The sequence below is a fragment of the Dama dama genome, chromosome 21 (genome assembly GCF_033118175.1).
Source record: "Dama dama isolate Ldn47 chromosome 21, ASM3311817v1, whole genome shotgun sequence".
Taxonomy (NCBI): Eukaryota; Metazoa; Chordata; class Mammalia; order Artiodactyla; family Cervidae; genus Dama; species Dama dama.
In genome coordinates, this window is record NC_083701.1 from 33583634 (window position 1) to 34140580 (window position 556947).

General features: G+C 40.5%; 5 protein-coding genes and 3 non-coding genes across 18 annotated transcripts; 2 read left to right on the forward strand and 6 right to left on the reverse strand.

Moving 5' to 3' along the window:
* Window positions 1–27483: 27483 nt before the first annotated feature.
* On the forward strand, window positions 27484–28183 carry LOC133042314 (large ribosomal subunit protein uL6-like). Its single transcript, XM_061122832.1, has one exon. It carries the CDS (start codon window positions 27496–27498, stop codon window positions 28072–28074), a length of 579 nt encoding a protein of 192 aa, XP_060978815.1. The 5' UTR covers window positions 27484–27495; the 3' UTR covers window positions 28075–28183.
* A 9476-nt stretch (window positions 28184–37659) lies between these two features.
* On the reverse strand, window positions 37660–56474 carry PRDM14 (PR/SET domain 14). The gene is made up of 7 exons (XM_061122754.1): window positions 55775–56474; window positions 54941–54994; window positions 54678–54835; window positions 53448–53718; window positions 48417–48619; window positions 43526–43627; window positions 37660–37887 (listed from the first exon to the last, which is right to left on the reverse strand). Exons 1-7 carry the CDS (start codon window positions 56472–56474, stop codon window positions 37660–37662), a joined length of 1716 nt encoding a protein of 571 aa, XP_060978737.1.
* A 9179-nt stretch (window positions 56475–65653) lies between these two features.
* Window positions 65654–66188, reverse strand: LOC133042315 (large ribosomal subunit protein uL24-like). Its single transcript, XM_061122833.1, has one exon. It carries the CDS (start codon window positions 66136–66138, stop codon window positions 65701–65703), a length of 438 nt encoding a protein of 145 aa, XP_060978816.1. The 5' UTR covers window positions 66139–66188; the 3' UTR covers window positions 65654–65700.
* Window positions 66189–86264: 20076 nt separating this feature from the next.
* Window positions 86265–370129, reverse strand: NCOA2 (nuclear receptor coactivator 2). Of its 11 annotated transcripts, none has more exons than XM_061123458.1 (24): window positions 369905–370055; window positions 266067–266123; window positions 206333–206508; window positions 182648–182752; window positions 179925–180097; window positions 145691–145794; window positions 141153–141330; window positions 138611–138799; window positions 136191–136292; window positions 135751–135894; window positions 132105–132252; window positions 128824–130093; window positions 121805–122015; window positions 119060–119266; window positions 115889–116104; window positions 112680–112809; window positions 104632–104797; window positions 101621–101899; window positions 100673–100750; window positions 98720–98957; window positions 96382–96559; window positions 95376–95574; window positions 91166–91255; window positions 86265–90124 (listed from the first exon to the last, which is right to left on the reverse strand). In XM_061123458.1, the coding sequence occupies exons 4-24, from the start codon at window positions 182731–182733 to the stop codon at window positions 90113–90115; spliced, it is 4398 nt and encodes a 1465-aa protein (XP_060979441.1). In that variant the 5' UTR covers window positions 182734–182752; window positions 206333–206508; window positions 266067–266123; window positions 369905–370055; the 3' UTR covers window positions 86265–90112. The 11 variants fall into 11 exon arrangements, with proteins under 11 accessions (XP_060979441.1, XP_060979440.1, XP_060979444.1 ...); XM_061123457.1 differs by lacking the exon at window positions 206333–206508 and adding an exon at window positions 249439–249488; XM_061123461.1 differs by lacking the exons at window positions 206333–206508; window positions 369905–370055 and adding exons at window positions 249439–249488; window positions 369499–369597.
* Window positions 370130–377211: 7082 nt separating this feature from the next.
* On the forward strand, window positions 377212–377318 carry LOC133042935 (U6 spliceosomal RNA). Its single transcript, XR_009689631.1, has one exon. It is a non-coding gene; the product is annotated as a U6 spliceosomal RNA (small nuclear RNA).
* A 3879-nt stretch (window positions 377319–381197) lies between these two features.
* LOC133042967 (U6 spliceosomal RNA) lies at window positions 381198–381303 on the reverse strand. The gene has a single exon (XR_009689660.1). It is a non-coding gene; the product is annotated as a U6 spliceosomal RNA (small nuclear RNA).
* Window positions 381304–460529: 79226 nt separating this feature from the next.
* On the reverse strand, window positions 460530–460601 carry TRNAC-GCA (transfer RNA cysteine (anticodon GCA)). The gene has a single exon. It is a non-coding gene; the product is annotated as a tRNA-Cys (tRNA).
* A 54773-nt stretch (window positions 460602–515374) lies between these two features.
* TRAM1 (translocation associated membrane protein 1) lies at window positions 515375–547402 on the reverse strand. The gene is made up of 11 exons (XM_061123467.1): window positions 547102–547402; window positions 537555–537618; window positions 535963–536084; window positions 535733–535849; window positions 534405–534463; window positions 532371–532455; window positions 526111–526181; window positions 525900–526004; window positions 524950–525093; window positions 523879–524039; window positions 515375–516967 (listed from the first exon to the last, which is right to left on the reverse strand). The coding sequence occupies exons 1-11, from the start codon at window positions 547222–547224 to the stop codon at window positions 516894–516896; spliced, it is 1125 nt and encodes a 374-aa protein (XP_060979450.1). The 5' UTR covers window positions 547225–547402; the 3' UTR covers window positions 515375–516893.
* Window positions 547403–556947: the final 9545 nt, after the last annotated feature.

Below are 556947 nucleotides of genomic sequence, written 5' to 3' on the forward strand. Positions count from 1 at the left end.
TTAACCCTTGTTATACAAGACAGCAGGTGTGAAAGACCTAATAATTTCCATTTGATCATGAAAAGATTTTTAGCTTTTTTTTTTTTTTTCTTGCTGTATTATTCTATAAAGCCTGCTTAAAGGAAAGAAGCTAATTACTGGTGATAAACTCATCTTTAATGAAAAGAAATGTCATTAAGGAGAAAAAAAAAATGCCAGTTTTCTCTCAGTACTCATTCATCCTCCCTGAAAGGACACAGAACACTTCCAAACTGTGATGATTAGATCCAAAATTTATATGCTCTGCTTTATATACTCTTTGATTAATCCATAACAACCAATTACCATTGCTTACCTTTATTATTAGATTTTCCCAGCACCATTACACTCCTGACTAATGAAAATGCTAAGAGTCTATTAAGAACATGCACAATATCATTCTAGCTAATGCCAAATGGTTAATTGTCTTCAAATTTGAAGGCATGGTCTTACGATATATGTAATCAGACTATATATGAGTCTATATAAAGCACTTAGAAGAACACTGAACACAAAGTATGTGTTCAATGAGGAGAGTGATCATATCATCTAGAAACCAGGACGCTTTTGAGAGTGAAAGGGGCTGTGCAATTTAATTAGCTCTGATTATTATATACTATCTATTTTGCATAATTCAAATGGTAATACAAACAAATGGCTGTTCTTCATAATATTAATTTATAATTAAATTTTGGAAAGAAATTGCACATAGACTTTTTAAGATTTTCCATTACAATGAAGGTGTGTGTGTGTGTGTGCTCAGTCACTCACTTGTGTCTGAGTCTTTGCAACCCAGTGAACTGCAGCCCACCAGGTTCCTCTGTCCATGGAATTTTCCAGGCAAGAATACTGGAGTGGGTTGCCATTTCTTCCTCCAGGGGATTTTCCCCACCTCGGGATCAAACCCGAGTCTCCTACATTCACAGGCAGATTCTCTACCACTGAGACACCTAGGAAGCCAGAATGAAGGTAGATATAGATAAACAAAACAAACTGTCCTCTTTGGCTACCACTTTTGAGTCACACTGTTCCCCTCATCAAGTCCACAATGGTCACAATACACATTAGTTATCAAACAGCCAATGGATATATGTGTAGAAGCCTCATCAGTTCCCCTTGAGCCAAATGTGCAGATCACTTGGTCTGCAGATGCCAAGCTCTTAAACATTTGGATTTCTTGGGCAATTAATCTGTCACTTTTCGACATGTGATCAATTTTCTAATAATTGAACTTTAAGAGAAATGGGTAGACAATGACTCTTTGTACTCGAGCTGTAAGGAAGCAAAAAGCAAATGAATTTTCCAGGTCATAGGAGCTTCCACCATCAGCACTTCCAGTCATTTTAGGTAGAAATCTTACCAGATGTGTGAGCCTCTTAATAATGGTTTCCAAGACAGCCCAGGTCCTTCTTTTAGGAAATCTCATTTCATGACCAGAAAATATACAGCTACTAGTCAGCCCCGTGCTTTGTACATTCAAGGAAGAAAGAATATGAGTGCTGTGTTTACTCTCCATGCCAGAATGAGCATCAGGCAGAATCACCTCCTTATGAATCCTTGACATGGCTGCCTCTGTATAGTCAGGGAAGAAGCCTCTGGAGTTAACATCTCACAAGTTGCTTCTTTATGATTTTCTAGCCTAGAAGTTATGTCCTTTTTTCCTGCTGTGACTCCTAATAGAAGCTGTTCATCTTCACAGCACGTGTCCAAGAAACCCCAGAGTGAGGCACCCATCTTGGCTGGCCACTTATAATTTCACCCTTTTCCCTCACACTCAAGAAAGCACATGAGAGGGACTTCCTTGGCAGTCCAGTGGCTAAGAATTCAGCTTCCAATGTCAGGGACGTGGGTTTGATCCCTGGTCAGAGAACTAAGATCATATGTGCCAAGGAACAACTGAGCCCACAAGCTACAAGTAGAGAGCCCGCACATCACAACTAGAGAAAGCCAGTGATCACAATGAAGATCCAGCACAGCCCCCCCAAAAAAACACACACACGAAAGAAACCATATTGGAAAGCAAGATAGTAAGAGACATATTTAGCACTTCCCTGGTAGCTCAGAAATGCTAGGCTGGATGAAGCACAAGCTGGAATCAAGATTGCCAGGAGAAATATCAACAACCTCAGACATACAGATGACACCACCCTTATGGCAGAAAGTGAAGAAGAACTAAAGAGCCTCTTGATCAAAGTGAAAGAGGAGAGTGAAAAAGTTGGTTTAAAGCTCAGCATTCAGAAAACTAAGATCATGGCATCTAGTTCCATCACTTCATGGTAAATAGATGGGGAAACAGTGGAAACTGTGGCAGACTTTATTTTTGGGGTTTTCAAAATCTCTGCAGATGGTGACTGCAGCCATGAAATTAAAAGACACTTACTCCTTGGAAGAAAAGTTATGACCAACCTAGACAGCATATTAAAAAGCAGAGACATTACTTTGCCAACAAAGGTCCGTCTAGTCAAGGCTATGGTTTTTCCAGTAGTCATGTATGGATGTGAGAGTTGGACTATAAAGAAAGCTGAGCGCTGAAGAATTAATGTTTTTGAACTGTGTTGGAGAAGACTCTTGAGAGTCCCTTGGACTGCAAGGAAATCCAGCCAGTCCTTCCTAAAGGAGATCAGTCCTGAGTGTTCATTGGAAGGACTGATGTTGAAGCCAAAGTTCCAATACTTTGGCCACCTGATGCGAAGAACTGACTCATTGGAAAAGACCCTGATGCTGGAAAAGATTGAAGGTGGGAGGAAAAGGGGACGACAGAGGATGAGATGGTTGGATGGCATCACCGACTCAATGGACATGAATTTGAGTAAACTCTGGGCATTGGTGATGGACAGGGAGGCCTGGTATGCTGCAGTTCATGGGGTCTCAAAGAGTCGGACATGACTAAGTGACTGAACTGAACTGAACTGGTGGCTCAGGTAGTAAAGAATCTGCCTGCAATGCAGGAGACCCAGGGTCGATCCCTGGGTCAGGAAGATCCCCTGGAGAAGGGAATGGCTACCCACTCCAGTATTCTTGCCTTGAGAATCCCCATAGACAGAGGAGCCTGGCGGGTTACAGTCCATGGGATCGCAAAGAGGGAACAACGCTTCCACTTTTTTTATTTCAAGAGAGATATTATCGTATAGATAATCTCAATTCTCTGATTTTCTTTTTTCTTTTTTTTTTTTAGTTCTACCACTTTATTGCTACCAACCCATTTCCCTCCACCCTCGTGCACACATGCTCAGTCATGTAATCCCATGGACTTCAGCCCGCCAGACTCCTCTGTCCATGGACTTTTCCAGGCAAGAATACTGGAGTGGGTTGCCATTTCCTTCTCCACAAATCTCTGATTTTCTTTTTAGGCTAAACAACTTGGGTATATTTGCAAACTCTGATAAGTTGTTGAAGAAAGACAAATATTTGTGAATTACCTTACAACTTATTATGACCCATTAGTGTGTGTGCTCTCTTTTCCTCAATGGGTCTGCAATGAGGCCACTTTTCCGTTTTCTTTCTAAAATAGTCATTCATTACTTGTTGATTCATTTGTTGTTCTTTCCACGAGCATTTAATGAATATTTACTGTGCTACATACTAGACTTACCAGGTGGCACCAGTGGTAAAGAACCTGCCTGCCAATGCAGGAGATGCAAGAGACATGGGTTTGATCCCTCGGTCAGGAAGATACCCTGGAGGAGGACACAGCAACCCACTCCAGTGTTCCTGCCTGGAGAATCTCATGGACAGAGGAGCCTGGTGGGCTACAACAGTCCATGGAGTTGCAAAGAGTTGGACACAACTGAAGCGACTTAGCACCCATACTGAGGAACATGATGTATGAGACCAAAAATCCTGTGCTGCCAACGAGCTCCTATCTAACAAGAGAAATTAGATATGTCAGCAAAAGAAACAGAGATGAAAGTATGAACACATAGACTTGGGTACTGTATCTGATGGATGGATAGATGGCTGACAGCTGAGGATGACTGCTAGGTAGATACATATGAGACATCCGAAGGGTCTCTGACTCTCCTGCAGTAGAGAGGTGGTCAGGGAGCTGAGTGTGGGTGAAATGGACCACTCTGCCAGCCAGGCAAGGGCAGGCAGGCCTTCCAGGCAGCACCACAGCCGCGGTCTGTAACCAGCCCTCAGGCCTGGAGCTTCAGTGTCAGTAAATTGACTTACGCCTCAGTGTAATCTGAAGAGGTAAGAAAGTTTTGATAAATCTGGTGGGATAAGGGTTATAAATTGGATTTCTTTTTTTTTTTTAAGAGTGAAGCCAGGAGACTGTGATAATCTAGAGGAGTGGGATGGGCTGGGAGGTGGGATGGAGACTTAAGAGGGAGAGGACATATGTATACCTGTGGCTGATTCATGTTAATGTATGGCAGAAACCAACACAATACTGTAAAGCAATTATCCTTCAATTAAAAATAAATATATTTTTTTAAAAAGAAAAAAAAGGAGTAATAAAGGCATCTGAAGAGATATGGAAAAAAAGAGTGAAGCCAAGAGAAGATAGAGACTTGGGAGGATTATGAGGGAAAGTGGAAGGGTGTTAGAGATTAGAGGTTCCCCTACTCTGAGTCCTCACTGTCTCATCCCCTGTTCACTTACATACTGCTTCTCCCAGCCCCTTAGCTCCTAGAAGCAGCCAGCTTAATTAAATCTTATTAGTTTTGATCTAAAACCATGGTGATTATTGAATTCCCTAAAATTTCAGGGTTGCAAAAGTACTTCCTTTGCCAAAAGGCTTGTATGTGAATATTCTGACTAGCATTGTTCATGATAGCCAAAAACTTAACTCGTGATATATCTATACCATTGAATATTCTCCATCATAAAAAGGAACAAACCACTGATAGTTGCAATAATATGGGTGAACCTCAAAAACATTTACTCAGGAAACGAAATCAGATACGTATTGTATGATATATGTATCTACCTATTTTTATGGAATTTCTAAAAAAGGAAAATCTGTAGAGAAACAAAGCATTTTAGTGATCATCTGTGTCTGAAGGTAAGAGTGGGGATCGATTGCAGATGAGTCAGTGGGGACTTTTGGGGTGATGGGAATATTCTAAAACTGAATTATCGGATTGGTTGCACAATCTAAATGTATTAGAAATAATTTAACTATGCACTTACCACAGGTAAATTTTATAGTAGGTAATAAATTATACCTCATTTTTAAAATGTACTATCCACTTCCCTATTCTTTTAAGAAAATATATCAAACATTATTAAACTCTTGTCTTCAGAGTCATTGCATAAATATATAGTTATCGGTATAGTGGAATGGTTAGGTGCTAACCTGTGTGATCCTTAGCTAGTTACAAAATCTCCAAAGCCGTCAGATTCCTCACGTGTAAAATGAGAACAGGGACTTCCCTGGTGGTCCAGAGGCTAAGACTCCCAAGTTCTCAGTGCAGGGGGCCAGAGTTCGGTCCCCGGTCAGGGTACTAGATTCCACATGCCACAACTAAGACCTGTCACAGCCAAATAAATAAATAAATAAATTTTTTTTAAAAATGAGGAATCACTTCACATCATTCAAATGGCTGTCACCAAAAGGCACACAAATAACAAATGCTGGCGAGGATGTAGAAAAAAGGGAACCATGATACACTGTTGGTGGGAATATAAATTGGTGCAAATAGTATGGAGGTTTCTCAAAAAACTAAAAATAGAACCACCATCTGACCCAGAAATTCCACTCCTGGGCATATATCTGAAAAAAATAAGAACACTTATTCCAAAAGAAACATGTACCCCATTGTTCACAGCAGCATTATTTACAATTGTCAAGATATGGAAGCAACCTAAGAGGTCATCAATAAATGAATGAATAAAAAAAATGTGATATTTATCTACAATGGTAACTACTCAGCCATAACAAAGAAAGAAATTTTGCCACGTACAGCAACATGGATGGATTTAGAGGGCAGTATGCTAAGTGAAATAAGTCAGACAGAGAAAGATAACTACTGTATGACATGACTTACATGTGGAATCTAAAAACACAATATAACATAAAAGGAGCAGACTCACATATGCAGAGAACAATTACCAGTGGGGAGGGAGGAGTATTACAGGCCTGGGGAAGTGGATGGTACCCACTATTGGGCATCAAGATATGTTATAAGAATGCATTGTACAACACTGGGAATATAGCCAATCTTTTGTAAGAATTATAAATGGACTGTAACCTTTAAAAACTGTCTAAAAACGTAAACATAAAAAAGTAAATTAACATTAAAAAGTTTAAAATAATCACCATATAATTTTATTTTTTGATTATCAATTCAAAACAGACTTAAATTAGGTTGAATCTAAATGGGAACCATATCAATAAAACTTGGAAATTAGGAAAGCTCTCCACAAGGCAAGAGACCAGACCAGAATATAAAAGAAAGACTTGTATTTAATGTTTACAGCCCAGCTATTTTCTCCTACATAAGAGCTTTCAACATAGTGGACTCATGACTTCTTGGCTACACTAGCCCAACCAACTCAACTGCACAGAGAATTGTTTGGGGAGAAAAACAAAATGGAGGCTACTGAGCTAATTATTGTTTATTCTTATGCTATAAGATCAGCTTAAGTTTGGGCCGGTGAGATACAAGAAGTTTGCTAAGAAAACTCCCACAGAAATCCAGCCAACCGTTTAGTCAATAATATTGATTTGTGGTGCCATCTACATAATAGAGCGTCGTGGTTAAGAACATGGGTTTGGGAGGCAGACAGAACAGGGTAAGATCCTGGCCCTGCCTTCTTCACTCTGCAGCCATCATGAGCAAATGACTTCACTTTGCTTCCTCACCTATAAAATGGGACAACTGCAGTGGCTACGTTGTGATGATACAGGTGTTGTGTGCAGCGCTTAGAAAACCTGTTCAGTTAGTGTTATGCTCTGAGCTAAGTACAACAGGTAAATAACAACAGTGGACTAGACAGACATGGCCCCAGCCTGGAAGAAACCTTTGCCCTCACAGTATGGAACTAAGATCCTACATGCCGAGTGGCAGGGCCAAGAAAACAGTAAAATAAAACACACACATGCACACAAAACAAAAAATCCATAGGATTATGAAAAGGAGGGCAGAGTTGGTGTCGATAGGCAGAAAAGGGAGAGATTTGTGGTATAGAGGGAGGGTTTGGAGTTGTTGATAGTGAGGTTAATGATAAAAATGGTGATAATTTTATTGTCCTTGTTGTTGTTTGAGATAGGGAGACTAGAGAATGTTTTAAGTGAAAGAAGGAGGGAGAAGCCACTGATTCTGAGGAGGGAGGAATACACAGAAGTAGAACCCGAAGCATGAGACTCCCTCTGATAGAACAAAGGGCAAATATTCCCTTTTCCTAGAGGGCAGGAGGACAGATGAGAGCAGAGTGTAATTTAAGCATAGAGCGGGCAAGAAGGTGAAGGTCTTCTCTTCTTTTTTCTTGCAGTTTTATATTCTATTTTATTTAATGTTACTTCTTGAGATTACGATTTTTTCATCATGATAATTTTGATGACTGAATGATATTCTGTAGCATGAATATATCATAATCTTTTAAAGACTGCAGCATAATTTACAATGTTCTTAGTTTCAAATGTACTGAAAACAGATTCAGCTATACATATATATATTAATATATCCTTTTTCAGATTCTTTCCCATTAGAGGTTATCTCAAGATATTGAGTAGAGTTCCCTGTGCTATACAGTAGGTCCTCGTTGTTGAACTATTTTATATATAGCAGTGAAAGTGGAAAAGTTAATCAATAAGTCATGTCCGACTCTGCAACCCCATGGACTGTAGCCTGCCAGACAACTCTGTCCATGGAATGCTCTAGGCAAGAATACTGGAATGGATTGCCATTCGCTCCTCCAGGGGAATCTTCCCAACCCAGGGATTAAACCTGGGTCTCCTGCACTGCAGGCAAATTCTTTACCATCTGAGCCACCAGGGAAGCCCAATATATAATAGCCTGTATATGTTAATAAAAAACTCCTAATTTACACCCCCCCCAACTCTATCCCTCAAGGCTCTCTCTTCTGATGGCTCTATTTTCTCTACGAAATTGTAGATCAGGCAAAATTGCTGATGGCATTAGAAAGATAGGAAGGCTCTTCAGAAGCTTGGAGGTTTGAAATAATCCTTCTGATGAGTGAGAAAGCAAGCTCACCAGGCCAGGGAAGGGGTGGCCAGGCAGAGCTGAGGGTTCACGCGAGGCTGGACATAGCAAGCTCTGAGTAGTATTCAAGAACTTTCTCTCCAGCAGCCCAGGGAAAGGTTGTAGAAGGCAGAATCGGAAGGACCCAATGTTTGGGTTTTTCCTGGTGAATGTGACGAAAGGACAAAGGGGAAAGGGATCTGGCAGGAGAGTGGTTAGAGTTTAGAGGAAATTCAAACCAGACCAGGGAAAAGCAAAAACAGAAGTAGAGATTGAGAAAAAGTGATTTGGGGAGGGTCTAGAGACTCTGGTATTTTACTTTCTGATTTCAGAGGGTAGAGTTCACAACCTGTCAGCAAGAACTCTCTGAAACTGGATGAGAGGGTGGTAGGCCCCTGAGATAAAGAGTTGTTTGAAACGGAGGGGCTTTGCTCTCAAATGAGCACATGTTAAATGTCAGGCATTATGCTATGAATTGTACACATGGACATAGAACGGTACTTCACCTTCAGAATAAACCTAAAAGGGATTATTATTCCCATTAAACAAAAACTGTGCTCAGGAAGGCTATTTGCCCATAAGCTACATAGTTTGCCAAAGAGTCCTTCGGGTTCAAACTCTGTTCTTACCCTCACCCCCAAATCTTAGCATTATTCCCAAACTGTTCCAGAAGTCATTTGTTAGAAATAATTCAGGAGAAGGAAATGGCAACCCACTCCAGTATTCTTGCCTGGAAAAGTCCATGGACAGAGGAGCCTGGCGGGCTGCAGTCCATGGGGTTACATGACTGAGCATGTGTGCACGAGGGTGGAGGGAGATGGGTTGGTAGCAATAAAGTGGCAGAACTAAAAAAAAAAAAAAGAAAGAATTCAACTCCTTCACATATTTTTTAAACTAGCTTTTAAAAAGTTATTTAAAAATTCAAGTCCTAAAAATGGGTATGTTTAAAAAGAAAAATAAATCTCCACTACTCGAAGTTTCTTAAATTATCCTTCTAGAAATTTCCCTGCATAGATAGGCATATGTGTGTTGTATATACATACATTTACATAAGATGTGCCAGATACAGTTCTTCACCCTCTTTTTCAAATGTAGCAATATTTCTTGGGAATATTTGCTATAGCACACCTTTTCCCTTTCAGACAAGCCTAATATTCCTGAAAAATTAGTTGCTCAGTCTTGACCGACTCTTTTCGATGCTATGAACTGTAGTCCGCCAGGCTCCTCTGTCCATGGAATTCTCTAGGCAAGAATACTGGAGTGGGTAGCCATTCCCTTCTCCAGAGGCTCTTCCTGACCCCAGGATCAAATCTGGGTCTCCCACATTGCAGGCAGATTCTTTTCACTGTCTGAGCCACCAGGGAAGCCCAATATTCCTGAGGAAGCATAAATTATTTAACCCTACAACAGATTTTAGGTTACTTCCCTTATTTTTCAATTACAAGTAAAGTAGCAATGATTACCCTCCTATACATGCTTTTTTCCATCTGGAATTGAATTTGGGAGTAAGAATGCTAATTACCTTAACACTAATATTGCCGTTATTTTTGAACTTGACAATGCCACATGGCATGTGGGATCTTAGTTCCCCAACCAGGGATAGAACCTGCACCCCCTGCATTAGAAGCCTGGAGTCTTAACCACTGACTGCCATGGAAGTACCTCTTCAACATTATTTAATGACTAAATTGTATTCTACCTCAGTGATTTGAAATGCCCCCTTTTCTCCTATACTGTTCTAAATTCCGAAATTAATTTTGCTCTATTTCTGTATGCCCTGTTCTCTTTGATCTATATATTCATGCATCATTACTAAATAAACTGTTACACTTTGTAGTTTTATAAAACATTTTGATATGTTATGTCTAGGACTCCCTCATTCCTTTATTTATTTTCAAAATTTCCCCAGGGAAATTCCATTTCATTGAATAGATGGACTAATTTAGAGATAGGTCTCCTTCACACTTTAGCAAGACAGTAAGAACTAGAGGGGCTCAAGGAATCAGATTTGAGACAGCGAGAGGGGTGGGGCTCAGGAAAAAGAGGAAACATTCAGATGTTAATTAGCTCAATGAGCCCACACAGATGCTAGAGGTCCTGAAAGAGGAGAGGGAAGAGTTTTGAGAGAGAAAGAGCAAGACAGGGAAGAAGAGGCTTTCACTCCCTGTCCCAGAGATCTGGCTTCTGTTCTCCCCGTTCCCCTGTCTGGGTCTTGACAAAGACACTGGAATTCTGGTTCCTAAACACAATGGACTCTCAGGGCCCTGGGCTAGTCCCCAACATGTACTATAGCAGTGCTTTTGCTGAACCCTCATTAAGTTGTAAGACCAGAACCAGTTTGAATGACTGCAAACCTCAGCTCCTTTTTGAGTTTAGTTCATCTCCCCAGGCCAAAAGAGTCCATCCAGTCTGCAGGTGGGTCATGTCTAGACCACACAGGAGAATCTCTGCCTTGGCCTTCAAGCATCCTCCACTCCTTTACATGTTCTCCCTCTCCTTAACATCCTCCCCACATTGTCTCTCTTCCTTTCCCATTTGAGTTTCAGAATGGTACACTGAAGTATTGGGGGGAAGGAGGGGTGTGGGGGACAGGCTGAGGGAGACCCAAAGGGAAGAAAAGATTCCCTGAGAATTACCAAGTTGCCATACTACATAATCTCCTTGAGTAAATAGCTCTCTACACTTTGTAAGGTCCACGGTACAGTGGTTCACGGTACGCAATGTCTGGAAGCAGAGGTCTCAGTACCTGATGGATAATCAACTACTGAATGGTTTGTTGCTTCTAAATCAAAATTGTGGTAGCCATTAATGACAGCCGTAAGTTATCCTAAGGAATTCATTTCTGCAGAACTTGGCAAAGACAAAGTTTGCTATAAATAAGTATAGTTTCATTGACATTTGGTCGAGGGCAAGTAAATTACCCAATGAGGTGATTTATACATTCATTCAACTTAACTCTGATAGGAAGCTGAGCAGCGGTGCTCTGGTCATTGGGTCTGATTTATGTCAAGAAAGTGTACAAAAGAAAATGGAGGTTCTCTATCTCACTCTTGCTCTCTCCTGATCTCCTGTTACTATATAACAGGCATCCTTTTCCTTTAATTACCTTCTTCATGGCTTGAGAGCTTTGATGACTTGATTAAGCCTTGCAGTGCAGTTCCAGTCCCTACCCAGCTGATTAATTAGCCCAAACCTTATTAACTTCCTAATTCTGATCAATAAGGCACTGATGCTAAACTGTGCAAGGGCAAACTAAGGAGGCAATTTTATTGCAAGACACAGAGTCCCTATTGGTTTTTTTAATCATCTTTTTTTTTTTTGTTTAATCTTACTTTTTAATGCCAACCAGGTTGGAATATGGTAATTCAATAATAGTCCTATGCAGACTACCCACTTTCCAATCATAACCACTTTGCTTGCTGCACCAGCACTATTTGATGGCACAACTGGGGGAACTTTGCTTAAAAATGCAGGGTCTCTGTTATTCACGATATTGGATAAGAGTTGCTTATGGAAAAAAAAAAAAAAGAGTTGCTTACGGCCAGAGAAAGAATATGATGATAACTGATGCAGTCATTTCTTTTCTGCAGGAAAATGACAAACTACGTAGCAAATCTTCCAATATCCTACACCAACACTATTCAATAGAAATATTTTGAATTTTCTAGAAGGCATATTGAAAAAATTAAAAATTAACTAGTGAAATGAACTTCCCTCCCTACTTGTGCTGCTGCCCCTGGTAACCACTATTTTATTGTTTCTTTGAGTTCAGCTTATTAAATTATGCATATAAGTAAGATCATACAACATTTGTCTTTTTCTGTCTGACTTATTTCACTTAACATAATGTGTCCTCAAGGTCCATCCACGCTGTTACAAATGGCTCGATTTCCTTCTTATTATGGCCAAATGATATCCCATTGTATGTATGTGTATACGGTTGGTTGGTCAGTTGGTTTAGTCGCTAAGTCGTGTCTGGTTGCTCTTACGAACCCATGGACTGTCGCCCGCCAGGCTTCTCTGTCTTTGAGATTCTCCAGGATCTTGCCTGGAGTGGGCTGCCATTTCCTTCTCCAGGGGATCTTCCCGACCCAGGGATCGAACTCGGATCTCCTGCATTGCAGGCAGATTCTTTACCAACTGAGTTACAAGGGAAGCCCATATGTGTATATATACCACATTTTTAAAACCCATTGGTTCATCAGTGGGAGATATAGGTCAAAGGAGACAAGTTTCCAGTTAAAAGATGAATAAATTCAGAGGTTCTAAAATGTACAGCATGATCCAGGGAACTCCACTTTGAGAACCGCTGTGGAACTCGGACTGATTTCAACCCATCTCCTTCAGGATATAGAGATCTGTGCAGATGTGACATCCCCTGCCACCAAGGCAGGCTTGTGACTTCGCATCAGTTCTATTTCCCACAGTCACTTTTAGAGCCTGGTCTAGCTTCAACCTTCCAGTTGTCCCCCAAATCACATGAAATTCTGAAGTTTAAAAAAAAGACTACAGACTTCACTGGTAATCCAGTGGTAAAGAATCCACCTTCCAAAAAAAAAAAAGAATCCGCCTTCCAATTTGATCCCTGGTCAGAGAACTAAGATCCCACATGCCACTGGGCAGCTAAGCCTGCATGCCACAACTGGAGAAGACTCCCAACCACAATGAAGACCCAGCATAGCCAAAAATATTTTGAAAGAAACTAATAAAGAATAAAATAGATTTTACTTTGAACTTTGAAATCATTTCAGCTCTTTGCATGAGCTGATATGTTGAACTACTTAGCTTGGTGGTGGTCTGTCTCTTTCCACTTTGAAGGGCAGGGTTACAACCTCCTGAAACCTCTGAGAAAGGCTTTACTCACTCCCCTGCTCCTATCCCTCCTCTATCATTTCGGGTGACTGTTGCCTCTCTCCCCTCATGCCCTCCTCACCTTCCCCCCCCCTCCCCCGCCCGCAGCCTCGCAGCAGTTCTCTCAGGGTTATTTGAGATGCTGTATCTCAGGACTTGAAGTCCTAAAATTTCCCACTGCATAAAACATAACTGTCGGGACTTACCTCATGGTCCAGTGGCTGAGACTCCACACTCCCAATGCAGGGGGCCAAGGTTTCATCCCTGGTCAGGGAACTAAGATCCTACATGCAACAACTAAATGTTCACATGGGTCAACTAAAGATCCTGCATGCTGCAATTAAGACTCAGCAAAATCAAATAAATATAAATATGTACAAAGACATAACTCTCAATTTTTAGGTTGTGACTATTTTTTAAGTTGACAGGCCCTTCCTTCCTATTCTGAAGATTGGGAAAAAAATGATATATTCAAAAACATAATCTTTCTGGGATTTCCCTGGCAGTCCAGTGGTTAAGACTTCACCTTCCAATCAGGGGATGTGGGTTTGAACCCTGGTCAGGGAGCTAAGATTCCACATACATTGTGGCCAAAAAAGCCAAACATGAAACAGAAGCACTATCGTAAAAAAAAAATTCAATAAAGACTTTAAAAATGGCCTACATCAAAAAAACAAAACAAAACAAAACAAAAAACCACATAATCTTTCCACTTTGAAAAAGCAACAGAAAAGCTCTTCGTAAAAGACGGGTGATGCTGAGACAGGTCATTAGGGTTTATCAACAGCTATGCATTGCTCTCTCCCAGGTGCAAAGCACTAAGCAAAACTGCTTCAGGTAAAGATGACCATCCTTAGAATAACTCAGAAATATGTTTGGCCCACCAACTCCCATCCTCCTTCCAAATGTTCTCCCCACTTTCCAGCCTGATAGTCACCTCAGGACCTTTGTCAACAAGGCCAGAGGGGCAATCAAAAGTGCCACTCTGGAGTCATGCTTTAAAACTCTTCACTGGTCTTCACAGCTTACAAACCCCTGTCTAATTCTTTTTTTACATTTAATTTATTTTTAAATACTTATTTTTTATTTATTTGGTTGCACCCAGCTCTTTGTTGCAGTATGTGGGATCTAGCTCCCTGACCAGGGATCAAACCCCCGACCCCCTGCATTGGGAGCTCAAAGTCTTAGCCACGGGACCACTAAGGAAGACCCTCCCCTCCTTAATTCCTGTTTTTTGTCTTTCCCATTCCCAACCATCTATTTTTGGAACTGCTAATACTTTTAGACTTTATCAAGGCAAACCCAAACTCTGTCATTAGCAAATGTGTGACCTCAGGCAAGTTGCAGAACTTCTCTCAGCACCTTGGTTGTTAACAGCTTTAAAATGAGAGTCAGCATCTTTCTTGGCACCCAAGCAAATGGAGATGAACATTCCCAGAGGTGCTGAAAATTCTGCCTCCCATGGACCCGTCCCACAGCCAAGTCTTCAAACTGGCACCCCAGAGACTTTTCAGACATCCTGTGACCTTGGATGGTCTTAAAGTAATTAAGTCCCACATCCTTTACTTCCATGGTTACGGAGCTTCCCAATAGCCTGACAAAGGAAAATGCTACTCTTGCTCAATCCAAACTAAACTCTGATCATTGCTCCAGGACATAAAGCTTTCCTGGGGCCCCAGAAAGGGAGCTTTTTAAAAGACTACTCCAGTCACCTATCTTGCATTTCCTTATATGCTCCTATCTAGTCACACTTCTATTAAAAGAAAAGCATAGCCTTAGGGCTTCCCTAGTAGTTCAGATGGTAAAGAATCTGTCTGCAAGACAGGAGACCCTGGTTTGATTCCTGGGTCATGAAGATCCCCTGGAGAAGGGATAGGCTACCCACTCCAGTATTCTTGCCTGCAGAATTCTATGCACGGAGGAGCCTGGCAGGCTGCAGTCCATGGGATCGCAGAGTCAGTGAGCGACTTTCATTTCACTTCACTTCATAGCCTTAGAAATATGGTGTTTTGGTCTGCTTTGGGTACTTTGATTTTAAATCTAGGTAGACTAAATGGTGGGATAAAGAAAATGTTTGTTTGACTTTGCTTCTTCCAGATCATTTGTCACAGAATGCTTCACTCCTGACAGACAGTCCAAGAGAGTAAGGAAAGGAAGCATTAAAAGGGATGTTAAATGCTAAAAAAAAAACCTCTGATCATTTAAATACAAGCAATTCTTAGATAGTGCATGTGTGCTCAGTTGCTCAGTCATGTCCAACTCTTTGTGACCCCATGGGCTATAGCCTGACAGGCTCCTCTATCCATGGAATTTTCCAGGCAAGAATACTGGAGTGGGTTGCCATTTCCCTCTCCAGGAGATCTTCCCCACCCAGGGGTCGAACCGACATCTCCTGCAATGCAGACAGATTCTTTACCGCTGAGCCACCAGGGAAGCCCTCTTAGATACTGTGCAGAAGTTAAAACTAATGATAGTTCTCCAGAAACTGACAAGAAAGGTACATCCAGACTTACGGTAAAAATGAAAAACCCAACCGCTACACAGTTATGTGCAGCGTGATCCAATAAGTTTTTTAATGACTCTGCAAAATAAAAGCATATGTTGCCAATAGGGTCTCTATATGCATGTAAATGCATTGACAGATTTCCTGAGAAAACACACTAACCTGTTAAGGAGAAGGGAGCTGGTAATGATGTGAGGACAAAGGAGACTATTGCTTTACCTGTACTGAGTAATTCTCAGTGAGAATGTATATAAGAATTATTTGTGTAAATAAAGCAATATTTAGAACAGAAAAATAAATAAATACAAGCAATTCTTTTTCAGTTATTCTCCATACTCATTCCTGGACTCAACACTGTGGGAACACATTTAGATATCAAGTTTAAAATGTGAACACTCTAGAGAAGGAAATGGCAACCTACTCCTGTTTTCTTGCCTGAAAAATTCCATGGACAGAGGAACCTGGCAGGTTGCAGTCCATGGGGTTGCAGAGTCAGACACAACTGAAGTGACTGAGCAAAGCACTTCAGCAAACATATACTGGGCTTGGTCACTGTGGATATGAAATACTAGGGATATAAAACAAAACGCTGTCATACCTCGGGAAAAAAATGTGAACAGAATACCCGTGGTTTTCCAAGATTAATTTATGGAAAGCGTTAGTCTCTTAGTCCTCAGTCATACCTGACTCTTTGTGTCCCTATGGACTGTAGCCTGCCAGGCTCCTTTGTCTATGAGATTCTGCACGCAAGAATACTGGAGTGTGTTGTCATGCCCTCCTCCGGGGCATCTTCCCAACTCAGGGATCGAACCCAAGACTCCTGCATCTTCTGCACTGCAGGTAGATTCTTTACCCACTGAGTCACCTGGGATTTCAAAAGAGCAAAACTCCATAAATTGGGTAACAAGCTTGGCAGGGCTGTGAGGGTACCCTCTTATATTGCCGAGGGAGAGTAAACTGGCATAGCCCCCTCCGGACCACAATTCGGCAATATCTGTCAGTGTTACACATATTTAACCACATCTGGCATGCATCCAGCTGTCCTTGCACACAAGCGAACGGAGGATGGGCAAGACCATTCACCTGTCTTTTGCTGCCTTAATTATGTTAGCAAACACTGGAAAAAAACAATCCATCGGTGGGAGATAAATGAAATAAACTATGTCATATCCATACATTGGAGTACTACGCAGCTCCAAAAAAGAACAAGAAACCTCTGTGTTCTGATTGGAAAAGATTTTGAAGACATGTTGATAAACAAGAAAAGTTCACATAGAAGAAAATGTTGAGGAAATAAGACATACATCTGTATTTGTAGAAAGAAACTCTGGAAAGACATCTCAGCAGCTGGTAAAAATGGCTGCTCATGAGAAGTGAAAAGATACTTCACCATCTATATTTACCGTATATGTACTTTGTTTTATTTTTAAGTTATGTGAATGTCTTACCTAGTCAAAAAATTTAAAAATTAAAAGGACTCTGCAGTGGGATGCCTGTGTGGAGTTGCAGCTCTAACTTAGGCAGATTACTCTTCTCTCTGTGTTTCAGTTTCCTCACCTGTACAAGAAGTTGAGACGATAACAAAAGCCACCATGAAGTATTTAGAACAGGGCCTGGCACATCAAATTTTTTGAAGGTAAAATTTTAGTCAGGGTGTTTCAAGTTTTAGAAATAAAATATAATCCTATTTTCAGAAAGGGCTTGATATCCATCAGTGAGTGAAAAAAAGTACTACTATATTTGAACTAGTAGTGTTCTAAGTATTTAGAAAATACTGAATTCACATTAAAAGCCTGTGTGATAGGAATTATTATCTCAGAAGTTTGTTGCCCCAAATCATACAATTAATTATATCTGTTTCTAACGCCATGCTCTTAATTACTACACCACTTGCCTGTCAGAAAAGAGGTAGGTTCTTCAATTTGTAAAAGCAAGTAGAATTTCAAATACAACAGCTTAAAAATCTCCAAGCCTAATTACCATATTGGGCAGCATTGTAAGGCTAATGCTCTGCTTACAAAGCAATTATGACTGAATGGGGGTGGGGTAGGGTGGGAAGTAGAAAATGTGGGCTTTGCTTTTCATGTAGTGAGTGCTGTCTTTAAAAACAGCAGAGCAACTGTCAATAGCAAGGGAAAAATTGACGTGGAAAATAACAGAAAAACTATTAAATACCTTAAAGAGAATCTCAGCCAGAAAAATACTTTCAAACTTCAAATGAACTCCTAGTAGTAAATGTAAAATGAAAATGTTATACTGTTCCTGCTTTGATAATCAGGTACCCTCAAGTGGAACATAGAAAATTCCAGTTCTTCTGTTTTAAAATTTGCAGCTATAAGAACTCACAAGAATTGTATTAACAGTTTCACTTACGGGATGCTTTTAGCGAATAGGCATTGTCCTCTTTTCTTCTACTACTCTGCATGAAGTGTAACCTGAAATTAAAGATTTCACAATGAGAGCTTCCTGAAGACTGAGCTCTTACTTAGATTATGTTCATGTTCCTCTTGATTGCTCTTCGTGGCCTAGTCAAATAAACCAAAAAAAAACTCATGTGACAATATCTGAAATTAAGGCAGTGATTTTTTTATCCAAAGGATATGCAGCCCTCATCCTATCCAGTTGCTCGGGCTTTCACCTCGTTTGGTCTGGCACAGAAATTAAGTTCATTTTACAGCTCATCACACTCAGCATATGCTCCAACAAATGGATTCCTGTGTCCAGAGACCAGTAAAATCCCTGTCTCCCTTGGGGATTCTGCTATAGCATTTGTTCGAGGACATTAATGGATGTCCTAACCAGTCCATGGTTTCTAAAGCAATGACAACTCAAGGTCATACTCTCAAAATGAGACGTGTTCAATATAAAGACTACAAAAAAATTGTATGTGAGTAGCACATATAGACATTTTTGGTGATGTCAATCAAACATATTGCTTCTTTTTCCAATATGAAATTTAATGGGAACTCTTATTTTAAGAGGCATTTTAAAAATTGACAAATCAATCTCTTATAAGAAGCCTTTTGCATAAGAACCCAATGTTTGCTCAGAGGCATTGAAGGGAAACCTAACTAGAAATGTGTACCCAGTGAGTGATGAAAAAATGGCCAAGATGATAAACTCTCAAAACTTATGCCCCAAGCTCCCCAAAAGGTTCCATTATGATCTCCATCAAACTATTTCAAATGGAAGTTCAGCAACTCTGTCTTTTAGGCAAAATATTTTTAATAACCTGGAGTTTATTGTTCCATAAACTAAATTGCAGACAGAAGAATGGATGTATTTCAGCACAGGAGTTGGGATTTTAAAATGGAAAATGTTTAGAATAAAGGGACACTTCCCAAGACAAATGGGAAAGAAAAATACAACTTGGAATTTGAGAGAGTGAGCCAAAAAGTCTGCATGGCAAATCATAGAACATATTATAAAACCAAAACACCACACTTGTCTCGTGGAAAGGTAGGCCAGTGGATTAAGGCAATGCTGAGGATGAAAGATACACTAACAGAAATATACGAAAAGCAAAAAGAAATGTTCATTTGACTGAACTGGAAGGAAGTAGATGATTTTACCCTATTTATAGCTTGAGCTAATAAGTATGAATAGAGTTTTTTTACCCAGTTTATGGACACACTTCTAATCAACTTAATTATTACTGTCTAGATTTAACTCAATGTCCATGTTGTATATTATAAAACCATAAAAGGGCACCCGCATGTGGATTTTTCATGTATGATTTTCAATTATTACAAATCAAACCAGCATGGGATTCAAAGTTAAAAATAGTTACAAATATAGGACTGCCCTGGTGGTCCAGTGGCTAAGACTTCTTGCTTCCAACTCAGGAAGCCTGGGTTCAATTCCTGGTCAGGGAACTGGGTCCCACGTGCCGCAGCTAAGACCTGACACAACCAAATAAATTAAGGAAAAAGTGTAACAAACATGTGATAGTGAGCTTATCAAAACACCATCACTCAGTCCAGTTGAACTGTCTTAGATTTCTGGGTGTCCAAGCTCTCCTGTCCTCTGGAGAAACAGTAGCAGCCACCAGTACATTGTCCTGCATCTCAGATCCCCTCACTACCCCCTCCCTTGGTGGATGGAGGTTCCTAGTAAAATTCCAAACAGGGTTATCTGAACAGAAAGGGACAAAAATTATATATATATACATATATGTATACATACACACACACACACACATAATTTGGGAACTACTGAAATGGCAACAATTATCAGACTCACTGTTTTCTCCATCTCTCATTAAGAGTGTAATAAAAGACAAAAAAAAGGAAAGGAAAGAATGAAAAAAAGTAGATTTATCAGGTAAATGCTAATAAAAAGAAAGCAGATATAATAAATATTATCAGACAAATTAGGACAATCAAGGCTTAAAGTACTAAAAGGGCTAAGGGGAATATTCTATATTCATAAAAGGTATGATCCACCAAGAATAAATAACAGCCAGGCAACTTTACATACCTAGTAACACATATTTAAAATAAGTAAAGTAAAACCCGATAGCAAGACAAAGTTATTGACAAACCCACAATGGAATGGGAGATTTTAACCTATCACTCAAAAATCAACAGATCAAATGCATACAAAAAATATGCATGCAGATGATTAAGTAACACAATCCAATTAACAGACTTCAATTCATAAACATGCATTTTTTTACCCAACAAAAAATTACACATCCTTTTCGGACACTCACAGTATATTTTGCAACTATTAGCTATGTATTAATTAGGCAGGTAAAAATTTCAATGAATTCCTCAGATTAGAAGTTTACATAGGCCACATTCATTGACTATAATGTACTGAAATTTGAAATTAGAAGTTAACCAAAAAGAGCATCCTTTCCAGAAAACTTTTTTAGTATGTCTTGGGAGGTCTGAGATTTTTGCGAAGTTTTCCTCCGCTCCACACCTTGTTTCCGCCCAGGTTTTGTTTGTTTGATTTACTATTTTCTTATTTTGAACTCTGACACTGTCCATGTCCGTGATCTTTGTTCAGGGCGCTGGATAACTTCCTATGCTGAGCAGTCACCGCTGCTAAAGCCCCCACTTCTGCGGGGCAGGGAGCCGTGAGGCATGTGGGATGAGAGTTCCTGAGCTGAGAGGGGGGCAAAAACTCTGTGCACACCCACGTGTCCAGGAGCCAGTGGCTGCAACGAGTCGCAGCGACCTCACCCCAAGAGGCGGATGCTACGGACCACACAGTCCAGTGGAGCCAGAACCAGCCGGGAGATTCCAGCACCCACGGAGGTGAACAGAGATGCCATCAGATCGCGGCCGAGAGCCAGGCGGTCCCCGTAAGATGCTGGAAACTCAGGCCTCGTACAGGATGGAACCCGGGAAAGAAAGAAAGAAAACCCGAGCTTTACATCCGGCCCGGCCCATAGCGCCGTTTTGACGATGCCCTTGCCTGGAGCACCAAACACCCCAGGAGGACCCTCATTCAGCCTGTGCAGACTTCTCCCAGGGTCGGCCCTGCACCGGGATGAGCCTGGGGTCCCTGCGGTGCTCACGTTTCTTTTTTCTTTTTTTTGGTGCTCACGTTTCTTATTGTTCTTCCTTTCCTGAATTACTTACAATTACATCATGCGATCAATCAGAACGTAAGGAACTTTCCTTCTAGGTCTGCTTATTGTCCTGCAGGAATTGTCCTGCTTATCTTACTCGAATTGTACACTATGATTAAAAAAGAAAAAAAGAAACCGGTCGCCCCATCTCCGTGTGCAGGTAGAGAGCCCCGAGTTAGACCTTTCCTCAAAAGGCGGGTCTCTAGCTGCCGCCTGGGTGGCTCCCCAAAGTTAGGAGACAGGCGGCCCAGCCTCCAGGGTTAGGGCGGTGAGGGGGTGGGGGGCGGGCCGGGTGCAGCCTGGAAGCGGGTGTAGGCGCTCGGACGCCCGGGGCTGCGCGCGGAGCGGGGAGAGGATCCGCGCCCCGCCCCCTCCCCGGTTCGCACTGCAGGCTGCGCGCTGACCCCGGCCTCGCTTGCTCGCCCGCCCGGTCTCTGGCCCCAGACGGGCGGCTGGGCTTCCCACTCACCCGGGCTTGGCGGCTCCGGCAGCCGCGGGTGGAGGGGAGGGGGAAGAAGTACGGTGTGGGGTTGGGGAGGGAGAGGAGAAAGGAAGAAGGGGGAGGTTGCGGCTCCCCATGGCCAGAGGCTCAGTTGAGGGTCACCTGTCGTCAAGGCCATTGTCACGACCCCCCGCCACCCCCCGCCACGCCCAAGCAGGGGAGGGGGAGGGGCCGGTCACCTGGGACGGACATCCATCCATAAATTCGGTCTGGAGCCCCGCCTGCCCCTGATCCCTTCCAGAACTCCCAGCCTCACTCTAGATTCCTGGTCTCTTGGCCGGGTTAGTCCTCCCTGATGAGGAGACCTCTGGTAGTCCAGGTGAAACCAGGGCCACGCTTTACCCAGGAGGGCTCAGAATAATAATTATTGGTGGAGGAGACGGGGGAAGAGAGGGGGCAGCTAGAGAAAAAAATTGGGAAAGTATTAACAATAGCTGCTGTTGCAGTCTCCACCACTGCAGCACACCTGGGCCCACCTGAACCTTACCATTTTCTTACCTGTGTTTGGTCCATTTGTTCCCCTCTAGAAACTGATTCGAATGTAAAACAATCCGGCATGTAGGCAAATCCCTACACGGATGCTCAGCGCAGCTATTTTTAATATTGAGAAATTAGAAGCTACTTAAACGATCAACACTGATTCTAAATCATGGCTCATCCTTTCAGTGGGATTTAACGTGCCCGTTTAAAGTCATTTTTACGGACGGATACTTTTGGTAAGCAGTGTTCATTATATAGTAAGTGGAGAAGGCGCAGTTTACAAAACAGTTTCTGTTGAATAACGACGTACAGACGTAACCTGGATGGACGGAGACTGGAAAACGGTTACCTGTAAGTGGCTGGATGCGGAGTATCAATTTCCCCCAAAGATGAGAGAAAACAATTACTTCAAAAATCTCGATTCTGCTCTTCAGATCCTCTCCCGGTCTTCCTCGCTCGAGGCCGTGGAGTTCTAAGAAGTGGCGGCGGCTGAGGCGGCTGCAGAACATCTCCGGCGCCCCCGGGCAGCCCTTTCCAGCAGGGAACTTAGGCTTCCAAAATACGCCCCCGGAAGACCCGGGAGGGGTGGAGCCGGCTGGCCAGGGGTCCGGCTGCCTCCGCTCCCGTCTCGCCCCTGGCGCCTTTCCTCCCAGTTTGCTGAATTTGGAACGTGATGGGAAATGACAAGGCCAACGAAACGTCCTCCAATTTGGTGTTTCGGTAGAGCCCGAGAACAAATTTTCCCCCATTCCCTAGGAGATCTCCACCTCGTTGATCTTTGGCGTTCCCACACCTAGAAATCACCCCGAAGGTGATCATTTGCTGGTGGGAGGGACCACGGCAGGCGGGAAAGAAGGGTCTCCGAGATTCGGAGCAACTCCCACCCAAGTCCAGAAAACCAGGGAGAGGTGGAACCCAGAGTGGCCACTGGCCACTCCTGGAGACCCAGACAGGAGACGGTGCCCTGGCCATCTGTCCTCAGGTCTCTGGGAACAGTGATGTGTTCCTCATAATCTACCACGTGCCCCCACCCCCAAAAATAAACAATTAGTCTCTCTTTCCACCTCCATTGCCCCACCGGAGGCTGCTGTTTCTTGAGTTTTCAAATTCTTACCAGCTTTGCACAGCAATTTGGCCTCTCCAAAGAGGGCCCGAAAAGGAAGGGCTGACAATAGCCAATGTTAAGGGAGATTGCACCTTCCTTGCATGTTTGTTTATCTTATCCATGATAAAAATAGTTCAACTGCTTCATTTAATAGACAAGGAAACTGAAGCCCAGTGGACTGAGGAGCCAGTCCTGGGGGGCAGGATAGCTTCAGCAAATAAAGACAACCCTGAAAGAATTTAAATAAGGCCTGCTAGAAGGGCTTCCGGGCTAATCCCCCCTGCCTAGTTACTAACTTCTGGCAAATGGTAGTTTCTACTCATCTGTAAGCTCTGTACAGATACATACCTGCTATACAGAGTTTGGGTTCTTTTTTGGCTTCACATTGTGAGTTTTGCCCAATATCATACAGTAGGTTTATAGAAAGAATGTTAAACATCCTTTGAAAAAAGTTAAATTTTATTGAACCACCCAACACTCCATTGTATCCACATGCCACCAGCCCTGTTACTGGACATTTATGTTATCATGGTTTTCATTGTCAAAAAACAGTGCTGCAAAGAACACACTGGTTCATAAATCTTTGCATTTCTAACTCTCTACAGAATGGATTTGTAGAATTACAGACATTTTTTAAAAGGCTTGAGACTTCCCTGGTGGTCCAGTAGTTAAAACTCTGCGCTCCCAATGTAGGTGGCACAAGTTTGATTCCTGGTCAGGGAATTAAAATCTCACATCCTTCAAGGTGTGGCCAATTTAAAAAAAAACAAACACTTTCAGTGCCCAGTGCCTAATTATCTTCTAAGCGCCAGATTATACACTGTATGTAGCAGAATGGGTATGCATTGGCTCTGATCACTGGCAAACATGTGAATTTGCTGTGAGTGTATAAAAGTGACAAGGTCGTAGAAGCAGCCTGCTGGTGGCCATATGAGATCTTGCAGAAGCATCCCAGGATAGTGTAACTTCTTCAAGCTTACCTTGAACACGTCTTATGTTCCCACCACGACTGCCATCCTTCGCCCAACCCCTCCCCCTCCCCCACAGATTTCACCTGGCACATCTGGGCTGTCACCTCTCCACCTCCCATCACAGGGCAAAAGTTCATCATGACTCTTCCCTCCTCGTGTTCACACCCGCTGTGCTTTCCCACTTGTTTTTTTGGTTCTGTGTCCTTGTCCTCCCCTCTCCATACCCTGGAGAGGCGGTCACATACCCTGGGTGTCTGCTCTCACTCTTTGGTTCCACATGCACATGGTAAGTCACTTCAGTCTTTGCAACCCTATGGATAGTAGCCCACCAGACTCCTAAGTCCATGGGATTCTCTAGGCAAGTACTGGAGTGGGTTGCCATGCCCTCCTCCAGGGGATCTTCCCCACCCAGGGATCAAACCTGTGTCTCTTAACATCTCCTGAATTGGCAGGCAGGTTCTTTACCACTAGCACCACCTGGGAAGCCACAGTAATGACAATAAAGGGATGGTCAGATCTCATCTTTCCTGTGCTCATCCATTCATTCAATAAATATTGAACCGCCCTGGAACTATGTTTCCAAACACACTTCTTCCAAACACAGAAGAAAATAACAATGATGCTTATCTCTAGCATTTATTGAACACATACTAACTGCCTTAGACATTAAGGATAAGGTTCAGTTCAGTTCAGTTCAGTCACTCAGCCGTGTCCGACTCTTTGCAACCCCATGAACCGTAGCACGCCAGGCCTCCCTGTTCATCACCAACTCCCACGATTTACCCAAACTCATGTCCACTGAGTCGGTGATGCCATCCAACCATCTCATCGTCTGTTGTCCCCTTCTCCTCCCGCCTTCAATCTTTCCCAGCATCAGGGTCTTTCCCAATGAATCAGCTCTTCCCATCAGGTGGCCGAAGTATTGGAGCTTCAGTTTCAGCATCAGTCCTTCCAATGAATATTCAGGACTGATCTCCTTTAAGATGGACTGGTTGGATCTCCTTGCAGTCCAAGGGACTTTCAAGAGTCTTCTCCAACACCACAGTTCAAAAGCATCAACTCTTTGGCACTCAGCTTTCTTTATAGTCCAACTCTCACATCCATACATGACTATTAGAAAGGATAAGGTTAGGTACATGATTTTACTTAATCCTTATATAATTCAATCAGGTAAGTGCTATTATTTCCTGTATTTCACAGATAGTCTACAGAAACTAAAGGTCACATAACTGGTTAAATGGTGGTGTTTAGATCCAAATCTAGGTGGCCAGCACTCAAAGCTAGATTCAAGATGGGTGGGCAGTGCTCCAGGCAGAAGGCAGACAATCAGTGAAGGCCCTGAGGCAGAATGTAATCTGACTTGTTAAAGAGACTTTCTGAAAGCTAGTGGCTGAAGCAGAGTCCTAAGGGAGATTGTGTTTCAGATAGAGGCTGGAGACCTTGTAGGTTAAGGTTAAAATTTTTGGACTGTAACTTGGAAGCTATTAAAAGGCCTCTAGCAAAGAAGTGATTTATATTTTGAAAAGATGCCTCTGGCTAGGAAGGAAGGGATTTGGAGGGGCAGGAATAGATGTTAGAGCTATTGTGTCAGTTGGGGTGGAGATGATGGGCCTCAGGCTTCTGAAATGCAATGTATGAACTGGAGGTGAGGTGTGACTGCCAGGTAGGAACCTGGATAGGAGGTAGTGGGGCCATTCCTAAAATAGGGATCTGGTGGGCTGTCAGACTTGTAGGAAAATCTTTAGTTTAGTTGGACATTTGGCAAAATCAGTTGCCTCCAGGGCACACGGCACACAGTAGTAGTAAGTCAGGTCAAAATGTAGGATGGAGATGTCTATTTAAAGAATCTGCCTGCCAATGCAGGAGCCACCGGGGGCAAGGGTTCGATCTCTGTGTCGGGAAGATCCCCTGGAAGAGGAAATGGCAACCCACTCCAGTATTCTTGCGTGGGAAATCTCAGAGACAGAGGAGCCTGGTGGGCTATAAATACTCAGCACCTAATTTGGATATCTCAGCATCTGTGTGTCTTAGGGACTCGATGGTTGGCGACAGTTTTTCTGGAGTAAAAGTACTGCCCCAATGAGACTCATCTTTGAGGGATCTAGGAAAAGAGCTGGGACTTTTCACACTGGGGTTTTGGGAAGATTAGGGCCCAGAACTTAACAATTAAACAACCACTGGGAGTTCAGGACACTGCAGAGACAGTGTGTAGTGAGAAGAGAAGGCAGGTCTCAGAGGAAACAGAAGTGTCCAGGATCAGAGAGGCACCCGGGTTTCACATGCAGATTCACATCCAGTGGAGGTTAGAATAGCCCCGGGGGTCAGGCTTGTAAATTGGGAATGGAAGTAACTATACCCCTCTCTCGGCTCTCCCAATCTGTGGGCTGACTGGCCATCCACCTCTTGCCCCTGTTTAGTTTCAGCAGAACACAATTCTGAAGTGACTTTAAGGGCTCTCTTTGTCGTTTCTCTCAAATTTTTACATTTATGTCTCACATAACAAAAGAAAAGGGAGGAGGGCAGAATTTAATGAAAGAACACTTACATGTCATTGTATCCCCTTCCATTACTCCCATTTCTTTCCATGTGCACAGAATAGCCGTGCAATTGAACATTTAAAAATGTCTCTCAGGAAATTCCCTGGTGGTCCAGTGGTTAAGACTTCATCTTCTAATGTAGGGGGTGCAGGTTCGGTCCCTGGTCAGGGAACTAAGACCCCACATGCCTCAGGTCCAGAAAGAAAACCAAAAACATAAAACAGAAGCAACGTTGTAACAAATTCAATAAAGACTTTAAAAATGGTCCATGTCCAGAAAAATCTTTAAGAAAACGTTCATCGAACTGCACTAACAGAAACAGTGAATCCAGTTCTGGTCCCTAATCTTCCCAAAACCCCAGTGTGCAAAGTCCCAGCTCTTTTCCTAGATCCCTCAAAGATGAGTCTCATTGGGGCAGTACTTTTTCTCCCAAAAAACCTGTCCCCAACCATCGAGTCCCTAAGACACACAGGTGCTGAGATACCCAAATTAGGTGCTGAGATACCCAAATTAGGTGCTGAGTATTTATTTCATGAAGGAAGGATGGAAGGAAGGAAAGGAAAGTGGGAAAGAGGGAGATGAGTCTTGCATAAAAGAGCTCACAGTTTGGTGGTGAAGATCTTTCAATGACTGAAGGATATTTGGTTAAAGGTGATGGTGTACTTATTTCCTACAAACATGGTTGAAAATGGATCTTGATGAGCTTTGGATCACATAGGTGTGCAAATATGAAATGTTTTATATGAGGCGAATAACAGAATATAAGGGCAGGGGGTGCCGCATCTACTGCAAGAATGAAGACCATTCTCAGCAATCAGACTGTCGACATCCCAGAAAATGTCGACATTACCTTGAAGGGACTGACAGTTATTGTGAAGGGCCCCAGAGGCACCCTGCGGAGGGACTTCAATCACATCAATGTAGAACTCAGTCTCCTTGGAAAGAAAAAGAAGAGGCTCCGTGTTGACAAATGGTGGGGAAACAGAAAGGAACTGGCCACTGTTTGCACAATCTGTAGCCACGTACAGAACATGATCAAGGGTGTTACACTGGGCTTCCGTTACAAGATGAGGTCGGTGTATGCCCACTTCCCCATCAACGTTGTTATTCAGGAGAATGGTTCTCTTGTGGAAATCCGAAATTTTTTGGGTGAAAAATACATACGCAGGGTTCGAATGAGGCCAGGGGTTGCCTGTTCAGTATCTCAAGCCCAGAAAGATGAGTTGATTCTTGAAGGAAATGACATTGAACTTGTGTCAAATTCAGCTGCTTTGATTCAGCAAGCCACCACAGTTAAAAACAAGGATATCAGAAAATTTGTGGATGGTATCTATGTTTCTGAAAAAGGAACAGTTCAGCAGGCTGATGAATAAGATCTCAGTGATCCTGCTGCAGAAACAAGATAGCAGATGGTTCTGTGGACTCAGTTGTGATATTTTAAAGAGACAATAAAAACTCTTGATTTGAAAAAAAAAAAAAAAAGGGCAGGGGGTTTGTGTTTGAAATGAAAAAATACACTTCACTTATCCTGTATGCTATCAAAATAGTGTGCGCTGCATGGTAGCAATTCAAGGCAATTTCAGCATGTCTGGTTTTTAGCAGGCTTATCAACCAATCATTAAGGGAGTGAACGTTACACCCAGGGAATGCTGATGGCAGTATTAGCTATAAATAAATAAGCTAGCCATAAATAGATAAGCTAATATGTATAATACCTAAATGAATAGACTTTCCTCTGTTGTTTCATGGCCTGAAAAGAGCGCAGCTTTTCATTAGACAAATCATTTGAAAATGTGGAAGCTGATACTGCCGCAGCTCAGCGCTCTCTGCCCATTGATAATGGCCTCTGGACCAGCAGTGGGGGTGGGAGACCGATGTCCATTTACTTTTGCCAAGATTGTTATTGAATGAAACCTTTAATGAGGACATTTACGAGCCCACTCAGCTAAGAGCTCAGGGCGGCCTTAGAATAGTCTTTCCCTCCACCTTGACAGCTCTTAGAGAATCAATACAGGTAATATGTCAGTCGGTGGTCGGCTGTCCCATAAATAGAAAGGTAGAGCTGAAATGGAAACTGACAGGTAGCCACTTAGAGAGAGGGTCTGGGGTAAACACTCCGAAAGTGAAGCTCCTCTCGGGAGTAGAGGAGTGTCCAGCCCTGCATCACAGTCAAGCCTGCGATCAGATAGGCAGAGATTGGGAACAAAGGCTTAGCTAGCAGGAAAAGCCACTTACAGCTTAGGAAAGGCCTTCTATCAAGGTAATCCCTTTAGAGCCCCAGAACTCATGTTGGGTTGTCTATTTGTAGTAGCTATAGTTGGTCTCATCTGAAAAAAAAAAAAAAAAAAACTGTGGTAAAATACACAGAACAAAATTTCCCATTGTAACCTTGTTTTTTTTTGGCCAGGCCACTCATATTTTGTGAGATGTTAGTTCCCCAGCCAGGGGTGGAAACTGTGCCCTCTGCAGTGGAATTGCAAAGTTCTAACCAGTGGAATTGCAAAGTTCTAACCGCTGGATTGCCAGGTAATTTCCCCATCTTAACCATTTTTAACTGTACAGTTCAGGGACATTAAGTACATTCACACTGTTGTACAGCCCTTACCACCCACTTCTAAAGCACTGCATCTGGCAAAACTGAAACTCTGTACCCATGACACATTCATTCTCTGTTCCTTACCACCCCAAAACCACGATTCTACTTTCAGTTTGTTTCATTCAGCATCATGTCCTCGGGATTCACCCACATTGTAGCAAGTTGGAATTTCTTCCTTTTTAAGGTGGAATCTTGTTCCATTAGATATTAGATATACAGACCAACTTTATTTATCTGCCCATCAGTTCACAGACACGGGTTGCTTCCACCTTTTGGCTACTGTGTGGTCTCACTTTTGACCCCAAATTCACACAGTCATTTTCTTTCCTAAAATGAAGTGGAAGTCGTTCAGTTGCATCCAATTCTTTGTAACCCCATGGACTGTACATGGAATTCTCCAGGCCAGAATATGGAAGTGGGTAGCCATTCCCTTCTCCAGGATATCTGCCCAACTCAGGGATCAAACCCAGGTCTCCCACATTGCAGGCAGATTCTTTACCAGCTGAACCACCAGGGAAGCCCAAGAATACTGGAGTGGGTAGCCTATCCCTTCTCCATCGGATCTTCTGAACCCAGGAATTGAACCGGGGTCTCCTGCATTGCAGGAGGCCTCTACCAGCTGAGCTACCAGGTAAGCCCATCTTCTTTCCAGGATAGCAATTAAAAAACAAAAACAGGGCACTTCTCTGGTGATCCAGTGGTTAAGACTCCATGCTGTCTATGCAGGGGGCATGGGTTTGATCCCTGGTCAAGGAACTAAGATCCTTGCAGTATGGCCAAAATATTAAAAATAAACAAACAAAAAAAAAACACTCAGAAAACCTTCCTGGAATTTGTAGAAAAATAATGTTTAGTTTGGAGTACCCCAAGCCTCCTCTCCTTCCACCCTCCACACTGAGGGTACATAGGCAAGAGGGTGATTCTTATCTTCAGGTAGGTTTGAGAAACTTGGACTTCCACTCAATAGGAACCCCTTTGCTACTAATCAACCCCTTTTATTTTGAGTTAGAACATTGCAAGCTCAATGAATGGATGGCTGGTTGTATTAGTATTTCTTTCAAAATATGAATTCTCAGTCTTGCAGTTTGTCATCTATTATGAGAAACTTAGAGACCAGGCACTATCTCGGATTGAATTAAGTATACAGTTGTAACCACAAACCTACTCTTCTCATTTGACACCTGAAATCAGTTTGAAAACCTGGACTGATAGACCAATTGATGGATGACAGATGGGTTGTAAGATTAGGTGTCCCAGAGAAAATTTCTCATTCTGCATTTAAGCATTTCTGTAATTAAGATAATTCACATGTAGACTTCCAATTTTTAATGTCTCTTGATATTGTGTATTTGCTATTTGTAATGTGCTGCAGTCCATGGAATCACAAAGAGTTGGACATGACTTAGCAAGTGAACAACAACAAATTTAGATTAAACACACCCAGTTCTTCCTTTGTATTTCCTCTCCCTCAAATCCTGCCACTCCTTGAAAACAGCAATGGCATATACATCCCCAGGTAACTAGTGGAAGACTTTTCAATTTGTAAGTTGACCAAAGTTGCCAAATTTGGCTCTTTGTAAGTTGACAAAGTTCCTGACTGGCCCTGTTCAAGGTTCTTCTCCCTGGAAATGCCCCTGGGCATTTGTGAGTCATCAGACTCAGGACCCCCAGGGTGCCCAGATCTGTGGACAGCCTACGGGGACCTATATTCCAGCACTAGCCTTTCCAGGCCCTTCCTCTTTGGCAAATGGAAAAGGCTGGAATCCTAAATCATGCCTGCCTTGCAGACTACCCAGCCCTGGGCTTCTAGTCACCACTGAAGGTTTCAGGCCCTCCAGTTACAGGAATGGGCTTTCCTACTGGTGCAGTGGTAAAGAACCGGGAGGATCCCCTGGAGATGGAAATGGCAACCCACTTCAGTATTCTTGCTTGGGAAACCCCATGGACAGAGGAGCCTGGAGGGCTACAGCCCATGGGGTTGCAAAAGAGTTGGACTTGACTTAGCAACTAAACAACAAGCTATGTATTACATTATCCACTAAAAATGGGCAGGGTGTCTTCCAAGGTTCTTGCTTAGAGGGAGGCTGCTCTGTTTCCCTTAAACATCAAATCTCTTCAGTCCCAAAGCCCCCTGGGGGCAAGCCCAGGGCAGTCTATTCCTGTAACTTTATGTGCATTCGTGCTCAGTCGTGTCTGACTATTTGCGACTCTGTGGACTATGAGCCACGAGGCTCCTCTGTCCATGGGATTTCCCAGGCAAGAATACTGGAGTGGGTTGCCGTTTCCTTCTCCAGGGATCTTTCTGACCCAGCGACTGAACCTGCATCTCCTTCCTTGCAGATGGATCCTGTACCAGTAAGCCACCTGGGCTCTCCTAGTGGAAGAGAATTTTTAATGGAAGGAGTTTCCAAATCAAATGGAAGAGAATTTGGCTCCGGCATCTTTAAGTCAGATAACTAGGGAGAGGGGAATTCACCAGCATGGCTCGGCCTCCTTTCCCTGCTTCAGGCCTTCACAGTCCTGTGGCCATTGGAGGTTGAGAAAATCTTTCCAAAAGAAAAGAGAAGAAAAATCCTTCTGTCGTGAAAAACAAGCTGTCTTCTGCCTCAGTCACCTTGCTACGTCAAATTGGTTAAGAGTGGGGGGAAAAATCACATATTTGGCCATAAAATTGTACCTGGTATTTTTACTAGCATTTAAAAAATAATCAATAGATGTCAAATAAAACACAGCGTGGAAGCAAATGGAAAAACACTTGGCATTTTAAAACAGTTTGTAAAATCAAGAATGGAATTCCAGTCCTTTTGGTATATATTGTTAGCAAACAGATTTCAACGAAAACTGCTGTGCTGTGCTTAGTCGCTCAGCTGGGTCCAACTCTTGCAAACCCATACACTGTAGCCTGCCAGACTCCTCTGTCCAAGGGATTCTCCAGGCAAGAATACTGGAGTGGGTTGCCATTCCCTTCTCCATTCAATGCAAACTAGTATGCTATAAATAAATCCAGAACAAATTACACAAATTGACAGATGGAATCCAGAACAAATTATACAAATTGATAGACAGAATTTACACAATGTGAAAACAATTTATCCCACATTTTGAGATAATGAAAAAGATGAAAAAGAATGATAGTGAAAGAATACTTTATCCTGAGACAACCTTCTCCATAGACATTTTTCACTCTAGTTGTAATTAGGGCTAAGTATCATTTCAAAATATTATAATTCAAGGAGTTCCCAGGCAGTCCCAGTGTTTAAAACTCTGCATTTCTACTGCAGGGGGCCCAGGTTTGAACCCTGATCAGGGAACTAAGATCTCACATGCTGAGTGGCATGGCCACACACACACACACACAAATTATAATTTATTCTTGTTAAAGTTACTTTAAGCCCACAAAACAATAAAGTTTAAATTCTTTTCAGCACTAAAAGGAAGCATCATGTACTTTATTTCCTGAATACAGAACTTCTTTTAAAAATGGAGAAGAGGTGGGAGGGGGGTTCAGGGTGGGGAACGCATGTAAATCCCTGGCTGATTCATGTCAATGTATGGCAAAAACCACTACAATATTGTAAAGTAATTAGCCTCCAACTAATAAAAGTAAGTGGAAAAAAAATAGAGAAGACTATTTGTTTCTGATTCCCATACGTTATATAGGGATTATCAATGAGGAAAAAGTTTATTTCTATTTTATAGTATTTTTAACACTTTTTCTTTCAAAGTAAATTTGGCCATTCTATTTTGATACACATTTAATGTATGGCTGTGAGAGTTGGACTGTAAATGTACATCACATGTATGGATGTGAGAGTTGGACTATACTATAAAGAAAGCTGAGCACTGAAGAAGTGATGCTTTTGAACTGTGGTGTTGGAGAAGACTCTTGAGAGTCCCTTGGACTGCAAGGAGATCCAACCTGTCAATCCTAAAGGAAATCAGTCCTGAATATTCATTGGAAGGACTGATGCTGAAGCTGAAACTCCAATACATTGGCCAGCTGATGCGAAGCACTGACTCATTGGAAAAGACCCTGATGCTGGGAAAGAATGAAGACAGGAGGAGAAGGGGATGACAGAGGATGAGATCATTGAATGGCATCATTGACTCAAAGGACATGAGTCTGAAGTAAGCTTCAGGAGTTGGTGATGGACAGGGAAGCCTGGTGTGCTGAAGTCCACGGGGTTGCAAAGAGTCAGACAAAACTGAGTGACTGAACTGAACTGATTTTGATACATATCAATCAACAAAAAAGTCCTGTGATATATTTGAGTTACATGTTTCTATGGAAAGAATTCAAAATATGAATTTGTTCTCCTTAATTTTGGATCTAGTCCATAAAGTAGCAGCATAAGGCATTCTGAAAACACATAGAACTACTGGGTCTTAGTTGCTGTATGTAGGATCTAGTTCCCCAACCAGGGTTCAAACCCAGGCCCCCTGCATTGGGAGTGCCTAGAGTCTTAGTCACTTGACCACTAGGGAAGTCCCAGTATTTGTGATTTTATCTCTATCATACTGTGAATGGTAGTTTCTTTCTTTCTTTTTTTTTGAATGGTAGTTTCTTGAAACCCCAATCTGCCTTGTTCTCTGTGGGTACAAACCAAGCTATGACTTTACGGCCATAACCCTATGAGCCTACCTACTGCAGGCCCTATAGAGTCCCAAACATCTGTCCACTTTGATAGCACTGTTCATTGCAGCCTCCGACTTCTCAAGTCCTAGAAGAGCACCCCGAGGGCCCATTAAGAGCTCCATCAATATCATGGATACCACTTTGAGCCTTATTGTTTTCCCAGGGTTCAGATGTCCCTTTTTATACACTTTTTCCTATAATAAATTAACAGATAATATTTATCATCAAATAAAGACTCAGATAGGAAAACGAATATAAGCACAGAGATTATCTCATAAGGTCTCTGAATTCCATCAATCAGGTTCATAGCTGTAGAAAAGGTTCCATGTTTCCAACAGTAAAATGACAACTGTGTTCTATGGGTTTCCATTATTCTCAGGAAGAGCACTATTTTGCCTGCCATCTGCATTCTAATGGTTCCTCTTAATGAACCACTTTGTGATTTTACCAAGTCACTAAGCTACTCGGTTTTACCCATTGCTATGTTGCAGGGACTGTGAAGATAGATCATATAAAGCAATGGTTTCTGAACTTTAATATGATAACTGGGTGCCACCCTCAGAATTTCTGATTTAGTAGATATTCAGCAGGGGTAGAGAATTTGCTTTTATAACAAATTTCCAGGCAATTCTGATGCAGCTCGTCCATGAACCACTGAAAGAAAGCATATTTATCTATAATAGAATTTGCATAGTTCTTTCCCCCTTTTGCCTTCATTGACAGGTTAAGAAAAAAGAAATAGATTTAATAAGTATTATACAGAAGGCAGGTTGTTTCATTTTACTTAATTCTCACAACATCCTACAACATAATTATTACCTTATTTTATGGATAAGTCTGTTAAACCTTAAGCATTAAATGGCCTGCCCAGGATTATACAGTGGGGACATGGTGCGCAAATCTAAGTTTGGCCAACTCCAAAATCTAGTCTATGCTCTGAGTTCCAACAATGTCTGGCCAACACAATTATGTTAGCTGAAAGTTTTAATACTTTCTACAGAGTGGTTTGTCTTCTACTTTAATTCTTAGTCCATTTAAAAAAAAATTCTTATTGCTTTAAGCTAATCTAAATTATCTTTAGAAATCTGAGTGTACTTTTAAACACAAGAGGGCTTAAGGTAATTACTAATAGGAAGATGTTATGAATTGACTGTATTTTCCAAACAGTGATATAGGTAACGTGATCAATATGACCAAAATTTGTAGAAAAAAGCTTGGATTAATTAAAAAAGGTCCAAAGCATTCCAGTTAGTGTAAGCATGCATGATCCGTATACTAAGGCATTACTTAACATGCATGCATTTTGGAATTAGTGCTAGAAAATAGGAATTTTTTTTTTTAACCTTTCTCTGCTACTCTTCCAGTTCAAAGAACAGAGTAGTTAATTTGAATTATTCAACTAGTGAAACATTGGCATCACACCAGTTCCTGATGTCTTGCTTTACTACTTGGTTTTAAAATAATGTTCAAATCCATACGGACCGAGAAATATATTTTGAACTAGCAGGCAAAGAAAGGCTGCCTAATTACAGGCTGAGCCCCCTGATCTTTTCAAATGATCATTGTTCTGACTTAATTAACACGAACTAAAACAGTCCTGAAACAACAGGGCACACTCCCATTAGGATAAATTACTCAGAGACCTACTCACCGCAGCCAAGCATTCCCCAGAGAAAAATCTGTCACTGCTTTTTCCACCTGCACTACATCTCTTTTCAAAGGGCTCCGCTTCAGCTGGGAGACCCTCTGAAGGGACATCTGCTCTGTATTGAAATCTCTACGTTTGGAAGAGATGTGGACCATGAATAAAGGGTGGAGAAAAACCCATGGTCGATACAGCCATGACCTAGAGGCTGAGTAGCATGCTTGCCTACGATACAGTTTTATTCTGGTCTCCATTTTCCATGTGAATATTTAAAAGTTTGCTGTTGCTGGCCCCAAAAGAGGGAAGAATGGATATAGTCAGCAGAAAAATGCTATTTCCTTAGCAGGGTTCATAAGCTGAGCATCACTAGTTCATTAAGAGCCTGGGTTTTGGAGTCAGGCCAACCTAGTTTTGCCCCTTAAGAGGCAAATGCTGGACCACTTCCTTCTTCCTTCAGCCTTGATTTCCTTATCCATCAGGTGGTAAACTCAGTGCTGCCATGTCATAGGCTTCATGATCCACAGATGTTGGCCATTTGGACCCATGTCAGTCAGTAAATAAAATAAAAGATTATTCTCAGGACTGCCCTGGTGGTCCAGTGGTTAAGAATCCATCTTGCAATGCAGGAGACATAGGTTTGATTCCCTGGTCAAGAGAGGGAGCCCACATGCGACAGAGCAACTCAGCCCACACACAACTGAGGCCTGACACAGCCAAGTAAACAAATAATTATTTACAAAGAAAGCAAGAAAAGATTATTCTCCACAAGCTTGCATTAGTCTTGTGACAATGTCTGCAAAGGAGCTACAGTTGTCTCTTCATCAGGAATGAAATCATGTTTAAACCTAGAGCAATATAAATACACTTATTTCTTAGCCTATTGCAATTTTTAGCCATTCTTCACTTGGTAATAACATTTCTCTTGAAAGTCCCTTGGCTAGCAAGGAGATCAAACCAGTCAATCCTAAAGGAAATCAACCCTAAATATTCACAGGAAGGACTGATGCTGAAGCTTCATTACTTTGGCCACCTGACGCAAAGAGCAGACTCGTTGGAAAAGACTGTGATGCTGGGAAAGATTGAGGGCGGGAGGAGAAGTGGGTGACAGAGGATGAGATGGCTGAATGGCATCTCTGACTCAATGGACATGAGTTTGAGCAGACTGTGGGAGATAATGAAGGACAGGGAAGCCTGGCGCACAGCAGTCCATGGGGCTGCAAAGACTGGGACGTGACTTAGCGACTGAGCAGCAACAATAACTTTTCTTCCCCAATTGTTAAAGGTCACAGATGGTGAATGAGTACTTTCTGTGTCCTCCAAGTAATTCTGTTTGGTGCTAAACAAACTATTAACAGACATTTGTCAGTTGACAAGGGAGTGGTAGAAACTAAGGGTTTAAAAAATGAATTCAGGGGACTTTCCTGCTGGTTCAGTGGTTAAGAATCCACCTTCCAATGCAGGGGACACGAGTCCCATACTTGGTGGAGGAACTAAGATCCCACGTGCCACAGGGCAACTAAGTCCAAGAGCTGCAATGAAGACTCAGTGCAGCAAAAAAAGAGTTCAAATAAAACGGGAGCTTAGTTCATGTCTGAACACATACTAATGAAGCTCTGGCTTGAATGGATTTTTAAAAGAATTTATTCTGTTAAGAAACATAACAGGGGATGGCCACAGACATATTACAATCAGGAGCTGAGACAAATAGTAGAGAAAAATCCTTTTTTTTTTTTTTTTCAATCAAGAAACCAAAGACTCTGCTTCCTAGTCCCTGAAATGAAATAGTCCCTTTCAGGGCTGATGTTGTGTTTCCAGACCTTTAAGCACTGTTAAACATCAGCCTTTCACTCCTTCTAGGTGAATTCACCCAAACTCCATTCTTGTTAGAAACCGTGAAAAATCATTCCTGCCAAAGCTGTTAAAACTACAGACTTAATAAATCTGGTAAATTCTACTGCTTGGTCAGTTCCATTATTCTGTTTCTCATCTCAATATAACTACCACTGGTTTGTGAGATATACCCATGAACACGAGAAACATCAAGACACATCTAGAGGCCTTGTCCTCAGATATTCTGAGGGTTAGCAGTCTTCATGAGACTTCAAGTGGGACTGGAAGGCTTCTTGATCTGAGAAGGTTTTTCCACAGGTGTTACAGGGAGAGCCGTCATCCTCCTTGTGCGAGCGCCGGACATGGCTGTCGTGAGCAGCGTGCGATGCAAAAGATTTACCACAATACTTGCATTTGAAGGGTTTCTCCCCGGAGTGCTGCCTGATATGCGTGCGGAGTATACTAGAGGCAGTGAATTTCTGCAGAGAACAGAAAGCAGAGGAAAAAATAAAATACCATCCACCTGTGAAACAAAGGAGTTAATTTCATTGTGACCGATCCTTGGTGTTGTTTAGTTGCAAAGTTGTGTCCTACTCTTTTGCAACGCCATGGACTGTAGCCTACCAGGCTCCTCTGTCCCTGGGATTCTCCAGGCAGGAATACTAGAATGGGTTACCATTTCCTCTTCCAGGGGATCTTCATGACCCAGGGGTTGAATCCACATTTCCTACACTGGCAGGCGGATCCTTTACCCCTGAGCCACCTCAGAAGCCCCTACTGATCCTGAAATCACCCTTTAGTTCTCCAGTCAACAAATCCTGGGCTTTAATGCTATAAGGCACTCTTGGTCACCAGGAGTAGCCTTAATAAGGACATGATGGACATGCCACTGGTTACGACAGTGGTCCTTCAATGGCTAAGATCACCTGGGTATCTAGTAAAAAATGCAGGTTGACCTGATAAGCATGCTCTTTTGGGTAAGAAGGCAGCTGCATTTAAGCAGGTGGTACTGAGATCACACTCCAGGATGATCTGCATTATGGAAGGAACTGCTAACATTGGCCACTGTCTTTGCATACATGGGTACCTTATTGGTTTCTTTCTTCTTCTTTTTTTTTTTTTTAGTTAAACCTTTAGAGTAATAGTGATTCATATGCAGGTAGAAGAAACAATAGAGACTCTGGGTACCCTTTACCCAGTTTCCCCAATGGTTGCATCTTACAACTACGGGATAATATCGCAGCCAGGATGTAGTCATTGAAAGAGTCAAGAAAATTAGAGATACCACGGGAACATTTCATGCAAAGAAGGGCACAATAAAGGACAGAAATGGTATGGACCTAGCAGAAGAAGAGGTGGCAAGAATACACAGAAGAACTAAACAAAAAAGATCTTCATGACCCAGATAACCACAATGATATGATCACTCACCTAGAGCTAGACATCCTGGGATGCGAAGTCAAGTGGGCCCTAGGAAGCATCACTACGAACAAAGCTAGTGGAGCTGAGAGAATTCCAGTTGAGTTATTTCAAATCCTATAAGATGATGCTGTGAAAGTGCTGCACTCAAAATGCCAGCAAATTTGGAAAACTCAGCAGTGGCCACAGGACTGGAAAAGGTCAGTTTTCATTCCGATCCCAAAGAAAGGCAATGCCAAAGAATGCTCAAACTATCACACAATTGCACTCATTTCACACGTTAGTAAAAGTAATGCTCAAAATTCTCCAAGCCAGGCTTCAACAGTACGTGAACCCAGAACTTCCAGATATTCAAGCTGGATTTAGAAAAGGCAGAAGAACCAGAGATCAATTGCCAACATCCACTGGGTCATCGAAAAAGCACGAGAATTCCAGAAAAATATATATTTCTGCTTTACTGATTATGCCAAAGTCTTTGACTGTGTAGATCACAACAAACTGTGGAAAATTCTTCAAGAGATGGGAATACCAGAACACCTGACCTTCCTCCTGAGAAATCTGTATGCAGGTCAAGAAGCAACAGTTAGAACTGGACATGGAACATCAGACTGGTTCCAAATTGGGACAGGAGTACATCAAGGCTGTATATTGTCACCCTGCTTATTCAACTTCTATGCAGAGTACATCATGTGAAATGTTGGGCTGGATGAAGCACAAGCCCGAAACAAGATTCCTGGGAGAAATATCAATAACCTCAGATACGCAGATGATGCCACCCTTATGGCAGAAAGTAAAGAGGAACTAAAGAGCCCCTTGATAAAAGTGAAAGAGGAGAGTGAAAAAGCTGGCTTAAAACTCAACATTCAGAAAACTAAGATCATGGCATCTGTTCCCATCACTTGATGGCAAATAGATGGGGAAATAATGAAAACAGTGAGAGACTTCATTTCGGGGGGCTCCAAAAATCACTTCAAATGGTGACTGCAGCCATGAAATTAAAAGATGCTTCCTCCTTGGAAGAAAAGTTATGACCAGACTAGACAGCATATTAAAAAGCAGAGACATTACTTCATTACTTTGCCAACAAAGGTCCATCTAGTCAAAGCTATGGTTTTTCCAGTTGTCATGTATGGATGTGAGAGTTGGACTATAAAGAAAGCTGAGCACTGAAGAATTGATGCTTTTGAACTGTGGTGTTGGAGAAGACTCTTGAGTCCTTTGGACTGCAAGGAGATCCAACCAGTCCATCCTAAAGGAAATCAGTTCTGAATATTCATTGGAAGGACTGATGCTGAAGCTGAAACTCCAATACTTTGGCCACCTGATGCGAAGCAGTGACTCACTGCAAAGACCCTGATGCTGGGAAAGATTGAAGGTGGGCGGAGAAGGGAACAACAGAAGATGAGATGGCTGGATGTCATCACCGACTCAATGGACATGAGTTTGAGTAAGCTCCAGGAGTTGGTGATGGACAGGGAAGCATGGCATGCTGCAGCCCATGAGGTTGCAAAGGGTCAGATGTGACTGAGTGACTGGACTGAACTGAACTGAACAGAATATTTCCATCACAAGGACCCTCATGTTGCCCTGTGACAGGCACATATAGTTCCCTTCCACTCCTACTTTTAAGCCATTGCAACCACTAATCTGTTCTCCATTTCTGTAATTTTATTATTTTGAGTATGTTATGTACATGGAAGCATAGAGTATAACCTTTTGGGATCGGCGGTTCTCCACAGAATTTTTTTTGCAGATTCACACAAGTTGTCTCATGTACAACAGCTCATCCTTTATTTGAAAACTATTTATTTATTTATTTTTGGCTGTGCTGGGTCTTTGTTGCTGCTAGGCCCTTTTCTGTCGTTGTGGAGAGTGGGGGCTACTCTCTAGTTGCGGTGCTCAGGCTTTCCACTGCAGTCTAATCTGGTTGTGAAGCACAGGCTTTAGGTGCATGGGTTTCAGTAGTTGTGGTATGTAGGCTCGCTAGTTGCAGCTTCTCGGCTGTATAGCACAGACTCAATATTTCGGGCACACAGGCTTAGTTGCTCCGCAACATATGGGATCTTCCTGGATCACGGATCGTTCCCGTGTCTCCTACACTGGCAGGTGGATTTTTTTTACCACTGGACCACCAGAGAAGTCCCAGCTCACCCATTCTGATTGCTGAGAATTCCATGGTGTGGATGTTCCAGTCTGTTTAATCACCTACCCATGGAATGGTATCGGAGTTATTTCCAGTTTGAGGTTTCTATGAATAAAGCTGCTATTAATATTTGTGTACAGGTTTTGGCATTGAACACACAAACTTTCACTGCTCTGGGATAAATGCCCAGGAGAGCAATTGCGGGGTTGAATGGTTGTTACAAGTTTAGTTCTTAAACTGCCAAACAGTTTTCCAGAGTAGTTCTACTATTTTAGGTTCACAAGTGCTTTGCTGTTTTTACATGGCCATTTTGTTTCTTTCCCTTACTTATAACCTTTCCTCTAATTCATTTCAATACTCTGCTCTGATCTTTGTCACTTTCAAAGTGACATCTCTCTATTTATTAGAGATGTAATGACCCCAATTTGGGAGCCTGCTGACAGTGATACAAAACACCAGGTTAAACCAGCGACCTTGGAGTTTCAGGACTGGGTCCATGTGGGGCTGGACCACTGCTCAGTAAGAAGCACAAGGTGTAGGTGCCTAGGACACCCAGATAAGAACAGTGTCCTTCAGCTTAGGTGACAGGAGTCTAACTAGAAGCCAGAACCTCAGGGCTTCCTTCTGGCTCAATGGTAAAGAGTTCTATCTGCCAAATGCAGGAGACGTAGGTGTGATTGCTGGTCTGGGAAGATCCCACATGCCTAGGAGTAACTAAGCCTGTGTGCCACAATTATTGAGCCTGTTCTCTAGAGCCTGGAAGTTGCAATTACTGAGCCCCTGGGCTGCGACTACTGAACATTGTGAGCCCTAGAGCCTGTGCTCTGCAACAAGAGAAGCCACTGAAAGGAGAAGCCTGTGCTCCACAGCTAGAGAGTAGGTCCTGCTTGCCACAACTAGAGAAAAGCCTGTGCAGCCACGAAGACCCAGCAGAGCCAAAAGTAACTAACTAGCTAAAAAAAAAAAAAAAAAAAAATTGGAACATCAAACAGCTCATTTATGACCCAAGTGCATTGAGTCACCCCTTTGGGCATCTCTCATTTCCAGATTAGCCAGAAATTCAAGGTGAGGATCAGAATTAGAACGCCAGGAAGAGGAGGGGTGGTGGGATATTTTGAGCCTGCTCTGGAAATCTGGCAGGAGAACATTGATCCCTCAGGATAGAGTCCTTGTCCAGACAAATCCAGAGCTGCCCTCTTTAGGTCTGTGCTAGCTGCACATTGTCTAGTTATGTCTTAGCCCCAATTTGCTACACTGATTATTTCCATTCTATTGACATAGTTTCTTTGGTGGTATCCATTTCCCTAAGCCAGGCAGTTTTATTCCTGTTTTATTCCTCTTTGGGAAGTTTAAAAGTCACCCTGCTGCTGCTAAGTCGCTTCAGTCGTGTCTGACTCTGTGCGACCCCATAGACGGCAGCCCACCAAGCTCCCCCATCCCTGGGATTCTCCAGGCAAGAACACTGGAGTGGGTTGCCATTTCCTTCTCCAATGCATGAAAGTGAAAAGTGAAAGTGAAGTTACTCAGTCGTGTCTGACTCTTAGTGACCCCATGGACTACAGCCTACAGGGCTCCTCCATCCATGGGATTTTCCAGGCAAGAGTAGTGGAGTGGGGTGCCATTGCCTTCTCCGAAAAGTCACCCTAATAGAGACTATATTTCTTTCATGGCCACATTATTTTAAAAAAATAAATGGCTTGATGACAGAAATAGCAGATTCCAGTGTATCCAATAAGAATTTCTAAAATGATGGAAATGTTATGTCTGTGCCAATGTGGTGGTCGCCAGCCATCAATGGTGGGACTGTTGAGCACTTGAAATGTGGCTAGTGCCACCGCATTACTAAATTTTATTTCATTTTTAGTAAATTAAATAGCCATATATGGTTAATGGGTCACTACACGTTGGACAGCTCAGATGTACCTCATCGAAATAGGACATGAGATGTTTTGGTATAATATTTTTAAAGCGTGGTCAAACTTTTGTTCCTAACCCAGCAACCCCTAACCACGATATATTTGTCTCTTCCATTTTATAAATTAGTATTCTGTTTAACAAGATTAGATGCTACTTCAGCAAAAGTGCTCTGGAAACCAAGATCAGCAAAATTTAAGAATCTGTACTTAAAAAAAAAAAAAAAGGCAGTCTGTACTTCATGTCTGTTATCCTTGTAATTCTATAAATTTAGGGTCCATTTCATAACAAATGCCTTAAGTGCCAATTTGGCAACAGTAGGTTGTATCCGATCATTGTAAGCAAACATGAATATAATCTGGAGTGGAAACTGGGGATGGGCTAATGAATTAATTTACCAGGGACTCATTATAAGCCAGGGTTTGTTCTATAAGTTCTTATCCATGGACACCCAAACAGGTCTCAAGGCAGATTCCTTAAAAGAAGGTTCCACTGAGACTTCCCCGGCAGTTTAGCAGTTAAGACTCTGCCCTTCCACTGCAGGGAGGTGAGATTGACCCCTGGTCAGGGAACTAAGATCCCACATGCTGTGTGCGGTGCACTGTGTGGAGTGGAGCAAAAAAAGAGAAGGTTCCATTTACCTTAGTGCAATACACACAGTGGTAGGGTCTGTCTCCAGAGTGGACTCTCATGTGTTTGTTTAGACTGGAAGATTGGGAGAAACACTTCCCGCATGTAGAACACTAAGACAGAAAAGAAAAACAGAGTTGAAACCAGTTTCCCCCTAAGAAGTTAACTTCGCCATTATGTTTATCTCGGGCGGTGGTGACGGTGGGGGAGAGCTACTATATTTATCCTGTGCACATCTGTAGGCAGAGGATCTAGCAGACGCAGGCTGAGGGTCTAGTTGAGACAGGTGAGGGCATCATAGGATTGTAGGGAAGAATCCGACACCACATTCTGGTCCAGAGCCTACTCAACACTGTTGCTCCAAGCAATTACTTGAAAGGCTTTGGGTGTCAGCTGCCTAGATATATAACCCTGGTGTGTAACAGAGGCCTGAGTCTGTCCTGCTCTGCCAACAGGTAGCTGGGTGACCAGAACAAATCAGTTAAACTTGGAGTCTTTGCTCAATTTTCCTCATGGGTAAAATACTTGCCCTGCCTTTCTCACAAGGCTGGGAGGAAATTGCAAGCCCTCAGCCATGAATTCACCAAGTATTTATGGAGAACCTCTCCACACTCTGCAAGAAGACAAGGAGTAACAATCTCGTGGGAGTGGGGACAGATATGTAGACCAAAGTGGCTACAGGTGACAGATGACGCAAAACACGTACCTACCGGAAAAAAGGGCAATTTTGGGTGAGAGCATACAGTATAGCCAGCCTCCTGCTATAGGAATGAACTGCTATAGGAATGACAGGCAGGAACAGTTCCTGTCATTTCTCTGTGTTCTTGACTCTGATGACTCCTGTCCAATCTTCTCAGGAATTCTGAACCAGGTAAAAGAAACTACTGGGTTTCTGGACTCTCTTCCACAGGTGTCCTGATGGGCACACATGGGAGCCTGGGTATTTTTATTATTTTTATTTACTTATTTATTTTAAAAATTTTTATTGGAGTAGAGTTGCTTTACACTGTTGTGTTAGTTTCTGATGCACAGCAATATGAATCAGTCACATGTGTGTGTGTGTGTATATGTGTATATACACACACACTCTCTTTTTTGGATTTCTTTCCCATTTAGGGCACCCCAGAGCACTGAGTTCCCTGTGCTACACAGTAGGTTTTCATGAGTATCTATTTTATACATAGTAGTGTATAGTGTTAATCCCAATCTCCCAGTCCACCCCCCTTCTACCTTTGGTATCCATGTCTGCTTTGCAAAAATAGGTTTATCTGAACCACTTTTCTAGATTCCACATATAAGTGATATTATGTTTGTTTTTCTCTTTCTGACTTGCTTCACTCTATTTGACTGTCTCTAGGTCTATCCACGTCTCTGCAAATGAACCTAGGTATTTTTAGATGGTGGGATTTGGGGGTGGATTTTAAAAATCTTCTCTAGTTTTTCTTTACTACTTGAAGTTTTAATAAGGAGCATGTATTGACATTGAAAGTGAAGGTCGCTCAGTCATGTCCAAATCTGTGACCCCATGAACTACACAGTCCAGGGAATTCTCCAAGACTATAATACTGGAGTGGGTAGCCTTTTCCTTCTCCAGGAGATCTTCCCAACCCAGGGATGGAACCCAGATCTCCCACAAAGGCGGATTCTTTACCAGCTGAGCCACAAGGGAAGCCCATGTTGTCATTACTAAAGCAAAAATAGTCAGATGTTAAAGTTAACATTGCAAAAAGAACAGATCAATTTTAAATGAAAGAGAAGCAATTAGAACATGAACCTATTCTTGGAAATTAAAAATAAACAATGAAAATGTACAGAATAGAAATGCTGTATTCAGTAGGCTCAGCTGACTGCTAAAGACTAAAACATGACATAAAAATGAAGGCTGAGAACTCTCAGAGAATGATGATGAAAAAAATTAAAGGTTAATAAGTACAAAGAAGTAGATTCAACCTAACATTTGGCTAAAAGAAGAGAACAAAAATGGAAGATAGATAATAGCCAAGGAAAGTACAAGAGAGGGCCTTCCTTGGTGGTCCAGTGGTTAGGACGTCAAGCTTCCACAGCAGGGGCGAGGGTTCAGTCCCTATTTGGGGAACTAAGATTCTGTAGGCTGAAAAACAAACCAAATGAAAAAGAAACCTGGAAAGTGGAGGAGAATTCCTCTGAGCTTAGGATCTGTGCCTTCAGATGGAAAGAATACTTTGTCTTTTACTGACTACAAAGTAGGCAGGGGTGAAAAAAAAAAAAAAAGGAAGGAAAGAAGAAAGAAACATTTAACACATTCTGTTAAAATTTCAGACATAAACTGACAAACCACAAGACAAATACAAACTAGTCAAGAAAATATATCTTATTTTTTCCATTACTGTTTATCTGAATCACTGAACCACCAGGGAAGGTCTTAGAAAATATATTTTAAAATGTAAACCTCATAAATAACAAAGATGCAAAGCCAAGCAAGATACCACTTTCCATCTACAAAAATGTGAACATAAGAAGGATAATATTATTGTGGGAGAGCTGGGGTTACTGACTACATATACTATAAGCCCAGCTGGTTGGACTGTCTGGAAAGGTGTGTGGTACCTTAATTCAAGTGCCTTAAAATTGTACCTTTGACTCAATCCTTTTACTTTTAGGACTTTACCACAAAGAAATACAGAAATGAAAAACAGAGTGATTTATATATAATATTGTTCACCGCAGCCATATTGTAGGAAATGCACAAAACAGTGGATTTGTTAAGTGCATAAAATCAGTATGACCCCAAGTGTATTAAAAATACATACACATATAGAAAAAAAAAATTAGATGTAAAATAACTTTGAGCCATAGCATATCTAGTGGTCTTTGTTTTCTTTTTATCTCCAGCGTATATTATTTGCTCATGTTAAAAAATAAAAACTGCAGATAAAATATAAAATTTTAAGTTTACCAAGTGAAGACATAAAAATCATGCTTGGCGTTATTCTCTATCACACTCCCAGAGAGACTGCAGTTTAATGGTTTCTTTCCAATTGTGCTTCCATTTCTATGTAAACATTATATACAGTGTACATGATATTCTGAGTGACATCATTCCATACATATCTTGCAACTTGTTTGTGCTTAATAAGCCAAAATTTATATAACCAATTCCCTATTGATTTACATGTAGAATATTGGATAGTATAACTTTTTACTCTGCCAATCTATAGCTGAGAATAACGGCTGAATTCCAAAGAACTGATGCTTTTGAATTGTGGTGCTGGAGAAGACTCTCGAGAGTCGCTTGGACTGCAAGGAGATCAAACCAGTCAATCCTAAAGGAAATCAACCCTGAATATTCACTGGATGGACTAATGCCGAAGCTGAAGCTCCAATACTTTGGCCACCTGATGCAAAGAGTAGACTCATTGGGAAAGACCCTGATGCTGATGCTGGGAAAGCCTGAGGGCAGGAGGAGAAGGGGGCGACAGAGGATGAGATGGTTGGATGGTATCATTGAGTCAATGGACATGAATTTGAGCAAACTCCAGGAGATAGTGAGGACAGGGAAGCCTGGTATGCTGCAATCTATGGGGTTGCAAAGAGTTGGACATGACTGAGCAACTGAGCAACAATAGGTAGGAAATGATTTCACTGTCTTAATAATTTAAAATATTCTTAGATTTACAAAAACAATTTGAGATAATTGTAAAACTACTCAGATTTCACAGCTGTATATAACACAGTGATTGTAATATTTCCAGAAGCTTCGCTGTGAAGAGAACAGCAGTTTTATTTCTTCAAATGAAGTAAAGTGGGGCTGGTAGGAGTCCTGATAGCACTGAAGTCTGATCTGAATCTGTCGGTCTGTACCCAAGCCCCATCCTCTTTATCCTAATTAAGACCAGTGGTAGTCAGCACTCTCTTGCACCAAGGCTGGCAGAGCCACCACGCACCCAGAATGGTAGACAATGGCTCCCTAATGCATTAGTGTTTTTTTCTTCCTTACAAAGTCCCTGGCATGGGACAGAAGCCATCCATCCTTTGGACCATGCCTGTAATTATCAATATAATATGCCTGCACATTGGACCTAGAGATGATCATACTAAGCAAAGTAAGTCAGAAAGTGGAAGACAAACACCATATGATATCACTACTAGGTGGAATCTAAAATATGACACAAATGAAGTTATCTACAAGACAGAAACAGGCTCACAGACATAAGATTGCCAATGGAGAAGAGGGTGGGGGAGGGAAGGATTGGGAGTTTGGGAATAGCAGAGGCAACCTAGTATATATAGGATGGATAGACAACACAGTCCTACTGTATGGCAAGGGGAACTATATTCAATATCCTGTGATAAACGATAATGGAAAATAATATGAAAACGAATGTATACATGTGTATAACTGAGTCACTTTGCTGTATGGCAGAAATTAATACAACATTGTAAATCAACTATGCTTCAATAAAACATTTAAAAAAAAAATGCCTGAACACATTATGGAACAAGGTGTAGTTACCTAAAACCACACGCCAAGGTCTTTCTCAACTGGGATGTCTCAACCCCCGCCCCAACCCCCAATCAACCCCACCTGGAAATAAACCAGATACTTCCACAGTCCTAGGTTCTGCTCACAGCCACCTGTCTACAAGGCCTTTAATGGCCCACATGTAGGACACCCTTCTTCTGCCCCTGTCTACCATGCATCCGCCAGCTTGAATACCCAGACATCGTATCTTGGTCCATGGACCATCACATTTGGTCCATGTCTGCCCTTTCACAGCACTGTCACCTCCTTCAGAGACCCTGTCCCATCCTCCCATCCCAGTAACTTGCACCCAGGAGGCCCTCGGGGTGCAATCAGGGGTTTGGGGAAGAAGCGTGAAGGCAGAGTGCTGGAGAGAGATGGGTCACTGCCCTAACTCTTACCTTGTGAGGCCGATGCTTCTCATGAACGTGAAGGATGTGGATCCGGAGCCGGTCTCTCTTCTCAAAGGATCGTTTGCATAAAGAACAGGGAAATTTCCTGTCACCCTTGTCCACACAGGGCGTGTACTTTAGATGCTTGTCTCTGTAGTATTTGTAGGTAAATACTTTGCCACATCTTTCACACCTGTACCCTTCTGCAGACTCTGTCAAACACAGGGGAAAAAATTTTAAACTAATACCTAAGTCAAAATAATAGAATAAACTCTCTTGGGCCCAAACATCAGGCTTTGACAGTGACTGACTCACATCACTTCCCCCCACAATGGATTATTTTTAATACCGATTTCTCATTTGTTTCATAAACACCTCAGCCCACAACCTTTAATAGATGATGACTTTCGTGGGGGCAAGGCGGCATGTGGGATCTTAGTTCCCCGACCAGGGATCGAACTCTCGTCCCCTGCAGTGGAAGTGCAGTCTCAACCACTGGACTGCCAGGCAGGTCTCTGATAACAACTTTTTGAAAAGCATAACCATAAAGCCACTGTCATACCTAATTGTCAAAACCTTATTCCTTAATAGATAGAAACACATATATATTTATAATACATATACACGCACTTATGTTTGTTTATTTTTCAGTCAGTTGGTTCAGTGTAGGATTCAAAGTCTACATGTTGTCCACAGTTACTATGTCCCTTCAATATCTTAATCTATAGGTTCCTTTTCCTTTTTGTTCCTGAAATATATTTATTGAAGACGCCCTTCACTCCAACCCTATTTATGAGCAGGTCAGTCCTATAGTTACTTCCTAACTGGCCTGTGTTACAAGGTTCATGTACCAAATACCTACTGTATTTGTGATTTTCAGATCAGACTGAGCTACAAGTTCAAGCAGTTCACCCTTTTTGGGCCTTGATGGGCACCCAGAGCTTCTTCCCAGGCTTCATTGAGTGCTGCTCCATTGGACCCCATTTACAAAGACTTAGGTACCCTGTTAGCTAACAATTCATTTCTCTGAGCTTTTGGGGAAGATTCCAGAACTGACATGGGGTTATTTTGATGACTAATTTAACCCTAACACTTACCGAGTTCAAACCAACAAGTGACACTATCACTGCGTGACAGATAAGACTGAGAAAGGTAAATCCGTTTTCATCAGAGGAGGAGAAAGTGGGGGAGAGGTTAGAGAAGGTGCAGCCAAATCTACCAAAGGAGATGCCAGGCTCAGGGGTGTCTATGTGTTGGGGTGGGGAGGGGGAGGACTGGGGCCACCTACAAAAGCGTTCCTGCTGAGGACACTCTGGATTCCAGAGGATCAAGTGGTTTTGACTATGAATGCATCAATGAAACCTCATTGCCTCTGCCCCAGGGAGGCAGAGAGCAGCCAGGACTGAGTATATGCAAGAGTGTGTAGGTGGAAATTTTTTAGTTAGTTTGGGGACAGCAGGAAAGCTATCCACTGGGGGCTTTGTTAGTCAATAACTGTGTCCTAGGCACATTTAACAGGTGGCTAAGGAAAGAAATCATTTTATTAAGTAAACAAGCAGGAAGGCAGCCACCAGCCCCAGGATGATCCATAGCTCAGTCCCGTCTATCGCTTTCATTGAGGTGCTAATACTCTCAGAACGTCCCTGCTGGGACGGTTTTTGCTCGGAGCTAGAATTTTCATTGGTTAGAAATACCTGGCCTTCCTGCTTCCGGGGTGGGAAAGGGGTTGTATAAAAGACAGGGTCAGCGGGTCTTTACAAATTAAAGCCCGAAGGCACACCAAAATTCAGAATAGGGGCTCAATAGTCAATTTGCATAAGAACCACCACTTAGGCAGAAAAGACACAGCACCCTTACTAATTAGGCTTCAGCCGCCTATGTTTTCGGCTCAGGTTCTTGGAAATTTTATCTTAACCTAATTTTGTCCTGTTTCCTTTCCTTCCTCTTCCCTCCCATCTCAATTTTTTTAAGCCAAATGGTTTCCTAAAACTGAAATTGATGCTTTCTGCTCCACCTAGACAACTCTTTAGATAGAGTTTGCTAGTGATTAAGAACTGTCTACACATTCCACACCCAACCCCCAAAACACACACTGGGAGGGTCTGCAAACGCAAGATAACCCGCCCACATAGGGCCCAGACCCTTACCTCCCATTCAAGACCTTAAATGGGAAGGCTCCCACCAAGTCTCAAGGAAAGGCTTGGATAAAACAAAAACAAAAAGTTTCTTTTAAGAGGATAGAAGAATGTTGACTTTTCTTTCCTTCTAATTCTATTCCCAACCATTCTCATTAACAGAAAACCATAAATTTATCCATTAGTCTTCCCAACCAACTGAGTTGTTTACAAGTTCTCTGTCACAAGTTATCGTAAATACATATGATCGTATGTAATAAGCATCAGATATAATTTGGTTCAGAAGTGTAATACAGGGACTTCTCTGATGGTCCAGTGGCTAGGACTCTACGCTCCCAATGCCTGGGACCTGGGTTCGGTCCCTAGGTGAGGGCACTAGATCCCAAGTTCTGCTAAAGAACCTGCATGCCACAACTATGATCCAGTGAAGCCAAATAAATATTTAAAAAAAGAAAGAAGTGTAGTACAGGTGGAGTTACTATACCAGGTACTACACCTGCTGGGGTTTCTCCCCACCCCACTGACCATTGTAAGCCCTTAGCCCTGTTGCTTATGATTGTGATCTCTGATGTCATGCTAATATACCATCATTTACTTAATAATTATTGGGCACACAAAAAAAATAATAATTATTGGGCACTTGTTTGTGACTTTTCACAAATAAGAATGATGCTGTATTAAAAATCCCTGTGGACAAAGCTTTTCCTATTGGAGTATTTCCTAAAGATAAATTTCCAGAAGAGTATTACTGATACATCAAACGATGTGAACGTTTGAACGTTTTAATAGCTCTGACACATAGTGCTGAATAATTTTTCAAAAGGATAATGATTCTATTTTGTGAGTTGTCAAGCATGTATCTTTCTCAAATTCATTTTGCACTTCTGTTTCAACAGTGCTTGGGACCTTTTGGGAAGTGACTAAAAAGGCTTGGTTTGGTGCCAAGTATGGGGCAACTGTGAAGTTCAGGCCCCAGAGAATTCTGCCAGCTCACCCCTCACCCTCATCCCCACACCATCCATAAGCTGGGGTACTGAAAAGACAGTTCAACAGCCCCTCATTATTTGGGCTCTAGAAAGAGATTGTTCATCGTTCACCTCTTAATCCTTGGTGAACATATTCTTGCCCTTGCCTTCACTATTCCCCAAGCCTGGATTGTCTTGCCTCTCCCTGACTAAACTGTGGTGAGCATGCGTGCATGCTTAATCATATCTCTCTGCTATCCCATGGACTGTAGTCCTCCAGGCTCCTCTGTCCCTGGAATTTCCCAGGCAGGAATACTACAGTGAGTTGCCATTTCCTACTCCGGGGGATCTTCCTGACCTGGGGATGAAACTTGAGTCTCCTGCATTGGCAGGCAAATTCTTTACCACTGTGCCACCTGGGAAGCCCAAAACTCATCCCTTATTTCACCACATCCCTAAGCAGTTTTCCCCAATCTAGTCTAGTCTTCCACCTTCCTTCAATACAGGTGGGAATTCAGAGCAGGAGCTATTAAGGTGTTTACGGTTGTCTCCTGCCCTGAAGGGTCTTAGTCTAGCAGGGAGACATGCATGCAGGCCATCAATGCAGTGTAATGAATGCAATTCACATTCTCTTTTCTCTGCTACTTATGACATCTGTCCTAACAGAACAGGATGATGGTCTTCTACCTGGTAACACATATTAATTTGCATTTGTCTGGTCCCACCTATGAGATCACTGGTTCCCAGGCTTTTGTGGTTATAAAAATCAACGGCCCAGAAAGCTTTTTTAAAATGCAAATCCCTAGCGAGTGGGTTGATGGTACTCCAGCTCCCTGCTACTGCAATCTGGTCCAGGGAACAGCAGCAGCAGCATCCCCTAGTAGCTTGATAGAAATGCAAAATCTCCCAGCCTGGAATGAGAATCTGCACCTTCAGAAAGGGCCCCACATGTTAACACAATGCTAAAACTGGAGAGCAAGAGTCTAGCTCCATGCTCCTCTAAGTGGACTGAGACCCAGGAAGAAAAACATTTTATATTTGAGACCCAGTTCACACACATCCATGTGAAACAAAAGCCTCACCAAATAATGCTTAAGTGAGATTCATATCAATATTTTCTATTCTATTTTATTCTTATTCTTTTTTCCTTCTTTAATGCTGATCTCTACCACCAAATTGATTTCCCACCCTATTAACATTGCAAGCCACCATTTAAAAAACAGTCCTCTCTGTATGGCTGAGACCCTTTGCTGTCCACCTGAAACTCACAACATTGTTAATCAGCTATGCTATTGCTGTTTAGTCACTGAGTTGTGTCCAGCTCTTTTCAACCCCATGGACTGTAGCTCGTCAAGCTTCTCTGTCAAGGGGATTTTTCAGGCAAGAATACTGAAGTGGGCTGCCATTTCCTTCTCCTGGGGATCTTTCCCACTCAGGGATTGAACCTGTGTCTCCTACATTGCAGGCAGATTCTTTACCACTCAGATTTCCTGAGCCACCAGGGAAGATCTAACCAGTCATACTCCAATACAAAATAAAAAGCTTAATTAAAAAAAAAAATTTAATGAAAAAAACAGTGAGTTCCTGAGTTGTGTGAGCCTCTGCAGAGACGAATCAGAAGCTGGCTCATCTAAGGCAGGGGTTGCACCCATTTATTTCACTTTTATTTTACTCTCTGGGAGCGGGTGAAAGGGTAGAAGAAAAGGTATCCTGTTGAATAGAAGTAGCGTCAGCAGCTTTGGAAAAAGGAGGGCATCTTCCTTCAGCTGGGCAAGACTCATGTGGCTAGAGACGCCCTTGAGTTTGGGGTTGTACGTTAGAGCTGGGAGGCAGATTTCCACAAGCAAGTGGAGAAGCTGCAGGAAGGTGCTGGTCTGGGCAAAGAGCCCAGTCCTTTGACTAAGAGAACCTCACTGGATGAGGCAAAGGTGTGCACTCACCTTCGGAGGACCCAGACACCTGCTTCCCCTGCTTGAGGACCTGCAGGCTCACAGGAATGTCCAGAAACTTCTCATAGCAATCTCCATACCACACGAGGAGCTCCTGGTTCTGGTAGATCTCCTTGCAGCTCTCGTAGAAGATCTGCCCTTGACATTGTACTGCCACCAGGTTCTGCTCCGATGGGAAACGGGCACAGTTGACATAGGACATCCAGTTCCCTGCACCTCCTTTCCCATCAATAAAGTGGCTTAACTGACCATCTTCGAAGATCTAAATGGAATCAAACAAACTTTAGAAATGTACCTTTTATTTTTCTTTTGGTTTGACATAGAAAATAAATTTACTTATTAAAAATGTATAATTCAAATCTCACACTTGATCTATTTGAATATATTTATTATCCATATTATTAAGCCTAAATGGGTTTATTAGCTGAAAGATATCTGTCTAGGTGGTGTGACATTTTTAAAAGGTTTTTACTTTTCTCATCTCTTGATTCCCAAGTTTCTAGGGTGAGCATATATTAATTTCATAAACAGAAGCAAAGGGAACAGGAGGTTACATTTAATTGTATCAGTTCAAGACAACCAATTCGTTTGGTATTTTATTTCAAATGAGTTTTCGTGTGTATTGATGGAGATATAATTTAATTCTTTCTCTCCAGTGGGTAATTCTGCAGTCTTCAATGCTTTGGTATTACAAACAGATCCTGGGAAGTCTGGATTTCAGATTATTTTCCTAAAGTATATTCCTCAAAATTCAGGGCAAGGGAGGATAATCTGATACAGTCTGACAAACTGCAATCCTACCATCATGCCTCATACAGAGTTAAGAGTAGCTGTTTTTAAAATTCCCCATTAGACAAATGATAGCAAAAATTTCAAATCTGGTCTTTGTCCTTTTGGGCATAGTCTTAGCATCAGGCGGTAACATTTAAAGTATTTGTTTTATCTATAAATATAACCTAGGGTATTGGGCTCTTTGTATTCCGAGGCTAATCTTCAGATGAAAATGCCTTAAGGCACTGAAAAGATACACAGACTCCATGTGGAGGTGCTATCCCTAGCAGCTCCGCAGTTGCATTCTCTTCTCTTTATGTTGCAAAACAGACAGCACAGGACAGCTGATGACTGCGGAGAGGGTCCCCTCTCCCAGAGGGGCAGAGGCCAGGCTTTATCCCCAGCGACCCTCCTCCCCACTTTCCGACAACCCATCAGAAACAAATTTACCTCCCACATCAGGGAATTGTCTCCGTGTGTCTTGACTTCGCTGGTGTTGACCACTTTACCCTGGAAGGGCCCAAACCTGACTCCTTTGGCCACAAGACTACTGCAGAACACCCCAAAATGTGCGACTTCACCAAACTTCGTCTGCCGGAGGCAGAGACCTAGCAGGAGACCCAGGGTAGGAAAGAAAGCCAGTGAAGAAACCGACTGTTTTTGCTGCTGGTAAAAAAAAAAAAAAAAAAATCCAAGCCAGGAGCCCTGCCTACCTTCTGGTAGCTGAAGGGAGTCCTTATCCAGAGTCTGAGGAAGAGAATCAGCCCCTAGAAAAAGACAGGATTAAATTCTTATTTTTTTTAATTCTTATTTTTTAAATAAAAGGAGTTATAAAATGCCTTCATAAGGCGTCTTCCTCCCCACTCTCTAGAGCTTACCATTTGACCCTTCGAGGCTTCTGGCTCCTTTTACATATGCAGTGTCTCATTTTAGACTCAAAAGGACCCTAGTTGGTTAGGTGGTAATTGACCCCCGTTAGCAAATTCAAGGAACTTGAGAATCAGAGGTAATGCTGATTTTGACTAAGGTCAGATGGCTGGAGGGAGACTCCCAGAGTGAATGGCAGCTGGCTTTCACTGAGACAACTTGGGCATCCTGGTAGAATCTGACCCCATCTGATCAGCCCACACACAGCATGAGCCATTTCTCTTAAGACAACCTTGTTGTTTAATCGTTAAGTCGTGTCTGACTCTGCGACCCCATGGACTGTAGCCCGCCAGGCTCCTCCGTCCATGGGATTCTCCAGGCAAGAACACTGGAGTGGGTTGTCATTGCCTTCTCCAAAGGATCTTCCCCATTCAGGGATGGAACCCGCGTTTCCTGCATTGGCACCGGGGAAGCAAAACAACCTTAAGAGTCATGCAGGTAGGGTTTCGGAGGTAAGCCTGGCCTCCGCAGTTCTATCTTCTGATGGAAGCACACCCCCCCGCCCCCCGACCTTTGGCACTCGCACACCCTCGGATCCACCGCGAAGCGCCCCTTCCGCCTCCTGCTCCCAACTCTCTTCCCGTTGTCCCCGGCTCCCGCATCATGGGGCCCGCCTTTACCGGAGCTGTCGGTGGGGATCAGGAGGCCCGAGATCGCGTGGTGCAGGTGGGCTGAGTGCTGCGGGCTGGGGATGACCCCGTACAGAACCAAGTGCAGATCTTCCTGGGTGAAGTGGTAGCGGCGAGAAGCCTTCTCCTCTCGGTTCACGAGTTTGGGGCCATCCTCAGAGGGCTCGCTGGGGGACCCCGATAACAGCTGCGAGGGCTTCGGCCTCTCAGGCAACAACGAAGTATCCACGGGGGGCGGCGGAACGAAAGTCTCAGGTCCCCAGCACTGGCCACCGTCGCTCCGGCCGGCGGTGTGTACCAAGCCCTCGCTGGCGGCGCCGGTAAACTCGCGACTGCCGTTCTGGAAGTGCGGCCCCTCCCTGGGGAGGTGGGGAACTGGGTACCAGGTCGGCAGCTTGCTGTACCAGGGCAGGTCGCACAGAGGTTCCCTCGGCAGGGCCAGGCCCGGGCTCAGCAAGGGAGGCGCGGTCCGGAAGCCGAAGGTGGGCAGAGCCGGGGGCGCAGCCAGGGCCTCCAGCGGCCGGAAAGGCTGGAAGCCCTCCTCCGCGGCGGTCAGGGTGTTCCCGTAGAGGCCGTAAGCCGGGAAAGGCGTGTAGTAGGCAGCCAGGTGTTGGGGGCTGCCCTGGAGCCAGTCGGGCGGGTAGTATTCCTTGTCCTGGGGTCCGGTCTCCCCCGGCGGCCGCAGGGCCATCCCCGGGCCACGGCGCTCGGCGGGTCTGCGGAAAAGCAAGCGCGGCCGGGTGAGGGGCGCGGGGCGCTGCAAGCCGGCTCCTGCGCGCCCAGCCTCCCCCGCCCGAGTCCAAGGAAACTGGATAAACTTCCCACTTCGGTTCCTCAAGACCTACCCCGCACAAAAACAGCAATTAAAAACACCGCCCCCCTCCCAAACAAAATAAAAACGAAAATCTGCCGGGATTCTGTCCGACACCCGAGTTCCGGGTAAGTGTCGCCTTCGCGCTCCCTCTACAGACACACCTTGACCGGGCAGCGCTCGTTTCCAACACCCACGCTCGACGCCCGCCCCAAACCCGGCTCCTGCAAAATGTGCTTCAAGTTCCCTCCTCCGCCCTCTTCCCTGTCCTCCACACTCTCTTTTCCAGGATGGGTCGGAGCCGCAGGACCTCCCCTCTCACCCGGGCGGGGGCCGAGTGCTAGACCGCGCCTGGGGGCAGGCGGCAGCTCCGGGCGCTCCCGGGTCTCTAGCAGAAAGTGCAGGGCCGAGAGCCCAATCGGATCGCGTAGGAGTCGCGCTCCCCTAGCCCGGCTGCAGGTCTCGGGAGGCCGCTCCGCTGCGAGGCCAGGGTCTGACCCCGAGGACCCCGGCGGTGCGGGCTGCGAAGAGGAGGAGGTGGAAGAAGTGAGTGCCACTTTTGGCTCCCCTCTCAACTCCGGAGCCAGCGCGGGCTCCCCACGTGCGCCGAGTCCCGCCACATCCCTCAGGTCCCTTGGGAAACTCGCCACCTCGCCCGGGGACTTAGGGATCCTGGGGTGGCCTCTCGGGAGCAGGCGACGAAAACAAGCCCCAGGTCAGGTGGGAGAGAACTGGCTCCAGCCCCCGCGCCGCTGCCGCCCCCCACCCGAAAAGGACAGCTTTTTAATGGGCAGAAGTTCACCAAGCCTGGAGGCCGGAGCCGCTTCAGGGCAGGCGGGTCTCGAGGGCAAGATCAATGAGCCCAGTAAGGAAACCAAGCGAGGTCGTGACTCAGAAATTAAAGAACACGGGGTCAGGAGAAGAGGTCAGCCACGACGAAGGCATTTACGCGTCCCCTTCTGAGACTCCCCAAAGGCGCTCGGCTCACCCCGAGGGCCTGCGACTTGGGGTTGAAAGCCGCTTAAGCCAGTTAAAAAAAACAACTCCGAGAGAGCAGAACGACCTGCGCCAGAGACTACTGCCTGCGCTTCCCGACCACCCCGGCGGGCGACAGCCCCGGGCCACAGCTGCACGCGGGGCTCCACACCCACCTTGGAGAGCGCGCAGCCGGGCTAGCGGACGCCCCAGGTCCGCGGAGGGGCGGCGCGGGTTCAGGATCCGTAGGCTTCGGGCTACGGGCGGGCCCGCAGGGCTGAGCCGGGTTTAAGAGGGCGGCGGGCGGGCGGGGCAGCGAGACCCGGAGAGCGCTAGGGTGGGGAAGGGACGCGGCCCTCGCGGGTCCCCGGGGCGCGGCTCCTCCCCGCCCACAACGGCCATTGGCCGGCGCTGGGCGCGCCCCGCTCCCAGGGGGTCGCGCGCTTAACTCTTCACTTCTCCAAACCTCCCCGGGACCCCGGCGGAGAGCGCTCGCCGCCCGCTTTCTGGGGCGGGCACCGGTGCGGCTCCAGGCTGACTGTTGTTAAGTCGCTTAGTCGTGTCCGACTCTGCGACCCCAAGGGCTGCAGCACGCCAGGCTTCCTGTCCATCACTATCTCCTGGAGTTTGCTCAAACTCAACTCCATTGAGTAGGTTATACCGTCCAACCATCTCTTCCTCTGTTGCCTCCTTCTCCTCCTGCCCTCAATCTTTCCAGCATCAGGGAAAGATAAGTCGGCTCTTCACATCAGGTGGAAGTATTGGAGCTTCAGCTTCAGCATCAGTCCTTCCAGTGATTATTCAGGGTTGATTTCCTTTAGGATCGACTGGTCTGATCTCCCTGCAATCCAAGGGACTGTAAAGAGTCTTCTCCTAGGAGCCCAATAACCGTGGGCAAGTGTGGCCGGGGTCCCCAGACAGGCCCCTGTGCGCTTACATCCACCTGCACCCGCGCCAGTAAGGCTGGGACTCGAGTCCGGGGGTTGCGCCCATGCCTCTCGGCTTCCAGTTCCCAAAAGCCGAGCCTGGCCGAAAGCGGCGTCCAACCCCTAGGACCCGATGGACATTTGTCCCTGACACCTCGTGGGGAGCGGGCATCGCCCCCTCAGGGCTCAGATCCGGATGGTCTCGGCGCCTGTGCCGCTCCCGCGGTTTGGAGGGCGGGGGAGATTACTGAACCGTCTCGGGGGCTTTTTACTTCTCCAGCATCTTTCACTGTCCCTACCCCCGGGGAAGGCACGCCACCTCCGACGCGCGGGGCTTTTCAGACCCAAACCCGGCGCTCAAAGACCGCATTTTTATTCTTCTCGCCGGCTGTTGAGGGAGAGAAAGGAACACTTAGACCCATTCACATTCACAAGGGGAAGCATCTAGGGTGGGGGAAACCTTGGTCAGTCCCGGTGACCTTGGGTCAGGTTCCTCGCCGCCCCAGCCGCGGCTTCCTCTTGGCAAAATGGGGCGAGCTTCTAGGCGCAGCGGTGCGGGCTGGAAGGAGAGACGGAGACCCTAATGCCCGGCTTGGCCTCGACTGTCACTAAACCTGGAGGGAAGGAAAGGAGGCGGCATCCATCCGGCCGAGAGAGGCCACCAGAGGTCCTAAAGTCGGTGGAGAGAGGAGGCCTGCGGTGGAGCAGGGCTTCCTCCGTGACCCACCCCACTTACCAGAGCAGCAGCGATGCGGCTGGCGCCCTCTCCTCGAGCCCCGGGGACCTGACCCTGTAGCCTTCGCCGCCCGCGGGGCAGTGCGGGGGGCGGGAGGGCGGGGAGGAAGGCTAGCTCGGGGCCCCGGGTCTTTGAGGGCGCAGGCTGTGCGCGCCCGGCTACTTCTCCAAGCCGCCTGCCACGCCCACGTGAGGGGCCAGGTCACCTCGCCAGCGCGATGCGGTCGGTGTCGCCCGCGCAGCCCCGGGTCCAGACCCGTTTCCCAGTCGCCAGGACGATCTGAGAGGCGGGCAGCGTGGGGTTTTCTCAACAGGGCTGGGGTGACAAGGAGCCCAGGATTTCCTTCTCTCCTGGTTCTAAACTCTCTGCCTCACCTGAGTTCTTAAGATCTTGGCTGATAGGTGAAAGACATCTGTCAGATCTTGTCCGAGGAGCCTCTGGGGAGGATATTGTACTTGGAAAGGCAGAATAAATTCTGCCGTCTTCCTTCCGGAGGCAAGCACATCCCAGGACCCCCACGACCTCCCTCCATTTACTGTGTCTTCCTTCCTCCCAGACCTCACTCTAGGATTTAAAGACTGATGAGCGTGTACTTGGGTGGTCCCTGGATGTTAGGTCCTCAAGGGACCATTTTTTTAGTGCAGTTGCTCACCGGTGGTAGCTTTAATTTAACCTTGGCAACGTGAACCTTACCTTATAAGTGAACCTTATAAGTCTTGTTCTGCAAAGATTCTAGATTTTTAAATATTTTTAAAATGTATTTTAAATTATAAGCTTGCCTGTTTACATAGTTTAGAGATATTGATAAAAATAAAAAAAATCCCCACCCACCCCTCATCCCTATTCTGCAGAGGTAAAACTGACCAGTGGTTTGATTTAGTCCCTACCTCCGTTATTTTTTTAAAAGACACCAGACTTTTATTTGTGTTTATATATGGAGGATTAAAAAAAAACAAACCTGGGATTAACTTTTCTCATTAACCGTTAGTTTTTGTTACTAACAGTATATTTGTGTTGTTGTTAGTTAGTCCCTAAGTCATGTCTGACTCTTTTGCGACCCCATAGACTGTAGCCAGCCAGGCTCCTCTGTCCATGGGATTTCCCAGGCAAGGATCCTAGAGTGGATTGTCATTTCTTCCTCCTGGGGATCTTGCTGATGCAGGAATCAAACCAAGTTTCCTGCATTAGGAGGCAAATTCTTTTATCACTGAGCCCCCAGGGAACCTTATAATAGTTGCATGGTGCAGAAGTTCATTTTATGAGTACACCCTTAATTTTTCAGTATCCTCTTACAAAGGTACTTAAGTTGTGACCAGTTTTTCAACGCTTCGAGCTGTTACTTCTGGGAACGTTGCTATAGAGATACGTATTTGTACTACTGCCTGCAGAATAAATACCCAGGTGCTAAATCCTTGGATCAACAGGTATCAACAGTGAACATTTTTATAGGTACATGAAGCCATTACCAATTTATGCCTCCATCAACAATGGGTGTGAGTGCCCTGTGTCTCCACACCCTCAACCTAACACTGAATATTGCCAGTCCATTAAAGCAGGGGTCCCCAGCCTCTGGGATCTAATGCCTGATGATCTGAGGTGGAGATGATGTAATAATAGAAATAAAGTGCACAATAAATGTAATGTGTTTGAGTCATCCAGAACTGTTCCCCCGCACCTTCCCCCCGCCAGTGGAAAGATTTTCTTTCAGGGAACTGGTCCGTGGTGCCAAAAAGGTTGGGGACCAATGTGTTTAAAGCTGCCATCTCTCACATGGAAAAGTCTATCTTATTCGAATTTGCTTTTTAGTCATTTACCCAACAAAATCCCTGAACACCTTGCTGTCGATGTGCTGGTCACAGAGAATACAATTGTGAGTAAACCAGCTCTGTCCAACCCTGGTCCCCTAAGGGGTCTTATGATGATGATACATATTTGTGTGAATACTTGATGAATGTATAACTATGAGCTGTGATCCAACGAGAGCAAAGAAGAAAGTATAAAGAAGCAATGTAAGAGAAGAGGAGCATGTCCTGACTTGGGCTGAGAGGACAGGGATGGTTCCCCTGCTCCAGAAAGTGCGAAAGATCTGAAATTAACTGGGTGATGAGAGCAAGTGGTCATCACATGTGATTCCAGGTCAGTGGAACACTTGGTGCCAAGGCTCTGACACCTGGAAGGCATGTGACTCACAAACGTTCTTGCTAATCCTGAGAGTTTTAAGGCAAGAATTGCAAGTTGGCTGTTCCCTCCTCCTTGGAATTCCTCTTATTATCTGTTAGAGTTTTCCCTGTCCACAGTGGGGCAGTTGGTCTTCCAGCATCTCCTTTGTTCAAAATGACAGCAAGTATTCTTTCTGGGGGGACCCTTTTTATGGAAAGGCATAGAGAACATCTGGGGCTATCTGGGTGTTTAATTTGAAAACTCACTAACTTGATTAGAGTCTAACTGTTTTTCTTCTCTAACCTCCAATGCTATACATCTATCCCACTCTAGCCATGAAGTATCAATTCTCTGACTTTTGGCTTAAGGCTGTTCATTAAAAAATGAGGATGATGTGACAAGAGTGTCTATTGATCTACCCCCAAATTGTTGCCTGGAGGCAATTTCTAAAATCCTCAGTGAATTTGCTTAAAAAAAAAAAATTGAATTGATGTCCAGTCAGTCTTCACTCAAAATAAAACAGGTGTTGCCTTCAGTAAGGACTGTACCATGTTTTGTGCTTTCTTTAGTCCCTGTTCCAGGAATACATAGACTGATTTCAAGGTCCTTTCAATCGACTCTTCCTATTCAGCCATGAACATCTGAAGGAACTGTTAATACATGTGCTGGATGACAGAGTGCCTGAAGAACTATGGACGGAGGTTCATGACATTGTACAAGAGACAGAGATCAAGACCATCCCCAAGAAAAAGAAATGCAAAAAAGCAAAATGGCTGTCTGAGGAAGCCTTACAAATAGCTATGAAAAGAAGAGAAAGGAAAAGCAAAGGAGAAAAGGAAAGATATGCCCATTTGAATGTAGAGTTCAAAAGAATAGCAAGGAAAGATAAGAAAGGCTTCCTCAGTGATCAGTGCAAAGAAATAGAGGAAAACAATAGAATGGGAAAGACTAGAGATCTCTTCAAGAAAATTAGAGATAGCAAGGGAACATTTCATGCTAAGATGGGCACAATATAGGACAGAAATGGTAGGGACCTAACAGAAGCAGAAGATATTAAGAAGAGGTGGCAAGAATATACAGAAGAACTAAACAAAAAAGATCTTCATGTCCCAGATAACCACAATGGTATGATCACTCACCTAGGGCCAGACATCCTGGAATGTGAAATCACGTGGGCCTCAGGAAGCATCACTACGAACAAAGCTAGTGGAGGTGATAGAATTCCAGCTGAGCTATTTCATATCCTACAAGATGATGCTATGAAAGTGCTGCACTCAATATGCCAGCAAACTTAGAAAACTCAGCAGTGGCCACAGGACTGGGAAAGGTCAGTTTTCATTCCAATCCCAAAGAAAGGCAATGCCAAAGAATGCTCAAACTACCGCACAATTGCACTCATTTCACACGTTAGTAAAGTAATACTCAAAATTCTCCAAGCCAGGCTTCAACAGTACGTGAACCCAGAACTTCCAGATGTTCAAGCTGGATTTAGAAAAGGCAGAGGAACCAGAAATCAAATTGCCAACATCCACTGGGTCATCAAAAAAGCAAGAGAATTCCAGAAAAACATCTATTTCTGCTTTACTGATTATGCCAAAGTCTTTGACTATGTAGATCACAACAAACTGTGGAAAATTCTTTAAGAGATGGGAATAACAGACCACCTGACCTGCCTCCTAAGAAATCTCTATGCACGTCAAGAAGCAACAGTTAGAACTGGACATGTAACAACAGACTGGTTCCAAATCGAGAAAGGAGTACGTCAAGGCTGTATATTGTCACCCTGCTTATTTAACTTATGTGCAGAGTACAACATGAGAAATGCCTTGTTGGGTGAAGCACAAGCTGGAATCAAGATTGCCAGGAGAAATATCAATAACCTCAGATATGCAGATGACACTTCCCTTATGGCAGAAAGTGAAGAAGAACTAAAGAGCCTCTTGTTGAAAGTGAAAGAGGAGAGTGAAAAAAGCTGGCTTAAAACTCAGCATTCAGAAAACTAAGATCATGGCATCTGGTCCCATCACATCATGGCAAATATATGGGGAAACAGTGGAAACAATGACAGACTTTATTTTGGGGGGCTCCAAAATTACTGCAGATGGTGACTGCAGCCATGAAGTTAAAAGATGCTTGTTCCTTGGAAGAAAAGCTATGACCAACCTAGACTGCATATTAAAAAGCAGAGACATTACTTTGTCAACAAAGGTCCATTTAGTCAAAGCTATGGTTAAAACAACAACAACAACAAAGCTATGGTTTTTCCAGTAGCCTTGTATGGATGTGAGTTGGACATAAAGAAAGATGAGCATGGAAGAATTTATGCTTTGAACTGTGGTGTTGGAGAAGACTCTTGAGCATCCCTTGGACTGCAAGGAGATCCAACCAGTCCATCCTAAAGGAAATCAGTCCTGAATATTCCCTGGAAGGACTGATGCTGAAGCTGAAGCTCCAATACTTTGGCCATCTGTTGTGAAGAACTGACTCATTGGAAAAGACCCTAATGCTGGGAAAGATTGAAAGCAGGAGGAGAAGGGGATGACAAAAGATGAGATGGTTGGATGGCATCACCGACTCCATGGACATGAGTTTGAGTAAACTCCGGGATTTGGTGATGGACAGGTGGGTCTGGAGTGCTGCAGTCCATGGGGTCGCAAAGAGTCAGACATGACTGAGTGACTGAACTGACTGACTGAGATGATGGAAGTCAAGGAGACTGGGATTATGGCTTCCTTGTACCAGCTTAAATTCTGAAGTTCTTCATATTAGTCATAAAAGACTGACCACAAAAAAAAAAAAAAAAAAGACTGACCACTGAATATGAAATTAAAGATTTAATTACATTTGCTACCTCTCCCGCTTTCCCTCTTTGTTTTTTTTCTTTCTTTCTTTCTTTTTTTTTAATTTTGACCACATCCTGAGGCATGTTGGATTTTAGTTCCCTCTCCAGGAATGAAATCCATGTCCCCTGCCTTTGAAGGCAGAGTCTTAACCACTGGACCACCAGAGAATTCTTGCTCCTTTGTTTTAAGTTGCTTCAAGGATGAACAATTTTGGTCCTATTGGAAGCTCCTCAAAGAGGTCACTTGGTAAACTGTATCACTTTTGTAAGATATGCACAAGAATTTAGATTGTACCGAGAATAGAATATATTGGTACGTAAGGAACAAGTTTTGATCTTGCTGGACCTGTGGTCTTGGACCCAGCAAGACAACCCCATGCAAATTGATAATGATCTGGCAGAAGTTTTGCTTGTGCACAGCCCCCAGCTGTCTCTGATCACAGACCTAACAACTGCAGCCCCTGAAGACTGAAGCATTGGAGAGTTTTTTTTTCCCTCATAAACCAATTCTCAGGGACACAAAGCTGAGTTGAAAGGATATCAGACTTCAAAGGGTTTTTAGATGATTAGACAAGGCAAATTTCATCTACTGAGGGACATTGGCAGGACAAGATTTTAAGCTGGCCAGTCCTCTGGACCTGGTGGGCTTTTGTTCATTGTATATTCTTTGCTCTTTACCCCCTTTTAGTTAACAACATCTTGTAAGACAGGAAAAGCTAACTTTAGATCAAGAGTATCGTTTCACCAAGAGTTTTTAGAAACATAGATCTAATCAGAAAATGGAAATTGCAGTGGGTGATACCTGGTTTTCCTGATAGATTGAGGAACATCAATGACATTGGCCTTCAGACCTACTGTGTGATTTGCCTCTCTTTTTTTGGGCCAGGAACCTCAGGTGGAGAGACGCAGGATGAGTCATTATGTGCCTAAATTCAGGGTCTGGGTGTGTGGTCAGGAGTTGCAGCTAAATCTCCGTGGGGCTTCCAAATTGTGGAAGGCTTCTTCCTCAAATAAAGCAACTTGTGAGAACGCCCCACATGTAATCCTAAAATAGCTTCTCATTAGGGGAAATGAGTGAACAATTTTTTTTTTTTTTGTATTTTGGGTTTGGAAGTTTGTAGGATGGGATATCAGAAGTGGAATGACTTTGATTAATTGATTTCTCAAGGCCATGGTTGATATAAGTGAGGTGAGGTTCTAACTGAAGAAAGAAGTGATACTCAAAACACAAAACTTTGCACACAGTTGTACGCAAGTAACTAAAAGGGTTGTTCAGATTCAGTATTGTACAACTAATGAGGGTTGGGATTCACAATCACAGTAGTCAAAGCTATAAGTCAAAAAAGTTATAGTCATAAATGCTTTATATATATATACATATATATGTGTGTATATATATATAAACTTGAGGCTATTTTTTTTTTTTCATTTTAACAGTTTTTAATGAAAGCTGTAGACAAGATGACTTTATTCCTGCATCTTCTCAATTGTTTCTTCCTTATATTTGCCCTTTTCCTTTCCTACTTGGCGAGATTTGGCTTTACGTTCGAGGATCTTTTTGCGGTCTTTGTCCAGTTTCAGTCTGGTGATAACCACCTTGCTGGGGTGAATGCCCACATGGACAGTTGTGCCATTGGCCTTCTCCCGCTGCACTCGTTCAGTGTAGATGCCGTATTTCTTCCTGTAAGCCTGGGCTACTTTGCCAATTTGCTGCCCTTTGTAGTGCCCTCGTACAACCTGAACTTCATCATCCTTTTGGATGGGCATGGATCGAACGTTGTACTTCTGTCTTAGCTCTTTAGAAAGAGGAGAAGACATAATTTTCCTGCGAATGTGGGAAGGCGCATTGAAATGTCTCTTTCGATTCTTGCTTCGGTCAGAAGTCACAAAGGGATTGAACTTCATTTTGGCCGCCGGCGCTTCAGCGATGGCCACAGAAGGGAAGAGATCTGCAGGCTGCCTATTTTTTTAAAAATTATTTACTTATTTATTCATGGCTGTGCTGGGTCTTCATTCCTTTCAGTGGGCTTTCTCTAGTTTCGGCAAGCAGAGTCTGCTCTCTAGTTGCGGTGCACGGGCTTCTCATTGCATTGGCTGCGTTTGTCGTGGATCACAGGCTCTAGGTGCTTGGGCTCAGTAGTTGCTGCTCGTGGGTTCTAGAGCGCAAGCTCAGTAGTTGTGGCTCACAAGTTTAGTTGCTCCGTGGCATGTGGAATCTTCTTGGACCAGGGATTGAACTCTCGAGTCCGCTGCATTGGCAGAAGGATTCTTATTCACTGCACCACCAGGGAATTCCATAAATGCTTTTAATATTCAAATAGAGAAAATAAAATAAGAATTCAAGATAAGAATCTAGAAAAAGAACAATTAAATACCCTTAATGAAATCAGGAAGAAAGAATTCATAAAAAATAAAAACCAACTTCACAGATTGAAAAACTAAAAATAATTGAATTGATATATAAATCTGAGAGTTGCTTCTTTGAAAAGATCATTAGAATAGACAAATTTCTGGCAAGAATGATGAAGGGGAAAGGGGGGGGAAATATACAGGAATGGGAATGAGAAAGAAAATATAACCATAGATAAAGATAAGACTGAAATAACTATTAGAGGAGTCCATGTTAATCATTATGTCAGGGGAAGGCAGATAAAGATAGAGAACTTTCAGAGCCTGCTCTCACATTTGTAGGGATAAAGATGGCCAATAAATGGGACACCAAAATCCAACCATATATTAAAAATTTATCATAGAGGACTCTCCTCACATCCTTGAAGGGTTAATTGCCACCGGAATTGCCCTTCTACTGTGAACAATAGAAACAGGACAAAGTATTTAAATCAACTGCTTTGAGATGTTAAGCTACAGGCGACAGCAGACCTTGATTCCTAAGGAGTTGAGTGCTTGAGCTCACTACCTTACTGAGGAGCTTCCAGGATGCAGATCCAGGAAGGAGAACCCCAGACCAAGCCCGACAGTCTTGCTGAGCTGAAGATACGGAGATCAGCAAGGTAGTTAGAATTGTGGGGCCGGATACCACGGGGGGAACTGCATAGAAAGAGAGTTCCAGAGATCTGCAGAGGGATCTCCTTGCCTCTGGGACTGAGTAGTGGCCTGTGCAGATACAAGAAGAAACTATGAGGCAAGGGAAAGAACCCTAGAAAGTGGTAGGACAGATGATTCCAGGGTTACACAGAGCCGAGTATACATCACATCCCAACCAGTCAGAGAAGAGAGACCATACACCCGGGCATTAGCTGAGTACACAGAGCATTGGTTGAATCCTTAGAAGACCTGAATAGTAGGGGAAAATTAACTCTAAATTAAAAGCTTCTCTGGACTTCCCAGGTGACACTAGTGGTAATTTGGGGACTTCCCAGGTGGTCCAGCGGTGAAGATTCCACACTCCCAATGCATGGGGCATGGGTTTGATCCCTAGTCAGGGGACTAAGATCCCAAAACTGAGTAGTGTGCCCTCTCTCTCTCTCTCTCTCTCTCTCTCTATATATATATATATATATATATATATATATATATATATTTTCCCCCCTTAGATAAAGTATATAAGGAACCAGCAATTAAAGCCATTTCTCTGGTTTTCATTAGTTTTAGAGTTTGTTCTTGTTATAATATGTGACAATTTGTTACATATACAACAGATTTCTCCTTTGTACAAAATGCTTGCCTTCAAAGTGCAGGATTTCTTCTGCTATATTACAGCCACAAAAGGGAGCCAGCTTTGTTTAAAATTCTGTGTCAGCCTGGGACCCATCAGAAGAGAAAAATCAAACAGTAATTTGAACAGGGAAAGCTTAATATAAAGAATTATTATCAATACCAAGGGAGTGGAGTGACTAGGGATTTGCTAGGAAGAAGTTAGGAATATAGGAATAGTAAATACAATATATAATAGCAGACATAATTTTATTTAATACTGGATCTAACAGGGCTTCTCAGGTCGTGATAGTGGTAAAGAACCTGCCAGCCAATGCAGGAGACATGAGATGTGGGTTCCATCCCTGGGTCTGGAAGATCCCCTGGAGGAGGAAATGGCGACGCATTCCAATGTTCTCGCCTGGAGAATCCCACGGACAAAGGAGCCTGGTGGGCTAATAGGATTTAGTAGGCACCTCTCACCCCATGAACTGAGACGCAGACCTGTTGGAAAAGGCTCAGCCATTGCTACTGAAAGGCAGACATGTTGCTGTGGTCCACGCCTTGGAGGTTGCTGGACACCCGACCTCCGGCGCTGGCTGGAAATCAGTCCGACAAGCGTGCTGGGGAAGGTTGTTCACAGAGATGTCTCACTGCAGGCACTCTGCTACAAGACCACCCGAGGGAGGTGCTAGGAGGAGCTTCTGGCCACCGAGTGTTGCTGGCTGCTGCGTAGGGGTAGGTGGCCCTAGGAGAAGCCAAGCAACTCGTCCGCCCAGATGGCCTCAGAATTAGAAAACGAAGCTTTCTTCCTGCAGTGCCTCTCCAGCGCCCTCTGCTGACAAAACGTCAGGGCCTGCGGCAACTTATTTAAAGGGCTCAGATTCCTTTTCCTTAAAACACTCAAGTAGGGTGACTTTGGGGCTGAGAGGAAATTAGGCGGGGAAAAAGGTAGAATACAGATGTTTAATGAGCTATAAATTCAATTTTTAAAAATCATTCATTTATTTTTATAATTTTATTTATTTATTTATTTATTGGTTGTTCTGGGTCTTCATTGCTGCTTGGGTTTTTCTCTAGCTGTGGCGAGCAGTGGTTACTCTCTAGTTGCAGGACGCTGGCTTCTCATTGCCGGGGCTTCTCTTGTTGCTGAGCAGGCTCTCTATGGCTTCAGTAGCTGCCACGCCCGGGATCTAGAGCACAGGCTCAGTAGTGCACAGGCTTGGTTTTCCCATGGCTCGTGGAATCGTCCTGGACCAGGGATTAGACCCGTGTCTCCTGCATTGGCAGATGGATTCTTCACCAGTGAGTCACCAGGGAAGCCCCCAGTTTTGTTTTACTTTTTATTTTATTTATTTTTTAATTTTTAAAATATTTATTTATTTGGCTGCACGGGTCTTAGTTGAGACACCAGGGCTCTTTGATCTTCATTGCAGCCTGTGGGATCTAGTTCCCTGACCAGGGACTGAACCCAGGCCACCTACACTGGGATCACAGAGTCCCAGCCACTGGGCCACCAGGGAAGTCCCTTAGTTTTGTTTCTAAATTGCACATGTGGGGAAGAACTAGTCGTGACAAGAACAAGTAAGTTGCTGAGAGGTAGCTCTACTTGCCAACGACCAGTTGGGGGTTAGACTGTCACTGCTTGGATTGAAGAGCCCGAGTGCGGCTGTGTGTCTGTCCTCCTCCAAGTCTGCGTATCTGTTGGAGGAGGTGGGAAGGAGGTCCTTCTAGCTTAGCAGGGTATTCACACATCTCTGCAAACTTGGTCCCAGAGGGTTTCCCTTGGGAGGCTGGTAGCTCTTGATTTCTTCCCCAGGATGTACCTCCTTCAATGCCCTAAGTCTCATCCCTGCCCCTTTGAAACATTAAATGCCACCATTTCCATGAAATGTTCTAATGGAAATTAGTTGCTCTGATTTCCTCTAACTTTTTAAATTTGCTTCCTTTGAGGAGCACTATGACTTTGAATCCTACTTTGATTGCTGTGTATAGACTACGAGCGGCTTCCCTGGTGGCTCAGACGGTAAAGAATCCTGCAATGCGAGGGATCTGGGTTTGATCCCTGGGTTGGGAAGATCGCCTGAAGGAGAGCATGGCAACCCACTCCAGTATTCTTGCCTGGAGAATCCCCGTGGAGAGAGGAACCTGGCAACAGTCCATGCAGTCACAAAAAGTCAGACACAACTGTGTGACTAAGCACAGCACACAGCACATAGACTCTGAGCAGGGCTTCCCAGGTGGTTCAATGGCAAACAATCCACCTGCCAATGCAGGAGACACGGGTTCAATCCCTGATCCAGGAAGATTCCCCTCAAGGAGGAAATGGCAACTGGCTCCAGTATTCTTGCCTGGGAAATCCCTTAGACAGAGGAGCCTGGTGGGCTATAGTCCGTGGGGTCACAAAGAGTCGGCCACGACTTAGTGATTCAACAACAGACTATGAGCACATTCATTTTGGTGTCTACCTGCTAAGTGACTTGTTAAATACTTCTGTGACTCAAGGAAGGAATGAATTACACTGGTTCCCGTCACTTCTTCCCTTCCATCATCCTTTGCACTGCCCCCTTGCCCTTTCTTCCTTCCACCTCTCAGCCAGAAAGGCTCCTGCTCTATCCTGGCTACTGGCTGCAGCCAAGCTGCCCAACTAGACAGAAATGCCACTTTCACTGTCATGCCCACATAGTTCCATTCTCTAAAGGCGTGTCCCCAGCTGCCTGGGATGGAGTGATGCACACACCTGTCAGGGAGCAGAAACGGAAGAAAGGGCTTTAAGTCACTGACTTGCACAGAATGCCACACTGATGCCCAGCAGTGTGCTGACGCACACACCAGTGAGCGGGGCTGACACGACTCTCCAGACTTCGAGGTGCACGGGGGGCTCATCCACGCCCAGAGCAGCTCCTTGGGGCCAGGCCACATGGCGGGTTGCTTTGTGACAGAGCGCCAGGCTACAAGCTGGCAAATCTGGAGGGATGTTTAGACTCCCATCACTCACCAGTTGTGAGTCTTGGGGGCTTCTGGAAGAATCAGGGGAGCCAGTGAAGGAGGATAAACAGAGGCGGACTCTGTTCAGCACAGCAGATTGTAACAACAGAACCGAGCATGATAGGGGGCTGTCAGCCGAGAGGTCTGGGCTTTTCCCATCTCCTGGCCCCCATCCCACACTGCTAGATCCTGTTACTGTGTGTGTGTGTTGTTGTTGTTTAGTCGCTAAGTTGTATCTGACTCTTTGTGACCCCATGGACTGTAGTCCACCAGGCTTCTCTGTCTGTGGGATTCTCCAGGCAAGAATACTGGAGCAGGTTGCCATTTCTTCCTCTAGTGGATCTTCCCGACCCAGGGATCGAACTTGCATCTCTTGCACTGGCAGGCAGATTTTTTTTTTTTTTTACCACTGAGCCACCAGGGAAGCCTGTTACACTGCGTACACTTTGTAAATATACACGCTCAGAAGTGAAATGAGTAATCTGTGGGGCAATTTGGAAAAGGATGAAATCAGAGAAAACACTTTTTAGTTAGTATCATTTTCTGTTTCTGTGTTTTGTTTTTAAATTCTTCTTGATTCTTCAAAGAGAGCCCAAGAGAGCTTCCCTCTCCTAGAGAAACGAGTGGCACGAGGATGTCAGTCTGAGGGTGGAGGCAGGTGTGTCTCTTTGGAAAAAGCAAATAAATAGTTCAGGACGGGAAAAAATGGCCCGATTCTGGGAACGAAAATAAGGGATTGAGAAGAATTCCCTGGCGGTCTAGTGGTTAGGACTCTGCCCTTTCACTGCTGAGAGGGGATTGAATACTGAAGAGCTAATATTCATAAAAATCTGTGATCTGTAGAGATGCTCCCAGAGGCGATAAGTGACTGCAGTGTCTCCTCTCTCTTCTGGGTGCTGCGTCAGACAGCTGGCTTAGGGTTTGGGGCCCCCCAGTGGGGAAGTTCTGTGCTTTCTCTGCACAAGGCTTGTGTGTGTGTTTTCCTGGTTATAAAAGCAGTTAATCGCCATTACAAAGTATTTACAAAGGATAGAAATGAGTTGAAGGAAAAAAGTAACATAATCTTACCTGCTTTTTTAAAATATCTATCACATTAGAAAAAATAAAGAAAAGTTCTGTAGCAACATTGGTAGTGAAAGAACCAGAGAATACCTCCATTCCAGCTTATTCTTTTTTTTGCGTGAATGACTCTCCGCACATCCCTTGTAAACTAGTTTTCTTATTCAACTTATTCCTTATTCAGTTCACATCCAAGCTGGTAGCACTCCATTTTATCCCCGATACTGTCATGGCAGCTTCTCGTTATTTTAGGATCAAAATTTCAGAACTTCACCATTTGAAGATATAACCAAGATGCTTGTTTGCCAATTTCTTCATTTAGGCCTCTTTTCATCTGATATGTGAAATATAATATAGCTGTTTTGTGCATCTGAAAAAAAAACTTCACTACTATCCAAATAACTAATTAGCATTGATTCACAAATGAATGGCTTCCCAGGTAGCTCAGAGGTAAAGAATCTGCCTGCTGATGCAGGAGACGCAGGAGATGTGGGTTCAATCCCTGGTCAGGAAGATCCCCTGGAGGAGAAAATGGCAACGCACTCCAGTATTCTTGCCTGGAGACTCCCATGGACAGAGGAGCTTGGCAGGCTACAGTCCATGAGGTTGCAAAGAGTTGGACAAGCCTGAAGCAACTGAACACACACACGACCTTAAATTGGTTAAGGTATTCTTGTATTCTTTATGGTAAAACAAATGATAGTATATGCTTTCCAAAAATAAGATTTGGCGATATGTATTGGGAACCTTTTCATTCCATTTAGAGATGCTTTCCTAAGGCAAATAATCTGCAATACAAAAATCTATAAGCATACAACTTTTTGTGTTATTTATGTTATTGAAAATTTGGAAATTACTTAAGTCAATGGGATATTATGTAGGATATTAACATTAGTAAACTCATTTTTCACTAATATAAGAACATGCTTAATCAAAATAAGAAAAAAAGTAGACTGCAGAAGTTTAATGAACTATAAACTCAGCTTGTTTTTAAATTTCATATGTATATTAGAGGGAAATACGTCCAAAAAGTGGTGACTCAAAGTCTATTAGAAGTAGCACTCCCCCCCCCCCAAAAAAAGGAAGTAACACTCCTCTACTTTTTAAGTTATTACTCCTTTTTTTTCCCCTGGGCCTTGTGGCTGTGGGATCCTACCTCCCTGACCAGGGATAGAACCCAAGGCCCTAGGTGGTAAAAGCATGGAGTTCTAACTACTTGACCACCAGAGGATTCCCATAACTCCCCACACTTTTCATTCCTCTTCTTTTTTAAATAGTTTACTGTAGGTATTTGGAGAGAACAGAATACCTAGCAAGAAGAAAAAAATCATCATCCCTTCTCTCTCTCTGCAGAGAAACTACTGTTCTTATTCAGGGCTATTTCATATTCAATATTTATGTATTTACATTAAATCTCATTGGTTTCAAAGCTATTCAAAGTTATCTGAAATATCTGAAGCTATTTGAAAACTTTTTTTGCATCTGATTCTTCTTGTGGATAAAATTTAGACAATTTTAGCAAAAATTTAAAAATCCCATTAAAATATGAATGAAATTAAGCCTGTAAATTAGCTGTGAAAATCCAGCATTCTTGGGTTCATCTACTTAAGTCTTTTTTATTACTCTTTTGTAGATTTTTTTATACAATTATCCTTAGGAACTTGATAATTTAATAAAACTGATATTGTGAATGGGAATGTTATACGCAATTATTCACCTCACTTATTTGTATGGATGATAGTGATCATTCTGAGCTGTCTTATGAATTCTCATGTATTTCTATTGTTTCTGTGGGATTTTCTAGATAAACAAATGATCTGCATGATGGTAGTGTCGTTACCTCCTTTTCATGAATTGTGCAGTCCCATGGTCCTCACTTGTGATCTATCACTGGGTGAAAATGCGTCAGAGGTTTTGGGGTGACCAATCATGCCCCCATGATTCAGCAACATCCCCATTTGTGCTAAGTGATCCTGCTCTTTAACCATCACTCGTTAGAGACCTGATCTAAGGTAGTTCCACCATATTGAATATTTTTCTCCCTGGGACAAGGGATTTAGAATCTGGGACACTGCAGCTGAAGCACCATAATTGCAGCTCCAGAGAGAAAGTCACTGGCTTCTTGCTAGGGTTGCCCCGGGAGCACTGGCTTCTTCTCCTCAGCTGCTTTTTGCTTGTTTCATTTTGTTGGTAGAAGGAAAGTTGTTTAAAAACCTTTTCTTTTTATTGTAGTATAGTTGTTTTACCATGTTGTGTTCGTTTCAGGTGTACAACAGAATGAATCTGTTACACATATACATGTATCCACTCTTTTAGATTCTTTTCTCGTATAGGTCACTACAGAGTATTGGGTAGAATTCCCTGTGTCATGCAGTAGGTCCTTATTGTCTATCATCTCCTCAACTTCTATATCCTTTTGTGAAAACTCTTTTCTTTTTCTTTTCTCTGTGTGTGTCTCTCTTATGTTAAGCTGGAATTAGTTCTAACAGGTTGCCACCAGAAGCAGCTCTAATGTTAAAGTCACCTGAAGTGTGGTGGGTTTTCATGTAGTGTAACACATCTCCATTTCAGTATTCCTTTCCCTCAGACCCCAGAAGTCTGAGGCACTGTTTCAGCCCCATCACTGAGAACGTGCACAGCCCCAGGCTCCCCACCTGTGTTCTCTTCTCAGCGTAGCCCCGACCCTACGTTCAGTCATTGCCCCACCCACCCAGATACTTTGCCTTCCCCAAACTTCAGTTTGTCCCAGAACCCGTCCAGGGCAGTGTAAATTTCCTCCAGTGGCCTTTGATCTCTTAACTGTCCATTTGACTCAGGCAAGGATCTACAGGCTTTATCCACAGGTGACACATGTAGGGCTGAAACCATTCAATATCCCCCTACTTATGGTAATTCTGTTACCCTTCACACTATGCTCCTTTTTTTTAAAATTGGAGTGTAATTGCTTTACAATGTTGTGTTAGTCTCTGCTGCAAAACAACATGAATCAGCTATATGTATACACAAGCCCCTCCGTCCTGTGCCTCCCTCCCACTCCCCCATCCCACCCCTCTAGGTCATCAGGGAGCACTGAGATGAGCTCCCTGTGTTACGCAGCTGCTTCTCACTTGCTGTTTATTTTATACGATACTGTTTATGTCAGTGTCACTCTCCCTGTTCGTCCTATTCTCTCCTCCTCCCCTTCACTCTGTCCACGAGTCTGCCCTCTACATTTGCATCTCCACTCCTGTCCTGCAAATAGGCTCTTCAGAGAACTAAGCCCATATACCACACCATCTTTCTAGATTCCATATATATGTATTATATACGACATTTGTTTTTCTCTTTCTGACTTACTTCACTCTGTATTATAGACTCTGGGTTCATCCACATCATTACAGATGACCCAATTTCATTCCTTTTTATGGCTGAGTAATATTCTATTGTATCTATGTACCACATCTTCTTTATCCGTTCATCTGTCAATGGACATTTAGGTTGCTTACATGTCCTGGCTATTGTAAATAGTGCTGCAATGAACATTGGAGTATATGTGTCTTTTAAAAAAAGTGTATATATGTATTTACTTGGCTGTGTGGGGTCTTAGTTGTGGCCTGTGAGCTCCAGAGCACATGAGCTCAGTAGTTGCAGTGGTTGGGCTTAATTGCTCCATGGCATGTGGGACCTTAATTTTCTAACCAGGAATCAAACCCACATCCCCTGCATTGCAAGGATTCTTAAACACAGGGAAGTCCCTGCCTTTTTGAATTATGTTTTTTTCAGGGTATATGCCCAGTAGTGGGAATACTGGGTCATATGGTAGATTTATTTTTCGTTTTTTAAGGAACCTTCATACTGTTCTCTGTACTGCGTTCCCACCAACAGTACAAGAGCATTCCCTTTCCTCTGCATCATCTCCAGCATGTATTATTTGTAGACTTTTTTTATGTTGGCCATTCCTACTTGTGTGAGCTGATACCACATTAATTTTCATTGAACTATCATTGATTTGGGGCTTCCCAGGTGACTCAGTGGTAAAAAATTCACCTTCCAGTACCAGAGAAACAAGAAACGTGGGTTCTATCCCTGAGTGGAGAAGATCCCCTGGAGTAGGAAATGGCAACCTGCCATTCTTACCTGAGAAATTCTATGGACAGAGGAGCCTGGAGGGGTGCGTATACTGAGCATAGCGTATAGTTGGTTTACAATGTTGTATTAGTTTCAAGTGTACAACAAAATGATTCATATATATATATATGTATATATATTCTTTTCAGATCTTTTTCTATTTAGATTATCATGAGATATTGAGTATAGTTCCCTGTGCTATATAGTAGGTCCTGTTGGTTATGCTCTGCTCCTTGAAAGACTGCTTTCATGAACTCCAAACTCAGCAAGGGTCCTGAGTTTCTAAGTTCTCTCCTCTAAGACGTTCTATTCTCTCCATCCTGCCACATCAGTAATCTCGTCTAAGCCCTAGTAGATCCCCTACACCTGTGCATAAATGTCTTCACCATTCAAACTCTTAGGTTACATGAAGAATTCAGCAAATTTCTACTTCCACATAAAGAAAACTGGAAAGGGTATTGCTCTCACCATAACAACAAGAAAAGCTTGGTTAATTATTAATACAAACTCATAACTTGCCATGAATCCCTCAGAGAGTTGAGGTGGCAGGGCAGCCAAGTGGCCTGAAATCTAATGATGATAGGTCTCCTACCTGGGGAGCACAGGCGGGAGAAGTACCAAGAAGTGAGCTGAACCTTTTTTTTTTAGGATTTTCCATATTTTAATTTTTTAAATTCATGTTTCAATTGGAGCGTCGTTGCTTTACAATGTTGTGTTAGCCTGTGCTGTACAATCAAGTGGGTCAGCTATGTGAATACACAGAGCCCCTCGCTCATGGACCTCCCTCCTAACCCTCCCACCCCACCCCTCTAAGTCGAGAAGGTCCCCTGGAGGAGGGCATGGCAACCCACTCTGGTATTTTTTTGCCTGGAGAATCCCATGGACAGAGGAGCCTGGTGGACTACAGTCCATGAGGTTGAAAAGAGTTGGACACGACTGAGTGACTAACATTTAAGGTCATCACGGAGCATCCAACTGTGCTCCCTGAACTATACAGCGGCTTCTCACTAGCTAGCTATTTTACACATAGTAGTGTATATATGTCCATGCTACTCTCTCAACTCATTCCACCCTCTTTGAGCTAAACTTCTGGACAAATTGCCGTAGGCTGGTGTAGGCTGGTGTAAAAGAATAAGGCTCTTGGGAACCAAGGCTAAAGGCAGGCTTCAGCTTCACCCCACTTGAAGGCTCTTCTCTGAGGATCTCTGCTGGGCTCTTTGAGAAAGCTTTGCTTGGGGTGCAGACCTGGAAGAGAGAAGCAGATGGTACTATAGACACCCTGCCTGCCTCTTCTCCCTGGCAGAAAAACACAGGAGAAGGGAGGAGGGCAGCAAATGCTTTTGCCCCCATGGCAGAGGCCAAGACCCACCAGGGCTGGGAGAAGGATCAGAGGAAAACCTTTGTGTCCTGCGAGAGTGAAGAAACAGTCCCAGGGTCGGGTCAATAGAAGTTTCCAACTGCTGGGGGAAGGGCAGGAATCTCTTCCCCAGGAGACCTGTTTAAAAATTAAGGCAAAGTTCAGCTGTGCCGGAGGGAAAGATCACTGAGAAAGGCTTGTCTTCAAGTGCCAGGGCCACAGGGCTTTGCCTAAGACTGAGCCCGAACCAAGGCGATAACTGCCGTCTTCCTTTTCAGCAGGTTGGCAAACACCATGTATCAGGAACAATCCATCTACCATGGAAAGAAGGTAAAAGCATGGGCAGGGACCCCCTTTGCAGTTGGTGTAGGGAAACAAGGTCTGATGAAACCCGAGGGTGCAGGCCCTAAGCCCTGCCTTACCATTACCACCAAAGGAGTTTGAAGTCTGTGGTCCATTGCACATAACTATAGACAGAGCCACACCCAAACGCAGCTCCATACCTGATGAGACTGATTCAAACTTCTACATGAATGGCCTGACAGAAGAAGAGTTATGTCCACTTCTCGTATAAAAGGGGGGACTTCCCTGGTGGCTCAGATGGTAAAGAAATGCCTGCAATGTGGGAGACCTGGGTTCGATCCTTGGGTCGGGAAGATACCTTAGAGAAGGAAATGGCAACCCACTCCAGTAAGTATTCTTGCTTGGAGAATCCCATGGACAGAGGAGCCTGGTGGGCTACAGTCCATGGGGTCACAAAGAGTTAGACACAACTGAGCAACTAACACACACACACTGGTATAAATACAGACATCCCTTAATTTTTGCTTTAGGGCACCTTGCTTTTACAAAAAAAGAAATTACCTCCAGGTACTAAGTACCTGTTTTTGCTAACTGAAATAAAGACGAACAGTATTTTTGCTTTTACGAAAAAATGTGAAAGGTGACAATAGTAGGCAGGGTCTGTTTTGCTTTTTTATTTTTTGTTTTGCTCTTTTAGAGGCAACACACCCCTCCCCGCTCAGCAGTGAGAGTGGTGCCACCAAGCTCCTACCCCAGGGATTGCATCCAGCTTTTTGGCATCTGGCCACCAGAGCTTGGAACTGTGTCTACAAGCATCTGGGTTTTATCTGGATTTATTTTGTGCCTCCCTTAGCAAGATGTGTCGTGTAGGGTCAGGCCACTCAAGATGGCTGTTCTCTTGCTCTCTGTCCATCGGCTGCCCAAACAGGGCCTGTGTCACCCACGCCCTACTCACAGGACTGACCTTCCTATTGCTTACCCCCAGGAACCAGCTGGTGATTGTTTTTATCAAAGGAGCCATGAGGGCCTGTGCCCCTCTACTGGTTTCCCTGGTAACTAATGAGTACATATGATATCAATTCCCTAAAACTGGTAATCCCTTCTCCTCCCCGCCCCCGGAAGTGAAAAGAAGCCCCCCCCCCCCCCCCCCCCCCATATCCTGCCTGCGGTCAGTTGCACACGGTTAGGTATTGTTCCGGGACCTTGCTTCAGACAGGTAAGCTACCCCATCTTTTAAACCACTAAGGTCTCTATTACTGACTCTGGGCTCTTTCTTTGGTCTTTTCTTTTCTTTTTCTTTTTTTTTTTTAAAGTTTTTATTTATTTGGCTGTGATGGATCTTAGCTGCGGGCATGCAGGATCTTAGATCTTAGTAGTGGCACATGGGATCTAGTTCTCTGACCAGGGATCGAACCCAGGTCCCTTGCATTGGGAGCGTGGAGTCCCAGCCACTGGACAACCAGGGAAGTCCCTCAATATTGTTTTTGATTTACTGTCTTGACTGGGGTTCAGTTTTAAAGTTTCCACTTAAAACACTTGGGGATTAGGGAATTGCTCTTGGGAGGTCCAGGGGAACCAGTGAGCCCACATGAGTGGGACTTCAGCCAGGGCTCCATTGATTACCTGGCCCCCTGTGCCCCCACTCTAACAGGGGTTCAGGACAATGCTTCTTTTCATGTGGCAGTGTCAACTGAGACCTTGTGTCCATGATCCTCCAAGTGTTGTTTCTTCCCCTTCCCCAGCATACAGTTACCCAAAGGAATAACTGTAGCTCCCTTAGAGGAAGCCTGGGGAATGCTCAGATGTTGTGGATACTTGTCATGGTACAGCAGGGTTCTTACTGCTAAGGACCAGGCCACCTCTTCAGTCAATGGGCTGGAATTTGAAAATCATCTCAGGCCTGAGAACTGAACAAGGAACTGAGACTTCTTAAGGAGGAGGCTGCCTTCAGCGTACTGCTCTCCTTTCTGTCCTGTTCCTTCGTCTTGTCCTCTTAAGGACATGTTTATCTACTTATAATAATAAATCATACCAACATGAATAGCGCTGATAACAAATGATAGATCAAATCATTCTTTCCTTTTTGACGACAGATGTTAAGTCTAGAGCTCTTAGTAGAGAAGGGTGGGCCACCTCGATAAGCTCAGAGGTTTTGTAGGCTTCAAAATCAGCAGCAACCATCTATTAATAGATTGACAGTCCCCAACCTTTTTGGTAACAGGGACTGGTTTCATGGAAAACAGTGTTTTCACAGACAGAGAGAGGGGGATGGTTTCAGGATGATTCGAGCATGTTACCTTTATTGTGCACTTTATTTCTAATCTAATGCTGCCTCTGACCTGAAAGGAGGTACTAGTCCAAGGCCCAGAGGCGGGGGACCTGTAATCTTGATGTCTCTACCCATGATTCACCCACTCCAGTATTCTCGCCTGGAGAATCCCGTGGGCAGAGGAGCCTGGTGGGCTCCAGTTCACAGGGTTGCACAAGAGTAGAACACAACTGAAGCAACTTAGCATGCACGCACCCATGTGTCAGGGGCCCAGGTTTTCCCTATCAGGGCCCTGCCTTCTGCATAACAAACCTGCCTCCATCAAGCATTCTAAAACTGTAATAAGGAGTGCTTCAGCCTGCTGCTCAGCAGTGTCTGCTCTTGTGCTGCAGGAGAGTCTTGGGTGCTGGCTCTGTTGTCCTATTTAGAGTTGTGTGCATGCATGCTCGGTTGCTTTAGTTGTGTCCAACTCTTTGTGACCCTATGGACCATAGCGCGCCAGGCTCTTCTGTCTGACGGATTCTCCAGGCAAGATCACTGGAGTGTGTTGCCATGCCCTCCTCCAAGGGATCTTCCTGACCCAGGGATCAAACCAATGTTTTTAATGTCTCCTGCATTGGCAGTCCCATTCTTTACCACTAGCACCATCTGGGAAGCCCATTATTTAGTGTTGCTGCTGCTGCTAAGTCACTTCAATCGTGTCTGACTGTGCGACCCCATTGACGGCAGCCCATCGGGCTCTCCCGTCCCTGGGATTCTCCAGGCAAGAACACTGGAGTGGGTTGCCATTTCCTTCTCCAATTATTTAGTGTTAATTGTCCCTTAATGCTCCTCATCAGCATTATCCCTCTCCAGTTCAGTTCAGTCGCTCAGTTGTGTCTGACTCTGCGACCCTATGGACTGCAGCATGCCAGGCCTCCCTGTCCACCAGCTTCCAGGGTTTATTCAAACTCATGTCTATCGAGTCGGTGATGCCATCCAACCATCTCATCCTCTGTCGTCCCCTTCTCTTCCCACCTTCAATCTTTCCCAGCATTAGGGTCTTTTCAAATGAGTCAGTTCTTCCCATCAGGTGGCCAAAGTATTGGAATGTCAGCTTCAGCATCCCTCTGCCAGGCAGCAATTCAATTAGGCAGTAACCAGCCTTCTCCACAGTCTTTGTGGCATCCTTTTTGCCCCAATTTTTTTTTCTCTCAATTATTGAGAGAGAGCTATTGACATCTCAGACTCTTAACTATAGATTTTAAAAATATTTATTTATTTGACTGCACTGGGTCTTAGTCGTGGCATGTGGGGTCTAGTTTCCTGACCAGGGATTGAACCCAGGCCCCCTGCATTGGGACCGTGGAGTCTGGACCATTGGGAAATCTATCCCCAGATCTTCTCAACGCCTTGCTTTGCCCCATCTCCCGTAGCCTTCCTCTCCGCTGGTGTACTTTCTGGGATTCCCACCAGTCAAATCTTCAGGATTTGAGCCACCACCTTATACCAAGGACTGTCTGTGTCATACTTGCTGACCACAATGATGTCTCTCCAACTGACTTTGAGTGAGCCTGTCCCAAGTCCCCTTCTTACTGCCTACTTCCTTTTTAAAAAAATATTTGGCTGTGCCAGGTCTTAGTTGTGGCGTGTGGGATCTAGTTCCCTGACCAGGGATTGAACCTGGCTCCCCTGCATTGGAAGCTCAGAGTCTCAGCCCCTGGACCACCAGGGAAGTCCCACTGTCTACTTTCTTAGATCACTTAACGTTAGTCTGCACCATCCAAGAAGCAGTCATCGAGATGGCATTAGAAGTGCAAGCGATTTATTAGGTGCAGTGCTTGTGAGGGAAAGTAAGGAGGAATCCAGGGCAAATCAGAGAAAGGAAGATTCCTTAGGGTGGAGCATGCATCTAAAAAAGCTTGGCAAGTCTGCTTGGAGTCCTTGAGGCAAAGCTGCTCATGGAAGCAGTTCCGTCTCCTGGAAGCGCCTCTGCTGGCTGTTCCTGCTGCGCCCAGTCATGGGCTCGGGGCTGCCAGCGGGAAGTGTGCTGTAGCTGGGCGCTGGGTTGACCGCATTCCCCCCGCACAGCACATCTGGGGTGTGCGTTCATGGCTGCTGTAGTGGCTTTCATTTCCAGGCTTTCCTTGAAACTATGGTTGAACCTCTTCCCTTGTGTTTTAGACAAAGGCACTGAAAGATGTTTGGAAGCTTAGTGTACATGGGGAGGATCATCAGTTGTGGGCTTCACTGTAATGTCACCTGGGTTTTGTCATGAGCAACCAGGATGTTCATCTCTGTGCGTCTTGCCTTTGCAGCTGCTCAGGTTCCCTTGTGAAGACATTTAGGCAACCAGGCAGGAAAATGTGTCTGGGTAGCTGATCTTAGGAAGAGGGATCATCATTCAGACTAGAATTCATCTTATTCGGTATGGCACCATCCCCTGGGTTTCCCTGGTGGCTCAGATGGTAAAGAATCTACCTGCAATGCAGGAGACCCGGGCTCAGTCCCTGGGTTGGGAAGATCCCCTGGAGGAGGGAATGGCCACCCACTCTAGTATTCTAGCCTAGAGACTCTCATGGACAGAGGAGCCTGGTGGGCTATGAGTCCATGGAGTGGCAGGGAGTCAGACACAACTGAGCTACTTTCACCATCCCCTAATCACTGTTCAACTTTTCTGGAGAATACACTTCCATTCTGCTGCCCAGGAGGAAGGTTGCCTGTTTGGAGCGATCGGCCAGCTTCTTATCTCGGCTTCTCATGCCCACATCCAGAGGTACCTGCTCATTCCCGAGCCTTTGAGAAATTCCACGGTGAAACTTTTGTTTGCTTCTTGCCGTTACTCTCTCACTTCTGGCTCAGCGTTTAGCTTTGTCGTTAGGTCTACAAGTGAGTGACCACTCTTCCATCTGCTTTCAACTGCCAGACTTTGTTGGTTTCTGTTCCTATTACCTTTATCCTTGTGGGTTTATGCTTTTGTAAAAAGGACTTTACTGTCTTAGTGGGATGTGGGAGGGATCTGGATTGAAGTCATCCAGTGCTCCATTTTTTTTTTTTTTTTCTTTCTGTGAAACAGGACCATGCAAGATCATAGTTCTCCAATCAGGGATGGAATCCTTGCCCCCTGCAGTATAACCACTGGACCATCAGGGAACTTACAATCCTTTATTTTTTAATTATTTTTTAATAACTGGTGTCTTCAGTAGCCTATTAGCTGGCTTCCATAGAGATGTTTCTCCACAGAGTGAAAGTGAAGTCACTCAGTCATGTCTGATTCTTTGCGACCCTGTGGACCCACCAGGCTCCTCCGTCCATGGGATCCTCCAGGCAAGAATACTGGAGTGGGCTGCCATTTCCTTCTCCAGGGGATCTTCCCGACCCAGGGATCGAACCCAGGTCACCCACGTTGCAGGCAGATGCTTTAACCTCTGAGCCACCAGGGAAACTCAGTTATTTTCTTGCTGAAAATTCTTTTCCAAAGGTTTCTCATTACACAGACTAAAACCTACATCGCTTGCCTTGGGGGCTGGCCTATGTGACCTCACGTGGTCTGGCCCTGGCTGCTGCTTGGTGCTTATCTCCTACCTCTCACCCCATCAGTTATCTTCTCCAGTCACACTGGCTTTCTTGCTGTCTTCCAGACAAAAAATGTTCTTAATGTTAGTTTGACTTCCCAGGTGGTGCAGAAGTAAAGAATCTGCCTGCAATGTAGGAGACTCATGTCTGGTCCCTGGGTCGGGAAGATCCCCTGGAAAAGGGAATGACAACCCACTCCAGTATTCTTGCCTGGGAAATCCCATGGACAGAGGAGCCCGGCAGGCTTACAGTTCATGGGGGTCCCAAAGAGTCAGACATGACTGAGTATGCATGCACACATGTTAGATTATGCTAACACTAGTTTGTTTCCTATTACATTTGCTATGTCTTGACTTTTTTTGACAGAATATTAATTTTTATAAATTTATTTTTAATAATTTTTGTATTTTGTCCTTAAGAATGACTTCACTTTTCCAACAATGTAAACATGTATTTTTCTAGTTTTATATTTCATTATGTTTACACCCTGGATCCATGTTAATATTGTGAAGAAGGGGTTTAACTTCGTATTTTCTCCAAACGTGGCCAATTGTCTCAACACCTTCCTTTTGGGGGGGAACAGATTCCCACTGATTAGAAATGGCATCTCTATCATATACTTACCTATATACAGCGACCTGTCTCTGGGCTCTATAATCTTCTTCTGAGTTATTTAGCCAGTTCTGTGTAAGTACTCTGCAATACTCACCGGTATGTTTCTTTTAAAATAATTTTTCTCATTTGTTTATTCACTTTTGGTTGTGCCGGGTCTTTGTTGCTGGCAGGCTCCTCTCTAGTTGTGGCGAGGGGTGGAGGGGAGGGTGGCTACTCTCTAGTTGTGGTGCGAGGGCTTCTCATTAATTGGCTTCTCCTGTTGCAGTGCACAGGCTTCAGCAGTTGTGGCACATGGGCTCAGTAGATGCAGCTCCCAGACTCTAGAGCACTGGCTCAGTTGCTTCTCGGCATGTGGGATCTTCCTGGACAAGGGATCGAACCTGTATCTCCTGCCTTGGTAGGAAGATTCTTTACCACTGAGCCACCAGGGAAGCCCCCTCACCAGTGTTTTAAAATGTTTCTGGAAGTTGTTTTTCTTTTATAACATTTCCATTATTGTGCATCTTATCTTCTAAATGTACACTACTTTTCTGATGTGCACTTGAATTGCAATGATGTAGGGGCAGGAATTGATGTTTTTTTTTTTTTTTTTTTTTTTAATCCTGGGCTTTCCTTTTCTAGGTTCATGGCATGCCTCCCTTGTTCAAGTCTTTTCCATCTTTTAGTAGAACTTCATAGTTTTCTTCATAAATGTCTTTCACACTTTATGTTAGGTGTAATGTAATCCTATTTTATGTTTGTTATTGTAAATGGTGGTTTAAAAAACTAGTTATTAGTGTGAGTGGAAGTTAGGGATTTTTTTATGTTCCAGACACCTGATTGAACTTTTCTACTCGTTCTAAGAGCTGGTGCTCAGCTGTGTCCAACTCTTTATGGCCCCATGGACTGTAGACATTGCACCTCTGTCCATGGACTTTTCCAGGCAAGAATGCTGGAGTGGCCTGTCATTCCCTACTCCAGGGGATCTTCTGGATCCAGGGATAGAACCTGCAAACCTGCATCTCCTGCAAGTCTCCTGTCCTTGGCAGGATTCTTTACCATTAGTGCCACCTGGGTACCCCTAGAGTGGGTAGGTAGATTTATTTTGGCTTTCCCATAGATGGTTAAATGTGCTGAAAATGTTTTCCCTCCTCTATTCCACCAGCGATACCCATTTCTTTTAAATATTTTATTTGACTTTACCGGGTCTTAGTTGTTGTGGCACACAGATCTTTGATTTTGTCATGGCATGCAAGATCTTTAGTTAAGGCATGTGGAATCTAGTTCCCTGCCAGGGATCGAACCTGGGCCTTCTGTATTGGGAGCTCAGAATCTTAGCCACTGGACCACCAGGGAAGTCCTGACAACCTAATTTCTTAGCATGGGTAGTGGGCTACTTATTTTGTTCTGATTTCAATTCTTAGTATTTCATCATGAAGTCACAGTGGGATTGTATCAAATAACTTTAAACAACTTTAGGACATTCACTTTGCTGAGTGACTTGACTTTTCCTTGAGATTTTGTCATGTATGGGGGCTGAAATTTATCCTATGCAAATTTATTCAACAGTGTCTATTAAGTTCATCTTTTTTTTTTTTTTTTAATTCTTCTTTTACTTTGCTAATATGGTGAATAGCATAGATTTTTCTCATCATTCATTTCAGTTTTGGTATATTTTAAAAAATAATTCCAGATTTACTATTTCATGTAGTTTATGACCTGGGTTTTAAATATTGTACTTGCATTGCTTATTGACTATTAATAAGCCAATCTATTAAAACCATCATGATTATTCTAATGTGTAAAGTATAACCTTAATAAGCTGGTAAGAAGCCCACATTATTCTCATAAATGTTTTTTGAGAAATGGGAAGGAGAGGTGATAGCATCATTTAGGATTCATTTAGATTCCACCTCTACTTGCCATTAAGTTGTCAGATAATCTTAAGCAAGACACACCGCTCTTGGCTTCAGACTGAAAATCTAGAAAATGGGACATTGAGAGAATAAATGTTAATATGCTGAGAACAGTGCCAACTACTGTATAAGTCTAAGAAATTATTAAACGGCAAGTCAGGTAATTTATGTTTAACTGCAATTGTGAATGAGAATACAATATAAACTCAAGAAAATCTTCAAAGCCATGTAAAACCCGAAGGCATTAAAATTTATTAAATGATGCAATAACAACAGAATTCTTTATTTACAATAGCATTATTTAACATCAAATAAGCAAATAGCATCAGCAAAGCAATATTAACTTGCATAAATGTATTTAAAATTTCTCTTGAATATATCTACCTTTTGCATAAACTGCTCACACTAGAAATACAAACATCAATGCAGGTGAACAAAGTGATGTTTGGAGTCAACTCCATTTTGAAAATAAATCACAACCTGAAACACTGTAAGCTTTCTCCTGAAGAACCATAGTTAATATATTGCTTAATTTTACCCTTGTATAATCTTTTCATATACACACATCTCAGATGCAACTTCATGAGGAACTGTACAAATAAAACCACAAATGGCATAAGAAAAAAAAAAAGACAGTTAAATGTTTGAAGAAATGTATCATCATCACCATTCAACAACATAAAGGTTAAGTGATGATGCACTTATTCAAAAAATTGTACACAGTTCACTATACAAATATAATACATCGGACAGCTATGTAGGAATATACAAGACTTAAAAACAGATCTAAGGCATTATGCTAGATTTTAGCATTTTGAGGTTCTTGCACATAGCTTTTACCTGTAGTAAGAAACTTAAAAGGTTTCGTTTTAGTCTATAAAGAAACACCAGGGAGAAAATTCTAATTAAAATCGAAGCCACTACAGTAATTTTCTTTTGTGCAGAGAATGCTTTGCTCGGAGGCAGCATACTACCATACAAATACTAGAAAATTTTAAATTCACACCAACAATTAATGGCTTAAGTTGCATTTCAAAATTGATTGTGTATCTTTGGGTTCTGCAAGGGGATCTGTGCCACCCATTTCATGTGTTAAGCCCATAGGAACTCCGTTTTTAAACACAGATTAAAAACTGCATTATATAAACTGCAAAAACATTGCTTTCAATGGTTACAGGCCATAAGAGATACACGTGGGAGGGGGCATCTTCATCTTTTGAGTCCAACGAATTCATTGCAGGAAAACAGCTCACTTCACTTTTTCAACTTACCACGTTACATGAACACGTAGATGAGCTTTACAACCAAGTTAATGTATGTATACTTTTCACATTATGTGTTTTTCACATTTAGTAATATAAGTAAAACACTGATTATTTGTTCTATTAAACGAAAACCGAGTACTCGGTCTAACAAGTTTATTGTGTACACCATGAGAAATACTGATCATGGAGGGACTGGTTTGGCCTTTGCTTCTATCACGATCAATGTGATCAGAGGATTCCTTCACTGACTTTTCTTAATTAGATGTAAAAACCCATGACCTGATCTAAGCCGTAAGAGAACTGATCATTTCTCTTCCTTCAAAATGGCAATGATTATGAATTATTCCCAATGACCGGAATGGGAGGTTTGCAGATCAGATCTGTCTGAACTGGGACTGATAGGAGAACACAGTGGGCAGAGGGTTAAACAAGAAAAGGTACACAGGGATTTTTGGACAGTGTTCTAGTGGAAAGGGACTTCCAACCCAAAACAAACAAATCCAGCTTAAACTCCATTTTCTCTTCTGTGCTGTGTGAAGTTCAAGTCATTCTAATTCACATGTTTCTAAACATCAACTGGAAACTGGTCATGTGACACCGAGAGTGACGTAAGCCTCATGGTGCCAGTGAGGACTGTGAGCTCGGGCCGATGTCTGCCCGTGTTTCTCCATCACAGTTGGGTGACCCAATGGTTTGGTTGAGAAAAGCAGAGCCTTTTGAGGGGGGGACTGTGAATTGGTGGCCCCCAAGAAGTGCTGTTCCTGGGCCACCTTCCTGTAGTGAGACCCCCTAAGTGGGGAAAAAAAGTAGCGAAATGCAGATTTCCCAGGACATTTCTTTAGCACGGAGCCACGCTTTCAGACTGTCTACTTAACCATTTATCTTTGGGCTATATCTCTTTCTATACTTCCGGTATCTGTCCATATAGACAGAGATACACATAGAAGTAGGGGTAGTTTGTGTATTTTTCACCCTGCCACAAATAAACAATCAAATTTCAAGGAAAAAAGACTTCTCTGCTCCTAAAAGGCCTGGCTAACGAGATATAAAATGCTTTGCTTTTTAGACATCAAAAAGACATCATTCTGAAATTTAGGTAAGAAAGTAGGTGTCTTAGGAGTTGGGGAGAAATAGCTCAAAAAAGGTCACCAGTTTCTTGGTATTACAGTTGTCTGAAACTGATGCCAATTAAGAAAAGATTATTCCCCTACCAGAGTGGGCAAGAAAAACAACCAGAAAAGTGGCCTGCTTAGTAACATGTAGTCTTCCTAAGGTTCATTAAGAAAGAATATAAACATATAAAAATCAAGAATTGGTTTCTACAGCGGCTGCATATCAGATAGATTAGATAAATGACTTATGAGCAGAATCACAAGATTTAGAAAATAAAAAGTCTTAAGTCTACAAATTAGGTCTAATCGAGGGCTTGAGAGCCTTTACAAAACACTTTCAGGAGACACTGCTATGAAGATATCTAATTGTAACACTGAAGTACCTCATTTTGGATTCGATTCCACAATATGTATACCTCACAAAAATTACACAATTAAAACACTTAAGTCCTCAACTTAAATTATTGCTTGTTTACATATAAATTGGATTTTATGTACCTTACAAAACTTCGGCTTATTAAGTCAGCACTGCTAAAAAAACAAAATAAAAAACACATGGCGGAGGTGAACTCTGTCCTGATGCCTGCGGTCAATTTTAAGCACACTATGGTTTTCTCCCGTGTGGGGGGGCCAGTGTCGCTGGGGAACAGAATGAACACACTTCCCCGGCAGGTGTCCAAAGTCTGATGGGTTTCGAGTCCTAACTTTGCTCCTCTCCTTCCAGTCAATGCATTTTTTCTGGAATTTCAGAGTTAGCGGTTGGTAAGTGGCTGGCAAAACATGGAAGGAAATAATAAAGGGCTTACCTGGTTTCTGTTGCGTTTATTAAAAAAAAAAAAAAAAAGAAGGAGGGAGGCAGAGGGGGAAGGGAAGGATCAGATGGAAGAAGAGGCGCTGATTCAAGCTTCTGATGGATCTAAAGCACATTGAATTTGGAAATCAATTTCTTTTTAATTCATGATTTGGGCGAACTAGTTTGGTTTGAATCAAAGAAATTAAAAAAAAAGAGGAAGAAGGACTTGTTAATGTTAACAGCCCTCCCACAGGCTCTTTTTCATCTGTTGAGGAACTGGAAATGCTTTTCAACACCGTCTTGAGAGCTTTCTACAAAGATACAACTACGATGTCTTGGTCTTCACTTCTTGGGCATGTCTGTACATACGGCACGGTCCATGGTGTCTGTCCTGCTTATCCCAGAGGCAGGCTTAGCTTAAAACATCTTTAGTTTGATTTTTTTTTTTTTTAAATCTTTTCTTTCCCCCAGATGAAATCTTAATCTTTTGGACTGGTTAGCCAGGGAAAACAAAGCAAGAAACCAGTGTCTGGAGCCAGACAGGAAGAGAACAAGAGCATGGGTTGTTTTCCTTAAATACATACATTTAGATACATTCAATCTGACATGGGTGTGAAGTCTGCCTGTCAACATTTACTCTGCAGGAGAGATCTAAGTTGCACTAAGGTGAATGCAGTGAACAGACTGACAACTGTCCGGACGCGAGCTGCAGGCCATCTGTCAACGTGACAGGCGGCTCCTCCAGGAGCAGCCAAGGGACTCGGCCCGTCAGCTCATCTTGCTCGGGCAGGGCTGGATGGCAGGTCGGTTGGGTCGAAACGAAGAGACGCAGCTCTCCAGATTGGTAAGTGTCTTGAGCAAGTGAGCCCAGTCAGCTGAAGAAAGAAGCAACCAGCTACCTTCAGTGTCAGCAGTATTTCTGTGGGAAAATAAGGAGAAAGTTGTGATGGCTCAGAATTTTTGGTAAAACCAGCATGAGGCCCAGCATGAAAACATCAGACTACTTGGTCATTTTAAATAACGCCAATAACAAAGGTTGCATCCACTTTTTTTTGTTTGTTTTGTAGGAAATTCAACATCAATTCTACATTTTCTCACTTAAGAGAGAACTTGAAAATAGAGTTATCCACTGCTAGGGACAACATTTTCTACCTTAAGAGGCCCCCTCACCTGTGCCAAATTGTTGAGAGCCCTTCCCTTTGTTAACAGGCCTGCCACCAGGCTCCCAACTCAGGTGGGTTCTCAGTACTGTTTCAAGATTTAGTTGGACACAGTAAGATCACTCTTCTTAGAAAAAGTGTTCAAGGTGATAAATAATATAGGTAAGATTTTAAGATTATTGCTTAAATAAAATGAAATCTAGAACACTTAGAATAAACTTAGGCTTAATTAAGGGAGAGTGGAGTCTTAGCCACTGAACCAGCAGGGAGGTCCACTCCTAGATCTTCTGAATGCCCTGCACCATATGACCTGCAGGAGCCTTCCCCTTAGAATGAACTTAGACTTAATTAAGGGAGAGAGAACAATTAGAAGCTAGTTCCTCTTCATCCTTCTGAAAATCAAATGTTACAATTCAGAAACAAATCAAAGTTTGTGCTAACATGACTAATTCTCTGCTATTTCATTTTTTGCTTTGCTATTCCATTCCAGGGCAAAATGGGTGTTTTTAAATCATATGCCACCATCAGCTCAATTAAAATGAGCTTAAATAAATAAATAAATTACACAAACATCATTATATATCCAATAAAATTAGATTCCCCGCCCCCCCCCCCCCCTTTTTTGGAGGCATTGTACAGCATGTAGCTCCTGCATTGGAAGGGCAGGTCTTAGCCACTGGACCGCTAGGGAAGTCCATGTTACACATTTCTCCTCAGTCTACTGGCTGACAACGTGTCTGTGCCAATTCTAGTCTATGGAATATTCACAGCCATGGGTTTTTTTCTCTGTTGTTTCTTACCCGTGATGCGTCTCCCTCCTGCTTAATCATGTCCATTCCAGGCAGCTGGCTAGGGAAAAGGCCGCCTCCCCTCAGAGCAGGGTCATTCACCTGAGGGCGACAGGACAGGACAGGATGTGGCTTTATCTGGAGAGACATCCATATGCCTACTGGGGAGCAGCCACCCACCAACCTTCTGCTTTGTTTCTAGGAGCAGAATTAGCAGGAGAAAGGACGACAGACAGAAGGCCACCTCCCTTATCTAGTCTCCCACATGCGAGTTCTGGGGGAGTGTGGAGGGACGTGAAAATGTGCTGCGCTCAGACTCTCAGTCGTGTCCGACTCTCTTCGACCCCATGGACTGTAGCCTGACAGGCTCCTCTGTCCATGTGATTGTCCAGGCAAGAATACTAGAGTGGGTTGCCATTTTCTTCTCTACAGGATTTTCTTGACCCAGGGATCAAACCCACATCTCTCAGGTCTCCTGCACTGGCAGGTGGGTTCTTTACCGCTAGCATCACCTGAGAAGCCCCTGTAAATACACTGGCTGCCTTCACAATTTTTATTTGCATTCTATATAGAAATTCAACAGAGATAATAATATTAGAAACATTCTTATGTCTTTCAGTTCAGGTCAGTCACTCAGTCTTGTCCGACTCTTTGCGACACCATGGACTGCAGCACGCCAGGCTTTCCTGTCCATCACCAACTCCTGGAGCTTGCTCAAACTCAACGTTCATCATGTCGGTGATGCCATCCAACCATCTCATCCTCTGTTGTCCACTTCTCCTCCTGTCTTCAATCTTTCCCAGCATTAGGGTTTTTCTAGTGAGTTGGTTCTTCGCATCAGGTGGCCAAAGTATTGGAGTTTCAGCTTCAGTATCAGTTCTTCTAATGAATATTCAGGACTGATTTCCTTTAGGATTGACTGGCTGGATCTCCCTGCAGTCCAAGGGACTCTCAAGTCTTCTCCAACACCACAGTGCAAAAGCATCAATTCTTCTGCGCTCAGCTTTCTTTATAGTCCAATGCTCACATCCATACATGACTACTGGAAAAACCATAGCTTTGACTAGATAGACCTTTGTTGGTAAAGTATGCAGTCTAGGTTGGTCATAGCTCCTCTTCCAAGGAGCAAGCGTCTTTTAATTTCATGGCTGCAGTCACCATCTGCAGTGATTTTGGAGCCCAAAAAGAATAAAGTCTGTCACTGTTTCCCCATCTATTTGCCATGAAATGATGGGACTGGATGCCATGATCTTAGTTTCCTGAATGTTGAGTTTTAAGCCAACTTTTCCACTCTCCTCTTTCACTTTCATCAAGAGGCTCTTTAGTTCTTCTTTGCTTTCTGCCATAGGTTGGTGTCATCTGAGTATCTGAGGTTATTTATATTTCTCCTAGCAATCTTGATTTTAGCTTGTGTTTCATCCAGCCTGGCATTTCAAATGATGTACTCTTCATATAAGTTAAGTAAGCAGGGTGACAATATATAGCCTTGATGTACTCCTTTTCTTATTTGGAACCAGTCTGTTGTTCCATGTTGAGTTCTAACTGTTGCTTCTTGACCTGCATATAGATTTCTCTGAAGGCAGGTCAGGTGGTCTGGTATTCCCATCTCTTGAAGAATTTTCCACAGTTTGTTGTGATCTACACAGTCAAAGACTTTGGCGTAGTCAATATAGCAGAAATAGACATTTTCCTGGAATTCTCTTGCTTTTTTGATGATCCAGCGGATGTTGGCAATTTGATCTCTGGTTCCTCTGCCTTTTCTAAATCCAGCTTGAACATCTGGAAGTTCACGGTTCACGTACTGTTGAAGCTGGCTTGGAGAATTTTGGGCATTACTTTGCTAGTGTGTGATATGAGTGCAATTGTGTGGTAGTTTGAGCATTCTTTGGCATTGCCTTTCTTTGGGACTGGAATGAAAACTGACCTTTTCTAGTCCTGTGGCCACTGCTGAGTTTTCCATATTTGCTGACATATTGAGTGCAGCACTTTCACAGCATCATCTTTCAGGATTTGAAGCAGTTCAACTGGCATTCCATCATCTCCACTAGCTTTGTTCATAGTGATGCTATGGCCTAAGGCCTAAGGCCCACTTGACTTCACATTCCAAGATGTCTGGCTCTGAGTGAGTAATCACACCATCGTGATTATCTGGGTCATGAAGGTCTTTTTTGTTTAGTTCTTCTGTGTATTCTTGCCACCTCTTCTTAATATCTTCTGCTTCTGTTAGGTCCATACCATTTCTGTCCTTTATTGTGCCCATCTTTGCATGAAATGTTCCCTCGGTATCTCTAATTTTCTTGAAGAGATCTCTAGTCTTTCCCATTCTGTTGTTTTCCTCTATTTCTTTGCATTGATTGCTGAGGAAGGCTTTCTCATCTCTCCTTGCTATTCTTTGGAACTCTGCATTCAAATGTTATATTTTCCTTTTTTCCTTTGCCTTTAGTTTTTCTTCTTTTCTCGGCTATTTGTAAGGCCTTGTCAGACAACCATTTTGCCTTTTTGCATTTCTTTTTCTTGGGGATGGTCTTGATCACTGCCTCCTGTACAATATTCCTCTGTCCATAGTTCTTCAGGTATGTCTATCAGATCTAATCCCTTGAATCCATTTGTCACTTCCACCGTATAACCATAAGGGATTTGACTTAGAGGTCATTGCTGAATGGCCTAGTGGTTTTCCAAACTTTCTCCAATTTCAGTCTGAATTTGGCAATAAGGAGTTCATGATCTGAGCCACAGTCAGCTCCCGGTTTTGTTTTTGCTGACTGTATAGAGCTTCTCCATCTTTTGCCACAAAGAATATAATCAATCTGATTTCGGTATTGACAATCTGGTGATGTCCATGTGTAGAGTCTTCTCTTGTGTTGTTGGAAAAGGGTGTTTGCTATGACCAGTGTGTTCTTGGCAAAACTCTGTTAGCCTTTGACCTGCTCCACTTTGTACTCCGAGGTCAAATTTGTCTGTTGCTCCAGGTAGCTCTTGAGTTCCTACTATTGCATTCCAGTCCCCTGTAATGAAGAGGACATCTCTTTTTGGTGTTAGTTCTAGAAGGTCTTGTAAGTCCTCATAGAATCGTTCAACTTCAGCTTCTTCAGCATTACTGGTCGGGGCATAGACTTGGAATACTGTGATATTGAATAGTTAGACTTCGAAATGAACAGAGATCAATTATTCTGTTGTTTTTGAGACTGCATCCAAGTACTGCATTTCAGACTCTTTTGTTGACTATGACGGCTACTCCACTTCTTCCAAAGAAGAGCAATATTTCTAGGAACCTGGAATGTTAGGTCCATCCATGAATCAAGGCAAATTGTAACTGGTTAAACAGGAGATTGGGGTCGCAAAGAGTCAGACACGACTGAGCGACTGAACTGAACTGAACTGAAACAGGAGATGGCAAGAGTGAACATCGACATTTTAGGAATCAGTGAACTAAAATGGACTGGAATGGATGAATTTAACTCAGATGACCATTGTATCTTATGTCTTTACATGTTTACTTTTTTGAGTGCAAATTAGAACAACGATCGTTTCCCACCCCCTGTCCATCTTTGGCCATGCTGCGTGACTTGTGGAATCTTAGTTCCCTGACCAGGGACTGAATCTGCACCCTCAGCAGTGAAAGCAGAGTCCTAACCACTGGACTGCCAAGGAGCTCCCTTCATCTGGTTTTATATTTAGGAGAAAAAAACATCAGTTCTTGAAAATCCCCAAATATGAATTGAATTACTTATAAAACACAGATGATGCATATGGATATAATGATATATTATTACATATTATTTAATACATATAAATATACACATATATTCAATACATACAAAACACCAAATATAATAAATGTTGGTATCATCCTTAAAAAAAAAAAGAAAAGAAAAATCCCCACTATTTAAGAAAGCACATTTCATCACTCCATTTTTTGACATTCATTTTTGATACTGCAAAATCCTTCAAATAAGAGAAAAACTTAGAAGACAAGAAAGTTAAGAAATATTTTAAAAGATTTTTGAGCTGTCAGGGATCCTTTTTGTGTTTATTTCATCATCAACAAGTATTTCTGTTAATTGTACTAACACTAGTGATGGTAAGGTGAAAAAATACTCTTCAAAATAAATGTGGGAGTTAATGGCAGATGTTAAGCACATGGAAAGACTCACTTAATAGCAGAAACAGACAGGAAGTTGCAATCAGGAAACTGAGGGTGGTTTCTCCTTGGGGTGCTCACCTGCTCGGGACCCATGGAGGACAGCCCTGACGTAGGCACGGAGGTCACTGAGGTCATGCTGATCTGTCCGGTCATCTGGTTCATGTTGCTCATCCCGCCTGTGTTGGTCGCCATGGATACATTGATGTTCATATTGTTATTGTACATGCTGGTGTTCGCCTGCTGTGCGAAGTGTGGAGGGGACTGTTGCGAGAACATGCTAGAAACACAGTGAAAAATTAAAATGTTAGAGCCCTTGGGCAAACAGGGAGGCAGGATGCATAAAGCTAGGCTGAGAGAACCCGGGGAGTGCAGCATGGGGTGATGGCCAGGAGATGGTGAGATCAGAGACGGCAGGGGAAGGGCTCAGCCAAGCTGCAGCGGTCACTGCGTTCTGAGCTGTCCCCAGCATCACCATGCTGGGGTGCTGGACAAAGTCTGGAGGGACACTTTGCACTCTCATGTCTGCACCAGACAAGGTTTCTGTTTGCCTTTATTACCTGCACTGATAGGGGGGTGGGCTTCCGAGGTGGTGCTAGTGGTAAAGAACGTGCCTGCCAATGCAGGAGACGTAAGAGATGTGGGTTCAATCCCTGGGTCAGGAAGACCCCTGGAGGAGGGCATGGCAACCCACTCCAGTATTCCTGCCTGGAGAAGCCCACGGACAGAGGAGCCTGCTGTGCTGCAGTGCTGCAAAGAGCTGGACATGACGGGAGCAACTGAATACGCACACAGGATAGTGGCCTCCAGGCCACTGCCTTCCCCGGCACTTGCTCTCATACACTGGGGGTTCTACCTTCTTGCGGGGGGGTGGGGGGTGGGGTGGGGGCGGGGTTCCTTTTACTCCCAAGGCAAAAATATTAAGCTAGGGTTTGGTAAATTCTGGTACCTTCTGCCCTAGGAAAAGCAGATGTTTACTTGGTATTGTTTGCTTGAACAAAGAAGAACTCTCCAGAAGAGAGGCAGGTGGGCTACAGAAAGATTGCCTGGTGATTGTTTCTATCAAAAAGACAGACACGTGGCATACCTGTTTGCACCCATGCTCCCCTGTGCCCACCCGTTCATGTCCGAGGAGGCCTGGTAGGCTGGGTTTGCCTGGGACTGCTGCAGCATGGGGCTCTGGGTGTGCGCCAGCCGGGGTGATATCAGAGGGCTCTGGGGTGCGGTGGCCCCAGTGAAGCCGGGGTCAGGCTGCTGACTTATTCCTTAAAAGACAGAAAAGAAATCCCAAGGAGACTGTTAGTTCTATCTTCGAGGCAGGGGACAAAAGAGAACATTCAAATCAAATACACAAAGAAAATTACTTTCATGAGGGAGGGGACACATGTACATCTATGGCTGATTCATGTTGAGGTATGGCAGAAATCAAAACAACATTGTAAAGCAATTATCCTTCAAATAAAAACAAATATCTTATAAAAAGAAAACTACTTTCAAATACCCTATCCTGTGCTGGTAAGTTATACACATTTAAAAAAGATTCCAAGTTGGGATAAAATGCATGAAGAAAAACTCTCCATACCTTGGTTTTCTATGGTAATTAGAGGCGTGCCCAGGAGACATATTAACCATCGAGACTAAAGATAAAGAAAATACCATTCTTGCACCATATCCCTTGCAATTCAAGAATGGGTCAAATGTATATATTTCTCTTTGACTGGAAACAGTCTTTCAATGTTTATTTGTCACTACAATTGGATTAAATTGGATTAAAGTTTGGCTCTTTATAAAAAGTCAACACGCTTGAATACTTTTTTATTAAATTAAGTTATTGTATGATGGGATAGCTATGTTTTTAAAAATAAGTGACCATGAGAATTCCCTGGCAGTCCAGTGGTTAGGAGTCTCCACTTTCCCTGTTAAGGGCCTGGGTTCGATCCCCAGTCAGGGAACTGGGATTCTACAAGTCACACGGTATGGCTAAAAAATACAAAATTTAAAAAAGTAAGTGCATTCATGATGAGCTTGCTGTGTATTCATAAAGGATACTTGTATAGTATACAAGATTACGTGTATACTACACGAGATTACTTGTACACTATATAAGATTATTTGTACACTATACAAGTATCTGGGATACTTTTGCACTATACAAGATTAACAAGAATAAGAAAAACAAACTCCATGTAAACTTCTTGTTCAGTTTAGAGGCAAATGGTGTTTACATTAAAAGGAAAGAAAGAACTGTGAGCAGACTTTCTTAAATCATCAAAAAAGAAAGAGAGGAAGAGTTGGGAAACAAAGGAGGCAGCTTTTTAGAAAATTTCAGGGATGACATTAAGGTAATCCCATTTTTGCCTAGAAGATTTGTAAAACATGTATATTTAATGACTACTTTAATAAGCTCTGAAAGAAAAACTTAAGAACACACAGGAAAAAGCTGCACATTATCCTTCTGTGTCTTTAAAGAAATAGGAGATGTGAGGTTTCAAGCACCACAAAGACTGGGTAGTTGTTTTTAGAGAACTCTGGTGGGAGATGGAGAGAGTCACTTTGAATGTTAACCTTGATGTAGGCACTTGACTTTTATCAATAATTCAACTATTAACCAAATATGACATGCACACAAATATTAATGTTTATGATACAGCATGCTTGTTTCTTAAGATTGACATTAAACAACAAATTAATACAAAGAAAATGAAGAGCTAGTCCACTGTGGTTTCTGTAAGGCACTTCTGAAGAATTATCAATTCATTAAAGATTTGGTGTAATATTCAAAGTGGAAGTGTTAGTCGCTTAGTCGTGTCCAACTCTCTGCGACCCCATGGACTGTAGCCTGCCAGGTTCCTCTGTCCATGAGATTTCCCAGGCAAGAATACTGGAGTGGGTAGCCATTCCCTTCTCCAGGGGATCTTCCCCACCCTGGCATCAAACCCGGGTCCTCCTGTATTGCAGGCAGATTCTTTGCCATCTGAGCCGTCAGGGAAGCCTTTGTTTTTCTAAAGTCATAGAAGGTCTGTAACACTTAAAAGGATATACATCTTGCAGCGTTTTGTATCTATCAGTTTGTTTAAGCAGACTCAGAGGTTTTCAAGTACAAGTATACGCACATGCACCTGTGTTTACAGACATGCTAATGTGCTCATGCACATGACTGGCACTCTACACATGCCCACCTAGTCCGGTTATTCTTAAAGTAAGACCTGTGCTCAGAGACAGGGTAGTGGCTGAGCTGAGAGACGGAAGATACTGCACTGGACCTGGGGACTCCTGATGAGCCCCAGCTGCCCTTTCAGGTTTCCTAGCATCCCCTGGTTAGCCAGGTTCATCTGGGACCCACACAAAGAGCTGTGACCCCGGACAGTGGGGGAACCCTGGGAAGAAAGGAGTAGTGAAAGGTGGTGGGGGTCTAGGTCCTGTACCGTAATTTGGAGGGAATGGAAACTGCTGCGCATTTGCCTGGGGGATCCGGGGGTTGCTCATGGTTGCCGGCACGCCACTGGGAGCGACCACGCTGGGAGTCATGTTCAGCCCCTGCCCTCTCATCATCAGAGTTCGCTGCTGAACCTGCTGCTGCTGATGATGCATCTGTCTTTGTCGAAGATGTTGGTTCAGGATTTCCCTCTGTCTCTGGGCCAGCATCTGGGCGTTAATAGGTGCCTGGAATGGGGGTGGGCAATACACAGAGGAAGACGTGGGGGTGGGCACAGATCGAAAAAGACACTGCATGTTAGAAGCAGGATAACAGAGGGTATAGGCTCACGCAACATTATTTGGAAAATAAAGAGAGAACATTTTAGAGTTGAACAACTGGCAGTGGAGAATGTGAGCCCTGAGTTCTATACACACAGTGAGCAATCGGAACCCTTGCAATCACTGATGTGGGTTAAGTTCAGTGTTACTATCAATAAACTGGAGACTCATTGTGAGAGGACAGCATTAACTACGGGACCCCAAGGTAACATCAGTCCTGTCTGTTAGGCGAACGTGATAACCACTACACTATGGAAACCCCATCAGTCCTGTCTGTAAGAAGACTGTGCAGAAACCTTGAAGATGGCAGTTTAGAGGCTCATTAAGGGACATTCAAGTCTAAAGGGACACCAAGTCACTTTGCCGAAAGGTGGCTTTGAAGCACTTGAGAAAAGGCTGAACGGAGGCAGGAAGAATGGGGGTTACGTAGGGAGAGGAGGGTGACAGAGGCCAGAATGGAGGGTGGATGGGAAGGAGGGATGAGGGAAGGGGTACCATGCTTGCTGTCAGCGAGCAGGACAGGCTGGTTATGGATCCTGGCCGTACACAGCCGACTTCATTATTCGTGGATTCCGTACTGGCGAGCTGGCCTACCCGCTAACATGTACTTGTCACCCCAGAACCAATACACACAGCACCATCGTCATTTATGGATATGTGTGGAACAGCAAAAAATGTGAGAAGCCCAACATGCACATCCCTACCCACGGCTGAAACGAGGTGACATGAGTTCTTGTTTCAGCTCTCACGCTACAGACAAGTGCTCTTCTTGTGGACGACTTAGTTCCACGGTTTTCACACTGCTGTGCTTTTCATCAGGGACTCTGCTGTTTAAAATGGTTCCTGAGACTAGTGCTGAAGGACTATCTAGTGTCCTAAAAAAGTCCAGGAGGCGGATGTGCCTTGTGGGGGAAACTGTGTGAGTGAGATGAGCTTCATTCAGGCGGGAGTTATGGTGCTGTTGGCTTTGAGTTTGATGTTAATGAATCAACAATATACATTACAAAAGGTGTCCTCAAACAGAAAAACACATGGACTGACTGATGAAAATGTGACCAGAGGCTCAAACAAACTGAACACTTTATTTCTCCTAGGAGCAACGGTTCAATATTTGCCAATTCAGTGTTGGCAGTAACTTTGCTTGCTTGCTTAGTCAGTCCAACTGATTTGCTTGCTCAGTCCTGTCCAACTCGTTGTGACTCTGTGGACCGTAGCCCAGGTTCCTTTGTCCATGTGATTCTCCAGGCAAGAATACTGGAGTGGCTTGCCATTTCCTCCTCCAGGGGATCTTCCTGACTCAGGAACTGAACCTGCATCCCCTGTGGTCTCCTGCATTGCAGGCAGATTCTTTACCCACTGAGCCATCAGGGAAACCCAGGACTGAACACAATCAGTGTGAATAATGATAACTGACCATATGGAGCAACAGAAGTGGCAGTGATGGGGAGGGAACCACAAAGGCAAAAGACTAGACCGATAAGCAAATAGCATGACCTCCATCATGTGTATCTAGATCTATGTTATGGCCTTCTAAGTTAGTTTACATGGGATATCAAGGGGGAAGAAATGATGAGACAGATTAAGTGGATACAGTGAAAGCTGACAGCTTGTTTGCCCCTTACCTGTGTGGGTACTCCAGGCCTCAGAGTCAAGTTCACGTTTGAAACGTTGCTGATTTGATTCATAAGTGGCTGGCGATTCTAAATGCATATACATGGCAATCAATACACTTTTAAACAGATATATTTTACTTCAAATTCCCACCTCAAGAAACCTCCCCCAGCCCCCAAAACCAACATACACATGCTGCTGGATATTGAAACCACACGGTGTGTAGCTGGATACCCTTGTAAAGCTAGTTATCAAGGGATGCTCCACACTGCTTGTAGCCGAGAAGTTATTTTGGACAGTTTGGAAAGTACACTGTTTGTAAGGGAGAAAAAGAGTAGAATGATCAGAAGAAGAGCCAAAAGGAAGATTAGGGAAAAAAGCGGAGGGAAAGAAAGAGGGGAGATTTTTAAAGTCTAAATACTGTTATTTACTATATGACAGAAATCTGTCCAGGCTTGCTTCAGTGAGAGCATACTTTCTTGAGCAAAATAACTACTCCACAATGCACCACCCCTCTGCCACCATTCTGCTAAAAGCCACGATTTTGACCACAAGATAGGACTCAGAGCAGGAGCTCCCGGTGTCCTGGGTACTCACTTGGGGCCAGAAACTGTGCTGGGTCCTGTCAACCCATACATATAGCCCTAGACTGTTAACAGCCCCATTTTATAGATGGAAACACTGAGGCTTAGAGAACTCAAGGTCAGTCCCTCAGTAAATCACCAAGCTAGGAAATCAGAGGAGAGCTGCTCTAGCTGGAGTGGAGTCAGCAGAGAAGCAAGAAAGAAGGGAAGGAAGAAAATGAGCATGAAAGCTGTACGATCATGGCAACATCTTCACTGTCTTAGGACAGAATGAGACTTAAGGCCCCAAAAGGACCCCCCATTCTTGTGCCATCTCACATCCACCTTCACCATGTCCCCCTACCCCGACTTTCTGGGTAGTGGCCAGGAACACACCTGCTGTGCTTGGAGGCGATGCTGCAGTTGAAGCCTCAGCTGGTTGGGCTGGCTCTGCACAAGGCCCGTGGGCCTGAGGCCAGGCCGGGGCTGCATGCGGAGGGTGGCGTAACTGGGCCGCTGTCCCATGGTGTGGAAGTTTGGATCCTGCATGGGTGTGTAGCTGCCCTGGGCCATCTGCGCCTGAGACGCATACTGCTGCGGGAACACAGGGGTCTTCTGCTCTAGCATGAGGCTGGAATCCTGATTGGAGAACTGCTCTGGGTCCACACCTTGGCTCTGAAGAGAAAGCCCCCAGATGACCAACACATAAATAAAACCAGCAGAAACTGCAGAGTGAACATAAGACTTTCCTCTCACTGCCCGGTCTCTGAAGCTTCTGCTGTTGTACTTACGGCACAAAAGTACTTCGACCCTGACTCCACTTGTCTTCCAAGAAAAATGCCTCTTTGTTCAAAAGAGCCAGTTACTTGAGGCAAGAAGCAGGGTTCAGGCCTGACTCCCAGCAACCCTTCTTCCCAGGGAAGGGGGAAGTGGTCATGAGTATAGAAAGCCTCCTACTCACACCACCAATCTGACTGACCTGAACCTGAAAATGCAAATGTCCCCCAGGTGTGTTCAGTGTTCCGACTGCTATTCACAGCTGTATAAATCACTTCAAGTAGACAACTGCCTTGATACCTGGCTGGGGTCAGCAGTGTTGGGGTGCCCACCGCTATTATTCCCATTTTGCAGACAGTTAAAGTGAGACTTGGAGATGTGTGGTAAACTGCAGCAAGCCTGCCCGGCAGGTAAGGAGTAGGTTCCAGTTGAGTCTGTGATTTACCCCAGTGTGACACGCTGCCTGTATCTGACTGTTTTCTGTGGTTGTCAGAATTCCCTACACGGTCCATGTTCTGCCACCATCTTCTTTCCGTTTTTTTTTTTTTTTTGGCTGTGCTGGGTCTTTGTTGTAGTGCAGGGGCTTCTCTAGGTGTGGCACAAAGGGTTAGCTGCCCTGTGGCATGTGAGATCTTAGGTTCCTGACCTGGGATCAAATCCACGTCCCCCTGCCTTGGAAGGTGAATTCTTAACCGCTTGACCCCCAGGGAAGTCCCACCATCTTATTTCCTACTAGATGTGTCTAATGTGTTCGTCCTTCTTGACTTCTTAGAGCTACCCCATCTATCTGCCTCAGAATGGAGTGGGTACAGAAAATCCAGAATTTCCCAGGGGCGACACCTTCAGCCCAGGTGGCCCTAAAATGACTGCAAATCCAGAGGGTGCACTTGGCTCATTCTTCCTTCTGCTACGAACCTCCCAACAGATAGGAGGGAAGGACCCAACTGCAAAATCATCTCTCAGGTGTGCTTTAAGCACAGTAACATCCTAGGTTTTCCTTAAGCTAGTCTACTAATGTGAAAGCAGGCCTGGGGACACCCAGAATCCCGCCCTTAGATCAAGTTTAACCGTGAGAACTGGGCCTATCCTCTTGTGCATAATAGTTTTTAAAATGTGGAGCCCACTCATGGGAACCATCCACTGTTGAATTACTGCTCTAAGTATATCCACAAAACCATCTCAGATCTTGAAGTTTTGGCCCATCTTTAAAAGAGAGAAAGTTTAAGTAATTTCCATTTTTAAAGAAAACACACAACTCTGATGACTACAAATAAAGCCCATTTGTGTTCTACATTTCCCCAACTTTACCTAATAATCATTATTACTATAATTCAGGTAATATAAGGATGGATTTGATGAGACAACATAGAAACACAAATAAAAAAAAAAGAAGACTGAAGATATTAAATGATGAAATGACACCAGTTTTGATAAAAACAATGCCTGAGTCACGCAGCAACCCCAAGAATCACATCTTTAAATGTCACTTAGACGAAACTCAGGGATAACAATGCTGAATGCTAAATTCTCACCAGCACTAAAAGGCAAAGCAAACCAGCCACACAGGAAATACTTCAACTCCATTTTCCTCTCTTGATTTATTCAGGTTATATCATGCAACCTCAAGTCATTTCTTTCCATTCTGCTGTTCTCAGTATGAATTGACAAGTCTTAACTCCCACTTCTGTCTGCTGAATGTGGGGATTATGACAAGACTAGTTTTAATGCTTCAGAGAAAGTCTCCCATGACTCGGCACCACCCTTCTCACAGACCCTCACAACATGTCATACGTCCAGGAAGCAGATCAAATTCTGGAAGGTACTTCTTAGCAGTAAGAAATAAAGATGATTCATGATGAGAAAAGAAGAAGATGGCAGCGAGCCTGTGATCTTTCTACGGGAAAACAGGATGCCTGCTTCACACCAATTGGGCTGCGTAGCCAGACTGAAAAAAGTCCTCCAAGTTATTTCATGAGACTCTGTTAGGTTATTATGTTGTTGCTATAAAGTACTCTTAAATGACTTTATGTCATCAACTAAATCAACTATACAGGCTTCCCTGGTGGCTCAGACGATAAAAGAATCTGCAGTGCAGGAGTGGGTTCGATCCCTGGGTTGGGAAGATCCCCTGGAGAAGGGACGGGGGCAGGGGAGTGGGGGAAGCAATATGAGCCCACGAAGACTGGCTAACTTCACCTTTAAAGTGACTTCTGCTAACTTATGTGCAACCTGTTTTAGCCCAAGTAGCTTCCTATCACTAGCTTACAGATATAAGATGAAGGATATGGTTTTGAGATGGAAGGTTCTAGACCGCTGAGACAGCAGTGGTCTGTTCCTGGCCTCTGCTCCTTGTGTGTTCCTCTCTGCCATAGTCAAGTGACCTGGACTTGAGTTACGCCTTTTGGCCCAATAAATCCAAATTACAGGTAAAATTCATTCTTGGTCATTGCCATTCTGGGGCAAAAGTTGATGTGGGAGAAAAAGGAGAGGGGGAGACAGGTAACAGAGCTCCTGGTTACAGGGGAGAGCATGTTCTAAAAAGCCGCCTGCCGTTTACATGCAAGCAGAAGAGAATAGACATCTGTGTGTCCCTGCGAGCTTGGCCTCCACCAGCCTCGCGGTGCACCCACCTGGCTGACGAGCTCGGGTATCCCCAGGGCTCTGTCGATCTCCTCCAGGCCATCGAAGTTCCTTAAGGCCAGGTACAGCTGGTCCAAGAGAGCGCCTTCATCACTTGGAGACTCCGCTGCGGGATGTGGACACAGCAAGTCGTCGGGAGAGCTGCCGAACGGCTGTCTGTAAAGAGACAAATTTTGTCTCATGCCCACGGAAAACTGAGTTGATTAGAGAACACTTTTTTCCCTCCTTCATAATAAAAGTAGTAAAATACGTTACCCCTCAGACACAAACAACAACCCCACATAATAAATATGTGTTATTTAGTGCCTAACAGAGACAGGGGGCTTCCCTGGTGGCTCGGTGACTAAGAATCCACCTGAGCCAATGCAGGAGGAGATCTGGGTTTGATCCCTAGGTGGGGAAGATCCCCTGGAGGAGGAAATGGCAACCCACTCCAGTATTCTTGCTTGGAGAATCCCCACGGACATAACTCACCAGGAACCTGGTGAGTTATAGTTCATGGGGTTGTAAGAGAGTCAGATACAGCTGAGCAACTAAACAACAACAGAGATAGGTGAGACACACATTAAGGCATTGGATGTTAAGATCGTCGTTTTTATTGCTCCTGCTCTAAAGCTGGCAAAGCTGAGGTTTGGAGAGCTTGTCAGACTCTGTGGTGGAGAACAGACAGGCAACACTACAAAGCAGGGATTCACCACTGGCCGGGGTGACCACTGTGTTCCCACAAATCCACGATGACTTTTCAGGCATATATACTCATATGTTTACTTTGCCCTGAAGTAGTCCAAGGAGTTTCCTGGATTTTAGCAGGAAAGACTAATTGATTACATAGTTTTATTTCTCATGAGGCTTGAATGACCCAACTGAGGGACACAGTGAGCATGAAAGCTCCATTAATTTTTTTGAACTCAGCTGCCGTTAGACAGCACTTGGCTGGACTAACAGGATATTTCTCCGTCGTGCATAAGTGGGATTTGTAAATATTTATGAAAATCCTCAAGAAGTGTGGCTCTCAGGCTACCAAATTAGTCACGAAAAGTCGACCATGAACATGCAGATTATGTCTGTTACATATTTTAGGCGATAAAACTGTAACACTACACTCCAAATTCAATGGTATAATAAAGTCCTGTGATTTAAATTAACTGACAACCTTGGGGAGTTAAAAAGAGATTCTGAGTGACTCGAATATTGAAAGGGGAGATGATCCTCTAATTTGTCCTCTTAGAAGTACTACATGATGTTTTGTAGACAGTGAAGTTTACAAGTAAGCACCCTCATTCTTAGGTCTTCCCTGGTAGCTCAGCTGGTAAATGTAGGAGACCCCAGTTCGATTCCTGGGTAGGGAAGATCCCCTGGAGAAGGAATAGGCTACCCACTCCAGTATTCATGGCCTTCCCTGGTGGCTCAGATGGTAAAGAATCCACATGCAATATGGGAGACCTGGGTTCGATCCCTGGGAAGATCCCCTGGAGGAGGGAATGGCTACCCATTCCAGTATTCTTGCTTTGAGAATCCCCATGGACAGGGGAGCCTGGCAGGCCATGGTCCATTGGGTTGCAGAGTGGGACATGACTGAATGAATAAGCACAGCACCCTCATTCTTACGTGATGATAGATTCACATGGGGATGACAGGCCATGTTTTCTAAAGCTAGCTCTAGTGCCATTTTGGCCTAGAATCCTGAAATGCTGAGGATTTATGCCAACAGTCAAACAGTTCTAACCCAGTGCACTTAGAAATAATCTACCCTCTTCATTAGCCCCGGTCACCTGTGAAGAAAATCACCCAGTAGGTGTGCCCCTCATGACACTGTGTGCCCGTAGTCTTTGGCTCTCCGAGCTCACATCCCATGATCTGAGAGATACCATGAGAGGCCTTGCAGCCAGGGCCTCAGTTCTCAGGAAGACATCAAGCACCAGAATAGACCGACCCCCCAGAGGCCCTTCCTGCTTCCATGTGCTCCCAGAACTAACTTTCTAAACACAACTGTGATCAGATTACACTTAGGGGGTGGGAGGAGGGAGCAGATGCAGAACAGTGGCAACAAGGAGGAAAAAAACCACAGCCCTGCATGTCACGGAAGCAAAGGGCAGAGGAAATTCCCCAGAGAGGAAAGACCAACCTTCAGATGCACATTTCATGAAAAAAGAGCTCAAGTCAGCCGAGAGTGGATGCTATTTACCACCTTCTCTTAGGCCTGAGACCTCATTCCCCAAAGATGCTAGTTAATATTTTCTTTCTCGAGCTTTACTTCATAATTTCCAACTTCTGTTTCTTCACAAGCTTTAAATCCCCACACAGCCAGAGCCCCCACCCCAGATCTCTACTATGAAATTGAGTCCCTCTTAAGTGGAGTGAGGCTGCAGGAGCTCTGTGGGAAGGCAGGTGCCCTGTATGCATCTGCCGGCGTCAGCTGGAAGAGGAGACCCTGTCTGGTACTGTGAAAGACCACTCCACTCCAGGGAGGGCACATCCCAACGCTTACAGAGGAAAAAAAAACTACTGCAAACGTTCATTGGCATCTAAGTGATTTCCTACATAATAAAATAACCTATTTTTTGGTTACATGATTTCCTTTCTTTTTCTAATTAAAAAAGTTAAGCTAATGCATGACCTAGATTCCGACTTTGGTCAAAGCCCTCTTCAACTTGAGCTGGGGCCTTGGGGATACTGTCCTGCTTACAGCCTCTCTCTGATTCTCCTGATACGATGCTGCCAGGTTCCTTTTCCCGTTACTGAGCTGACTCACAAATTCCCAGGCCCTGGGACAGGGCGCTGGTGGTGGTGGACACACACACTTCAGTAAAGCCTAACCTGTCCCAGTGTAGAGTAGAGCCTATGGCTTCCCTGTGGGTCCCAGGTGCCCTGGGCAACCGGCCTTTTCCTAGAAGATGCTGTATACCCACCATAATGCCAAGACTTCCCATTCTACGTTTCCCACCCTCTTCTCCATCCGCGATCCCGCCCCTGCAGGCTCGGCGAGTCTCCTCCAGTCGCCCCCAGCCGTGCCCACCCTGCACTCGACTGCAGGACTGCGCTGTGCCGACGTGATGCTGGCCTTTACTCACAAGCCTCAGCTGTGCCTGGCGAGCGCCTTTGGTCTCTGCGTTGGCTTGCTATCTGAACTGTGTAAGTTCAGCAAGTTGCCAGTTGGTGAAAATAAAAGGTTCTTGATCTAGCCAGGTTATCATACCTTATGCTCAGAAAAATACGTTTTTATGTTCATAAAAATATATTGCATTGTGGCTTGGTATCATAAATTTGGGCATACCATGAGTTAAACACTTCTTTGAGAAACATCATAATACGTTTGGGTTACAGAAAAGATAGTGATCTGGACTTTCAATTCCACCTTTATAAATGACCGCCAAAATGATGGAGAAAATTTTTTCTTAAATTTTGGGCAATTATAAATATAGTTACAATCTAGATGGTGGCTGACAAATATAGTATTAAGACAAAGATGAAATTCAGAGGAATAAATGGAAGAACACACAGAAGCCCCAGGTTGGCGAAGTAGTAAGGAATGAACTGGCAGAAGATAGGTCCATCATCAATAAAAATCTTTCTTTTTAAAAAAATTAAAAGAAAATGTTATATTCTATTTGAGTATAGCCTATTAATGATGTTGTGATAATTTCAGGTGGACAGCAAAGAGACTCATCTCCTTCAAACCCCTCTCCCATCTAGGATGCCACATAACATTGAGCAGAGTTCCCTGTGTAGGTACTTGTTGGTTATCCATTTTAAATAGATACACGTCCATCCCAAACTCCCTAACTACCCTTCCCTCCCAGCAACCGTAAGTTTGTTCTCTAAGTCTGTGAGTCTCTTTCTGTTTTGTAAATAAATTTATTTGTATAATGTCTTTTTAGATTCCACATACAAGGGATGTCATATGATAAAAAATCTTATTTCTTGAAATCTATACTTTTATTTATAGACTACTAGGACATTAAAGATGGTGATAAGGGGAATAAGATAAATTCTGAGCTATTGTTTGAGAAATTGGAACATTTACCATCACTTTTTACTTGTATTTTCAAAATTTTGCAAAAAAGTAGCAGCTACTATATGATGAGAAATTAATAGTCAACCAAGGAAACTTTACTCTTAGACACATCACAAACAAAAGAACACCAAATTAACTCAGAAATTCTGAACTTAATGTGAAAGAAAGTCTTTCATGAAAGGCAGCTACTGTTCACTTTTACATACATTCAAGAGAAATCATCAAAAAATCACCTATACATTTGGGGCTATATTTTAAACATCTCTTTTACCTACCAGATGAATAAAAGGAAAAAAAAAAACCCCACAATGAAATGACAGCCAATGGAAATAAAATTATAAACAAATGAGGATGTGAATATGTTAGAAAGTTAAGGGCTAAACTACTCTCTTTTTGAAATGTGTATATATAAACTAATGCTGGGTTCATGAAACATTAAAAAATCTATTCCTAAATAGGTAGGCAGTAAAAATATAAAATATTAACGGTGATATTAATACTTACAAAGGGGATTAAAAAAAAACACTGCTTTTCTTTTATTTAAAAAGAGAGATGTGGTTAGAACCCTTGTTGTCCATCATCTCTGAATTTCTATGACAATAAGACTGCTGTAAATTTCGTCATAAATTTCTTCCAACTGAATTATTTAAAATAAAAGAAGAGGAGTTAAGTGGCCAGAAAAGCTGAAATAACTTTAAAAATGGTAAAAACGTTCTGTTCTGTCCACAGAGTTCTTATGCAAAGAAAACCAACAGTACCACCAACAACATGAGAACAGGGTCAGAGCAGAGTCACAGAAATGCCCCCAGCAAACTGAACAGTGGACTCTGTAACTGGCTTCAGCGTGTACTCTGGATTTTTCCCATTTTGCTTTTTAGTTGTCGCTATTGTTTGGCCTCTCTGTGTGGTCTGTGGGATCTTAGGTCCCTGTCCAGGGATCGAACCCATGCCCCCCTGCCATGGAAACGCAGAGTCCTCCTAATCACTTGACTGCCAGGAAGTCCCCATTTTTGTTTTAACAGAACCCTCCTCGACTTGGGCATCAGGGAAAATCCCAACTTTGGGCCTAGTTTTCCCCTAGAAACTAATCTTAGATATTTCATCCAAAACCAGCTCTCAGGGGTTGGGTTTACTTTTTCTACTATGTGCAAGTTTTCATGGACATGGGTATGTTTTTAACAAACCAAATAAACATATTTAGAAAATGCACATACTCACTGACACCATGAAATCAGACTTAAAGAGCTGGAAGGACCCTGAGAAAGTACCACCTCTAAGGATGACTACAGAGGTTATTTATACGATGCTTTATTCCCAAGCAAACCCAGTGATGCAGGCCACACTCCGTCCTTGGTACCCAGTCCAGTAAGAGCCACTCTGACTACTGTGGTTCTTCTGGTGTTCGCCCCTACGAAGTATAGTGGAGGAACAGCGGTGCTAGCATCACCTGGGGCTTGTCAGAGACGTAGAATCCTGGACTCCACTCAGAACTGCCATCCAATGAGACCCCGGAAGTGGTGCACAGGCACCCGGGGTCTGAATACACTAGCTTCTCCCACTAAGTGGATGGAATACAGCTGGTGAGCACCTTCTCTTCTTTATCTCCATAGACAGCTGTTAAGCAGTTGCCCTGGTCTTTTCTTTCAGTGAAATAACTAGTTTCCAGCTTTTTCTCACCCAGCCTATTGCTGAGCTCATATTCATCTTATGCTATTTTTATTTTTTTAAAACTTCACTGAGTACCCTGAATCCTGCATCATTCTCTTAAGATACAGAAAGGAAAACAGGCTCCACAACACAATTCTGAGCTATGCAAAAGCATTTCATCCCAGGGTAGGAGTCACTTTAAAACCTGTTTATTTTTTAAAAAGCAACAAGCTCTGGAAATATTGTACCCTTGTGAAATTTCATAAACTCTGCTTTTATCATTAGTGAATTTGATAAAAGTACTTTATAATTTTAGATTTGAATAACCTCCAAAGGACAAAATAGTTCAGTCTGCAGTGAGGTCCTCACTAGCCTCCAACCTCAACTCTTTACACACAAGCCTCAAGACCAAATTCCTCCAGTTTGTTTCCTAATGTTTACTTCCCAGAACACCCTGCCTGCATCCTTTATGTGCCCACCTGACTCCTGCTTAGTACACAAATTATCTCCCTGCCTCGGGGCTGTGTGCCCACCCAACTGGCTGAGCAGCACCATCACACTGGCCTCAGGGTCACCTGTGAGACACCTGCTTCCAGGGCTTTGCTAACCCTGAGATTAGCATATGACACAACTGTGATGTCGCCTTTCCAGGGAATAATGGAACAACCACCTTCGAGCTAGAACTTGAGCAACACCTAAGCCCCCGGGGACAGGTGGATTTTATCTTGAAGAGTCAGGGCTTGCTGGGCCACAGCCACAAGAAAAAGCTGATTGTGTGTGTGTAGGGGGGAGCTGGGCTGCTCTGAGCATGAGCGGAAACCCTCACCCCTGCAGAGACCAACGCAAATTCTCTCCTAAGAAAAAGTATCCTCGGTTTTAACCCCAGATGTTTCATTGACCAAGAGTAACTAGAACTCCCAATGAAAGACTGCCATAATACTCAGGGAAATGGGCCACCAGAAACAAGAGTCAGTCACTGATTTACAACCGCAAGGAATCCAGATACTGAAACTCCCAAATCAAGAAATGTAACAACAAAGGATGAATGTCATGTTTAAAGACATAATGGTGGAATCAAAAATAAGCAAACCACAAGAGACCATAAAAAATAATAAGGCAAATAGAACTTTTAGGAATGAAGGATGTAATTGGATCAAACATAGCTAAAGGGATAATGAAATATACACATGAATAAATTATCCTCAGTGTAGTACAGAGAGACAAGGAGATGGAAAATGGAAGATGGATAAAGAAATAAGGAGGGTATGAGTTCTAAAAAAATCTAATGTAGAAAGTTAACGTGTCTTGTCAGAATCCCAGAAAGAAACAATAAAGAAAATGGAGGAGTGGCAGTATATAGAGATAATGGCTAAAATTTCTAGAACTGATGAAACACATGAATTGACAGATTTAAAAAACAAGCACAAGATATACCAAACACCAAGCAGTATAATCAAATCAATTCACACCTAGACACACTATAGTAAAACTACAGAATAGTGGTTACAGAAATAGCTCAAAAGCAATTAGAAAAGATTGCCTACACAGAAACAAAATGATCAGACTGATAATCAGAATTAAAAAAACTCAATCAAACTTGATCATATATACCACTTTCTTTTTCAAAAAACTTCAACAGCTTAAAGAAAAAAGGCTGAATTCGTCAGAGTTTGGAATTTAAGACACTCTATAAATCTGTTCCATTATTAATCTACTCTCCAGTCAAATCTTCTGATACTTTTTTTTTTAAATGTGGTAAAGTATATGAAGCATAAAACTAGCCTATTCTGTTACCCTAAACATATTGTGTTGCTTTTGTAACCTCTAGGCCTCTGATTATACTGCTTTTGCCAGATGAACTGGCTTCCTGCCATCTCTGCCTACTGAAATGATACCTTTCTTTTACATTTTTAAAAGTCTCTTGGTCACACTGCCTGTCATGTGGGATCTTAGTTCCCTGACCAGGGATTAAACTTTTGCCCTCTGCATTGGAAGTATGGAGTCTTAACCACTGGACCTCCAGGGAAATCCCAATGATACCACTTCTCAAGAACTCTGAAGTTTTCCCCAATCACCCCAATTGAATGATCACCCCATTTATAGTACATGCTAGCTCATATTAGTTATTAGTCTACATATTTTATTTTCCAACTAAACTGCAGCATCTTTAAAGGCATATGCTCAGTCAGACTGATTTTTGGATTCTCTTCCCTCCCTTACCTCCTATACTCCCAGACCAGTTAGTGATATAGTTTGAATACATGAAAACTGGTCAGGCACCAAGTGTTTAAACGGATAAGATTAACTTCTGGCCTAGGGCCGAGATAACTCCTGGAACTCATGAACTCTGCTCTCTGGGACCTTCTGAGTGCTCACCTGTTCTGGTTGGCAAACGGTGCCTGGTCTATTGGCAGAATGCTCTCAGGCCAGGGGGCGGTCTGATTTGGAGGTGCTTGTTGTTGGCTATACTGAGGTCCCCCCATGTTCATCTCCAGTTCAGATGGCCCTGAAAAAGGAGAAGAAAACAACCCCTGAATCTTACAACTTGTAATTAGCGAAGTGTCTGTTTCGGCTATGGAATAGAAAGAAATACCTGGCTGATAGAAAAGAAAGAAATAATAATAATTAGGTGGAAATAAAAAGACAGAATTTTTGTTCTGAAATAGAACAAAAGGGCAATAAATATCAAAGCTAATCACCCACTTTGAGACTCTAGATGAGCAGTTCCAAACCCCTTGGAATTTTTACGCTAAGTCACTTCAGTCGTGTCTGACTCTATGCAACCCTATGGACTGTAGCCTGCCAGGCTCTTCTGTCTATGGGACTCTCCAAGCAAGAATACTGGAGTGGATTGCCATGGCCTTCTCCAAGGAGTCTTTATACTCTTATTAATGTACAGGCTTTTGCGTAAGTGGGATGCATCTTACTGCTTTATACTATACTGAAAATTAAAACTGGAAAATAGAAAAAAATGATTCTTAATTCATTTAAAAATCATCATAATAAATCCACTATGTTATAAACAAGACTTTTCTTCCAGTAGTATTGAGATATAATTGATACACAGCACTGAGTTTAAGGTGTACAGTACCATGATTTGACTTATATACATCATGAAATAATTATCACATTAAATTTAGTGAACATCCATCATCTCAAACAGATACAAATGAAAAAAAAGAAAAAAAAAATTCTTTTCCTTGTGATGAGAACTCTCAAGAGGATTTACTCTAACTTTCATACATACAGCAGTGTTAGTTATATTGATCATGTTGTACACTACATCCCTAGAACTTATCTTATAATGGAAGTTTGTGCCTTTAGACCACCTCCAACCGGCTTGCCTTTCCCTCCCCTCCGGTAACCACAAATCTGACCTGTTTTTCTATGAGTTGTTTGTTTGCAACAGAGATAAGATTTTGTTTAAAGCCAACTCTATTGTGAGTCCATGAGAGAATAATAATATCTTTATATTATTATGAGAATAGTTTTGGCCTTGCAGATCCGCTAAAAGGGCATCAAGGTCCCAGACATAATTTTTCGAAGTGCTGGTCTGAGTAAGACAGGAGTAGAAAGGGCTCAGACAACTCAGACATGCTCTTTCTTAGGAATTCTTTGTAGAGGTTTAAAGCTAATGCATGATATGAGCTCTTTAATGATTTTATTATCACTGTCTGTGGACCTGTCTTCCATTACAATAGATACTTTTCTGTTGAGTTCACAGCTTTTATGAGTTTATTAAAAATCAGAGCAATTCAGCTATACAATGAAGCTCATAGAGCCATTTTTCAAGCTCAAAAGCTATGTGTCATTCATGAAGAAAGACTGAGGATAAATGAAATTTCTGGACAGAAAGGATTTACTATGATGATTTTTAAATGAATGAATTAAGTATTTTAGAAATTTCCCAGTGTATTTTCTGCATGGAAATCTGGCCATTTTTAGTATTTTTCATGCAAGTCTCAAATTATGTGAATTTACACTTGGGAATCGTGCATTATTAATTGGAAGTACACTCTCTATAGAAAGGTAACATGAATGTCATCTCAGAAACAATAAGCCAAAATGTGCTGAGCAATTAAATAACTAGAAAAGAAAACCGATGCCAGGGTGGGATGACCATTCTGCATTATTATGTCAAAACCATTCTGGCATCTTTCTGGTAATGACTTAGCGCTTACTCATCCTACACTGGGCTTCCCCAGTTGCTCAGTGGTAAAGAATCCGCCTGCCAATAATGCAAGAGGTGCAGGTTCCATCCCTGGGTCGGGAAGATCCCCTGGAGGAGGAACTGGCAACCCACTCCAGTATGCTTGCCTGGGAAATCCCATGGATGAGGAGCCTGGCTGGCTATAGTCCATGGGGTGGCAAAGAGTTGGACACAACTTAGTGACTAAATAATAACAACATCCTGTACTATCTAAGTATATGAAAAAGTACACAAACATCACCTTATCTGAATTATGGTAATGGACAAGTGGAAGGTTAGTATGTCAATATTAAGAAACAAGAATGAGCTACATTAAGTTTTTTAAAAAAAATAATCGTTTATTGAGATAGAATTGACATACTATATACTTAGCTCACTTAAAGTGTATGATTCAGTATCTATTAGTGTAGTTGCAGAGCTGTACAACCATCACAATGATCAATTTTAGGACGTTTTCATCCCCCCACCCCCAAAAAACCTCATGATGTAATTAGGAGTCACTCCCCATTCTCCCCACAAAGCCCCAGCCCTAGGAACCCACTAATCTTACTTTATTTACAGATTTGCCTGTTTTGGACATTTCATATAAATGGTATCAAACAATGTGTCTGATCATTAATTTTAATAACGTGAACTGTATCGAAACAGAATTCTAGTGATCCTTATATTTTCTGAGTTGCTCTATAAGACCCTGCTCTTTCCGTGAAGACCTGGGAGAGTCTTGTTTAGGGTGTCTAGTCTTTCTAGGGTGAAATGTGCTGTGCTTAGTCATGTCCGATTCTTTGTGACCCCATGGACTATAGCCCGCCAGGCTCCTCTGTCAGTGGGATTTTCCAGGCAAGAATACTGGAGTGGATTGCCATTTCCTTCTCCAGGGGATCTTCCTGACCCAGGGATTGAACCCGCTTCTCTTACATCTCCTGCACTGGCAGTGGATTCTTTACCACTGTGCCCCACCTAGTCTAGGGCAGTGCCCAGAAGTCTGCATTTTAAGGTCCTGATGACCATGTAGAGTTCGGGACACTGCTGTACTGTTGAAATGCTTCTTTAAAATATCATCTATATGATATTTCTAGTGTCACACTGCAATCCACTCCCTGCAAAAGTTGAAATCAGATAGTTTCAAACAAAAACGAAACATCATAAAGGTAGTGAGTTCTCTTATTTTACTGGAAAACCTGCAATTCTATGGCCCTGTGCAGAGATTTTCAGCAAGATCCCACTTATGATAGCTTGCCACGGGCTGGGTGGGGTGGGGGGGTGGGGGGATTCCCTAAACCGCAAATGACAACCCTGACAGAACTTAAGGAGCTATTCCTCTCCCCTTCTAAGAATGCATAAAAATGAAAAGCAAAGAGTACAGGAACCACCTTACCCATATTCATGACCTGAGGCTGAAGCATCTGTCTCTGGCCAGGCTGGCTGCTGGGTCTCATGGGGATGCTGGCTGTTGGGTTCCGAATCATACCTCCTTGGATCGGCCGGTTCATGGCATTGCTGGTAGCAGCACAGGTGACCCTCACGGCAGGACTCTGGGGTGCCCACTCCCCAGGCGGCATAGTGGGCCGGGCAGCATTGCTGCCAATCATGCCTACAGGCAAGGCAGAGAAGACAGAGATGCGGTGACTGGAAACATAGTCAACATGTAGGAACACTAGACGCTCTTACTCTATACGAGACAGACAGTTGTTCTCAATACACAGTTAACCCGACAGCTCACGCCCTCGCTGGGCCAGATGTGGGCCCTTGGGTAAGAAATACAAGTTGGCAATTACTATGAAGTTTTTCACAACACAGACTTGCCACCCTTTACAGTTCGGAAAAGCTGTTGAAGTTGTTCCCATATGTACTTAGAGACAGGTGCTGTGGCGTGTGGATAACCCCAACTTCCTTCCTCAGGAAGTGAATCACATTAGCTGATATACACGTCAATGCTTTACTTTCCAAAAGGGAGGTGAGGCCAAGAGAAACAAGGTAAGAACTGATAATCGATATTCTAATTCTAAACCCAAATCACAGAGAATATCCCGTGAAGCCTTGGCCGGACTTTAAATCCTCCAATCCCTTTCTAAGCATTACAATTTGTTAAGCTTCAAAGCTGACTGAGACAGCCTTGGAAGCCGGGGGAATGAGAGCATCTTTCTACTCTGGTTCTTTGTGGTCACGGCAAGGAAGTGCCGGCTGCCTCGGTGTGCCTGGACCTTGTTCCTGGTGATGCAGATCTAGACTGGGTAGGGACAGATTTGTAAAAACCCTCTTACGCTTGAGATGGTAACAGCTGCGTGACCACACACGCCAGCGAGAGGCGCGCTCGCCGGCAGGTCACGTGCTTGCTCTCTCTGGCCCCGGGATGCTGGCGATGGCCAGATGTGGGCTAAAACTCGGTGTCCTAAAGGGGCAGAACCCCAAGGGAGGACCCTTCACTCTGAAATGTTTAGTAAAGGATGTGCAACAGTTCCGCTTTCAAAGATGTGGCTTGCGTTGACTTTAAGTATGAGAACTAAAAACAGGGTATATTTCAGAAATGGGGAGAGTGTGTATTGTGGGTAGTTTTCCACTGGTGAAATAAGAATGTACCTCATCAGGGCGATGAAGAGTTAAGTGTAATTAGACTGAACAAGTTAGGACAATATTATATTAGTACATATTTTAAAAACCATTTGAAGACTAGACTTGAATGATATAAAGATATGGGCGAAAGGACATTTTCTTTTTCAAAAAATCTATTATCTAATCAATATAACAAGATTATATAAAGTCTAGAAAGCAGAAGGGAAAATAATCCATAATTTGAAATATTAATGTAATTATAACCAGGGTAGTCTCTTTCACGTTTTTTTTCTTTTTTTTTTTTAAAGCAAAGCACAGACACTGCTTGATCTTTATAGTCTGGATGCCAGTCATCTCCAGGCTGCCTAGATTTGAATATAGGTATGTCCGACAGAGGATGAGATGGCTGGATGGCATCACCGACTCGATGGGCATGAGTTTTGAGTAAGCTCTGGGAGTTGGTGATGGACAGGGGGGCCTGGCGTGCTGCGATTCATGGGGTCGCAAAGAGTCGGACACGACTGAGCGACTGAACTGAACTGAACTGAATGTCCCCAAATTCCTAATGTTTCTCCTAGAAGCCAGATGTTGCATTTCACTGATAAGGAGCCACCTTTAATAAACTATTGGCTCCTTTTCTCTGATAGAATTTCATGTGAGTCAACATTTTACTTATATAAATCAATACTTTATCTTAAAAATAATATAAGATTAATATGGCATTGTTTTTGCAAATAAGTAAGTTAGTGATGTAGTCAGTGTCTGGCACATCTAGTAGGCACCCAGTAAATATTTGCTGACTGAATAAACTATTTTAACACAACATAGCTCACATTTCCCATGTGAACTGCTTACCAACAACAGAAAGTGAAAAAAAAAAAATCCATCTTTTTTCTTTCAACTGAACCCTTATTTTCACTTATCTGAATGGAAATGTGATTATAGGGATGACACACTAAACTAAAAAAAATGCCAAAAATTAAAACCTATGAATATAAGTTCTTTTTAAAACATGTTTCTTTCAATGGCTTTGTCTCCAGTTATAAACGGGGAGCAGGCCTTCATTAGAAAGCTCAGCATGCTACGGGTGCAGGGTACCCAGAGGGTACAGGACGTGGCGGTTTTAGCCATCAGTGCTGCTGCAACGACTCCCAGCCTGAATCGGAAGGAGGTCTGGGAGTATGGCAGCTGCTATGGGGATGACTACCACTTAGGAATACGCACGGGAAACCTGGCAGACACCTTAAGCCACAGCAGGTCAAGGGTCAAACTAGATCACAGGCAACCTTAAACATTTTTAAAAATGGAGTTCTTGGATCAGCTACTATTAGGTTAAGCACACTACCATTTAAAATTCATATTCTTAATATTTTTCAGAATGAGAATTGCTATTGTTACAAGTATAAAAGGTTGGTGGAATTTTACACTTTCATTCTGAAATTCATGAAACACAAATCATCAATTAATAGGAAGTTTTGGGGTTATCCTGGGTTGGAAAGATCTCCTAGAGAAGGGAATGTGTACCCTCTCCAGTATTCTTGTCTGGAGAATTCCATAGACAGAGGAGCCTGGAAAGCTATAGTCCATGGGGTCGCAAAGAGTCAGACATGACTGAGTGATTAACACTAATACACTTTTGGCGTTATCAGCAGGATCATCACAAAAAGCTAGCAAATTATTCTACATAAACCACTACAAGGTCTAGAATAGTAACTGGAATAGTAGTGAAATAAGTCTTTACTGTAGGATTAGCGAGCGACTAGAACCCTTATTAAAACAATGATCACAGCATTAAAAAGGGTCAGCCTACTGGGATGCTTTCCAATTCTTCATATACCATGCTCACAGTGAAAATCTGCAGAATTTTCTTACATTCAAATGTGTTTCTAGCATAAAAAATTTCACACGAAAAATTCTACTACTTGGATGTGGAGGAATACATCATTAAGTTGAATAACCCACCAATAAAAAGTTAACAGCGCATATGAGCCCTTACCTGTGCTACTGTTCCCTAAATTTCCTTGGTTTCCTATCATCCCTTGATTACCCATCATTCCTGGCTGAGGTATCACTGAGTAGGGACTACTGTTTCTGATTGGTGGGAAAGGTCCAGCACCCGTTGGGCTTTGCAATGTGATGTCAAGTGGGAAATTCTGGTTTGGCAATAACCTGCCCAGTTGCCCTGGTCGTGGGTTATTAAAAGCTAAGGAGAAAACAAATGAAAATTGAAGGTTAATAGAGGATAATGGAAAATAGTAACAGAAGCAGTGTTCAGGGGAAATGTCGTTTGTAAAATCACAAAGGTATGCATGTCTGGGACCAGCTGCTTAGTAAAGACAAATTCACAGACAAAAAAAACATGGGGCGTCCAAACACAGACTTGCAATCTAATCAACACGTCTCTAATTTACTTCTTGACAACCTCACAGAGCAATAAAGCAAAGGAAAAAAAAGAAGGAGAACATGTCTGTTATTTACTGTATATTTTTCTCCCCAATATCAACTTCTAATATTCAACTGTGTTTGCTAAGTAAACTACAAATATGTTTTTCATATATTATTTGAATTTAGAAATACTGTTTTATCACAGCTGTGAAGCCATAAATATCTCAAATGCACCAAACTTGGACACATGTGGTTTGGACTGAGACTGTCATATTTTAACTGGATTTTCCTAGGAAGAGAATTAGGCTAAAAATGTCTATTCTCACTGAAAGTTGGAAGTCTTTAAGTGTGAACTCTGGTACCGAAAGTCAGTATTAAAGCTTTAAGGTCCTGTTAAATCTTCTAAATACATATTCTTTAAATTCCAGATTTATTTATATTTGAAATGGCTTCTATGATTAGTTTATAAGAGCTTATTGTGTAGTAAGCACTACATCAATGCACTATACTATCACACAGACAACCAGTTATTTGGTAAGTGTTTTTACAAGAACGAAGATATTGTAGATTGCAATTCATAGAGCAAATATATAAAATAATATCAAGCAGTTTATTTTCTCTGAATTATATAAACACAGCATGAAACAGAACATTTAAAACATATTAACGTCCTTAACAATCAGTAAGAGAAATAAAATATTTAGAAGAATTATTATTTGGAATGAAAATTATGGATATGCTTAATCTGACTTTCTCAGGTTTAGCTACCTGGATGTTATTCAATAGTCTGAGCAACACCAGGAGGTACAGAAAGGAGAGAACCCATGAGTTTCCACACACCCTTTCAGTAACTCCTCTGGGCCTTAAGCATAAGCTCGGTAGAGTGTTTCTTACTCACGTCTCAATTCTCTGACTTTGTGATCTCTCATGGGCCATAAGCAACCTTCCATTCCCAAACAAATTGGCAGGTCTGACACATAACCAGCATAAACTCTATTTTGTTTTACCCTTTTCAGAAAGATCAGGAATCACTTTAAGAAAAAATCTATTAATCAAAGATACATTGTAATTTGGTTGATGGTTGCCATTTCTCATTTGAGAACAGATGCTAATAAGCTTTGCGGAGAAGGCAATGGCAACTCACTCCAGTACTCTTGCCTGGAAAATCCCATGGACGGAGGAGCCTGGTAGGCTGCAGTCCATGGGGTCGCGAAGAGTCGGACACGACTGTGCGACTTCACTTTTACTTCTTAATTTCATGCATTGGAGAAGGAAATGGCAACCCACTCCAGTGTTCTTGCCTGGAGAATCCCAGGGATGGCGGAGCCTGGTGGGCTGCCGTCTATGGGGCTGCACAGAGTCGGACACGACTGAAGTGACTTAGCAGCAGCAGCTAAGCTTTGGGTCAAACTGTATTTGAAGAGAGAAAAATCATTATGCTCATCAACCAAGCACTAAAGAGATTCTCTATCTTTCTACAAGTTATGTCCCTCGTTCAGGAAAGATATTTTCTTCTCTTAAAAGCTATTGGATAACTTTAGGGAATTATGAAGTCTGTAAACCAAGTAAGTGTTCTTCACTAAATGAAGAAAGACTTTATCTTAAACCTACAAAAACATAAAATAAAAGGGAATTCCCTGGTGGCCTGGTGTTTAGGAAAGGGGCTTTCACTGCTATGGCCTGGATTCAACCTCTGCTTGGGAAACTGAGATCCTGCAAGCTGTGAAGGATGGAAAAAAAGAAAAAGCGATACAAATTGTATCTTATAATCTAAGGTCTTCTAGCTTTATATCACACTAATTAAACTCAAGATGCATTTAGAAACCATTTCTGTGATAAATTTCCATGTAAAACTGATATTTACATGAGGATTCCAAAGAGACAGGACAAGATATTTTTAATGTGTATAGCCCTTTCATATATAAAGATTTATAATTCTGGTTAAGAAATTTTCACTAGTGAGTGTATTATTCCTTTTTAGTCAGCATAACTTTCTAAGTTTCTATCTTTTAAGTGTTTAGTCATGTATTAAGACACATAAAATCTATTTTGAACTCCATTTCTGAAGGCAGTAACTGAAATGAAGAGAAGTATGACAATCATCCAAAGAACTTTTATCTGTGCAGGTCAGTCTCCCTCTGTGTTGACTCTATCAACCACAAGCGCCTGCAGAAAGGCCACACTGACTAGAACCCACTCTGACTACTGTTTTGAAGGGCTGGGACAGTAGATGGTGCTATTTGACCATAGAAACTGTGAAGTGACTAAGCTGTTTGCATCAGATTTCAGTAATCCCTGTTTCTGATGGTGATTACATGGGAATTTCTTGGCATAACCGTCAACACCCCATACTCACTGCTCTGTGGGATTCGCATCGCTGTTTTCTGGGCTCCGACAGGTGTCACGGGGCTGCTTTCGGCCGTGAGTTGCATGAGGTCATTGATGATGGCTTGCTTGTCAACTGATCCAGCAGGGGCGCCTGGCCTCGTGTCCGGGAAAAGCTGCGGTAATTGACTATTCTGCAAATCATCCAAAATCTCCTCCAAGTTGTCCAGCTCACTGCCAGGCTGTGGTTAACAAACAGAAGAGTTTATCCAGTCCTACACAGGCCCATGTGCAATTACAGACCTAATGGGTACAAGGAACCAGAGCCAAATGAGATGTGGACACATATGAACCTCGGGCCTCACTGTTTATTGATCATCTTTAAAAACAACAACAAAAAATTAAATTGACAAAGGACAAATAATTTAATTTCTTGCTCCTCAATTTCCTCCTTGGTAAAAAGATATGACTGAATTAGAAAGAAAGCCCTCTTCCAGCACTGGGATTCACTGTCGATTTATAAATTCCCCTTCATTTTATGCTAATAATTCAATTAATCATGAGTATGAGTATTTCTAATTAACCATGGGTGTACTAGGATTTACAGTCTAGGCCCAGGTTTAGTGGTTAACTCACTTGAAGAAATAACAACAACAAAAAAGGGTGGAAAATATGATCCAAGTTTACACGAAATCAGTATTTAGTAAATGGTCATTTCCCTTTATAACTTTGTTTTTCTTTCCTTTTTCTTTCTTTTTTTTTTTTTAAGACCAAGAGGTAAAATGCACAATGAGCTTGAAGTAACCCTGAACAACTCAGCCCTGTCTTTTCCATTTGAGTGGTGTTATTTTTTTTTTTTTACTGCTTACACTTTCAGTTTCAAATGACACTGGTTTTCTCAGTCCTCATCAGCTTAGGGGACAAATGCAGGGAGGCAGGAGGTCGTTTCCAATCACTGCATCTATCAAATGACTTTACAGAAGCTGTAAACATGTTTCTTATGGCTTTTCCCTTTATTAAAATAATTTCCTTTCAATTATCAATATTAAAATAATACGGCATGCAGCACCACTATTTCACAGCTAGCGCTTTTCTTCCCGAGACCTCAACTGAATTTATATTCTTTCAAGTAGAACCTATCTGGGTGCCAAGTATTTAAAATCAGACGGTGCCAACCATGCAAGAAAATGGCTAAGTTAAACCCCAAGATTATTTCCTAGTGAAGAGAGTGGTAAGAATGATTTTCCTGATGTGTAGGTGGAAAAACACGTTAGGTAACTTCCCCAAAGTCACTGATGGACTTTCAATCCTTGACCATGACTAACCCTTTTGTCTACACTAGCAATTCAAATGATATAATTTACTTAAAGCAGAATGGCTTATAGTTTTATTCTACACACAAGAAGTTGGACTAAGTTTTTTTTTGCAATTTATGGCAAATGTAATATCATATCTATCTAGAAAGTCTTTTTACTGGACACAATTTCTCACGTAAGAGAGGATACGATGAAGTGATATTTTATTGGACTCTTTGTTTCAGAGTCAACTAGCTTAGCAAGAACTTGGCGATCCATTTTCCAGGAAATTCCTAATGTACTGTTAGAGCAATTATAAGACCATTTTCTAGTTAGTTTAGCCATCTGTTTCTTACAAAAGAGGCAGGGATCAAATTTGGGAGAGCTACATCTTAGGTAAGGATTAGGTTCTGAAGTTAGAATGCTGAAGTATGGACAGACATAGACAAAGTGATCCTCAGAGCTGCTCGGGAAGGAAACATACTGTATGTCCCCCACCCGTGGGCAACACGGCCAGTGGGTGAAAGCACACCACGGCCTCTCTGGCTTGACTCCCAACTGATGAAGTCCACGAGGGAGCCATTCTGCACTGGAAAAGCCTGTAGCTACATTTTCACACTATCGGCGCTTCAAGGGAACCAAAACCAAACCAAACCAAGACAGATCAAATCTGTTGAACGGTGGGCAAAACTGCTCACACAACTTAACCGTTTAATACATACCTATTCTTTTTTTTTTCCTGAATCTGTATGGACAATTTTGTGAAAGTTAAACGTATGTATAAAGTGACTCTGTTGGAAAGCCATCTTTATCATGTTTTGCTGAACATGTAAGGTACAAACAGGAGTACAGTATCAACACCTAACACCCTCCGAGGACAGTGCCCGGGACACGGCAATGGACACTCAGCCAACACGGTTCCTTCAACCATTTAAACCTGTAATTTAAAAAACTTCCCACAATCAACTCAGTTTCTCATAAAATTCCTATAATTTCTCAGAAAAAAAGTCTTATAAAAATTGACAAATATCCTTATAGTTGGGTCTTGAAAATAGCTATGGATGTAAGAAAGAGGTTCTAATAAACTGAAGTTTATTAGAGAGTTTCCCTACTACAGTCTGACTTGTGTGGAGTGTTTTAAAATTGTGTGTGGAGCAGTGAGAGGGTAGGTCATTGGAAGTAATAAGTAATTTCTTGAGAAAGCTTTGCAGATGCCTTGAATGAGAAACACTCAATACAGATTTATACAAATGATGATAAAAATACAGTATATTAATTTCCTCAATGAATGCCCTTATATTTGCTCCCAATCCCAGATGTGTGTAAAAGGAAGCTTTTACAATACAGATTGATAGTCTGGATCTAGACTCCTACCTTTCTTTTTTACCTTTAACTCTTTTCACTCAAATAAAATGACACTTTAAACCATCTTGAATAGAAAAATAACTATCATAGTTTCAAAGAGCTCTGATGACAGGACTCGTGGTTTTTCATTGTGATTTACTCTTGTGTTTAATATATATAAAGAGTAGAAAATAAGGCTAAAATTAATCTCTTTCTCCACATACACGCATTAAAATACATTTGGATGGTTTCAACCAAGTTTTTGGTTCTTTATTTCAAATAATCTGCTAAGTTTCATTCAGTTCACCATCAGAAAAATGCATTATGAAAATTTTTCCACTAGAGTTAATATTGCTTTGCTTGTGTTTATTTCCTGTCAATTTTTGGAGTATACATTTAAATTAATCTAACTGTTTTAAATTTACTTCAAGAAATTTTCTTCTTCAAGTAGAGTATCTATATGCCTTTGGCTGCCTAGCAATAAACTTTGACAACTATAGGCATTTTCTTCTGCAGTCATGGAAGTTCTAGAAGGGGTAGATTTGATCACACTAAGTTTCTGATCAAACATTTCTTCCCTCAAGTTTTTGTAAGCTTTAATTCTCATCAAAAGTTCCTCTAGTTCCTTTCTTAGGCATGATTTCTTCACAAGACAAAAAGATTAATGCGTTCCTTTAAAACGCTTTGCCAAGATACTTCAAAGTTTTGCTTAGGCATCTCTTCGAACGCTCAAATTAGCCACATCAATTTGAAGAGTTGGTTTAAACTATTTCAGGCAGAAAATGAGTCAGGAAGATTTTTGTAAAAGTTCTACAAAATGAAAATTGGACTTGATTTCTGTAATTTTTCATTTTCCTGGTTTTATGAATTTTTCACATGTCAAATCAATTTGTTCCCTGACGGAAATATAAAGAACATATGTATTTTAATGACATGTATTCCAATAAACTACAAAACAATGTTTCAAAAAATTTTTTAAAAACTGGTAATTTTACCACATTTGCCTAACAGAAAATTGCTTTAAAAAATGGTAACACAGTTCTACCATGTTTGGAGGGAAATTTTCAGGCCACTACCAGTTTAAAATATGGTTTGCTCTTCTAATGGGGCCAAATAGCAAGAAGGAATTCTCTACAGACTATTTCTAAACCCTCATCATAAGTGGCCCAGTAGCATTAAGAAAGCCTAAGAGTACCATTTAGTTAGTATCCTTTACACATGCTCCCTTGTGTAAATAAGTATATAACTTAAGTCAGTGAACATATTGGAAATTTTTCTGTCATTGTTTCCTGTTGGTTATGAAACACTGTAGAAACAAACGTTGTTTAAATACTCTACCCAGTGAAGAATGCTATTTTCGGTATAACAGCGCCATTGAAGTACTTCCTGCCCTTAATAAGTTAGTGATAGGTTAAACACACACTCGATAATAGTTCTTTTCTGAGTCAAAATAACAAGAAAGTTAACTGTGCAGTTCAGGCTCGCTAGCAGTTTATCTTACTAAATAAAAATGTGTTGTGTTCCCTTGAAATGAAAGAAAAGTCTTAGATAAATGTGCCTAGAAGTCAACAGGAGATAGAATCAATCTGTATTTGGGAAAAGTGAAGGAGGGAGGGGAGTGAAAAAATCCTTTTTTTTTTTTTTTCCCTTAAAGTAAGTCATTCTGACTTTGATCTAAATTTAGGTAATGCATATTTCCTGTGGTAACCTTTCTTTTCAAGCTGCAACGTTTTTGATGTTAAAATTGCTCTGAAGCAGTATTTTTGGGGTGGGGTTTTAAATGGGAATGGATAGAAGGTAAAACCAGGAACTGGGTTTCATTAAGAAAAAAATACTGTGTGTGTGTCTGTGTGTATGTCTGTATGTGTCCATTCAAAATGACAGATTAGTGCAGATAATACTCTGTGCTTTAAGTTCCCAAAGTGAGACAGTTTTGATTTAAAAAATGTTCTTATAAATACCAATTAGAAACTGCAAGTGACTCAAGGACTTAAAAAAACCTTCACCTTTGTTAGTTTCTTGTATGAAGTTAATGTAATCATATAGCTAAATATAAAAATGCCAAACAGCACCCCCCTTCCCAGGGCCCTGGGTCCCTAGGGCCTCAGTCCAGGGATAGAAATAAATTCTGTTCCTGGAGGGAGGGCCCAACCACTTAGCCAAGGTGGACCTCGTGAGTCACCATCTTGCCCTCTAGCGTGTGTCAAGAAACCTGAGTGACAGTATCTGTGCCTGCCACTCAGAACTGCCACTAGCCCTGTGTATTCTAATCTAGTAGACCTCGAAAGATTAAAACGTCTGTAGCTGTCAGTATGGTTTGACACAACACTGTATTCAAGATATGGTTGTTCAGTTTCTGCTGAGTCCCCACGTAATGATCTCATTGCATCACAGAGTAGCCGGTGTTGAGAACTCTGCACCAACAGCTAAGTTTAAGGAGTCATCACCAAAGGGGTTTACACGACGATGCAGTTTCCCTCCTGAAGGGCACGAAGCCCTCACGGAATGGTAGTGGTGGGCCAGACATGAGAGTGGAAGACGGACAGAAAGCTCCGTGCTCAGGACCCAGAAGGAGCCCGCTGTCAGAGCAAGTGTGGCCTCAGCCCCGTGCGGGGGCCCATCAAGCCTCTCCACCCTAGAGCCGCCCCCCGGCTCAGCCTCCACCTACGAGGTCCCCAGGTGACAGCCAGGGGTGCTAACCTCTCCTCTCCCCACGCACACCTGAATCAGCGACACCTAAAATGTCCACTTGCAAAACAAGTTTCAAGGCCAAGTCAGTGAACCATTTTAAGTCAAGAGGTTTGGGCAGCTTCCTCACTTCGAACCCACCACGACTGAAGGCAGTGCTCCTGACATCGTTAACCCAGCCAGTTGCTGGTTCCCCAGAAAGCCCCTTAAGCCAAGCCATTATTGTCAGTAAGGACTCTTTTTTTTTTTTTTCATTTTTTTTTAACATAAACAAAAATATTAGACTGTCGGCGTTTTCCCTGTGATGTCACTACTTCAGCGTGTCATCAAGGATGACTCTGAATATTATTTTAGCTAGCCTGGATTTTTTCCCCAGGGAATTCGTTTTTCAAGTAAGAACAACAGATAGCACCACCTAGTATTTCAGTTTTGCACTTATGTTTGATATTTGGTGGCTCAGTTACACTAAGACCCAGGACAATTCTACCTCTCCTCTCCTCTTTATTTCCCCTTAAATAAGTTTTTACCGATGGCCTAAGAAATTCTTCAGCATCAAGCCTAAGTCCTGGCCAAGAATAAAGAGAGGTAGAATGACTTTCACTAAGTTTGAAATCCAGCCAGACTCTGATCTTAAAAAGAGAGAAAGGTAAGTAAGAAATCATTTACTTAAGTCTACCCTGACCAAACCCAGTTTCAAGGAAGTGATTGTTTCCAAGTGAGGTGTCTTCTGATACCAGGAGTTGGTAAACCCCAGCTGACCTATGTGCGAAACGCTACCTATTTCTGTATGGCCCATGAACTAAGAAGGGATTGACAGTTATTAATAATTGAAAAAATTTTCAAAAGAAGAGTATCTTGTGACACATGAAAATTGTGTAAAATTCAAGCATCAGTGCCTGTCGATAAAGTTTGACTGGAACACAGCACACTCACTTGTTCCCCTAACATCTAGGATTGCTTTTGTAGCCCTCCAGTGGCAGAGCTGAATAGCTGTGTTACAGAGTGTGTGGCCAGAAATATTACCATTTGGCCCTTCACAAAATAAAAGTCAGCATCTGCTCTATTCTCTGCCAGCAAAGGTCCATATAGTCAAAGGTATGGGTTTTCCAGTAGTCATGTATGGATGTGAGAGGTGGACCATAAAGAGGGACCACCAAAGAATTGATGCTTCTATATTATGGTGCTGGAGAAGACTCTTGAAGAGTCCCCTGGACTGCAAGGAGATCAAACCAGTCAATCCTAAGGGAAATCAACTCCAAATAGTCACTGGAAGGACTGATGCTGAAGCTAAAGCTCCAAGACTTTGGCCGCCTGATGCAAAGAGCTGACTCACTGGAAAGACTCTGATGCTGGGAAAGACTGAGGGCAGGAGGAGAAGAGGGCAGCAGAGGATGAGATGGTTGGATGGCATCATGACTCAATGGACATGAGTTTGAGCAAACTCTGGGAAATAGTGAAGGACAGGGAAGCCTGGCGTGCTGCAGTCTGTGGGGTCTCAAAGCATTGGAGACGACTTAGCGACTGAACGACAACTCCATTTTTTGCTAAGTAAGAGTGTTTGGAACTCGTGGCCTCAGTGAGAATTACCTCTGTTTCAAAGCAAGAACCACCAAAGAGGAGGCTTATTTTCATCTAGTCCCCTGAGGCCTCAGCAGGCCCCTTGTGGAGAAATCCTTGATGGCTATGAATCAGTACCCTTGGGAGAACACCCGACAAACCTTACCTGGTCACTGGGCTCGAAGCTCATGTCCTCCTTCTCAGTTTTCATAGCTATTAATTTCGTGTTGCTGGCAGGGTCCGTCTTACTGTCCAGTCGCTCAAGTTTGGGGGTGATTTCTGGTAAACCGATATCTTTAGTATCGTCTTTATCGAGCAGATAGCGAAGTAGTGCATTCTCTTTCTTCTTGGGGCTCACTGGCTCCTGCTTGATGGTCGCCTCGGACCCAGGAGCTGTGCTGCTGGTCTCCTGGCTCAGCTCCTTGCCCGTGGCTTCCGCTGTCAGCTTTGCCAAGTCCACAGGGGAGCTGCTGTCCTGCAGGAGTCTGTGCAAAATCTTATGCTTCTCCTTGAGCGAAGTCCCATGTGTCGACCCGGGGCCTGGCAAGCTGCCTGTGGAGTCCTTGTTGGTGTCCGACAGAGAGCTGGGCAGCGGCGAGGGCTCTATCTGGTCGGATTTGGTGGTCAGCAGCTGCAGGAGTTTGGTCTGCCCCTTGCTGTCGAGGAGTCGGCTCTGCCCGTCGGGTCTCTCACTGCTCCCAGTCGGAGGCAGGCTGGCCTCGCTGGGATCCTTCGGCTCCCCGGGGTGGCAGCTGCTCTCTGCTGGCCCGGTTGGCCCTTCTGGGGGCTCCCCGTAAAGTCCGAAACAGTCTTTGGAGTCTAAGCTCCCCATCTTGCTGAGCTGGGGGGGATTCATATTCACTGGGGAGTTTTGCAGATTGCCCATTTTGAGGTCCGGGGAGGCCAACGACGACCCCAGTGAGACCCCGTGCCCCTCGCTGAGGGCCTGCAGCGCGTTGAGGGAACTGTTGGTGTAGCTATGGCTATTTCCTGTGCTGCTGCAAACTCCCACGGGGGAATGCAAGCTTCCTGCGGGGGAGAACTGACTGGGAGGGATTCGAGGGCTTCCGGCCACCCCGGGGCTCATGCGATGCCTTGGCGAGAGCATGGAGCTGGGCTGTCCTGGATTCAGGCCCGGGCTGCTTTGTGAGGGGCTGTTCATTTTGAGTGCATAGTTACTACCCTGAGGAGTGGTTGCTTGCATGCTCGACACGTGGTTCATTCCCCCGGAACCACCGAACCTGCCCATGGGCATGCCCATCTGTTCTTTTGGGCCGTTCATGGGGAAGTTTATATTGCTACTGAGGGTCATGTCCTGACCAGGGTTCCCGCTGCACATGGCCGGGTGGGCAGGGCTGCTAGAGCTAATTGGATTCAATGGCTTCCCCATCGCTTGTCCAGTCAGATCCGGATTCATTACACATACATTCTGCTCTCTGTAAGATGAGGAAAGACATATAAGATAAAAGGGAAGATACTGAGCAAGTTGTTATTAATTTTCAAAGATGAGATTGCTTCATTTCTTTAAAAGAATGGACAACATGGAAGGAAAAGAAAGATAATACTTTGATGAAACCATCTGCAATTACGGGCAAGATTGAACATGCAGCATTCAGGACCAAGAGGAATGTTTTCCAGTCCATTCATTAAGACGTCTGTGGTTTTACAGAGGGAGTTTGTGTTTAAATTTGACTACTACCATATTGACATCGTAGTTGCTAGACAAGACATTAGCAGGGTTCCAATTATATACTATACCTTGCTCATTAACCGGTATATTATCATGAATAACTGAGAGCTTGTACTGTCTAAAAGAAATGACCCAAGCAAGCATAGCTGTCTTCAATTATTTGCCAGAGATTACAATTCCTAACAAGAGACCCATCTGTGAGCCTGGAGCTTGATGTGGGCTACTTGGCTCAAGATGAATAGTAAACCTTAAGAGGGAAAAAAAAAAAAAAACCCCGCCCAAACTATTCGAAACTCTCCAAGTTTTCAAGCCAACAAAGTTACCCAAAGTGTTGGGAATTCGGTTACCTGTTTAACAGGCCCCCCGCCTGGGTTCCCCTAGAAGGCCAAGTGAGCGCCTCTCAGACCACATGCGAGGAGCTGCAGATCATCCTTACTCTGGGACCTTAGTCCCTAACTCGCAGGCCACCCCACTCCACGCCTGCACTCAGGGCAGCTTTCTAAGCTAGACGATTTTCCAAGCCCTGTGAGCTTCAATTTACAGCTTGGCAGTCACTCGTGAGTTACCAAATGCGTTCACAAATCCAAACAAAACAGGTTTCACAAATTGTCAAACATCAGCTTTCAGTTAGGGAGGAGCAATCTGGCCCATCTGTAATCACTTTCAGATTGTTTCAGTTTGAGGTCGGATTTATTAAGAGTTGGCAAACAGGGCCGCTTGATTTTAATTTCTAAATAACAAAGTACATAATTGAGAAGTGTAGTAAAAGGGAACTCTAGAACAACTTTATATATCTGCTGATAGTACCTCATAAAGTTTTATACGGCACACACATAAATATTTACATAACTTGAAATGCAATCATTTCCCTATATTTGTGCTCTAAAACAAGATGGTTTATGATAGTTACTTTAAAAATCAACATTCAATTTTCCTCACTTTTATTTTTTGGGAAAATGTTTACTACCTTTCAATTTAAAGTCTAATGCAAAAGGTTAATTTAAAGCTGAGAATAACAATCTAAAATACTCCTTTCTAAGTATATGTATATTTGAAAGTTTCGTATCTAAACACATGGGAGCAGAAGTCATTCTGTATTCCTGCCCTCCATGTGTCACTGCTGGGGACGGATCTGTTTTCCTTAAAGTTATTGTGAGCTTGTGTTCTAGTTAGGTTTTAAAATTCACTAGTATTGGAAATTCCTCGGTGGTCCAGTGGTTAGGACTCCCAAGTTTTCACTGGCGAGGGCCTGGGTTCCATCCCTGGTCAGGGAACTAAGATCCCACAAGATGCATGGCTCGGCCAAGAAAATTAAATAAATAAATAAATAAAATAAAATATATTAGTCTTAAGGCTAAAGTTCAAAGTGTAGCCTTAATTTGAATTTCAGTATCAGAAGTTGTCTTTTAGCCAACAGTTTACTTATTTTTCTCTTTTTTTTGATGTGGACCATTTTAAAAGTCGTTATTGGATTTGCTACAACATTACTTCTGTTTCTGTTTTGGTTCTTCAGCCATGAGGCATGTGGGATCTTAGTTTCCTAAACAGGGACCGAACCAACCCCACCCCCTGCACTGGAAGTCTTAAACCACTGGACCACCAAGGAAGTCCCAATAGCAAATCAATTTATATTTACATGACTGGGGCTGGTCAACAGAAATGTCTACCCAAGCTGACAAGCTCTGGGATAAAATCTGCTTTTAGACCTTGGCCTCCTGAGCTGGGCAGGGGAGATGGTGTGTCAGAATGAGGCTTACCTGTGCAGCACATGCAAAGATATCACAAGCTGAGGTTCGTTAGTAGTCTGAGATCGGATGAGCTTGCTCTTCGTTTGGGCAGCCACGAGGGTGCCGTCAGACAAGGAAAAACGGTAGATCTGACTGAATGCCAATCCCTGTCTCAGCACTGCAGGCGAGCAAGGAAGCAGATGCATGGTTAGAAATAAAACTGGGGGTGGGGGCGGGACCAGACATAATAACAGTAATCAGCTTGGTTAAGTTTAATATTTTCCTCCCAGCAGGTTGAAGAGAGTTGTAAGTAATACTTTATGACAGAACATTATCCATTATCCATTTTTAAAAGCATATTTATTTTTCTCTCATGATGCCAATAATTTCAGTATACTGGGTTTTCTTCCCCCCAAATGAAGTTTTGATCCCCCAGCTATGTTCTTTTAAAAATCTTCAGTATCATGGTAAGATAGAGTATAAATAATTTATTAGCTCAAAACAAGTTTTGCAATGATTTGTCTGAAACATTAGGAAATAATATGGTGTTATAAACAGGATTACCTCTAAATGGTACAATGTGCCTTTAATTTCTCTTTAAATCAATACAATAGTAAATATTATGTAAAACTTATGACACTGAATATATCCTCTGAATATTCATCTTGAAGTTACAAACTATTTAATCCATTATATCATATTACCATTCCCCAATTTTGTTTCTCAGTGTGTAAGACATATTATTTCTGTGGTCAGGACAACAGGAAGTAAAACATAAACAACCAGAGGGATCTTTTTCGGAGAAAAAAGAAGGCTAAATGGAAAACGGAAATAATAAAAGCACAACTCTGAGTGACGTGGAATTAGTTTAACATCTGGATAATGACATCAGTTATTTCCATTTTCAGGACTACAGCAGAAAATATAACACTAGGTTAAAATAATTTCTCTCAAAATTTCAGATTTTTCTTTAAAACAACTGTATTTTAAAGCTGTCAAATACTGCATATTAAAAAAAAGAACACTTGATTCGGCCACATGGTTTAGTTATCTTACCTCCTAAACCATTTTAAGACGACTGCCATTTTTTACCACATAATCCTCAGCACAAATTTTGTGGGTGGAATAGTCAGTCCAAAAGTGACCAAGTACATTCATCATTCCACAAAATTACCGAAAGACACACACACACACACACACACAAAACAGAGGCAGGTGCTGACATACAATGAGGATTCAGACTTTTTGGTAAAATTTCACTTTGAGCAATTTCCCTGGTAAACCCCCTCCGCAGTTCCAGGTAGGGACACACAGCATTTAGGTATCACTTTCTGCCACCAACTGTTGCATGATTCCTCTGAAGTGGCAGTACTGGAAACAAATTATTGTACACATGTGCATCTGGCTTTCCATACTCAGATGCCAGCCAACGGCAGCAGGAATACCATTTTTATAATAGGACTCGTATTTCCAGTGGCTTATAATTTCAGAATTTTATCCGAACTTGGCAGTGATCCTTTGAGATTTTCCATTACCGTTTGTCTACATCAAGAACTTTCGCTGAGCAGATTTATGTCAGCAAGCTCCTAAATGCATTTAGGACGCGCCTCCATGTAAACAAAGTCTTCTGGTAGATTTTTATTCAATACTAATGATTACCTGCAATCCGACTTATTTCATACACTTGGATGAAATGTATTTTATACGTGGCAGAGTCTCCTTTCAGTGGGTCCCCTCTGTTTAAACCTAGTGCTGTGCCTAGGACATATGTGCAAACCCTTGTGTAAGGAATCAGGAAGCCACAGGATTAAACATGGGGCATCGCTATTCAGAGCCCCAGGACACTGAACACGGTTGCTGGGGGATTTCTTATTCTTCATTACTGTTTTTTTTATTTTAAACCAGATCTAGTGAAATGACAGGTAAGTTATTTATTTCTGTCAAATGTGGCATCTTTACTTCCTCTTTTTCTTTCCCACTTAAAGAAAAATGCTGGAAGACACAAATGGTTGGATTTAGTGCTTATTTCTAAGAAATGTGGATGAAGAAGATAAAAAGGATAAACAGGATGAGAAAAAATAAGGGTTATTTACCATGACTTATATTTTTTCATAAGCAATCTTAAAAGCATCAACTTTTTAACATACAAACACTATTGATAAATGCCAGAGTTTCAAACTGTGGTGCTGGAGAAGACTCTTGAGAGTCCCTTGGACTGCAAGGGGATCCAACCAGTCAATCCTAAAGGAAATCAGTCCTGAATATTCACTGGAAGGACTGATGCTGAAGCTCCAAGACTTTTTGGCTACCTGATGCACAGAGCCGACTCATTAGAAAAGACCCTGATGCTGGGAAAGACTGAGGGCAGGAGGAGAAGGGGACAACAGAGGGTGAGATGGCTGGATGGCATCACTGACTCAACAGACAAGAGTTTGAGCAAACTCCAGGAGACAGTGTAGGACAGGGAAGGCCAGTGTCCTGTTGTTCACGAGGTCTCAAAGAGTCGGACATGACTTAGCAACTGAACAGCAACAAGAGAGTCATGGATGCGCCTTAAATGGCAGATGACAAACTAAAACTGCATTTTCAATACTGAGTTATAAATTTTTTCTGCAAATACGGAGACAATTTGCCAAATCCAGTTACAAAGCACAGGGCCCCATCCCTCAAAGGCAGCGTGGCTCCGATGGAATCCATGCTGGTAACCAAGTTGCCCCCACCAGGACACGCGGGACCCACGAGAGAAGGGTCAGAAGACCGGAAGTGAAAAGTATCTCCCTCCACGATGGAGTCCGCAGTAAGCGCTAAAGAAAGGATTTTTTTCCCCTTTGTTCTTGCCAATTCAGCAAAAGACCAGAATGCACTTGAGAAAAAGTGATGCTGCAGAACAGCAGTGGGAGCAGTCGGTGGAGCGACGGCAAGACGACCCTCAGGTCCCTCCAGGGCTCACACTTCCTAATTGAAGGCTCCCAGGTCCATGTCACCTGTGTCAGTTCCCCATCGACAGCATGGGGGGCAAACATCCACGTCCCTGGGTGGACTGTGGGGATCGAGCGGCCCACAGAAAGGGGGGCTGATGCCAGGCAGAGGCCAGGTGCTCAGAGAGGGCTGCTATTATTACTGAAAGACGACTCTGACACTGTGGGCTTAGCTCCAGGTGTCCTATTAACCAACTGTATGACCCCAGACAAGTCACTTCATCTCTTTCTAGAAGTGATGTCTCTTTCTAGACTTCATCTGGAAGGTGGTGGTAGGCCTCAGGATCCCACTGTCACCTCTACCAGGAATTCACCTGTTCTTGCAAATTTCCTTTCATTCTTATTTTCACAGTATCCTTATGATTCAGGTGGTTTTTTTTTTTTTTTTGCTATTAGAGGGGACCTGAGAGCACCGTCTCACATGTTTAGAAGCCGGAGCACTGAAGAAAATGATCTCGTTCCCTTTCATCTGCCTTTGTGAGAGGTTATCATCCTCAATTTGACTTCCCTCATCACACTCTTAGCCCTATAGTTCCGCCTATTCAGTTTCCCTTCAGATAGCGACAGTCCTGGGCAAGAGTCACCAGATCTAAGCCCCCAGGGTGGGTTCAGGAATCACTGCTGCAGACGGCGCGCTTATGAGAAGGGCTAAGTCAGCAAGACGAACTTCAAGAAGAGCATCACTGAGAGACCACTACCTTCGTGATGATGCCTCTTTGCGTAAGACACAGCCTCGCCTTCGTGCTGCGCGTGGAACTTCTGGATGCACCTCCTCACCAGGTCCTCCCAGCCTGGCTTCATGGCTGCCCGCATGGTGCTGGTGTCCAGGGACGTGATCTTGCCTAGTAAACAACAGCGAGCATTTGACCTACGCACTCATCTATTCTTTAGAGAAATAGTTAGATCTTAAAAAGATAAAAATTGATTTCTTTAGGAATAGGTAGTGTAAGTGTGTGGACCAGGAGCGTAGAAGGTGAGAAGAGGTGTCCCCCCACTCCCCTCCCCACCTCCAGCTTCTGCCCCAGCAGCAGCTGCTATGCTCAGCTCCTTTATCAGCTTCTAGACGCATTCCTTGCGCTGACAAACACGTAAGTATTCTAGAATGATTTCTTTGCCCTTCTCTGCTGAGAAAATTTACCTTGGAGATCTTGGCGAGTAGTGAAACTTTCTGATGAGGGAAGAGCTGGTCTCTCCTTCATGGGAACTCTTCTAGCCACACAAATCAAGCAGGACTGCAAATCTTCAATCACATACATTGATGGTTATCATAGGAGCCTTTCGTAGTGTTTCAAACAAAATCAAATGCACTTATGACAGCACAACCTTGTAGGTCAGTAAGGGAGAGAGCAAGGAGACGCTATGTACCTCTGGTCCTCACCTGGAGTGGGAAGCAGCTGAGGGAGGTTGAGCTATGGGGAGCTGAGGATAAACTGCTGAAGCCACAAGACACGTGATGCAAGCTCATCTGCCATACTACAGTTGACCATCTGAAACCATCTCCCCAGTGGTGCAAATGAATGGAACCCTTATTAACTGGCTGATAGTAACAACCTGCTGAATTCTTAATAAAGCCTACAAATGGTGACAACTGAAACTGTCAAGGGTTTTCTCTTTGAGTTTTAGGTTCATTAAGATATCGGAAAACTAGATATACCTTATCCTGAACTATGCTGATGCTCCTACAATGGCAATATGCAATTTAAAGCAAAGTATATAAACAGAGTCTAGACTCTGATTCAGAGAACAAATCCTAGAAAATGCAGTGTGTCTCAAGTTTAGTTTCTTGGCCATGGCTAGGATTTCACACAACTGATGCTAAGCATTTATTCCTTACCCTACTTCAACTGTTTTATGTGTCTGTGTTCACTTCTGGAGATCAGAGAGGACGTGTTTTATCTTGTAACATGCAGAGCACACTGCAAGCCTTTTCAATTTCAAAAGTGCTGGATAAAAGGTTGATTAAAAAAAAGTTTCTTCATATCTTATATCACTGATTTATGATTTTAAATTTGGGAAAGAATGTCTTTAAACATATCCAATAGTAGTGCGTATCACAAAAATAAATGAAATCCTCATTTTCAACATAATAAAAGCTAAATTTTTGAGCACTTACTGTGAGATAGACATCTTTCTAGCTGCTTTATAGGCTACTGATTCATTTAATTCTCTTAACAACTCTACGAGGCAGGCACTAGCATTATCTCCACTTAACAGAGGAGAAGCCAAAGCATGAAGTTTCGGTAACTTGCCCAACATCACATAAAATTTTGGGGAAGCGAGGACTTGAACGTGAGTGCACCATGGCTCAGAAACCCTACTCTTATTGCTATACTATGTAAACATTCGGAATCAGATTTTAAATGGACAAACATGTTGACATATACAGCACAAAACCATAAATTAGCTCAGCTATAGAATATGGCTTTAGAATATTACAGATGAATTAGCAGCACTTACTCTGTTGCATACAGGAGAATAAAACAGCTTGACATTCCATCTCTACGTAAAAATTTAATTTTGAAAACTATGTATCATCTGTGACAGCTCAATTACTTCCTTTCCAATAAAATTTAAATTAAAAATTACTTACATATTTTTTGAAAAGGGCATTAAATATCTATGCCAATCATGGTCCAGGCATGCTCATTTAATCCTTATTACACTGTGATACTGGAATTGTTGATTTCATGGGTTAAGAGAATACGTGGGTGTTCAGAGAGGTTGAGAAGCTTGCCCACAGGCAGTACTGGTTCGCAGCTGATGCAGGAGCTGGCCTGTCTGATTACAAGGCCTGCAGTGTTTCCACTGACTGATGGGCCTCAGCTCTTTCCCTTCAGCTACACACACAGGAGGCCATATTCAGCACTGTCCCATATCATAGAGAGCGACAGTCTCAGAGGTGTAGAGCAAGCTCCTCAGAAGGCATAGGCGTGGACACTATATCAGTATCTCTTTAAAGGGAAGCACCTAAGAGCTTATGGTTTGGAACTCTTCTCCCTCTCCCACTCCCATCTCCATCCTCTCTTATTCTGGATGCAGTATCCATAGACAAACCACACAAAATTCATTAATCCCTTGCAAGTATACAACAGATATTCTTTGTATCCTGGGTATTTTCCAAGGTGTGGCTTGGACCTTGCTGCAGATGTTCAGAGATGCATAGGATCCCTGAGAGGTTCAATACTAGTGGAATTGCTCTGGCAGGGTAGCTACTAGCCACACGGAGGGGTATTTAAATGAAGACTTAACAAAACAGACAATTTGGTCCCCAGTTGCATTATTGACATTTCAGATTCTCAACAGCTACCTGTGGCTAGTGGTGGTTGTGCTGGACATTGAAGATACATAACACTGCCATCATCACAGAAAATTCTATTGGATAGTGCTGTTTTAAAGACTTGATAATTAAATTGATCACAAGAATTGTTAAGTAGGTGAAAAGAACAAAGGAACTGCCTCTAAATTTTCCTTTGTGTGGCCTCTAGTTTCAGATTTAAGTGTGAAAGAAGTAGCACAGGAATGCATGATATTAACATATCTTAGAGAAGTGGCCCCTACCTTCTCCTTCTTCTTTGATGGACTTTGGTTGAGAGACAGCAAAGCACTGCATAGTTTCATATTTCTGATGTGCTTCCTGGTTATCATGACCTTCCTCTTCTGACTCAGGTAAAGGTTTTACCAGCATCCGACAGTTGAAAGTATGGCTGTTCCGCCTGGGAGGTTCGCCGGACCAAGCTCCCCCGTTCACTGAGCAAAAGGCAAGAGCAACCCAACAGGGTAAACAAACTAGTATTAGACTGGCTTCTGCCAAGTTATCAAAACGGTGTAGGAAACACGCAGTGATTTTACTTTTATATAGTGTTTACACTTTTCTAAGTAACTTCAAAATCTATAGGGGAAGAATGACTGGGTGAATTCTTGGGAAACTTCGTGGGAATCTCAAATGTCTTTCATACTGGTTACTCTTCATCCAGACTCTTTCCCTTCAAGTTCAGGCCCTGATTTCTAACCAGCTCCCTCTTACTCATCCAGCTGGACCTTTCATGTTGCTGAGCACAAGATCTGCCCCCACCACTGTCCATACCCAGTCCCACATGGACCTGTCTCTGCACCTGCTACCTCATCTAAAAGGTCAGGACTTCTCCATGTCTCCTACCCACATGTACTCCTGCTCCAAGGCTTGAGGTCCGCTAGTTACGTAACCAGCAACTCTAGGCATCTCACACTGCTGCTTCTTACTGATCCCTCTTCCCTAAAACTTCACCAAAATTTTAAGAGTATCATCTGTAATTGGGTTGTATCTTTTTTTCCTTCATGTATATTTCTTCATTAAGACTGAAATAATCTTGAGAATACACTGCTAATGTCATTTATTCCTTTTCAATGAAATACTACTATACTATATCTTCTATTTTCTTATCAATACTTAAGAATTTAATACCAATATATTAAACATATATATTAATTCAAGACAAAGATGATGGAAGAGAAGAAAGACATCTCTTTTTTTTTAATTTTTGAGATGCATTAGAGAAACCAAAAAGAGAAATAAAAAAGGGCCAGTTGTAAGATAAGCAAAGCACTCTCAAAAGTCACTAGCTAGAAAACATCTGAAAGACCAGTTAGGTCCCACAATGCTAACCCCACAGACACTGGGCTGCAGAGGCTGAAAGAAGGAAACAAATCCTGGAGAGAAAAAGGAAATATCAAGTTAACTCAAGAAACTGCTTTACTGAAGGAACCACAGCTAGCTTTATATAGACATCTGAAAAGTTTATTTTACCATCAGTATTCTTAAAAGCTTATTTACATAAAGGAGACTACATAGAATAAGCAAAGAAAAAAAGACCTCTTATTAACTCAGGTTAATAAGTAATTTGAAAGTATAAAAAAATACAATATAAAGTAAGGCAGAGAGCTCTTTAGACAAGTGAATAATAATAGTGAATTAACAAGTACAGGTCCTTTGATGAAGTCACAACATTACTGAAGAGATTTGAAAATACTAGCTATTTGAAATAAGAAATCCCATTTTCTTATTCATTTACTAGAGAATATAATAAAAGGATCTCACATTTTGTATTACTGTTGCAGTCACTTTAAACAAAGGGTTATCCTATTAAAAGAAAAGCTAGCCATAATGGAATGTGAAAGGACCTTTTCCTATTTACTGTGGTGACAATGAGACCAGCTAGTATAAACAGTTTTAAGAAAAGGAACAAAAATATTTGCTAACTCAGGACTTGACTTTATCCTCTACTAAAATATGCACCTCTTTTTAGCCATGAAGATGTTCTTAGCATCATCAGCTTAAGTGAGAATATTAAAAAAGAGCACTTAGTGAGTGGGAACAGTTATGCTCCCCAAGCAGCCATTGAGGTGGGCCCATGCAGTGAATCACCCACTTTAAAATATGGCCCTTTGTGATCACGGACACTTTTGGGCAGCATCTCTAGGTCAAGATGAGGAGGGCAGGAAGGGGCAGCAGTGGGTGGGGAAGAAGGCAGTGCACGGCCATGTCCCCTGCAGAGCCACTGAAGGGTCTGTGAAGCCAAAGAGCCCATTTCGGGCTCCCAGGCTGAGAGCATCCGAACCGCGACACGCCACTTGTTCCTTCACATTTTATTTTTAGAACGTCGTATACACCCACATCATACTCTTCACAAGCCTGGACTCAAAATAAACTCAATCTCAAGCTTCTCCTGACCTTCTACTTCTTAAGTGGTCATGGAGAAAAAGGACAAAACAGAGTCGGCTGGCACTGGATAGGGTGGGAGGCAATTGGGCACTGTCTTGAAAAAACCCACCAAACAAACCCCATGAAAATAGTTGCCATATGACTGCTTTCCATATGAAGTCCTTTCACCTACTTTAAATATAGGGTCAAAACGATCATTCATAGACCAATATCTACAGATGGCCTTTTCTCCATGACTTCTAAGCGTAAAACATTTAACATAAGCATCTCTTAAAACAGTTACTGTTATCCCCGACAGACGTAAGAGAGTTTGGTTTCACCTCCCGCTGGCCAAGACGATGCGTGTGTGGGGGCGGGGGTGGTGTGGGGTGGTGAGGAGAGACCCGGAGGACATTCATTTACCTATGGACTTTGGCAGCAGGTTTTTGACGAATTCAGTGTGGTCCCCAACGTGCAGAACGCTATAGACACTTTTGTTCATCAGCTCTTCCTGGTTATACCTTAGGTACTGTGTCACATTCTCTGAAACAAACACAACGTTGCCTTCCAGGTTCACTACAAAGAAGAACCCATCAAGGGCCTACGGGAAGAGGCACAAACTATGTTAGAAAGACTGCAGCGGAAGGCCACGTGCAACTGTTAAGAAGGGAACGGTCCTTTTAAGAGAAACATGATTCACTCATGGAGAAGTAAAGAGATCTCTCTCCCCCCTCTCCTCGCATTCAGAAACAACGAACACATTTTTCTTGGTGAGATGATTCCATCTTAGAAAGTGGGACAGAGCCTACATCAGGGTTTCTTGTCATAAACTAAATGACAAACACTCACCCTGTTACTTTATCAGGAGATAATTACTGCCACGTTAAGAGTATGCAGGCATTTATCTGTATTTTCTGAATGAGATGGATGTACTCCACAAGGCGGAGAACAACTCGTATGTTACTGATCCAGTTCAGAGCTATTACTTTACTTTGGTATAATTACTCGTGGAATACAATGTGAGGGAGAAGTTACTGATAATTTCCCACAGTTTAAGGATAAATGTCAAGGGAAAAAAAATCAGAAAATTTTTCTAAGCTGCCAAGTCTTAAATGAAAATAATTGAAAATGATCTCAGACCTTTTAAAGCAACATCAATCCCTTATTGTCTGGTGTCAGTGGGGGAAGGTTCTGGGAAGTGTGTCTCTGATGTGACAAACCTGTCTTCCTGGGGACCTCAGGCTGAGACTACACAGGGCCTTGCGGTTTAAGTTTCTAACACTGAGGGAAAGAAAGTTAACTAATTGTGCCTGGCTGTATTTCTTTACTCTCCAAGTTGTTAAGACATAGGTTCCTAAATCACTGGAGAGCAGGAGCATTTTTCCTGTGATGGGTGCATGGTTCACTTTGCTATCATTCCGAAACAGATCAGGGAAGGAGACAAAGGGTGGAGGATCATTTCAGGACATGATAGTAGATATCGACACATTTACTGAGCCTTAAACACACTGTGTCATTTTTACTTTTTTATTTTCTTGGCCGTGCTGTGCAGCTTGTGGAATTTTAGTTCCCTGACCAGTGATCAAACCTGGGGCCCTTTGCAGTGAGAGCGCAGGGTCCTAACCATTGGATTGCGAGGGAATTTACCACTGTGTCATTTTAACATTCACAATCCTGTAAGGAATGTTCTCCCTTTGCCAATTTACAGAAGAAGGAAAAACTGAGACTCAAAGAGGGTAAGTGATTTGCCCAAGCTCTTGCAACCAGAGCTGGGATACAAATCCGGGTGGACTGACTCCAAAGCTTGTGCTTTGATTCCCAGGTGGCACAGAGCTCTCCCCCAGCGTTGACCCAGAGCGCCTTCTTGTCACGGTCGCCTGGACAATGCAAAGTCTGGGCACTCAGTGAGTTTCTCTTCGTTTTGCCTCCTTTCCCTTTTTGATCCGCATTTGTCAGAGCTGTTTTATGGATCAGGGAGCGATTAGGGCTGGATGAGGCTTGATAGCGACCAGGCATTCCTTGGATCAGGGCCAAGGGGTCCACCCAGTTCATGCCAGTTTCTTCAGGCTGTGTATTTACTAGTTTTTCACATGGATGTTTCATGGACACACCAATATAACAATGTGCATGAATGGGGCATAGTGTTTTACTTTTTCCTCTAGTTTGCTTTTTCCTTAAGTTATTATTTAACAGGCTCTTATTCTGTGAGCTTTCTTTGAAATATTTCATCTTTAATTCTATTTTCATGACAAAACTATGCACTGTCTCAAATTAGAACTGACCATACGGCAACAATGAAAAGTTCTTAAAATATATACATATATGTATGTATGTGTATATATATACATATATATGTATACACACACACACGTATATACATATATACAGACACCATTTTGTTTTAAGCTCTTCTTAAATGTTCGCTGTGATGTTCCCACTGGTGTGCAAGCCAAAGCAAGATTGTGTAAATAGCTTTCTATGATAGGTTGGCACCAACTGTTGGAAACCTTGTGTAAGTGTGTGCGCATGTGTATATGGGGTATGTAGGGAGGGAGGTCAGGAAGTAAATCAGTTGATTAGTTATGTACTAAGTGTTCTTTTAAACTCACAGCTTTAAACATACCTTGAACAGGGATTGTCATGATAATATTATCTACGGGTCACTTTTGGATGTGCATGTGGCTTCCTACTGCTTTATACAATGGTAAAGATATAGTGGAAAGATGAAATTAATTCACCTTATAAAACTATTTGTTTTCTTAAAGCTCACTATGATATGCTCTGATGAAAAAAAAAACTGACATTTAGTTTTGTTGCCTAGCAACTACTATGCTATGATGTAAGTATGAGTGTGCATCAATGCCTAGAATGGCTCAATGAGAGCAAGTTTTCTCTGTTTAAATTATTATATGTTAACAGGGAAAAGATGCAAATTCAAACCTTAAGTCTCTAGATTCAAAGCATTACCTCTCACATATTTAGCACTGAAGTCCTGCTATACAGGTGTTTGCTCAATGCACTGAATTCTCAGAAGACTATTTTGCAGCAGTGAAAATGTGGATTTGATCTTATGAGATAAGATCCGTTGACATCTAGCAATCTGATTTCTGCAATTAATGACCTTGCTCTCAAAGAGTTTGAGTCATAGCCTTGTGATTATTGCCAGCATCTCTTTTTAGAAGCCTTGAAAATCTTCCCAAGAGCTTCCACCCTACTTTAAGTCACCCCCAATGTAAGTAATAAACACAGGTATATGGGATTTTCCTAACTGTAATAATTACAATTCCCCATCATTTCCAAATGAATTTTGTTTCCAGTTCTTTCATCGAATTCTAAGAGTCCGCCTAGTTAAGGGTTTTCTCAGCTGCTTCTAAGAACCAAGTAGGAAGCAGCACTCTCTGGCCTTCCAGTGCCTTGTCAGCTCTGGAAAATCAGGTTAAGTGTGTTTTTGCTTCTTCTCTAAAAATTGTCATTACATGTTTTCAAGCCAGTGATAAAAGAGAAATAAGCAGGGCCCAACATAGGGTCCTTTAAAGTCTTTTGGCCAGCAGGCTAGCCCCAAGGGTTGAATTTTGTCATCTCTAAAAATAAAGACTGGGTCAGACAATCTTTACATTTTTTTCTGTGTCTCCCTAGCCCCATTATACAGTAGATTTTCACAGAATTAGACTTTCTAAAAATAAAAATCATCTTATGCGCCAACTGGTTATCTTTGCTTTAAAAATCCTAATTTCTTCTATATGTGCGGTGGCTGCCAGTGAAGCAATTCTACAACGGCAATGCTGCAGACCTTCTGGCCATGTGATAATTTTCAATCTCATCATATCATCAGTAGAGTAAATTATCCTGAGAACTGACATAATTTATGTCTCAGGGCTCCTCTGCTTCTTGTTATATATTCACTGACATTTTTTTCCCCTCATCTTACCATAGCCTACATCCAGAATTTTAATTTTGGAATAGGTAGAGCAAAGAATTTGATGCTTAATACTGTACTGGGTTAATAAAGTAAGAAAGTGGGACTTAACAAATTCTAGATAGTAGTCTGGGCAGGAAGATTCCTAAAGTTAATAAAGAAATGGCAGTTAATCAAGAAGGAGGAGATATATGCAATCTCACAGCTGATTCACACTGTTGTACAGCAGAAATGAACACAACACTGTAAAATAATTACATATTATACTCCAATTAAAAAAAGGTTGGCCCCCCTCAAAAAGAAATGGCAGTTAAGACCACCCATTGCAGTGATGCTTATCTTAAAAGTTCTGAATATTACTTCAATTTTTGCCTTTATGAAACCAATAATCTAGATTCATGTAGCATAAATAAAAAGTGTAAACCTCCATTTGGTCCTCAAATTTTAGCCTGTACACATAAGTATCTGTACTTGCACAGGTGAAAATCTAAGAATTCTGGCAACATTTCAAAACACAATTTATCACAGAATTTAACAGGACTTGTGAACATGAGTGCTTGTGAAATGAATGCTCAACTAGCACTTAAAGTTGGTCAAATTTATATTCTAATCTAGTTATAATTTAATTCTATATGATCAGTTTGAAAGGTATGTAAGCTGGAACCAGGAGTAAATTTTAGATACATATTAGTAAGCTCAAGAGGTCAGTAGTACTTCCATCTTAAGAGTGAAAAGTAAATGTGAATTAGCCTTAAATTATATTCACTTAAAAATGAATTTTTTTTTAACTTTTTATTTGAGATTGGAGTTTAGCTAATTAACAATGCTGTGATAATTTCAGGTGGACAGCCAAGGGACTCAGCCATACATATACCTGTGTCCGTTCTCTCCCTCAAATTTCCCTCCCATGCAGGCTGTCACATAACACTGAGTAGAGTTTCCTGTGCTATATAGTAGGACCTTCTTGGTGGTCCATTTTAAATAGAGCAGCATTCACTGAAAGATTAAACGGAATACTGGGAAGATCAACAGCAGGGTGAAATACCTCCAGCATCATTGGCCCCAGCGCATCCTTGTCGATGACCCCCTGCCCGGTGGACGATATGTCTGACTTCTGCACTTCATCGATGTTGGCAGCTGCTGCTTTCTCTGCAACAAACACGAGTGTGAATTAACTGGTGTGCTATTTCAAGGACAGAGTGACACAAGAACATTTTTACTGTTATGACTTAAAAAAAAAAAATCTTCAGCAGGATCAGATCAGACTGTAAAGAGTTAGAGAACATCCCTGCTGCCATGGCACAGGAGAAACTGCTGGAAGCTGGAGCTAGAACATTAACTTTTCACCTCCAGGACCTGTGGCTCAGAGCCCCTTTCAGGCTGCCGATAAAATGAGTTTAGAGGTTTCATGTCAGTCCCCAACAAGCATTTTTTTTTTTTAAAAGACTGCAAAACCGTTATATGCTGCAGCACAATAAGGGCTTTCTGCAGACTCCCCAGGCAGGTATGACTGACCGGCAGCCCGTAGTTCAGGCTTCAGGAGAGAAATCAGAGATATGTCTCAAGGAATAAAAACGAATCCTGACCACTGCTGCTGCTTCCACGGGACACTCCTGTGGCTATTGGACTGTCCCACCTCTTGTCACCTTCACATTTAGAATAACCAGAAAACTGGCCCCTGTCTGGAGGAAGGTGCTTAACGACATGAGGCAGAGAGCAAGACACCCTATCAGGCACTCGGAGAATTTCGATGGCAGCCCTTTCATCTAGTTCAGAGATGCGTAGCCTGGGCTCCTGGACTCAAATGGGCAAAGCAACTTCCCACCAAGCCTGGGAAGACATTCCGTCATGGAAAAGGCTCGTGGAAGAAACAGATGCACAGTCATCAATGTATATGCAAATGGATTATTTCGAGAACACCAAGAAAAGTTTAAAGCATAACAAGATACATCTCAACAATTTGCTAGAAAACAACACAACACAATGTGCCAATTATTTGTCCTGGAATAAATTATAGCCTTGTTTACACTGCATGTTATCACTGTAATTAAATGCAAGTCAAGAAAACTGTGAGGATGAGATGGTTGGATGGCATCACCGACTCAATGCACATGAGTTTGAGCAGACTCTGGGACATAGTGAAGGACATGTGCTGCAGTCCACGGGGTCACAAAGAGTCGGACACGACTGAGAGACTGAACGACAAAGAAAACTGTAAATCAATTCAGTACTCAGAATCAACTTGCTTTCATGAACTTAGCAGACCCTGCTTCTTTTTTTTTTTTTTTGTAACAGAAGATTTTACACAGTATTTGTGAAAGTGTGTAAAGCTTAATTTGTACCTGGGAGCCTATAGAAAATAATTAGGAATTATGCAAGCCCTCCAAATCTTGATGAAAATCTTCCACATGCATATGTATCAGTGGAAAAGGGAAGAGGGCCTGTGTAGTTCAAGTCTCAGCTCAGCCACTAGTACAAGTCAGAACATGTCACTTCAACTTTTGGAGGCCTTAGTTCCTGCCTTCTTGCTTCATGGGCTGTGACAGGAGTAAATGGGATATGTAAAACACACTTTAAAAACCAGAAAGTAAGGGCCTTCCCTAGTGTTCCAGTGTTTAAGACCTCCCATGCAGGGGGTATGGGTTCAATCCCTGGCTGGGGAATTAAGATCCCATCTGTCGTGCAGCACAGCAAAAAACAAGGAAAAACAAAATAAAAAACCCATAAAGTAGCTTACAAATATAACTTACTACTAGCATATCTGTCTTTATTAGCTGCTCCTGACTGAGTTCCAGAAGCAGAGGTCAGAAGCAGGGAGTATCTGTTTTCTCAGTGACTCTGTGACATTCCTGATTCACCTGCTTAGATCTGAATAATTGTGACCGGCTATAAATAGAGCTGTGACTTGTCTAATAGCCTTTATAACTCAGCATGTGAGGATGTGCTAGTCCTCCCTTCATCTTCCCTTGCTGCCCTCCCCAGCTGTCGACTGTAGGTCCTTCGCCCTAGCTGCTGGTTTGGTCTCAGCCCAGCGCTTCAGTCATTCTCACCTGGGGCAGGTGGGATCTCAGGCACTCCTCTGCCCCCTTCCCCATTTTTCCCAGAAATTTTTTAATTGCCAAATAACCCCCAAGTAAATACATATTGGGGCATACTCTCCCCACCCCGAGTTCACTCTGAGAAGCTGTATATTTCTCTTCAGTTTCTGCTCCCTTCCCCACATCAGTCCAGGGACAGGACAGGCACCGTCAGCTGCTGCTTCACCTACTTTTCCTCTGATTTAACAGCCCTGCCCTGTGATGTCTCTGCAGGTTTAGGCCTAAAGGATCCCTGAGTTTCATGACTACTGAATCGCAAAAGTCATGTAATAGATATTATAAATGTCTGTGCCTTCCCTTTTATTTACTTTTTGTCTTCAGCGTGGTGGCATTCGGGTGTAGGAGTGTTAAAACTGTGCAGACTGAGTAATCCTCAGCCTCATTTTAGGGCAAAATAATACAAAATGACAATGTTTCTGATAATCCATTTCCAAGTCCTTTGGTAAAAAAACCTGAGGAACAGTTGATATACAATATTAAATCAGTTTCTGGTGTGCAATAAAGTGATTCAACATTTTTATACATCACAGTCCACTTCAAGTTGTTATAAAACATTGCCAATAAGCCTTGAATTATATATTACCTCTGTGTATCTTATTTCTCAAGTCTTTCAGAGACAATCAATATACTTTGTGAGATATTTACATTTTGAGGATCTGATTATCATGCTGAAGACCCCAAAGTTTCCTGAATCCATTCAGTATTTTGTGGAATTAAAAAATTCAAACTTGGAAAAACTCAATCATGCAGGTTCCTAAACAGTGACAGACTTTTAGACTGGAGTATTCCAAATGTTCTAGCAATGTGTTCAGGCACTGAATTTTTGATGCTTATCAGAAAATACAGAGCATGAGATTATCATTTTCTTTCATCTTTAGGAATCTACAGATCATAATTTAGGTTAAGGGCCTAAAATTTAATGTAAGAGATGATTCAGAGGGGGCAAAACATGTGTTTGGGCTCTACTGGAAAGCCTGGATATAAAATAATTATCACCCTGAAAAACTGCAATCATTAACCATGTCATTCTTTCCCTCTTTCTAACATTCACCTGATACATTTCTGGAAGGAGAAAAGCAGCAGTGAACAGGCGCTCACAGAGAATGCAGGGCTGGCATGAGGAAAACCGGCTAGGAATGCTGTCCATGTGTCTCGGTGTCCTGCTATGTGTTCAGCCATGCTCGCGGTCCAGGTGGGATGAAGGGTCCTTGTGGGATGAGAGGGTATATCTTGCTGGGGGCAGGGGGTAGGGGGCATCTACTGAGTCAAATGAGAACTTAGGGCTGTACAGTGAGGAACTAACTTTAAATTCAAAAAAGAGATTTAAAAAAAAAAAAAAAAGGCTGGACAGAGCTGAAAATACTTCACATCCCCGGTAGTGGTGTTGGATTCTGTGGGTTATGTGAGTGCATGGCAAAAGCAACGGATGTGTGGCGTCTGTTCCGGGGGAAATCTCAGCCTGGCCTCTGAAACCAGTGTTCAGGAATGATGGCCAACAATTTGTCTAAGCTGGAATTTTAGGAATCCCGGACTCAGGATGAAAACAACAAAAATTTTCCCAAGGCCAATCTGAAATTATGTTAGTGTGCAGGCAAAGAAAATTCCAGATGAGGCCACTGAGTATCTGCAAGAGAACTTTTAAAATGTTCAATGTTCACACAATGCCATTCATATATTTACTCAGAGAATGGGAACTGTTCACTACTCATAGAATAAGTAAATAAGAAAAATAAGTAAAGAATGTAGGGTCCTTTATGCCTGTCCTCATTGAAGATCTATACATATTTATTTTTATTTATTTTGTGTTAACTTGTCATCTATTCAATGCTGTATTAGATTTGTGCTCTGGCAACTTCTCAATATTAAAATCTCAATAGTATGAAGTGATAGAAAATACACAGAACTATGGCTTTACCAAGGTAATCTGAATCTAACTTAAACTGGCCATGAATTTATATTATTTGGGTAATTTTCATGAAGTAATTACCACCTCTGTACAAAGTTCATTTGGGCTTTAGAGTCAAATAGGAGGAAGAAAAAAACTCCTTTGAGGTATCTTGTCATGTTACCCGGACATACATTGGTATTTTGTGGGAGCATTTCAAGAATGAGTATGCTATTTTTATGTCCCAGATATAAATAAGCTTAAATCCTTAGATATATTTATACTTCTGTAAGGACAGCCATTACTATACTAAAACATACTATTTAATATTTTTAAATTAGGCAGTTTTCTCAGTGGTCACAAATTATATTTACTTTTCTATATTTTGCATCCATTAACCATAAAAATATATTGTTACAAAAATATCCTTCAGTAAACTCCACAGTTTACTAAAAGATCATCCCAGATCGTTTCAAATGATCAAAACCTTACGAAATCTCATTATTATAGGTGGAACTCTTACACTGAAAAAAGAGATGATAAAACTGAATTTTCAGAGCCTACAGAAAGCTTTCTCCTCTGTGCCCTGCTCTCCAGTTCTTCTGCACTTTGACTATTAAGGTTGTTCTTTTTAGGTAAAGAATATGACCTGAGAGAGTGACAATGAAAACAGTAAGTCTGTCATTTCCTTCCTCACCACGCTAAAGACAAAAATGCCATGAAATAGCTTTAGGTCTTTGTAGTAGCCCCGTGTTACAAATGCAAAGCTCTGATTAAAGAGACTGTCCAAGGCTGCGGCTGTCATCTTTCTGCTACTGACCCTCCCTCCTGGGGGGGCTGCTCCAAGAGCGAGCCCATCCTTCTTCCCTTCACCGGCACTCTAGAAATCCAATACCAATTAATTAGATTTCCAGTTTCAAAGCAAAGAACAAACCCCATCTCTTTAGGGACTGTGTTAAGATGAGTCATACCACAAACTGGGAGAAAATCATTAATATTATATTCCATACGCTTTTCTTCATAAGTAATTATTACTTGTGCTTTCTCTCAGAACAAAAGGAAAGGTGAGTAGGGAAGCGTTTAATCTCTAGATATTTAAATGATTTGCAAATACAAAGTAAAATTTAAATTTCCTGGTGAGAACAGAAACACACAGAAACTGTGATTCTAGCAAAAAGTTTATTTATCCTTGGGAAAAAAAAGCATATATAGCCATTTTTAAAGTACGAAGTGATGTGTGTATGTTTCTTAAAGACCTTTACATATTCTTAGAGAACATCATTCATTGATTTTGGGTAACTTAGTGAATCTTATAACATTAGAAGGTCTCATCTACTTGTTAATTAGGCAACTGAACTGAGAACATGCACTCCCAGGGCCTTTCTGGAAAATATGGCCAGAACAGATTCCTGCCTCTCACAGGGACGGCAGCCATGGCCCAGGGGACAGTCACATAATTGCTCTAATTCCAGCAGCAGCAGCAGCGACAACCACCAATGACTTAGAAACCTAAGTGCTATTTAATGTCTGCCCATTAGAGGGACATGGTGATATGGTCATTACTTAAGAGGTTTACGCTCTTTCTTTTTCTCTCTCAAAAAAAATCATCTGAATATGGGACTTCGCTGGTTGTCCAGTGGTTAAGACTCCACAATTCCAATGCAGGGTATGTGGGTTCTATCCCTGGTTAGGGAACTAAGATTCCACATGTCATAAATACATAAAAAAATTAAAAAAAAAAAAAATCATCTGGAGAAGCCATGGAAAACTTGTGGAAATTATCTTTAAAAAGTCAGAATTGAAACAAGTTATCAGTGATTCACTCTGAAAAATATATAACCTGAAAAATAACCCATGGAGTATTTTTACATCTATGCATAGAGAATATTCGAACATTGCCCATGTTTGGATGCCCTGACATGTAACAAGTAAGAGTTGAAAAGTTGTTCCCAAGTTTGGTCAAGTATGAGGAGAGCTGCTTTTATGGAAGCAGTATTATTTAAGGTATTAGCACCTTCAACTAAAAGGGAACCCGATACTTTATGCAGGTTTTGTAATTAATTCCACTGCTTCAAAATGAGTGCACCCAGATACCTATCAATTTTTCAGAAGACTGACGTCAAAGACGAGTCTAATTACCTCCACAACAAATTTTAACACTTGAGTGGGAATACATCCACAATTTCCACCTTTTCCTGCATTGAGGATCTCAGGTGAAGCGACAGTCCAACCCAGCAGTGCTGGGACCCAGGCCGAGAGTGAGCAGAGAAGTCACTGAGACGATGACAGGCAGTTTCTGGCCAAGCACTACAGATAAAATATTACAGGGAAAGTGATGTAGCATCTCAAAGGTTCTAGAAGGTAAAACCAGAGAATTATGCATCTGCACCCAACTAAAATTAGAAAAGCTGCCATCTGGCTCCGTGAAGCCAGCAGCACATTCTTATTCATTAGGAAGCATTCTGCTAACATAAAAACACAAGGCCCTTCCTGTGCTCTCCAAATGTGTTTATCTTTTCAACATTAATGCACTATATATCATCGGGCTGCTGAAATCTCCTGCTGTGCATATTAAAAACGCACAGCTGCACTTTCTTTGGGAGTGGGAGGAACTTCGGCTCCAAGTCACCTCCCTCTCTTTCTGACTCGGGAGTTTGGTGTTACTGCACCATGGTTTCCCTTTGGCATGAAGGAACAGCAAAGTGAACCCATCTGAAGGATACCTCCTCAAGCCCCCGAGCAAAGCCTCCTGGCTCCCTTGCTTCAAGAGAAAGCAACAAGCTTGGTTTCATTTCCATCAATGGGAAGGTGTAACGGCTGACACGGAACCAACCATCATGCCATAAGTTTGAAATATGCACGTCCTACTTTGAAAACGAATGTACCGCACAGATCAGGAAGAGAAAATGGTAGCCAGAAAAGATTCTGGGTATAACTGGCTAGAGAATGCTTTTGCTTGATAGAACTATCACTGAATCTGCTATTACCAATGTACCATTTTATTTAGCACCCCACTTCAATATTACCTATCAATATTCAATGTATTGATAGGTAAAATTGACAGTGGATAACCTTTTGTAGTACACCATGCATGTATATAACTATTTGTCCAGAATCTTTCTTTTACATAATCTATATGTCTATGAGGTAGGACCTTAAATTTAAAGACAGATCCTGGAAGGCAAAGAACAAAAAGAAATCAGACACAAAGTCAACCACATCGACAGAGAAAAGAAAATTGTTTAAACTTGTGGCAACACAGCTTCAGAAGCACTGCAGGTAGATCAACTCAAAGGCAACAAGTACATGTCATTAAACCCAGGCTGTCAGGATTCATTCATTCTCCATTGTGAGAACGTCGGTCTCTGCCTGCATCTTCTCCAGCAATGGAGTATTAAGAGCTGAGGGCAAAATAAAATCCGAGAACTGCTTGGTTCCAGTTAAGTCTAATTCATAGGGCGCTGACAGCTAAGGCTTTAGGAGTTATCTGAATAAGGAGTGGAGGAATCAGAATTTGCTTAGAAGGCTGAAAGGTAAGATTGAGACCACACAAAGGAAAAAAAAAATCAGTAGGTATGAAAGAAGTGAGAAGTGAGGTGAAGTTTGAATTCAGCACTCATTCAGGATATTTAACGGCAGTCTCTCAAAGGACAAAACTATAAAAAAAAAGTTTCACTTTTCTCAAACACATATGTTAACTCAAGCAATGCCAACAAAATGATACCACAGGAGCACGCAAAGCTTCTCATAAATGGGTTAAAATACGGAAATTACATGAAAAGTTGTTTCTAAAATCCTTAAGAGGACTTTAGCCTAAGTACTAGAAATATTCTATCATTATTCTGTTAATTAGCACAGCATAACTCATCTAATTGTCCTATCTTGAATGTGTGTGTTCTCAGTCACTTCAGTCGTGTCCAACTCTTTGCAATTCCATGGACTGTTCTCCAGGCAAGAATACTGGAGTGGGTTGCCATGCTCTTCTCCAGGGGATCTTCCCAACCCATGGATCGAAACTATGTCTCTTACGTCTCCTTGTATTGCAGGCAGGTTCTTTACCCACTAAGCCACCTGGGAAGCCCCAGTCCTACCTTACACCCTAGCAATATTTATTATCTCTCCCCCCAGTGGCATGATCCTGTTTGAAGGTTTCAGGTACTTTCTGACTCTTCCATCAGCACCAGATGCCCTTCCACCTGTTCTCTTTGAAGACCAATCATTGTTCCGGAAGCTCATAACAATCAAGCTAACCCCTTCCTCTGCTCCTGCAAGGCCTGGTGCCTAACCAGCCCCTGACCCTGGGGCTGTGAGATGACTGATCTGTTCCCACAGCTGTCCCTTTCGCAGCGTTGCTGGCTGCTTGACAACAGAAGTCTTTTTACTCCCTGGCTGGCACACAGTGGGTGCTCAATCATGTGTTAACATTGAACAGTTTTACCGCTGGAGCTGAAATTCAGGATATGCAGAATCTAAAACTCACAAGTACCTCTTTAGAAAGAGCTGTTCTGAAGGGCTTCACTGCTTACTTAACATAGTGGGGGTCTAAGGCTCTGACTTTTGTAGTCCAAGTATGAAGTAGAAACAGGATGAGACAGAAGTGAGACTGTGAGTGTTAAGGGCATCAGGACTATCCTGGTGGGGAATGGGTCCGCATTGGGTGGGGTGCTTTGTATTTCTTTCCAGACTCCGGGGATTTTATTAACGAAAACAACAACATAGCACCTTCTCACTGACCAAAGCACCATCTCTTTCCACACTTCAGAGATGAAGAAAAATAAACAGACCAACTTTATTTATCTGGTAATCTATCATTTAGGAAGTTGCGAATTGCTCCATTAAAAAAAAGGTAGTTTAGGTATCATGGGAGTTTTTAATCTGACTCGGGGAATTTCCTAGCCATGCTTAGCTCTTAAAAAATTATGAGGCAAGCCAGATAGATGTCTACAAACCACCTGTTTGCTGGGGACCCAGGATGGAAGAATGCTTCATCAGATTTCTTGGTCTTCCCACACTGTGGGCTGGGAGAAGCCCTGGACTCCAAGTAGAAGGTCCCTGTCTGAGCTACATGAGTCATCTGGAAAGTGAGGCTGGGCAGAAGAGGGCTGACATCCCTGGAGAGGCTGGCAAGGATCTTGTCTTATTTAACTTTGGATACTCAGTGACTAACATGAAACTTACCACCTCAATGGTGTCCAATAAAAGCACAGGGTAGAAAGCGGGAGTGGAGGGGGAGAGGCTAGGAAACAAAGAAGGATTGGTCTCTTGACATCCCCTTACCCTTCTCACCAATTCCACCACAAGTTCCCACTTCGTTCAGGGTTCACAGGGCTCCGATCGCAAGACTCCCTTTCCCTTAGCAGTGGATGTTCAGAGGAATGCCTCTTGTGAGACTGAACACCGCCTAGGACTCGACCTTCCTTTTCCCTGGGGCCATTCTTCCATGCCCACCCTGTGCTCCCACTCGCCTGTCACTGACATGCCTCCTGCTCTGATTCACTTTAGGTTCCTCCTGTCAGACCAGCTAGCCTGCTCTCTCCTCACAATTTTCTCCCCTCTGGATATTTTTTCCTTCCAGTTTCTCTCTGCAGACACAGGACCTGAAGCTTGTCTCCTGAAGAGACTGGTACAGTAAGTTGTGCAGACCTGCCTCTCCTTTGCCCACTGAGACCCCAACAATCTCACAGGGGAGGCACCCACTTCTGGGGGGGGGGGGGGCGTCTGTCCTGCCTGCCAACCCTGGAACCCCGGGTGCTCACTTGTGCTTGAGTAGTCATAGGGGAACCTTTCGAGCAGGCTTTTTAAAAAGCAGGTGTTCCCAGTTTTAAGCACCTAATGCAGGAAGCTGATAATAGAACATAGAATCATCCAATTTAGAGTCCTGAAACATTAAATTATGTTAAATCATATCACCCTAGTAAAGCGCAGCAATGATAACAATTTGGGAACCTTGCATAAATACATGGAGTAGCATGGCTCTGGTTAATCACGGAAGGCAGGCTCGAGGAGGGCATACTAGCAAGGGGTCGAGGCAATTGGACCTCAAAGTGATCTCAAGGTGAGGCCAGTGTCCTTGGTGAGAGGTCTCCGTGGTCAGACACCAGAGAGGGCCAGGGCCCCCAGCATCTACTTTCTGGGTCACAGGGCACATACGGGGCCCATTGTCAGAGGTGGGCTCCAGAAAATCACACTGGCTGCAACCACCAAAATCTCCTGTGGACGAAAAATCTCTAAAAACTGAAGTTTCATTTAGATCAATTTGGCAGATTAATGACTAAGACATAAACAAATCCCAGGTAATCCCTATGTGAATGTTTAGGGAGAAGAAGAAACAACTAACTACTAAGATGACAGATCTAGTCAAGTCCATTTCAGGCACTTTGAACAATTACTACAAGCAAAGTACATCATTTCTGGTGACCATCAAGCCATCATTCTTGGTTGTTTCTTGTTAGTCCACAAAAATAGAACTTTTGTGATTTTTTTGATCACAAAAAATGATACAGCAAGTATAATTTTTATATCATACAGAAACAGAAGTTTAATCTATTCAAATGTTTGAAATAGCATTTTGATTTGAACTCGTATTTTTGCATACCAAAATGTCGGTACCCCTTGCCCCCCAACTAATCTCCAAGAGGTCCTGGACTTTGTGAACTTGGGCTCTGGGGAGAGAGCATAGTGATCAGTGCTGACCATGCAGAGTGACAGAGTTGTTATGAACGACTCGTCTCCTGCATGAAGGGCTGTCACCTCAGGATGGCATCTGAACAGTCCAGACCAAATGTGAAGTAAAGCCGGGTAAAAGAAAGGATCTGGCTTGTCTTGAAGGCCAAATTTATGCCACTACAGAATTTTTTACAGCAAGGTGTGCCCACACAACAAAGAGAAACTGGATTTGAATTTGCAGATTCCAACACACGTACGTAAAACTGATAGTGGAGAACAACCACTGTACCTTCAGTCAGAGATTGAAAATAAAAGTCCTAGTCGCTCAGTCGTGTCTGACTCTGTGCAACCCCATGGACTGTAGCCCTCCAGGCTCCTCTGTCCATGGGATTCTCCAGGTAAGAATACTAGAGTGGGTTGCCATTCCCTTCTCCAGGGGATCTTCTGAACCCAGGGATTGAACCTAGGTATCTTGCATTGCAGGCAGACTCTTGACCATCTGAGTCACCAGGGAAGCCCAGTAAGAGATTAGGTGAAAAGAAAAAGACTGGGAATAATTTGGGAAGTAGATCTTCTAATTTTCCAAAATAGGAGGTTTCCTTATCATTATCACAGTATCATTATCATTTCCTTATCATTATCACAGTTCAAAAGACATCCTAGAAAACCAATATTTGCTGTTTCATAATGACAACAGCAAAAGATTTGAATTTGTCTTTAAAGTGACCCTTTAAATACTGTGTGGCATAAAATCTCTCCAATTTAAGCAGGAGTGGCACTGAGTTGTCAACCAGCCTTTCACAACTATTTATGGCAGCAGGCAATTAAAGAGAAGACAGGAGTCAGCTTCACACAGAAACTCGTAGGCCTCACCAGGCCGCAGGTGCACAGTGAGGGGCTTAGAAACTGTGGTACCTGCGCGTCTGAAATCCCAGCAAAAGTGTGGACAAGAGGTGACCACAGTTTGCACAATGAGGTTAAAGTGAAATGAACAAAGGTTGACATTTACAGAGACTCCTAAATTTGGTATCCTACCTTTCCCACAATGAAATTCTCTCCTTTCTTTGTATATGGTCTTATGATTCTCCAGTAAATTTTGTCTGCTACAGAAAAAAATTTTGTGATGCCGCTGGTAACTGAGCCGTTCCCTTGGATATTATATGTTATGTCCTCTCAAATACAAAGACTATTTAAAGCAGTCAAATCCACTTGCAAGAAATTTTAAAAGGCATCTGAAGTCTGACAGGGAATTCCTTGGCAGTCCAGTGGTTAAGACTTGGCACTTTCACTGCGGGAGGCCCAGGTTCGATCCTTGGTTGGGGAACTAAGACCCTGTAAGCCACATGTGACGTGGCGCCCCACCCTCTCAAACCCCCCCCCAAAGTCTGACAATTTTGTTCTCTAACAAAGCTTATGGAAAAGTTTGAGCTACAACTGAAAGATATACACACAGCGAGTGCCATGGCTATTCCCATGGGGGGAAAAAAATCCTGGGGAGGTTAATCATGATCATCTGTGTAGGCCGTGGCATATATAAAAATTAACTAATTATAAATACGAAGAAGACATAATAAGAATTAACTTACTCCCTATCAAATTTACTGGTTTAAACTGGCTTCAAATTAATTTTTGCTTTACATGTATTAGCTGTGAGAGAGAACTTTTCCTTACCACGCCACAATCCTTCAAATGATGAAATAAAACCTTCATTAGATGTTCTCTCCCTATTTTCACTTTTAATTACCCTGCTTACACTTTCAAATGCCGCATGATTTAGTATGATACTGTCATCAAGACTTCAGTAAAGTTTTACCCAACGGCACTTGGAAATAGGTTTTACTGTCAACACAGATGAACAGTTTGAATTCCAGAAACCTGTTTTTTGGAAACCTTGCCTGCCAGGTGATGGCTAACGTGAGGCAGAGAGAGTGGCCGATAATGACACACATGACAAACGGGCAGGTCCAGTGCTGAGAGCTGCAGCAAGAGCAGACCTAGCCTTTCTTCTGTAGACGGAAAGCCTGAACCAGAAGCTGAGCTCTTCTCATGCCAACTCTAATTCACCTGCCTCTGAACTGGCAGAGGCAATATCCTGTCTTTGATCTGCATTTTCAAAAAAAAATTTTAACAGCATCACTGGACAGTGGGTTTCCCAGAGACTCGAATGGTGGCAGTTATTAGGGCTGTATTGCCAAGGAAAATATTTGGCTGCATGTGGGGTTTCCTGAGAACAAGTTAGTACATGACCTCAATCTTTTTCCCAGCTTATCATAATGCTGTGAGGCGGTGCTGATTCAGCAAAGCAATCCATAATCGCTTGCAAAATGCCCCTGCCTCCCTGGGATGTTATGAGGCTTAATAAGATAATGTATGTGAAGCATTCTGAGTGCCACAGAAGAAAGGCACTAAGTAATAATATTATTCTGCATTTATAATTACAAGCAGTCTTACAAAGGCAAGAATCCAATAAACCTATTTACAAATTACAAATAAAGACGTTAAATAACAGAATATAAAGGACTGTATAACAAAGAAAAATGTGAAATCAGGCATGTCTAAGAAAGGGAACGGACAGACTTCATCAGGCTAAGTCAAGTGAAAAGGAACAGGAATAGACAAGTTTGTACTAAAAGAAAATTACACCCCTTTGTGATAAAACAGAAATTGAATCAGAAACTTACAAGAAGGTATTTTATTGAAGTTATCTTGAGACATGGCTTGTTACTGAATTAAATTTAGTATCATTTCTATAGCTTTTCTATGAATAAATTTAAATTAAAAAAAATCAATTTCAGTTTTAAGAGTAATAAAATCTCTTCAGTTATCTATGGTAACACCAAAACAAATTTTCACTCTCACTGGGAGAAAACATGAGTACTCTACCAAATGTAAATTTCCTTCCTTTTTAAATATTAAAATAAGATGCCTTCTCCACCCCCACCCCCACCCCAACAGCACTAGTCTCTTAGGATGAAAACATTTGTTTTCTGTCTTTCTGGACCAGCCCAAGCAAGGGAACATGACACATGAAAATCCACTTTGACGAAGGTATTTCTAAAACAGCAAGCCAGGCACTGCTGGGTCCTTGGGTGTCACTACCTTTACTGGATAGGCCTGAGGCCTTCTTGGTCCTGGATCCCAGTTGTCATTTACTCCAACTAATCTTCCTGGAATCTCAGGGGAGCCAATTTTTGTTTTTACACTCTGTTCCTCCAAAACACAGCTGTAATATCACTTACTATTCCATATGGAAATCATCTGACTTGATGTGGATCGCCTCATAATTCTCCTGAGACTGTGGAGTCCTTGAGCCGGGGGCTGTATTTTACATTTTTGTATCCCCATCACTTTGCAGTCCATGCTAACCCATGCAGACACTCAGTCAGAGTTTACCTGATTCATGCTCTGGAGAAAGCAATCCAAGGAGAGCTCAGGTGGTCAGGGCAGGTTTGAGGGATCAGCTCCAAGCACACGGATGGTATAAGGCATTTTAGTTTTTAATTTTTCTTTGTAATTTTGTTTTCAAGAAAGTGGTATTTCATGTTTTTAAGGGAAACATAAACACGGTATTAGATGGTGAGGATGCAAAGGTAAAAAAGACAAGCTGTGTGCTGCTGTGCGTGCTTGAGGCACTGCTATGGTGTAGCTGAGTGCTGAAACGGGGTGAGCAGATTGTCTCTTTAAAGTGTTGTGGATTTAGGCAATAAAAGAAAAATGAAATTTATAAATTTGTCAGTATGAGGAGTTTTTCTTATTTACTTAGCTAGAAGACTAAGCTTACTTGGAGAGTAAAGTTTAGGATACAGCATTGATCCAGATGCTGAATGAAGAGAAACTAATTATCAAAGATGTTACTAAGAATGCCTTCATCACAGACAGCATGGCAAGAGCTGATATACTTAACTCAAAATAAACATTCATCAACATCCCAGGAACAATGCGCACACCTTAGGATGCTAACAGGGCCTAATTAGTTCTCTGAAGTGTAGCAACCCAAAAGAATTTTGGAAAATAAAAATGTGAAGGTTAATGATCTTTTATATTATCCTCCCAGGATAAACCCAATTGCCAAGGAAATAACACTTACAGGTCTCAAAAATACAAGCCGAGAGCATATGCTACAGGAATAAATAAAGCTTTCAAAATTTCCAAGTAAACCTACTGGGTGAACTTAAGAGGAAAACATCCAATCACCTGATTACCAAGTGAAGTCCATCTATAAGATGTATCTGTCCTTTTTAAGAAAACCATGCGTCACTGAGTTAGAAGTGTAGCTAAAACACACAAATGTCTGGATCTTTCCTCTTACTTACCCTAATATGAAAACCAGGAGCTCGATTTGAAAACCTCAATTCCCAAAGAGGAGGATTAAGTATAGTACATGGAAAGAACCAAAGGGGCTCCTCAGATCAGTATATGAAAAAGAAGCAATGTTAAAGAAATTAGCATAATCAACTTACGTATTACAGTATTGTGACTCCGCACAAGAATATCTAATATCAGGTCTTTATAGATCCTGACACTGGATTCATAATCTTTCAGGTTCATGATGATCACCTCCCCCATCCCTATCCTGAGGGTCAATTTGAAAAAAAAAATTAACTGCTCATAATTTGTAGTTTTTTAAAACATGAAAATAGCTTCATTGTGCCCTGTAGGCAACAAATAGGCATTGATTGTAATCTTACAGTTCTAAGTAATTACAGTATTGAGAGGGGCTTCCCGTGTGGCTCTCTTGTGGTTTCCCACGTGGCTCAACAGGTAAAGAATCCGCCTGTAATATGGGAGACCTGGGTTTGATCCCTGGGCTGGGAAGATCCCCTGGAGAAAACGGCAACCCACTCCAGTATTTTCGCTTGGGAAATCCCATAAACAGAGGAGCCTGGCAGGTTACAGTCCATGGGGTTGCAAAGAGTCGGGACATGACTTAGAGACAAAAACAACAACTGTATCGAGAAAATGCTTATTGAAGGTAAAACTGTCACGGCTTTGAAGCCACTAAGTAGAGACTAAGACTGCAGCTGCCTACATGTTCAGCTGGGTAATCTCAGCCTATCAATAACACTCAGTCCTCACCTCTGCAAGTGCACACAGAGCTTCACTCCCATTTCTTAGCACCTCCGTTTAGAATATTTCCTCTGAAATACTGATGAGCCATACTTCAATTCTTCGTGTAACTTAAGATTCACTATTTATCTATGCGGTCTCTGTCTCGTTAAATAGAATTTAAGAGAAGGGAAAGAAGAGAGAAGAACAGACAGATACAAGTGGAATGGTATGGAAGTTCGGGGCACCCACAAGTACCTCCTGTAAGAGCGAAAGAGATAAATTTAGGGTTTTTCTAAAGACAAGATGAAATTGGGAAGAGAGACAAAGCTTGAAATAGAGCTTCATGTATATTTCAGAGAACATCTGGAGTACAATTTATTATGAGTTTTAAAGACTTCCTGAAAGTTTGTGACTTTTCCTTTGCTATTTTCACTTTATCTGTTTCGCTAGCTAAATAATTCCAGAACTGAACATTTGCTTCAAAGACAAGAATTACACATAAAGACCTGAATTTTGTGCTGCAGTAGATCAAGGGAGAAGGAAAAAAAAAAAAAAAATGCCAGGAGAAATAAAGTGGTTAAAACAAGAAATGGAATGGGCAGCAGGTGAAAAGAAGGAAAGAAAGATAACCTTGGCCCAGAGCCTCTGGTTTACTCTGCCAGCGTAAGCTCCTGGCTTTCAGGCTTTTACACCCTCATGTCACCCTCCCCATCACCATGGTCTTGCCCTTCTGGAACTCTCTCCTCTCACAAGAGTCTTGGCATGTGGAAGCCTGGAGGGGGAGGAGTCTAGGAGACCCGACCAGGGCAGAAAGGAAGGAAGGGGCAACCCTGCTCTAGGCCTCTGGAAATCCAGGATCCTCCCAGGAAATACATGCATGTGTTGACTGATTTGCCACTATAGTACCCTGCAATTCGTAAAAAAAAAACTGGGCCTGCCAGGTGGCACAGTGGTAAAGACTCTGCCTGCCAATGCAGGAGACACAGGAGACATGGTTTTGACCCCCTGGAGTAGGAAATGGCAACCCACTCCAATATTCTTGCCTGGAAAATGTTATGGACTCCTTAGAGGAGCCTGGCGGGCTACAGTTCATGGGGTTGCAAAGAGTGGGACATGACTGAGCAACTAAGCGCATATATACACAGACACACACAGAGTGGTTCCCACCTTTTGGGGTAAGAGGGGGGTCTTTTTTTTTTTTTTTTTTATCAATAGTAATATCCATGGAGTCTCACTGGACGGTTATCTATACTTGAAATGACATATAACAGAAACAAAAGATTACAATAAATTTAGTAATACTTCTAGAAGAAACTGCATCCTATTTATCACTACAACATCCCTATAAACCTCATCTACCGAAATATAGCTCTCTATATTAAGAAGTATCCTAGTTAGAAGCAGTAGGTTATAATAGGCTTTATGGAATTGGTCCAGGAATCTCTTCACCAAAACTGTATTGTTCTGATGGAAAAATAACCTCCATTCCAAGCAATTAACTTACAAATAAACCTTGGGAGGCAGGGAATGGTTTTTAAAGTTGAAAATTCTCTGTCTTTCTTAAGAAACCACGGCAAGAAGGAAAAAAAAAGGACTCATTCAATCACAAGGTAAATACATTCATATAATAAAAGACAAAAGTTATTTCTTTCACTTCTGACAATTTTGGTTCTCTAACAATATTCCAAATAAAATATACCATGTGTTATTTTTTTCTCTAATCTGACATAAAGGATCTACAAATCGAAGACAGTCTATCAAAAGGAAAAAAGTTCTTAAGGTGAACTTGATTTTGGGGGGTGGTAGAGAACACTCATGTCTATTCCAATAGGGTTTGCTTTTCTGTTTTCCCTTTCCCTTTTCTCCTTCTATCACTATAATTAGACATATAAAAACTTTGAATCTGACAAAATGGTAGAATGCATATACCTGTCTGATGTATACAGTCTTAAATAAAAAGGATCATCAGTCTACTGAGAAGTACTTCAGGTCTCAAGAAGTAGAAGCTACAGACTCCCCCAGACAGCTCAGGAATTCTGCCCTGTCCCCCACCTGGCTCTAACGGGAGTGAAAGGTATCTCAGTTATGAACTTAGGTGAAGAAGCACCACGCTGAATATCGACATTATTTATTTCACTTTTCTTCCAAAAGATAAGATATCTTATTTCCAAGACTGACAGGCCCAAAAGGAACCTAACTCTATTACAGGCGATCATAGTTCTAACATTCTTAAGAGCAGGATGCAAGTCCATTTTAATGAACAATTTTTGTCTTCTGGGTACAATTTTCTGTGTGACTATGTTTGAAATGGGGCTTTCTTTTGCTCAAAATGACAGGAGTGAGAAATATAAGGCAAAAGTACCCTTTCAAACAGCTCTGGCTATCCAAAATGCTATGTCTAAATATCTGAAATCTACTAAAACCCATTTTCCAGGGGAAAGTTGGCACCGCACATTCTTCCTTTTCAGAACCCACGTTAAAACGCCTTTATGTAGTCTTGTATACAGTGAGGTTCCCATGTGAAACACAGCCGTCATAGCCAGTTCCTATATGTTACTTCCGGTCAGTAATGAGGTGAGTATGGGGGTGGTCTCAACTCAACGACTGTCAGTAAAATCTGTTTTGTTCCCAATATACTCCCTGAAATGGGAGCGGACAGCTGAACAGGTCAAAAGTGCTGTTTCTCTAGAGATTTTTTCTTGTTTACTTGCTGAGTCGTGTCCAACTCTTTTGTGACCCCATGGACTGTGGCCCACCAGGCTCCTCTGTCCATGGGATTCTCCAGGCAAGAACACTGGAGTGGGTTGCCATGCACTCCTCCAGGGGATCTTCCCAACTCAGGGATTGAACCCACATCTCCTGCAGTTCCTGCATTGGCAGGCAGATCTCGAGAGGTTATACTGGACAAACAAGATAAACAGAGAAAATGAGGAACATTCTCTGACACAATAATTCCTCATCTGCTCACATCAGGGTACAAAATGAATGCTTTTTAAAAAAAAAAAAAAGCTTGATATCCAATTTTCTGGCTAAATACCAAGAAGCCTTCTTTGGCTTAGACAGCAATTTTCTATTTTCTTGGGATCTTTTATCAATTTTTTTTCCTGACAGGAAAAGCAGAGCTGCCTTGAATGTGTATATCATCTTCTGAAATAGGAATCTGCAAAAAATATTCTTCCTAGGAGCTAAGCCCCAGTGTCTCAGTATATCTTAATTCAACAGATAACTTGCTTACCCAATTCTCTCATAACAACTTCCAAATGGCAGAAGAAAGCGAGTAAACAACAAGTTTATTCTCTTTGGCTCCACTGGGGATACTGGGTGTGAAGCTCAGTAGAGATCTGGATTTCAGTTCTAGTCAAAACACTTGGACTTAAACTCTAGCTTCCCCTTCTATAACATGGAGTTAATGATAAACCTACCCTACAGGGTGCTGCAGTGGATGAACTGGGATGATGATGTAAGTAAACGACTACCCAGCACAGTCAGCACCCCACATAACGTGTAAACCCTCATTTTCACTACAGACACTGACCCTTTTGCTTTTGACCTAGCATAGATCATAAACTTTGCTGGTATCTAGAGAAAGAGCTGCTTTGTAAGGCCCGAAGCTGATACAATTAGAGGGAAGGGAGTCTCTTTAAGAATACAAAATTAGGGGACTTCCTTGGTGGCTCAGAGGATAGGAATTGGCCAATCAATGCAGGAGACATGGGTTTGATCCCTGGTCTGGGAAGATTCCGCATGGCATGGAGCAACTAAGCCTGTGCGCCCCAACTACTGAAGTCCGCACGCCCTAGAGCCACGAGCCACAACAAGAGAAGCCACAGGAGAAGCCTGTGTTCCACAACCAAGGGGAGCCCCCGAAAACCTGCACAGCAACGAAGACCCAGCACAGCCAAAAATAAAATAAAGTCAAAGAACACACAATTAAGTATGATGCTCATTCTTCTCTATAGAGAATGAGACGAGAAACAGCAGATGCTAGAGCTCTGCAGAAGATTCAGACTTCTCCTTTGGACCTCTCTCTAGGTGATTATCTGAAGTGCTTAGGAAAAAGCTCTTCCTGGAGCAAATGCAGTTTCCCCATCGAGAACCTCACCTCACGGGGATCAGTGCAGGAAGAGGCTCTGAACCTCGAGCTTCATTAACTTAGTGGTAATTTTGCCTTTGAAAGTATACAATGTAAATTCACAACACATTTCCTATACATAAATTTTAAAATCTATTTATTTTGTTGCTCTGTGCAGTATGTGGGATCTTAGTTCTTGGACCAGGGATTGAACCTGTGGGCAGTGAAAGCACAGAGTCTTAATCACTGGACCACCAGGGAAATCCCAATATTTCCTATATTTTTTTATGTCATTCATCTGCCTCTTGGAAAAATATGAATTCTCTGAATACAGAGCAACAGTATTCAGAAGGTTTTCATGTTTATGAGAAATTCTTTTCATGGGTTAACAACACCTTGGCATCTTTTTCTTTGCATCCTTTGATACTGAGATAACTAGAAAATGACAATATAGAAGTTAAGTTATTTATCAGTAATTAAATAAGCCTGGTTAGAAACGCACAAGGTTCAGAACATACAGGAACCTGGACTGGAGGCACTTAAAACCTAGAATGGCTGTTTGTTGTTACAGTTCCTCAGTTTACAATGCCTCATAGCCCTGACTGCAGTCCCCATAAGATTTAAGATATTTAACAAAATCACACCTAATCCCCAAACATCAAAATTTCTTCTGTAAATAATTCATGATAAAAACGCCCTGAAAGATCCAGCAGCATCTATTATAAATCTTCATTTTGGCTTTGAGAGTGTTGCTTTTGGAGTTTCTCTGTAGATCAACATTTCCTCTCATAATAAACAAAGGCAAAGTTGAAGACCTGATCACCATTCTCAGAGGGAGGTATGGGACACAGTATGTGTGGATATACTTATACAACATGCTTTTAACATTGCTAAAGAAAAAAATATAGTCACTTTTTATTATTTCCCGCATGGCAGACATCAATATACTCTTGGAAGTCAAAAGAAATTTTATTTTTTACCTTCTCTGTTTATCCCAGTCTCTCTTGTATCTATATTCACCTATCTATCATAGTGCTTACTAACTTGCTATAATCATTTCTTCTTTTTTTTATAATCACTTCTTCTTTTGCTTAGATCCAAATGCCAGCTTTATCATGTAATAAATGTAGGCACCACTCTCACTCTAGGCTGAATTCCCAAATCAGGGAGAAGGAATATATTTGCTGAGGACAAGGTACTCTAAAAAGGCCTGAATCATGTCTTATTCTGAATGAGTCCCTAGATGGTGGGAACAGTGTTGTACTTCTCTTTCTACCTCTGATGACTTGCACAGCATGTGGCACGTAGAAGGCATCTAGAAATAATTATTGAGTTAATAAGAGTTCATCAGGTTTAAGTACAATTGTGGCATGGTCCCTGGTCATTTCCAGACTACACCACTGGAATTTATTTCATGTGATGCTATTTCAAACAGTCACAGTAGTTCAATGATGAAGGTCCCAACTTGCCTTCTTTTCTTCCCTCCACTAGTTAACTCATATTTTCTTGACGCATATGAAGAAAATCTGAATTTCTTGTTACTTTCACATATTCTCTAAACCCTAGTTTTTGTCAATTATTAATATAAACACTTATTAAATATCCTTACTTGAAAGAATATAAAAATGAACAAGCTGAGAATTCCCTGGTGGTCCAGTGGTTAGGACTGGGTGCTTTCACTGTCGAGGACCTGGGCTGGATCGTTGGTTGGAGAACTAAGATCCCACAAGCTGTGCTACCAGGCCAAAAAAAAAAAAAAAAAAAAAATCACTCCCCCTGCCCCCACCAAAACGGTAACAAAAACCTCAACAAGCTCTGGTTCTCCCATTAAAAAGTTTACACGGTCATAGGAACTTTTTTGTTTTTTTTTAAGTTTAAATGACTGTATTATATGCCAAAATGAAATAAACGTTTGCAGGAAATCAGTATTGGTACCAATAGGGATGAAATCATAGAAGACAGAGAGACAGAGATGAGTTAAGGTGAAAAAAGATAAATTAGTTGCTCTAATAAATTTATTAGAATAAAAATGGGAAGACTAAGGGGTAGAGGTATCACAGGATATGGTGAGGATCTGACAGCGATGACTGGATGCATATGGTGAACAGAAGGGAGAGGAGAAGGTCAATATGACCAGGACCCAGGCGTCGAGCCTAGGGTAAGCACAAAACAGGTGATGATGACATGCCCTGAGACTGAGCACAGATCAGACACACCATTCTTATAAGGAGGCAGAGGGGAAAAGCAGTTGTTTGAAATCTGGGGTGCCCAGGGGTGATGCCTGACAGGAAGCTGAAAATCTGGATGACGGGGGACTGAATGGCCAACTGTGGGGGGTGGGGACTGGCCAGGACCCTCACTGGGCATCTGTGCAATGACAGGTGTGGCAAGGGCCAAGACTGACAGCTGACAGGGTGTAGCAGAGATGGGAGGCTGAAGGATGGAAGCAAGTAAAACTGATGAAGGAAGGGGTTTAGTTGGGAAAAGAAAGAAGGTCAAGGGCTAGATGAGGAAGAAAATCCAGCGAATGAGCATGAACAGAGTACAGACCCGAAGCAGAAATGTTGTCAGGACAGCTGGTCAACAGTGAGACAGCTACTGAGGAGCACATTTAAAAGTAAAAATTTTATGTTATGTATGAAAGTGTCAGTTGCTCAGTCGTGTCTGACTCTTTGCGACCTCATGGACTGTAGCCATCAGGCTCTTCTGCCCATGGGATTTTTCAGGGAAGAATACTGGAGCAGGTTGTCATTTCCTTCTCTAGGGGATCTTCCTGACTCAGGCAGGGATCAAACCCACGTCTCTTGCATCTCCTGCATTGGAAGGCAGATTCTTTACCACTGTGTCACATGAGAAGCCATTAATCATCACGGAAATGTAATTCAAAATCACCGTGAAATGTTAACTCACACCCAGTAACATGGCCACTATCAAAAAACCAGAAAATAACTGTTGGTGAGGATGTGGAGAAACTGGAATGCTTCTTCACTGTTGGGATGTTTATAAAATGGTGCAGACACTACGGAAAAGACTATTATGGGTCCTCAGAAAATTAAAAACTGAAATACTATATGACACAGCAACCCCACTGCTGGATATATATTCAAAAGTATCAAAAATAAGGTCTTGAAGAGTTATTTGCGTACCCATGTTCACAGCAGCATTATTCACAATGGCCAATATGTGGAAGGAAACTTAATGTTCACTGATGGATGAATGGGTAAAGAAATGTGGTAAATACATACAATGGAGTATTATTCGGCCTTTTCAAAGAAGATCTTACCATATGCTACAGCATGGATGAACCTTGAGGATATTATGCTAAGTTCAACAAATCAATCACAAAGAGACCATCACTACACCATGTGGTATCTAATCAAACTTAGAGAAACACAAAGTAGAAGGTGGTTGCCAGAAGTTGCAGGGAGGGGAAATGGTGAGCAGATCAATGGGAAAAGCATTTCCATCACGCAAGATGAAAAATGTCTAGTTCTGTTGTACAACAGTGTGCATACAATTTAAAATATAATAATGTACCCTTGAACTGTTAAGAGGGTAAAATTATGATGTATATATAATTTATGCCACAGTTAAAAACTCACCAAACCAGAAAATAAGTCTTCTTTGGAGGACCAATTAAAATAGTTGCCTGTAGAATAATTTATTACTGGATAATTCATCTAAGTCTGAAAACTAGCTGAACCTACAGTACACAAAGACAGTCACATCTCCCTCTTTCTCGTTTTACCAGTACAACAGGTTGGGAAAACAAAACAAAACCAAAACACAAAAAAACCTCAGAAAAATCCTTAAAGCCTAAACCAACCAGAGAATGACAATAAAAAGAACAGCCAAACAGTGGCATTTATGCTATCTTTAATCTATTCCTATATTAAAATCACTTTTAATTTAACTTAAATGCAGAGTACATCATGCAAAATGCCAGACTGGATGAAGCACAAACTGGAATCAAGATTGCCGGGAGAAATATCAATAACCTCAGATATGCAGATAACACCACCTTCATGGCAGAAAGCGAAGAAGAACTAAAGAGCCTCTTGATGAAAGTGAAAGAGGAGAGTGAAAAAGCTGGCTTAAAACTCAACGTTCAGAAAACTAAGATCACGGCACCTGGTCTCATCACTTTATGGCAAATAGATGGAGAAACAATGAAAACAGTGACAGACATTATTTTCTTGGGCTCCAAAATCACTGCAGATGGTGACTGCAGCCATGAAATGACACTTGCTCCTTGAAAGAAAAGCTATGACCAATCCAGACAGCATATTAAAAAGCAGAGACATAAAAAAAAAAAAAAGAAAAAAAAGCAGAGACATTATTTTGCCAACAAAGGTCCATCTAGTCAAAGCTATGGTTTTTCCAGTAGTCATGTATGGTTGTGAGAGTTAGGACTATAAAGAAAGCTGAGTGTGGAAGAATTGATGCTTTTGAATTGTGGTGTTGGAGAAGACTCTTGAGAGTCCCTTGGATTGCAAGGAGATCCAACCAGTTGATCCTAAAGGAAATCAGTCCTGAATATTCATTGGAAGGACTGATGTTGAAGCTGAAACTCCAATACTTTGGCCACCTGATGCAAAGAAAAGACTGATGCTGGGAAAGATTGAAGGCCGGAGGAGAAGGGGACAACAGAGGATGAGATGTTTGGATGGTATCACCGACTCAATGGATATGAGTTTGAGCAATCTCCAGGAGTTGCTGATGGACAGGGAAGCCTGGTGTGCTGCAATCTGTGGGATTGCAAAGAGTCAGATATGACTGAGCAACTGAACTGAAAATCACTACACATAAATTCAATTGGGGAAGAAAAAGAAAAGCCCACAAGAAGCCTCATCGGAATAAGATGAGATAGAACAAGAGATGATGTGAGATTCACATCTATACTGGCCGGGAATTAGGAAGTTCTTCTTAAGACATGGGCCCTGAAGAATGAAAACAGTAGGACTCTAATGGGAGTAGACATGAACAGGGAAAGGGAGGACAGCCTGAATGATACAAACGCAAAAAAACAAAAAAAGAAACCAACAAAAAAGACCCCACCAAGGATGTGTTAGCAACAGTCAGCACGCTGGCTAGGCATCTTAGGGAGGACTTACTGATGACAGGGAAGGCAGGAATGTGGCGTTGGACAAGAGCAGTCAGACGTGGATACTTGTGAAGGGGTCACTGGATGTCGTCCTCTCACTCCTCCTCGTTGTGCTCTACCCACCCCACCCTAGTGGCCTATCAAGGTGGGCAGCGGGCAACTGGCCGACAAGGAAGAGGGGGAGAAGCATTCCAGGCAGGAGGCACAGAGGCCACGAAACATGCGCATGCGTGAAGCCAGCATACGTCTTCTAGAAGGGGATGCAAGTTCAGGCAGTTGTGGGATGGAGCACAGAAGCATACAGCTTGGTACGGACAGATCACAGGGGGACCTGGGTGTGGCCGTGAGGGTCTTCCTTTGGACTCTGTCACAGTCTCCTGGCAGCTGTTCAAGTTGGGACAGAAGGATCCAGCTGGCATCCCTTCAGGGGCGTAGGGATTCAGCGAGTATCTCTAGCTGATTCTCGTGGAGGAAAGGCCAGGTATTGCTCCCTCAGGCACAGTGGAAGATACCACTGTTCCCAAGCCCTGCGGTACCAGGGCTAGGGGCAATGGTGTGCTGATGCAACTCCTATGGGCCAGTCAGGGGAGTGCTGACATGGGTGGGGTCGGGGGGGCTGATGCTCAGCCCAAGGGTCCTTACCTATGTGCCCACAGCTTCTGAATGACGCTGTGCCTTTAGGCCATCAAGGGCAATGCAGTAAGAGACTATAAAATTTTATATTTAAAAATGTCTCGGACTTCCTTGGTGGCTCAGTGGTAAAGAATCCAATGCAGGGGACTTTGATCCTATGCAATGCAATGTCTTTGACCCTATCCAAACCCAATGCAGTGGGTTTGATCCCTGGTCCAGGAGGATTCCACATGCTGTGGGGCAACTAAGCCCGTTGCTGCAAGTACTGGGCCAGCACTCTAAAACCTGTGCTGCACAACCAGAGAAACCAGAGCAATGAGAAACCCGTGCTCTCCAACTAGAGCAGTCCTCCTCGCCGCAGCTAGAGAACGGCCGCATGCGGCAACAAAGACCCAGCACAGACGTGCCTGAACAAATCTTAAAAAAAAAAAGTCTCCACCTTTGTGCCTAAACTTGCACGCCCGAGTTTCTGACTGTTTACTGCCCTGCTCTCTCTGCTGGTGTCTGCGGGTCTCTCTCGCTGCCTTTCTGTCTGGGGTTTTCTGCCTGTCACCTCCTCCTCACTCCTTCTAGGTCCCCTCCACAAGCTACAAAAATATATGAAAGGCTTTTTTAAAAAAAATATTGTTTCTTGTTACACACGAATGAGACATTTTATAGTTCTCATGTTTTCACTTAGTTTTTATTCTTGTTGTTTTATTAATTATGAGCTTTCTACACCCCACCCACTGGAATCAGTAGCATTTAAAAAAAAAAGGGGGGGGCTTCCCCGAGAGTCCAGTGGTTAAGACTTCGCCTTCCAATGCAGGGGGTGTGAGACTGATCCCTGGTCAGGGAACTAGAGTCTACATGCCTCAAGACCAGAAAACCAAAACATAAACAGAAGCAATATTGTAACAAATTTAACAAAAATTAAAAAAATATGTTTAACCACTTTAAAAAAAGCTAAAAAAAAAAAAAAAAAAAAAGCTTCTCTTCCTAGAACAGGATATCTCTAAGTGTCTGAAGACCACGGTAGGTGACATCAACAGAACTCTGCTGGAGTTGGTTAGGAATTTCTCATTTTATGGCACTTTCTCCAAATTACAAAATTGCTTCTGGTTCTGTGTTGACTGTCCCATTTGGCTCTGACCTGCCCCTTTCAGCCTCAAATCCAATCAAATGCTTTAATCCATCTTTCTGTAGGCAAACAGTCCAACATCGCACACGCCCGGTGCCACAAAGGGCTCTGAGCATGCCTTTGCTCTGCTCCCTGTTGGAAAGCTTCTCTCCTTTCCTCAACCCCCACTCTCTCGTCTATTAAGTCTTACACTTCCAGAGAGGCCCACGTCTACTTTCCCGTCCTCCTTGAAGCCTGCACCAATGTCGGTGCATACAACTAACTCCTTTGTGGTCCATAGTTGCTTGTGTACAAGCTGATTTCCCTCCAGACAAGTGAAAGATCCAAGGAAAAGAACCAAGTACTTATTGACTGTGGGATTCCCCATTAGTGAATAACATTATATCCTGCATATAGTATTTACTCAAAAAAATTTTAATGGAATAGATGTTCTGGAATGAAATAAACATACACAGTATAGTGTCAGAATTTCTCTTCCTAACAGTACAAGGTGAGCAAGAAAACAAGAGACACCTGTCTTCTATTAGTGTGTGGAAGCCAGTTTAAGTCTTGAAATGAGAGCTCATGTCATAAATTGTTAAAATCCTAAAGCATTAGGGCACACTGAATTATTTAAATCCTTTTCATCTGAAAGCTGTTAAACATAAAAAAAAACTTCCATATACTTATGGGGGAGGAAAAAAAAAAACCCAAACCAAGGAGCTCCTATGAGGAATGAAAGCAAGAATTCCAGTCAGCTCACTAATTTTAAGGATTTCACTCATAGCATGAGCCATTAATCCACACGAAATTCTCAAAGTGAATTATATGCAGATCAGTGGAAAAATCCCTGGAGGAGGAAACGGCAACTCACTCCAGTATTCTTGCCTGGAGAATCCCAGGGACGGAGGAGACTGGTGGGCTACAGTCCACAGGGTTGAAAAAGGCAGACACGACTGAAGCGACTTAGCACGCACGCACAGTGGAAAAATATTTTATCTTCATTAAGAAACTGTAATATCAAGGATATATTGTTGATCCTAGGGGTATTCTCAAACAAGGAAATAAAATTCCTTCATTTCTGGATGCATGGAAACCTGTAACAGTTTCAAGTCTTCAAGAGTAAGTTAGGGCTGGATTTGTTCCTGTGTTGAAGTAAATATGGAGGAAATGAACACTGCTAAGACTCTTGCCCTCTTTAGTTCTCCTTAAAGCAAGATTCTTGAAACGGTCACTCAGGTAACAGGGATGGGGGGAGCCAATGGCACAGCAGGGGCCACAGAGCCTGGGGAGGGGTGCAGACAGTGTCATAGCAAGCACTAGATTTTGTTTTGCTTTTTTTTTTCGGCCAGGTTGCAGAGCTTGTGGGATCTTAACAAGGGATGGAGCCTGGGTTCTGGCAGTGAGAGCACCGAGTCCAGTGGTGACTGGACCACCAGGGAATCCCCAAGTACCATATCTCTGAGCTTTGTCCTGAATAGATAGCTTCGAAAGGTCTGTTTAAAATCTGTGTTAAAACAAACAGAACCAACGTTGTCAGTAATAGTATGAAGGCTTAAATGTGTAATAGAGAAAACACCCGAAAACAACTTGCTTCTTTATCAATATTGAGTCCTTAGTAAGAAAGCCAAGATTCATTTGGATGAGGATGCCAAGTCCAGTCCATGGAATTCTCCAGGCCAGAATACTGGAGTGGGTAGCCTTTCCCTTATCCAGGTAAGAAGAGTAGTAACTACTGTTGAGTAAGTCTCTCTATCTGTCAAGCATGAGATTAGACCCTTTATAAACACATTGAACAGACTTCATATGACTGATGTACAGTGGACATTATCATCCCCTTTTTACAGATTAGGAAGTAAAGGCCCAGAGATGTTAGGGAATTCAGATATAGTCCTACATTGGTAAAGAGAGAGACTGGGTTCACCTGATTTTAAATACACCTCAAGCTCTTAATGAGCTTATTACATTGATGAACTTATTCTGCCAACTGGATTTGGAGCTTGCCTTGGACTATTACACAGTCTACTCTTTTGGCCCACTTCTATGTCTGGCCGGCTGGCTTTGGCCATTTAATCATTAGCAGCATCTTTAGAAGAAATAGGATAAAAAAATCTGACAGTTGAAATTTAAACTATATGTAGTGTGTAAGGGGCCACTATTTTTTTTTTTAAACTTAGAAGATATATGTTTTTTAAGTCTAGGTTTCCTATTCATTCTCTAACTGATCAAAGATTAACACCATCAACAATCCTTGCCTGGCAATCCACGACTGATTTCAGTAGGATTGTATCTACGCGGGCACGCCCGAGAGACGCGGAGTTCACTCACCTACCTTTCCAGGGCAATGGATGACTCTGCTGTCACCCTAGGGTTTCATCACAGGGAACATAAGCAATGCCTGGAAGCACCACCCCAAAGTCTGATTCATAGATATCCCAGCCCTGGAAGGGATCTTATATCAGACAGAGCCCTTCTGCTTACTCTGCCTGGTGACAGCTATTAGTTCACACCTAGGCGTCAGCTCTGAATAATTGAATTTCCATCACAAGGTCTTCTTGTATTTAACATGGGGAAAAAGAAGACTGAAAGGAAAAATATAACTTCAATGGGCTCTAAATTTTACTTTTACATGCTAGAATTAGGCTGTTTCTCTTACTATTTCCTTGAATTTTTGTATAATGAGCTCATGAATTTGACTCACCTACATTTACAATACAACCTGCACACCCCTATACCCACCAGTGGTACACTGGGAAATGCTTAAAAACCAGCTCCTTGGGGGAAAAATAGTAAGCATCAAAATGTTTATTATGAATTTTACTAGTACAAAGGATTTGGAGTATATAATTTACAAGTGATAATAAAATATATGACACCCTCTGTTGCAAATTCCATAGAGCCAAATGGTTCTAACAGAATGTTTGTTGACTTTTGCCAAACTCTTGCCTTATAGCTATCTTATGATTACAAGTGATGAACAGATAGAGTTCTGACACAAATGTTGCTTGAAATTTTCACTTCGGTTAAAGAATAAGACAAAAGTGAAATAATGAAAATGCATGGTTAAGATATTAAACACAAAAATCCAATTGTTTGTCAGTTTGTGACTTTTATGATGAATTGGACAATATTTTTATGTATATTTAATGTTAAAATATTAGATGTTAATTAGAGATTTGCAGTGACCACAACTGCCTAGTATTATATTTCTATCATGTGTCTTATCACATAAGACACAAAGGCCTCTAGAGAAGAGGTAATAGTAAAATGTAGTAAAATAATTAGGAAATGAGGAGCTTTAATCTTCCTACCTTTTTTTTTACTATGTAATTTAATTGTTAAGTCTAAACAATTTTCAATAATGGTTGTGCTTATTAACTAGTTTATAAAATTCTTAAAATTTAACAACTGGCTTTTGATGGTTGACATCAGTTGACTTCAACACACTGCTGCCCCTCACCCTCTCTTAAAATACTCATCTTTTATGCTATGCTCAATTGTAGGGGAAATTTACATGTATGAAGCAATCCATAATCCCAATGCTCTCATACTACAATCAAAATTAAATCATTAGAATAATCACAGTGAGAAACCAGAATGAACTTTTAACAGGTTGCCTGATTCAACAAGGAATTTGCCCCCCAAACTGAGCCTGTACAAATGCAAATTCTTGAAATGTACTTTTTCATTTTTATTGCTATCCACATTCAGAAAAATAATAACAAAAGGGTAAAATAAGTTTCTCCACTGACTGATACATGCATTGCATCCTATATCCAAATATATGTATTAAAATGGCTTCAAATAAAAGGACAAATGCTTTCCAAATAATACAATTCAGTTTAGATTATTATTTTAGAAAAATAAGAATAAGTGTGGTTATGTTGGAGTAATAGAGGAGATATTACCTTAAAAGCCCTTTCCTGATGGCTCAGACTGCAATGCAGAATCCGCCTGCAATGCAGGACACCCAGGTTTGATCCCTGGGTCAGGAAGATCCCCTGGAGGAGGGAATGGCTGCCCACTCCAGTGTTCTTGCCTGGAGAATCCCATGGACAGAGGAGTCCAGCAGGCTAGAATCCACGAGGTCATAAAGAGTGGGACTCGACTGAGCAACATTCACTTCACTTGAAGAGGGCAGTGGAGATGTGTTATTAGAACTCCCCTCCTGTTTGGGACATTTTATGCTTCAATTCTATTTTTTAAGAGCACAGAAGTCACCGAGTATTTTCCATAGAAATTTTTAAATTTAAGTTTCTAGCTAAGGAGTGTGTAATTGGACCCAGTCATCCAAAATTAAATCATTTGTATTTTTCTGTGAAATAGAAGCAGTATTAAGTCTTCCCAGTTAGGGAAAAAAGATAACTTACTACTTATGACTATTCTTTGTAAGTTATGGACGCCACAGATTTTCACCATTTACCAGTATACCACATAGGAAGAAACATCCCGCTTTAGAGTTCAAAAGCAGGGGTCATGGTTCAAGTGCAGACTGTGCGTGCTTGGTCTGCTACTATGAGGTCCACAGCCGTATGATGTTCATGTAGGGCTAGCATCTACCAAACACGGGGCTCAGGACGTGCTTCAGACAGGGGAGGCTAACTTACTTCGGTAGCTGGTAACCTCCCCTCCAAATCCCCACCCTTTTGGCCATTTAAAAATTATCGTTCATTCTCTGCCTTTATTCCCAGGCCTATGGAATGGGGAGGAGCAGCTGATGGCCGAGCAGACTTGAGTGAAAGACCTCACCTGGCCGGGCCGAGCTGCCTAAGCTTTGGACCAGGGTGGGTTCCTTTCACAGGAGCCCGCCTTCCAGACTGTGCAGCCTTGAGTGTGGGTCTCTTGCAACCCAGCTTAACCCCTCAGGACAGTGAGGGTTTTATTCACGCTACCACCAGTGACAGCAATACAAATGAAGTCTGGATGATACGGTAAAGATGATGGTTGGATTCTCTCCACATTGACTGGTAGCTGGGGGGTGAAGCGATGCTGTAAAGGTGATGGTTAGATTCTATTCACACTGACTGGTAGCTGGGCGGGTGGAAGCGCACAGGGAGAAGGAAGGGTCTGATTCTGTCCTTCGTGCTGCTTTTGAACGTTCGCTGGCCGCCAGCTCCTGAGAAAAATCAAGGTGGTGGCACAGAACCACACAGAGTGTCCGCCTCTTGTCGGCGGAGGCTATGCTGAGTCCTCTGGCCCCAGAAAAATGTGACTTTCTTCAAATGACCCTGTAGGGGAGAGTAGGCACAACCATGTCCCCACCTTTTCCCCCCTCCTTCCATCTGAAAAGGAAGAGCTCACTGTATGAGATTTAAGCATAGATGAAGGAAAAAAGGGGCTTCTCAGGTGATGCTGGTGGTAAAGAACCTTCCTGCTAATGCAGGAGACATAAGAGACGTGGGTTCAACCCCTGGGTTGGGAAGATCCTCTGGAGAAGGAAATGGCTACCCACTCCGGTATTCATGCCTAGAGAATCCCATGGACAGAGAAACCTGATGGGCTACAGTCCAGGGTCGCAAAGAGTTGGACATAACTGAGCGACTTAGCACACAGCACACACGAAGGAAAAAAGATGCCTTTCTTCTGAATATGGGAAAGCTGTCAACTGAATATGTACTAACTACTGTGACAAGTACTTGCTGGGAATGTTTACACAGCTCCTTATTTCTTCAACAACCATGCAACCTAGAGGCTGTGATTCCTAAATTCTATATGAGGAAACTAAGTCGCAGAGAGCGAAAATAATTTGCTCAGGTTCAAAAAGTTTGTAAGAGACAGAACCAGGATTCATGCCTAGCTTCCACCTGGTTTGATTCTAAGGTCCCTGCTCTTTCTAAAAAACTATTTATTAAACTAGTAATAGTCTTAAAATATCAGACTAGTTGAGAAGTGAAAAATATGCTTGGACTTTTCGTTGGGGTTTTAACTTCTGCTTTTCCTTTTCAAAACACGCTACTTTTCAAATTAATGGGAACATTATTATAAGAGGGAGATGTGACAGGGCGTTTATTGTTGCTGCTTCTTGGGTGGTTGTGGTATGCGGCCTTATGATTACACCCACAGTGAAAGTATGGCAGAGTCCCAGCGTGACACATCTTAACGTGTTTTATGGTTTGAAGGGGGGAATACCAAGGTTTTGCAAAACTGTAAAACCTTGTGCAAGACCTTGATAGTAAAACACATACATATGTAACTGTTTTAAAGTGTGGAAGTTTTACCTAAAAATCGGATGTTCATAAAAATGAACCATTCAAAATCTCCAGAAACACAAAACAAGAAGCTTAGTGATTTCTCCACTGCGATGGTATCAGCACCTAAAAATGTCGCAACTTCAGAGCACTGTAACCTTGAACCAGTTATTTCTCCTAGAAAATTTTGGGACTATGATTTTATCCATTTGCTGATACCAAATTGAGATGAAACTGAGTTGTTGATAACTAGTGAATCTTAAAAGAAAAAGAAGAAGAAAGAGATGAAGGCGACTAATAGACGACTGAATAGACGCTGTGAAAGCTGAACATTACGATGATATAATTTTGATGGAGAAACCAGGAAATATTCATTTTTAGAGTGGGCTGGTATCAGAATCTGCCTTGTGAATTATATGTGTATGTGTGTTTCAGTTCTTAGAAGATAGAACTATGCTTGTAAAATTGTTCTATATAAAACTCAGCTCAATATTATCGGTATGAAAATGGAAAATGTTATGATGAAAATATGCAAACAGGATTTTATGATGGAGGGCAGCAGTCAAAGCTGCAAGCTCACGTGTAGAAACAGACATTATTTTTCTAAAATCTGCCTCTTTTAAATGTTATATAAAAAGCAGATAAAGAAAAAAAACCCAATATGAACTCCAAGAGGATGAATTCAAAAACAGATGACAGAAGGTAACAGTCTCCCTGGCCCCAAAGGAAGGCAGTGTATGAACACTTCATGAGCATATATTGGCCCTAGGTGCTAAGACGCTGTTCGTACTTGCCTAATACAATTTTTTTTTGGCACTACAAAGTCCGATGTGATTTTTAAAATACTATCTTCTTAAGTATTTTTCTGCGGGCAAAAATATCAAAGGAAAGAGGCAGAAAATGAGCTCAGGGAAAAAAAAAAAGAAAGACAGACAAGAAAAGCCCAGGAAGAGAGCTGTCATGTTCTGTGTTTCAACTTCACAAAAGAATTCTCTCTCGAGGTTGAGCCTTTCAAATCTCTTGTCATTCGGGATATGAAACTCTAATTTAGTGGCGTGGCCAGTTGAGGCTCAGACTTAAACATGCTGACGAACTGAAACAAGAGGTGGCTCACTTCCCCCTTCTGGTTTCTATCCTTGCCTGGCTCCTCACTTGCAAATTCTGACAGTCACTCGCTGTGTGAGCTATGAAAATACCAAGGTGGCGTGGGATCAGTGGGCACCTAATTGAGTTTTACTAGATGAAAAGTTACATCACCCTGCCTCACCTTGGCCCCCTCTATCTTTAGGGGATTGTTGAATTTTATACAGAGCCTATTTATAAACCACTGCAAGTGATACCTGCATTCATCTTGCACTGTGACATCATCTTCTCATCAATAATTTAAGCCTAAGAAATGGATTAAAGGGACTCTGAAGGGATTTCTCACACAAGGAAAAACAGAAAGCAACTCAACTCTCCAAAGTATTCATTTGGTCCTCTTACCTTGTTCTTTGATCTGACGAATTTGCTTCACAGTTTCTTTTAAGATTGCACATTTGTCAGGTTTGAAGTTAAAGTTGTCTATGTCGTTAAAATTAGCAAAAATCAGCTCTGCAAGTTCTTCGATATATTTATTTTCCTGTTCACGGTTACGTTTCTCCGTGCTCCTTTTGGGGCTATTATGAAAGAGATAAGAATGTTAATTATGTATGAATACAGAGAGCAAACAAAAGTTACATGTAGAAACATGGAAGTACTTTGGGGGGAAAAATCCTGAATTTGCCCCAAATGTTGCATTTTTTTTGTTTGTTTTTAAATCGACCCTGTCCCAGTTGGTAATTACAAATTCACTTATGCGATCATTTGTTCAATGTGTTTAATGTCTCCCACTTGACTGCACGCTTCACAATGACAATGATGATCTGCCCAGCACTGTGCTTAAAGCGACACTTGGTACAAACAGGCATCAAATTTATTACTGAATGAAAAAGAGTTTTAGAAATGGAAAGGAGCTCTTGCTTGTAAAAATTTAAGATTAAGAAAGGGAAGTTAAACTAGTTATAACAGGAATAAATAAACTTCACGGCAAAATAATGAAAATAAATCTTTATCATTTCATATACTTCTTTAGGATGTTAATAATTAAACCCAACGGTCTGTTAAGATAATGTTAAAAAACCACAGTGCAGCTAGAAACAAAAGTGAAACTGACCCAGGGTCTCTGTTAACTGTTCAGCTGAATGACAAGCAAAAAGTAAACAAACGGTCCAAGTTCAACTCTAGTTTTAAAATGTTAATGGAAGGGAGGGAAAAATAAAAACTGGCAAGATCTTCTCATCTGAATTTGATGAAAGAGCAAACTCAGAAGTTCCCTTTAATAATTACAGGGTGTCATTTTTTTTTTCTCAAATACAGCACAGAGTCCACTGGCTGACATTCAAACAATACAATAAATAAGAAAAGTACACTGTTCAGAATATCAGCTCGCTATGTTCTTAACATATAATTATTTGTATGTAATACCAATTTATAAAACTTTTTAATTTGTAACAGACATTCATATGCTTGCATTTACATATTAGCATTATTTTCATGAACTAAGAAACCTAAGACAGAACACAGTTTCTCTATTTTATAATGATTGCATGACTTGTCCAAGATCACTCAGTGACCAGAACTGGGTTTTGCTAAGTCTCAATTTCACTCCTGGCTTCTACTTTCTTAAGTCTGGAGAAAGGAAGGCCATGGCTGCCATGCACTAAAGAGCCACATTCCAATTCTGGATCCTTCTGCCCCTTCCACCTCCCTCCCTCACCCCAGCCCCCAAAGATACCTACTAAATGGCACACATGTGAGAAGGGGGGCAGGCGTGGTGGGAGCCGTGCACACCCCCAGAACCAGCAGAAGACTGGGGGAGAAAAGGCTCTATTTGCCACCACCTCCTCGGCCAGGACCACGGGCTGTGAAGGCAGTTTGACAGACAGGCTGAGGCTGGCCAGGGAGGACCACAGAATCCAGAGGGTGCACCCAGGAGCCTGGGACTGGGGTTGTAGTGTGGTCAGTGGCCATTCAATCCGCTTATTTTGCTTGGCAACTAGACGGGGAAAAGGCTTTCTGCTCTTTCTCCGGCTCCCAGTGCTCTTCCCTAGTATTCCTCACCCAGACTTTCTATTGGCCATTGAATACAAGTGGCTGTTTAAATGTTAAAAGCATTTACATGATTTCAATCATCAAAAGAGTGAAGTCTCTCTTCTACCTCTGTTCCCGAGTCTTCATTCCCCAAAATGGGTAACAACTCTTGTGTCTCCTAATTACCCTAAAACCATACAGATTCTTATTTTCTTTTTATGTAGAAATGGTAGGATACCATACACATTTTCTGAACCTTGCTTTTCCTCTGTAACTATATTCTTAAGAAATTGCTAAATATCAACCCATAAAGAGTGTCCTCACTCTTTTTCAGAGCTATATTGTGTGTGGATGTGTCAGAGCTATTTACATAGCTCCCTACAAATGTTCAGGGTTTTCCTAATCTTTTGTGTTTATAATAAGTGTTGCAACGAGCAACCTCATACATAAGTCATTTTGCATGTGTCAACATGTATCACTGGAAAATTCCTAGAAATGGAACTGCTAGTTCAAAGAGGATATACATTTATAATTTTAACAGATACTGCTATACCACCCCATACAGAGGTCATAACAACCCATACTTCTACCCATAATATATAACATGAAACTTGTTTTAAAAAATTATTTTATTCACTGAAGATCCTCAGTCTTTGTAATCAATTCAAAAGCAAAGGGATTTAACATTTCATTTCTTGCTCTTAGAAGGAAAGAAAGAGAAAAGGAAGGAAAAAAAAAAAAAGCTGGTACTTCTTAGCATCAAACCTTCTTACTATGGGATCTCTTGTCTTTATGACATTCTAAAAGCAAAAAGGAGTAAAAATGTGAAACAGTCAAGATTATGCAGAATAAACTAGTTTTAAGAATCAGTACACAGGGAACCTAGAGGAAGTATGGAGCATGCCTCTTCTTGTAAGAATAAAATCTGCAACCGATTAGCATATCTATACAAGTTAAATAATACTTATCCAAAGGCTTGACAGTTAAGGAGAAAAACCAAGGAAAGCATGTGAATCAGGTGTGAAACAGATAGGATAAAACTTCAAATCCAAGGCTCAGGTGTGCGCGGCTCTCCTGGGCCACGGTGAGGGTCTCACCTGGGTCCGAGCTGGTCAGGACATTCCTTGCGCTTCCGCGTCTCTGCCCTGGATGGGTCAGGGGTGTTTTCTCCCATCCCACTCATCTTGAACACATATCAGCAACTGAAACAGCAAACACAGAGAAGGCAAATTAGGGGAGCCAATGGTCAATTCTGCCGACAATAAAAAGAGCTCTGAGTTCAATCAGAAATCTGACAGCAGCAATTAACACACTGTTTTGATTTATGTACATGTATAATTCCTAATGAGAAGACTTTTTTTTTGGTAACCCTGCTTAAGTTAAGCAAATGTCAAGGTGAACAATTAGAAAACAAACAAGCCTACCTCAGTGGGCCCACTCTTCCAACAGGAGCTGTATGTCAACAGCACCTGAACTACGATCTGCTAGCCTGGTGTCTCTGCTGCCAGCCTCCAGTTTCAGGAGGAATTGTGCCCCACGTGAGACCTACAGGTGCTGTCAGGGGCTCCTCCCAGTCTCTGTTTGGGGTTGGCCAATGTCACATCAGTACTGCAATCACTCACTCGTGACAAACAGCCCCAGGAAGAGGCAGTGCCTCACCACAAAGCTGTGCTTCCAAATCTGACCGGGTTGCTCTGACACCCCTGTCCTGGTGAGCACTGTCCTTCAAACAGGATCTCCCCCGCCCCCCACCAGGCCCTCCTCTCCCAGTGGCTCCCTCCCTGAGCAGTGACTTCCTCTCACATCCTGCCACCCAGACTCTACCTCCTTCCCTGATTCTAGCTGCTATCACCGGAAGTCTTAAGATGCACTCAAAAGATCAGGAACATTTTTGACCTTAGTCGGGGAGGCCACTTATTGGCCCACTTGCTGAATTCCTTTCCCTAAGAAAATAAAAGGATATATGGTAAGAGAATCAGGGTGTTCACATGTGTCATTGTGAACACCATCAAAATAACATTTATATCTGCAAATAACAAGAGTGACAGAGATCTACATTTCAAAAGAACTATGCAAAAGGACTGGCAAAGATTTTGAGGAAATGGAAGATGGTTGTTACTCAATGTGTTTAATAACTGCTCAGCAAAGAAAAAACCCCCAGCCCCAAAAGTCTAAGTCAGCATTTAGCAATCTCTCCTTGAGTTCCAATTCTATGCCACCTTCTCCTGCCTTTTGTCCCTCAGGCTTTGAAAACCACCTTCACCCTCCTTCACTTCCTGAAAAGTGGCTTTTCATCCTATTCAGTCTGGAAAAATCAGAGGTAAGCACGAGTTGGGAGAAGGTCAGGGACTTACAGATGATGCTGGAAGAGTGACAGGTCCATTGAGAGCAAGGACAAGGAGGCAGGTGGGCTAGGAGGGCCAGGCAGGCCTGATGGTGAGAGCACCGTCACACACCCATCCAACTGCCCAGCTGCGCCCAGGCTAGGATCTGGGTGCTCCAGCCAGCACACTCATGTCTTCTGGCCTCAACTCTGATCCAAGGGGGGAGGGAAATTATATATATATATATATATATTTTTTTTTTTTTGAGGAATCACATGTAAGGAGAACCAACAGACACTGGATGAGTTGAGGGAGGTGGTGCTAATTACATTGTATTCCAGAGGCTGCATCAGGAGGGGACAATTCTGGAAGCTAGTGTGGCAGGTTCCTGAGGCTGGGAGCAACGTAACTAAGCGCCGAGGCCCTGTGGTGCATTCACAGGTTTGGGCTGATAAGTATAATCTGTATTTAGTTACTGTTCATTTAGCATTTATTCTGCACCAAGCAATTGCCAGATATAATTTAATCAGCAAAAACAGACTACAAGAAGCTGGAGAGTAAAGAGGCAGGAACCATACCCAAGCTTCACCATGTTAGTTACGGGACCTTAAGACGTTCTCTCTCATGCCTCAATTATCTTTTCTGTAAAATGGGGATAATCATTATCATTCATAGCACAAGGCCATGGAGTGGATCAGCAAAGGGTGGAAGTGGGACTGACACACAGGTTTACATATTCTATTCTTCGCTAAGGGGTTGCTTCATCAAAATAGCCATTCTTCCTCTAATCAGGAGTCACAGGTCAGGCGCGAGAAGCACCAAGATCTGGACTGCCTGGCTCCCATGCTCCAATCCCTACCCCTTCTCTAAATATCATTCACTCATTCCTTCAAAGACTGCCTGCCCACTGCTGTGACTCAGGCTTGGCGTGTGAGGGCCATGAGAAGGGATCTGTCTCTCTACAAGATGGGGGTGAGGAGAGAAATTTGTGTAGGAGACTTATATAGGAAAAGCTCCACTAAAGAGAAACAGGTGTCCTTTGTCCTGTGAGACACTCTGCCGGTGGGGAGGAAGCAGGGTCTGAGCTGGGCTGTGGGCAGGTAGGTGTGGCAGCTGCTAGGGCATTGCAGGAGGTATAAAAAGTGGGGGGCTTCCCTCATGGTCCAGTGGTTAAGAATCCACCTTGCAATGCAGGGGACACCAGTTCAATCCCTGATCTGGGAAGACCCCACATCTGTGGGGCAAATGGACCCATGTGCCACAACTATCGAGCCTGCGCTCCAGAGCCCGGAAACTACAACTAGTGGGTCCACCTGCAGCAACTACTGAGGCCTACCTGTCCGAGAGCTGGTGCTCCGCAACGAGAGAAGCCACCTCAATGAGAAGCCCGCATGCTGCAACTAGAGAAAGGCCAGCCACAGCAGCGAAGACCAAGCATAGCCCAAAATAAAAGTAAATCAATCAATACTTAAAAGGACAGATGGGGAAGCCAAAACACCAGAACCCAGCTCTGATGACACCTTCCAAACATTCCCTTTCAGTGTTTCTCCTAGAACCACAATTCCCATGGCTTCACTCACGAGCACGAAAAAAACAAACCAACCAACCCAAAAGAATTACTCATCCAATCTGAGTGAGCTCTCAACAAGCAACCTAGGGGATTTCCACCCTGGAAATAGCTTTCTATCAATCAAAAAACATTTTTATCATCAAAATAGAATCCCCAATCTGTAACAAAATACCCCATATAGAAGGTATATGTGATAAGTTTGTTGATAAAAAAGGCCACCCCGCCAAAAGTATTTAATAGTAATCCTATCAGAATGATCAGAAAGCTTCTCGTCATTTAGCTAAAATAAGAGACCGATTTACTTAAAAGTTGTATATACTCAGTTTGGGGATTTAACATTAGTGTCAGCATCATCTACTTTTACTTGTCCCCAAATACATACCAAATAATTGTAACTCTGCATGAAGGGGCAGCAGTGATGCATTTCAACAAAACACCACAAGCACACATAGAAAAATCACTGAAAATAAAATAAACTGCCAGGCATAAATTGGGAAATTGGGACTGACATATACACAACACTATATGTAAAGCAGGTAATGTATAAGAACCTACTGTATAGCACATAGAACTATACTCAATATTTTGTAATGACCTAAATGAGAAAAGAATCTAAAAAAGAGTGGCTATATGTATATGCATAACTGCTTCACTTTGCTGGGCATCTGAAACTTACACTGTTCAAATCAACGATACTACAGTGAAAATTTATTAGAAAATAAATTGTATATACAGATGAGTTTTAATGAAATTTTGTAGATCAAAGTTAAATATTAATTTCAACAAAGGGAAGGAGATGGAGAATACAGAAGGGCAGCATTGAAGCTTTAGACATTTTATTTTGTGAGCAGGTGTAAACTAACAGTTTCTTAAACGGTCTGCATGCTTTCAATATTCACATGAAATTAATGTTCTTGAGCATTTCTTTCTGGATTCTGAAATGTTCAGTATAAATCATAAAAACTAAAAATGTCACAAGTAAATTCCTGGGTTGTACCTGATGGGAAATTATAGTCATTGAGAATAAGCCAGTTTCTACCAAATACTGGGGGTGGGGGGGTGCGTGTGTGAAAGGACGAGACTGGAAAAGAAGTTTCAGTTTGTCCATTCTTGCTGTCTAGAGCAAAACAATAGCCTTGCTATTACTGATAGCACATCTTCCCTTACATCCTCTAATGTCAGCCTGTACAAACTAGACAGTAGAGCAAAGAACCAATGTTTGATTTTCTTAAAGTAACAATACTTTGGGCGGGGGTGTGTGAGTAAACAATGTCAGTTTAACGCTTAGCACGATATGATGAAAGCAAAGTAATATGTTAACCCTCTGCTGCTGCTAAGTCGCTTCAGTCGTGTCCGACTCTGTGCGACCCCATAGATGGCAGCCCACCAGGCTCCCTGATCCCTGGGATTCTCCAGGCAAGAATACTGGAGTGGGTTGCCATTTCCTCCTCCAATGCATGAAAGTGAAAAGTGAAAGTGAAGTTGCTCAGTCATGTCCGACTCGTAGTGACCCCATGGACTAGAGCCTACCAGGCTCCTCCATCCATGGGATTTTCCAGGCAAGAGTACTTGAGTGGGGTGCCATTGCCTTCTCCGTGTTAACCCTCAACATAGCTTAAAAAAAAAAAAGCACTCTTCTTGCATGAAATTCATCAATGCAACTTATAAGGTAACAAAGCAGGTGTTCACAATACTATCTCATGCCATTAAAACCAGTTAATCATCCAGAATTCATGTAAACGGTAATGTATATTTTATCTTTTATCGGTACTGGCCATCTTCCAAACAGGGCCTGTAAAACTGTCAGATTTATTACATGCTGAACAAATTCAGTTAAAGAATAAATAAGGATAATACTGTTGCTGAAATTCAAACATAATAAGTGATCAAACATCAGATTTCTACTGCCATTTTCAAGAAACAGTTATAAAACATTAGGCCTGCTATGAAATTCCTACTTGGAGATGAAATTTATAATGAAAGGACACACAGTGCTGTTGAAACAACTTTTCTTATCAAACAGCTAACGTGGGGAGGAGCCGGCTGATAAATCACCCAGCTCTTGATATGAGACCAGAAAGGCTCCTATGCCTCCCAAGGCCTTCCGGCTCTTCTAAAACTCTCTCTACAATAGTGAGAGTGTCTCTAGATGACACTATTGTGTCATCTGTGGTCTGATTCTTCATAAACTTAGTAAGGGAAAGAAACACTCAAGGAATACTAAAAGTGTACACACTTCTGTTTGCTTAAACACTTTTCCATTTCTATCCTGTTGAATTCATCATGAGACGATAATCTTTGAGGTCCCTCCACAGCTCAGAAGTCCATCTTAAAAGTTAGATGTATGAAAAAAAAAAAAAGTTAGATGTATGCATTGTTTCTCTATCACAAGTAAAAAACATCTGTTCATTCTAAACTGTAAACAATTTTTTCCTCAGAGTATACTGTGTTCCCGGAGGGTCTTGGTTTTACAAAAGTGAATTTTCTGGGTCAGACTCTTAAGAAGTCTAAAGAAACACAGCATCGAATGTTGAAAACATACACTATGTGCCTTAAGGATGTAGAGGCTTGAGAAAGGTAGAAAATCAAGTGGGCCAATCCTTAGACGTCAGTTAGATGATACAGCAGTGAAGACAGGGGAGGGGGAAGAAATCACTTTCTAAACAGTGTCAACTAAACACAATTACCCAAAGCAAACAATATTTTGGTAAGACCCCAACCCTTGGCAGGAGTTAACAAACTTTCCATGCAGTACGTACATAGGTTGTATGAAAGGATATATTGTTGGTTCATTCAAACAAGCGGACAAAGAAGCACCACACATACAAATACAACAGAAGCAGGACTATGAGGATTTACTGAAGGCAGGGACGAAAGGACAGAGAAAGAGACCAAACTTTTCCTTGCCATTGGCAAAACAAGCAATGCACTAACACAGTGACAGAAGATACTACTCATCATTTCAAAACTAAATTTTAGTTAGTAAAATGGTCTATGATTTTCCCCAAAGTGTTACTTTTTACTAGATCTTAAGAACAGTTTTAACTTCATCTTTACCTGACAGTATTTGTTTCTTGCTTTTCATACAATGAAGTTTTAGTTTACCCCATACGTTACAGTGTGTATTTACAGAATGAGACTCACAAAAGCGCATGTTAATTCATGGAGTGACAACAGTCAGGTGGCCAAGTTTTAGGAAACTCCCTTCATATAAAACCAGAAGAAAGGGCATCTGATAGGAAACAAACTCTCGGCTTAACTTCACTACCTCTGAGCAGCTTACTCTACACTTGCCTTTTTTAAAGTTAACTGCAATAAGCCAAACACATACTATTATTATCATGAGATGATTTTTCAAAGATAAAACACTTAACAGTTTCCAGCTGGACACAGGAGTAAAAAAAATACCACAGGCTACAACTACAGCTCTTCTCCAAGTAAAACAGCTTCACTACCTACCTCTTCTTGCGCTGTTCCTTACTCCACGGGGACAGTAACAACGTGTATGAACCAATGTTCAGGCTAAAAGTTCCTTCCTTCTCAGCGGGCTGCACTCTTACATTTACTTTTGTATAATGGCCTGAGAGTGGTATATTAGACAGTAACTAGAAGACATATTCCATTTTCTGACTGAAAGTCAATAATCCTCATGAATTTTTTAGCTGAGAGACACTTCAAGATGCCATTGGGAAGACGGTGAGAAACACATTAGGCTGTAAATGTGCGGCAGCAGCTTTTTAACACAGGCTGCAATAATCAAGTAAGTGGCTAAATTCATGTTTGCTGGTTACACAAATATTTTGCTGTAACATTTCCATCATCTCCATCTCTCCAAGAGGGGAAAAATATCCTCTCTGAAAGTCTTCTCTTAGCAAAATTCAGCGCAGAATGTGTCAGGATGAGAGAGCTTTCTAAGGTGTGTGTGTGGAGGGAGGGCGGTCGGTCTAGTCTGACATCAGTGGCATAGGACAGTTTCCACTTTCTCAGTTCTCATAGGCTAAGGTCCTTAATCCTTGGTAGTGCAGACGGTAAAGAATCTGCTTGCAACGCAGGAGACCCGGATTCAGTCCCTGGGTTGGGAAGAACCCCTGAAATAGCAACCCACTCCAGTATTATTGCTGGAGAATTCCAAGGACAGTCCATGGGGTTGCAAAGAGTCGGACACAATTGTGCGACCAATACACACAAGGTCCTTAATACTGCTTCTATACCCAACTATGTCAGCCGGTGCTAATACAGACAGCCAGGAATAGCAAGACCGGGTTTTAACAAGGCCTCGGATGAGGAAACACCCAGGGAATAAGCTTCATTCCTTGCATAATGTAAGCACTTCAAGCACGGTGTACTCAGTCCATATTTAATACTTGGAAAACCAGTTCTCACCGAAGGCTTGGTGTTCTGGAAAGAAGTCCTCAGACTAAGAACCACAATGTAGCACTTGTGTTTTGAGTTTCATAACTTGTCCAGATTAAAATTCAATTCTCTTTCTTTATTCTGAAACCCATTTTAAACTTTGAGATTAAAAAAAACCTTCCTAATTTATGAGAAAAACTTACTGAAATGGTTAAGAGCAAGACAGCCTCTACCCACACAAAAAATATTTATTATTCAGTTGAAAAACATTTTAAAGTCAATGACAATATTCTCCCATAGTGTAATATGTTGATTGTTTTATTATTATTTGGGGGGGGGGCTAACATTTATTGGGTACTTACAAGAGTTAAGCACTTTTCTTACTTAAAAACTCATTTTGTTTTTTCTGTATGTGCAAGTACACACACACAGAGACTCATCTCTTACGGATTATCTAACCTCTCTGACCTGTTTCCATAAGTAATTTGTTCAAGTTACACAGATAATAAAGGACAGGTCAGGAGTCAGACTCTGGTGTAATTATAACAGCTATCATTTACTGAGTGCTTATCACCTTGGCAGGTATTCTCTAAGCACTTTATACACAGGTAACACCTTTAGTTCCTGTAACTATGATTATCACCATTTTACAGATGAAGAAACTGAGGTATAAACAAGCCACCGTAAGCTGGGCAAGGCCCATATCATTAGAAGTTTCTTAGAGCTCTCATCCGTGAATCCAAACAGCTCCGCAGTTCTTAATCACTACAATCACTTGGATGAGCACCAAGGCTCCTATCCTTTAATGTTTTCACTGAAGAGAGACACAGACTTATGTAAACTATAGAAAGCAGTATATTTTAATTCAATTTGATAAATGCTAAATATCTAATTTAAAAGTATCCTTTTTTTGGCTAAAAATATAGCAGTATCATTGCAAAATGAAAAATACTGTAAAAAATGTGTAGATTCTTTCTTCTATTCATTCAATAAATAATTAATGCAGCAGGCACTGTTGTAGGCATGGAGACGGAGCCTGGAACAAAACAGGCAAGAGCCCCCGTCCAGTTAAAGCTCACATTCTAGGGCAGAAAAGAAATCTCGCATCGGCTCATAAGCAATTATATCCTGAAGAAAAATGAAGTATTAGTTATTACTGAATTTATTATGAAGTACTGAAATAATAAAACCAGCTAGGAATTTTCTCTGGCATACAGGAATTCTGAGTTTCATTCAAGATAGAAAAAGCCTTCTTTTCCTACAGAATCAGCAGTATTAATTGGTTAATTTTAAAAGGCAGTTATCAAGTGCAATTATAGAAAATGATACCTACTACTTAAATCATTTCAACTTTAAACATAATACATTTGAGTATCAGTCTCCACTGGGGTTTCATATTGTCTTTCTTGAATAAATCAGACCTATCATTAAGGCATTGTCTACTACTTTCAATTTCTGTTTATTTAAAATATAGTTAGAACTCAGACACTTAAGAGTTCTTATAAATGCTCATGAGGTATAGCTTTCATTATTTTTTGCCAGCCTTTTATAAATGCAGATACATACTTGGGAGCAATTGTGATCCATCTGACTGAGTCTTTTCAAAAGTATTTTAGTTTTTATAGAAACATATGTATCTTTTCACACAAACACTTAATCAGTTACATAATATTTATGTGCTTACAATAACAAGGACAACTAGCATAAACCAGTCTGGACTAGAAGTTGACCTTTAGTAGGCATGCAACGTCGCTACAGTGCAGAAGTGTGGGGTGTTCTGTTTTACCCACCAGCCTGGGGTACTCGGAGCCTAGCATTCTTGGGATTTACAGAGGGAAACACAGATCACATGGTCCTTTCAGCCTATCAGTCCCAATGGAACTTGATTATGAAAATCAGAATTTATGCAACACTAACCTGAAGGCAGAGGTCATGAAATCATTCAGTAAGTTTCAATGAATTTGTATTACAGCCCATGGATGGTTTTAGGTATTGGCGGATACCAGCAGTGAAAAAAAGAGACCAAGTATTTGTCCATAAGAGAAATAGTGAAACAAATAAACATTTACCATATGAAGTGGTGAACAGAGCTATTTAAAAAAACTAAGGGTTAGGATACAGTATACTGTAGGTGGGGTTGAGGAATGCCACGTTACCTCGGTGGTCAGAGTTCTCTCTCGATAGGGTGACACCTTCCTAACAGAACTCTAAGATCCAGAATAGAATTTCTTTATTATGCAACCATTAAAACAAAATTCAGGTAAAGCTGTACAATGCAGTGGCTAAGAGTATATCCTCTGGTGTCAACTCAGGTTTGGACTCCCTGGAACACCACATATTAGTTGTGTTAATTATACTAATTAAACGCCATTGGACCTAAATTTCTTCACTTCTAGAACTGTAGGAATAATAATACTTTTATAAGGTTGTGGAAAGCATGGAATGTAAAGAGCATAAAACAATGATTGGCACCTAGTAAGGGCTTATTTGGGCTTCCCAGGTGGTGTTAGCGCTAAAGAAACCTCCTGCCAATGCAGGAGATGTAAGAGATGTGGGTTCAATCCCTGGGTCGGGAAGATCCCCTGGAGGAGGGCATGGCAACTCACTCCAGGATTCTTGGCCTGGAGAATTCCATGGACAGAGGAGCCTGGCAGGCTACAGTCCATGGAGTTGCAAAGAGTCAGACATGACTGAGTAACTGAGCATGTACAAGGGCTTATTTAATTGATATATTATTATATGTTTAATTTAACAGCATGTAAATCACTGCAGATGATGACTGCAGCCATGAAATTAACAGACAGTTGTTCCTTGGAAGAAAAGACCAACCTAGGCAGCATATTAAAAAGCAGAGACATTACTTTGCCAACAAAGGTCCATCTAGTCAAAGCTATGGTTTTTCCACTAGTCATGTATGGATGGGAGAGTTGGACCATAAAGAAGGCTGAGCGCCAAAGAACTGATGCTTTTGAACTCTGGTACTGGAGAAGACTCTTGAGAGTCCCCTGGACTGCAAGGAGATCAAACCACTCAATCCTAAAGAAAATCAGTCCTGAATATACACTGGAAGGACTGATGCTGAAGCTGAAATTCCAATACTTTGGCCACCTGATGCGAAGAGCTGATTCATTGGAAAAGACCCTGATGCTGGGAAAGATTGACGGTAGGAGGAGGAGGAGACGACAGAGGATGAGATGGTTGGATGGTATCACTGACTCGATGGACATGAGTTTGAGCAGGCTCTGGGAGTTGGTGATGGACAGGGAGGCCTGGCGTGCTGCAGTCCAAGGGGTCTCACAAAGTCAGCAAGACTTTGACTTAGAACTGAACTGAAATGCTTATGAAACAATCTAAGTTGATGGTGAACTACAGTTAGAGAGAAAAACTAATTTACAGAAAAAAATTAGAGGAAATTTCACCAAAATATTAGCAGCTAAGTTGTTTAATGAAGAACTATGGGTAAAATTTAATTTTTTTATTTTTCCAAATTTTTTTTCATTACAACATCAGATTTTTAAGAGTTTACCAAAAGGAAAAAAGGAGGGAGGAGGAAGACCCGGCTGTGTCACTGGAAAAAAAACAACAACAAGCAAAACAGATTCTTTTAAATGACCAGCTCTCCAGAATGCAAATCATAAACAAACTGCTTACATGCTATTTTTTAGGAAAAATAGAGCATAAAAAGAGGTCAAGCTACTCTATGGTAAGTGCTATGAAAAATGCCTAAAGTGAATGAAATAAGAAATTGGACCTCATTTTTACCATTAAGTATTAGCAATGAAATTTAAAGTATAAATTCTTTCCTTTTACCAAAGGATATTCTCTAATAGTATTCTGTAATTACTGAAACTCAATTACAACCAAATTGTTATATTTTCCAAATTCACCCCAAGTTCTTCTAAATGAGAAAGATGGAGGTTTTTGGTCCTTTTGGACTCATTACTATCTGTTAGTCTTAACTTTTGGAACAATCTCATGTTTTCTCTCTCCCATGGATTCAAGTCTTTTAAAGCAAGAACAATGTCCAAGATGTCCAACAATGTCCATCAGAGTCTTCCAGCAAAGGTTACTCAAATCGTTCTTCTTCCTCAGGAAAATCTCCTCAAGTTCAGCTGGAAAGCCATCCTCTTTGTGTGGGCCTCATAGATTTCACTAGGAAGAAGTAAAGGTTCCCTTCTACTGAATGTTCCCTGGCCCATCACTGTGCTCAGCTGTGCCTGACTCTTGGCGACCCCATGGACTGCAGCACACCAGGCTCCTCTGTCCATGGGATTTTCCAGGCAAGAATACTGCAGTGGGTTGCCATTTCATCCTCCAGGGGATCTCCCTGACCCAGGGATTGAACCTGCATCTCCTGAGTCTCCTGCGTTGGCAGGCAGGTTCTCTACCACTGAGTCACCTGGGAAGCCCCTCCATGGTCGACAGGACATACAACTAGGATAACGCTTCTTTCTCCTGCATCAACAGTTGTTTGCTTCCCAGTGAGGGTCCAGGCCACTGTCCTGGCACCCACACACCACCACTGCCTCTTGCTCCAGGTTCTGGGTGCCAGAGAGGTAACACTCTCGCTTTACTTTTCTCATTCATGCTCATTTAACGCCAAGCTGTCCTATGGGTTCTTTGTCTCCAGTCAAACGGGAACATGAAGCAAAGGCAAGACATGTCCCGGGGACAAAGTATAGAACCCAAACAAAATGTCCGCGGTTAGAGAAGAAAAAAGTATATAGTTATATAGCTCCTTTGGGCGGTTTAAATTATGTTTCCCGTATAAGAAGTCTTTTTCTGGAATACTCTTTTTTATGTTCTTTCTCTAGCCTCTGCCACAAAAGTGGAAAGTGAGCAAGGAGGAAAAACTTGGTTTGGTGGGAGGACCGCTGATTCATTTTTTCACCATACAAATTCCGACAAACTTTCTTTTGGTCAGATCGTTACAATAACTCCAAACAGTATTCGCTACGAGGCAAGGCTGCCATCAAAAACAGAAGGCAGCGCTGGGTCAACAGCACCCCCTCCCCCAACCCAATTTGGTCTTACAAAAATAAGCCAAATTAAGCATTTTTATTTGCAAATAACACATACCTACAGAAGGGCTAACTGAGAATTACTAGACTTTAGAAAGTTATTTACCATGAATTCATTATTTGAAAAGACTTTAAAAATTACCTTGGCACCTGAACATATAAGCCAAAACACTTCCTTTAACCATTTTCTTTTCTCCAGCACATTGGTAATCACCAAAACTAACAACACTTTAGGGGCTTCTCTGGTGGCTCAGGCCATACGGAATTTGCTTGCAGTGCAGGAGACTGGGGTTTGATTCCTGGGTCGGGAAGATCGCTGGAGAAGGGAATGGCTACCCACTCCAGTATTCTTGCCTGGAGAATTCCATGGACAGGGGAGCCTGGCAGGCTACAGTCCATGGAGTCTCAAAGAGCTGGACACAACTGAGTGGCTTTCGTTTTTCAACCATACTTTAGCTTATGAGAGATTTGCACTTCAGTTTAAGTTTCAAACTTGGGACTCACAGCTTTCAGTGGAAGTAATCACATCGTTAGTATCGTGACATACGGGGAAGCCCGATTCTCTGACCTCAGGATCAGAGTGGGTGGGGTGGGGTGGGGGTAGGGTGGTTAGAGAACTTTCTCGACGTGACAGATTGAGAGCACTGTTCTGGAGAGCTGTCAGTGGACAGCAGCTCCAGACACAGAGTTACTGCATTTTGGGAAACTAAAAATACATAACTGAACTCAGGAATGGAGCTTCTAATTACCCTTTTGGTAGTTAATACCAACTTAAACCCAAATGAGTTGACAGTGTGTTACAAATAATAATTTTATGGATTACGTGGTCTCAAATAGGCACTGAAATGATTAAAACAAACTCCTCCTGTTGTAGAATGTGTCATTCTATATTTTTCATATATATATAATTTTGTTTATTTATTTTTGGCTGTGTTGGGTCTTTGTTCTTGTGCAGGGGGTTCGCTAGTTGTGGTGCAAGGGCTTCTCATTGCAGTGGCTTCCTTGTGGTGGTGAATAGGCTCGAGGGCGTGTGGGCTCTAGGGCACAGCTCAGCAGGTGGGGTGCACCGGCTTAGCTGCTCCGCGGCATGAAGGATATCTTCCCAGTTCAGGGTTAGAACCTGTGTCTCCTTCACTGGCAGGTGGATTCTTTACCACTGAGCCACCAGGGAAGCACTTGGTTCTGTACTTTTTATTTCAATTAGTTCTAAAAATGTGTTTGCACTGAGAGAGTAAAATATCATTGTTTTTGTAAAACCTACACCTATGGATAAAGATCTGTAAGGCCACTATACCTTATTTAACCATAACTGTAATCAGCATGAAATGAAAACTTGAAGAAAATTAAGATAATTGCTTGACACATCAGAGACACATGACTGCATCATATTCCTTTTTCTAGTATTGGGGCAAAAAGAGAAAGAATTCATTAAGCTGAAACTTAAACTCTGGTTTCAGTTAAGCCAGATGATGTGGAGAAGACTAAGCTTTCGGAGAAATCACAACACATTATATACGTACGTTCACAACACGTATGATTTCTTTAGCTTAGTATTTTGTTTTAAGGCAGTAATTCAAAATCAAGAGTCACGACTATTAGGGCAAAAACACATTTGGGCCCTGGACAATTTAATAAGGTTAAGTTTCTAATTAATATGGGTCTCTTTTTGGTATTAAAAATACAACCTAAATTAAAGGGTTTTAATTTAAAAATTCTACTTGCATTTCTTTCCTTCTGATGTTCAACTGTGCTGATAATTATTAAGTAGCTGCTTGAGGGCAAATTCCTGGGCTCTCTGGACACTGTAATGTCATCCCTGAGTAAAAAACAGAACTTAACCTCAAGAAGTCAAAGATTTAGGAAGAAGAGACAAGAAGTCAGTAAACTAACAAGGGATACAGCACACAGGAAAAATACCAAGTGGAGAGGATTTCTCACAGAGGAGAAATCTCTTCTTGCCAGGGTCAGGGGAGCCTTGGCGAAGGTCTGGTGAACGTCTGAGTTGTGTTTTGGAGGAGTATTACATTTCAAAGGGAAGCTGGGATGGTGGTGAGGGTGTCTGAGGACCAGAGATGCTGGGGGACTGCATGGCCATGTGATTTGACAGCTGTGGGGTGGGGGTTTGGGTCTCTCCAACAAGCCTTAACCTCGAGGCCTGCTGAGCGTCACCAACCACTGCCATCAACTTCAGGGGGCAAGTTTTCCCCCCCACTGGTGACCTGAAATCTGACTAACTCAAGAGCAACAATCTGAGAAAGAAGGAAAGAGAGAGAGAAGGCAGAATCCATTTTATTCATTGAACCCATTTACTCACCACATAGTGAGTGTCTACTTCGGAGTGTCAGGATATAGAAAACCTTAGAGGCTAGAATGAGTCGTAGTTCCTGTCGCCTTCCTTGACCACAGGCACAGTGGAAAGTTCTGAGCTCCAGGTGGTTGAGACCACCCTCTGGTCAGTGAGACACATGACTGGTTTGGAAGGGTAGGGAGGAGGAGCAGAGGACCAGCTAAGAGGATACTGCAAGGCTACATACTATACAACGGCACTTACAGGAAACATCCAGAATAAGCAAATCCACAGAAACAGAAAGCAGATCAGTGGTTGCCAGGGGCTGAGGGGAATGGCAGAGCGGGGCTGACTGCTAATCAGAACAGGGTTTCTCTTCATGTGGATGACTGATGACTTGTGGAATAGATAAACGGATGGTTTGCAAGGATTTAGGAAACAAAACAGTGACTATTAACGAGCAAGAGTGATTTCTCTAATGATTCATCACAAATGGAATTGTCCTCCTTCCTTCTGCTAAAGAGATTCAAGTAAGATTTCTTAAAGTTTTATTATTTTTCTCAATAAAAGTAATACATGTGCATAGTAGAAAATTTAGAAATAGAAAATACTAAAGAATAAATTGCATGTATTCCTACCACACAGAGAATTACCACTAAATTAAAACAACTGGGAATTTTGGGATTGACATGTACACATTGCTGTATTTAAAATAGATAACCAACAGGGACCTACTGTACATCACAGGGAAATCTGCTTAACACCCTGTAAGAACCTAAATGGGAGGAAACTTTGAAAAAGAACAGATACATGTATAAAACTGGCTCACTCTGTATACACCTGAAACTAATACAACACTGTTAACCAACTGTGTTCCAACATAAAATAAAACTTAAAAAATAAAACGGGCGTGTATGTCTGTGTGTGGGGGGCACAAACTGCATGCACAATTTTATAGATGCTTCTATCATTTCTAAGATTTTTCCGTGATATTAGTTTTTATAAACATAATTTTTAATGGCTCTATGATATTCTAGCATATAAAGAAATCATAATAGATTTAACCATTTTCTATAATCATTTAATTTGCTTCCATTTTTTACCACTATAAATAACACTGATGAATATCTTTTATTTAAGTACTAATCCACATCATGTGATTAATAATAATCAATAGTCTCAATACAACAGAGCCTCAGAAATGTAATTACTGGATCAAAGGGTGTGACCTTATTTACAGAGATTATATGCACTGTCAAATTATTTTCCAAAAAGGCTGCCTTAAGTTATAATCCCGTTAGCAGGATATCTGAGATCTCGTTTAACCAGAATTCACAATAAAGAATATTATGATATTTCACAAAACATTTCACAAATGTTTTGCAAGTTTGAAGACTACGGCATGACCTATTTTCTAATGTAAACTGGTTACTAATAATTTAGTATCTTTCAGATCCTCATGAGCATTTCACGTTTACTTGAATGGAAGAATGTTAAGTCAGGGATCTGGCATGAACACTGCATACTCAGATTGGCAAAGCATCTGATTTACTGCTTCTGTAAAGATGGAAGCAGAAGTGGCTCATAATGAACCACCTGAGGAACTTTCAAAAACATGGCTTTCCAGACTCCACCCCAGACCAATTAGAACTCTCTGCAGAAGGACCCCAGACGGTCAGCGGAAGCCTGCCCAAGCCTGCCCAACCCTGACTAGAAAGGAAGAGCAGCACTGAGAACACTGGGCTTCCCAGGGGGCGCTAGTGGTAAAGAACCCACCTGCCAATGCAGGAGATAGAAGTGGGTTCGATCCCTGGGTCAGGAAGATCCCTTGGAGGAGGGCACGGCAACCCACTCCAATATTCTTGCCTGGAGAATCCCATGGACAGAAAAGCCTGGCAGGCTACAGTCCATGGGGTCACAAAGAGTCAGACACGACTGAAACGACTTAGCACACACACAAGGGCTGGGAGGTAATAGCAAGTTAGTCAAGGCTGGTGGAGTAACATTCCTGGTGTTAATTAACTGATTATTACAAACAAACAGAAGTCTCCAGTCTGGTTTGTTTTTAATCAGTGACTGGGGGGAAAAAATTATTTATCAGAGAGGATGATGACACAGAGGATACTTGAGCAATTAAGAGTACTTTTCTGAAAAATCTAACATTAGCAAATTAAAAAGGGTTGCACTTGAGCAAACTCTGGGATACAGTGAAGGACAGAGAAGCCTGGCTGGCAGGCTGCAGTCCATGGGATCGCAAAGAGTCAAATACGACTGAGCCACAGAACAACAACAATAAATCTTTGTATTATTAAAACAATGGGAACAACTACAAAAATACAATTAAAAAAGGAAAGGAAAATCCCTCACAATCTATTTTAAAATGTTCAGTATTTGAATTGGAGTAGAGGAGAAACTTCTCTCACATATGTTCACCACTATTTTCTTTTTCTGTCTTGAGTTTCTTTCCAAATACAGTCCATAAGAGTTCTGCTCCGTCCTACATCGCTTCCTGTGCGTCTCAAGTCCCTATACTGTGGTGACCAATTCCCTTACATCCTTAACCCAGGAAGAGGGCTACTTTGGGGGCCCTCCCTTCAGGCCCCCACCCATGGTCCATTCCAACAGAAGCTGCTGGTCCTCTTACAACACGTGTCCTGGGAATGGGACTGGGGGGGGTTGCCCTCTGCTTTCCTGAGAGCAGGCACCAGGCCAGCGCTCAACGACAAGGGTGACCTTGAATAAAAATCTCCGCTCCTTGGAAACCCATGCCTTAAAACTTCCCCAATTTATGTTCTGGCCTGAGACTGACCAATAGGCCACCTAATCCTTCACCTTCACTGAAAATGCTGGTGTTCAACTAGTTCTTCCTCTCTAGCCCACACCTAGTCCCCACCCTGAATAACCTGATAGATCCTCGTCTCAACTCTAGCAGCGGCCACTGCCTCCTGTGACCACACCCAGAACCTGTTCTCACCCAGAACTGGTACACCTGGAAAGCCACTTCTGGTCCACGGCTTTTGAGCACTCAGACTTGCTTTCTGTCTTCCTCCTCCATAGTAGTCTTCATGGATCTTGCTTTCTGTCTTCCTCCTCCACGGCAGTCCTCATGAATTGAGGCCCTTGCCTCTCTGCTCATCGCATTTCCCTCCCCACCTCCCTGGATCCCCCACCATCAGGCGCCTAATTCACATCTCTTCTCACAGAGTTACTTTTGCAAAACTTAACCTCAAGTTTCCCCGCTCATTCCCACCCCCATAAGTGCGAATATCATACAGTTAAAGGTGGTGAGGGATTTCCTGGTGGCTCAGACAATAAACAGTCTGCCCACAATATGGGAGACCTGGGTTTGATCCCTGGGTCGGGAAGATTCCCTGGAGAAGAGAATAGCAACTCACTCTAGTATTCTTGCCTGGAGAATTCCATGGACAGAGGAGTCTGGTGAGCTACCATCCATGGGGTCACAAGAGTTAGACACGAAAAAAAAAAAAAAGAGTTAGACACGACTGAGTGACTCACACACACACAAGGTTAGTGAGGCCCCTCAGACCACTCAAGGTCTCTAAACTTGCCTTACACCCAGAGTCCTGCCCATAGATCCTTTCCTTTGTTCTCTGGTCAGCTCCTTCTCTTAACCCCAACAGGTAAATAGCTTTCCAACAGGTATTTCCAGTTTTTACCACTTTGGCTAACAGCTGATTCATCTGATTATTATTATTATTACTATATCCATCTGAATATCAACTTCCTTTTGTTGCTGTTTCGGTCACTAGGTTGCATGAGACTCTTTGCAACCCCATGGGCTGTAGCCCGCCAGGCTCCTCTGTCCATGGGATTTTCCAGGCAAGAATACTGGAGTGGGTAGCCATTTTCTCCTCCAAGGGATCTTCCCGACTCAGGGATCGAACCCGTGGCTTGTGCACTGCAGGTGGATTCTTTACCGTTGAGCCACCAGGGAATTCCTCCCTTCCTTTTACTCACATAGAAATCCACTGCTCTCTTCAATGCCACTCCTGGTCACTCCTGGCTTCTTGGAGGCCGTGTGAGCCCCTCCCCTTGTAAACAACCCCATTTCCTATTTCCCTCCCCATTTTCTCTGAATCTTTGCTACTAAAGTTCTCTTCAGCCAATGTCTACCCCCCCCCCCCTTTTTTTTTGGCCTATGTTCACCTCTAACTGCACTCAGGTCCATTCCTGTCCTTGAGTTTCAATCCTTCTCCAGCAACCGTACAATCTCACATCTTTCCTTCACATATGGACCTGTCCCAAGACTACAGGCCTGTGCTCCCTTACCCCAAAGAATTTAGAATTCAGATAGATAGATACATTTTAATTTTAGAAAGAGAAAACATGGCATATGCCATATTTCATAACATCCCCACTGGGCCCTGTGTGCACGTTCTGTAATCAAATTCAATATTATTTCTGCAGTGAAATGTATGAATATTCACACTAAGTGGTACAAATGAAGATTATAAGTCATTTCATATCCATTTAGGTCAGGTTTTACCACCAAAGGAGTTATAAAAACCTTTCCTGTTTCGGAGTTTGTTTAATTTTGAGATTCAAGTAAGGGAATACAGGCCTGAGGTTTATTCCTATTCACTTCCACTCACTTCATGATCCAAAACAATTACACCCACCCCTGGCCCCACCTCCACTGAAAATGCCTCCCTTGTCCATCATGATATTTGAAGGTCGAGTCGATAGAAAGGGTGGCACCTGTGTTGTGTGACTTGACCTTTCCGCTGTGTTTGTCATTGTGATCATGTCCATTCAGTGATCCCTTCACAAATCTCTGTCTCCCGAGCCTTCCGTGACGTTGTCCTGTATGTAGGTCCTCCCCTTAAACTGCATTATTCTTATTCCACCTCTTTTATGGGAGCTTCTGCTTTGGAGTTATCCAGTTATCCATGTCTCCCCCTCCTCAGTTAGCTACTTTTTAAAAATTATTTTTAACAGTGAGGTATAATCAGAAACGGTATGGACCTAACAGAAGCAGAAGATATTAAGAAGAGGTGGCAAGAATACCCAGAAGAACTATACAAAAAAATATCTTAATGACCCAGATAACCACAATGGTGTGATAACTCACCTAGAGACAGACATCTGGGAGGGCGAAGTCAAGTGGCCCTTAGGAATCATCACTACAAAAAAAGCAAGTGGAGGTAATGGAATTCCAGATGAGCTATTTCAAATCCAAAAGATGAAGATGTGAAAGTGCTACACTCAGTATGCCAGCAAATCTGGAAAACTCAGCAGTGGCCACAAGACTGGAAAAGGTCAGTTTTCATTCCAATCCCAAAGAAAGGCAATGCTGAAGAATGTTCAAACTACTGCACAGTTGCACTTATCTCACATGCTAGCAAAGTAATGCTCAAAATTCTCGAAGCGAGGCTTCAACAGCATGTGAACCGAGAATTTCTAGATGTTCAAGCTGGACTGAGAAAAGACAGAGGAACCAGAGATCACACTGCCAACATCCACTGGAACACTGAAAAAGCAGGGGAATTCCAGAAAAATATCTAGTTCTGCTTCATTCACTACACCAAAGCCGTTGACTGTGTGAATCACAACAAACTGTGGAAAATTCAAGAGATGGGAATACCTGACCACCTTAGCTGCCTCCTGAGAAATCTGTATGTAGGTCAAGAAGCAACAGTTAGAACTGGACATGGAACAACAGACTAGTTCAAAATTGGGAAAGGGCTACGTCAAGGCTGTATACTGTCACCCAGCTTATTTAACTTATATGCAGAGTATATCATGAGAAATGCCAGGCTGGATGAATCACAAGCTGGAATCAAGATTGCCGGGAGAAATATCAATAACTTCAGATACCCAGATGACACCACCCTGTGGCAGACAGCAAAAAGGAACCAAAGAGCCTCTTGATGAAAGTGAAGAGGAGAGTGAAAAAGCTGGCTTGAAACTCAACAATCAAAAAACTAAGATCATGGCATCCAGTCCCATCACTTCATGCCAAATAGATGGGGAAACAATAGAAACGGTGGCAGACTTTATTCTGGGGGCTGCAAAATCACTGCAGATGGTGACTGCAGCCATGAAATTAAAAGATGCTTGCTCCTTGGAAGAAAAGCTATAATAGACAGTATATTAAAAAGCAGAGACATTACTTTGCTGACAAAGGTCTGTCTGGTCAAAGCTATGGTGTTTCCAAGTCATGTATGGATGTGAGAGTTGGACTATAAAGAAAGCTGAGCACCAAAAAATTGATGCTTTTGAACTGTCATGTTGGAGAAGACTCTTGAGAGTCCCTTGGACTGTAAGGAGATCAAACTAGTCAATCCTAAAGGAATCGTTCCTGAATATTCATTGGAAGGATTGACGCTGAAGCTCCAGTACTTTGGCCACCTGATTCGAAGAACTGACTCATTGGAAAAGACCCTGATGCTGGGAAAGAATGAAGGTGGGAGGAGAAGGGGACTACAGAGGATGAGATGGTTGGATGGCATCACTAATTTGATGCACATGAGTTTGAGCAAGCTCCAGGAATTGGTGATGGTCAGGGAAGCCTGGCATGCTGCAGTTCTTGGGATCACAGAGTCTGACATGACTGAGCAACTGAACTGACTGACTGATAATTCAGAAGCCACAAAATTCACTCTTTCAACACATACATTTCAGTGTTTTTAACCTAATCACAGGACAGTGCAACCATCACCGTATCTAACTCTACAGCATTTCATCAACCCAAGAGGAAACTCCATGCTTCTTATGCAGTTATTCCTCAATCCCTCCTCTCTCCCATCCTGGCAACTAGCAGCAGTCTCTGACTTTACGTCTAATTGGGACATGTAATATAAATGGAAACAAAATACATGGTCTTTTACTTGTCACTTCTTTCAATTAGCATGGTGTTCTCAAGGTTCAGGAATACTGTAGTATGTCTGAGTACTTCCTTTTTATGGCCAAATATTTCAATGTATGAAAGTTATACCACAATTTATTTATCTACTCATCACTTAGGACATTTAGGTTATTACTACTTTTCAGCTTATCAAGAATAATGCTGCTGTGGACATCTTTGTACACTTGTACACAGTTCTTGTACACAGCTTCAGTTCTTCTGGATATATACCTAGGAATGGAATGGGTGAGTATACAGTATTTCTACATTTAATTTTTTGATGAACTGCCAGACTGCTTTCCAAAGCAGCAAAGTCTGAGGGTTCCAATTTCTCCATCATCTTCATCAACACTTATTTTAACTTAAAAAAAAAAAAATTATAGTCATCTTACTGGGTATGAAATGATATCTCACTGTTGGTTTGACCTGCATTTCCCTAGTAACTATGTTGAGCATCTTTTCAAGTGGTTTTTGGCCACTGCATTATCTTCTCTGGAGAATGTCTACTCAAATCTCTGTCTATAGTAAATTAGACTCTGCAGTGACTCTCAGCACCACTCTTGAGAGTGGTTTGAGAAGCTGACCAAAGCCACATGGCTTTGAGAATCTGACCAAAGCCAAAAAGTAAAACTACCCAGATGACAAAATGAGGCATACCATTTTCCTAAGAAGTCACTAACCCACCATAAGACCATTCATGAACCTTCCAGATTACTCATCCTCACTTTGTATCAGAGGTTCTCAAACTTCGTGCATATTTGAAGATCACCTGGAGAGCTTTTAAAAAATATCACATTACCACACAATCCAGCAACTCCATGTTTAGGCATGTAATAGAAAAAACGAAAGCAGGGACTTAAAACAGGTATCAGTTCAGTTGCTCAGTCGTGTCCAACTCCGCGACCCCATGGACTACAGCACGCCAAGCCTCCCTGTCCATCACCAACTCCTGGAGTTTACTCAAACTCCTGTCCATCACGTCGGTGATGCCATTCAACCATCTCATCCTCTGTCATCCCCTTCTCCTCCTGCCTTCAATCTTTCCCAGCATCAGGGTCTTTTCCAATGAGTCAGTTCTTCGCACCAGGTGGCCAAAGTACTGGAATTTCAGCTTCAGCATCAGTCCTTCCAATGAACATTCAGGACTGATTTCCTTTAGGATGGACTGGTTGGATCTCCCTGCAGTCCAAGGGACTCTCAAGAGTCTTCTCCAACGCCACAGTTCAAAAGCATCAATTCTTCTGTGCTCAGCTTTATAGTCCAACTCTCACATCCATACATGACTACTGGAAAAACCATAGCTTTGACTAGATGGACCTTTGTTGGCAAAGTAATGTTTCTGCTTTTTAATAAGCTATGTAGGTTGGTCATAACTTTTCTTCCAAGGAGCAAGCCTCTTTTAATTTCATGGCTGCAGTCACCATCTGCAGTGATTTTGGAGCCCTTAAAGTCTGTCACAGTTTCCACTGTTTCCCCATCTATTTGCCATGAAGTGATGGGACCAGATGCCATGATCTTAGTTTTCTGAATGTTGAGTTTTTAAGCCAACTTTTTCACACTCCTCTTTCACTTTCATCAAGAGGCTCTTTAGTTCGTATTTGCTTTCTGCCATAAGGGTGGTGTCATCTGCACATCTGAGGTTATTGACACTTCTCCCGGCAATCTTGATTCCAGCTTGTGCTTCATCCAGCCCAGCGTTTCTCATGATGTACTCTGCATATAAGTTAAACAAGCAGGGCACAGCCTTGATGTACTCCTTTCCCTATTTGGAACTAGTCTGTTGTTCCATGTCCATTTCTAACTGTTGCTTCCTGACCTGCATACAGATTTCTCAACAGGCAGGTCAGGTGGTCTGGTATTCCCACCTCTTTAAGAATTTTCCACAGTTTGTTGTGATCCACACAGTCAAAGGCTTTGGCATAGTAAATAAAGGAGAAGTATATGTTTTTCTGGAACTCTCTTGCTTTTTCGATGATCCAATGGATGTTGGCAATTTGATCTCTGATTCCTCTGCCTTTCTAAATCCAGCTTGAACATCTGGAAGTTCACAGTTCACGTACTGTTGAAGCCTGGCTTGGAGAATTTTGAGCATTACTTTACTAGCCTTATTCACAACAGCCAAAGGGTGGAGACATTCATCACACATGAATGAACCAAATGTGTGTATACATACAACAGAATACTATTTAGCCTTAAAAAGGGAGGAAATACTGTTATATGCTACAACAATGGGTGAACCATGAAAACCCGATGCTGAGTGAAAGAAATCAGACGCAAAAGGCCACATATTATGATTCTACTCATATGAAGAACCCAGAATAGCCAATTTTGCAGAAACAGAAAGTAGAACTGTCGTTACCTGGACCTTGTGGGAGGAAGGGTGAGTACTTATTGTTGAACAGGATGAAAGTTTCTGTTTAGGATGATGAAAAAGTCCTGGAGATACATAGTAATGACAGGTGCATAGGAATGTGAAGGGGTGGTCAGTGCCACTTAACTATTTTTAAAATGTAGATTTTAGTTATGCTTATCTTCCTGTAATTAAAAAAAAAAAGAAAACCATGTTTGTATACACACAGACACACACACATACACGACCAGGACACCATCAGTATTTTGTTTAAAAGCTCTCCAATCAATGTAAATATTCAAACAGGGTTAAAAACTGCTGCTTCATACTTTCCTGGATGGTATCACCTATTCCCAAGGGTTCCCAAATCTTTCTTTCCAGCCTTCACTTCTCAAAGCTTCTACCTCAAATCTAGCTCAGATGACCCTCTCCCTAAGATTAAATTCCCTTCTATCTTCTAATGGGTTTTAGTTGCTAAGTCATGTCCAACTCTTTTGCAATGGACTGCAGTTCACCAGGCCTATCTTCTAATAGCCTACATATAAAACTATACCATTAACCACATATATCTTAATTATTTATGTCTTTTGCCTTAGCAAATTTTAAGCTTCTGAAAGGTAGAAACTAAGTAGGTTTCATCTTTTTATAACAGACCCATATGCCTGACACACAAATTAATGTTCACGGAATAAACTGCTTTACAAACTGCTATAGAGTCTGAAGCTATTTCATCAAAATAGGGAACATCATTTACTGTGCTATATTCGTATTATATTTGATCTTCATAAAAGCCCCATGAAGTCATTATTATTATGATGTCCCTAAGTACAGAAAAATCAAATGTGTCCAAAGCCAAATACCGCCAACAGGTGGTAGAAGAAACTCCAGAGCCTGCCCTCTGCCTCTATCACTCCGTCTCCTTCCATCCCCTAGCAGAGACACAGGTCTTTTTATCTGTTTATGTGTCACCTTCTTAAGTAGGTATTTCCTTCCAGGATTTTTCTGTTAATTTTTTAAGCTATAATCTTAACAGTTTTCTAGCTTTTCAAAAGTAAAAAAACTTTAGCATTTTACTACACAATCTTCATAACCAGCATAGCGATTACCGACAAAGACAAAGGTAGACACTTACAATGAGACTGAAACAGACAAAAAACAACTGTATGATGTTTTAAATAGGGGAAACTAAGATGATGGTCACTTAGGTGATAATAGTCAGGGGATTTCAGCTGACTACCAGTTTAATATGAATTAACCAAATGACTGGAAGCTAAAAATAACAAATTTACATTTAAACTGCAAGAACAAAAGCAAAATCAGAAACTGTTAATTTGGACAGAAACCTGCAATGCTGTGTTGCTCCAGAACATAGAGATAATAGACGCTAGAGAATTTAGTCAACGAACAGACATTAACCAAGGACTTATTTAAATAAGCAGGGATATGCATGGGGCTGTGTGTGTGTCTGTTTATTTGTGTGTGTATACGTGGATACATGTGTATGGTATCCGGTTCCATTACTTGATGGCAAACAGATGGGGAAACAGTGGCTGACTTTATTTTCCTGGGCTCCAATATCACTGCAGATGGTGACTGCAGCCATGAAATTAAAAGATGCTTACTCCTTGGAAGGAAAGTTATGACCAACCTAGACAGCATATTAAAAGGCAGAGACATTACTTTGTCAACAAAGGTCCGTCTAGTCAAAGCTATGGTTTTTCCAGTGGTCATGTATGGATGTGAGAGCTGGACTATAAAGAAAGCTGAGTGCCAAAGAATTGATGCTTTTGAACTGTGGTGTTGGAGAAGACTCTTGAGAATCTGCAAGGACTGCAGGGAGATCCTACCAATCCATCCTAAAGGAGATCAGTCCTGGGTGTTCATTGGAAGGACTGATGTTGAAGCTGAAACTCCAATCCTTTGGCCACCTCATGCGAAGAGCTGACTCATTTGCAAAGACCCTGATGCTGTGCAAGATTGAGGGCAGGAGGAGAAGGGGATGACGGAAGATGAGATGGTTGGATGGCATCACCGACACAATGGACATGGGTTTGGGTGGACTCCGGGAGTTGGTGATGGACAGGGAGGCCTGGTGTGCTGTGGGTACATGGGTTTGCAAAGAGTCAGACACACAACTGAGCGACTGAACTGAACTGAACACGTGGATAAACTACTTGGGGAGATGAAACATACAAAGGTAGGAAAACACACTAAGTGTATTGAAGGGCTATTTCACAGAAAAGAGAAATCTTAGATTTGGTAATTAAGTGGTGGATACTACATTATTTTATTTAATTCTGATACTGCTCCCCGCTTTACAGAGGAAAAAAACAGATTCAAAGATGTTAACTTACTTGTCCAAAGTCTCAGAGTTTTTAAGTTATGCCACTAGGCATCAAACCAAGTTCTGATGAATAAATCCTATTCTATGATGGCACAAGAAAACAGTCTAGTTAAAATATTAGAAAAAAATGAACATATCATCCTTGAAGTTCCTTGAGTTTCTTGGAGTGTAAAGTCCAACACTGGGGACCTTTGGCTATAACATCAGGGAGGGGCAGACAGCTGACACCAGCATTGCCAGGTAAGATTGACATTCCCACATATACTTAACTGCTCACCTTCCAGTGTGAACACAGGAACCAAAAGCCATGACCTTACAATGTTACGACATGAGCATAGCAGATTTTTCATTCTCTCCTTGAAGCATTACCAAGGAAGCACGTGCTTTCCCTTCCCTGAATTTCCTTTTGAGTTTTCATGTCACTATTTGTTTATCTGTGCATCATTTCCAGTCCACAGCCTGGTCCCACAACCTCCAGGTTCTGACTGTGACCAAGAGGGAATACAGTGCATTACTTATCTGAAGCACAAAATTATACCGAACTCGGGTGGCTTAGATGTTGAGGACAGTATCAGGCACCCAGAAACTCAACTGTGCCCCCCACTCATCTCCATACCAGTGAAACATCGGTTCTTGGTGTCTGGCAATAACTGGGTCGACTTCTCTTTCTTTGGAACATTTGGCTCATAGTAACCCTTGTACAAGAAACAACTTCCCACTTATATCTGTTACTTTGTCTTTCCCCCTTCTTAATCCTAGGTGCCCTGGTAACATGTATAAGCAAGTACATTAGAAAATTATGCTCCAGAATCTAATTTCAACTGTCATGAGGTTACCTGGCAGTTGAAATAATCTGGAGATGACAGGAGATCAGATCAGGAAGGCCAGAAGCGGCCTCAGGAACGAGCCATTATAGAAATTCTACGTCGGTCCTGACAGAGGCAGCTGTATATAACTCAACAGTGGTTATCTCTGCTCATGTATCTTGGCTTATTATCTAAGTGAGAGCCTAAACTCACAAACCACTGAGTAGAAAAGTCAGGGGATTTAAATTGGCCTTCTAATTTTAATGTGAAGAACATAAAAGCACATGAAGTTCCACAGATCTTCTCGGTCAAGTCACACGGTAGCAGACTCCAGTGTACTCTGTTCTGAATCCAGTCATCCAGGCCAACAGCCCTTCCTAAGGACCCTCCGTGGGCGGCACTAGGAAGCTGTCATCTGCTGCTCACACTGAGGACACCACAGCGATGCCAGGAGACACGGCTCCCCTGGCACTTACCTAGGCACTTGGTCTATACTCGGGCTGCCCCGCGGGCTACCAGAGTGACTCGTGAGGAAAAGTCCTGTGCTGACATGGATAGTGGTGATGGGCTGAGGCCGACAGAGTCTCAGAATCTGTGGGATGTGTAAGAGAGGGCTGTTCTGTGGGCAGAGGGAGAAGTTGAAAAGACACACAGGAAGAAACCAGAGGATGAAAATGGGAGAAGGAGCAGTGTATGAGCTAGTGAGGAAGCAGAGGAAAGATGGGCATTGACCGTGATGAGGCTGATGAGCTGGCGAAACAGATGTAGCTGGCAGGGCACACGTTGGTCACCACAGTCAACAAAAACACAATGGTTCTCCACCTTCTGTCCCAGGAAGTCGTGGCACGTGCTCTGCTAGGCCAGATTTCAATTGTTAGGCTATCAAGCAGACACGCAAGTTTTCAATGGGGGCGAATTTGTGGCTCACAAGCTGTAACTCCATCCCTTCTCAACCAAGGCAGACACCCTATGGACAACGCCAGAACTACATCCCCTCACTGGGCTCCAAAGTCAGAGAAAACCTGGCTTGGCTCTTGCTTTCAACATTTACTGGCTCTGCAACCTTGGGAAAGGTACTTAACCTTTCTGAGCTTCAGTTTCAATGTCTGTAAAATTCCAAAATAATACTCATTTCATCAGTTTGTATGAAAATTAAATGACATCAAGTTTAAAAGTACGCACTCTGATATACAAGCTCCATTCAGGCATGAGTGGCCAACAGTTCAAGGTTAGTGGGGGAAAAAAAAGTGAGTGTTTGTCTCTCAATTGTGTCCGACTCTTTGCAACCTCATGGACTGTAGCCCGTCAGGCACTTCTGCCCATGGGATTCTCTAGGCAAGAATACTGGAGTGGGTTGGCATTCCCTTCTCCAGGGGCTCTTCCTGACCCAGGGATTGAACTTGGGTCTCCTGCATTGCAGGCAGACTCTTTACTGTCTGAGTCACCAGGGAAGCCCAGTCCAACGTTAATGAATCAATAATACATATATTAAGTAAAGTGTCTTTAAAAATAAATCTACTCAAAATAAGACTATATGTTGATCAAAGAGCTAAATGTTGTGACCAGAGGCCTGCAGGAACCTAATTCTGTATTTCTCCTAGCAGCAATGGCTTGGTATTTGCTAATTCAGTGTCTGCCCTGACTTCATAGAATGTTAATGCCTGCAAAAAACAAGGATCAAAGATATTAAAGTATTAAAGATAGCACACGGGAGCAGGGGAGAACTTTGGGGCAGGCAGCTAGAACAGTAGGGGGCAGGTAATGAAAGGGCCTTTAATGTCCTACCAAGGGATGTGGACTTCATATCACTTCTAATCTGGTTATTGATAAGAAAATGATGGGCTTGGGAAAGGCCTCAGCTCTCTGCTTCTTGGTGTACCTCTAAGTTCTGGCGCAGATGACTCAGCCCAGAGGAAGATTGCTACATAATGCCTTGCACACTGCCGCCCTCTGGGCTCAGAGCAGCGCCAGCAACAGAAAATGCTGGGAGCTGCTGACCACCTAGTAGCCACCGGGAAAGTCAGAGGAACAGGTGAAATAAAATTTATTAATGTATTTCAACACATTATATTCAATATGTAATCAATATCCTAAACATGTAATCTTTTCAACATGGAATTAGTATTCTAAAAATTATTAAGGAGCTATTTTATGTTTAAAAAAAAATATTATTGTTTACTTGGCTGCTGGGTCTTAGATGCAGCATGTGAACTCTTAGCTGCAGCATGTGGGATCTAGTTCCTGAACCAGGGCCCCCTGCAACGGGAGCATGGAGTCTTAGCCACTCGATCACCAGGGAAGCCAAACATTTTTTTTTGGGTACTCTGTCTTCAAAGTGAGTGTATCTTGCACTCAATTAAAATAAGCCACGTTTCAAATGGTCAAAAGTTGCTTGTGGCTAGTGGCTCTTATGCTGGGCAGTGAAGGCCTAGTGTGCCCTATACATCTCCCAGGGCCTGGTGATCAGTCTCCCTCTCTCTTTAAGAATCAGGTCAACCTTTACTTTCTCTGCTAAGTGTCCCCTGAATCCTCTCCCCACCTGAGGAACAGTTACTCTTCTCCTGTAATAGTAAATACCCTGACAAAATTTTATAATAAACAGTTGCTGAATCAACAGGAGGATTTAAGTACAAGAAAGAAATTGGCCATTTTTGCATTTCAGAAATGGAGACAAAATAGAAATGACAACACTATATCCTTATTTAACTTTCCCACTCTTTAGCAAAAATCCAGTTTCAAAAATTTTGTGAGGTAAAACTTCCCACCACAAATACTGAGGAGAAAGAGTGACACAGGAATCAATAGGCTTGTTCACTACTAAAGCCTGAAGAAGTATAAGGGATCCTTGTCTGGAACACTATGCAGACATGAACTCTCTAGGGAATTTGCCTGGGTGTGAAACAACTGACAACAAATCTTAGGTTACTGGCTTATATTCCAGGGGTGTTCCCAATGTCTGAATACAAGAATCTTAATTTGGATTCTCTGCGGTTTTTATACCTGAATGCTCCATCATAGCAATGCAGTGAGTAATAGACCTTGAAAACAGCAAGGTCTCCATTTGCCAAGAAAAAGAAGTAGCTAAGGAAGAAAATATGTAACACACGTCTTTCAGATCCTACAGCTTCAGAGCTTCCCCCCACCCCACGAGACTGATGCTAATTCAGAGTCCACTTCTTATGCCAATCTCTGCTAACCTCTAATAACACTCTCCCCCACCTCTCACCTTCCTCTAAAGCAGATTTCTGAATCAGAGTTATTTTTCATGAACATGTTTCTTTTCAGTGCAGACAGAACCCCATTTAAACGAAGCTTTAGCAGGGACCCTGGAAAATTAGCTAGCTGTTGCACAAGTTTTTTCACTTCATGAATTTTATATCTCTTTGGATCCCAAAGAATTAAACTGCATCTCAACTATAGCCTAGTGCCTTAATCCTGCCCAAATCGTCCCAAACTTTGACTTTTGCAAAAAACAAAAATACTCCTAAGAACATGTTTCACTGAGTTTTACAACACTGAGTACTAAGATCACCTTTAATTCCGTCCTTTCTTACCCTATCTTTCCTACAAATTAAAAATCTCTCCAAGAAGCAAACCCCCTCAGCCTGACAAGATTGGACCTGATTATAATACTTGTGGTTAATTATTGTGGTTGAAATTCTAAGCAGGATCTGCAAGCGAGTCATCTGGCTTGTTTAGACACTACCCTGACATCAAAACATGTGTCTTTTAACTCTCAGAGGAAGACAGGGTCTCTTCTCACTCCCCAACCTCTAAAAGTTATGATATTTTTAGATAACACAGTAGATTAATCCTTTCATGAATGTACCTTAAAACTGTAAATGACTGACACTTGATGCCCCAGGAGAAAAACAACACGATCTGAAACCAAAACTATTCTAGTTTCAAGAGAACTTAAATAAAATGACTTTTTTGGGGTGATGATACAAAGGAAATATAAATGGGCACAGATGGAGGCCAGTTAAAACTATCATTCAAAGCTGCTCAGGGAAAAGTCATTGACTTCTGCTCTTTGATTGGCCAAACAAATTTTACAAAAACTCCTCTTAATGATTTATAATTCCTGTAAGATGTAAGATAATTACACAGTGACAGCTGTAAGTTATCTTTTCAGTATAGATCAAACCCCATTTAAATGAAGCTTTAAGAATCTTATTTGCCTTTGTTTCTCATAGTGTTTCACAGAATGCCTTGTAATAATATTAAGTGCTCAATAAAAACACCTTGAACTATTCTAAAATCCTTGGCTCACTTCAAAGACTTTAGATAAGGCAGCAAAATAAAATTAAAGCCAAAAAAAAAAAAAAAAATTAAAAACAAAGAAAGCCCAAATCATCTGGCTATAAAAAGTTCATTATTCAAAAAATTTAAATATATGATACCAGAGACTGTGGGGCTAAAACCATTATGTAATTGTCTTATATCCTACTTCTAAGAATGTTCAGAGAGTCCTACAATTAAAAAATAAACAAATTCCAGAATGATTAAGACCATAGGTAATTAACTGTTTATTTTAACCAAGTTGTCTTTTTATGTAGGCAGACTAAACTAAGGTGCCAATATTTTTTAAAAGAAAATCCCAAATTAGTAAGATTAACAGTCTATTAAACTACACTGTGCTAAAATATAGTCTGTAGATATATATATATATATATATGTATATATATAAGGAAGAGCATCTCCTATATCTCGTATCATTAAAATTTATGTTTGAACTGCCCTCACCATCATTTCTTGAAGATAATAAAAGGATGAATTCTTTGTAAACTGTCCATGCAGTACATAATGGCCAACTAGAGTTCTTATCTCCATCAATGTCAATTTCAAAAGGGAGATGTATACAATATAACAATATATGTGGTTTGAAACATACCCACACCCAAAGATGTGTATATCTGGTCTAGAAATTAAATGAAAAACATATTAGGGAATTCATACTGTAAGAGTTAAACCCTTTTCAAATAAAGCTTATGATCATCTTTCACCAATTTCAGATTTTTAAGTACTACACTTCCAAGGTTAAGAGAAAGGGTACAGACTGCTAAGAGAATTAATAGCATTAGCATGAGCAAAAGTGGGCAAGCTTGGTCCAAAGATTAACTGAATGCTCTCAGCTTTCTGCATATAGTAGCAGAAGGATGTAATAAATCAGAGAAAGTTTAGGTATTGTATAAAAATAAATCACTCATTTGAGGCCTCAACCCCCGCCTCCAAATTATTACCTAACCAAAATTTAGATGATTTCAAATTTACTGCAAAGCTCTTTTTTAAGGATAAAAAAATTACAAAAGGATATTGGGGGAAAAAATGAACAGAGATACAAACAGCAAGCTTATATCTATTCCTTAGTGAGTAAAATTTACCTTGGATTCTTCTTTGGAAATTTAAAAAATGCTTACCAATTCATTTCCTAAAACAAGCAAGAGACTGTATTTGGCCACTGTAAAGAAACCGCAAGAAACCTTTAATTGCTAAATAAACACAAAAGAAACGGACCACAGAAGAATCGATCTGAATCGCGTTTATATCTACTTGATCCTGAGAAGGCTGTCACTGCCTGGTTGTCACGCTCAGTTCACCCTCGACAACACACACATCCGATCCACAGGCACACAGAATTCTAAGAACACTGCCAAACGTTAGGTCAGAGCACTTGTGAAACACACCTTGTAATTGTCCACAGCCTCTGTCGTTCAAACCAGAGCCCGGCAGCTTGTCCTGATTTTCACCAGTGAGGTAAATAAAAATACCATACATCACTCTTCCAAACAAAAAAAAAGTAAAACAACCTCACAATTAGCAATTAATTTACTGCTTCAGAGACAAATCTTTTCTGTTAACCCAAACCAACATTATGCCTTGATGTAAACCTGAGCACATGCTGAGCACCCTGCCGCTTACCTCCTCCATCACTTGCTTCTAACGATAGCTGACAAACTAGCCTCACAAATCCTTTTTTAGCTGCTGATCAGACAGATCCCCCTTTGACAATCCAGCATGGTGGAACACTCGAAAATTCTTCCTGCTTCTATTCTATTGCTTGCTCGAAAAACCAGTTTCCTTTTCATTGAGATAATAGCCTTTTCTGTGGTCACATGACTCCGAAGCTACATTAGCAGAGCTTTATGATAATAGATTGAATAAGCCTCTACTCCCTCCTGTTATTAAGGGGATGTCTCTCTCTCACACACATGTGCAAAATGCACACATGCACTCACATACACGTGTCTCAAATTATTTATTCTTCTTGGAATGATCATAATACATTTAAAATGTCTACCGTAACATGAAAATACTAAAAATTTCTAGGTCTGCTGCTAAAAATAACTGCTTGATGCAAACACTCTGATGCATGGTCTTTCGTGCAGCAGGAAGCAGCACGCTGGCCACGAACGCTCTAGTGTATGAAGTGGGACAGAAGAGACCAGTCTGCTCCTGTTCTCTAGAACTTTTGACCCAGTAATATAAAGTTGATACATCTGGCCTCAAGAACACTGGGGGAGACATGATATCTGCCCAAACACTGGTATTTAACTAGTTTCATGTATTAGCAAAACACACGTAAGCACACTTCCTCAACATCAGAATGTATCCTTATTGGAAATGTATCCTATGTAATCTTCTAGGTTATTCCACGAAGAAAAATATTACCATGGCCAAAACAATCTTTAAAACATAAAAAAAAAAAAAAAAAAATCAAAAGGTCTTCTGAGTCTGGCCAATTTGTTTGATTTCTGATAAACGATCAACTTTTGAAACACACATGTGGAAACACTACGTCAGTGCCTGACACACGGTAGTTGGTCCACACTTTTTTTTTTTAATGTCCTTGGTAACAGGTTGAAGTTCTAGGCAAAGAGACAGTGGCGGATGACATTATCTGTTGTCTTTGTTTCCATTAAAAAAAAAAAAAAAATCTCTTAAATCTATCAGACAAGCAATTTGGGAAAGGAGTTTAAATGTAAGAATATGCTGAGAAGTGGAAAGCAGAGAGGAAGATGAGCCAAGGAGTGGCCCCAGAAGCAAAGTCATACCACTGAGAGGGTGCTGCTGCTCCTAGACTGAAAATAAGACAGAGAATCCCACTAAGGCAACGGAGGAAGCTCCATTTGACATTATTTGGGTTTTATTTCTTGCCTTGGTTTTCTCATCTCAAAAATGGAAAACACAGCAGGTATTTTCCTTTTTAAACTTTTCACTGTGCTAAAATACACACAACATTAAAAGCTACCACTTTTGAATGTACAGTTTGGTAGAGCTAAGCCTATGCACACGGTTGTGCAATAGTGCTCCCGACCTTTTTCATCTTGCAAAACTGAAACTGCACCCATTAAACAACAACTCCCATTTCCTCTTCCCTCCAGGCTCTGGCACACATCATCTACTTTCTGTTTCTGTGAAATTTAACCACTTTAGACCCCTTGTTTAAGTGGAATCAGACAGTATTTGGTGGTGGTGGTGTGTGTGTGTAGATATGTTAAAGAAGAATTATTTCAGTACCTGGAGATCAAGACAGTTTTCACCTCACCAAATCATTTTACACAAACTGCATTATCTGTAAGTAAACCAAGCCAAAAGTATACTCTTTAATATAGGAAAAAACAAAAATTGTTATAGACACAACTAGACAGAAGGAATTATTACCACATAAAAGTTATCTATACAAAAAACTCTGTAATTTCTAAGAAGCCCCAAATTTTGATAATTCTAATTCTGAAACTTTTTAGTTTTAATTTAATTAACCACTCGACACACAAATAACCCGAGCAGGATGGAGTGGGTGTTGACTCTCTTCCAGTCACTGGAAGAGACCGGGGTCACTCTGCTGGAACGCAGTCCTAACACCTCACCAAGCCTCTGGTGCCCACACAGGGGTCAGTGAGCAGAGCTTCCATGCGGACTCCAGCAGAGAAACTGAGAAATCAAGAAAATATATCTAAAACACTCAAACGCTCACACTTGGTGATACTGCATCAAAAAAGACAAAGCACAAAGAACTTTTACAATTTATAAAGACTTTAACAGCCACCTAAATATTTTCATTGTGCACTTAAAATCTAAAATCAATAATCAGCCAGGGCATCATAGGAAATTAATGTTATTATAGGAAACTAACCATAGTAGATATGAGAGAACACTTCTTTTTTTAAAGGAACAGCATAAAAACTACAGGGGGTAGTTTTGTGAAATCCATCCACCTATTTGTCCTTTTTCTGCTCATAACAGCATCAAAGCTTTGGTTATCTTGAGCTAAGGCGAGGTCACAAGCACTCTTTATCACCATGTTGTCCTTTATCAGCTACAATGGAGTTTTCACAAATTATTTCTCAGCCAGTCATGGGCAACCGCAAAATCTGCTGAGAATTCACTGATCAAAACCACCAAGGGAAGAAAATGTCTCTTGCCAAAACTTCCAAGTAAAATGTCTTAATCCAGATTCTGTGCTTACGCTCCAAGACATATCGCAGTTAGCAAAGCTGTCCCTCTGTCACGTTTTCTGCTGGCAAGCACAAGTAGGTGAAACTGTCAAGTCCCCTCCTGAGGGTAGGCTGGTGGCTGCAGCAGACCCCAGTTTATCAATTTTAATCCTTTTTCTTCACTAGGGCATAAGTGTTGACAAGGGAATTAGGCTGGATGGTTTGTAAAGCTGTTTCTAGCTTTAAGGTTTCATGATGGTAGTATTTATAAAATTGTGATTAATTTCTTAAACCAAAAGTCTGACGAGAAGTCAAACAAGAATTCAATAGAGTAATAAGGTGAAATGTACATTTGGTGCAATAAACAGATGTTAAGAATAAAGTTAAGCATTCTTACCAATGAAAGCCTGGGTTGGGAAGAACCCCTGGAGAAGGAAATGGTAACCCACTCCAGTATTCTTGCCTGGAGAATCCCATGGACAGAGGAGCCTGGCGGGCTAGAGTCCATGGGGTTGCAAAGCGTCAGACGTGACTGAGCCACTAACACACTCACACCAGTGAAAGCACCTACGGAGCTGACACTCCCGTCTAGATACACAGCACGGTCACCACCCAACAGAGCGCTCCGGAGCCCACCCCCTCACCCCACCAACAACTCTAACTCTCTGCCATCACAGATTAGTTTAGCTTTTTCTAGAACCTCAAATAAAGGGAATCAGACAATAAGTACTTTTCGTGATTCTTTAGTACCACGTTTTGTGTTACTGCATATATTAATAATCTCCTCTTTTTCAGTGCTCAGGGTAATCCCACTGTGTGACTGTATGGCAGTTCATCTACTTTCCTCTGATGGGCATTTGGGCTGTGTCCAGTGGGGGGCTTGTGGTAAACAGAATTCTAAAACGGTTCTGCAAGACTGCCCCACATCCTAAGGTACACATCCTTCATAATCCCCAGCACTGTCCATATGGTGGATTTTCATGCTAATGATTAGGTTATGTTACATGGCACTACTGACTTTAAGGTAGGGAGATTATTGACGTGGTGGTGGTGGTGTTTAGTCGCTAAGTCCCATCCAACTCTTTTCAACCCCATGGGCTGTAGCCCGCCAGGCTCCTCTGTCCATGGGATTTCCCAGGCAAGAATACTGGAGTGGGTTGCCATTTCCTTCTCCAGGGGATATTCCCAACCCAAGGATCGAACCCAGGCCTTCTGCATTGGCAGGCAGATTCTTTACCACTGAGCCATCAGGGAAGTCCAGGGAAGATTACTGAGGCCTAATCATAATGCATTTGCTCCATGAGGCAGTAGCAGAAGTGAGAAGTCTGAAGCCCGAGAAGGATTCTATAAACCTTAGATGACGTTAAGATGGAAGAAATCCAATGTCAAGAAAGATGGATGACCTCTAGGTGCAGAGAGTGGCCTTCAGCTAACACCTAGCAAGGACATAGGTTCTCAGTCCCATTGATCCAAGACCCTGAATTCTGCTAACAACAAGAATGAGATGAAAGTGGATTTTCCCCTGAGAGCTTCCAGATGAGAACTTGCTCTTGCTGACACCTTTGTTTTAGCCTGGTGATACTCTGAACAGAGAATCACACTGACGCTGTGCTCAATTTCAAATCTATAGGATGGTGAGCTAATAATTGGGAGTTATTTGTGGTAATCTGTTACTCAGAAAATGAAACCTAATGAGGGGAAGGGGTGACTATATACAAGTTGCTACCAGTACACACGTGCAAGTCTTTTCATAGACATGTTTTAATTTCGGGTGGGTTAATACCTATGATGGAATTGGTGGCTCGTGGATAAGTATAAGAAACAGTCAATGTGTTTTCTAAGGCAGCTTTACACTCCCACGAGCCATGCATGAGAGATCTGGGTGTCCCACAGCCATACCAACATTTGACATTGTCAGTCTTTTAAATCTGAGCTGAAATTCTACATGTGTTAGCAGCCTTCCCTACACATGGGGCGTGCTCCTTGTTCATCTCCTTCTCTGTAGAGGCTTTGTAACATTTACAGCGAACGACACCACACAAAGCCCTGTTGTGTGTACTCTGTCAGTGTCTCTTAGGGATTAGCTTCCTCTGCACTGGAGCATAAACACTAAAGGGTAGAGATCATGCCTTTATTTCTCTAAATCCTCACCATCGTCTATCCTAGTGCTGCCTCTATAGATTAAACGGTCAAATTTAAGTACTGTCATTTCTTTTTCCTTAAAAAGGTAATTATATAGCAAAATGAAAAAATGCTTTTGAATAGGCCACTTTATAGGGAGGAGAGAGTATGGCCTTGGAACTACATTTTAGTTTGACTCCATTGCTAGACATACAACCTTGAGCAAGTTACTTAACCTCTCTGAGTCGTAGGTTCCCTATCTGTAAATGGGGAAAGTAGGGGGGCCTACACTGTGCTGTTCTTGTGAAGAGTCTATAAATTATATGGAAAGCAACCAGTCCAGAGTCAGACACGACTGAGGAACAGAACTGAACTAGGCCAGAGCCTGGCACAGGAAGACATCAATTGATGGCAGCTATTATTAGCCCTTAGTTTGATATGATGTTCAGCAAAAAGAGAAACATTATAACTTCATACTAAGAAAGGAAGAAATTAGGTGTATGATACCATAGTGAATTTTAATTCCAATTTTTAAACCCTTAGTAAAGTTTCCATAATTTTAAAACACAGTAAATTGTTGATAACTTCTAAAACTGGGTGAAGGATACATGAGGGTGGGGATTATAAGTACTATTCTAAATTTCCATTAAACAAATCTCTAAAACTAGAATTCACTGTACCAAAAAAACGGTATTTAATTGACAAAGATTTCCTGATGCACTAAGACATTTTATTAATTCAAATGATTAAAAATGAGATAAACCCTGAAGGTGTCACAGTTAACAAGCTGCAGGGTGAATAAACTTTAGGTCATTTATGATATTAATTTGTTAGCCCATTAGCACTGTAACTCTATATTAAACCAAAATATCAGGTTTTGAAAACTTGATAAAATGTTATGGAATAGTTAATCTCTTTGTTAAACACATTGTTGATGCAATAAGGCATCAGTTGCATACATAGTATAAGTCAATAAAGTGAAAAGTAATAACACCCACTTGAACTAGCTGTTTTTATTAGGCACCTGTGCGCATAGAATTATGTCACTTGGCTCTCTGGGCCTTCTTCCTCAAGAGGGGAGCCAGCGATAGAAAGAAGGCCTCTCTGAGAATATGCTGCCTGTGGCTGTCAGCCCGCTAACACTAACTAAAGATTTCACTCTTCTGATATGCAGGGAAGTGCGTCTTCGAGAAGGCCCAACTGTGCTAAGCTAGCTAGCAGCGAGTGCTATTTTGCTGGGTTATTTCCAATAAAAGGCTTATGCAAACAGCAGCACATAAATGTCTATGATATGACTGCAGGAAATTATACCCACACAAAAGACAGCTGAGGAGAAGGACTAGAGAGTACAATCGCTTCTAAATACGACTCTGCCAAGTTGCCACTTCATGGAATGAAATAATATACAAATAGCACACTGCATTTCCAGCTCAGCATCTGTGCTTCATCCAAGGACTTGAGAGGTTTTGACTACCGAATCTGATTCTTCCCAATTAGTCCCATGTAAACCATTCCAAAGAGTCGCCCTTAAGAGGTGCATTTATTCTCCGAAGTCACTGAGTACCCCTCGGTTACAAATGAAATTCCTAGGTGATCTGCTAACTAGAATGAATGAGAACCCCAGCCGTCTATCAGGATTTATAACTTTTATTCCTCAGGATTCTAAAAATGCCGAAGGCTCAGGGAGCAGATTAAAGACCAGAAGAATTTGACTCACTGATTAATGCAGCCCTCTGAGATTGGCATTATTCCCTAGAAGGCTCTGATGGGATAAACGACCATTAAGAATTGTAAAATTGTGGGGCTTAAAAAACAAAACAAAAAATGTGAGGTCCATCTCGTGTTGGGACTCTAGAATTCTTCCATCTCAAATTCCCAACTGTGGATAACTTCGTAGTCTCCGGTTAGATCTTTTCAATTCATAACCTTAGAGCCATTTACATTGTAAGGGGAAAATTTCCCCAGCTGTTCTTAAGAGTTCAAAAAGCAACCAAAGGCCAAGACCAGACCGTACTGTTTCTTTAAAAGGTTAGATGGGAATGAGATTCCAGGGACAAAATGGAAGAACTACACATTTTGACCATGATGGCTAATGGCCTTAAACACATCTTCTTGTCATCTTTAAACCCTGGTAGATTAACCAGGCTTGCTCTTCTCACTCTACCATTCTCTGCCTCCTCTATGTATTAAATTCTCCCAAAGATATTCAAAAAAGAGTGACAGCCATACACACCCAGGACTAGAAGAGCCTGGCTTGCTTTTCTCGCTGGATCATAAAGGAACGCTATGCAGGTAACTGATAATAAGGTTTTTTGTTTTTTTCTTGACAGTCTGCTTTAACTAAACTCTGACTGAAAGTTCTCATTGGTTCACAAATTCGGCCATATAAATACAGAGGAGACCAAAAAAAAAGTCTCTCTTGGTGGAGGTGCTATATTCTGAGGCAGACAGTGAATTATTCATCTAGTCTACGTTTCCACGGGCATGACAGGGACTAGTGACACAAGTCAGAAGTGGGGAGCATGCGCTGCGTGTAGGGAAGACTACACCTCACACAGCCCAGCACAGTGCTGTATCTCCACACCACAGCCAGTTCTGGTTCGGCTTCAAGGGTCCCCTGTTAAATGCTTTTAAATGAGGAGGATGATTTCTTCCTTCTCCCCCTCACCCCTGCTTTTTCTTTTCCTGCTTTCTCCTTAGTCGCTCCTTCCTTTCATAATAATTAAGATTACTTGCCCTGGTGAGCAAGAGGGTATGTCATAGTAGCCAGTCTAAGAGAAGAGGGGAAATATCATGAGAGGCAAAAAAAAAAGTCATCTTTCCTTAAAGCCTCACAGGCTGCAGCAATAATTTATAACAAAGGAAGAACATGTTTGACACCTGCCCTGATGTCTTTCACTTCTTTCTCGCTCTCATTTCTTTTGTAACTGTGGATTAATTCATTTCATTCAACAAGTACTTATTCTGAACAGTGTCATATAAGGTACTAAGTCAGGCAGCGGGGACACAAAAATGGACAGGACAAAAAAATCCCTGTCCTCTAGAGGCCCATCATCAACGAGGGCAAAGAGAGAAGCAAGCAAAATGTATATGATCAGAAATGCCTTCTCAAGATGGGCTATTAGAAGATGGAGAGAGTCAATGCCTAACTTTGAATGGGGAGGGCCAGGGAAGGCTTTAGAGGACAGTAGGACAAGCAGGACTCTATCTAGTGTGTGAGGAAGGGGAGAAAAAGGTGTAACAGCAGGGGAGCGTGACAACACATTTCTCACTCAAGATCCAGTTAAATCCACATGCTCACAGCCGAAAGGTATTAACGCTTAAAAGAAAGCGGTGAGAGAAGAGGCCGCAGAGGTGGGCATGGATCAGGCTAGGACGAGCCCCGTCTGCAGAGCTGAGGAGGCTGAAATTCATCCTGTGGGGAATGAGGAACCCATGAAAGGGTCTGAGCAGTTGAAGAGATGATTGATTTTCTAAAAGAGAAAGATTTCCATAGGGAGGAACTTCAAGAAATGATACTACGTGGGGAAGAACAGTCAGAAAATTGTAGCAATAAATCAGTGAGGACTGATGAGACTACACATAAAGAAAGATACCTACACTTATGTCTAACAACACAGCCTACAAACAAACCCTCATACATGGTAGAATGGTTTCTGACACAGGTGCCAAGAGTCAATGGGGCCTTCATGTTTGTCATTTCAACAAATGGTTCTGGGAAAGCTGGATATGCACATGCAAAAATAATGATGGTGGACTCTATTTTGAAAAGTGAATGTTGCTCAGTTGTGTCTGACTCTTTGCAACCCCATGGACTAGTCCATGGAAATCTCTAGGCCAGAATACTGGAGTGGGTAGCCTTTCCCTTCTCTAGGGGATCCTCCCAACCCAGGGATCAAACCCAGGTCTCCCGTATTGCAGGTGACTTCTTTACCAGTTGAGCCGCAAGGGAATCCCGAGAATACTGGAGTGGGTGGCCTATCCCTTCTCCAGGGGATCTTCCCAACCCAGGAATCGAACTGAGGTCTCCTGCATTGCAGGCGGATTCTTTACCAACTGAGCTATCAGGGAAGCCATGTTTACCTTACATACACAAAAATTAACTCAAAGTAGATCAAAGACCTAAACATAACAGTTAAAACTATAAAATTCTTACAAAAAAACAGAGGGGGGAAAGTTTCATGACGCTGGATTTGGTAATGACTTCTTAGATATGACATCAAAAGCATACAAAATAAGAGGAAAAAATAGGTAAGTTGGCCTTTATTAAAATAAAACTTTTGAGCATCAAAGGATACTATCAACAGAATGAAAAGGCAACCTATGGAATAGGGGAAAACATTTGCAAATCGTATTTATTTGATAAGAGATTGATACCCAGTATAAAGAACTCCTATAATACAACCAAAACCCCAAACAATTTGATATAAAAAATAGTAAAAGAAATTGAAAACACAGTTCTCCAGAGATATACAAATAACCAAAAAGCACATGAAAAGATGCTCCAATACCACTGGTCATTATGGAAATGCAAATTAAAACTACAAGGAGATACCACTTTACACCTATTTAAATGGTCATTATCAAAAAAAATATGAAATAAATATTGGCAAGGAGAAATAATGGAGAAAATGGAACCCATGTGCATTGCTGGTGGCAGGTAAACTGGAAAACGGTATGTGATTCCTCCAAAAAACCTAAGCACAGAATTACCATGTAACTCAGCAATTCCACTTCTGGGTTAAGAACCCGAAAGAATTGAAAGCAGAGACTTGAACAGATATTTGTATTTCTATGTTCTTAACAACATTATTCACAATAGCCAAAAGGTGGAAGCAACCCAAATGTTTACTGACAGATGAATGGATAAATAAAATGTGGGGTGTGTATGTATGTACATACATACAAACAATGGAGTATTTTTCAGCTATAAAAAGGAAATTCTGACCTATGCTACAAGATGGATGAGTCCTGAAGACATCCTAAGTGCAATAAGTAAGTCACAAAAAAGATTAGAACCTCTTATATGAGCTTTCTGCTGCTGCTGCTAAGTCGCTTCAGTCATGTCCGACTCTGTGCGGCCCCACAGACAGCCGCCCACCAGGCTAAGCCGTCCCTGGGATTCACCAGGCAAGAACACTGGAGTGGGTTGCCATTTCCTTCTCCAATATGAGCTTTCTAGACCAGTCCAATTCATAGAGGCAGAAAGTACAATGGTAGTTGCCAGGAAATGGGGACGGGGTGGGGTAAGGAATGGGGAGTTAGTGTTCAGGAGGTATAGACTTTCAATTGTGGAAGATGAAAAAGTTCTGAAGATAGGATATTGGTGATGGTTGTACGATAATGTGCATGTACGTAACGCCACAAACATGGACACTTAAACATGGGTACAATGGTAACTTTAGTATGTATATTTGATCAGAATTTTCCTAAAATTCTAATATAGTCATATTTTAGTTAGGCAAGGTCAAAAAATGTCCTCGTATTCAGAGTTTTGCTTATATCTCCTACATTGCTATTACTGCCTCAAGGAAAGAGTGTTCTTTGTCGGCTGCCAAATCATCGTCACCTTTGGGCCCAGTGAAGCCACCTGCTGTGTGCCGAAGGCTTCAGGTGATTTGTGTTAGTTTATTAGTAGTTCATTAAGTAAAATTACCCCCAAACTTAGGAGTACTTTCTGCCAAACCTACAGAAGATAAAACCACACGTCAACTAAGCAAGAGAAGCTCAACGAAAAGGTCAGAGAACAATTTATTCATCATCTCAGAAGTGAGAGAATACAGAACAGGTTGGGTGTCTAAGATCTTCCTTAAGCAGGCCATGAACAGCACACAGGTAACTCTCGATCCTTCGAGCTAACAGAGGATTCCTAATTTACTTCTAGTTTTATTTATTTATTTTCCTGTGGAATAGAGTAATTGATATGTGCTAACTGAAAGGCAAAAACACTGGGACACAAAATGAGACTGAGTCTCTCAAGGCTGGACATTGGTATGGAATCTGTGAGGCTTAGCAAATGTACATGTGTGCTCTAGTCGCCCTTCTCCCCTGGCTTGGCAGACACTGCTAATGAATCATTTCTGAGCCTGAGTGCAGGCCTCTCCCTTCTTCTGACCCACCGCCCCCAGGCAGTCGCTATAATCGACAGGAACTGGCACCAGAGAAGAAGCCGTGCTTGCTGTCCCAGTACCAGGGTGCTCGTGCCTAAGGATCCCCAAGTGTGCAGGCATCGGGCCAGCCAGGTGTTTCTGTATGTGGCATCTCCCTGGTTCCTCCAAATTCCATGAGAGTGGCTTCATCTCCCCCTTTGAGAGATGAAAACACTGAGGCTCGGTGAGGTTAAATAACTTATTCAGGGTTACACAAATGAAACATTGCAAAACACCAGTTATTAACATTTAGTAGGTACAAATTATATGCCAGCCACTCTGACATGTATTATCTCTTTAATCCTTTCTATAGCCCTGTAACATAGGTATTAATTTATCCCTATTTTACAACTAAGGAAAATGAGGCTTAGAGAGAGGTTTGGTAACCTAGTATCAGTCACATTAGTAAGAACAAAATTTTAACCTCAGACCAGATGAATCCCACATCTCCTGTTTTTCCTCTCTGACGCTTCTGGAAATAAAACTTTATGCTTAAGTTACACTATGCCAAGGCATTATTAGGGGTACAGAGACAATCGCTCAATAAGTTTACAGTATAAAAAAGGAAAAAGCTACTATGCAAATCACTATAACTGCCATTCATCTATTCCTCAACTAATCATTGAGGCCCTTACTATCCGCAGGCACTGTGGATATAGTGGTAAACGTGATAAAAATCCTTGCTCTCCCGACCTTAACAATCTAGAAAGGGCCAATAAACAAGATAAATGAGTAAAAAGATGTCATATGTGAGCTAGTGCTAAGTGCTAAGGAGGAAAACAAATGGAGAGGGATGAGAAAAGAAGGGAAATTGAGGGCATTTCAGCTAGGGCAGCAAGGACCCTCCTGCTAGGTCTTTAGACATATAGCACGCCTCCATCGCCGGGACAGCCAAAACCACCCCCTCACCTTTCCAAATAGCCATAGGGTCTCTGGCCCTCCTGAGAGCCATGGATACATGTTTGCCAAAAAGTTCATTTGGGTTTTTCTGTAAGATATTCAGGAAAACCCAAATGAACTTTTTGGCCAACCCCAATATTGTCTCACCATTTTTCTTTAAGCCTGGTACAATTCAGCTTCTGTCAGAACACTTTTTTCAAAACTTGGCTTTAATGACACTGCACGAACATGCTTCCTACCTCGCCTCCCTGATCTATGTTGAGTCTACTTCTCTCTGCCACCAAGCCAAACAAGCAAGCAAACAAAAATACCCAAAAAACCCTATGGCTGTTGTTTGAATGACAATCCTGGTTTTGCTTCTGGCTATAAAGGCACTCCACTGATAAAGCAGCTCCTGTGATCACATCAGTAAAACTGGGACGCGATGGATACTTCCAGCCTCAGGACCTCACTCAGCTCCAGTGCCCAGCTTTCAGCCCACCACTGACCTCTCTCCCATATGTGAGGACCCCTCGCCTCTCTGAGGAAACTCGTCTTCCTGTCTGCTGCTTTTCAGTTTCTGTCACCCAGTAAGTTTTCTGTAACTATCCCTTCTCTATCTTCAAGCCCAATAAATTTCCAACATCTACTTTTACAGTTTCTCTTGATCACATCTTCTTCTTTCTAATTCCTCCCTAAGAGTCAGAACTTCCTCATCTCTAAAGTAGGCTTCCCCAGGAACATGTCCAGGTATTCTCCCTTTCTCCACTTACCCTAGGATCAGTATCAAATTTTGGTGCTATGGTCCCTTCATGGTGAATCTGAAGGCAGAAAGCACCGTATGCTAAGATCCTCAATTCACTGAGGACTAAGTGCAGTGATGATAACCTTCTATCACAGTTCCTAACATGCAGTAGGGACTAAAAAAAAAAATGTCAGTTTTCTTTCCTTTTCTCTTATTTCTTATTCCCTGTGAAATCAAACAAGGATCTGGCATTTGGAGGCTTGCACAGTCTACCTGGTTTTCCAGGTTTTCTAAGCAAATGTTCCTCCAGCTCTGTGTTCTCACTTCTGGCCAAGCTGGAGCACCCAGTGCTCTCAGACCTGACAACCATTTGTGCATCTTGTCTCTTTCTGTTGAGAGTGAAGTGTCCCTTGCCATTCTCTGCCTATGTAAATCTTACCGATCCTCCAAAGGTTATTATCAATGGCCAGCTCCTCCTGAAGTCACCCCTAAGCCCTTCATACAAGAGATCCTTTGCTATCTCTGGCCCAAGAAATCACCAGCTACTCTGACAGCACCTTTCAGTCAATCTAGAAACATGTATTGATCATTTGGTATGTGCCAGGCAATGTATCAGAAACTGAGGACACAAATGTAAAACACTACTATATTCTTTGTATATCCTGGTTATTAATGTTTATGTACTTAATTTACCCTAAGTATATCATAAACTTGAAAGAGGCCCAGCACTATGATTATAAGTTCTTTGATGTCAGAGTCTGTGTATTACTCATCTTTGTATTCTCTACAGCACTTATTATGATACCTTGGTACATAATAGAAGCTTAAATTGTTAAATTTGATAGTAACCATAACAACTTTGCAGTACGTCAAAAAAACCCATCTTATTCCAGAGACAATTAAGGCGTTTAGAGTGAAAAATTAAGTATTACTAAAACATGAGAGAAATTACTATTATTCGTAAAATTTTAGATGAAGAAATAAGTACTACATAGCATTAGGTGCGTAACAGTTTACTATGATTTAAATACAAAGCTAGGACTAGAACACTGTCTCAGACTATGCTCAAATTTCAAAGTCTAAAGAATATGTCAAAGGAACAAATAAATAAGGGTAAGATAAACTCAGTAGAACCCTCAATCCTGTACTTTTATTGCATGCTTTCATATTTTGTGTTGAGTGGAGACCTGCCATGTAAGTCTTATGACTGGGATAAACTATGCCATATGTAAATGAGAAATTAAAATGCCAGAATAAAGAACAAATTCATTGCACTGTGTCCCTGATTCAGGTGTTAAACTCAAGACTTATTAGTCAGAGGGATGAGCCAAATATAACGTGTGAGGAAAATCTGACAGAAGACATGTACTCTAAGTCGTCTCTTCATATTCAACACCTCTACCAAGAAAGAATTAGAACCACGGCCCTCTAATATGTAAATCAAAAGCAAATAGAAGTCAATTCTCCAGCAGCTTAGATGTTGTAAATATATGAATACACACTCAGAGAGTGGAAATAAATCTTAACATTTCAAAAATATTTCTTGGCTCTAATACTTCCAAGTAGGTAGAGTTTAATGAGGATTAGGGCCTATTTATGCTTCGTGCTGAGGTAGACGCCATACCTAATCATTTGCTTTAAACAGAATAATGAAGAAAAAAATTAATAGTTTAAATGTTCAACTTGAGAGTTAAGTATCACAAGCACCATTATATCACCAACTAAGAAAATGAAAAGTATACTAACACCTGTCTCCCACTTTTAAGATACAAAAGGCTATCAATTTGTTTCCATAAAAGCAGAATCAATATCACTTACTTTGATAGAAAAATTTATTCCTTAGATGCTCTTGGCTAAAAAATGATTAACAACTAAAAACATTTACAAGGAGCTTAACAAAAGGGAAACAAATCACTGTAATTATTGAAAAATGAACTGGTGAATAGACATTTTACTGGGAAAAGCCATACTATCTGAGTTCATATGATAGATAATGATAAAAATAAAACAGTAAGTTACATAAAAGGTGAGTCTTCAAAGCTAACCCCATTGCTTGCTGACATGACAATAAGCTGTAACAGAAAAGATGAAGAAATGATAAAAATCATGGGAAATGATCTCGTTTTAGAGTAAAAAGGTTAGGATGTGGCAAATAGTGAATATGGTGATAAAACACTGCAGTTCAATGTGAGTCTTAATTTAGTAAAACATATAAAGTTAAATTTAAAAAAATTCCGTACACATAGCAGATACTAAGAAGTAATTACAGCAAAAGAAATTAGCCAGTACTTAAATATCAAAGCTTCAAATAAAGTGATTTTAAGAACAGCTAAACTTTATTAAGTGCTTAGTAAGTGCTAAGTCTGGTGCTAAGCCCTTTACACACATTATCTCATTTAATAACAACCCTAAGAATGAGACATTGATCTTTTCCCCATTTTAAACTTTAAGTGTCAGAGCTTGGATTCACACCCAGAATCTGACTTGGTTCTTTACCTATGACAGTAATATATACTGTATTAACATATGGTTCTTTGACCATACAATAATATATACTGTATTAATTTTCATGTAAATTTAATGATCCAACACATACACAGGATAATTAACACGCCCAGTCCTCTTGTAATATGGGTGTATTCATATGCATTGCTCTAATCTATGCATGTTAAAAGTACTTCTACATGGAGAAGAGGAGAGAAGCAAAGTACTGACCATTGGGTCTTGACATGGAAAAAAGAAACGAGGGTCACTCTTTTTGCAGTGCCTTGAATCACAGCCCTGATAGGGGCATGGCTGGGATGCCGCGGAGGAGTGGTGCATCCTGCCAGGCAAACCATGGTCTTTCCACGCACTGAACACGCAACTTTAACAGGCTTATACCAGCTTGCGGAGAGAGGAAGGGCAGGAAGTCAGTGGACACAAGCACAATCTAGCTAAGACAGTGGGTAGCAAATGTGGTAAAAGGGAAAGCCTGACAAGGCTCCCTTAATTTCTGCCTCGATCTGAAAGAAACTATTTCTTTTTTATCTTTTAGGAAACGAAACAGTGAGCAAGCAGAGAATGCATTCTCATATATATGGTACTGTCATTTTTAGAAAAAAAGCCATATTTATGCCTCTTATTTTTTAAATTGCAAGGTAAGCCTACAGTTTCTGCCACTAATTTCAGCATTTTCCTTTGGTTCTTTAAAAAAAAAAAAAGGTCAGTTGAATTCTTACCAAGGATTAGCTAAAGGTTTGAAAATTTTTAATAGTTTATTAAAAATAATACAAAGATACACCTACATATCTACCTAGAAGTCAAACTGAACAACCCTAAAAACTGAATCAAAATGTATTTGTTGACATTTTTAAATGGAATAAGGCAAAGGCAAAGTATACATCCCTCTGGCTCAAGATAAATATGTTCCTAAAGTGTATATAAAATACTTTTCACCTATCAAACACGACTTTCCTATTAAATCACATTATTTAATATGCTTCCATGAGAAAGAAAAACCACACTGATGGAGTGAGCTAAAAATCTGTAGAAATCTGACCACATGTCTAAGTCTGTATTCCAACATGGCCTGAAAGCCATCAAGCTGAGTTCCATCGGTTTAAGTCGATTACTAGGAAAAGTCAAAAGCAATAAAAAATGATCAGAACATGGCAGGAAAACAACAGGAGCTGATTCCTCTCCATTTTAACCAACAAACTCACACAGCAGGGCCACCCAGACATAAATCATATCTCTCTCTTCCCTCAACAGAGCCCATTAATTAGGATCAGGATTGCATAATCAAGATGTACAAATTATATTTTAAAATGCATCATAAGAAAATTTAAGAGAAAATTTAAAATATTTCATGGAGGTATCATATTTATCAGAAGCTAATTCTTTATCTTTCAGATAATTTTAAGTATGAGTATAGCTGCAACACTTACTAAGGGGTTTTCTTAGGTTCAACTAAATATTCATCACAGCAACATCTGGCCCCAGTCTCCTGAGAAGGAGGTTACAGAGCAGAACAGGGCTTGCCCATCCAGGGAGCTTTAGACCAGGGGTTGGTTGGAGTTGGTTCAACTCACTTCTACACGGGAGGGGTGTATGAGCTGTTCTTTTAGATGCTTCCTGTTCCATAGAAACCAGTATCTCTTTTAACAAGTTCACAGGCAGAGCTTCCAAAGTCCTGGTGAGGGAAATACTCCCAGGGAAATATCAGAGCTAGGGCTCCCCCATCTGGTATTGATATTTCATTTTTCCTCCTATGCAAGATGCATTTAACTAATCAGGGGTCATTTTTAGTGAATATAATATTGCCTAGATTCATAGCTGATGCAGTCTTATCAGACTGCCAAAGGAACAGATACTAACAAAAAGTTAAATGCCAACCTGGTACTTCCTTGGTGGTCCAGTGGTTAAGAATCTGCCTGCCAATGCAGGGGACAGAGGTTCGATCCCTGGTCCGGGAAGATCCCACATGCCGCAGAGCAGCTCAGCCTGTGTACCACGACCACTGAGCCCGTGTGCCTAGAGCCCATGCTCTAGAGCAAGACGAGCTACTGCTGTGAGAGGCCTGCACACCGCAACCGGAGAGCCGCTCCCACTCACAGCAACTAAAGGAAAGGCCGCGCAGCAATGAAGACCCAGCATCGCCAAAAGCAAATAATAAAGTTCGATATTTTTAAAAAATGCCAACCTGAAGTATTTCAACTATTTCAATAACTATTAATAAATATGAAAAACATAACCCAATAGAAAAATGGGCAAAATATATCACAGGCATTTCAAAAAAACCAAAATGGTCAGTGTACAGTCTCAACTGTAATCAGAGAATATATATTAAAAGTAAAATGGAATACCATTCCACACCCTTAACACTGTCAAAAATTTAATCTTAAGTCACATATCCTACAAACCAGCAATTAACCTCCTAGTAATACCCCAGAGAAATTCTCACATTTACACAAGTTGCCATTCACAAAAACATCTGCTGCTGGAACACTTAGAGCCGTAAAACACTGGAAACAACCCAACTGTTCATCAAGAGGAAAACGGACAGTTCGTGACATGTCATATAATGGAATACAGGACACTGAACTGACCAGCAAATACACAGACACGAGCTCGAAGCAACGTAAGGTTATAGGGAAAAAAGCAAGTTGCAAAACAAAATGGGCAGTCTGGTATGTTTAATCAAGTTAAAAAATTTTTATATTGGTGCACAGGTGATTAACAATGTTGGGCTGGTTTCAGGTACATAGCAAAGTGATTCAGTGATGCATACACACGTATCTTTCTTTCCCCTCTGCCTTGGGGCTGGCAGGATCTTAGCTTCCCGACCAACTGAATTTGGGCCCTCGGCAGTGCGAGCACAGAGTCCTAACCACTGGACCACCAGGGAGTTCTCATCAAGTTTAAAATATACAAAATGACATCAAATATATTATAAACAATCAAACACACAAAGAGTAAAAGTAAAAACAAAAATAAAAAGCATGGGTACAATAAAGAACAAATTCTGAACAGAGTTATCTCTGAGAAAAGAAAGAGAATGCTAGAAATAACCCAAAGAGTTCAAAACAAGTGTTTTTTACCTGGTAAAGAGGAATGAACATTCAAAGTCCAGGTAAGATTTTATCTTTGCAATTCTTAATCAGAACACACTATACAGATACTGGTTCTTTTTAAGACTGTCATTCTACTTGTAATTCTGTTTCTTGAACTGAATTTCCCTTTCAAACATCTACCGATTGACTTCCGGATGTCAGGACCTCGGTCCAGCTGGGATGAGGTGTCCACTGTTTTAAATTAGGACTCCGCCTCTCTTCCTCCTGTCTCTCCATTCCCCCCTAAATTCACCCTGGGCACCAGGAACAAAGCCATCAGCATACAATGTCACTTTGGTAATCTCACTCATCAGATCCCGAGATGTCAATCTCTGATGGCAGCCACTGCCTGGAGAATGAAAGGAAAAGGCTTTAACCCAGCATTTAAAGGTCTCAAAGCAGGCCTTCTCCTCCTCCCCTATACAAAGGGCTCTCTGGCTTTGCTTGTTCCCTTTTCTTCCTCTTCGTTCAAGCTACGTATCTTGCTGAGACCGTTACATGTTCATCACCTCTCTTCCAGTATCTAAATCTTAGTTATCTTTCAAGACTGGTCACAAGTTTTTATCTCCCCACCCCTCCAAGCCCCCTCCCTAATCAATGGGTCCTAATTTGGATTCATTCATCCATTCAAATACTGATTGGATGTCTGCATGTGGCAGGTGGCATATCCCTGGGGGCACTGGTGGGATGCCTATGTATACTACAATGAATTAAAACCCCTTAGTCTTTTTGCTAATGTCTGTACATCAATCTTGACTATGCTATAAGCTTCTTAAAGGAACGGATTCATTTTTCCCCACACAGGAGCTAACATAGTACTTTGCAGTGATCAGAGTTCAATAAAGATTCTCTGGTTAAATTAATTTTGAAATGAAAAGGTTGTATGATCTAATTTTTTGGCCAAAAACAATTAATGCTTATCCTTGAAACTTTGAATAATGACAAAATTTTCTTGAGAAGTATATTTTTACCCAACAAGATTAATGGACTTGGAGTCAGAAGGTCTTGTATTAACTTAGGCTCCACTATATTACCTCTGGCCATAATTCTCTCTCATTAGTCTCAATAAAATGAAAATATTCACACCTGTCTGAAGTGTCATGAAGAATGAGTAAATTAGGAAAAGACATGTCATTATGTAAGGAAGAGTCTAGGCTTCCCAGGTGGTGCTAGTGGTAAAGAACTCACCTGCCAATGCAGGAGACACAGGAGACACGCGTTCAATCCCAGGGTTGGGAAGATCCCCTGGAAGAGGGCATGGCAACCCATTCCAGTATTCTTGCCTGGAGAATCCCATGGACAGAGGAGCCTGGCAGGCTACAGTCCAAAGAGTCGCAAGAAGTCGGACAGGACTGAGCACATATAGTTGATTTACAATATTATATTAGTTTTGGGTGTGCAACATAGTGATTCAATATTTTTATAGCTTATACTTCATTTAAAGTTATTATAAAATAATAGCTATATTCCTTGTGCTGTATTAATATATGCTTGTTGCTTATTTATTTTCTACACAGTAGCTTGTATTTCTTAATCCCATACTCCTATCTTGCCCCTCGCCCCTTTCCTCGTCACACTGGTAACCTGTGGTTTGTTCTCTATGTGAGATGGTTTCTGATTTGCTGTCTTCATTTGCTTCTTTTACTTTTTAGATTGAAATGACAGCATGCACACACGCAAGAATGAGTCTAGTGTTTATCACTTAGTTCAGTAACTATCAGGCTATTCTCAACAGATGCCAACATCCTCACCTCCCACAAGAAGTGTTTATAAAGATTCATTCCCTTTCTGGCAGGTGAGAGAGATGACATCTTTGACCAACATATGAAAGAAAAGAGGACCTATAAAACCAGTCAATTAAAATATTTTAATTATATGCTAAGTAATAATCTCAAGGTCATAAAAGTATTCTATATTTAAAATATCTTTATCATTCTATTTATCACATAAAGTTAAGCACAAATAGTAAATATTTATTACCCTTGTAAAGGACCAATGAAAACGGTGCTTGGAAAAGAATAGAGAATGAGAAAATTGCTCTTTAGAATAAACATGATCTCAATAAACTTTTTACTTTCTTTTACATAAAATCATTTTCTATTTGATTTCCTGTTTGAAGTAGGAAATGCAGAAATCCATTAATGACTGACTGGTTTGCCTACCTGCTTCTTCAGAAGAATTATTAACCTCTGCTATACATCCCTGTTGCTCCTGCTTGGTAGAGCTGCCCAGACGAGAAGCAGCTTTCAAGGAAATCAGTTTCTACAATTTGGAGTCTGCTCATGTGACCTTCATTTGGAGCCCATTCTTGGAACTACCATCTCTCTGTCCTGACTGTCTTAAGTTTCAAGGTCCCCTCCCCACTTTGGCAGTGCCCCAGACCCACTACATCTCTATTTAAGCTACACTCACCCCTGAAAGCTAATTTCTGGCAGACCGTTTAGCCTATAGCATATCCTCTAAATTTACTGACACTCAGGGTAGCGACTTTTACATGATATGGCAGCAAACAGAAATGTGCACATTCAGTTTGTTGGCAAAATCTTACATGAGTCATAGTTTGACTATTTCTTCCTAGGTCACGTTTCTATACCACAACGCAAAACCAGGTAACTACTACATAATATTCAAGATTCTGGGCGCTGGTGCCAGACCAGTTCAAGTAGTAGCTGCACTAGATGTGCTGCCTCAGAAAAAATTATTTCACACCTCCATGCCTCAGGTTCTTCTTCCATGAAAGAATAACCACCACCATTACCACCACAACCACCAGCATCACCACCCCTTCTTCCTAAGGGCTGCGGCATGAAATGAGCTAGTAAAACAGCACAGCACCTGATATGAATTCTATACAAATTCTGTACTTTATTTTCCTTTTATTTTTTCAAAAATTTACTTCTTTTTAATTGAAGGATAATTACTATATTGTGTTGGTTTCTGCCATACATCAACACGGATCAGCCCTGGGTATACCAATGTCCCCTACCTCTTAAAATTCTCTACTGTTAAGAGGAAGTAACACCAGTTACTGGAGGAATAGCTGTAAGTATACTTTTAATAATTTAACAGTAAGCTGAGCAAGTATCTTTTTGGTTGAGTAGATTCTTTTAAGCTTAAAAACTGTTAAGTATGATATTAGCTGTCTACTCAGTTCATCTGTTAGGACAAATACTTATAATTTCATTCCTAACAGGTTGAATGTTTTTTACAGGAAAAAGTATTCCCTAGGAAAAAATGTGCAAAGTAGGGAAAGAAGGAAAACACTCATATTTCTACTCAATGAAGATATTACTAACAAAATTTAACAATTTTTAACAAAACGTAATTTAAAAAATCAGTTGTATAAAAATAAATCCTAGCATTCAACTTCACCTAATAGCATCACAAAGTATTATTTTTCATTATTTCCACTTTTGGAAATACAATTTTAATAGTACCATGATATTTCAAATTGAGTTCATATATTTCAAAGCAAACACAGGTAAGCTTTTCTTATGATAACTGTAACCAATATACAAAACACATATATTTACATTCTGTCAATCTAAATTCATCCTCAAAAAAAAAAAAAAAAAACCCTCATAGATATGTCTATGCTGAAACTTTAATTTCCAGTCTAATAGCTTGTGGTGCCTTCAGCTCAGTTCAGTGGCTCAGTCATGTCCGACTCTTTGCAATCCCATGGACTGCAGCACGCCAGGCTTCCCTGTCCATCACAGGGTGCCTTAGGTTATACATAAAATGTATGTTACATATGACACATGTTCACCAAAACCTCAATTACAAATTTTACCAGATTCAACACATACCACTTTGTATGATTAACAGCAACCAGTGAAAATGTTTCCTTTACAAAAACAATCAGAGAAGCACTATGGTTTGATAACATAAGCCACTGAACTGTGAAGGTGAGAATCCGGATTCGTGTCCCAGCACAGCCCATAAGTAACTAAGCAAGAGCCAGAAAATTGTTTACTGACTATAGGTCTTAACTTTAAAGGAATTATATAATTTCCAGGGCCCCTTCCAGCTCTAACAGAAAGATGCTAAGAAATAAAGATGGTTACAGTACCAGCACCTACATGCAAATTACTTACTACCACAGGACGGATGATTCTCACTGACAGAAATCATAACCCAACATTTAGAATTATGTTCAGAGTTATCTCAGACAGCCTGCACTTCCTTGCTATGCAGATTTTCTTTAAAATAAAAAAAACAAAATAAAAGTTCTCCTTTAGACTTTCCTCCCATCTTGGCACCCTGACCTCTCTTTACATAAAACAACTAAAAATTAAAATTAAATATTTACAGTTGCTTTTGTCAAAGAAACTCTGGCTTCCGTGGCACAGAAGAAAACTTATTTTGAAATCTGCTTAGCCAACAGAGTGTCAATACTGTCAGTTCAAATAAATATGCTTGTGCGGTTGATAAAAAAGAACGCTGTATGAAATTATGCTTGAATTCATTTATTTGGAACACATACCTATGAGCAATTAGATAAAAGACAACAATGATGAATTATCTACTCCATATTTATTTACAATGGAGTATCTGCTATGTAGGAGTTTTCAAAGCAGATTAAATAAGCAACTAAAAATCTATGAATGCACTTCAGAATGCTAATTTTGTTAAAACTGTGTTTATTTGTAATATGCAGTAAGAGGGAAGAGACATGTTGAAAAATATATCTTGGCCCATTAAAGAAAGCAACCCAGGCATACGCTTTTTTTTTTTTTTTTTTAAGAATTTCCTTGAAGCAAGGAGGAACCTTCTCTCTGCTGTCTTTCAAATAAACATTCACTCCTGGTCCTAATTATAAACAAGATGCAGTACAGTGAATGACAGGTGTGCGCTGTCTTTTTCTCCAGTTAATAGAAAATAATACACTCAAAGAAATGGGGCAAAGTCAGCACCAGAGTACTGTCAAGGAGACTGAGCTTATTAATAATAATTTTTTACATGTTGCAACTGACTAAATGTACCTGTAATTGGTACCCTGGTTGTAAATTTAAACTGTTACGCTTATGTAATAAGCAGTCATTATGCGCCTTCTTTTGTGTTCTCTAATGGGAAAACTGAGACGCTCCTTCCCCTTTTTAAATTAAATGCTTGAGTAAAGTATGATTTTTAGGAGAACAAATACTCAACTTCTTACGTTGTAAATTACTAAAAGCTGCTCTCCCCGGACTTGCCTGTGTAGAAACTACAGTGATTAAATGCTTTCCAGAGCTTACATGTTAGTGCTTTCAACATCAAAAACTAAAACCAGAATCATGTCAGCTCTCTGTTCTGCCAAGCTCCAAACACAGAGTGAGCGATCCACAGTGGGCCCGGTCCTGGGCACTCTGAGAGGGGCAGAAACGCCATGGAGACCCAGGATGCCTGGACCGTCTGCTTCGGAACCACGTCTCCGCAGACACGGCTTCTATACATTAAACAGGCAGAAATGACCCTCGTTCCTGAGTCACGGCCTCACCAACGAAGTTCCCAGCGAAAGGCCTTTACTCTCCGCAGAAGAGATTTCAGACAGATTCTACAAAGTGAATAAGGAGACTGGAAAAATGTAGGGATTCTGCACATAGGCATAACTACTGAAAGAAAGAAAGTACGTGTATTTTGAGTCAACTGATTTCCAACTTAGAGAAATTTAGTTGTAAAGAGCTGAAAAATAAAGAGTTGTGAAGACACATTTTTTTGTGTCTTCATGTATTTCAGAAATGTGTTCAAACTTGGTACACTCTGCAGTCTCTCTGAAACTTCAGGCTTTCTCACTTCTCTTCTCCCATCTGTAAACTGCCTGTAAACTGTCATCACCCGTATCCTGCTGCAGGTACAGACATGGCTAAAACGCATTCAGCCCAGAAGGAGGGCTGTTTACAGAAATTAAGCCACATTCAGTCAAAGCAAAGCGCGTGCTTCAACACGAAGAGCCTACCCCCTCCTCCGAAACATCCTTAGTAGTGTCTGTCTGACTTATCTGCACATCTCTTCTACTCTTCCCTCAGTCTTCTTTGTCATTTTTGCTCCTATTACCCTGAGCTTTTCCTTTCATAACAGGGAGGGAAGAGGGGGGTTCCAGTGGGAGGGGGGTTCCGGAGGGAGAGGACATATGTACACCTGTGGTTGATTGATGTTGATATATGCAGAAACCAACACAATACTGTAACGTAATTTTCTTCCAATTAAAAAAAAAGGCTAGAGAAACTTTCTTCTGACCATAGATTTAATAGCACAGTCTCTTAACCTCCGGGTCTAAAAGCAGAGAATCCCTTCGCTCCACCTCCTAACATCTGTCACAAGAGTCAGATTACAAATCAACTCAAATGAGGGGATCAAGGAGGGTGGAAGTGAAGAGGGAACACGGGAAAAGGAGCAACTTGCTTACTGGTTAGGTCACTGGTAGAAACCATAATATAGTTTCAATTCTTTGACAATCATATCATGGAAAGTAGCATTAAACTGAATGTTTAATGTTTGAAAAAAAGAGAATATTCTAGTTTCCTAAATAGAAATCCTCTTTAAAGAAGTAAAATGGTAATCCTTTTACTGTTCAATCTATGGAGATTTGTTAAACACATATGAAAAAATGAAGAAAACTGCTCTTTCATTCCCATTTTTTTAAAAGTCACTTTTAATGGCCATCAGAATTATTAACAGAGAAATACATTAGGTACAAACCAACTTATTCATTGTATGTAGCTACTTATGCATTTTATTAGAAAAATAACTTAATCTCTGATGTTTTCTATTTTTAAAACTGACCTGTGTACTGCTTTTAATACTTCTTGATTCTAAATCTTCTGAGATTACTGAAGTAGACAAAGAGATTAATCAGTACCTATTTATGGGTTGCCAAAATATACTTTTAATTCTTTAAATGCTAAAAGAAGCCTAAGACAGTTGGCAAACATCTCAGAAATCTGAGTCTAAATGGTTTTAACTTATAACTTTATGCCGAACAAACGTATTTCAAGGAAACATTAGACTGAAGCAACAATAAAAACTTGTAAAATGCTGAATATTTTAGGTACTACATGGTTCTCTAATACATACAAACACCCAAAAGGCAATTTAGATCCGACTTTACCCCATTAAAACACTGACGTTCCCAGAGTATGGAGTGTAACCTGATCGTAACTGCTGTGAAGGGGGAGGGCTGACTATACACTAAATCTTGCCATCTGTAGGTGCTTGGCTTTACACAATTCCAGTTTTTGGTGTTTTTAAAAATAGGTTCAAAAGTTTACAGTATATTTTTCTATTTACTACCAGTCACAAAATCTTTTTATGTTATGTCATCCTTAAACAATTCTCTGAGCGATTTGGGTATATCCAATCATAAATTTGCACAAGAGCTCTATCCCCAGATCCATTCACATTCATATTATGAACAGTTTTTAATGGTAAAGCAAATAATACTTATTTATATATTTAGGAAAAAGATTGCTGTTGTTCAGTTACGAAGTCATGTCTGACTCTTTGCAACCCTATGGACTGTAGTAGGCCAGTCTTCTCTGTCCTTCACTGTCTCTCAAACTTGTCCATTGAGTTGATGATACCATCCAGGCATCTCATCCTCTGTCATCCCCTTCTCCTGCCCTCAATCTTTCCCAGCATCAGGGTCTTTTCCAAAGAGGATTAAACCTCTCCCAAAATAATTCTCCCAAAGACACTACTTCTAGAATGTATTATTATTAACAATTATTCTAAGACTCCTATATGAAAATACTGATGGCTTGCAACCCAACAATTCACAAAGATTGTGAACTGAAAAGAATTCATACTCAGGACCTCAATTTTGTTGTTACTAAGTGAACTCTACTTATATTCAAGATGCTCACTAATTTCCACTCATTTCACCTCTAACGTTCACAAAAGAAACACTGATGCTCTGTCTTCCACAACTGGGACTCAGTATAAAATAGAGAACTGTCACAGTGAGTTAGACCAAACAGATCTAAACTACAATTAAACACATTAAAACATCTGCATATGAGGAGCCCATACACGGCTAATAAAAAGGCCCTTTCACCAAACTAGTAGGTGATCTGTAGTTCTGATGATTTTAAATTAGCAACCACTCCAAAATTCAAAAAAAGGCCAAACAAGCCACTTTCTAAAATTCTCTCACTTTAGGTCTATTTCTCTCCATTACAGTTATCAAATTTCACTTGCCAAACTCTATCCTTAATTAATCACAGGAAATTCCCAGTAAATTGAAATCATCACTATAAATTCAGTAGGAGTAATGTGAAAACACCAAAGGGCAAAATATAGTCTTTAAAAAGAAATAAGAGAGCAACAACATACAACTGTGGTTTATCATCTAAAAGAATTGTAGACCTAAAAATATTATATAAAATCACGCAAATTTGAATTCTATTTTCAATATATAAGGAGAATTTAATATAAAAAAAAAACCCCTAAGTCCCATTTCTAAACTGAATAATTTGGCAGTACATATGCTCAACTCCTATCTAAACTATTTCACTAAGAACCTGATATATTAAAATGAGTTAAATCAATGTAGTATTACTCTGATCTTAAAAAAATCCAAGCTGACTGAAGAGGAACAAATTCAGTGAAGAAAATATGAAAGAAACTTTAAATTAATGTTTCTAATTAGCAAAGGCTTCCACACAGACTTCAAAGCAAATTTCCCTCTCCCAATTAATTAGAACACCAACACAAAGAATTAGACTCTAATTGACAATTCTTGCGGAGAACTAAATGTGACCAAACAGCAGAATACATGTTCTCTAATTTTTAAAAACTTGCGACAAAAATCCTATTTAGATAGATAGATAGATAGATGGTGGTTCTTATACTTAAATAAGAACACCTTTGAAAATCATCAAGGCTACGTAGCTGATAGTGTGGCTGAAATATTTTGGCCAAAAAATAAGCTCACTCTGCTCAAAGTAACATTAAACTTTGCAAAGAGCTTTTTGTCAACTTAAATATAATGTAAAATTCTGACTCAAAAGACTTCTGAAAAAAAAATCTAGAATTGTCCCTCTTTCTATTAATGATTCCCTAATTATTACAGACATATTTCAACATTGGCCATTAACTTAGATAGGAGAATTTTACAATACACGCAGAGAATTCCAACTGCTTCCTCCAAGATAAAAAGAGGCACGATACTAATGTGAAATGGATATGCCTAAATTAAATGGAAAGAGAGAAAAATTAAGAAAGAAATCTGGGACAGGACCCACAACAGCACTGCAATTAAAAAGATAAGGAAAGGAAATTCTCAGGAAACACAAATAAATCCTCCAGCCTCTAAGATGAGGGACTTGCTCTAAGGGGAAAAAGATTAACATTAAAGAAGAGCAAATTGAGGGGATTTTAGAAGCAAATTCAAAAATACTGCAGCAAAGCTTTCTGAGTGCCAAATTTTAAATGTAGGTACCCTTACAATTTTCAAAACAATTCTCTAAAGTTCTGACATGCAGACCTTTTAAAAACACAGATGTCATCAATAGATACATGGTATTTTAAATCTTCTGATAATTTTTCATGCTGTATCATGACATTTTTCCTAATATTTTTCTGTGTCATTTTACAAGTAAAATAATTTTAGAATCAATAACAAAATGATAAAGTATAAACATACTAAAGGGAAAATACCTTGCATTAAAATAATTTCTAAGATTCTTTCCAGGCAGACCTTACAGAGTTTCTCCAACTCCACACTTATTCCTCAATCCCAACCATGGGAAATTCCCTATAAATTCTCATTTCCTTGTTTTCCTTAAAAGACTTCATTGTTTTTTTTTTTCCTGATTAGTCCAGTAATCATATCAAAGCAAAATGAGACAAAAGGGCAAAAACGGTTTGCAGAATATTTTTGCAATAAAGTGTAAATGACAGAAGTCACCTAAGAGATGAAACACTATACCCTGATCTGTAATTTTATATACCTTCCTAATTAGAGCATGCTTTCTATCACTCTGCACTTTTGCTTTGCTTCATCATCATCATCATCATCTCTTGCCTTTTTTTTTGGTCCCAAGTAATAATCTTTCCTTTTCAAAAAAACAAGTTACATAAGAAATTGTTTAAGGATTCGTCTTTGAAAATGTCCAAGATGCTGAAACTTCTCAGTTAAATGAAACTGACCCTGAAAGTATTTTAAACAAGTTCAAAACTCTGCGTGTTAAAATCTTTCTAAACTATATTATACTGTTTCATATCCTTGTTAAAGAGTGTTCTTTTGTAACATATTAATAGTAGTTTTAAAGGTTAGAGAGTTAAGATATTTTCAGTCACTCAGTCAGTTCAGTCGCTCAGTCGTGTCCGACTCTTTGCGACCCCATGAATCGCAGCACGCCAGGCCCCCCTGTCCATCACCAACTCCTGGAGTTTACTCAAACTCATGCCCATCGAGTCGGTGATGCCATCCAGCCATCTCATCCTCTGTCGTCCCCTTCTCCTCCTGCCCCCAATCCCTCCCAGCATCAGGGTCTTTTCCAATGAGTCAACTCTTCGCATGAGGTGGCCAAAGAACTGGAGTTTCAGCTTCAGCATCAGTCCTTCCAATGAATACCCAGGACTGATCTCATTTAGGATGGCCTGGTTGGATCTCCTTGCAGTCCAAGGGACTCTCAAGAGTCTTCTCCAACACCACAGTTCAAAAGCATCAATTTTTCGGCGCTCAGCTTTCTTCACAGTCCAACTCTCACGTCCATACATGACCACTGGAAAAACCATAGCCTTGACCAGACGGACCTTTGTTGGCAAAGTAATGTCTCTGCTTTTTAATATGCTATGTAAGGTTGGTCATAACTTTCCTTCAAAGGAGTAAGCGTCTTTTAATTTCATGGCTGCAATCACCATCTGCAGTGATTTTGGAGCTCAAAAAAATGAAGTCTGACACTGTTTCCACTGTCTCCCCATCTATTTCCCATGAGGTGATGGGACCAGATGCCATGATCTTAGTTTTCTGAATGTTAAGCTTTAAGCCAACTTTTTCACTCTCCTATTTCACTTTCATCAAGAGGCTCTTCAGTTCCTCTTCACTCTCTGCCATAAGGGTGGTGTCATCTGTGTATCTGAGCTTATTGATATTTCTCCTGGCAATCTTGATTCCAGCTTGTGCTTCTTCCAGACCAGCGTTTCTCATGACGTACTCTGCATATAAGTTAAATAAGCAGGGTGACAATATACAGCCTTGACATACTCCTTTTCCTATTTGGAACCAGTCTGTTTTTCCATGTCCAGTTCTAACTGTTGCTTCCTGACCTGCACATAGGTTTCTCAAGAGGCAGGTCAGGTGGTCTGGTATTCCCATCTCTTTCAGAATTTTCCACAGTTTATTGTGATCCATACAGTCGAAGGCTTTGGCATAGTCAATAAAGAAGAAATAGATTTTTTTCTGGAACTCTCTTGCTTTTTCGATGATCCAGTGGATATCGGCAATTTGATCTCTGGTTCCTCGGCCTTTTCTAAAACCAGCTTGAACATCTGGAAGTTCACGGTTCACGTATTGCTGAAGCCTGGCTTGGAGAATTTTGAGCATTACTTTACTAGCGTGTGAGATGAGTGCAATTGTGCGGTAGTTTGAGCATTCTTTGGGATTGCCTTTCTTAGGGATTGGAATGAAAACTGACCTTTTCCAGTCCTGTGGCCACTGCTGAGTTTTCCAAATTTGCTGGCATATTGAGTGCAGCACTTTCACAGCATCATCTTTCAGGATTTGAAAAAGCTCAACTGGAATTCCATCACATTCACTAGCTTTGTTCGTAGTGATGCTTTCTAAGGACCACTTGACTTCACATACCAGGATGTCTGGCTCTAGGTCAGTGATCACACCACTGTAATTATCTGGGTCGTGAAGATCTTTTTTGTACAGTTCTTCTGTGTATTCTTGCCACCTCTTCTTAATATCTTCTGCTTCTGTTAGGTCCATACCATTTCGGTCCTTTATCGAACCCATCTTTGCCTGAAATGTTCCCTTGATATCTCCAATTTTCTTGAAGAGATCTCTAGTCTTTCCCATTCTGTTGTTTTCCTCTATTTCTTTGCATTGATCGCTGAGGAAGGCTTTCTTCTCTCTCCTGGCTATTCTTTGGAACTGTGCATTCAAATGGGAATGTCTTTCCTTTTCTCCTTTGCTTTTTGCTTCTCTTCTTTTCACAGCTATTTGTAATGCCTCTTCAGACAACCATTTTGCCTTTCTTTTCCTTGGGGATGGTCTTGATCCCTGTCTCCTGTACAATGTCACGAACCTCCGTCCATAGTTCATCAGGCTCTCTATCAGATCTAGTCCCTTAAATCTATTTCTCACTTCCACTGTATATTACTAAATGTTCTACAAATGCTAATTTTAGGTCGCATCTTAAGTTATTAATATTTTATATGCATTTGTTAATCAACAGGATTCTTACTGTCATTTCTTTTTTATGAATATATCATACTTTATCCATTCTCCTGTTGCTACACATTTAAGGGCTTTTTCTCCAGTTTTAAGCTATCTTCTCATTGTTCATTTCTTGATGTATTTTATATGCCTGTTTCTACCAGCTGGTCTTCTGTTTTCTAGATAAACTAAGGGTGATTTTACTCCCATATTCATACTTTTAATAATAACTTTATTCAGAAATTCATATATCATACAATTCAAATGGTACCAATTTGTACAATTCAGTGGTTTTCAGTACATTCATAGAATTGTATAATCAACACCACCATCACTTTTAGTACATTTTTATCACTCTGCAAAGAAACCCCATTAGCAACCTCTCTAAATTTCTCTGACCACAGCCCAGTCCCTGGCAACCACTAACCTTTCTATCTCTACCAATTTGCCTATTCTATACAATATGTGGCCTATTATTACTGGCTTCTTTCACCAAACATAATGTCTTCAAGGCTAATCCATTCTGTAGCATGTATCAGTACTTCATTTCTTTTTATTGCTAAATAATAGTATATAGTGTGAATACATCACATTTTATTTATCTTGCTGACAGACATTTGGATTGTTTTCACTTTACGACAATTATGAATAAGGTTGTTATGAGCATTCTCATGTTCATGTTTTTATAAATATAGAAAATCTACTGATCAGTTTTTGCTAATAGCAGAATGGAGATCACAACGACCCTGGGTTATCCAAAGACAAAGTCAGGTCATCTGTAGGACCTGAAATGAGTACTCTACCCTTGAGCCTTCAATTACCACCTTCCAACGTGGGTTTGATCCCTAGGTCAGGAAGATCCCCTGGTGATGGAAATGGCAACCCACTCTAGTATTCTTGCCTGGGAAATCCCACGGACACAGGAGCCTGGTGGGCTGCGGTCGATGGGGCTGTGAAAGAGTTGGATATGACTTAGCAACTAAACAACAACACCTAACAACCAGACTGCTTTACTACTGCTCAGCCCTGCATATATAACCCATCACCTCCGCCACCAACGCTGTGCTCCCCTCATCATCTCACCTGGATTACGTCAATGGCTTAAATGTGGCTCAGCCTCCAGTGCTGTCCTCCAGCTCAAGTGCGCCAGACCAGAGTATTCGTTCCAGAATACAAATTTCCTCATTTCATTTTCCTGCATCAAACCCTTCAATAGCTCCCCAAGGCACTTAAGATGAAAGTAAAAATGCCTTCCTAAAGAAAAGACTCTCAGATGATCTGGCCTCAACAACCTCTGCGATCCTGACCTCTATGTCTGTGGCATCTATAAGAAATTATTCTGGTTAATTACCCTTTCTCCCCCACTGGACATTTATACAGCCTGCCCTCTCTGCCTGGAACTGACCCCATGTCCCCATGGGTGCTTCCCTTAGTCACAGAACTGTTTATACTCCACCTTCTTATAGCCATCATTTCTGTGATAATATAAACTCTGAATGAGAAAAATTTGTGATTTTTCTCATAGTTAGTGGTGTGGTGGTTTAGTCACTAAGTTGTGTCTGATTCTTGAGGCCTCCTGGACTATAGCCCACCAGACTTCTCTGCCATGGGATTTCCCAGGCCAAGAATACTGGAGTGGGTTGCCATGTCCTTCTCTAGGGGATCTTCCCACCCTAGGGATCGAACCTGGGTCTCCTGTACTGCGGGTGGATACTTTACTGACTGAGCTACCAAGGAAGCCCCTGTAGTTAGTGGATCTAGTCCAGTGAATGGCATAGAGTGGATTCTCAACATGTATTTGTGGTTGTGATCAGAGAATGCTACTTACTGGCCTATTCAATAATTCTGATGAGTAGGTAGGACTTTTTGAGGCTTGGGCGTGAAAAAACCCCACGAAACAACAAACCTTAATCTTGGCCTAGTCTCTCTCCAGCTGAAGCAAGTAACCCTCCACCATTAGGTTATAGGACGCTATCAGGAAAGAAACATTCTCTTTAAAGGGGAACGCTGGCTGTTAAAATGATGAAGCCAGAGCTGCCGAGGGCCTTTTCTGCCATCACATAAGGTCCTAATTGAAAAAAGAAACCAACACAGAATGAAAGTGGAGACAAAGGAAAGAGAGAAGTTTCTGGATGACATCATATAAATCACCCATCCAGATGTGCCCAGAGCTGGTTGCGGCCTTGGACTTCCCAGATATATGAGAAAATAAACTCCAGTATGGCTCATACTAGTTTGAGTGTCTTTTGGATGGCCCAAAGATTCCAGGGCTACACAGGAACCATCTACCTGTGTTAGTCTCTAATTAGGCAGCAAAATAAATGACTATACTTATTTTTCATTGCTGGTGCCATTTTACACTATATAAACTAAACATTAGTATAGCTGAAAGCCTAGGCAAAGAATGTGCCCTCCGCTTAGGGATACCCTAGTGGAAGGCAAGATTTCTAGTAACAGAGCTGGACTCCGACTGCTTCCTTTCGGGGGTGAAACAAAGCAAGAAGGTTCCCAGAGCCGGGCAAAAGCCTAAGCCCCCTGGAAACTCGGACGCCTAAAGCTTTCAGGATGATAAAAGCCGGCACCAGAATTAGACCATCTGAGAGCAGACCATGATTCAATAGGAATCCAGGTTACTTACTTTAAAGTCCTGGACAATTTTTTTTTTTTTTACTGACACAACTACAGGTAAATCAAAATTCATTTGTTTTCCAGGGAATCAACTTGATGGAACTAAAGGATCAGGTTTGGTTATGTAGAATTCTTCCTCATTTCATGTAAGATGTAGAAATACTGAATTTTATACGCAGTCCACCAACTACTTCCTATGGATGAATTAAGAAGGGCAGAGCCAGTTCAGCAGGTGTTCATGAACCCAAATTGGGTGTTCATCTGAGCTACATTTCTTTTCTTAAAAGATAGGGTGAAATATGGAAATTAAGACTTACCTGTGTCCTCAGTGACTCATATGGACTACAGGAGAAAGAACAGTATGAAAAGTCGAAAAACTGGACTTGGGTGCAGGCATCTGCCTGGTACACCCTTGGAGCTTTTCCTGACCAAGTTTCAGTTCTTCCTCACAGGAATTCATCCTATCCTTTACTACCAGGCCCCTTTCTCCTAAAGAGCAGCTTTGCCTTACACCATTGGTGACTTCCCACTGCATGCGAAATATCAAGGGTGAAAGCCAGTGTGGGCTGAGTAGGAGCAATGTCACACCAGCTATAGCTATCTGCTCGGGGAGCGGGGGTGGGGATGAGGGGTGCATGCTCAGTTAGCTTGACTGTGGATGCTCATGAGGAAAAGGCTCATGGAGCGTCATGAGTCAGTCATTAAATTGTAGGGGGAAAAAATTATATTCGGAACTCTAGGTGTGAAGATGCTTCTCTAGTGACTAAAATCCCTCGGCCATTCAGGAAGCAGAAGCGGTTAGTAACGCGGAAAACGTGTGCGCTTCCAGTAGATGAGGGGAAAAGGTAGGGGAACTGCAAGTGGTGGGAGAATATTCCCAGAAGACACTCTAAACTAGAAAATGCATCGCCCCGTTGAATTTTCTTGAGTAGTGGCGACCAATGGAACAATACAGAACAGAATTAGAGGCCTCCCAGCAAAGGGAGACGATCCCCAGGGTCCTGATGATACCACATGGCAGGTGTATTCATAGCTACTCACAGTGTCTGTTTAGAAAAAGCATCAAGCTTCAGAATTCCAGGTTTTCACGTCTGCAAAATGGCAAGTATATAACAAAACCACCATCAGCCTGCTCCTGAGATGATAAATTTGGTTCATTGTTTATTATTCAAAGACCTCCTAAAATATATGACCATAATGTCCTATTTTAGTAAATATGACAATCTAAAGATAATTTCCTCTTCTGTGATTTAAGACCTTGTGCTCCTTAGCACTACCATTCTGAATACTGGATACCAATACAAAACAATGGAACTTCATAAGGGGTAGGAGATAACAAACATGGAAAGTCTCTGGGCCACCACAAATTCTTAAGTTTGTAAACGCATGTGTTATTTTCTAACTTCTTTTTAGGAAACTCAAGACCAATGTACAGGAAAAATATTATTATTAATTTCAGCATCTCAGCATGGGGCTCATGTTAATCTCAGTTCAGGATACCCAACTAGATGTATACAGATTGATTACAAAGGTTAAGAAAGATATCATGCACACATCTACTAATACAAAAGCACTTATCAAAAAAGGGGGCTGGATGGGCAAGAGAACTCTCCACTGGACTGCATCTGTCCTACCAACTAATTCCTATGAAATTAGGCAGGTCACTGGATTTGTTTTTTCCCAACCATAAATCTCCCTTGTATAAGTAACAAGATTCTTTCAAAATCTGGGATGGCAGTGTCAGATGGCTAGTGCTGAGTCTGGTGTCATACTGAATCCAAGTGACAGGATCCACTTCTGATGCACTGTGCCATTTAGAGTGACCGCAGGTCCCATTTCTCTAAAATGCTAATATGCTCACTTCGTGTGTATACACTGGGTGGGTTCACTTCATACTGGATTTTCATTTTCACCCCAGAAAGCCCCACTGGCATGGCAAGGCACTGAGAAAAGAAGTGGGGCAAGGCAGGGCTCAACCTCCAGCTCGCAGGCTCAGCTCCACACTGCTCCTCCTCTGGGGAATGCTTGCTGTGCCCCAATGCGTTACCTTACTAATTGAGATTATCCATGAAACTGAGAAAAGACTTCCAGAGATGCTCCAGGCAAGAGACCGAAAACGAGTGGGGAACTTACACTAGGCCAGATATTAGAATCACTGCTTTAGGGATACGCTACTTACTCCATGGCTTTCCCATCAGTTCAGTGGTCAAGAATCCGCTTGCCAATGCAGGAGATGCAAGAGATGTAGATTCGATCCCTGGGCTGGGAAATGGTAACTCACTCCAGTATTCCTGCCTGCAGAATCCCATGAACAGAGGAGCCTGGTGGGCTACCGTCTACAGAGTCACAAAGAGTTGGACACAGAGAAGGCACGCAGCAGCACGTACACTGTACATTTCATTTCCTCCAAGCCCAAAGCATTTGTAACACCCAACTGATGTGCATTTTAAATGGTCATTCGTGGTTTTTGTTTTTTTAAGATTAACTGCAGGGTCACAATGGACTTCTCTTTGTAATCTTACAGATTCTGATGTATTGAGTCCAGGAAAAAGAAACAGCATAGCCAAGGTCTCACAGCCACTGGCTGGCACCACTCTGATGAACTGCCCATTGGCTCCTATGCAAGTCTGTTTTAGTCCTGCCTTTTCTAATGTAAGACACACAGATCTGAGGACTGGGGCTTAACTTTTTATTTGCTATAGCCACTGCTAGAGCAATCAGTTAAAAACAAAAAAAAAGAAAAAAAAAGTACTAAAGTCTTTATGTAATCTACCTGGCAAATATTCTAAATTAAAGACAACACTGCTAAAACAGCAGTTTTGAATATGCCATAGCATAATACTTGTTTCATTTGGTGATATTTTGAGTGATTTTTTTCCCTTGGTCTCACAAGTTTACTCTCACAAATTTAGAAACATAAATGTTCACAAAGTACTCCTTTGGAATAAATGAGTGACAGAGAGCCCCTCCTTTTACAAAAATCACTCTCTCATCTCCTTAGTAGATGCCTACCAATAACGACAACAACTCTTGACAAAGGCAAGGTACACTGGAAATGTGATAAGATGATGAAATATTCAAATGATTATCTGTTGGAGTCTAAAGGTCACATGCTTAATCACTGTTCAAATCTCTTTTGGCACTTTTTATTACTCAGAACCTCAAGGATTCTGTGCTCCCAACTAACAATTTATGCAAAGCCCTAGTTGGGACCAAATTTTAAGAATAAATGCCCTTCTCTTTCTTTCATTTCTTTCTTCTCCCCCTAGGAGGAGGCTTGACAGGGTATAAGAGGAAGTGAGGAAGCAATCACAATGAAAGTGAAAGAAAGTGAAGTCGCTCAGTTGTGTCCAACTCTTTGCGACCCCACGGACTGACTATAGCCTACCACGCTCCTCTGTCCATGGGATTTTCCAGACAAGAATACTGGAGTGGGTTGCCATTTCCTTCTCCAGGAGATCTTCCTGACCCAGGGATTGAACCGGGGTCTCCCGCGTTGTAGGTAGACGTTTTACCGTCTGCGCCACCAGACATTTTAGTAAAAATACTCAGTGATTTTCAAGAGGGAGAAGTCCTAGGAAATTGACTTTTTAGGTGCTAACCCATCACTTTTTAAAAGGTTTCTAGCTCTCATCATATTTATTTCTTCTTACAAGGCTAGAAAGGAAAAAATATAAAGGGGAGGAACCTGAACTCTCTGGACCACTCTCGCCTATCTCTACTTTGTTACCCAATGCCTGGTTGATCATTTGTGGTTACCGTGTGAGTTTCATTTCTTAAGTGACTGTACATACATATGGATGTGTGTGTGTGTGTGCGTGCACTATTAAAGGTGATTTCAACTGATTACTGGGCTCCTACTCAGGAAAGAAGGCTTGCCTCTACCCTGTGGCAGTGTAAGTTAAGACTTTTAAGGCTTGAAACAGATAGGAAACATCAGGAGGGAAAAAAGGAGAGAAAGGGTAGAGTCTATGGTCTGGACAATAGGTACAGCTCAACTGGGAACTGCTGTTGAGATGCTGATCTGAAATTTTCAGAAATGTAACTCAAACTAGACTAGGAACAGGAATCAGAGAAATGAGGAATAGAAGCCGACCATGAGGAGATGGAAGAAAAGGAGGAAGAGCAAAGCTAATTTTTAAAAAGCAGTGTTCTAAGAGCCAGGCATTGTTCTAACTGCATTATGTGAATAAGCTCAATACAACAAAACCACACAGTAGAAAAACAAGATACGTCTTAGGGAGGTAGGGAGATGGAATTTGAACAGGAAGAACAGATTAGACTCAAGTTGATATTAACAATAAACAGCCCTCCCTGAAAAGATACATGCACCCCAGTGTTCACTGCAGCACTGTCTAGAATAGCCAAGACATGGCAGAAACCTAAATGTCCATCAACAGAGGAATGGATAAAGAAGATGTGGTACATATATACAATGGAATATTACTCCGCCATTAATAAGAATGAAATAATGCCATCTGCCGCAATATGGATGTACCTCAATCAGTTCAGTTCAGTCGCTCAGTCGTGTCTGACTCTTTGTGACCCTATGAACCGCAGCACGCCAGGCCTCCCTATCCATCACCAGCTCCCAGAGCCCACCCAAACCCATGTCCATTGAGTCAGTGATGCCATCCAGCCATCTCATCCTCCGTCATCCCCTTCTCCTCCCGCCTTCAATCTTCTCCAGCATCAGGGTCTTTCCAATGAGTCAGTTCTTCGCATAAGGTGGCCAAAGTATTGGAGTTTCAGCTTCAGCATCAGTCCTTCCAATGTATATTCAGGACTGATTTCCTCTAGGATAGGCTGGTTGGATCTCCTTGCAATCCAAGGGACTCTCAAGAGTCTTCTCCAACACCACAGTTCAAAAGCATCAATTCTTCGGCGCTCAGCTTTCTTTACTGTCCAACTCTCACATCTATACATGACTACTGGAAAAACCATAGCTTTGACTAGATGGACCTTTGTTGACAACGTAATGTCTCTGCTTTTTAATACGCTGTCTAGGTTGGTCAGAACTTTCCTTCAAAGGAGTAAGCGCCTTTTAATTTCATGGCTGCAATCACCATCTGCAGTGATTTTGGAGCCCCCCAAAATAAAGTCAGCCACTGTTTCCCCATCTATTTGGCATGAAGTGATGGGACTGGATGCCATGATCTTAGTTTTCTGAATGTTGAGCTTTAAGCCAACTTTTTCACTCTCCTATTTCACTTTCATCAAGAGGCTCTTCAGTTCTTCTTCACTTTCTGCCATAAGGGTGGTGTCATCTGTGTATCTGAGGTTATTGATATTTCTCCTGGCAATCTTGATTCCAGCATGTGCTTCCTCCAGCCCAGCATTTCTCATGATGTACTCTGTATATAAGTTAAATAAGCAGGGTGACAATATACAGCCTTGACATACTCCTTTTCCTATTTGGAACCAGTCTGTTGTTCCATGTCCAGTTCTAACTGTTGCTTCCTGACCTGCACATAGGTTTCTCAAGAGGCAGGTCAGGTGGTCTGGTATTCCCATCTCTTTCAGAATTTTCCACAGTTTATTGTGATCCACGCAGTCAAGGGCTTTAGCATAGTCAATAAAGCAGAAATAGATGTTTTTCTGAAACTCTTGCTTTTTCGATGATCCAGCTGTTGTTGGCAATTTGATCTCTGCTTCCTCTGCCTTTTCTAAAACCAGCTTGAACATCTGGAAGCTCACGGTTCACGTATTGCTGAAGCGTGGCTTGGAGAATTTTGAGCATTACTTTACTAGTGTGTGAGATGAGTGCAATTGTGCGGTAGTTTGAGCATTCTTTGGTATTGTCTTTCTTTGGGAGCAGAATGAAAACTGACCTTTTCCAGTCCTGTGGCCACTGCTGAGTTTTGCGAATTACCTAGAGAGTATCATACTGAGTGAAGTAATCAGACAAGGAGAAGGAGAAATATATGACATCCCTTATATGTGAAATCTAAAAAGAAATTATACAAATGAACTTACTTATAAAACAGAAAGAGACTCACAGACTTAGACAACAAACTTATGGTTGCCAGGGGGAAGGGACAGTTAGGGACTTTGCAATGGTCATGTACTCGCTGCTATATTTCAAATGGATAACCAACAAAGACCTATTATATAGCACATGGAACTCTGCTCAATGTTGTGTGCCAGCCTGTATGGGAAGGGGGTTTGGGGGAGAATGGATACCTGAATATGTATGGCTGAGTCCCTTCACTGTTCACCAGTAACTACCACAACACTGTTAACTGGCTATTTCCCAATACAAAATGTTTTTGATGTTAAAAAAAATAATAAAAATTTAAAAAGAAAAAAAGAATAAAGCGTCCTCAAGATAGGCTTTACTTCAATAACCCTGCATCTTTTCTCTATGTCCAAGGCACCTGCAACTGACTACTCTTAAATACATAACATCCTTATATTAAAGCAGTAACCATTAACCATTTCGTAAAACCTCTTCAACATGAGGTATTATACTTCAATTAGAGAATCTATCAGATATAATATATTAACCTCTAGTAGGTAAATTAAAATCTCAGAATTTACTTAGAACTTTGTATAAACCCACATATTACGGCTTCTTCCAGATCAACAAGAGCAGGAAAATTGATAAACTAGTTGGACTGGGCGTGGAGTGCAGTAGTCACCATTAAGAGCCTGCACTCTCAGGACACTTTCAGCTCAGATGTAACTAGCAGTTGTTTTTCTGTCTTTGTGGCAATTGAGTCCCATCCATAAAAGACACCCTGTGTTTCTCTTTCATTTCTAGCTACTCCCATTGTAATGATCTAGGAAACACAGCGGAGTTGTAGATGTCACAGCAAGATAGCCACAAGGTCAAGAGTGTGCAGGGGGACCGCCATGGGGCCCAGGGTCCCTCACCTTCCTACACTGCGCACCTGCTACAATACCTTATTCTATATGTGTGGTTACATTGTTTTGTAATCCCATTTATGTAACTTAACATTTGTTCTCCATTTCTCTTCTTACATAAAAGATGTGGGTGGGACAAAGGCCATACATTTTGCTTCTTAAATCTAAACATTCCTATTTTACTCTGGGCACAATAACTGCTCCAAAATGAAAACAGAGTAACTTGGAAAACCCTGCCAGTTGGCCAGGGAATGAGAAACAAACCAGAGATTCACCTGATCAAGAAGTTCCATTTGCATCACTAAAGGAGGCGACATGATCTGTCTAAGAGGACAGAGTTGAGGAATATATAGTCCCAGCTTCATATTCTAGAGCAACCTGCCCTCTTAAATGACACTGATTAAACTCCACGAGTCTCAGAAACTCCCAAGATAAAATGTGGATAATTTCTCTCATCCAAGCTGAGGGGAGTACAGATTTGATGGAATAATGTATACCTTAAGGACTAGGAGAATGTAGGTATGTAAGAAAAGTTTCTTTCTTAAAACTCCTTTATATTCTGATTTATAAAAATATTTCTACACTTCATTTTTTAAAGATGTGGTCAAGCCATTATTGGAGGGCATATAAAACAAAAAATGTTAAGAGACAACAAACAACCATGAGATACAATAAATAAGAAATCTGAGAGGTAGATTTCACTAGTGCTTTAAGAAATAGTATGAATTATTAAAATATTAAAGCCTATGTCACAGTATTAATTGAATTATTCTGTATTTGCTTAAAAAACAGCTTTGCAAGAAAAAGGAAACTCAGCTGTGAATAAAGTCAATTTGAGGTGGTAGATAATTAAAACCTCTTTTGTATTTACGGTGAATACTCTGAATTACATCACGACAACTCATAAGCACCTAAAAACATTCTGCACTGATCCTACAGAGAAGCTGTGTGAAAATACTGGAGGAAATCTGACAGGAAGTGGAGCCCAACTAGTAAACATTTTGTAAAATGTAAATGCCACATCTGTTCATTTAAATCATGTATATCTAAAATATAATATAGTCAACATGAACAAGAAACTGTACTTCACCCCAAATTAAGCTTTCTGTCAAGTAATTGAAAGAACTCTCTAGTCACTCTAAGAAATATAACTTTTTCTAAATAACAACTGAAATTTGGTTTTGAATGGAACATTTTCTGCTCTTTGTGTGAAAAGGTCCTAGGATTTCTTATTATGGGAAGTCTAGGATATGCCTTTTTAAGATTCTTTTAGAAAACCTATTTTTAAAGAGAGGAACTGAAAAAGAAAGTGAGGTAGTCCTTTTTCCATCCATCAGAACAAAACAACCCATGTTAATAAAACATCTAAATCTAAATTCCATTGAATGAATTATCTGTGTAGCCTCATTTGAAGCCAAAGAACAGCTTAACATAATTTTTGTGACCTGCATTTCCCTTTATTAATTAGTGTCAGATAATCATTTCTGATACAGTATACAATTTAGCAACTCCGTGGGCTCACAGAACCTAACTGGGAGAGGGGCACGGCCAATAAAATGCTAAGCCTTGTCACATTTTCCCCTAAACTTAGAAGGTTAGCTTCAAACTTTATTTATTTTGAAACTATTATCTTTTTTGTGTGTCTGGATGGGCTGTTTATTTGTTCTTTATTTTTTAAGAGAACAAACTTTCATAGGCAAAACACTACCAACGACAGACTGGAGTCCCAATTCTGCATCTAACTAACTAGCTAGTCTAGGTGCACATCACTGGGTAAGTCACTGGATTGCTCAGCGCCTTCTTCCCCCCATCTCTAGAGAGAGATTGTAACAGCAGCTATTTCCTAGGCTTCATCTGAGGGTTATGTGGATCAGCACAGGAAGACCTTACAAAACACTACCTGGCACATGATGAGAACAATATATATGCTAGGAATTACAAACGATCTTTCACTTCCAAGAACTTTCTATTACATTTGCACTAGGATTTAAAGAGGATCTGTGTTGATAATACCTGGTTCCACATTTATGTCTCTGTGCTGAAATCACCTTGCGGAATGGCCTGTAACTGTGACATTTCATCAAATATAAGTAAACTATACATTTAATTACACAGATGCCTTAACACTGAAGTCTTCATTTGTGTTCATGTCCTACTTTCTACCTGTTTGGGATCGCCTCATAATTATCAATCTTTGGTAATATGAGTTAGTGAGTGAGTGAAAGTCACTCAGTCATCTCGGATTCTTTGCGATCCCATGAACTATAGCCTGTCAGGCTCCTCTGTCCAAGTTATTCTCCAGGCAAGAATACTGGAGTCGGTTGCCATTCCCTTCTCCAGGGGACCTCCCCAACACAGGGATCAAACCCAGATCTCCCGAATTGCAGGCAGATTCTTTACCATCTGAGCCACCAGGGAAATACCTTGGTAATATAGTAATGCTCTTTTAAATAAAACGAATTTATCTATCTAGTGACTCACTAACACAGAAAAGTTACATGCACATATATGGGCAGCAGTGATGTCAAAAATGTTCTATGAACAAAACAATGAAAAAAAGCAAAACACCAACATGTAGCTCTATATAATGAAAAAAATCCTAATGAAGTAGGATGCTTCCAACTCAATTTCCTTCACATTCTTGATCCACATCTTTCGAGTACTTCTGACGAAATTCATTTTGTAGTATCTGATGGGATCAGTTAATCAAGTTTCCTTTTCTGAGATAAGAATCATTTTCCTCAACTAATATAGAAGGTAGCACAAAATGTCTTTGCAATTGTTACAAGATTCAATTAAAAGCAGGTGAGTTGAAAGACACCAAGTTCTGTTTCACTACAGACATTACGGCTCATTTGAAAGCTTTGAAAATCAAAAGTGGTTCAGTCTCAAATTCAATCAAAGAGAATTTAGACATGATCAGAACATACTTCAACTCCTGACACAAAGAATTATCCAGAGTTGACACTCATACAAAACACATAAAGGTCAAGAACCACATCTTACCAAAAATAATAGTAAATGTTTGTTTTTCCTTTTCTCTCTACCCCTCAAGGTAACCTACATTTATCTCTACTTCAAAACACTGTGAAAACTTTAACTCATGAAACCTCATTGTAGCATATAAACAAATGATCAGGTATGCTATTTTCATAATCAGACTTGAAATTTAGTATGAAACAGGACCCTTTAATCAACAGAGACCTCAGTAAAAGTAATGACAAAAACACTGAAGAAGTACCATAATAGCCAAAGATATCAAATTTGTGGAAATAAATACATAATAAGCAAATGCCTCTCATTTTCTAGGGTCAAGGATGGTCAATAAGTAGGTAGCGTATAGCTCCTGGTGTGGCATGCCTGGACCCCTCAGGGCCAGAGGATAGCCACCAGGGCAGAATATCCGTGGGGATTATGGCCAACGCTGCAGACATCATTTGGCTGTGGCACTGAACAGTTTTGATGATAGTCACTGTGGTGTCAAAGAAGAAAAGTTTTGTCTTAAAATCAAAAGATGGGAAATAGATAAATAAAGTGAGGACACATTATGGTTTAGAGCAATATGGACTGGAATTTAGGATATGTTAAAATCACAATATATTTAATGTATTTAAAAGATAACAGCAGTATGTTACAAAGACTAAGATTTAATACTTTTTTTTTAATGAAAAAGTTTGAGACGGATCTTGACTTATAAATATATCAGTGAACAAGTTCAAAGAAGTAATAACTTACCTGTTAGACAATAAAGATTTTATAAAACTTTGGGAATATTCTGAAGGAGTAACAACAATAAACATCTAACTTCTGCATTAGGGGAAAATTTTAATGTTCCAAAGCATCTAGCTTCAAAGAAAATCTAAAATCAAGATTCCACTGGGTTCATGCACAAAATCTACTATTGTATATAAGTAAAACTCATAAAACCAACTTAATTTGTCTAACAGATGTTTAATTCAAGTCAAAGGAAATTTCCATTTCCATTCCATTCAAATATAATAGCATCAGTAACCACCATACAGTTTTCAAACTTTATCTTATAACCTAGCAAATAGTTTATTTTCTGGACTGTAATAAAACTGCCATATAAAAGGAAGAATTAGAAATCTAGATCAAATAGCCTTTTTAGTGACAAAGAACTCAAAGAAACTGCAAGATAAACTGTTTCCTCCAGCCTTAGTTTTCTCTATTCTAACTTAAGCCACTGATTCAATAATTACAACACAGTTGTTTCTTCAAAGGTATTCTTTCATAGTTTAGGTGAAGAAGTCAAAGTCTTGGTATTCATATAAGCACGGGAAAGTCTTTTACAAGCTCACCCATTCATCTGTCTGATGAAACTTAGCCCAGCTCATCACACCCCTGCTTTTTAGTCCTTTCTCTTCTCAAGGAGGTACAATAAAACTGGGCTCCAATGCCGTGATACTGACAGCTAACAGACTACTCATCATTTAGGTGAAGACCACAAAATTTCAAATGTATGATTTCTGCTCATGTTAGAATTTAACTGGCACCAAAAAGGCAGAAACTGTTGTTAAAGAAAGCAAAGCCCTCAAATTATCAATTCTAAATCAATTCAGTATTTTTGAATACTTCCCAAAGCAGTAAAGGCAAATAAGTCTACAGACTATGGCACAACAATCTCTCAACCTTGCCTGGAGACACGTACTTAAGAGATCCTCTGAAACTGGACTACATACATCTATAGTATATGGTTAAATTCTTATTTAGCCATTATTAAATGCTACATATTTCTTCCTTCCCCTTGGCTCTTTTTGGATGGGAAGGCAGAACTGTAGCTGTGACTAGAACAAAATAATATATTTCCACTGACTGAAGAAACCCATGATTCATTCATGAAGTAGCACACAAGGCTCTGACAAACCAAATGTGCAAAACTGCGTTAAAATCACAAGTTTCAAAATTCACCGTTAATGTCTCAGGTTATGGCCACTTTTCCTGAGTCTCAAGCTAGCAAAGGAAGTCTCAACAGAAACCTCTATATCCCAACAGCAAAGAAACACAGGAAAAAAGAAAGGGAGGGAGGGATGGAGGGAAGGAGGACGGAAGGCAAGCTCTATGTAATCATTATGGATATGGATAATTTTATAAATAAATGTTTAATTTATCCCTTACATTCAGATGCTATGAACAGTGGAAAACAACATGCATGGTTTGTGCTTCAAAAATAAACTATGAGGTGGTTAATGGAAGCAGCCTGATTTTATTTGCTATTTTCTCTTTAAGGAAATTCTGGCAAGGTCAGCTGACTCAAATTCAACACCTGTCCAGAAAATAACATACATCTGTCACTTCTTCCAAAATGAAAGTGAATGGCATAGCTAAAATTCCTTGTGTGTGTGTGTGTGTGTGTGTGTGTGTGTGTGTGTTCAGTTGCTAAGTTATGTCTGACTCTTCGTGACCCCATGGACTGTAGTCCACCAGGCTCCTCTGTCCACAGAATTTTCCAGGCAAGAATACTGGAGTGGGTCACCATTTCCTTCTCCAAGGGATCTTCCTGACCCAGGGATCGAACCCGTCTCTTGTGTCTCCTGCATTGTCAGGCAGATTCTTTACCCTAGTAACTGACCCACATCAAAGGCCATGAACTTGTTACTACAGTGGCACAAATGTGCAATTCTGCTTATCGCAGATTTTCTCCCTAAAGCTAACAACTCTACTATTCAGGTTAAGTAGAACATACAAGTTTGAATTGAAATCTAAAGGCGAGTAACAAAAAAGGCAAGAGAATATAAGTTTTATTAATATAAACGATCTGCAACCAGTTCTCTCCACTCTCAGGCATATGTACACCTATGCTACAGATCTCTACTTCTTTCTCAGAAGATTCTAGCTCCAGCGCTACTTCTTCTAAGACATGCTAACTCAAAAGATCAACACAAGGTATAGGCTGGCAATACTTTGGCATTAGCCATCCAACCCCACAAGGCTGACAGTAGCTTTTCAGAGGAACCTGAAGTGTCATGTGTGCATGCTAAGTTGCTTCAGTTGTATCTGACTCTGCGATCCTATGGACTGTCGCCCACCAGGCTCCTCTGTCCATTAGATGCTCCAGACAAGAAAGAATACTGGAGTGGGTGGTTATGCCCTTCTCCAGGGGACCTTCCAGACCCAGGGATCAATAACACCTCCTGCACTGGCAAGCAGGTTCTTTACCACTAGCGCCACCTGGGAAGCCCTAGACTGGCAGTACTTTTAATTATTTTCGAAGAATATCAATTTTAATTATTTTCAAAGAATATCAAAGAATTTTCAAAGAAGTCATGCTTAGAATTTATCAATTAAAAAAACACAGTGCTCTCCCAGTGAAATCTCTCTACACTGAAATTCAACTTACAGCCCAAGAAACATCCTGATGAATTTTATAAAAAGTCATGTTTTAAAACTGCTGCAACTCTAAATTTTGCTATTCTAGCATTTGAATGAACCATAAAAACCAGATTCTGCCCTATTTCTGGTAAATCTTTCAACAATGCACTGAGCTGACATCACTTTGCTTGTCTGGACCCCTGCTCTACATGCAGACAGCCTGGACTCTCCCAATGTCTCAACTTCATCAAGCACAACCCACCTACCTCCCGGAATGTGCACCTTCAGAGGAGCACACTTTGTAAGCACTGCTGCCCCCGTGTAAACAGGACATTTGCTTATGAGGGACAGCTTTTGCTGTCGTTGCTGTTGCCTTGATCTCTACCATAGATTGAGACTTTCAGCAGAAGCAGACATATAATTCAGAAATCGAGGCTCAGTTTTCTTCTTTAAGAGAAAGATCAGAGAGCCAATTCAATGGGGAAAGAACCTGCAAGGAAATATGGAGTTAAATGTGCAGCAGTGCTCCTTTTTCAGTTTAACACATTGGGGTAGGTATTCTTTATATTTCCCATTGCACTTAGGATAGACTAACAGGAAATAAATAATTAATATTCTGAAAGGGAAGGGAGTGAGAAGTAAGGAGGGATGGCCTGAAGGTGAAGGGAAGGAGGGAAGGGAGAAAGGAAAGTTAATGGTGCTGAACGAATGTCGTTTCATGGGGAAAAACTAAACCAAGCTGTTTACATGAATGTGTGCATAAAAAGGGAAGAAAATGGAAGAGGAAAAATGCTTTAAAAACTTGCATGTCACACAAATAGTTTCCAACTGTGGCTTTGTGTCAGTAACACCCACTGGAAGATAATTTCAACTTACCAGTAAGCCTGTTTTTTCCTGGGTCCATTCTACATACAAGGAGCAGAGGGTTCTACCCATGGGGGTGGGGGTGGGCTCTGGATTCCAGTTTGAATAGCTAAATGGCTGAGGGCATTTTATCAACTGTCAAAATATTTATTTTTCCAAATCACAGTGCCTATACTGCTGACATCTGAAGGAAATACCACCAAAATAGCAATACAATTAAATGCTGGCAGATTTTTGCCTAAAGCATTTAAATATTAATATACTAATTTCTGTTTAGAATAATACTGGTTTTCTCAGATGTGTAGTCAAATCAAGCTGCCTGTCTTCATGGGAATTTACACACCTCTCAGTTAAATCCAACACCTAATCACAAATCTTTTCATGTCTATAAACAAAGAAGGAATTCAAAGTTCAAGAAATGCTCATTTCAAATGTATTTTCAACCAGTGGGGACATAATTTCTTTTATGTCTTGATACACTTAATATACTGTTTAGTGTTTAGCACTGAGTATACAACATACCACAAGAGGTATATCATGCTTTACTGTACTTTGGAGAACTCTCTCTCCATGTTGGTAATGAAGAGTTGAGATCTAACCTAGCATGCATGAACAACCTTCAGCCACCCATTCCATTCTGTCCCCACCCTAGATATCTCTATTGTAGAGAAAATAAACTTATAAATAAATCCACAATATATATGACTCCACAGTGAGCCCAGGTCTCCATAGCAAAGGGAATATTACACTTCAAGGCTACACTGTCAAAATAGATTTATCTAACGCTCCTGTTTTGACTATCAATTCTGAGAAATTTTTATTGACCAACCTTAAAAATGCTTAAAATGTGAGATTACAATGGCAACATTCACGAAGCTATAGATTAGGAAGCACAGTCCAGCAGCTAAAAAAATTCTTTTTAAATTCAAACTACAGAATTCTCTTCCACTATACTCAAACCTGGAATTTGCATTTACACTCAGAGACAGAATCCTTTACGAAAGTGTGAAGAAGTATACTTAATTATGTTTTCAAATCAAAATTTTAATATACATTCATGTACAGTATCTCATAGGGCTTCTCTGGTGGCTCGGTGGTAAGGAAGCCGCCAGCCAGGGCAGGAAACGCAGGTCCTATCCCTGCATCGGGGAGATCCCCTGGAGGAGGGCATGGCAATCCACTCCAGTATTTCTCTCCTGGAGAATCCCACGGACAGAGGAGCCTGGCAGGCTACAGTCCATGGGGTCACAAAAGAGTCCGAACATGACAGAGCGACTAAACAACAACAGTATATTATATATTTGAGACTCAAAATATTTCTGTATTATATATCCTACTCAACCTTGAAAAGAAACTAAATAAGGAAAGCTGAAGATCTTTTCGGACCAACTCTGCTTTATCTCAAAGTTATGTCACTTCATTTCTTAAATGATTAAAATAAATCTCCATAGAGACATATATTATGACACTATCCAAGATAAGGGTTCTAAGTAATTCTATAGTCACAATATTTCACACAACCTGATCTCTGTAAAAGTGATTTATCCAACAAATCACAGATGCCACTCGTAACATAGTATTTCTAATACTGCAAGGAATAAATAATTGATTCATAGGACACCATATTTTTTTAAAAACAACAACAACAAAATGAATCCAAATGGCTTTTTCCAATGCACCTGCCCCCCAAAAGTGAGTATGAAATTAAAGTGCCAGAGTGGGACTTTAAATTGTTTAGGGCATCATTAAATTTCAAATGAGTCGTCATGTTATACAGTTTGAAATAAAGGTTAAAAGACCTACTAATGAAATATAAGCAAAATATTCCAAAATATTTGATTTTAAAATTAATTTTAAGTCCTCAAATATGAATTCTGTGTTCCTATATTACATTTATTGCCACAAATATGCTTGCATTTAAGGCTACTTAGGCAGAAAATGGAGCTCGGGGGTTAAGATCAAAGTCTTTGGAGTGGCAAACTGCCACTTGCTTGATATGACCTTGAAAAAGTCACTTAACCTCTCTCAGCTTCAATTTCCTTATCTGTTATTCTGAAGATAATGAAAAGCACTTACATAATGCCTGGTACACAGTGAGGGAGCTATAAGTAATAACTGCTGTTATTTAGTATTATCAAAGGAATCTCTGCAAGTTGCACTTGCAAATTAGATGTAAATAAGAAATGGCTGTGTAATTCCCAAAATTTAACTTAAAAAAAAAAAAGGCCTAGAGGTTAGACTTACTTCTTTCTTTCTTTTTTTTTACTTCTTTCTATAAATGAAAAACCATGATGGCAGAAGGAGAGACCAGTACCTAAAGAGGGTCAAACAGATCAAAAAACAATGCATACCAAAAATGAAAGGTAACAAGCCAAGAGTGATGACTAACATCCTGGGACACTTAAGGAACAACCGCCAAGCGCACCAGGTAGCAGCGGTGTCAGCTTACGCACGTAGCTGCCTTCAATAGTGAATTCACACGTCAACACAGACGGCAGAAGAACGGCCCCAAACTACCCTCAGTCTACAGAGAGCACAACTTAAGTAAATTACATTTTGTAGGCACTGACAGGTAGTGGGAAAATTTTAACTTGTTTGGTTTTCAGAGATTAAAACTGGACAGCTAAGGTCCAATAAACTTTGTTCTCCAGAAAGGTATCATAAAACATGTCCATCATGGTAGCGTGATGGAGTAAGGAGGTGAGAAGCTCCCACGCTTGCGTCAGACTTATCCATCACTTAATCCTAAGAATCTACTAGGGTGGTGACAAAATACAGAATTGGAAGCATCATCCTCTGACTTCTACCCTGATTAATCATACTTGAGTAACACAGGTAATTTCCCTGAGCATTTAAGAGCTCTATACTTAAAAAGTATGTAATAGAAATTAATTTCATATTTAGAAAAAAGTATAAAGAACTATTTCTAGTTTGTATTTACAGATGCAGAGTTCAATGACTCTGAATATAAATCAATTCTTAATATCCATTACCCAATAATTACTCTAACAAACATTTATTCAGTCTTTCCTATTCAATGAGCACTATTCTAAGGGCTACAGATACTGTTTTTAACAAGACAAAAGTGGCCCCAATGTTCATGGAGCTTATATTCTAGTATGAGACACTAAAAATAAAAATATATCACATGCTCATAAACATTATGATAAAAATAAATCAGAGTTGTGTGATAAGGAGTGATTGAGAAGCTATTTCAGACTGGTTGGACCAGAAGAGCCTGCTCGTTAAATCTACCTGTGTAAGACTGAAATTTGCTGCCAAAATCTATAGCAACCATTCTTTTATTTACGTGTAAAAATAAATATACACATTTTGCCAGGCTATGAAATTATAATTTACCTCATCCAACGGGTAAATGTAAGCTCTTCCCAAATACACATAACAAACAGCTATGGTCCTTTTACCTTCAAATATCATTTCCAACACATGGATACTGAATCTTCATAATAAAATAAATGTAGACAAATGTACGACATTTTAAAATTCACATTCATTTTATTTATATACTATATTGCTCAACTGTAAATAATTTTAAATGTTTGATTATACTTAAAAATCAAAATATACCAACAGGAAAGCTTACTCACCTGTGGCTGTACACAGTGCAGAAGATCTATAAATGTGTAGCCAAATCCAAGAGAAATCTGCAATAAAAAGAAATGAAAAAAATATGAACAAAAAATGCAGAATCCCATCAGACTCATGAGATTTGGTATGATTTTTAATAACCAATATAAGTAATACTCATTAATAACATCTCTCTACTCAATAACTCACTGATACCATGTAAATCAAGAAGCAGACTTGCTGCATAACTTTTATTTGTTCACGCTAATAAGACACGAGGCCACATTTCAGGGTGAATTATGAGGTGTCTACCCATCAAGTTTTGAGTTCTCGACATAAAACATATTACATTTTCTGGTAACTGCTTGTCTCATCACTAGCACTTCACAAATAAAAGCAGAGAAGGCCAGAGCTACCCATTTTTACACGGCACTCCTAGGCTAATGACCACCCCACGGTAACACAGCGTGGAAGAGATGTTTGCCAAATGAATGAATGAATGATTTAAGTAAATGATGAATTAAGCTAGCATACTGATCTTACTCTGCTGTGATTTACAGTTTGCCTCTATGGAAGAGAATGGCTTGAAATTACTGAAATAAAAATCTGTCAAAACTGCTTAAACAAAGACATTCAAAAGTGAATAACTTTAAAAAAAAAGTCTAGAGTATATTGATGCAATAGGGAATTCCCTGGAGGGTCAGTGGATAGGACTTGGCTCTCACTGTCAAGGGCCCTAGATTTGATTCCCTGGTCGGGAACTAAGATCTTGCATGCTGCACGGCAGAGCCAAAACAAATTTTAAAATAACCATAAAAATGATGCTATCTATGGCAATTGGCAGAAGTAAGAATGGATAAGAAAGTAAGAATTGAACATTTTCAATAATGAGGGCAAGAGCTCCCCAAGTTTCTTCTGGGTCTGTACCTTTGAGAAGAAAGAACTTAGCAATGAAGGACCATGCACTTCCTTTGACCCACACAAGGGTCACTTACACTGCACCTAAGAAGTTTCCTTCCAAGATGCACGGCCCAGAATACGAACACGGCAAATATATGCCTATGAGATTTTTCCCCCCATTTATTTTTATTAGTTGGAGGCTAATTACTTTACAATATTGTAGTGGTTTTTGCCATACATTGACATGAATCAGCCATAGATTTACATGTGTTCCCCGTCCCGATCCCCCCTCCCACCTCCCTCTCCATCCCATCCCTCTGGGTCTTCCCAGTGCAACCAGCCCTGAGCACTTGTCTCATGCATCCAGCCTGGGCTGGTGATCTGTTTCACCCTTGATAGTTTACTTGTTTCAATGCTGTTCTCTCTGAAGATCCCACCCTCGCCTTCTCCCACAGAGTCTAAAAGTCTGTTCTGTACATCTGTGTCTCTTTTTCTGTTTTGCATATAGGGTTATCGTTACCATCTTTCTAAATTCCATATATATGTGTTAGTATGCTGTAATGTTCTTTATCTTTCTGGCTTACTTCACTCTGTATAATGGACTCCAGTTTCATCCATCTCATTAGAACTGATTCAAATGAATTCTTTTTAATGGCTGAGTAATATTCCATGGTGTATATGTACCACAGCTTCCTTATCCATTCTTCTGCTGATGGGCATCTAGGTTGCTTCCATGTCCTGGCTATTATAAACAGTGCTGTGATGAACACTGGGGTGCACGTGTCTCTTTCAGATCTGGTTTCCTCGGTGTGTATGCCCAGGAGTGGGATTGCTGGGTCATATGGGCCTATGAGATTTTATGTGTACTAATGTTTACCACTCTCGTGTACATTACAGATCTAAGGAAAACTGCATGACTGCTACTGAGCGACTGCTAGCAGTATGTTTCCGTCTTTACTGGATTTAATCAGCTTCAAGGAATGTTTTTACAAACTGAGCTACTGTACTTTTTTCCCTTCAGGTGACACCAATCTGTAATAATTCATACTCTGAATCATTATCAGGGTTGAGTATTAACTTTCTTCTGAGCTCTTTGTTCTTTAGAATAAATAAAACCTAACAGTAAAAAAAAAACTAATGTTAATTTAATACTCAAACTACCAATTTAATACTCAAACTGCCATTGTTCTAGGGCACTAGAAACATCTGATTTCATAACCTGAGAGGTCTAAAAGGGAAAGAAATGGGGGAAAATGCACTTTCATTTTTACCAGGACCTGCTTAGGTTGGACACCATCATATATAAAGAAATGCAGCTAAGGAATCAGGCAGAGATGATTCATGAAAAACAAAAGGAAGTCTATATGCAAACAAGAAGTTATCATAGTAAATAAAATGAATAGATTCTCCTCAAGTGGTAGTCCATGAGCAGTGTGCAATAAACTATTACATAATAGGGGTCATCAATTCTTTACAGTGCTCCTGGGGTAAATATACTCATTATGCTGACCTACTTAAGCCCATTCTAATTCTATACCAACAACTAATTTGCTCAAGGACATCACACTAGGCAACAGTCAAGAGTTAAAACTTGTGATATGAGTAGAAATGATGACATTGAACAACTACGGCTTGATCTATACCATTCACAAAGGCTTTTCTGAATGTGCTAATATAAGGAGGAAAAAGTGCTAATGAATCCAAACTAAACAAAGATACATAAAAATATGAAGACAGATGATACATAAAAACATGAAGACCGTATATTATGATACCTTGGTGTGACACTTTTTTACTTTTTTTTGGTGTGACACTTTAAACCAGAAGAACTAATAAAATACTTATAAACAGAGAATTACAAAATGTTTTCTAAGTCACCGTCTCTGTGCCTGTGTGCATGCTTGGCTGTGTCTGACTCTTTGTGATCCTGTGGACTATAGCCCACCAGGCTCCTCTGCCCATGGAAATAATAGCTATCTAAATAAAGCAACTGTTCGAGCAATTACAATCCTGTAAGAAACGGACATCTTCCTACTCTTCTGTGAGCCCTGACAGATTTCAGGAAGCTCCTTTAAGAGTTTCAAGAGAAGAGGAGCAGACGACTACCCTGAGCCTGGCAGAGTGACAGAAGGAGAGCGAGGAACCTTGCAGGAAATGACAGAGGGATACACATGTCCTCTCTCTTACAACCACTACTATTTCCACTGTATAAACCAAAAAGATAAACCTCCTCTCCACAGAAAAAAAAAAGCTGCCTGGAGCAGATAAAAGAACTTAGGGCTAAGATCATCAAACAGGTGAGGTTTCAAAACCTGGCTCTCTCACATGAATACTGCTGCTGTTAATATTTCCATCACAAGCCAGCTGCTTAGGCGTGTGACCTCAAAAATGTTATTGTGGACTCAACTATCAAATGAGGATAATGTCCTCTCTGCACCACCCTGAAAGTATTAAATGAGATAATTACACAAAGCACTTGGTACATGGCAGGCATTACACATAATTATGATTCTGCCAAGTGTGATTGTGCTAAATGCTGCTAGCTGTGACAAGTAACTCAGTACAATGACAAGCCTACCCTAGCCCAAGTAAAACTGATCTTTCCTGAGACGTCTTAATAGATTTCTCTGCCCATAATCGCCCAGGCGGATGCATAAACATGGAGCCTGATGGGATTTTTTTTTTTTTTTTCCTTTCTTGGCCATGCTGTGTAGCATGCAGGATCTTCGATCCTTGACCAGGGATTGAACCAGTGCCCCCTGCAGTAGAAATGCAGTCTTAACACCTGCACCGCCAGGGAAATCCCCTGATCAGTCATTTCTGAATGAGGACTGGCTTTAAAACTAAAAGCGGAAAGATAATGTTAACACCTGATTTCAAATCCTACAATAAAGTTATAATAATCAAAGAGGTAGGGTACTTCCATAAACAACAGAAGAGAACAGAGTCCAAAACAGGCTCACACATTTATATCAATCCGCATTCAATAAAGGTGACACAGTAATTCAGTGAAGAAAGGAGCAGTCTTTCCAAAAATATGATACCAAAAACTGATTATACATATGAGAGGGAGGAAGAACCTCAACCTTTACCTTGCACTATGGAAAAAATCAACTCAAAATGGACAGCATCATAGATCTAGAAATAAGAGCTACAAAGATTGTAAAAGAAAGCAGTTGGAGAAAATTACTGTGGATTAGGCAAAAATATTTTAGGTATGATACTTAAAGGCATAAAAGAAAAAAAACTGTTTAAAGACCATAAAAGAAAAACATAAAACTGAATTCCTTTATAATTAAAACTTCTGGGCTTCCCTGGTGGCTCAGTGGCAAAGAATCCACCTGCCAGTGCAGGAGACACAGGTTCCATCCTTGATCTGTGAAGACCCCACATGCTGCAGGGCAATTGAACCTGTGCAACCCAACTACTGAGCTTGTGAGCCCAGGAGCCACAACTACTGAGCCCACAGCCACAGCTATGAAAGTCTGCGCGCCCTAGAGCCTGTGCTCTGCAACAAGAGACGCCACCACAAGGAGAAGCCCACACACCGCAAGAAAGAGCAGCGACCCCTGGTTGCAACTAGAGAAAGCCACTCGCAGCAATGAAGAGCCCAGCCAAATAAAACAAAAAATTGAAAAATAATAAAGTTAAATCTCCTGTTCGTCAAAAGAAATAATTTAACAAATGAAAACACAAGCTACAGACTGAAAGAAAATACTGGCAAAACAACTATCTGAAAACATGTATGTATTTAGAATATATAAAAAGCTAAATATATAATAAAGGATGTATATAGAATAAAGGACTCTCACAATAATAAAACAGTTCAATTTTTTTAAATGAGAAAAATATGTGAAGACATTATATATATATACATATATATATATATCATAAGGAACGTACATCAAAAAATATTGGGTATCATTAGTCATTAGGAAAATGGAAATCAAAATCAAAACAAAATACCATAGCCCATCCAGTAAAATACCCAAAGCATTGCCAAGGATACGGAGAAACTAGAACCTTCCCATTTTATCCCTTGCGGGTGGGAAAGTGCAATAGCACAGTCATTTTGGAAAACAGCCTGGAAGTTTCTCATCATCTAACCCAACTATTTCACATCAAGGTGTGTTTTCATTCATCTCAGGGACAGAGGACCATACAGAGAGTTGTACATGAATGTTCTTATCAATTATGCGGAAAAAAATTCAAAAGTTTCAGTTGGACAATGAATCTTTTTCAGAATGTGATACATTCATACAATGAAATACCACTCAACAATAAAAAGGAATGGATAGCTAACGTTTGCCACAGCATACATGAGTCTCAAAAACATTTTGCTAAAGAAAGAAGCCGGACACAGAGACAACAGACTACACGATTTCACTTACTTGAAATTCCTAGAAAAAGTAAAACTACAGAGACAGAAAACAGATCCGTGGTATCCTGGGTTAGGGAATGCAAGTGGGGACTGACTGAAAATGGCAGCCCACTCCAGTATTCTTGCCTGGAGAATTCCACGGACAGAGGAGCCTGGTGGGCTTCAGTCCACGGGGTCACAAGAGTCAGACACGACTGAGTGACTAAACCAACAACCAACAGTAGCAAATGGTGGTGTGAGCATTTGCCAAGGAAAGCGTCAACTAACACAATTACTTTGAGACAAAAAACAAAAGAAAAAGAAATCTGGACTGAGCTAACATCACTTAAAAAAGATTGTTGGCAGCATTAAAGGAATAGGTTGATGATTTTCTAAAAGGCAGGGGAGGGTTAGAAGGAGATACACTTGATATTTTATTTGCTTGTTTAAAAAAATGGTTAGGAATAGAGCCAGAGGAAGGAAAATAAGCCAGAAAGAAAATGAAGTTGTGTGTGTAATAGTGGCTAAGACAGCACCTTCTAACTAGTAGTATAAGGGAAGGGCCATATCTTGCTGTTTGGGTTTAATATCACCACAAATAACAACTATCATTGAGAGCTCTGAGCAAAGGGCTTGAGATGTGTTACTTAATTTAATCTTCCTAACAACCCTATGAGGCAGGTACTGCCACTATCATCACTCCTTTGTGGATTCAGAAACTTAACTGAGATGAAGCCCAAGGTCACAGAGCTGATATGGTGGCAAAGCCTGGATCTGAACCCAGAGTCTGACTGCTGAGTCTATTATGCACTTACCCACTAGACTATTATGAAAACTTCGATAATGTTATCATTGTTGGCAATTTGATGTGAAAAAGGTGGCCCAAAATGTGATCGGCCTGAAAACAGCCGCCTTGAGTTTTTGGTATGGTACCAAGAAGAGCAGTGTGTTCCTCACGCCACCCAGGCTGACACTGTTAATAAATCTGGACATTATTTTTTTCCTGACTCAAATGTAGCCTCATAATTTTCTCAGGATTGCCACCAATTAAAGGAAGTCATCAGGACTTCCCTGGTGATCCAGTGGTTAAAGACTCTAGGCTGTCAATGCAGGGACGCAGCAGTTTGATCCCTGGTTGGGGAACTAAGATCTCACATATTGTGAGGCACGGCCAAAAAGTTAAAAAGAGAAAAGAGAAAGAGAAAGTCATCAACACCAGTGTCAGTATGCAAAAAATATACTTTCTAACCGTAACGAAACCAACTTGATTTTCGATGGACAACAGAGTACATGGAACCAGCCACTGGAAAGATAACTAATAAAAGGGGAGTCACCATACTTCATGTTCCAACGTAGGTCTTCTTTGTAATTTAGCCAGCACCAGCTCAGTCAACAAGCCAGTCAGACACGTTGATAGAAATGAAGAGGACACATGGGGAAAGGAAGAGAAAGCTAGAGGTACTGATCAAATTACTTGAGATTTTTCAACAGTTCAAGCCAATAATTTTTCCACTTGTTGCTGAAAAGCACAAAAACTCCCAAGCAACTGAACAGAAAACACCTTTACCTTGGCATGTTTCAATTCATGTAACATCAAGAGGAAAGCCTTACTTTCAAGATTTACCTGTGAGAACTACTTATAACACATATTTTAGATAAAATATCCATAAAGGCCTTAATAAGGTAAAGAAAGTGTACTACATATACAAGGAAAAATTCTTTCCCAAATATTAAGTTAATGGTGCTAAAAATAACATCTAATCTACAGAAGAATAATGTGTAAGTTAGCTGATGAATATACTTCAGACAATATACTTCTATATATATTTTATAGACAAGCTTATGTTTTCTTCTTTGTTTAAAGAGTTCAATGATTCCTAACCCATGAACTCTTTATACAAGGCACCTAAAACAATAAAACAAACCAGTGAATGTAACAAAAAAGACACACAGATATAGTGAACAAACTGGTGGTTACCAAGGGGGAGGGAAGGTAGGAAAGGGCAAGATGGGGGTAAGGGAGCTGGGCATATATCGGAAGAAAAACATGGTCTGAAAGGATACACGAACACCCGTGCTCACCGCAGCACTGCTTACGAGAGTCAAGACATGGAAACAACCTCAACGTCTGTCAACAGAGGCAGGAGTAAAGAGTTGTGTTTAGCTAAAGCTGAAATTCCAATACTTTGGCCACCTCATGCAAAGAGCTGACTCATTGGAGAAGACCCTGATGCTGGGACGGATTGGGGGCAGGAGAAGAAGGGGATGACAGAGGATGAGATGGTTGGATGGCATCACCAACTCGACGGACATGAGTTTGAGTAAACTCCGGGAATTGGTGATGGACAGGGAGGCCTGGCATGCTGCGATTCACGGGGTCGCAAAGAGTCGGACACGACTGAGCGATTGAACTGAACTGTAAAATGGAGTATTACTCAGCCATAAAAAGGGATGAAACGGTCCCATCTGCAGAGGTGTAGACAGACCCAGAGGCTGTCATACAGAGTGAAGTAAGTCAGAAAGAGAAAAACACATATGTATAATTTCACTTTTATGTGGAATCTAGAAAAACGATAAATGGACTTATTTGCAAAGCAGAAATAGAGATAAAAGATGTGAAGAACAAATATATGGATACCAAGTGGGGAAGAGGGGATGGGATGAACTGACAGATTGGGACTGACATATAGACACTTCTATATATAAAATGTATGACTAATGAGAACATACTGTATAGCACAAGAAACTCTACTCAATGCTCTGTAACGACCTAAAAGGGAAGGAAATCCAAAAGAGAGGGGGTGTATATATGTGTGTACCTGATTCACTCTGCCGTACAGCAGGGACACTACACTGCAAAGCAACTATACTCCAATAAAAGTGAATAAAAATAAAAATAAGAAAGTAAAATGCTTTTCCATGAAAAAAAAAAAAAGATAGGGGTACGGGATTAAGATGTACAAGCTACTATGTATAAAATACATAAAGATATACTGCCCAACATAGGGAACATAACCAATACTTTCCAATAACTTATGCGTGTTCAGTCACTCAGCAGTGCCTGACTCTTTGTGATCCCCATGCACTGTAGCAGCCAGGCTCCTCTGTCCCTGGAATTTTTCAGGCAAGAATTCTTGTTTATGTCGCCATTTCCTCCTACAGGGGATCTTCCCAACCCAGGGATCAAACTCACATCTCCTGTGTCTCCTGCAGTGGCAGGGAGATTCCTTACCACTCTGCCACTTGGGAAGCACCATAATAACTACAAGAGGAGTGTAATCTTCAAATACTGTGAATCACTATGCTATAACATGAAACTTAAATAAAACTGTAAATCATCTATACTTCAATTTTAAGTGAAGAAATTTATGACTTCATAACTTCTCATCCATACTAAGTATTAAAAACTTGTTAAGCTACAATTAAAATAGATATGTAGAAAAGGATATACCGTCTATTTAAAAACTCCTAAGCTATAGGTTACAGCCCGTGGGGTTGCAAAGGGTTGGACATGACTGAGCATACACACACACTCAAGCTACAGGTAGGTACACATATACAATTGATATGTGTGATATGATGAAAAATAAAATACCCATCAAATTCGCACATCTCATACAACCATTCCTTTCAAGTCTGTCTCTCACTCACCATGATCAGAGTTAATATAGTAATGCAACTATCACAAAACACTAACTCTTCAAAGAGCAGTATTCTCACATAGAGACAGACCTAGAAGAAAAATTAACTCAGATGTGGTTGAATGCACATGCCTCCAATTTGGGAGATGACTGAAGATACTAAATTTGGAGGCACTAACTTGAAAACATCATTTAAATCCACTGATATGGTTTAAAGAACAAAAAGTTGGGAGTCTAGAATGAAGCCCTAAGGAACTCCTTCTTTTAAAAATTATGTAGGAAAGGAACTAACCAAGGAGAATGAGAAGAAATTACCTAAGAGGCGGGAGGGAAACCAGCACAGAATCTGAGAGAGGGAGTTCCCGGACAGAGAGGCTGGACAACACTATTCAAGGCCCCTTAGTGAGAGCTGCACAGTATCTACCTGAGTTAAAGCAAAAATCGCTCATGACTTTCCTAAGAAGAGTTTCATCAGAATGATACAGACACAAAGCAGACTGGAGAAAAGTTAAAGTGTTGGCAAGTGATAGGAAAAAAGGATTTGGACACAACATACGCAAATGATCACTATCATGACTAGCTTATATTAAAATTTGGCTCAAGGGGTAAAGAATCTGCCTGCCAATGCACGAGAAACAGGAGATGTGGGTTTGAGCCCTGGGTTGGGAAGATCCCCACTCCAGTAATCTTGCCTGGAAAATTCCATGAACAGAGGAGCCTGGCAGGCTACCGTCCATGGAGTTGCAAAGAGTCAGACATGACTGAGCACACACATCCCCCCAGATTGTGAGCTTCTTGAGGGCAAAGGTAAGGTTTCCTCTGCCTTTGATTAAGAAGACAACCCGTGGTTGGACAGGTGACCTTTTAAACAATGCTCCTGCAGAAGTCCTAGGGTTTTAACTAGGGTGCTCAGCCAGAAACACACAGTAACAGTCTTGAAGAGAATTAGAGGGGAGAAAAGAAATAGCAATGTATTGGGGAGAAATTAATCTTTCTTAAACATAAAAGAAAGGCTCAGAGATGACTCCCACCAAGACTAGAACATGCCAACCTGTCAACCAACCAGTCTCCCCAAAATAAAAGGCCCCCAAAAACGATGAGTAGAATTTTAATTGTTTTCCTCCCAACAGGGTTGGATCATTTTGGCCTGAATGTTCCCTTCCATCCTCACTGAAATGGGAATAGGTACTGAAGCCTACAGTATACGCCAGAAAAGGTGAGGATTACTACAGATTACCAATTTATTTTTTACAATAAATCAGTGTGAGAAGACACAGCTACCATCCTTAATGCAATAAAATATAAATCCTGTTATAAATATTAACAACAGAGGAACAAAATCCACTCAGAGAGAGGGAATAAGACTGTGAACTCCTCTCAGAAACTCACCTTCTCCTTGGATGTTCACCCTAACTGCAATGACCACTCTGCTACAAAATGAGACTAGAAGCTTCCCCTCATAACCCTGAGCACAACCCACACAAATCTGCACAATAATTACCTCAGCTGTGGGGTAACAAAAGGAAGTCAATCAGAAGTAACATTAAAACTACATCATCTGAAGGAAAAAACCTCTATGATCTGTCTACAAAGGATGGGGCAGTCTTTAATCTCCCAATCCCCAGCAGTGTCCTCAAATACCACGACACAGCTCGGGCTCAGCCATTTCAGTTGTGTCTAGCTCTTAGTGACCCTATGGACTGTGGCCCACCAGGCTCCTCTGTCCATGGGATTTTCCAGGCAATAATACTGGAGGGGGTTGCCATGCCCTCCTCCAGGGGATCTTCCCCACCCAGGGATTGAACCTGCGTCTTCTGCACTGCAGGCAGATTCTTTACTGCTGAGCCACTGGGGAAGCCCCCACATCACAGGAACCTGCGCAAAGCTTCTGTCCACCAAAGCCCCTTCTGAGTTTGTTTCCTCTCTAAGGACCAGCTTCTTCCCCAGATGACTGTCACTGTCAATTCTCACTCAATTCTCACCCCCTCCAGGAAGGCTGCTGCTTTCAACAGTATATGACCACATTAAGATAATCATCGGTTCAACATAAAAAAGGGAACATTTAAAAAAAACAAAAAACAAAAAAACACACACACACCAAAAACCAGTATGAAGGAGGGTAAGAGAGTGTCTTCTTTAAAAGGAAGGTGTTATATAATACCCATTTTATAACCAAGAAGAGGTAACACAATTTGTCTAAACCTGAGTCCGCCTGGCTCAAGGCCCTGTGCCTCCGCAGCTTGATCTACTGAAGACAAAAAAAAGGAGCAAGCACCCAAACAATGGCATGTTCGTTTTCAAGTTGAAAACAGCTCACAGTGTATATGTGTTCACAGGCCTAATTTTGTATCACAGATAAGTTCTTTTTCCCTTGGAGTACAATTAATTTTATGTGATATAATTAAGTGTAGCAGTATTTTACAGAGTTCTAGAAAGACTATGGCATTCCAAAACTGAAACTACTAGGAGAAAAGTACTGCAACTTAAGTTTATCTTTGGAGTACAAGTTAGTACATACTAACTTGTCTAACTTGTCTAACATACTAACTTGTCATTGTCTCTCTGTCTGTATGATTTCAGAGTCAATCCATGGATCCAACAGTCAGGAAGAAGAAATGTATCAAAAAAAGACACTGGGTCAGAAATTTGATTCATTGTGCGGACCAATACAGGGTTTCCCATTTTGTTGAAAAAACTTAGGAGGCAATTTTTCATTCTACTCTGTGTCTGGGTTTCAACAAAAACTTTGAGGCACAGTGAAGAAAATCGGACCCTCTGGCAATGGTATCATTTTGCATCAAAATTTAGGTATGGAAGAAACCTGGTAATATCTATTGTAACTACACCATTTTATGATGCAAAACTGAGGCTCAAAGAGATTAAGTACCTCTCCTGACACTGATTGTACTTCCTCTGCCTAAAGGAGTCTCTGTGAACCCAGAAACAAATATTATCCTGAAAACACTGGCCTTGCCCTTATGTTTGAACTGTCTGCTTCGGAAATCATCATCAAATATGTGTCGGCCTTCCCACCAAAGGAGAGCATTACATATCTAAAAAGATATGAGAGAGGCTTGTATATTAGTTGTAAATCTAGAATTTACAGGTAAAATATCTAACACCACAAGATACAAGTACAACTTGAAAGATCTGGAGATGAGCAGTCTAACACGCTGACCAAGCAATGAGAGCCACCTTGTGTTAAATATCAGGTGTCAGCCACTTTGATACAAACTTTACACACATTATTTTTGATGTTTTCCATAAATGGGTATCTATCAATTCCATTCTGTTGGTGAGGAAGGTGAAAATCAGGGAAGGTAAGTGATATCCTCACTGAAGCAAGAGGAAGACCTGCCGGTGGCATCTGGGTCTCTCTGAGCTCAAGATCACCACCACACCCACACCTACTGACCCTCCACCCCACTTCCATCCTGATTCCTTTGTCTTTCGGTCTAGTTTCACTCCTCTGCACTTCATAGTTCACCCAGCTCATTCTCCCCAGAAGAAAAGGTCTGACATCAAGAAGATGCTTTGTAACAGCCAACAACCACAAAAAACAGCCCCAAGCATCAATTCACCCAGTGAATTCACCCAATACAATCCAATGAATTGCCCTAAAAATGTTTCACTAACAGGATTATTCAATAATTGGCTTGTTGTGCTTATATAAGCAAAGAGAATGGAAGAAACACTATGATGTTGTAGCATAAAAGCTGGAGTGAAGGGAAAAAGACTTAAAGGCTATGACAAAATGAGGATTTTATCTGACATAAGGAATTTCATTTTAACAAGAAAATAAAACAATTCTAAAAGCTAAAGAGGGAGACAGGAAAACAATCTTATTGGTGCTGAATTTTTGCTCAAACTAGGAGCCCCAAAGACTCAGAATGTATATAAATGTCCATGAAACTTTTTAAAATCATATTTTCATTCTGATGACAATCTAAGTTATTTAACAAAGGGATCTGCTAATTCATATGGACAACCATTATACAGCTGATAGCCTACTGCCATTTAATTTCAATACTTGTTTTTGTGCTTACAATTGGAATTAGAGACTAGTATTATTTTAATGTCTTTGATATCAAGTCTTAATGGACAAAGTTTTCTATAAGTTCAAGAAGAAAAAAATAAGGAAGAGGGGACATAAAATACTGTTACACAGCCAATAATAGCACATGCTGGACTCAAAGGTACCGTAGAGACCTCAACAGGTTGTAAATAGCAAGACTGTCACAGCCACACAATACTGCATGGTTACCAATAATTTAAATCTTATTGATTTGGTAGTTTTATTTATATTTAGTTAGCAAACCTGATTTTGTTTTATAGGTCCTAATGAAACTAAAATCTTTCTGCATTGAAAAGGAATCCAAGTGACATATACTAAAATGGGTGCTTTTCATAAGGGCCATGACACCAGTTCATTTCCCTTATTACTTACATAATAAATATGGCCATAAAATGTGATTAAAAAATCATCTGTGTATGGCTTTTGTTTTTTAAATATTCTGACAAATCAAAATAAGGCTCTACCAGTGGTTCCCAAAATATGTCTCTATGTAGCTTAAGAAAAAAGTTTTGAGGATCCTCCTTCATTATTAGATTATGAGCGTATTACTTTTGTGAAACTAAATTTTCCCTTTATTTTCTTAAAAGGTCGTAGTAGATGGTTATTTTTTTTTCATGTAATGACAAAATCCAAAATTTGACAATCTTATGTCAGTTGCCTAGATTTTTAAATAGCATATGAAATTTAAAAATTGTATATGAAACCATAATCTCTAGGTACCACACTGGCCGACCTGTTATGAAATTTTATACACACACACACACATACAGATAGGAATTTCCATCCGGTACCACAGGGAAAAATCATTTTGAACATGAACTTGCATTCAAGAAGTTCTTGTTTCTACCCAAAGATGCTTAACACTTTTCTATTTGTCTCTCTCTCTCTGGTCTGGGGCTAAGAGCGCTCAGGTAGTTAAGCCACAACTACAACATGAAGACAGGAAGAGATGACTTATCACGCCCAAGAGCACAGAAGTAGACATTTTGCCGAACACCTTAGGATAAACCACAGCCTAATAAGGTAAATAATGATGATGACAAATAGTACATAAAGAACAGAACTATGGAAGACTAACGGTAGCAATAAACTCTTTGCTATTCCTCTCATTGAGAAATGAAGTTTAACTGCCTACCCTGAAACGACAGTTGCCTTAGTGATTGGCTGGACCAAAAGACTGGCAGAAGTGTTGGAGCCTTGGAGCTCCAGCCTGGAACACTGGAACTTTCTATCTCACAGTCCTGAGCTGCTACACAAACCCGACTACTGTTAAGGCACTGTACTGTGAGGAAGCCAAACCTTGGCATGAGAGAGGCCATGTCAAAAAGAGAATGAAATGCCTAGCCAGCCCCACACTGTTCGAGCCTCTAGTTCTTGATCTTCCCAGCAGAGACTCCATACACGGGGGAGCAGGGACAAGCCATTCCACCCATGCCATGTCCAAATTCCTAGGTCACACAATGATGAGATGATAATAATAAATTGTTGCTTTAAGCAACAGATAACCAGAATAAAACTAATCCCCTTTCATAAATACTAATAAAGACTTTAAAGCAAAAATGAAATGTCTCAGACAGACTAGCTGGAAACTAGAATGGCATCAGACACAAAAGAAGATTCCAACGCATAAAGATAAATATAAATACATTCATGCAATTATCCAGAAAATATGTATCATACCAAGACTTGTAAACAGGGATATACACAAGCTCTGGAGAGGGTTTAAAATGAAGAAAAGAAAAAAAAGACCTGCCTTCAAGGAACTTCAAAGCACTATGTATCACAGTGTCTTCTTGCATACTTTCTGATGCTTTTCACAAAAATAACACAATCAACGATTCAGATCAAATAACAATGCAGATCAATCTTGTAAAGTGACCTAGGGTTTGAGTTCTCCTGTGAGAAGAAAGTCAAGATTGAATCAAAATCCAACAAAAGGTCATTTGTAGTTTGTAGTAAGGAAACATGCCTCAGTTAACTGTAGCATACTCAAATGTTTAGGTTCTCATTTTAGGCTATAAATCCAAGGCATGCGTAACTAATCCTTTTTAATTTTTCTTCATAAAGTATCAGGTTAAAGAACCTTTTAAAGATTAAATTACAAATAGGCTGAGTAGACCTTGGCTACTTTACTGCAGTCAAGGTTTGGGGACCCAGAATGAGCAAAAGCAAGTAAGGTCAGAAGTGAGCTGCTGTTTTAACAAGATTTATTTCTGTCTAGGTGTGCGGCTACTGTTTAAACAAACACACTTATTATTCCAGTGACTAAAATAATTTTAACTGCTTCTTTTATTAAAGCATAGACAGTTTAACCTTTCATAATATTATTCTCAGGATTCTAAAATTATTCACACTTTTTCTATTTGTAGTATTTCTCTATTCAAATTTCATAGGGAGCCGAAATGAACGCAAATAGAGAAAATTTTTCTCCCAGGTGTTTTTTAAATACAGGAAAATGTTTGATCTCACACTGTAAAAGAAGAAAATGGTAAATAAGTGTGTACATGGCCTCTTGGGCAAAAGACCATGTGTCGTATGTCTTAAAACTCATCAGCACAGAGCACAATGCCTCCATACAGAGTCCTCGGCAAATGTGTGCTGACTGATAACACATTTATTTCTCACTTATTTTTTAAGTGGGGCCAATAAAAATAAGCAGTGTTATTTTCTGTCTCAGTAAGTACTTGAGGCAAAGAAAAAAAGATAACGTTTTTTGCACAGCGGTCACAGAGAAACACGTATCTTTCCATTTTTTTCTTCCTAACATTTGAAAAGGCATGGTAGTAGTGTGTATATTAACAAATTCTACATGTCAAAATAGTAAAGGGAAGTAACAGTAAAACAGTAACTTAAATTATAAACGGCCTTGCGTGTATCTTTTCTCTCATAATTCTGATTTTAGAACATTACATGGTAATTTGTCAGAATTCCTGTTTTAAAACATGACACAGAAGAATAAAAAATCTCATGGCTAAAGGGTAATCATTAATATTTTATCCAAAATATACTATAACAGTCAAAACAGAGTACTGAACAAGAATATAATTAGGACCTTCAAAATGATACTACTGATATTCCATTATAAAAGGAACAGTATCGGGGAGGAAACAGCAGGAATCGCTTATTTAACAGGTCTCTCTCCCCTCTTCTGGGCTTCCATTGTGGCTCAGCTGGTAAAGAATCTGCCTGCAATGCGGGAGAAATGGGCCTGGGTTCAATTCCTGGGTTGGGAAGATCCCCTGGAGAAGGGAAAGGCCACCCACTCCAGTATTCTGGCCTGGAGAATTCCATGTTCTACAGTCCATGGGGGTCACAAAGAGTTGGACAGGACGAAGCGACTTTCACTTTCTTCCCTCTTCTAGATGGGTCTGAAGGTCAGCGCAGTCTGGGTGAGGCAGGAGACCTGGCCAGCTTCCAGGGGGGCCCCTAATGAAGGTCAAGGCCAATCAATAACCAGCCCAAGGCCTCAATTTCCTCAATGATGAGAAGAGACTGGCATGATTATCTCCAAAGTAGACTTTTAACAAAGTCTACCAATGTCAATCTAAACAGGGTTTTAAGACCCTCTCAACTTCTACTTGCTTCATTAAGGCACAATTATTTCCTGAATCTGACAGATAATCTACAGATTGACTCCTTTTCTGTTATTTTATCTTTACAACAATTCTGGGAGGTAGACTGAGTCGGTAAGTATGGTGTGCATTAAGCAAATGTAAGAAGGGAGAAAAAGTCTCAGCCAAAAAAGACTAGAAATCAGATCTACTGATTCCTGACTCAGCGCTTAAATTTCCAAAAAAGCCACTTTAAAATCCACAAGAACTACCAACTAAATTATATGCCAGTATAAAAAGGAAGAAAATATGGTGTTACTTCTAAATGGCTAGACTGCTTCTTTAAATCACAATGTCATATGTCTTAAATTCCCTTAAGATAACAATTTTAGGCCTTTATGTTTCAGAATTAATTTTCAAGATTCCTGGAATAAGAAAATCCCAGTAGCTTAAACACATAATAAAAGTATTACCATATATTAAAGTTTCCTAAACTGATGTATGAAGAAAAGTGAAAGTCTGTTGGCAAAGTTGTGTACGACCCTTTGCAACCCCATGGACTACAGCCTGCCAGGCTCCTCTGTCCATGGGATTCTCCAGGCAAGAATACTGGAGTGGGTTGCCAGTTCCTTCTCCAGGGGATCTTCCTGACCCAGTGATCAAACCCAGATCTCCTGCTTGGTGGGCATATTCTGTACCACTGAGCCACAAGGGAAGCCTAACTGATGTAAGCTAGGCTAGCTAAGTCACTTCAGTTGTGTCCAACTCTGTGCGACCCCATAGATGCAGCCCACCAGGCTCCACCATCCCTGGGATTCTCCAGGCAAGAACACTGGAGTGGGTTGCCATTTCCTTCTCCAATGCATGAAAGTGAAAAGTGAAAGTGAAGTCACCCAGTCGTGTCCGACTCTTCGCGACCCCATGGACTGTAGCCTACCAGGCTCCTCCGCCCATGGGATTTTCCAGACAAGAATACTAGAGTGGGTTGCCATTGCCTTCTCTGAACTGATGTAAATTCCGTGGCAAAAAGGGGCCCAGGGACTTCCCTAGTGGTCCAGTGGCTAAGAATCTGCCTTGTAGTGCAGGGGAGATGGGTTTGATCCCTGGTTGGGGAACTAAGATCCTACATGCACGCATGCCACAACTAAGACCCAGCACAGCCAGATAAACAAATAAATATTTTTTACAAAGGCCCCCCCCCGCCCCCGCCACCGCCGGGCATGGTAAAACCAGTGTTGGAATACAGCATTTGTAAACTGAACAACACACATAAGCTTTTTAGTTTAATGTGGCATTTTCCACAGTTGTTGATCAATACACATTTTGGAATTTTTAAAAAATTAACTGACATTCTAATGCACTTTGGTTCCAATGAACCCCTCTTGGAAAATACTTCTATTATCTTTTAAAAATATATTCATCTGCTAAATAAAACACATAGTTTGTCCTTACTTCGCAAGGATATATATTTTCATATTTCCTGGGGGAAAAAAATGAAGTATCTTACAACTTGTACTTTTTTTTTTTTTTTTTCAACTTGTACTTTTAATGTGACAGTGTTTCTTTTTATTTTTTCCTAAAAAGTTGCTCACCTAATATTGTATTTAGAATCAACAGCAACTCAGGATAGAGAACTACGGCAAATCTTCTCATAATCTTAAAATATACTCTCAGTGACACAAATGACCTCATAGTAACAGATTTCCTCCACTTGTCACACTAAATCAAATACCCAGAACTGATGCTTAAAGAATCTGAGGGAGGAATCCCAATTCAGATTGAGAGTGTGTTAACAAACACATGTAACTGGGAGAAAATGTTCATCAGAGAAATAACATTTGAATCAATCTTAAACTACTATAGGGATCTGTGTCCAAAGCAGGGAGGGGACATTTACAGGTAAAGATAAAACAAATTACCTTATCACTGATAAGCCCCAGTTAACAGCAGCACGAAGTAACCGTGTGGTTTTTTTGCCCTATTTATAAAATATGGGGTTTATCAAAAAGTTTCTTTGGGTTTTTCTGTAACATCGAATAGAAAAATCTAAACGCACTTTTTGCTCATCCCAATAGTAAACTCTGGGACAAAGGCTAATTAGATAATCCGAATTTATCTTGTGCTCATGATTTTGTAAAACTTGATGAATTTAAGTCCCACCGGAATTAGACAATTCTAACCCTTCCTCCAGACAACTCTGAGTTCCCTAATACAAATTAACCAAACACACTTCCTTTGTACTTTCAACTAATAACGTTTAGCATGTCCAAAAATACTTTCAAATGCTTTTGAAAATGTAAGGCAGCTTAGAAAGCTGTTTTTAGTAATGAGCTGTTTTTAGTAATGGTATTTTAAAAGTGGTATAACTTACCACTCCAAGCAAAGAGGTATGACTTGTCACTGGTAATAGCGGTAACATGGAACACTGAAAAGAGCTATTTTGAGAAAATAAGAGACTGGGGCCCAGTCTCGAACCTCACCCTTCCTCTCATGTATACAAAACTTAATGCTTATGTAACACACAAATGAGATTTTCGCTTAAAAATGAACAAAATAGCAGGATAATTTATGTATTTGTCTTTAAAGGTAGATTAAAAAAAATTTTTTTTAGAAACACAATCAGTCTGCAGTGTTGTCTAGATTTTAGATATTTCTGTTCTTTCTAATCCTTAAATGTTTACACATGTTTCCCCACCCCCCACCACCTTATATCTATTTTAGAATTTAGGAAGTCATTCTGTTAACCAGGTCATAAACAGTTTTCAGATACAGAGTAAATTTCAAAAGCTACTTCCTTGTCCGTAAATACATGAACAAGTCACATTTTAAAATAAAGCATAGAATATCACAAAAAGACTCACAAGAAGGTATCACAGTATGGTACGTTCACAAACCTATAGTTACCCTATTTTCAGCTATACAGTAAATAAAAGATACTCCTTTGTGCAAATGAGACTTCAAGTGCTCGATTAAGGAGTACTACACATCTAAAACCACTTGAGAAATAATAACAAACAACATTTTTCTGAAGGTCACATCAAAAAGATGAAAGCACCCAAACTCCATGGCATCAAAAGACACAGTGAGAGAAATAATTGAAGAAACCTGCGCTCTGCAGATTGATAGACTGGAACCAAAACCTAGACACATGTTCATCTCAAGTAAAAACACTGGCAAGTAAGGGTCTTGAAATGCTCTTCGAATACGGAAGCCAGCGGCATTTCTTTCCTAAATGTAAAATGTAATTTTTAAAAAGTAAGTCTAGTGGAAGTGATCAGCATTTAAGCACTGTGAAACTATTTTTCATCATTTGTTTGGCTTCTTTTCATTGACTGTATTGCATAAATTGTAACTGTATTGCTATAGGTGGGAAGAAGACCACCTCCCTGGCTACCTTCTAACTTTGAGGATGTAGCTATCTCCCATGGATGTGGGTCTCCTAGGGTAGATGACAGACGTGCAGCTTTGGTCTGTAATCAATGTTCTCCAGAGGACATGTCCTTCAAGTCCTTTTATCTGAAAGCAGCACAGAGCTGATAAACCCTGTGAACCCCTGAGGACTGATGCTACTCACTCCCAGACACTGGAGCCCCTTTTCATTCATTTCAAAGCCCTCAGTCTCCAACAAGTTCAATACAATAGTGGTGGGTAAAGAAGTTGTGGAGAGTTAATGAAGACAATGCACTGTGTCTCACAGACCACTTCTTGATTATGTATCTTTTAGAAAATGGGTAAACTAGAGCGTAGCTAGTTTGTTGCGACTAGACTGTTGGAACAACAACGATCACCGAGCACAGTCAACAACAGTAAATAGATAGAACTCTTTTAAAAAAAGAAAACGGGTAAGATATTTAATACTGCTTAAAGGATGGATGATCTAGCTTGTTGATAATACAAAAGTCCTTCCATCTGGGACATTTTCCCTCTTATATTTTGGCTATTTCTCTGGGCATCCAACACCTCAAAGGAAAAGAAAGGGTTGAGAAAATGAGGTAAAATTCCACTCTGTGAATTTCATCCCCAGTAAAAGCACTTAAAAAACAAAACAAATATTAATAGAGTAACCTCTTAGAGACCGAAAAGAAAATACACTAAACCCCTAAAAGTGGGTGTGTGAGGATGGCGCCATTTCTGGGTAAATTCTTTAATGTCCACACCTTCTGAATGAAACCATACTGAAACCAGAACAGTGAGAAAAGTCGAGAAAGTAAGTTAAAACTAATGATTTCACATATTTTCACTACCTTGAGTTTATTTTCTAGAAGACAAAGGGGAAGTTGCCTATCGAGCTTGACAGTGTCAACAAACACAAAAATATGTCATAATTATTCCCTTCCTCATTGTCTATGTAAAGGAATAAAGGAAATGAAAGCCATGAGTTCACACTCACAAACCAAAACCACAAGAAAAATAATCTAAAACCAGACCATAGGAGGCAGGAGAAAGGCAAAGGTTCTCTAGCCCAGAAGTGATTTTGCAACACTAATAGGGTAAAGCCACATTCCTGCCACAAGCCTCGTGCTCTCAAAACAGGCCACACAGCTGGCGGTCATGAAAGCTTTCCAGACCGGAACTAAGATAGTAAGAAAACTCAGTGGGTCTCGCGGCTGAACTGCGTCCTAAGCTGATTCTGATGAAAACACCGCCCTGCTGAGGTGCAATTCGATGACAGCCAGAAACTTGGTTCAATAGATGATTATAACTTTCACAGAAAAATCCTGAAGAAACACTGCTTTGAATGAGGACCCCTTTAGTTCATAATGATCTGTCCAAAGTGTTGAAAACACACTTTCTAGAGAGAGTCACCCATGTGATGCACACCACAAGGAGAATGCTTCAGAAAGCATCCAGAGGTAAACTATGTCTGTGTGAATATTAAGAGTGCAGCTTCCTCTGGAAGTCAAAGCACCATGAGGCTGAAAAGGAAGACTGATTCGATCTGGAGCCTGAACTTGGTTTACAAGGGCCCATGGGGTTATTTAACGAGCTGTTTTAAAGGGACCATGTTTCCACCAAGCCCAGGGAGAGTTCCCTGTGAAACTACTGTGACCGGCTCCAAGAAGCAAGACTGTCCTGCACGAACCTCGAACGCTTCAACTTAACTGCCACAGAACACTCTCAAGCAGCACTCTGGTTCTGTTTTCAAAACCCTCAAGAAATTACTCATCCAAAAGAGATTTAAGGAGATACCTAAAGTGCTGGCTGTGCTACATCCATTTTCTTCCTCCCAGAGGAAGTCGTCTTACTAAGACATTCTTCACCAAACAGGAAGTAAAAACAGCATTCTTTCCTATGAGGCTTGACATTTTCTATTGTTGTATCAGGAACTTGATTTTTAAAGCTAGAATGTATTTTATAAATTTGATTCTTAGACAAAATTTTCCTCTAACTTTAAAAAATAAAAGGTTTGAAAAGTGCATAAGATGAGCAAGTGACTAAATCTATTCACAAACTGCCAATAAACTATTTTATCACATCACCTAAATATAATCCTCACTGGAGAAGGGAATGGCAAACCACTCCAGTATTCTTGCTGTAAGAACCCCATGAACAGTATGAAAAAGCAAAAAGATATGACACTGGAAGATAAGCCTCCCAGGTCAGAAGGTGTCCAATAGGCTACAACAGGTGTCCAATAAGAAGAACAGAGGGCAATAAATAGCTCCCAAAAGAATGGACTCAACATTCAAAAAACTAAGATCATGGCATCTGGTCCCATCATTTCAAAGCAAACAAAAGGAGAAAAATTGGAAGTAGTGATAGATTTTATTTTCTTGGGCTCCAAAATCACTGTGGGCACTGACTACAGTGATGAAATTCTGTCAAACGCACACTAAAAGAAAAATCTTTAAAAAAAAAAAAAAAAGACGCTCCTTGGAAGGAAAGCTACGACAAACCTAGACAGTGTATTAAAAAGCAAAGACATCACTTTGCCGACAGGGATCGGTAGAGTGAAAGCTATGGTTTTTCCACAGTCATGTACGGATGTGAGCGCTCTACCATAAAGAAGGCTGTGTGCTTAGTCACTTCAGTCTTATCCGACTCTGTACAACCCTATGGGCTGCAGCCTACCAAGCTCCTCTGTCCATGGGATTCTCCAGGCAAGAATACCAGAGTGGGTTGCTGTGCCCTCCTCCAGGAGATCTTCTGACCCAGGTATTGAACCCGCGTCTCTTACATCTCTTGCATTGGCAGGCAGGTTCTTTACCACACGCCACCTGGGAAACCCAAAGAAGGCTGAGCACTGAAGAAATGATGCTTCCTAACTGTGGTGCTGGAGAAGACTCTTGAGAGTCCCCTGGACAGCAAGGAGATCCAACCAGTCCATCCTAAAGGAAATCAACCCTGAATCGTTGTTGAAAGGACTGATGCTGAAGCTCCAATACTTTGGCCACCTGATGTGAAGAGCCGACTCATTGGCAAAGACTCTGATGCTGGGAAAGACTGAAGGAAAGGAGAGTGGCAGAGGACAAGATGGTTGGATGACATCACTGATTCAATGGACATGGGGCTGAGCAAACTCCAGGATACAGTGAAGGACAAGGAAGGGTGGCGTGCTGCAGTAAATGGGATCGCAAAGAGTTGGACATGACTTAGCGAATGAACAGCAACAACAAAATATAATCCTAAGAAAATTATCACATTGCTCATTAAATCTAGGTACACTGATAACAGTTCAATTCTCACTGAGATCTGCTTCTTTCAACAAAGCCATTATGGCTCTAGGTCTTAGTGAAGACTATTAATATGAGTTGATTCCAATTATAAAGATTTACTGATATTAAGATAAACAATCATGAATATAAAATAAATGGCATAGACAAATGTTACAAGCTTCCTTTTCACTTAGAAAGCAGGATTCATTCCAAGTACAAAAAAATTGGATTTCAATAAGCATGATATCAACTGTGCTAAGCTGCTTCTTCCCGATCCAGGGATCAAACCAGCATCTCTTATATCTCCTGCATTGGCAAGAGAGTTCTTTATCACTAGTACCACCTGGGAAGCCCATGACATCAATTATTATATGATAATAAGCAATTTTGTAAAAGCAATATGAGTATTTACTAGTATTATTCAAAATGTTTATAGTTACAGCCAGTATTTGAATTTAAGTAGTTTTTCCTCTAGTATCTTCATCACCGAGAGGTATTAAAATATTGTAAATGCATGTAAGGCTTGAAAACCAAAGCATAATTCAAATACTGACTTTTACCATAAGTATGATTCTGAACATGTTAACCTCTCAGTTTCTTCATCTGCAAAACGGTAATAATATAGACCAGCAGTCCCCAAACTTTTTGGCACCACAGACCGGTTTCACAGAAGACAACTTTTCCATGGACGGGGTGTGGGGTAGGGGGGTGGTGTTTGATGGGGTATGATTTGGGGGTGATTCAAGTACATTACATTTATTGTGCACTTTATTTCTATTATTATTACATCAACTCCACCGCAGATCATCAGACATTAGACCCCAGAGGTTGGGGACCCCTGATATAGATCATGTTGAGTTTTTAAAAGTGTAAATAAGAAAACATCTGTAAAGGACATATGGAAGGGTTTGGCAAATAGCAGGCATCTAATACAATAATTACTATAATTATTATTGAAGTTGCAGAAATCGATCAACTAATTTCTAGTAACAGCCACAAAAGAGAAATGTTCATGACCATCAGAAATATTTCCAAGAATTTGTTTTAAACATGTTTTTAGACTTGAACTTCTAGGTGCCACAAAGTCCAGATGGCATCTCTGTCATTAGGCTGCATGGTAAGACTTCTATTAGGTACTTTCTTGATGTTAGTGAGAAAGAAGCAGGCATTCCATCTCTACTTGAAACACTAGGACTGCCAACTACTGAGTCAGATTTAACTAACTCATAAACTACTCAGACCATGCTAAGCACTTTGGGAGGCTGCGCTGAAATGTCTCAGCAGCTAGTCAGCGAGTATTATGTGTAAGATCGTGTAGTGGAAACTTGGCACACACACTAATGATCAACATAATTCCTGCCCTCAAAGAGTTTACCATCTCAAAGAAATAAACAAAGAGTAATTAAAGAAAAATGCAAGAAAGTATATTAATTCTTGGTATAAGAGTAGGCTAAAGATGGTTATGGAGAATGATTGGTGGACAACTGATGTTAATTAGAAAAGTCTGAGTCAGTCAGCTTTGCTCTTCAAAACAAGAGAGAAAATAATGGATGACTAATAGACGAAAGGCAGCTATAAATACAAATTACAATTTGAACACTGAATGTAGCCAACAGTACGAAAGCACATCAAAGTAGGATACAACATCAGTAATTACCATAGTGAAAAGCAAAATCATCTGGAGAAGGAAAAGAATAAAAATCAGAAAACTGAGAAAGTTACTCTCAGGGCTGGTAATAGCCTAACCTGGAAATTTAATAAAATTTAAAAAGTATTTGCTATATTGATTCCTTTGCTAATTACTCAATCTGGGGGGGGGGGGGGGATCATTGCCAAAGGATATTCAATTTATTACCAGAACCAAGTTTCTATAAACCAATGGATAAGTCAAACTGCTGGTTATATGATTACACAGTTATAATTCAACTGTGCCTACCAAACCATCTTTAGATTTTCTGTCATTTGGTGTGACTTTCAAATTTTCTAGGAAAAGATCAAATAAATAAAAAACTAATCCTCCCAAGGACCGAATTTTAAAGAATAATGTGTAAAGTGTTAGTTGCTCCGTAGTGTCTGATGCTTTGTGACCCCGTGGACTGTAGCCCACCAGGCTCCTCTTACCCTGGGATTCTCCAGACAAGAATACTGGAGTGGGTTGCCATGACCTTCTCCAGGGGATCTTCCCGACCCAGGGATCGAACCCAGGTCTCCTGCATAGCAGGCAGATTGTTTGCTGTCTGAGCCACCCAGATAGAATATGTACACACAACTCTTCAAATATTACACAGCAAATAAACAGTATTCCCAGAGCAATTCTGGTCTTCAGTGAGATGAACAAGCTTCCACAGGCAATTCAAGGCCCCACTCCCCAGGGTTAGACCCTCACTACCCCCAAGACTGGCCCTATGTTGTTTAGTTCCTAAGCTGTGTCTGACTCTTTGGCAACGACCTGTACTGTAGCCCGCCAGGCTCCTCTGTCCATGGGATTTCCCAGGCAAGAATACTGGAGTGGATTGCCATTTCCTTCTCCAGGGGATCCACCCAGATTAGGGATTGAACCCATGTCTCCTGCATTGGCAGGAGGATTCTTTATGGCTGAGTTAGCAGGGAAGCAGCCTGACTGGCCCTATATACCACCCTAATTAACTCGACAACTTTTCTTTTCTCCCTCTCCAAATCTGTCTTAATAAAGCATTCCAGTTTCCAAAACTGACATACACGCGCCTGAGATCCACATTCTTAGACAAAATATACCCAGTAAGCGCGTGATGATTCCACCTTAAAATTCTCTATCTTCTCCATCTTATATATTGATAAGATTTACTCTATCTAACTCTAAAAGGATATGCTGAGTTTTATTGTGCTGATTTGTTTTCAAAATCTAGTGCAATATTTCCATTTCCTTATTTTCTCTGAACTGGTCAAAGACCAGGTGCCAGAAGGTACAAGAAGTCGTATTAATATTATCCTTACCCTCACAGGATGCACTCAGTAGATAAACAATCTCTAAGACAAAATCAATACCCTTTCTCACTCATTCCAAGAAGAGCCTGCTATCCGAGGAACCTGCTCCGTAGAGATGCTAGAACAGGTCTTTTGTTTACAAACTTGGCCTCATAACTGGAGCAGCTCTTTCAGATGATATCTGTTCGTTCTCCCTTTAATGAAGCTATTATTCACACTATTCTTCTTAGATTTTCCTTTTTAAGATCATACGATAAAACAAAGTTCATTTTGGAAAACAGAAAAGTAGAAAAGAGAGGGAAATAACATTCACAACCATCCCATACCCTTGAGGTCCCTTCTGTTGAAAGTTTAGCTAATATTCTCATTTAGTTTCTCTCTGGTGTTCTTCTATCCATATCTTTAAATATGATTAAATATAATGCTCTACAACAACTCACGGCTCTGCTGTTTTCCCTTACCATAATTGGTGCTATCATAAGAATATAATATCATTTACTTTTCTTCCCTGTTCAGCAGCACTGCTTCCATTGTTTCACTGCTTAGAAACTATATGATGGAAGTCTTTGCACATACATCTTCATCTGGATGCACAAGTACTTCCTTGAAACAGAGTATCAAGAATGGCACTCCTATGTCTAAAGATAAGATCAACTGTAAGGATTCTGATATATGAAGCCAAAGTAATAATCAGAAAATTCAAATTTATACCACAAACCAGTAGTTCACGAAAACATTCTTTAATCACAACCTAATTAACAAAGGGCAGGCTCTCACTCATTCATTCATTCCTTTTACTAATTTCATACACAGAAAGTGGCATCTCCTTGCGATTTTCATTTGTATTTTTTATTTAAGAACATTATCTATTCTTCATAGAGACTAAAATGAGACTTGGCTTTCTCCCAGGATTTTTGACATGGGTGGCCCATGAACTTGGTCTGGTCTTTCTGGCCAAAGATTAGTCACATCTACCTCATCACCTCATAAATGGAGGCCATTACCACCAACATTCTACGCAGTAAAGACTGCTGTCCCTGGACACACCTACCCTCCTGGTGGCAGAAAGCTCAGATGGAGCCACCAGAAAACCAGGCTGGACTAGTCCTTACCCCTCCATAACTACCATGACAAGCCAAGAACACTGGTAAAGGTTTCACAGATTTTCTCAGAACCTTCAACGGTTCTGAATAATACTTTTCTTACTCCTCCTGGCACCTATGATACAGTTCAACGCAGGACTATTTCTGAGTTGCCCAGTACTTAGAACACAAACTGTGAGTCTGTGTATACTATGTACGTAAAGTACTCATGTTCTTTCTCTTCATAATTAAGTTACTACCAGATACACATCAGTCTCTGTAAATATGAAGATGAAGGACACATGCTCTTATCTTCATTGTCTAAGTTTTCCCACATACATGTGAAAGGATAAAGGCATTTCACTGCTATTTGTCCAAACTAGTGAGGGCAAGAAAATGAACACAAATAGGGGCTTCTCTACTGGTCCAGTGGTTAAGAATCAGCCTACCAATGCAGGGGACACAGGTTCGATCCCTGGTCAGGGAAGACCCCACGTGCTGTGGAGCAACTAAGCCCATGTGCCACAACTACCGAGCCTGTGCTCTAGAGCCCACGAGCTCCGTGAGCCCTAGAGCCTGTGCTTTAAGAGAATGCCCCACAATGAGAAGCCTGTGTACCGCAACTAGAGAGTAGCCCCCGCTCGCCACAACGAGAGAAAGCCCAAGCAGCAATAAAGACCCAGTGCAGCCAAACAAATAACTAAGTCTTTTTTAAAAATTAATACAAATAAAGTAATGGAAAACCGACCCCTCCACTCTTCACATACAGAGAGTGGGGTGGGGGAGGTTCAAGTGTTGTGATTCTAGAATTATATAGAGAACTCAAAGTAACTTGAAGGGCAGATAAAATTATCTGTAACATGGAAGGTTCAGGTGAGGAAAACTGATAGCAAGATTTCCATTTCTTATATTACTTACCTATGATGAATCATCAAGATTGTAGGCTACAGCCTCAGTGATCTGATATTGAAGGTTTTAAGCCCAAATGTAGAGTAAACACACTGGTAGCTCAAAGCTATTTCCCAATAATCAGGCTCTTCCAGGTATACCAAGGTGGACTAGAAGAGGTGACAAAATATTTAGTTCTCAATGGTTTTCAACTTTAAAATAAATTTATTGGTGGTAGCCCATAAACTCAACAGTGACTTACAAGTCAGAAATGGCCTTAAAAAAAGAGAGAGAGAGAGAGAGAGAGAGAGAGAAGGCCTCAGCTACCTTCCTGGGGTTCTAATAAATGACTCATTCACTGGGTTTCTCTAGAGACGGCACTCGTGTGGGACAATCAGTAACCAGTCCCGTCCCTGAGAACTCTTTACCAGCAACGAATCCACCATCATTGCCTGTGCTTAAGCTTTCCTTGCTTAACTTCAAAGTTTTGATGCCTATTACAAGACTACAGATTTTCCTGAAGTTTGCTCAAGGATATTAATTCATTCTGCTTTGTGCTATCTCTTTCCACATAAGCACATGTGAACAGTCTTCAAATGAACAACAATCTTGCTGTCTATTCCTTTATATTTTGAATACTATCCTTGAGATAAATTGAGTAAAGTATGCCTAGTAAAAGAAGATTAACAGAAAGCAAGACTCCTGTAGGTCTCTCTTCATAAACATAAACCGACCTTCCCATGAGGTCCTTAAAAGATCCATTCAAATATTGTCCAAAACTTAAGTACCAAACTGCCTGAAATGATTGTATTTCAAAGATATTTACTTTAAAAATTCTTCAACCCATTCTCTGTAGTTAAAAAGAAAAAAAGGCATCAGTGGCAACACTAAGTTAATTCAGTTAAAAGCCAACCAGTTAAACAAAGCAGCAGCACAATCTGACAATATGATTGTTCACAACTAACCAAAACCCTTTAGCTAAAACAAACCTACTATAGACAGAAATTTACCTGAATCTCCAAAGTCACTTTTAATCTTACTACAGAGAGCAATATCATCCAGTAGATAATATGATTAAACACTGATGTATTAAAAGAGTCTAAAGAACAAAATGAAGATAGACAGACAGGTAAGTTTTAAAGCTGTATTACGTACCAAGTGCTTCCAACAATCCCTGGTGCTTTGGGAGACAGCATTTTAATGAACCAACTTCATGCACGCCATAGGCTCAACCCACATTTCCTGATTTCTATGACAGAGATTGTCATTAGCCTACCAAGATCACCAGGAATGCAGTAACAGTGTGGCCACACTTAAATAAACCTTTCATCTACTTGAGCAAAACAAAAACACTGTGAAACTGGAATGGCAGGTCATACAACTTAGCACTATTATACATTGGTTTCAGATGAGACCGAAGTGACTAATCAGCATACCTGAGACTCATACAGGAAAGGCAAACACGTGTAACTTGCACAAACTTGGAAAAATAAGAACTAATCAATTCAAGTAATTTTTCATCAGAATAACTTACTCTGTAAGATTATGTAAGCCATCCACTGAATAAAAGCCTAGATAAAGCCCTAAAGATGAAAGTCTAGATAAAGTCCTACCGATGATATGTAATTTCTATATTTTGATGCAAAAAAAAAAAAGGACCTAGATTTTCAAGTTATAAAGGTCTTTAACTGGGACTTTCCCAGTGGTCGAGTGGTTAAGTTTCTGTACTCTCAAAGTAGCGGGCACAGGTTCAATCCCTGGTGGGGAACTAAGATCCCCCATGCCAAAGGGTGTGGTCAAAAGAAAATAAATAAAGGTGCTTTTTAAAAAGGGTTTTTGCTGAATTCTATAAGACAATTAGTAAGTCTGTGACATTCTTGGATACAAGCTTTCTTGTCCCCACCAAGTCTCCTTTGTAGACATGGTTTGTAAACTTGATTTCTTCAATAAAGTTCTTTACCATATTAAACTCCTTTAAAATTTCCCTTAAATAAAACTCTAAATGAAACAAGTGGTTTCTAGAAAACTTCAGTTCAGTTCAGTCGCTCAGTCGTGTCCAAATCTTTGCGACCCCATGGACTGCAGCACACCAGACCTCCCTGTCCATCACCAACTACCGGAGTTTACTCAAACTCATGTCCATCGCGTCAGTGATGCCATCCAACCATGTCATCCTCTGTCATCCCCTTCTCCTCCCACCTTCAATCTTTCCCAGCATCAGGGTCTTTTCAAATGAGTCAGTTCTTCCCATCAGGTAGCCAAAGTGTTGGAGTTTCAGCTTCAATATCAGTCCTTCCAATGAATATTCAGGACTGATTTCCTTTAGGGTGGACTGGTTGAATCTCTTTGCAGTCCAAGGGACTCTCAAGAGTTCTCCAACACCACAGTTCAAAAGCATCAATTCTTCAGCACTCAGCTTTCTTTATAGTCCAATTCTCACACCCATACACTTGTCTTTATTATAGAAAAAACTGATCAGTGATTTAAAAAGTAATCAAGGCTTGCTTACAGAGACAGAAATTAGGGGAAGAATTAGTTGATCAGCAATATTCAAGAACATATACACAACCATTAATCTTTAAATATGAGTAAGAATGTATATTTCACACTAAATACATCTTCATTCTAAAACATAAATTTTAATTTTCATTTCCCTGATATCAAACTCTATATCCTACCAGATTGAATTAAAATTTAAAAGGAGAAAAGATTAATAAGACTAACAATGTTGAATGTGAAGCAAATAGAACCCCATATATTGCTGATGGGAATGAAAATTTATACAAATATTTGAAAAACTGATTGCCAGTTACTACTAAAGCTCAATTTATAGATTACCCAGGATTTCAATCTTAGGTATATACCCAAGAGAAGAGAGCATAAAACATGCATAAAACTAAAATTATGTAAAAGAATGTTCATAACAGCTTTATTCTTAAAAGCCAAAATATGGAAATGACCCAGATGGCCATCAATAAGTCAAATACAAAAATGTTAATATATTCACATAATGGAACACCATATAGCAATGAAAAAGAAGAAATAAAACACTACACTCCAACATGGATGAAACTCACAGATGTTGATATCAGAAGGTTGATATCAGAGAGTACATTCTATTTTTATAAAGTTCAAGACCAGGAAAAACTAATTGAGGAGGAATCAAGATCTGTGGGGATTGAGAACAGAACAGTGGTTATCTTTTTAAGGATACTGATGACAGTGTGCACACAGAGTCTCCTGGGGTGTTGGAAATGTTCTCTAATATTGATCTGGGTAGTATTCACAAAGGTGTATATGTATTCACATATATATTCAAACTCATCTGAATCATATTTGTCTTACTACTTACTGGCTTCCTGACCTTTATAAGTTATTTAACCCCTTTACACCTAACTGACTCGCAAAGAGTCAGACACAACTGAGCCACTAAACTGAACTGAACTGACACCTAACTTTTTCCTTTATAGGATGGGGATACCTTTGATACAGAGTTGATCTTTAGATTATAAAGTATTCAAAAAATGGTAACTACTATTACTACCTGTTTTTTTATTTGCACCAACAGAGGATCATGGTAAAAGGATTTTTGAAAACCAATAGTGCAAAGAAATAACCTACAGTCATGGGAAAACACAGACTCAGGTTTTCAAAATCTGGACAGATCTGATGCCACAGTATAAAAGCAAAACCAATACTCAACAAAAATTCATGCACAGTCACAAGAAAAGAAGAAACTATGTATATGGAATCCTAAAAGGTATAAATGTGTATAATATACTTAGGGAAGATTTCCGGTTGAAGTGGTTAGATAAAATTAATGCAATTCTAACACCTAAGACTTGGTTACCTTCAGTTACTTGGAAAAGGCAATACAAAGCAAATGAAAAGAATTAATGATTTCTTATTAATTTTAGTAATTTTCTCTCCCAAATATAATCTTTCAATTAGCTAATTTGTTTTAAAGCCTCTCATACTCATTTACTTAAGAACAGTCAGCAGAGGAAATAGTTCTAACACTAAGGAAGGATTTATTTAATCACAAATTGCTCATAACAGCATAGCTCTTAATTATAAAAAGCAAACTCCATATTTAAATTACAACTTTAGCAAAGGTATCACATTAATATATTATTTCCTAGATTTTTTCCTTATAAAAATGGCCCAAATTATTACTTATAAAAACTACAGCATAAAGCTTTCTTATAAAAACAAAACAAAGTAGAATCCTAACTTGACCAATTCAACGTCAGAATACTAAATTTAAAAACTTAAAATAACCTAACCCCATACAGTTCAGCACGTAAGTAACTGCGAAAGGTCATTACAATTTTCAAAACACTTACTACAGCTTACAGGAGTCTTTGAATTTATTCTGATTCAAAATTCTAGCTTGCTCAAATGTAAAATGCTACTAAAAATGTTAAACTAATTTGAAAAACTACTATAACTGTATGAATTATATAGAGATGTTTTGCTTTTTATAGTTCTTTTCAGTTCACTAACAAAATTTATAGCTAAAAGTAACTGAGATAATCTTGCTTTAAGCTAATATGTCTGAAATTACTGCTATGTATTAATTTGTGTCAACTTTTAAAAAGTCTAAAACTTTGATGTTATTTTCAAATCTACATTTTTCCCCCCCTGGCATTAAACTGCACACTAGCAGAGAAACCAAAGTAAAAATCAGGTTTTATCCATGTTCATTTTAAGCTAAGCTTTCATTTTCATTTAAGCTTTATCTTTTTACATTTAAATCTTCTAAAACAAACCTCATCTTCCATAAGGCAGCAATCAAATATATTGTTTAACAAAATCATTAAGATGTTACAGTCCCAGCAAAGGCAGTAAGAAAAAATGCATTTTCACACGCAGAAACAAGTTACAGTTCTAAACAATAAACCATGACTTAACATCATGACATGAATAGAGATGCTGAAAAGGTTAGAATGAAAAATCCCCTTGAGGTCAACAGGATTTACTTTTATATTCATGTTACATGTATTCCTTTATTAGGGTTTGAAAAAACACCGCTTATGAAAAGCAGTCACTATGTGATAATGGAGGCCATTTTAAGACTTGCAAATCAACTATTTAACTAAAAACACAGGTATACAGTCAATAGTAACTGGAATTCAAAGAAGTTAGGGATGAAGCCAACAAACTGTAGCTATATAGCTGGACAAAGTAAACAGCCCCCAGATTTTCACATCTCTAGGAATTCTTTTAAAAAGCTAGTCATTTTTTTTTTTGGTTGAAAACACAACTACACTTGCATCTGAGCAGGGAATATGTGTGTTGAGCTTAAGCCTACTATGAATTTAACTGGCTAGGTTTGTAAGCGGGTTTAAAACTACACTCAATTATTAAAAGAAAACCACCTACACTAAAACCTGTTTCACAATACCACGACACACTACAGCATGATTTAGTCTATTTCAAGAATGCTAGTCAGACTAAAACTTTTCCCCAACGTATTCCTAGTTCTAGATATAAAGATGAGTCTTTTTTTCTGTGGAAGTTGATAGAAAATTCTACCAAAATCCCCTTTGACTGTTTTAGTCATAAGTTTTGTTGTTGATACTACTGTTTTCTGAGGAAGGTGATAAGTACTTTAAAAAAAAAAAATGTGTTTTAAGGTATATGACAAGATATTTTGCTATTTGAATAGATTTTAACAGCAAATGTAATACTTCAATCAAACTAATTTTTTTTTTTCCATTTTAAAAAACTCACAAGTGATCGGTGCTTGCTTTGGTGTTCTGAGAGTACTCTAAGTCTATTTAATCTTTAAAGCTCAAACTCCAGGAGTCCATAGTTCAGAGAAACACATGCTTTACAAAACCTGGGAAATGGCTGCTTAATACAGAGAGGAATACAAAGCACTGAAATCATCCCATATCAGAGACAAGAAATACAGTATTCCTCCCCACGGAGGACGGTGCCTGTATTTAGTCATTACCTCAAGTCATCAAAGCAGGCCTGAAAGGTAAGTATTATTACCTTCATTTTACAAAGAAATGGAAAAAACTGAGTCTAAATAACTTGCCTAAAGTCTCACTGCTAGTGGCAAAGCAAGGATTCAAACCTATGATTCCACATTCTCAATTCCACCTTCTTTCCACTCTATCTTTATCCACTGCAATAGTTGGTAGACACATTTATCAAAGAGCTGGCAGGACCGGTCTTCGCCAGTTGCTTACAAGGCATGTTCAAAGACTGGACCTGCTTGTTAGCTGACATCGGTGAATGAACGAAAAGACTCAAAAGGAAATGGAACGAAGTCAAGAATCATCACAAGCGTGCCCTATTACATCAATGCCTAACCCAGGGCGCATCCATCCCAGATCCCCTAGCTCTGTACTGCTATTGGGCAGAAGGGTCTCTGGAAGCCTCGGGGAGCAGGAGTGAGGCAGTGAACTCAGCTCTGTCCTAAGTCACAGCAATCGTTTCCCTGATAACCTGCTCAGCTGGGCCCTCTTTCACACGCTGCCAGGCAATGTGCCTGTCCACGCACAGCAATAGTGTCAGTGCGTTTCTGAAGGGTCTGCCGTTCACGGGTGTGCCAAGGCACAGACGTTTGAGGACCACTGGCCTGGGTACGTCTGTGGACTCTGAGAGTGAGCGCTGTCTGCCCATGTCAGTTGGGAGGTCCTGAGAGCTACCAGGCTCCCATCAGCTTGCTCAGCCCAGCCATCTCACAACTTCGTGCCCCAATCTGGCACGTCTATTTTCTAAGAGTGGGCATGACTGGTCAGTTGTCCTGTCATGGAACAAATGCTCCGTACATAAATACGCTGACCACTTGTGAATTTCACTTCCTCCTCCTTTTCACCATTTCCTCTGCTTTGTGTCAATCTTCTTTTTGTCTCTGTTGCTACTACCCTCCTCAGCTTGTCCTAATTCTACCATTCAACAAACTTTTCACTAAGGAGCTCCTCTCTCTATAAAGTCCCTTCTATACTGCTGCCTTTAAGAGCATTTCTATGCTGCTGATCTTTAAGAGAATTTACATGGAGGGAGACAGACTGGGAGTTTGGGATTAGCAGATCCAAGTTATTACATACAGAATGGAGAAGCAACGATGTCTTACATAGCACAGGGAACTACATTCAATATCTTGTGAAACTAATAAACCATAATGGAAAAGAATATGAAAAAGAATATATGTAAAAAAAATAAAATAGCTTTCATCATCTCAAACTCTTTCAATAGATCTCTACTGTGAATCAGATGTATTCTTAACACAGCCACCTAACTTTTAATGCCTCATCTGTATCCTCCTTATTTATCCAACCTAATTTCCTACTTCAGATGGACACCAAAGAACCAAATGGGCCTCTACAATTAAACAATCGGATCAAGTCTGCTTCCTAACCACACGTTTGTGTGCTTAACCTCTGAAGGTGTCAAACCACGTCATTCCCATATTAGAAACCTGCCACAGTTCCCAACTACTGATTGAAATTCAAACCTTTCAACAAGACATAGAAAACTCCCCACAATCTGGCCCTAAAGTATCTCTGCCATCATCTTCTTCCTACAACTAACGTGCTTCTTGTTCTCCAATGACACTGGGCTCTTTGCCTTTCCTGGCAGGGATCTCCCTGGCCTGGCCTGTATGCATCTGTGTCATGATACTCAACATGGATCCAGACCCCCGTCATCTCCACCTGGTAACAGCCTCTCCATCTTTCAAATCTCACTTCTGAAAACTGGATCTCTTTATACTGCTTATGAGGCTCTGTCTTAAATTTCAGTTATAATGGTCCACATGCTCTATCTTCTCTTTCAGAGTAGAAAGTTTTCCAGGACAGGGGGCTCTGGCTTGATCTTTACAATAATCCTAATACCTTATAGCACAGGACCTTTCTTGAAATACTTGTTATAACAAGTACTGATAAACACAGTGTACATGGGTCCCTGGCAGAAGGCATCAAATATTCTACCTGGTAGATGTGGTGAGAAATAAAATAAAGCAAAATGACAATAAATAAATAAATAAATAATCAAAAAGTCTCAAAATTATCAGAAAGTCAAAACTTGTAAAAACGCAGACTTCTGCCAGCACTGTGGCACTGGTGCCCACATGAACAATGGTCATTCCCTCGGTTGCCCTGAACGTGGTCCCCTCATTCCTGTCTCCATGAGCTCTGCCCACACACACACCTCCCCATGCTCCTGATCCCTTCCTTCAGCGTCCATGGTCAGCTTTCTCAGGACTGATGTAACACTCTCACAGTCGCGCCACAACGTCTGTTCCCTGGAGAGCAGGGCTGAGTTCCGTACTCTCAACCATTGCAAGAGCTGGCGCCTACCAGGATGTGTCTGTCAATGAAAACATTGCAGCTGAACAGACTTTATACTGAATCTGAAAGGTCTGCTGTTGTTTTAATTACAGTAAAATACACATAACATAAAATTCACCATCTTAACCATTTTTATGTGTACAGTTCAGTAGTGAGAAGGGCATTCACACTATTGCACAACCAATCTCCAGAATTCTTTAAGTCATGCAAAACTGAAACTCTGTAGTCACAAAACAAAAACTCCCAGTTTGCATTCCTCACTACCCTCATTCCTGGTGATCAGCATTCCACTTTCTGTCTCTATGAACTTACCCTAGGTACCTTATTGGAGTGGAATCACGCCGTATTTGCTTTTCTGTGACTGGCTTATGTCACTCAACATACTGTTGAGAACAGTTTCATCTAACTTGTCAGCATTTGCTTCCTTTTTAAGGCTGAATAATATTCCATTGCAGCTAGAGATCACAGTTTATTTGTCCACTCATCTCTCAATAGACACTGAGCTGCTTCCACCTTTTGGATATTATGAGTCATGTTGCTATGAATATAGGTGCACAACTTAAGGTTTATTTTATGAAAACTTAAGAGTCCCTCTGAGGGGCTGTGTGAAAAGAGGAAAACGGTACCTCCAAAGGGAAAAAAAAGTCACCTTAGAAAGCAGCTGAAACTTAGAGACAACAAGTTCCCCTTAAGAATACCGATGGAGACAGGTCTGTGTGTGTGATGATGCCACAGACCAGGAGCTGCTCACAAACTAGGGCTTGTTTGTGTGTGTGCTCACTTGGGTTTGACTCGTTGCGACCTCATGGACTGCAGCCCACCAGGCTCCCCTGTCCATGGAATTTTCCAGACAAGAATACTGGAATGGGTTACCATTTCCTACTCCAGGGGGTCTTCCTGACCCAGGGATTGAACCCTCATCTCTTGCATCTCCTGCATTGGCAGGTGGATTCTTTAGCACTGCACTGCTAACATAAACTCATTACAATTTTTTAATATGTGGTATGGGCCAAATATTGACATCTTTAAGAGTAATCCTAAAAAAAAAAAAAGAGTAATCCTTTGTGCATGTGTACACACACACATACATATGCGTGCATGCGCCCCCAGCCTTGCTGAGAAGAATCACTAATCACAAACAAGTCCCCACTATTGCTCATCTGGAGCGGGTTAACAAAGTTGTTCTTGAGAAATGAAGCTCCTCTAAACACTGGCACTGGTGAGATTCGGTGTGGGGCTCATATTTTCCATCAGGCAACAGTACTGTCTCTCTGCTTTATTTTCCTTATTCCCAGCTTCCACTGTAAACTTGGACACTGCTCTCACTCTTAGCCTCAGATCTCTAGAATAAGAGGGTAGACTTCATTCTAGATCCAGGAAAGTTTCTACCCAAGGGCTGCTCCTGAAGCCAAATGAGAGCCACTCACAGTCAGATGAGATCACACTGCCTGCCTCCCAAGAGCTAGCCGAGTTAGATAGTGAGAACTCCAGCCAGCATGCCCCTTCCAGGGCTCCCTGTCCAGTCGGCAAGAGCATGGAAGGATCTGACAAGGGAAAGAATTTCGACTCAACTTTCCATAAAGATCTTTCTGGACAGGAACAGGGGATAATGGGAAAGGGCACAAGTGGTAGGGTAGACAATGGAGGCAGACCACTGAGATCCGCACACCAGCTGAGGGGTCTGACTCCTACGTGCCATCTGCAATCAGAGATGACTATCATGCCTACTTCAACTCAGCAGTGCTATCAGGTTTTAAGTAAACTGAGTTAGTATTACTGAATAAGGCCTGTCCCGTGGCAATCACTATCCCAGCGTTTGTAAAATAAACAGTGTAAGTTCTATGAAGAAGATCAATACTACAAAGTAACAATGAAGTCCAGGTTTCCTTGGTGGCTCAGTGGTAAGGAATCAGTCTGCCAATGCAGGAGATGCGGGTTTGATTCCTGGGTCCAGAAGACCTCCTGAAGCAGGAAATGGAAACCCACTCTAGTATTCTTGCCTGGGAAAGCTCATGGACGTAGAAGCCTGGTGGGCCACAGTCCGTGGGGTCACAAAAGAGTCAGACACAACTTAGCGACTGCAGTAACAACAATGAAGTCCAGGTACCTCAACCAATTGTTCAATGTGTACATTTCTTGGTACAGATTTGCTAACCACAAATCAAAGTCTCCAACACTAAAAAGTCGGTAAAACTGATTGCAATGAAGCACACACGGAGGGAAAAGTGTCATAACTGATTTATTACTAATGAATATTATTTAAGACAAGAAAATAGATACTACTCATGAATGTTTCTATTTAGCATTTATAACATTACTTGCAAGTTTCATACTTGTTTAGCCTTTTTTTAAATTTTTATTTAGTTTTAATTGAAGGATAGTTGCTTTACAATGTTGTGTTGGTTTCTGCCATACATCAATATGAATCAGCCATAGGTATTACGGTCTTTTAATTAGCAAATTCTAACCTCTGCTAAGACAGAAGCCTGGGGAGTAAGCTGTAAGATTTTCCACAACCCTGGCAGACACATAGAGCGAACAAAAAGAAAGACCTTAGGCCAAGTTTTCCAATATTCAAATGCATTCCATTTAATATCAGTCAATACCATGTTGTTTCCTCTATGTATTTTGTGCAAATGTTACATTTCAAGTATGCAACAACTTTTAATTCCATACAGATCTCTTTTTCTATGACAGTGACTTTCAAAGTACAATTGTTAAAACCTCCCAGGATTCTTTTCTCTCAAAAAAAAAAAAAAAAAAAAAAAAAAAACAGTAAAGATTTTTTTTGAATGATGCTAAGATTTGAGGTATTCTTTTTTTAAGTTTGTTGTTATCTTAACCACTACAGAACTCGTTAATACACCTGATACTTCACATGAAACAATATCACACACAGAAGCAGTTATTCAACCAGCCAACAATTTCTAAATGATCTGTCTGTTTTGACAAACTAACGACAGTTAAATTAAGTTCCTTGTAATTTTAAAATTCAAAATATCTGAAATTTTTTTAAAATTAACCACACTAATGCAGTCATTTTCTTCAAGATAGTGAAAATTAATGTAATAGAAAGCAAAACAAAACAGAAAACCCTCAGACAGTCCCTTAGGGCTTGCGGAAAAATCGGAGCTTCTCAGCATCTTTACAAGTCAGTTCTGAATACCTAGTTTTCAGAAAACTCAAAACAACTTTAATTTATTTCTCTTAAACCTTAAAACCTGCACATACTGCTTTATGTTCTTCACAATGTTTATATGAAATCAAATAAAACTACTTTCATATTAAGACAGTTTTAGCTTACCACTGCATTCTCATTAATTTGAAGGAAACCTAAATAAGTTAGCTTCTTTCTCTGATTCTATAACTACAAATACATTTTTATTTAATCATCCTAACACTAATCTAACACGATTGCTAGATTTTCACATGCTGAATTATGGCCAATCTGATAACATTCTAGAATACATTAAATACTGCCAGGGTGCCAGAACACACACATAGTAATAGTAATACATTATTATTTCATTGTATTTGTTCTTTCATAATGATAGATTTCTCTGTATCCTACAAATTAAGATACTTTTCTCTCTTTGCAATTATTTACACACACACACACACACACACACACACACACACACACACATACACCTTGCACAGTTTAAAATCTCTTCTGGAATACTGTTTGGCTAAGCAGCCAAAATTACAGAAGGTAGATTCCAAATATGCTTTAGAACACATACAAAATAGAAGTAATGTCACTAGATAAAGTACATAAAGATAGTATTTCAGAAATAACAACCTATAAGCCATTAACCATTAACTTATATTCTATTTCATTACAGGCACTGAGCAGAAAAGATAAATATTTAATATCCTCATATGGTCAATAAATTTGAATTATTTCAGTAGTCACTGCAAATACATTAGCAAATGCCTCTAGCTATAATCCCACAGGTTAGTAAACAATTTTCAAGGGACAATGTGGCTAGGTTACTGACGTTTATTCAATGTCTCAGATCAAATGTTCCTTTAAGATTTACATTTTTATCAATGAAATCAGTGCAGTCTCTGCTTCTGCCCTTCCTGTCCTTTATCATTCTGCCACACATAACACACTTCCAGGATGTCACAAATAACTAAAACAATGGATGAATATGTCTATACCATTACCATCTAAAAAATTGTCCCCAAAGTCAAAGAATCAGTGATGATTTACACTGGCATGTTAAAATGGGTGATGAATGTAAAATGCAGATGACAAAAGAGCCCTATCTCCTCTTTCATTAAGAATCTGAGTCTTGGGAATTCCCTGGCAGTCCAGTGGTTAGGACTTCGAGCTTTCACTGTTGGGGCCTGGGTTCGATCCGTGGTCAGCGAACTAAGATCCTGCAAGCCACAAGGCTGGACCAAAACAAAAAAACGCAAATGGAATCTGAGTTTATTTGAAGCTTTCATTCTAATTCAGAGTTAAGGAAAAGTGAAAGGAGATATTCAACATGAGTTCCACAAGAGAAAACAATCTTCCTTAAAAAACGTGTTTCCAGGAGCTTCCCTGGTGGCTCAGTGGTGAGGAATCCACCTGCCGGTGCAGGAGACATGGGTTCAATCCTTGATCCAGAAAGATCCCTCATGCCTCGGAGCAACCAAGTCTGTGTGCCACAACCACTGAGCCCGTATGCCTAGAGCCTGTTCTCCACAAGAGAAGCCACCTCAGTGAGAAGCCTGCTCTCCGCAACTAGAGAAAAGCCCATGTAGCAACAAAGACCCAACACAGCCAAAAATTGAATCAATTAATTAATCAAATAAATTATTATTTTTTAAGTGTTTCCAAAACCCTGAGGGTTGACTGTTTGGAACTTGGGACACTCTCTGCTATGAAGTATTGTAAATGGTTATGAGTTTCTCTCATAGCAACAAAGGCCTTTTTAATCCACATATTCTATTTGTATAGCACTAGCAGAGCCTGGTGGGCTGCCGTCTATGGGGTCGCACAGAGTCGGACACGACTGAAACGACTTAGCAGCAGCAGCAGCACACCTTTACAACTCTGGTGGGGAAGGTTTAAGAGTGGCTGACCACCCGGTGGAGGACAGGAAGTTTTGAATGTGAGGGGGAACACCCACGGGTTAAGAACAGAGGGTACAGCCGGGCTAACCGGTGGACAACCAACCAGTGGTCTGGGCCAGCCTGCTGCCTCTTTCAACTCTTCTCACCGTGTTACCTCTGCCCCGAATTTCACTCCGCTAGCAGGCTACAAAACAGACACAGCCTCTCTCTGTCTTCGTTAACTACAAACCCTCCAGATCACTTAAGGACTTCTGCTGCTAATGGCAACAACAGCAGGAGTGTTAAATGGGCCCTCTTCTGTCTCAATTGGGGTTGAGCTCTTTCCTGGAGGCAAACGAAGCTTCATTCCAGGAACTGGGACCAGCCAGGAGAGGAGGAAAGATGACGGCTGCTCTCTGGAGCAGGGCAGGGCTAAAAGTGAGCCAGAGGAGAGAGAAGTTTCCAACACTGGGCACAGAACAGGGGAGGGAGGCTCCCAAACTGTCAGAAGTCTTGCAAAGTCAATCCAGATTACATAAATCAAGGGCAGCTTATTAACAAAACTTCAGCTATCCCAAAGACAAAACTGAGTTCTAAATAGTAGGATAAAAAATAAAACACTTAACTCTCTCAAAAAGGCAGTTCTTTTATTTCATGTAAAATGTATCCCAAGTGGAGTTAACACTAACATGCTCTTTTCAACTGCTGATGCCAAAGCGGCAGTTTTGTAGTAAATTACAGTGGCCGAGATCATCTACGAGTAATTTGCCGTCCAAGTTCTCCAATCACACCTGGAAACAGTTAAGCCTGTCATGCCATGTATGTTCATGGTTAGGAAGCAGGGCCTGTGGATTAACCACATCTGAAAAGTTAAATTATCATTTCATATAACTCCAAAGATCACAAATAATACAATATGGTTACTCCCCAGGGGTAAAAAGGCAGTGTGTGACATATGGGGATATAGGGATAAATAATCACTCCAAATCACACAGTTTTCTCAAAGAATTTGTAAATGTGCCATGCACGCTTCATAGATTTTTTTTTCTCCTCAGAAGTTGTCTTCAAATTCTGAAATGTGACTTTTCAGCCAGATAAAATTTCAAAGCATTTTTTAAGAAGGATACTTGGACTAACAGCACGTGCTCCCAAACACTAATGTGTCCTTTCTTCTCTCTACAGAGGCAGGCAGGGGCTGCAGAAACCAGTCAGCACAGAAACAATTAACAGCAGCAATCTGATGGCAACTAAACCTTGACTTATATAAATACATATACTGCTTGGACACATTCCAAGTACCCTGTAAAATCCTATTAAGATGATGAATCGTTCATAATTTAGATTTGTTTTAGCTCTAAACTTCTAAATGCAGCATAAGCATTAAATCCCTCTCACAGAGTCCATGACAAATGCCAACTTACCCTGCATGGTATTTTCTGCTACTGTGCTCCAAAAATCACAGACTTTTTTTTTTTAATTGATATTTGCCCGCGGGGGTTCCCTGGTGGTCTAGTGGTTAGGATGTGGTGCTTTCACTGCCATGGCCAGGAGTTCAATCCCTGGTGGGCGAACTGAGATCCCACTAAGCCGCACTCCCTGGGCCAAAATTTAAAAAAACAAAAACATTCACCCGGACTCAAAAGAGATCTTCTCTAACACTCTCAAAAAAAATTTTGAGGGGAAAAAAAAAAATCCCAGTGATTTGCCTAAGGTCAAACAGTGTCGAAGGATGGAGTAACAGGTGACTTTGGGTTCATACAGTCAGCAGGCAGCAGCAGAGTTGAGGCTGAGGACTCTTCATCAGCCTCTCCCCACACCATACTGTAACCCCCACCCTCCAACTCTGTATGACCCTATGGAGAGCAGCCCACCAGGCTTCTCTGTCCACAGAATCCTCCAGGCAAGAACACTGGAGTGGGTTGCCATTTCCTTCTCCAATCCCTACCCCCACTACTCCTGTCCAAATACAAAGAACTGCAGTGCTTACTGTCTTGTCATGAAATGACATTTCCTTCTAAGAGCACTACCTTTACTATGGGGAATGAACACCCATGCTACTGTTTAAAGAGAAACAAGCCTATCTGTGCTCATCAGCAGAATGTATGTGCTTTCTCGTGACACTCTTGAAACATACAGAAATCTACCTATGGAATCCTCATACTGTAAATGTTTAAGGATAAAATGTTTCAAAAGGATAACCAACAAGGACCTACTGTGTAGCACAGGAAACTCTGCTCAATATCATTAGCAGCCTGGATGGGGGCGGGGGGCGGAGTTTGAGGGAGTTCGGATACATGCATTATGGCTGAGACCCTTCGCTGTTCACCGGAAACTACTACAATTGTTACTCAGCTATACCCCAATACAAAATGGTTTTGGTATTACAATTAAAATTAAAAAGAAGAAATAATCAACTTATCTGTGTTTATCAGCAGAATGTATGGGGTTTCTTGTAACATTCTGAAACATAAGAAATCTAGTGATGGAATCCTCCTCACTGTGAAAGTTTAGTAATAAAATGCTTACTGTTCTATTACTAAGGACCAGCAAGGACCTACTGCATAGCACAGGGAACTCTGCTCAAGGTTCTGCTGCAGTCTGAATGTGAGGGGAGTTTAGGGGAGAATGGATGCATATATATATGGTTGCATTGCTTTGCTGTCTATCTGAAACTATCACAACATTGTTAACCAGCTATGCTCATATAAAATGAAAAATTAAAAATAATAAAATGTTCAATCACAAATAGAACATTTTCACATGAATCTCCTTCTCCAAAACTGCAAAGATCCTGATTTTCTGGCCCTTGCTCTAGCCACGCCACTGCACCTGCCATTCTGACCTGTTCAATGACTTTTTAATAACTGTTTACAGCCACTGGGCGTAAATATCAAAGTGCTTGCTAAACAGTAATTACTTCACCTTCTCGTAACATCCCTTTTTACAGAGGTAAAGAAACAGCCTCAGATCAAGGCCTGTGTCTGCACTGAGGGCAGTATTTTTCTACTGCTAAAGCTTAAGATGCCGAGTATTATGGAAATGATTATCAATCTGAACACGAGATGCCTGCCTTTTTCCTTTAAAAAGACAAACACTGATATAAGAAATTATTTCTTTTACAAAATATAGAACTTTGCTTATCATATATATATTTATACCCAGAAGAGTCACTAAACAGAACATATCAAGCAGGCAGCCTGCCCAGAGCCCAGATCATACTAAGTCACAACATATCCAGAAAACAACTGGGCTGGCGAGTCCATCTCTACACTCAAGTGGTTAGGCTGAATAGAAACTTAACTTTTATAAATGGCAGCAGATTAATGCTTAATATAATCCCTATGTACATCTGTCCACTGTGTTCCCAAGTCTTTTATCATAATGGTGTGTCATATATTTAATTTGCTGACAGGCCAGTGGACAGGTTGAACTTCCCTGGTGTCTCAGACAGTGAAGAATCTGCTGGCAATGCCGGAGACCCAGGTTCAATCCCTGAGTAGGGAGGAAACCCCTGGAGAAGAGAATGGTAACCCACTCTAGTATTCTTGCCTGAAGAATCCCATGGACAGGGGAGTCTGGCAAGCTACAGTCCACGGGGTTGCAAAGAGTTAGACATGACTGAGCAACTAACACTAGTGGATAGGTTAATTACGATTTTTCAGCTACAAAAGCACGATTTTTGTCTTTACCAATACCACCAATGTAAAATATATTGGCAGATTCACATTAAGTTGGCCTAAACAGTTTTCTTTAAACAGAGTAAAATTAATCTCCCCTTCTTAATCATCTTCATTCTGTGGATTAAGGTACAAAGATATTGGGATTCACTTCATACACTTATATATCCATGCTGAATTCATGTACAGTAAGTTCTATCTGAAAATTTAAAGTATCATCATGGGTTGTTTAAATCTTTTATTTAATAGAAATAACCAAAAGACGGGGGGTGGGGGTGGGGTCAATCAAGCCCTGATACCACACCAGAAATCAATCAACGTCATCACTCTTGTGATACCTTAGGACTCGCTTCCAGCAGAGCTCTATGATGCTATAAAGACAGCACTTGTTAGAAAGATGGTGCCTGTCACCCCAGGAGCCTGCTTGTACACTTGCAGTGACATCGCTAGAAAGGCTCATTTTATAACCCTTCTATACCATTAACTCTAAGTACTGGAATAGTTAAACTTCTTAGGAAGAGAGTATAAGGAGCTTCACTGAAGGCAACTATAAACAACGATAATCATTTCATCCTTTTCAATCGGTATCTGCTGAGTGTCCATACCAATTGCTGAGGCAGTGAAAAAGAGAAAGCAGAGTCAGAAAACAGTTTCTACCTACTAGGAGCTTATAATCCAGGAGGAGATATTAAGCAAGTACCCAAATGGCGATGATACAAAGTGAGCTAAGTACCCGAGAAAGAAAAGGAAGAGCGTTCTGCAGGTCACCAAACCTTGTCAAGAAAGTACGAGATTACCGTTGACAAGCTTCCTGTTAGCAGGTAGAGATGAGGCAAACTGAAGGGCAAACAGCTGAGCAAAAACTCAAGCACACAAAACAGATAAAACCCTCAGGCCGGATTGCAGCGAGGATAAAGCAGTGGAGGGGGATCAAGGAAGGAACACTTGGGGGCGCTGTTCTGGAAGACCTAGAAAGCTAAGCAGTTCGGACCTACTTGAGGAGGCTCTGGCTTCAGGTAACCTGAATCTACAGAGTGGTCTGACCGCCACTGAGTTAGCGAGTAATTAAACTGCTTCTACGTGGAAGATGAACTGGATTCAGCCCAGAAAGGGGGTGGCGGGGTTATTAACAAGCGTCGGGTACAAAGCACGGAGGCTCTGAGAGCAGGCGGTGCGTGGAATGAGGGGTCGTCACATCACACACGCCGCTGACACTCTGAAGGCAGGCTGCACAGAGTCTGCAAGTACGAGTCAAAATGACTGGGATTTTGAGCCTGATGAGTAGCAGTGCCAATTAACAGAAACCAGGAAATCTGGAGGAAGAACTGGTTTGGGCTGAGGGAAGTCAGGAGTTTCCCTTTGGTTTGAGCTGCGCTGAAGGTGTAAGCAAGATACTCGGAGAAATGCCGAGCAAGCAGTCAGAGATCAGAAGAAAGGTCAAGTTCGGGTTATAAATTTGGGATCCATCTAAATAAAGACGATGGCAAAAGCCTGGATTGGATGAGATCACTAACAAAAAGAGACACTGACTTGGAAGAGAGGGAAATTTTTTTGAAAATTCCTACCTGTGGGGGATGGAGGGAGAGGAAGAGGAAAGACAAGCTAGAGATGGACACATAGTATGGGCCAGAGACAGGGAAGGTCCATCAACTCCTGAATTCCAAATCCAAGCTCAGCTCAGTTCAGCAGGAGTCAACAGGGCCTGACCATGCAAGCATTAGATGAGAGGTAAAACAATGAACAGTGAACGCCCTACTTTAAAAATGTGATGTCAAGAAAATCAAGCCAAGAAACTGCTGCAAAAAGAACTCAGGAGGACATATTTATAGTTACAGACACAGCAGAGACTTTCAATAATCACTGAAGAAAACTACGAGCAACTTTATGCCAATAGTTAGAAACAACAAAGAATGGATAACATTCTAGCAAACTATGCGTTATCGAAAGTGGCTCAAGCATAAATTAAGAAATAAATTATTTACAAAACAGAAACAGATTCACAGACAGAAAACAAGCTTATAGTTACTGAACGGGAAGGCAGGGGGAAGGAATAAATTAGGACTTTGGGATTAACAAATACACACTGCTGTATATAAAATGGGGCTTCCCAGGTGGCCCAGTGGTAAAGAAGCTGTTTGCAATGCAGGAGATACAGGTTTGATCCCTGGGTCGGGAAAATCCCCTGGAGGATGAAATGGCAACTCCAGTATTCTTGCCTGGAAAATCTCATGGACAAAGGAGCCTGATGGGCCCCAGTCGACGGGGTCACAAAGAGTCAGACACAACTGAGCAAACACACCTATATAAAATAGGTAAAAACAGTACAAAAACGTGCTGTATGTATAGCACAGGGAGCTGTACTCGATACCTTGTAATAACCAACAATGGGAAAGAATCTGAAAAAGGATATATATAAATATATGTGTATGTGTGTGTATATAACTCAATCACTTTGCTATATACCTGAAACTAACACAACATCTTAAATCAACTACAATTAAAAAAAAAAAAAATTTAAAGCCCATAGTAACCATTAAAAATTAATTTTTACTTGAGATCCCTTAAAACATATGATCATATCACTAAATGCAAACTAGGAAAGGAAAAAAAAAAAGCTTTTGGCAGACAAGGGGGCAGAGAGAACCTTCCGGAAAGGCTACCTAGAAGCCCACCATCACTCTGGGTGGTCTCGTCAGGCCAACTCTACTTCCCAAGTTTTAACAGGAAAAGTGACTGCGTATGCAGTCAGGTCAGCATCCCATCAAATGCTGAGTTCCATGTGACACTAAGGAAGAGCTTCATGTCATTTTCCAAGTGGAAAAAGCAGATCCTAATTATCTCAAATTTTCTTTAATTTTCTATTTTGTATATATCATCTGTGAATCTGATTTTCATTATTTTTTCAATCTATATTCCACCTTGTAGTACTAATTTCCACAAGTTTACTCTCCAGTATAGAAGAGCGCTCTTTATTATCCTAAACCTGACTCACAAAATTTCTAGAAGCACTCTTACCCCACCCTCCATTCTGACATGATGGTATTTGAGGAATTTACCCAAGACTGTATTTTTGTTGTTTAGTCACTCAGTTGTTCCCGACTTTTTGCGACCCCATAGACTGTACCCACTAGGTTCCTCTGTCCATGGGATATTCTAGGCAAGAATACTGGAGTGGGTTGCCATTTCCTTCTCCAAGATTGTATTTTAATAACTTCAATTACACCTTCCTCCTCAGTATTATGCTTTAAGGAACAAGTATTTGCAGTATATTGCTGCAAGTCCAGATACTTCAATATTTTTAATTAATAGAACAACACAGAGCATTTATCTAGGGTGTGTACAAAGCATGGTTTTGCACAATGGCAAGAAGCATGCAAGGTATTCCCACACTTGTCCAAAGAATGTCAAGCACATCACTGATGTACTGATGAGGTTCTCAGCACAGTATCTAGAAGGGAATCATCTACAACAGCTTACACTCTTATCATGGTTAGAACTAAATTCAGGACTCCTCATTTAATAAATGTAATTCATCTGATTTTTCCTTAAACAGACCTCAAAAAACTGTCCCCCACTCGGTTTATTTCATCTCTTCTCACTCATCGTCTGGAATCAGGTTTTCTTCTGTGGTACTTCATTACCCCAAAAGCTTGAAACTGACTGTACACACGCCCCTTCACACCATTTAGAAAAAATACGAAATGAGATTACCTCCAGCGCCACCAAGTCCTCAGAAACCCATAAAAAAAAAATCCTCCAGAGAAATGACAGTTGATGACCAACATTTACTTCCTGTTTCTAAGTCAATGTGACTTTGGGAATAAGCATTTCTTCTCCATCTTATAGGAAAACACACACACACACACACACACACACACACAAATTTATTCCTTTGGGATTAGAACCTTGAAAGGCTTTATAAAATTTACATAAATTATTTTCACTCTCTCATGAAAGTACTCCAATAATCCCCTAAAATAACTCCAGTTTGCCAATCAGGCAGGCTTTTCTATTGTAAAACCAGACTCAATATTTTTGTTCCAAATCCCAGAATATTAAAATACAGTGAGACTAGCTGACACATGCTTTCCTGCTATACTTCTTCATATTTTCCTATAATGGGACACATATTGACAATCTATCTTTATATTAACATAATCGGAATAAAGGGAAACAGGTTGTACATTCCAGCCAACAGCTCCATAACTCTACTCATTTGTTCTCTCCAAATTAAGCCAAGAATATTCTAGTTTTTCAACAGTTCTATTTCTGATTTTAAACTAAATTTTAAAAAACGATTCCAATGTATACATGTTCCTATTTTTTCATCCCTGAGTATATAATTTACACATGACTATCAGCCAGTTCCAAGAATTACTAATGAATCTTTACCTGGGTTTTTTGACTGAAGAGGATTTATCTGAGTTCATTTTTAATGTTTAAAAGTAACTTTTTTATTTGAATTTGGTCCGCTTAATATCTTATTTACATCTTGCACATTACGCTTTCTTAACTGAGCAATGTTTGATTTTTGTTTTTTAAAAAAAGCATCTTCTATAATCAGGGCTTCTAATTTTTCAAAAGGTCATGAGAAATTTCTGCTCTTGAGTGTGATCCAATTAATTTTTATATTTCATACTTTTCCAAGATACTCAAAACAGATTTTTAAAATAAGCACTAGTATTCAATAATGTTTCTGTATCTTTTTAATTAACTTAATAAATACTTACTAAGAATCTACTATAGTCCAAGTACCTGGTGTTTACAGTACAATGATGATTCATTTAATCATGAATAAGTACTATTCTTTTTTTTTTTTTAAGGGGAAGGTGAAGCTCAGAGTTTATATGTGGCAAGAGTCAGAATCGGAACTCTTTCAAAAGGTCTTTCTGACGTTGAGATGGATGCTCTTCCTAGCCTACACACTGATATAAAGTTAAATGACACACAGTCCCTACATCCAAGAAGGTCACAGGTTAGAAACAACAAAACAATTCCAACACTTGAGTCCTATCAATTTTCCTAACAAAATTTTGTATGAGAAGTTTTTCTGAATTTATTTAGAGGTTTTTCCCTATCTAGATTTACTCAATTAAATTGTGTGCAGCTAGACAAGTTATTGACTGCCTACTACCCTGAATGCACTATGTATTAAGAGTTCAGGATGGAGGGAGAGAAGTTAAAAAATATCTTTTACACCATGAACCAATACACACAATATGTGTGTGTGTGTGTGTGTGTGCGCGCCAGTCACTCAGGTGTGTCCGACTCTGTGGCGCCATGGACTGTAGTCCACCAGGCTCCTCTAAGGGATTCTCCAGGCAAGAGTGCTGGAGTGGGTTGCCGTTTCCTTCTCCAGATTACATGGAATAACTGAAACCAAAATTTTGGTACTTACCATTAGTACACGTGATATACAATCATCTATCACACTTTTCTTAATGCTGGTCCTAGCATACTAAATAAATTTTAGAATCCATTTACAGGTCACACTCCCCAATCTACAAAACACTGTCCTATTAAATAGGCTGATCAGACCAAATCTCCACTTTTGCTTCTGACTCAATCTGGCCATTCTTTATAAATAAAGTATTTACAACAGATAATACCCATTAAGACTTACTTTGCTACTATGCCTACTAGTGTTATAACAGATCATTCACACCACCCTACACTTTAATATGTTCTCATATTTAATGATCCACTACTTTTAAGAGCATCAAACTTTTTCTACTTTGAAAATATTTGTTTGTTAGGTCCAAACTATTAAATTTTGCTTTACAAATACTTTTTAATAAATTAACTACAGCAATTTGGTTTAAAGTTATCACAGTGATAGTCTATTACCATCAAAGAAAACATATTTAGAAAAACCAACCAACCAGGGTGCTTAAAAGGATCTAAACCATCCTTAAACAGAGTTTAGATAAACCAAACTCTTCAATTTTAGTTCAGTAAATCTGTTTTTAGCATAATGAATGGGAAAGAATTTAGAAATAAAAACGATGTTACACATTTAAAAAACTCTGTAGGTTTAGAGGCTTAAGTGATTTGACCAAAGTCATATATGTCCTTAATCACAGAACTTGCACTAGCTCTCAACTGCTGCTCTATCAGTGGGATCTCTTTCCACTATGCTACACATTGTCCACATCTTACAAAAAAAAAAAAAAAATCACTATCAACAGCAGCTAACCTTGATATCTGCTTTGTCTAAAATTCTAAAGCAATTATGCTCTGACTTGCACCACTGAAGTATACTTGATTATGCAACCTTGCACACTGTCCTCTAATTGATTCCTCTGTATACATCTTAACTCTTCAGTAAGACCTTTTGCTATGTCTTATAAATAAACTAACCCTTATAAACTATTAAAATGGTAAATGTAATTTAACCACAGGACTACTTTAAAGTCAGTTTCATTTTTAATCTCCTTAATTGCATGCAACGCCTGCCAAGACCTTAGCTCTGGATTCTATCATGTTCTGCAACCATCGGAAAGAAAACCATTTCTCCTCTAAAAAAAGGAATCACTCTCTTTATTTGCAGTCTACCCTCTCCAAGGGCATGAAAAAGTTTTCGATTATAACTACAAAGCGTCACAAATAATATGAAAACATATGTCATTTTCATCTTTTCTCAGACTATAAGGGCACTGTATTTATAAAAATGACGTAAACAGTTATTTTTAAATATCATCACTATATAACTGTATGATATTTATAAATGCCAAATCATAAATCTGATTGAATTTTACAAGTATTTATTTTCATGTTTTCTTGATATGGCTTTAGTTTAAGCTATTCTCAAAAGCTAGAAAGAACAAAATTCACTTCCAATTATAAATCAATTAGAAAGAAGCCCGTGCCTTCTCACAGATTTTCCCAAAGGCAGCTGGGGCAGAAACACAGAGGTGACCTGTGCATTCTACCCCTCTGTAGGCAGTAACAAACATATTCCCCAAAAGACATGTGCTTTGTAAACATAATATGCAGTCTTAGCACAGGATAGCTGTATCCTATGAGTACTACACAGTCATCTGAAATGCATTAAAAAAGGCAAAGAAAAAAAAATTTAAAACGTGACATAATCCTAAATACAACAATTCTGGGAATAGGAACACTTGACCTGCATCTTTGATGAAATTTAAAACTGTATGTTTCTAGACTTCAGTAACAAAATTTCGACAACGGATCCACCAGAAAAATACTGCAATCTTTTCCATGGATATTATTAAAAGTTTAATATTAATAATAATTAAAACAAGCCCCTACTTAATGCTAAAGGCCTCTATGAAAAATACATTTGCCTAACAGCAATCTTAAAAAAATAACAGAACTTTACTCACAAGAGAGTTAAACAAGACATTTATCCTTCTTGTAGAGTGGATTTTGAAGAAGTTGATGGTTTATTTTTCTCCGAGATTTGAACAGCTCCAATATAATGAATTTATTTTGAGAAAGATGAGGCTGACGAAAGCCTGTTGTAATTAAAGGTGTTCTGGCACTGTTGTTGGTCCTCAAACGTTTGCTCTATCAGTTGTCTAAATCCACACTGACACCACAGTAATTAGCGCACTGTCTATAATGTTTTAAATGCAAATTCGACAAAATTAAGCTGTTATGTATTGGGAAATGAATACTGATCAAGCCATCAAATGTACTCTGTTACTATAAGATGTCAGCCATATGTATGGCACATGTCCAGATCAGCCACACTCAGTATGAAGAACATGCAAGAGTATTCAAAACCAGAAGGGAGACTGTGCTGACCTAAGCTAATAAAAACATGCAAATATCCACCTAAAGGGGAACAGATTCTGATGCTTAAACAAAAGAATCAAAGTTAAGAGGCTTCAAGCCTGCCTGTCTCACAAATACTTTCTAAGACAGATATTTGTCCTTTTTTTTTTTTTTTGGAGTACAGTTGATTTTCAATGTTGTGTTGGTTTCAGGTGTAGAGTGAAGTGATTGTTTTTACATATATCCACTCTTTTTTAGTGTTAGTCGCTCAGTCGTGTCCAATTCTTTGTGACCCCATGGACTGTAGCCCACCAGGCTCCTCTGTCCATGGAATTCTCCAGGCCAAGAATACTGGAGTGGGTAGCCATGCCTTTCTCCAGGGGATCTTCCTGACCCAGGAATTGAACCTGGGTCTCCTGCAATGCAGCAGATTCTTTGCCCTCTGAGCCACCAGGGAAGCCCAATCACAAGCTAGAATCAAGACTGCCGGGAGAAATATCAACAGCCTCAGAAATGCAGATGACACGACTCTGATTTGCCACCTGATGTGAAGAGCTGACTCAATGGAAAAGATCCTGATGCTAGGAAAGATTGAGAGCAGGAGGAAAGGGGATGAGGACAGAGGATGAGATGGTTGGACCGCATCACCGACTCAATAGACATGAGTTTGAGCAAACTCTGAGAGATAGTGAAGGACAGAGGAGCCTGGCGTGCTAAAGTCCATCGGGTGGGCTGGGGTGGCAAAGAGTTGGACATGACTTAGCGACTGGACAAGTCAGCTCTTTTAGAGTCTTTTCCATATAGGACATTACAGAGTATTGAGTAGAGTTCTCTCAGATATCTGTTCTTTATTTTGACATTTATCAAGCCTCTACTTTGTGTCAGACACCATTTTAGGCATTGTGGACAGGTGGATGGATAAAATGAAGAACTAGCCAACTACCCTCTTGAAACTTTCATTTCATATAAGATGCAAACAGTTGCCTGTCACCTACTAACTCTGAAATCCTGACTGAAGCAGGAGGCTGAAAAGGTTTGTAAGGCCGTGATGCAAAATTCAACAGAAAAGTTTGGAGTCGAGTCAGCAGTCAAACCTGGTATGGATATCAGGTACAGAAAAAGACGGTGGGAACTTAAAATTTGCAGTTTCCATCATAAGGAATTTTTTTTCATCCTTCTGTCCTACATGTATATCACACAAACATTAATTTAATGACACATGAAGTTTCTCAAACTGAGCTACCCCTTTTGTGATTCTGACTGATACTAGTTCTCTCCACTTCGGTAGAAGCAGAGAACATTGTATTTAAACAAAACTATTTCTACACAGGAGCTAAATGTTTTCACACTTCTCTGACTAAACATACAATTAACAAGGATAATTTTTACCTGCCTTCTTAGAATTTAGAAAGACTATGGGAGAGAATGATTTCATAGTCCTTGTCTCTCTTTTTAAAAGTTGACCTCTTATTTTCTTTCAATAAATGTTCCCGTAGTGAGCACAAACAAAAACACTTAACTCACCATTCTTACAGCAAGAGGGAGAGAAAACATAGCCCTGACAGCTGTCCTCCTAAGAATCACTGATTACAAAAAATTCTGTTATAGAAACTATTGGTCCAATGATTGAAAATGTGAAAAGGGGAAGAATAAAGGCTAGAGAGTTCTGTACACTACATATTTCAATACTGGAAGCATGTTTAATAACTATAAATAAATAATTTTGTTCCCAAAAGCAAGTAAGTCATACTTTCCTGCTGATTAACCCTTTAAAGTCAAAGTCTCAAAAAACAAACTGATTTCCCTGTTAGTTGACTAATACACGAATTGATATAAAAACCAATAGCACAGAAGTAATAATTTCTCCTTATGTTTCTACGATGCTTTGCCAGTTTTTGAGTTTACTGTTACATTCATTACTTCATTTAACATCAAATAGTTGATGGTACGATTAAAATGGCTAGCTATTTTCACCAAAGAGGGAACATCATTAAATCTGGATTAAATTCATCTTTTCTTTGCCCTCTCGCTACATTTTGCTGTCCTATATGTTTTCTTTTAGAATTATTATACATATTTTCCCCCCCTAATACTGTTCTTCTTTTTCCCCCTACCACCCAAACAGAAGGTAGTTTAATAAATCATTGCTCAATGAGTTTCCTGCGTTTGGACTAAGCTTCTCCCACATTATTTTGGCCATCAAATTCTATCATTCAAAATTTATTTTACATGTCCCTTCTGCCAGGGTCCAAGATCAGTGTACAGAAAACAACTGTGTTTCCATATACCAGCAAAGAACAATCTGAAAAGAAAATGAAGAAATAATTTTCCATTTATAATGGCATTTGAAATAAAATACCAAGGGATAAATTAAACCAAACAGGTGAAAGACTTGTACAATGAAAACTACAAAGCACTCATCGAAGAAATTAAAGACTTAAATATGTATTTTTTCCATGATCTTTGTTTTTCTTTTTATTTTTTTATTGAAGGATAATTGCTTTACAGAATTTTGCTGTTTTCTGTCAAACCTCAACATGAATCAGCCTTAGGTATACATATATCCCCTCTCCTCTGAACCTCCCTCCCATCTCCCTCCCCGTCCCACCCCTCTAGGTTGATACAGAGCCCCTGTTTGAGTTTCCTGAGCCACACAGCAAATCCCCAGTGGCTATCTACTTTGCACGTGGTAATGTAAGTTTCCATGTTACTCTTTTCTTACATCTCACCCTCTCATCCCCTCTCCCTATGTCCATAATGTCCCTATGTCTACTCTCTATGTAAAGACCTAAATAGATGGAAAAACATCCTATGTTCATGGACTGGAAGATTAATATTGTTAAAATGGCAATATTAGCCTAACTGGTCTAATGATTTTATTTCCAATAGCTTTTTTTGCCACTGGAAAACCAACCTTCAACATATTTGAAATCCCAAGGGGCTCCAAAGAGCCAAAACAATATTGGAAAAAGAAGAACAAAGTTAAAAGACTCATACTGCCCAATTTCAAAAGAAAGAACAGTCTATTCAACAATTATTAATAGTGCTGGGACAAAAGGCAATTGGATGTTCACATGCAAAACAATGAAACTGAACAACTATTTCACAAGATATACAAAGATTAACTAAAATAAATCAACAACCTAAATACAAGAACTCAAACCATGGGACTTTCCTGGTGGTCCAGTGACAAGACTCCCAATGCAAGGGACCCAAGTTCAATCCCTGGTCAGGGAACTAGATCCCACATGCCACAACTAAGATCCGATGCAGCCCAATAAATAAATAAATTTATTTTTTTAAAAAAGGAACTAAACCATGAAACTCTTAGAAGAAAACATAGCAGCAAATCTTTGTGGCCTTGGATTTGGCACCAAAAATAAAAGCAAAAATAGATAAATTGGACTTCATCAAAATTCAAAATGCTTGTGCATCAAAGGATTCAAGTGAGAAAATGAAAAAACTACAGAAATGGAGAAAAATATTTGCAAATCATATAGTTGATAAGGGTCTAGAATCTAAAATAAAGAACTTTTTTATAATTCAACAACAAAAAGACAAACAACCCTATTAAAAAGTCAGCTGGGACTTCCCTGGCAGTCTAGTGTTTAAGACTCCACTGCAGGGACATGGGTTCAATCCCTGGCCAGGAAACAAAGATCCCACATGCTATGTGACTTTGCAAAAGAAAAAGAGCAAAGGACTTGAACAGATATTTCTTCAAAGAAGCTATACAAGAGGCCAACAAGCACATGAAAAGATGTTCCATATCACTGGTCGTTACTGCTGCTGCTGCTAAGTCACTTCAGTCGTGTCTGACTCTGTGCAATCCCATAGACAGCAGCCCACCAGGCTCCCCCGTCCCTGGGATTCTCCAGGCAAGAACACTGGAATGGGTTGCCATTTCCTTCTCCAATGCATGAAAGTGAAAAGTGAAAGTGAAGTTGCTCAGTTGTGTCCGACTCTTAGCGACCCCATGGACTGTAGCCTACCAGGCTCCTCTGTCCATGGGATTTTCCAGGCAAGAGTACTGGAATGGGTTGCCATTTCCTTCTCCAATCACTGGTTGTTAGGAGAATTCAAATCAAAACCAAAATAAGGTATCACTTCACACCCACAAAAATGGCTACAATCACAAAAACAGATATCATGTCAGTGAGGATGGGAAATAGGAAGCTGAGTTGCATTGCTACTGGAAATATAAAATGATGCAGCCACTGTGGAAAACAGTGGGCAGTTCCTCAAAGAGTTAACACAGAATTACCACAGGACCCATCAATTCCGCTTCTAGGTATGTATCCCAAAGAAGTGAATACAGGTACTCAGACAAATACAGGTACACACATATGTTCATAGCAACACTATTCAAAACAGACAAAAGGTAGAAACAGCCCAAATGTCTACTGATGGAAGAATGGGTAAGCAAACTATGGTATACTCAGATGATAGAATATTATTCAGCTGTGAAAAAGATTAACTGCTAATGCATGCTACAGCATGGAAGAAGCTTGAAAATATTGTGCTAAGTAAAAGAGACCAGACATAAAAGGTCACATATTGTCTGATTCCTTTCATAATGAAATGTTCAGATGAGGTAAATTCAGAGACAGAACAAGGACTGGTGTTTGCAGGGGCTGCCAAGACAGGGAAATGGGAGCAGCTTTTAATGGATACAGAGTCTCCTTCTGGGCTAAGAAAAATCTTTTGAAACTAGATAGAAGTAGTTTCCTTCTAATCAACATTGTGCATATCATTCTATATTTTATTTGCATTTAAAATACATATATCCTGCCCTAAAGCTTTATTTTCCGTGTGAATCATTTTATCTTGTCTTATTCTGTGGTCCTTTTCTCTCTCCGTTCCATCTTTGTTATGCTTCTTTTTTTTCCTAGACTAAACTTTATTTTGCTGAAACAAATTTTGCTATAATCTATTAGGAAAGAAAAGTAGACACAAAAACTCTAAGACACATATGTTGAAGTTATCCCTTTGTTGTTGTTGTTTAGTTGCCAAGTTATGTCTGACTTTTTTGCAACCCCAAGATCTATATAGTCTGCCAGGCTCCTCAGTCCATGGAATTTCCCAGACAAGAATACTGGAGTGGGTTGCCATTTCCTTCTCCAGGGATCTTCCCGATCCAAGGATTGAACTCACATGTCTTGCACTGGGAGGTGATTTACCACCGAGCCACCAGGGAAGCCGAAAGTTAATCCTACTCTGCATTAACTATAACAAACACAGTTAAATTATTTTTTATTTGGAGTGTATCAATATTCTACACTACATAAAATCTACCTGATGTAATCAAGTAAATTTTTCAGTACATTTTCTTTTTTTTTTTTTTTTCAGTACATTTTAAATGTCTCTAAAGTCAAATTAGTGTCAATAGATAAATCACAAAGCCTAGAGTAAAACAGTAATGATAGCAAGGGAAATAAGTTGTCACTTTTAGCCATATGTTTACTTTTTAGACAAGTTAGTTATTAGCTAAATGTATTAGAATGTAGCATGTATTTTTTCAGTATATTTTAATGAAAATTCACTATTTATACCTTCATATCACCTTTCAAGTTATTAAAGTCAAGACAAAACAACACATAAATGCTGCCCTACAAGTCTTAACTATGAATTTAACTAGCAATACAAACAGCACCCTTATATTTAAAGGGTTGTTAATTATAGTACATGAGACTTTAAAAAAAGGTCAATGTCACGTGCACCCCAATGTTCATCGCAGCACTGTTTATAATAGCCAGGACATGGAAGCAACCTAGATGCCCATCAGCAGATGAATGGATAAGGAAGCTGTGGTACATATACACCATGGAATATTACTCAGCCATTAAAAAGAATTCATTTGAACCAGTCCTAATGAGATGGATGAAGCTGGAGCCCATTATACAGAGTGAAGTAAGCCAGAAAGATAAAGAACATTACAGCATACTAACACATATATATGGAATTTAGAAAGGTGATAACGATAACCCTATATGCAAAACAGAAAAAGAGACACAGAAATACAGAACAGACTTTTGAACTCTGTGGGAGAATGTGAGGGTGGGATATTTCAAAAGAACAGCATGTATACTATCTATGGTGAAACAGATCACCAGCCCAGGTGGGATGCATGAGACAAGTGCTCGGCCTGGTGCACTGGGAAGACCCAGAGGAATCGGGTGGAGAGGGAGGTGGGAGGGGGGATCGGGATTGGGAATACATGTAGATCCATGGCTGATTCATATCAAAAAAATAAATAAATAAATAAATAAAGGTCAATGGAAGATTTTATGTTCATGGTTATTTCAACCCACCAAGAGATTTTCTTGTAACAAACCTGTTTAAAAGCCACAGTTAACACAATACCATTTATTTCCACATAATCAGAAGGTTGAAATATCTCTATTATTTAAAATGTTATTTTAAAAATACAGATTCTAATATGGTCTTTGGCCAAACACATCACTTAAATAACAAAAACTTTTTTCAAAGGCCAAATTAAAAAAAAAAAAAAAAAACCCTTCATAAAATGAAATTAAAAGTCTATGCCCAAAGCCACCCATGCTAATAACTCTGCATTGTTAAATGGAAGTATGCTGATCCTCATCTTTTATCAATTTTTAACATTAGCTTCTTCGTAACAAAACTATGTCTCTACAGAGCATGCATTTACAACGAAAACTGGGAAAGTTCAATTACGTTTGTGAAATTCTAACTCATTTAGATGTGTATACCTAAATTCTAGCACTTTAATGAGGAAAAATGAGAACTTTTTGACATATCACCTATCATTGATGCAAAATACCTCTAAATGTCTACCATTCACAAATGGAATGCCGACACTTGTAAGCAGTTTAATCATTTTTCTAAATGGACTACATATTTTAAGTCTATTCAGTGGCAGTTTTAACAGTGAAGTAGGGGTTAACTGTAATAAGAAACCAAGCCTTCCTTAAGAAGGATCAAGAGGAAATGGTAACTTTTGGAAAATCCCAAATATTTTAAACACAGGAACATACCCAGTTTTGACAAGCTATATGACCATGGCATAAATGCTTCCATCTTCAGTAGCTGTTAAAACAAGCAGTCCTTTCCAGCTCTGACAGAGAACAGAATTCATTTCCCCATACAGCTGCACTGTTTCAGAGCCTGTTAAACCTAAGTGTGACAGGACTGATTTCTTTGGGGGAGCATAGATATTTACTGTATTGTCCTAAAGGACCTGATTTAAAAATAAATAAGGAAAGGTGTGTGTGTGTCTGTGTGTGTGTGTGTGTGTGTGTCTGTGTGTGTGTGTGTGTGTGTGTGTTGGGGGAGATGATAGGAGGAAGAGCAAAGTTAAAGAAAAGAAGGAAATCAACAGGATAATCAAAACCATACGCGGACATTAATGCATACAAGCATATTTAGAGGCCTTTTTAAAAGCTTGTTTTTGGTACGGTATTAAGATCAATGCTCAGAACAATGTAGCAAAGAAAAATTGATAAGTGAAAAAAAAAAAAAAAACACATTCTGAGGAAACAGCCAACAGGAATTTGCTGTACCACTTAAGAAACTCAAACAGGGGCTCTATCAATCTAGACGGGTGGGATGGGGCAGGAGACGGGAGGGAGGTTCAAAAGGGAGGGGATATATGTATACCTATGGCTGATTCATGTTGAGGTTTGACAGCAAACAACAAAATTCTGTAAAGCAACTATCCTTCAATAAAAAAATAGATTAAAAAAAAAAAAAAAGAATGCCACATAAGCAAAGAGGAGGTAAGCATGAAAGAGTTTAAAGATGAAGAAAATATAGTGGGGGAGGGTAGAACATACGTCAAATGGGAGCTTTAGGACAGGAGGGGGCAACTTGTTCCTTTAAAAATATCAGATAGTAAATATTTTAGGGTTCATGGGCCACAAGAGCTCTGCCAACCCTGTCACTGTCCTGCAAAATGATGCTCTGAAAAATACTCCAAGAAATACTCAACTCTACCACTGTAGTGCAAAGCAGCTGTAGATAATCATGTAAACAAATAAGGCTAGATGTTTTCCAATAAAACTTTACTTACTAAAGACAAAAAACAAAAACCACACATCCTGGTAGGAAATATTTACAAATCAGTATATCTGATAAGACTTCTGACCAGAATATGGAAAGAACTCTCAAAACTACAAAAAAACCCCACATTTTTTTGATAAGCAAAAGATTTAAACAGGCTTTTCACTAAAGAATATATGCACATAATACATAAGCTCATGATATTTATATATGAGAAAAGGAAAGTTATGTTCATATGATCTGTAGGCAAAGGTTTACGGCAGCTTTATTCTTAACTGCCAGAACCTGGAAACAACCCACATGTCTTTTAAGTGAATGGATAAACAAACTCTGACACAACATACTACAGAATATTATCAACAATAAAAAGGAATGAACCAACACCACAACAGCCAGACCCACAAAGCTGTGAGACCTCATTTCTATGACATTCTAGAAGAGGTGAAAACTACAGCAACAGATCAGGGCTTGTGAGCTGCTCAGTGCGACGGCTGAAGTTGCCTAAAAAGAGCACCGTAAAATTTAGGGGGGCGGGGGCGGGGTGGAATAGAACTGTTCTATGTGTAGTAGTTATGTGACGTGTCAAGTCACATCAGTCATGTCTGACTCTTTGCAACCCTATGGACTGTAGCCCGCCAGGCTCCTCTGTCCATGGGGATTCTCTAGGCAAGAACACTGCAGTGGGTTGCCATGCCCTTCTCCAGGGGAATTTTCCCAACCCAAGGATCAAACCTGCGTCTCTTATGTTTCCTGCATTGGCAGGCAGATTCTTTACCACTAGTGCCACCTGGGAAGCCCCTTTGTGACTGACTATATCTGTCTGTATGTATTTGTCAAAACACATAGAATTGGACGTTTTTAAATGGATTGTTCTGCATGTAATATATAAATTTTTTAAATGTTCAATATGATGTCAAGAAAATGCTGGCCATTATGAGGAGTGTACTGGAAAAAAGGTACTCTTTACCTTATTAAGGGCTTCCCTGGTGGCTCAGATGGTAAAGCATCTGCCTGCAATGCAGGAGACCCGGGTTCAATCCCTGGGTCGGGAAGATCCCCTGGAGAAGGAAATGGCAACCCACTCCAGTACTCTTGCCTGGAAAATTCCATGGACGAAGGAGCCTGGTAGGCTACAGTCCATGGGGTCGCAAAGAATCGGACACAACTGAGCGACTTCACTTCACTTACCTTATTAAAAAACTTTTTCCATCACCTGAATACTATATGCAGTACTGCTAGGTCCAACAATGGCGAAACATAAATAGAGAAGACTGAAAGAATGGTACAAAAATGCTAAAGGGAAAGGGTGCTGCTGTGTGAAACGCAGAGCAGACGTAACTCAAGTCTCTATTGCCAGGAAAAATACAGATGGACAGAACATTAGCTCAGCTGCCAATCTCAGATCACTGGGGGAAAGTTATCACTTAAAGCTTTCGAGTTTTACACTTAAGACTGAGAGCAAACTTAACTCATCTTTCAAACACCATATACAGAGTAGGAAGGGGATGGGAGAGAAGAAATGGTATAAGCAAAAAAACATGAAAAACATGGGGAAAACATTTAATCAATTTTAATTTGAAGATAACAGCAATTCTGACTTTAAAAGGAAAATTATAATTTTTTGGAGAGAAAATGAAGTGAATTGGAAACAGCAAAACAGAGAGTCAAGGGGACCTTGGAGAACTAAAGCAGATGGTATACACTAAAGTCCATAAATGCTGAAGTGTAAAAATGCTAATTAAGAGTTGTACTCTCTCGAGCTATAAACAAGGAACATGTGAACTTTCAAGTCCATGTGCTAATCCCATAGATGATTATTGTCACGGGGCCATAAATGAAAGAGCTAAGCCTTGAAACCCAATTTGTCTGACAGCACAGCCTAAACTCTTTTGACCACTCTATTATTCATTGCCCCATGACACTTAAAGAATAGTTTTATACCAAAAAACAGAAGGAGCAAGGCAACATTCTACCTTCTAATAGAAGATTCTATAAAATAAACAGTTCTGTTTTGGAGTCCGTGCCTACTGGTGTAGGAATTCTGAGGTAGGGATGGTCCCTTCTGTTTGTGTGATCTGATGTGATCATCAGTGTTTGATGCCTATCTGGAGTTTCAGTACAATGGCCAAACAATGTGGTTCTTTACCACAGACCTTTCTAGTTTTTTTTCCATTTTAAGGCATCTCATTTGAGGCAGTTATCCAATAGGGAAAGAGAATAAGTGATACAGAAAAATATGTTTACTTCAATCCAATGAATGTTTATGGATTGGATATAACATGCTGGATTGTACCATCAATTTGTATCACAGATGACTTTGCAAAACAATCATTTCCTCAGTTGTTGTGACCCCATGGACTATAGTCTGTCAATCTCCTCTGTCCATGGGATTCTCCAGGCAAGAACACTGGAGCGGGTAGCCATTCCCTTCTCCAAGGTATCTTCCTGACCCCAGGGATCGATCCTGGGTCTCCTGCATTGCAGGCAGATTTTTTTTACCATCTGAGTCACCACGGAAGCCATATAAAACAGATAACACTGTAAATAATAAGTCCAAAGAATAAAGTCCTGTTCTAGTTGGAAACAAGGAATCTCTACATAAAGTCAACCTTATTTGTTCCTTTCTCTGAATATCTGTTATCGTTTCTAAATCATCTAATTCAGAACCAAATTATATAGCACACTGTTCTTTTTCAGCCCACAGTGTATTCTTTCACAGGAACACCCTCATCTATGGACTTTTAGAACAATTAAATCCCATATCTTCCATGGTGCCCATCCATTTTCAATCAGACATTTAGAAAAATTTTACTGACATACAGCTGATTTACAATATATGTTAATTTCTGCTGTGCAGCAAAGTGACTCAGTTACACATATATCCTCTTTCAAATTTTTACAAATGGCCAAACATAAATGGTTTTAAATGTCTTTCAAGCGTTCGACACTACCGATTCCAATGTTATTTCTGCCTCCAGAAATCCCTATTGGTGGCAGTGCAGTTCTCTAAATTTTCTTTCGCAATGTAAAGGAAGACAAGCGAAGGGGAAAATTAATAAATCTGACCATAAAAGAAGATAAATAAAAACATACAGAAAGATATTAATTAGCCAACAAATTCATTTTCGGTGAAAGATCCCTTAACCATCACCATTCATTTTGGTAGAAGATGGAGGGCGAGGTATAGTGAAGGGGAGGAATGAAATGAACAAATACGGAACTGAATCAATGCAAGTCTGCACCTGGGAGGTGAATGGAGGGAGCTTTAAAGAACAGCTCCCCAAACCTGAGTCAGGGGCCTTCCTGCCAGCACCGTCCCTCCACACTGCCGTCCCTCGAAAGCCACAGGCTCCATTCCAAGTCTCCACGGGGAATCCACGCAGCCCCCCAAAACCCTCGTGCCACCACAGTGCTAGCATGACGCGTCTGAGGGAAAAAAGCGGGATCTGAAAGGTGAGGGATGTGGAGAGAGGCCAGTCAAAGGATGCTGTTCTAAAGCAGTGAAGGGATGCAGGGAACACTCGGGGACTGGGGTTACAGAGCCTCTACACCGGGAGTCACACAGCACCTAACACAAATTATGAATCTAAGAAATAACAACATTAAGGATATCCAGTGTTTCCATGTGAACTACCTCTAATATGACCTTAGTCACAAATGACTATTCAGAAAGGGCTCAGACTGAAATATTTAGTCCCATACTCAAAGGCTCTGGTGAGGGAAGAAAAAAAAAAAACAAAAACTGCATTTTAATTCTCAATTGCAAGGCTTTTTCCCTAAGCACTTGATTCAGAATTATATTTCCATTACCTGCATGAGTACATGTCTGTAAATAAGATTCAGAAAATAAGAAACACCACCCTATGATATTAAGCAGTCTTTTTTTTTTTAAAGTTTCTTGGGGGGCTTCCCTGGGGGTCTAATGGCTAAGACTCTGCGTTCCCAATGCAAGGGTTTGATCCCTGGTCAGGGAACAAGATCCCACATGCTGCAACTAAGACAAATAAATAAGCCTTTTTTCCTTTTTTTAAAGTTACTTGGAAGGTTATCTTAGGGGTACTCACTGCATGCTTGCTATTCCTTCCTAGAATTCTGACATTGCAAAGAAGAGATCTCAGGAGAACTCCAGTGGCTACCATTCCCAGACCTGAGCAGAATACAAGGTAAACTCTGACCCTGAGTTCTGACAATGGAGACACCTTTTACCCCTTAATGTGCTAAAGATTCATAAATGCAAAAGACAGATGTAGAATATTAGTGGTCAGTATACTCTAATTCTATGGTCTTCCCAGGTGGCACTAGTGATAAAAAACCTGCCTATGAATGCAAGAGACTTGATAAGAGTCGTGGTTCGATCCCTGGGTCAGGAAGAATCCCCTGGAGGAGGGCATGGCAACCCACTCCAGTATTCTTGCCTGGAGAATCCCAAGGACAGAGGAGCCTGGCAGGTCACAAAGTCCATAGAGTCACAAAGAGTTGGACCTGACTGAAGTGACTTAGCACACACACATACTCTAAATCTAATCACAACATCCTGTAACTGACATGGCAAAGCAGAAATCTCCTATAGTTCTTCGAAAGGAAAAGAAAACCCAATCATGTTTTACTGTATGCATGACCTTCAAAACACCAGACCAACTCCTTGGGTCACGAGGGCAGATTCTTTTTGAGAAAGAAATGCAAGTTACTAGTAGCCTAGATTCTTCCCTTTAACCACTGCTATGCCTTTAATACAAACTCCTAAAACCATTCTCTTCTCCCTCTTCTGTAACAGTGACCTTGACTCACCTTCTGCGTTTCTTTAAAAGACACTGAATACTCTTCTGAAATGAAATAAATGCAAAATAACAGCATTTGTGAAATTAGTATGAAAACTTTTGTACCGATTTCTGAAGCTCTGTGGGAATAATGGTAGTAAGAGTTACTATTTTTTCTCTTTTTTTCCTCAGGAGGTGGACTACATTTCCAGATACAGTCAAGAGACTACCAACAGAGTAATAGTTACACCAATAACATATATAAATAGCACTGTTGGGAGTAGAACATAGACTGTGGAGTTACTGCACAGAGGGGCCAATAATCACAGTGCTCCAGCTTTTAGTAAAAAACCAGTTCACAAACAGTTTCAATTTAAATGTTTGATAATCAGTTTCCAAGTATTAAGTAGTACCATTTAAACTGTTTGAAAATTCTCTCTATAAAATAATCACATATCTAAAATGTTAAGGATGTTTTGAAAGTTATTTTTTAAAAGGGGCCAATGAAAAACTATTATACAGGCCTTGCTAAAATAAAAATAACAGAGGTAACAATAAAACATACCCAAGCCATACTATGACTTCAAGAAGATACTATTCCCCACCCCACCAAATTCACATGTATAAGACTATATTCTCAACTCTAAATGACATTTGATCAACATTTCTAGTTCTAAAAACCTGACTTTATGAATTCTGTGTGTGGTTTGTGTGTGTGTGTGTGGCCTCATTATGTGCAAGATAGTGTTAAATAGAAGCAGATGCTGTTGAAATGAACATTCGGAAGCAGAAGACACAGGCCTCTGCTCTCAGGAAGATATCAAAGGAAGATCAGGAAGTGAGATAAATAATAAAAGAATTTACTGATGTTCTAAGAACTGTGCAAGTTATGACAGCTTACATACCAAATGGAAGGTATAGAGAACAGCAGCAACAATTTCATCAAAATGTGAAATAAAAGTGTGCTGGCTTAGTCCAGGAAGTTAAATGAGGCTTAATCTCCTAAGCTGTAAAGCACAAGTAGGATTTGGATAGGCAGAAAGACTCCCAGAACCAAGCATCAGTGAATACTGGCCAAAGAAGTCCGGTTGAGTACAACACATGCGTTCGTGACAAGGAGGCTAAAACATACACAGGATGGGAACTTCAGCCTGGCCCGGTGGCAATTCCAAAACAATGAAAAGTTCAGGGAGGAATTTGAGATAGAGTTTTAAGAAGCATGATCACCAAGGGATGTGAGGGGCAGATCAAAGACCAAAAAAAGTAAATGGTACATAATCAAATAAGGTAAAGAAATACAGCCATTATGTAGGTTTTCAAGTCAAAGAATATCTATTACTGAGGCTAAAGTGACTGGTTATCTGTATCAATGAAATTTATCAATTCTTCACTTTATTCTTTGTATAAAACAGCCTAAGTACAGTTCTGATGTTTTTTAAATTAAAACCTTCCACTGTATTTCTAAAGTGTCATATAACTAATGGTATTTATGCAAAAATCTAATTAAGAAAAATTAGGGTAGTTGTTATTATTGGCACAAAGCCTTTCTCAAAAGGAAATAAATGTTGCTTTACAGTCTTGTTGATTCTGTTAGGCCATAAGGGTGCCATGTGAGCACCAGAAGAAATCAGTTTTTGGTTGGTCAATATAACTAACCCCTCCTAAAACTGAGGATTCACTTTATTATTCCTCGTGGGTAAGTCTAGTTTGGAAATGTACCTGGTTTGTTTATATTAGGTAAATATGCCATTTAAAAACAAAATTAACATCTCTGACATAATAACCACCCAACTAAAATAGTTCAGTTCAGTCACTCAGTCGTATCCAACTCTTTGCGACCCCATGGACTGCAGCACACCAGGCTTCCCTGTCCATCACCAACTCCTGGAGCTTGCTCAAACTCGTGTCCATTGAGTCAGTGATGCCATTCAACCATTTCATTCTGTCGTCCCCTTTTCCTGCCTTCAATCTTTTCCAGCATCAGGGTCTTTTCAAATGAGTCAGTTCCTCGCATCAGGAGGTCAAAGTACTGGAGTTTCAGCTTCAACATCAGTTCTTCCAATGAACACCCAGGACTGATCTCCTTTAGGATGGACTGGTTGGATCTCCTTGCAGTCCAAGGGACTCTCAAGAGTCTTCTCCAACACCACAGTTCAAAAGCACCAATTCTTCCGTGCTCGGCTTTCTTTATGGTCCAACTCTCACATCCATATGTGACTACTGGAAAAGCTATGGCTTTGACTAGAAGGACCTTTGTTGGCAAAGTGATGTCTCTGCTTTTTAATATGCTGTCTAGGCTGGTCATAGCTTTCCTTTCAAGGAGCAAGCGTCTTTTCATTTCATGGCTGCAGTCACCATCTGCAGTGATTCTGCAGCCCCCCAAAACAAAGTCTGTCACTGTTTCCACTGTTTCCCCATCTATTTGCCATGAAGTGATGGGATCAGATGCCATGATCTTAGTTTTCTGAATGTTGAGCTTTAAGCCAACTTTTTCACTCTCCTCTTTCACTTTGATCAAGAGGCTCTTTAGTTCTTCTTCACTTTCTGCCATAAGGGTGGTGTCATCTGCATATCTGAGGTTATTGATATTTCTCCCAGCAATCCTGATTCCAGCTTGTGCTTCATCCAGCCCAACATTTCTCATGATGTACTCTGCATATAAGGTAAATAAGCAGGGTGACAATATATAGCCTTGACGTACTCCTTTCCCAATCTGGAACCAGTCTGTAGTTCCATGTCCAGTTCTAACTGTTGCTTCTTGACCTGCATAGAGAACTAAACTAAACATACATAGAACTACATAACTAAAATAGTAAATGTTCCAAAAAATAATACTACAGTCCTAAATTTAAAAAAAAAAGAGGTTTATAATATTCTTCATACTTTCCATTTCCATCCCACTAACTACATTACACATTTGCTAGTTTCTTCATATTTATCAGTGTACCTAATAAACTTTAGTAATCTTTTAAAGGCTTTATAATTTTTTGAATTCATTTATTTATTTTATTTGGCAGCACTGGGTTTTAGTTGTGGCATGTAGGATCTAGTTCCTTGACCAGGGATTGAACCCAGGCCCCCTGCACTGGCTTAGCCACTGGACCACCAGGGAAGTTCTAGAAATTTTTATGTATTATCAAAATGCACAGATTTCACTTAAAATTCATATTCATTTGACACACTGATGTATTCTGAAATAGTCCACATAAATTCAATTTTTGTAACTCATATAGTTTAAACATACTTTGGAAGATGTTCATTTAAGAAAGCCAGTAGTACACCTAGTTCTTTTGTAAAACTGAGAGGCACAGATGTAAAGTGAGTATCAGCCCTGATTAACATGCTGTAGTTTGCTCTTTGTAGATGGTGGTAATAAAAACTGGCTTATAAGCATGGTTTTTTTTTTTTTTTTTTTTTATAAGCATGGTTTTAAAGTACTTCTATCATAAGAGATCAGAGAAGTATCATAAGTTGGAAATTCAGTTTTCTAATTAGTGAATACATGATGCTGAGTCGCGCAAACCCAATTAATCACAGCAAGTTACACTGCTTGTTCCCCAGCAGGCTAAGGTAACGAGACACAGCAGAGGCGCACAATCTTCAAAGCCATCCTTCAACGTGCATCCGACTTCTGCCAATGGTTCCTTTAAGACACAGCCAAACATTCCTAACAGTGAACGCACGTGTGGTGGGGACGGACAGGGCTGCTATTACCAACCTCCTAAGAATACCATGAGTCTCAACAAGACAATTCGAGTAGGATCCTGTCCCTTCCCTGCGGGCCTGAGAAGTACAACAAAAAGCTACCAAGTGTGAAAGGCAGAGCAGAGCCTCATCCAGCGCCTCCTTTTTTTCCAGGTTATAAGGTAAAAACTGTAAAACACACAGAATAAAAAAGTGAGAGCTAGGAAAAGAAAGCAGAAAAGGGAAGAATATTACTTTGGAAAATTTTAGGCTTTCTTTCATGGAATTTTCTAGGAATTATTTTCCACTTACGTGAGGAAATTATACTTTAAACAAACAGTGAACAACTATGAAATAAAAACTTACTGAAGTTCTGTAAGTATATATACTACTTCAAAAGACCCTTGTATACACACACACACACACACACAAATACACACACACATACGTATGTCTCTTTACATCCTTTCTACAACAGACTTCTGGCAGCTAAAAGAAGACTTGGGCAGCAGGAGAATCAGCCACTGGGTCTTAGAGAATCCCTGCTCTTACGAACACCTTCATTTAATTATGACCATGCTTCTCAGCCACCACTGCTTCACCTGGACACATCCTAAGAGAATATGTTTCAGGGGAAAAAAATCAACTCTTCTGGAGCAAAAAAAAAAAAAAAAATCTGAACTTGTGTTATAAAGTAATGGACTTGAGGTGAATGTATCTGCTTCCTCCACTTGGATTGCTTATTTTTTGTTTCTAAGAAATAATACTCTAAAGAAGCGAGAAAAAGAAAAAAATGAGAAAAGACAAAGTGGGGGGATATACCCTAAAGGAACAGAAGCTACGATTAGAAGCTCATGATAAAAAGATTATGCAAGATATCAGTAAAAAAAAAAAAGCCCCAAACTGAAGTTTATCAAGACTGGTGTCAGGATCAGCTTTTTAAAATTCTAGACAAGTGATTTAAAATTAAATAAAAATCTCACATAACCTTTATTAGTGTTCTGGGTGATAATGATCCATGATAATGGATAATGGGTGATAATGAAGTTACCTTAAAAATAAAAGGGAAGCACAATGTGTAATATATTTAACACTACTAAACCGTACATTTCAAAACTGTCAAGATGGCAAATTTTACATCTTTTTTACCACAATAATAAAAATAAATAAAGGTAAAGATCCCATAAACCAATTTAGGATTCTTATACACTTAAAACAGTGCCATCATATCTGCAGCAGCAAGGATGGACTTAAGATATTATCATACTAAGTGAAGTCAGTCAGACAGGGAAAGACAAATATATGATTTATTTATATGTGGAATCTAATATATGATAAAGAATAAACTTAGTTACAAAACAGAAACAGATCTACAGTCATAGAAAACAACCTTATGGCTACCACTGGGGTAAGGAGAGGAAGAGATAAATTAGGAGTTTGGGATTAGCAAATACAAGCTACTGCACATAAAACAAATAAACAACAAAGTCCTATTGCACAGCATAGGGAACTATATTCAGTATCTTGCAATAACCTGTAATGAAAAAGAACATATATGTATATATATACATATATATATATACACACACACACGTGTGTGTATTTGTACATATATGTGTGTGTTTTATATATATATATATATATATAAACCTGAATCACTTTGCTCTACACCAGAAACTAACACATTTTAAATCAACTATACTTCAACTTAAAAAAATTAAAGGCATGGTTAGTTCTTGTTTAAAATATACAACTTGATTGTGTGAAAACACACAAATCAGAAATTCCTCTTATAAAGATACTAAAAAAGATGTTAAGTGATTTATAGAAATTACTGATGTTCTGATAAAAAGATATTTTATCGTCATAGCAATCAGCACCAACTTGGGTTCTATGAGTACTAACCTGCACAGCCGGATTTTTTAATGTATTTTTTTAAACCACATAAACACAAATATACTACATTTGGGGAAATACATCAGTCCCAAGAGGACATAAAAACTACTGCAGCTTTTAAAATACATTCACTTCACTGGTTTCCTCAATACCCTGAAAGGGAAATTCCCTATCACTTTGGGCCAACATCAGAGGATGTCTTCAGAGTGCTATTCTAAAAATTGTAAGTTTTTTTAAGGTCATTATTAGACAATATGATAGATTCCCTTAACATTAAATTATCAAGTTAAAACTTATTATGTTAAAAAACAATAAATATTCACAAATGTAAATTGTATATGCATGTATTATTTTGTGGCATTTAGGAAAAAACTGCATTGGGTTAAAAATTATCTTAACTATTTTATGTTATGTAATCCCTGCAGGCCAAAGAAAAGTGGAAAAATTAGTGAACTAGATTACTGACTTATTGGAGAAGGAAAATAAAACAAGGAGAGAGGAAAAAAAGTCAGACATAGGGGTACATTCATTCTGAAACCCTACAGACAAAAAAAAAATTCCACACAGAATTTAAAACAGCATTTCTGGAAACCAAATTCTGTTCTAACACTCTATAAGAGCTCAAAGGTCATCCACCCATACAAAAACCACTACTTAAGTTTTCTTATTTACTGGAAAAGGAAAGGGAATACTGTGTTTAATACAGAAATTTGAATTTAATATTTTAGCATGTGTTCTGAGGTATTAAAGATTTAGTTAGGAGCTATGCAGAACTAAACAATGAGCAGCAATTCACAAGGAGAACCAACTGCCTACTCCCGCCAAAATCCTACTTTTTTTACAAGTGCCACACATACTTATTTTGAATCACTTTATGATTTGGCCTATACCACGCGTGTCCTGGGAAGGGAGGAGAAGAGAACTCTGAGATTCTCAATGGCATGACCTCCCTCATTTAAACAAAGCATCCAAAACCATGGTTGACCCAAAGCTTGTATTTTATGAACTGTACTAATATTAACAAATGTGTACACAAGTGTGAATAGTTTGCTAAACTTTAACAAACACATAAATGTACATTGATAGTGGAATTAACAAATACATTTCATCAATCCAGAAGTTCCTTCATGACCCTTTATAGTTAATTCCTCACTCCCACTCCAGTCAATCCACTGTCTGACTGCCATCACTATACATTAGTTTTTCCTTTTCTAAATAAATAATGGAAACATACAGCAGCACTTTTAATCAGCATTACCTTTGTGAGCTCCTCCAATGAGGTGGTTATGTTTATCACTAGCCTGAATAGTATTCCACTGTATGAATACTACGATTTACTCAACCATTTATCCTGCTGATGGATAGACATCTGGGTTTTCCCCAGTTTGGGGTTGTTATGAATAAAACCACTCAGAACACGCATGTCAAAATCTTTTTGTGGACATGTGTTTACATTCCTCCTAGGTAAATGGTGAGTAATACGGTAAGTACATGCTAAATAAACTCCACGAGAAACTTTCTAAGAAACTGCCAATCTGTTTCCCAGAGCGGCAGTACAGCCGACACCACCACAAGCAAAGACTGAGATCAGATTTGCTTCCAGCTCTCCCCTATGCTTGGTGTTGTCAGGTTTTTTTAATTGAGCTAAGCTATTTCACTGTGGGTTTCATTTGCATTTCCCTGATGGTTTATGATATCGAGCATTCTTCCATGTGCTTATTGGCTATTTGCATATCTATTTTTTGTGAAGTATCTGTCTAAATCTTTTGAACGTTTTAAAAATTTGGTTTCTTATTGTTAAGTTACAACTGGAGTTTTCCACATATTCTAGATACAAGTCTTCTGGATCGTGAATATTTTCTTCCAGCCTGTGGCTTGCCTTTTCATTTTCTTAACAGTTTCTTTAGAAGAGCAGATGGCTTTGATTCTGATGAAGTCCAATTTATCAATTTTTTTCTTTTGTAGTTAGTGCTTTCTCTGTTCTAAGTAACACTTGCCTATCCCAAAGTTGGTTATGATTTTGTCCTGTTTTCCTCTAACACTTTTAGAGTTTCAACTTGTATGTTTACGCCTATGAGCCGTTTCAAATTAAATTTTATGCACATTATGAGAAGAGTCAAGAGGACAAAGTTGTTTTTCCCCATACCAATATTCATTGTTTTAATATCATTTGTTGATCAAAAAGCAACTGACCCTATAAGTATGGGTCTATCTACAAGTTCTATTCTGTTCCATTAATTTATGTCTGTCATTATGCCACCACCATGCTGACTTGAATCTTGAAGCTTTATAAAAAAATTTGAAATCAGATAGTGTAAAACCCTCAAAGCTGTTCTTCACTTTCAAAAACAAATTCTAGTTATCCTAGGGTCTTCACATTTCCACATGAATTTTAGCACCAGCTTGTCAATTTATATAATTTTTCACTCACTGCTGAGTGGAAAAAAAAGTAGCTTGACAAACAATATTAAAAACATAATCCCATTTTAGTTCAACCAAATCTATACGTAAAGGTACATAAAAGAAACTCAAAGTATACATAACACATGAAAGAATTCTCTCTAAAGGGTGATTACAAGAGACTTTTTCCTTTTTGCAGTTCTGTATTTTCCAAAATTGGCAATTTTAAGGAAAAAGTAAAAGGTAATTAAGGAACATAAGCCCATCAGTAACTTAAGTAGGGGAAAAAAGAACTGATGCTCAGTCATACTATTTATTTGCTCTTAATCTCACATATTATCTGTAAAAGCAAAAAAAAAAAAGGTATGAAAAGATAAACTACAAACTATAGCTCTCATCAGAAGAGAGAATTGTTGGGAGAAGAATAAAGGGAAAACTTTCACTTTTTATATACTTCATTTTATATACTTCTCCAAAGTTTGTATTGTTATGACCATATTTTTTATATTTAAGAAAAGTTAAAATATTCATCAATAAAAATAAGATATATGTATCTGTTAACTGAACTGAAGCAATGATGGAAAGATTATCCTAGAGGATGACCACCCAATTTGATGTCGTTTAAATCTTCAGTTAAAAGCATTCGCTGTATGTGTGACTGAATCACTTGTCTGTACACCAGAAACTAACACGACACTGCTAATCAACGACGCTTCAGTGTAAAATTTTCAAAAAATGTTTTAAAGAAGAAGAAAAGAAAAGCCTCTGCTTGGCTAGGAACTTGCCTCTGGCCTCAGGTGAGATAGCTGCTTCAGAAAAATCTGAAATGAATTAATCAAATCTCTTGTGGGACAAGAAGAAACCAGAATACACTATTTCAGTAACCCCACTAGGATAGCTAGAAATGAATGCTGAAGGCAAAAATAATGAGATTTAGGAACTAAAGGGCAGTGATTTGATGTACGAGATACTAATGTTAAACATAAACAACATCACAGGTGATTGTGCCATAGCTACTGGTACTCAGCCCACATTATCGATTCAGACATAGGGACCGATCAGCAAATCATGGTGAACCACTAACAGTGGTGATTTACACTGCAGTTTCACAAATTCTAATACACATCCAAGAAAGAGGGACATGAATAGATTTAAATCTTTGAACTGTTAGCTGCTGCTAAGTCACTTCAGTCGTGTCCGACTCTGTGCGACCCCATAGACGGCAGCCCACCAGGCTCCCCCGTCCCTGGGATTCTCCAGGCAAGAACAGTGGAGTGGGTTGCCATTTCCTTCTCCAATGCTTGAAAGTGAAAAGTGAAAGTGAAGTGGCTCAGTTGTGTCCGACTCTTAGTGACCCCATGGACTGAAGTCTACCAGGCTCCTCCGTCCATGGGATTTTCCAGGCAAGAGTACTGGAGTGGGTTGCCATTGTGAAACAAATAGGAATGCAGCATTACTTTAAAGGTCTATGGATAGATGTACTTCATACTAAGCTTCCAAAAAAACAGACCAATGAAATTCAATTTTCATAGACACGGATAAAATCTACTCACCTTAGCCCAAGATAGCCTTCTTACAGATATACACAGCACTTATTTAATACTATTTCCTGCCAAAATGTTACTCAGGTATATCTTTCATCTTCAGTTAAGGAACTCAAGGGCCCAGGCTGGGAAAGAGCTGCCTAAGAAAAGTCAATCTCAGAGTCACTGATGATGCAAGAGCTCAGCTGGCCTGCTCTTGACCCCTGAGCATCCCCCAAGCCTCAGCTAACATCGATGGCACGTCACCATCAATCTAAATTTTGAAAAATATATATTGATTTTCCACAAATGATGATAATGGGTTTTTCTGCAGTAAATGTGCTTATACAATGTTTTCTTCTACACACCAAGATGATGGTCAACACAAAGAATAAAAAAGTGCTTTATGGTTTTTAAAGACATATTGGTCAAGCTCCCAAGTGAGTCAAAATTCATACCAAAATATAACAAAAATATTAAAGAAACACCCTGAATAATTCCAACATTGTGAATAACAACTGATTATGTGGAAAAAATTTAAAATATCAATTTTTTTAAAAGAAAAGCTTACTTCCCACATATCAGAAATCTCCTACAATTTTAACACATTTAATTTCTTTGAAATAATCTAAAAAGGAATAGTCTCAGGTAGTTAATTTAGTTAGACACAAATAAGTAAAAATTAATTATTTAGTGTGTTATGTTTATTAGTAATAGCCAACATATCCATTTAAAAAGATTAAATCTCTTAATCTCTTATCTTTGATCAGTTTGGCAGTTTGAGCCATTTTTCTAAGCAAATTAGGCTCAACAGCTTTTGGGGAAAAAAAACCCTTTACCACATATTTTCAAAAACTATCTTTCATGCTGTTGCCTGATGTACTGAAATTTTTAGTCTAAAATTCCAGGCACTGAATTGAAAAGAATGTTTCCCATTTCCATAGTACTGCAAGTAGAAATATGTAAATTAGTTCATGGGCAGAATCATTAATTTAGATAAAAAGTAAAAAACACATTAATTGAACACCCAAAATGTGACAGTTCTTGCACAAAATCTAAGATGAGACAGCTGCTACCACTGGAGCTTATAAATCTAAATTAAATGGGCAAAAAAGCAAAGAATTTTAATTTTTCTTATTTTCCAAGGAAATAACAAGTCTGACAGTCAGTGCTCCGATCTTTAAACTGACAATGATAAGTCTGAGTCTCATTTCCATAGGCCGATATTGGCCTAATTATCAGAGCCAAAATCACAGTTGGGGTTTGGGTAGGAAGCAAAAATTCTGACCCAACTTAGAACCACAAGAGATCTAGTGAAATGAATTCCCACTGATTATCTATTTCCTGGAAGATGTGGGTCAGTAACACTGCCTGTTAAGATATTGCTTATTGCTGGTTATCAACAGTCTTGAATAACCACAAACTGATTCTAAATAAGATCTAAATAACTATTTAGCAGTAATTAAATATGCAGACTTTCAAATAGTTTCTTAAAATATTATTTTAAATATATTATACATCATCTGTCAAAAATTTGACAGGAAATTTTGCCTCTAAGTTGAGGGAAACAGAATCGCAAGTTAAAATGAGAAAGGACAACAGCATTTTGAATTTAGGCTCACATGATGTTGCATTTCAGCTAAAATAAGGAGGAATTCTCATAATAATTATCTTCTAAAACACTTAAAAAATTTTAATTAGGAAAAGACTTCTTACAATGTCATTCCATGCAACACCATTATAATGTAGCAGACTGATGCATAACTGGTGCAAAATTGGTGAAGTAGTATGCAAAATGAAATGAGGGGAGTGTGGAAAAGGTCCATGTTTTCAAGGGAGATGGTTCAAGGCTTTCAGTAGAATCTCAGAGGGATCTGGCAGCACAAAAAATGTCACTCATTTCTTACATAATCCTGAGGTGTTTATCATTACTTCAAAAATGACAAAATTGAGACTCAAGGAATTTAAAAAGCTTTCTCAAGGTCAACTACTAGTAGCATAAAAGCAAATGAGAATGCAAGTTATTTTAGTTTCAAAGTCCCAGCTCCTTACCTGCTATGCTAAAAAAGGACAAGATGAAGAAACTCTTCTTCAATCACCTTTGCAAACAGCAACCTGTGATGCTGACCATAATAACAATGACAACAGTGAACATCTGTACACCCTAACTGTACCAGGCACTGCTGTTAGGGCCTCGTTTAGTCCCCACAGTAACAGAAGCAGATAACAGGCACATTATTATGACTCCCCACATAGTTCCTAGGTGGCAGAGCTGTTTTTCAAAACCAGGCAATTCTGGCTCCTTGAACTTTGCTCTTAACCACTAGGTGTGTGACACTCACCTCATGAGGACTCGTGATTGATTAAAGAATAAGGGTAGAAAATTTAAGAAGGTTGTCCTAAATAAATTTCTTTTAAAGAAGTATTTTATTTTTTAAAATTTTATTTGTTTGTTCACGTCAGGTCTTAGTTGTGGCATGTGACCGGGGTGGAACCCAGGACACCTGCATTGGGATTGTGGAGTCTTAGACACTGGACCTCCAGGGAAGGCCTTAGAGTATATTAAAAGATAATTATTATATGGTACTTCCTCCTTTCCAGTGCCAAAGAATATTCAAACTGTTGAACAACTGCACTCATTTCACATGCTAGTAAGGTTATGCTCAAAATCCTTCAAGCTAGGCTTCAACAGTATTTGAACTGAGAAATTTCAGATGTACAAGCTGGGTTTAGAAAAGGCAGGGGAACCAGAGATCAAACTGCCAACATTCGTTGGATCATAGAGAAAGTATGGGAATTCCAGAAAAACATTTAATTCTGCTTCATTGATTACCCGAAAGTCTTTGACAGTGTTGATCACAGCAAACTGGAAAATTCTTTAAGAGGTGGGAATACCAGACAACCTTACCTGCCTCCTGAGAAACCTGTATGCAGGTCAAGAAGCAACAGTTAGATTTGGACATGGAAAAACTGACTGGTTCAGGATTGGGAAAGGAGTACAACAAGGCTGTATACTGTCACCCTGTTTATTTAACATATATGCAGAGCACATCATGCGAAATGTCGGGCTGGATGCATCACAAGCTGGAACCAAGACTGCTGGAAGAAATATCAACAACCTCAGATATGCAGATGATACCACTCTAATGGCAGAAAGTGGAGAACTAAAGAGCTTCTCGATGAGGTGAAAGAGGAGAGTGAAAAAACTGGCTTAAAACTCAACACTCAAAACACTAAGATCATGGCATCTAGTCCCATGACTTCCTAGCCAACAGAAGGGGAAAAAGTGGAAGCAGTGACAGATTTTATTTTCCTGGGCTCCAAAATCACTGCGGACGACGGCTGCAGCCATGAAATTAAAAGACACTTGCTCCTTGGAAGGAAAGCTATGACAAACCTAGGCAGCATATTGAAAAACAAAGACATCACTTTGACAACAAAGATCCATATAGTCAAAGCTATGGTTTTTCTAGTAGTCATCTATGGATATGAGAGCTGGATCATAAAGGAGGCTGAGAACTGAAGAATTTATGCTTTCGAATTGTGGTGCTGAAGAAGACTCTTGAGATGGTTGGATGGCATCACCAACTCAATGGACATGAGTTTGAGCAAGCTCCAGGAGATAGTGAAGGACATGGAAGCCTGGCATGCTGCAGTCCATGGGGTCACAAAGAGTCAGACACCACTTAGTGACTGAACAACAACAATTCTGCCTTATTTAAGCTAAAATGCAATACCATGTAAGCCTAAGTTAAATCAAAAATAGTTTTAAGAACAATCCTCTGTTTCCTAAAAGATCTGCATAAATTCAAGCAATCTAGAAAATCTCCAATCTAGAAAATCTATCATCTTTCACTATAATATTTAATGAGCATAGGAGAAATCTTATGTTTCAGAGTTTACTTAACAAATATAGCCTATGACCCAGGACAGGAAAATCAAAGTTCTCAAAAAAATCTCTAAAAAAAGTTTGTCAAGTGGTTTCATTCAACCTTTCTAAATCCCCAGCAGAAGTACCCCTTTTCCATGAATGAATCTGGACAAAAGCATTATTGCTTAATGGAGTCATCAGACTGCCTATCCTCTACATTTAGCAGTAGTTCACGTTTTCACTTTTATTTTATCTCTTTCCGCCACAGTTTACTGTATTGTAGACGGCCACTGAGGAAAATGAACCCCAAGGAAAAGTCTTCTTCATGCCAACCAAAACTCTTTAAAAGTTACATATTAAAATTAGCAACAAAACAGAGTAATTGGTCTTTATCCTCTACATAACACTCTGAGCGACCTTTTTTTTTTTTGCAACTTGACTTTTGATTATATCACTTATTTCCTTGTGTTGATTTAGCTATTATTAATAGCTTGCAAATTAACTATAACTCAAAGAAAGATGACCAACTGATGGTTACAGACTGAAATTCTGTTTTCCCACATCCCATAGAAGGATATAAAAATGTCAATAATTAGGAAGTTTATATATAACTCACCAAGGTTCAAAACAAGGCAACAGGATTATTTTACATGTTTTGAATATGCAAACATGAACACTCAGCATACAGTTTTATCTTCTACAAATAAGATAGGAAATGAATGTTAGGAAGGTTCTTAATGTGGGGGGGGAGGGAAGTATCAGAAATACCATAAGCCAATGGCAGCCTAAATAACTTATTAATGTAAAAGCTTTAGAATTATCTTTTATTTACAGTTTCTTTAGTAGAGTGATAGAAATTACTTACCACCTACCTATACACTTCACATAACTTCTTAAAGAGATGCTACTAGGTTTTACTAAGAATCAGTTTTAAGCCAAGTGTAATTCTGTGTCCCTCAAGACAAATTCTAATTCATGCTCTGCTCTCCTCCTCTTCAATTCCTCCCAAGCCTTCCCTAGCCACACACATACTTTAAATTCTAAATGACACTAAACACAAGTAAGACTTCACAAGAATTCCATTTTGTAAAAAAAATTCCATTTTCAAACTAATTTTTTTCATTCACTCAACAAATTTATTAGCATCTAAAATATACCAGGCACTGGGCCAAAAATACAAAATGTTTGCCCTCTAGAGCTTAATTCAGTGTTTTTCGTTTTGGCTGGTGGTATGTGGGATCTTTTTTTTTTTTTTTGGTATGTAGGATCTTGATTACCAATCCGGAGATCAAACTTGCACCCCCTGCAGGGGAAGCCGGGAGTCTTAACCAATGGACTGCCAGGGAAGTCCCGAGTAGGATTATTAACCTAATATCTACTTCCCTGGACTGCACATCTGCTATTGGTGTCCCTTCAGTAGCAAGAGGTTCACTCTATGAGCATAACAGCAACACTCTACAATTGCTCCACCAGGAAGCAAAACATTTAAAAGAATGCACAGCCCAAGATTTTGTTCCATCAATCAGCACTGGTTAACTCACATATTAACACATGAAATCCTGTTCTTTATAAAACTGCTTTATAGGATGAAGTGATATGATCTGGGATTTGCTTCAAAATGGGGGGTGGGGCATGAAGGTAACACAGGAGTTGGTTCATAGGAGATCATTATATATGATTATTCTGTCCACTTTTACACAGGTTTAAACTTTTCCCTGGGCCTCCCAAGTAGTGCAATGGTAAAGAACCCTCCTGTCAACGCAGAAGATGTAAAGAGAAGCGCATTCGATCCCTGGGTTGGGAAGATCCCCTGGAGGAGGAAACGGTAACCCACCCCAATATTCTTGCCTGGAGAATCCCATGGACAGAGTCTGGAAGGCTACAGTCCGTGGGATCACAAAGAGTAGGACACAATTAAGCAACTGAGCACACACACACAAACTTTTCCATAGTAATTTTTTTTTTAATGTAATAGACCGTTACCCAATATAAAGGAAAAATTACCTTCAGGAATTTCAGGAAGCTGCACAGAAAGACAGCACATGAATGATAGAGATATTTCGATGTACTTGACTTAATCCACCATGAGATCCTGCATTGAAATCCTAATTATATAAAGAACAAGTTTTACCGTTTCAAACTGCTCACATGTTAAACTGAAGGTAGTAGTGCTATTCTCTCTCACCGAACACATCCTAGGAGGCTGTGCTGACGGAGGACCCTACCAAGGTACCAAGTTAAAGCTACACAGAAACTAACACTAATCAGGGAAATGTATTTTTGTATTTTCCAGCCTCACAGGTGATGAAATGGAGTTGTTATTGCAACAGCATACAGTTACCAAATGTAAAATAATATTTCTTATGCCACTCAAGCTTATAGAGGTAATAGCAGAAGTGTAAAACTGAAGCTGAGTAATGAAGTCTGTAGGATAGGGATCAAAGCTAGATGATTTCTTAAATATAACACACTGTACTTGACATTTCTCAACCTCTGAAGCTCTTGCTTAGAGTCAACAGCTGGTCCAAATACCATACAGTTTTAAGATCTCGTGGCTATATTTAAACGTGACCATAACCACAACAAATAATATTTGCAATGGCATTTTACAGGCTATAAAGCATTTAATCTCTATTTTCTCATTTACTCTTCACAAAATCCTGTGAATTAGGTGAGTTACATGGGGATGTTTTTGAAAACTAAGAATCTGCCTACGCTTCCAACTCACGGGGTCAGGACTCAGAACTGATGCCCAAACATCTAAATCCAAATTCCTTTCATTTTCTATTATCCAAAGCTGCTGAAGGAGCTCATAATTTCATTAAGACACAAAACCTAAATACATGCCAAAAAATTAAAACGTGAGATAAGGTATCAAATGTGTGGTCTGGCCAGTAAGTACTGATGAAAGATCAGGAAGGAAGAATACCACCAATGGATCAAGATACTGGAAAAGGGGTCTTAGAGTCAGTGTAATGTAAGGTATGAGGAGGCCCACTGGACAGGCATGGAGGGCGGCTTTCTATCTGTGCACTTTCACAAACAAAAAACCTTGAAGCTTGCGAGTGGACTCCAATAAGTTAACTGGCTAGAATAAAGAGGCTTACATCTAAAATATATATTTTGCACAGCAAAGGGAACCATTAACAAAATGACAATGAACGGGAGAAGGTTTTACAAATCATACATCTGATAAGGGATTAATATCTAAAATATAGAATGAACTCACAACTCAACAAAAAAGCAATCTCATTTAAAAATGGGTAGAGGAACCAAACAGGCATTTTCCAAAGGAGACATACAAACAACCAAATGGTACGTGAAAAAGTACTCAACATCACTGGTCATCAGGGAAATGTAAATCAAAACCATAATAAGATGTTACTTCACATCAAAAATCATCAAAAATCCAAGAGATAACAAGTGCTGGTATGGATGTGGAGAAAATCAGAACCAACCCTTGTGTACTGCTGATGAGAATGTAAACTGGTGTAGCCACTATGGGAAATAGTACAGAGTCTCCTCAAAAAATTAAAAACAGAAATACCATATGATCTAGCCATTCCACTTCTGGGTTTGTATCTGAAGGAAACAAAATCACTCTCTCAAAGAGGTATCTGTACTCTCATGTACACTGCAGCATTTGGTACAACAATCAAACATGCAAACAACCTAAGGACCCATTGACAAGTAAATAAAATTTTCAAATTTTATTCAGACAGGTAGACAGATCCAACAGAATATTATTCGGCCATAAAAAAGGAAATCCTGCCATTTGCAACAACATGGTTGCATCCTGAGGATATTACACTAAGTGTAGTAAGTCAGATAAAGAAAAATACTGTATGATCCCACTTACATGCAGAATTTTTAAAAAAATCAACTCAGCGAAATAGAGAACAGATGGTGTGGGGGGGAGAAGTGCCTCAGTAGAGGGAAATGGGTGAAGGTGGACAAAAGAAACAAATCTCTAGCTATAAGATAAAGTCTGGGGATGTTATGTCTAGATGGTGACTATAGTTAACATTGCTGAGAGTAAATCTTAAAAGCTGTCATCACAAGAAAAAAAATTGTATGTACGGTAACAGATGTTAACTAAACTAATTGTAGTGGTCACTTTGCAATACAGGCATGTATCAAATCATGTTGTACACCTTAAATTAATACAATGGTATATGTCAATCTCAATAAAACTGGAAAAAAAAAGTTTAAATTTTTTTTTTTTTAATTTCAACAAAGAAGGAACAAAGAAGTCTTGGTCTTGATGCAATGTAAGTCATGGAAGACCAGGGAATACAAATATCCCATGTTGGGAAGGCTTGAGTATTTGCTGCTCCAAGCCCACCAACCGTATCTAGGACATGTATACAGCTATTAGATATTGTTGCTCAGGAATTTCAGAATATGAAACAGGGAAGGAAGTTAGCACATAACTATTCTGAATGAAAATTACAGTTTATTTGTAAAAGCGAGTCTCAGCCAAGTCAAAGCATGCATGCATTTCTTTCTCAACATACCAAGATAGCAAACTGGCACACACCAATTGGTAAATTACAAAACAGTATCACACGCTCCAGAAGGGTTAATACAACTGATTCAAAAAAAGCATTTCGTCCCCCAGAGATGCATTTTCTCACCCTGATTCGCTGCAGGATCAGCTGTGTTAATAATGATGCTTTGTGATTCTGTATCTCGTTCCCTGCTAAAAGCTCAAGTACGAGTTGATATGGCACATCGCAGACGACACAGATGGCACTCCACAGTTCCCACAGCTCTCACTGAATAGCTCATTTGACTCACTAATAAATGTTCCTACTTCAAGATTAAAAACAAATATGAAAAATTAAGAAAAACGGGAGAAAGATAGTAAATTTTCATATCCAATTCAGTGGCATCTAGCTGAAAAGGTAAACTCTAGATGGAGCACCCAGAGCATAAGACAGTTCCTCCAGATGCTAGTGCACACATGTGTCTCTTCCAGAAAAGTCCTGTCAAGCCACCAGGACGCTGGGAAAAGAAGAGGGCTAAGCAGTAAATGAGGTTATGCTAATTCCTATGTGAACACACAACAATCAGACCTAAAAGGAAAAATTCTCACTGAGGAGGAGCTAGACCTGGAATTACATGATCCTTCTGTTTTAGTCCATTAACCTGTAATTACTCACTGAAGGCAGGCCCATGGTCAGAAGCTTGACTAGAAGTGAAGTAACAGATATCAGCCTATGTAACAGGGTCACTCAGATTTATAAAGCATGTTTAAACTGGACTCTTTAAACCAAACACTTTTAAATGGAGAGGAAGACTACAATCATTCTAGAAGTTTCCTTTATGCTGTTCACAAATACCCTGCTCACATTCAACTAATAAGAGAAGGTGTTTGTTCCTTTGAACTTCATGCACAGAGCTTCTAAATGTTCCTCATTGGTAACTCTATCTATCTCATCTCCCCCTGAGGATCTGGAAATTTCCCATTAGGGAACTTAGCTATTAATAAAGTTTCCCCTCACCTCTGCTTAAATCACTGTACTCCATTTGTGTAGTAAATGTGGGTGAACACAACTAAATATGGGCATCCAGCATTGTGATTTGTGAAATGTCAATTGATCTATGGAACAGGCCAGATCTTGAAAAATCCAGAGTGAGCTTATCCCTATGAAAAACAGAATTGTTACTGAAGACCAGATTTAACTAAATGAAGACCACTGAAGTAGAGAAGAGCTAAAGAGACTTGCTTTCCTTGGTAATTAAGGTGGTTTTGTAACGTCTACTTACAGGATTATATTCAAGCTCCAGGAAAAACAAATACCTGATTTAGGGAATTATGTTCAACCACTCTTAGCAAGAACATCTTTCTTTTTTTTCCTGATAAAATCACTGTATTTGAAACCACAATCTGAACTGGTCAAAAATAACATTCAAGTCTTATGTAGCAGTTTTCTAAAAAAAAAAAAAAAAATAGCGGTTTTAAATTATAATCAAAACCAGCCAGATGATTCCAATATTGAGGCATTATATATAGATAGATACATAGATATATTTGTTCCTGAGAAATCTAAGTTATCTCTTTGAATAGGATACCACAGTCCACTTCTAACACCAATACTTAGATATATCAAGCAAGCATTCAATCTTCCATGTTTATGAAATATCAATCTTATGTGTATTTCTGATATTTTCAATATGATAATTAAAATGGTCTACCACCTCTGGGTAGTTTTAAAAATACTGCCCCGAATTTCTCCAAAACATAAGTAAATTTAACTCTCTGCATATAAATCACTCTCCTCTCAATTTCCTGCATAAAACAGTAACTACCAGCTTGGAACCACATGGATTTAACAAGGACAAGAAAGTTGGCAGACCACCATTCAACTAATCTTTGTCCTCGCTCCCCACTCCTACCCATTGAGAACCACTGAATTAGACCTACTAGGGGCTAAGATGCTCTATGATGACAATAATCATTCTGTGATCAGAGTAGCTGCACATTTACTCTAAACAGTTGCTAATTATGAAACAGTTTATGATGACTAAAAAACAGAGTGTGGCATGACTGTCTCCATTTCTGGAACATGCGTTAATTGCAAAAGAAAGATGGTTTAAAAAAAACTGGACCACAAATAATTTTGAATACCCAGGTGCTTCTAGTCTTCAGGATTAACTTCCAAAATAATTCCCTGAATAGTCCTCAATTTGCATCTAAAATAATCTGCTCTGAACCACAATCCCAAATAACTAGTCAAGATCTATCGAACACCAGTTAGGGTCAAATACTGATCATTGAAGGAGACTGAGAGTAATCATAACAACAATAGTGGACATTTAAGGAAACTGGGGCACAAGGTCATGCCTGTTCAAGTGATGAAGGCAGACCACAATCCAGGCAGCGTGGCTCTTAAGTGCTACTCCCAGCTGACCTCACAGAATGAAATAAATAAGGAAGGAAGTAAACCTCCTGCGTTCAAGGAACTCCAGAATTCTTGTATTAACAGCTTCCAACAGAACATTCCACACATTTTTAGTCAATTCTCTAAGAAAGATTTTACAACCTTTCTTTCAAGATCTTCAGAGATTTTACTTTTATTTTATCCTTAAAATGGAAAGGCCTTTATCAAAAGACAAGCCTGCGGCTGGCGGTATACAAATGTCATTAGTTACTTCAGCGTGTGGTTTTCTCATCTTCCTGCTACTGAGAATCTTCTTAATATGTAAGAGTGTGCTCAAATAGTACACAGAGATGGACGTGGGAGGGTCCTGTTTGGTCCCCAACCCCCTACTTATTCTCAGGTTACTGAGATTCCTGGCAAGAAGGGGTCTCAGGGTCTAGACCATAGGACCTTCTGTGGTCCTGTCGTCTGACTCCCCACCTTATCTGTCAGGGTCACCTGAAGAGTCTCTTTTTTTAAAAAAAAGCAGACACCCTCCCCAACCCCATACTTCTGTAAATCGTGATGAGATCTCGGGATTTCCATTTTGACAAGCAAGATAAACTACCTATGCTCTCTGATATTGGGACCAGCAACTTAGACTGAAACCACATCATCCATGCTTCCAGCATAGGAAAAGCAGCGCCTTTCAACAAAAAAAAATGCTGCCTTCATCTATAACATGATCTGCTGAGGCAGCACCATTCTGGTGCTTTTGAAGGGAAGTGTGTTAATTATTACCCATAACACGAGCAGCTTCCAGGCCTAACTCCCTAGAAATGCTTCTGGTAAAACAAATGGTCCAAAAATATACGTCATTATCATTTAGTCAAAAGTTCTACACAGTAAATACATGAATAGCAAAGAAAGTAACAGAAAGAGGCCACATTTTTTCCCCCTCTATTTGGTTAAAAAAAAAAAAGAATTCTAGAATTTAAAAAAAAATTTGAGAAAGATTAACGAATATCCCACCATCCTCCTTAGTGATAAACAGAGAACCCTTTACCAGATTTCTTTAAAGTCATGTAATTCATTTTGCCTTCATTAATAATTAAACCTTGAGCCTCACCAATCTTTGAGGCAAACAAGTATAGCCCCCATTCAACAAAAACAGAAATTGGGACTCAGACATATTAAATAAATCACTTGCTCAAGGTGACAGATCCAGTCACAGGTAGTATACACTTCATTATTATTAAATTTATCTTTAAATCATACAGATTTCCTCTGCTCTAAATAAAATCTATAAATTTTTATCAGAAAGTTCTTCTAAACATCTAACTAAAATCTCATCAGAGGAACCATACCTTCTGAGGGATTAAAGAACTATCTGGAGAAGGAAATGGCAACCCACTCCAGTGCTCCTGCCGGGGACGTCCCATGGGCAGAGGAGCCTGCTGGGCTGCAGTTCATGGGGTCGCAAAGAGTCGGACACGACTGAGGAGACTTAGCTGCATCTGCTGCTGCTCATTATATCTCATATTGAATCATTTCATGTATCTCAGGAACAATAAACACTCCTTTCACTGTTCTCTTCTTTTAAAGGAAAGGACAGCAACATTTGAACTTAGCCTGTGACAGACAACAGTTTCCACAGATGACCACACCTCTCATCCCACATGCTCTTCTTCTCATTCAACTTGTAACTTTCCTCCCAAGGTGAGCTGGGATCTGGGGAGGCTTGTGACTAAAGCCTAAGATGTGACTTCTGACGTTAAGTCATAAAATTAGATACAGATTCCTTGGAACTCACTCTTTGAACCCCAGAGGCCATACTGTTAGGAAGCTCAAGCAGATGCAAAGAGGCTGTAATCAGGTATTCTAGCCTATCACTTAGCTGAGGTCCCAGCCAACAGCCTCTGTCCAGCACCAGGTCTGCAAGTGAGCACGTCTTTGGTTGCTTCCAGCACTGAGCCATTGACTGACTCAGCCTTGGACCTGAGTCGTCCACAGAGACACAGGACATCATGGAGTGGATAAGCTGTGTCCATCATGCCTTTTCCCAACGTGGTAACATTCGTGAGCAGAATGCCACCAAGTTTCAGATGGTATATTAAGCGGCAACAGTAAACAAAACTCTCTAATTCAGAACACAAACAAGAAACGAAAAAGAGGCAAAGGATAAAAAAGCTTCTTTCTGAAGCTTCAAAATAAATCTCCCCAGGGCTGTGCTCTAAAGATTACCTGCTTTACTGATAAGAGTCTGTCAGACTCTCACAGGTCTTAGTGAAAGTTCATGTAAAATAAAAGGAATCAGGAACACACTATATTACTTTCTACCTTCATCCTATGCACATCTCTTTAGAATGCCTTTTCTCTCTGATGAAATCTGCATCAGCCCGTGATGCTCAAATCAAACCACAGAGCAGCTATGAAGCCTTTCCTCGCCTCACAAAAGGAACTGTTTGCTTCTTATAAAATATCTGTCCAGCCCTTCTAAGACAATTTTCTATTCTAATGCATATATTATACTGTAATTACTTGTCCACTTGTCTCTTTCCTTCCCTAAACTGTGAGACCTTCGAGGATAGAGCCTATTTCTTTTTTAATCTCTGTGTCCCCAACTCCCAACCCGTGCAGCAGGTGCCAAAAAAAAGAAAATGGACTGTTCTTTACATTGTAATTTTTTAACATAAACATATACACATACACTCAAAAAGTAACATACAGGCAACAGAAAAAGGCAAGTCTAGTTTGCTGAGCTAGAGCTGGTAGCGAGGGGTCCATGGTTTACAGTGACCGAGTAAAGAGACAGATCAGTATCCTAAAAGATCGCATGGACACTCAGGGGAATTTTAGCACATTTCAAATCAGTTTAGTAAACAGGGAAATACTACACATTTTAAAAGCATTTTCTCGTAAATAACTAATGTTAAAATTTGAGGTGCTCAAAGGAATAAAAACCAGAAGCAAAAAAAACAGATACATGAGACCTCATTTTCTGAAAGTTTTGTATAGCCACTATTTTACAGTACTATGACTTTCTTTATTATTAATTTTGCCCCCGCCTCTGTCCCCTCAGTCCTTAATGTCCCTGCTGTTTGGTTACATTTCAGAACTCTAAAGTACTTTCCTGCCAGCTGACCCAAACTGCTACCATGTCACAAATCCACTGAAAAACACAACCACAATACTCTGTTCAACCCTCTCCAAAAGGCCAACATTTTTTGTTTTTAATTGTTTATTTTAATAAGCTCTTCAGGCACCTTCTGCAAGTTTGAGCAAAGATATTCATGAATATATTTCTTTTAAACCATGCTAATGAATTATTTATCTTCTTTATTAATTGACATATAGTTGGTTTACAACGTTTCAAGGGCCAACATTCTTTTCTTAAGCAGCACCATATCAGGTAGCACTAGTGGTAAAGAATCCACCCGCCAATGCAGGGGACACAAGAGATGCGGGTTCCATCCCTGCGTCGAGGAGATCCCCTGGAATAGGAAATGGCAACCCACTCCAGTATTCTTGCCTGGGAAATCCCATGGAGAGAGGAGCCTGGCGGGCTGCAGTCCACGGGGTCACAGAGAGCTGGACATGACTGAGCGACTGAACACAGCACCGCACTCACAAAATGGCAGAAATGAGGATATCACCTAGTATGTCTGTAAGACATTTCAGAAAAGTCTTGCAAAAAAAAAAAAATCCAAAAATCAGTCATTTAAATTCTAGTCCCCTTAAAATTGTCTGAATCTGTTAAATACAAAGGGCTATATCCAGTCCTACTTTTCTTACCACTTGGCATCTCTTATGTGTCTCCCAAACTGCCATACTCCAAAACCCCAGGAAACAGTTGTCTCTATGAAGTTACTCCAAAGAAGTGCTTGGTACACAAGCTTTCTATTTAATAGCCAAGTGTGCTATAAAATTAACATCTCAATCTAAACCTCCTCCTGTGCCTAAAACAGAAATCTACTACTTCTAGGAAGAAAGAAGTCCTCAAATTCTCTGACAGTAAGCATTCTCGTAGGCAGGCATCCCCTCTGTGCCTGCTCCCCTCACAGCATCAGTTGTATGAATCTCCCTATGACTTGTCTGTAGAAAGTATGGCTAGGTTCAAACCTACAGAGACTTCAGAAGGGGTGCACTGAGAAAACATCCCAAGATGTCAATATTTCAAGCAGGAAGTTCTTAGTATTTATGTGCTTCTTCAGCCCTATCAAATCCATTAATATATTTAACAACTTAATTTCTTAGCCCTACTTGAAAAACTGAAGTCTAAACACTGAAAAGATTGGTTGCACAACAATATGAAAGCACTTAACCTTACTAAACTGTACACTTAAAAAATGGGTAAGGTGGTAAATTTTACATGTATTCCCCCACAATTAAAAAGTTTAATTTAAAAGAATAACCGCTAAAAAAAAAAAAAAAAAACAAAAAAAAAAAAAACAGCATCTAAAAACCCCACAAAACCAACAAACAAAAACTAGGGGAACTGTTGATTATTAACAGAGATTACTGAACCAAATTTCCAAAACGGGAAAGGAGTACGTCAAGGCTACATATTGTCACCCTGCTTATTTAACTTATATGCAGAGTACATCATGAGAAATGCCAGGCTGGATGAAGCACAAGCTGGGATCAAGACTGCCGGGAGAATTATCAATAACCTCAGATATGCAGATGACACCACCCTTATGGCAAGAAGTGGAGAAGAACTAAAGAGCCTCTTGATGAAAGTGAGAGAGGAGAGTGAAAAAGTTGGCTTAAAACTCAACATTCAGAAAACTAAGATCATGGCATCCGGTCCCATCACTTCATGACAAATAGACAGGAGAAACAATGGAAACAGTGACAGACTTTATTTTTGGGGGCTCCAAAATCACTGTGGATGGTGACTGCAGCCATGAAATCAAAAGACGCTTGTTCCCTGAAGAAAAGCTATGACCAACCTAGACAGCATATTATAAAGCAGAGACATTACTTTGCCAACAAAGTTCCATCTAGTCAGAGCTATGGTGTTTCCAATAGTCATGTATGGATATGAGAGTTGGACTATAAAGAAAGCTGAGCACTGAAGAATTGATGCTTTTGAATTGTGGTGTTGGAAAAGACTCTTGAAAGAGTCCCTTGGACTGCAAGGAGATCCAACCAGTCAATCCTACAGGAAATCAGTCCTGAATATTCATTGGAAGGACTGATGCTGAAGCTGAAACTCCAATACTTTGGCCACCTGATACGAAGAACTGACTCATTGGAAAAGACCGTGATGCTGGGAAAGATTGAAGACGAGAGGAAAAGGGGACGACAGAGGATCAGATGGCTGCATGGCATCACCGAACCAATGGACATGAGTTTGAGTAGGCTCCGGGAGTTGGTGATGGACAGGGAAGCCTGGCATGCTGAAGTCCATGGGATCATGAAGAGGTGGACACGACTGAGCGACTGAACTGAACCAAATGTAAAGGGGGAGCTTCATTAGATCCTCGTTTGAAACCCAAAGCTGTAACAGACAATTTGGAGAAAACTGGGATAACTGAAATAGTTGATACTTGATGATATGAGTTTTCTTAGGCTTTAAAAAAGGTTTTGTTAGGTTTAATGGTTGTTATTTTGTGTGATTACCTAAGGTAATGCCTTTATTTTATGGCAACATGCTTTCTGGATAAAGGGTCATCTGTAACTTACCTCCAAATAGTTCATGCAATACACACACATATACACACACAGACAAAGTAGAGAAAGAGGGAAAGGAAAAGCATTACACAACACTGAAATGGCTGTCATGTAGCCACTTGTTGTACCACACTATGGAAGCATCACAGCAGCTAAGGCAAAAGAGGCACATGATACTGCACACATCCCAAAGCACCAGCTTGAGTTTTCACTGAGGTTGGAGACCGTTTCTACTGCTTAATACATTATTGGTTGCTGACAGAATCTGAATAGATGACAGAGAGATAGCCTTCTGACTTATTGTGCAAGTAAAATGATGTCACAAAGCAAAAAAATTACTGTTGAAGTAGAGATTTGGGAAGAAAGTTGAGAACATTTTTATAGGTGTTGTCACAAGTATATATTAATGTGCGGTCTGTAAGGGTTTTGCTCTTTGAATAGTTGTAGAATTTCATTATTTATCTACTGAGACATCAGCCCTTCAAGTGATGCTTTCATTCCATGGAAGTGTTTAAGTGACAGCCCTATACTTTGTTTTCGGTTTATCACCTTTCCAGAACTACCAAATTCCCCCAGTTTTCTTTACCTTTGTTCTCCTCTTTCCACTATAAACTGAGATTATCAATCCCTCTTCTCATCATAGTGTCAAAATACTCTGCAGGGGAAAAGTCAGTAAGTCTGATACGGAATATGTTCAGTTTTATTGAGGCAACAAAACCAAAACTTTGTCTTTATTGTTTCTGACTTGAAGTGGACTTCCTTCTTTTTCTATAGAATTTTCTATATAAAATCTATAATCAATGTAATAAGCAACTGACTAATAATCTTCAAATATTGTTGAACTCTGTCTTTTTGTTCTGATTGTACACTCTGCTATGAACTAAGGTCAATCATATAAACTCCAAACAAATTGAGTTTTATATCAAAAGAACTGCTTTCTCAGGAAATCTCTGGCAGTCAGTGGTTAGGGCTCTGTGCTTTCAATGTCGAGAACATGGGTTCAATCCCCGGTTGGGGGACTCAATCCTGCAAGCCACACAGCCAAAAACAGGAGCTTGCATGGTCAGCGTGTTCAGAGGAGACCAGAAAGAACAGACTAATAGGTACAAAGGTTCATATAAAGAGTAGAAATATGGGAATACAGCTTTGTGGTAGACCCATCTAGACCGTGTCTGGGAATGTCATTCTATGGTGATTGGGAACTTATTATACAAGGATCAGTCTATTAATGACTTACAGTACAAAAGGTGAATTCATTAAATCAGCCCAAAATACAGTTTAAAAATGAATGATTTTAAGCTGTTCTGTATACTATGTGAGAGGGGCAAAATGAATGGAAAAAAAATACATGTATGTGTATACTTGTACACACACACACAGACTCTGTCCTTACTATGTCTCCCAATTGTAGCAAACCAGTAAGAAAACAGGTACCATTCCCTGTTGTACCTCTTTCATTCAGACAGCAAGTCAGTGCACGTAATCATTTCAGCATATCATAGAACACAACTGGAGAAGGAAATGGCAACCCACTCCAGCGTTCTTGCCCGGAGAATCCCGGAGAATCCCAGGGACAGAGGAGCCTGGTGGGCTGCCATCTATGGGGTCGCACAGAGTCGGACACGACTGAAGCGACTTAGCAGCAGCAGCAGCACAGAACACAACAGACAAATTTTAAGGCCAGATTTGTCAAACCATCTGATGCTTTCTCTCCTTGATAGTAAACGAGTTTAATATCTATCAAAACATCTAATTTGCTTTACTAACATGTTATGGCCCTCCACTTATTTATCTAAACCTTCACCAAAAAGTGTGTATTAAGGAGTCTGGTTCCACTTAAAGTAACAAGTATTATAAGCTGACTACTCAGTTTGATCAAGCTGATAAACTAAACAGTCCATCCTTGAAAAATCTCTCAAGCTCCAACGGCATGGACTTGTTACTCTGGAATTCCTCTATGTAGAAAGCATTAGTGGCTCAGTTGTCTGTGCAACTCCATGGACTGTACCCTGCCAGGCTCCTCTGTCCATGGGATTCTCCAGGCAAGAATACTGGAGTGGGTTGCCATTCCCTTCTCCAGGGGATCTTCCTGACCCAGGGATCGAACCTGGGTCTCCTGCATTACAGCCAGATTCTTTACCATCTGGGCCACAAGGCTTTCATTAATTTACAGATTTCAGGCAAGACTACTCTTTTGCATTGGTATTTTCCAACTGCGTGGTTCTAACCCTTTTCTGCCTCAATTAAATGAGTAACTCCCTTGAAGGCCACCTTCAGCTTCCTTCCAAATGCCTTTCCTTTTCTTTTTTCCCCGTTACACACTCAATCCCTTTCTCCAAGTGGATAAACATCTGTGGACCACTGAGGCAGGCCCAGAAAGCCTGGGGTGAGGCTACTAGAGACACCTGACCTTCACCGGGAAATTTCCTTTCTGGGGAAGGGAATGAAGAGGATCTCCATGACCAGGAAACCCTCTCTGTTCCTCTGGTGAGAAGGCCCTGGCTTCCCTCACTCCTCTGAGCACCCGGCCAGGTGAAGACAGGAGCTCGGCCTATGAAAATCACAAGCCCCAGAAGGCCTTCCCTCAACCTACCTGGTCTTTGCCTGCTCTTGGGTGGAGTGGTCCCCTCACTTCTCACCTGTGAAGGGGAAGAAAGTCTCCCAAGTGCTCCGTGTGGTAACCCAGAGTATCAGAGGAGAAGGGCCGCAGGGCTGAGGGGTGCCTGGAGGGAGCCGGCCATCTGCACTGCTGTCTGGGTCCAGGGTTCAGGATTAAGGACGCAGCTCATCTGAACACTCTGCACGCAGGAGCCACCCAGCTCCTGGTGTGAGATCCAGATGGGGACAGCCATTGTGCAGGTGAGCGTCTGGGACCTGGATCCCCTGGGACTTCACCCACCTTCACCTGTCACCGGCTGTCCCTCCTCTGCCCTGCCCTCCCCACCACAGGGTCAGGGCCTGTCTCCAGTGACCATGAGACAGGAGGGAGTGGTGGAGAGCTTCTCCCAGCAGAGTCCCAGCTCACCCGACGGCCTGCACGCAGGGCCAGGCCAGATGCCCCCTGCCAGCTCCATCCTGACCCACCTTCACTTGCCTCAAGCCCACAGATCTGGGCTTCCCTCCACCTCCCAGCTCTCTCCTCCTGAATGCTTTTTCTCAAAGTGAGAAATTTACTATTATGGTGAGATCATCCATGATTATGAGAACACGGTTTTATGATGTGCGTGTGCTTCACCCAGGAGAGGAGAATGCTCTGGTTTTCTTTTCTAATGTCCTTTGGTGTCCAGGCACTTTTGCTGACTTCTGTCACTGTCAGTTGCCACTGTCAGTATGCTCAGAACACAATGAGTATCATTTTCTTACATTGTATTCAACAGCTTACAGCCTTTAGTTTATTAAACTCTTAACTGTACACACCTCTTGCTTAAAATACAAGGTAGTACAGCATAGACAGATCTCTATACAACTTTACTTACATGAAGATTATCACGTAAATAATCTTTATATAACTTCACTAGGTTTTATTTATTCTTGCTGTTGGTGTTTAATAGATAAATAGTCGTGTTTGACTCTTGTGCGATGCCATGGACTATAGCCTGCCGGGCTCCGCTGTCCATGGGATTTCCCAGGCAAGAATACTTGAGGGGGTTGCCATTTCCTTCTCCAGGGGATCGTCCCGACCCAGGGATCGAACCTGTGTATTCTGTATTGGTAGGCAGATTCTTTACTACTGAGCCACCTGGGAAGCTCTGACTTATACTTACTATTTGTTTATTTAAGAAAAGAGTCTGGTGGTGCTAGAATACAATAAAATGACACTTTTTAATGGAAAATATTTCTATATCACACTTTTATAGAAAAATCTTAAGGAATCAAGATAGTCATACATGTTACTTGAAAAGCAACAAGAGCACTATATATGAATCTCAGAAAAGAACTACAGAAATTGAAAATATGACACACTACCAGAAACTCCAGAGAGGCGGGCATTCCTAAGACTTTAGGAATCTGATGAAATTTTCACCAATCTTAAATCATCTTTAGTATTTCCAAGTGAAAGTGAAAGTGTTAGTCGCTCAGTCATGTCCAACTCTGTGCAACCCTATGGACTGTAGCCTGCCAGGCTCCTCTGTCCATGGAATTCTCCAGGCAAGAATACTGGAGTGGGTTGCCATGCCTCCTCCAGGGGATCTTCCCAACCCAGGGATCAAACCCCTCGTCTCCTGTGTCCCCCGCACTGGCAAGTGAATTGTTTACAGTCTGAACCACCAGGGAAGCCCCTTAGTATTTCCAACTTAAAACCAGTACCAATTGTACTGGACCACCAAAGGCAAGGGAAATCATTTCCTGTTTGATTCCTGGACTGATTTTGCAACAGTCTGCTAGAAAAGCACATCCTCATTTAGATCGGGGCTTCCAGGGGCAAGGGGCTTCCCTGGGGGCTCAAATGGTAAAGAATCCACCAGTAATGTGAGAGACCAAGGTTCGATCCCTAGGTCGGCAAGATCCCCTGGAGAAGGGAATGGCACCCCACTCCAGTATTCTTGCCTGGAGAATTCCATGAACAGAGGAGCCTGACAGGCTGCAATCCATGGGGTCACAAAGAGTAGGGCACAATTGAGCAACTAACACTTTCACTCCCCCCACCCCGCCCCACTTCCAGGGGCAAAGGTAAGCCAGAAGCAAAGGGAACTCTCAGGACCCCGTCACACCCTGCAAGTTAAGCCTTGGGAGATGTGGGATCACATTTCCTAAGGATCCACTAAATGAGTAACAGAAAATACCACGCGTTACATGTTCATCTCTGACAACAGGGCTTCAGAATGGCAGCTAGAACACTAAAGCAATGCCTGCTGATCCCCACACGTGCACAGGTGAAGAGTTCCCTGAAAGCTCTCCTGGCTCCCTGAAAACAATTGCGCAGACAGAAGAATTCCACAAATAGCAGAGCACAAGTCAGATGACTGAATATATTATCAGCCTCCTTCAGGGACTACAATATCGCAACACCGAGTCACCCGTGCTACATGGATTGCAAAAAATCTGCCAAACATGCATCACACAAACCACCAGCTAACAGCTAAACGTGCTAGGATGAAATACATGTTACAGAAATACCAGTGTTTCATCTCTCCGAAACCTCTATCCCCTATAAGTTTCTCTCCATCTCTTTTCTGCCTCTCCCCCCACATTCAAGTTTTCTCAAGTTAATTTTCTGAGCTTCTTATTGTGAGAAACAATATGGGACCTGAGTGTGCTTTTGCAAAATACACCCCCACCCCTGTCCTTTTCCCTCGTGGGGAATGACTGAGCCGTGCTTTCCACAAGGACTGGATGGCACACATCCATGCGAGGCTGCACGGAGGTGTAGCTGGCCAGCTCACTAGTCAGGGAGCAGGGCGAAGGGGTCACACTGGCCTGGGTTCAAATTCCTCTCCAGCACTCAGGCTGTGTGACCTCTGGCAGGTTATTTGACAGCTTTTTGCTTCTACTTCCTGAACTGTGAAAGCGGAGTGACAGGAGTGCCTCCCTCACTGCGTTCCAGTGAGAGCCAGACAGGAGTCTATAGCAAAGGGCACCAGGTTTTAAGTGAGCACTCAGTTAAAGATTACCTGTTTTTTACTTCATCCACTTCCATTCGTTATTTTTTGAAAATTAAAAGACAAGAAAGAATCCTGCAATTTAGGACCTGTTAAATACCGGGCTGATGACTAAAAAATCTGGAGACTCTCTGTAGGTCTTAAGGTAAGTATCTGGCCAGGTATAGGCCTGCCTGGAGGCAAGGGTTTGGGAAAGTTACAGGTCTACAGAATTTGCAGGACTGGGTCTATTCAAACCTATTCATCCTTTTTACAAACTAAACCACCAGACTGGGAGTCTTACAAAAACCTGCAAACACTGCTTTATCAGATCCTTAATAGGAAGATGTCCTCGGACTCACCATCCCCTATGAAATTTACAGTGCTTCCCCACTTGGTGGGCAAGGTTCATTTTTCCCCAAAGTTTTGCTCAGAGGCACAGCAACTTACTCCCCTTCAAACTTCATCTCCTGGAAAGTGAGGGTAGCTTCTACTTCACAAGGTATGGGCAAGAATGAAAGAAGGCAGCATGCTTCAGAGAGCCCCTAGAAGTTTATGGCACTCTGTGAGAGATGCCATTATCACTTCTGTTGCTGCTCTGCCAATACAGATGTTTCAGCCAAGAGCAAGAGTGCGTTTCATCTAGAAAAACTGACTACCACAGCAGAATACCTGTGAAGGGCTGTGCAAGGGAGATTTTCCACCCTTTAGAAAACTAGGGTGGTAAGACGCAGGATATGTTACTCTTCAAAGCAGCGACAAGACACAAACAATCCACAGAAATCAGAGGTCACCTTTACCCATCTGGAGATCGTCACGCTGACCATGTACAATATGATTTCAGGAAAATAAAACAAAACTAGTTATAAATATTCATACCTTTATTAAAGGAAATCTATTTCTTCATAAGCTAATCAGTCAAGGGGACATTTAACAACCTTTTTTACTATAAACATTATAATCCTATTTTCAGGGGGCGGGGGGAACCCAAACCCAAATTAAAGCAGAATTATCTGACTCTGTTATATAATTAAAATTACACATTAAAAGAAGAGCAGATCTTTAGTTTGAAAGCAAATCGAACATTAGAGTGGACATGTCCCTCCCCAACCCCTCCCCCACCACAAATTTAAAAAATCATCACCCATTGTGTGTTCCCCCTTTAATCAGAGGATTTTGGCAGTAAACTGCCAAAGCTGGGACACTCAAAACTCATCAAATAACATGAGTAAATGAATGAAACAATGGTTAAATGAAGCAGGAATGCAGTAACAAGATCTAAAAAGCCCAAAATGGGAGTTAAGTTGGCCATGGGGAACTCCATCGGGAACTCTTAATAGTTCATAATTGACTGCCTAAAAAACATAAATTCTGCCAGAATTAACAGGCTAACTTCAACTCTTCATGTGCATCTGTCAACTGACACCCAAAGTAAAAAATTTTTTTTTCTTTCAGAACCTTTAACTATTAATAACTATTTAATTATTGTTAATAAGGTCTACCTATAAGCAGCTCTACTCTTTCTACCTTAAAATTAAGTGTCTATTTCCAAAAGCAGGTAAGTCAAATACTTCCGTAGGTTCCCTGCTTATTTAATACATCTCTAGAAGTTTCCAAATAGGGAACCAACTGAAAACTCCTAGAATCGATGTTTCCACAATTGCATTACGTCATCACAGTCGCTGGAAGCCAGAAATATGGTCACTGATGAACATTTCATAGGGTAAGTACATAAAATCTTTGCTATAAGAGCCAAGAGTATTATAATCTATCTGCAGACCATGTAGATATTTAATTTCAGATACCTTCATAGCACAATCTTTAAGATTTCCACTCTTCTCCATAATCACACTTGCCTCAGTTTTATAACAGCAAGGAAAACTACGCAAGTTTCTAAAATATCCACAAAAGTCACAGTCTCACTTCTGTTTAGAAATTACTATCTAGAATCCATCAAGTATGTGTTGTTTTTATACTGTCTGAATTGAGGGCCTGTGACACTAAATCCGTATTGTACGGCTTTTCCAGACATTACTTTTAATAGACTTTAAAAAGTAATATGACATAATATTCTTTCTACAGTTAGGAATTCATAAACCCTTCTGCAAGCCTGTAAAAACAAAAAAGGAAATAAACACAAATGCTAAAATCGTTTTTGTTGAGAAAACAAGGCATTTAGAGGTAAAATTAGCTCAACATGTGAAAGTGTATTAAAAAACTGAGTAAGGGGTTTGTTCTATTTTCTCTTAAATAGTTTTCATTATTAGTTTGTAAACAATCTGATTATTTCATTGCAGGAAAGATCCTGATTCACTGTTCATTTTATGATTTACTGTAATAAAAGATCAACACCTTAAAGCAAATGACTTATACTCTCCCTCCTATTCTCTTAATTTAAAATTGATATAACATATAATAACATAAATGACCAAAACTATAAACACAAAATATTGAAAAATGAATAATGACTTCAAAAGTGGTTTTGCTATAAAAATAGTGAATATGCATCTAAATATACTATCAATCATGACAAATGGTCAAAATATCAAAGAAAGATACACTGTGCATTTCAGAAAACTAAACTAGAAAAATTGTTTAAAGAGCACCCTTTTAAAATCCAATACAACACAATTTTTTCTAAGAAATCCAAGCTGTCAATTTAATGGGTCATCTTTTCAACCGGGTGTGATATGAAACAGCTAAGGTACTGAATCCTTAAATACAGGGTATGTAATTAAAGAACTGCTCATTGGTCCTTTTTCTAAGGTGTGCAAAGCTTTAATAAGATATAACTAGAGGGAGGTTCACGACAGACGGGACATATGTTTATCTATGGCTGATTATGTTGATGTATGGCAGAAACCAACACAATGTTGTAAAGCAATTATCTGCCAATAAAAAATAAATTAAAAAAAAAGATATATCTAAAGATAAAGCCAACCAAGGAGCACTGCCCCTTTACGGCCTCACACGGCAGCCCAAGTTCCCCTCTGATCCTGACATTTTAGGTTGCTCAGAAAACGCTCCTCTAACACGGAGCAAAAGTCATGTAAATTCTGTGTAACCAATGAAGGATTAAAATCAGAGCTAATCTATCTAACAAATATTAAATTCGTAATTCGTGAGCTCTTTTTCTATCCTCTGCTTCAGTATCCTAACATCTACAACTCCTCTGTTAAGACTGAAATTCCCAGGAGGAGGAAGGCTCAGCTCCAGTCTGCAAGCACACAATGGAATCACAGCTGACGACGCACATCTTTTTCTAGATGTCTCCATATGCTTGAGAGGATTTTTTTTTTTCCCCTAGCCAGGCATTAGGGGACTTGCTACTCACTGCCACTAAGAATCTGAGAACAGTCTCAAGGATTATTGTAGAGAAGGAGTAAAATAATGTGTTGCTCTTGAGCATACAAAAGGCGCACATCAGAGTGGCCTTCAGGAACTAAATTAACTAATGACGGGGCGGTTTTGCATGCTGTCAAATACTGAACACTGTTTAATTTATAATTCTCCCTACTTCTGGCAGCTAAATGTTTGTTTTATATTCACAGTTTTTACTATTGTATCACTAAAATAACACCTCAAGGGCTACAACAAAACGCGATTAATTTCTGTCTTCATGAACACTTACAATTCTATTGGATTGGGAATTCACATTATGAATCTGAAACCGGTCTATTACACAGAGCACATTGATAAAGTGTGGTAAACACTGTTCCCTAAAAACCCTAAATCTCCTAAAAAGACCCCTCAAATCTTTCTTAGTAACACCAAGTTATTAAAAGCCTGAGAAAGCAGTATACATAAGTAATCACGCACATAAAATGCCTCAAAAAGAAAAAAAAAGTCCCAAGATTAAATTCATGGGATACTCATTACAAAATGAATAGATGCATTCTCAAGTTAACATTACTCATCTTTTGAACTCCCAAAGATTCTACAAATTCCAGTTGGGAAAAGGAGTCTTGCTGCTGTCAGTGTGTGCTAACCTCCCCAACAAAGAGTAGCACACACACACACACACACAAAGCATAGCAGCAGCAGCTGCTGTCTTTTTAAAAGACTGCTATTCCCGCAGAGCAACCTATGATCTTTACAAAGAACCAAAGACCTATCCTCCCATTCTGAAAAGTTAGAGTTGAGTAAGTCATTAGACTGCACCCAACAGTGTAAAATAACCAAAGATGTCTCCTAACCTTGCAAACACCAAAAAAGTACCCACATACTGAACCATTCACTAGTGTTTAAGCAAACTAATTTATTTTTAAGAATCTTTTGTGTGGGAGTAATCTGGCAAACTACATTTATTCACTTTTTTTCTGTAGACAAATATTCTTTGACTGGCTTGCTCCTTAAATATCAACGCTTTAGGTTGCAAACAGTGATGCTTTGGTTCCTAACTTCATGTTGTTTACTCAAGAGCAAAAAAAAAAAAACAAAAAAACAAAAAATAAAAATGCATACCATAAACTACAACTTTTTTAAAAAATGTCATCCCAACGCCGAACTTCCAAGTGCACTTTGGAAACTGGCGCTCTAATTAATCAAGGAACCAGTGAAGCCATTACAAACAATGATGCTTTACACTCCCAATAATCAATTGACGTGAAGCTTTCCCGATGCCTTCGTTTTCAGAGCAGCCTTTCAAATTTCATTGTCTCCACGCTGGAGTAGCTAAGTGAAACTGAGACAGAGGTAAACAGATAACTCCTAGGATCCTTAGCACGTAAACCGAGCGCTGAGGTTCGGAACGCGATCACTACAATATATGCCATTTTAGAAACGGGCCTCGGACAGTTACTGCCACATCCTAAGTGCCTTTAGACTTCCTTGTGTCTAAGACAACGTCTCTGGTGGTACCAAAGCAATACAGTATCTCGTGCAATCTGCGTGCTTCCCCGGGTCGGAGGCCCTGTAAGTGACACTACCCCACAGATCTAGAAGTGGGTGACCAGGGATGTACAAGAGTGGATAGCTCTTGGCGTCTCCATGACTCCCCCGCCCTGCCTGCAACTCCGCTCCAACTGGTCCGGAAGAAGCCCCGCCCCCTTCCTTCCTCCGGTCCCCGCGATTGGCTTACCGACACCCGGCAGGTCAATTCCCCGCCTTCGATTGGCTCACTGCCCCATCAGTCACACGCTGCGAGATTCGGGTCGGTGGGAGGGGAAGGCAGTGGAGGAGGTGGAGTGGGAGTGGGATTAGAGGACGAGGTGACGGAGGAGGGTGTTCAGGCTCGGTCCCCGGTTTGGGAAAGTTTCCCCTACGAGTGACAGACCCGGACGGCGTTAGGCCCGGTCCCGCTCCGAGCCGGTGCAGGACGCTCGGGTCCCTGATTCCCGCCCCTCGGTCCCGCAGGCCCCGGAAACCACTAGGGGGAGGGGGGAAGAGGGAGGGACCAGCTAACCAGGGACCGACCCACCCCCGATCTCGGAAGAGGCGCCTCCGGGACTCCCCGGAGGGGCGGGGGGCGGGGAGCGCCAGCGCGCCGCGACGACCCCCGGCCCCCTCCCCCAGCAGCCCCCAGAGGCCCGAGAGAGCAGTGTCCCCGGGCCCGGGGCGTGACCGTCGCGAGCCGGCTGGGAGGGCCCCTCCCGCTTCCCGCCTGGGGCCCTGAGGGCCTGGTCCCTTCAGGGGCGGGGAGATGGGGGAGCGAAGAGGGGGCGCTGGCGAGCCAACCCGGAACCTCCCGGCCCGCCTCCCGCCCCCAGCCCCGGCCCCTGCGCGCCTCCTGCACACACGCCCGCACCCAGAAAGTTAAGTCAGGGGCGAGCCCGGCTCGGCGCCGCCGCGCTCCGGCCCCCCGGCTCCCCGCCCCCACCGCGGCCCGGCCTGCTCGGCCCGAGCGCGCAGCCCGCCCCGCCCGCCCCAGCTCCTTCCCGTCCGCGCGCAGCGCCCCTCGCCCCCCGCCCCTGGCGCTGACACGGGCCGGGCCCGGCCGCCGGGCCGCGGATCCCCTCTCCTCCCGACGTCTCACCCCGCCGGCCGCCCCTGACAAGGCGCTTCACCTTCACACACCCCCGAGCACTTCCCGAGTCCTGCCACCCCTCGCCCGGCTCCCACCCTGCGCTGCAGTCGCTCCGCGTTTCCATGAAAGAATGCACCTTCTCGGGCTTCACCTTCTCGTCTCTCAGCCTCGCGCCCCCCGAGGGCGCAGGAGACGCGCTCCCCGCCGACCCGCACCGGGCAGGGGCAGCAGGCGCCGGGGCTCCTCCGGCTGGGGCCGCGCCCGCGCCCCCGGCCTCCGCCGCGCCTCGGCTCTCACCTCTTGGCCGGCGCCGCGGGCTGCAGCCTCCGCCCGCCTCGCGCTCCGGGACTCGTCTCCCGAGCTCTCGCAAAGCGCTGGAGCGCCTCCTTTCTCTCCCAGGGACTCCGCGTCTCCCCGCCGCTTCCCGCCCTCCCTACCCCTCCCCACCCGCCCCCCCCCCCCCCCAAGTCCCAACTCCCCAGCTTCACGGCGCCTCTCCGGGGATGCAACTCCCGTTTTCCGCGCACCGGGGCACCGGTTCCCCGCACACAAAACAGCCCTCTCGGCGGCGCGCGGCTCTGCCCGGCTCGGCGCAGGAAGGGCGATCGCGGCCGGGGGGTGGGGACGCGGCGCCCCCCGCCCGTCCGCCGCCCGCCCCCCGCCTCCAGCCCGCCCTCGCGGCCCCCAGGGAAGGAGCGGTTACCGGCTCGGGTCGGTCACGCCGTCAGGTGCCGGCTGCCGTCGGCGCTGACCTTCGCCGCCGAAGCCGTGGCTGAGGCTGCGGCCGCCATGTTCCCGTGTTAATAACTGCTGCCTGGTTGTTTATTTCAATGGAGATCCTCCCCCAACTCCCTCCTCCTCCTCCTCCACCTCCTCCTCCTTCTCCTCCGCGTCTCCGCACTTGCCTAGAGACACACAGACCGCGCGAGCTCGCGATCAGGGGAGGGGGCTCGGGAGTCAGGCAGTCCCTCCCTCCGCCTCCCCGGCCGTGGCCGCAGCCGAGTCCTGTCACTGGGGAAGGGACGGGGCGGAAACTTGCGTCCCGCGCCCCCGGGGAGGGGGCAAAGGTGGACGGAGGGTTCTCCCGGGAGCCGACCCTGGCCGCGGACTCTGCAGCATCTCCGTCGGCGGAGTCCTCTTAAGAAGACGACCCGGGGAGAGGTGAAGAGTGAGGAGAGAAGGGAGAGGGGACAAAATGGGTGACGGTGGTAGCAGGGAGGGTGACCTGTGGGTGACTGGAAGCGAGGGGAGAGTAAACAGATGACTCCATGGGAGGGCAAAGGGCAAGTGCCAAAAAAGCGAGCGAATGGGACCGGCCGGGGCTGCAGAGTGGAGGCGGTGGGATCTGAGGTTGCAGACGACCAGGCAGATGCCCCCGCACGAAGATGGGGAGAACGCAGTGCCAGGTTCGCCCCGGGAGGAGCCACCCGTCGGCGCTCCACCGGCGCACCTCGAGCAGCAGTCGGCACCCCTAGGGCGCACTTCGCACGCCCGCGTCTGCTGCTGCGCCCTGGAGGCGCCTGTTGTCCATCAGTTCTCCCCCGGCTCCTGGGAGAATTGGCTTCTTCCTTGGCGGCCGCCTCTGAAGAGGGGATGGAGGGGGGCGACCGTGCGAGGCAAGCTTAAAAGGGTGCCACCCAGCAATTGCGTGATAAAGCAAAAGTGCACACAGTGTAAATAGCCTGACCTGGTTGAGCATTCTCGTCACGACCTGAGTCACAGAAGTTTTTTATTGAAAAGTCCACTTTCTAGACAGAAAGTGATGTTGGGGGGACGCGGGAGAGTTGCCCTGAAGATTCAGAGAGAAGCCTCGTGAAACTCACTTGGATCAGCTTTCTGCCTTGGAAAAGCAAGTTCTTCCCAAACCAGATAACACTTAGGGGAGAAAAAAAAAAGAACATTTGTTGAACAGATTTTCTTACTTTTAGTCTTGAAATGAGAAAGGTCACTTGCCATGGACAATAATAGTGTTTATTGAACACTTACTATGTGTTCAGTCACTGGGCTAAGTGATTTCTAGATTTTGATTCTCAAGTCTTACAAAGTAATACCATTTTTATCCTTCACACAAAAAATGAAGTTTAAAGAAGTCGTAGGGTCATAGAGCCAGGAAGTTGGAGAGGATTTGAGCCCGATTCTATCCCAATCCAGAGCCCACACTTTTAATGGTGACTTCAACCTCAAATCTGTGGGAGTAACACAAATTTTCTTTGGAGAAAGAAAAAAATGTGTGTGTGTTTGACTATGGTAGAAAATGTTTCCAAGTGCTATCAAATTGTTAGCACTGGAGAGTATGAGTGGGTGTGTAGAGGAATAGTAATTCCACTTTTTTTTTACACTGTAATGTTTGAAATGTTTGCATTCACCATGTATTAGTTTCATAAACTTTTATAGATTATTTTAATTACATGGCATAACAATTAGATTTCTTGAAATCCCAAAGTTCTCAAAAAACTGGGGAAGCAATGGGAATGGAAAGGGTTTTTTTTTTATGACCTGAGTTTTTCCACAAATACTTGTCCAGTGTATTCCTACAATGAGGTAGTAATCACCTGAGGTCTGTCACATTGCTGGCCTCCAATTTCCTTTCTTGTCCTCACCCCCAACTCTGAGTTGTGATAAAGGAAAGATTCTCCTGGCTTTCTAGCTCTCCCTTTTTCTGGCAAAGGTCCAGAATTCATCAGTCCTCTGGAGCAGATTTCACACTTTCAAATATAAGTGCTTACAAATCAAACAAATCTAAATTTACCTACTTTTGTCTTCTCATAAGACCAAGAGGGAAACTAAAGATGTTTGGGTTTATTAAACATGCATGATGTACCATTAAAGAAAAATTATGCTGTGAAAAAATATATACTTTTAGAAGTATGAAATATGTTCTTTAAGTTTGCAATCAGAAAGTGCTGGCATATCATTTCAATCACTTGGTTTTGTTAAGGTTTCAAGGGTTAAAAATTGTGATATGTAAAAATGATAAGGGAAACATTTCTATGTGTAAAACAAGTAGAACATGTGTTGTTGGTGAAGAGAAAGGATAAAGAACAGAGGTATAAAAAAAAAAAAAAAAAAAAGCCACCCATGATACCTGAACAAATAAATGACTCCCCATTGCATTTCCATATTACTCCATAAAACTTACTCAAGATGCCTGTTTCTACAAAAATAAAACAAACAAAAAAATCTGACAGCATTGCATAATGAGTTCCATCTCCAGCTGCTAATCAGTTGCCTCCAACCTTGAGGAATCCTATAACTTCTACGCTCTAGTACAGCCTCTGGGCTCCCTCAACACTTCATGCCATAGTTATAACAATATTCTGTCTTGTGCTGCAGTTGTTTATATATTTGTCTTTCTCTTTCACTAGATCGTAAGCTCTTCAGGACCCATGTCTTTTTCTTGTTTTTACATGCTACAGCTCCTAACTTATTTAATGTTAACTGTTTATGTGAATCTATAAAATGTAAATGACATTATCTGGTCAATCTTCATGTTCATTTCCCCAACTTACCCTCCAGTACCTTGCTCTTAAAACATATTTATGAAAAATGTTTTCAGTATTTTTTAAGAACTTAGATTTCTATAAGACCTCAGAATAATTGTTTAGTAAAACCAGCCATAATTATTGGTGAATTATCATGTGATAATGTAACATGAAAAGGAAGAAAAGTAAATAAACTTAGTTATTCAGTCAAAGAAAAAAATGAAAGCAAAGATATAGGAACTGGATATATTACCAACAGAGAATAACCCAATAAGGAAAAAAATGTGGGTGCAAATCAGAAAGAGGAAGGAAATTACTGAAATTTAGTAGAAGCAGAAACAACATACCATGGATAGATGAGGCAAGTAGACACATCAAAAAGAAATGTCAGCCAAATCACAAATGCAACTTAAAGTAATAAAGAAAAATGATAATTTATATAGTTAACAATCCACTTAAGAAAATCAGAACAATGGGAATACTATAGAGCAAGAAATTCTATATTGTCTGCCTTCTCTTCCTCATTCGACTTCAAATTACTCACTTCCTTCATATAGATAAACTATATAAAAATTGGAAGATTCATTGCGATTTTTGTGTTATTACTACTAGCATGCTTCATGATATAATGAGAGGTAATACGGTGTGGTACACTATATTACAGATGATGGTTGGATGGCATCACTGACTCGATGGACATGAGTTTGAGTAAACACTGGAGTTGGTGATGGACAGGGAGGCCTGGTGTGCTGCAGTCCATGGGGTCGCAAAGAGTCGGACACGGTTGAGCAGCTGAACTGAACTGAATATAGTGTAGTAAGAAGCGCTATTAAAGATAGGAAAATATATGAACTCGGCTTTGCTTCTTACCATGTGAGTAAATATATCAGTTTCCTCATCTGTATGATTATTGGAAGACTCAAACAAAATGGTATAATATATGTGCTTTGTTAACTCTTGAGTTCTTTACACGAATAGAGTATTACTATGTTGACTAGATCTATGCATAGCACAGTTATCTCAGTGTTCAAGTTATAAGAGCAAAAAGCATCGTTCATTATATTTAAGATGTAATCACTGAAGGAGGGAATCAGTTAAAACTGACTGACATTTGATTAGTGGAAAAATCAATTGTTTGGCTAGGTATTTCATTCTTATTGTATGTGCTCTCCAAATCCCTTAAATATTATGGGTACCATAAATGTGTCTGATACAGGTCAAGCGTACTACATGTATTTTTATTTCTCATCAAAGGAGCCATTATGTGTAATATTATTCATATTTACATATGAAAATAATTAGGTTCCAGGAAATTAATTTATGCAAGATCGTAGAGCTGTGTTTGCAGCATGCCTGAGAGATTGCACTAAAATTCTTTCCTTCATCACTGAAAATCTCTACTACTCTAAGCAGCAGATTATCTTCACTTTATGTCCTCAGTACCTGTAACAATTATTAAAACATAATGCATGCTCAATAAATGATTCTGAAATGAATGAATCAAAAATGCAGGGTTCCCATCAAACCGCACTACACACAAGACTAAAATCACCACTACTATTTCTTTCCCATTTGAAAACACTTAATCTTTAATCACCTACCCAATACAATTCAAATTATTTACCTTATATTCAAGACCTTCTTGAATAAGTGTAACCCAAACTGCTTTTTCTAGCAATGACAGCCACAAAATTTTTAATACACCCTCACTCGTTCCATGGTGTTCTGGAAACAGGCTGACATGGGTTTCAATCTTGGCTCTTACTAACTGTAAACTTAGGCAAGTTATTTAGACTCTCTGCAAATACTATCCTGTGAAATAAGGTAAGAAAATGAAAAGGGAGGAAGGAAAATCATCTTTATTCATGTGACTGTGTACATAAAAAATTCAAAAGAACCTATAACTATTAAAGTAAATGTAAGATCACAGGATACAAGGTCATTAGTCAGAAATATTACAAATTATATTTCTATATATTAGGAAGAAACAATTAGAAAATGACATTTTTCAAAATATCATTTACAAAACATAAAAAACATCAAATACTTAGGAAAATATTTAACCAAAGATAACCAAGATCTCTACACTGAAAACCAAAAACAATGCTGACAGAAATTTACAAAGGCCTAGATAGAAGGAGAGATGTGTAGTCAGCTCTCCCCAAATTGATCTTTAGATTCATTACAATTCCAATCAAGATTCTGGCACATCTTTTTAGCAAAGATTGAGATGCTTATTCTAAAATTTATATGGAGATATATATATATATTATCTAGAACAGCCAAGATAAACTCAAAAACAGGTTGGATAATTTACACTACTGATTTCAATAATCACTGGAGAGCTACAATAATTAAGACAGTGAGAGACTTTATTTTCTTGAGCTCCAAAATCACTGCAGATGGTGACTGCAGGCATGAAATTAAAAGATGCTCCTTGGAAGAAAAGCTATGACCAACCTAGACAACATATTGAAAAGCAGAGACATTACATTGCCAACAAAGGTCTGTCTAGTCAAAACTATGGTTTTTCCAGTAGTCAGGTATGGATGTGAGAGTTGAACTATAAAGAAAGCTGAGCGCTGAAGAATTGATGCTTTTGAACTGTGGTGTTGGAGAAGACTCTTGAGAGTCTTGGACTGTAAGGAAATCCAACCAGTCAGTCCTAAAGGAAATCAGTCCTGAATGTTCATTGGAAAGACTGATGTTGAAGCTGAAACTCCAATACTTTGGCTACCTGATACGTAGAACTGACTCATTGGAAAGACCCTAATGCTGGGAAAGATTGAAGGCAGGAGGAGAAGGGGACAGCAGAGGATGAGATGGCTGGATGGCATCACCGACTCAATGGACATGAGTTCAAGTAAACTCCAGGAGTTGGTAATGGACAGGGATGCCTGGCGTGCTACAGTCCATGCGGTCGCAAAGAGTCAGACATGATTGAGCAACTGAACTGAATATTGGTGTAAAAATAGACAAACAGATCAATGGAACAGAATAGAGAATCCAGAAATAGACCCCCAAATTTACAGTCAATTGATTTTTTGCAAAGTTGTCAAATTCAACAAAGAAAAGAAAGTCTTGTCAATAAATAAGACTGGAACAACTAGATAGCAGTATGGAGAAAATGAATATTGACTCCCTCCTCATGTCATTATACACAAGAATGAATTACAGATTGATCATAGACTTAGATGTAAAAGCTAAAACTATAAACTTGCTAGAAAAAAAAATGGGTTAATAAGTATCTTTAAAACTTTGGGGTAGACAAAGATTTTTTTTTAACAGGACTTCAATGACACTAATCAGAAAAGAAAAATAAATGATAAATTGGACTTCATTAAAATGATAAACTTCTCATCAAAAAATACCACAGAGGAAGGGCATAAGTAGTACATGGATGGGGAGAATATATCTGCAACACACAAATTTGGCAAAGTACCTGCACCCGGAATAAGCAAAAAACACTTCTAAATTAACTTTTTAAAAAATCCAATTACAAGATGGAAAAAAAGACTTATAAAGACACTTTACAAAAGTATGTGAATGGTCAGTAAACATAAGAAAAGATACTCCCCAAGTCATTAGTCATCAGGGAACTAAGGCAAATTAAAACCATGGGAGATGGGACTTACCCTCTCGAATAGCTAAAATTATAAAGGCTGACAGTCCCTGGTATTGGCAAGAATATGAAGCAATTGGAAGTCATTCATTGCTGGCAGGACTATGCAAACACTTTGGAAAACAGGGTGGCACTTCCTCTTATAACTATATGACCCAGCAGTTCTACTCCTAAGTATTTACCTAAGAAAATATTGATCTGAATGATGATTACATTTGACAATGGTTTGTCAAACTCCACCGAGTAGTACACTTTGGATTTATGTATTTTGCTATCTGTAAATTATACCAGAACAGATTACTATTGACATTTTTTAATGCAATAAAAGAGAAGTTCCTCAGTATAATTAATTGTATATACAAAAAGTCTAAAACAAATGTCATACTCAATGGTGAAACATTTAGAGCTTCTCCTAGACTGGGATAGAGAATTGGAAATAGAATGCCCAGTATTATCATTTGTATTCACTATTGTAAAGGAGATTCTAGTCAATGTGGTAAGGAAAGAAAAATGATGTAACTATCACTAGAGGAAGAAATAAAAGTTCCCCAGGTGGCTCAATAGTAAAGAACCCACCCACCAATGCAGGAGACACAAGAGACGCCGCTTCTGCCCCTGGGTTGGGAAAATCTCCTGAAGAAGGAAATGGCAACCCACTCCAGTATTCTTACCTGGATAACCCCATGGCCAGAGGAGCCTGGTGGGCTACAGTCCAGGGGGTCACAAAGAGTCAGACACAACTGAGCACGCACAAGGAAGAAATAAAACTGTCATTGTTTGCAGATGGCATGAATGTTTATGTAGAAAATCCAAAAGAATCAATGAACTGCTAGAATTAAATTTTAGAAGGTCTCTGGAACAGAAGGTCAATATACAAAATACAATTGCATTTAAAAAAATATTTCAGTGCTCGCTTCGGCAGCACATATACTAAAATTGGAACGATACAGAGAAGATTAGCATGGCCCCTGCGCAAGGATGACACGCAAATTCGTGAAGCGTTCCATATTTTTAAAAAGAAAAAACAAAAAATTTCAGAGCAGTTTTATGTTCACAGCAAAATTGATTGGCAGGTATACAGATTTCCCATAAACTCCCCTCCACCACACATACACTGCTCCCCAATTATGAACATCCCCCACCGGAGTGGTATGTTTGTTACAATACAATTGCATTTTTATATATTTTAGAAACAGAAAATGAAAACTTGAAACGTAAACTGAAAAGCTGTTTTGCAATATCCATTAAAGCTGAGTATTTCTGCTTTATGACCCAGTAATTCCACTCCTAAGTATATTTCCAGTAGAAGTCAATGACAGATGAATGAATAAACTACAGTATTTTTACACAATGGAATACTATATGGAAGTGAAAATGAATGAATGAGTGATAAAAAAATAATACAGTACAATATGAGAATCACAGCACACTTGTGTACTGTAATAAGTAAGAACTGGTCAGGTGTTGATCTCATCTCACTTAACACAAAAGTTCATGTGGGTAGGTTGACAGGGAGTCTTAGAACAGGATGTAGGTTCTAGATCATAATCTAAACCCATAAACAGTGTTACTTAAACACTTGGTTAGTTGGTTGGTTGGTCACATCTTTTTATTTGGCAACCCACTTTAGTATTCTTGCCTGAAAAATCCCATGAACAGAGGAGCCTGGTGGGCTGTAGTCCAGAAGGTCTCAAAGAGTCAGACAAGACTGAGTGACTAAGCATGTAAGGATATAACCTAAAAATTGCCATTTTAACCTTTTTTAAGTGTACAATTCAGTGGCGTTAAGTACATGCACACTGTTTTCAACCACTGCCCATCTCCAGAACGTTCTCATGAAAATATTCTGGACATGGTATTAAGGACTCAGTTTCCAACTCAAGGAATTTCTAAGATCCCATGTATCAGGGAGCTAAAGCACACTCAGAGGGAAAAAAGCTTCCTTCAGTTAAAATGCAAGATTTTTATAAAATCCTGGGTGTGAAGGGGAATGTCTGTGTTCAATGTTAGCTAGGACAGAAAAATACCTTCATCAAAAAGAATGCATCTGAATAACGACTCTTCTTCCTTCGAACCGTCTTCTTGCTTCTTTTGAAACAGGCTTCTATAAAAGTGGACCACTTGACAAATAGTGCTGCTCACCACAGAGCTCTCCTTCTAGCAATATTTCTTGGGCTTTAAAATATAACACTCTGTTTTTATTCAAAACATTTACAGGGTCAATCAATGTTATATTTTAATTAGTCTTTTATTTATGAATGTCAGTTTTTTACATCCTTGATGAAATGCCTACGCTTTTGGTATATTTGTTTTAATTTTTTTAGCTTTTATCCAAGATGATTATGAAGTTTCAGACACACAACTAACTGAAAGATTGCAATTATTCTCTTGCCCTATCCTCAAACTCTAATATCCTAGTTCTTCACTGAGCAGTAGGCATGTGGATATTTGTTGTTCTTTATAGCTGTCACACCTGTTAGAAATATTATTTTGTGTGTATTTAGTATTTAAAAAAAAAACATTTAATAAAAAAAAACTTTTTTTTTTGTTTTTTTTTTTCAAAAAAAAAACTTTTAAACATTCCTTCTGTGTTATATATTTTACTTAAGCATATTCTTTTGTTACAAAATGAGAAAAGCTAATGCTTAGATCTCTTATTTCTTTTGGACTAAGTTTTAAAATAAACTACTAATACTGGAGATTTTCTAATACTCTCAATCCCTGGCTTACATATGGCCAGGGCCAACTAACCACCTAAGACTGGCAAGATTTTTACTTGACTGGAGTTCCCTTTTCTTTTTGCCTCTCCCTAAAGTTTTTCCCACTCAAGTTTCCTCTTCTCCCTCTCTATTTTAAGCCTCACATACAGCTTTTACTTTCCCCTCATTAACAGTGGTTTCATTCACAATACTACCACTTCCTTGTATCTGAACCCTATGCCTCTCAAGAGTTTAGTTGTTTGTTTCAACCTCTACTGCCGTCCTAAGATAAAATACCAAGCACAGGTGAGTTTGAATACTCTTCTGCAGTGTAACCACTAACCTCAAGACTCGCCATTCTAATGTAGACACGCTTAACAGGGTGCCTTTCCAAATACAGCAGATTAAGTTCTAGTTTTCCACAGAAACACATACGATGGTTATGTTCTATTACTATGACTGTGCTATTTTCTGTGTCATAGGTTTTAGCAGGCCAGCTCTGAGAATCTAAACCCCTTGCAAAACCTTGTTTCCACAGAAAAATATGTTCTGCCTCATAACCAATCAATGAACAAGTAAACTTTTGAAATAAATCCATGAGGATTGCCTGTACTTTTCATCTGAGACTTCAAAGCCTTTCACAAAAACATCATTTTTTTTTCTTAAAAACGCCATTTTGCCATAGCTAATGGTTATTAAAGAACTTGCTATGTTCACAGCTAGGAAGTATATATTAACAACCTTTGGACATGGAGTGCCAGAGATAATGCACAAATTATTACCAAGGGTATTGGATATGCTTCTTTCCATTTATTAATTCACTACAAATTTATTGAGTTCTTATTCTGTACAAAGCATTATTCTCAGTACTGGAGACCAAGTAACAAACAAGACAGGCAACAGCCCTATCTTAATGGAATTTACAAATCATGTGGCTCATACTTGGCACTTGGTAAATATTTGTTGAATGAACGATTGAATGTGCCTAAAGAAAACCATTCGCATAGAATAAATATTTATGTTTTGTAAAAAGTAAGTGAAATCATTGAACAGAGGGGTGGCAGAATGCAGAATATAAATTAGACAGGGGGAATGTGCTCCAATGGGGCTTCCCGGTGCTTCAGTAAAGAATCTGCCTACAATGCAGGAGATACAGGAGACGTGGGTTCACTCCCTGGACCAGGAAGATCCCCTGGAGTAGGAAATGGCAACCCACTCCAGTATTCTTGCCTGGAGAATTCTATGGACAGACAGAGCCTGGCGGACTACAGTCCATGGGGTCACAAAGAGTCAGACACAACTGAAGCGACTTAGCACACAGGCATCCTGTGTACAGCTGAAAGCTCACCAACTCCCTAGAAGAGGATCCAAAACCCTTGGGTGATGTTCACTCTTCTTGATATTCTTGTAACTTTATGATGTAAAGTTAACAATATTTAAATATTATGATTTAAAGTTAATACATTTTAGGGGCTACAATACTGGCACTTGCATACCTAAAGCCTGTGCTCTGAAACTAAAGAAGCCACTGCAATGAGAAGCCCACACACCACAACAAAGAGTAACCCCGATCACAACTAGACAAAGTCCACTTGCAGCAACAGACACCCACCACTGCCAAAAAAAAAAATGAATGAATAAATAAATAAATATTAGAATAAAGTTAATACATTTTATGTTACATGATAAGGGGATGGGGGAAGAAAACAAAAGTAGACAGACAGGTAGATACACACATACATACAGACACATACTTATACACACAAGCACATTCACAGCAAAAGAAAAGCAAGAAATACGACAGTTACATCCTCATTTCTGTAACTGGTCACATGGTCATAGCTGGTATTGATAACTGTATTCTTTCACTACCCATTACTTATTCCTTTCATCCTCACCAAGCAACTTGGCTGGTTGTGGTTCTTTTCTCTCTTTTTTTTTAAACTGAGATAGAGTTGATATACAATATTATGTTTCAGGTATATGATCCGTTTGTGTAATAGTGATACACAATTTTTCAAGGTTATATTCCATCCCTTGTCATTATGAAACATTGGCTATATTCCCCGTGCTCTACAGTATATTCTTGTAGCTTATTTATTTTATACATAATAGTTTGTACATCTTCATCACTTTCCCCCATCTTGCCCCTCCCCACTTTCGTCTCCCCACTGGTAACCACTAGTTTGTTCTAAAACTATGGGACACTTCATGAATTTGCGTGTCATCCTTGTGCAGGGCACATGTTAGTCTGCTCTGTATCATTCCAATTTTAATATTTGTACTGCTGAAGCAGCACTGTTTGTGGTTTTTTACCCAGTAGAGTGACCCAGACCTTCATTCACGAAGCAGCTGGGCCATTAATAGAGCTGCCTGAATTAGACTGTTGTAGTTTTCCATTGTGGAGAAGGTAATGGCACCCCACTCCAGTACTCTTGCCTGGAAAATCCCATGGACGGAGGAGCCTGGTAGGCTGCAGACCATGGGGTTGCTACGAGTCCGACACAACTGAGCGACTTCACTTTCACTTTTCACTTTCATGCATTGGAGAAGGAAATGGCAACCCACTCCAGTGTTCTTGCCTGGAGAATCCCAGGGACGGGGGAGTCTGGTGGGCTGCCATCTATGGGGTCCCACAGAGTCGGACGGACACAACTGAAGCAACTTAGCAGCAGCAGCAGCAGTTTTCCATCGACGTTAACCCAGGCTGTGTTACTAAGAGCCCTAACAGATCTCCTGAATTCTAGCCACACCCTTCCTTACCTCCGTTGCTTGTTCAATTTCCCCTTGGCAATCAGGATCAATTGCTCCAGCCATATAGTAAGTAACCTTCTTTTTTGCCTGTTAACTCAGAGGCTTGAGAAGCCCAAAGTGGCCAAGTAACAGTCTTCACTTCCAGTTCTTGGAATCACTGCTGTGTCCCTGGTGGATGCATTCCTCCTTTTGAAACTAAGACCTCTAGACCAGCAGAACTTACGGTAACAGGGACAGGAAGCAAAATTTTTGTCAGTGGATCACTAGAGGTAGTAGTGAGAGGTTCCCCTACCATTTCCATTCCTTGATTCTTAGACCCATCCCCATGAATTCTGGCTATGAGGGAAATATAGCACCATATACTGGTCACCAAGGTAGAGTATACATAACCTCCTGGAAAACCTGGCTTCGGTCCTCTAAAGTAGTGACCCTGAGCTGTTCTTGTATTTAACTTTGTCTTCAAAAGGACTTTCCACTATTCTATCAAGCTAACTGCTTCAGGATGGTTGAAGAATAGAAATCTATGAGGGGGGACCACTGACACACTTCATTTGTCATCAAGTGAGTTCCTCGTTCAGAAGCAATGCTGTGTAAAACCATGATGGTGGATAGGATAGCCCATTCTGTGGCTACCAGGTCACTTCTTTCCCCAGAGATTCTTGTCATTGCCCAATGGGCTCATGAACAATGTAGTCATGGTGACAACATGGACTTCCATTAACCAAGGCCAACCTGGCTATGGCTACCAGAGAGTGTTCAGTCAGCCAGCCATTGAGACTAACACTGAGTCCCCAGTATGGCACCATTCCCAGGGGGAGCAGTCAGCCATCTGGTTGGCAGGTTGCTTACACTGGATCACTTTCATCATGGGAGGGCCAGTGTTGGGTATTCTTGTTGTTGTTTGTTTATTTTTGGCTATGTTGCATGACTTGTGGCATCTTAGTTCCCCAACCAGGAATCGAACCTGAACCCCCAGCAGCGAAAGCACCAAATCCTAACCACTGGACTGCCAGGGATTCCTTCTTTGCAATATTTTGCTTAAAAAAAAAATATATATATATATATATATATATATCAATGAAACAGCAGTTTCAACAATCTAACTCAACTTTTTTTTGTGACCAAAAATCTAGTACTCTATTAACAATACAGTAGTTATAATAATCAAAAATGAAGAAGTCTTATTCATAAATTGCTGTTGGCTGGACCCAGGTTCGATCCCTGGGTTGGGAGGATCCTCTGGAGGAGGAAATGGCAACCCACTCCAGTATTCTTGCCTGGAGAATTCCATGGACTGAGGAGCCTGGCAGGCTACAATCCATGGAGTCACAAAGAGTCAGATATGACTGAGCGATTAACACAGATAAACATACTATCAGCAATGAGATACATCTGTAGTACTAAACTGAGAGCTATATTCAGTATGCTTTCTATCATACTGTTGTCAGTGCCAAGCTGAGAAATTTTGGATCCCCATAGGAATAATTTCAAGATTTCTTATAGTATGGTGGAATTTTATAGGATTTTATAAAGAACAAGATAATCAGATTCTTTACTGAGTAAATTCTCCCAGTGTGTTTGGCTTGATTTCACTGTTGGCTTTTCTTGATCTTTACTAGGTTTTTCATGCTAAATTTTAAATAGGGACATTTTTGCAATTCTTTAAGAAGTTTTATTTCCAGTCTGCTCCCTCCTAAAATTGTTTTTCAAATGAAACAAAATGATATATTTTTTAAATGATATATTTTATAGCATATTTTAAATAAATAATAAACAGATTTTTTGTTAATGGCATATATTTTCCAGTCTCATTCTATTATACACATTACTCTGCTTTTATTTTTCTTCCCTTTAATATATCATTAACTTGTGATATTATTATATATACTTGAACTCTATTTTGGAATGATTATGGTTTCTTCATGAGACATTCTTGAGGTTTTTTGCTTTTTTTCCTTTCCTACAAATTGTTTCTGTTCTACTCTTGGTCTGTCCCATTGGCCCTTTATCATATATTTTTATTGCTTATTTACTTTTAATGTAACTTCGTTAACTATCATTTCCTTTCATTCTGAATGATTTTAAGAAAAATCTCTCAATATGAGTTTTTCTCTTTTACACCAATGTTTCTATGCATGCATACTCAGTTGTGTCTGACTCTTTATGACCCTATGGACCTCAGCCCACCAGGCTCCTCTGTCCATGGGATTTCCCAGGCAAGAATAGAGAAGTGGGTTGCCATTTCCTCCTCCAGGGGATCTTCCCAAGCCAGGGATCAAACTCGCATCTCCTGCTTTGGCAGGTGGATTCTTTGCCACTAAGCCACTTGAACTAGTCTTTGTCATTTCAAGGCCCCCTCAAATTTGACCTCAACTTTAAACAACCTTCCATTTTCTATTGATAAAACTGTGGTGTTAGTCTATACACATAACTTATATAGTGTTTCATGTATAACTTCCAATTAAACAAGAATTATTATAATTTTTTAACTTGGTTTCGATATAATACATGCATACACGTCTCTATCATACCACAGATGGCACTCCCTCATATTTACTAGAGCATTTTTTTTCCTACTAGTAGATAATAAGCCCCATGAAAACAAGAAGCATATGTCAACCTCTAGTGTCTGGCACAGTGTAGTTTTTTTTTGTTTTTTGTTTTTTTTATTTTTTATTTTTTTACAGTGTAGGTTTTTAATGAATGAAGAATAAATGAATAAATGAATGAATGAAAACCATTAGTTGTATAATTTCAGGGGTCTCTTCCAAAAAAATACTTCCCCTGTCAGCCAACTGGACTTATTTTAAAACAAAAATATCCTTAGAAATCACACCCGTTTTAACCTATTCATCCAAGGCAGAAGTTGTCAATCCTGGTTGAGGAAGAGAACCATGTGCTCATCCCAATAAAAATAAATTAGGAGCTCCTACATGATTCTAAGGGCTTCCCTGGTGGCTCAGACAGTAAAGAATCCTCCTGCAATGCGGGAGACCTGGGTTCGGTCCCTGGGTTGGGAAGATCCCCTGGAGGAGGGCAACCCACTCCAGTATTCTTGCCTGGAGAATCCCCAGGGACAGAGGATCCTGGGGGCCTACAAACCATAATGTCGCAAAGCGTGGGACATGACTGAGTGAACACAGTACAGCGCAGGTGATTCTAAAGTGCAGGGAAGGTTGAGAACTGCTAGGCTAAGATAGAAATAACTGATGGCAGGTTCTAAGGTACAAGGAAAGCAAAAAATTAGGATCCTAATGACTTGAGGAGAGAAGTTCTTTGTTGGAGGTAGGGCTTGAGGGGCAAGGAGTTTGCAATGAGCCCAACTTGTCCTCCAAGAGGCTGGAGGTGGCTGGAGACAGAGGTATTTTTTAAAGTATCTATCGTCTTGAAAAATTAAGAGGAAGAGATTATAAGTCCTTTTTAAAGAGACAAACTTTGAAGAGGAAGGAATTTAAAATTTAAATTTAAAAGTGAAGTCAGAGGTTCCAACAATTGCTAATAAAAGGGCCCTTTGAGTTCCTTGGGCTTTTTATAAAAATACTCCCCAGGCTCACAAATACTGCAGGCAGACTGCTTATACAGATGAAAAGTAGAGTCTAAAGAATAAATGTTGACAGCAGAACTTGAGAGAAGAAAAACTGTTTTAAAGAATTAGTAGTCCCCAATTTGTGTCTATACTATAATTACAACAACATAGAAACTATATGTGAATATGTTTTATTTTTATTACTTATTTATCTGTTTACTTAGGTTACACCACGTGGTTTGCAGGATCTTATTTCACCAACCAGGGGTTGAACCCACGCCCTCAATGAGAGCACTGAGTCCTAACCATTAGACAACCAGGGAACTCCCAACTATGTGTGACTATGGATTGAACAAGAAAAGAAGAGTGATGATGTTAGACAACTGGCATGTTGAGGTGTATTGAACTTGAAGCCTGAAGTTCTAGTTCCTACTTTGCTGCTAATCTGCTGTGCTTCCTTGGGCAGGTGTATTCACTTATCTGGGGCTTAATTTCCTGACCTGAAAATTGAAAGCCTCAACTAAATCAGTGTTTCTTGCAAGGTTTCTCTAAAAAGAGTAAATAAATGCAGCCCCAAGGTCAATAAGGGGGAGCCTGAAGCACTCTCTGTAAGTCCAATTTTTTTTTTGAAGTCTCCTATTTTGCCTCAAAAGTCCACATCCCAGTATGTGAATTGCATCTCAGTTAAACAGTTTTTTTTTTTTTTCCCCAAGTTCATGTACTTTATATTCTTTAGTCTTTGTGTTTTTTTTTCTTCTAAATACAGCTGAGCTTGTATTGTATTTTATACTCTGGTTTTTTTCACAAAGTATTATATCTTTCACATTTTATATATGTCATTAAAATGCTGTTCCTTTTCTTTTCATAGCTTTCCAATATTTCATCATATGACCGTATTATGCTGCATTACTGTCTCTTAATTTGGGATATTCATGTTACAGTACAGTATGTTTCTGCCACCAAGCTGCCTTAATTCCAGTCTGCTTGGATCTGTGAAGAGCCTGAGATTTCTTTATAGTTTCTAATTGAATCCTCTGAAGTGCAGAGCTTGGAAAATGAAAAAAATTTTTTTTTCTCTTATTGCTGCCATGTGTGAAGTGGTCTCTTGGTGACGTAAGTTGTAATTCATTCTTTCTTGAGATCTCACTGCTAAAAGTGGGGAAGAAACTAACGCTTACTGAATCTGGACTGCTTTTGTAAAGGTTATTACAGGTCGTCCACCCAGTGAGGTAATGAATATCCCACTTCATGTAATAATAAGCTGAGACTCAAACGACTGGGCTGGGTGACTAATGATGTGCAGTACCTGCGATTAAATGGGATCTGATCTCCCCCAGATCTGTTCCAGGCCATCCTGTTCACCACGCTTTGGACCCACAGCAGTAACAGAGCGAGCATAGCTACCTTGCACTTCCCTCTGTTGGCTCTTTTTTTCTTTTTTAATTGAAGTGTATTGATTGTCAATATTATATTTGTTTCAGGTGTACAACACAGTGATTTAATATTTTTATAGATTATATTCCATTTAAAGTTGGCCTTCCCTGGTGTCTCAGATAGTAAAGAATCTGTCTGCAATGCAGAAGACCTGGGTTCAGTCCCTGAGTTGGGAAGATCCCCTGGAGAAGGGAATGGCTACCCATTCCAGTATTCTTACCTGGAAAATCCCATGACAGAGGAGCCTGGTGGGTTACAGTCCATGGTGGTGCAGAGAGTTGGACATGACTGAGTGACGAACACTAAACACTAACATCAGTTCAGTTCAGTAGCTTAGTTGTGTCCGACTCTTTGCGACCCCATGAACTGCAGCATGCCAGGCCTCCCTGTCCATCACTAACTCCTGGAGCTTGCTCAAACTCATGTCCATAGTGATTTAATATTTTTATAGACTATATTCAATTTAAAGTTATTAAAAAATAATGGCTATATTCCTTGTGCTGTACAATCTGTCCTTATTGTTAATTTTTTTTATTCATAGAAATTTTTACCTGTTAATCCCCTCTCCCTATCTTGCCTCAACCTCCTTTCTTCTCCTCTCCTGGTAGCCACTAGCTGTTCCTCTAGTCTGTGAGTCTCTTTCTGTTTCGTTATATACATTTGTCTGTTTTATTTTTAAGATTTCACCTGTAACTGTTAACATAGAGTACTTGTCTTTTCCACCTACCTTATTTCATTGAGTTTAACACCCTCCTAGGTAAACTGCTTTTTTGCATCTGTCAGCAATAAAGGACAGAAATGGTATGGACCTAACAGAAGCAGAAGATAGTAAAAAGAGGTGGCAAGATACACAGAAGAACTATACAAAAAAGATCTTCATGACCCAGATAATCATGATGTTGTGATCACTCACCTAGAGCCAGACATCCTGGAATGCGAAGTCAAGTGGGCCTTAGGAAGCATCGCTATGAACAAAGTAGTGGAGGTAATGGAGTTCCAGGTGAGCTATTTCAAATCCTAAAAGATGGTGCTGTGAAAGTGCTGCACTCAATATGCCAGCAAATCTGGAAAACTTAGCAGTGGCCACAGGACTCAAAATGGTCAGTTTTCATTCCAATTCCAAAGAAAGGCAATGCCAAAGGATGTCCAAATTACTGCACAACTGCACTCATATCACATGTTAGTAAATTAATGCTCACAGTTCTCCAAGGGAGGCTTCAACAGTACGTGAACCGTGAACTTCCAGCTATTCAAGCTGGATTTAGAAAAGGCAGAGGAACCAGAGATCAAATTGCCAACATCCGTTGGATCACAGAAAAAGCAAGAGAGTTCCAGAAAAACATCTATTTCTGCTTTATTGACTATGCCAAAGCCTTTGACTGTGTGGACCACAACAAACTGTGGAAAATTCTGAAAGAGATGGGAATAGTAGACCACCTGACATGCCTCTTGAGAAATCTGTATGCAGGTCAAGAAGCAACAGTTAGAACTGGACATGGAAGAACAGACTGGTTCCAAATCAGGAAAGGAGTATGTCAAGGCTATATTTTGTCATCCTGCTTGTTTAACTTATATGCAGAGTACATCCTGAGAAACGCTGGGCTGGCTGAAGCACAAGCTGCAATCAAGATTGCTGGGAGAAATATCAATAACGTCAGATATTCAGATGACACCCTTATGGCAGAAAGTGAAGAAGAGCTAAAGAGCCTCTTGATCAAAGTGAAAGAGGAGGGAGAAGAAGTTGGCTTAAAGCTCAACATTCAGAAAACTAAGATCATGGCATCTGGTCCCATCACTTCATGGCAAATAGATGGGGGAAACAATGGAAACAGTGAGAGACTTTATTTTTGGGGGCTCCAAAATCACTGTGGATGGTGACTTCAGCCATGAAATTAAAAGACGCTAGTTCCTTGGAAGAAAAGCTATGACCAACCTAGACAGCATATTAAAAAGCGGAGACATTACTTTGCTAACAAAGGTCCATCTAGTCAAGGCTATGGTTTTTCCAGTAGTCATGTATGGATGTGAGAGTTGGACTATAAAGAAAGCTGAGTGCCAAAGAATTGATGCTTTTGAACTGTGGTGTTGGAGAAGACTCTTGAGAGTCTCTTCGACTGCAAAGAGATCCAACCAGTCCATCCTAAAGGAAATCAGTCCTGAATATTCATTGGAAGGACTGATGCTGAAGCTGAAACTTCAATACTTTGGCCACCTGATGTGAAGAACTGACTCATTGGAAAAGACCCTGATGCTGGGAAAGATTGAAGGCGGGAGGAGAAGAGGATGATAGAGGATGAGATGGTTGAATGGCATCACTGACTCAATGGATGTGAGTTCGAGTAAACTCTGGGAGTTGGTGATGGACAGGGAGGCCTGGCGTGCTGCAGTTCATGGAGTCGCAAAGTGTCTGACATGACTGAGCGACTGAACTAAACTGAACAGCTTATCTATTTGCCAGTCTCTTTTCTTGGCAGTGCGTTAGTTCCTCCTACAATTAGAATCTCATTTGGGGGGACTTCCCCTGTGTTCCAGTGGCTAAGACTCCATATTCCCAGTGCAGTGGAGCTGGGTTTGATCCCTGGTCAGGCAGCTAGATCCCACATGCTTCAGCTGAGAGTTCACATGCCACAGCTAAAGAACCCACACACTGAAACTAAGACCCAGTACAGCCAAATAAATAAATAAAAAAATTTAAAAACTCATTTTTTGATAAGGGTCTTTGTCATGCAGCAGGTAGTTTTTTTTCCCTCATAGGATAAATAAATTAAGGATTGTTTTAATGCATAGAGCAGGGGTCAGTAAACTTTTTCTGTAAAAGGGCAGATAGTGACTATTCTAGACTTTGTAGAACATAAGATCTCATACATATGAGGTCATAAATGTCAGTTCCAACAACTCAACTCTGCCTTTTCAGTGGAAGAGCAGTCACCACTGACTGTATGTAATAATGGATGTGGCTATGTTCCAATAAAACTTTATTTAGGGGCACTGAAATCTGAATTTCATATAATATTCAGTTCTTATTATTATTCTTTTGACATTTTTTTCATCCATTAAAAAATGTAGAAATTATTATTCTTTTGACATTTTTTTCATCCATTAAAAAAATGTAGAAATCCATCCTTGCAGTAAGGATTATTGTTGTTGTTTTTTAGTCAATCAGTCATGTCCAATTATTTTGCTACCCCATGGACTGCAGCCCGCTAGGTTCCTCTGTCCATGGGATTTTCCACGGCAAGAATACTGGAGAGGGGATCTTGCAGACCCAGGGAAGGAACCTGCATCCCCTGCATTGGCAGGCAGATTTTTTACCACTGAGGCCCCTGGGAAGCCCAAAGTATAATCAATCAATTTCTCCTAATACCTGTTATTGTCCTTCACCCAAATCCAATCCTCCCTTTCTTCCTTGTCCAGCCTCAACTTCAAGGTCAATCCTGACACTGTTTTCCTTTCATAGGCCCTCAGGGTCTGGTTTTCAGCAACCTGTGGTGTCTGTTTTTTTGTTTGTTTGTTTTTGCTGCACTGCAAGGTATGTGGGATCTTAGCTCCCCAACTGGGGATTGAACCTGGGCCCCTGAAGTGAAAGCGCCAAGTCCTAATCATTGGACCACCAGGGAATTCCCAACTGAGTGGTGTCTTGAAGTCAGCCAGGAAACAACAATGAGGTTGCCTGAGGAGGGGTGGTGGGGGGTGGAGGGGAAAGGGGGATGGGTAGGAACTCTGAAGAGTTAAACCCCATACCCTCCCCCAAGGTTGCACAGCCCCTGAGGGCAGTCCCTCTGCCAGAGCCAAGCTCTGGTCTGGTGATGCCTTCAGGGGATTTGTGTGCCGCTCCAGCCTAGAGCATTTCTCCAAGCTTAAATCTGGGTCTACAACACATGTGCTCTTCCAAGCACCAGGCACAATCAGAAGAGGGAATAAAAATGGAGCTGAATTTCCAAAATTTTCTGGGCCACTGTCTCCACTTCTCTCAGCTCTTTCAGGTGTATTTTTCATGGAGTAAATCTAGGTAGAGATAAACATTAGATACCAAGTACACAGCAAAAGCTCTTCTCTTTCTGTAGTTGGATAATTTGGGCTTTCTGAGCTGAGAAAAGAGATGACCTAATACTTCCTACCAGGAAATAATAGGTTCGGGAAATAGACAAATAATTTTGTCCCACTGCAACTGATAAGCTGAACTAAGGTGCTGTTAAAAGTACCAAACGTATGTCAGAGCAAGCCTAAGGTATAAATCATGTGACACAATTTTGATGACCAACAAAAGCATTCAGACTAAATGAAAACTAATCTCAGAAAAAAATTAATGGCTTTTAAACAGAACTGTAAGATTAATAGAGAAGGAGGAGGTATTATACTTTATTAAATTTGATTTTTTTAAATTTGATTTTTATAAGCATTCATATAGTTATGTGAAATCGTACTGGATAGATCAATTCAAATCGACTATTATGGGCACTAGTAAATAAATTAAGAACTAAAAGACCACTAAAAGAACTAAAATAGGGCTTCTCTGGTGGTCCAGTGGTTAAGAATTTGCCTTGCAATGCAAGGGACACCGGTTGGATCCCTGGTCTGGGAAGATCCCACATGCCATGGGGCCACTGAGCCCTGCACTGCCACAACTACTGAAGCCCTCGATCCCTACAGCCCCTGCTCTGCAACAAGAGAAGCCATGGTGATGAGAGGCCCACTCACAGCAACTAGAGAAAGCCCACGCACAGCAATGAAGACTCAGCACAGCCAAAAATAATACACAAATAATTTTTTAAAAATAAATAAAACCAGCAGATAATATGGTCTTGCTTCAAGTTAATGATATGCAGTGTGACCTCTTCAATATCTGGCATGCTAAAATCTGGAAAGCTTCAGTGTGCAGCTCTTTTATCTATCCAGTTGTTATTATTTGATATGAGTTTCTGAAGGGCAGAGTCCATGACTGTGCATCTATTTGTCTTTTCATTTCTTGTGCCTAGTCCTGTGCCTAGCATGTCATAAGATGCCTAAATACAGTTGGAATGAATGATGACTGAAAACGGTCACAAGGATAAGACATTGCAAAATTCTGAATTAGTCGTTAAACGATTAAAGAAAGCCAGAATTACATTCAATGTGTCTCATAATCTAATTATCTGACTATTGATAATCTGATATCATGTCAAATGGTAAGTTCACAATTATATGGGATACTCTTATTTCCCCACACAGCTGAAAATTAACTTAATGACATGTCATTAGATGGCAGATCCAGTGTTAATATTTTTATAGATGTCCTTGAAAGTAATAATAAATACCTTCAGTTTTCAGTGGAAAAATCAAGAGCATTTCATTAAAACAGAGAAACTTGGGAAGCTAGAAATAGAATAAAAATTAACCTGAGACAGATAATTTTTACTTTAAAAAAGAAGATTAAGATACTATCAAATATAGAATCATATCTGAGTGTAAGTAGTGAAGTTTTCACACATGAATACTTTACTCAAATTGAATATATAAAGTTCCATACCTTCTTTTCATCCATTAACCTTACATCTCTGTTTAAAAGCAGTTAATTTTCTTGCAGATTAATTTTCTTTTAGTATGAATACTTTCATTGGTTAGCAAAATACCATCATGTCAGCTATACATTCTAGTACTAAAAGTCAAAAAAGTAGCTCAACAATCCGTTCCTTGAATGCTTGGAAAAAATTCTTACAAACTCTCCTAGTGTTCTAAGATGAATAGTTATTTCCCCAAATTTGGCCAAACAGGTACTCTTTCCCCCCACCCCAGGCCCCTGTTTCTTTTTCCCTTCAACTTACTGCGGCAAACTATTTATTCCAAAAGTTGGCTGGAGAAGGAAGATGCCACAAGGGCAGCCACATGATCACAAATTTAATGACATGCATATGAAACTCCAACATCACATCAAACCAGTCTCTGTATAGGATGTCAAACCTAGCCGGGGACAGCCAGGTGTTCCGTCTTCTCCAGCTTGCTGAGTCATGTACAGAAAACTGTCAGTTTCCTGGCATGCGTGTAGTGTGGGCAAAAAAAGTCACAAATATGTATCACAAGAGTCAGTTTACCTAAACCTGCCCGTACTAAGGACTTTTTCAATGAAAATGGAGAAAGTCTAAGATCTTCAATATTTTATTTACTTATTTTGGCCAAGCAGCATGTGGGATCTTTGATCTCTGATCAGAAGTCAAACCCACTTCCTCTGCATTGGAAGCATGAAGCCTTAACCACTGAACCATCAGGGAAATCCTGAAGAGCTTTAATATTTTAAATAAAATATACTTTCATATGTGATGACAATAACATAAAAATATGGGTAAAATAGCAATAAAACAAACATAGTTCTTATGTAGGATTGATAAAAATGTGGCATTTTTTTCCCCTTAAAGAATATGATATCTTCCCCCTCAAAGTTTTCTTAAGAATCCCTTTGCTGGAGTTCAGGGTTTTTAAGTGCTAGCCACCCATTCTCCTTACTTGGCCCCGCAATAAACCTTTTCTGCTCCAAAAAACAAATAAACCCCCCCAAAATAAATACCTTTGCTGCAGTACTCTGTGGTGACCTAACTGAGAAGGAACTCTAAAAAAGAGTGGATATATATGCATACAAGTGACTGATTGACTTTGCTATACAGTAGAAACTAAAACGACATTGTAAAGCAACTTTACAATAAAAATTAATTTACAAAAAACAATACCTTTGCTGTTGTACATATAAAACTTCTTTAATGAAAACACTATGTGTCTCAAAATCTTTAATTTCCAGCTGTTCTACTGTTTGTGATGGAAGACAGGAACTTGGTTGAGAGGTTTGCCTGAAGCAAGGCTGCAGAGCAACTATTCTGTAGGGCAAATCACTCAGCAAGCAGCATGCCCTCTGTGTGGCATCTATCACATGTCATGTCAAAATAATTTGCTTTAAAAAAATAAAGTCTAGAATAAAGATATCACTAGGGGATTTCCTTGGTGGCTCAGTGGTTAAGAACCCACCTTCCAGTGCAGGGGATGTGTGTTCAATCCCTGTTTGGGGAAGTAAGATCCCACATGCTGGGGGTGGGGGGAGAATAAGTAAACCCTAACACTGGTATGAAGACCCAGTGCAGCCAAATTAAAGGAAAAAAAAAAAAAATATATATATATATATATATATATATATTACTATATTTCATTAACTTACTATGGGAAATTAAAATATATATTATACATGATTTTCAGTCTAAAGTAAGAAGAATAAGGGTTTCTTTTTGGTTAATGTCAGTATTTAATCATTTTGGATTCTTTGCATTTCAAAACCTTAACAACTTCAAAACTCCAATTTGCTATTTTACTGTCTTATGCCAGAGCAAGTTCAGCTGGGTTAGCTAAGTACAAAACACATTCGTTCATCTTAAGGAATTACAAACGCATGAGTTTAAGATGTTTTATTGTACTACTATTACAAGCTCAGTTTTCCCGTTTGTATTTGAAGCTGGATTAAAATTAAGCATCTGGCGACTGGGATATGGGGGAGCATGACGTCCCATTGGTGACAAGCTTTTCAATTAAACAGAAGTACTTCAATATGCCCCTGTAAGAAAACAAAAGGGCTATAAGTATGTTACAATTTTACTTAAATTATGCATCTTTCTTTCTACTCCTTTACCTTCCTCTCCTTCATCTTTTCTTTCTTTCTTGTTTTTTTTTAAATTTACTTATTTATTTTTGGCTGTGTTGGATCTTCAGTTCAGTTCAGTTGCTCAGTAGTGTCCAACTCTCTGCGACCCCATGAACTGCAGCACGCCAGGCCTCCCTGTCCATCACCAACTCCCAGAGCCTACCCAAACTCATGTCCATTGAGTCGGTGATGCCATCCAACTATCTCATTCTCTGTCGTCCCCTTCCCCTGCCTTCAATCTTTCCCAGCATCAGGGTCTTTTCCAATGAGTCAGTTCTTCACATCAGGTGGCCAAAGTATTGGAGTTTCAGCTTCAACATTAGTCCTTCCAATGAACACTCAGGACTGATTTCCTTTAGGATGGACTGGTTGGATCTCCTTGCAGTCGAAGAGACTCTCAAGAGTCTTCTCCAACACCACAGTTCAAAAGCATCAATTCTTTGGTGCTCAGATTTCTTTATAGTCCACCTCTCACATCCATACATGACTACTGGAAAAACCATAGCCTTGACTAGATGGACCTTTGTTGGCAATGTAATGTCTCTGTTTTTAACATGCTGTCTAGGTTGGTCATAAATTTCCTTCCAAGGAGTAATCGTCTTTTAATTTCATGGCTGCAATCACCATCTGCAGTGATTTTGGAGCCCAGAAAAATAAAGTCAGCCACTGTTTCCACAGTTTCTCCATCTATTTGCCATGAAATGATGGGACCAGATGCCACAATCTTAGTTTTCTGAATGTTGAGCTTTAAGTCAACTTTTTCACTCTCCTATTTCACTTTCATCAAACAGCTCTTTAGTTCTTTTTCTCTTTCTGCCATAAGGGTGGTGTCATCTGCATCTTCATTGCTGGACTTTTCTCTAGTTGCAGAGAGTAGGGGCACTCCCTAGTTGCAGTACTAGGGCCTCTCTTTGTGGTGACCTCTCTTGCTGTGGAGCACGGGCTCTACGGCAGACAGACCCCAGTAGTTACAGCACGAAGGCTCAGAAGTTGTGGCTCCAGGGCTCCAGAGCACAGGCTCAACAGTTGTGGCACACAGGCTTAGTTGCTCCTTGGCCTGTGGGATCTTCCCGGATCAGGGCTCAAACCCGTGTCTTCTGCATTGGCAGGCAGATTCTTTACCACTGAGCCACCAGGGAAGTACATTTTTCTTTCTTATTTTTAAACTATGCTTCTTTCAAGACTGAAGTCACTTAATATACATATGGGGCAATTTCTCCCAGAGTTGTGATCACAAACTCATCCTTAAGAATCTTGTTTGACATTTCATTCTCCTAATATACAGGGAAAGACATATTTATTAAATGTGAATAGTGGGAAATATGAAACAAGTATAATTAATCTTAAGTGGTGAGTATAAAAAATAATAAATGTAAGGTTTAAATTTTAGTCAACTTGAAGAACAAAAAGTTTAAGACTGATATCATAAAGATATCAGCAGAAGATGGTTTGTAATCTCAAAGCAATGTATGATTGTAGTACATTAAAAGTTTTTTGAGTTAAAAGTTCTTTGATTTTGCATTTAAAAAAATAAGTGAAGTGAAGTCCCTCAGTCATGTCTGGCTCTTTGCAACCCCATGGATTGTAGGCTACCAGGCTTCTCCGTCCATGGGATTTTCCAGGCAAGAGTACTGGAGTGGGTTGCCATTTCCTTCTTCAGAGGATCTTCCCGACCCTGACCCCGGGTCTCCTGCATTGTAGGCAGATGCTTTTACTGTCTGAGCCACCAGGGAAGTCTTTAAAAAAAGACTTATTTAAAAAAATTAAATACCACAGATGGAGAAACATACCATGCTCATGGATTGGAAGAATCAATATTGTCAAAATGACTATTCTACCCAAAGCAATCTATAGATTCAATGCAATCCCTATCAAGCTACCAACGATATTTTTCACAGAACTAGAACAAATAATTTCACAATTTGTATGGAAATACAAAAAACCTCGAATAGCCAAAGTAATCTTGAGAAAGAAGAATGGAACTGGAGGAATCAACCTGCCTGACTTCAGACTATACTACAAAGCCACAGTCATCAAGACAGTATGGTACTGGCACAAAGACAGAAATATAGATCAATGGAACAGAATAGAAAGCCCAGAGATAAATCCACAAACTTATGGACACCTTATCTTTGACAAAGGAGGCAAGGATATACAATGGAAAAAAGACAACCTCTTTAACAAGTGGTGCCGGGAAAGCTGGTCAGCCACTTGTAAAAGAATGAAACTAGAACACTTTCTAACACCATACACAAAAATAAACTCAAAATGGATTAAAGATCTAAATGTCAGACCAGAAACTATAAAACTCCTAGAGGAGAACATAGGCAAAACACTCTCCGACATAAACCACAGCAAGATCCTCTATGACCCACCTCCCAGAATATTGGAAATAAAAGCAAAACTAAACAAATGGGACCTAATGAAACTTAAAAGCTTTTGCACAACAAAGGAAACTATAAGTAAGGTGAAAAGACAGCCCTCAGACTGGGAGAAAATAATAGCAAATGAAGAAACAGACAAAGGATTAATCTCAAAAATATACAAGCAACTCATGCAGCTCAATTCCAGAAAAATAAATGACCCAATCAAAAAATGGGCCAAAGAACTAAACAGACATTTCTCCAAAGAAGACATACAGATGGCTAACAAACACATGAAAAGATGCTCAACATCACTCATTATTAGAGAAATGCAAATCAAAACCACAATGAGGTACCATTACACGCCAGTCAGGATGGCTGCTATCCAAAAGTCTACAAGCAATAAATGCTGGAGAGGGTGTGGAGAAAAGGGAACCCTCTTACACTGTTGGTGGGAATGCAAACTAGTACAGCCGCTATGGAGAACAGTGTGGAGATTTCTTTAAAAACTGGAAATAGAACTGCCATATGACCCAGCAATCCCACTTCTGGGCATACACACTGAGGAAACCAGATCTGAAAGAGACACGTGCACCCCAATGTTCATCGCAGCACTGTTTATAATAGCCAGGACATGGAAGCAACCTAGATGCCCATCAGCAGACGAATGGATAAGGAAGCTGTGGTGCATATACACCATGGAATATTACTCAGCCATTAAAAAGAATTCGTTTGAACCAGTTCTAATGAGATGGATGAAACTGGAGCCCATTATACAGAGTGAAGTAAGCCAGAAAGATAAAGATCATTACAGCATACTAACACATATATATGGAATTTAGAAAGATGGTAACGACAACCCTATATGCAAAACAGAAAAAGAGACACAGAAGTACAGAACAGACTTTTGGACTCTGTGGGAGAAGGCGAGGGTGGGATGTTGTGAAAGAACAGCATGTATATTATCCATGGTGAAACAGATCACCAGCCCAGGTGGGATGCATGAGACAAGTACTCAAGCCTGGTGCACTGGGAAGATCCAGAGGAATCGGGTGGAGAGGGAGGTGGGAGGGGGGATCGGGATGGGGAATACGTGTAAATCTATTGCTGATTCATGTCAATGTATGACAAAACCCACTGGAAAAAAAAAAAAATTAAATACCAAACAAAAAATGAGGTAAAAAGGAAAACCTCTTACTCCCTCCAGGATAATGGCATAAAATCACAGTCACTTGATAATAACTTTAATAATTACCTTTACTTTTATGATAGAACTATTTTTAAAAAAATAATATTTAATTAATTTATTTGACTGTGCCTGGTCTTAGTTGCAGTACACAGAATCTTTAGTTTTGGCATGTGGGATATAGTTCCCTGACCAGGGATCGAACCTGGGCCCCCTGCATTGAGAACGCAGTCTTAGCCACTGGACTACCAGGGAAGTCCATAATTTTGTTTTTGTTTTTTACAACTTTATTAAGGGATTGGCTTGCCTAGTAGCTTAGTCGGTAAAGAATCTACCTGCACTGAGGGAGACCTGGGTGAGATTCCTGGGTTAGGAAGATCCCCTGGAGGAGGGCATGACAACCCACTCCAGTATTCTTGCTTGGAGAATCCCCATGGACAGAGGAGCTGGACATGACTGAGCAACTAAACACAGCATATTAAGGGATATTGACATACAAGAAAACACATTTTGATTGTTGTGTACACTTAGATAAGCTGTGACATGTGTATTTCCTCGAAACCACCAGTTGGATGAAGCCTGAACAGATCCTTCACCTCCTCAAGTTTCTTTGTGCCCATTGACGATTCCTTCTTCTGCTTCCTAGCCAACTAACCACCCTCTTTTCTCGGGGCAACCACTGATGTGCTTGCTATCACGGTAGGTCAGTCGGGATCCACCAGTAATTTTTTCCAGAACTCCAACAGGTTTGCCCTTATATAAAATGTATAGTATGATCAGCCCCACCCCACCCCATGTCCACAGATCCTGCATCCTTGGATACGAGTGCTGACCGTACTTTTAAAAATCTATAACTGACCTAAAAATTCTTTCCGCTCATTTTGAAAAAGGATTTTTTTTCCTAACTGGAAGAAAAAGTAATAATGCCAGAGTGAGGCAGATGAGACACAGGTCATTAGAAAGCGTTCGAACTGAGTAATGATTTTGCAGATTATTTTTCATATTCCACGGCCTAATGCTAATTGGATTAAAGAGCCGTGAATCCAGGAAATGAAGTAAAAGAGATGTGTTGATTTTAATAAATAGGGTGTTTTTTTTTTCCTGTCTCATCTGTCAGCTTATTTCTAATTAATAAATAGATTTTCAAAAGTTGGCCCAAAATGGAGATCTCCACTGACAAATGTTCAAATAAACTGTATGTTTCTTAAGAAAAAAAAAAGCCACTATATGTTGTTCTACATCAATAATAAAATAAAGTGAACTGTGGATATAACATTAAAACACCACCTATACTCTTTCTTATGAAATTATAAATTTATTCTAACATATTATGACAACATGTCAAAATTATGTTTGCATATAAGATTGGCTGAGGATGCTGGAACTATAGCAGTTGAATTGTGGTGGTTTGTAGACTTCTGTGTATACTTTGCATTTTGTTTTTAATTAAATAAATATGTTGGTAATGAATATGTGTAATTTATTTCTACCTCTTTCTAGTTTACATTATTCAGTTGTACTTGAAGATATACTTTGAGTGTTTCTGTAAGATGTGGTATCTCCAGTAAACTTAATACTTCATTTTTTAAACAACACATTTTTCATTCTCTTGACATCACCAAATGAAAATGCTGTACATTGGAACATAAAACAGAAAGAGACCTAAGTTAGTTGGAATTATAATACATGTAGCACTAATGCTACATATTGATTACCACAAGGGTGTTGCTTTTAACCACTGCAACTCTTTAGCTATTTCTATAAGCAGCAGAAATACAGTATTTGTGAAAAGTGGTTGGACTAAAATGCTTTCATGTGGTGAATGCCTATCCCACACTCTCATAAAGCAAATTAATTAGCTTTTCATACAAATGGAGTATTAGTTATTTCAGCTATGTGTATTTCATTTCTTGAAAATTCTTAGATAATTTTAATATCCATAAATCTTTGTAGACAACATAGCCTAATGTATATTTTATGCATTGACTTGTATATGAATTTTAATTAAAATATGTTCCAAATAGCCTATTAGTTCCAGCTACTGTTTGCATAGTTTTGAAAGATATAGCAGTGACCAAGCTGATTTGCTAAAATGTTTTTATTTATATACTTCTGATTTAAAAGATATAGAGGCCTCTCCAAATGTATTCATGTTTCAGCACATTTCTGAACACTCTTAACAGAGCACCAGACTTGAAATAAAGTTGCAGTCAAAGGAAACAATAGGTGGCCAACGGGAGTGTGCCCTGAATGGGAGCGTGCATAGGTAGGCAGAAGATAAACACGAACCAGGGGTTGATAAACATGAGTGTAGAGGGGTAGATGGATAAAGTCCTGTATCAGTACTGCATTTACCCTACTTGCTAATGTGTGCTCAGTTGCTCAGTTGTGTCTGACTCTGCGATCCCATGCACTGTATCCTGCCAGGCTTCTCTGTCCATGGGCTTTTCCAGGCAAGAATACTGCAGTGGGCTGCCTTTCCATTCTCCAGGGGATCTTCCTGATCCAGGGATTGAACCCGAGTCTCCTGCAGCTCCTGCATTGGCAGGTGGATTCCTTTACCACTGAGCCACTTGGCCTTCCCAACTTCCCAACTTCAATACTGATAATTGAACAAATGCAACAAGTCCAAATGTATCACTAGTTTCAAATTTGGTAACAATTTTCCTGACAGTTGAGAACAAGATAGATAGTTCTGATTCACAATACAGTGTTCTGTTTTTGGCCACACTAAGTGTCATGAGGGATCTTACTTCCCTGACCAGGGATCAAACTAGTCCTTGATTCTTAACAACTGTATTGCCAGGGAAGGGCCAGTATTGATTTACAAATGAAATATTTCTGTGACTCGGTCACAATGGGAAATACAGGAATTTTTTTTTTTTTTAAGCAGATATGATGTAGCTCTTTTTTTTTTTTTTTAAAGATATGATGAATTTCTCTACAGGATTTTAGAAGACAAGTCCTTCATTCCAGACTGGCACTAGGCCAATAAAAGTTCACATCTCTGAACTCAGAAAATCCTGGGATTCACTCACAAAACTGAAGGAAATGTTGGACTCTCAAAAATTAAAATTATAATGTAAATATTTTTATGATAATTTCAGATGTATTTGTATCTCCTGTCATGAGTTTAGATTTGGCAAATATTCTTTAAACTAATAGGTACCTATGATTCTACGTACCTTTTTTTTTCCTTTTGAAATTAAATTCTATGTTTTGGGTAAAGTTTCAAATTTTTAACAAAAACAGTTTCATCAATTTCTTTAAGTGATTTACTTGTCCCTTGGGAATCCTGTTGTTTACCTATTGATTACAAACTACAATTCCACTAAGTAAACTGAGAAAGCCTGTCACAAACTGATTTCAGCAATAGCTATATTTTTGTGTATCTGTCTTTTGAAAAAGCTGGAGAGGGTATCTATATTTTACTTAGTAATATCTCAATTTCCATAATAAGTCAGCAAATTGAATTTATAGTTTATTTTGTGTTTCCTCCCATCAAATTACATGGGTAAGAAATACTGTGGTTTTATAACATAATTCTATTTCCAAAGAGAAAGAACATGCAAGTCTATAAAATAATAGTCAATAGCATTTTGTCAAAATATATTGAGCACCTACAGGGCACTGTAGGGGTGATAGAAACATATTTTGTCCCATGTCCTTGCTTTAAGAAGAGTGTACTTTAAAGAGAGAGAGAGAGATGAGTAGATTTTAGGTACTAAATGTTTGGTTAAAACAAAGACTGTGTTTTCTGATCTATACATTTAAAAAAGCTTTTTTTGTTGTTGTTGTTTAGTCATTAATTCGTGTCTGACTCTTTTGGGACCCAACGGACTGTAGCCTGACTAGCTCCTCTGTCCATGGGATTTCCCAGGCAAGAATACTGGAGTGGGGTTGCCATTTCCTTCTCCAGGGGATCTTCCTGACCCAAGGATCAAACCTGTGTCTCCGCATCTCTTGCATCACAGGGGATTCTTTACCACTGAGCCAGCTTTAGTAGATCCATATAGGTCAAGGGGGCTTTTGATTTAGACATTTTCAAAATAAGAATGTTAAAAACAAGTCACAAACCTCAAGATCTTAGGATGTGAGTCATGATGGGTGGTGTACCCAATGTGGACAAAGTAGGTAGAGGCCAGATCATAGAGGGTCTACATTCTTTAAGCAATGAACGGCTATTTAAAGATGTCAGAACAGGAAGCAGTTTTCCAGACATGATGTTAAGAATCTGAATTTAGGAACAGTAATTGGAATAGAGAGAGAGTCTGAGATCTTAAGGGAGCATAATCGTCAAAATGTGTAATGTGACTGGTGATATTAAAAAAAGGTTTCCGGGTTTCAGGCTTGCATGATGAGATGGACAGAATTGCCACCCCTCATAAAGAAGGCTGAGTGCTAAAGAAGTGATGCTTTTGAACTTCTTGGACAAAAAGTCTCTTGGACAGCAAGGAGATCAAATCAGTCAACCCTGAAGGATATCAACCCTGAATATTCATTGGCAGAACTGATGCTGAAGATGAAGCTCCAATACTTTGGCTGCCTGATGTGAAGAGCCAACTTATTGGAAAAGACCCTGACTCTGGGAAAGACTGAGGGCAGGAGGAGAAGGGGGGCAACAGAGGATGAGATGGTTGGATGTCATCATCAACTCAATAGACATGAGTTTGAGCAAACTCCTGGAGATGGTGAAGGACAGGGAAGTCTGGCATGCTGCAGTCCATGGGGTCGCAAATAGACATGATTTAGTCCTGACATGATCCACCTGACTGGTAGGATCTTAGTTCCCTGACCAGGGGTGGAACCCAGGCTCTTGGCAGTGAAGGCATACTGTCCTAATCACAGGACCCTCAGGGGATTCCTTCATTTTTGTATATACAGAGTGCGAAGCAACTAGGGGGGACTTTTAAGACAAAAGGTCCCCTAGGCAGTCTGGTCCTTTGGAACTTCAGGGAAGAAATCTTTGCCAGGATTAAAGATTTCAGATTCATTAAATAAATGAGGCTCATTAACATATATGTTGTCATTAAAATCACGTGAGTGGATGAAATTGCACAAGGTACTCGATAAATGTTTATGGGCTTGATGAATAAATGAATAAGAGAGGGGAGATGAAGAGAGAACACTAAGAGGGAAAGTGAAGAGTTCCAAGATAATAGGGAAGTGCCAGGATCACCTGTACCTACTCCATAAACTTCCCTAGAATTGTCTTGGGTGATAGAAATACTGTATATAGTTAAACAGTATAAAGAAGACTACCAGGAGAAGTAAAATGTGTATATGGTACATTAAGTTTTATTTGATAAATACATAATTGATTAACTGGGGATACCTAAACTAGATATTTCAAGACTGGTGCATTTTAGCAGATTATAAATTCACATTGTTCTGCAGCTCATGAATCCACATTATTGATGAAATGTGTTACTCCTTCAATTTGTTCTTAGAGAAAAGAAAAAACATAACATGAGAATTAAGAAGCATTGTTCACTGGTGGTTAAGAGCACAAGCTCTAGAGTAGCATCTTTCTGTTCATCCTTAGCCTATTAAGGACTCTATTAAGACATCTTTTGAAGTTCTCTGGCCTTCCAGTGGTTAGGACTCAGTGCTCTCACTGAAGTGGCCCAGGTTCAGTCGCTGGTCGGGGAACTAAGATCCCCCAAGTGGTGAAGCCAAAAAGACATATTTTTCCTAACCAATATGTGAATTTTTCTCTGTGAAATTTTAATACTATTGATTTACTCTATGTCTACATGCTGTGTGGTAGGGTTTCCCATGTGATGCACTGGTAAAGAATCCATCTGCTAATGCAAGAGATGCAAGAGACTTGGGTTCAATCCCAGGGTTGGGAAAATCCCCTGGAGAAGGAAGTGGCAGCCCACTCCAGTATCCTTGCCTGGGAAATCCCATGAACAGAGGAGCCTGGTGGGCTACAGACCCACCAGGGGGTCACAAAGAGTCAGACGTGACTTAGCGACTGAACAATAACAACAAAACATTTATTGAGCCCTTGTAGTGTGTGAATGGCAGACAAAGGTGAATAACTCACATCCCTGAGATTACCAAGCAAACAAGAGAGAGAATTGTTTAGTTGCTCAGTCGTGTCTGATTCTTTGGGCCCCATGGGCTGTAACCCACCAGACTCCTCTGCCCATGGGATTATCCTGGCAAGAATACTGGAGCAGGTTGCCATTTCCTTCTCCAGGGGATCTTCCCAACCGAGGGATGGAACCCCATGTTTCCTGCATTGGCAGGCAGGTTCTTTACTGCTGAGCCACCTGGGAAGAGCCAAGGGAGAGAGGCATATACAAAAATAACCCTAATACAAGGCAGAACCAGATGGAAGAGACAACACAGATATGATCAGAGTGCCTCAGGGCATGGGGGAGGTGACAACATATTTGACTTGAGAGAATTGAGAGGGGTATTTTAGGAGGAGGTGGCCTTTGTAAGAAAGATCATATAGGATTCTGAAGCCATCTGTTTTAGGGTTGGGAGGAACATTGTAGGGTTTGATAAAAACCCTTTAAGTTGGTTTGAAGGGCCCTCTCAGGGGCGTGGTCTGGCCCCTATTTTCTCACCAGAGCCCTGTCTGAACATGCTGCTGTATTCTCTCTGGTCCAGCTATGCTGGCCTGTCTCAGTTCCTGCTAGTATCTCTCCAGCTCTATGGTTTCCACAGAGGCTCTCTTCTCTGCCTGGAATACTGTTTCCATAGCCTGTTCACCTAGTAACCCCAGCTCATGAGCCACCTGAGGGAAAGCCTTCCCTGATCTTCATGGTGAGATCAAACCCTTCAACACAGGCTCCATCCCATTCATTCATTTGTTCAGTTGATCAGTGTCTGTCTGTCCCAGTGGATCAAAATCTCCATGAGAGCACCGACTGTGTGTGTTTGTCCAGCTTGTATTATCTGCATGCAGCACAGGTGTCCAATAGTTACCAGGTGCTTAATAACTAGTTGTTGAATGACTGAATGAATTATTACAAACCAAGGTAAAAATAGAGAAGTGGAAAAGCACAAGATGTTCAAAAATTGGTAAAAAATCTGGTTTTATAACAGGAGGAAAAGGGGCAGGGCACAACTTTTGAAAGAATGACATAGCCCAAGGACACAACAAAAAACGATGAGAGTCAAATGGGACCAAGGTGGCAGACAAGACTAGACTTTGATTCTCAGTCAGCAAGTGAAATGACACACCCAGAGGTGCCATGACAGTTCCAAGACACTGTAAGAAGACCAAGGAGTGGGCGGTGGCCCAAATCCTGGAAATCTCTGCTTCGTCCCAAAAATAACTGGAATAATCCTCCTGCTCGTTAGCATATGAAATTACCCAGCCTGTAAAAACCAACCACCCCAAATTTCAGGGCTGCTGTCCTTGCCCTGTGTGACGGCCCACACTCTTGTCTGTGGAGCGTGCTTCTCTCTGAATCTGGATAAATCCACATCTTACCTATCACTTTGTCTCTCACTGAATTCTTTCTGTGATAAGATGTCAAGAACCTCAGCTTCATTAGGTCCTAAAACCAGGTACTGTGGTTTTGGCTGGGTTTGAGTCCCAGCCACGTGGGTTCAACTACCAATCTGTGGCAAACAGTTTCAGCTTGACTGAAGTGTTTGTTTAGTCACTCAGTCATGTCTGACTCTTCGTGACCCTGTGGATTGTAGTCCAACAGCTCTTCTGTCTGTGAAAATTTTCAGGCAAGAATATGGAGTGGGTTGCCATTTCCTCCTCCAGGGTATCTTCCCAACCCAGGGATCGAACCAGTTTCCTGGGTCTCCTGCATCACAGGTGAATTCTTTACCCATTGAGCCATCGGGAAAGTGAATCATACTCAAATTTATGCTCTGAGACCATGATGATGAATAAGCTGTACAGGGTTTCTTTTTTCTGTGGAGGGGTGGTGGAATTAAATAATGTCTGTCTTTCCCCAACAAATAAAAAATAATATATTAAAAAAAATAATGTATTGTGGATAGATCTTTCTGTTTAAAAATTTTCACTGGTACATGTTTCTTAAACAGAGTGTTTTTTCCTTCCTGCTAATAAGCAGCAAACAGCAAAATAAACAAACATATAACAAATAATATTAGAAGAAAAAAATTAATCATGGTTAAATTGACAGCATGATCATTATGGGCATGTACTGAGAGACATTGTGTTGTGCATACATTTAACAGTTATATTTTTCATCAGCTAAGTTGTTCCAAATTGATATGACTACTGTTCTACTACAAAGGTAAAGAAAAGGTTGGCCAGAATCAAACATTCATAGAAAAAAATGTAAGTTCATTAAATGACCCAGATAACTTGAAATAGTATACTTTTACAACAGTTTAGATAAAATATCTGGGTGATTAGATGAATTTTTCATTTTCCACCCAACTGTGTTAGAGTTACATGCTCTTTCAGTATCCTGATATCACCATGGTAGCTTTACATTTTATTGATACATACATACACACACACACTTTGCTTTTGCTACATACGAGTTATCTAAAAGCCTTTTAAGATTTTTTGTTGTTGTTCTTTTTTTTTTTAATTTAATTGGAGGCTAACTACTTTACAATACTGTGGTGGTTTTTGCCCTACATTGACATGAATCAGCCGTGGGTGCACATGTGTCCCCATCCTGAACCCCCCTCCCACCTCCCTCCCCATCCCACCCCTCAGCGTCATCCCAGCGCACCAGCCCTGAGCACCCTGTCTCATGCAGCAAACCTGGACTGGTGATCTATTTCACATATGATAATATACATGTTTCAATGCTGTTCTCCCAAATCATCCCACCCTTGCCTTCTCCCACAGAGTCCAAAAGACTGTTCTTTACATCTGTGTCTCTTTTACTGTCTCGCTTATAGGGTCATCGTTACCATCTTTCTAAATTCTGTATATATGTGTTAATATACTGTACTGGTGTTTTTCTTTCTGACTTACTTCACTCTGTATAATAGGCTCCAGTTTCATCCACCTCATTAGAACTGATTCAAATGCATTCTTTTTAATAGCTGAGTAATATTCCATGGTGTATATGTACCACAGCTTTCTTATCCATTCATCTGCCAATGGACATCTAGGTTGCTTCCATGTCCTGGCTGTTATAAACAGTGCTGCGATGAACGTTGGGGTACATGTGTCTCTTTCAATTCTGGTTTCCTCAGTGTGTATGCTCAGCAGTGGGATTGCTGGGTTGTATGGCAGTCCTATTTCCAGTTTTTTAAGGAATCTCCATGCTGTTCTCCATGGTGTAAAAGCCTTTTAACATTTATAAATCACAGTTATAGGAATTCCCCTGGTGTTCCAGTGGTTCAGACTCTGTGCTTTCATTGCCAAAGGCCTGGGTTCAATCCTTGGTTGGGGAACTAAGATTCTACAAGTTGTGTGATGTGGCCAAATAGAAAATTTAAAAATAATAATAAAATAAAAATCACAATTACTACTGCAATGTTCTGTTTGTTCAGAGAATTTCACTGCATTTTTATATTGTTACCAGAGTTTGAAGTTTTCCCAACTATTTTCTAATTCAAGATTTTTTGTTAAGATTAATTTGTAATTAAACCTCTCATTTGTTCTAGGATTTTTTTTCTCATTGTATTTTCCTAAAGTATTAATTTTATTCCTTTTTTCCTTTCTTTTATTTAATCATTAAATTATCTTATTTTATTTATAAAATCAAGCTTTTATTTGTAAAAACAATACATTATACTGACCTCACCAAAGCTAGACATATGTAGAGCATTTACTTAATTGAACCTTTCTGGCTTGTCTTGTTCTATATTTAAGCCTCCATTATGCAATGCTATTTACTTGATTTATTGGATTTGGCTTACATGTTTTATAAATTGTGACTGTTGGGAAAATTTTAAAGAGATTGACTTGGCCTGATTGGGGAGTTTTATACTGAGGACATATTGCCATTGAAGTTACATTTGTTTAAAAAAAAATATCCATTTTAATAAGGACCTTGATCTGGAAGTAAATAACAGAGGCTTCCAGAAGCTAGGACAAAGGATTTCTTCCGGTTTTTAATTTTTTTCCAATATTAGAATTTGTTTAAAATCTTCACTTAAGACTAAGTATATGTGATACCAAACACCAGCGTTAGGGGTTAGAAATTCAGTCACTGAGATGTTTTAGAATATCTGAATAGAGGGCATTGTGCAGGACCTAAATTTAAGTGGTTTTTTGCATTGCCCTCTTTCCATTCAGAAATTTGGGCTCCTGCCTAAGTCCTTTTCTAAGAGCTTATACTCCTTTTCTAAGGCTACCTTTATGTAAAATAAGTAGCGTAATAGTTACCTCATTAACAAAGTTTAACAAGATTTACTAGTTAAATAATTTAATATCCTTTAATATCCTCTGATGAAAGGCACTAGTTCAATATAAAATACTGCTTTTGCTTTTACCTGTGGTTTGAATTCCTAATTAGGTGTGGATTGCTATACCTAGTAGTATATGGGATGCTGTTATGTGCCAAGCACTATCCTAAGTGCTAGGGACTCAAAAGTAAGTTAAATACAGTCCCTGCCCTTTAGGAGTTCACAGATACATGATGAAATAATGGTATCATGTGCAAGGTGTTATGGTGACTTTCAAGAAGGCCAGTGTAAAGGAGGATCAGGGAAAACCGCAGAGAGGAGGTCACTCTTAAACTGACCCTTGTAAGAAGTTTGGATCTATGGCAGCAGACTGATGTGGAAGGCATTCTGGGAGAGGAAACATCACAAATGGAGATGTGATGCCTCATCATTCATTCAGTCATTCATCAAATATTTACTTAGCAAGTTCTATGTGCTGTGAATGGAAGAAAAGGCTCTGCATCAAGAAGAGCATAGTCTAGTGGGATGGAAGACCCCATAAGCAGATGATGTCAATACAGCATTGTAAGTATATTTATAGAGGGACACACAGGGTGATGTGGAGCTCGGAGGAAGGGAAGCAGTCCAGATTCTTCACCAAGCCTTACTGAAGCCATCACTTTACTTGGAGACTCCTGCTGCCCTCCTCCATGGTACAGTTTCCTTCATCCATTCTGAAACTGTATTTGGTTTTCAGCATTAACGTTCAGAGTGCCTGCCCTATGCTGTGTTACTCTCCAGCCCTGACTCCATCTATCCCAGTTGCTACTGGGGGTCTAATATTTTGTGCTCAGGACCTCAAAATTAAGACAAGGTGTCAAGAGAGCAATCTTGTCCAACACTCAATGGCCTAAAAGAGCCACTGAAAGGCTGACTGGTCATGGGGCTCCTTGCTGTCTCTAAACAAGCCACATTATCTAGAAACTCTAGAAATGCAACACTCTGACCCCGTCTCAGACCCTCTAATCTTAATGAGATCCCCAGGTGATTGAACCCTTTAAGCCATTCTAAACGGATGGAAATTTATTCCTAGGGCTGAAGAGAATATTTATCAACATTCTTAGGTTATCTTAGTCATTACTTGGATGTATACATAAATCCCTCAAACAACATGTCTGAAACCTTATTTTCACTTTTGTTCTAAATTCAGTTAGAGATGAAAACAAATAGTCATCATTCTTGTATATTAACCTTTTCATAAATTTTTTTAAGTGCTTAGTTTTCTTAGATCATAGTTAATTTGAAAAAGCCTTCCTTTGCATAAAAAAAGAAATTTCTTGGGTTAGGAAATTTTGCTAATTTAGTAAGCACATGCCTAATTGTGAAATGTAAGGTCAAATTTTTTCTCTAAGTAATATTTATTTTCTTGTAATACTGCTTTGTCAACAACTACTGACTTCTATTTTGCATAAAGCCTTCTAGACTGTTGCTGGCCTGACATACCAAGGCTTTTTCCTTTCCCCTGAAGTCTTTGATAACCACTATTACTAGTCACTTCTGCTGGAGAATGGTTCCTTCCTGCCCAACGGTAGGGAACGACTTGTCTTATACCTCTTCTGAGCCACCTCTGTGCCTAGTGTAGTGCTACCAAGAAGATAATCAGAGATAGGAATCAATGACCCACATTTTATTATCTTAGAGTCCCCCCAATAAAAACCTTGAAAATTCTTTTTACTATCAAAAATATGACTTCTCCAATATCTCAGCAGGTAAAGAATCCACCTGCAATGCAGGAGACACGGGAGATGACTCAGGTTCGATCCCTGGGTCGGGAAGATCCCCTGGAGTAAGAAGTGGCAACCCACTCCAGTATTCTTGCCTGAAAAATCCCATGGACAGGGTCACAAAGAGTCGGACATGACTGAGTGACTAAACAGCAGAAACACAATAGTAAATACAAAATTTGTAGGCTTTTCACAAAGACCTAAGAATATATTGTAATAGTAGGCACAATACATTGTTTTCTTTATTCTGTACCTTAAAGGGATCACTATCTTTAGACAGTAGTGATTTTCTGCATACTTGTATACATTTCTGTAACTTCACAAGAACCTGAACACTCTGCCTCGGGCAAACCACTCTGTTCATAGCTCCTTGGATCTGTCCTACGCATGCCCACTCTGTACCTTTGGTTTACAGTTCTTCCTGCCTGGAGGGCTTTGCCCTTCTCCTCTCTGTGTATATGTATGTGCTTCTTTTAAGCCTCAGTTCAAGTCTGAACACCTCCAAGAAATCCCTGTTCAGTTTACCACATTCTTGATAATTCATCCCTCTTCTGGTTTCCCTACCTTTCTACTAGTTCAGGGCTTAGTCCTGGCTATTATAATTTTGTGAAACTATTATTTCTTCAGGGCATCCTCTGTGTGGTAGAAAGGATGATGAACTTAGTCTACCTGTAGGGTCCTGGAAGCTTTTCATTTCCCACCAAAGAGTTTTTCTTTCATGGACAAGATTAAATTTCTTAAAATTAAAGATATCAAATTATTTAACATAAACTTCACAGAGCCAGATTAATTAAAGCAAAGTTTTCATCATATTAATCTCATATTCAAAAGTTTTCCTTAGCTTTTCATTACCAAAAACTCCAAAGGCCAAAGACAAAGACTGGCCTGGCACTGAAGGTCATCACACTTGATCTAAGGTAGTTTCTGAGGACTTCCCTGGTGGTCCAGTGGTTAAAGCTCTGTGTTTCCAATGAAGGGGGTATGAATTTGATCCCTGGTCAGGGAAACTAAGATTCCCACATGCTCTGTGGCCAAAAAAGTAAATAAATAATCTTGAAGATAAATTTTTTCTAAAAAAGGTAATTTCTGGTGTCACCATTCACTAATTCAGCATTCACAAACTCCCGCTCCAGTTGATAATCTTTTCCTGCTTTCTAAATGCAAAATGGAGATATATTGCCTTTGCTTTTCCCTTTGTCAATAATGGTTTCCCTGTAGCCCTCTGCTATGCAAATCCTCATCATTTTAAGATTCAACTTGAGCCTGGGTCTCTTGGAAGTCTATCCCCTATAAGACCTTTTTGTGCTACTTATTCGGGACTTCACCAGTGGTTCAGTGGTAAAGAATCTGCCTGCAATGCAGGAGACATGGGTTCCATCACTGGGTCAGGAAGATCCCCTGGAGAAGGGAATGGCAAACCATTCTAGTATTCTCTGCAACTGAGCGTGCATACACCCATGTCCTACTTATTCAGTGTCCTGTCTAACAAGACTGTAAATTCCCTGGAGACAGAATCTATCTTACATTCCTTTTCTAGACTTGGAGCCTCTTGAGGACAGGATTCTAGTCATCTGTGAATTTTCAACACCTAGTGCAATTCCTGGTAAACAGTAGGTGCTTAAATGTTTTAAATAAATGAATGAATGAACTCCTCTAAAGGGATACAATGGGCTTCCTTGGTGGCTCAGATGGTAAAGAATCTGCCTGCAATGCAGGAGATGTGGGATGGATCCCTGGGTCAGGAAGATCCCCTGGAGGAGGGCATGGTTACCCACTCCAGTATTCTTGCCTGGAGAATCCCCATGGACAGAGGAGCCTGCTGGGCTATAGGCTACGGGGTCCCAAAAAGTTGGACACAGCTGAATGACTAGGCAGAGCAGAGAGACAGGGAACACAAGTTTCAATACGTGTTCTTCTTTCAGTAGCCTTACATTGAAAGCAGGAGGAAATGCTACAAAAGTGTATCCTACAGTCTGAGACTGGGGGAGAGGGGTCTTTGTTGTCAGGTAGCCACTCTGACTCCAGGGGATCTTTATACTCGGGGTCATTTTTAACACCACCATAGGGTGTTGAGCAATTGTTCCAATTCGAGATCCTTGGGGGAAGGGAAGGTAGCTCTGCTGTTCTGCCTTTCTCCCTGGCATAGTGCCTGGCAGAGTATTAATACTGTAGTGCATGGTTCATAAATATTTGAATTAAGGGTAAATGTTGAACTATTAGCAAATGGTTAAGCAAGATGCTCTGGAGTGAGCATGCAGTCCTGCATTTCTGCCCATGTCCCATCTTGAGAAGCATAGTATCATATTTTTATCTCTAAAAAATAATATACATCTTGACCTTGGTGGTGGACATACCAACCTTAATGTGGTAAAATGGCATGGAACTAAGTATACAGACACACACACACACAGAGCAATTTTCTTTCTTGGACATTTATCCCAGATAAATGAGAACCTACATTCGCACAAAAATCTGTCTACAACTGTTTATAGGAGTTTTATTTCTAATATTCCCCAAGAGGAAACACTCCAAATGTCCTTCAGTGGGTGTATAATTCAATAAATCATTGAATCGCTGTATCTCTCTACCATGGAATATCACTCAGTAAGACAAAAGAGCAAACTGTTGACACACAACAACTTGGATGGATTTCAAAGGAACTATGCTCAGTGAAAAAACCTGTCTCAAAAGTTCACTTACTATAGGATTCCATTTATATAACATTCTTGAAATGACAAAATGATAGAGATGGAGAATAGATTAGTGGTTAGCAGGAGTTAGAGAGAGTGGAGTAGGTGGGGATGGGCTGGGGCTATGCAATGGTAGCACGAGGCATCTTTGGGATGAAACTAGGCCATGTCTCAACTGGTGGTGGTCACATAAATCTGCAGATGTGATGAAATTGCCTGGAACTAAGTACACAGACACACACACACAAACAAGTGCGTGTAAAACTAAATAAGATTGCTGAGTGCATCAATGTTAATTTCCTAGTTGTGACAATGTTGTATAATTATGTAAGATGTCACCATGGAATGAAACTGGGCAATGGGTGTGTGGACTCTCTGTGTTATTTCTTACAACTCTGTGAGAATTTGCAATTCTCTTGAAATAAAATAGTCTTTAAGAAAAAAAAAAAACATAGCAATTTCTCCGAATCTGGGGCTGTTTCCAGAATTAATAAGACAAAATATACACTGCAGATCTTTGAAAAGCCTTCTTTATGTGTGTAGATCATTAATATTATTTTTAATTCTGAAAGGGTACCTCAGCATTAGGTTTTATAATTCAAAATTACACCGAACTGATGTACCTAACCCCAATTCTACCTTTTCCATTTGGAGTTTAAAGTTTTATTAATCTTTTTCCCTTATTAGCGTCCACTCGTTTTGCTAACAACTTCAGTAAATGTTTCTACTACTTAAACGATTTTGTGTGAGACGGTGAATGCTGTATTATGTATGGGTGCTCTCTATAAATACTGTTTAAAATTAGATGGCAAAGACTTTTAATTCACATCCTGCCAACTGTTTTACCACATTTTTTTCCCTTGCCTGTTTGCCTGCTATGTTATCCTCTATAATGAGTGAGTTACAGTAATTGTAGCTGGAAAAATCATCATGCAAGGGGGAAAAAAAAGCTCAAAACCTGCCTTATTTTTAAATCAGTAAAGCTTCTGTCATTTTTTGGCCGAGTTACAGCTTCACAGCAAAGTCAAAGAACCAGTAGAGTAAATGCCACGTGGGGAAAGGCTCCGTTGAAGCATAAATTAACTGTATTTCATTTTCCCTTAATAAAGAATTTCAGTTTTTCCACAGTTAACTGTATAATCAATTTGCTCCCCTGCTGGTTTGCTAACTTGCTGTTGGCTCTACTTCAATAATATCGAGCCCAGCCTGGAATGAGAGAAGGAGGAGGAACTGATTTCCCTGAGAATATGCCTCAGTGATAGAACATAGATTTTTCCTTCTGGAATTCTGCTGGATCTTTTATCCTTAAAGAGCCTGAATGTATTGCCCCCAAACACCGTACCCCTCTGGTCACCCGACTCTATTAGAATATCTGGTATATTCATAGAGCTTCTTTAATCATCCTTTGGTAATAGGATGAAATTACAGTTTTAAATCCTTTTCAGTTTTCTGCCACCGTGGTCTTTCTAAGTCCCTAAATGCCCCTGGAAGACTTTTTGTTTTATTATTAAAAAAAAAAAAAGAAATCATTTAACCATGCAAGAACTAAGAGTTCTAAGTAAGAAAGTATTTCAAGTCAAGTTGCTTCCATGAGTAATGAAACGTAACTTTATATCAACTGCTGCTATACAATCAGCACTTGAATTGTAAAATTATCCTACTGGAAGGGCTGAGAGAGCACAGAAAAAATACACTCTATCCTAACTGCTGATTTTGTTCTTCCTGCCCTTCCCATGCCTAGAAATTATACCCTATACTATGGGTTTGTTCACTAACTCACTTGTAATTCCACATTTTTTCCCCCAGCTCTCTGGATTACAAGACACAAGTTAAACATACAAGATAAACAAATATTATCTTTAGTCACAGAATCACCAGACAAAAAGCTCTTTAGAGCAAGTCATCTCCACCCTCCGCAAGGCTATGTCGGCTCCTCATTCCTAAAGCAGATCTTTAATCTGAGGACAGTACACTGGGTAGAACTAAGGGAAGATATACACCAACATCAAACCATCAACCTTTCCTCTATCAGTTTAAAGTTTTATCTGTCCCCAAATATCTTCACAGTTACATTAACTCCTAAGGTGCCTTACAGAGAGCTGTGGAAGAGTGTAGGGTTACAAAGACTTCCTAGTACTCTTGGTTGAGAAAAGCACAAAGAACCTCTCAGTTCTCAACTTTGATTATGTCCTTTGTTATCCTTCATTATAGATTTTACTGTATAGCCTTGAACTATATTTCTCATGGTTCTGATTCCTGGCTCATCATTACATAATGGCTTGGGATGAGGTTTTGCTTTTGTCCTCTTCCCCAAATCTATTTTAAATCTCAATGATTTTTTTTTTTTCCTCTTCTGATTTTCCCCAGAGAGTCCCCAGGAAATATTCTAATTAATTGAACTAGTTTTCTCTGTTTCACTCAGTTTTTCCATCTGACGAAAGGGTCAATTTAAAGTGACTTTTTTCTTAAAAGAAATAGTTCTTTTTCTGCAAGTTATGTGAGAATGAGTAAAAAGAAGTTAAAGGATAAGAAAATATGACAATTTAATATGAACTTTGCCTCTCTGGAATGTCTAAGGTTTGATATACACCCTAAACTATGCCTAAAAGGCTAGAAAGCATTCATTACGGTCCTGTCATCGGAACATAAATCTGAGGCTGCTGAGCCATGCTAGGCTTCCTGAAATTTTTTCAGTGAACTGACCAGATCAAAATTTGAGTTTAATCGGCTTGAAATCAGGGCAAAAGTTGAAATTCAAACATACTAGAGTCATGACAATTCATCTTTGTTTTACAGAATCCACTGGAAAATTAATATGAAGATAATTTTGATTAAATTTCTCTCTGGCAATCTTTGAGAATTTCTTTTTTAAGTAAAACTGTAATTGAGAATGGCATATTTTTTTTTTTTGAAGAGGGCAACTTAACACATTGTCACTGAAGCAGGATGTTCTGGTGAAAGCTGCCCCTTCCCATGTCTCCTCAAGATCTAGGTATGGTCAGTCTCATCAAGGCTTATAACTGCTGAACTGGGCCAAAAAGTACTTTGAAGACAGTTGTTTGACTGCTTTGGGACAAGCCATGACAAGTCTAGGCAATAATTTGAAGGAAACTTCCAAAACGATTATGTTCCAAGCTCCCAATTTAGAAAGTGGTAGGAATAGTGTCCAGTCAAATAATAGTGGCCACACCCACTGTGCCCAGTCAGATAACTGTCCAAGAGCTTCATGGTGTGACTCACTTCAAATCCACAGAAAAGTTGGTCTGCAAATGTTTTCTTTGAGACTGAAGTTTTTTATCTTCTAATCCCTTCTCAAGAGTGAATCTAAATTCCCACTTTCCTTTTTTTTTTTTTTTAGCATTTGCTGAGATGGTCACCATTACTTTGGCCTTTGGTCTATGAATTCAGTATTATTGATCCTTAGTCATCTTTCATATTCTTATTCTCATCTAATTTCTTGGTAAAGAGACCCTGCATGGGCATATTTGTTATCTCTGATAGGTATTTTTCTTCAAGTTTATAGAGGCTATAACACAAAGGGATAAAATGGAGGCTAATGCTCTTTTCCTTTCTTCTGACCCTTAAGAAAATGAGAGGGCTGAAGGAATCATTTATGAAAGCAAAAGAAAGCTTTATTGGTCTTTGTAGGGCAGGCAATAATATCTTGATGATGTGAATATCTTGATGTGAGAAAAGTGATAGTCTAAAAGGAATGACTTGAAGGGAAGAAATTCCTCTCTCTTCAGCATGACCATGAAGAACACACACACACACACACACACACACACACACACACACACACACACATCACAACAGAAATTCAGAGTGAACAAAGTGAAGGCAAAATTGAAAGAAGTAAGAAGACTAAAGTTAAAATTCAGTGTACAATACCCTAGTTTTTTTTTTCCCCGGTAATCAGAAGTATTCAGCATAACAATTGGACAAGACAGAAATCAGAATACTAGCTAAGAAAGAAATTGCAAGAAAATGTATAAGAAATTTTTGAAATGAGAGACAAACTATCTCTTTCTCTTTTTCCTTTTGTATTAAACTCACCCAATCTGTCTCTCTCTCTCTCACACACACATATACACACATAACTTATACAACTTAGAAAAAAAAAGTTTCTTGTTTCCACCTGTACAAGCTTACATACAAGCATACAGAAAGTGATGTTCTTAACTGCTGTTGTGACACAATAAAGAAAATTTATCAGACAATGTTACTTGGCATTTTTAAGTTAAAAATGGATTTCTCAAATGAGTCAACTTACAAATGAAGAGCAAACTGAAAATTTATCAGTGCCATGGCCTTTATCAAAAATCTCACCTCTGCCCAAATAATTGTTAGGGGAAACAAGATGAAACCAAAGCATCTGCTCCCCATTTATTCATTTATTAATAATTTAACAAATATTTGTTACACAACTCCTAAAGCATCGGGTAGCGTGAGGGACTGTATCAGTTAGGGTCTCAAGAGTAAACAGATGGTACATTCAAATGAGGATCATCCAAGGGGAGTTTATTTATAGAAGGGATTCATTGCAAAGGTTTGGCCAAGGAGAGACTGCGGGAACCCAAGGCCAGTATCAATACCATTGTGACCACCCCTGGGTTCTGAAGGGAGCAGGAGGGGAAAGAGCCAGAGATAGAGTTGTGAGGAGCAGAGGACTCACAGGGAAGAGGCCCAGGGACCCGACATCCCGCTGTCACTGGCCCACCACCCTCTGATCTCTACCAGGGGCTCCCCACCCGCTGAACCTAGAGGGCTCCGCTCTCGTGGACAGAACCCATACCTGCCAGCCCCTGCAAGGCAGGGGAGAAGAGAAAAAGGAGATCCAGAAGGGAAGATGCGGACAAGTAAGAAAGCTCCCGTCCTCAAAGAGTTTATTTTCCTTTTAGAAAGTGGGTGAGTTCACACGTAACAGGAAGAGCCTTGAGAGCTATTAAGCGAGAACAAACCAAGGGTGAATGCCCCTCTGGGGCAGCAGGGCAATAGAAACCACTGTGAGCCTATATGCTCTGAATGGCTGATATGCTTCTTCAGTAGCAGCATTTTAATAGCATCCCAAGCAGGATTGTCGAATGATGCACAACTTTCTCATTTCTAGAGACCTTTCTTCTTATAGGACGATAATATAAGAAGTCTGGGAAAGGGAGTACAGTTTTATTATGTAAAATATATACCCTATTTGCAATCCTTCCTCTTACCATAAAAGCATGAGGCTTCCCTGTGATTCTTGACTTCTCAGCATGTCTTATACATACACTGCATCCCCTGGTAATTCATATCCTCTTTAAAATAAAATTTCTCTTGCTTTTGGTACTACTTGTCCTTCAAGGCTGAAACTCCACTTAGTTCTCCAACACTAATTTCTTCCTCTTCTTCTTCGCCACCAGAGCACCTAAATCCTTACTTTGTTAATTCTGAAAACTTTGACATTAACTTGCTTAAAGACATGAATTTTTAAACATTTCTTTTATATTATTTTTCACAGTCTCTAGCACTCTGCATAGTACAGGAAGGGTACTGAGTTTGATTATTTATATCTGATTATCTGGATAGATAAACTGTCCCATTGAAGCTAACATAACATTTATTCTTCAACCTGCTGGATCAGGATCCTCCACATGTGGATCAATCATATGCCCTGCTTTGCTGGAATAGTGTCAGTTTATGCCTATATTGGGGCTTCCCAAGTGGTTCAGTGGTAAAAGAATCTGCCTGCCAATGCAAGAGACACAGGCTCAATGCCTGGATGGAGAAGATCCCCTGGAGGAGGAAATGGCGACCCACTCCAGTATTCTTGCCTGGGAAAGCCCAGGGACAGAGGAGACTGGCAGGCTACAGTCCAAGGAGTCGCTAAAGAGTCCAATACAACTGAGAGACTAAACAACAACATGCCTATATTATCTGAGTAAGTATTATTAATAGCTCTCTCTCCTCATTTGTCAATATATCCTGAAGAAAATATTTGTAATGCATATATCAGGTAAGCGTTTGGTATCTGTAATGTATAAAGAACTTTATTTAAGTTGAAGTATAGTTAATTTACAATGTTGTGCTAGTTTCAAATATACAGCAAAGTAATTCAGTTTTATATATATACGTATATATATATTCTTTTTTAGATTCCTCTCTGTTATAAGTTATTACAAGGTATTGAATATAGTTCCCTGTGCTATATAGTAGGATTATTGTTTATCTATTTTATATAGTGTGTATCTGTTAATCCCAAACTCCTAATTTATCCCTCCCATCTCCTGTATAAAGAACTCTTACAACTCAAAAATGAAAAGAAAAAGAACTCTAATTAAAAATGGGAAAAGGCAGAATAATGGAAATAAAAGCAAAAGTAAACAAAGGGGATCTACTTAAACTCAAAAGCTTTTGCACAGCAAAGGAAACAATAAACAAAACAATGACAACCCATAGATTGGGAGAAAATATTTGCAAATGATGTGACTGATAAGGGATTAATTTCCAAAATTTACTAACAGCTTATGATGCTTAATAGCATTAAAACAAACAACCCACTTATAAAATGAGCAGAAGACCTGAATAGACACTTCTCCAAAGAGGATATACAGATGTCCAATAGGCACATAAAAAGATGATCAACATTTTCAGTTATTAGAGAAATGCAAATCAAAACTACAATGAGATAACATCTCACACTGGTCAGAATGACCATCATCAAAAAATCCACAAACAACAAATGCTGGAGAGGGTGTTAAGAGAAAGGAACCCTCTTACACTGTTGGTGGGAGTGTAAATTGGTACAGTCTCTATGGAGAACAGTATGGAGGTTCCTAAAAAAACTAAATGTAAAGCTAACATATGACCCTGCAATCACATTGCTGGGGATATATCTGGAGAAAAACATGATCCAAAAGGATACATGCACCCCAATGTTTATTGCAGCACTGTATTTATTTAGTTCATTTTATGTTTATTGCAGTTTATTGAAATTTCAATAAACACTATGCTTATTGCAGTTTACAATAGCCGAGTCACAGAAGCAACTTAAATGTCCACCCACAGAGAAATGAATAAAGATGTGATACATTTATCCAATGGTATATTACTCAGCCGTTAAAAAGAATGAAATAATGCCATCATGGATGGCCCTAGAGAATGTCATACTGAGTAGTAAGTCAGATAAAGATGGAAAAATATTTTATAACATCCCTTATATGTGGAATCTAAAAAGAAATGATACAAATGAACTTAACTCATAAAACAGAAAGACACTCACAGACTTAGAAAACAAACTTAGGTTGCCAGAGGAAGGGATAGTTAGGGACTTTGGGAAGGTCATGTACACACTGTTATCCTTAAAATGGATAACCAACGAAGACCTATTGTATAGCACATGGAACTCAGCTCAATGTTATGTGGCAGTCTGGATGGGAGAGGGGCTTGGGGGAGAATGCATGTGTGTGTGTGAAACTCCCTCAGTCGTGTCCAACTCTTTGCAACCTCATGGACTGTAGCCTGCCAGGCTCCTCTGTCCATGGGATTCTCCAGTCAAGAATACTGGAGTGGGTAGCCATTCCCTTCTCGAGGGGATCTTCCCAACCCAGGGATCAAACCCAGGTCTCCCGCATTGCAGGCAAATTCTTTACCATTCACCTGAAACTACCGCAATATTGTTAATCAGCTATATTCCAATATAAAATAAAAAGTTTAAAGTTTGGGGAAAAAATATTTCTAAAATTGTAAAAAATAAATAAATAAAAATAGGCAAAAGACTTAAACAGATTTTTCTCCAAAGAAGATATATAAATAGCCAATAAGCACACGAAAAGGGACTCAACCTCACAGTCATTCAGGAAATGCAAATCAAATCACAGTGAGATACCATAGCTATAATAAAAAGGAGAAAAATTGCAAGTATTGGTGAGGATGTGGAGAAATTGGTACCCTTATAAATGGCTGGCAGGAATGTAAAATGGTGCTGCCACTATGGAAAACAGTATGCTAGTTTCTCAAAAAGTTAAACAAGAATTCTCATATGACCCAATAATTTCATCTCTAGGTGTATACACAAGAAAAGTGAAGAGGTATCCACACAAAAACTTGTACATGGGTGTTCATAACTGCATTATTAGTAATAACTGAAAGGTAGAAATAACACAAAATATTCATCAGCTGATGAATGGCTAGACAGATGTGGTATAACAATACAATGGAATATCATTCACCCGTGAAAAGGAATGAATTACTGATTCTTGCTACAACAGAGATGAACCTTGAAAATATTATGCTCAGTAAGACAAACCAGATACAAAAAGTCAAACATTACATGATTCCATTTATATGAAATGTCCAGAATAGGCAAATCCACAGTAAATGAGGTTGCTAGGGCCGAGGGGGAAGAGGACCATGGAGCCACTGCTCAGTGCATATGGGGTCCTTTAAGGGAGATGAAAATGTTCTAGAACCATACAGAGTTGTAAAACACTGAATATACTAAAAATCACTCAATTGTACACTTTAGAATGGTGAATTGCATATTATGTGAATTAGATCTCAATTTCAAAAACTGCAAAAAAATCTGTAACAGAACAAAATCGCAATGTGTCCTGGTTTGAACTATTAATTATACTATAATTCTATCTCACACAGCAATTATTAAGGAGTAATTGGAAAAAGTAAAGATGACAGAGGTTGCAAGGAGCTGGGAGCTGAAAGATTGAAAAAAGATCTAAGTTGTCTAAGAGATAGACAGTTAACATTATAGGAAGAAAGCTTTGATCCTGTGTTTTCAATCTGATATTATTCAGGAGTAAGGCCAGACTGAAATTCCAAAGCTTCTCTTGAAGAGTCAAGGTTAATACTCCTTAGGACAGAATTTCCCCTACCTGGCAAATTTTAACTTAGAACTTTCAAAAAAAGGAGCAAAACTAGAGGCCTACATGTCACTCACTCAGTTGTGTCTGACTCTCTGCAACCCCATGGACTGTAGCCCTCCAGGCTCCTCTGTGCATAGAATTCTCCAGGCAGAAATACTGGAGTGAGGAGCCATTCCCTTCTCCAAGGGATCTTCCTGACCCAGGGATCAAACCAGCATTGAAGGCAGAAGTCTGATCCACAAGGGAAGGGTATAGGAGGCCTACAGGCCTAACGTTAACTCAGCAGAGACAGGAGCTTAAGGACTACAGGTCATGGCCCAAGTGCTGCTGCTGAAGTTTTGTTCAGGATCTCACTATCACCCTAGTGTTCATGGCACATTGCAATGAGCCCAAATCCAGTGTCAGTGGCAGGTAGAGAGCTAGTAGGAAAATCCTAGAGCTCTAAAAGGATCCCTTAGGCTCTTGGTGACTCATCAAGTAAAGGAGTTGCCTCCTTCTCTGCATGTGTGGTGGAGATGAAACCAACTCATTTTGCACAAAGATGACTGATACGATGTATATTAGCCTGGCTCTAAAAGCTCAAAAATGAACTCACACTCCTTAAGAGAAATGTATTTGAGATCTACAAATTTATAAACCTAGGCTGTTTGGAAGTAGAAAGGTATACTGAAGTTATGCCCTGCCTTTGTTTTATTTTTATTTTTTCAGTTCAGTTCAGTCCCTCAGTTGTGTCCAACTCTTTGTGACCCCATAGACTGTAGCACACCAGGCTTCCCTGTTCATCACCAACTCCCGGAGCTTGCTCAAACTCATGTCCATTGAGTCAGCAATGCCATCCAACCATCTCATCCTCTTTTGTCCCCTTCTTCTCCTGCCTTCAATCTTTCCCAGCATCAGTGTCTTTTCCATTGAGTTGGTTCTTCGCATCAGGTGGTCAAAGTATGGGAGCTTCAGCTTCAGCATCAGTCCTTCTAGTGGATATTCAGGACTGATTTCCTTTAGGATTGACTGGTTTGATTATGGCTGTGCTGGGTCTTTGATGCTGTACACGGGCTTTCTCTAGTTGAGACAAGTGTGGGGGGGGTGGGGGCGGCTACTCTCTAGCGAAGAGCTGACTCATTGGAAAAGACCCTGATGTTGGGAAAGATTGAGTGCAGGAGAAGAAGGGAATGACAGAGGATAAGGTGGTTGGATGGCATCACCGACTCAATGGACATGGGTTTGGGTGGACTCCGGGAGTTGATGATGGACAGGGAGGCCTGGCGTGCTGCGATTCATGGGGTCGCAAAGAGTCGGACACGACTGAGCGACTGAACTGAACTGAACTGACTCTCTAGTTGTGCTAGGGCTTCTTCTGGTGATGGCTTCTCTAGCTGTGGAGCACGGGTTCTAGAGCACAGACTCAACAGTCGTGGCTTAGTTGCTCCAAGGCATGTGGAGTCTTCCCAGACCAGGTATCGAAGCCATGTCTCCTGCATTGGCAGGTGGATTCTTTACCACTGAGCCACCAGGGAAGCCCCTGCCTTTGTTTTAAATCAGGTGTTCGGTGAGATGTTTCCTTATTAGATAAAATCCCCTGAACTGTCAACGAGGCCCTTCAGATGAGCATCAACCCTGCCTCAATCTGCCACACCATCTTTTTGTCCTTCCTTTTATTTCTTTCTCCCTTCCTTTTATTGAAGATTTTCTCTAGACTTAAAAGTACAAAGTACACATAAAAGCAAACCCTGGATATTTTCCCTCAGAGACTTCATCATCAAGTTAAAAAGACAAATAGAAATACATAAAAAAATGCTAGATAATCTTATGCTTTAAACAACCTATAAGCATGTTATACAGTAATAAATGATCAAATTTGAAATGAGCAATACAGGAATATATACTATGGGTTTAGGAGGAAGATCACCATAGGATGAAAAAGATTGAGAATAGTACATGTTTCATTTAAGGGAACTCTTATTTTGAAGAACTGAAGGATCCTGACAAGTGAAATATGTTGCCTATTGACTAGGACTTGAAAATAGTTTTGTTTTACATAATTGTAATCAGATTTGATGTGTACTGTAAAATTCTAATACAATCTCCCTTCCTAGCTCCAAATTGGATAGCCTCTTAGCATTTGTGGTAACAGGATTTGACCTATAATACATTGTGTTTATATAATACCCTATATTTAGCATCAAATGGAAAAGTTTTCCAATAATGAGGTTTTGGAACACAGTCAATTTTTAGGCATCAAGTCACGCTCATGACAGCTCAGCAGCTCTGAACTGTTCTTGAGAAGAAAGTGAGTGACAGGATGTAAAACTAGCAATCTTGCAGAGAACGGAGCTGTTCCCTTCATCAGAACTTGACTTTAAACTTTCCTTGTAATGGACTGTTTGGCTGTTTGACCTTTCTCTGGGGAAACTGTCCTTCATCCTCCCACCCTCTCACTCCTAAAGACCTTTCATTTTATCTCAGAGGTAGTACTAGACCATCAGCTAAATTATCTTAGAACATTGGCAGGCTCCGAGTTTTAGTTTGACAATTACTTCACTTAACCATATATATATATATATATATATTTCTTTTCTGAAAAACCTTCCCAATCCACAACACAACAAAACAAACTGACTGAAAACACCATCCTCACTGCCAATTGCAAACAAAAATCCCCCAAATAACAACAACAAAATTCCCCCATTGACCTCACTTTGCAAAGATTTTGGGGACCTGGCTTTGTAAACCCTCCATATTGAGAACATTCTGGCACAGAGAGGAGAAATTTGCATGTTTTAGGTGTGGATTTTAGGAACAGAATTTTCCATACCGGATTAGATCATTTTTCCATCAAGTCCAATATCCGGCTTAGCTGACATGAAGTTAATGATGGTGAAATGCTTTGAAAACATACACACCACATACATATAAGCAATAATGAGCCTGCATACTAGTAACTCTTATGGTCCCAAGTCCTGGTTCATGAAAGAATTTTTGATAAGAACCTTAAATGAATAGAAGAGACAAAGTATTAAAAAGATAAACTTCTTGCTTCTTTCTACATTTCACATGTCTTGAGCAAATAAATCATTTAAAAAAACTGAAAGTGTTAAGAATTAAGGGTGTTTCCAGAACAAGCTAAGAATGTGTTTGGTGATATTTACAATGTGGACGTGTTTCTTGGGCCTGACTGTGAAGAATCAAGTTAAGCAGGTTACATGTAGCCATAGGGCTTACTACTTAAAAGTGATTTTTTTTTGTTCTTTCTTCTTTCCTTTTGGGCAGAGAATAGGAGGAACAGGAGGAACGAAGATTTACTGACTAGTATTTCTTCAACTGTTTAGCTTTAAATTTGCCTAGAGAGGGGGAGCCGTTTTCGTTTAGATCTGTTTACTTGGTATTTTTTCAGGTTAGTTTAATTTGTACTTGAACTATGGGAATAACATTAAACTAGAGAATAGTACTTGCTTTTTTACTTTAAGTGTTGTTTATCGAACAGCTTTTTAAAATTAACAATGACAGAAGAATGTATGGGATTCATCAGTGACTTATGGTAGCTTTGCTCTCTACAAAGACTGAGGGGAAAAAAATCACACTACAGAGTCCTTCAATCTCTGTGTTACTTTTTAAAAGGGATCTCAAATTTTCCATTTCAAATGTTTCCAGATAACTTTACCATTTGGTCTTTATTTAGTCTGGAACTGTTTAGATCATCCCAAGAACACTTAGCTTCTTAAAAAATTTCAGAATAATTAAGATATTGACGCTTTAGGAACTTTTATTTTTATTGGGATGTCATTTGAAATTCTATCTAGATTTTGTCTAAGTTTTCCAATCATAACTGAATAGCAAAGTTTATAAAATACAGAAGAAAAGGTGCCAAAATAATACTTTTTTTGTGTGCAGTTTCTTTCTCAAATAGCCCAAAGCACTTTGCATGCAGGACACCCCGGTTCGATTTCTGGGTCAGGAAGATCCTCTGGAGAAGGGATAGGCTACCCACTCCAGTATTCCAAGGCTTCCCTGGTGACTCAGATGGTAAAGAATCTACCTATAATGCGGAAGACCTGGATTTGATCCCTGAGTTGGGAAGATCCCCTGGAGAAGGGAACGGCTACCCACTCTAGTATTCTGGCCTGGAGAACCCCATGGACTATATAGTCCATGGGGTTGCAAAGAGTCAGACATGATTGAGCGACTTTCACTTTGCATGCAAATATTTATTCTATTTTATAGATGAAAAATTTAAGGACCAGAATAACCATCAAAGCCTTGTGTAGTGAAAAATGCTCTGGGCTGAAAACAGACTGTTTCTAGATTTGAATGTATCATCAGAGGCTTGACATTTAACCTCCCTGGGCCAGTCTCGCCACTTATAAAATGAGAGATTTGGACTAAATCTACTGAGTATCCTAACATTCTGCATGTCTAACCTTGGACGAATTTTGCAACAGCAAGAAAATGAATGAGAACAAAATTTAACTTGCCAACTCCAGCGAGGAAAGGGGACTAAGAGTGAGAAGGTATAATTGCACTGGAATAGGGACATCCTTGGCAGTCTAGTGGTTAGGACTCCACACTTTCTTAGCCAAGGGCCGGGTTCAATCCCTGGTCAGAGAACTAAGATCCCACCAAAAAAAAAAAAAAAAAAAAAGGCACTGGGACGTGTTGGCCTTGAGAGGAGGTATTACTAGGATGGGACTCTCAATGCACCCGCCAAGCACTGGGCATTGTTAAGAACAGCATCCGAAGTTCAGAGCTTGGTGCATTGGTGCAGGCAGACAAAGATGGGGATGTATGCAAAATTAAAAGTTCTAGGGGAATTCCCTGGTGGTATAGTGGTTACAGCTGAGTACTTTCACTGTCACGGATCCAAGTTAGATCCCTGATTGGGGAACTAAGTCACACAAGCATCAGGGCCAAAAAAAAAAAAAAAAAGCTCCAGTAAATTCAGTGAGGAAAAACCAGTCAGGCCCATTGTTGCCAGTGATGCATACCTAGTAGTCCTTAGATTCCCAGAGCTTTGTCAACCTACTATTAACTTGCTTTGCCAAAACCAGCCTACCTTACCAGTAGGTTCACAGCTTCAATTGAATGTACCCAATGCCAAGCACTAAATTAAACTCTTTTAGTTTCCAAATTAACTTCATTGCCTAATCACACAACTAAAATGCTTTTCTGTTGTCAAAGCAATGCATGTTTTACCGAAGAACATTAGAAAAAGTTTTTAAAAACTACAAGCAAAATGAGAATCGGCAATAATCCCACCAACCAGAGAATGAATGACACACGTTATTATGTTTCCATCCAAGTTCTCTTCTGTGGGCATATCTACAATTTTTGTTTTGAAAACTGGAATCGCACTGTATAATGACTTTAAGCCCCCTCTTTTTAATATTAAGGGTAGATGGCAAACACTTTCACATCATAAATGTTCTTACATAGTAAGATGGTATTTAATTCTGATGCCAAACATCTGGATGAAACATTAAAAAAAATCAGTCAATTATCTGGATATTTTCAAATATCCAGATGTTTGGCACCAGGTCATCAAAACATTAAAATCCTTGACCAAAATTTGCAGCTTTTGCACAGATGTCTGGCATTATGTAGGCAAACTCTCTCTGAACAGACTGGCCTCTTTGGCAGCGGGGAAGCAGAGCATTTATTACATGCTTTAGTCCAAAGTGTTTCAAAGTGTAGCTCATGAGTAACTTTTTCATTTTTTTCATAATGATTCAGCAGCACAAAGAATATGTATATATTTTAGGAATCTTCAATCCATTATGAAAAAAATCTGCTATCGATATTTTTAGTCATTTCTCATCTGATTTGACTGACCTTGAGAGCTTAGCATAAAGTTGTCATTTCACCCAAGTCTTGGTCTTGAGGATTTGTATCCTAATTAGGGATTTGTTTTGTCTTTTTTTGCTGTAATGAAACCAGTTCTTTCTGGCTGATAATTTTATTAACAGATTGCTCTGGATATTTAAAAGCCATGTTATAATACTCCAATATCTCTGACAACAGTCTGGCTTAAAATACATGAAGATTGCCTTTAAAGATATTTTTATGATTTTTTAATTTTCTTTTTCCTTGGGTCCTAGTTTTTCCTTTAGTTCTGTATTAGTGTCTGTTTTTTCACTCGTATGCCTTTTTTTTTTAAATTTCTGAAGGTATCATTTGTATAAGGTCAGTGAAATTCAATTTCATTCACAATCATGTCACCCCAAATTTTATGCACTTGAATACATATAGGTATCTTTGAAATTACCATCCTTAGTACATTTTTCTTTCATCTTTCATCCTATCTGGTTTTCTTGTCATTAGTTTTGCTTCGATTATGACTATTACATGTCTATTAGTATAAAAATATTTCTTACTTCTGTTGCTGAAATAGAAAAAAAAAAAGAAAGAATCTATCCAAGATATGCCAAAGAGAGCAATGTAGCTGGAAAACACGATGCATGGGTCAATGAATAACATGAACTCAGTTCACTTCATGCCTCTCACCTACGCAGCACTGTTCGTTCCTATGTTCTCTTCCTGCTCTGTCACCAACTTGCTTGATTGTCACAGGCAGGACATTAGCTGGGCCTTTGCCTCAGGTTCTTCATCCTTCAGCCGTAAAAAATTAGACATTCCCACTTAGGTATGTCTTGTGAAATAATTTGTAAAGGTTCGTTGACATCATAAATATTAAATGTTACTATTGAGTAGCTTGATTTATCTGAATAATTTACATGGAAAAACCAGGCAGATATAAATTTTTTATTTTAAAAATTATATATATGAACCACCCCACCCCACATTTGAGGGCTCAATCTTTGTTTCCTTTTTTTTTAAAATTTTTATTTATTTGAGGACTTCTCAGTAGCTGAGTGGTAAAGAATTAGCCTGCAATGCAGGAGAGGCAGGAGACACAGGTTCGATCCCTGAGTAGGGAAGATCCCCTGGAGGAGGAAATGGCAACCCACTCCAGTATCTGTGCCTGGGAAATTATCTGTTCATTTGTGGCTGCACCTGGGTCTTGGTTGCTGCATGTGGTGAGCTGTGCCTACTTTTCCTTGTGGTGCATGGGCTTCTCATTGCAGTGGCTTTTCTTGTTGTGGAGTATGGGATCTAGGGCAAGTGGGCTTCAGTAGTTGCAGAACGTGGGCACAGTAGTTGTGGCTCGAAGGCTCTAAAGGCTTCAGGACGTGGGCTTAGGAGTTGTGGCACCTGGGCGCAGTTGTCCAGTGGCATGTGAGATCTTCCCTGACATGGATCAAAACTGTGTCCCCTACATTGGCGGGTGAATTCTTAACCACTGGGCTACGAGGGAAATCCTTAGCCTTTGTTTCCTGCAAAGCATTGTAAACTCATTTTTAGTCTTAGTATCTAAGTGCATAATTGGCTCTTGTGAATATCTACTTCAGATTTATTGAGTGGTGTTCTTGCCCAATGGCAAATTATCTATGATCTGATATTTGGGGCACTTTTCTGGGGTCTGAACAGGTCTAAGTAGAGCAATCATTAATGAGGTGATATGCCACTACTGCACTGAGATGACATCTTCACACAATTGCTATGTTTTATATGACAGCAAATCTTTGGATAAAAATGAGAAATTATAACTGCTTAGTTGATATTTGGAAATCTTTATATAGTTGTATTCTTTCATCCAAAGTACTAGACTGCTGGGCTGTAAAAACAGTAACCTCAGACTTCTGACTCTGTGTTCCTCAGACGTGAATTTCTGCATGGCCATATGGATTGCATATATAAATAATAAGCAGAAAGATAGACATGTGGACATTCATGCAAAACTGTTGAAAGAAATGGCAGAATCATTTTAATCATTTATTTGGCAGCTGATAGCTGAATTCAGCCCCTGATTGATTGCTTTAAGCTTAAGTGGTTGTTTGACAAACTTAACTCTTCCACCTTAGTATTGGTGTAGGCAAATTGTGGTGCACATATTCCTATGTGGCTGAATTTCAGTGACTATTTCCTGGTATCCATCAGTGATGAGAGAAGTCAGATTTCTCTGTATCTCTCACTTCTCTCATCCAATTCACTAGTAAGTCCTACAGCACCACTTTCAAACTACATTCTGAATCAAACTACCTCTCACTATTTTTGCAACTTCCATCTTGGCCCAGGCTACTGTCAGCATGTGCCTGGTCTATCATAATTGGCTCTGAACTGGTCTTTGAACTTCCAATCTTTTCTCCTGTAGGCTCTCTTTGCCCCCCAGATGCCAGATTGATCTTTCAAAAATGTAACCTGGATCATGTTATTTTCTGCTCCAAAACCTCCAAAAGCTTCCCCGATATTCAAAATACAAGCTGAACTCTAAGTTTCAACATGATCTCCATCGTGCTTATCTGTCTTCCTCTCCCTCACCACCACATCAGCTTTCTCATGGTTCCTCATGTGTATGAAGTCAGCTCGTGTCTCAGGGCTATTGTAACACTACCTCCTCTGCCTGGAAGCTTCTTGCCTTATAGACTCATACATCTCAGGTCCCTTCAGTGTTACCTCCTCAGAGAGACCTTCCCAGACTGTGTTTTCTAAATGAGGTTGCCTACCCCTTGTCATTCTCAACACCCTTGACCCACTTTATTTTGTTTTGTAGTACTTGCACTATCTAAATTTATATTAGATATACTTTTTTTTTTTTTTTTGGCAAGACCTTATAAAGCTTTATGGAAAGACATTGAAGACAATACAAAGAATAGGAGAAATCTAATTCCTCCATTCCTGGATATTCCTGGATAATGACACTCAATATCATAAAGGTATAAATTCTACTCTAAATGAATCTATCTATTTGAAGCAATTCCAACCAAAATTCCAACTACCTTTTTTTAATTTTATAAAGCAATGTATAATTAACCTATAAGAATAAAAGCAATGTATACTTATTTCAGAGTAGAGTAATGGAACAGAACAGAACCAGAAATTGACCTATGTATACTTAGGGCTTCAAAAATATGATAAAGGTGATTTTTTATACAATTTTGAAAGATTAATCCCCTTTTACAGTTATTACAAAATATTCATTATATTCCCTGTGTTGTATAATGCAATGCCTTGTAGCTTATTTTATGTTGTTCAGCTGCTAAGTTACGTCCAATTCTTTGTGATCCCATGGACTGTAGCTTTTCAGTCTTCTCTGTCCTCCACTATCTCCTGGAGTTTGCTCAAATTCATGTCCATTGAGTCAATGATGATATCTAACCATCTCATCCTCTGCTTATTCTATACCAAATAGTTTATACTTCCCACTCCTTCACCCCTGTCGCTCCCCCTTCACCAGATATACTTCTGTTTATGAATTATCATCTTTCTCAGTGACCAGGATATAATCCTCACAGAAGAAGGAATTGTGTTCATTTTTTGCATTGATGTTTCCCAGCACCTAAATTGGTCTGGCTCATAGTATGCGCTCAGGAAATATCTTTTCACTGAAAAAAATGACTCAGGGTTGACTAATAAAGGATGTTAGTTCTCTAGTTCTATATCATTCTACTGTACATCTCTGGGCTTGTAAGATTATCATAGAAGCAATTCTTGGAGGAACAATTATTAGCAAGTAATATCTCATGGCAAGTATGCATGCTAAGTCACTTCAACTGTGTCTGACTCTGTAACTCCATGGACTGTAGCCCACCAGTCTCATTTGTCCATGGGATTCTGCAGGGAAGAATATTGGAGTGGGTTACCATTTCCTCCTCCAGAGGATCTTCTCAACTAAAGGATCGAACCCAAGTATCTTATGTCTCTTGCATTGGCAGGTGAGTTCTTTACCACTAGCAGCACCTGGGAAGTCCAACATCCCCTGGACAACCCACTTAAAGAAATATAGATAATTTAGGAGACAGTTGGATTACAGTATCACCTGTTGATCAATTATCTTTGCTTGCTCAGCTTCAGGAGTCGCTTCTGCCAGGCGACCCAGACATGGGTCCTAGTGGCTTCCAGCCTGCCTAGGAGGGCATGTGTTAGTCTCACATACCAGTAGTGAAATGGGACCCTCACTTTTTGTGTTACTAGGGTCCATCTTCTTTTTTATCTTGGCCCACTTCACCAATCATTGAATACACTGATGCAGTAGTCATTTCTCATCCTCTTAAAACTATTCTCTTCCATATTACTGAAGGATAAAAAAGACAAAAGTTGACCCCAAAGGCCTAGTTACCTAAGCAGAAACTTCCCTTCTATTAATACTTGTGATTAGTCCCATAACTAGTACATGCTGAATTCTTTCCATGTGTCAAATTAAGTGGTAAGCACTAAGAAAAAGCAAAAACATAACTGCCCTTTCATTTGATCACACTTTTTTAGAGCTTTCACAGGTATTCTCATTTATCTCATTCATAGTCCCTGCTCTCAAGAAGTTTGTAATCTACTTATGGACTTAAAAAAAAAAAAAAAACATGTAAAATAATTAGAAACTAACATGAAAGTATATGAAGCCTAAATTGCTTGGTTGGGCTAAATATCATAGGAATTGGGGGCTGGATAGACTTGGACTAGACTTTTCAGAGAAGGTTCCAGAGAGAAGGTTAGGGTTGATCCAAACCTTTGGCTGACTTCTCCACTAGACCATTGCTTATATTAATACAAGACATATTTTATGTTCCCAAAGATCTTATAATATAATGGGAAAGTTATAAAGGTAACATTAAAACAAAGCTTAGTTAGGTAACATGAGAGTGATATAAGCAGAATAGAACAGAATAGCAGAGGAAAAAGAGTTTCTAATCAGTCTATCAAGGAACGCTTCATAGAGAAGAACCCACTGGGACCTAGCTTTCAGGTTGAGAAACAATATTGCAGTCACAGTAAATTTATTCAACGGGTCATGATTCAGCATCGATTTGGTCAATGTTACCAAAGCATTTTTAATATGTAGCTACATATAAATAACTTCCCAGAGGTAAATGCATCTTTTAAGTTTGCAGTGAGCAGTGTTACTAACGTAATCTATGTGTGCTCAGTTGTTCAGTCTGTCCAAGTCTTTGTGACCCCATGGACTGTAGCTCGGCAGGCTCCTCTGTCCATGGGATTTCCCAGGCAAGAATACTGGAGTGGGTTGCCATTTCCTTCTCCAGGGGATCTTCTCTACGCGGGAATGAAATCTGCGTCTCCTGCTACTCCTGAATTGGCAGGTGGATTCTTTACCACTTAGCCATCTGGGAAGCCCAATGTACTCTGTATTAGGTGGCTATTCTAGAATAGGATTCAAACCTACATGCTATAAAGCAAAAAGGATGAATCACACCCAAGATGGAGGAAATAAGTATGCAAAACTTAATCAAGTTTCTTGGTTAGCCAAGAAGTTTTTCTGTACTCCCCAAATACTATTAAGTACAAGACTTAAAGAAAGAAAGTGAAGTTGCTCAGTCGTGTCTGACTCTTTGTGACCCCGTGGACTGCAACCTGTCAGGCTCCTCTGTCCTTGGGATTTTCTAGGCAAGAACACTGGAGTGGGTTGCCATTTCCTTCTCCAGGGGATCCTCCTGACCCATGGATCGAACCCAGGTCTCCTGCACTGCTTTACCATCTGAGCCACCAGGGAAACCACATGACTTAATGCCACAGGAAAAAATTAGAACGTTATGTTGCTCTGTAAATTAAGGCAGAATTGACCAAAGGAGATGTATCAGATAATGTGCTCTTTAACACAAAGAATCAGTAATCTTCTTTTTCCAAAACAGGTGTAATCAATCCCATTTTGAGATGACAAAATCAAGGTTTGGGAAGGTTAAGTACCCAAAATTTCCATAGCTGCTAAATGGCATCACTACTGGGATTTAGAGTCTGGTCTGTTTGGCTCCATTACTACAGTGTGAGTTGCCATAAAGAAAACAAATGGGTGGAGTGGCAGAGAAGAGATAAATCAGATGTTTGAGATTAACAGATATATATTACTATATATAAAATAGATAAACAAGAATGACCTATATAGCACAGGGAACTGTATTCAATATCTTGTAATAATCTATAATGGAAAAGAATCTGAAAAAGAATATATATATATATGACTCACAGATAAATATGAGTCACTTCACCATACACCTGAAACTAACACAACATTGTAAATTAACTATACTTCAATTTTTTTAAATGATGCTAAAAAGTAATAAAGTCTACAGGAATTCCCTGGCCATCTGGTGGTTAGGACTCTGTGTTTTCACTGCTGAGGGATCAGATTCAATCCCTGGTCAGGGAACTAAGATCCCACGTGCTGCACAGGGCAGGCAAAATAAAATTTTAAACAGTAATAGTAAAGTCTATTTTGTCTGGAAAGAAAAACAAAGCAACTGGGAGAGCAGGCTAAGTAGGAGCAAGAAGTCAGCCTGTGCAATCCACACAGTAAAGTGATGTGCTCGAGTAATAATCTATTCGGTGAGTAAACAGATGCCACCCACTGTCAATCCAGGGTGCATCACTTGCACCAAATCCTGTTGTCAACAGTGCTTCCATTGTTCTCAATAAGAACTTATATTGACTCTTCAGTTTTCTATATTCACACTGATTTTTACATGAAATTCGCACATGAGCAATGGAAGCACTTTGAATCAATTCCAAACAAAGAACAAAACCAAGGTCTCTCTGAGTCAAAAGAGATTTGGAAGACAGGTGAGTTAACATTTGTCTGGAGAGTTTGCAGGCTTTGCCTGGCAACAGAGGCCAGGAGCAGACTTCAGCCTAAGGAGGCAAGTGTCCCAGCTCTCCTGAGTCGTGCCTCCATTTAATTTTGTTTTAATTTTGAGATCAGATCTGCCCATATGTAAATATGTCATAACCAAAGCACATTTTAAAGCCGAAATCTAAATAGCGCTGACATCAGCCACCAATTTCCAGGACTCGGGAGGTGTTCTCATCCATGAATGCTATTAACTGAACGTTGGTTATTGCTTAGAATGCACACAAAAATATAACATTTCATGGTTATTGTCCTTGACATATTTCAGAAAAGAAGTGGCACCAGATGTGACAATTCAAAGAAACTCTGACAGAGAACACGACCACTGCCCCCCAATTTCTCTTGTATCTTCAAATGACAAAGCTGAGTTTTATTTCTCATATCACTTATTTGTTGGTGTTTGCTCATAGGACTGGGGTGAGTTCAGTAGATTCAGTATTAGGGGAGCAGGAGAAACAAGACTCATAAACTTGTTCTGGAGGGAAAACTGGGGACACAAAATTGGCAGACAGGATGGGATGAGGCATCGAAATGCTCTTGGTTCTTGATGTTGGTACCCATCTAGTCTATCTAAGCAGAAGTCTTTGTACCAAGGCTTACTTATAGGAGCAACATGGATGGACCTCGAGATTGTCATCCTGAATGAAGTAAGTCAAAGATAAATATATGTTATTGCTTGCGTGTGGAATCTAAAAAAAGGTACAAATGAACTTATTTGCTAAACAGAAGTAGAGTCACAGACACAGAAAACAAACTTATGGTTACCGGGGAGGGAAGTGGGAAAAGGGATAAATTGGTAGATTAGGATTGATATATACATATTATTAGATATTACATGTGAGCATGCAAGCTAAGTCACTTCAGCTGTGTCTGACTCTTTGCAAGCCTATGGACTATAGCCTGCTAAGCTCCTCTGTCCATTGGATTCTCCAGCAAGAATATTAGAGTGGGTTGTTGTGCCCTCCTCCAGGGGATCTTCAAAACCCAGGGACTGAACCCGTGTCTCTTATGTTTCTTACATCGGCAGGCAGATTCTTTACCACTAGTGCCACCTGGAAAGTCCCATTATATATGGTATAGATAACTAATACCAACCTACTGTATAGCCCAGGGAACTCTACTCAATATTCTGTAGTGGCCTATATGGAAAAATAATTTTTAAAAAAGAGTTGATATACATATATACATAATTCTGATTCACTTTTCTATACACTTGAAACTAACACAATGCTGTAAATCAACTAGCTTCAATAAAAAAAAATTTTTTTTAAGATTTACTTATATAGACCTAGATAGATTTATCATGAGCTTCCCAGGTAGCTCTGGTGATAAAGAACTCACCTTCCAATGCAGGAGACATAAGAGATGCAAGTTCGACCCTTGGGTCTGGAAGATCCACTGGAGGAGGGCATAGCAATCCACTCCAGTATTCTTGCCTGGAGAATTCCATGGACAGACAAACCTGGCAGACTACAGTCCATAGGCTCACAAAGAGTCAGACACAGCTGAAGAGACTTAGCATGCAGGCACACACAGACTCATCATAGAAGAGTTTTCAAAAACTTAGTAGTGTTGTAATATTCTTTCTGTCTGGTCTTGGCCCTCTCCTGCCAGTTCTAAAAATCAGAATAAATACCTTAGGGCCTTAAGATATACTTTATTTTATTTTTTTACTATTTTCTCTCACTTTTATTTCAACTCAAAATCACAAAAGAAGACAGAACAACCTCATTCAAACACTATGGGAATATAAGAGTGGGCGCTTGAGAAACACAAGCACCTTTATCTATGGATTATACTCCTAGGAAATTTATCATAAGTGGAAATAAAGTGTATCAAATATGATTTTCTCATAGAAACAGTGCTGGAACAGAAGGGCAAAGTTCCTGACCTAGGGCCTTATGCCAACTTTTACCAAATGCAGGACTTAATAAACTGTAAATGATATATTTTATGTTTCATAGCATAAAGCTTTCTAAAGCAGACATAAATCAATTAAGTAGCGCTACAAGTAGTCAATAAACATAAAATCCATTTAATATGATGCAGTCTCTTTGACCATGTTTTCCTGCCAAATATTATACCGAAGCAAAACAACTTTGAGTGCATTTATTAGTTATATGGATTTCAGGAAGATTTTGTTGAGGACATTTTGATAAGCACGTTAAAGGAAAGTTTGGGTCAGTGATTCGATGCCATTTTGGAAAAGAGAAAACTAACTCAATTTTCCACAGTTCCCTCATTACCCTACAGTCAATTTTCCTACCATAAAACCTAGGGATTAGAACTAATCATGGCCTGCTAGTGTGCTTGAGGTTGGGAATCTTTTCCTCAAAGGGGGAGCGAAGCATATGTTCAAGTGAGAAACTGCCTGTTTAAGTGTCGGGAGTTACAACCTGAGTGTAGCTGGCAGAGGACTGTAAGTGTGAATTGCTATGCGTACAGATCACCACCAGGATTGCTTGAGGGACTTTTCACCCCCTCCAATTTATTAGTGAGCGGCAAGAAACATTAACTGGGAAACTTCAGTGCTTATAAGCCTAGTTACTTAATTCAGGGCAAAAAACAAAAAACAAGCAGATCCTAAGAAAGGCTGAGCATTCTGGACCAGACCTTAAAAACCATCCTAAAATGTTATTTTGACTACACTTGTACAATAAGAAATCACCAGTTATCTTTTAAGAAGCCAATCAATGTCAAGGGAAAATAGATCTCTGATAATAATTCTCGAAATTTTGCAATAAAATCCTGAATTTTCTGTTAAGTTAGTCTGTGTAACAGGACACAGAGAACAGTACCATTTGTTCTAATTCATTTTAGAGGGGGGGGGAAGGGGGTCAAATCATTCACTTAATCTTGTATTACCTCAAAATTGGTTTGGGGAAAGTCACAAATTAGCTCTGTCATTTCTGACAACATGATTTTTATCAGCTTGGTTAAATAGTGCAGGGTGAGGGTGGGTGGGGGGTAGGTTTCATTTCAAATCTTGGGAAAAAGACCTTTGCATCAACATGGTTCAACTATCGTTAGCAGATATCCTCATTCAGAATAACTCTTCTATAGCAGTGTTTACTCTCTGCAGAACTGGCCCTTTGTCAGTTCCATTTATCTTAAAAGGCCCAGTTATTCTTTTCCTTCATGTACAACCAACTCCACTAAAGCTGTTTTTATCTCGGCTTGTTTTCTAATCTAGTGGAACCGACGCAGCAAGATGGTCAAGTATGATTTCCCCTTGAAATGGAAACTGCTGTTTACCTAGCCTGTTGCAAAGCAACAATCTTGTTTTCTAAAATCACCTAAAACATACTAGAAAGCCAGAAGGTCACAAACCAACCTTTCTGGGATAAAGGCGCTGATGTCGTCCTTTGGGAGACAGGAAAAGTGATGTCCTCAGGTTTGGAAAGTGGAGGAGGGCCACCAGGCCATTAGGCTCTTCTATGTCTAAATTTTAAAAAAAGAAGCAACAGCAGCAAAGTAGGGACTGGGGATTGGTTTCTCCTCTTTAGCAGATCCAGTTTTCTCCAGACTGTTTCTGGTTTGCCTTCATAACAGCAAGTAAATTCCTTTTAAACAAGAAGGCATTTCTTTTAAGAATACTTTCTCCTCACCTCCTGTTTTCTGATCTCCTAAACTCATCCACTGTTTGACTTGACAAGTAAGGGAATAAACACAGGAAAGTTATGTAGAAGCTGCAGATTGGTAGGGGGTGGGGGAGGGGTGGGGGGGGGGCGGAGAGTGTTGAAAGAAGGAAAACCAGTATGTATATAGAGCTTGAAACCCTGGAGTGGAAGGACCACTGTGGCCACCAAGAGCTAAGCCATGAGGTAAAGCCAGACTTTCAACAGGACAGGTCTCGGCCCAATTCAAAACCTGTTTAAAAGTCAACACACCTTGAACAGGAGATAAGTCCTTTAAGCAAAATGGTGAAACTCATTAAGAGGCACTTGTAAGACTTAAACTGAGAGAATGTCTCTCAGGTGACTTCATGCGGGGAGGGGGGTGGCAGGGGGGGGTCATTGTCCTTACAGAAGGCGCTTCGCAGTGATTATAAAATAATACCATCCACCATTTACTGAGTTCAGTCTTATGCCAGTGCTTTACATATCTTATTTCACTGGCAAAGTAGCTGTGCTAATTATTGTCATTGCCAGGCTTCCCTGATGGTCCAATGGTTAAGACTCTGCCTTGCAGTGCAGTGTGGTAGTGGTTCGATCCCTGGTCCGGGAAGATAGCACATGCTGTGGGGCCACTAAGCCATCACACCACAGCGACTGAGCCCAGGTGCCCTGGAGCCTGTGCTCCCAACAGGAGCCCCCACAGTGAGACGCCTGCAGCACCACAGCTGGAGAGTGGCCCCGGCTCTCCACAACTAAAGAAAGCCCGAGCAGAAGACCCAGCATAGCCAAAAATAAATACTTTTTAAAAAGTATTGTCATTACCTCCTCCTGTGGCTACCTCCAGATGCTGCATTAGTGACAAGGCTGGGATCTGAACCCACACAAAGTGGTTTCACTCAAAAGACATAGTCCATGTAACTGCTTTGCAAGTGGTCAAGTTCTGTATTTTGTATCATTAAAGCTTTCCTAGTCTGCAAAGTGCCCAAATTCAAAACAGTTCTCTGGGACTTCCCTGGTCATCCAGTGTTAAGACTCCATGGTTCCCCTGCAGGAGGCATGAGTTTGACCCCCGGTCAGGGAATTACGATCTCCTCTCATCCTGTATGGTGCAGCTAAAATAATAAATAAATACATTAAAAAATAAAAAAAACAGAGCTCTGTTCTGCAAAGTGGCACGAGCCTGGGTTTAGTTGTCACTCGTTGCCTCCCTTCTTTACCCCAGCTGGCACCCCAGTGGTTTTAGTTTGAAAATGATGCTGATAATAGCTAATTAAAAACTGGTTTGAGGAACCAATGAGGTAACGTATGTAAAATACTGCCCAGCACATAGTAGGCAAATCTTGTGCTCAATAAATATTCCTTTATCCCTTTTCTTCGTGAAAGTGAAAATGAAGCCACTCAATTGTGTCCGACTCTTTGCAACCCCATGGACTGTAGCCTACCACGCTCTTCCATCCATGGGATTTTCCAGGCAGGAGTACTGGAGTGGGTTGCCATTTCCTTCTCCTGAGGATCTTCCCAACCCAGGGATCGAACCCAGGTCTCCCACATTGTAGGCAGATGCTTTACCATCTGAACCACCAACTACTCAAAAACTATTAACTGTGTTCTCTATCTTGGCTAATACCATTCCTCATCTGTTCAGTCATCTAAACTGTCAACTCTGGAAGAATCACTCACAGGTCCATTAAAAAAAGTATTGTTTAAGTACTTACCTTATGCCCAGTAGTGTTCTAGGTGAGACAGGAGGGAAGGGGACAGAGCACAACATTTAAAAGGATGACGTAGCCATTGAGGCTATGACACAAACAGGCTAGAACTGATTAGACCCAAGATGGTGGAGGATTCAACTCCTGGTATACCTGAAGTCTCATTATATGCTCATTGTAATCTATTAGCATATGCTACATGACAGACACACCCACAGGCCCCAGGACAGTTCCCAGGTGGATCATAAGAGGCCAAAAAAGTGGGTGGGGGGCCAATTCCTGGAAATCCCTGCCCCTTCCCCAAAATAATTGAAAAAAAAATCCTCCCGCTCATTAGCCTATGATATTACTCAACCCTTAAAAAACTAACCACCTCTTAGGTCAGGGCCCCTCTCACCTTCTGAGGTGACCCCCATGCCCTGGAGCATTTCTGAGATGGCTCACATTCTGCCTGTGGAATGTGTGTGCCTGTGTGTTCAGTCTCTCCTTTGGACTGCAGCCCACCACCTCTGTCCATAGGACTTTTCAGGCAAGAATACTGGTGTGTGTGTGTTTGTACTCAGTTGTGTCTGACTCTTTGTGACCCCATGGACTGCCAGGTTCTTCTGTCCATGGAATTTTCCAGGTAGTAATACTGGAATGGGTTGTCATGTCCTACTCGAGGGGATCTTCACCACCCAGGAATCGAACTTGTACCTCTTGCATCTTCTGCAAGAGGGCAGATTCTTTACCACTGTGCCACCTAGGAAAGCCCAAGAATACTGGAGTGGGTTGCCAAGCACTTCTCCAGGGGATCTTCCTGACCCAGGGATTGAACCTCCATGTCCCGAATCTCTTGCACTGCAGGCAGATTCTTTACCTAATAAGCTATCAGGGAAGCCCTGTTGAATGTGTATCTGTCTAAATAAACTTGCCTTCACTTTACTATAGCTCTTGAATTCTGTCCAGCACGAAGCCAAGGATTCTCACTTGGCGGTCCATCCTAAGGACTCACCCTAGTCCTGGGACATGACACAACCATCCTCTCCCCATTTACCTGAACATAGTGGATCAAGAAGTGAACAAAACAGATGAAGATAATTTTCATCTACTCTTGTCTATCTCCCTAACTTCCCATCCGTATAGTCACCAAAGTCCTATCCACTGTGCATCAGTGTGTTAGAAAGTGAGAGTCTGTGTATATAGAATATCTTAAATCTACCCCATTCTCCTTTCCCACTGCCCTCTCCAAAATACCGAAATTCATTCTCCTCTATCTGTCTTAGACCAGTGGGCCTCAATCCCCAGCAGACATCAGAATCACCTGGAGGGGTTGTTCACACCCAGAGTCCTGAGACCCACCCCCAAGTACCCAGGTGATGGAGATGCTGCTGCTCCAGGGACTTTGAAAACTACTGACCTGGACTAGCACCTAGCTCTAATCTCTCCACCAGCCACATCACCATTTTATAATCCAGGGGTCAGCAAATTCTGGCCCCACCGCTTGTTTTTGTAAATAAAGATTTACTGGGACACAACACATTGTTTATAACTGATTTTGTGCTACCAGGCAGATATAACTATTTGTGACAAAGACTCTGGTCTTATGACATATGGCCTTTTACAGAAAAAATGTGCTGACCTCATCCTCACCATGCTACAAAAATGGACTTTTCAAAAATAACACCCATATTTAAAATGGATAGCCAACACATACTGTATAGCATATGGAACTCTGCTCAATGTTATGTGGCAGCCTGGATGGGAGGGGATCTGGGGGGAGAATGGATGCATGTACATGTATGGCTGTGTCCCTTCACTGTTCAACTGAAACTATTATATCACAACTTTGTTAATCAGCTATACCACAATACAAAATAAAAAGTAAATAAATAAATAAGGCCCATCCTGTCAACTATTGATTTAAAATTTTCAACAGCATCCAAAGTGTCCTATGCTACAAGTTGTCCAACCCTGGCTGGCCAATCTCTTTCTACCCTATCCTGTAATTTCACCATCCTGGATCTTTTTTTTTTGGCTGCACTGAGTCATTGTTGCTGTGCTCAGGCTTTCCTCTAGTTGTGGTGAGCAGGGGCTGCTCTCTAGTTGTGGTGCTTGGGCTCCTCACTGCGGTGGCTTCTCTTGTTGCGAAGTGAGCACTTCCGTAGTTGTGGCTCATGGGCTTAGTTGCTCCGTGGAAAGTGGGATCTTCCTGAAACAGGGATCGAACCATGTCCCCCACATCAGCAGGCAGATTCTTAACCACTGGACCAGCAGGGAAGTCCCTGGATGTCTTAATTTTCTCTGATCACATCAAGATCCTCTCCCATTTCCTTGTCATCCCACATCTGGTTCACCTCTCTACAATACCATCTTCCTCTTCATAGCATGAACAGCTCTACCAAGTGTGAGTTTAACATTTGAGAATTCAATGATTTGCTCTACAGAGAGATAGGGGAGAAAGAGGACAGTCTGCCCACCCATTCTGCTTCATGGGTTTGTGTTTCTGAATGAAAGTGAGATGGTATGCTTGAATTGACTGCTTCCTCAGTCTGCTCAGACCCACTGTGATTTTCATATGTTCATGTGAGTATCTCACCACAGAGGGTGTAATCCCAGTGTTTCAAGATAAGTGTGTTTCATACAACAGAGCCAGTAAACACAAGCCAACTCTTCATCTGGTGCTCAAAGAAGAAGAAACAATCTGTTTCTAAACTGGAGGAAAAAAAAAAAAATAATAAACTGGAGGAAAATCTGGCTATGTTGGGTTTACTAGACCCCAGATCTCTAGATACTGCATATGTAGATACTATAACTTATTGGTGATTTAAAGGTTCATTTTACTTTTTTTAAAATGTGGACCATTTTGAAAGTTTTTATTGAATTTGTTACAATCATCACTTCTGTTTTATGATTTGGTTTTTTGGTTATGAAGAATGTGGGATCTTAGTTCCTCGACCAAGGATCAAACCCACACCCTCCACACTGGAAGGTGAAGTCTTAACCTCTGGACCACCAGTGAAGTCCTAAGCATTCACTTTTAAATATCAGCATTAGAACTCGAGCCCTAAATAAGATCTGACTCATTCTTTAAGCCTTTAGCACAAAAGTCCTTTCTTCTCATTTCCTGTGTCCTAGAATCAGTCCTCCCCTGTTCTCCCATAAATACCGTCAGTTCCCTAAATAATTTGTTTTGTTAATTGCTTTTATTTTTCATTATTTTTTTGTTTTTGTTTTTGGGTATGCTGCATGGTGTGTGGAATCTTAGTTCCTCCACCAGGGATGGCATACACAGCCCCTGCTGTGGAAGCCTGGAGTCTTAATAACAGGACAGCCAGGGAATTCCCTCCTAGTAATTTGTATGTTATCTGTATTATAACATTGAATTGTAATTATTTATTTAATTTTAAGACTCTCTCCATTATGGCAATGAGCCATTCAAGGATAAAGGCATATTTTATTGATCCAGCGACTGTGTCTTTCCCAGTAAGAATAAACCTAGCCTAAGTATAAGCATTTAATAAGAGTTTACTGATGAAATGGATAAAGCCCCAACTCCCACATTAGACCACTATCTTCTCTCTGAAATGATCTATGAACTCCCACTGAACTTTCCGTTAATGCCTATGGTTTAACATTTCAATGCATTTTAATTCCTCCAGTACTCACTTTCTTTTTTCAACTAGATTTAAGCTTGTTCAAGGGCAGAATCCATATGCTTACTCTATTCTGACAGGAAAATAATATTTACTAGTGGATTGATTGCTAAATTGAGTGTGATGTGTTAAGAACAGGGAGAAAGTAATCAAATTGGTTTTGCCTTAGTTACAGATTTATTTATGCCTGCTTCTCCAAAGTTATAAAGGCACTGCTATCGAGTGAGTGTTTCTATGCCTCCCAAATTCATAGGGTGAAGCCTAATCTCCGATATAATGGTATTTGGAGGTGCAGCCTCTGGGAAGTGATTAGGTCATGCAGGGGGAGTCCTCATGTATGGAATTAGTGCCCTTATAAAAGAAACCCCAGAAAGCTCCCTCACCTCTTCCATCATATGAAGACACAAAGAGTACATGGCCATCTATGAATTAGGGAATGGCCCAGACTAGACACCAAACCTGCCATGATCTTGGCCTTCCCAGTTTTCAGACTTGAGACATAAACTTTTATTGTTTTATAAGCCACCTATGGTATTAGCAGTCTGAAAAGATTAAGACAAGCCCTAAGTATGGCCCCATGTTGAATAATGGATCACTTCTCCTTATTTCAAGAGTTCATGTTAAACAAATGAGCTATGCCAACCTTGATATCATTGTCTGAAGTTGCCTCATCTCTGTTCTTTGCCTGGAATGTTTTGTCTTGCTGGTTGGTTTCTTTCTCACCAGCTGTGCCCTGCGCACCTCCCTACCCCTTCATCAAATGCTCTTTCTTTCACGATCCAGTTTATTTTTTTTCTATTAAGATTTTTTTTTTTTTTAAATTGGGACTTCCCTGGTAGTCCAGTGCTTAAGAATCCACCTGCCAATGTGGGAGACATGAGTTCAATCCCTGGTCCAGGTAAATTCCACATGCCACAGGGCAACTAAGCCCATGCATCACCATTATTGAGCCCATGCTCTGCAACAAGAGAAGCTGTCAGGGATGAGAAACCCACAAAGCGCAACAAAGAGTAGCCTCTACTCACCACAACTAGAGAAAGCCTACATGCAGCATGGAAGACCCAGCACAGCCAAAAATAAATACATATATAAATAAAATTTTAAAAAATATTTTTTTCATTTGTAAAGAATGTAAATTAAAAGTTCCAAATATGTATTTGTCCAATGAATATCAAGGTATTACTCTAAAAACGGAAATGTGTGTGTGCTCAGGTGTGTCCAACTCTTTGCGTCCCTTTGGACTGTAGCCCACCAGGCTCCTCTGCCCATGGAATTTTCCAGGCAAGAATACTGGAGTGGGTCGCCATTTTCTCCTCAAGAGGATCTTCCTGATTCAGGGATCAAACCTGGGTCTTCTGTGTCTCCTGTATTACAGGCAGATTCTTTACCACTGAGCCATCGGGGAAGCCCCAAAGAAAACAGCTAAGCTAGTTTGACCCTGTATTCAATTGCTCTATCTGTGGTGAAAAACATTAAGGACAATTGGTTACTTAAAAGGTAACCAAACTTGAGAAAGGCTAGTTTGCAAGATATTATTCTGGAGCATTCAAAAGGCATTTGGGTCTCATTTATAGGAGACCCAATTTAAGGAATTTTCTGAAGACTTCAATTTCTTAGAATTCTAAGCAATATTTCTTTTAAAAACAATTGTTGCTTATCACACCTGTGTGAAACTTTACTCATAACTCTAAGAAACTTTAGAAAATATTTTACTTTCCTTTTTCTTAGGTTTCTGAACATGAGATAGAAAGTTTAACCAATAAAATTGTGCTAGGAAGTTTGAGACTAAGAAAAAGAAAGGTCTCTACCCTGATTCGTATCCAGTGAGATGAATGGGAATGTTGATGGGTGGATGTGTATTTGTTCCTTAGTTTCAGGCCTGAACACTGACGGCCAAGTTCATTTAGAGATACCAGGGAACCCAGACATTTGTCTAAATGCCAAGGAAGAATTGAGGGGAAGGGATTGAAGCACTGAAATAGGAAATATGGGTTTCTCCCTGTGTCTCTCTTTCTCTTTCCCTTGTTTTGTGTAGGGTTTTTTTTGGCGGGGTGGGGGGGTGGTGGTGACTTAATCCCTCTACATTTCCTTTTCTCTTTCACCTATAAAGTCACCAAAATTTGGAACCCAAACTGAGAACTTAAAAAATTACTAGCTATAATAATTTTTAAAAACACTTTATATTTTCTGATACAGTCTTTTCTTTATTCTTCTAATATTTTCTTGCTCAGCTTGATTTTAAAGAAAAATTATTCCAACCTTCTTTGTTTACTATTTTTAAATGGTCTGAATGAATTGATAGCTTGAAAATGCACTTTTCCTTGACCCAGAAAACTTACTTCCTAGAATTTATACTAAGGAAATAATTAAATGGGTGTGTAAGAACAGTTGTGTAAGGCTATTTCTGTCCACCATATTGAAAAATTTGTACACAACCTATATGTCTAATAATAATGCTGGTGGAATAATCTGCCTGCAACACAGGATACCCCAGTTCGATTCCTGGGTGGGGAAGATCCCCTAGAGAAGGGATAGGCTACCCACTCCAGTATTCTTGGGCCTCCCTGGTGGCTCAGAGGATAAAGAATCCACTTGCATTGTGGGAGAGCTGAGTTCAATCCCTGGGTTGGGAAGATCCCATGGAGAAGGGCATGGCAACCCATGCTAGTATTCTTGCCTGGAGAATCCCATGGACAGAGGAGCCTGGGGAACTGCAGTCCATGGGGTCACAAAGAGTCAGACACTACTGACTGAGCACTCACACTCACTCATACAGCGAAAGGTTACACAGCTTTTGAAATTAAAACACTTATTTCCATAGAATCTATTTATGCTATATAGTTAAGTGAGCAAAGCAGTTTACCAAATGATGTGTGTCATAGTCTCTGTTTTACATAAATATGGGCACACACACATAGAGAAAAAAACCACTGGAAGAAAACAGAAATTCAATACATTGTATGATGGTTATCTCTGGTGATATGATTGTGAAGTGATTTTTCTTTTTTATTCACTTGCAATTTCTACTTTTTCTGTAACTAGAAAAACTGTTACTTCTATCATGAAAATAGTTAACTACAACCAACAAAATTAGGTGCTTATTATAGGTGATAGTCAGCTAAGTTGTGTAGAAAATGGCATCCATTTTTGTCCTCATTAATTTTATAAGCCTGTTCTAACTCCTTTTCTAACTTTTCCCCTTTGTTTCTTCTTGATTAAAGAGAGTCTCGTGTACTAGGGAAACCCCTGGTGAGTCACTTGTTGAGGCCTTGGAGGCTCAAACGTGGCTTACAGTAAAAAGCAGATAAAATGAAAAATTCATGGCTCTAGGGATCTGTTCTCTGATAGAAATGTTCTTAGGCAACTAGGATTTTCTCTCACTTTGATTTTAATGGTTTTCAGCTTCAAGATGGCTGAGGAGGATAGACTTCCAAGGGATTTAGTGCCACATACCTTCCCACCTGGACATGCAGTGGCTGGGAGAGTGGGTGTTGTTGAGGTGCTATGCACAGAAGCAAAGTCCACTGGAAACTGGGACAGTCCCCCAGCACCTCTAACGACATTCCCTGGACCTATTTGTTTTTTCCATACAGACATCACCTGGCCTTGAATCATCTGATAATCCTGTATTTGGCATTTTACCATATTTCCAAAGGGCACGGCCAGGATTCCTGCCTTTTGCTTTTTATCAATGGCAATGCCAGGATCTGGCTTTGAGAGAGAAGCCATCACTCCATGAGACACAGGCCTTTCCGTATCTTCTAGTCTTAAGACCCTGAGCCTGAGGTTAAAGCCACCCAGAAAAGGATCAGGACTTGACCATTGCACGTGCCATCTTTAGCTCCTGTGTTTGGTCCAAGTGATCTGGGGGGATCCTCTTCCTCCCTGCACATTGGTTTCCAATGGGCAACATGAACATTGTGATATTGTAGGCAGGGGAGTTGGGACGTTGCCATGGACAGAGGAGCCTGGCGGGCTACGGTCCATGGGGTCCCAAAAGAGTTGGACACGACTCAGCGACTAAACAAAACAAGTCAGGGGAGTTGCTTAAAGGCCAAGGAAAGAATGCCACAAACAGTATTCTCAGCACAGCGAACAATGATGGGGGGTGGGGGTGGGGCACCAAAATTCTTTCCTAGATTTTATCTCTGACTTGGTGTGTGTCCCTGAGCACTTAAGCTATTTCTGTAGCTTCAGCTTTCTCATGCATAGACAGGTAATAATACTCTGTTCTCTCTCCTTTCATTAGATGGGCACTGTGAGGATAAAATAGCAAGTTAATGAGATTTAAAATAGGAAGAAAATGTTTCTGAAGCCTTTAATGTACTCGGAGATTTTCAGGTCCTGATTAAATAGAAGTTATTGTTTCAAGAAAAGTCTGTACGGTTCCTATCCGGTCCATGTTATGTCCTCGAGTGCTGTAGTTATCGGACTATTTCTTTTCTCTTTCTGCACATATATGGAGGAAAAACAACAGAGGTCAAGTAAGAAAAATAAGTACATGAAGCCTACAAATGCTCGGGCAGTCGCGTTAAATCTCGGACCCATATTCTGATTGGAACTAGCGTGAAAACTCCCCTGTTTAGATTTGCAACAGTGAATTTAATAGGGTGACTAAAACGTCCACCCTGGCCAGGACTCACGTGGAGACAGAGTGCAATTTTATCTTGGGAAAGCACTGACAACACACTTCTTGAACACATACAATACTGAGGACATTTCCTGGAAAATCGTTGGCCTTTGCCTGGGACGAGAGTTGCATCACACAGAAACGTTTGTGGTTCAGGTTTATAAGCAACGCAGGACACAAGGCCAATGGTCAACTTCTGCTCAGGTGCCAGATCAGAAATACTAGGCGTTTTCCTATTTGTACTTTAGAAAAACTGTCCAAGTTTCTCAGAATTCCTTTCCTACCTTCCCAATTAGAAGGGTTTCCCAGATGCGGGTTCAATCCCTGGATCAGGAAGATCCCTTGGAGAAGGAAATGGCAAACCACTCCAGTACTCTTGTCTGGAGAATCCCATGGACAGAGGAACCTTTCTCATAAGACAACCAGTCAAAACAATAAACTACCTTCTGAAGAAAACAAGCATTTCACTATTTCAGACTTTTAAAGTCTGATCTCTTGTGTGCCTTTCTTTTCTTTTGTTACCAGACTACATCTGAAAAGGAGAGAAATGGCCAAACAAATGTGCCTCTGTTTGCTACTGAGTTTTATGTCACACATATTTAGCTTAGAGCATGGACTCTGAGGAAAAATGCTCTTTTTTTCTAAATATTATAAAACCATGTTCATTCTGGAAGGGCAAACAAGACTCATGACAATGATTACCTGCTGGGAGGAGGGGAAATGGGAGAGAGACTTCCCCTTTTCATATGTTATGTTGTTTGCACAAATGCTAATTATTCCTTTCCAAATTAAAATACTACTTAAAAAAAAGTTAACCTGTGATGAAAGAAATTGGCAGTGAAGAATGAGGAGGTGGAGATTTTTTTTAATGGAATATTCTGATGTTTTTGCATTTTTGAAATGTGCATAAATAAATAATAAATAAATGTAATTTCAGGGGACTTCCCTGGTTGTCCAATGGTTAAGACTTCGTGCTTCAATGCAGGGGGTGTGGATTTGATCACTGGTTGGGGAACTAAATATACCACAGGCCACACGGTGAATAAATGTATATTCGTAATTAAAAAGAACAAACAACCGGAAAAAAAAAAAAGAAAAAAACCTCTGTATTTCTTACTCCTCGAAGAAGAATGTATGAACCTCTTAATACTTCCTTACCACTTGGAGCTTTTTCCCTTGTGTCAAAGTTGCTATTGCACACTTGTGGGATGAAGGGAAAGGCCAGAGTCCTTTCAAAAGTCCAGGCCAAACGGTGATTTCCCTGGACAAGTTTCTCTGTTCAGACATAATAGGGTTACACTTCTCTGTGAAAAAGTTACAGACAGATCACCCCATTCAGCAGATCACCCTGCACTGTAACTGTAAAACCACTTTAACACTTACTTCAGATATTACTACATGTGTCAAAGTATTTGAAAGATCAACCAAATAAACTGTTCCTAGGAAATGTTTCCAATAGAATACTTCTTGAGTCATGTTGCTTCTCTCAGGTCACAGGGAATTGAATTAAGTTACTGAAATAAAAAGTCAAGAGTGAAAACCTACATTCTTAGCTAAATACATTTATAGACGCCTCTAGCTACGATATGGGTTTCCCTGGTGGCGCAGCTGGAAAAGAATTCGCCTGCAATTCAGGAGACCTGGTTTTGGTCCCTGGGTTGGGACGATCCCCTGGAGAAGGAAAAGGCTACCCACTCCAGAGTTCTGGCCTGGAGTATTTCGTGGACTGAATATTCCATGGGGTTGCAAAAGAGTCGGACACGATGAGCGAGTTTTACTAGCTAGCTAGCTACAATGCTATTTCTCAATCCTCTTTTAGGTATATAGAAAAGCTAAAGTAGATTGTCTGCTTTACATGGCAGAGAATGTTTGGATTTTATAAATGTGGCAAGATTCCAAATTTGACAGTATGTATCTATATAATGGGGGCTTCCCTGATGGCTCACATGGTGAAGAATCTGCCTATAAAGCAGGAGACTTGGGTTCAATCCATTCATCCAGTCGTCATCATTTCTCTTACTCTGCATGAGCTTTGCATGAGATGCTGTGAAGATATAGAAATAGTAAGACCCCGATGGACAAGGAGAGGCTGATGGGAAACTCAGAGATCTCTGGCTGGTGTGACAAGGAAGGAGAAAGTATTGTAAGCACAGGTGTACTCTAGAGTCAGGAGGGAAAATAAGACCTCTCCTGGAGGACTGCTATGCAACAGAAAAAGAGCAGTGTGTATAAAACATTTAACACAAACCTGACACATTCACAAAGGATTACTAGGTATTATCTACTGTAAAGAAGGTATCAGAGTTGCAGAATATTTGGGGAGCATCTCAGCAGAGTATGTAACTCAGTGTGAAAGTGTGGGACAGAGAAAGAGAGAGAAAAAACAGGAGAGAGAAAATACTAAGAAGATGTACTTTATTATTTTTTTCTGGCTGCCTTGGGTCTTTGATGCTGCGTGGGGGATTTTCTTGAGTTGTGAGAAGGGGCTACTTTCTAGTTGTGGTGTGCGGGCTTCTTGTTGCAGTGGCTTCTCTTGTTGCAGAGCACAGGCTTTAGGAACACAGGCTCAGTAGTGGTGGCACATGGGCTTAGCTGCTCCATGGCATGTGCAATCCTCCTGGACTAGGGATCAAACTGGTGTCCCCTGCATTACACGGCAGAGTCTTAACCATTGGACCACCAAAGAAGTGCCAAGAAGATGTAACTTTAAAAGCTAGTTGCAGGACATCCCTGGTTCGATCCCTGGTCAGGGAGCTAAGATCCCATATACCTCACAGACAAAAACCCCAAAACATAAAACAGAAGCAATATTATAATAAAATCAATAAAGACTTTAAAGATGGTCCACATAAAAAAAATCTTATAGTTTCTAAAACTGCATTAAATTCATAAACAATAAGTTGATGATCTTAAATCAAAGGAAGACTGAATTTTGTCATGAGCTTGAGTTAAAGCAGGGACCCACCACTTACCACACTAGGTGAAAGGAACCAGGGCTTCCCACTTTTGTGCCCTCGTGGACATTTTAGACAGGATAATTCTTTGTTGTGGGGACTGTGCTATGTATTGTAAAATGTTTAGCAGCCTTCCTCAATTCCACCCACAAGATACCAGCTCAGCTTCCTGGTTGTGGCAACAAAAATGAATCTAGTCATTGCCAAATATTGCCCGGGGGTCAAAATTGCCCCCAAGATAATTTCATTGTTTACTTATAAAGTTTTGTAAGCTATGAAGCTGCAAATGGAAAATTATGACTGATAGAGAACCAACTTAAATACTTTCCTATATCGATTGCTACTAAATGTATCGGGATGATAACTATCAAATGAACATGTCTAGAGACGGGTTTTTTTCTCATTTCCATTTGCCAGTCATAACAGGGTCTGAAACAGAATCCAGGAAAATGGCCCAGATTTGATGTGGGCACCACTTACTCAGGGAAGTGAGAGCAATTCTGTTTCCTCAATACCTCTATTAACTTAAGCTGTCTTGGCAGAAACTATAAAATAGGGGTTTTTAGTCATCAAGGCCACTGGCCTCAGCATTGTTGACTCTTGTTCCATAACATCTCTCCCTGGCGTATTGACACAGAGTTTTGGAGTGGTGATCCCTGTCTTTAATCCTCTTCCCTAAACTTGCTGGGAAACTGCAAAAAGCAAAGGTGACCCGGAGGCTGCTGAGAGATTTTTTTGTTTACTTGCTGGTATAATTCCACCTTGTCTCAATTTTTAATTTCATATTGGAGTACAGTTAATAAACAAAGTTGTGATAGATTCAGGTGGACGGCAGAGCGACTCAGCAATACATACCCATATATCCATTCTCCCCAAACTCCCCTCCTGTGCAGACTGCTACTTAACAGTGAGCAGAGTTCCCTGTGCAATACAGTAGGGCCTTGTTGGTTATCCGTTTTAAATATAGCAGTGTGAACATGTCCATCCCAAACTCCCTAACCCCCTCTTCCTTTCTTGCCACCAAAAGTTCATTGTCTAAGTTCTCACAGTACTTCTGATGGTTCAAACAAATTTAAGTAATAAACCATGATTACCTGGAACTTAACTGTTTAACAAAAACCCAAAATATTTATTTTTATCATTTTTTAAAAAGAACAAAGAACATCAATAAAGGACAAATAAAGAGGCATGTTTATATTTGAAAAAAATTTTTTTAAATGAAACTTTCAGTATAAGAGCCAGGTATAAGACAATGAGTTGAGAGAATCCTTAATCACAATTTATTAATGAGCAGATTGATTTCTCTGCCACTACATAAAGGATCAAAGTATTTTTTCTCTTTAGATGACTTATACCATTTTAACTTCCAAAATGGTATTGAGAATTTTGCTTACAAGCCATATATTCAATACAAGCATATATATGGAGGAATGGCCCTCTCTTTTATTATAAGCCCCATACTGTACACATTTTTTACAGATTGTATTTTTTACTTAACGATATAATGTGGAGGGCATCCCTGGTGGTCCAGTGGTTAAGAATCTGCCTATCAATGCAGGGGACATGGGTTCAATCCCTGGTTCAGGAACATCCCACATGCCCTGGGGCAACTAAGCCAACTACTAAAGTCTGTACTCTAGAGCCTGTGCTCCACAGCAAGAGAAGCCACCACAATGGAACTCCCCTGCACTGCAACTAGAGAGTAGCCCCCGCTTGCCACAAACTGAGAAGGTCTGCACATAGCAATGAAGACCTAGAGCAGTATAAATTAATTAGTTTTTAGAAAACAATGTAATGTGGAGACAATTCTACACCTGTTCATGGTGCTGTAACTCAGTCTTTTAAACAGGTGCATAGAATTCGACTGCATGAACATAGCATGATTGATTTCACTAGCTGCTTATTTATAGACCTGTGGGCTATTTCCAGTATTTTGTTACTAAAAGTATTGTAATGAATATACATACTATAGTCTCTTTGATTCTTAACAGAAATTCCTAGAAATAAAGTTGCTGGGTCAAAGTATGTTTGCATTTAAACTTTTTTTTTTTAACATTAACAGATTATCTCCCATAGAGCTAGTCCAATTTATATTCTCACACTGTTTGAGAGTGATTCCTTCCCTGTTTCTCTGATGGGTTAAAAAATACCTCAGTGATTTAAAATTTGCTTTTCTTTAACCCCAGGTGACGATGAGTGTGTTTTTCTATGTTTAAGCAACAGGTATGTCTTTCTCTGTGAACAACTTTTTCACATCTTGAAGGATAGGTTTCTTCTGCCATTCTCATCCTTTTTCCATTCCTCACTTATTTCTGTCTTTCCTTTCTAGGAACTCTTAAAAATTAGATTTTTTTTAATCATATCTACTTCAAATATTTTTTTCTAAGTTTGCTTTTCCTTTTCAACTTTACTCATGGTAACTTTTCACACAGAAATATTTAATTTATGTAGTCAAATGTATTCCCTTTTTTTCTCTATGGCTTTTGGTGGGTTTAGAAAACCACCCTTACTTTGAATATCAAATAGAAAAAAAATTATTCCATGTTTTCTTCTAGTACTGTCTTACTTTTCATCTTTAAATCTTTGAGCTAGCTGGATTTTGTTTTTGAATAAGAGCGAGGTAGGAATCCAAGCTTTATTTTTTTTCCCACGTGGTTAGCCAAGTGTCTCAACACCATTTGTTGTCCTTCCAAATGGAACTATAACCTTTATCTTACACTAGACATTCATATTTAGGGATATCTCAGAAGTTTTCATTCTTTTCCATTTATCTCTATCTTTTCACCAACTATTTATAACACATTTTAATATACTCTTTTTATATATTAATATCTTATTTTATGTATTTATCAATATCCCCTTTTAACTAGATTTTATATATATTCCTTAAGATACAGAGAAAAAAGTACTGATGTTAGGATACAACTATTCTTATAGTGGGAAAATTTTGACACATATTATTTTGAGTATCCCAACTTAAATCATTGAATGTTCAGCTATTTTCTTATCTTTCAAACTCTGAACATGATTTAACTCTTAATATTCAGTGTATCTTTGTTTATCATCTCATGTGTCACCTTCAGAGCTTGACACAAAAGTCAGCTTACTGATTAAAATGGGAGACCAACTGTGATGAGACCAAATGTGACAGGGATCCCAATAATGAGTATAAGGGGACAGAAGCCAAGTGGGGTCTGTAACCAAGGGAGACGCAGTGATGAAATTTTGGTGGAAAGTGGCCGTGAGAGAGGCCCAGTCCTCTAAGCGTGTCAATTATGGGAACCACAGGAACAAAATTGTCAGGTAATGCAAAGAGTTGTTTGATTGTATCAGAAGAAAAAAAACAAACCTGACAAACTGGATCCTATATCCAACTCAAACTCAATAGAGCAAGGAGTACTAGGCCCTCAGGCAAATCCTGGACTTGAGTTCATTACATGATCCAAGGCATTCTTAACAAAAGGAAAAGTGAGTTACATTTAAGTAAGGCTGCTATAAAACCACAAATGTATGTCATGAATTTTTGTCCTCTTCCCAAAGAGCCCTACTCAGTCAGGAATGCTGCCCACTGTTCCATGAGTTTATAGAGAGGCCTCTGTAGATCAGGATACTGTGTGGAATCTGCTGGAAATCTATGTGGATGACTCTGGAAATTTTGGAGCAAGTCCATGCCTCCTGAAACCATTCCCTATGAACATATGAATCTATGAACCATATGAACATATGAGAGAGTTCCGGACTTGTTACAAGGTTCATAAGTTGCTCGTGACAAGCAGGGGACATGCCAGGGTCCATTTCTGAGTGAGCTAGCATCAAATGGACTCCAGATCTTCCACTAACTAGCCATATTATGATGAAGTGAAGTGAAGTGAAGTCGCTCAGTCATGTCCGACTCTTTGTGACTGTTATGATAAGTAGTTACTCAATTTCTGTAAGCCCCAGTTTCCTTTCTTTGGAAATAGGTTTTACAAAATTCATAGTTATATCTCCTAGGGTTGTTGTGAGGATTAAATGAACAAGGACAATCATGTACTTAAACTTGACCTGCACATGTTAATAGTAATATTTCAATAAATGTTTAGGGTTGTTATTGCTATTATCATTATTACTGCAACCATTTTGTTTAAAGAGCAGGATTCCACAGGATGCAAGCAGAACACAACTATTTCTTTCCCCTACTGCCTGTTCAGACCCATTCCATAGCGCTAGCCTTCCTCTAGCCCTTGGGTGAAGCCCTTCACCTTCCTTGGGTGAAATTTACAGTAAGTTCTAGGATGCCATCGTCACTCTCAAGTACTATAAGGTTATCTGTTGTGCATAGTCACAGAATAGTCATATTTCAGTTTCATGAATAAAGCCATTTGGATGTAAAGGGTGAAGTTTAACTTCAGCTGAATTGCTATCCCTTTCTAGACCAGAGCCAATGGCTAGTTTGGTTTCTCCCAGTGAAATACTAACAGATAATGAGTAGACACAGATCTGGTTAATAGATAGCTGTGTTCAGTATTACAGCACATCCCAGATATTTATTCCAGTTTTATGGATCCTGAACAATAGAGTGGGTTTCCCTGAACAACAGTGAGGGTGAAGATTTCTCCTTTACATTTCTCTCATATTAAAGGGAAGTGTGGTTCATTGGTAGTTTCGATGGTTCTTTTAAATGATCTCTAATAATAATGTATTGAGGGCTTCCCTGGTGGCTCAGCAGGAGAGATTCTGCCTTCCAATGCAGGAGAGACAGGTTCGATCACTGATCTGGGAGGCTGCCACATGCCACAGAGCAACCAAGTCTGTAAGCCACAACTACAGAGCCCGTGCTCTAGGGAAAGCCTAGACTACAGAAGCCTCAACTATAGAAGCCCACGTGGCCTAGAGCCCATGGCCTAGAGCCCATGGCCTAGAGCTTCTCTTCTCTGCAAAAAGAGAAGCCACTGCAATGGGAAGGTGGTGTACCACAACTAAGAGTAGCCCCTGCTGGCTGTAACTACAGAAAAGCCAACACAGCAGCGAAGACCCAGTACAGCCATAAAAAAAAAAAAAAATACATTTTTTTAATGTATTGATTTCATGAAAGTTAAAAAAAAAAAAAGGAAGGTTGCCTTGGATCAGGATATACAAACACTTCAGTTTGGCCTGATGAGCAGGAACTTGGAAAGAGCAAGTTTGTTTACAAAGAAGAGACATATAGATTCTGTCAGTGAGTTAATTATAGCACAAACAGATCAATCACCTTACGGTGGAGCTCCGGGGTAAAGAACAAGGGACACCTGTCATCAGATGATTATATTCCCTTGTCCTGAGCACATCCCATCCAGTGTGACTGACTCTTCTCCTCTTGGCTTTCTGTGTCTTCATAATAAATTGATGTAACTCATATAACTTGAACATGCTTCTATGTTTGGCATTCAAAAAAATTAATACAAGCTTATTGTTCTCCAGTAACAGTGATCTAATCTTTCTCATTTCTGATAGTTATGCCTTTTGGTTCTATTTCTTGCCTAAAGGCATTAACCAGAAATCCCAGAATTTTAGTAAATAATATTGATAATAGCAAGAATTCTTTTCTTGATATAAATGTAATGCCTCTGAAGCATTTTTGGTATGCTCTGTCCCTTTGAGACTCTGATAAAAGTTAACTAGGAAAATGCATGGATCTATAAAAAATGCTTTAACAGTTTTAGGAGGTGCAAGGACCATGGAATACATGGAGTGTTTTGTGAGTTTCATTAAGTATAAAGTTGGTTAGGGTTAAAAATTTTTTTTACAGGATTAGTATTCTTTTTTTTTTTAGCATTTTACTTTTTTTTTTTTTGCAATTTCATGAGGCTTGTGGGATCTTAGCTCTCTAATCAGGAATTGAACCTGGGCCAACACAGATTGGTCCAGGTTCGAATCTGGGAAAAAATATTCCTAAACACTGGACCACCAAGGAATTCCCAATAAAGATTCTTTATAGTGCTAATTTAGAAATAAGAGAAAACATGAATTTTATCAATTGTCTTTTATCATCAATCAATATATTCATATATTCTTTAATCTTGCATTGCTGAATTATATTAATATGCTTATCAATATCAAACTATCCTTGCATTTCCAGGATAAATTTCAGTAGGATTTGATATATGATATTTTTAATATTCTGTCAGATTTAATTTACATTAATAATCATTATATTAATGATTAGGCATTTGCATTTCTAAAAGGATTACAGTGCACATTAGAAATACTTTCAAATAAAGAGACTTGTAAGAGAAATTATTTGTTGGTTAAACCTCAGTAGGCATGAAAATGCTATCAATAAAAGCATCTATTTTGTAAGCATTCTGGTAAGTGTTAAACAATACAGAAGTTCAGAAAATTAGAGAGCTAAAAAGAACAGCAGATCAAACCCACTCATTTTACACTTTAGGAAGGCAGTTGATCAGAGAGGTTGACTTGTGCAAGATCACACAGCCTAACAGTGGCAGCATTGATTGTACAAATAAGTTGTAATAAGAAAGTTGTCGAGGCTGAAAGAGAAAATCATCCGAAAAACTTATTTCCAGTGGAACATAAATTCTAAGGGAGAGTGAAAAGAGTGACTAAGATTTGTTTCTGAAACAGTGAATGTTTCACAAAGAAATGATGTAAGCATTTTAATAAATTAAAGACATGACTGTCATCTTTAAGGGATTCAAAATATTATGGGGGCTTGATATACCCTTATCTTTCAGTTCCAACTCTCTCACTTTCTCTGTATGTATACTTGGACAGTTCTCCCCAACACACACCCGGGAAGCCTTCCTGCCAAGAATGGGCTAAGTACATTACCAACAGGGATGAAAGAAACACAGAACAAATGAAAGAGGCTTTGAGGACAGATATTTCAGAAAATCTCTAATTTTTAGAACTATCTGGAACTATACCAAAACATATGAAGGGCCCAGGCAAAGCAGGGGCTTCTCTTGCTTGCTGTGTATGCAAGTTCAGGTGGATTGTCTTTTAAGGTCTCAAACAGGGTCTTATGAAACCTGATCAGCTTTGTGCTGAAGCTATTTAACCAACACTTCCCTTCCTTTAACCTCATCAGCACAGAGTCAGCAGGAGCCTTGCAGAGCTGCCCAACACGTGGTGCCCAGGCACTGCTTGACTTCACGTGTGGCCAAGGCCTGACTTTTGAGGACTGAAACAATAGGACTGAAACATCTGCTTTGTTTGGATAAGCCAGTGAGAAACTCAGCCAAACTGATTGTTTGGTGTCACATAGCAGAACAATCAGGAGATGACTGATTTTTTCTTTCTCCTAGCTGCTGTGTTGACACGACCTCAGATTCTAATCTAATGGTACATTTTATTGAAGGCTTGCTATAAAAAGCACCCTTTAAATTTTTTTTCAACCATTAAGAGGCTGTTATATTTACTATTTATTTGAATCTCCAAACACTCTACAGCAGATAGAACAGCTAATATTATCCTAATTTAATAAAAGATAGACTTGGCTAATTCACTCCAAGTCTCATAGCTTTTTGTTTGTTTGTTTGTTTTTCTTTCTTTCTTTTTCCTTTTTTTTTTTGCTTATTCATATCTTTTTAGTGGTGGAGCTAGACCTGACTTTAACTGTCTGTCTCTCCCGCTATGCCACACTGTTCCTGCTTCATTAGCATTTCTTTTCCAAAAATGTATACTTTCTGGAGAGAAAGTTGTACCTATTAGAATTTCGCAGTTTCTTTCTTTCTTTCTTTTTTGGTCGGACTACACGGCTTTTGGTATCTTAGTTCCTTGACCAGGAATCGAACCTGAACTCTTGCAGTGAAAGCACCGAGTCCTAACCTCTGGAACACCAGTGAGTTCCCAGGGTTTTACAGTTTTAAATACTTCCAAATATTTGGAATGCTTACAGAAGCATTCAATAAATAGATGCTATGTAGGTTGTAAACACATTTCGTTGAGGAAATTTACTTACATAATATTTGGAGGAACACTGAAGAGAATTGAAATCTATTTTAAAAATAATTTAATGGATATAAGGAGTGTCTTTGTGGGGCTTCCCTGGTGGCTCAGATGGTAAAAAATCTGCCTGCAATGCAGGAGACTCGGGCTTGATCCCTGGGTCAGGAAGATCCCCTGGAGAAGAGTATGGCAACCCACCCCAGTATTTTTGCCAGGAGAATCCCATGGATAGAGGCGCCTGGAGGGCTACAGTTCATGAGGTCACAGAGAGTCGGACACTACTGAGCGATTAACACGCGCACACGGAGTGTCTTCATAGAAATGCTAATATAATAAAACAAAACTTAATCACTCAGAATTTAGGACATTTAAAAAAGCTTTTTCTTTGTGGGAATTTTAAAATATATACAGAAGAAGAGAGAAGAGTATAATGAACCCATCTTCCCACTTTAGCCATTATCAACAAATGGCCAATCATTTATCACCATCCTCTATGTCCCCTACATACCTTCCTTGGATTATTTTAAGTAAATCTCAGATACTATATCATTTCATCCATGATATTTCACTATGTATGTCTCAAAGATAAGGAGCTTTTTTTTTTTTTTTTTTTAATTTTGGCCACAACCCAAGGCATGTGGGAACTTAGTTCCCCGAACAGGGATCAAACCTGTGTCCCTCTTGCACTGGAAGGCAGAATCCTAACCACTGAACTGCTGGGGAAGTCCCAGCAGCCTTTTTCTTAAATGACAATATTAGTGCACATTTTAAAAGTGAACAGTAATTTCTTAATATAATTTAGTATCCAGTTTGCGCTCAAATTTTTCTGATTGCCTCCAAAATGTCCTTTATGGTTGGTTTGTTCAAATCAGGATTCAAACAAGATTCATACATCAAATTTGTCTAGTATATCTTTAAATCTCCTTTAATCTAAGTTCTGTCAAGAAAAATATTGAAATAACTGCCCCTGGAAGAATTCACTGACATTTGAGGAAGTAATTTCATTTATATATCCAATACTCGATTTATTCTAAGGCAGGGTTAATTATGGGCTTTCCAAGTGGCTCAGTGGTAAAGAATCTGCCTGCCAATGCAAGAGACTCAGGAGATGCGGGTTCAATTCCTGCACTGGGAAAATTCCCTGGAGAAGGGAATAGCAACCCACTCCAGTATTCTTGCCAGGGAAAAACCCATGCACAGAGGAGCCTGACAGGCTGCAGTCCATGGGGCCACAAAGAGTCAGACACAACTGAACACTCACTCATACACACAGGGTTAATTGTAAGATGCATTATTATTTTATGTAGCACCAAGAAATTTAAAATGCTGACAAATGTCATTGTCAGATGCCACCAATTGTAAATATATTCCAATTTCAGAGAGATAAAAATGGGGAAAATATGTCTTAAAATCAGTAAAATATGGCAGTTGCAACACAGCAAACTCACATGCTATTTTCAGATTAAAATGGGATGTGGGAAAGGCATATGGGATGTGGAAAAAGTCCCTGAGATGGGAATGATTCACTTCTATTCCAGAGCAGATGAAGAATGAAGAGTGACACCATCCCTTGTTTCATGGCTAATCGTTGTGAACTCCTTTCTCCTCTGTGTGCTTTGACTTCAAACTTGACACAGAATTTGAACTTCTTAGGATGTTTATACAGTATTTAATGTACTCAGGACTTTGAAGTGAAGTCATTCAGTTGTGTCCGACTCTTTGTGACCCTATGGACTGTGGCCTATCAGGCTCCTCCGTCCATGGGATTTTCCAAGCAAGAATGATGGAGTGGATTGCCATTTCCTTCTCCAGGGGATCTTCCCAACCCAGGGATTGAACCTGGGTCTCCCGCATTGCAGGCAGACGCTTTACCATCTGAGCCACCAGGGAAGATACAGTCGCTGAGAAATGCTTACTCTTTTGATTACTCTGACTTTAGGATGTTAGGTGGGGCTTCTGAGGTGGTGCTAGGGGTAAAGAATCCACCTGCCAGTGCAGGAGATGTAGGACACATGAGTTCAATCCCTGGGTTGGGAAGATCTTCTGGAGAAGGAAATGGCACCCCACTCCAGTATTGGTGTCTAGAGAATCCCATGGGCAGAGGAACCTGGCAGGCTACAATCAATGGGGCTGCAAACAATCAGACATGACTGAGTAACCAAGTACAAAATGTTAGGTGAGCCCAATTTGAAAAATACATATTCATAATGCCAAAGCCTTTGACTGTGTGGATCACAATAAACTGTGGAAAATTCTGAAAGAGATGGGAATACCATACAACCTGACCCGCCTCTTGAAAAATCTGTATGCAGGTCAGGAAGCAACAGTTAGAATGGGACATGAAACAACAGACTGGTTCCAAATAGGAAAAGGAGTAAGTCAAGGCTGTATATTGTCACCCTGCTTATTTAACTTATATGCAGAGTACATCATGAGAAATGCCAGGCTGGATGAAGCACAAGCCGAAATCAAGATTGCCAGGAGAAATATCAGTAACCTCAGATATGGAGATGACACCACCCTTATGGCAAGAAGTGGAAAAGAACTAAAGAGCCTCTTGATGAAAGTGAAAGAGGAGAGTGAAAAAGTTGGCTTAAAACTCAACATTCAGAAAACTAAGATCATGGCATCTGGTCCCATCACTTCATGGCAAATAGATGGGGAAATAGTGAAACAGTGGCTGACTTTATTTCTGGGGGCTCCAAAATCACTGCAGATGGTGACTTCAGCCATGAAATTAAAAGATGTTTACTCCTTGGAAGGAAAGTTATGACCAACCTAAACAGCATATTAAAAAGTGGAAACATTACTTTGCCAACAAAGGTCCATTGAGTCAAGGCTATGGTTTTTCCAGTAGTCATGTATGGATGTGAGAGTTGGACTATAAAGAAAGCTGAGTGCCAAAGAATTGATGCTTTTGAACTGTGGTGTTGGAGAAGACTCTTGAGAGTCCCTTGGACTGCAAGGAGATCCAACCAGTCTATCCTAAAGGAAATCAGTCCTGACTATTCATTGGAAGAACTGATGCTGAAGCTGAAACTCCAATACTTTGGCCACCTGATGTGAAGAGCTGACTCATTTGAAAAGACCCTGATGCTGGAAAAGATTGAGGGCAGGAGGAGAAGGTGACGACAGAGGATGAGATGGTTGGATGGCATCACCGACTCAATGGACATGGGTTTGGGTGGACTCCGGGAGTTGGTGACGGATAGGGAGGCCTGGCATGCTGCAGTCCATGGGGTTGCGAAGAGTCAGACATGACTGAGCAACTGAACTGAACTGAACTGAATGCCACATTATGTTCTAGAAAAGCGTCTACTTCTGCTTCATTGACTACACTAAAGCCTATGATTGTGCGGATCAAAATAACTTGTGGGAAATCCTTAAAGAGATGGGAGTACCAGACCACCTTACCTGTCTCCTGAAAAGCCTGCATGCAGGTCAAGATGCAACAGTTAGAATGGGACGTGGAACAATGGACTGGTTCCAAATTGAGAAAGGAATACCACAAAGCTGCATATTGTCACCCTGTTTGTTTAACTTCTATGCGGAGTGCATCATGCGAAATGCTGAGCTGGATGAATCACATGCTGGAATCAAGATTGTGGGGAGAAATATAAACAACCTCAGATATGCAGATATACCACTTTAATGGTAGAAAGTGAAAAGAAACTAAAGAGCCTCTTGATGAGGGTGAAAGAAGAGAGTGAAAAAGCTGCCTTGAAACTCAACATTATAAAAACTAAGATCATGGCATCTGGTCCTGGTCAAATGTCATTCTGGCCTTCAAAATGCTGTGCAGGGTGCAATTTTAGAGATCATTTCTTCCTGGTTTGTGCCATCCTAGATGTATGCTTGAAGTGAAGTGAAGTGAAGTCATTCAGTCTTTGCGACACTATAGACTGTAGCTTATCAGGCTCCTCCGTCCATGGGATTTTCCAGGCAAGAGTGCTGGAGTGGATTGCCATTTCCTTCTCCAGGGGATCTTCCTGACCCAGGGATTGAACCCGGGTCTCCTGCATTGCAGGCAGACGCTTTACCATCTGAGCCACCAGGGAAGATGTATGCTTAATAGACAATAATATTCTTTACATCAGCTGGGTGACACAAGGAGGAAAACTGGCCAAATTAGCCTCAAACATGGTAGTTTTGGGTTTTACATCTTAGTGATATTGACGTCACAGATTAGTTCCTGATAAGATGAGTGTCCACTTCAAAGACTTTGGGCTTCAACCTGTTCCCTTCTTGTTAACAGAAGCCTTTTGATAAGGAAAGGTTAGGAGGGTAGGAGGGGTATAATTGTAGCACAGGTCACAGTATCGATGAAAACAGGCTCTAAACTTTTTTGCCTCAGGTCCCTGACAGTTTCTGAAAAGCAGAAGACTTTGATTTCTCCCTGGATAGAGTCCAACTCAGGGCTGAAGAATTTTGCTTCTAGCTATCTGTGCTTATGAGAAGAATCTGAGTTGTTTATTTACCAGATCTGAAGTTGCCCAAAGGCAGTGTACTCCTAAAGGCTCTCGGAAACCTGGTATACAGAAGTTTTTTAAAAAGTAGAAATGTACTACCCAATTGTTTGTGGTATATGTGCCCTCTGAGATATGAAATAGACTTGTTCTAGAATTAGCTTTCTAAGGATCCAGGAAGTTCTAACTTGGAAAATGTGAAATCAAGGTTTCAGGTAAAGCTGCAATTTACATTTGCTCTCCTGTTTCTGCCTTGATTTTTTTTAAAAATTTTAATTAGCGTACATTGTTGGACATAACTGAGCGACTAAACAAGAGCAACAGATAGTTGATTTACAATGTTGTATTAGTTTCTGCTATACAGCGAAATGAATCTGTTATACATATACATATATTCACTCTTTTTTAGATTCTTTTCCCACGCAGGTCATTTCAGAGTATTGAGTTCCCTTGCTGTACTGTAGGTCCTTTTTAGTTATCTTGCCTTGATTAGTGAAAGGAATAAAATCTTTCAATTTTATCATAAGGATTTTGACTTAGCAGATTATTGATCAGCTTCCCCTATCCACAATTTAAGTTTCAATGATAGTGTATTTGAAATGTATTTGGAATGCTGCTCCAAACTTACCTATTTTTCATAAGTTACAAGAAAGACTTAACTGTAGTTTGCTATTTTCACTAGCCTGGTATCCTGAGAATTTACACTAGCTACTCTGAGGTTGAACCTTGCTTCACAACAATTCTCACAACAAAAAGTGAGAATTGTTGGTTAAGGGGAAAGAAAAGTAATGCATATAAAGTTCCAGACACTCTGGAAATAAAGAAATGTAAAGAGGGAGAATTACTTATTCAGAAGCAGAATGAGTATAGTAGTGGATATACTTGAAACTAAGACAAAATTGTAAATCAAATGAACTTCAATATAAAATAAAACTTAAATTTTAAAAAGAGTGGATATATTATATATATTATAATATTTATTATATATTTATACACACTGTATTATTTATAAATTATTATTTATAAACATTTAATATTTATATAAATATTTAATAAACTATACAAATTTATGAGTAAATATTATTTATAAATAATATATAAATATAATACAAATATATATTTATTGCAATATAATATATATAAACATTAATGTATATTATGTATATTAATTATATTATATATTAATTGTATTGTTATATATTATATTGTATAATTACATATATAATATACATTATATATATACTATATATAGTAGTGGATATATTTTCTTATGTAATATTTCTTATATATATAAGAATTTCTTATATATCATATATTATATAATATATAATTTCTTATATATCATATATTATATAAGATATGCTTTTTATATATATAATATATACAGTAGTGGATATATTTTCTTAGTTAAGTCAACAATAAATGCTCTTCTTTGTCATAGTAGTAAAATAAATTTCTGACTTACATTGTTAATTAAAAATTCAAATCCCATGTGTCTATTTTTTCTCTCTTGCAGTGCTTGTAATGTCAGTCCTCAAGAACTGTTTGAAGAACAACTAGTTAAGTTTATATCTTCCGTTTGTTTCAAATTCTAAATTTTCATAGATCTGTAAACCTAGAAGGGAGCTTCTTTTTCAGTAAATGTTTTATTGAAGTATTATATTTATACAGAAAGGTTCGGCCAAATAATTTTTTGTAAAGTGAACACACCCACATGACCACCACTCAGATCAAGAAATAGATTATAACCAACACCATAGGAAGCCCCCAGGTACGCCCAATTAGTCATTCCTCATTCCAAAGCTAACTACTTTTCTGACTTCTTTCATCATAGTTTTACCTGTTTCCGATCTTTGTAAAAATGCAGTTAGAAGTATCATTTTCAATCTGATTCTCATTCAACATTAATGTTTGTGAAAATCAGTCATAGTGTTGTAGGCTGCCTTCCTCATTATTGTGTGTGTGTGCTGTATGCTGTGCTCAGTCGTGTCCAACTCTCTGCGACTTTATGGACTGTAGCCTGCCAGGCTCCTGCGTCCATGGGATTCTCCAGGCAAGAATAATGGACAGGGTTGCCATGCCCTCTTCCAGGGGATCTTTCCTATCCAGGGATTGAACCCATGTCTCTTACATCTCCTGCATTGTAGGCGATTCTTTTTTTTTTTTTTTTTCATTTATTTCCACCAGCTGGATGCCAACCACTTCACAACACTGCAGTGGGTCTTGTCATACATTGACACGAATCAGCCATGCAGTTACATGTGTTCCCCATCCTGATCCCCCCTCCCACCTCCCTCTTCACCCGATTCCTCTGGGTCTTCCCAGTGCACCAGGCCCGGGCACTTATCTCATGCATCCCACCTGGGCTGGTGATCTGTTTCCCTATAGATAATATACATGCTGTTCTCTCGAAACATCCCACCCTCGCCTTCTCCCACAGAGTCCAAAAGTCTGTTCTGTACATCTGTGTCTCTTTTTCTGTTTTGCATATAGGGTTATCATTACCATCTTTCTAAATTCCATACATATGTGTTAGTATACTGTAATGGTCTTTATCTTTCTGGCTTACTTCACTCTGTATAATGGGCTCCAGTTTCATCCATCTCATTAGAACTGATTCAAATGAATTCTTTTAAATGGCTGAGTAATATTCCATGGTGTATATGTACCACAGCTTTCTTATCCATTTGTCTGCTGATGGGCATCTAGGTTGCTTCCATGTCCTGGCTATTATAAACAGTGCTGTGATGAACATTGGGGTGCACGTGTCTCTTTCAGATCTGGTTTCCTCAGTGTGTATGCCCAGAAGTGGGATTGCTGGGTCATATGGCAGTTCTATTTCCAGTTTTTTAAGAAATCTCCACACTGTTCTCCATAGTGGCTGTACTAGTTTGCATTCCCACCAACAGTGTAAGAGGGTTCCCTTTTCTCCACATCTTCTCCAGCATTTATTGCTTGTAGACTTTTGGATAGCAGCCATCCTGACTGGCGTGTAATGGTACTTCATTGAGGTTTTGATTTGCATTTCTCTGATAATGAGTGATGTTGAGCATCTTTTCATGTGTTTGTTAGCCATCTGTATGTCTTCTTTGGAGAAATGTCTGTTTAGTTCTTTGGCCCATTTTTTTGATTGGGTCATTTATTTTTCTGGAATTGAGCTGCATGAGTTGCTTGTATATTTTTGAGATTAATCCTTTGTCTGTGGCTTCATTTGCTATTATTTTCTCCCAATCTGAGGGCTGTCTTTTCACCTTACTTATAGTTTCCTTTGTTGTGCAAAAGCTTTTAAGTTTCATTAGGTCCCATTTGTTTATTTTTGCTTTTATTTCCAATATTCTGGGAGGTGGGTCATAGAGGATCCTGCTGTGATTCATGTTGGAGAGTGTTTTGCCTATGTTCTCCTCTAGGAGTTTTATAGTTTCTGGTCTTACATTTAGATCTTTAATCCATTTTGAGTTTATTTTTGTGTATGGTGTTAGAAAGTGTTCTAGTTTCATTCTTTTACAAGTGGTTGACCAGTTTTCCCAGCACCACTTGTTAAAGAGGTTGTCTTTTTTCCATTGTATATCCTTGTGCAGGTGATTCTTTATTCCAGTGAGCCACCTGGGAAGTCCTGTTGTTAATATAGTATTCCATTATATAAAAATATCATAATATACATGTTCATAATATATCTATCAAATATTGATGAACATTTTAATTGTTTTGAGTTTTGAGCTATTATGGAGAGTCCTGATAAGAATATTTTGTTTTTGCTTTTTGGGACTTGTATGTGTAAGCTTCCCTTGGTTATACAGTGAAAAATGGAGGATTTAAGTCCAACTTTAGTAGATATTGTCAAACAGGTTTTCAAAGTTGTAATACACATTTACACTTTTACCAGCAGTATGTGAAAGTTCAATTTGCTTCACCTTCTTGCCAACACTTTGTACTGTTAGTCTTGTTCATTTTAGCTATTTTGGTGGGCATGCAATGGTTTTCATTTGCACTTTGCTGGTGATTAATAAAACAAGCTCCTTGTCACAGGTTTATTGATCGGGTATGCTTTTTATGGAATACCAATTTTAACCTTTTGCCCATTGTTCTGTCAAGTAGGCTGCTTTCTTCTATCGGTTAGTAGGAATGCTTCACATGTACTGTGTTGGCCAGTAAGTTCATTCAGGTTTTTCCATTTGTTCATTCGAGTTTTACCTTAAACTGTAACAGAAAAACCCAAATGAACTTTTTGGCCAGCCCAGTAGATACAGTTTTGGGGTTGAATACTTGTACTATAAATATCTTTTCCCACTTGCCTGTTTTCCTTTTCACTGTTTTAATGATACTGATAAACATAAATTTTTATTTTAATATAGTCCAATTTTCAGATCTTAATCTTTATGATTTGTACTTTATGGTTTTTCCTATTTTAGAAAATTGTCACCTATCTCAAACTCATGAAAATACTCTCATCTGTCTTCTTTCTAGGAGTATTATTGTTTCATGTTTGGAATTAAAATTCTCTAATATTAATCATGTCTGAGGTGAGAGATAAGATTCAATTTTCACTTTTTTTTCCTTATATAGATATCAATTAACTTGGCGTTATTTGAAAAGACTACTTCTTTCCTCATGATACCACACTCATTCTGTGTCTAAACTCTCCGTTCAGTTCCAATGGTCTATTTGTCTATTTTTATAAGAATGACACACTAATCAATTATTACAGTTTTGTAAGTTTATTAACTTTGCTCTTCTTCGTAACTATCTTTGCTATTCTTGGCCCTTTGAATTTCCAAATAAATTTTAGAATCAGGTAGTAAATTTGCCTAAAAACCTGTTGGGGCTTAAATTGGATTTACATTTAATATCTTAGATCAGTTTGGGAAGAACTACATTTTTACAGCAGTGTCTTTCAATCCACAAATGTAGCGTGTTCATTCTATGTATTTAGATTTTATTTATTTTTCTTTTAATATAGTTCTGTGATTTTTCTATGAAGGTGTTTTTAATTCCATCAGATTATTCCCAGATGGCATGATTTTTAAAATGCTAAGTGGTATTTTCTATATTGCTATATAACCAACATATAACATTATACTCAGTCAGCTCAGTTGCTCTGTCGTGTCCAACTCTTTGCAACTCCATGGACACAGCATGCCGGGCTTCCCTGTCCATCACCGACTCCCAGAGCTTGCTCAAACTTATGTCCGTCGAGTTGGTGATGCCATCCAACCATCTCATCCTCTGTTGTCCCCTTCTCCTCCTGTCTTCAATCTTTCCCAGCATCAGGGTCTTTTCCAATGAGTCAGTTTTTCACATCAGGTGACCAAAATTTGGAGTTTTAGCTCCAGCCTCAGTCTTCCAATGAATATTCAGGACTGATTTCCTTTAGGATTGACTGGTTGGATCTCCTTGCAGTCCAAGGGACTCTCAAGAGTCTTTTCCAACACCACAGTTCAAAAGCATCAATTCTTTGGCACTCAGCTTTCTTTATAGTCCAACTCTCACATCCATACATGACTATTGGAAACACCATAGCTTTGACTAGACAGACCTTTGTCAGCAAAGTGATGTCTCTGCTTTTTTTTTTTTTTTTTCCTGCTTTTTAATATGCTGTCTAGGTTCATAGCTTTTCTTCCAAGGAGCAAGTGTCTTTTAATTTCATGGCTGACGTCACCATCTGCAGTGATTTTGGAGCCCAAGAAAGTAAAGTCTCTCACTATTTCCACTGTTTCCCCATCTATTTGCCATGAAGTAATGGGACCAGATGCCATTTCTGAATGTTGAGTTTTAAGCCAACTTTTTCACTCTCCTCTTTCACTTTCATCAAGAGGTTATTAAGTTCCTTTTCACTTTCTGCCATAAGGGTGGTGTCATCTGCATATCTTAGGTTATTGATATTTCTCCCGGCAATCTTGATTCCAGCTTGTGCTTCATCCATCCTGGTATTTCTCATGATGTACTCTGCATATAAGTTAAATAAGCAGGGTGACAATATACAACCTTGACATACTCCTTCTCCTATTTGGAACCAGTCTGTTGTTCCATGTCCAGTTCTAACTGTTGCTTCTTGACCTGCATACACATTTCTCAGGAGGCAGGTAAGGTGACCTGGTATTCCCATCTCTTGAAGAATTTTCCACAGATTGTGATCTACACAGTCAAAGGCTTTGGTGCAATCAATAAAGCAGATGTAAATGTTTTTCTGGAATTCTCTCATTTTTTCTATGATTCAACAGATGTTGGCAATTTGATCTCTAGATCCTCTGCCTTTTCTAAATCCAGTTTGAACATCCAGAAGATCATAGTTCACATACTGTTGAAGCCTCCCTTGGAGAACTGGGAGCATTACTTTGCTAGCGTGTGAGATGAGTGCAATGGTGCAGTAGTTTGAACATTCTTTGGCATTGCCCTTCTTTGGGATTTGGATGAAAACTGACCTTTCCCAGTCCTGTGGTCACTGATGAGTCTTCCAAATTTGCTGGCATATTGAGTGCAGTACTTTCACAGCATCATCTTTTAGGATTTGAAATAGTTCAACTGGAATTCCATTGCCTCCACTAGACCCACTTGACTTGGCATTCCAGGATGTCTGGTTCTAGGTGGGTGATCACACCATTGTGGTTATCTGGGTCATGAAAATCTTCATGACCCAGATGACATATACTAGTTTCCAGTTAATGTGATGATTCGATATTTGTGTACATTGCAAAATGATCACCACACTGAGTACAGTTAACATCTATCACCATGCATGTTCGTGGTGCAAAATTTTTTTCTTTTGATGAACATTTTTAACTATGCAATGCAGTATTATCAACTATAATCACCACGTTGTACATCCTTATGATTTATTCATTTTATAACTGGAATTTTGTACATTTTTATCTCCTGCACTTATTTTTTTCACCCTCCCCCCACCACACCTCAGGCAAACAACACACCTTTTCTATATCCATGAGCTCATTTTTTTTTTAATGTCACACAGAAGTGTGATCACACAGTATTTATCTTTTTCTGTGTGACTTATTTCACTTAGTATAATGCCCTTGAGGTCCATCCATATTGTCAAAAATGGTAAGATTTCTTCCTTTCTTATGGCTAAATACTGTTCTCTTGTATTTATATAGATCATTTTGTTTTCTTTTCTTGGTGTGCTGCACAGCATGTGGGATCTTAGTTTCCTCACCAGGGATCCCACCCTCCTGCAGTGGATGTTTGGAGTCTTAATCACTGGACCACCAGGAAATCCCAACATTTTCTTTACTTATTCATCCATCGATGGACATTTAGATTGTTTCTATGTCTTGGCTATTGTAAATAATGCTGTGATAGACATGGGGGGAATGCATATATCTTTTTGAGTTAGTGTTTTCACTTTTCTTGAATAAATACTCAGAAGTAGAATTGCTGCATCATCTACTAGCTCTAGGTGTACTTTTTTGAGGAATCTCCATACTGTTTTCCACACTGGGTGCACCAAGTTACATTTCCACTAACAGTGCACAAGTGTTTCCCTTTCTCCACATCCTTGCCAACACTTGTAATTTCTAAGTGATTTATTTTATTTTATTTTTAATTGTTTTCATTATATATAAATAACATTGGTATTTTATATTGATTTTGTGAACATAGTGATCTTGCTACATCCAGAGCAGACTCTCTCATATTTTCTCCATACGTAATCACATCATCAGTGAATAATGACAGTTTTATTTCTTCCTTTGTCATTCTTATAACTTTTTTTTTTACTTATTACATTGGTACTGTAGTTCAGTGTTATTAAAAATAGTGATGATGAGCATCCATGTTTTGTTCTTGATTTCAGTGGTGAATATTTTTAGTATTTCACCATCAAGTGTAATGTTTATTGCATGTTTTTATAGATTCTTTTTGTCAAATTAGGAACATATTCATCTATTTCTAGTTTTCTAGGACTTTTCTTTTTTGCATGAATGGGCATACAAGGAAACTTTAAATCTAGCTCCTTTATTCTGGTGCTTATGTGCTTAGTCGCTCAGTTGTGTCCGACTCTTTGCAACTGCATGGACTGTAGCCCACCAGGCTCCTCTGTCCATGGAATTCTCCAGGCAAAAATACTGGACTGGGTTGCCATCCCCTTCTCCAGGGGATCTCCCCAACCCAGGGATCAAACCCAGGTCTACCACTGCAGGCAGATTCCTTACCATCTTAGCCACCAGGGAAGCCTCTATTCTTAGTCTGGAGTATATCCAAACTGCTCTGTAGTTTAGATTTCATATTAAGTGAAAGTAAAAGTGTTAGTCACTTGGCGGTGTCCAACTCTTTGTGACCCCATGGACTGTAGCCCACTAGGCTCCTCTGACCATGGAATTCTCCAGGCAAGAATACTGGAGTGGGTAACCATTTCTTTCTCTGGGGCTCTTCCCGACCCAGGAATTGAGCATAGGTCTCCTGCACTGCAGGTAGATTCTTCACCATCTCCTGACAGTTCAATGATTAGGACTCCAGGCCTTCACTGCCGAGGACTGGGGGTATGATCCCTGGTCAGTGGAACTAAGATCCCACAAGCCTCTCAGTGCAGCCAAAGAAACAAAACAAAATGAAAATCCCACAACCTTACATTTTAATAATTCATTCTTATTTATTTGGCTGCACCCAGTCTTAGTTGTGGCACAAGGGATGTTCAGCTGCAGCATGAGAACTCTTAGTTATGGCATGCAGGATCTAGCCCCCTGATCAGGGATCAAACACAGGCCCCTTGCATTGTGAGCTTAAGTCTTAGCCACTGGACCACCAGGGAAGTCTGTAATAATCAGTTCTTATGGGCAGTATGGTTTTCCCAGAAGTCATGTATGGATGTGAGTTAGATAATAAAGAAGGCTGAGCACTGAAGAATTCTCATAATTCTCCAACTGTGGTATTGGAGAAGATTTTTGAGAGTCCCTTGGACTGCAAGGAGATCAAACCAGTCAATCCCGAAGGAAATTAACCCTGAATAGTCACTCGAAGGACTGATGTTGAAGCTGAAGCTTCAATACTTTGGCTGCCTGATGTGAAGAGCTGACTCACTGGATAAGAACTTGGTGTTGGGAAAGATAGAAGGCAGGAGGAGAGGTGGTTCACAGAGGATGAGGTGGTTGGATGGCATCACAGACTCAATGGACATGAGTTTGAGCAGGCTTCAGGAGATGGTAAAGGACAGGGAAGCTGGGGTGCTGCAGTAAATGGGGTCACAAATTGGACATGACTGAGCAACTGAACTACGGCAGTGGGCAGTCTGACATGTTTTACAATCGCCAATCAGTTTATTGTGAAATGGGGACGATAATCGTATTTACTTAAACTTGTTTTGGGGAGATGAAATAAGTATATGTAAACTTTTGAAAAAGTACCTGGTAGACAGTGAGAATTTTATAAACATTAGCTACTATTACCTTTTTTCCTCCCCCCCTTTTTGCATATGAAGAAAACAAAGTTGACAAAGAGCGAGTGACAACAGGCTTGGTGCTGAAAACCAGCTATCTACTTTCTTTGGCCATGCCACCTGGCTTGCAGGATCTTAGTTCCCTGACCAGGAATTGAACTTGGGCCCCAGAAATGAAAGTGCCAAGTCCTAACCAATGGACTATCAGGGAATTCCCAGAAAACTAGCTATCTTGACTCTCATCTCCTGGCTCTTTCCCTTAGATCATTTTCCTTCAGGAGCAGATTCAGCAGTCTTTTAATAGTTCTACATTAGTAAGTCTCTTAATCATATTCTGTGTAGTTGCTAAGTCATGTCCGACTTAATGACCCTATGGACTGTAGCCTGCCAGGCTCCCCTGTTCATGGGATTCTCCAGGCAAGAGAAGTTTTTCAAAAATTATAAAATAATGCTTCCAAACTGTACTGACTGGAAAGGTTCTTCTACTTAGATAATTCTAAGTAGTCAGCATACTTAGTGTATATGATTCCTATGTCTTGGAATAGCAGAAGCATTTGAGGAAGAATTTTTTTATCAAGTTCTTTCTCATAGACACTTCTTACAAGTTAAGACCACATCCCTCATGGTTGCCATACAAAGAATCTTGTCTTCAATCAGCTCATTAAGGTACCTTTGTAAAGATAGTGTTTTTTTAAAGGCACTTTGCCAGCTCCCTCAAACATAACTTTGCAAATGGACAGCAAGAAAAACATAGCAAATCACTTCCATATGGCTCAAGGCAATGAAAAATTTTTTTGATTAATGACACATTCAGTACAACAAAATAACTTCCAAGTCTGCTAGAGACAGTAACTTATCTGCTACATTGATTTTCCGTGTGATTTTTTTCATTGTTTTGACTCTGTAAAAACCCTTCTAAACTCCCAATTGGTTCATTTTTAAACAACCACCTCTTCCAAGGTGATCACCTGTTCATATTTGTCAGCCCTATCAAGCAAATAGCTGGTCTTAAACTTATTTTAGAACCAGCTGCTTTAAACATATGCTTCAATATTCAAGGGATTTTTTTTTACAGACTCATCAGTTGATAAAATCATTAACATGTCATCTGCATATGCAAGTACTAGTTTGAGCATCTAAAACTACTCTGCTTCCTTCCACACCTGTCTAAATTGTGAACCAAGCAAGTTAGTTTACATCAAAAATTCTCATCAAAGGGCTTTTAATTAATACATAAAGGACCAAATGGGTACTCTACCGTTAATGTTTTCATTATCTGGATCTCTCCATTCCTCCCAGACAGAAACTAACCACGTCATTTTCACACTCTCAACAAACTGAAAAGGTATTACATAAGCCTTAAACATGCTCTCTCCCATAAAGAGCTTTCTTTTTTTTTTTTTCTCTTTTTCAAAGAAAATAGGGTAAAAATTCAGCTGTCTTTTATTCTGTATGTTTTACAGTTTCTCTTGGTATAATGAAACCATCTGCCACCTCTGTCCCTAATGCCTGGAATGAATCAAATCATCTTCCTTGCAAACATTGTTAATCTCACAGTAATCCTTCCTAATCACTTTGTAATCAGCACTCCAAGGGGCTGAAGGTCCTTGACTCTTAATCACGATATTTTAATCATCATTCTTGTGAGACAGCAGTTAGTAATCCTTGAATCTTGGGCTTATTTCTTCCCAACTTCCTAATTATTCCCTAGAACAAAGAACAGAAGCTCTCTAGATAAGAGAAACCAGATCTCTCTGGCTAGAACTGGTTGGGAGAACATGACAGTCTCAGGGTGGTGTTTCTGATGACTATTATTTTCAGTTTTGGACACTGAAGACATCTCCTTATTTTTGTTTTCATTCCCAATTTTCCTTTGTTTTCTTTTATTTCCTTATTCTTTATCTTTTTCCTTTATTGCACTTTTTACCTTACCAAAATTTTGTGTAATGATTTATTTTTCCATTTGGCATCCTTAAAAGGCTTTGGTCTCTGGATGTATAATTAATTCTTATTTTTATTCTTTCTCAAGCTGAGAAAATTTCCCTCTATTTCTAGTTTGCTGGGACCTTTTATCATGAATCAGTATTGGATCTGATCAAATGCTTTTTATGCATCTATCAATATGACCATGATTTTTCTCCTTTGGACTTTTGATGAAATGGATTACATTAATGGATTTTTGTCTCTATATATTGTTAGGGTGCAATATTCTTACTCTTTTATATAACTTTACAATTTATTTCTTTTTCTTTCTAATACTTTTTTCCTGAAAGGGATGGAAGAAACTCATGACATATTTTAAGACTTGCTGTCTTATTAAGTAATTGAATATTCCTTTTTCTTCATAACTTTTTCTCCATCACCAGTTTAAGATTGTGTTACTTTCTCATCTCACAATGTCTTTCATGGCCATGTTTATGTAGCACTTACCATAAAATCTATTTCTATTCTTAAAATTCATTCAGTTAATTTACTTTAAAAATATTATGCAGGACTACTATTTGTTAGGCACAAAGCAGAAACTCATTCACCATTTGGTGTAAGGCCCCGTGTCAGCTAAATACCTCTTGCCTAGAATCGAAGTTTAAATGCATGATCTTTAAGAAACCAATTGAGAAACTGGCCTTTTCCTTTGGTTACTTAAATAATAAAAATGATCACTAGAGAGCTGGATGTATCTTTTATGATTTCCTCATCCCAAGTCTCATCCTGTAGCATATTTCTCAAGTTTCCAGGTATAGATTGGTAACTAAGTGTGTTCTGATTGCATTTGATGAGAATGGGCCTGGAGACTCAAGGCAGAGAGGACCTGAAATGTCTTCTCTCTGAGTCTGTATTAGGAAAGTAGTCACTTCATAACTGATGCCTTTGCTCTCTGTTTCTCTCCACTCCCATCAGTGATCTCCCTCAAACATAGCACTGATTTTCCTTTTTGACAATTCAGTGGTTTTTAGTATGTCTACAGAGTTGTGCAATAATCACCACAATCAATTTTAGAACATGTCTATCACCCCCCAAAGAAACTCCTGTCCCTTAAATTTCATGTCCCAGTCCTCCCATCTCACCATCCAGTACTAGGCAAATACAAATCTCCTTTCTATCTCTATAGATTTCCCTATTCTGGACATTTCACATAAATGGAATCATATACTATGTGGTCTTTTTGTGCCAGGCTTATTTCCCTTAGCATATTGTTCTCAAGGACCATCTATGTTGTAGTATGTATGGATACCACATTTTGTCTGTTCATCAGTTGATGGGCCCTTGGATTGTTTCTACCTTTGGACTATTAGGAATATTGCTGTGTGTACATTCATTTACTCATTTACAGGTTTTCATGTGAGCATGTTTTCATTTCTCCTGGGTATAAACTTAGGGATGGAATTGGTGGATCATAATATAACCCTATGTTTAACTCTTTAAGGAACTGCCACACTGTTTTCCAAAATTAATGCACTATTGTACATTCCCACCAGTGGACTTCGGGGGTTCCAATTTCTGCACATTCTCACCAACACTTGTTACTGTCTTTTCTATTGTAGCTAAACTAGTGGGTGTGAAGCAGGGTCCCTTGCAATTTTGATTTGCATTCCCTTATGACTAATGATGCTGAGTATCTTTTTATGTGTTTATTGGCAATTTGTATATCTTCCTTGGAGATATACCGATTCATATCCTTTGCCCATTTTTTAATTGAATTTTGTTTGCTATCAAAAATTTTTCTTTTCTTATGATGTCTTTGCTTGGTTTTAGTAACATGGTAATTGTGGTCTCATAGAACAAGCTGGGAAGCGGTCTCTCACCTTCGCATTTTTGGAAGAATTCATGAAGAACTGGTATTAACTCTTCTGTAAATGTCTGGTAGAATTCATCCTGTGAAGTCAACACTAATTTTTTTTTTTTACCTTTCTGTTAAAAACTCTTTAATGGTTACCAATTATTAATGAATTAGATGCCACATCCCATATTGCACCTTCTCTAATGTCACAGTTTGCATTCCCAGTCTTATGTTCTACTATTCCCAACTAGCATCCTGCTGGTTACACCAAAAGGTAACTTGATCACAGGCTGTCTTGCCTCTTGCCTTGACTTTGCTTCTCTTGTACCTGTGTGTCTTACTAGCCAGACGGCCATTCCCCGTACTGCTGCTGCTGCTAAGTCACTTCAGTCGTGTCCGACTCCGTGCGACCCCATAGACGGCAGCCCACCAGGCTCCCCCATCCCTGGGATTCTCCAGGCAAGAACACTGGAGTGGGTTGCCATTTCCTTCTCCACCATTCCCCCTAAGGCATCTCAAATCCAGGACTTTCCAGGCAGTCCAGTGGTTAAGACTGTGCACTTCCCCTGCAGGGGCTGTGTGTTCGATCCTGGTCAGAGAACTAAGATCCCTCAGGCCAAAAAAGGCATGTCAAATCCATTTATACCTTGAAACCTTTTCTTGACTCTCCTGTTAAACTAGTTTGGCTTTTTGGGGGGATATTTGGACCAACTTCCTCTAATAGCCATCTGAAAAAACCCAAAAAAACTCTCTTGATCTCCACAGTATAGGACTTCAAGTCTTCATAATAGATTTCCATACAGAAAAAGCCACCATAATGGAAAAGCCCAATTCCAGTTAAATTGGGACCTGTTAGTTACTCTGGTAGTGATAATTAACTATCAAATGCTTATATGGAATCCACTGTGAACAGTATTTCTCTGTGAGCTCTTTTTCCAATGTTCAAATAATTAAAAAGAATTTTTGCTTGAGGAACTCATTATGAATGACTTCTCTGTGTTTCACCATATTTCTGAGGAAAATTTGTCTTTAAAAAAAATTGATTCAGTACTGGGAGAGGTTCTGCATGCCTTTTTGCTGACTTTCCAAGTCTCAAAATAATGATCTTCACAGTAGGGAATACCAAAGAAGCTAATGGCAGAGTTACAATGCTAATCGTTTTCTAAAGACTACTTCTTCTTCCAATAGCTAAAATAAAGTTTTTCAGTATTTTAAAGCTGCGGTATAATTTTTTTGTTGAGAAACTGTATGGCCTTAGTAAATGTAGTAATATATATATATATACATATATATATGTATATATATATATATAAAACATTACTTTTCAAGTACATGGGAAGATTGTGTTTTCTTAATATAGTTTTTAAATGTTTATGAGGGGAAAAAAGCTAAAAACATTCTCCTGTTTTGCCATGTTTTGAGGGGGTTACCACATGAGTGAATTAAAATTTATGACAAAGTGAGTGCTGTACTAACATTGCTAATGTATATGTTTGCTAAATTTCATTAAGATAAAATTTTATTTTAGTGATGAATGAGTTAAGAAGGAAAGTTTTAGATAACATAATCAACAAACATCTCACAGATCTATACTATTATGTAAATATTGTGACTACAGCTATATTTTTAGCTGACTTCAACAATATTGCCAGTTTTATCTCAGCATTAGCTGTAGAGGTATGTTGGTATTGCCTCTATTATTACTATCAATCAAAAAATGATAATAGCTATATCTATTTATTGTCTCTTACTGTATCCTAGGGGCCTCCCAGGTGGCGCTAGTGGTAAAGAACATGCCTGCCAATGCAGGAGACTTAAGAGATGCTGGTTTGATCCCCGGGATGTAGGCACTTATATTACCACCTAACTCACAATAAACCAAGAAATGTATTTAGATCAAGTTGGATTAGATTCGGTTACGAGTAACAGAAACCTAAGATAATGATATCTTAAACAAGCAAGAATTTCATTCCTCTCACATTAACATCCAGAGGTAGGCAGTCTAGTGAAAGTGAACTCGCTCAGTCGTGTCCGACTCTTTGCCACCCCATGGACTGAAGCCTACCTGGCTCCTCTGTTCATGGGATTTTCCAGGCAAGAATACTGGAGTGGGTTGCCATTTCCTTCTCTAGGAGATCATCCCAGCATTGTAGGCAGTATAGGGCTAGTTCCAAAGTTCTGCTCCACAAAGTCCTTAGGGATCCAAACTCTTTCGCTCCCTAAGTGACCACTAGCTGCCATGCCAACAGAAAGGAAAGGAATGAAGAAAAAGGGGGTGAAAGAAATATACCAGCTTCCTTAGGAATGTTTCTACAACATGATATTTCATTTAGAGCTCATTGGCCAGAATCTAGTCACATAAGCATACCTAAGTGGGCGGCCATGTGCCCAATTAAAAACTGGGGAATCTAAAACACAGAGAAAAGAGGTAAGATATTGGGGGATAATTAGATTCCTTCTCTGTGACAATATTATTAATTCTATTTTATAGATAAGGATTTCCCTGACAGTCCAGTGGTTAAGAATCAACCTGGCAATGCAGGGGATGTGGGTTCAATCCCTGGTCCAGGAAGATCCCATGTGCCACGGGCCAACTAAGCCCGAAAGCCACAACTACTGAGTCAGAGCACCTGTGCTCTGTGCTCCACAATAAAAGAAGCCACCACAGTGAGAAGTCTGAGCATTGCAAAGAAGAGTAGTCTCCACTCACCACAACTGGAGAAAACCCATGCATAGCAATGAGTGCAGCCAAAAATAAATAAATAAATACTTTATAGATAAGAAATTTGAGCCTTAGAACTAAGTTGTCCAAAATTCATCTGGTTAATACATGTTTCAGGGAAGATTTATAACTAGGTTTATCTACCTGAAAGTTCTGTGCTATTGAAGCAGAAGCAAAGGGAATGGAGTAACAGTAATTACTTTTAGGAGCCTAGCAACATTGCCTTAAATGGTGTCTCAGATAGTTATTGCCATGTAACAAACCATGCCAAACTTAAACAATAAGCACTTATTTAGCTATAGGTTGATTGAGCAGTTTTGCTGATCTAAGACAGTCTTGGCTGATCTCTACCCAGAGGTTGGCAGACAGCTGATCTAGAATTGCCTTGTCTGTGATAACTTGATATTGCTCCACACAGCTCTCACCCTCCAAAAGGCTAGTGTGGGCTTGATCTAGTAACATGGCAGCAATGTAAGAACAGAAGCGGTTGAAACTTCTTGAGGCATTGGTTCATGATGGGCTGAATGTTATTTCTACTGCATTCTATTAGCAAAGTAAATAACAAGACCAGCCCAGATTCTAGAGGGGAGGAAGTAGTCTCCATCTCCTGATGAAGTGCAAGTCACATTGGAAAGAGCATGGATGCAGGAAACCACTTACAAATACAATATTTTCTTCTGCTACCCTGAACCTGGAGTAAGTCTAGGAAGTGATACAGAGAGAGAGTCTGTGACTAAAGATTGCCTCATTGTCCTGTGAAATTGTAATTAGTCCTGAAGTGCATTTTTCTCTAAAACAGAATGTCCATGTTAAATCTTAATTAAAGGTGTATGGATATCATCAGGTTCTTGAGAGAGAGAATGAAAAGAGTTAGCTTTGTTTTCTGGATTGGACCAGTTTGTTTATTCATTCGCTTAACAAAAAAGCACTGAGTCCCTATCATGTACCAAGAACCTTGCTAGGTACTGAGATATGATGATTAACAAATCCAGAAATGGGACCCACTTTCCTGGGGTTTACCACTGGGGTTGGGGAGATGAGAGATTAATCAGTTTCACAAATGAATACATTATGACAAAAATGCAAAGAGTGACATGAAGCAAAGATATATGACAGTAGGGGACTTTCTAAAACAAAGCTGATCTGGTCTGGGGCATCCCTGAAGGCTTGCTTGAAGAAGATATGTTCAAATTGAGATGTGAAGGATAAGTTAGAATTACCGGTCAGAACGGCCATCATCAAAAAATCTACAAACAATAAATGCTGGAGAGGGTGCAGAGAAAATGGAACCCTCTTGCACTGTTGGTGGGAATGTAAATTGATACAGCATTTTAGAGAACAGTAAGGAGATTCCTTAAAAAACTAAGGATAAAACTACCATATGGCCCAATAATCCTACTACTGGGCATATACCCTGAGGAAACCATAACTGAAAAATATACATGTACCCCAATGTTCACTGCAGCACTATTTACAACAACTAGGACATGGAAGCAACCTAGATGTCCATCGACAGATGAGTGGGCAAAGAAGCTGTGGTACATATATATACAACAGGCTACTACTCAGCCATAAAAGGGAGTGCATTTGAGTCAGTTCTAATGAGGTAGATGAATCTAGAGCCTAATATATAGAGTGAAGTAAGTCAGAGAGGGAAATACAAAGATCATATATTAATGCATGTATATGGAATCTAGAAATGGTACTGATGAAACTATTTGCAGGGCAGCGATGGAGATGCAGAGAGAGAACAGACTTATGGACACCATGGGAGAAGGGGAGGGTGGGATGAATTGAGAGGATAGTATGGAAACATCTACATTACCATATGTAAAATAGATAGCCAGTATCTAATTTGCTGTTTACAGGGAGTTCAAACCCAGGCTCTGGGACAACCTACCTACCGGGCTGTGATGGGGTGGGAGGTGGGAGGGAGGTTCAAGAGGGAGGGGACATGTATATACCTATGGCTGATTCATGTGATGTAAGACAGAAACCAACACAATATCATAAAGCAATTATCTCCCAATTAAAAATAAATTAAAAAATTTTAAAGGCTTATAGTGAGAGAAGACAGGGTTTCAGGCATTTTAAATGTCCTTAAGTGGCAATGAGTCCCGCACTTATGAAGGACTGAAATAAAGCCATTAGGGCTGAAGTACAGAGTGGGAGGAAGCAGATTACAAAAGATGGAAGGGTTAATGGCTATTAGATTATGTTGGGCCTTAGGTGATTATGAGAAACTATGTCTTAAATAAACAGAGAAAGATAAATATCATACGATACTGCATATACATGGAATCTAAATAAAGGGTACAAATGAACTTATTTACAAAACAGAATTTGAGTCAAGGATGTAGAAAACAAACTTATACTTACCAGAAGATAAGCAGGGGAGAGATAAATTGGGAGACTGGGATTGACATATATATACTACTATATATAAAATAGATAATTAGTAAGGCCCCTCAGTGCAGCACAGGGAACTCTACTCAATATTCTGTAACAGCCTATATCAGAAAAGAACCTAAAAAAAAGAGTGGATATATGTATATGTATAACGGATTCACTTTGCTGAACACCTGAAACTAACACAACACTGTAAATCAGCTATACTCCAATAAAAAAAATTTTTTTAAAGAACCTTTGTTTTTACCTTCAGAACAAAAAGGAGTCATAGAGAATGACCTTGTTCTTTGCTGCTAAATAATTTCATACCAGTAATTATTGGAAAGTTTAAGTATCAAGCCAAAAGAGGAACTTTGCCCTGATATGGCTCTGACTGAGTGAATTTTATTTGTGAAGTGTGTATGTGTGTGTGTGTGTGTGTGTGTGTGTGTGACAGAAACATAGAGACTGAGACACAGAAGGAGAGACACAGAGGGCTGGGTGTGGTGGCTCATTCCTACATCTGGGCGGTTGTCTGGGCTGGTTTTCGTTCAACAGTTATTTGACTGACATTTGACACTGCTGCCTCTTTAGAATAAGGTCTTTCATAATTCCCTCCCATTTCCCTGCATGATTTCTGTCCATCACTGGGTAAAGCAGAATTATTCCTAATGGATTTTTGATTTGTTCTTTGGAGCCCCCATTTTTAGTAAGCACACAAAAAACTATTCATTCACATTGCTACCTTATACTAAACGTTCTTTGTTAAGTTAAAGCCTACAGGCTGGGTAGCATAAATAGCCAAGAAAAAAATTCATTGTACGCCAGTTCTAAGAATCTGGCACCAAATGGTCCTCTAAGGTTTGTTTAAACAAGAAATATATTAAAAGTGAGACATTTTTCACGGAGATGAGGGTCTTGACCGCAGAAACTTCCTCTTTGAGCCTTGGTCCTGGGGCCTTCCCAGGTGGTGCTAGTGGTAAAGAATCTGCCTGCTAATGCAGGAGGCATGGGTTTGATCCCTGGGTGGTGTCTATCCCCTAGAGAAGCAAATGGCAACTCACTCCAGTATTCTTGCCTGAGAAATCCCATGGACAAAGGAGCCTGGTAGGCTACGGTCCATGGGGTTGCAGTGAGTCAGATACGACTGAGCACAGATGAGCAGATGGCAGGAGCTTTAAGGAGCCTGTCAGTGAAGTTTCCCTTCAGAGAAGAGCCAATGGGAAGATGCTTCACTTTGGACATTCTACATCTTTTCTCTTTTCTAACGAGAGTTTCAGCTTTTTTAGGCTTAGCCCATGTCAATACTGAGAAGAGGGTCAGAGAAAAGCAGCTGGAAGTGAAAATTATTTACTTTAAGCACGTAAACGGTTCTTCTGTGAAATTATGGTATTCAGTGGCTTTCAATCAAATTAATCTTAATTTTCTAGCCACTTCACTTCTAATTTGATCTTGTAAAAGGGCTTCACCATTAAGGATGCAGAGCTGGGGTCAGAACGTTGGTTTTCTGTTCTGCCCAGGATTGCACTGGTCTTCTTTCCTCATCTTTTGCCCACTCCCTGATGAGACCTCTGTCCATTCCCACCTTGCTGCAAATGATTACTTAGGTGTTAATTTAATCATGAAATTTAATATTTTACTTCATATTTTGTTCTGAAGCATTTCTAGGCTTACAGGATGTTTAGAACTGACAGGGTCATTCATTCAGTCATCTCATATTTGCGCTTTGTGCCAGGCATTGCCCCAGGCCCTCAGTAGCTTCCCTTCCAATAGAGGAGGTAGATACACAGAAAAGCCATTATAATCCAGTCAAACAAATGCTATTATAGAAGTGTGAGCCTGTAATAGGGAAGAAAAAATCTGGCTCCATATTGGATCTGTTTCTTTTACTTTAACCTTTGTATTCTATTGCTTTTGATACAAGTTAATTATATTTCCTGTAGCCTGAAATATACAGGATAGCTCATTCTCAAGGCTCTGACCTTTAAAGGTATAAAACTTTCCCATTCATAGAGAGATTTTAAAAAAAAATGGCATAACGCGTAACGGTGAGTAACATTTATCTTGTTGGAGGTTTACAGGAACAGCATGACCTGACCTACGTGGACAGTTGTAAGAACAAAGGACTCCAGCACCAAGAAGTTTGCAGCAACCAACCACACCCCTTCCCCTTTTAGAATAAAAGAAGCCTGAATTCTAACTTGGGTAAGATGGTTCTTTAGGACCCTAGTCTACCATCTCAATCTGCTGGCTTTCTGAATAAAGTCACTATTTCTTGCCCCAACAACACATCTCTCAATTTATTGGTCTATCATACAGTAAGCAGTATGAGTTTAGATTGGTAACAAGCAAAGTACAGTGGGAAAAAAGGAGAAGTAGTTTCTTAATCTATCAGGAGAAAACCTTGAAGACTTCCCAGAGCTGGCAGCGAGCAGATCATATTCAGAAAACAGGTGTAGGAATAATGTTTCCATTGGAGAACAATGTGTACAAAGACATGGAGAAGCTGAGGGACCACTAGTGGCAAAGGACTGCTTTGAATATTGTGTCAGCAGTGAAGCCACTGCCAATGACCTTGAAATGCTGGGGTAAAATCTTGAAGGACCTTGAATGTCTATGTGCAAATACAAGAGAATTTAGACTTTAAACTAGTAGTGATGGAAAAGCATTGAAGATTTTTTAGCAGATATTTTATGTTAGAATGTCCACTCTGAAACTGAGGGTTATGGATAGGGTAGGAGGTGGAATCAGGGAGATTAAACTCAGGGAAGTCTAGAAAGAGGCTAATGCAATAGTCCCAGCAACAGTGAAAGCCTGAGCCAGGGCTCTAGGCGAAAAGGGGAGAGATGTTCAGGACTGAAAGATCAACTGGGTGGGAAAGGGAGGAATATAAAATGAACCCAGACTTTTCTGGTTTCACTAATGGGACGAAAGATTGTACCGTTCACCTACACAAAATCTAGATATTTTCATTTAGGGCTGAATGATGAATTCACTTTTGTGCTTTCCAGGTTCCGATTAAAGACATGGAATCCTGGAAATATGCCGTGTGAAAAATCTGAGACAGGGTCAAGGACAGAACGTTGGGCTTTTGCTGTTCAGTCGCTAACTTGTGTATGACTTTGCAATCCCATGGACTGCAGCACACCATGCTTCCCTGTCCATCACCAACTCCCGGAGCTTACTCAAGCTCATGTCCATTGAGTTGGTGATGCCATCCAACCATTTCATCCTCTGTCGTCCCCTTCTCCTCCCTCCTTCAATATTTCCCAGCATCAGGGTCTTTTCCAGTGAGTCAGCTCTTCGAATCAGGTGGCCAAAGTATGGGAGCTTCAGCTTCAGCATCAGTTATTCCAATGAATATTCAGGACTGATTTCCTTTAGGATGGACTAGTTTGGTCTCCTACAGGCCAAAGGACTCTCAAAAGTTCTCCAACACCACAGTTCAAAAGCATCAATTCTTCAGCACTCAGTTTTCTTTATAATCCAACTCTCACATCCATCAGTTCAGTTCAGTTGCTCAGTCGTGTCTGACTTTTTGTGACCCCAAGGACTGCAGCATGCCAGGCTTCTCTGTTCATCACCAACTCCCAGAATTTACTCAAACTCACATCCATCGAGTCAGTGATGCCATCCAACTATCTCTCACATCCATATTCACATCCACAGGGTTGACTGGTTTGATCTCCTTGCTGTCCAGGCAACTCTCAAGTCTTCTCCAACACCACAGTTCGAAAGCATCAATGATGGAGTACTCCACACTTCAAGATTAGAGATGATGTCCTCAACTCTGAATAGATTCCAGGTCCCGCCCTAGGTGATTTAGAAGGTTCAGGTGAGGCTTAAGAATCTGTTTATAAAAAGCTCTTCAGGGGATTCTGATTAATAGCTAGAGCTGAGAACCACAAATCAAGTCCCACCCTATTCCAGGAAAGAGCTGGAGCCTGAGATTCATGTGGTGGAATGACTTTCCCAAGGTCACAGAGCTCCCTAGAAGCTAAATGCAACTCAGATTCCCAATCCACAATCCTTTGTCTGCAGGCTCAATTTTGCATTTAGATTTGATAGTCTTTGTCTTTTTTAGATTTCAAAACCACTAGGGACAGTCTGCACGTCTATCTATTGTTTGTAAAATATGAAGTTATAATAGCAAGTCTGACTAAGCAGCAGATCTGGTGGACTGAGAGAGAGTTGTCTCTCACACGTCCATGCCACTGGTTTCCTAACAATTCTATCTTTCACAGCACTCCTATTTGTAGAGAAAAAACATTATCAGTGACTCAGCCTCGATATTCTGCTAGTAGCTTTTTGCAGAGTCTGGTCTTGGACCTAATATCTTAGTATATAGTCTAGACCATGGGAGGAAAAAAAAACCTGCCTCTATTTTTGTGGAAGAAAAACAGATCCAGAATCTGCAAGTCCCTAAGAATTTATGGATGATGTAGAAATAAATTCTGGTGGTGCCAGAATGCCGGAATGCATTGGTGGTGCCAATGCAGGAGACGCAAGAGACACGGGTTCAATCACAGGATCGGGAAGATATCCTAGAGAAGGAAATGGCAACCCATTCCAGTATTTTTGCCTGGAAAATTCCATGGACAGAGGAGCCTGGTGGGCTACAGTCCATGGGGCCTCAAGGAGTCAGACACAACTGAGTGACTGAGCACACAGGCAGAAATAAAAGACAAGATGGAGGTATTTAAAAAAGCTGTGATCTCATTGGCTGTGGGATACCTTCTGTGAGTACCAGGATTTCTCTCTGGTTCTTCTGTCCTTTGGAGCACGTATCACCCTTGGAATGAGTCACAAGAATGTGACTTGCTTGCATCAAAGAAATGGTAGCATAAGCAATGTGCATCACTTCTAGATGGAATAAACATGCCAAACACCTCCATTCTTCATGCTCTGTGACCCTGCCCCAGCCAACCTAGAAGCCTCGAGTTGAGGTGGTGGCACAACAAAATGGACCAACCTGGACCATGGAGTGACTCTGGTGGTCAGAGTTCCTCTGATGACCAGAAGGAAATGTAGTATGAGTGGAAAAGAGAACTCAAAACTATGGTTTTAAGTCATTGAGATTTGGAGATGATTTGTTTATAGCAGTATAATTTAATGTAATCTGACTAATGCACTGATCAACCGAAAATGTGAAGCAGGCAACGAAAAACCCAAACCCTGAAGTATCACAAACAGAAAGATCTCTGCAGCCTACAGTGGTCCTAGAAGGCAATGCTGATCAACTGAAGTAATGGGACATAGACCGGATGCAGTTCAGCAAAAAAAAAAAATTCAGGATTATGCACTTGGAGTTGAAAAGGGAACATGTTCAAAGGCAAGGTGCCAGCCACTCAAAGGCAGTTGGCTGGAAAATTAAAAGTATAGCTTTAGTGGATAGCCAGCTGACCGGGAGGAATTGTCACAACCCTGCAGTTCTGTTGATTGAAAAAAAAAAAAAATGCAAGCAGAGAACTGTGGCAAATGAAAAGCATGTCTGTATCATGAGGTAATTGCTACACTGCTCTGCACAGATCAGAACTGTAACAGAGCTGGGCCAGCTCTGATTCTCCATCGCTCAATGGGATTCAGAGAATGTGGAGAGGGTTCAGAGAAAAGCAAAACAGTCATTCAGTGACCAGCAAAGAAGGGCTAAAGACCTGGGATTATTTACCCTAGAGAGAAAAAGCTTCAGGGTCACTTGAGAAGCATCAGTGCTGAACACAGACTTCAGAAGAGCCATGGCACAGGGGATGATGGCTGTGTTTTCTCTGTTGCCAAGAATACAAAAAGAATGGGCTTATTAATGTTAAGCAAAAGGAAGAATTTCCTAACCCCAAGGCTTTTTGACACCAGATAGCATGGGAGATTTTTCTCTGGAGGACACCACAAAGATCAATGTTCTTTTGAAAGTTACGGATTCTCTGGGTGCTTCCTGAAGCGAAGGGATGGAAGGTTTACCACCTTGCTTTTCTGCCATGACCCAAGTGATGGATGATGTCCACTGGGATACACACTCCCATGGGCATGCTGATGTTTTACACAACTCCTAGTATGCTACTGGTGGCTGCACTTTTCCTTCTCTGAAGAAAACATCAGAAAACGAGAGCCGTATTGTGAGCAGGATCACTGTAAATCCTCTTTTTTAAAAAAGTCAAATGTGTCAATTCTTTAAACTCTTGTTTGTAAAAATAACCTGTGGTGTGATAATTCAACATTTATTTAACAAATGGTAATTGAGTGAGGTGTGTGTGTGTGTGTGTGTGTGTGTGTGTGTTGGGTAGGGGATGCCTAAGGCTAAATCAACATGCAGTTACAGTTCAGTGCAATACATGCTATTATGTGGAAAATGTGACCTGTTTTGAGACCACGGGGAGGGGTTGACTGGGTGGTACTTGAAGGTCCAGGGAGGACACCAAAGAAAGGTGTGTATGAGCTGAAGTCCACAGTGGGAAGGAGAGAAAAGTTGGTCGATAGAGGCAAAGAGGGAAGAAAACAGGAGAAAAAGCCTGTGTGAAAGCCTTTAGGCTGGACACATCTGGAGGAATAGAGAAATGGGAACATACCTGAACACAGACCTGGGGTTGAGGAGAGTAGGTGATGACAGGAGACAAGGTAGGTTTGCAGGAGCGAGGACACTTGGGGGTCCTGTCTGTCACATTGAGAGGCTTGGTTCCCAGGAGCATCATGGGGCCAGTGGACTGTGTTATATGGGGATGGACATGATCATGTTGATATTTCAGAAAGTTTACATATTTTTCTGGCAACCGTGTAGAAAACTGATTGCTGGAAACACTTTGAAATTAATCTTGCCTGGGTTTGAATCTATGTTCTCTATGATTCAGTTAAGTTCAGTCACTCAGTCGTGTCCAACTCTTTGCAATCCCATGGACTGCTGCACGCCAGACTTCCCTGTCTATCACCAACTCCCGGAGTTTACTCAAGCTCATGTCCATTGAGTTGGTGATGCCATCCAACCATCTCATCCTCTGTCGTCACCTTCTCCTCCCTCCTTCAATATTTCCCAGCATCAGGGTCTTTTCCAGTGAGTCAGCTCTTTGAATCAGGTGGCCAAAGTATGGGAGTTTCAGCTTTAGCATCAGTCCGTCCAATGAATATTCAAGACTGATTTCCTTTAGGATGGACTGGCTGGATCTCCTTCTTTTCCAAGGGACTCTCAAGAGCCTTATCCAACACCACAGTTCAAAAGCATCAATTCTTCCACGCTCAGCTTTCTTTATAGTCCAACCCTCACATCCATACATGACTACTGGAAAAACCATAGCTTTGACTAGACAGACCTTTGTTGGCAAAGTAATGTCTCTTCTTTTTAATATGCTGTCTAGGTTGGTCATAGCTTTTCTTCCTAGGAGCAAGTGTCTTTTAATTTCATGGCTGAAGTCACCATCTGCAGTGATTTTGGAGCCAAAAAAAGTTTGTCATTGTTTCCACTGTTTCCCCATCTATTTGCCATGAAGTGATGGGACCGGATGCCATGATCTTAGTTTTCTGAATGTTGAGTTTTAAGCCAACTTTTTGACTCTCCTCTTTCACTTTCATCAAGAGGCTCTTTAGTTCCTCTTCACTTTCTGCCATAAGGGTGGTGTCATCTGCATATCTGAGGTGATTGATATTTCTCCTGGCCATCTTGATTGCACCTTGTGCTTCATCCAGCCCAGCATTTCTCAGAATGTACTCTGCATATAAGTTAAATAAGCAGGGTGACAATATACAGCCTTGACATACTCCTTTCCTGATTTGGAACCAGTCTGTTTTTCCATGTCCAGTTCTAACTGTTGCTTCTTGACCTGCATACAGATTTCTCAGGAGGCAGGTCAGGTGGTCTGGTATTCCCATCTCTTTACAAATTTTCCATAGTTTGTTGTGATCCACACAGTCAAAGGCTTTGGCATAGTCAATAAAGCAGAAGTAGATATTTTTCTGGAACTCTCTTGCTTTTTTGATGATCCAATGGATGTTGACAATTTGGTCTCTGGTTCTGTATAATTAGCTATAAAATTTTTGGTAGATTAATCTTGTTGAATCTCAAGATTCAACAAGAATCTCCTCATCTGTAAAACAGACATCTTAATGTCTGTCTGGCAGGGTGTCTCCGAGGATAAACTTAAGAACTGCATGGAAGAGGCCTGCCTGATACAGAGGTGCGTGCTCGACTAAATTCGGCTCCCTTCCCTACGAATTTATAATCAATTAGCAAACGATAAAGGTATTTGACACAGTGCAGAATCAAACACTTTTTTTTCATTTGAGAGTGATTATTGCAGGGGTTGGGCTTTTCCCAGTGGCTCAGTGATAAAGAATCCATCTGCAATGTTGGAAATGCAGGGGACTTGGGTTCGATCCCAGGGTCAGGAAATTCCCCTGAAGGAGGAAGTAGAAACCTGCTCCAGTATTCTTGCCTCAAGAATCCCATGGACAGAGGAGCCTGGCAGGGTACAGTCCATAGGGTTGTAAAGAGTCAGATACGACAGAGCGACTGAACACACAGTCACTCACATCACAGGGGTAGTTTCTGGAATCCTCTGGACACGATAGAGATCAGACTAGATTTTCCTGCAGCTCTTTAACCATCTTTGTGGTTCTTTGTAGAATCCTTTCCAGTTTTTCTTTAAATTCCTCTTCAGTTGTGGAGACCACAGCTAGATTAGTCACCGGAGAGGATTTGTGATTATTAGATCAACATCGTGTAGTCACTCTCGCTGCTGCCTAGCCATATAAACCCAGTCAGCTGGTCCCAGCTGACCAATAGATTGTGTTCCAAGAGTTCAATAGTATGTGGGTTGTTTAGAACACAGAAAGCCTTTCCCCATAGAAACAGAATTATAGATAGTGGCTTGTTTCCCAGGCCAGTGCGTAAAAATCTAGTTAATGCACACACAGCTGAACCAGGACCTGGCAGTAACAGTCACTAAAGCCCTTGACTTGCCTAAGTCCCAGTGGGACTCCTAGTGCCATGGAGACCTGAGAACCTCTGAACCCTTGCAACCCCAAAACCTCTGAGGGAGGTAAGAAATGGGCTGACAGCCTTTTCAGAAACCATAATTTGCAACATTATTTCGAAGAACACTTCTTTGAACTAGACTTTTACCTGCAATTGGGGCTATTAGCATATACGCAAGTAATCAAGAATTACCTTATGATAAGGGGCTTCCCTGATGACTCAGATGGTAAAGTATCCACCTGCAAGGCAGGAGACCCAGGTTTGATCCCTGGGTTGGGAAGATCTCCTGGAGAACGGAATGGATACCCACTCCAGTATTCCTCCCTGGAGAATTCCATGGACAGAGGAGTCTGGTGGGCTACAGCCCATTGGGTCGCATAGAGTTGGATACTACTGAGCGACTAACATACACACACACTCCTTATGATAAATACACCTACAATATGCTGGACACTTTTCCTAAATCTACCTTAGTTATCTTTAATCCTCATGATAATCTTATAAGGAAAATACTCTTCTCGTCTTGCTGGAGTCTTGAGATTTTGCATGGTCCTGGAACAGGCAGGTAGAAGGTGGTGAGAGTGATGTGGGAGCCAGGCATACATGCAAAGCTGAGAGCTTTTCACTGCACAACACTGCCTCCCAGTGGAGTGTGCTTGACACATACCCCAGAGTCACTAAATCAACCACGTATGATCTCCCCTTGAAGTAACAAGTTCTTCATTCATACATCCAACAAAGAATCTTTGAGTGCTTCCAATGAGCGAGGCCTTGGGAACACAAAATCAAATTAGACTTGGTGCTCTTACAGAGTAGTTGAGAAATGGAACAAGTAAATCAAGGGTTGAAATCAATGAGACAAGAATATGATCAAATTTAAAATAAAAAATTACCCAGAAACCCAGAAGAGAAATTAATCAGACTAGGGTGGTTGTGATGGTAATCCAGAAAGGCTTCCTGGAGAAGGTGAGATGAGCTGAGTTTTGAAGAATGAATTGGAGTTAGATATAAATCTAATGACAAAGGGTCGAAGGATTGTCCTTCTATTCAGAAGGAACAGCAAATTTAATTGCACAGGGACACTGAACACATAAAAAATATGTCAAGCAGGGATTTCCCTGGTGGTTTAGTAGCTAAGACTCTGCATTATCATTGCAGAGAGCCCAGGTTCGATCTCTGATCAGGGAGCTAGATCCCACATGCTGTAACTAAGACCCAGGGCAGCCAAATAAATAAATAAATATAAAAATAAATATCTTTAAATATGTTAAGTATTTCTTTACCCATCTGATTTGTGATACATCAGCACCATGAAAACATGGAATAGCTGATAATTTACCTTGTGGGACAGTAGGCAAGTGAAAATAGCATTTATTATAGCTTTTTGTAAAAAAAAAAATTATGTATTTGGCTATGCTGGGTCTTAGTTGCAGCATGCAGGATATAGTTCCCTGACAAGGGATCAAACCTGGGCCCCCTGCATTGGGAGCAGAGTCTTAGCCACTGGACCACCAGGGAAGTCCCTATTATAGCTTTAATTTGCCTTTATTTCATAGTGATGTTTTTAGATTCTTTATATATATAAGTGTATATACATGTATTTTTTCTTTGAACTGTGTATATTTTGTTGATTTCTCTATTGGGTATTTTGGCCATTCAAATATTTGATTTGCAAGGAAATGAAAACACTAATTTGAAAAGAAACCTGTAACCATGTTCACTGCAGCATTATCGACAATAGCCAAGATATGGAAATAAACTGTGTTCGTCATTGGATGAATGGATAAAGAAGCTGTGATACACACACACACAGACACAATGGAAAATTAAAAAGAAATGGAAAAAGAAATGGAAATATAAATGGAAAAATAAAAAAAGAGGGAAATCTTGCCACTTGTGACACATGGATGGAACTTGAGGGCATAATGTTAAGTGAAGTAAGTGAGACAGAGAAAAACAAAGACAGTATGATCTCACTTACATGTGAAATCTAAAATAAAAACAAAAATAAAAACATCTTGAACTCATAGACACAGAGACAGATAGGTGGTTGCCAGAGGCAGTGGGTGGTGAGTGGACAAAATGGGTGAAGGTAGTTGAAAGCTACGAAGTTCCAGTTATAAAATAAATGTCACTGGGATAAAACATACAACCTAGTGACCATGGTTAATAATACCGTGCTGTATATTTGAAAGTTGCTGAAAGAATAGATCTTAAAAATTCTCATCACAAGAAAAAAATGTGTATCTATATATAGTGATGGATATGAACTAGATTTACTGTGGTGATCATTTTGCAATATGTACAAATACTGAATCATTATGTTGTACCTCTGCCACTAATACAATGTTACATGTCAATCATACCTCAGTTAAAGCGTTGATTTGTAAGAGCTCCTAACTCATTGTATGATCTTTTTATCTTTTGATTTTTTAAAAAATCCTTTCCTAAAAGCCTTCCCCAACTTGGACTATTTTTCAAAAATTAGGTTCTCTTTTTACCTTCACATCTTTGATCCAGCTGAAATTTGGTCCAGTCAGTGTAAGGGATCTGGTAGTGATGCCACTATATTTCCCATCCTGCCTTGCAGCTTTTTGCCCTCAAGGCTGGGAGCCAGGAGCCAGGCTCCACAGGTGAACCTGGAGCAGAGATGGGCTTCCCCTCACGTGATAGGAGTCCAAGAAAGCTGGGGCCATACGTATGGGCTGCAGCTGGGAGGAGGGTAGTCGTTCACTCTGGCGGGATGGAGATGAGAGCAGCTCAGACCAAAGAGCTGAGAGCAACTCAGACCAAGGGGCTGAGAGCAACTCCAGCACCAAGTCTAAGCTGCCTGGTGTCTCTTCAACACATGCCCCCAGCCCCGCAATTCCATTTCTGTTGAATGAGAAAACCTGGTCTTTGATGCAGGCAGCAATAAACCTGCTACAGGAGAGTGAGCTCACAGAGAGCCAACCCCCCCGCCACCCCCACACACACACACGCATCCCTCAACAAAAGAAAATAAACAAAACAAAAATTCCAAAGCACAAGACAGAAATTAGCACTAAGGAAACCAACACACGGAAAGGGGGAGAGATAAATTGGGAGGTTGAGATTGACATATATGCACTACTGTATATAAAATAGGTAACTATTAAGAACCTACTGTATAGTTCAGGGAACTCTATTCAACACCCTCTAATAATCTGCATGGGTAAAGAATCTTAAAAAAGAGTGAATCTCTGTATGTGTTTAATGGGTTCACTTTGCTATACACCTGAAACCAACACAACATTGCAAATCAACTATACTCCAGTAAAAATTAATTAAAAACAATAATTCAGTAGGGGTTTAGACAGGAAAATCAAAATATGTTTTGAAAATCAATAATTCTATATTTCCAAAGCAAGTGACATTTTTCAATTTGTAAAACAGAAAAAAAAAAACCCCAGAAAGCTGACACACTAAACAAGGTAATTTAACTACTACTTAAAAGACCAAAAAAACAAAACACTGGCAGCCTTTCCACTGAAATCTCTTTTCAATCTATGAGGACTTGTCTCATTGTACCTTCAGCTGTGCTCACTCACTCCCCAGATAACTAAACCACTTCTCTGCTCCTACCCTCATCTCCATATAGCATTACCCTTCCAATATCCAATACCCCTCCTCAACCCCCCAAACCCTTGGCTGTTTGAAAATCCCTACACCCTCTACCTCATTTGTGAATGATACCCTTAGCTTCTTATTCTAAACCTAACATGGACACCCACCCCCACAGGTCACTGCTACCCAGTTATTCTCTTCCCAACCCCCCACTCCTGCACCCTGGTACTCCTGAGCCTGAAGCTGTCCTCCTCTTTCCTCATTGATGTTTCCAGGCCATTCCCCTCATCCTGCCTAGATTCATCCAGCTTTGACCTCATATCATCAGACTATGTCACCCACTATCCACAACTCCTTGGGCTGTATTATCACTTGGTTCAGTAATTGGAGCTCCCAGCTCACTGTCAGTCTCTTCAAGTTGATTCCTGTCTTGGTTCTTGGTGATTTTTAACATACACACTGATGGTCACTTCCATACCCAGGCCTCTCAGAATCTTGAGCCCCCCATATCATCTCTCCTTCCACATCTGCACTTAACCTCTGTGGTCATTCTCTAGACTTTCTCTACACCAGTCACCACGACCCCTCCAGGCACTGCACTCTCTGAGTGAGACCTCCTGTCTCCCCAGCTCGCTTTTTAAAACATTGAAGTATGTGACATATAACAGCATATTAGTCACAGGTGTACAACACAATGATTTGTACATTTGTACAATGATTTGTATAGCATGATAATATATACATAATCATTTGTATATATTACAAAATGATCACCCCAATAAATCTAGTTAACATCTATTACCACACATAGTTACAATTTTTTTCCCTGTGATGAGAACTTTTAAGACTCATTCTTTTAGCAACTTTCAAATATACAACACATTATTGTTAACTGTAGCCACGATGCTGCACATGACATCCCCAGGATGTATTTATTTTATAACTGGAAGTTTGTACCTTTTGACCTCTTTCATCTATTTCACCCATACCCCATTCCCCACCTCTGTCTGCTCTCTGTATCAAATGAACTTGTTTTTCTCCCCGCAAGATTCCACATGTTAGTGAGACATATAAGTCTTTGTCTCTCTCTTTCTCTGACTTATTTCACTTAGCGTAATGCCTTCAAGTTCCGTCCATTTTGTCCCAAATGGCAAAATTTCTTCCTGTTTTATGACTGAATAATGTTCCATTCATTATTTCTTTATCCATTCATCCACTGATGGTCACTTAGGTTGTTTCTGTATCTTGGCTATTTTAAATAATACAGCTATGTACAAGGAGGTTCCAGCTCACTTTTCCTAGAAACTCAACCTCCATCTTTTCACTGCCCCATTCTCCCCCAATCCCTCTCTTCTTACACAAGTTAAATTCTGAAATCAAATAGTATAATTACTCCTTTGCATGTACTGTCAATTACCAAGGCCCTTTCTCAACTTATACTAGAAATTTAATCATATATTATATATTCTTTTGTGTCTGGCTTCTTTGCTCAATATTGTATTTATGAAATACTTCTTTTTGTTTGAGCAGTTTATTTTCATTTTGTATGGCACCCTATAATATGAATACCCCAGGACTTATTTCTTGATTATGCATTTGCTTTTGGCTAGTGCTTCTGTGAACATCCTCCTACCTTCTGTGCATACATTTCTATTTGGAGTGGAATTGCTGAGTCACAAGGACTGCACTTCTTCAGCTTTAATAGGTGATGCTAAACTGCTTCATGGTGGTGGTACTAATTAATTTATAATCCCATTTGCAGTGTATGAAAGTTCCAGTGGCTAGCATCCTTTCTTACATTTGTATTATCAATCCTTTTAACATTAGCCATCCTGGTGAGATTGTAATTGTGTAACATTGGGATTTTAAATTTGCATTTCTTTGATTAAGGAGGTGAAGCACTTTCATACATATTTATTGGCCATTTGGAGAACACTGTTGTGAAGTATCTTGCCCATTTTACCAATGGGTTGTCTGTGTTTTCATGTTGATTTCTACGAGTTCTTCATAGGACTGTGAGTTAAATGTGTTGCAAATAACCTCTCCCATTCTGTTGCTTACCTTTTTATTCTCCTGCTTTTTTGATGAATAAGAAGTCTTAATTTTAGGGAACTCTCATTTATCAATCTTTTCCTCTGTGGTTAAGAGTCTGTGGTTTTGAGTCCTATTTAAGAAATCTTTTTCTACCCTGAGGTTATGAAGTTAATCTATATTCTCTTCTAGATTTATTTTGTTGCCTTTCACATTTGAATCTACAGATGTTCTGGAATTTTGGTGTGAGGTAGTATTCAGCTTTATTTAATTTTTTTCTATTTGGAAATTGTCTCAGAACTATTTGTTGAACTGTTACTCTTTGTGACATATCATATGTTCGTTGGGCTTCCCAAGTTGTGCAGTTAAGTGTTAAGGAATCCACCTGCCAATGCAGGAGACCATTTGATCCCTGGGCCGGGAAGAGCCCCCTGAAGAAGGAAATGGCAATTCACTTCAGTATTATTGCCTGGGAAATCCCATGGACTGAGGATCCTGGCGGGCTACAGTCCATGGGGTGGCAAAGAGTTGGATATGACTGAGCGACTGAGCATGAACACACACACATAACTTTGTTGTGAACGGCAAGTATACAGATGTGAGGGTCTGTTTCTGTTTCATTTAATAAGGTCTGCTTTTATCAGAATGTATCCATTTCATTCAAATTTTCAACTGTGCTTCCGTAAAATTGTTCATAACATACTTCTGTCTTTTCAGTGTCTGAAAGATCAACAGTGATATATCCCTTTTCAATTTTGACATTGGTAATTTGCCTTTTTTCCTTTTAAAATCAGTCTCACTAGAGATTTATCAATTTTGAAAGTATTTTCAAAGACCAATTTTTGGCTTTTCCATTCTTTTATTTTAAACTTTCTGTATCCTTATATTATAAACATAAAGTTGAGCATATATGTGTCTATGTATGTGTCTATGTATCCATGTCTAACAGTCCAGGATCAAATTACATGAAGAAAAAAATATGTTCATATATCCAGTTTGTAATATATATATGCAAATTAAATGCCTCAGTGGGGTAAAAAATTACAGTACTATACAATCTGTGGTTGGTTGAAACTTGTGTTGTTTAAGGGTCAACTGTAAAGTAATATAAGAAAGGCACTTAGAATGGGACACTGACTTGTAATAAGTGCTCAGTAAATGGTAGCTGATCTTTTAAAATTCTCTTATTTTTAGTTTTTTGCTTATATTTTGTGCTGGTTGTGTTGTCTTATAAATAGTAAGTCAGTGAGTGTTGTTTTTAAAATGTGGTTTGGGAATTCCCTGGCAGTCCAGTGGTTAGAACTCAGCATTTTACTGCTAAGGGCCTGGGGTTTAATTCCTGGTAAGGGAACTAAGATCCCACAAGCCGTGAGTCACAGCCAAAAAGAGAAAACTGTGTTTTTATTAAAAATAAACATCCAGAAAGCACACAAGCTATAAATCGATAGATATTCATAAAGTGAACAGAGCTGTGGAAACAGCCTTCAGATCAAGCACACCCAGAAACTCTCAACTTGCCTCCTTCCAGGCACTGGTCTCACCAAGGGCACCATTTCTAACAGCACAGATGGCTTCACATTGTTTTGAATTTTATCTGAATTTATATAATGTGTGCACCTTCATGTATCAGCTCTTTTGCTCAACATTATGTTTGTGAAATTTGTCCATATTTGTAGGTGCAGCTGCACTTGTTCACTCTTATTGCTGCATAATACTTTATCATGTGATGTATCACAGTTTAGTTTTGCAAGACCCTTGAGAGTCCCCTGGACAGCAAGGAGATCAAGCTAGTCAATCCTAAAGGAAATCAATCCCGAATACTCATTAGAAGGACTTATGCTGAAGCTGAAGCTCCAATATTTTGGCTGCCTGATGTGAACAGCCGACTCTTGGAAAAGACCCTGATGCTGGGAAAGATTGAGGGCAGAAGGAGAAGAGGGCATCAGAGGATGAGATGGCTGGATGGCATCACCAAGACAATGGACATGAACTTGGGCAAACTCCAGGAGATGGTGAGGAACAGGGAGGCTTGGCGTGCTGCCGTCCACAGGGTCATGAAAAGTCAGACACGACTGGGCAACTGAACAACAACAAATATGGTTGATGGTCTTTTGGTCTTTCTTGGCTAGGACTATCTCAAATGATGCTTCTGTGAACACTCTTATGCATATATTTTAGTGACCCTTATATGCATTTTGGTTGGGAATATGCCTTGAGATGGAATTGCTGGCTCATAGGATATGCATTTTTTCAATTTTACAAGGCACTGTTAAACTGTTCTACAGAGGGGCTGTGCCAGTTTACATTCCCACAAACCTTCCTTTTAATAAGAGTTTGTAATTGTCATAACTGTTATGACCAATGTCATGTTATTTTGTGGTTTTGTTTTCGGTTTCCTTGCTGTTCTTTTAGATTTAGTTCTCCTTTCAGTATAAACAGAACTTTGTTTTGCTTGCCTTTTGAAATAACTTGGAGGATAAAGAACCTGTTTTTAATTTTACTAATGGTTACTATACAGCAATTCACAATTGTTGTCACAAGTCTGTCTAATTATCAAAATTACAATAAAAACAATTATGTTGACTCACTTTTCATGAAAGGCAAAGATTGCAGTGCTTTTGCTCCCTTCCCTGAGTCCTGTCTTCAAGAAATTAATGCTGTGTCATAAATTCTATCATCCAAAATTTAGCCCATCAGAGAGGTGCTAATTTGTAAGGCTTGATATTGGCCCATATTAAATTGATCCAATGGCACAATGCCATTGACCTTGAATGCTGTTGCAAGAAAAGCTATGAAACTCCTGATTGTAATTATGAGGATCTTGTTCATTGCATTACTGTGTTTTCCCAGCAAGGCATTGTTCCCAGATCTCAGAATCAGAAACTGTGCTTTTCATGAGCATGTGGCTTATTTTTACCTTACGAACCCAGATATTTTCCTTTTTATAACACTGATTTGTAAGAAATTTAGAATACATTGGGTTGGCCAAAAAGTTCTTTCAAGTTTTCCCGTAAGCCAGGAAGAACCCAAATGAACTTTTGTCCAACCCGATATTTTATTTCTCTATGTTTATATCTTTGAAAACAATATTATACTCTTTTGGAAATGAGACAAAATATGAATCAGTGTGGCAGGGCAAAGATGGCTTCCATGTCAATGGTGGTTATCTCCAGGGAGAGAAGTGAGAATGAGAAAAATAAAAAGTGAAAATAGTTTATTCATTTGCATTATTTAAGTATGAATTTGTATGTTATTAGCATAATTTTCTAAAGAAGTATGTGTACATTGAAAAGAAAGAAACTAAAGGCAAATACATGTAGGAGCTGGGATAGAACTCCCTAAGATATGAAACCATATAGAAATGATAGAGCGATTTGACCCAAAATTTAAAAACGTTCTCTCCAGCAAAAACACTAAAAACAAAGTCCCCAAATCAGTAGACTACTGACAGACAAGATTAAAAACAAATGTTATAGACAAAGATGAATAACCTCAAAATATAATGAACTTCTACTAATCAAGAAGAAAGTGAGAAAGAGCTAATAAAATAGGATATAAACAGGCAAATCACCAAGAAGAATGATAAAGGACTAACTAACTAACATATATTAGTTAAACTAATAAGTTAAGAAATGAAGAAATGCAAATCAAAGATAGATTTTCTATTTCAGTCTAAGTTTTTCACTTACCAGGTGGGGAAATATTAAAAAAAATGCATATAATTGATGTAGGTGAGAGGGAAAAGGACATGCTACTGATGGTTATAAAAATAGCACAGCCTGTGGGAAGGATAATTGTGTATTATATGAACTAACAATCCCATTTTTTAAACTATTCTACAAATACATGAAGATGCATGAATATATATACATATATACATGCATATAGGCAGGCCTTCACAGACTTGCACTGCAGTATTATTTGTAGGAATACAGATAGTAGAAATTATTTAAATGACCATTTTGGGAGAAATTTATTAATGGAACACTAAGCATCTAATTCCAGAAAAACATCTACTTCTGCTTTATTGACTATGCCAAAACCTTTGACTGTGTGGATCACAACAAACTATAGAAAATTCTGAGAGAGATGGGAATACCAGACCATCTGACCTGCCTCGTGAGAAATCTGTACGCAGGTCAGGAAGTAATAGAACTGGACATGGAACAGACTGGTCCCAAATCAAGAAAGGAGTACGTCAAGGCTGTATATTGTCACCCTGCTTCTTTAACTTATATGCAGAGTACATCACGAGAAATGCCAGGCTGGATGAAGCACAAGCTGCAATCAAGATGGCCGGGAGAAATATCAATAACCTCAGATATGCAGATGACACCACCCTTATGGCAGAAAGCAAAGAAGAACTAAAGAGCCTCTTGATGAAAGTGAAAGAGGAGAGTCAAAAAGTTGGCTTAAAACTCAACATTCAGAAAACTAAGATCATGGCATCCGGTCCCATCACTTCTTGCCAAATAGTTGGGGAAACAGTGGAAACAATGACAGACTTTATTTTTTTGGGTTCCAAAATCACTGCAGATGGTGACTTCAGCCATGAAATTCAAAGACACTTGCTCCTTGGAAGAAAAGCTATGACCAACCTAGATGGCATATGAAAAAGCATAGACATCACTTTGCCAACAAAGGTCCATCTAGTCAAAGCTATGGTTTTTCTGGTAGTCAAGTATGGATGTGAGAGTTGGACTATAAAGAAAGCTGAGCACTGAAGAATTGATGCTTTTGAAGTGTGGTGTTGGAGAAGACTCTTGAGAGTCCCTTAGATAGCAGGAAAATTCAACCAGTCCATCCTAAAGGAAATCAGTCCTGAATATTCATTGGAATAACTGATGCTGAAGCTGAAACTTCAATACTTTGGCCACCTGATGTGAAGAACTGACTCATTTGAAAAGACCCTGATGCTGGGAAAAATTGAAGGCGGGAGGAAAAGGGGATGACAGAGGACGAGATGGTTGAATGGCATCACCGACTTGACGGACATGAGTTTGAGTACGCTCCAGGAGTTGGGTGATGGACAGGGAAGCCTGGTGTGCTGTTGCAAAGAGTCGGACACAATTGAACGACTGCTGAACTGAACTGAAGCATCTAATAACAAAAATACGGTAGTTTTATCTATACTGACCTGAAAAAGCCCACAATATGTTAATCGTGGTTGAAAGAAAGAATGAGCAGATGGAAATACGTAACCTGAATGAAAGCTCAAGTGGATCAAAACTAGATATTAAATAACCTCTGGGTACAGAGGGCACCAGAGGGGGTTCTGGCTTCTTCCACTTCCTTAGGGTTTGACAAGGAGGCAGTGTAGTCTTAAGTTTCCAGGTGGTGCAGTGGTAAAAAATCCTTGTGTCAGTGCAGAAGATGCAAAAGATGCAAGTTCGATCCTGGTTGGGGAAGATCCTCTGGAGTGAGAAATGGCAATGCACTCCACTTCTTACCTGGAAGATTCCATGGACAGAGGAGCCTGGTGGGTTACAGTCAGTGGGGTCTCAAAGAGTCGGACTACAGGACTGCACCTTTGTAGTCTTAAAGGGGCACTGGCCTTTCAAGATTAGCTTGGGGCTAGTTTGCCTGAGAGGATTATAGTGTCCTAGGGGGGTGTGTGTGTGTGTGTGTGTGCACGCGTGCACGTGTGTAAGAGCTTTGTTGCCTGTATCTTTGTTTGGGATCGGGTCATGAATTGGGTTCTGTTTTCAGTCGCCACTCTTTCCCCTCTCTGTGACCACCCGTAAGGACCTAGCACCTAGCCAGGGAAGCCAAACAAGATCTTGAAGAGAAGCCAAAACTCCCCCAAACCAGTAAGGCTCCCTCTCCCCACAAAGCCTGCCTCCACATTTCCTCTTACCATTTAGAAGTAAGTGCAAAACGTGTTCTCAAATCTTGTACCGTCCCTTCCATCCTGGATCTGCTTCCAAACCCCCAACTCTGATGAGAGGGGAGCCTGAGTTCTCAAGGTGCATGGGCACCAAGAAAGGAGTTGGGTATCTGTTTCTATGCTTGGGCGTGATCTAAACTTCTCCTGGTCTGTCTGGTTGGACTGCTTTTCTCCACTTCTCATTGCCAATGATCCCATAGCTCATGAGGAGCCTGGCAGGCTACATTCTGCGGGGACACGACTGAGCCGCTAGGCACAGGACAGCACAGCACAGGAAGGTCCTAGGAAGTGAGTGGATGTAGTTAATGGAAGATGTAGGGAAGCACTCCCTGCGTCTCCTGGCCCCTCTGCACCACCCCCACCGCACCACACACACACCCCCTTTAACGACATACTCAAGTAACTGGGCCTCACGTTATCAGGAAAAATAGTTTGTTCCCCTTCAGATTTGACTTAACATTTTTCTAGCTCCTTTTTTTCCTCTGTTCCTTCTACCTTTCCTGTTTCTTATTTTTTTAAAAATAGTCTTTTTTTCCCCCTGATATCCTAGAAAATAATCAAAATAGCCTATGTGATTTCACCACAGGCAATGAAGTTCAAAATGTATTGTTGAATGAAGTCCTGCACATGAAATAGCCTACAAACTTCTGCCAACAGCAAACATACCAAAATGAGGCTACAGAATGTATTTCTTGGAAAACCAAACAAAGGTAATAGGAAGAAACAGGCAAAGTCCATTTCTTTTCTCTTCCCGCCTCCTGTTGCCTAATTCTGTTTTCATGAGGTCTTTGGAAAAGGGCAAGATTCCAGAGTTGTGGGCCTGTACTTATTTGATCCTGTTTTTCATGCCTCCCTTTCTTCTCTTCAGCTTCTCTCTCATGGATGGTGCTCACTTACTACATGAACCGTATTATTACCAGATGACATTCAGTGGCAACACCACATATGCCTTTTCTGGAACAAGCTGTAACAAGAGTCTAAAACATGATTTGCGGTTCTCAAAGGGTTTGGTCAGTGTCCATGCACTCTTCCTTGGGGAGGTTGAGACTTGCTGTGTTTGAAGAGTGTGGGGTCTTTCTTGATAAAACTGTGGTTCCACTTGCTAGGTTTGCAGGATGATTACAGAGCAATGGGGTGACAAGTGACAATGAAACCCTTTATTGAAAACACAATGCGGGCCACTCCCCACACCCCAGCCAAACAAGTTCCCTTGTCTGTCTATCAGAAGGGAAGTGTGTTTGGCTAAGCAAAGATGGGGTGTGGTGGGCAAATGCAGGGGAGAAGGAGACAAGGGGATGGAGAGGGAAAATGGAACGAAGTTTCTGTGCTCTCAGGGCTCCTGATTCTCCACAGCTTGGAGCTCCACAGTCTACCACTGCAGCGCCCCTCAACTGGGCTGTCCTCTCTAGACCCTGCCACCCTCACTTCCTCCAGGCCCCCTCATAGCTGGGTCCCTACTCACTGATGTTGTGGCCAAGAAAGAACACACGGGGCCTTTCTGGATAATTTTCAGGAAATTCAAGAAGAGATGAGAAAATGAAATGTAAAAAATCAGTGTTTTAGTTTTTAATTTCCCTTCGAGAAATCTCATTGGTGGAGGCCTCCTCCAATGGTCGGATGGCTTAGATTTTCTCTGAGCTAATTAGGTCTTGACATATATTTGCCAAGTATTCTGTACTATTTTTTTCTTTTATTTCCAAAATTTTAAATCTAATTCATGGAGGCTTGAATACAATAATATACCAGCATGGAAAATAAATGCACTTTGAAAGTGAAAAAAGGGAGCCTGCTGTTTGATTTACATCATTTTGTTAACGGGTTAGTCAACATTTACTTAGAACCCTCTGGGTACAGAATGTAATAGGCATGTGGGAAAATTACAAAAGATATGGGAAGATATTTTTTTCTGCCTGCAAAAATCCAACTAATTCACTCTAATGGAAGACACCAACTAAAGACATATGAGAACAGCTAAGAACACAAATAAAGGGAACTGGTTGTGTCCACTAAGGACATGTTAATTTCAATTACCCATGAGTGCTGAAGGCTGGCTCAGACTCGCTGGCAATGAAGTATCCCAGTTAGGGACTTTGTGGCATTTCCCTGGCGAAATCCATCCCATAACAGGTTTCACCTTTCTTAGCAATCTAGGAGGAACCACACAGGTAAATGTGGCGAACTTGAAGAGCTGATTTCCTAACCATAATATTGTTTAAACATAATGATATTACAGTGGCCATCTTTGGATTTATGCCAGAGGCTTTGTAGCTATATCAGCTCAGGACTCTTCTATTTTCCTTAGAGTCAGAAAAAGCAGACATGACACTTGGGTCTGAAGACATCAGTTGCTCGTTGTTGTTCAGTTGCTGTGTCCGACTCTTTGCAACCCCATGAATTGCAACATGCCAGGCTTTCCTGTCCGTCATTATCTCCCGCAGTGTGTGCAGTCTCATATCCATTGAGTCAGTGATGCTATCTAAACATCTCATCCTCTGCTGCCCCCTTGTCCTCTTGCCTTCAATCTTTCCCAGCATCAGGGTCTTTTCCAATGAGTCAGCTCTTCGAAACAGGTGGCCAAAGTATTGGAGCTTCAGCTTCAGCAGCAGTCCTTCCAATGAATATTTAGGGTTGATTTTCTTTAGGATGGATTGGCTTGATCTCCTTGCTGTCCAAGGGCATCAGTGATACCACCCAATCCTTCTGTGCCTCCTTCTGACCAGCTCTCTTTTTGTGGACTTCTTGTAAAATCAAGTGTCTGCTCTGGATAAATAGGAGTGTGTTATGCTTTTTCAAAGCTTCCTTATCTGTGTTTACTGCTGGCAGAAATCTGGAAAGCTGCTAAGAACCTGGCCAAAGCCTCTATTTCGAATGAGAAAGTCTACAGGGTAGGTCCAAGCTCCCTTCTGACTCGTCAAGAGTGTTTCTGGGTCCTTTTGAGAACTATCAGGTTTAACTGCCTGTGCTTTTGAGCGAAGTGCCTTTGAGACCCACTTATTTTCTTGGGCTTCAAAATCACTGCAGATGGTGACTGCAGCCATGAAATTAAAAGACGCTTGCTGCTTGGAGGAAAAGCTATGACAAACCTAGACAGCATATTAAAAAGCAAAGACATTACTTTGTTGACAAAGGTCCATCTAGTCAAAGCTATGGTTTTACTAGTAGTCATGTATGGATGTGAGAGTCAGACCATAAAGAAAGCTGAGCACCGAAGAATTGATGCTTTTGAACTGTGGTGTTGGAGAAGACTCTTGAGAATCCCTTGGATTGCAAGGAGATCCAACCAGTCCACCCTAAAGGAAATCAGTCCTGAATACTCATTGGAAGGACTGATGCTGAAGCTGAAGCTCCAATGCTTTGGCTGTCTGACGTGAAGAACTGACTCATTGGAAAAGACCCTGATGCTGGGAAAGATTGAAGGCGGGAGGAGAAGGGGACAACAGAGGATGAGATGGTTGGATGGCATCACCAACTCGATGGACATGAGTTTGAGCAAGGTCTGCAAGTTAGTAATGGACAGGGAAGCCTGGAGTGCCGCAGTCCATGGGTCGCAAACAGTCAGACACAACTGAGCAACTGAACTGAACTAGTGGCTCAAAACAAAGCATGTCAGAGCACCTGTGCGGAAAGACCAATTTTTTTTTTCTAATCCATTACAGAACAATGTTTTGGAAAATAATAATAAACTACTAGGAAAATTTCATTTTTAAAAAAGCCCAAAGACTACTAAACACAAGTTTAAATCTCTCTCTCTTTTTAGATTCAATACGCAAAAACTATTCTGTCAAACTTCCATAAAAGTTCTAAATGTTTACTCTGTTTCTAAACTTATTTCACTGAAGATTTGTTACCAACAATTTGCAGGATGAACTTGGGTTCTATCTCTGGTTCAGGAAGGTTCCCTAGAGAAGCAAATGTAACCCATCCCGGTATTCTTGCCTAGAGAATTCCATGGACAGAGGAGCCTGGTGGGCCACAGTCCATGGGGTTGCAAAGAGTTGGACATGACTGAGCACAAGGTCCAATCTAACAGTGCTCGATAAATGCAGGGAGGAGGAATGAAATAATGAAATAATAAAATAATACCAATTAAATGTGCTAGAAAATAAGCACATGTAAGCAGGCACCTTACCTGTAAGATTTAACAATATTGCTGAGAGTGTCCCAAGAAATATCACTTTCACTGGCATCTTCAGAGGAGAAAGACTTGCTGACAAAACAAGACGGAAAATGGATGAAGCTTCCTAACCTGGAACCTGCCCACTATACACCTTCAGGCCACACTTCTCCATGAAGACGGCAGGAACAGAAATACCTTGGAGATACGTTGGTACCAAGGAAAATGGGTGGACCTGGCAGCCCAAGGCCTGGCATCAACATCTTAAAGACCCCACCCTGCTGGCCTCCCCATCCAATGTCACATTTATCCTGGGTGGGCTGCTCTAACCAATGCCCCCTTCACTCTTGGCCCTAGTGGTACTCAGCCTGGTAAGTACAATACTTCTCAGCTTACAGGCACTTTTCTCAAGAGATGCCTTGCCTCCTCTCCTTCCATCCTTTTCTCTCTCTCTCTCTCTCACATTCGGTGGACCCCTTTACAGTACTTAACTGGTGGCTCAGTGATAAAACATCTGCCTGCCAATGCAGGAGACACAAGAGATGCAAGTTCAGTCTATGGGTCAGGAAGATCCTCTGAAGTAGGAAATGACAACCCACACCAGTGTTCTTGCCTGGAGAATCCCATGGACAGAGGAGCCTGAGGGGTTATAGTTCATAGGGTTGCATAGGGTCAGACACGACTGAGCCCACACCTCTACCTTTTCAGTACTTATGGTGTGTCATTGTATTTCTGTACATGGTTACTTTCTTCACACTTTTAGGTCAATGAGGGTTGGGAATCATACCTGTGATGTCTGTTCCTGTGGATTCTGAGCCTTGCCATGTTGTCTGGAACCAGGGCACTCATATCTGTGTGAGCTACTGCTGGGCCTCAGCAACCACGCTGCTTGTACAGGCTCACCTTATTTTATTGAGCTTAGCAGATACTATGCTTTTTACGACTTGAAAGTTTGGCACAACTCTGTGTTGAGCAAGTCTGTTGGGGCCATTTTCCCAACAGCATTTGCTTGCTCCCTGCCTCTGTGTCACATTTTGTCAATTCTGGCAATATTTCAAGCTTTTTAAAAAAGTTATTATATTTGTTTAGGTGATCTACGATCAGTGATCCCTAATGTTACTCCTATGACTCACAGAAGGTTCAGATGATGCTTAGCACTTTTTAGCAAAACAGTATTTTCTACCTAAAGTATGTACATTTTTTAGACATAATGCTATTGCACACGTAGTAGGCTACATTATGGTGAAAACATAACCTTTATATGCACTGGGAAAGCAAAAAATTCATGGGACTCTTTTAATTACCATGTTCTGCGTATTGCTATAGTCTGGAGCCTAACCCTGCGATTTCTCTGAGATCTGCCTGTAATGGATTTTTTCTCCATTTTCACTTGTAAACTTTTAATTCAATGAACTGACTTTGATAGGGTGGAATCATGAAGCATCTTAATTTTGTGTCGCTGTCCTTTCAAACCCACTCTGTGGGCTCCTTTTCTTTCTGCTAGTGGGAATGCACTTGGGCAGGTCCTATAGCTTGTAATGTCTGTTGTGGGTCATAAAAAGCCACTTGTGTCTCAAGAAAAGACTTATGTTACTAGTTACAGCCACTGTGGGGCCATGATGGAAGCTGTGAATGTTTGCCCACTCCACCCCCAACCTGAGGTCTCTGGGCTGCGGGCCTCACCTGGGTCCTAGCAACTGGGGATCTGATCACTCCCATCAGTCCCTGTGGTCAGGGTCTTTAGTGGGGACGGCGGCCTTGCTCTGGGAGCCCGGCACACAGCAGACTCGGGAAGGCCCTAGCAGGCTTCCAGTGACAGGGGCTGGGGGGCAGTGTCCCCGGGCCCACACCCTTTCCTGCACTTTTCCACTGTGGGTGTCCTGCACGCTGGCGTCGGGTGGAGAGGGGCGTTGCGGTGGGGTTGGGGGTGAGGGGGTGGTCAGTGTCTCTCCCCTCCTGCTGGGAGGGGCCCAGCACCTGCCGTCCTGTGGGCTCCCACCAGACCCTTCAAGGCCCTAGGTCTATAAATGGAAGTGAGGCAATGTAATGTTACCTAGCCCAAGCTCACTCTGCTAACTGCAGGACAGGCCAATACATCGGGAGGCCCAGTTGTTGGGGGGAAAGGAATTCGACTTTAATCGGAAAGGGAACAGATGGAGCAGATGGTAGACTAGTGTCTAAAAAAATCATCTCCCCTCAGCCTAACTCAGGCTCCTTTTATACAGAGGAAGGGCAGAGGGAAGGACCTACTGAGATGTTGACCAATGGCTGAGCAAGACTGCTAATGGTCGCTCCTAACGGTCACTAACCTGGGGGAGGGGCCCACTGCTGATGCTGACCAATGACTGAGCCAGATGGCTAACAGCTGGGCCCCGCCCCGCCCCCATTACAATCACATCTTTTGCTCTTCTTAGGGGGACACCAAAGAGTTCCTCAGAGATACATTTGAGGAAATTTTTTTTTCAGTCTTTGCTTTCTCTCGCCACTTCTGACACCGTTGACCACTTCCCCCCTGAAGCCCTTTTGCTTGGTTTCCATGACTTCTAGCGTCTCTTCACCTCTTTCGCTTCCCTCTCAGGCTCTCTCAAAGGTTTGTGTTTTCTTGATTGCTCCTTACCTACGGTGTCTCCAAGTTACCGGCCCAGTCTCTCTCCAGCCTTGCATGCTAAGTCGCTTCAGTCGTGTCAGACCCTTTGTGACCCTACGGATTATAGCCCTCCAGGCTTCTCTGTCCGTGGGATTCTCCGGACAAGAATACTGGAGGGGATTGCCATGCCCTCCTTCAGGGGATCTTCCTGACCTAGGGATCGAACCCACGTCTCTTCCATCTTCTGCATTGGCAGATGGGCTCTTCGCCTGGGAAACCCTCTAGCCTTAGCTGATTCCTTCTTTCACTGGTGGCTTGATTCATTCACTCTTTTCTTCATCACTGGGCCCTGGACACAAAGCCCTGAAGCACATTCTTCAGATTCAAAACTCAGCTTCAGGACTTCCCTGGTGGTCCAGTGGTTAAGTCTCCACACTACTAATGCAGGGGATACCAGTTCAATCCCTGGTGGGCGAACTAAGATCACACATGCCGCGCAGTGCGGCCAAAAAACCAAAAATGAAACAAAACTCAGTTTCAGGTCATTCCTCCAGAAAGCCTCTCCTCAGCTTCCAGAAAGAACTCAGCCTCATACCTGAGGCACCTTCTGCTTGAGGTGCTCTAAGACTTTGTCCATTGTTGTAATTATTGTCTGGGATGTCTGCCTCCCCCTTTAGACTGTGAGCCCTTAAAGGCAGGGACTCTGTTTAGTAAATTTTGTACCCCTGTCATATCCAGAAAAAGTCTATTAGTGATTATTGAATAAATTAAAATGCTGTGTCTGATTAATGCTGTGTCTACAATTACAAATAACTTTATCTTTGCAATACTCCCTGAAAGTAAGAACAGTGAACATCAGATCTAAGGCTCCTCTTCTACGGGCAGGCTTGGGTGGAGGAGGTATGGGTGGAGGAACAGATCAAACACACCTGTGTCCAAAGCCTGGCTTTGCATGCTTGTATGCTAAGTTGCTTCAGTGGTGTCTGACTCTTTTCAACCCTATGGACTGTAGCCCACCAGGCTCCTCTGTCCGTGGGATTTCCCAGGCAAGAATACCGGAGTGGGTTGCCATTTCTTCCTCCAGGGGACCTTCCTGACTTATGGATTGAACTGGGCTGAGAATGGACCCTTTTCTATTCATATGGTTCTTATGAAGAGTAAAAATGAGGGTTGGGGAAGCACTTACTATAATTACAACCTAGTAAGCCTTCAACAAATGCTAGCAGTTTTTTACTGCATTTCATAGAATCTAAGAAATCATCGTTTAAAAAAGTCCTTATTTTATGTACATTGAGAAAAAATGCTGCCAATCATGACATGCCATTGATTGAAAAACCCTTTCTTATTTCAGAGAGGCTGAAGTATGGGGGTGGGAGAGTCCAGTCTAGAATCAATAGAGTATTATTGTATCTTTTGGGGGAAAAAATAGAGTGTGGAGGATGAAGAATGGGCTGTGGGAGGGTATTTTGGGGATTGATGTGGGAGAGGCTAGTGCTTTGCTCTACCAGAATGTAAAGATGCAAATATCCTGTCCCCAGTTCTTTCATTTCAAATGCAAGATGCTAGACATTGGGACCCTGCTGCATGCAGGGAAAGATAAATATGCTGTGGAATTAATGGAAACAAGATCATACATCAGCAAGGGGGAGAGATGGAGGGAAGGGATTGTTAGGGAGTTTGAGATGGACACTTACATGCTGCTATATTTAAAACGGATAACCAACAAGGACCAATTGTATAGCACATTGTATCTGCTCAATGTATGTGGCAGCCTGCGTGGCAGGCGAGTTTGGAAGAGAATGGATACATGTATATGTATGGCCAAGTCCATTTGCTGTCCACCTGAAACTATCACAACATTGTTTATTGGCTTTACTCCAATATAAAATAAAAAAGTTAAAAAAAACCAACAGACATTTGCAGAGCTCAAGGGGAGGCAGAACAGAGTATGAACCCATTAAAACTCAGCATCTCTGAAATGAAAATCACCATATAAAAATACCCTACATAACGGTAACTTCAGTTTTTTTTATTTAGGCGATTAGAAATATCAGAAAGAAACTTCTACTACTTCTAAAGCCAGACTTCCAGATCAAAGAGTGAAGTTGTGGATCTACATTCAGCTTGGTCCCTCCCATTGGCCGTTCTATCACATCAGATCATAATAATGTGTAGGGCTTCTATTTGAAATTTTGAAGCCCAGTGTGTGAAATGGGAGAGGATTCTTTCAGCGGGGAAGTGTAGCTCCTACATAAGGAAACAGCTGAAATAATCAATACAAAAAAAAAAAAAAAAAAATCACAAGCCAAAACTGTTTCCTTTAGAAGAGAATTTGTGACATTAGTTTTAAAAAAAGGGAACAAATGTCAAGGGCAGCTGGGTTAATGAGTACGGGAAGTACAGCTGCTCTTGCCCATGGAGACTGGAGCGCTGACGTGGACAAGCGGGAGCAGAAAATGACGGTGGTGACTGCCGCAGCCCTAACCAGGCACTTACTCCACGTCCATTCATAATGGGGGATGATTGGCACTGCCGGCAGAACGAGAGACGCTGGACTGTAATTAGAACGTTGGCGCTCATCAAAATCCAGTAAAACAAGGAGAGCCATGATTACTTAAACCTGAAGCTACAGTCCGCAAAATGGCTTTGCTTTTCAAATTCTTTATTGTTTCAATATTCATTGAAAAAAAAGGGGAAAACCCACAGGCCATGCAAAATTAAGATGCTATATCACAGAAGAATAAATGAGATGAGCCTGCTTTCTGTATAGTGGCCAATATTTAGAGATGTGCTCTATAAACTTCAATGAAAATCACTGCAGAATATTTCACTTCAGAAAGACATTTCTTTTGGCTAAAGGGCTATTTCCCCATCCTCCTCTTGTTCCTAGATACCATTATTTCTGCACTGAGACAGAGCTGACCCACTATGTCATGGTATCGACTGAGAAATGACTTCTAGGTTAGAACTGGGCTTTCTATTCACGGAGAATGACTGATGTGTAGTTACCCAAGTTCTCTTTGAAGATAAGGTTGAACCAAGCCTCAAGTATTTTCTTTTGAACTCTTTAAAGCTTCATATGTGTATTAGAATTTGGTTAATCACCAGTCTTCTAATGTAGTCCTGGTAGTCTTCTAGACCTTAATCCTACAGAATTGAATTCACTTTTTAAAAGCACTTAATCTTTTATTAGCATAGATACAGTATAAGCATTTTCCCCTCTGATCTGAGTTACAAATAACCTGTGTCTTACTGTTCTGGGTTTTTAAAAATTGCTTGTTTTTGCCTATGCCCTGTGGCATACAGGATCTTAGTTCCCCAACCAGGGATCAAACCCATGCCCCCTGCAGTGGAAGTGCGGAGTCTTAAACACTGGACTGCCAGGGAAGCCCCTACCTCTGTCTTACTGTTCTGTTTGTTGTGAATGAAATCAGCAAGAAATAGAAAAGGACCACTCTATTTGGTCAGATCACTAGTAACCTAAATTTGGTAAAGTTGCATTTTTGAAACATTAATCTCAAATTGTTCTCGCAAGGAGTATTACCATAGTTTCTCATATTTGAGGGGGGAAGAAACTATTAGTCCCGAAGTCAGTCAACCAACCTATAACAAGAGCAACAACCTCAGTCTTCAGATTTTGGTCTGTTTCATATATTATCCACACTTGGGTATCTGCCACATCTAGGCCCTCCAGTTCAGTTCTAATTTCTAGGACATTTTATGAGATCAGCTCAAATTTCTTGATAAACACTATCTTGTAATACACCCTTTTCCTTTCCCAGGTAAATATGCTCATTTACCTGATGGAGTTTGAATCTGTTAGAAGGTAAGGCAATTCTAAGCAGCTAATAGCTCTCTGGAAGTGGTACATGCCATCTAAATGAAGGTATAGTTTCATAACCATAGGTATCTGATTTTTAAAAAATCATTTTTTAGAGATTACACATACTATTTGCTTTTATGATTATTGTATCACATAAATGTAATTCATTCAATACAGACTTGAAAGTTTGCTTTATGGACATTCATGTTGGGTAAAAGCATGCATGCAGTCTTCCAAAGACTAAATGCTGTGATGGTGACTTGAACATCTCTTGCAGCATCGCTGGCCCCTGAGCTCAAGGGCAGCAGCCATGGAGCCCTGTCCTTGCTCAGTGAGTAAGTACTCATCAGCCTCATGCAATGAGGTCTTACAGTGAAAAGTAGTTAACAACTAAAATTACTTAATAATACTATGAGCCATTCATTCCATGAACTATTTGTCACAAACTTATGAGCTAACGAATAACATTTGATAGGCATCAGGCATGGAGCTATGCACAATCCATTCTTAGAATTACTTCATGGGGACAGGACAGTGCTATCACTCTCAGGAAACTGAGTCACAGATGTTAACTAGATCATACAGAGCTGATGGGTGGAGTCAAGATTTGAAGTCTGGCCTTCTAGTTTTGCCACTATGTACTTATTAATGTTCATGGAAATCAGCAAGCTATTTATCATTAAAGTTTGGATCTTCAAAATAAGAGATTTCTTTCTTTGGCCAGTGTAAACTCAAAGTTACTAATAGTTATGTGATGGAACCTAAGCTTCTTAAGTTTTTGATTTTTTTTTAGAACACAAAATGTTTGATTTCAGCTTTAAGCAAATATAGTAATAATCTTTTCACAAAAATAGTTAAGCTAGGCAAATTGGCTTAGCCTTTCCTTGAATTTTGGATAAATCTGGTTGATGTGTGACACACAGGTACCTAGTGCAGCTTTTTGTTAAGCAAGTCATGCTTAGGTAAGCACAAGACTAGTTTCTCTTTTTAAAGACTTGGCTGTCTGCTGTCTTCATAGGATAGAGCTGAGCCCCGGTGGGTGCTGCCTAATGTGAATGGCTAATGGCTTTACACAGTGTTTAGTAATCAGATGGTCAAAGCCCTATTACTGAAGTACAGCTGATTTACATAGTTGTGTTAGTTTCTGTGGTGTACAGCAAAGTGATTAATTTATACCTATGTACATTCTTGTTATTTAATTAAAATTTTTTTTGGCCACACCACATGGTATGTGGGATCTTAGTTCCCAGACATGATTGAACTTGTACCCCCTGCATTGGAAGCACAGTCTTAACCACTGGACCCCCAAGGAAGTCCTCATATTCTTTTTCAAATAATTGTCACTATGGTTTATTACAGGATATGGAATATAGTTCCCTATGCTGTAGGTTTGCCTTCTTGTCTTCCATTCTAGTGGGTTGAGCTGTACACCCAGGGCTTCTAAAACATGTACTCAGTTCAACCCCATTTACTCTCTTCAGGCCCTTCGTTAATTAACTATAAGTATTTAATTCTTTCAACACTAGCTAATTTCTACTCTGCATTATCTTTTGTGTTGAAGTTTTATAGTAGATGATGCTTTGTAACTGAATCAAGTATCATACCTAGGGTGAAAAACATCCCTTGGGGGAAAAACATCTGTTTAAGCACTAACCTATAATTTCCTCCAGGGTTACTCTGAAGGCTACTCTTTAAAAAATGCAAACAGGTGATCAATATCAACTGATTTTTATTGATTGTAGACAGGCCACAGAACTAGTTTTCTGTGAAAACATCTGGGAACACCTTGGAGATAAAGGGTGTCATTAGCTGTTGCCAACATCTGTGTGACATGTTTCTCTCCCATTCCCTCACTTACACAAGCATTGCTCCAGGATTAGTTCTGAACTTAAAGACTATGCACAACTAATTTTAGAAGAATGTTAATCCATTTTTTTCCAGAAGAGTCCACCTGGGCCACTCACAGTCATATCCTAAAATGCAGGCAAGAAGGCATCTTTTGGAGGGAAAGACACCCCCAGAGTGGCAAAGCAACTGGTTCAAGGTCACTCCATGATGCTTCCCCCCAGGCTTCAGTGTGACAGGCTGGGGGACACGCAGCCTCTGGGGGCCTGTAGGGAAACTTTACTTGGAGGGGATCTAGGGCATACTCTTTACAAGTACACTGTTGCATATGTGTGTTTTGTAATGCCAACGGCTTCCCATCAAAACCCATAGCATATGCTCAGTGGGTTTGCAGCACCTGTACTAAGTGCTGTAATTTCATAGCAAGAAGATTCCTTGACCGAGTGTGGAGTCACTGCATGTTGGGTCCCCACTGCTGCCATTCTAGGTGTGTCAGGAAGCATGTATGCATGTAAAGGATGACCAGTCTGGCAGGAAAAGAGACACACCGTTAAGTTTGTTTAGCCCAACAGTCCCTGAATTTGGTTATAAACCATTTTTTCTCAGACATGCTCTCATAAATAATACATGAAACTAATCATGCTTTTTGGTAGAACATGTATTACTTTGAAGGAAAGGCTATCCTAAATGTTTATCAAAAGTATGCTCTTTAAACATGTGTACAGGACTTCCCTGGTGGTCCAGTGGTTAAGAACCCGCCTGCAATAACGCAGGAGACATGGCTCTGATCCCTGGGGTCTGGGAAGATACCACACGCCTCAGGGCAACTAAGCTGGTGTGCTGCAGCTACTGAAGCTGGTGCATCCTACAGCCCATGTTCCCAACAAGAGAGGCCACGACAACGAGAAGCCTGCGAGAGAGTAGTCCCCTTTTGCTGCAACTACGCAAAGTCTATACACAGCAGCAAAGACCCAATGCAACCAAAAATATTAAAAAAAAAAAATTCACTTATAAAAATAAATGTGTACCTTTTAATGAGATTAGACACTAAAAATAGTGTAAAATTTGCTAACAAAGAAAACGTTCAAGATGCAGCTTGTGAAAGTAAAAATTTTTATTCTGATTGATTTCTCAACGTATAGTTCAATATAAGGCCGGTTTTTAATGGCAGAGATTTGGTTCCACGGAAACTCCATGATGCTACAGAGAGCTACTACTTTTTCCAGGAAGTAGGTAAACAGCTGGAAACAGAAAGCACTTTCTAGCAGCATGGCAACTCATTAAACTGCAGAGTGACCAGGTCTGCAACTTTTATACTAAAAATGGCGCAAACATTAGCTGGTGACAGAAGTGAGAAGTGGGGATGGGGAGCAAGATGTGAACATTGAAAGGAGCGATATGTGTCTTGTAAAGATGACAAAAACCCAAGGACAGCTATAAAGATTTGAAAGGATAATTATAGAAAAGGGAACCAAATATTTTACCCAAATGTTTTTTAGAGCCTTTCTGTAGAGATACAAATATATATATATATATTTATCCAAAAATATGTTTTATACAGATAAATGGTTTCTCAAATAAGGATGGAACCAAAGCTACAGTAATAACATAAAGCACTGTCTTTTGTAAGACTATTTATCCACCTGAATTTTCAATTTGAGGTTAGTGCATTAAATATTTTCAAATATTGACATCCTTTTCATGTATATAAATCAAGGAGGCATTATTTTTTAAAAGGGTTTTCAGGTTAAACAGTATTTTTCTAAGATCCTGTGCATATCAAACTTCTGACAAGCCCCATTAAGAATCATTATTTAATAAACATATCAAAAAGGGCTATGGTCAAATTTTCTTCTTTATAGGAAACATTTAATTTTCTGATTTCCAGTTTACAAGTGTTGAAAATGCACAAGAAAGCTATTACTTCACAAGTACTTTTATGTTAAGATATTTTGATTCAATATACATGGCAATATATCTCCACACATCGTAACCAAAAGTATGTTTTTTTCCCTTAAAAAAATGGGGATGTAACATTAACAATCACTATAAAATAAAGCACACAAGTATTTTGGTGAATTTACAAATCTTTTTCCCCAAGTGTAAAGGCTACAAAAATTCCTAAAAATTAGAGAACACTGAAAACATATTAAAATTTGACATCCAACTTTATATTATTTCCATTTTGCCCTGAAAGATAACTTAAAAAATATGACCCTGCTGGAACAGGCCATCTTGCTTAATATAAAAAACTGGTGAGAGCAAGAAATTGTATCACTGATATGTATAATTTTTGTAAATAGTTATCTCTTCAAATCATTAGAAAAATGCTTAAAGATAAAAAACAAAATAAAATAAAATAAAATAAAATATGATGGTGGTCCCTAAACTATTTTGAAGGCAGGTAGCTTAGTCTAAGCTAAAACATTTTTTTCACTCATAGGAATCATCCTCCCCTCAAATGCCCTTTAAAAAAATGCATGAAACAATGCAATAGTAGCAAGAATCAAAGAGCAGAAAATGTATTTTCAGGAACAGAAAAAAATCTCTAGTGCTGAAAGATATAGTAAAAAGCAGATTTCTTTGGGGACATTAATCAATTAGATTATAATTCATTATGAAGATTTCTCTTTTCTATTACGGGGAGAGTCTGCTCCATTTGAAGTTACTGTTCCATTGACACCATTTTCTGAAAAGAGAAAAAAAATCAGGATTACTTTCTTTTATAAATAAGTGTAAATGACAGTATCTTTTATACATAAAGGTACCTTCAGAAAAGAAAATCTAAAACCCAATATATATTCTTATGCCCTTAGGTGAAACCTACTAGTGCTTAATCCATATGAGTATTTAACCAATCATAAAACACGCTAACAAGTTAAACACAATGAACTGAAAGCAGCAAATTAAAAGGAATTATAATATGTCAATTATATCTCAAAAAATAGTTCAAAAAAGGAAAGCAAGAACAAGAAGAATTATACAACAAAGTCTGCAAAGCAACACTTTCATAGAAAAACAGGAATATTTTTCACACTGGACAGCAGACAAGGGAGGTTCTTGGGGATATGTTTCTTTACAACATATTAAAAAATTGCCATTTAGGATAACTCTTATGTTTAAGAGTGTTATAATGGCCTTCTTCAAGCTAGGGTGGAATAACTGATGTCAGACCAACCCTCCCTCCAAAAATACCCATAAAAGGAGAACATAAAAATGGCTATTTGAAGGCACTGGGGAAAAAAACAAGTCAGCTAAGAATATTTCTCCCCCAAGGGATTTGCCAGCTACTAAATGAGCACATAGCACACATATACACACAAATGTGCACACACACCAAGCAAGACTCAGAGAAATCCAGCAGAAAGTAACTCTGTGAACAAAAAGCTACACAGAGAATTGGGATATCTCACAATGACAGGGAGATAAAAATAAGTATTCAGCGCCTATCAGAGAAGAAAGTCCTTAGAAATAGTTGGTGTCCTAGGAATGAGGGTGAACTGGAAATAATAGACCGGCTTCAGTGACATAGAATGATCCACTCATATTTAATCCAGAGTTTCTACTGATGCAGCCACAGTATCTACATTCTTTTAAACAAAACATTCAGTATTCAATTAAAAATTACCAGGTGTGTCAGAAAACAAGACCAAATGACTGAAAACTAAGAGAAAAAAAAATATCAGAAATAGATCCTCAGATGAGCCAGATGTGGAGCTGTCAGACAGGGCCATTAATAGAACAATGGCTAATAAAAATAAATGCAAAGACAAGTAGTTTCATCCAAGGACTCAAAGATCTTTAATCCTAGGACTGGAAAATACCACAACTAAAAATATAAATTTAATAAAAATTTAACAGCAGGTTAGACACAACAGAAGAGATTAGTGGACTAGAAAAAAATACTCATATTGAAACTCAGAAAAAAAAGGATGGAAAAAAACCAGAAAAGCATGAGAAGATATAAAAGGACAGGATAAAGGGGTTTAAACACATGTACTGGAATTCCCGAAGGATAGGAGAAAGAGAATGGGGCAGAAGCAATATCTGAAGAAATAATGGTGAAGAATTTCCCCAAACAGTAAAAGAAACCAAGCTAAGATTCAAGAAGCTAGGTACAACGCAGGGCAGGATATACACAAAGAAAATCAAACTTACGCACATCACAGTATAACTGTCAAAAAAGAGAACAATTTCATCAGACTGGAAGAAAAAACTAAAATTACACACTGCTTATAAGACACAATTTATATTTAGGGACAAGAAAAGGTTTAAGGTAGAAAAATAGGAAACAGGAAAAGGTACACCATGATATAACATTTTACTACAAGAAAATTGGTGAGCCAGAGTGAATTCAGACTAACTAGAGATGAAGATGGACATGTGACAACAACAAAGGACACATTCCACAGGGATTTATAACAACCCTAAACTTTGATGCACCTGTAATATATCCTCACAATATTTAAAGCAAAAATGTACAAGCTACAAGGAGAAGTGGGTCAATACCTTTTGTAATAACTGACTGAACAAGTAGAACTCCTTCTACCAAGTCAATAAAGACACAAAAGAATGGACCACACAAATGGACCTGATGCCTACCTATAGAACAACATACTCAACAAACACACAATACACATCCTTGAGAAGTCCAAAGGGAACATTCATCAAAACTGAACAAATGATGAGACATAATGAAGGTCCCAACAAATTTCAAAGAACTGAAATCATTCAGAGTATGCTTTTTAACCACAGTGGAATTAAGGTAGAAATCACTAGTAAAAACTAGAAAATACCCAAATATTTGTAAACTACACAATGTACTTAAAAGTAATCTGTGAGTCAAAGAGAAAATCACAATTGGAATCATAAAATATTTGAAGCTGAATGATGATGAAAAAGATGTATCAAAACCTGTGAAATAAGGGTAAAGTACTGCTGAAAGGGAAGTCTGCCCTTAATTGCAAGTAATTCATGAGAAGGGATAAAAATCAATGATTCATTTTAACAAAGCCACAAATAACAAAACAGCAAATTAAAGGGAAATAAGAACAGAAATCAATGACAGAACTGAGACAATCAGCAAAAGAAGACAAATGTTAGTTCTTGGCTGATGGAAGTGAAAAAGAGAAAGGCATAAATTACTAACATGGGAAGTGGAAAATGGGAATCATTGCTGTTTTACAGGCATTAATAAGTAGATACTATGAATAATTTTACATCAATACATTTCACAAATTTAGATGAAATGGATAAATCCTTGAAAAATACAATTTACCAAAAAAGAAATGATAAGAAAAAATTTGAATAATCCTATTATCTATTAAAGAATGCAAATCTGTACCTTCCTATAAAGAAAAGTCTAGGTTGGATAGCTTCACTGGTGAATCTTTCCAAACATTTAAACAAGAAATGATGCTGGCATTACATGAAGGACAAACCTGCCCAATACCTTTTATAAAGTCAGCAAAACTCATATCAAAACCTGACAAAAGGGCTAATTTTAGCCTAATCTTTTACATGAACACAGATGCAAAAATCCTAACAAAATATTGAAAAAACCATCCAACAAAAGAGATATTATCATCAACTTGTATTTAGGCCAGGAAATACATTACCAAAAATACTTATCTATATTCTTTATGAATACAGATATAAAAATCCTCAACAAAATACTAGCAAGTCAAATCAAGTGACATTCAAAGGATTATGTACATTACCAGTCAGTGAGCTTTATCCCAGGATTGCATTATATGCTTAACATTAAAAAAATCAATTAATATAATCCATGATAATAATCTAGAAGAGGAAATGGCAACCCACTCCAACATTCTTGCCAAGATAATCCCATGGACAGAAGAACCTAGTGGGCTACAGTCCATTGAGTCACAGGAAGTCAGACACACTTGAAGTGACTGAGCACGCATGCATGATAATAATAAAGGATACAAACCATTTGATGAGCTCAACAGTTGCAGAAAAAGCAAGTGATAAAACCTAACATCCTTTTACGATATAAATTACAAACAAACTAAGGAAAAAAGGGAACTTTCTCTACATGTTGAAGCCCATTTAGGCAAAACTCACAGGTAACATTATACTTAAAGGTGAAAGACTGGATGTTTTCCTGCTAAGATCAGGAATAAGGTGAGGATGTCTGTTTTTGCTTATTCAAAATTGTTCTGGAGGTTCTAGCCAGGGTAATTTGGCAAGAAAATGAAATAAAAGGCATCCAGACTGAAGAGGGAAAAGTAAAACTATCTCTTTGCAGATGATATGAGCTTGTACATTGAAAATGCAAAGAAAGCCACAAAAATGCAATTAAATAATGAAATAAAACTTTAAAAAACCCCAATAAGTATAGCAATGTTGTAGGATACAAGATCAATATGCAAAAATTCCATTGCATTTCTATACAGTGGCAATGAAAAATCCAAAAATGAAATTAAGCAGACAATTCTATTTACAACAGCATCAAAAAGAAAAAAAATACTTAGGAATAAATTTAATGAAGAAGTGCAAAACTTATACACTGATACCTATAGAATTTAATTGAAAAAAATTAAAGAAGACCTCAAAAGACATAAAGACATCTATGTTCACACTCCCCAAGGCAATCTACAGACCCAAGATACTCCAAATGAAGTCCAGCTGACTTTTTTGCAGGAAAATGATAAACTGATCCTAAAATTTGTATGGAAATGCAAGGCACCCAGAATACCCAAAACATGAAAAAAACAAAACTGGAAGACTCACATTTCATGATTTGAAACTCACTACAAAGCTACGGTAATCAAGAGAAGGGCATAAGAACAAACATCCAGATGAAAAGAACAGAACAGAGCTAGAAATAAATTACTACTTTTATGATCAACTGATTTTTTTAACAGGAGTATCAAGACAATTAAATGAAAACTAGTTTTTGTCACAAATGGTGCAGAGATAATTGGATATCAACATGTGAAACGATAAATGTATTAGTACAATGTTATACTTCAGAAAACAGTTTAGCAGTTCTCTGTTAAATATACAGTTATGATATGACCCAGCAATTCCACTCCTAGGTATATCCCAAACAGCAAAAACCAGGTGTTCAAACAAAAATATGTACACAAATATTAACAGCATCAGTCATAGTAGCCCCAACATGGAAACAGCCCAAATATTCATCAATTTACGGATAAACATAACACTGTATCTTCATACACTCGTTTATTATTTGGCCATGGAAAGGAATGAAGTATCGACACATGCTATGTATGATATATATAAATTTTAAACACATGCTATGTGAAAAAAAAAATGTCCAGAAAAGGCTAATCTATAGAGACAGAACAGGTAAGAGGTTGCTAGGGGCAGAGGAAAGGAGGGAATGGAATGACTGCTAGTGGGCATGAGGTTTTTTCTGGGTGATACAAATCTTTTGGAATTAGGCAGTGGTATTGAGAAACCTGTATGCAGGTCAGGAAGCAACAGCTAGAACTGGACATGGAACAACAGACTGGTTCCAAATAGGAAAAGGAGTACGTCAAGGCTGTATATTGTCATCCTGCTTATTTAACTTATATGCAGAGTACATCATGAGAAACGCTGGACTGGATGAAGCATAAGCTGGAATCAAAATTGCCGGGAGAAATATCAATAACCTCAGATATGCAGATGACACCACCCTTATGGCAGAAAGTGAAGAGGAACTAAAAAGCCTCTTGATGAAAGTGAAGGAGGAGAGTGAAAAAGTTGGCTTAAAGCTCAACAGTCAGAAAACTAAGATCATAGCATCCGGTTCCATCACTTCATGGCAAATAGATGGGGAAACAGTAGAAATGGACTTAGCAGAGACATTACTTTGCCAACAAAGATCTGTCCAGTCAAGGCTATGGTTTTTCCAGTAGTCACGTATGGATGTGAGAGTTGGACAGTGAAGAAAGCTGAGCGTGGAAGAATTGATGCTTTTGAACTGTGGTGTTGGAGAAGACTCTTCAGAGTCCCCTGGATTGCAAGGAGATCCAACCAGTCCATCCTAAAGGAGATCAGTCCTGGGTGTTCATTGGAAGGACTGATGTTGAAGCCGAACTCCAATACTTTGGCCACCTCATGTGAAGAGTTGACTCATTGGAAAAGACCCTAATGCTGGGAAGGATTGGGGGTAGGAGAAGAAGGGAACAACAGAGGATGAGATGGCTAGATGGCATCACCAACTAGATGGACATGGGTTTGGGTAGACTCCGGGAGTTGGTGATGGATAGGGAGGTCTGGGGTGCTGCGATTCATGGGGTCGCAAAGAGTCGGACATGACTGAGCAACTGAACTGAACTGATGCAAAATTTTGTGAATATACTTAAGAATTACTGAAATGTACACTATAAAAGGTCAACTTCTCGTGTATGAATTATATTCCAATAAAGCAGTTATTAAAAAACATTTAATCAGAGATACTCTATATAAGTGGGAGGTATATAGCATGTTTGGGACTTCCCAGTTAGTACTAGTGATAAAGAACCCATCTGCCAATGCAGGCGATGTAAGAGACATGGGTTCGATATCTGGGTTGGGAAGATCCCCCGGAGGAGGGCATGCCAACCCAGTCTAGTACTCTTGCCTGGAAATTCCCAAGGACAAAGGAGTCTGGTGGGCTACAGTCCGTAGGGTCACAAAGAGTCGGACACGACTGAAGCAACTTAACACGCACACACACACACAGAGCTAACGCCATACTTAGAGGTGGAAGACTGGATGTTCACACACATCATGCTCATGGGTTCAAATACTCAATTCTCCCTCAGGTGATCTATGGAGTCAGTGTAGTATCAACCCGACACCCCAGTGAAGCTTTTTGTGTGTGTGGAAACTGACCAAGATGCACTAAAATTCATATGACACGCAAAGGGTCAAGAGTTGCTGATACAAACCTGAATAAGGACAAGACTGGAAGACATAAACTATCAGACATAAAGACACAAAAGGAGCAAACCACCACTGTTGATAAAGATTTTAAAACGGAATTTCTTGTCTTACACTTTCAACTATACTACTACAAGTTGAAAAGTTATTCCACTGTCAATGCATTTTCAATCAAAAGCCTGAAGGAGAAAAGAGGTGAGAGGCAAAGTAAAAGATGAAGGGCCAAACAATCAGGAGTTATACAAGAGCTGTTCCTCTTGGGACTAAAGGGCAGATGGAAGGAGCTGAAAGAGGTCTTGTTTTTGATGTCCGAAAGTACTATCACTCTTCAGGATACTCACTCATTAAAACTGCCCATGTATACACTGGTCTAGAGGGGCTCAAAATCACCAACTCTGGAGGACTTGTGAGAGAGAACTTTAGTGTCCATGTACACATTGGTCTAGAGGGGCTCAAAGTCACCAAGTCTGCAGAACTTGTGAGAAAGAACTTCAGTGGATGGTTTTTGAGGGGAATAACTGATTCGAGGGAACCACCAAACTGTAAGATGGGGCAAAATGATTTTCTTTCTAATTTTGCTAGTAAGTAGAATTAACTCTTCTTTTTAAGATTTTAAATCTTAATAAGATTATAAATAAGACCCCAAAACATTAAAAAAAGAAAGCGTTTTCTACCTCAGGTTTTTCACTGAGTACAAACCTGTTCCTTTTCTAGAAGATCTGCCTTTAGTCACTGGTGGCTTCTTCTTCACAGCTGGTGCCTGAAAAGTAGAATGTTCTCTCCACCTTCGAAGTTGAAAATTAATGAACTTCCACATCATGAATGCTTGGGTAATACAAATGGATGCCAGAACAGCAATTCTGAGAATACAAAGAAATAAACAGAAAATTAACGTGCACCCAAGCAATGCCATTGAATAAAGTAGTCTCTCTTGCTTTGACAGTATTAGCTTAGCGCTAAATTCCCACTACATTGACAAGGATTATATTAATGAATAATTACCCCACTAATAACTAACCCCAGGTGGCTTAATGGTAAGGAATCCATCTGCCAATGAAGGCGATGCAAGAGACTCAGGTTTGATCCCTGGGTTGGGAAGATCCCTTGGAGGAGGGCATGGCAACTCACTCCAGTATTCTTGCCCAGAGAATGCCATGGACAGAGGAGCCTGGCTGGCTACAGTCCACAGGGTCACAAAGAGTTGGACATGACTAAAGTGACTGAGCACAATAATTAACCCCAGAAGTTAAATAAATGCTTTAGTAATTTTTTTTCAAACTTTTTATTTTTTATTGGGGTATAGCCGATTAAACTGTTGTGGTAGTTTCAGGTGAACAGCAAAGGGACCCAGTCACACATATACATGTATCCACTCTCCCTCAAATCCTTCTCCCAATCTAGGCTGGCGCAGAATATTGAGCAGAGTTCCCTGTGCTGGACAGTAGGTCCTTGTTGGTTATCCATTTAAAATACAGCAGAGTATACATGTCCACCCCCAACTCCCTAATTATCCCCTCCCCCGGTAACCATAAGTTCATTTTCTAAGTCTGTGAGTCTCTTTCTGTTTTGTTAGTTTATTTGTATCTAAATGCTTTAGTATTGATACTTTAATTTATACATGAAATTGCAATAGGTATGAAATCAAATCAAATGAGTATTTTCCCCTATCTCTCATAATTATACCTTTATATTTTAGACAATTCATATTTTAAATTGATAATACATACTATATTGTAGGGCAAGGTGAGAAAAGTGTTAAATCAACCCTACCTAACAGCCAACACATTGAAGTTTCCAGTACTGAAATCCAGCTTCTGGTTCTCTGCTCTTGCCAGGCCAAAGCCAACAGTGAGTACTGAGAGAATTAAAGTCAGAAGTCTTCCCAAAACAAACAGAACTGCCCACAGAGAAAATCTGTGGGAAAAAATGTTAAAGTCAGATTCACAAAATTGCAAAGATAAGATGCTAGTAGAAATCAGATTCCTGTTAAGTAATTGCATATTAAAACAGCCATTTCGTACAGTTCTGCAAAAAGGATTCTGAAATAAAATGCTAGGGAAATGCTTCATATTATATTACATTCTTGGAGATTGTATAACGTAGCATATTTCAGGTTCTAGAAGTCCAGTTAAAGAAATATGATTTTTTTTTCGTTTAGCTGATTTTCTGTGTATGTGTATGACAACTATTAATGATTCTCAGAACTACTGGTATATAGAACAATTTTGGAAAAGGCTGAATAAAAACAAAGGCCATGTATTCCATTCTCATGAGAGTCCTCGTTTCACTTTTTTTCTCCCCAAGGCTCTGTACAAGACACACTACGTCAATGCTGTCCAAGTTTAATTTTCCCATCAAAATATTTTTGTATCTTTAAGGCTCTATAATCTATTATTTCAATTTCTTCTGAAAGTTCACTTTTCCTCATTATTCCTTCTCCAAAAGAACAATGTGCACTAAATAAGATAGGAAAAGTTTTATCAGAAAAGTAAATCCTCAATCTTCAAAACTACAAGTTCCAATATACTATCTCCCAAGCTAAGAAAGACTATTTTAGAGAACAAAATACCAACTTCAATTGTTAAAAAGTGTCATTTTACTTAAAGTAGCTTATAAAACAACATAATTGCCCACAGCATGGACCTTGGCAATAGCATAGACCTTTGCAACATAGGCAGTGACTTTAATTACACAAGAAACAGAATAGTTGAAAGACTCACCCTTTCTGATACTTTTCATCACTAAAGTAAAACAGGCGGGAAATGTGGAAAAGAAACTCGACAAAATAGTGTAGCACCAAAAGCACAAGTCCTAGATGATTCAAGCTGTTAAAAGAACACATTTAAAATGAAAAGATTAATTACGAATTAAGACAGAGTAGCATAGTATCTGCCCAGTCCATAAACACACCCAAGAAAAATCCCAACTCACTTTAAAAGATACGCTCCAGCAATGTGAAAGAGGTAAAGGCCAATGTATACAAGCTGGCGAGGAATATCTTCCTATAAACAGAAAATGGCACAATGGGTTAACACTGGGGGAAGTAGTTCTGTTTGGAGAAGCGGTGTGAAAATGCAGTCACAGAAGACCTGAAGGCCACTCTGCCCGGCACCCATTCATTCCAAGTGCTCACCCCAACTGGCCACAGTCCTTTACCCTCTCTTGGCTTCATCTACTCATCTGGAAATGTGAATAACACCTGGGTTTGCTTGAATCAGATGAACTCCAAATCCCTTTTAGTACTGAGTGGTTCTTTTTATAATAAATAATATTAAATGACACAATCTTAATAACCATAACATCCTTCTAATATTAAAACCGCTATGTTTATACCAGCAGAGATTCTTTAGTTTATCCAAATAGTATCCACGTTTTTTAGTCCCTTTCATTTCACTGTCAGTCAAGTCATTAAAACCAAAGGTTAAAATTTATCTTCTCACTTAGGACACCATCTACTTGTTTATTCTTTCTCCTCTTAATAACCCTGTAAGTCAGGTATTCAGATTTCACTTTTGCTTTTCCTTCCCCGTCAACCCCATAGTTCTTAGTGACTTGGTTATCTTAGAAATAGTGGTTTTCAAAGATATTTAAGTCAAGTGACTCATAAAATTAATTTGGGGGTCACCCTAACATCTTTTGAAATATGAAATATAATTTAAAAAATGCTAGAGTGTACAGCACATTGTATTGTTTCATGAAAGTTTTATTCCAGATTTTATACACACCTGTACACACACAGAATTATAATGTAAACTCTACAGTTTTTCACCCTAGGTTACAGTAAAAAATGTTTGCAAAAAATGAACAGCAGGTCCTATAAACACTTGTTAATTTAGGAAATGCTTGTACCGCTCATTTCTACTCTGTTTTTGGCAGTTTACCACATATATGGTTCTACTAGCCTGGCTAGTACTATTCATGTACTGCAGCTCTAATTAAAATGATTACAATATGGTTGATGTCAGCAAACTGAGCACCATTTTCCTGGAACCTCACTAGACTTGTCTCTGGCATACAGAGAGCTGAACACAGATCTCTTCTCTTCCAGTCCCTACAATTCAAGTACAGTTACTTCACCAAATCTTCCGAGAAAGAGTAAAGAGTTTGTAAGTGTAGTTTTGAAACTGAAAAGTCTTTTCCAGTAAGAATGGTACAAAGATCAAGTGTTAGAGAATGCACGACAGTTGAACAGAACTATATAGAGTCTTCTATATAGTCGTCTCGGGGAAAATTCCCAAGATACAATACTAAGTGTACAGTGGAGCTTCCAACTGGAGAGAGAACTAAGGCTGGCTGACAATTTTCTCCACATAATTCTCAAACTTCCAATGAAATATTTCTCCTTACTAAAGGAGCGAGAGAAAAAGGTGTGATAACATGGCAAAGTTCAACCACAAGGAAGTCTCTTTACTCTCTTAAAATCATTTCAGACCAGCTCAGCTATAGTGTTATAATTGCAATTTGACATTCTATGGAAACAGAGGTGTCACTAAATACATGGTACTTGTGTTTCTGAAAGTGTGGTGTATATATCATTGGAACTGTACAAAATGATTTTAGATAGTATACAACAAAACACTTTAACCTTCACGATAATTTTTCATTTTATTGTTTCTAAAGATGTTTTTTTTTAATGTGGACCATTTAAAAAGTCTTTATTGAATTTGTTACAATACTGCTTCTTTTTTATGTTTTGGTTTTCAGCTGTGAGGCATGTGGCTTCCCAACCAGGGATCAAACCTGCACCCTCTCCATTGGAAGTCTTAATAACCACTGGACTGCCAGGGAAGTTCCTCACTATAATTTTAAATACATTTTAAGTTGCAGTGAGGTGGCATGTAAGTGACTATGTATAAGAAACAATGTCATATTCCTTCAGATGTGCTACACAATGTTCCAGATTTCTGAGGGGAAAACAACACCAAGAGGACCCTTGATACTTATAATAAAAGCTTTTTAAAAAGTTTTAAAATTGCTGATTGGACACTAAACTCATTTTATTACATAAGAACTTGTATAAATCAACGTAAAATACTAATTTGCTGGAATAACTGTTGGAAAAGCTACAGCAATGTAACTGCTCTGAAAGATTAAAGAAAAAAAGATTTTTTTTAAAAAGAAGAAACACAAATAGGTTTTAAAAATACACCATTTAGCAGAGAACATAAGCTGCCTATCTTGTTTCCTGTTAGACAAATCTAAAAACACTACCATAAATTACAAACATACTATATTTCAAAAAGTCATTCCATTTCTCTTTTTTCTCCTTAAATCTCAACCTAATTATGTGAGGCAAGGTTTCGCTTGCTCTTAGGTAAAGAAAAGTCCAGAGCTTCTTCCCTAAATTCAAGTTCAACTTTGCATCTCAGCCCTGCCTTTCTGATAGCAACTGAGTCAATCATGGTGAGTAAAATACCACCAAAGGTCCCATCGCCACAACTGTCAAATCCTTAGCAAGAGCTTTTCCAAAAGGACAGAATACCAAGAAATCTTTTTTCTAAGTAATAGAAACTAGAGCCTTCTACAAACTGGCCAGTGTCTCTGAAGCAATGCTTGCAAATTCAAAGCTGAACCAGAGAAAAGTGTCAAATAAATGAGCGACAGGGAGGGGTCTACTGCAAGGAGTGGTGGAGAGTGCAGGTTAAAGGTGTTCCCTATTAACAATAATAAGGTGACAGGTGTGCTGTAGCATGATTTTTAAAATGAAACCAGACTTCCTCTGATGTTCTTCAATTCTCATAGGGTTACAGCCCTTCTGGGGCTTTACATGCCTGTGGCCAACAATAAAGAGCATACCCAGCACCACGGTCTCTGGGGCCTACATGCTTCCCTGGGGTGTGGGGATCAGTGAGAAAAGAGAAGGCTGGGTGAAAAGATCAGTGAGAAAAGATGTCGGCACTCTTAGAGGCAGTTCACGGTATCAGTTAACCGGCCACATCACAGATTTCAATTAGGGAGTTAGCACGCCATCAAAGGGTGGCTCATAACTGTTTTAGAATCTAGAGTCTAGATGAATGCAAACGTGGATGAGAAAAAGCTATTTTGGTTTTCCAAGACTCACCACCCTATGATTTTGTTATGTAAATAAACTCTTTTTACCAGAAGTCAGAAATGAGGTTTTGTTTATTTACAAACTTTCTTAAACCTGAATGGAAAAAATATGTAATGAAATGAGCAGTTGCCAAGTACTTATATATCCTTAATGGTAATATTCAAGTAGTTTATATAAAGACAAAGTCATAGACTAATGACTTAAAATTCTGATAAGTCTCCTTTTTCATGGAATACCTAATAAACACAGTACACTTAAATCAAAACAAATGCTAAAATTATAAATAACTTCAGGTGACATTTTTGGTTGTTATTCCAACATCTTTTATTAACCAGGTCAGCTGTATACTTTAGTAAATTTCTATTTTTATAAGGAAATGTTTTTCTTAACTACACAGTACTAAAATATGAACTTTACTTTAAACTGAATATCACATATATGCCCAAATATAAGGCAAAGATTTTCCCCTAAACTAAAAATGTAGTCATCTCATATGTAAATTTTTTCAAAGCTCTCATACTACAGAGATCTGTATTGATTATTTTAAACAACAAATAAATGGGTTAGGATACATAACCTGAGAAAACTCAACCAATGTCATTTCTAAATGCTTACACAAGGTTAGTGGAGGAATCAATAAGACAGAGTAACGATGTACTTTGGAAAAACTGATTTAAATGAGTCAAGGAAGCTCCAGTGATGAAGGACAGATATTAACAACAAGTCGCACATGAAAAGTGTGAATTTAACCCTCAGGAAGGAGTGGGCAAAAAGCTTTTTAAAAATTTAATATACTTTATATCATATACAACTGTATGTATGGATAATTAAACCAAATAATCTGAATATCAGAAATAAAACATTTGGATATTCCATCCACACTTCCCTGAAACTTCTTATATTCAAGATGGCTAAGAAATTACATTTTGAATCCTCTTATGGACAAAAGAGAGGACTGTTTATATTGAAACATACATATTACATGCATTTAAAATATCCTTCTTAAAACAAACTGAGTTATTTGTGACTAACACACCTCTTGAATTGCTACTGTGTTCCTTTTTCCATTTCTCTGTAGGACTGGGTCAAAACAACCACTGTTCTAACTTTTTTCCAGTGAAGAGTTCTTCCAAAAATAATTCTTATAGAGTAAATTTTAAGAAACCGTTGAACACATATGCAGCTGTTACTTTCAAATTATGTTAATTACTTGCAACAGTTACTTTCGACTGTCATATGTAGGTGTTAAAAATAGTTTAAGTTCTAAGTTATGCAAATTATTCCACAAAAATTAGATTGCATTTTTGGAGAAATGCCATCTGGCAGGAATTGATAAGAAAAGAGCTTTGGGAACTAAAATGAACAATTACTTTGAAATGTCCCTCTCAACTTACATGGTCAATGAACAATATATAGACATATGAACTCATAATGAAACCCAGGGGTAAAACATCCCATAGATACAAAAGTACATGAAGATCTAAACATCTGAACCACGGTACTAAGACATCAAGGACTAGGACGGTCTCAGCAGTGCTCCACAGAACCTTCTGCAGTGAGGGCTGGGCTCTCTGTCTCTGATCCAAACTGGCAGACTGTGAAACCATGTGTGCCGACGAGCATTTGCGACATGGCTAGTGTGACCAAGAAAGTGAATTCTGTTTTTGTTTAATTAGGTTAAATGTGTCTTGCGGCTACTGTTTTGGACAGTGCAGCTATGGGACACGTATGGTTCACATTAGGTAATCACTAAATATGGAAGGGTTATTGGAAGTGGTGTGCCTAAAAATTTTCTATTAAGACAGTTCTAAGTCAAAGGTTTTATGGATCTTCATCCTAATCCTTATAATCAACTAAAAACCATTCTACTTTACATGGACTCTAATTTGGTGCTATTCTCTAATCATGGCAGACATCAATGATGACTGACACACGACACAAAAACCACAGACACAATACAGCAATAAAATCAAGCACTTATACTCATGAATTAACTACTCAGAGTACATATAGAAAGAAGTGTTTGTGGCTTTTAAGAAGGCAGAGATAAAATGGTCACTGGATGGGTGGTTACATTTCTGTTTTGGAAAAGCTTCTCAAAGTAAGGGGATTTTAAAACCAGTGTTTTAAATGTGGAAAAATGTAAAATACACACAACCCACAGAGAGCATAATGAATCCCCATGTACCTGTCTCCCAACTATGGCTGTTAACTCATGACTTCCTTTTTATCCATCACCTGCACCAACCCCCCCACCCACATGTCAGTTCATACATAGGGATTTTAAAAACAATCTCTCCCCAAAGGAGAATAAAAGTGCTTGATTAATTTATTAGAAAAGGTATCCCGGAGAAAAGAACTATGTGCTGGGATTATAGAATTAGAGAATGTTAAAACTGAATGAGGTACAAAAAGGGAAGAAAAAGGGACCAGGGGACAGGGGCACAGATGGGAAGAACCCTTGGAACATAGGTGAGCAGCTAGATTTTAATTTAGAGCAAAAAGGACCTGGCACAGTTTTTAGAAGAGAAAGAGTTAAATCAAGGAAACAAAGTTTACTCTGTGACATCAGGTAAGACTGACTTCAGAGGTACCGACGGTAAAAGGACACAGGAGGCTACTGCAGTGCTCCAGGAACTGAGTTACCGAGTTCAAACAAGACAAATGAACATCTTTCCTACCTATTTCACTAGGAAAAGAATCAAGGTGAATATTTAACTATGGTTTACTTTTCTCAATATTGAATTTTTCTCTGAGACTTATACACTATACCATTAGTTGCAGAATAATCTAATTAATCCGTTTGGTCTCACTTGTGAAACTGCTAAGAGTCTGATTATTACATTGCAAGATTTGTTTAAATTTTATTTTAAATTACCACTAATACAATTTTAAAATGAGAAATTAGCATGTCAAATGTAAGCTCTCCCCCTAAGTTGAAATGAATAAAAGTTTCTGCAATAAATACTTAAAGACATTTAGTCTGTGTGGAAAAAGGGGAGGTGAGAGATGGAAGGAAGGGGATGGAAGAGGGGAAAGGGAGGCTAGAGATGTGAGGAAATATTTAATTTTAAAACAACTTCTCAAAAAAAGGCAAAAATGACAACACAAATCTAAAAATTACAAAACCCCTGCTTACTTTTTTGGTTTTCTGGAAGTAGAGTTCAGGAAAGGCATGAAACCAGTATGCCAACTGTGATATGTAGAAAAACTTCATCTGAAATCTGTGTAACACAAGAAAGTAGAACATATCGTTTAAAGCACATCTTTAAAGAATAAAGTAAAAACAAACACTGGAAATCAGGACATGCTAAGTAGCTACCTTTGTGTTACCATTTCAGGTCCCCTTACAATACTTCCTGTACTTCACTCGGCAGCAGCCCCCTTCCCCAGCCCCCCAGGGTCTCCCTCCCATCAGTCAGTTCCTCTGGACTAAACAGCAGGAGCAAAGACATGATCCACAGAACCCTGGGAGCAACCAAGCAAGCTACCAGGGATCAGAGCCCCTTGCCTGTGAGTGACTGAGCGCTGATGAGTGTGCCTGTCAGCTACTGAAAATGTGCGGAACATGTCCCTGAGGGAATCAAATCACACATCTGTAAGGGTTCCGCAAAAGGGAAGTGGGAAGGGCAAAAAGATGGTGAGGAAGTGAAGGTGCACAAATTCACCAGCACTGGAAACTGAGACAATCCCAATTTCAAACAACCTCTGGATTTTTCCTTAGGGAAACATGGTAACTCTACCTGGTTGAGACACTTGAGAGCACCCAATAAATGGAAGCAAACTTGGATTCAAGAGAGGAATAAGGCACTGCAGGGCTCCCAGGAGACATATTCTCATCAGTCTAGAGTCCACAGTCTCTTCACACCACACCCCTCTAGACCTCCTCTTTCTGCTTTCCCTCCCCCCTCTCCTCCAGAGGTCTAAAGTGGAAAACACAAAGCCTATCTGAATAATTCTGTAGGGAGAGAGGGGAAGGGGTTCAGGGAAGGGGAGAAAATACAGTCCCACATAAATATGATGTTTATATCCCCATTCTACAAAAGTTCATTGAATTAATACACTTATTAAAAGTTAGAATGGCTCAGCAGGATATGGTAAAACTGTAGGTTATGTTGCTGCTGCTGCTGCTGCTGCTAAGTCGCTTCAGTCATGTCCGACTCTGTGCAACCCCAGACACGGCTGCCCACCAGGCTCCCCCGTCCCTGGGATTCTCCAGGCAAGAACATTGGAGTGGGTTGCCATTTCCTTCTCCAATGCATGAAAGTGAAAAGTGAAAGTGAAGACGCTCAGTCGTGTCCGACTCTTAGCGACCCCATGGACGGCAGCCTACCAGGCTCCTCCGTCCATGGGATTTGCCAGGCAAGAGTACTGCAGTGGGGTGCCACTGCCTTCTCCTGTAGGTCATGTTACTCTCTTCATATCTTTTTCTCCAATTCTCCCATCACAATGCATCCACTGACTACTGCCTAGATGATGAGCCCCTACAGCTGGCACAGCAAAGGATATGCAAAGAGACAGTTCCTTCTGCTGTCAAGTCCATACAGTCTTGGTGGGCATGGGCACAACGTAAGACTGACTTACATAAATGAGACAACTACAGAGCAGCCAAGACAATGTATAAACATAAAATACTGCACAACAAAATGAAAAATTCAAGAAAGCAGAAGCCCACAGAGGCTAAAGGAGCAAGGAAAATATGAAATAGATGTTTTAGAACTGGGCTTGAAGAATGAATAACTTAGCTAGCTGACTTGGCGACCCCTGAGCTTCTTATAGCACTGTACAGAAACCTTGGGGGCCAAAAAAGTGAAACAGTCTCTACCCTCAAGCTTACAGTGTTGAGAGAGAAGAAATGGAAGAAAAGAGACTACGGTAAAGAAAAGGAGCAAGAGTATGTAGAAGATGGAGCAGGGATGAGGGAAAAGAAGACAACAGAGGACTAAATTAGGATTACTATTAAAATCAGTTTTCTTAAGGTAACAGACACACTGAGAAGACTATACACATAATAAAAGCATGAAGGAATTTTTTCTTCTTATGGCAGCGTGATTGCCAAAGACATACCCATCGTACGAATTTGCCTCATGTCTTAAAAGAGAATAACAAATCCTGCTTAAAAGTGATATGACCATGGCCCTTAAGTGAGAAAAATCTACTAAAAATGACTTACGTCATCAGGTTATGGGGATAAGCCCTCCACAAGATAGTCGGGTCTGAGATGTAGTTTTCCTAAGAGAGAAGATACAATAATTAGCCTAATGAGCATGTAAATTCCTTAGAAAATAAGACAGTATTTTCATTTCTTGCACATTTACAACTCTCTATCTCAAGTTCCAAAGGGTCCATGGAAGTCAAACATTTTAGATGTTCTAGTTATTTTTCATTCAGTCGAACTGCTTACTTCAGTGAAGTGAAAATCAATGAGTGATGTGAAGTCCAAAAAGACGTTAATTCCTGGCTTTTGAAATTCTTTCGATCCAGGAGAGTAAAAAAGACACATATGTAAACACAACCAAAAAACAGTAATGGCACATAACAGTCATCCAAGGAATGAATTTTGTCTCAGGTAATCAAAGAAAGAGTTCCAAAAGAGGGGGCACCTGACAGGAGACAGAGGATCAAGCTGGTGTCAAGTTTTATAAGATTATGTCCACAAAAGGAGAAGGAAATGGCAGCCCACTCCAGTATTCTTGCCTGGAGAATACCATGGACAGAGGTGCCTAGTGGGCTGCAGTCCACGGGGTCACAAAGAGTCAGACATGACTGAAGTGACTTAGCATGCATACATGTCCATATAATAACCATGTCTTTTTCTTAGATAACCAGATCTGTTTAGTGAGAATTATCTCATATGTATATATATGTGAAGCAACTGAAGCAACTTATCCTTAATATCTATTGAGGTTTAACACATTTGTTTTTTTAAAACTGTGTAAGACAGAATTTGAATACATCAATAATAAAAAAAAAAATTTCTGAGTATATAAGATTTTAAGCTGAATTTTATGTTCATTTATAATCACTAAAGCAGCAGTTTACAATGGAACAAGCTCTGGACTTGAAAAGCTGAGTTTTAGTCTGTCTCCAACCATGTCATACCCTGGAAAATTCACTTGGCCTATTTATTCATCTTTAGTATACATGCAACCTTGATAACTTACCCTTTCTGCTAACACAGAGCCACTTGCAAATGACTACAGATATGAAGAATGAAGACAACATTCAGATCAACTAAAACTGAGTAAGGCTCTCTGGAACACTGAACATAGTTGGCGATTTTTGCTGTATAAAAACTCAAAGAGAGGCTTACTGATGAAACTTGATTTATACTAGTTGAATAGCAGAACTCCTAATCTTAGATAAGAACAACAACAGAAGAGGAATTTTTCTAAGGTTCGGGGTTTGCTTATGAGTGCTAAAAATAGGACACCATTTCCTGTTCTGAGTATATAATTAAATACTCTGAGAGATGAGAATTTAAGCGTAGTACATACTTACAGATACGAGAATGAATGTGCCCCAAATACAAGAAAACAGGTAGAATGCACTAAGCTGACCAGATTCATTAAACTTGCTGTGTTTCGTTTTGGAGAAATGCATTCGCCTGTTAATTTTCTAAAAATAAAAATAATTGTAAATTTAAGATTATAAAACATATTTAACATAACTATCATGGTATGGAGAGCTAGTATTTTATAAAGTATACATTTCTAAGATTGTATACTTACATCCAACACATATTCTTGAATTATGGCATGAATAATTATCGCCACTAGCATGTAGAAGAAAACTGTAGCCAAATCTTTGATACCATAGTAATAAAGGAACGCTGATTCAGTAGCTTGTTCTTCTGAAGGTCAAAAGGACAGGACACACACACACACAAACATATGCATAAGATTATAAAAACAGCACTGAGTACAACACAGTTATGGAAACAAAAGAAGACTAATCTAATAAATAAGTTTACAGAAACATCACGGTAATATGCTTTTGGACACTTTGAGTCTTAGCAGCAATGAAAACTGAGATTACCTAGAAGTCTAAAGTTTCAGAAATTACTTACAAAGACTTGACACAGGTTAGTTACAGCCATTAAAGTCAGAGCGCAGGGGAGCGGAGGCCACACTCAGACCCCTGGAGATCCCAGGGATAGAGCAGGTTATATTTCAGTTATATTAAAGTAAGTCATACTTAGCCCATTTGCCTGTGTTTTCAAGGAACTTTTGAAACTTTCAACTTTCTAGCTCTATTTTTCAAACTAGATACCATATTTATGATTCTGATGGAAAAGCTGACTTTGATTTGATTTAGTTTTGAACTCTAAGCAGGGGAGACAGAAGCAACTGCTACAAATGTTTTCAGTCTTTAAAACTGCTAATTTTCCAGAACAAGACTTAAGCAAATACTTGTGAGTTGATAAAAGAGCTTTGTTCTTCTCTGGCATACTCAATTTCTAAACAACTTTGTGGTTTTGAGTAATCTGATATCTAAATTACTAAACCAAATATTTACAAAATGATAAAACTGAACAAAAACCCAACTCCATGTTGTGTAATTTATCTTACATTCTAAATAGAGAGACTGGGGACAAATTTACTGCCTGAATATGTTATCTAGTTAAGTGAATACCGCATCCCTCATCCACGCTAATAAATTAATTACTATATTCAACTATAATCAACTTTAAATAACTACTTGATTCTCACGTAGCATAATCTAGAAAAAAAACTTGAAATAAAACCTAAAAATGTAGTTTGGATGCTATTCCCAAGCTATCTCTTAGAGCTTACTGTCATTCTCTCATCAGAATAACTGACAGATGGTAGAGCAGAACCAAAAAGTAACAATAAAATGGGCTTAAGAGGGATGTTATTACAGTTCCCAAGCAGAACTCATAGGTCAAAAAAACTGAACCTGAACACTGGGCCTTTAGAAACCTTGACTGAACAATGATACTTCAGAAAATGCAAAATATCTATTCTTAGAATTTTCCTATGAAAAGATCAGAGGGAAGAGAAGGACAAAACAAAACAAAAAAAAAAACCCCACAAAAACCCTGTTCTTCGATGGAATTTCAAGCCCACTTACAAAAGTACACAGTAAACATTAAACACATGAAAACTGATTTTCATACAGGGTAAAGTCAATGCAAAACATCAGATCTTGCATTATTACAAAATCATCAAGAATAATATTCATTCTCATCATGAATGAGATCTGTGAAGATAAAGAAGAACCTAGTGTTCACAGAAATTTACAAGTCTGCCCAGCTGAACTCTTCTACTTAACCAGGAAATTCCAAAAGAAAACTACTTACCTGTGGCAGGGAGGGTAACATTATACTGAAGAGTAACAAAAATGATAGAAACTTTTGCCGTTATCTGGAAAAAAAAAAGATCAGGTCAATTAGTGACGCTCTCCCAAACAGCAACTCTGGGGGAAAAAACATTCTAAGTTCTCTCCCTGCATCTGAGAACCAAGGGCCCCCCAGTTCCTGTGTCACCCAGACAGGCACAACGGGGATTCCCCCTCGCCAAGGAGCTTGAAGTTAAGGTAATTCACCAGAGCAGTCTGCAATTTGGATGGGATTGTGCAATTCACTTCTAACTTTAAGATTTCAAAAAAGAGAACTGCAGTTCCAGTAAAGTGTTTCTGATAAATAATGTTTCTCTCTCTAGACCTATACAATGAACACAAAATAGCCATCAAGAAAATTTTTAAATGTAAATTAATGAAAGAAAAGGGAGCACCGTTACCAGGACGAAAACGGACGGAAGGCAGGGTCTGTGGTGTGTGTGTGTTAATCTCCTCACACCTGGCATAGGTACGTGGTCACAAATATTTAACTGACCTGCTGACTGGTACAAGCAGAGTGGTCACGACAGGAAAACGGAACGCTTACTCAGTATTTACAGGCACAAACACTGTACCAGGCAAGAAAGGATAACAAAGATGATGATGTGATCCAGACAACGAGAAACTTATTTGGGTTTTGGAAGAAACAAATGGCGATAATACCGAAGAGTCAGAGCCAACAGGAACTGAGGAGAAACATTGCATTTTTTCTGTTGTTTTTGATTTCTTCCTGGGGTGAGGAGTGAGCTTTTTGTTTTCTTCCTGAGGTGAGGAAAGGCTCTGCAGGAGATGTGGTCCCTAGCAGGGGAGGGGAGGACAGCCCAGGCGGGAAAAAGGGATGCGCAAAGGTCAAGGAGCTGGAACCAGGAGGTCCGGCGTAGCAAGTGGGCGTGAGGAAGGGCCTATGTGCTGATCTAAGCAGTGCAGACTTTATTGTAGCCTGACCAGACAATGTGAGGAGGGTTACTGGTGTTTAGAGAGACGGCTGACTGTGGCCCAGCGCTGGGCCCCCAAGTCACCCTCAGATCCACACTCCAGCTGGCAACTGGAATCCTGCCCTCCATCAGGTGAACACACTCCCCAGGCCCGCCCACCCTTCCTCCACCACCTCCGAAGGTCCTCCAGTTGAGTCCCATTCTCCCCAGGATGAGAACTCCAGGGTCTGGCCCTGCCTCCTGCCCTCCTCCCACCCAGGGCTCTGTGCGCGCGTGGTTTTATCGGAAAACCTCTCCACTCAGGATCTCAGGTCAACTACACCCTGTCAAGGAAGCGTTCCCTGCCTCTTAGGATAGGTCATTTCCTTTGTTAGACTGCCTCAGAGATCTGGGTTCCATTCTTACAAAATGCACACTCTCGGCGTGCTGATGTTCGTAACTGCTGTTACCCAATACAGTAACCTCCGTAAAAGCCGGGACCACACTGGTTTCTGTTCATCACTAGACGCTCAGAGTCCGGCAGGGCGTGTGGCATTTATTCAGTGATTGATCAACATTACTAAATAAATATCAGACAAGAAATAAATTGGAGTAAGGAGACAAGTCAAATATGAGAGAAACCCCGTGAAAGCTAATAAGGCTTGAACTAAGGCAGCAGTGGTAGAAGAGAAGTGGAACCTTTGAGGCAGAATAAGGCTAGTGGAGATGATGGAATTCCCATTGAGCTATTTCAAATCCTAGAATATTTGATGATGCTGTGAATGTGCTGCACGCAATATGCCAGCAAATTTGGAAAACTCAGCAGTGGCCACAGGACTGGAAAAGGTCAGTTTTCATTCCAATCCCTAAGAAAGGCAATCCCAAAGAATGCTCAAACTACCGCACAATTGCACTCATCTCACACGCTAGTAAAGTAATGCTCAAAATTCTCCAAGCCAGGCTTCAGCAATATGTGAACCATGAATTTTCAGATGTTCAAACTGGTTTTAGAAAAGGCAGAGGAACCAGAAATCAAATTGCCAGCATCCACGGGATCATCGAAAAAGCAAGAGAGTTCCAGAAAAACATCTACTTCTGCTTTATTGACTATGCCAAAGCCTGACTGTGTGGATCACAATAAACTGTGGAAAATTCTGAAAGAGATGGGAATACCAGACCACCTGACCTGCCTCTTGAGAAACCTATATGCAGGTCAGGCAGCAACAGTTAGAATGGGACATGGAACAACAGACTGGTTCCAAATAGGAAAAAGAGTACGTCAAGGTTGTATATTGTTACCCTGCTTATTTAACTTATATGCAGAGTACATCATGAGAAATGCTGGGCTGGATGAAGCACAAGCTGGAATCACCACTGCCGGGAGAAATATCAATAACCTCAGATGTGCACATAACACCACCCTTATGACAGAAAGTGAAGAAGAACTAGAGTCTCTTGATGAAAGTGAAAGAGAAGAGCGAAAAAGTTGGCTTAAAACTCAACATTCAGAAAACTAAGATCATGGCATCTGGTCCCATCACTTCATGGGAAATAGATGGGGAAACAGTGGATGACTTTACTTTTGGGGGCTCCAAAATCACTGCAGATGGTGACTTCAGCCATGAAATTAAATTATTCCTTGGAAGGAAAGTTATGACTAACCTAGACAGCATATTAAAAAGCAGAGACATTACTTCGCCAACAAAGGTCTGTCCAGTCAAGGCTATGGTTTTTCCAGTAGTCACGTATGGATGTGAGAGTTGGACTATAAAGAGAGCTGAGCGCCGAGGAATTGATGCTTTTGAACTGTGGTGTTGGAGAAGACTCTTCAGAATCCCTTCGACTATAAGGAGACCCAACCAGTCCATCCTAAAGGAGATCAGTCCTGGGTGTTCATTGGAAGGACTGATGTTGAAGCTGAAACTCCAATACTTTGGCCACCTGATGCTAAGAGCTGACTCATTTGAAAAGACCCTGATGCTGGCAAAGATTGAGGGCAGGAGAAGGGGACGACAGACGATGAGATGGTCGGATGGTATCACTGACTCAATGGACATGGGTTTGGGTGGACTCCAGGAGTTAGTGATGGACAGGGAGGCCTGGCGTGCGGCGGTTCATGGGGTCACAGAGAGTTGGACATGACTGAGTGACTGAACTGACTGACTGACTGAAGGCTTGTTATGCAGGAGGGAACAATCAGAGATCATGTACTGATGCTTCAACAAGTAGGTGAAAAACAATACTATTAATAAAAATGGGGAATACAGGAGGAACAGGTTTTAGGGAAAGAGGAGTTTTCAGTAAACTTAGATTTCTTTGAGATATGCAGGTGGAAAGACCAACAGGCAGGTGAGGCCCACTCCTGGAGCTCCGCAGGGAGGGCCAGGCTCAAGGATTTTTGGAAGTCTCTCTTTACAGAGAATAGATGGTACACAGTGGAGGCTGTGGAAATATGTAAGTCCTCTGTAGAGAGTGTACAGGATTTAATGAGAAGCAGGACAAATCAGAACCATGGAGAAGGCAGAGAAAAGCTGGTGGGGAAATAACAAGAAATGATCAGAGAGGAACAGCAGAGAATGAAGAGAGTGGACACCCCAAAAGCCAGAGGGGAAACATTTCAGGACGGTGTGGACAATAAAGCCAAAGCTTCAACAGAAACATGTTAGGAAAAGAGTACAGTGGACTGGATGATTTAAGAAGACATCAGTGGTCACAGCGTTTGAGTGATTCCAACAGAGAGAGCGCAAGGCACATGACAGTGGTGCGGAGAGCCCAAAAGGAACGAACACAGGGGTTCCCAGTGAGAGGCCCCAGGTCAGGCTTAAGTTGTTTCATGATGGGAGGGACTGAGCTGGTGAGAGAGGCCGGTCAGGAAAGGAGCTAGGAAGAATTTAACATGTAAGGGCACAATGGGAGAGAAAGATCTGGTAGGGAATGAAACACAAGGATAGCTACTGCTGTTCAGTCATTGAGTCATGAGCGACTCTACAACCCCATGGACTGCAGCATGCCAGGCTTCCTTGTCCTTCATCTGTCTCCTGCAGTTTGCTCAGACTCTTGTCCATTGAGTCAGCGATCCCATCCAACGATCTCATCCTCTATTGTCCCCTTCTCCTCTTTCCCTCAATCTTTCCCAGCATCAGGGTCTTTTCCAGTGAGTGGGCTCTTTGCATCAGGTGGCCAAAGTACTTCAGCTAAAGGTTAATCTTAAACTGTTTTCCTCTTACACTAAGCAGAAGGTAAAAATGATGGGACAGATAAATTCAAAAGACAAGAAACTGAAGAAATTCTCCATGGCATGGAGGGGAAGCAATGTTATCTGTTAAGCACAGCTGGGGAATCCAATGATGAGTATTTTTAAAGTTCCTTTAGGGAAAGGAGCTGGCCAGGGAGAAGTAAAAAGATCCCTGAGTATTACTTTTGTCTGAGGTCAGAAACCTTTGACTTGTAATATTATCTAGCAGCCTGAGTCCACAACTTTCTCTGACAACCCTGAGCAATCCACAAATGGGGAGGCAGGGAAAAGGCAGGTGCCAGGGGGAACCACAGCTGGATACGTATAGGTCAAACAGGGAGAAAGACCAACAGGGAAAGGGAGCCGAGGGCCTGGGGAGTGTGTAGACAGTGAAGCCTGCAGGGAGAAAAGCAAGGCAACAGGAGGCCACTATACTGGAGAAAAGGAAAGGGGACCAGGCCCCACCAAAGCCTGGATTAGATGGGAGACCCAGCAGGTGGGGAGAGGTGGGGAGAGGCACAACATACCGGGTGTAGCAGGGCTCTGCCATCCTGGAGTATTGCAGGCCTGTGAGAGGACGTCAGGGTAAGGCCCCTCAGTGAGTTGCTTTGCTGGGTAGATACAGTGAACCACTTGACTAGAAGAGGCCAGTAAGGCTTTTCTGTATTACATTCTGGGTCATTCACATGGATACATTACAGCAGAGTGATGACATGTGTTTCCAGGGTAACACTGCTTTTCTGCAATTCTTTTAAATAAAGCTGACTGATGACTAAATTTTATGCTTTAATATCTTGTTTAGATTTCATATACAAACACACTTTGTATCCCTGTTTCTAGTTTAAAATATGAAGTCACCACTACCGTAGCTGAAAAAACTTCTAAGGTTTTTTTTTTTTTTTTAAACAAATGACAAGGGAAATTCTTTAAAGATAAATTTAACATCAAATTCCCAAAGCAACAAAAATTAGATTATCCTTTCATGCTAGGCTTCCAAATAAAATTAAAATCTGGCTTCCAGCTAGTTTAGCATGTGACAGTATGTAGAATAAGAAGAAAAATACAAACCACATACCCTACAAAAGTTTATAGGACATTTTTTTAAAAGAGAAGAAAAATTAAACCAATAATCATGCCCTTAGCCATTTCCAGGCCTCCTAAGTGTCATATCCCAGGCAACACTGTTTTCGTTAAACTAATATTACAGTTAATCAATAGGAAGACAAATTAGTTTGGAATAAAATATGCTACAGAAATACATGGGCTTCCCAAGTGGTGCAGTGGTTAAGAATCCTCCTGTCAATGCATAAGATGCAAGAGACAGGGGTTCAATCCTTGGGTTGGGAAGATTCCCTGGAGGAGGAAATGGCAAATGGCTCCAGTATTCTTGTCTGGAAAACCCCATGGATAGAGGAGCCTGGAGGACGACAGTCCACGGGGTCACAAAGAGTTGGACACACTAAGCATGCACACACAAGAAACATGTAATGTGTTCAAAAGGAAAACTGACTGAGTTTATGACAGTTTGGGACACTCGAAGCACTGCTCTCCATTTGTAAGAAAAATATGAGACTTATTCAGATATATCTTAAACAGGTTACCATGACACTTAATGAATTATTTAACTCTGCACTGATTACAATTATCATGAATATCATAATATTTCTTTCACGGTCACCAGCTAGGGCTTGGTAGCTTGTCACGCAGAAATGTTAACTATGTTGTACTTGCTAGAGGAAGGAGTGACTACTACATGGACTGGATGTCTTAAAGATAAAGGCAGTTTCTGAATATCAAATCCTACTTTCTCACTGACATAAAAAATTAAGTTCTTAAAAAAAAGAAGGAAAGAAAACGGTGGCATTAAGACAAGCCACACTTAGAAATAAAACAAACCTCCAAGTCTGTTCCACGATACTTGCAATTGTAAAGGTCCCCCTAACCTGGCATGGCGTGAACAACCTGGACTCCTGAGTATGTGAAAAGTTAAGTCCCTTCCAGTAGATCTTCCTCGTGGAGACTCCTAACTCCTCTTCTGCATCCTTGCTTTTGGAAAGCTTCTCAAGTATCCTTACATCTTCTAACTATTAAATTTTCCTCACTCCAGTATGAAGTCATGAATTATACACCACGATTTGCAGTATGTGGACAGAAACTGACTGTACTAAAAAAAAACATAATTTCAAAATTCACAGCAATTTCTGAGAACACAAAATTCCCTGTAAATTAAAGCCTTCCATTTCCCCAAAACAAACTATTGCTTTATCAAGAATGAATGTGTGTGCTCAGTCATGTCTAACTCTTTGCGACCCCATGGACTGTGGCTTGCTAGGCTCCTATGTCCATGTGATTTTCTAGGCAAAAATATTGGAGTGGGTTGCCATTTCCTAATCCAGGAGAATCTTCCCAACCCAGGGATTGAACCCATCTCCTGCGTCTTCTGCATTGGCAGGCTGGTATATACAACTCTTTAGATGCTGTTAAAACCTTCTCTCACATAAAAATTCTGTCTTCTATTTTTTGACCTTTATAAATACTTAAGGAATAATGAGCTATCATTTACGGCATGTCTCCTGTAAGCTAAACTTTCAACTATGAATTACACAAATTAATTTAATTCTTAGAGTAATCCAATGAGCCCTATCTTACAGAAAAGGAAACAAGTTCGAGAAGTTAAATGACATGCCCTAGGTTACCAAGTTAGCAAGCAGTAGAGCCCTAATTCCCTTTAGCTTCAGCATTTATACTACAGTCTTCATTTTGGCTGGTAATACTGTATCTGTTATTGCTTTGTCAATTTCACCATAAATCTTCTGACATTTTCTCAATATATTTACACAAAAGGCTAACAGTTCTGTTGCAAAAATATCAACTCTATTATTCTAGCAAAGATACAGTCATTCAATAACTACGTTAATGGTGAGATTCATCAGCAATTACTTTGAAAGCATCAAAACGAACCGGTAAATTTTTTTCCCATGTGTAGATAACATGCTCTTAAATCCTAAAACTTTAACATATGGCAAGAAAAATGTCATGGGACATACACAAACTTTCTTCTGTATACTACTTCAACATTCTTTTTGAACTGACTTTAAAAACTTCTATTTAGATCTTTGTTGAGTCTATTTAAATCAATAAATTTTACAGATGTAAAGGTGAAAATCCCTTCACTGTTAAAAAAGAAATCATTGATGTGAGGAAGTTAACTGGTGGTGAACTTCCCTAGAAATGTGGTGAGAGAACATAAAAAAGTTTACATAAAAACAAAGTTAAAACATTTCTTAGTGTCAGCATTTCTGATTTATATTCTATTTCATTCAAAACACTGCAAGTACATTTTGCAGATAATATTACTCCTAAATTATATCTTCAAAGTCAGGAATTTTTACCATGTGGAGATGGGTTATGGCAAGTCTTACAAAACTGTTCAATATAAGACCAAAGCAGAAGGTATATGTATTTAAGTATAATATTCAGAAAGTGAGTACAAATGTTTAGCATTGCATTTTTAATATTCATACAGTACTTTATAAACCATGAGATGCCTTCATACCATGCTATCTGATCCTTGCAAGCGGTGAGAAGAGCACATGTATTTCCTTATACAGAGCAGAAAAATTGAGGCTTACCCTTAGGTCATTCAGGTGGTAAGTAGCACAGGCCCAGCCAAAAATGAACTATATGACACATGTTAGTTCCCTTCTACCTTCCCATTTAGGAATACTCACTGCCTCCTTAACTGTGGACTAAGTGGGCAAAAATGACACTATCAAGAATTAAAAAAAAAAATTTATCTAGATCCAGAAAAAGCCCATTTGAAGATGAGCAAAAAGTTTGAAAATATTTTAAGTATTAAAATATTCAATTTCTAATAATAACATTTAAAAGAGCCACATAGGCTCTATTTTAACAGTTTAGTCATCCTTTGGTCACTGGCAGTCTCATTCCAACTAGTTTTTCTTAAGAGTTTTTTTTTTTTTAAATTTAACTAGTTTGTTTAATCACTTGTGAGTTGGAAGCAGGATTTCTTGTCTTTAATTGGATACTGTTCACACTGAACTGCATATGAAAGTCTTTACTGCTCTGTCTATATTTTGCTAACATTTTTATTGGAGCATAGCTGTCTAAAATGTTGTGTTACTTTCTACTGTACTGGTAAAGTAAATCAGCTATACATATACATACATCGCCTTTTTTTGGATTTCCTTCCCATTTAGGTAACCACGGAGCACTGGGTAGGGTTCCCTGAGCTAACCAGTAGTCAAGAATTCTTAATGTCCCTCACTAAACAAATATTTTGTAACCACTTCCTAAATGCCGGAATATATTCTAGGCGCTGCAAATTAAGAAAAACAAAACCAAAAAAATTGTCACTTCACTGAGGTTACATTCCAGGAGGGAGACAATAAATATGTAAAATAACGAGTGTATTTGGTGGGGGGCTCAGGAGCTACAGAGAAAAGTTAAAAAGGGAAAGAGGATAAGGAACGGGCGTGTGTTTCGGGGAGCGAGGGGAAGGAAGCCGTAGGATGTTACCCGTTCACCTGGCAAAGTTTATTACCCACATTCAACAGCTGTTAAGTAAGTCATCACGATACGCGCTACGTGGGAAGAGAATTTACACACTTCTGACATTTCCATCCTCTCCTACTTCAAGAAACAAAAAGAAAATTATTCGACTCCTAGGCACTTCTGCTCTGTACCCCGATTTCCGTATCAGACCTTGTTTCTTTAAGGAGAGCAAGCGCGGGGCAAAAAAAAAAAAAAAAAGTTCGATCACTGGTAACAATACCAGTTTGGGAGACCGAAGTTCTTAACAATCGGGTGGGTGATCCCGCGGCGATCGCTCGCTGCCCCGTGTGGCCACCGCCCTTCCAGCGGGCAGCCGGCGCCCGGCTCCGTCGGTTTGCCCCCCAAACCCCGCGCCGCCGCGGCCGCGGCCCCCGGCTCTCCCCGGCCCCCTGCGGCCTGGCCGGCCGGCCATTCCCCAGCCCGCCCACTGCCCGCAGCCAGCTCGGCGCGCAGGGGCCGCCCCCGCTGCCCGCCGGCCCCTCGCCGGCTGCCACGTAACCCTTCGCGGGAACCAGGAACTGCGCGGCCGGCGGGAGGGGGCGGCGTGCGCGGTGGCCGAGGGGGCGACGCGGCGGCCCCGGTCCCTGCGGGCGGGCGGCGGGCAGGCCCCCGGGGCTCCGCAGCCCCAGGCCAGCGCGGGGCGGGGCGGACCCGCTCTCTGGGGGCCGGGGGGCCGGGACCTTCCCCCCGCCCCGGCCGGGGTCCCCCAGCGGTCCCGGACCGAGGGGCTGAGCTGGAAGCCCGGGCCGGCGGCGGGGCGGGCGGTTGGGGCGGGCTGGGCTCACCTCGAACATGAGCCCCAGCAGGAAGACCATCGCCACACAGGAGACGATGTCCGCGTGATTCTGCAGGACGAATTCGTGGCTCAGGACCGGGGGGCTCTTGCTGCTCTTCTTGCGAATCGCCATGGTGAAGCCGCCGCCCGTGCCTGCAGGTGCTCCGCCCCGGCTCCGCTTTCCCAGCTGCTCACCGACTCCCTGCCGCCGCCGCCTCCCTCTGGCTGCTCCTCACAGCCCCGCCGCTGCCGCTCGCTAGGGCTTCACTTCCCATCCCACAGCCAGTACGCAGCCGCCTGGGCCACCCGAAAAAAAAAAAAAAAAGACGAGCCCACGGCGGAAGCGAGCATGCGCACTGGGAGGGACGGCGCTCTCTAGTGCCGCGGCCGCTCTTGCGAGCCCACAGCGCCGCCTAGGGACTGGAGGCCGTCCGCCCGCGGCCGGGCCGGTGGAAGGAAACTGAGCGGTGCCCGGCCGGCTCCGCGCCCGGGCAGGGGTTGGGAGTCGTTTGAGGCGCGAGCTCCCTGCGCCCCTTTAACAAGCTGAGTCCGCCTCGGGGTCCGAGGGTGACCACGTGCTACGGCGTGCATTGCTGTAAGCGTTTCCCCCTGCCCTCCTGGCCACACTAGGCTTGGGTGTCAGTGCCTGCTTCCACGCTGATTGTCACTTCTTGAAAGCCAGTGGCCACTAGCAAGATAATCTTGCTGACTACAACTTAACTACATAAGGATAGGGCCATTCTTTGGTGTTCGCATCTGCCTTAAAAGTTAACCAGAATTACTATTAACACACCTGAGGACTTTTTCTTGTTCTTTGTAGCCTTGAGTTAGTTTTTAAAAAAGAACAACTCCTATTTGGTCTCACCTGTCCATTCCCATTCCCCAATGGGTGTCCGACTGAAGAGATTAGCTTGGGTTTTACTGGCTTCTTACTTTTTAACAACACTTCTTGGTTATCGACGAGATGGTTTTTAAAAGTTTATGGATTAGACATGTCCTTCTTTCTCATAATTCTACCCAATATAAGACGTCTGGTATACTTTCTCCGGATGAACCGTATCACTGTCTACACGTTTGCCAAATCTAGAAACCAAGTCATCCTGGAGTGATCTCTCTCAGTGTCCTTCCATATACAGACTATTGTCACACCCAGGCCATTCAGTCCTTCGCCCCATCTATCACTGCTGCATCCTCCGGCGGGGACTCATCTCTGGAGTACAATAGTACAACTCTGGTGAATCCATTAATGGTTTAAGAACATGGGTTTTTAAATCAGAATTCTGATCACTTATTACCTGTATGATCATGGACACGTTACTTCATCTCCATGAAACTCAATTCCTCATTTATTTATTTAGGTATTCAAAAATTTTATTGGTTATCTACTGTATGCTAAGCATTGAGGATAAAGAATTGAAGGAAAAATACAGTTGAGCCTATTCCTACAGGCTTTCATTCTAGTATGAGAAGAGGGTATTTACACAAGATTTTAAAAGTGAAACATAAACTGAGATGAGAGTTCCAGAGAAAAATAAAGGGGACTAGGGAAAATGGGAAATTACATTTGTCTGATGACTTGAAGAGGTGAGGGAGCAAACCATGTGGATATCATCAATAAAAAAGAGAATTGTACCTATTTTGGCAATTAAATGAGATGATTCAAAGAAAGTGCTTTGTAGAGAGTTAGGTATGAATGTTAACTATTATTATTTTCCTCCTTTCTGATCAAACAATTACTAGTTTTACTTACTTGCAGTTCCCTTTCAATTTCATATTAAAATGATGCTTCTGACAGAATTTTTCAAAATTTTTTCATCATTTCCCTTCTCCTTCAGAGAATGCTGTGCGTGCATGCTCAGTCACATCCCACTCTTTGCCAGACTGTAGCCCTCCAGGCTCCTCTGTCCATGGACTTTCCCAGGCAAGAATACTGGAGAGGGGTTGCCATTTTCTCCTCCAGGGGATGTTCCCGATCTAGGGATTGAACTCGAGTCTCCTGTGTCTCCTGCATTGGAGAGAGGCGGAAGGGTCTAGGGAAACCTTTTTTTTTTTCGTATATGATCTATTTCTTAAAAATTAATTTTCTGAAGTGTAGTTGATTTACAATGTCTTGTAATTTCTGCTTATGGCAAAGTGATTCAGTTATACATATATTCTTTTTCATATCCTTTTCCATTATGGTTTATCTCAGGATATATTTCCCTGTACTATACAGTAGGACCTCGCTGCTTATCCATTCTATATGTAATAGTTTATATCTGTTAATCCCAAACTCCCACATCATTCCTGGATATGATCTGTTGTATGTTTGCACACAGAGAGAATAACCCATTAGAGACGTTTCTTCTGTAGGAAATTCCTACAGATCTGTAAGAGGTGATGGCGTCTAGTGTACAAGCGGAGGACCCATGGTAACAGGGATGGTGTTCCCATAGTAACCAGAGGAGAGCAGAGTCTGTGGATAGGTAAGAATGGCCCGATGAAGTTATCTTCTGGTTGCTTCTATTGTCTCGGTAAAATACAACATGAAATCATCAGGAGTGAGTGGGTATAGCATATTGGAGATTGAAGAGAAAATGGGATAAAATTGTGGAAGGGTGAATGGATTAGAGGAATGTAATCAGACAGCAGTGCCTCCTTGAGACTTGGGGACCTTGGGGACCTATATTTAAAGTGAGACTCTGGACTTCATGGTGATCCAATGGTTAAGAATCTGCCTGCCAATGCAGGGACAAGGGTTCCTTCCCTGGTCTAGGAAGATCCCACATGCCGCGGAGCAACTAAGCCCATAGCTACTGAGCCCCCCGTGCTCAGGATTTGGTCTCCACATCAAGAGAAGCCAGACCTGAGAAGCCTGGAGAGGAGCCCCGCCTCTCCCCAACTAGAAAAAGCCCACACTCAGCAACAAACACCCAGCATAGCCAAAAAATAGAATAAATAAAATTTTTTTAAAAAAGTGAGACTAGTAAGCAGAGTCCCATAATTGTTTCCAGTCCCCTCACCTTGGTTGGGTACAGCTCTGGAGAAGGCAGGGAGCTGGGTTTGCCAGGCCGGCATGATGGAGGGGCAGGGGGACGGCGATTGGAGATGAGGCCCCGGGCTGCGAGGAGGTAGCTGTGCTCCTTCCACCCTCCACCCTCCACGCCATCCTTTTTTGCTGTAAAAGGCAAGACTCACCGAGACTCCCGGGTGCGCTGACTTCTAGTTGACTTCAGCCAGTGGAAGGCCCTGGCCCCAAACCAGAAGAGAGCTGGGGGTTTATTCTCCCTCGGTGCCCTCCTTATCTTGAGGTGGTTCTCGCTGGGGCCATGTTCGCCTGAGGCCACAGCCCCTGTCAGCCTTTCTCTCACATTCTAGCTCTCGATGGGCTCAGTACCTCCTCTCCGCTGCCTCTTTAGGTTGTTCCTAGTGCCCAGGAGCCGCCCAGTCTTCAGCTGATTCCCTCAGTCAGCCTGCTCCTCTGTCCATAGGCCTTTCATGACTCTCTCTCCATCTGGGCCCCTCCTGAGTGAGCCATCTATGCCTTGCTGGTTCCATATTCCCAGATACAGAGTGCTTGGGTCTCAGACTTGGGGGTGCCTGTGGGGTGGAAGATGGCTGGAGCAGGGCTAGTTGGCCGAGCAGGACATGGTCACAGAGTGGGATGCTGGGGATGATGAATCCAGAGGGCCTGTGGTCATTGGCAATGAGACGGGAAAGGCGTGATGAAGGACACGGGTGGGCCGAGGGGATGGAGGGGCGCACATTGGAAGGGATGAGTGAGGCAGTGGGACGGGAGGGTGCCCTCCATGCACTTCATGAATGTTCTCTCACCAAGAGGGAGTTGAGGAGCAGAACAGAAGGGAGCCAGTGAAGGAGCCAGGTGCTGACGTCTGGCATGAATGAAGAGGATGAAGAGGCGTTGGGAGCTTGGTGAGTGGGTGATGGTGGTGGGGTGGAGGACAGTGGGTGGTGTAGTTGGAGGGCGTGGGGGTTTTGAACAGATGAGACAGAGAGTTGTCTGTGAGCAGTGGTGGGGACCATGGGAACACCCGCTCCTCGCTTCGGCTCTGAGGCGGGCAAGGCGTGGGAGGAGAGCAGGTTTCAGTTTCCAGTTAAGCTGCACCAGGTTTCCATGCAAGAGGGTGAAGAAAATATGCAAAAGGGGTGGGGAGCTGTGAAGGATCTGGCAGAGCTGGGGTGCTAGGGGATGCAGTGGAAGGGTGGGGAGTGGGGATGTTAGCATCAGTCAAATAAGGGGAGGAAAAGCCACGTGGGGGAGGATGTGCTGGTGGTGGTTGATGCTGGAGGCTTGCTCCAAGGGGACTCAGGTGGAGAGCATCCTGCCACATGGGGCGATTACCCAGGTGGCCATTTAGGGGAGAATGGGGAATCAATTCTAATTTTAGCTTCCTTTTTAGGGTGGGCTGCTTCAGAAGCTTACTGGGGGGATGGGGGACTGCCATGAAATCCTCTGAAGGTGGGTCATGGTGGTAAAGTGGTCTTATGAGGCCCTTAGGGCTCTAGAGACCTCTCCTAAGCAGACTGATCGCTCAGACGTGTCCACCTCTGGAGGCCATCATGGTCCAGCATGGTGCTGGCTCCTATGTGTAACAGGCGTTTTGTTCTGGGTAAGTGATGTACAGGCATTATGTTCTGGGTAAGTGATGTTTTGGCAAGTGTCACTTGGACCTCAGGATATTTTTAATAATTTAAAAAAGAACAAAGAGAAGATCGTTTGAGACTGAGTCTGTCCAGGAAAAATTGTGGCATGGGGTTGCTGTAATTATGAGAAATATAGAAGAAACAGAAAGGCGATTTTTGCCCTCCGAAGAGTTATTTCTAGTTGGTTGTACAAGACACATATTAAAAAGGGGAAAAAACCAGTTCTGAGGTGATGTGAAAGTAAGTACAACAAGCATGTGTCTAATAAAAGGAAGAACTAACATGTAACTGTTGGGTTTTACCATCTTCTAGGGGACAGAGGATGGAAAATGAGAAACTAATATTTGTTGCATGACTACTATGCTCCAGGTTACATCATTTAGTTTTCATAGAAACCCTATGAAATTGTTGTTAAAATTTTAAAATGGGGAAACTGAGGCTCAGAGAGGTTAAGTAATTTGCCCGAAGTCCCAGCACTGGCAACCTGTTTGTCTGACAGATCCATTCTTACTTCAATATAAACAGTCCTCCAGGAGTTTAACTTATCAGGATGACCTTGAACTTTCAGAAAGTGATGATTCTCAGCCTAATCCACTGAAGAAACTGGCTCTGATGGAGCTCAAATAATAATAATTAAAAAAAAGCAGGTCATATCATTTATCTGTTTACGTGCTATTGTCAAATCATTTACAGTTTTTTTTTTTTTTTACAGTAAGTTTTAAGAATATAAAATTGCACTCATACTTGTGAGGAAGAAATTGTATTTCTATGAGGAAGCAAAATCACTGCTTTAATAGTTGGAAATGATATAATTTTCTTGAGTATAAATGTTACTGCTATTGAAACAATAGACCAAATTTATAATATGGTGTTGTTACTCTTAGAAAAGATTGGCAGGGAGAGCTGACTGGTAATGAAAAGACTTTGACCTACTCCTACCACTCTTGGGTCCTGCTAAGGGCAGGACTGTGACCTTCTGACCTCTAGAAGCTTAAGGAACCCTAGATGGAGCATCTATCCTTCTTTAAAGTATAACTTACTTCACTTTAGTTTCACTTAATTTAGCACACCAAGGGCCCAAGTTAATGCTTCTCTGATAGACTAGAGATCAGTTTCATAACGTGGTGAACACAAAGTGCAGAAGTAGAAACAGGAAGTGCAAATGGTTTCAAGAAGTTTAGTTTTGAAGTGGGGGAGAGAGCGGGGTAGGTCACTAAAGAATAGGGAGTTAAGGTAGGTTTTGTGTTCACTTGTGAAGGATGTGACAGTTGAGCATGTTTAGATGGGAGAAGGGAAAAGAGGAAGAGGTTGAAGACATTGGGGAAGCGGGGAGAGGTGGGAAGATTGATGGGATGAGGTCTTGAAGGACGGGGTCCTCCAGAACATAGGTAGAGGGTTAACTTTCTATAGGAGGGGACACCTCTTTTCACACTGAAATGGAGGGAGAAGGAGAGGTCAGTAGACACAAGGCAGTCGTGGAGCTGAGTGGAGGTTCTTCCCATGGCACTGAGATCAGGGCGGGCAGTGTCAGGAAGACTGTGAGCTACAATCCTATTTTGAAGGAATGAGTGGGGCATAACAGCCATAGTGTGGAAGTAAAGATGGTGGTTGAGCAGGGTGGCCCTGGAGGGGTTGGGATGGGAGACTGTCAGCCCCACTAAAGGGGCTTGGTGATTCGAGGGGATGGTTAGGACATAGTTTTGGCAACCCATCAAAGGAATGTTTGGTGCAGTGGTGGAGAATGTAGGAGGTTTTCTTTATAATTAAGTACATTATCTTATTATAACTCTCCTAGTTGCAAGGGACTGAAAAGAAAGAGTCAAAAGATTCAACAGATTCAAAAGAAAAGTTTTGGGAACTGGGACACGTGTGGATCTTAGGAACTAGAACCAGCCACTTGACCGTCTCAGGACCCTCTCTCCATAAATCTTTTTTTCTGTCTTTTGTTTCAGGTTGGCTTCGTCTTTCCCTATAGTCAATGGACTTTATTTACATGTCAGAGAGCATGGTCCCTTGCAAGTTTTATCAGAACAATCCCAAGAAAAGATCTAGACTAGGGTGGCTTGGTTGTATGGTCGTTTCTAGGACATGTGCTTTTCCCATGGGTAGGGTGTGTCTATTATTAGAAGGTGTAGAGGAAGGGTGTTGGGCAAATAAGAACATGAACCAACATAGGTGATCCAGAGAACAAGGTTCTAAAGGTAGAGGAACAACAGCAGGTGTTGGATCAAGGGAGGAAAATCCAACAGCAAATGAACATGAGTGAATGAGAATAATAGATGGATGGAATAGAATAAATGACTTGTGTTTGAGGCAATAGCCAAGGATTCTGGAGATGGGCACAGGGTGGATTTCTGAAATAAATTCAGCAGATAGAGATAGAGGATGGGTCTTTAAATTTGTTTCACCAGCAAGAGGGTCTCAGGGGCTTCTCAGTTGATAGAGGAATCCCATGAGACCTGAGAGACATGGGTTCAATCCCTGTGTTGGGAAGATCCCCTGGAGGGAGGAAATGGCAACCCACTCCATATTCTTGTCTGAAGAATTGCATGGACCAAAAAAAAAAAAAAAGAATTGCATGGACAGAAGAACCTGGTTTTAGTTCTCGTGAACAGACAGGAAAATAGTGGTTGGTAAGCGGTTCCTGGGAAGATTGGTACATGAGGTCACAGCAGAATATTGGGGGGATGTTTCATGAAGTAACTGGAGACTTACCTGCTAGGTAACTCCTCTGACAGGAAGGCCACCCACTCATTCATGTTCACCTGAGGAGCGTGAAATAATGAGTGCATTGTTCTGTGCCAAAAGCTTTGCTCAACTGTTTCTAAAATTAGAAGGTCTTATGCCTCAGGGAATTCATGACTGGTGGAGCTGACATGATGTCTTGTAGCCATCAGAAAAATGGTGTATGGCTCAGTGCCCAGTAGAGCCAAGGTCTTGGGGTTGTGGCCAAAGATGCTTTGGAGCCATTTCCCTGTTTGCATCAGCCCTAGTGCTCAAAGACAAGGCTTCCAGCTCAAGTGAAAACAATTAAAATGTGTATAATTCTTTGCAGTCCCCCAAGCACTGTTGATATACATTATTAATTTTAATCTTCATATCAACCAGGAACATAATGTTTTCCCTATTTCAAATAAGGAAGCTTCTGCTCAGTAAAATAACATAAGACTTTACAACTATTACATTTTAATTCCCAAGATGAAGAATGTGCATTTTATCTTGTAAAGTTATGGTAAGATTTTACTAAAGAGTAAACATGGTGCTTTGTGGAGCTTAATTGGTGTGAGTCCAAGTGAAATCATTTGGGAATATGTGAGTGTGTTCTGTTAACAAAATAAATAGCAACTAACATTTATGGGGTGCCAAGCACTGTGCTAAACACAATGAACATTTAATACTCACAACTCCTCATTGCGTTGTTAGGTACCACTGTCAATCTTTATAGTTGAGGAACTGATTGGACAAATAATATTCCTAAACCATTACAACCACCACCACTACCATGATGAATGGAAACAGGATTAGGCCACGTTCAGGGAAATCAATCAGTAGCAGTTTAACTCAGGAAATAAGCATTAGGCCAGGGAAGGAAAGAGATAGGGATAAACCGCTGAGACTGTGTAAGAGAAATGATAGTCTGTATTCATACCTGTAAAGCAAGCTCCTTTCATTTCCTAAGCAGTTTATCACCCTGGGGCATCTCTCACACCCACCTGCATTTTCTTTGGTCTTCAGATGGTAGCTACATCCTCAAACAATAATGTAAATATTCCCTTGTTAAGTGGTGTAGGGATTAAAAGAAATATGAGCAACCAGGGACAAATTTGGCTGACGACATGGGAGAGTGGCGATACTGTTTAACCCAAATGGTGACTTGGGAAGGGGACGTGATCAGGAATATGAGATTGTGGAGTAAGCAGAAGAGTTCAGTTTTAGACAGATGGAATTTCTTCACACTGATGTCTGGACTTGGTCAGAGAGCCACATGAACAGTTCCTGCCAATAGCAAAAGATTCAAGCTCTAGCATACTACTTGGTGGTGATGGTTAACACAACTAAAGGGATTAGCTCTTTGAAGTGGTGAATGAAAAGAAAGAGGAACAACAAATTTAGTCTCGCGAGTGCCTGTAGTGAAGAGGCCAAAGCGGGGCAATCAGGATCTTAATTATATATCAGCATTTAATAACAATGGTTTTCAGAGTGCTTTTCTAACAGTAATTTCCCTGAAGTCTCCATACACTCTGGATGATGAAACTTTTAAGAACTCACAACATTCTCTTAGTCTTTAATCCTAACAAGTGATTTATTTTAGGCTTAAATGCTATTGCAGGGAACATGTTGGTCCAAAGAATAGTATTATTATAAAATATTTCCTCTAAAGTTGAAATTCATTAAAAAATATTAAATGAGACAATTAATAAAACAGGGGAAGAAAAGGACAATGATTATATTAAAAAACTGAATTCCAAGAAAAACTGCTTTAAAACTAGATTCCAGGAAGGCAAAGTGTGAACATGGTGAATTAAGTAAGATATTTGTCCCATGCAGAGTGTATGAAGCATGGTTAAGTATTAATATCCTATGGATCCTACCAAATCTGGAGACTCTGGTGGGTCTGGGAAGCCATACATGTTTTCAAAGTTCCCTCTCATTTAGTCTCCCTTTCTTGCAATCAGTGAAGTTGCTTAGTCATGTCCGACTCTTTGTGATCCCATGGAACCTACCAGGCTCTTCCATCCATGGAATTTTCCAGGCAAGAGTACTGGAGTGGATTGCCATTTCCTCCTCCAGGGGATCGTCCCGATCCAGGGACTGAACCGAGGTCTCCCGCATTGCAGGCAGACGCTTTACTGTCTGAGCTACCGGGAAAGCCCAAAGTTCCCTAGGTGATTCTAATAGTTAGTTAAATTTGACAAGTCTTAGACTGATAAAAGGGCTTCCCTGGTGGCTCAGATGGTCAAGAATCCGCTGGCTATGCAGGAGACCTAGGTTCTGTCCCTGGATCGGGAAGATCCCCCAGAGAAGGGAATGGCTACCCACGCCAGTATTCTTGCCTGGAGAATTCCATGGACAGAGGAGCCTGGCGGGCTGTGGTACACAGATGCCAAAAAGGTGGACACAGCTGAGTAACTAAGCACACATACAGACTAATAAAGGAAACAGACCAGTTCATATGAGAAAATGTTTTTTCTAGCTCTAAAATCTGAAAGAT

Coding starts and splice junctions, on each gene's coding strand:
- LOC133042314 (XM_061122832.1), top strand. CDS start 27,496: ATGAAGACCATTCTCAGCAATCAGACTGTCGACATCCCAGAAAATGTC.
- PRDM14 (XM_061122754.1), bottom strand. CDS start 56,474: ATGGCCCTGCGGCCGCCGGGGGAGACCGGACCCCAGGACAAGGAATAC. Junction 54,836..54,940: donor CTCCCTTCAGCTACCAGAAG/GTAGGCAGGGCT, acceptor GTCTCCTGCTAG/GTCTCTGCCTCCGGCAGACG. Junction 53,719..54,677: donor ACAATTCCCTGATGTGGGAG/GTAAATTTGTTT, acceptor GATTCCATTTAG/ATCTTCGAAGATGGTCAGTT.
- LOC133042315 (XM_061122833.1), bottom strand. CDS start 66,138: ATGAAGTTCAATCCCTTTGTGACTTCTGACCGAAGCAAGAATCGAAAG.
- NCOA2 (XM_061123460.1), bottom strand. CDS start 182,733: ATGAGTGGGATGGGAGAAAACACCCCTGACCCATCCAGGGCAGAGACG. Junction 180,098..182,647: donor CCTGACCAGCTCGGACCCAG/GTGAGACCCTCA, acceptor CTTTCATAATAG/CCCCAAAAGGAGCACGGAGA. Junction 100,751..101,620: donor ATCGCCTCCAAGCACAGCAG/GTGTGTTCCTGG, acceptor ATATGCATTTAG/AATCGCCAGCCACTTATGAA.
- TRAM1 (XM_061123467.1), bottom strand. CDS start 547,224: ATGGCGATTCGCAAGAAGAGCAGCAAGAGCCCCCCGGTCCTGAGCCAC. Junction 536,085..537,554: donor TGTTACCCTCCCTGCCACAG/GTAAGTAGTTTT, acceptor TTTGACCTTCAG/AAGAACAAGCTACTGAATCA. Junction 524,040..524,949: donor TTCAATGTGTTGGCTGTTAG/GTAGGGTTGATT, acceptor TTGTATTCTCAG/AATTGCTGTTCTGGCATCCA.